We start from the raw sequence: 576,716 nt of genomic DNA on the forward strand, positions 1-576,716 counted from the left end.
CCTGAATAAATGAGTGCCCATGTCCATCAAAAGATGTTCAACACTATTTACACTAGCTTTATTTATAATAGACAAATGTTGGCAACAATCTAAATGTCTACTAACAGTACAATAGATAAATGGTGGTATATTCGTACAACAAAATAAAACAAGTAATAAAAAATAATGAACTACGTGGCACATCCCATAACATGGATGAATGTCCCAATTAAGCAAGAGAAGAAGTAGAAAAGTCTGTACTGCATGATTCTATTTACTTATGTTCAAGAATAGACAAAACTAATCTGCATCGACAGAAGGCCAATTATTGATTACTGGGACGTTACCTTTGCTAGGGACTATGGACGGGGTGGTTAGGTTGAGAGTGGCATGAGGTAATTTTCTGAGGTTTGGAAATGTTCTGTATCTTGAACTGGGCTGGATAGTTGTTTCATGAGTAGAGAGAGAGAGAGAGAAAGAGAGAGAGAGAGAGTGTGTGTGTGTATGTGATTTTGTGATCAAGTTGTACACTTTTTGTGCACACTATAATCATAAATGTTTTTCTCCAATTATAAAAAGTCAATGGCATCCTAATGCACTTACAATTGACTCTATACACCATATCGTGGTCTGGCACCTGCCTTCCTTTCCTTATCTCACACTTCATTCCTCCTTGTTCTTTCTGCTTTTACTGGACAGCCCAGGCCTTCTAGTTTTCCCTTACATATGCCACTCTCTAGCCATTATTCTGCTTTAATTTCTTCATAGCCCCTTCTACCATTTGAAATGATTTTATTTGAATACTTACTTATTTCCTGCTTTCTCACTCTAGAATGTCAGCCTCATGAGAGTAGAGTCTTTGTCTTTATTCACTCTCTTTTCCCAGCACACAGAATAAGACAATTATAGGACTCAGATATTTGTTCCGTAAATTGATATCATTTTCAAATATTTGTGAACAGTAATACTGCTGAATGTTTAATATCTCGATATTCTTAATATCTCAGATGAAAATTTAGCTATTGTGGCCATTTTGTAAATATCTTACCTGACAAATTTATTCTTTTATTTATATTTGTTTAATGTAATAAATGTCTATCAAATGTTCACTACAAAGGTATTGATTTGGCTGGTATTGTCTGGGGTACAACAAAGGAGAATTGAAAATACAGCAGACAGGAGTAGTAATTTAGGACTGTGTCCTATAGCTGGTCTGGGAGTGGAGGAAGGTCATTGCTTCATGTGAGGCTGAGGGGAAATATGGGTGGGGATATAGATAAATTTAAGGTGGAGGAAGTGGAAAATATTGAGTTCTTACTTGACGGTTTCTATTTCCTCTGAAGTAGGAAGTAGGATCACGTGCTAAAACAGAGAAGGCAAGAGTAGGTTAGAAGGCTTGAGAATCTTCAGTGCTTTCTTGTTCTTTATATGTATGTGCACCTCTCCCAGACTGAAGGTTTGCAGGATGGTGCCGTGGCAAGGCAAGGAGTGAGGGAGCTAGGGGGTCTTTGTAAGTTGTGGAAGAAATGATATGCACAATGGGGACTCAAGAATGGGGGTAAAAGGCTATGAAACCAGGAATAATTCAGAGAAAGAAGAGATAAAAAAGGCTATTGTAACATCCAGATCAAGATGATGGAGTGGTCATACAGAGGGAGGCTCCACTGTATGATTCTTTTCAATCACAGACAAAAACATTTTAAACCAAAGTCTAGACAATAATAACATGAGCATTTGGGGAAAATTATGAGTCAGAAGGGAAGTTACATTGTTCTGTCTTGTCCAGGAATAGGCTAGATATGTGGATTAACTAATAACTTTGTTAAAAATATATAAACCTAAGTCTGTTAAAACCACTAAATGATTAGAAATCGAATGTTTAATTTCCAAACTTATTGAAGAAAAAGAAAAGGAATTAGAAAAACCTGATAGTTCAAAAGAAGACAAAAAAGGAGGGAAAAATAGCTTCATAAATGGAAAATATGAAATGTCAGAGATAAATTATTAGATTTAAACTCACCTATTAAAAGATAAGACTTTTAGATAGGCTATTCAAAAACACAGGTATGTATCTTTTATAAGTCATATACCTCAGATAAAATAACATGGAAAGATTACAAATAAAGGGATGAAAAAAGACATACCAGAAAATTAGTAACAACAACAACAACAACAAAACTATACTAGCAATATTAGTACTAGATAAAAAGGAATATTAAATTAGAAGTATTTCTGGGAACCAAGATCTTATACAGACAATAAAACTACTCTCCAAGACAGTAGGACAACCATAAATTGCTTTACTCTTAACAACAAATTTCTTGTTGTGGAAGATTTGATGGAGGACTGGGAAATTGACTCATTCAATACAACACAGCCTTCTGCTTATCACGGAAAAGACTACATTTCTCAGTTTCCCTTGCATCTAGATTCTTCACATGACCAAGCTTCTGCCAAGCAGAGATTTGGAAGATGAAAGCAACTACTGTGAGGTGGTGGCCACAGGTCCTTCTGGTGGCCAGAAGGGCAGTAGAGGTGCTCAGTTCTCCAATGACAGTTATTGCAAGAGTTCTCAAATTCTGGTGCTAGCGTTGAAGTGGCTAAGTGGCAGGCAGTGGCTGGCCATGGGGTTTCTACATGATTTTGGATGTTTCTCTTGGCTAGGTTGCTCACAGTTTGGGTAATACCCAAGCTTGGCTCCCTAGCTTCCCAGAAATTCTGTAAACTACCTAGGATCCTGTAATAATCCTGTTCTGCTTAAACTAGCTGGAGTGTATCACAATATGACAGGATATGAGCTGTGCTAGAAGTAAGCTTCAAGCACTATAAGCATATGTGGGATTCTAAAACTCTGACTCAGGGCAGGTATAGAATCCTTGTAGGCTTCTTAGAGCAGGTGATAGCTGCAATATGAGCTGAAGTGTGAGTTGGAATTAGCCAGGTAGAGGCAAAAAGACTAGGAAGGCTTAGAGAAAGAAGGAACATGTGCAAACGTGGAGCCCAGCAGAACACTCATTAGTTCAGGATATCCCTAACACAGGATGAGAGGTACAGAGTGATAGAGTGATGAAAAAGGAGGCTGTAGCAGTGGCAGGGGTAATTCACAGATGGCCCTGCATGCCAATTTGTAGAATGCAACTGTTGTTTTTCTTATTTGCATAGCACCTTGGCTTCGTCTCTTCTCATCTGCTCCCCTCTTTCTACTCTAATACACACACATTTCCTTTGGGAAGCTACTGCTTCTCCACTCCAACAGGTGATCCTGACAAGCCTGTCAATCATGGTGCCCTCATCCCTGATGACAGGGAAGGTCTCTTGTTCTAGATCTGACCATTTTGGGTAGCCATTCCTATAAGCATGGTGCTTGGTCTAAGGTGGGCCTGTGAGTCAATCCTGTCCTGTCAGAGTCCTTCCTGGGGATTTTTAAAACTTAGGACTGGCTCACAGAGTTGCGGATTCTGGTAGTCATTATCTGCCCTAATCTTCCCTTAACTTCCAAGGAGAAAGTCTGTCAGTGATGGAAGAGAATTATGCAAAATAGCAAAAAGTAACAATGAGAAATGGAAGAGGTGATATGAGAGAGAGAGAGTGAGTTTTAGCAAGGAAAGTCTCAGGATCTAGGCCTTCATATGGCTACTCTAGTTCCTGCAGCCTTTGTCATGCTGATTAAAGCCTATTTATAATCAAGTTGCTCATAGAATTTGTTTATGCATATTTTAGTAAACATTTCTCCTGCTCCTCTTTCCACTCTTCTTTTGTTCATTTTTGGTTGTTGAATAATAGTCCGTTGAATTTAAATACCTTTATTTAACTATTAGGTTATTTCCAGTATGTCAAACATTGTTGGTTCAGATTTGGACAGAAGATGAGAAGACATGGCATAGTGTTTGTCAGCTTCAGGGAATGGCATAAAAAAAGGAATGGAGGCGAGAAAGTACACAGCATATTTAAGGATTAACAAATAATCCTTTCTGGCTATAGTTGAAGAATAGCGGGAACAGAAATAGCTGTAAAAATAGAGTCTCTGTGGCATAGTGTACTAATGATAGGGTAGCTGAAGATGAAAAAAGGTGTGCAAATGTGTGCTATATTTATTGCTAAAAAAATAAGGAAGTTGTCATTGACCAAATCACGGGGCAGCCACATGGAAACTCTAGCATGCTGTTCTAAGAGCTGCAGATTACAAGTGTTGGGAAGAATTACTATAACTAATCATCTGACTCAGCACTGTGAGGACTTCCTTTCACACATTCAGTTGATTTTCTGTAGTTTGAAGGAGTTCTCAAATTCTGGTGCTAGTGTGTCCAAGTGGTGAAGTGGCAGTGGCTGGTCATGGGGTTTCTGCAGGATGCTGGATGTGTCTCCTGGCTAGGCTGTTCACAGTCCAGGTAATCCCCAAACTTGGTTTAAAACTATAGAAAATCAACTGAATACACTAAAGGAAAATTTGAGAAAATGAAGAATAGTTGACCGGGTGAAAAGACTAAATTTTATACAACTTTCGATTATTAAATTGATAGATGGGCTTGCAGTGTTTGCAGCAGGGTGTGGGTAGGGTGCTTTTTCCCTACTCCTCTGGTTTTCATGAGGAGAGATTTTCCTGGTCTCTTGTCCCAAATTTTGTAAGAATATAATCTGTCATAAAGAAGGCATCAAACTCTATGCAGTAAAACATTATTTGGTAAATGATACTGAAACAATTGAATACATGTTTAGAAAAGAAGTCAGAATAGATTCTCATTTTACAGTTAAGACCATACCAAATCCAATATGGAGTAAAAAGACCATAACAAATCCCGTCATAAAATACCAGATGAAAAAAAATATGCCTTTATAGTAGTTGTAAGTGAGAGGAAATAAAAAGGGGTCGAGGTAGTTTCTAAGCGTAAAAGTGTTGGAAGAAATTTAAAAAAGAAAAAATTAATGCACTTGACCACACAAACATTATAAATTTCTATAAGTGTTTTACTCTCCCAATTAAGGCACTCTCAATAAACTTAGAATAACTTTGCATTAATATGAAAAACAGCTTATTATGTAAAATGCTCATGCAGATGAATTGAAATCAGCAGAAACATAATTTCTAAGCATCTATCCCAGACCAGGTCTGTTTGGGATACTTTGCAAACATTCAGTTAAAGAAACACTTCAAGGTGGACGTCTTTACTCAACCCAGGTAGAAACTCAGGGTCAGAGTTAAATAGGGGTGTGCACAATCATTCACTTAATGGGTCACCCTTTGTTTTTTCCTATGAAACAATTGTTTCTTCCTAGCCCCACCACAATCAGGTTCATAACTGAACCCTGATTTCCTTCAGGTAATTCTTCCCTGTGTTCAAGGGAGCCTGGCCCCTCCCCAGACCAGGAGGTAGGTTCTGAATGATGTCAGTGTGGAACGGAAGGTGAAGTTCCAGTGATTAGGAGTGGATAGGTGGCAAATTCTGGCTAAGAAGAGAGAGAGAAATCATCTAGGGGCTTTTGGAAAATAATTTTTTGCCCTTATAAACAGACAGTGACATTTTTTGTTTCTGGATTCTGTTGTGTGTGTGATGCATGGAAGTCCTCACCTGAATACAGGGTAATGGAGGATGGAGGAGTGGCTACCTGAAGGAAATCAGAGTTTGATTATGAACCTGGCTGAGGTGGGGCTGGGAAGGAACAGCTGTCTCATAGGCAGAACATAAGGTGCTTTATTAGATAAATGACTAAACATGCCCCTACACATCTCTGACCCTCAGTTTCTACCTGGGTCAACTAGAAATGTCCACCTTGTAGAGTTTTGTATTGTTTTAAACAGAATGCTTGCAAGTGCATGATCTCATGATCAAGTGGGTGGAGCAGACCCATACCATCTCAGGGAAAGAGTCTGAGCCCTAATCATAGTTAGCCCTTCCCCCATGCAACTCTTATTTAGGGGCTTCCTCTTTTGGGAGATAGTACATTTCCTTAATATTAAGTCCTATGGAAATTGGGTTTTCCATTGCTCACTGCCAAAGGCGTAAACAGTGCAAGTAAGTTGAAGAACTGAGGTTTGAACCCACAGAACACACAATTCTAAATGGGAATATAACCAATTAACTAACACTTGGAAAAGAAGTTTCAGCAATTCTAAATGGAAATATAACCCATTAATTAACATGGAAAAAGGTTTCAGCCTCATTAGTAAGCAAAGAAAGGTAAATTAAGCAAGATTGAGAATCTGTTTTTTAAAAAACTATTACATGACACAAGATTTCTTTTTTTTCTTTTTTTTTTTTTTTTTGGTGAGTACTGCCATGCTTTTCTGGCATTCGAGAATGTAAACTCTCATAGCTCATTAAAAATAACAGCAGCTATCATTTATCGAGTGCTTACTACATGGCAAGCAGTATGCAAAGCAAGCAAATGGATTTAACCCTTATTCCAGTGAAATGGATATTATTATCTGCAGTTTAAGGATGAGGTTTAAAGAGACGCACAGACTTGCTGAGATCTCACTGGTACAAAGAACCTTTTGTGGAAAGATGACTCAATATATGAATCAAATATATACCAACAGCACTGATCAAGTAGAGGCACTCTTCATAAATATTTTTGAGAAGAAATTTTAAGTATAATTTGTAATTTCATATTAAAAAATAAAAGCATTAAAGTAGATACTACAGGGAAACATTCATTATGAGCTGTCCTCACAACTTATTTTCAGCTAGGTATTGTATTTGTTTGAGTTTCCTAAGTGAGTGGGTGGGTAGCTTCACATACTCTTATCATTGCTGAGGGCCCCTAAGTGTCTCTCTCCAGCCCATAAAGCCAGGGTTCAAGATGATGTGACTCCAAAGCCGGGGCTCATCACAGACCACAGGGAATTAACTTAGAAAGTAATTTAACAAATTACATCAATAGCCTCAAAAGCACTCATATTTCTTAATCTATTAAATATTGTGACAAATTGTAAAAGCTTTAAGAATAAATGCTCTAAAGGCAGAGTTCCTTACAATAATAAAACTTAGAAATTAATACAAATGTTTAACCATAGGAAGCTTGTCAAATTATGTAATGCAAACATTAAAAACAATCTTTATGAGGACATTATAATAAAGTGGGAAGCTGTATTATACAACGTCAAATGGGAAAAAAATTTCCTATAAAATATTTATAAGAAGCAGAACTACGAAACAGAAAAATTTAAGTCTGTAGAGAAAAAACAGGAAAGAAACGCTCTTAAAAATGTTAACAGAGACTGGATCTTGGTATAATGGCTAATTTTCTCCAATTCCTTATATTTTCTGTATTGAGAATATTCCTCTAATGAATACCATTTTAGAATCGAAGACATTCTAAAAATCTCTATTTTTAAAAAAGGCATACAGGTCTGGTAAGTAGTCTTTATATAGGAAGTAAAAATTACTGAGAGATGGAGAGGCTTCCTCATGAAGATATCACAATTATGATTCCTCAGAGTAAAAGCAAAGGCTGGGAGGAAACACCCATGCCTGGCCTTTAGTCACAGTTTTCCAGTATCACCCAATGTCAGATATTTTGCCTCACTGTCAGACCATGTGATTCAATATTTGATTCAGGAATCATGTCACGGTAGATTTATTCAAAATGCGTATGCTCATGAAGCATATGGGTAGGTTTCATATATTTGTGGATCAGTGAGTCTCAAAATATCTAGATGAGTGCAGAACTGAGAAGCTAATTAGCAAAGTAAAATACTATAATGGAATAAATCTACAAACTTCATCATTACAATTTTTTAAACTTCACTCCTTCTTTTTGGAAACTCCCATGATTTCTATATCACAGTGGCCCTCCTATTTCTCCTGTGATCCTGTCCGGCTGTTCTTTCTCTCTCCTTTGAGGCTCATCATTCTGTTTTTCCCTAAAAAGGGACAAGTTTGCCTGGTCTGTCCCAAGCCCTGTGTTTTTCTCTGTATCCACTCCCCTGGAGAACTTCGTTTACTCTATTAGTTGCTGCAACCCTCTTATACAAATCACCCTTCAATAGGCCCTCAGAGTTGGTACTTGATGTCTTAGAAATAGGTTTAATATAAAAGTTTTTATCAGCCTTCATTTTTGAATAACAGATAATTCTTAAAAATGATTATCAAGGAATAAGCATATAAAACAACATGTTAACCTTTGATGACCCTTTCCACCAATCTGACAGCTGATGCTTCAGTCTTAAGATGCACAGACTGTGTCTTGCTTTCAGTGTACTTCCTCTAAAGCCACTTCATCACAGTTTTAACAGCTGCCAACTCAATGTAGTACTTCAAAATCTCCATTGAGAAATACCCTATGTTGAAGAAGTTACTTGAAGGGTGCAGCCACTCCATTGCTTCCTAGCTGGTTAAACCTTAGTGAGGGATCAAGGGTGACCCCTACTGAGTAGGACGTCCATTCCCAGGATACATATACATATATGTATATGTAACAAATATATATATATATATACACATATACATATATGTATGTATGTATGTATGTATAACATCCCCAAATTATTCTCTCAAAGCAAACTGTGCCTTTCCTTGTAAATGTTTTAGATCACATTTGATTCTCATTTCTTTGCCTGGTCTGAGAATCAAAGCATTTGTATTGTCATCCCATCAAAAGACCTGAGACAGGCACATCACCCACTTCTCTTTCCTCTTTCCTTTCCTTGGGGTCACTCTTAACTATTTTGGGTGATTCTCCCTCATCTGTACAAGCTTAATTAAGTATCTTCATGTCTTTATTGTGCTTGTCCAGTTGGTAGCAAATCAACAGCTCAACAAATATTTTTGAGTGCCAACTATGTATGAAAAGCTGTGCTAGACATTGAGGAGTGCAAGATAAATGGGAAAATAATTCTCTCCCTTTCCTCTGGTTTCCAGGCCTGACCTAAGCTGTCAGTCACTATTCCCAAATACATGCTTTGTGGCTGGAGCTCAGTGTCAAAACCAGTAAGGAGCCAGTGCTGGTTACTTTGCTCTCAGTCCCAACCTTTATTGCAATTTTAACTTACAACTACAAACTTAGGTATAAGAAAAGACTGAATTCAAGATTAGAAACTCTAAAGGCTCCCCAGCTATGACAACCTAATGTTTGAAATGTTATTTCTTACCTCAAATCCTCCCTCCCTCTTCCTTTCCATCTAGCAGCCTTCTCAGGCAGTAGCATGACTTAAACCCATAAACCATTACATTCACAGACAATTGGTTTTCTGTGGAGCTAAGTGAAGAAAATGAGACACTCCCAAGATCATAACTAACCCATTGTTATTTGTTTCCCCTTTCACGGCAAGTTAGAAAGTTTGATGATTAGTATTCTTTGTCTTCATTATTATCAAACACTGACACTGGTTTTAGCCTTTAGACTAAATTTTTTGCTCCAAGTTTCAAACAAAGGGGAGCAGTCATTAAAAATAGCCTTGTGTTTTCCTCCATGGATTTACTACTTAGTGCCATGTGAAAGCACCGTATACATAGTAAATGCATAGAGCTTGTGCCATCCATTCAAGAGCTGAGAGGGTCCATGTAGCAAAGACCAGCTGATCTGGAGCTGTGAACTACACCTCCCTCCCCACTGCAGTGGCACCATCTGCAGCGTGAGGTTGGACCCCCTCCAAGTACTCACTGCCTCCTTTAGAACTTTTATGAGCCTGCTTTTTGAGAGCATACTCATTCCATATGCAAAGGATTGGATACATATGCACACTAACAGCTTCTATGCATGCAAAATGTGCAGATGGGGAAAAAAATGAAGCAGGGGTTTTATGTTAAGACAAATTATTAACCCTAGGAATTCCTAAAAGCTGCATAGGGGTCCTATGGAAAAACAATCTCTCTTAGAACTGGTAACTGGAACTTATTTTATACTTCAGTAACTGTGGTTTAGTAAAAGTGTAAGAAAACGGCTTTTGTAACTTTTTTTTTTTGCAATGTTCCCTTTAAGAACAAACATCTGAAGGGTCACAGAATTTTAACCACGAGTATACTGTCATCCCCAAAATCGATTTTTTCTCCAGGGTTCTCATCACATATGGACCATATCATTCTTAACTGAAGCACTGCAAGAGAACTAAAATATATGCCTTCTTCAATGAACAGCTGTGTGAGCCTTTTTAGAAAGGGAAAGCAAGTAGAATTTGTAAGCAGTATACAATAAATAACACATTTTCAAATATTCAATATGCCCATGGTATTTATAAATACATCACAGATCTTGCAAGAGATATACCAAGACTTTTAGATTAAGGTTATTTATTTCTGACTAGTTTATAGAATTAAAATGCCTGTATTTGTAGACTACTTTTAGGTCTAAGGGCTTCTAGATTTAGTCAGCATTTCTAAATGAAGATACATGGCTGACTGGATGGGGATTTGAGAGAGCAAGTCAAAGGTAATCCTAATATTATTTGGGCAATTGGATACAAATTGAAATAGGAAACAATGAAGAAAAAATGGGTTTCAGTCACGGCATTAAAGGTGCTACTGAGATATCCAAATAGAGCTATTTGAAGGCAGTTGGATAGAGGGATGTCCAGCAAAGCTGTTTAGGCTCTTTGGGAATCATATTTGGGATGGCAGTGAAAGCTCAGAGAATGGATGAGATTGCCCAAGAAGAGAGTGTAGAGAGAAGGATAAGGATGAATTCTGAGACCTTAAGAATAAAAGAGGGCAAGGAGGATAAGAGGGAAGCTAGCAGAGAAAAGCAGAAGGCTTCAAGAAGGAAAGAATGGTCAGCAGGGTCAATGCTACCCAGTCAAATAAGAAGGTAGCAACGGAAAAGAGGAATTTAGCAATGAAAAGTTCTTCAGTGACCTTGAGGCATTCGGCAGTAGAGAGCCCTGAAACAAGGCCTGAATAAGTGGTCAGAAAAAGGAGGCAGCATGTCAAGTTTAATGATGAATGAGGACAAATGAGGATAGGTGGAGGAATAGATTAGGTTAGATCAGTGTTTCTTAACCCTGGCTGCCATTAGAATCATGTGAGTAGCTTGAAAAAAAATTTGATATCTGGCCCCAGTCCCTGGTAATTCTGACTTGATTGTTATGAGGTACAGTCTGGGTACCATGGTGATTCTAATAAGCAGACAGAGCTGAGATCAACTGGGATAGAAAAATAATTTCTTTTAAGGTGGGAATGAGTTGCTTATGACCAAATGCTGAAGATGGGAGCCATAGAGAAAAAGCAGCTAAGAGATGATGATAGTTTATGGTTTGGGGCTTTTGAGATCGAGGCCAGGATGGGGGATGAGCCTTGGACAGGAAAAGCATTTATGTTACTATGACCAGAGCAAGGGTGAAACCGGTGTGGGTGGTGCTTGGGTTGAGGTTCTTCTGGCAGGAGGGCACGCGGGTGATCTTTTAGTGCATCCTGTGTGAATTATTACAGAAAACAGAGGGAAGCAATGGTAAGGTTAGCATTTGGAGGAGAGTATGGAGAGGACTTGGCAACGTCGAGTGTCTAGTTTAGGTTAGTAGACCCTGAACATATAGTGTCAGCAGTATGGGAAACTGATGGTTCTCAGCAGAACATTAAGAAAAAACAGCACTTCTTTAAATACAGGGTTTACATTCTTTATGTCATGTTAGGTTAATTCAAAGTTGAAAAGGTGAACACTATGAGAAGCACTGGCTGGGGCTGGTTGCAAACTAACCAAGGAAATACCTTGTAAATAGTTAGATTTTTTATATCTAAAACTAATGAACAAGCAAAAACCTTTATTGATATCAAAACTTTTATTCATAATAAAGAGAATATCAACTGCATTCAACATATTTTAAATAAGTACAAAGTAAATACTCTATATATTTTTTACAGAAATGTATCAATTTAATATCTCATTAGGAAAGAAATATTAAGATTTTTTTTTCCTAAAAAGGGCGTTCCATTTATTTATTTATTTTTTTAATTTTTTTATTGCATTTTAGGTTTTGGGGTATATGTGCAGAACATGCAAGATAGTTGCATAGGTACACACATGGCAGTGTGATTTGCTGCCTTCCTCCCCTTCACCCACATTTGGCATTTCTCCCCAGGCTATCCCTCCCCAGCTCCCCCCCAACGCTGTCCCTCTCCTATTCCCTGCAATAGACCCCAGTGTGTAATACTCCCTTCCCTGTGTTTATGTGTTCTCATTTTTCATCACCCACCTATGAGTGAGAATATGCGGTATTTCATTTTCTGTTCTTGTGTCAGTTTGCTGAGAATGATGTTCTCCAGATTCATCCATGTCCCTACAAATGACACGAACTCATCATTTTTGATTGCTGCATAATATTCCATGGTGTATATATGCCACATTTTCCCAGTCCAGTCTATCATCCATGGGCATTTGGGTTGGTTCCAGGTCTTTGCTATTGTAAACAGTGCTGCAATGAACATTTGTGTGCATGTGTCCTTATAGTAGAACTATTTATAGTCCTTTGGATGTATACCCAGTAATGCGATTGCTGGGTCAAATGGAATTTCTATTTCTAAGGCCTTGGGGAATCGCCACACTGTCTTCCACAATGGTTGAACTAATTTACACTCCCACCAACATTGTAAAAATGTTCCTTTTTCTCCACATCCTCTCCAGCATCTGTTGTCTCCAGATTTTTTAATGATCGCCATTCTAACTGGCATGAGATGGTATCTCAATGTGGTTTTGATTTGCATCTCTCTAATGACCAGTGATGATGAGCATTTTTACATATGTTTGTTGGCCTCATGTATGTCTTTTTTCATAAAGTGTCTGTTCATATCCTCTGCCCACTTTTGAATGGGCTTATTCATTTTTTTCCTGTAAATCTGTTTGAGTTCTTTGTAAATTCTGGATATCAGCCCTTTGTCAGATGGGTAAACTGCAAAAATTTTTTCCCATTCTGTTGGTTGCCGATTCACTCTAGTGACTGTTTCTTTTGCCATGCAGAAGCTGTGGAGTTTGACTAGGTCCCATTAGTATATTTTGGCTTTTGTTGCCAATGCTTTTGGTGTTTTGGTCATGAAGTCCTTGCCTACTCCTATGTCCTGAATGGTTTTGCCTGGATTTTCTTCTAGGGTTTTTATGGTGTTAGGTCTTATGTTTAAGTCTTTAATCCATCTGGAGTTAATTTTACTGTAAGGTGTCAGGAAGGGGTTCAGTTTCTGCTTTCTGCACATGGCTAGCCAGTTTTCCCAACACCATTTATTAAACAGGGAATCCTTTCCCCATTGCTTGTTTTTTGGCAGGTTTATCCAAGATTGTATGGTTGTAGATATGTTGTGTTGCCTCCAATGCCTCTGTTCTGTTCCATTGGTCTATATCTCTGTTTTGGAACCAGTACCATGCTGTTTTGATTACTGTAGCCTTGTAGTATAGTTTGAAGTCCAGTAGTGTGATGCCTCCCACTGTGTTCTTTTTGCTTAGAATTGACTTGGCTATGTGGGCTCTCTTTTGGTTCCATATGAAGTTCATGGTGGTTTTTTCCAGTTCTGTGAAGAAAGTCAATTGTAGCTTGATGGGAATTGCATTGATTCTGTAAATTACTTTGGGCAGTATAGCCATTTTCACGATATTGATTCTTCGTAACCATAAACATGGAATGTTTCTCCATCTGTTTGTGTCCTCTCTTATTTCATTGAGCAGTGGTTTGTAGTTCTCCTTTAAGAGGTCCCTTGCGTTCCTTGTAAGTTGTATTCCTAGGTATTTTATTCTTTTTGTAGCAATTGTGAATGGCAGTTCGTTCTTGATTTGGCTCTCTTTAAGTCTGTTATTGGTGTATAGGAATGTTTGTCATTTTTGCATGTTGATTTTATATCCTGAGACTTTGCTGAACTTGCTTATCAGTTTCAGGAGTTTTTGAGCTGAGGCGATGGGGTCTTCTAGGTATACTATCATGCCATCTGCAAATAGAGACAATTTGGCTTCCACCTTTCCTATTTGAATACCCTTTATTTCTTTTTCTTGCCTGATTGCTCTGGCTAGAACTTCCAGTACTATGTTGAATAGGAGTGGTGAGAGAGGGCATCCTTGTCTAGTTTCAGATTTCAAAGGGAATGCTTCCAGTTTTTGCCCATTCAGTATGATATTGGCTGTTGGTTTGACATAAATAGCTTTTATTACTTTGAGTACGTTCTGTCAATACCGAGTTTATTGAGGGTTTTTAGCATAAAGGGCAGTTGTATTTTGTCAAATGCCTTCTCTGCGTCAATTGAGATAATAATGTGATTTTTGTTTTTGGTTCTGTTTATGTGATGAATTACGTTTATAGACTTGCATATGTTGAACCAGCCTTGCATCCCCAGGAAGAATACTACTTGATCATGATGAATAAGTTTTTTGATGTGCTGTTGCAATCGGCTTGCCAGTATTTTATTGAAGATTTTTGCATCTATGTTCATCATGGATATTGGCCTGAAGTTTTCTTTTCTTGTTGAGTGTCCACTGGGTTGGTATCAGGATGATGTTGGTCTCATAAAATGATTTGGGAAGGATTCCCTCTTTTTGGATTATTTGGAATAGTTTCAGAAGGAATGGTACCAGCTCCTCTTTGTGTGTCTGGTAGAATTCGACTGTGAACCCATCTGGACCTGGGCTTTTTTTGTGTGGTAGGCTCTTAATTGCCGCCTCGACTTCTGACCTTGTTATTGGTCTATTCTTAGTTTAGGCTTCCTCGTGGTTTAGGCTTGGGAGGACACAGGAGTCCAGGAATTTATCCATTTCTTCCAGGTTTACTAGTTTATGTGCATAGAGTTGTTTGTAATATTCTCTGATGATGGTTTGAATTTCTGTGCAATCTGTGATGATTTCCCCTTTATCATTTTTTATTGCATCTATTTGGTTTTTCTCTCTTTTCTTTTTTATCAATCTGGCTAGTGGTCTGTTTATTTTGTTAATCTTTTCAAAAAACCAGCTCTTGGATTTATTGATTTTTCGAAGGGTTTTTCGTGTCTCTATCTCCTTCAGTTCTGCTCTAATCTTAGTTATTTCTTGTCTTCTGCTAGGTTTTGAGTTTTTTTGATCTTGCTCCTCTAGCTCTTTCAATTTTGATGATAGGGTGTCAATTTTGTATCTCTCCACTCTTCTCATATGGGCACTTATTGCTACATATTTTCCTCTAGAGACTGCTTTAAATGCGTCCCAGAGATTCTGGTATGTTGTGTCTTCATTCTCATTGGTTTCGAAGAACTTCTTTATTTCTGCCTTCATTTCATTGTTCATCCATCCAGTCAACATTCAAGAGCCAGTTGTTCAGTTTCCATGAAGCTGTGAGGTTCTGAGTTAGTTTCTGAATTCTGAGTTCTAACTTGATTGCACTGTGGTCTGAGAGACTGTTTGTTATTATGTCAGTTGTTTTGCATTTGCTGAGGAGTGCTTTACTTCCAATTATGTGGTCAATTTTAGAGTAGGTGTGATGTGGTGCTGAAAAGAATGTATATTCTGTGGATTTGCAGTGGAGAGTTCTGTAAATGTCTATCAGCTTTGCTTGTTCCAGGTCTGAGTTCAAGCCCTGGTTATCCTTGTTAATTTTCTGTCTGGTTGATCTGTCTAATATTGACAGTGGAGTGTTAAAGTCTTTCATTATTATTGTGTGCGAGTCGAAGTCTCTTTGTAAGTCATTAAAAACTTGCCTTATGCATCTGGGTGCTCCTGTATTGGGTCCATATATATTTAACATCGTTAGCTCTTCTTGTTGTATGGATCCTTTTACCATTATGTAATGACCTTCTTTGTCTCTTTTGATCTTTGTTGCTTTAAAGTCTATTTTATTGGAGATGAGAATTGCAACTCCTGCTTTTTTTTGCTCTCCATTTGCTTGGTAAATCTTCCTCCATCCCTTTATTTTGAGCCTTTGTGTATCCTTGCATGTGAGATGGGTTTCCTGGATACAGCACACCGATGGGTTTTGGCTTTTTATCCAATTTTCCAGTCTGTGTCTTTTGATTGGGCATTTATCCCATTTACATTTAGGGTTAATATTGTTATGTGTGAATTTGATACTGCCATTTTGATGCTAGCTGGCTGTTTTGCCCATTAATTGATGCATATTTTTCATTTTGTGAATGCTCGTTCACATTTGGTATGTTTTTAGAATGGCTGGTACTGGTTGTTCCTTTCTATGTATAGTGCCTCTTTCAGGAGCTCTTGTAAAGCAGGCCTGGTGGTGACAAAATCTCTGAGTACTTGCTTGTTTGCAAAGGATTTTATTTTTCCTTCACTTATGAAGTTCAGTTTGGCTGGATATGAAATTCTGGGTTGAAAGTTGTTTTTTTTTAAGGATGTTGAATATTGGCCCCCACTCTCTTCTGGCTTGTAGAGTTTCTGCCGAGAGATCTGCTGTGAGTCTGATGGGCTTCCCTTTGTGGGTGACCCGACCTTTCTCTTTGGTTGACCTTAGTATTTTCTCCTTCATTTCAACCCTGGTGAATCTGACGATTATGTGCCTTGGGGTTGCTCTTCTTGCGGAATATCTTTGTGGTGTTCTCTGTATTTGCTGGACTTGAATATTGGCCTGCCTTGCTAGGTTGGGGAAATTTTTCTGGATAATATCCTGAAGAGTATTTTCCAGCTTGGATTCATTCTCTTCATCACATTCTGGTACACCTATCAAATGTAGGTTAGGTCTCTTCACATAATCCCACATTTCTTGGAGACTTTGTTCATTCCTTTTTGCGCTTTTTTTCTCTAATCTTGGTTTCTCATTTTATTTCATTGGGTTGATCTTCAACTTCTGATATTCTTTCTTCTGCTTGGTCAATTCGGCTGTTGAAACTTGTGCATGCTTCGCAAAGTTCTCGTGTTGTATTTTTCAGCTCCTTCAATTCATTCATATTCCTCTCTAAATTGTCCATTCTTGTTATCATTTACTTGAATCTTTTTTCAAATCTTTTTTCAAGGTTCTTAGTTTCTTTGCATTGATTTAGAACGTGTTCTTTTAGCTCATGGAAGTTTCTCATTACCCACCTTCTGAAGTCTAATTCTGTCATTTCATCACACTCATTCTCCATCCAGCTTTGTTCCCTTGCTGGTGAGGAGTTTTGGTCCTTTGTAGGAGATGAGGTGTTTTGGTTTCGGGTGTTTTCCTCCTTTTTGCACTGCTTTCTTCCCATCTTTGTGGATTTATCCACCTGTCATCTGAGTAGTTGCTGACTTTTCTATTGGGTCTCTGAGTGGACGCCCAGATTGTTGATGATGAAGTATTTCTGTTACTTAGTTTTTCATCTAACAGTCTAGCCTCTCTGCTGTATGACTGCTGAGGTCCACTCCAGTCCCTGCTTGTCTGGGGTACACCTGTAGCAGCTGCAGAACAGTGAGGGATGCTACTAATTTCTTCTTCTGCTATCTTTGTCCCAGAATGATCCCTGCCAAATGTCAATCTGATGAGTCATTTTTGAGGTGATTCTTTGGATATACAGGGGTCAGGGAGCTGCTTGAGGAGGTGGTCTGTACTTTATAAGAGCTCAAGTGCTGAGCTGTGAGCTCCGTTGATCATTCAGGGCTGTTAGGCAGGTATGTTTAGGTCTGCTACAGCAGAACTCATAAAAACCCTTTTTTTTCCCTCAGATGCTCTGTCTCGGGGAGTTAGGGCTTTTTTTAATGAGTATCTGTTGCACTGTCCTGCCCAGCTAGGAGGCAGTCTAGTCACTATTTGCCTCCCGAGTCTCCGCCCTGCTACCATGGGGTCTGCCCTGCTGCCGTGGGCTCCGCCCTACTGTCGTGAGCTCCTCCCTGTTGCTGTAGGCTTTGCCCTGCTGTCATGGGCTCCGCCCTGTTGGCGGAGTCTTTCTGTTATGGCTGGTTGCCTTGGCAACAGCAGGCTGCTTCAGCAATGGGAGTGTACCTCAGTAGGGGTGAAATGCTTCAGTAATGGTGGACACCCCTCCCTTACCGAGCTGCACCATCCTGGGTTCAGCTGTGCCCGCAGTGAAACTCTCAACCCCGAGCATTTCGAATCGCTGTTTTGTTTGTCCCTGTGGGGGTGGGACCCACCGAGCCTGATCACCTGGCTCCCTGCCTCAGAGCCCTTTTTTCTTTTTTAAGTTGAATGGTTGACTCTCTCCCAGGTGTTTCAGTTGCCTACTAATAAGGCACCGGGATCTGTGTGATTTCCCATGCAGCGACCCACTGCGCCGGCTCTAATGTTGCTTCCCGGGAATCTCCTGATCTGGCTCACTGTCCAAGTCTCGTTTAATCAGATGAATATGCTAATCTGCCCTCCCAAATCTCAGATTGCCAGTTTAACAGGGCACCCAGACCAGTGCATTTTGTGTGGAGTGCCGCTGCACTGCGGCACTGGCCGAACTGGCCGCGCCAGCCGAAACAACTGCACTGGCATCCCGTGTCTTTCCTACCCCTGGGAATTTCCCTGTTCTGTGGGCAACAAAGATTTGTCTGGAAATGTGGCTTGCACTCACCCTCTGCATCTTCACTGAGAGCTGCAATCCTGAGTTGCTCCTACCGTGCCATCTTCTTTTTCCTCCAATATTCTATATTTTTATATTTGCTTCTCAAAATATGGCAAGATATAGCTCTTCTATGTTTGCAATGAGATGTTTACAAATTCATTCACAGGCTGATGTCCTACATTTCCCACTGTTGGTCTTGTTCAATGCCCACTGCCTTTCTGGTTTTATAACTGAGTAACTGATATTTATGCAGATGCAATCTAGACATTTTGAAGTTTTAAAAAAAATGTCTAAATGAATCCATAGATAGTTGAATTTTCTGTAAGACCACTCTAGTTAGGTGAGAAGAGTAATTATATGGTTTTCAAAGGAACTGTGAGTTTCCTGTGAGACCAGACATTCTATATTTAAGCATAGAGAGTGCCAGGCAAAATGAAGGGTTGATCACTCTACAATTTCTTCTGCTCTCTCCCCAAATAATCCTAATTCCCTTATTAGTGGCAAAATTCCTGCTTGCATATGGCCTGTGAGACTAGCAGAAAATGGGATGATGTCTGGTTTGTCTGCCAGGTTTGTGATGGAAAGCCAGTGAGATGAAAGGAGACACAAAGAATTATTTGAAGAGCACAGCACTACTCTATTATCTTCCTTCTACTCTGATATGGTTTGGCTGTGTCCCCACCCAAATCTCATCTTGAATTGTAGCTCACATAATCCCCATGTGTTGCATGAGGAACCCAGTGGGAGGTAATTGAATCATGGGGGTAGGTTTTCCTGTGCTGTTCTCTTCAGTAAGTAAATCTCATGATATCTGATGGTTGTATAAAGGACAGTTCCCCTGCACATGCTCTCTTGCCTGCCACCATATAAGACATGCCTTTTCTCCTCTTTTGCCTTCCACCATGACTGTGAGGCCTCTCCAGCCATGTGAAACTGTGAGTTCATTTAACCTCTTTTTCTTTATAAATTATCTAATCTCAGATATTTCTTCACAGCAGTATGAAAATGGACTAATACATACTCCATTTGGCTTCTTACTCTAGTGTAGTAGAGCACACACATATATTTAATTCCTGAAATCCCTGCCCAGTTTTCTTCAGGACCACAGTTCCTTTGAGGAGGCTGTTCTGGCATCTCTTGCCTCTGAGACACCTTGTTTTACCATGAGGCTGGTATCCTAATGCCTTCTCTCTTCTCAAACCTTTGGTCCTTCACAGTTCTTTTCTCTCATCCTCAGGTAGGATAAACTAAGTCAAGTACATACCTTAATTATCCATCCATAGTACTTCTTGATTGAACCATAACCATTTCAATACAAAAAGGGTGTTTTGCCCTTTAGAACTCCCCAGGATGATAGAGGCCATGTCTTTGAAGAAAAACTACTTTCTTCTTCCAAAACTCTACTTTCTTCTTCATTCCAGGATGTCCTTTGCTTAGAACTAATTTTAAAATAATCAACAGATGAAAAGGCACATTCTTGAGGTGAATAGGATAACAGATTATACAATAGACTGAAGAAATAAGAGTTTTATTTGTATTAAATCCTCAATACATGTTTATGGATTTGATGAATAAAAGAAGACAAAGCAGATTTATTTTCTTTAATAATTGAAAATTTTCTCCTTCCAGTCACTGTTATTGTTTTCTATCTTCACCCTCACCTAGCAAGTACAAATATTGCAACACTAGGTGTAAAATCCTAGATCAAATCTAGGATTTGCTTTACACTGGTAAAGCAAGGTTTTTGCCATAATAATGGACCATTATTAGTTAACAGATGTATTAAGGTGAGGAAAGAAACTTAGAGAGAAAAGATCAAAAGAATGCCTATTCCACAATTACATGGCAAGCCAATTTAACCATGAAATAGAAAGTTATTAAGAGTTTAGTGGAGTATTGCAGAGAAAGAAAGTGTAGTGAATAAATTTTAAATATCCTATGCAAAACAGAGTGAGTTCCTCTTTTCGAGGAGAATATATGGGTTCATATTTTGCTCACTTTTAAAAGTTTATTTTAGGCTTCATGTGGACCAGTCTCTGTACATAGTCATATTCAAATGAATCATGAAGTTGCCTCTGAAAGCCTTGAAGATTAACGCATACCTTTACCCTTGGTATTCCTAAAGAACCAGACCAGATACACAGCACCTTCCAGAAAGCATCCCACAAATCTTCTTCGGCCATAGTTCTTTTCTTCAAAGCTCATTCATGGCAGCCCCTAAAAATCTCTCCTCCTTCATTTGGTCCACACTGTGGTCCCTATGCATTCCTGGGTGGAGGTAATTCTCTCTGAGGACAGCTTGTGTAGTTGGGTGGGGACACAGAGCCAACCATGTCAGTAACTGATGTAGAAGGAAGATGGAAAGCAATCTACATGGTTAACAGTAGGGGCATGGTTAATAAAGTCAGTTGCATTTGTAGGGTCCATCCCCACTGAAGGCCTTATTCCTGCTCCTGGCTCCTGAATGTGTGTGAATGTTGGAATCACTCCTGGCCTGCTTCCCTTTTCCCTCTCATGATGAGACTCAACTTGAATTAGAAGTGAAATGAGGGTGAGGGGTGAAGGAGGGCTTGTTGTTCTATGCATCAATCCACTAGGGACAGCTGCCTACATTAAAATTAGAAACCCCCAAATTCATCTATTAACAAGATGTAATCTTGTTGAATAGCAACCTAAACAAATTTTGCTTTTTTTTCCCTCATGAGGCAAGTGCTATAGCCTTCATGTTCAACTTAATTCTTCTTGGTATCCCACCATCCCCAAGCTCATAGTCTAGGCCTTTGTAGAATGTAGTCATTTCCCCTTATGTTACATCTTGATATGTTGACTCCAGGATAGTCTGTGTGGCTGTACTCATAAGGCTATTCACATACTTTGGCCCAGTATCACCTCTCTCAGAAACCTATGCCAAAGAAATAATCAGAGATGCAGACATATATTTATACCTAATATAGAGTAATAGTGAAGAAAATGATATAGCTTAAATGTCTCCAAATCAAGAAATGGTTAACAGTAGGGGCATGGTTAAATAAAGTCACATGTGTTTGTAGGGTCCATCCCCACTGAGGGCCTTATTCCTGCTCCTGGCTCCTGAATGTGTGTGAATGTTGGAATCACTCCTGGCCTGCTTACCTTTTCCCTCTCGTGATCCTGCTGCCTGTGATGGTGTAAGCATTGATCTCTTACCTGTTTCGATGTGACTCTCCCAGCATTTATTCCTTGTTTGGAGAACTTCCCTCCTCTTACTCTGCAGTTTAGTAGCACTAACCCTCCTACACCCTACCAGGTGTGGTCTCCAGGAACCAGCTTTGCCAATCTGACATTCTTTTCTTCTGAGAACAGTGAATGGTTCACCTTAAGCAACCAGAATCCTCACAGGTAATTCTTTTAGGAGCCATAAGAAAAAAGTACTATTTCTTCAGGGATCAATAACCATAAAGATGTTATAACCCAGAGAGTCATAAGATAAGTTGTCTTTCATGAAAATACTCACTGTATTAGTCCATTTTCATGATGCTTATAAAGATATACCTGAGACTAGGAAGAAAAAGAGGTTTAATTGTACTTAAAGTTCCACATGGCTGGGGTGGTCTCAGAATTAGGGTAGGAGGCAAAAGGCACTTCTTACATGGCAGTGACAAGAGAAAATGAGGTAGAAGCAAAAGTGGAAACCCCTGATAAACCCATCAGATCTCATGAGACTTATTAACTATCATAGAATAACATGAGAAAGACCAGCCCCCATGATTCAATTACCTCCCCGTGGATCCCTCCCACAACACATGGGAATTCTGGGAGTTGTAATTCAAGATGAGATTTAGGGTGGGGACACAGCCAAACCATATCATTCCAGCCCCAGCCCCTCCAAATCTCATGTCCTCACATTTCAAAACCAATCATGACTTCCCAAGAGTCCTCCAAAGTCTTAACTCATTTCAGCATTAACCCAAAAGTCCAAAGTCTCATCTGAGACAAGGCAAGTAAGTCCCTTCCACCTATGAGCCTGTAAAATCAAAAGCAAGCTAGTTACTTCCTAGATACAATGGGGGTACAGGTATTGGGTAAACACAGCCATTTCAAATGGGTGAAATTCGGCAAAACAAAGGAGTTACAGGGCCCATGCAAGTCCAAAATCCAGCAGGACAGTCAAATTTTGAAGCTTCAAAATGATCTCCTTTGACTCCAGGTCTCAAATCCAGGTCACATTGATGCAAGAGGTGCATGCCCATAGTCTTGGGCAGCTCTTCCTCTGTGATTTTGCAGGGTACAGCCTCCCTCCCAGCAGCTTTCATGGGCTGGCATTGAGTGTCTGTGGCTTTTCCAGGCATATGGTGCCAGATGTGAGTGGATTTATCATTTTCAGGTCTGAAGGATGGTGGCTCTCTTCTTACAGCTCCATTAGGCAGTTCCCCAGTAGGGACTTTGTGTGGGGGCTCCAACCCCACATTTCCCTTCTGCACTGCCTTAACAGAGGTTTTCCATGAGGACCCCACCCCTGGAGAAAACTTTTGCCTGGGCATCACATGTTTCCATACATCTTCTGAGATCTAGGCGGAGGTTTCCAAAGTTCAATTTTTGACTCCTGTGCACCCACCCACAGGCTCAATACCATGTGGAAGCTGCCAAGGCTTGGGGCTTCCACCCTCTGAAGCCACAGCCCAAACTGTATGTTGGCCCCTTTCAGTGCTGGCTGGAACGGCTGGGACACAGGGCACCAAGTTCCTAGGCTGCACACACCATGAGAGACCCTAAGCCTGGCCCACAAACCCACTTTTTCCTTCTGGGCCTCAGGGGTGGTGATGGGAGGGGCTGCCATAAAGGTCTCTGACACTGCCTGGAGACATTTTCCCCATAGTCTTGGGGATTAACATTAGGATCCTTGCTATTTATGCAAATTTCTGCAGCTGGCTTGAATTTCTCCTCAGAATTTTTTTTTTTTTTTTTTTTTGAGACTGAGTTTCGCTCTTGTTACCCAGGCTGGAGTGCAATGGCGCGGTCTCTGCTCACCACAACCTCCACCTCCTGGGTTCAGGCAATTCTCCTGCCTCAGCCTCCTGAGTAGCTGGGATTACGGGCACGCGCCACCATGCCCAGCTAATTTTTTCTGTATTTTTAGTAGAGACGGGGTTTCACCATGTTGACCAGGATGGTCTCAACCTCTTGACCTCGTGATCCACCCGCCTTGGCCTCCCAAAGTGCTGGGATTACAGGCTTGAGCAACCGCGCCTGGCCAGAATTTTTTTTTTTAATCGCATAGTCACAAATTTTCTCATATTTTATGCTCTGTTTCCCTTTTAAAACTAACCCAAGTCACCTTTTGAATGATTTGCTGCTTAGTGATTTCTTCTGCCAGATACCTAAATCATGTCTCTCAAGTTCAAAGTCCCACAGATCTCTAGGACAGGGGCAAAATGCTTCCAGTCTCTTTCCTAAAACACAACAAGAGTCGCCTTTGCGCCAGTTCCCAACAAGTTCCTCATCTCTATTTGAGACCACTTCAGCTTGGACCTTATCGTTCATATTATTATCAGCATTTTTGTCAAAGCTATTCAACAAGTCTCTAAGGAGTTCGAAGCTGTCCCACTCTTCCTGTCCTCTTCTGAGCCCTCCAATCTGTTCCAACCTGTGCCTGTTGTTACCCAGTTCCAAAGTTGCTTCCACATTTTCAGATAGCCCTTCAGCAATGCCCACTCTACTGGTACCAATTTACTGTATTAGTCCATTATCACGCTGCTGATAAAGACATACTGGAGACTGGGAAGAAAAAGAAGTTTAATTGACTTATAGTTCCCCATGGCTAGGGAGGGCTCAGGATCATGGCAGGAGGCAAAACACACTTCTTACCTGGTGGTGGCAAGAGAAAATGAGGAAGAAGCATAAGTGGAAACCCTTGATAAACCTGTCAGATTTCATGAGACTTATTGACTATCATTAGAATAGCATGGGAAAGACTGGAGCCCATGATTCAATTACCTCCCCCTGCGTCCCTCCCACAACAGGTGGGACTTCTGGAAGATACAATTCAAGTTGAGATTTGGGTGGGGACACAGCAAAACCGTATCACCCACATTGTCCATATTGAGAGAGAATGATGTCAACATAGACAGAGATGAGAGATAATGAATAAGAAAGTTGTAAAGATGCCATTTGAGCCTCTGGATTCAGCAGTGATAGAACTTATTATTTACCTCAGCTAATAAATTTCTCCTCTGCCTCCCGTTGTATCCTTATCTCTATTTTTTTTTTCTGTTGTTGATTTTTTCTCAAACTTGCTTCGAAAGGGCTTCCATTACTTGTAACTGAAAGAGTTCTAACTCAAACAGGTATCCTCCCTTCGATTTGGTGACCTGAGTTTTGGAAGGAACCACTGGCTTTTGTATACCAAACAAGTCTGGATTCTTTTTCTAAAGAACCTCTTGACTTAAGAGGCATTGCCTTATGCAGGCCTTTTCCCTCTATTTCTGGGCATTTTCTGTCCTTGTTGGCTAAAAATTTGTTTCATTCTTACCAGTAAGGAAGTGAGATCAGACATAATTTTTTACAGGCACTAAATATTTTATTTTGGAAGCATTTTTAATGACATAGGAAAATACTTGTAATATATGACCTCAATTATTTTTAAGTACATAATAGCTAATCATAGAAAAATACTGGAAGGAAATCTATCATAATATTAATAGTGGCTATATCTGAGCAATAAGATTATGGGCGATTTATAATTGCGTTCTCTAATTTTGTAAATGGACACAATTATTTTGTGATTAGAAAATAATGAGTTATTAAAATAAATATGTGAATTGTGGTTTATTCATCTAAAAGGCAATTTTGTAGTCATTGTAAAGAGTACTTTGAAGACATTTTTGGTGACATTGAAAAATACTTATAATGGAACAATTAGAAAGGTAGTCAAAACTATATATAACACCGGTTACAGATGTGGAAAGCAATGTATAGGAAATGACTAGAGAAATTGCTTCAAAATATTAATAAAGGTTATCTCTGGGTTGTGAGATCATGGTCAATATTTGTTTTCTTTTTTATTTACTTTTATTTTCTTTTTTAAACAAGGTCTTGCTCTGTTGTCCAGGTTGGCATGCAGTGGTGCAGTGGTTGAAGCTCACTGCAGCCTCAACTTTCCAGGCTCAATCAATCCTCCTACCTCTTCCTACCAGCTTCCCAAGTAGCTGGGAATACAAGTGCATGGCATCATGCCCAGCTAATTTTTGTTGTTGTTGTATTTTTTGTAGAGATGATGTTTTGTCATGTTACCCAGGTTGGTCTTGAACTCCTGGGCTCAAGTGATTCACCTGACTTGGCTTCCCAAAGTGCTGGGATTACAGGTGTGAGCCACTATGCCAAGCCTTTTTTCTTTATATGTGTTTGTGTTTTACAATTTTCAGATTCAGAATTCTTCCTTCATAATACTTGTATTAGTCAGAGTTCTCTAAAAAACAACCAATAGGATACACATATATGCACAAATTAACTAGTTAATTAATTATAGAAATTAACTTATGCAATTATGAAGGCTGACAAGTCCCATGATCTACTGTCTGCAAGCTGCAGGCCCAGGAAGACTGGTGGTTTAGTTCTAGTCCAAGCCTAAAGATCTGAGAACCAGAGGAGTCAGTGGTGTAAGTCCTGAACGTAAGTCTGAAGGCTTGAGAACCAGGTCTGTCAGTATCTGAGGGTCCAGGAGAAGACGGATGTTCCAGTTCTGGAAGAGAGAGGAAATTTGCTCTTCCTTCACCTTTTTGCTGTATTCTGGTCTTCAGCAGAATGGATTCTGCCCACCTGCTTTGGTGAGAACAATCTTCTTTACACAGACCACTGATTCAAATGCTATTCTCACAGACCCTTCCAGAAATAATGTTTTACTAGCTATGTGGGTATCCCTTAGCCTAGTCAAGGTGGTTAATGATTACAATAATAAAACTGTAAAATGTTACTGTGGGTGGGAATGAGTTTGAGAAGGTAATTTTTCCTCCCTGCTACCCTTTTGATATAGGATTTGGACACCTTTCTTCTTCTCCCTGGGTCAGGAGCTGAAATCCCCTCTGTCTTTAGGGATTTCAGGAATCCCCTATAGGAATAGGGATTGTTTTTTCCCTGGGTAGAGACTGAGACATTTTAAAATTTAACCAGGAATGACTGTCTTCTCAAACTCAAGTTGCCCTTGCTTTATCTCCCAATTTAGTTAAACACACACACACACACACACACACACACACACTTATTTATAAATAATAATACAAATTAAAATAATTAATCATGAAAAATTCAATAATTTCTCAGAAAGGGAAAAGCTAAATTTGAGAATGTAGCAAAAGAAAAGATATATGATGATTTGAATGCAAACCATATGTCTTGAACTATAATAAGTACTTTACGTACATGAGAACATGTACACATCTTTACAAAATCCCTATGAAATAGGTTAAATTATTCTCCTAATTTATATATCAGCAAAATTGGGTCAGAGAAAAATAAAATAACTTTCCCAACTTCATACAACCAATAAGTCATAGGAAGGGAATTTGAATTAAGGCACTCTTACTCAAGTGCCTATGCTGTTAGTCAATATGTATGTGACAAACTGTGATAATATGCACAATGCATTATTAATAACTCCAATGCCTTCTTAGTTGAGAATTGGTGAAACCCTTGCAAAAGGTGGCTAAGGGCAAAGTTTCAGTTCCTTTTCTCATTAATTATCTGATTCTGCACCATTTCTTGGTGCTCATCTTTGTAACATTCCTAGGTGATGCACAATAGAATGAAGCCTTCTTTGGATCACAGATTTTAAAGTAATTATAGAAAAAGCTGAACTTATCTATAATTGATTGGAGCTCAGACTTTAAATATATAGTATTCAGCAATGTGTGGTTTTAGATATTTCTGCTTCTACGAGCTACTGTACAGATCTATGTAGAAAAAAAGACGAGGAAATTTTTGCCTAATATTCTTGCTGTAAAGCTCTGGATAAATTTTCCTATTTCTTTTCACTTTGTTCTGTGTGGCTAGGGTGTGAAGCAGTTTAAAGATCTTCTCAGTTTTGGTTAGTTAGGAAGCAACATAGTGTTTAAGACTATCTGAAAAAGTTATCTCCATTTTGCCAAAATTATTGCCACCAGTGTAGTACTACTTATTGAGGCCTCTGACTGGAACCACCGGAGTTTTACCCCTAACCATTTCATATTAGTATGAGGGGGCAAACCCATCCCAAGAATCAGAGAGGGGCAGTAGACCCAGAGCAGGGGCCAGAGAAGGAGCTAATAGAGAGGCAGGAGGAGAACCCAGGGTTTCTTCAGTTTCATTGGAGATAAGAGAACAGAAACTTTTGAGAGGATGAAGTATTCAGTGGTGCTAAATGCTGAAGACAGGTAAAGTGGCTACAAATGAAGGAAAGAAGGTTGGATTTGATGATTTACTAGGTCACTTCTGGGGCAGATTCAGAAGAGAGGGCAGGAGTGGAATTCAGGTTGCAATATGGTAAGGAATGATTGAGAAGTGAGTCTGAACAAACTCTTTTTATTTGTCTAAAAAAAGCAGGTGGAAACTTTAGGTATGCAATAGGGCTGAGGGGAAGTGTGTGCATGCACCTATGCATGTGTAGATGTGTTTATGGAGAAAATGAGAAAGCTGCATAGTCTTAACAGTTGAACACGAGGCAACACATCAAGAGAAAAAAGAGGACAATTTACTCTGTACCAGTCACAGTGCTAGGGCCTCACATTATTTGTTTCATTTAATGCTTATGGCAACCTTGTGAACCTTGTGAGAGAAGTGAGGCTCAGAGAAGGTAAGCAATTTGCCTGAGAGCACACAACTATTGTTGTGACTGATTAAACTGACAGCTTAAAGATCTATAAGCTGTATGCATGGAGAAAAGGAGTTTAATACAGAAACATCCTAGAGATAGGTGGTTAGAGTTGGAATAAAAAATATGGGTTCTTGAGACAGAGGCAAAGGAAGGTGGAATTAGAAAATGCTGTAAAGGGATTAGAACTTAATTTCATTTTATTTCCTAGATGAAAGTACAGTAGACTAGGCAGATGGCATAGATGGCCAGCTAGGTTCCTATGAGATGTTGATGATTCCATTGATCCCACAGTAACAGAAGCACATACTCCTCTTTTTTAAATTCCCTTATTGTGTCTGGTTTTGACCATTTCCCTAAATACTTCATAGAATGATTTGCAAATTGTAATACAATGCCCTTTCATGACTGTGAACTTGCACGCTGTGTTAGTTCATTTTCATGCTGCTGCTGAAGACATACCCGAAACTGGAGACAAGAGGTTTAATTGAACTTACAGTTCCACATGGCTGGGGAGGCATCAGAATCAGGACAGGAGATGAAAGGTACTTCTTACATGACAGTGGCAAGAGAAAAATCAGGAGGAAGCAAACGCAGAAACATCTGATAAGCCCATCAGATCTTGTGAGACTTATTGACTATCATGAGAATAGCACAGGAAAGACAGGTCCCATGATTTAGTTACCTTCCCCTGGATCCCTCCCACAATATGTGGAGTTCTGGGAGATACAATTCAAGTTGAGATTTGGACACAGACAAATCATATCATTCCATCCCTGGCTTCTCTAAATCTCATGTCCTCACATTTCAAAACCAATCATGCCTTCCCAAAAATCCTCCAACGTCTTAACTCATTTCAGCATTAACCCAAAAGTCCACAGTCCAAAGTCTCATCTGAGACAAGGCAAGTCCCTTCCACCTATGAGCCTGTAAAATCAAAAGCAAGCTAGTTACCTCCTAGATACAATGTGGGTACAGGTATTGGGTAAATACAGCCATTCCAAATGGGAGAAATTGGGCAAAACAAAGGGTTACAGGGTCCATGCAAGTCCAAAATCCAGCAGGGCAGTCAAATTTTAAAGCTCCAAAATGATCTCCTTTGACTCCAAGTCTGATGCAAGAATTGGGTGCCCATGATCTTCGGCAGTTCCACCTCCGTGGCTATGTAGCGTACAGCCTCCCTCCTGGCTGCTTTCATGGGCTGCTATTGAGTGTCTGCAGCTTTTCTAGGCACATGGTGCAAGCCGTCAGTGGATCTGATCATCCTGGGGGTCTAGAGGATGGTGGCTCTCTTCTCACAGCTCCAATAGGCAGTACCCCAGTAGGGACTCTGGGCGGGGGCTCCGACCCCATTTCCCATCTGCACTGCCCTAGCAGAGGTTCTCTATGAGGGCCCTGCCCCTGGAGAAAACTTTCACCTGGGTATCCAGGCATTTACATACATCTTCTGAAATCTAGGTGGAGGTTCTCAAACCTCAGTTCTTGAAGTCAAGAACTTCTGTGCACTAGCAGGCTCAACACCATGTAGAAGCTGCCAAAGCCTGGGGCTTCCACCCTTTGAAGCCACAGCCTGAGCTCTAGATTGGCCCCTTTCAGCTATGACTGGAGTGTCTGAGACACAGGGCATCAAGTTCCTAGGCTGCACACAGCAGAGGGATCCTGGGCCTATCCTATGAAACCACTTTTTCCTCCTGGGCCTCACAGCCTGTGATGGAAAGGGCTGCCGTGAAGGTCTCTAACGTGGCTTGAGACATTTTCCCTATGGTTTTGGAGATTAACATTAGACTCCTTGCTACTTATGCAAATTTCTGCAGCTGGCTTGAATTTCTCCTGAAAAAATAGGTTTTACTTTTCTACTGCATAGTCAGGCTGCAAATTTTCTGAAATTTTATGCTCTGTTTCCCTTTTAAAACAGAATACTTTTAACAGCCCTCAAGTCATGTTTTGAATGCTTTGCTACTTAGAAATTTCTTCTACCAGATACCCTAAATATCTCTCTCAAGTTCAAAGGTCCACAAATCTCTAGGGTAGGGGCAAAATGTCACCAATCTCTTTCCTAAAACATAACAAGAGTCACCTTTGCTTCAGCTCCCAGAAAGTTTCTCATCTCCACCTGAAAACACTTCAGCCTGGACCTTATTGCTAATATCTCTATCAGCATTTTGATCAAAGCTGTTCAACAAGTTTCTAAGGAGTTCCAAACTTTCCCCCACCATCTTATCTTATTCTGAGCCCTTCAAACTGTTCCAACCTCTGCCTGTTACCCAATTCCAAAGTTGCTTCCACATTTTTGGGTATCTTTTCAGCAACATCGCACTCTACTGATACCAATTTACTGTATTAGTTCATTTTCACACTGCTGAAAAAGACATACCTGAAACTGGGAACAAAAAGAGGTTTAATTGAGCTTACAGTTCCACATGGCTAGGGAGGCCTCAGAATCATGGTGGGAAGTGAAAGACACTTCTTTCATGGCAGTGGCAAGAGAAAGGTCAGAAAGAAGCAAAAGTGGAAACCCCTGATAAACTCATCAGATCTCGTGATATTTATTCACTATCATGACAACAGCGCTTGAAAGACAAGACCCCATGATTCAATTCCCACCACCTGGGTCCCTTCCACAATATGTGGGAATTCTGGGAGATACAATTCAAGTTGAGATTTGGGTGGGGACACATCCAAACCAAATCACATGCATTGTTCCTTTTTCCTGGAATTCCTTTCTTCATTTATTTATGAGTATGGAGATGAATTTTTAATCAATTAGCAAACCAAGTGAAATAATGAGATTGAATAAATCTCACCCCAGCATTTGATCTCATTTTTTCATCTAGTAAGTTGTTAGATAATATTGACTGGGGGCTCTGAAACAGAAGAATTTTAAGAGAAAGAGTCCTAAAAGGTGAGCAACAAATTACAACTGGCTTCTGTATCACCTAAGCCATTCCAGTTGTAATTCGTGACCTACTTTGTCTTACATTCTGTTGCCATAGTGCCTGGGTTAAATGTGTAACGAAAGAAAATTGATTTCCACTGTAAATCTTAATTTTTATTGTGCCCTGTAGTGCTGCTTGAATGATACATGTGTGATAAGTCTCACATTTAGAAGACTCCGGGGGGAGTTTTGAGATTTAAAGTATTATGGCCTCTATCAATGGTTATTAAAATAATATATTTTCTGTAGATGTGTATCATTTTCTTAAATAAATGACTTTATGAATATCCTTAGGCACAAAGGGAACAGTTTTTTCTGATTGCTTCAGAAGCAACCTCCAATTTACATTGGTCATATCAGTGTTTCCTAAAAAGGAAAACAATATCTATTTTGGAAAGAATAAGCTTCAAACTCAAAGACAAATGCTTGTTCCCCAAGTGTTTTAATGTCTCATTGAGTTTAAAAATCAATTCCACAGCAAAGTGTACATTTAGAATTCTTGAAACCTTATCTTTATTAAAAAAAAATCCCAGCTGGCAAATATCTCCTGTCAACAGTAGCCTATGTGCTGGGGAAATGAGTGGATGGGGGAAGAGGCCTAGCCAACAATAAGGACCAACTTCCAGCATTCTCTGCAAAAGACCAGTTTCTTCTGAAATGGTAAGATTTTCTCTTTTTTATATTTTTGCATTTAAGTCTGTCTCCTTAAACCTGGGAGTTTATGGGGTAGATTAAACCCCAAAATATTTGCTGTTGATTCTGGTTTTCTTTCTGTTTAATCTATTTGTTTGAGTGCTTTTGGAAAGATGAGCTTTCCAGTTGTATTGACCCCCATCACTATCTCATGTCCTATGCCTGGCACAATTCACTCACTGAAGTTATTTACTTGAATCTTATAGAGATTTTGATCTTGTTATCTTTGCCTTAAACATTTTGGGGTGGAGTGATATATAAATTAACAAATAATGTTGAGTACAGTTATTCTTCTAGATGTTCATTTATATATAGAAGTTGTTTATATTATTTATTTTAATAGATTCCAGATCTGTTTTGTTTTCATTTTTTGAATGAGTATTTTAGCTTTATAGAAGGTAATGGGGATTTCTTTCAGGTCTACAGAGAGAATTAAGGAAGCCCTAAGGCCCTTTGAGCATCTCTCTAATTTTCCCTTTCCTAATTTATGGCTGCTGGTGAGTTGTGACTTGTGCTTTTCACCTCTTCTCAGTTTGCTTCCCTTGTTCTGTATATGTCTATTAATTGTTTCGTTTGTTTGTTTTTCCTGAGGTTTCATTTTCAAACTCACTGAGACAGAGAATCAGGTACGGAGAGCCAAGGCCTGCCCACCAAAGCTTGTCTATGATCCTGTCTGTCCAAAAATGCACTAGGGAGAGCCGCGATATGACAGGACTGTGCTTGATAATTAGTGCATAAGAAACTGCTTTTGCCTGTTTGCTCAAAATAGGGTTGTGAGCAGGCATTCAGAATCAGAGAGTCCACTGTATGGAGGAGACCAGAATTCATTTGTGGTTAAGAGCATACATCCTAGAATCATATTGCTTGGGTTCATAACTCGACTCCACCATTTACTGGCTGTGGAATCTAAATGAGTTATTTCAGTAATCTGAGTCTCAGTTTCTTCATCTGACAAATTGGTATCACAAAAACATATACCTCCTAGAGTTGCTGTAGGGATGAATCAGACAATATATGTGAAAGATCTAGCATAGAGGTGGACATATAACAAGGACTCGATTCATGTTGGTTATTATAACCAAAATAATCATGATTATTATTTGGATACTTTCACAGGTTTTGCACAGTACTTTTTGTGTAGTAACTTCTCAAAAAATATTTGCTGAATGAGTACATGAACTAATGAATTAGTCAATATCAGTGCCTGATATTGTAGTTTGGCTGAGTAAATCATTTCTCAGGTGATACTTTAAAACATTATACCTAAGGACTAATATAAAGTGTTCCATTTCTATTAAAATTATTCCCATCAAAAGATTTACATTCAAGTAACCTTTAAAAAGAGGTGTGTTTTTTTCCCTCCCCACAGTAGCCCTGGATGATCCATTTGTTACTCTTTATAAGATCCCGATGAAAAGCTAGCAATGGCTTTCTATATTGGCTAGGCAACTTTGAGTGTCTGGCACAGAAAAATATAGCATGCCAGATTTTCTTTCACAAAGTAATTAGTAATGGATGAGAGTAATCTCTTAGCCATATACCTGACAGCAATAAACATTATTGCTTGAGTTTTTCCTCTAATCTGAAAAGAATAAAGTGATATAATAGAAATGTTAAGCCTGAAATTCATAGATTAGACTTAGACTGGTATGGAATGAAGTCCATCTGGTTCCTTCAGAGTGAAACTATGTGGAAATGGGCAAAATATATTGAGATCTTTGCTTGGGTAGAATTTATTACCTACCCTTCCTTCTGTGTTTCAGGACAATGCGTACCCTACTTGTCCAGTGGGACACGGCTATACATACCACATACAAGTGACCTGTAGGTCTTGCTGCTTGCTGTTCAAAGGCAACTAGGTAGTTTTGGTATAAAAAAACACTGCTTCAGTACTCCAAGTGTGCTACCTTTATAAATGTAATTGTTGGCATTACCAAAAACGTTCTGTCATAAGTATCATTTCCTATCTTTACCCCTATGAAAATAATTTAAAATTCCTATTTTAGTTTATCTTCCATTTACAGTTTTCTTTAGCTTTACAAAATGTATTATTTTTTTCTGCTACCTCTTTTTAGTTATATCAATTATAATATTTTTATCTATCCGCTTAACATTTCAAACTTTTATCTTTCCTGTTTTCATTGTTAAAATATTTTTCTCAGGCAAAATTATTTTTAATCTCATCATTATTTTTTCTTCTTTTCTTTTAAAAGAAAAATGATTTTTGTCTCTTTGGATCTTTTAGTTTTCTGATTTTTATCTTTTAACTTCTTTTTATATCCTTGGTTTGTTTTTAAATAGACAGAAGAAAATCTAGTTATAGAGACAGATCCAAAAAGTTTTATTTATGAATTGGTAGCAGATGGAGAAGGAAAAAAAATTAATGTTAAATCCAGCATTTTAACCAGAGCAAATAGGTGAAAAAGAATGCAATTTACTGAGATAAGAAAAACTATGAGATAAGTATGTTGTAAGAGAAAATAAGAATTTCTTTTTCTATCTCTATCATGAAATAAAATAAAGAATACTTTTAACATACAAGACATAAACCCAGATATTTTTAAATGAATACATTTGATTTTCTGAAAAATTCACCAGATGGTCTTCTTTTTCATTTTGTGGTGAATTAGTGAAAACTTCTGGCATTAGGGAATACTTGCAGTAGATAATGGAAGGATTTATATTTCAGGAAAACTTCCTCTGGTAACTGTATAGAGAATAGATTGGAAAAGATTGAAGACAAAGCTCAATTAAGACTAGTAATAGGAAGCTGTGGAGGTCAATTACAATTTGGATACTGCGAGGAAGAAAGATACCTATGAAACTGTTGATAAAGAGGCTGGAGGTTGAGGAAATTGTGCCTAATGCACTGGAGTTTTCTCAGTAATGAAAAGCAGCATTTGCTGAGAGCAGTGTGGTTGAATTTTTTTTTTTTTAAGAAAAAGTGATAATTTGTTGAGTTAAAAATGTCATCTAGCTGTTTTATTAGGCATACTTAATCTTTCTGAGCTTCAGAGAAGGAGTCCTGCCTAGCCAACCTGTTCTTAGTATTATGTTTATTTAGCATAACTTTGGAAGCCACATAACTCTATAGGGTTTAGTTGAAATAAAATAGTAACTTGCAAATGTACCAGACATATATTAAATATTGCCTTCATCAATGAGATCATGAGTTTCTTAAAAGCAAGTGTACCATTTTCTTTTTCCTACAGAGGTGGCCTATTGTTTAGTGAAAAGAACCCACAGCTTAGAGACCCACACCACAGATCTACCACCCTCAGGCTCTTCATCTGCAATGGCGGTAATGATGTGCATGTCATAAGATTCTTCAAGGTATTTAATGAAATAAAGTATGTGTAAAGGAGAAGGGATTTTACATGAGTTAGCTACATACCTTTCTCTTCTTTTTCCTTCAATGCATCCAGTTCTGGGTATGTACAGAGGGCACTAATGGCGTTGGGCCAGAAGTCCTTTTAATTTTGGAATGCTGAAGAACTCAGAACTCATGAGTCTGTCAGCGGCTAAGTTCACGATTAAGAAAGTTTTGTTAATTTTTTTTTTTTTTTTTTTAAGCACCCGCTAAACTACAAATCCCTTCTCACTCCTCCAGGAGGACGGGTCACGAGGCTGTCCAGGAAACCGGAAGTCTGGCCCGCTCGCCCAATCACGCCCGGAAGCCAATCTAGTGGCGCCAGGCTGGCCAATCCTGGGGAAGCTTGCTCTCCGCCGAGCCGGTCCCGCCTCCGCGCGCCGCGCTTACGGGTCGTTAGCGGATACGGCGGCCGCAGGGGCGGAGCCAGGGCCCTTTGCCCGGCTTGGCGGCAGGCTCTACCTTCTCTATTCTAGTCTCCAGCTCCGCCATGGCACCCAAAGGCAGTTCCAAACAGCAGTCGGAGGAGGACCTGCTCCTGCAGGATTTCAGCCGCAACCTCTCTGCCAAGTCCTCCGCGCTCTTTTTCGGAAACGCGTTCATTGTGTCTGCCATCCCCATCTGTGAGTGCTGGGAGCTAGGCAGGCGAGGGAGGCCGCGGGCGGATCCGGCTGGGCGCGGACGTGGCAGGACCGGGCTAGCAGACAAGGCGCGGGTGCCGACCGGGGGTCGACGATCTCTCCAGCTTCCCTGAGGTTTGGGAGGCACGGAGCCTCTTTGGGCCTCGGTGTTGTCGCCTGGGATTGTCCTGTGCAGCACTCGGGGAGGTCACTTGTTACAAGCACGTTCCCGTGCTCCACCCCCGGAGGTGGTGGTTAACTAGTTCTGGGGTGGCGGCCCCGAGTCTGTATTTAAACGCACACACTCAAGTATACTGCCTGCTGCCCTTTTCCATACAACTGTTGCTTGCCTTTACGAAATTTTCAATTAATATTCTTATTTTGGATAAATTAATGAATTAGATGAGAGACCCCTGAAGCAACCCACTGAATTAGAAGTGTCTTTATGTGAGCTACTTCACACCACTGCATAATTTCCCTGGTTTGCAAAAAGAGAGAGGTTGAAGTGCCAGAGGTTAGCAATCTACCTTGTTTAGACTTTTTAATAATCCTGCGGGTCCCATTCTAGAATTCTCACTTAGTTGGGAAACTGCAGACTTGGACAAGGTTAGTAGAGCTCAGGGTTCTAGAACTCCTGTCTCTTGCTGCACTGTTGTTGAGCATTTAAAACCAAATGTATTTTTCTCTTTTGTCCTTATAAAATCCAGCATGCAGTTAACGTGATGTGAAGCCTTCTGGCTCAGTCATCCGACCAGAGCACTGCTTGGAGTTCTGATAACTGCCACGTCAGCAAGGAAACTGCGGTTTGCTACTGCACGTGGCATTTTGAATGGCCTGTATTTAGCATGCTAGTACCCTGACTTGAAGTCTGACTTGTGATTACGTTGTGACAAAGTTTGTTCTCATTTTAGAAGCAGAAATTTCATCTGAACTAGTAATAGGAAGGTGATGTTTTTCAAGTGTTCTGAACTAGAAAGCTTGAGACGGTAACTGTTACTGGTTATCTCTCTTCTGAAGATCCTCAGATACTATAGTGGATTGCATAACTAATAACCTGGTATTTTACCAGGCTTAGCTATGATTAATTTCGCAGGCTTTTGTTATGGGATTGTAATTTTTTGTTTCTTTTTGTTCTTTCCCCACTTTATTTTAATTCAGGGTTATACTGGAGAATATGGCATATGGACCTTATTCAGTCTGCTGTTTTGTATAGTGTGATGACCCTAGTAAGCACATATTTGGTAGCCTTTGCATACAAGAATGTGAAATTTGTTCTCAAGCACAAGTAAGTATGTTTTTCAAGTGAAAGTACTTACTACATGTTATATTTTTATATGTCTTTTTTAAAGATCGTTGTGTATGTTAGATAAGCGTTAATTTGAGATATATATGTATTAATATATATTTTAGGGGAAAGGAACATTGATACAAGAATTATTAACTAACTTAAGTTGAGACAATGATCAGTCTGACACAGCTACCAAAGTAGATTTTGGGGTGGAATTAGAACACTTAAGCACTGACCTTAATACGAGGTTTGTCAGAGTAACAAACCCACCAAGCAAATTAACATTTCAGAAGCTAAATGGAATTATTTCTGGAGAGAATTGTTCTGGACTGTTCACATACTATTTTTGGAAGTTAAAGAAATTATCTTTTATTACTATTTTTTGAGACAAGGTCTAGCTCTGTTGCCCAGGCTGCAGTGTAGTGGCATGATCATGGCTCACTGCAGCCTCGCCCTCTCCAGGATCAAGTGATCCTTCCACCTCAGCCTCCCAAGTAGCTGGGACTAAAGGTGCAAGCCACCATGCCCAGCTTATTTTTTTTGTATTTTTTGTAGAGACAGGTTTTCTCCATGTTGTCCAGACTGGTCTTTTTTATTTTGTTACTTTATTTATTACACTCTATGTCATTTCAATGCTAATTACATTTTTTTCATACAAGTGTAAAGGATTAATATGTAAAGGATTAACGTATTCCATTTTAAGATCACATGTATTATAAAATATAGCTTTTAGAGATGAAAACTCAAGCCTCACCACAATAAATTTATATATCAATTATAAGCAATGAAGTACTCATTTTTCATAGAGGTTAAATTGCAGAAGCATCTAGACTTAGGAAAGATGGTGACATTATCTCTCTGTGTCATGGTCTGTGTTGTCTCACTGGAAGTCGGTATAAATTATTGTTTAACTGATGCCCTTTGAAGTTGCTTTCATGCACACTGTAATCTTTGAGTATGGATAGTAGGATTATTTCCCTCCTTCTTTGGTGAGGCTATCTAGTGCGATACTGCTTTGAAAGTAATTTCTTTTTTATTTTTTTTTCGAGACAGAATTTTGCTCTTGTTACCCAGGCTGGAGTGCAATGGTGCAATCTCGGCTCACCGAAACCTCTGCCTCCTGGGTTCAAGCAATTCTCCTGCCTTAGCCTCCCGAGTAGCTGGGACTACAGGCACGCGTCACCACGCCCAGCTAATTTTTGTATTTTTAGTAGAGACGGTGTTTCACCATGTTGACCAGGATGGTCTCGATCTCTTGACCTCGTGATCCACCTGCCTCGGCTTCCCAAAGTGCTGGGATTATAGGCGTGAGCTACCGCGACCGGCCTGAAAGTAATTTCTTCAAGGCAGTTGGAATTTCACTGACACTTGAAATGCGAGCATACTTTGTATGTGCGTTATCTTTTCATCCATAGTTCTCACCCTATTTTGGACACTGTTTTTAACTTGTATTTCTGTAACAGTCTCCATCTGGTCCCTTAAAACAAGTTTAGGGCCCACCCTGCCACGCACTATATAAAGCACATTACCCTTTGTAATTCTTATAGCATCCAATTTTCCTTGTTTTATTGAATGAAGAGTATGTATTTCTCCTTGTGTGACATCATTTTTATCATATCATTCTCATAACAACTCACTGTGGCCCTTTTTTTGAGACAGTCTCACTTTTGCCCAGGCTAGGCTGCAGTGGCCCAGTCTTGGCTTACTGCAACCTCTGCCTCCTGAGCTCAAGCATTTTCCCACATCAGCCTCCCAAGTAGCTGGGCCACAGGCATGCACTTCCATGCCTGGCTAATTTTTGTATATTTTGTATAAAGATGGGGTTTTGCCACCTTGCCCAGGCTGGTCTTGAACTCCTGGGCTCAAGTGATCTGTTTGCCTCAATCTCCCAAAGTGCTAGGATGAAAGGCATGAGCTACCATGCCCAGCCATGCCTCTTTTTTTTTTTTATTTTAATGTATTAAAGCCAAATTCTTCTAGACTCTTGGAATGCAAATCATCTGCATCCTTCCTATGACTCTAGCTGCATCTTTCAGAATTAGGCTTTTACCCTTCTGACCCAGGAATGTGTACCTTCCCCCATTTAGGTGTAACTTATTTCCTTTCCATTCTTGTGCTTTATTTCAAGACTAAGAATCTTTTCCAGAGAAATCCTGACTTTGATCATTCCGTTGCTATGTTGTTCCTGTGTTAGACTTTTTTGGGGAATGAAACATGTTGAGATGATCTCAGTTAACAGGGATTTATTTTAAGAAATGGCCCAAAATGGCCTCAGTGGCTTAAGTGGCCTTAGCAGTTTTCTCTCTACTGTTCCGCACACAAAGGAGCTCAGATTCCGTGGCTGCAGTTCTGATGGGCCAGCAGAGAAACTGGGTTATCGTTGTTATCTTTCTGCTTGGCAACCCCTCTACCAGCTGCCATTCCAGGATTCGGCTCATTTGGGCCTCCACTGTATGGGACTGTTTCTTGTGAGGCATGGCCATCTGTGTATCAGGAAGCCCTCAGAAGTGGACATCTTCTATGAACCATCCTTTGTAATACTCTTGGAACACAGTCTCTTTGAGACTTGTCATTTTTTACTTATTCTTCTTATTTTTTTCATTCATTTCTTTAGAATGAAAGTCGTGTTCTTTTTACCTTCTCATTTCTACTTTAGGCTTCTTGAAGATACTCGCCACATTTTATTTTATACCCCTTAAAACCGTTAATGGTACATTTAGTTCAGTAACATTTCAATGACTTACTGCCTTAATAGACTCAGAGTAGAGGTTTTTTAGCCATAGTTTTGGCTTTATATTAAATATGCTACTGCCTTTGAAACTCTTACAGTTTGCAAGATGGTTAAGATTCAAAGATCCAGCAAAATGATGAGTGTGGGTAGATGTTGGCAGCAGAGGGAAGATGGCTTCAGAGTTGACAGTCTGGATTCCAGTGCCAGCTCTGCCACTCTTAATTGTATGGCTTTGGGCATAATGTTACCTGTGTAGACTTCAAATTTCTCAGCTATAAGTTGGGGATGCTAGTGGAACCTCAGAGGGTGGTAAGGATTCAGTATGATCATACATGTGACATGTTGAGCATAGTGTCTGGCACATGATAAATGCTTATTTGCAGGGTTGAAGAAGTTGGGGTTAAGAGAGCCCTTAGGAGGTGTTTTTTTTTTTTCCTTTAAGGTAGCATAATTTAAACAATGTTTGCAAAGATGTTTTTATTTTAAGAAATGAGATAGTGTTGGCTGAGCAAGGCAGCTCACGCCTATAATCCCAGCACTTTGGGAGGCTAAAGTGGGCAGATCACAAAGCCAGGAGTTTGAGACCAGCCTGGCCAACATGGCGAAACCCCTCTCTCTACTAAAAATACAGAAATTAGCCAGGTGTGGTGGTGGACATCTGTAATCCCAGCTACTCTGGAGGCTGAGGCAGGAGAATCGCTTGAACCCAGGAGGCAAGATTGCAGTGAGCCGAGATCGTGCCATTGCACTCCAGCCTGGGTGACAAGAGCAAGACTCAATTTCAAAAAGGAAAGAAAATAAATTAGATAGTGTCTTTTATTTTTATTTTATTTTTAATTCTGGAAGTATTGTGACATACTGATGTGAAAGAGTAAAGGAAGAAAAATACAATCAATTTTATGGGTTATTTCAGTTGACTAAATGCTAGGTCACTAGCATGACCTCTATTTTATTTTAGAGCATTCAGCACTGAGTGAGGTTTATTTTCTGAGAGCCCTAAGACAGAGGGGAGAGCTTCTTCCTCATGAGTTGCAGTCAACCTACATTGTGGTTGTTATGCCCCTGGTAGGTAAGGATAAAATTCTAGACCTAGATGAGAATGCTTAGTCATCTGGTTTAATGCCTTCATGAGGATTTGTCATATGGACAATTGGCTTACTATTTGTCCTAAAGATGCATAGTGACAACCAACTCTTTTGAAACTGCAATAGTTTATTCCTGTGTCCTAACACCATGATATTTGGGGTGTATGTGTATATTTTTTATATTGAGCTAAGAAAGGTTTCTGCCATAAACTGTGTCCATTTCTTTTCAGTTTTCAGTTGGTCTTTTGTAGAAAAAAAAAAAAAGTAGTCTGATGTTAAGTTCAAGAAATATATTTATTTATTTTTAATTTTTCTTATTTTTCCTGTTCTCACAATCTGTTCTCATGAAGCAACATATTTGTGCCTGGTCTGCTAAAGAGATTCAGAGAGAAGAATCTTTGCCTTTGGAGCTGAGTGTCTCAGAAATGCAGGATGCGTACGAAAAGATAGTTTTTGCATAGTAAAATTAATCAAATGAAGTTGGATCTTTAAGCTGTCTGCCCCCTTAGCAGCCTTTTTCTTTAGGTTTCAGAATCGATTTCCTCTTACCTGTTTTTTTTTTTTTTCTTTTATCTTTTAGAGTTATTTTCCCCTCTTTACAGTTACCAACTTGTGTGGGGTAACGAAGTTTAAAAAGTAACTTTGTAAACCTTTTAATAAGTACATTAGTTGAAGCTGATTAAATATTTTCCTTTTACTAATAACAATGTCAATTCTAACTCAGTTCTTGAGTGAGAGAGCTAAAGATGGAGACATAGGTAAAATCAGCTGTAATTTGTGCTTAACTTATATCTCAGACACCCTTGTAGTTGAAGAAAGTTTGAAAAGTTGCCTTTAATGACCTGAGGCTTTCTGTCTGTCATACCCAGCTTAAACTGTCATTTGGTATAAAGATAAAGTTAAAATAATTGCTTTAAGATATTATAGCTATTGTTTCCTCTTTGTTTAAGCCTAGTTTTCACTCCTGTTATTTACTTGGAATTGAAATAATACATCATTTGCTAATGCCTTATGAAATTTATTTATTAGTAAAAGTGTTTCTTTACTAAATTGTGCTAATAGCATTTGACTATAATAGCCACATTAAATCCTAAACTTTGGAAAATTCTTCTTTTTAAGCAGAAATCAAAACATGTCACTAATAAACCACATCTTGAATGTTTCTTGAACTTCTTTTTTGGCTAGTGCAGTATAATAAACTTGGAACTTTCTGTTCAGCTTCTTTTCTTGAAATGTGAAATATTATTCAGTTGCCAATACATATGAGTACAGAGTGTTTCTGAGAGAGTGTGATGTTCACCTCTGTAATATATGGAAACTTTTTCTTTTTTTCTTGTCCTTCCAGAGTAGCACAGAAGAGGGAGGATGCTGTTTCCAAAGAAGTGACTCGAAAACTTTCTGAAGCTGATAATAGAAAGATGTCTCGGAAGGAGAAAGATGAAAGGTTTGACTCCTCTTTAAAGTGTGGTCATCATAAAAGGGAGTACCTTGAAGAAAATTTTTTTATTTTTGCTTAAGGAATGTGGATTTTGGAATCGTTTGCTATAAATTTTGGAATTGTAGAAGTAGTAGTAATGGAAATAGTAATAGCTGACTTTTAGAGTTTTTATTACACGCAGGTACTTTCCTCAGTACTATACAATATTTGATTTATTCCTGTAAAGAGCCCTGCACAGTAGGTACTATTTTTATTTCCTTTTTATACCTGAATAAACAATGGTACAGAAAGCTTGGGTAACTTGCCCAAGGTCCTGGATTAGTACATGGTAGATCCATGATAAGAACACAGGCAGTCTGACTTGAGAGCTTGTACTTGTAAATGTTCTGCTGAAATTGAGGAGGCAACAGAGCTTTCTACAGAGCAGGCTTTGCCTGTTAATAGGTGTGCAACCTTGAACATATCGCCTAACCCCTCTGGGTCTGAAAGGTTTATGTGTTAGTGTGTCTATGTGGTGCTGTTTCTGTTCCTGACCTTCCGGAGGAGTATCTCTTAATTAGTTATCTGCATTGATTGGGAAAAAGAAAATAACTGGGTTTGTCTCCTATTGCCCAGTTCTGTGCCGCATTTGTTAGCTCCTACTCCCAGTTTTTTCTGCCAGCTGCTCTTAGAAGGCTTATTGGACAGTCTTACCATCTGAGTAGAGGAAGCCCCTAAGTAAACTTGGGATGAAGTATTGCCATATAGTTTAATAGTCATGAGTCTGCTTGTTTTCATGAATCTTTAGTTTTAGCATCAAGAAGTTGCTTTGTTGGAACATAATTTTTACCCCGCTTTGCTCCAGAAAGACTTTGTGTGAACTTGTAGTGTTAAAGCGTGAATATTTTCTGTATTTAATAAGGTTTTCTTAAAGTGCATATAAAACAAGTAACACAATTTTAAAAGACCAGAAACCACTTAAAAGGGAGAAAAAGGTGGATGAACAACGACCTTAGAGTTAGTTACAGCATTTGAGCACTGAACTTAGTTGTGGGTTTCCAAGTGTCAGGGGAAGCATCTGAGGTCACATAGCTTTCATTGTCTGACGAGAAGCAGCATGCAAGTCCTTCTGAAAAGAAACTTTCCTGGCATGAATCTTGGAAAGACTTTATCAAGTGGTTCCTTATTTAAGGGACACTGAGTAACTTAATGAACAATGTCTTCTATAGCGGTTTTGGAAAGCCACCAAAATATTATTAAAATGATTATCTCCTATGGCTCCTTTATAAAACCAAAGGCACAGTATTATGACAATGGAGGCCTTTTTGCATGGAGCAGCTTTAATCAGGTTGGGCTGCATAGCTTTCCAATTGCATATTTTTTTGCATGGGGATCAAGGTTAGAGAATCTATATCACTTTTTTAGAAAAAACTTTTGTTGAATTTTTCATTTAAACGGTATTTCTTAAACTAGAGTGTGCATATTTACCTAAATTTCAAAATGTTTGTTACAGCTTTTAAAGGTTTTCGGTGACTAATTATGTCAGGGATAGTAAATGGGTTTCCTCTGCCCACTGCAGTCTTGGGCAGATTTGGTCTGGCACTTGTTCTTGATCTTGGGTTATGGCGCAGAATCTCTCAGTTTAGCATTCAGGTAGTCACTACTAGAGAATCAGCTGAAATTGGGAATGAAACCTTTGCCATTTACCGGATTAGGTATTTCACAGTAGGGTGAGGTGGAGGTTTCATAGATATATAGAAAATACAGAGTGTCAAAACATTATAAAATTTATTTCTTTTCATGGGTAGAAATTTGGCTGTTTTATTTCCATCATAAAAGCCATACTGGATACAGTTTGTACTCTACTGATTGACCTTGATAACTGGAACCAGAGCTTCTCATTAAGATCTAGTTTTTTCTCTGAAAGAATTCCAGGAGATTTGATGTAAGGAGAAGGCTTATCAGTGTCTCTTTGCTTAGATCTGTATCTCTCAAAACTCTATACTCTATGCCACTTTAAAAGTACTTTAAAATATCCATTTATCCAGGGATGGAAATAAGCAGAGAATGTGAGATTCATTAACATTCCTTCCAAAGTGCAAATGTGGTTTCTTCTTGATTTACAGGTGATCTGTCATTTAACATTATTTGATTGTAACAGTTGCTTGGTCTCAACTTTTCTCTTGTAGGAAGCTCTTCCTGAAAACATCCTTGGGATATTGGGAAGTGCTCTCCCAAACCAGGTTTCCTACTAGGAAGAAAATATCTTCTAATAGGCAGAACCATTGGCATTGAGGGCATTTGGGGGTTCTAAATTTAAAACAACAACAACAACAAAAAACCAGGATATGGGTGCACTTGGAAAAAGTTCTAAAGGCAATCAGGCCGTCCTGACTGTATAGACTGATGTCACTAACATGTGGTCATATTGGGAACTAGGGTAATCTAAAGGATTGGGCCACTTCATTCATTAAAACTTTTTTTTTTGAGATAGAGTCTCACTTTGTTGCCCAGGCTGGAGTGCAGTAGCACGATCTGGGCTCAATGCAACCTCTGTCTCCTGCCTCAGCCTCCTGAGTAGCTGGGACTACAGACACATGCCATCATACCCAGCTAATTTTTGTGTTTTTGGTAGAGACAGGGTTTCACCCTGTTGGCCGGGATGGTCTCCATCTCTTGATCTCGTGATCTGCCCACCCAGGCTTCCCAAAGTGCTGGGATTACAGGCATGAGCCACCGCGCCTGGCCTAATTAAAACTTTTTTGAAAATGGTTCTTGTATTAGTCTGTTTTCACAGTGCAATAAAGATACTACCGAAGACTGGGTAATATATAACGAAAAGAGGTTTAATTGACTTACAGTTCTTTATGGCTGGGGAGGCCTCTAGAAACTTACAGTCATGGTAGAAGGTGAAGGAAAAGCAAGTGCCTTCTACACAAGATGCCAGGAGAGCAAGTGAGCCCGGGGGAACTACCATTTTTAAACCATCAGATCTTGTGAGAACTCCCTCACTGTCACGAGAATGGCATGGGGGAAACTGCAGCCATGATCCAGTCACCTCCCACCAGGTCCCTCCCTCAACATGTGGAGATTACAATTCAAAATGCGGTTTGAGTGGGGACACAGAGCCAAACCATACCACTTCTTATTTAGGGCTTGACAGAAAAGAAGTTAGGGAGAAGCACTGTGATGCAAGTGAGAAAATTGTATTGTCTAGAGTAAAGGCAGGCTAATAACCTACTTAAGCAACCTGGGACTCATGCCAGAGTCTCAAAAATGGAGGCATTTGTCCTGAATGTTCATTCTAGTGTTAAACCATGTTGAGACTATGCATCTAACTCAGCTGGTCTCATTCATCAGTGTTAGAATGATATGTTTCCTGGAACTCAAACTCATGTTTTTAGAAAATTTACATTTAAACTTCTCTGAAATTAGAAGGTCTTTTATAGGTGATGGCTGCACTTAATGTAATGCCCTTCCCTTCCTCCAAACTTACAGTAAATGGAAGAGTTATTAAGTTGATGGTGTCTGTGGAATCGAGGAAATGTGACGTGTTAGAGACTACAGATTTCTTATGCTGAGCATAAGGTGTTAATTAGCCTTCATTTAGCTCCTTTACAGCCAAACCTGTTGTCTTTGGATTAGTACACTTGGTGAATAAAATGTGTCAATTACCAATGACTTTACTTAAAGTGCTGTCCTTAGGATTGAGGAGGTGTGTCATCTGGCTCCAGAGTAGTTTTATCTCCTGGGGAGACAAAGTGTCTACAATAGTGGCCTTCAACCTTTTTGATAACAACCTCTACAGTAAAAAATACATATTTTACCTTTTGACCAAATAAACTCACACATGGACACATGCATGTATTTCACAGAACAGTAATTACCCTGCTGTGTGTGATGGGTTACTGATGCTTTTCTGTTCTTTCCTATTTCATTTTTTTAAAATGCTGGTCTCAACCCACTCAATTAATTTCTGTGGACATTCGATCCACTCAACTGAGTTCACATCTCACTAATGGGTCACAACCTACCCTTTTAAAAAACTGCTTTACAAAGTTAATTAACCAAGAAGAATAAAGGCTCCCTTATTCACAGGCATCCTATAACTTTCTTTTGCCTGTGTGAAGGGGTAAGAGAAAAAATTGATGAAATACTAGTAAATCAAGAAGATACACTATCAGAACTAGTAAAATAGAGTAAAAAGTAAAAGGATTTTACAGGTATTAAAAAAATCCTCCTCATGACTAAGTGCTTTCTTTGTTTGAATTAATAAAAATAGCTAACAATAGGCTGCTTTTGTGAGGCCACAGCTAGTTTTTGTCATTGCGATTGTCTTCTGAAGGTGTGATATTGGAGTCCGAAATCCATAGGCTGTAGAAAGCTTCAAGCCCAGAGTAGAGCTAAGGAAGCTCCACAGGCTGCTAATCATGGGAGTCTGAGTTTTAGGTGAGGGCCAAGAGAAAGATATTTGATTTAGCTGCTGATGAAACTGTGCCAGTTGCCATTAATGAGTCCCTTCTTCCATAACCCTGGTTGCCTGAGAAAAACGGTAACATAACCAGCACGATGTTTTCTTTGCTATCATAGAGTGAAATTTTTTTTTTAGTTGAAGAAAGGGGACAATTCTGACTAAACTTAATATTACAAACACATTCTTACCCTAGAACACTCAAGAAAAAAACTTGTTTTAAAATGAACTAGAGCCATACAGTACTTAAAGTTTTTGTATCATATGTATAAACTTGTTTGTCTTGTTTCTGTGTCTCTAGAATCCTGTGGAAGAAGAATGAAGTTGCTGATTATGAAGCTACAACATTTTCCATCTTCTATAACAACACTCTGTTCCTGGTCTTGGTCATTGTTGCTTCCTTCTTCATATTGAAGAACTTCAACCCCACAGTGTATCCTTTTAAAGATTGATTATCTTTTTTAGAAGTCTGGAAATAGTAGTTTGTTTTGGTTTTGACTTGTCTGGATATTTTAGTGGAAAGAAAAACTGCCCTGGGAGTCAGTCCATTAAATAGTGCTGACTTTAGGTAACTTTCTGGACATTTAAAATAGCAGCTTTTGGGTTAATTTAAGATTCTTTTAGGTTTATGAATTATGACTTTATGATAAAGTATTATAAAGCAGTCTTATGGGATTGTGTGTCCTTGCTTACTTAAAAAAAGCTCCTAAGAGCCAAAGCAAACTTGTCATTTTTGATAGCTTCTGAAATAATAAGCCCGTGTCTACTGTTATTTTTGGGCTCGGGGGGTTGGGTGGACGGCCAGTGCAGTTAAATAGGTTCATTCCAGTGTATCTTAATAGTGTTTCAAGCTGCTCTTAAATTGAGCTTTTGGGCAAGAATCAGTCTTCTTTTATTAATTTATTAAAGGTGTTATCCAGGAATGTGCAGCCAACATTTTAACAGTTGGTAATTATGATGTAATAAAATATCAGATACCCTCCAATGTGTACCTTCTGGGAATCTGGAGTGGTTTGCTGAAAATTGTACAGTTCTGAGACTGGGAGTGGCTTCGAACTTTTAGAACTTCCTTGCCGTTGCAAGCCAACTGCAGCAAAGCACTGATTCACAGGAAAGACTTATTTTTCCATTGCTCTTCAGGGAAAAAACAAGTCCTTCTTTTCTCCTCATATTCTTTGATCAGCTCTTTTCATGGAGGTTAAATGGAATTCAGATGTATTCTTTGTGATCATGTGTTCTAGGTTTCTGTCTTTAAGTGTTTTTTTTTAATTGGAACACATTTCCTGTGAATGTTTTCCATTTTTTATGGTCTTCTGTCTTGCAAATTGTGTTTGCAGACAATGGGGCTGCACATCATCATGATTATAGCAAGTGTCAGGAAGGAAGCAGTACATTCCAAAGAGGTGGGTTCTTTTTATTTTGTCGAAAAACTAATTTGGTGTCATTAACTTTTCCATAACATTAAATTCTCACAGGAACTACATTTTGTCCATAAGTGCTTCATCAGGACTCATCGCCCTCCTGTCTACTGGCTCCAAGTAGACCATGTCCGCTTGCCCCCTGGCTTTGTGTCTATGGGTGGCCTGTGGTATATGGAAAAGTAGCAGGGTGGTCAGGGTGGGAGACACACAAGATGTTTTTATAGTCTAGAGCCTTTAAAAAACCCAACAGAATGTAATTCAGTATTTGTTTATTGGCTGTTTTTGACAGATTGTTGAAATTAAATGAATTGAAAGGGAAACTCAGAGTACCAGGATGTTTATTAAAAGGAATAAAATGTCTTGCAATGTGCTGTAATCACAAGAGGAGAAAATAACTTGTTTCCTTGATCTGTCAGAGGTCACAGTAACCTGGGCTGAGCTGTTATTATTTATTATATAATAGTAGCAGGAAGTTAATAACTGGTTCTCTGTGTTCCAAGCACAATATTACAACTTTTTTTGAACTGTAAATACCAGATTGAATCCTCTTCCCAGGGGATGGAACAGAAGCTTAATGTTTACAAGTGTTTGAATTTGTGATTTGAAATAACAAAATGAAAAAACATAATTTCTCCAACTTGAGGAAGAGAAACTTTTGGAAAAGTTCTGTGTGTGTGTGTGTGTGTTTTTATTTTTATTTTTCAAAGAAGAAGGGCAGCCAAGTTAGTAACCTAAAAATAGTGCCCAGGCATATGAGAGTTGTCCTACAGGGTTAAAGAACACACTGTTCTGCTGTATGGCTTTGGCCCTGAGTGGCAAGAGAGGTCAACTTGACCCTGCCATGTGGGTTTGACCTATTAAGACACAGGAGTCATTGTTTTCTTTGACCAGGGTCTCACACCCTGGAGGAACGTTAAGTAAGAGAGAGAACCCTTTTCCTGAATATTTACATGTAAAAGACCAAAGTAATTTTTCTGAACTTCTGCAGTTCTTAGAACTCTCCAAGGAATTTACAGTGATTTTAGTGCTTGTCAGCACTTTTCCATGAGAACTTTCATAGATTTGACTCTTTAGTTCACAGGTTTCCACTGATTGTGAACAGAATATTTATCTCTTCAGCCCTTGGGGGTCCAGCTAAGAGCAATCTCTTGCATTTTTTTTTTACCTGTGTATGTACAGATGTCATTCTTGTGTGTGCCATGGCTTGAAAAAGTTTGAGAAGCTCTTTAACAAAATCACCTAAAAAGATGTGAAATCACCCATGATAGCAGTTCAGTAATTTCCCACAAGCAGCATCTCAAAGAAAATATAGTCCTAATCCTTAGTATTCTATTCTAAATTTACGTGAATTTCATAAGTGTTATTAGTTTTCTTTATAATTTTATAAGTTATTCATCAGGAGTTTAACTTCCACTTCTGTGCTATCGGATGTGTTGGGCTGCATCCAAGAACTTGGAAGGAAAACAGGGGCAGGAATACATTTGCTTAGTGACCCAGATCATCATTTTCTGCAGGTGAGAATTCTATGTCATCATTGCTTCTAGAAGTTGGCAATTCTTTACTTTTCTTTGGTGCATTATTATGTAGGTGCCATCACTGGGTAATGTGGAATGACTACAGAAGTCAGATTTACTGTCAGGTATGCTTAGGGTAACACTTAAGAGGTTTGTTATTTTTTAAAGAAATTTTTCTTGAACCCATGGCCAACATGGTGAAACCCTGTCTCTATTAAAAATCCAAAAATTAGCCGGCATGGTGGTGGGCGCCTGTAATCTCACTACTCAGGAGGCTGAGGCAGGAGAACTACTTGAACCCGGGAGGCGAAGGTTGCAGTGAGTAGAGATTGCCCCTCTGCACTCCAGCCTGGGTGACAAGGGCGAGACTCCATCTCAAAAAACAAACAAACAAACAAGAAAAGCTTTTCTTTAAAAAAAAAAAACAAAGCTGGATCATAGTTCCAGTGATGGCATGGAATTTGTGTATCAAATAAATGCATTTGCTTATTTGACATCAGAGTATACTATTTGTTAGCAGAGCTGGGCCAGTATCTTTTAAAATTGCTGGTTAAAACTTGCCTCTAGATGGCAGTGCCTATATGGATGGGGAAAAAATCACCACCATTCTTGGTATAATACAGCGTAGCTTAGATGAGGTGGTGAAATAGGGGTTTCAGCCTAATATTACTAATGTACTTTATCTTGAATTAATAAACTGAACATATGTACGAAAAGGAGTGAGCAAAATTTGTTTCCTGTCCTGAATTTTTCTTACAGCACACTGTTTTTAAATCTGATATTTTCCAACTTTCTATATTATTAGATGAATTTCTGTGCATAAGGTTATAAGGCCTATACTCGCAGTTCGGTAGTTTTTGTTGAGGATTTACTGTATGAATACTTTACTGTCAGGAATCACAGAACTTTTTCCCCACTACTCTCATCATTTAAAAGTTCTGTGTGGCACACAGAGAGGTGACCTACTATCTAAATCTGATTTAGATAGTAAAACCATGCTATAGAATTTTTGTCTTAAAAAGACCACATAACCAATACTTGTGAAATAAAAGATTCATCTGTAATTGGGATTCAAAGTGATTAAATTCCTTTGTTTATACTCATAAGGAGCACTTTAAAGTGTTAAAACATTTTCATTTACCTATTTTTAGTTCTTTCATTTACAACTTAATAAAAATCTTGGATTGAAATTCTTAACCAATAAAACTTTACTGGTTGTCCTATTTGGCATATTATTGAAATTTAGAAAGGATACTTTGAAACAAGGTTTGAAGTTAACTGAAATACAGAGGTTGAATTTATACTGAATTCTTGTAAAAAGTCTTATTTAATAAGTATGATTAAATTTTGCTTTTTAAAATCTGTATTTTATAAGAATTCTGTGATTAAGTACATAATCTTTATTACATTATTTCACATTAACCATCTTGTTTTCAAATTTATTTTTTTAAATTTAAGTTTGGGGATACATGTGCAGGTTTGTTACATAAGTATACATATAACCATCATTTTAATAGCTCACACATGTAAATGCATATCTTTGTAGTTACTGATCAAATATCTTTGAGGCAACGAAAAGCATAGAGCAGATACAGTAAAGAGCAGACACCAGGCCTCTGCCAATATGTACCTGCTGCACCTTTCTGCCTCCCCTCTTTGTTTTCAGTGTGCATGCCAGTCACTCATGGAAGCAAGGATATATATATGTGTACATTTATGTCCAATTTATAGATGTATCTATCTATTAGAGCTCTAAGGGATTCTCTCTCACTTCCTTGGACTCCCAAGCAGAGGAATTAATGGAAGATTAGGAGGGTGTTTTGGGGGGTTGGTTTAGATTTTCAGGGAGATAGAGATTAACTTCTTGGTGGCCTTCATTAATTTTCAAAACATCTCTTCACTTTTTCCCTGTTGTTTGATTTCTAAGTTTGGATTAATAATTTTTTTAACTTAAACATTCTCACAATTTCTGCATAAAACTTTAAAGCTTAAAAGGAGAAAAAAAAATCTAAAGGAACACTGAACTAGAACACAAAATACTTGGGTTCTAGGCCTGGTTCTGCACTAGCAGTGTGAGTTTGGGCAAGTTTTTCATCTATCCAGGCCTGCTTTGCTCATTTGTCAAAAGGGTGGCCTTACAAATAGCTAAGGTTCCTTCAAGCTCTGACATTTGCCTCATGACTTTGGCACTCTCTTCATGAAATGACAGTTCTTAAAGTGGGAAGCCAGACACAGGGTTTCTAGGTTGCCTGAGATTTCCATATAGGGATGGCTGCTACCCAGGTTACCTTTTGGAATGATATATTCTCTGCCAAGGAATTCTTTTCAGAGGAGAAAAGAAAATTAGAGTGCATGGAAATTTTTTTAAAGGACATAACTGTAAAATACATTATCTAGTATATTTACCATGACAGATTCACATATAAAAACTGGCTGTTCCTACAGCTAAGCCATAATGTTTATATATGGTTTTGATTTGCAAGCTTTAAAAAGTGAATTTGTGACGCCTTAACCTTAGTGCAGGGTGTTCTAAAACCCATTGAGAACTATCATCAGTAATCTCCACTGATAGAAAATGTTTGAATTGCAATTTAAATCTCAGACTTTTGATTACTACTATTTCTGTTGAGTATTCATTGCAGCTTAGCTGCCAATGTAATTTTTATTTAGATGATTATTGCCTATTTTATGGCCACATATATTTTACATGTGTATGTTTTACATATATGGAAAATATACATATGCCTTATGAAAGATCAGATAAAATCTATTGTGAGATTGAATGCACAGAATGCTTTTATTACTCTAAGCAAACAAATCACATTTCCCATTAGCACCTCAGCTCCTTTACACATACAGTAGTTCACTGGATTGAATACACAATGAACAACTAAAAAAATTCATTAATTTCCATCATTATTCTGATACTCGGGCAGAAAATTCAAACTCTCTATTAGAATACAGGTACTAGTAATCAAAAAAAATTTCTTGATATCTCCCACTAACATTTTCAGATTTAGAACTTAACCATGAAGTACATATATAGAAATAATGACAGAAAATAGCATTTTTAAATGATGTTATATTTCTTCTGTAAACCTCAAAGTGACTTCTGTATGGAAAACTTGCTCATCAGAAAATTAGAATTTTGTACATCCTCAGATATCCAAATAGAGTTAAAGGGCCACTCCCACACCACCCCCTTCAAAAAAAAAAAACATGTTTTTCTCTCTTTTTACAGATACCAACACAGTATATTCTCACAGTTTTTCTCAAGTGGGACATTAATGAGGGTAAGTAGCCAATAGTGGCAAGGCTAGGTATACCTCAGATTTTGAGTGTAACAAGGGTAAGCCCCATTAATCCATGCAGAGAACTTTCATGCATATAGTTTAGTGCATATAATATTATTATAGAACTAGAAGTTCTTTAATGTTTTTCTTTTCATAGGCAAGTTAATTTACCCAGCATATTCTGAATAGTGATGGCATTTTTCACAAAGCCAGTGATTGACTTTCATGTTAACATCACCTTAAAAATACCAAATATTATATTGTAAAATCCCAGTGCGAATTAAACAAACAGTGAACATTTGTCTTTCTGGGTATTTTACAGGTTTACTTCAAAACTGAGCCATGTGTATGTTTACTTTTAAAGCTCAGATATTTAAACTTGCAGAAGTTGTGCCTATAAGCAGTTGAAAATATAAAGCAGGTTTTAATAAAACATAAAAAGTGAACACCTAATTGCAGATACACTGCATTTTCTTCAAAGCTAAGTTTCCACAGCAGTGTTACCCTCTCTTTTATAAATCAGCTGTAGTGTCCCTAAAGATTGGGGTGTTCATCCTTTTACTGTCTCTACTTGTAAGTGGACATAACATTAAAATCCTAATAGACATTCTGGATAAGTTGTACAAGGCCATTCTTGGGGCCAAGCACAGTAAATATTTGAAAGGTAATAAAGCAAATACCTAGAAATTTTTGTTTTGTTGTATGACAAATGGAACAAAACTTGTTAATATGAATGTGAAAATAGGAAAAATAAAATTGTTTCTGCTTATTCTTCCAAGCAAGGATTTGAGTGAAGATAGTCTACTCTGTTTCTTATGCAACTCACATTGCATCTGTTGATTTTGTTCTTTTGAAAAAATATATCTGTACAGCCTTCTTTGAGTTACCAAATGCCTGAAGGTAATACATCACCTCCCAGCCCCATATTCTTTCCATTGCATAAGCCTGAGGTGTATAGAGCAATGCAAGAATAGGTGACTCCAGTTCAAGATAAGAAAATAGAATGGATTTTCCTGGTTGTGAGTTTTCAGATGTGCACAGTGGTAGCGACAGCAGACACCTCAAAGAATCCAGGGAGGGTCACTAGAGGTTGAGCAGCAAGCTGCTAAGTGATTCAAAAGACTGGTTAATAACATCTTTCTGAACTGGGCACAGGCCGCTATTTTAACCATGCAGCTTCTGTGATTCATGCATTGCCTTATGATCTATAGTCCTTTTTGCTGTAGGGCTTGTTGCGCAATATGTTATCAATCTCGTTTACCACATGTGATGTCATCTTTGGGAGAACCTGAGAGCAGAAGTACAAAGGATATGGTTAGGGTGCTGATCATTCTTTTTTTTGTGCTCTAGATTAAGCAAAGTAACCTAGACTCGTATATGTTCATAAACCACAGCTGGATTATAAGTGTGTCATATCCCCCCTCCCCCCTCCCCCCCCCCCCACCAACACTATAAGCTCCTTGAGCTTGGAGGAGGTTGAAATGGGACACAGCTGTTAGATATGTATTACAATCCAAACCAGGCCTTAACTACGATAAGGGAAGGTGGACCTGAGGACATTTTGGGGATGATAGTGATTTCAAGACTGAGTAACTAGAAGAATATTGTTGATTATTGAGATTAGAAACCAAAGGAGAAGTAGTTTGGGGATAAGAAGTCGGGACTAGGATGTGTTGATTTTAAGGTGCCTGTCAAATATCCACCTAGGAGTGACTGGGCAGCTGCAAGTGCAGCTGTGGAGCTTAGTAGTTGCAAGAAGACTGGAGTTGAGCGTTTGTGAGTCATATGCACCGACATGCTAACTGAAGCCCTGGGAAAGGATGAGCTCATCCAAGGCTAGCCTTTATTGTGAGAAGTGGGCCAAGGGTACACATTATACCATAAGACAAGGGACAAAGGCAGACTTTCTCACTGGAAAAGTCTGACCCTCTGTGGAGACTGTGGTGAAATACAATTCTGATGACCAATTCTGAGGTTTCAACCTCATTCTTCCTTTGCTGCAATCATGCTGGCCAAGGTGACCTTGTCTCCACTCAAGTGCTATCATCAGAAGCCTTAGGGTTTGGCAAAATAGTAGAGCTACCAGCCTGGGAAAACTTCATTCTGGTTAATGTTTTACTGTCTGAAGCTGAAGGAAGAATATGATTTCCCACTAGCTCTGGACTTTCAGTGTCCAAACAGCTAATGTGTTATTTAAAAATGAGATTTTAACAATGAGATCAAAAACCTAGAAACTGGAATTGTTGAAGTTTTGTGTCTAAAATACAGCATGTTAGTCATGTGAGGTGAAAAATCCTTCATTCATTGCACCAAAACAGATTTCTGATAGGAAAGAGATTTAAACATAAAAAAATGAAACCATAAAAGTACTTGAACAAGAAAATATAGTATTGCAAGACTAAAATTTTCAAGCAAAGCCCCACTTGAAATCACCCAGTTTTAAAATGTTAGCAATGATTTTAAAACATTTTAAACTACTACAGATTTAAGAAACACCCCACAGGCTACCAGTTTTACAACTTGTTACACTGCCTGGGATAGTTGGTGGGTGAGGGGAAGTCTGCCTAGCATTGCTGGGGCTGGGTGGGTATTGGTGGAAGTCCTCCCAGGATTGGGTTCCTGTGATCTGGGACTTAGGGATGGAGTAGGATTTTGCCAGGCGGGGGTACTGGTCAGTTTGTAGGCAGAGGGCCACTGTTACTGCTGAGGCTCTGAGTGATAGCATTTTGAGATTCAGATTCCAGGGAGGTGTACTGGGAAGTGATGAGGCCCGACAGCTGCGGAGCCTGGCCTTCTCTGAGTGAATGATGGAGAGCCTCAGAAGGGTGTTAAGGCATATGGGGAAGAGAGGGAAAGGTGGTTCTGCCATCTTTTAGGTGGAAGTGGGGAGGATGGAAACTGTGTGGATGAAGGTGGGCTTCCGGCAGCTGTGGTTTCTCCTCTTGGTCTCTTCTATCTGTCAGGCTCTGATTTATACACTTCGCTAAGGTGTTCCGGCACACCTTAGGCAGATGGCATCCCTTGGAGAAGCTGCCTCCCCAACCTACGAGAAATGTTTTCTTAAAACTGCTGGTGCTCCATATTTTCCATCCATCTGCAGCCAGTCCCACCACTGCTGGACACCCCTTGTCACCCAGTCTGCTTTTCACCATGTTGTGGGGCCCAATCACAGTTTGTCTTGGGTGGACTTCAGTGCTGGGTATGTGGGAGGTGGAGCAGAACAGGGGAGGATTGGTAAGCCCCCAATGGTAGTGGCCTTGCTGCATGGATAATGTCTCCTTTCGTATAGGCAAAGCCTCATCTTGCTGCCAGCCAAAGCCTTGCTAGGGAGAACATATTTGGGGAAGAAAAATTACTTAAGAGTTTTCCTCTGAAATGTGTCCCCTTCCCCTTCAGCTGCCTTGCCTACTTCCACAGCTTTTAAAACTCAGCCTGAGACTTACATCATATGCCATCCCCAGGCACTATGACTGCCCCCAGGAATGGCAGTGATCTCCCTATATTAGCATGATAGCAATCCTCAATTCCTCTTTTTTCTGCCAAGCCATGTTGTCTCTCTTTCCAAAACCTGCAGAATCCATCCACTTCCCTCCACCTCCAGGGCCACTACCCTTGTCCAAGCCACCATCCCCTCTTGCCTGGACGACTGCCCCCGCCCTTCATTCTGCCTTGCACACAGCAGCCAAAGTGACCTTCAGACATTCAAATAGTAGCATGTCCCTCCTCTTAAAACCCTCCACAAGGACTTGTTACATGTAGCATGACCTAACCCCATGGTGTCCTGCAAGATCTGGCCCTGCCTGTCTTTCCAAGTCAGTGCATCTGCTATCCCCTGTGCCCAACTACATGTTGACCGCATTGGCCTTAGGCTGGCAGTTCCTGGGAAAAGCCAAGGTCCTTCCCATCTCAGGGCCTTTGCACTGCTCTTCTCTGTCCCTGAAATGCACTTTCCTGGACTCTTCTCATGCTGTGTGAAGGCATGTGAATAGTTGTCAAGGCATGTAAAAAATGAAGGTATGTGAAGCCCTCTGAATAAACATTCCAGAGGGGCTTTTTACAAAGACATTTAACATAGGCTCACCCATTTCTGAGCCTCAGTTAAATAAACATTTATTTACTTAATAGTCCTTTTCACAACCTGAAATCATTTTGTATATTTATCTGTCTCTCCTACTGGAATGTAAAAATCCCCTTGAAGGTTTGACAATGTTTTTCTTCTTTCCTGTGGTATCTCTAGTACCTGGTATACTGGCTCTCAAAGATTTGTTGAATGAATGAAAGGACAGATTGTTTAATTAATTCACTGTTCTCAGCAGCATATGAGCTTTTTGAAGGCTGGGTCCTGTTTTTACTCATCTCAGTCGCCTCACAGCCTAGTATGGTGCCAGGCATAGAATAAGTGCTCCATAAACATTAGTGAAACTGAAATCATTGGATTGAATTTCAGTCCTTTTTTGTACAAACTGTTCTATCCCCTCATCACTGTGTACCCTTATCTTTTCCCAGAGCATAAATGAAAATAACAGGGAAGAGGTGGCGTTTATAAGAGGGAGAATTCCTCGTGCAGGTACAGGAAACAGAATCCAGGAGGAGTTATGGGTTGGATATGGCAGTTGTTGGAAGCAGAGAGGCAAAGGTGATTACATGGCTACACAGCCCTAAGAAGGCTGGGGGAGTGGATAGGGGTTCTATACCATTTATTCCACAGTGTGTTCTGGGCTATTTTAAAAAAGGATTTTAAATCATGTTTTTCCCTACCTCCACCTCTTTCCTTCTGGGAATGGTAACAGGGCTATGTGCTTGTTGCAGGGACAGGTGGATAGGGAAGAAGCTGTGACAGTTCCTTTCCTCAGTGAGCAGGAGAAAAATAGACAACCTTTCTTGTTTTAGCAGGTAGTGGCTATGGCAAGAATTGTGGGGAGGATCATTCTTAGGGTTTTTAGTAGGGTTGAGAGTAGGACAGACTCAGGACTAGTTGTGGCCTTTGGGGAAAGGAGGTGGTCACAATGGATACTAAGCCCCACCCCTCTCCTTAGAGCTCCTAGAAACATCCTTTTCACCCCACCCACTGCTACTACAGGCTCCTCAGAATATGGCTGCAGGCCCCATGTAGTGCCCTACGGCTATGCTCAGGATAGGGAATGGGGATGGGCCTCCTAAATTTGCTTCTAGGGAGCTTTGATCCTGGAAGTCCAAAATAGAATTTTGAGCTCATTTCTCTTAAAACATCCCAAGTATTCATTCAATAGATCTTGAGTGTTTAACTAAGGGACATATATAGTAAGTACCTAGGAACTGGAAAACCAGTGGAGAAGCAAGAAAGACATAAGGTCTCTGACCTCAGAGGACTTGCAGTCTATCAGTAGAGATAGGAAGTTATACTACATTACATTATCATAAAAGGTATCATGGGAGGGGGACTACAAGATGGTCAGAAAAGGAGAACAGAAAGAAGGGGCTCAGCATACAGTAGTTGGGCAATATTTGTGGAAAGAACAGATGAGTAAACGATGTATGTATAGTTTCCTATGATTTAAATTTCCAAGCAAGTTATCAGGCAGGCTTTATGGTGAGGGCTGGGAAGTAAGTTGCCAGGCATAACATTGGAATGTACTTTTCCACAGAAACAAACCATCCTGAGAATGAGCTTTGGGAACACTTCCTGTTAATAGGCAGAGAACAACCCTGGATCCTTGTACTGGGAAAGTGTTCTGTTGCCTTTGTTCCCCCTACACTTGCCCCATCCAGAAGGATAAAGGGAGAGATGGGACACTGCCTGGAAATAGCCTCAAAGGCACCATTAAATTCCCTGGTGTTTGTTGGAAGGGTCTGCAATACTTGCCTGAATGGCACCAAGGTTTTCAATGAGTTGTTCAGGAGTGGATGATCCCAGGAGCACAGAACTCACACCTTCATTTCTTAGGCACCACGCTGGGAAAAGAGGAAACTGGGTCAGGTTATCAAAGCACTTCCCATCATTGATTAGCTTATAAACACCAGGTACAGCTGTTTGTTGCAGCCAAAATTTATTAACTCCTTTTGTGGAGGATGTACAGTGCTTTCTAGGGTTAAAAACCTGAGCAGCACTCCCTGTTGTGTAGATTTGACAGAATCTGTGAAAGTCCAGCTGGGAGGGGAGATGGGAATGCATAGAGGCACTGGACCATGGATTGTAAGATTCTCTCCAGCATGCTCAGCTGCCCTCAAGTAGAAGCAGAAAACACAGATGCAGTACTGTCTTTCTTGCTTCTCCACTGGTTTTCCAATTCCTAGCGCACTATATGTCTCTTAGTTAACACTCAATGCTCAGAGCTGAAGGCCTTTTTGCTTTCCACATAAAACCCTGTCACCACACTGGGGATTCAATCCAGCTACCAACCCTAGAAACACATTGTTATTCCTGTTATTTCTGAAAACAGCTAACACTGCTCACCACCAGATGGCTGGATTCCTGTTTCTACGTTGGCCCACAACCTCCTGTCTTCCCATTGTATTCATGGTCTCACTTTTCCTCATCTGTTGCTTGTAGTCCTTGTAGACTCTGATTTTCTGGTTCCTTCGTTCCCACCTACCTGGCAGCACTCCCTGGACCTCCCTTTCTTCCTAACCCAAGATTCATCCTGTGTTGATTATCTAAATTACTCTCTTACAAACCCTTATACCTCTCACTTCCTCTGCTTCCTTAGCAATTCCCATCAGTACTGCATCTGTGTTTTTGGCTTCTACTTGCTCCTACTTGTGGGCAGCTGAGCATGCTGGAGAGAATCTTACAATTCATGGTCTGGTGCCTGTATGCATTCACATCTTCTCTCCCAGCTGGGCTTCAGTCAGCTTGGCCAGCCTTACTCTTGGCCTTGGTCATCTCCTTTCTTTTCCTGAAATGACCTTAAACCTGTACTATTAAACCATCTAATCAACCCCTGTCCCTTACAGTGGATGACCCTGTCCTAATGTATATAGAAAATATATACATTTTAGCATGTCAACAAAACATGCTAAAATTTCTCCCATTCTAAAATAAGCTTCCTCTGACCCTTTATACCTGCCTAGATACTGCCCCAACCTTCTTCCCCTCTTAACTTCTAAAAGGTCAGTTCAGATTCCCTTACTGACCTTCTTCACATTCCAGTCACTTTCTTGCTCTGTCCAGAAGCCAAGGTCACCAGGAGCCTCCTGGTGGTTACAGTGGACTTCTGAGTCCTTAGCTGCCTGAAAGTTAGTGTTGCTGCAGACTTTTAGATGCAGTGTCTGCTAAGCCTCGCTGCTAGATGCCTCACAGGCTCTGCAAACTTCTTGCTATGATGCCTGGCCCTCTTGCATTCCCAATTGCACTTGGGGGCATCACCAGCAATGTGGCTTCCCAATCTGGAAACCTGGGAGTAATCTTTAAGAACTGTCCTTTTCTGACCCTCTTTTTCCTTTTAACTGCTAAGTCCAGTTGATTATTCCTCCTAAATATTCCTCTAATCAAGTGGTTTTCAAACTTTGGTATGCATCAGAATCATTCAGAGGGCCTGTGAAACATCCATTGTCGTGGCTCACTCCTGAGTTTCTGATTCAGAAGGTCTGGGGTGCGGTCTGTGCATTTTTTAACACACTCCCAGGTAATGCTTATGCTGATACTGCTCATCTGGGACCATGCTTTTTTTTTTAAACCAACTTTATTGAGGTAAATTTACCCATCAAAAATTTACCCATTTTAAGTGTACATTAAATAATTTTTATAAGTTTACCAACCACCATTTTTAATGTGCAACCTTCATTTTAATCCAGTTTTATAACATTTCTGTCACCCTAATAAGATCCCTACCTCAAGTTGAAGGCAAACACTGATCTACGTTTTGTCTTCAGATTGGTCTTTTCTGGACATTTCATCTAAATGGAATCATACAATAGGTGGTTGTTTGTTCTGATTTTCACTTAGCATATTTTTTCTAGGTTTTTCCATATTGCAGCATGTACCAATATACCATTTCTTTTTGTTGCTGAAGAGTATTTCATTGTGTGGATACAGGGCTTAGTTTGACAATGATCGCTTTGGGTCAGCTGTCTTCTCTACCTTAGTCACTGCTGCCCTCACTCACGCCCTCACCATCTCTCTCCTGCATAACTGGTTTTCCTCCCTTGCTTGAATTGTCCCCTTATATTTCCCTCATACAGCTCTCATCCAGCCAGTAAAGGTTTCTCTAAGCAAAAATCTGATCATGTCACTTCCCTAGCTAGTGCCTGACTGAATCATTGTCCTGTAAGATGAGGTTCTTAATTCTTACCCTGGCAAACCTTATTTTCTAGCTTACCTCTGCAGTTTCATGGCTCCCTACCTTGAACTTTGCTTCAGAAGCACTCACCTGTCTTTAAATCCTCTCCATCCCCAAGCATCATGCTGCTTTTCTCCTCTCTCTCTCCCTTCCTTCTGGAGCACACTGCTCAAGCTGTTCTTTTGCCTGAAATGTCCTTTTGCCTTCCCCTTTCTTTTTGCCTCGCTAATATCTGCTTATCATTTGAGATTCCCCAAAGGTATTGTCTGCTCCTAAAGTAATTCCCTGTGTTCCACCTCCACTTCTTGTTCCTCCGGAAAATCTTCAGGGGCAGTAACACCCAAGGAGCCATCATCTGTGATAATAATTCCTCTTTCGGGAATACCTCCTAAAGGGCCTGCATGAGACTGTTTTACAGTTAACTTTTTTTTCCTAGTAAGTAGAAAGAGAACATTCTAAAGTAAAGATTAAAATTATAGTATGGTAAATATATAAACCAGTAACATGGTCATTTATTATCATTATCAAATATTATGTACTGTACATAATTATTGTGTAGACTTTTATATTACTGGCAGTGCAGTAGGCTTGTTTATACCAGCATCACCACAAACACATAAGTAATTCATTGCATTAGGACCTTAGGACAGCTATATCACTAGTCAATAGTAATTTTTCAGCTCCATTATAATCTTATGGGGCCACCTACATATATGTGGTCCATCATTGACTGAAACACCCATGATTACATGTGGTTTCTATTATCTTTCTCTTAAACAGTGCATGTGGTTTTCAATTGCTACCAGTAATCATGACCTTTCATGGACTCCAGCATTAGAAAAGCAAATGTTATAGCCTTCAAGAAGTTTCAGGGTGAAGCTATTTCTCTTGGATCAGCTTTTCATGTGGCAGCAGCCTTGGGCCTGTCACAGCCGTGTCAGCCTCTCACCAACCCTGGCTTAGTTTTCCACAGAGACAGAAACTTGAGCCAGAAGAAATGGATGTCACTACACAGTTTACCCCTAACACCTGTGATAGTGTATGTGTTATCACTGACATGTTCTCATTTAAACTGTGTTATACAGGCAAGGGGAAAGAAAAATTTTTTATCATGTAGAAAATTCTGAGGAACCTCAAGTACCTCACTTTATAGAGTATTTAGCAGGAGTTTATGCTTCAGAGCTCAGTCTGTCAATAGACATTTTATCATGGTAAGGGTGTGGTGAGCACTAGAAAACTAAGATCTCAGCAGAAGTCCCCCACAACCTCATAATTTAGTAATTTTCTTACCAACAGCTAGCTGAGGTAGTGTACATCCCAGACGCTCTGCAATTGGGGAAAGGTCCTTTAGCTTGTTTTGCTGTTTTCTCCCTTCTTCACTTATAATTCTTTCTTTCAACCACTGGTAGCACTGGGGAAAAGCATAACATGTAAATGTCTGGTAAAGATTTGATGTCAAAGAATGGTAATTCAATAAAATATATGAACCTCATGATGATTTCTTGAATTTTTTGACCATTATGATTCAGACTGACAAGGATGATTTCATGCAAAGAAATGTTCCTCATGATCTTGCTACTTATCAGTTCGAGACAGATCGATTTTGACTAATATTCACCACTCAAATTGATCAGCATGCACGAAAGTTGTTAAAACCCTGACCCTAACATATAACCAATTATATCCTAGCCTGCCCAATGGAAGAAATAATATTTCTTATTGGGATAGCCCAATTCTAGAATGTAGCGCCAAAAAAAGCACATTTACATTTTACCAAGATCTATTATGTCTCCTTTTTATTAAGAAAGCTGGGTGCCAAGCTTTCTGCTCAAAGAAAACCATAGTTTTATATTCTTGTTTAATTATTTTTCTCCCCCTTGCCTTCAATTCACTGCTAATCTCTTATTGTTTTTATAATAAGGCTTTGTTGTTAGCTTCTGCAGCTCCTTCCTAGAAGCAGATGTGGCATAACTGATAGATACCAAGAAGATTTAAAAACTTTTTAAGTGGATAAAGACTTTGCCGAATGTTATTACCTATTGTATAACTACTGAAACTTGAAAAAGTAAAGAAACACAAAACAGGAAACTATTCTTTTAAGCCAATGAGAAGAAATGACCCTGATCCGTAGACTGCAAAAATGAACCTAATCTCATAAATATAAAGAGAAAAATCTTTTAGAATTTCTCAATGCCCTACTTTTCAGAAGATTCTGCTTTTCCTATGAGAAAGGGAATAACAGACTCTTCTATATAAAGTGAGTAGTAAGCAGCAACACCCAGAGGAAAAGAATATGTGTAAGAGTGTTAGTCTGTTTTAGGGAAAATAATTAAAAACTATCACACTGTGTGGCAATGTGGACTTTTTCTCTTGCGTGTATTTGTGACATAATCGCCATTTCGGATCTTTGTCTTTCCAGAGGCACAGAATGCTCTGTAATAGGCAGTGGGCCATAGACACTCCACCCACAGGATTTCAATAGGCTACAGGCTTTTGTTTTTTGAGCATTTTTTCATCATTCTAAGACAGTATTTCCAAAGAAAAGGGTAACCATATTATGTTTTATTATGATTTTTTGAGTTATTTTGCCAATGAGAAAAAGAGAAGGGCAAGCCGCCCCAGTTTTGCCTTCTAAATCTCAAAGGCTTATGGTCTGGCTCCTAACTTGGTAGTCTGCTTGGGGAGATGGCTAACATTTTCCCGGCCTTAGCTCTGGGAAGCCTCAGCTTCTTCAAAAAGAAGGGTGGCCTGGAACATCTCTCCAGAGATGACAATTGGTGCCAGTAGTGATGAGGCCGACACTGTGAACAATGGGCACTGCCTTGGGGCCTGGGCAGACTTCCTGCACCCGAGTGCTGTCTTATGTCAGAGTCCCTGAACTAACTTTTGCTGTCCTCAGTGGTAAAAACACCAATCCTCACTTAAGTTTTGTCACATCTTTCAGGGGACCAATATCTGAGTGTTTTCAAACAGACTAACAAAGATTGAAAACTAATAGCCAACTGCTTTGTGAACAATTGCTTTTTATTAGTATTAGGAGAATTTCTGAGTTTCAGTATGTATCAGACATGTAGAGTGGTTGTTTTATCAATCTTTTGTAACTCTTCCATTTTTTAAATCTTATATGCAGCACATTCTCTTTCTTAGGCTTGGGTTGCAAGTTATGTGTGTGTGTGTGTGTGTGTGTGTGTGTGTGTGTGTGTGTGTGTGTGTATGTGTGTTATACACACATGCCATTTTCAGAGACAGAATTCCAAAAGTAAAAAAAATAATCGAGCATTTATTTATTGAGTCCCCATCTCCCCACCCTCAACACTGTTAGTCTCATTGTTGCTTTAAGCTATGGAAATATAAGCAGATTAAGATTTTTCAAAAGTAGATGCAGAGTTTTAATACTGCTTTCCTCATACCAGAGGAAACAAAAGTGTTTTGGGAATAAACAGCTTTAACTGCTTTACAAATGAGAAAATGTGAGTGGAGACAGGTGATGAGGCTTAATTAAAATATTGATTAAATATGGAAGCAAACAAGTGTGTTTTGTAGGAAGGTTAGAGGTGAGTGTGGTTGTGGCAGTAATAAACCCTGCTTGCTGCCTGGGCAGTAATCCATGAATCAAAAGGTGAAATCTCCTCATCCAATCCTATTCTAACACCCCACTGCACTGCAATGATTTGATTGCCTGTTGGTCTTGCTAAATCGAGCAGGTAGAAGGCAGGGATGGCTTGTTGTTCGTGTCAGCATCTCCAGTTCTGACACTTGTGGCTGGCAAGGAGAAGGGGCTCAACCAATACAGTGGTCAGGGAGGAGTCGGAGAAACCAGAGTTTCCTGGGGTCAAAATAAATCTCTTCCCGTTTTTCAGATTTATCATGACACCTCCTTCTCAAAGCAGTGTGACTCTGCCAGCAGTCCTGTGGGACTCCACAGGGCTTGTGGATACCATATTATTTCATAATTCACCCCTTCATATGTCTGTCCCTCTTACAAGTCCTGGAGCTACTCCTAGAGGGTTGAGACTGTCCATTCATCCCTGTATCCTCTACCCAGCACAAAGTCTGGGTACACTGAGTAAATATTTATCAGTGAGATAATTGAATGAGCTTTTCTCCACAGATTAGTTGGCTATTAGTTTTATGCATATTACAAAACTCTAAATTTTCCTAAAGCCTATTTCTTTGCCCTCTCCCAATACCATGATGATTTTATATGTCCCCATTTCATACATGTTGATATTGGGGTGAGAATAGTCTGTGAGACTTGCCTCACATCCCTAATTAGTTGTTAGTTAATCTTGGATTGAACTCAGGCTGAAACTGTAGCCATGGACAGAATCAGTCATATTTCAGTTCTGAACCTTGTCTAGAATAATTTAGCATCCAAGATTGTTAACTATTTCTACTAAAACATCAGTCTTTGAATCAGAACAAAAACAAAGTCACTATTGAGGTTGAGATCTCCAGGTAAAATGCTAGAGCTGAAAACCTGCCTTCTGAAATTTCACCATAATGTACAGTATGTTTAGTTTCTTAATATGAACACTTGACGTATTTGGACCACCTTTCTCTCCCAACTTTGATTCAAGGTGTGCATGCTTCCTATTTTTCTTTGACAGAGGAGTACATATTTTTATAATTATTTTGAAATAGGGTCTCACTGTATTGCTCCGGCCAGAGGGAAGTGGCATCATCTCAGCTCACTGCAGACTCAACCTCCCAGGCTCAAGTGATCCTTCCACCTCAGCCTCCTGAGTATTTGAGACTACAGGTGGACATGATATCTGGCTAATGTTTTGTATTTTTGTAGAGGTGGGGTTCTGCCATATTGCCCAAGCTGGTCTTGAACTCCTGGGCTCAAGCGATCTGCGCACCTCCACCTCCCAAAGTGCTTGAATTACAGATATGAGCCACCATGCCTGGCCTGTAAGTTTTCTAGAAAGCATTTTGCCAACAACAGGGAGGAGCTGCCAGTAAATTTTATTGCACTATTTATTTCTATTTAAAACTTATACACCTGGTCTCTTTATCAGACTTTATTGATCTTATTATGGCTCATCAAATTAATTTAACAAAGACTTAAGTACCTCTTGTGTACTCATCAGGCTCTGTGATGAGTCAGATGAGCAGGTTTCTGTTTCTGTCCTAGATGTATTCACAAATGATTTCCTAGTAACTGGGGAAGTGTTTTTGTTGTTGTTGTTGTTGTTAGTGTTCCACCCTGTCAATGATTTCCTTACAATCTATGTTTGTACTGCTTTCTAATGGGATATGCCATGATAACGTGGTGCATAACCTGAGCTGATCATAGTAACTTATCCTTTTGGCCACTGTCATTAGTCTCACAAGTTGGCACAGGACCTAAGCTTGGCCAGTCTTCTCTGGACTGAAGTTGGTAAAGAAAAGATCACTTTTATCTTAGGTTACATGCCTTTAGAAATGTAAGTCTGCACCCACCAGCTTTCCTGCTCCTGGCCTCATGAAGACCGATTTTAGTAGAAGAAAATAATACCCACATGCAGAGAGAAATAGAGGAGGCGAAAGTCCTGACAAGGTACAAGTCCATGGATGGAGGCACTACTGAGGCCACTCCGTACTTCCCAAGGATTGTCTTTGTGAACAATGGAGTTCCCATTCTCTGATCAGATTAGTTTTCATTGAGTTTTGTTACTTGCAACCAGAGAATTAGAAGACTCTGTAACAAGTATTCATAGAATAATAGAGAAGGTACAAATAGCTCAGTTTTATAAAGTTAGGACAGTCTTCATACAGATGAAGACACCCAAGCTTTGTCTTTAGGAATAAGGGATTCTGCAGGAGAATGAAAAGAAGGACATTTCTGGGAGGCAAAGGAGAGTACAGTGCACTTGCATGGAAAATGTAGTAGTATGATAACAGGAGATGCAAATGGAAAAAGGCTCAACTTACATCCCAAGGAAATTTCCTTGCATGCTTTATTGTGAAGTTATGGCTTTGTCCTATAACCAATGATTGAGAAATCATTAAAGGATTTTAAGCAGGATGATGATATGGTCAAATTAATATTTTAGAAAGATTAAGTGGTCACAGTGGTGGGTTGTTGAGAAAAGGGGAGGAAATCAGAGCCCAGATAGGAGGCTACTCCAGTAAATGTGGTAAGAAATGATGACGATCTAAACAAGGGCTGTGCACAAAATGGACCTTAGAGTCAAGATAGAGTCTGGAAGATTTGGTGCCTTGTTGAACAGTAATACGGAAGGAAAGGAGGCAGTCTGAGATAATGCTTTGGCTTCTGACTAACTAGACGGATGGGTGGAGGCACTGTTAAGCAAGAAGGAATGGCAGGTTCTGGGGGTGAGGATAGATTCCATTAGGCATGACTGATGCCCATGGGACTTCCACTTGGAGATGTCTAATAGACACAAAGAAGGAGTGCTATGCAGCTCTGCAGTGAAGTCAGAGCTGATAACACAAATTTAGAAATCATCGTTAGAGTAGTGGGGGCAGATGAGGGAGCCCAGAAAATCCCCTGGGTAGTGTTACTTTCCAAAAGAGCCCTAGATAGGTATTTTTCATGCTGAGTTAATTTATCCTTCATTGTCTGTTCAATACTACAACAGATGCAACATATTAACATCTTAATCTTATCAGTATAACAATAGCCAATGTGAAACACAAACTACTTATTCTCTTTTAGGGTGAGATGAATGTTACCAACTTATTTATCTACTTGCCCAGATTATCTATCTTTTAATTTAACCAACCTCCCTTCTTTCCTTCCTCCCTCCCTCCTTCCCTCCCTCCCTCCCTCCCCTCCCCTCCCCTCCCTCCCTCCCTCCCTTCCTTCCTTCCTTTTGCTTTTTCTTTCTTTCTTTCATGGCATCCTTATTCACTGCTAAGGTTGCTCTGATATTTGCTTCCTTTACTTTTTTTATTTTTATTTTTATTTTGCTCTGGTAACTATACTGAAGTGGCTCTCCTAAGTGCACATATATTACTGCAAAAGCACTCAGGTTGATAATGTAGAGCCTTGAGAACCTGCAGAGCTCTAAAGAAGCATACTTCGTGATCAGCCACCTTTTATCTGTTGAGAGCTCTTAATGTTTATTGTTAAGGATGTTCCAGTAGATACAGAGTTGACTTTATTAAAGTCAGCAATAGAAATATTTCCCAAGCTGCTTTTGGGTTTAGCCACCTTCAAACATTTTGTCACTCTTTCTTTTTTTCTTCTTCTTCTTTTTTCTTTCACTAGTGAATTTGTGAAAGCCTTTTCAGCTGTTTGCAAGATTTTTTCAAACAGTGATGGATGTTAGACAATCATGCCCTCCAAATACAGCATAGCTATTTCTTCCTCCTTTAAAAACCTGGATTTAAAGGGAAATAAAGATGTCTTTGAGGGAGAGAATTAACTAAGAGCCAGGAAACCTGGGTTCTAATATCAACCTTTTCTGTTATGAGTTTATGGTCTTGGATTGTTATTTAAGGTCTTTGTGTTTTAGTTTCTGCATCTGAAAAGGGTCTACCTCTCAGCAGGTTACTGTGAGTACAGACACTCAGCATATACAGAAGTGCTTTGAATTTTTCAGCAAGCCTCTGAAAGAACATACGGCAACATGCTTAGCTCAGCTGATGAAAAGTCACCTGTATCCATTCTCTTAGTGAGAATAAAAGTTGATGAATGAAAACACTTAGCTCAGTGCTTGGCACATAGTAAGTACTCAGTAAAACTGTAATTCTCCGTGCTTCCATTCTTTAATTTTTCTCCTTCTTCACTCCCTTCTTGCCTTCCTCCTTTTATACCTTCTTTCCTAGGATGCTTTTAGTCTGTCTTTGTTGACTTGTTTAGACTTGTTTCAGAACAATCTTTAATTTTCAGAAGCAAGACCTTATTTTGGGATAATTGTTTTTTTGTAATAATACAAAAACTAGAAATAGGACCATATCATCATGCCTTAGGAGATATTTGTGTTGTATTATTTTAGAGAACAAACAAGCAAAAGCTCAACTGTTACAGACAGAAAGGAAAGTCAAAGACCTAGAACCTTGAAAATGTTCTGATTAGGGGAGCTCATGGTGGCCACAGCCACAATGATTAAAGCATTGGTGGTTCAGACTTGAGCTGTTTTTCCAATAATTTAGTGCTGATGGAGGCAAGAGAATGTGTCAGGCCTGTACTTCCTCTTGAAGGACTCTGGTTTGTCTGAATTTTTTAAATGCCTATATTCTCTCTCCCTTGACATTACAGAGTAATTTGTGATTCTAATGTTATTATACATTCTACCAAGTTTTGAAAAACAAGCATGTTGTTATTAATAAGGAAAGATGTTTGGAGTACTCTCCAATAAATTAGTCATCAAGATATCCTGAATGGAGGTAATTTTGTGTCAATGGTCTTGAATATCTTTTTGCTTCAGAGCAGAATTTAAGCTGCCTTAAGTGATAGAAGTTTTGCTATGTATCTGTCTCCTGAAGTCTTCCCTTCTAACCTACTTTCCCCAGCACACAATAGAAATGTCAACCATACTCAGCTACAACTGTTGGCTTCATATGGATTAAGCCTCTATGGCTTACATTTTGTTTTGTCAAGAAAAGGAATTAATACAAGGATCCTCTTATATAGAAAGGGGATTTTACATTTTATCAGTTTCAAATGATGGAATGTTTTCTTTAATATAAGAATAAATAACAGTGTAGGGATTTGAGCCCTACAAGTCCAATCAGGTCATTGGGCACTTTTCCCCCTGTCCCCAGAGAAAGAATATTTGACACAGGCAGATTATGAAGGGCTGAGTGATACGTGGCCAGGCGTGAAGACCTCCAGAAGGCTCCGGGCTTGGACAACGCAGTCTGCCTGAGCTGGGAAGCCCTAGGCTGCTGCAGAGCTGTTATTATCAATCTTTTACCCTCCCTCCTACCCTCAGGCTTTTTTCTAGACATTGAGAAAAAATACCTTCAGTGAAGCCCTGGAACTTTCAGGCACCCCATTTCCGTATTTTCCTGAGATGATTCCACAGGCAAGTGGAGACCATGTCATTGCGCCAACCCCTACAGAAGAAAAAACTTAGAAAGTTGCTTGTGCAAATTGGAATCAAAAGGATGGGGGGTGTTTAAACAAAATTTGGTAGGTTATAGGGAAAAGCTGGCCAGATAAATGAGTTAATATCAGCATGCATTTTTCCATTACAATTAAGGAGCTTACAGATTGTGTTTCATTCTTTAATCAACCAATGAAACAAGGACTGTCAGTTCCTGGGAGTGGGACATATAAAGAAGCCTGAAAAATATGTGGCTCATCCATGAATTTTTGTTGTCCTTGTCCATTTAGTGCCTGACATAGTGCATGGTACACAGCAGGAGCACACACCTAGTACACAGTAAACACTCAATAAATTAGAGCAATAATAACAATTATTATGGTTGTTGTTGAATTTTTATCTTTTTCTCTTTTTCCCAGCATTTTCCTGCTCATATGAACCTCTGTTTCTCAGGAAGAATGTTATTTCTGAAAACGTTTGATAAGTAAGCCTGAGAATGTGGCTTATTCATGTTTTTCTAATGTCTAAATTTCTTGTGTATATGTTATATATATATTTCCCCTCTCTCTGAAGGCATTACTTCTATCTGCACAGACGTATAATGCCCGACTTGTTAGTTGTTGAATTTTCCATATCTAACTCAGTGCCAGGCCCAGTGTAGCAGATATAGATGTATATATCCATGATTTTTTGGAAAGGTAGTCACTGTCTACTCAGAGATGCATTGTGCTAGAGCAAGCACCAATGGAAATGAATTTATGTATTGATTCTTCCCTTAATTCAGTAGGCATTTGTTTAACACCTGCTAAGTACAGCTTAAACCGTTTACAACTCTGCTTGGCTTTCATCAGTGATACCCTATACACTAAATGCAGACACATCTTGATTCTGCTACAGTCTCTGGAATGTACTATGTTAATTACAGACATTTAGGAAAGCATTTCAGTAACACTGTTTTTATTTCCTCCCCCAGAATCAGTGATCTTCCTATTGTTAAAAATACTCAGTAGCTTTCATTTTGAAGATTACCTATTTTGTGGTAGAGCTCTGGCAGCTGGACCTCCACTTTCTCTCTCTGGAAAAGATGGTACTCAGCTTGTTCACAGACTGGTGGGATCATGTTGAATTGTCTTGCCACAGAATAGGCTTCCTAGAGAGGAATGAGAATTTATATTTATGAGAAAAATAAGCTTCGCTGTAATTTGTATGCATGAGAAATGTTTACTTTGGTGAAATCGGTACAAACCAAGAAACATGTAGGATGCCAAATAATAAGCAAAGTTGTCACCACCAATATCAGTAAGAGCAATATGAAATATAGGAAATCCTTATCAAGTCTTTGGGAGAGTTTGGACTGAGTTAAGTCTAGGGCAAATTAGTCAAAGTGTGAATTATAGACTATGATAAAGTAAATGTGGTTTAATTATTTTTAAGTTTCTAAGGAAATAAGGCTTAGACTAACATATAAAAGTATCTATATAACTAGTTTGATATAAACAGTATAGTTAATACAGTTTTTTACAAGGAAACTAGAATACTCTGTTAATATATCTCATTAGCTGTGAAATTCACTTTACTGCCTTGCCACCAGAGAATGCTGTATTCTCTGTTGTATTCTGAATGGATGAGCTCTGGCGCTAATATCCATCTCTATAATGATGGAATTGATTCTAGAATTCTAGTACCATAGTGATTGGGAGAAAAGTTTGCAAACGATCTTACAATTTATGCATGGCATCTGCAAAGCAATAATAAGCTATTCAATAGCCACTTAAACATAGAAATTAAATTACCATGATCTCCATAGCACTCCACCTCGAGGTGCCCCAGTACATCGCCATGCCTTGGTTTATCACATGTGTCATGGCTCGAACAATTTCTATGGAAGGTCAAACAGATAGCATTTCATGAATTCATCTACATTTCAGAATTATGTGATTTTTACCCCTCTATCCAAAGCTTAGAAGCTTAATGTAATCATTCGTTTGATTAATAAAGTTAGTCTGATATTGGTGACAACATTAGAGTCTGACATGAAATACTAATGGTTTGGAGGCTGACGGTACTTTCGGGTAAACTGACATTCCTTTTTCCATTTATAGCAACAACACGAAATGATACTGAAAACATAATGACCACTTTAAGTTCTTCTTTTAATTTTATTGCTTGACAGCTCCTGGCCTAATAAAGAATACTTGATTCACCTTTTTAAGAGCCTGGGTACCTTTCTCACTAAAGTGAGAAGTAAGAGAAAGCATTTGTTTTGACTTTGTAGAAGATAAAGTCATGGAGGGCGAAAGGCTTCTCTTTGTATATTGGACTTGCAGAGCTGGGCCTCACACAGAATGGGTCTCTAATAGACGTGACTCAACAACAGTGTGTTTAGCAGAAAGATAAACATATTAAATGCTGAACAAACAGCTGAAGCCACAGTGGTTGACAGCTTGCCGTGACACACCCTGTCCTTGATCACTGTGAACCAAATTTTGTCCTAAGACACCCACATAATTGATTTCATTGGGGCCTGTTTGTGGTCCCACCCAGTGTGCTCATCAGCCTCATGCAGCTCGACATCATGTTTTCTATACAGGAAAATGAAATCCTTCCCCAGAGGATGGAGCTGAGCAAATCCTCTTGGCACCAGCCAGATATGTTGCAGAACAAGAGAGCTTTAATTTAGTGAAAATTCACAGACAGGGTTGGATTTCTTCTACAAAGCAGGTCGGTTAAATACTCAGGATGCCAGGTCATCACTTGACATTTTCAAAAAGTCGCAGGACTTGGGCTTTTCTATTTCTCAGTAATACCAGTCAGTTAAGTGCCCTTCAGAAGAACCAAATCCTTGTCTCAAAGTAGAGTTGCAGTAGATGTACTTTTTAAAAAAATTTTTCATGAGCAGATACTGTCTAAATTGATTGAGAACAGGATTTGGAATGAAATGGCCAGAGTCAGGGTCTTAGCTTCTTTGCTTATTTGGCTTGTGTAAACTATTTTTATTTGCCCTTGATTTCTTCGTTTGGAAAATAGGAATACTTTCATTCACCATTGTGTATCTAAGATGTTAAAGCTGGCTTATAAGCAAAATAGTTTTCTTTCTTGGAGAAAGACTCTAGAATGTCAAATTATTGCCCATCAATTAAAACCATGAAGTTCATTCTCCATTTATAAAACATATGTGATTTAAAAAGTGTAAGGAACTGGTTTAATTTTCTTTTGTTATACAAATGGAGATGTGTGCCTATGATAAACATTTCTAGAAGTTGAAAACAATGATATGAATCTCTGCCCCGGATGGATTCTCTCTTTGGATGTCACCATCACTGCACCAGCTTCCTTTCCTTTCCCTTCACATCCTGTGTCATTCAGAGCTGGGAGTTCAGCCAATCAACAGTATCTACAAGGTGTCTGTTGTTCTGGGTGCTGTAGATACTGTGGTGAATCAAACATGCTGGTAAACACAGAATAGGTTAACAGAGAAGAAACTGGACCTGGCCTCTCCCTTAACTCTGTCCCTGTCACCAAGTAAGACAAGCACAGAATGCTGACAGGAGGCTTGGGCACGTGGGAGTCCTTGACAAGAGCAGTGAAGATGGAATGAAAGTTGTGACCCTTACTGCACATTCAGTCAATTATACAACACACAGGAATTAAAAGCCTAGTATTTGCCAGTCACTGTGCTAGTTGCTGGGTTCATCTGTGAGTAAAACAGACACCAAGTTCCTGGACTCATGGAGTTTAGAGTTGTGTGGAGAAGGAAACAAGTAAGTCATTATCAAATGTAGTGTTACGAAGAAAATAACTTAGGGGACTGGGACAGGAAATGAAAGACAAGACCTATTAGTAGAGTAAGGAAGGTCTCACTAAATAGTAATCATGTTTAGGCATAAAAAATTAAAAAGGAGCCATCCATGTGAAGAATAGTGGAAGAGCATTCAAGGCAGATGGCACAGCATGTGTCTAGGCCTTGTATTAGGACAGAACTTACTGAGTTTCAGCAATGGGGTGGCGGGGAGGAGGACAGGGGTACCAGATAAAGTTGGCAGAGGGCAAACCATGTCATTTGTATGTTATTCAAGGTTTAATGAAGTCATTAGCATTTTATCAGGCAAGGGGATGGTAGACTATAGTTTGCATTTCAGAACACTCTGTGCTGTGGAGAATCAGTAGTAACAGGGAGGACTGGAGGAAGTAGGAAGAGCTTGACAAAGTATTGCTGTATTCTAGGCAGGCGATGAGGATGGTTTGTAATAGGTTGGTGGTAGCAAATATAGAGAGAGGTGGATGGATTCAAAATATAAGTTGGAGACAGAATCCACAGTACTTACAGATGGACTGAGTGTGGTCAGGGAAAGGGAGGAATTAAAGCTGTTTCCCAGATATTTGGCTGTTTATAGAGATAAGGAAGACTGAAGGAAGAACAGATTTGGGAGGAAAATCAAGAGTTCTTTGGACATGTGAAAAATGGAGATGCATGTGCGATACTAAAGGGGAGATGTTGAGTGGACATTTAATAGTTGGATAAATGAGACTGAGCAATCTGGGCCAGAGGTGGTATACATATTTATTAGTTACTAGTCTATTATATTTCATGAGGATGGATGAGCCCAGTAAGGACAGTCTATAGAGGGAAAAGAGAAAAGGTTCTGATGGCCGGCCCCAGGGTTTAGAGAGAGGACCCATGAAAGATGCTGGGTAGCTGGCAGCTAGAGGGGCAGGAGGGAAGCCGGCACACAGGGATGTGTCAGACCAAGAGCAGAGGGCACTTCAAGAGGGAGCTGTGCCTACAGGGTAGAAGGCCATGGGCATTCGTTTCAGAACAGCCCAAAACCGTGTCCATTGGATTTGGCCACATGTAGGGAGGTCACTGCAGACCATGAGAAAAGCAGCTTCAGTGTCAGTGATGTGATGGGATCAAGCAAGGCTGGAGCCAATGGAAGCCACTCAATGGAAGAATGACTGGAAGAAGAGGAGGTTTTGAAGACAATGCATTCGATAAGTTTGGAAGAGAAATAGGACAGGAGCTGAAGGGGTATTCAGGGTCACAGGACATTAAGAGTAAGCCTGTGTGCCATTGTGAGTGCCCTAGGAAGAGGGAGTTATTGATGAAATGGACTGGGGTCTGGGAAGGAAGTGGGAGAGAGAGACTTGATAAAGGAAGATGGGGAAGGGGCAGAGCCTCTAGAGGTGGGAAGGACACTTCTGTCAAGATGATGGGACCCTGGAAGGTTTGTAGAACTCATCATGGGAAGACATGGGAGCACCTGTTTGATGAATTCTATTCTTAATAAACTGTGAACCAAGTGAAAAAGACGGTGTGAGATGTGTAGGAGAAATGAGAAAGGGTGAGGAGAGCCTCTGCAAGGCACTTCAATACCCCAGGTCTTTTTGTTGCTGGTAGTTTTTTCCTCACTTAGCTTTTGACTCTGAAGAGAAAAGCTTGGTGGAATTGGGAAAAGAGACCTCTGTGAGTTCTTGTCCTCGAAGGAGCTGCAACATCAAAAGCAGGGAGAAATTGCAGGAGAACTGAGAGGCTGAAGTTTTCATGATTCATGTTGCCATGTTAATTATATATCAGAAAAAAATTTGTTTAGCTTACTAACAGGAAAGAACCGAGGTGGGTTTTTACATTATTTGAATAATTAAGAACACTAGAGGGCAGCATTGCTGAAAGGAAAAATCAACTGTCTTCTCGACACTGTTGTTTTAGATGTGTAACATGGAGATTCATTTTTAAAGCCTCCTAGGTAGAATATCAATTCTGAGTGGGAAAAGGATGTTAGAAAGGTAGTTCAGTGCACTGCATCACCTGCCTCTGGGAAAGGAGACTCAGACAAATGTGATTAAACCTGATAACCCAGTACTTAATGTGACCCTCCTGGCCCGGACTCCTTCCCTAGCTTTCCAGAAGCCTTAACCCCAGTGGTTCTCAATCCTGACTACGTATTAGAAACACCTGGAGTGGGGACTTTACAAACTACCCATGCCCAGGCTCCACTGAAATTCTATTCTATTAGAATCTCTTGGGGATGAGGCCCCAACATCGATGATAATTTAAAAACTCATCCCAGATGATTATTGTAGTGCACAGCCAGGATTTAGAACGAATGTGCTTATCTACACCAATAGTCTCAAGAGTGTAGCTCCTGGGCCAGCAGCAGCATCTGGGAACTTGTTGCAAATCCCAGGGCCTCACCCCAGACCTAGTAAATTACAAAGTCTGCATTTGTGTTTTAAGCAGCCTTTCAAGCAATGCTGATACACACTAAAGTTTGAGAACCACTGCTTGATACCGTTCCCAAGCAAGCCATTTCAATGAGTATGAACATCTTCCCACATTTCCTCTTTTACACTTCTAACTAATCTAAGTGCTTCATGCTATAATCTTTAGTTACTTGCATTAGTATATAGCTAGTATATCTATGCACGTGCGCACACACACACACACACACACACACACTTTATCTTTCTCTGTCTCTCTCTCTCTCTCTCTGGTGTGAATCAAAATCACCTAGGAAATTTGGTTAAAATGCCGAGATCCAGGTCCTAGGCTCCTTCAATGAGCCACAGTCTTTGTATTATTTTCATTAGCTCTCTCACAAACTTTGAGAAAAACTGTCTAAACTATTGAAACACTTTGTTAAATCCTCCCTCTGCACTCCTTTCCAGATTGAAATAAATCATTCTTTTTTTTTTTTTTTTTTTTGAGACAGAGTCTTGCTTTGTTACCGGGCTGGAGTGCAGTGGCTCAATCTCGGCTCACTGCAACCTCCGCCTCCTGGGTTCAAGAGATTCTTTCACTTCAGCCTCCCGAGTAGCTGGAACCACAGGCGCACGCCACCACGCCCGGCTAATTTGTGTATTTTTAGTAGAGACGGGTTTCACTACGTTGGCCAGGATGGTCCTGATCTCTTGACCTCGTGATCTGCCCACCTAAGCCTCCCAAAGTGCTGGGATTGCAGATGTGAGCCACCGTGCCCAGCCAATAATCATTATTCTTTAATCTAGTGATGTCTTCCCAGCTCTCACATGCAGTTCTCACACATAGTCCCCATATCCTTAGCATACAGGTGGCTCCCTACAAATGCTGCAGGTCCATTTTGTTTCCCTGAGTACTCCATTTCCTTCTGTAAAGTGAGAAATGATATGGATGTTGTGAAATTCTTTCAAAGCTTGACACAGGATAATATGTGGAGAATAATTTGTGAATTTGAAATAGTAACGCAAACTGAAAATGACCCTGGTTTCTTCTAAAATAGGTCCAGCTTCTACCATTTGTGGGACATCTTTTTCAGTAATGTAGGCCATCAATGTTTTTGAAAATATGCATTTTATGTCGAAGGAATTAATACAACTATTTGTTCTGAGTGAAAAGAATTTTGGTTGATAGATACTTTAATTTTCTAAATTGGATCACATGCAAAAAATGGTAGCTCACATTTAATTTTTTTTTCCCTGCAAAATATTCCCTAGAACTTTGAAAGTTGTAAGCAAATAGTTGTAGTGTATCAACCATAAGCCATAAGGACTAAAGATAAAAATATCTTTATTATAAATTAGTATTTTGATCATAAAAAATGTACTAAAATTAATATAGCTATAGAGACAAAATAATAAAAACAAAAGAAACCTTAGAGGTAATCCAGTGCATTTCTCCTTATTCTAGATGAGGAAACAGGTTAGGAGTGAAGGTTTTAGGCATAATTAAAAGCTTGAATATTATTAACAATTATAAATATTTTAAATATGCTTACAGAATGCTGAGAAAAAACATGCAAAATAATAATTGTATTATTTAGTGGAATTATATGTAATTTTGTTCTTAATTTTTCCACATTTTCAGTAAATATGTGTTATACTTTTATGTAAAAAAGAAAGAAGAACTATTATCTAACAAGCAAAGGCACTACTTTAAACACTAACATGTTATACATTTAACCAAATGAAATTGCTATTTTTAGAACCCCACATTAGTTTTATATTGGCAGTATCCTATGGTTCAACCCAGCTGGTATCAGATTTTTTTTTTTTTTAAGAGGCAAGGATCAAGGTGGAAGCTAGAACACTGGTATAATGCAAGAATTGCAAGAATTTGGTTTCATCAGAGGAGTTGCTGTTAACACTAATAAAAAATAGACCTAGATCTAGACACAATTTTTACTTCAGCTTAGCTGTTTGTGATTTATCTACCTTAAGTTGTTTATTTATTTATTTAACTTCAGAAGCTTGTGGGTGGTGGTAGTTTATAATTGCGCTTCTTTGCAACTTAGAGGAATCCTCCTGAATTTTGATCAGTCCTTCCTCTTCTCAGCTGTGGAGAATCCTCTCTCAGTGCTCAGCTTGATGCCTGGAGATAGAGGACTCTCATTTCTCAGAGGATCAGAAATTTATAACCATAAATGAAATGATGTCATCCTTAATATTGATCACGAGTCACATGTTTTAAAGGTTTGCTGACTGTCTGAGGAGAGCCTGGTTCCATTTGCCTTACAGAGCATGTGCTAGGATGCAGGAGACATTGGGTTTTTTTGGCCCCATCACAGTTAGTAACCTTTGACATCTCTTGTCCTTGCTGAGATCTCAGTTTCCTCAATGCAAATGAGCAGACTAATATTAATTAAGCATATACTTAATCTTCCCACCTTAACCTTGTTTAGGTGGGAATATTGGAATCCAATTTCGTTGAGGAAAAACCTGAGACTCAGAAAGATAAAGTCACTTGGGCCAAGTCTCAGCAGATAGTCTAGAAACCCCATCCAGCTTTGAAGTTCTGTGATCAATCATCATGAGAGGCTCTATGCATAGTGCATAGAGGAAGAAGATGGTTTGGGGAGAGAAAAGTAACAGGGTATTTACTTAATTAACCTAATTGTGTATTTGTGAACATGTAAGGCCTTGTGTGTGTGGTTATATCCATCCATCCCTTTGCATTTCATACTCAGATGGCTATAGTTCATAATGGGTATACATGACTTGGGAAATATGAGCTGTCTCTGTTTTTTTGAAGAAAGTCTAAAATCTGTTAATTCCTTGAAAAGAGAGGAAAAAAAAATAAAGGCTGGTGTCTCCATCTGGTCTGTCAAAGCTTAGAGACACAGTGGTCTACACAGGGCAGTTTACAAGGAATATGCTTTTTGGATCAGGTCATTGGCCAAACTGATTCTGAATCAGAACAGAACAGATTGAAGAGAATAGAAAGGAATTCACACACTGAGCCAAGTCAGTAAAACTTCTTCTATCTGAAGAAATTGCACCTTCTTCAAAACTCTGACCCAAGAATGTAGCTTTATGTCTCCAAAGGGAATGCATTTTCCTCTACCCTGTAGTTACCCTGAGAGAACCCTCCCTGAAGAGCACATGGCCCTCAACCTCTCCTCTCTGCCACACACTGGTTTTCCTTGACTCTAGACAGTTTGAAGTGAGCCTTTGATATTGCCAAAATGTAATCTCAGAACCTTATTCTAAAATGTGAAATAGGTTATTAAAATGGGACACTTTTAGTCTCACTTTTAGCTCAAGTCCAAAGGCTCTGAACAGCAACTGTTGTTTTTAAGTAGCCCTAAGTTCCAAAGTGAAGCACTAGATCACCTATGCAGGACACCGTGGTGAAAAATGGTCATCTTTAGCCCAGCCTGTACCTTGAGAACATAAATTAGTGAAAAAAACCCTTTTAGAACTGATTAATGAATTTGGTAAGGTGGCAGGACACAAAATCAACATATGAGAATCGGTACTATTTCTATACAATAACAATAAACTAGCTGAAAAATAAATCATGAAAGCAATATCATTTACAATAGTCACAAAAAATTAAATACCGAGTAGTATGGTTTGGATGTTTGTCCTCCCCAAATCTCATGTTGAAATGTGATTCCCAATGTAGGAAGTGACTATATGCCTATTTCTCATCATGTACAAAAATCAACTCAAAATGGATGAAAGACCTAAATGTAAGACCTGACCTGAAGCTATGAAACTACTAGAAGAAAACAGGAAATGCTTCAGGAAATGGGTCTGGACAAAGATTTTGTGGTAAAGACCTTAAAAGCATGCACAGGCAACAAAAAACAAAAATAGATAAATGGAATTGCATTGAACTAAAAAGCTTCTGCACAGCAAAGGAAGTAATCGACAGTGTAAGAGACAAAACCTACAGAATGGGAGAAAATATTTGTGAATTATTCATCTAAAAAGAAATTAAATATACAAAGAACTCAACTCAGCAGCAAAAATAAAAAGCAAAAAACCCAAGTAATCCAATTTAGAAATGGGAAAATGATCTGAATAAATATTCCTCCAAAAAGACATACAATTGGCCAACAAGGAAGACCCTGTCTCTTAAAAAAAAAAAAAGGCACGAGATACCATATCACCCATTAGACTGGCTATCATAAAAAAAGACCAAATAATAATAATAATAATAATAATAATAATAACAAATGCTGGCAAGAATGCAGAGAAAAGGAAAATCATATGCTGTTGGCAGGAATGTAAATTAGTACACCTAGTATGGAAAATAGTGTGGAAGTTTCTCAAAAAACTAGAACTAGAACTGCCATATAATCCATCAATTCCACTACTGGTTATATATCCAAAGGAAAGGAAATCAGTGTGTTGAAGAGATATCTGCACTCTCATGTTTATTGTAGCACAATTCACACTAGCCAAGATATGGAATCTACCTAAGTGTTCATCAACAGATGAACTGATAAAGAAAATATGGTATAGCGACACAATGGAATATTATTCAGCCATAAAAAGGAATTAAATACTGTCATTTGTGGCAACATGGATGAGCCTGATGGACATTATATTAAGTGAAATAAGCCAGGTGCAGAAAGATAAATACTCATATTTATCTCACACATATGTGGAAGCTAAGTAAGTTGATCTCATAGAAGCAAAGAAAAGAATACTGGTAACTTGAGGCTGGTTTGTGGGAGGGAAAGGAGGATAGGGAGAGTCTGGTTAATAAACACATTACTGTTATATAGGAGGAATAAGTTCTAGGGTTCTGTAGCACTGTAGAGAGACTATAGTTAACAATTGTTTATTCTTTATTTTCAAATAGCTAGAATAGAGTATTTTGAATGTTTCCAGCACTGGATATGTTTCCAGCACAAACATTTCCAGCACAAAGAAATGTTTGAGGCACTGGATATGTTAATGACCCTGATTTGATCATCACACATCGTATATGGGTATCAAAATATCACACTGTGCTCCATATATATGTACAATTATTATGTGTCAATTAAAAATAATAAGAGAATAAATAAATGGAGGTTGAGAGATTATTTGGTCTTGTTTGAGTTTTGTGGCATTTCCCCTGTGATCTTTCCCTCCACCTCTATCTTTCACCTCATCTCTAATTAAATACAACTTTAGAACCTAAAATTCCCATCTGTAGAACTTGCAAGCCAGTAAGAATAGTTCCCTGGATTAAGAGCCCCTGACCTTGTGACTTCTCCCTAACAGCCACAGGCTGTCCTGGGAACTCTGCTCACTCCTTGTTTAACTCCCCCACAGAGGGGAGGCTATGTGATACCGTATCCTTTTAATATTATTTCTTGCTCCAGCAGACATGTACTCTTTAATCCTAGCAAGACAGCAGTTGTTCGTCTTACATTTATATTAAAATGGCAAAGTGACTTGCCCAAAGCAATGAGAGAGCTTTCTACTCTATCCTCATTATTTCTCTGAATTCTTTTATCACCACCTCCGGTTTTTCCAGCTTCTCACCTAGACTTACCACTGCCTGCTGACATGCTACAAGAAATAATTATGTAGAATATGGTTCACAAACTTGTACTTTTCTTTCAACATAATCTAAATATGGCCCCACCATTTCCTACTAAAGCCTGGTGATTCCAAAGTAGTCAGTTTGCTGTGTTTGGTTAATTCTAAATGGTAGTAATTCAAGAGATTATTCTATCCTGATAAAAGTGAGGTGGCATCCACAATGAGTATAGAGTGAAATGCTATTATTGCATATGTTAAATTCGATAGGATTTGTGAATAGTGCAATGAATTTGAATAAATTTAAAAACACTCAAAATGAAAGTAAACCCATCACTTTAAGTTTTATCTTGAGCAAGGCAATGAACAAATTTAAACAAACAAACAAACCTAGGTGAACCGAAATTACAGGATTGTGCAACTTTTCAAGATACTTGACTTACATCTTCATTTGCAAAGCTAAAAGTTTTATTATTACTAGGTTGTAGGACACTGGTCCTCTAAGCATCCAGGGGTTCTTTTGGCAATGTTACTGAAGTCAGTCTATAAAAAAGGAACTTTTATAGTTTGAACATGGGTCTTATTCTGATGTGGGATATTTCCCTGACACAAATGAAAATGTTAAAATTCGAACAAGAATTCTTTGTCCTTCTAAAATTTGTTAAGTTTTGCTCTTTTCACTTAAGTTTCTGATTCATCTTGAGTGTGTGTGTGTGTGTGTGTGCATGTGTGTGTGGTGTAAGGGTAGGGATCTAGTTTTTTTTTTTTTCACGTTACAGAAAATAGAATACCACTTTTTTCATGTCCATTTATTGAATAGTTCCTTGATTTCCCACTGATTTTCTAGACTACTTTGTCATATGTCAATGTTTTATAAATACTAGTGTCTGTTTCTGGAGTCTCTATTATAAGGATTAATATTATATTACATCAATTTCTCCCATAGCCAGTACCTTTCTTAATTATTGAAGTTTCATAATTAGTGCTGGTGCCTTGATAGGGGATGTCCTTCCCTTCCACTTTACCCATTTTCAGGAGTCATTTGGCTCTTCTTGGCCCTTTACCCTTTTTATACATTTTATAATTAGCTTATCAAATCATCTTAAAAACTTGTAAGGATTTTGGTTGGAATAGGGCATATTTAGCAGAATTGGCATCTGATATGGGTTGGCTGTTTCCCACCCAAATCTCAAAATGAATTGTTCTCCCAAATCCCCACATGTTGTGGTAGGGACCCAGGGAGAGGTAACTGAATCATGGGGGCTGATCTTTCCCCTACTAATCTCATGATAGTTAATAAGTCTCATGAGATCTGATAGGTTTACAGGGATTTCTGCTTTTGCCTCTTCCTCATTTTCTCTTGCTGCCACCATGTAAGAATTGACTGAGAGCTCCTCAGCCATGTGGAACTGTAAGTCCAATTAAACCTCTTTTTCTTCCCAGTCTCAGATATGTCCTTATCAGCAGCGTGAAAATGGACTAATACAGCATCTTTAAGATACTAAGTCAGGCCGATTGCAGTGGCTCACACCTGTAATTCCTGCACTTTGGGAGGCTGAGGTGGGTGGATCACCTGAAGTCAGGAGTTCAAGACCACCCTGGGCAACACAGTGAAACCCCATACATACTAAAAATACAAAAATTAGCCAGGCATGCTGGCACATGCCTGTAATCCCATCTCCTTGGGAGGCTGAGGCACAAGAATCACTTGAACTTGGCAAGTAGAGGTTGCAGTGAGCCAAGAAGAGCAAGTCACGTCTTACATGGATGGCAGCAGGCAAAGAAAAGAGAGCTTGTTCAGGGAAATTCCAGTATTCAAAACCATCAGATCTCATGAGACTCATTTACTATCATGAGAACAGCACAGGGAAGACCTGCCCCATATTCAATCACCTCCCACCAGGTTCCTCCCACAACATGTGGGAATTGTGGGAGTTACAGTTCAAGATGAGATTTGGGTAGTGACACAGCTGAACCATATCAGGGCATAAGCAAGATGGATTTTTTTTTCTCGCAAATCAATGTGGATGGTTTGCTGCCGTGGGCTCCATCTTCAACATTGTCTTGTTCCTTCTTAAAATGAGTTATCCATTTGTAAACTGCTGGTTTCTTTGGGGGCATCATCCCCATGAACTTTTCATAAAGCATCAATTATTTCACTATTCTTTCACCCAAAACTTTACTATAAATCTGATGTTTGGCTTGCTTCAATTTTAGCAGAATTCATGTTGCTTTGACAGGGGCTCTTTTCAAACTGACATCTTATCCTTCTTAGTGCCTCAAACTAGATCTTGTTTAGACACGTTATACCAAGTTAGTATGAGTTTATTTTGGTATAAAATAAATATGCAGTCCATGCACACTTTTATGAAAAAAGTATTATGAAATACACATTTTTCCATAAACTTTTTGAAGAACCTTTGTATCTATATCAATTGAAGAAACAAGCCTTTGGGCCTATCAGAATGTGATGTATTAGGCAAAGTACTCACTAAGAATAGTCTTCAAATGTTCATTGAGTTGCTAAAAAGTAAATTTAACCAAACTCCACAAGTTCTACATGGCATCTAGTATTTCTATATTCATTAGTGGAACAGTTATTTTTATACTTGAAAGCATCTGTCATTTCATTGCAGATATCTGACTCAAGTCTTAAATTTCTGATCTTTTAAATTGTGTAAATGTCATCCTTATTTGTCAGACAGACAGATGTGGAATCTTGACACATAGCTTCTTATTCTATTATCCTGTCTGGAGATTTTAACGTATACAACTGTCTGTGTATCCGCTTCTTGGGACAGGCTTTTAACTATTTTAAAAAGAATTCTGTCTTGTGGATGAAAGAATAAGGCAAGAATCTTGGCAGAGGGTTGATAAGAGTTAAAAAAAATTACCCTAATGAGATTTTCTACTGGTAAATCCAGTTTCATGCTGTAACAGGAAGCAGTCTTCATTGCTCCTTTAATAGTGTAGAGCTGGCCTTCCTTCCTGGTTGTGCCATGGCACATGTCTAGAAGGAGATGCCTTCCTAATGATATTAAAACCTCCACTTAGCTCATGCAGCTCACTGGCAGCCTTAAATGCATTTTAGCTCTGCAGCACTTATTTACATTTGTCAGAATCTGGTAACTGACTGAAAGGCAAGTTTAAAACTTGATATGTTAGAATAGACTGCTTTTCTTAGTTTTTCAACAGTGTATTACCCAGTCAGGAGAAGCCTAATATTTTAAGTATCAAAGTTAATATTTTAAAATAAAGCATCTCTCACTCTATATGTTAAAGTGAGGCTGGCCCAGTAGTGGCTGGGCAGCTGTCACTGCAAGGGCCATTACAGAAGAGGCTGTCCTGTCTCCATGGATCTTCCCTGGGATGCCCCATCTTATTTTCCTTGCACCTATTTAATTGTTCCACACATTGTTTGGTTGTATCTGGGGCCCTTGATTTCTTTGGGGCTTTTTTTGTTACTGAGGCTCTTTTCCATTCCCCATACAATGTTGGTTGCTTTCCCTTATTTTCTCCATTAGAATCTTCTGCTAAGGAATGATTTATCAAGGTTCATCATACTAAGACATTGCTTCTACTATGTAACCCACTAAAGTGTCTACAAAAACAAATAGTATTAGATAATTTTGGGTTTATCATAAAAATGTATACAAACATTCTGTTCTATACCATATGTATTAGTCCATTTTCATACTTCTGTGAAGGAATACTTGAGAATGGATAATTTATGAAGAAAAGGGGGTTTAATGGAATCACAGTTCCACATGGCTGGGGAAGCCTCACTATTATGGTGGGAGGTGAAGGAGGAGCAAAGGCACGTCTTACATGGTGGCAGGTAAAAGAGCACGTGCAGGGAAACTGCCTTTTATAAAACCATCAGATCTCATGAGACTTATTCACTGTCATGAAAACAGCATAGGAAAACCCACCCCTGTGATTCAATCGCCTCCCATCAGGTCTCTCCCAAGACACATGGGATTATGGGAGCTACAATTCAAGATGAGATTTGGGTGGGGACACAGCCAAACTGTATCACCATAATAAAGAACTTGATTTAAAACAATAATAATAGTTTTCTTTACAAATCTTTACAAATATTATTCCTTTACAAAACTGGCATGGAGAAAAATGTCTCATGTTTACTCTGTGTCTTCTTCAACTCACCTCCTGCCTCCCAAACCCACACATACACATTTCCTTGTGTTTCAGAAGACACACACACCTGGTTATGAGGCAAAGGGCAGCAGAAAGGAGTCAGTGACAGAGAATGTGTAATGTATGGTCCTTCTCAGGGACTGCACATTCATCAGACACAGACTCCTAGTTCACCCTAATTCTTTATGGTCTGAATTTTTGTGTTATCTTCATGAAACATTTGTGAAGCTCCGTTACATTAAGGGTCTTTTATTTTCTGGGGTATTAAAAATGACAGTTAACACATATAGCACTTGTAATGTGCCTAGCAATGTTCTAAACACTTTACATATTAACTACTTTGTTCCTCACAAAAATATTACAGAATAGGGTTATTATTGTTATTCTTATTTTGTACGTGAGGAAACTGAGGCACAACATAGGTGGGCAAATTATTCAAGGTTACCCAGCTAGTAATTGATGGAGCTGGGATTTGATAGCACACAGTCTGGCTCTAGTCTGCTGTTGTTCACAGAGAACACTTCAGCAAGTCAGTAGTCAGCAAACTTAGTATTCCATGGTATGTACGTATCACATCTTCTTTATCCAGTCTATCACTGATGGGTATTTGGACTGATTCCACATAATTGCTGTTATGAATAGTGCTGCAGTGAACATACATGTGCATGTATCTTTATAATAGATTGATTTATATTAATTTGGGTACATACCCACTAATGGGTTTGCTTGGTCGAATGGTATTTCTGCCTCTAGGTGTTTGAGACATTGCCACACTGTCTTCCACAATGGCTGAACTAATTTACACTTCCACCAATGGTGTAAAAGTGTTCCTTTTTCTTCACAATCTCACATACCATGGAATACTATGCAGCCACAAGAAGGAATGAGATTGTGTTTTTTGCAGGGACATAGATGGAGCTGGAGGCCATAATCCCTAGCAAACTAATGCAGGAACAGAAAACCAAATAACATGTGTTCTCCTTTATAAATTGGAGCTGAATGATGAGAACACATGGACACATTGTGGGGAACAACACACATTGGGGCCTGTTGAAGGGAAGAGGGAGAGCATCAGGAAGAATAGCTAATGGATACTGGGCTTAATACCTGGGTGATGGGATGATCTGTGCAGCAAACCATCATGGCACACATTAACCTGTGTAACAAACCTATACATCCTGAACATGTATGCTTGAACTTAAGATAAAAGTTGGAAAAAGAAAAGAAAAGAAATTGGCAAACTTGCTTGTAACCAGTAAGGTGACCAGGAAGCTTTGACAGAACATACCAGGTTTCATTGAAGGAATGAAATGTTAACTCTTGAACTTCTTTGGGGCGCCACAGGAGCCATATTATGCTCCTGAGGTCACTTACTTCATATAGATGGCTGCTCAGTGTGTGTGACCACATGGTACTCTTCTGTGACACAGCAATGTGAAGAGTCTCTTTTCCCTAGTTGTCCTTTATTGCCTTGAAACTTTCACACATGAGTCTCTTTCAATATTGGAATTTGTCAGGACAGATATAGAACAGTGGAGATAGAGGTCATTAGTTCCCAAGCTATCCTTCACTCATGAGCTATTGTCTACAACAAGGCAGGAAAAGATAAGTGCTGAATAGAGAAGGTAGCACCATGCAGAACAGATGAGAAAGGACAGTGCTTAAATTCAACTAAGGACATTAGGATGGCTTCCCAGGGAAAAGTCTAGGGAAACACTGGCAGACCTAAGAGCCATGCTCTACCAATTTCTTTATTATGCTTTCTAATCAGTCAAAAAAAAAAAAAAAAAAGGACATAGAAGACTCATCAAGGATGCTCCAAAAGTGGTCATGCTGGGGATAGCTGTAACAAAATAATGCTAGTAGCAAATTATAAGTAATAGAACTAAATCAGAATCTGAGTTCATACTGATACAAATAAATTAATAAATGGGGAAGAAGAGAGCGCTGTTTTTTTTAACAGTAGAATGGCAATCTGCCCTCTTCCTTTGCAAATGTCGAAAGTGTTAAGGAAATAGAAAATAACCTTGGCAAGCACAACAGTACTGGTTTCAGGCAGGAATCACCAATGAATGCTAAAATTAAGCATCATCCTGTTGAGAAAGAGGATATTTGCATAGTTTCAAAATATCTCCCCAAAGACACTTACTAATTACTAAAGGAGAAATAGTAACCTTACGGTGGAGAAACCTAGTAGGTGTCACCATAAAACTAAGTGATCCAAGTTAACATCATCAGTAATGGGAAAACTAGACCTTCTGCACCCTCTAGCATGATGTATTGAGAAGGATACAACATTATTTCTGTGGCCCTCATGACAAAAGTGCTTAATCTGAATGTAATCACTAGAAAACGCCCAGAAAAACTCCAGTTGAAGGACATTCTACGTGGTAACTAGTCAATAGTCTTGTAAAGGGTCAAAGTTATAAAGACAAAGTCTGAAGAGCTGATCCAGCTTACAGGAGACTAAAGACATGTGATGAGTAGCTGCAACATGTGATCTTAGTCAGAAAAGGATATTAGTGAGACAGCTGGAGAAACATGAATAAGACTCAGATCATATAATATTATTGTGTTACTGTTAATCTCCAGGTTTTGATAATTCTAAATGGTTACAGAAGATGTTCACATTTGGGGGAATCTGGGTGAGGGGCATATAGAATTTTTTATACCATTTTCCTTACTTTTTATTTCTGAAATTATACCAGTGGAAAGTTTAAAAATAGGCAAAAATATATACAATAAATAGAACTCTAAAAAAGATCATATAATTCCAATGAAGGATTCATTGTTTTAAAAAAAGAAAAAGGATGATGTAAAATAGAAATGGTAATACTTTCTTCATATCCTGCAGTGGATTATCTGGCACAGCCCACTTTGGCAGTCACTGAGGAAGAAGTAAGGCTCCCTACAGCTTGTTTAGGAAGAGATGGGTGGGGCTCTGGTGCGGGCACATTTCTGGAGGGATATGGTGAGAGATGGGTTGGCCTCTGATCAAGGAATCTGGGCTAGAAGAACTAGCATTGGTTGTGTGTTTCTAAACCCCAAGGACTGTGTCTAGACTTTGACAGCCACAATCATATTTAATACTGACCACTCGAAACCACTGGTATTTTTATCCCATTTGTGTGGTTATTGTTTTAATCTTTAGCTTTGTCAATGTAATATATGCGCAATGTTTAAATCAATGCTCAAAGGCTTGTAACCAAAAGCAGCAGTCCCTTGAACTCTTTCCATGCACTGCAGAAGAAACTACTTCCAACATATGTAGCTGTGAACTCTGGTATTAAACTCTGTAATTCTCAATAATATTTATGTATTGCTCTCTTGGCCTCTCCTGGAGGTGAAGGCGTCAGCTTTCTCTCATATACCCTTTAACACTCACTATCTTACTAATATATTCGTATCTCAGCTTTGGGTTAAGTTCATATTTTGTGTTTTTATTTTTGTAGTGGCTTAAACATTTTATTTCTCACAGTTTTGGGATTGTTGGACTCAGCTGGGTGTTGCTTGTGACTCCTACAGTTGTACTCATACAGAAGCTGAGGCAGGAGCACCTGAATTTCTTCACTGACCTATCTGGTGCTTGGGCTGGGATGGCTGGAACAACTGAGGAAAAGAATCTCAAATAAACAGAAAAAAAGAAAATAGTAAATACAGAGAGATACAGAAAAGTTCAAAGAAACTATAATATACTTGGTGATATAAGAGAAAGTATCACATCAATAGAACAGAAACAAGATGGAAGAGAGCAAGAACAACATAGAACTAGAAAAACATGTTAGAGATTTAAAATAGAATGGCTAATTTTTTTAAAGGCAACAAGAATGCTGGACATTAAAGTTGAGAAAATATTCCAAAAAGTAAAAGAGAAAAAGGAGTGGACAATAAGAGAGAAAAGATAAGAAAATTAGGTTCTGTCCAGGATTCCAATATCTTTCCAACTGAAGGATGTCTAGAGAGAGAACAGATGAAATGGAGGAGGAGGAGTAATAGCAAAATGATACAAGAAAATTTCCAGATCTGAAGAACACAAGTCTCCAGATTGAAAGTGCCCACTCAGTACCCAATACAATGAATAGAGACTGATGCAAAGAAAGATCATCATGAAATTTCACAACTGAAAAGAGAAAGAAAAGCATCTTAATACATTTCAGAGATTTAATTGAATACACACATGAGGACTTGGAGAGTTAGTGCTAAAAAAGAGTGGATGGAAACTGCCAGCTTCTTAGGACTGGGCACCCAAACTAATGTAACGTCACTCGTTATATTGTTTTGGTTAAAGCTGTCATAGAGCACGTCCAGATTCAAGGGGAGGGGCCTGTACTTCAGAATGAGCAATTAAAAGAAGTAACTAACCCTACAGGTCCTTTATCTTTTTTTTATTCTTTATGGCACTTAACATGGTCCTGCATTTATTGTAGGTGAGAAAGAAACACTTAATTTACTTTTATTTTTTGAAATGGAATGTACCTATCACCAACCAAATTAGAGGTGATATAGTTAGTATGTATTAACATACATTTTTATATGAGCACAAGGGCTAGGAGTCAGAATTCTGGAGAATTGGATTCTAGCTCTAGTTCCTCCAGTAATTAACTATATAAGACCTGAAACAAATGACTTACATTCTTATCTGTGTCTTGATGTTTTAAAAGAGGATGGTGTAATTAAATTTAGCCAGATTACATTCCAGAATCGAATAATTTCTCAGATACTATGCAGTGCTAATCAGGAACTTAGAGTGCTCTATCTGGTTCTGTTTTTATTACTTCCTAATTTTATCACCTCCTATTTTTCATCAAGGAATAATATTAGATAGCTAGTGTGTATTAAATATTCATTATTTACAGAGTACTGTGGTCCTATCAGAGGAATAAGAAGACCTCCAAAGCCAAATAAAGGCAGTAACAGAAAAGAAATTACAGGCTTATTTTATTTATGAATTTAGGCACAAAAGTCCTAATTAAATATTAGCTTACCAGATAGGATATGATATTTAAAATAAAATAATACACCATGAGCTATTTATCTCACAAATACAAGTGTAGATTCATTGTGTTTTCATTTTTATGACTAAGTATTAATATCCACGGCTGAGTAAACTAGTCTATAATGATTGTATTTCCTTTCTCTCATAAATTTTTATGTTACCTTTCATTAACAATTGCTTGATTAATTTGGTTTGATTGGGAGCTACAGCCGACTCTTCCATACTTTGTGCAAAATATTTCTCAATACAGTTTTCCACATGGTCAAGCTGATAAGAAACTCAGTTCCTTCTTGTTTTCTTGGCAACACACCTTCTGGAGCCCTCCATCATCCTGCTGCAGCCTCTGCTGGTCACTTTCTGTGCCTGCTGCATAGCTGTCCTTCTGGCATTTCTTCCCATCATCTGGAAAATTCTCCTCCTCCCTTTAATAAATCAGATCCCATGGCTTCCACTTTGTGGCTTTATTCTCTCATTTTGGTGGAACACATTTTCTAGCAGCTTGTGAGAAATTGTGTTTGAGAGACAGCAAAGTCAAAATGGCGTTACCTCCTCACTCTTGGTTGGTAGTTTGCCCATCATCTTTTTGCCTAGAATTATCTTTTGTCTTGATCCCTCATTTGTGTATTCAATGAAATCTCTGAAATGTGTTAAGATGCTTTTCTTTCTCTTTTCAGTTGTGAAATTTCATGGTAATGTTTCTTTGCATCAGTCTCTATTCATTGTATTGGGTACTGAGTGGGCACTTTCAATCTGGAGATTTGTGTTCTTCACAACAATCTTAGAAATAGCTAGAATAGTTTTATTCTTTGCATTTTATAAATGAAAAACTGAGAAGCAGAAGGTCTGAGCAAGTCAGCCAAGTTTATATACTTAATACTGGGACCCTCATCTTCTGATTGCAGACCTCAGATTTTTTCAGAACACATTAAATATTCAGGAGTGGGGTTAACAAAACCACTTACTCTCTTATTATTAATACTTCCTTTTGTGCAGAAAGTAAGAGACTTGAGGGTATTTGTTTATCCCCAGCTGTCTGAGAATTTTAGATCAGCCTGACACAGGTGGCTCTGCTCACTGCATTCAATCAGCATGCCAGTAAACCCTCAGAGTGTGTTGCTGCTAAGTAATGTCAGTCTCCACATCCTCTCTGCATGTCACTGCGGATCTGCTGCAGCAGATCGAGGAACTTATAGAAATGAATTCCCTTGAGAGCCAGTCAACATCCCCTCAGAATATGGAATTAAATTTTGTCACAACTCCAAATATCTTTCAGAGAAATGACAACTCACAGAAGGAAGTGCACATGAGTCACAAACCCACAGCCCCAGAATACTAAGCAGCCCTGTTTTTCACCTGACAGCTGGGGTGAGCAGAAGCGGTCTCTGTTCGTGCTCACTCTCTTTTTTCTTAACTAAAAATGACTTAAGGAAAAAAGAAGAAGAAGAAAAAAGTACCCTTTTGGAACTTGGTGAAGTTCACAGATTTGTTGTGAAATGGTACAATATTCCCCCCAAAATTTGGCCCACCTCATTTCTCCTCTTTATCTTACTAATGATACAGATTGAATCTCTTCTGCCTTCACTGTTGAGTAAAGGTGTCATGAAAGAAAAAAAATAGAGAAGAAAATAGAAGTAGTAGTTAATTTGCATAGCATATAAGCATATCCTTCTTCAGCATCCTCCCTTCAAACCAGGACTTTATGGAATAAGGTTGGGAATTGTTGACTTCCAAAGAAAGCAGGAAAAAAAAAAAATGCCAGATGTCTACAATTGTTTTTCTGGAGTGTAGTTTTCTTTAAAGACAGCTCTTTCACCTATTTTCGGCAGCCTTGGCAATTGTAACTTCTCATTATGTTCTAGTAAAGGTAATTTTTTTCTGAAGCTCTTGTTCTTTCTATGAAACCCAGTTGGAAAAGATATTTTGTTAACCACTGCTCTGTTCCTGATAGATGCATATCAGAATGATCCACTGTTGGAACTTTGTGGGCCTCTGTTAATACTGAAAATTTTTCAGCAGGCCTGGAACACTCGCTGAATCTGAGGCAACATGTGGACGACTGAGAGTGGTGAACTCTGTAACGTGCCTTTGCTGTATTACTTAAGATTATTCAGTTCTGCTCAATAAAGTAAGTGAAACAGAAAAGAGGATAAAGGAAACTGGGTGGAGATACAAGTAGCTTGTGAGACATAGGCAGAATTTACATGAGCATGGTAAAACTAAGTGGATTAGTCACCCCTGAGTCATAGTAGCCATCGACAAAGTAGAGAATGTGCATGCTGAACACAGATAGGAGGGAAGAATGCAAAGAGGTGAATTTCACAACACATCCATATGCATATGACACCAAACATTTGAAATATACTAAATATGAATACATCAAATATAAGAACTTAAATGAAGTCTTCAATCAGCTACCCATTGCTGATCCCCACTCTAGCCACAGAAATCCTCTGTACAAGGAATGCAAATAGTCCTTAGCTGTGCATCAGACCAAATGATGAGCTATAGGTCATGGCCAAGTGGGCTTGTCCCTGGGTCTTTCCAAGTGTACTACTGACCTTGGCATCTTTTCCCTGCTGAGCCCCTTGCTGAAACCTCAGATCTGACTTACATAATCACACCATAGGGAAGGTCAGTGTGGTAGACAGAGAGAACAGGTCACATGGGCACTGTGTGTCTCAGGATTTGAGTAGCTGGGTTCTTTCTCCTGCTTGAATTCTATTGTAATTGTTTTAACTGTTCCTATCTCTTTCCCTCTTTCTTCTCATAATGTGTTTTAATTATTTTATAAACCATGTGACTCATGCATCTTAATTTGTTGTGTTAGCCTTTCTTCTTTGAGACCTCTAGGATAACCTGGTAGTAGACTTGGAGACTACAATTGCATCAAGGTAATTTCCTGCATAAAAAATTTACAGCAGTACTATGCAAACCAGTAACAATAACAAAAATGGTAGCTCTAAATTTCGAGTAGTTACTAGGCAACATCCTAAGCATTTTGTATATATTATCTCAAATAATCCTTGCAATAACCCTATAGAGCAGCTATTATTACCTGCATTCTACAGATAAGAAAACCAAGGACAAGAGAAGTTCATTAACTTGCCTATGATCAATTAGCTAGTAACAGAAAGAGGATTTCAATTCAGGTCTGACTCTTAAAGCCACACCATTTCTATTTTGGAGGTGGCCAAACTACTTCCAAGCCCCTCCCTACTGCCCACCATTTCCTCCTGTTAGAGTTTCTTTGGTCATCCCATCTAAACTCTACCCTCCATAACTTCCTAGCCCCCTTCCAGGATTAATTTGTTTCTCCATTCTATTGTCACCATCTAATGTAACCTTCTCACTAACTTATTGTCTGTCTTCCCAATAAGAATGTTATTCTTATAAGGGTAGGATTTTTGTTTAATTATTAACTTGTGCTTCTCCAAGTACCCAGAACAGTGCTTGAATGCTAAGTATTAAGTGAATAGCAACTGAGTGAATGAGTTAATCCTATTATTCAGTTTTTTTTTTCTAGAGCCATCTTTGAAAATAAAGTCATAGGCACAAGGTTACCTTTCAGGATGAATAGATTCACCCTGGAAAATTTATTATTAAATCAGCTTAAGGAACATAAAGAGTTTCAGAGCAAAATGTTAGAGAAAAAAATGGGCTATAAGAAAATTACACTGTGACTTCACCACAGATCCTGTTCAGCCCTGCAGTTTGGCTACCTCCAAGTTTTCATCATATTATAATTTCAGGGCCTTGGATTTCTCCCATAGTTACCTCAGAAGAGATCCAGAGAAAGAGGAGTTTTATATGTACATGCCTTATCTAGGGCATTCTAGAAATGGGGCTTATGTTTGCCCCAGCTATGAGTGAGGTGCTGTAACTACATTGTTAACTCATTCAAATGGTTATGTGTTTTCTCCGTTTTCAGGTAAGGACAATGAGCCTCTGTGAGGATAGTAGCTTACCCCAAGTGTACAGTCTGATAGGTAGCAAAGCCAGAATTTGAAGTTGTGTCTGTCTAATCCCCAGTCCACTCCACAGAAATATTGTTCCCATGAGGAAGCCCACCATGAACAGAGACATGAGATTATTTCTAAACAGATGAACTGGAGATGGAAAGAACTGAAGTGAACCCAGCTGTTCCCCATTGTTATTTCTTAGGATGGATGAAATAAATTTGTCTTTTTATGACGCAATTTTTATTGGTCTGTAAGAATAAAACATCAGCTAAATAGGCTTAAAGTATCAGGAAAATTTTTGGTGAATTTACAGTTAAAATGGAAACAAAACTACTTTTTAAAATTGAAACTTTTTTTTGTTTTTTTTGCCATGAGCTTGGCTGGGCTTGGCTCATCTTCTTTAATATGAAAATAATTTTTTCCAAATTAATTTCTTGAAAACTCAGCTGTCCCAGCCTTTCAAGCCAGGAGGTTAAACTGATCTGATATACACCAAAGGCCCTTGGGAACATCCTGGCTAGGGTAATCAGTGAAATGCATTAAATAATCTTAATTGATACAGTAATACTCAGGGGCAAAGAATCGTCTCTTTATTCATTTCTGCTCATTTAGGTATCAAGCAGATTTCTAAAGAGAGATGCAGCATCTGGATGCTACTGTGATTGCAGATGAGAAACAGCATGTAAGTGTCCTGGGGCTATTTGGCAACAACCTGTCAACATCACCTTGAAATATGTTGAACCAGGTACCAGAATGTTTATAGATGTTAGAAAATCAAGATAGATTTTCAAGTAGAAGAAAATGAAGTTGGAGTTATTTAACTTTAGAACTTTATTCATTCAATCACTCAAATACTTGTTCAGTCACCCATTCATCCATCCATCCATCTAATATTATAATATCATATGATCTCTTCTCATAGTTATCTCTGAGAAGAGATCCAGAAAAGGGGGAGTTTTATATGTACATACCTTATCTAGGGCATTCTAGAAATGGGGCTTACGTTTGAAATATTACTGAGTGTCTTCTGTGTGCCTGCAGCTCTGTTAGACTGGGAACGTTGTTTAAAGCCTGTGTGATCAAGTACAGTAGCTACTAGCCACATGTGGCTATTAAGCACTTGAAATGTGACTGATCCTAATTAAAACTCTCTATTGAGCAGTTGAAATGTGTTGCTCCAAATTAGGGTGCACACAACTGATTTCAAAGAGTTAGTAGGGAAAAAAATAATGTAATATATACCATTCGTAACTTTTGGATACTAATGGATTGCGTGGAAGTGACAATTTTTGGATATATCACATTAAATAAAATATAATAAATAACCTCACCTATTTATTTATTTATTTATTTATTTTTACTTTAAGTTCTGGGATACATGTGCAGGACATACAGGTTTGTTAATAGGTATACATGTGCCATGGTGGTTTGCTGCACTTACCATCCTTATCTAGGTTTTATGCCCCACATGCATGAGGTATTTGTCCCAATGCTCTCTCTCCCCTTGTCCCCCACCCCCGACAGGCCCGGTGTGTGTTCCCCTCCTTTTTTACTTTTTTAATGTAGCTAATAGAAAATTTAAATTACATATACGTGGCTTGCATTATATTTCTATTGGAAAGCTCTGTTATAATACTTGCAGAATATTTCTTCCTTCTATATCATGCTTTTTCAGTTAGGTTGATGATAACTTTCAGGGAAGATAATAAAAGATAGAGGTGGAAGGGCTGATCTACTGTGGTTAAATGATGTTTCCAGGTTTTAGGTGGTTAATTTTTGTTCTGAACTTTTTACTTTGGAAGTTAAATATCTAGGTCCAGTATTATGGAACTGTCAAAATGTAGAAAATTTGGGCTACTGCTATGTTATCTACTTTCTGGCATTTTCTGAGTTTTCATTAGCTATCTTGAATCCCTGAATATCCATAGATGCCTGCTTTTACATGACAATGCTAAAAAAGAAGTAAGTATTTATGGTATGGATTATTGGACAAGATGATATTATGGGAATAAGTGAAGTTAACTTTGGTCTTGCTTCTCTTATTTGAAATTAAGACATCTGGGCTGCTTTATGTCTGCACTGATCTGCTAGTAGGAAAAAATAAATAACTGGAACTGTAATCAGTATGGAAATAATATTTAATGACTCAGGAATTCTGTAAGAATATCGGTTTTGGCAACAAGCTCTATATGCAAAGTAAGGATTCAATTTCAAGTGTTTTTTAAATTAAGAATTAATTAAAATTTAATTTTAAAATCATATTGTCAGATTGACAAGTTAGTGTGCCCCCTCTTTTTGCTGCTGTCCACAAGTGGCACAGGCTTACAGCCCTCCTTTCTTGACCACAATTTGGCTCAATCTCTGCTTCCCAGACCAGTGAGAAGAGTACAGGTAGAGATATTAGCCAGATACTTGGGAATGACAGAAAATCAAATGAAAAATCTCCTCATACAGGTCCTTGAACACACAAATGCTCTGTTGTCTATCCATGTCCAGACTGACTCTATTGCCTGTACTTTTTCTTGACTAATGAGCTTGAGAGAAGATTTTGAAATACACCTTAGGGATTTGTGGAAGTAAGAGAATTAAGGATATGAACTTCATAGAGCATGAAGAACTGTCAGTGACTCTACTGGGAGAAACACAGACCCATAAGAAGGAAGAAATGGGATGTGGGGCTGATTTTTTTTTTCTAGGACTGGAAAACATGCCATTGTTGCCAGATATTGTAGCAGAGACAGATGGCATGGCAGATGCTGTGAAAGAAAAATGACTTACTACTAGGTGAACCAGAAAAAAATAAATAAGAGGGACAGAGGGAAAAGTACACAAGCTCCCCTCTGCTGTCAGGAACATCTTCCCGTAGCCAGAAATGTCCATGGAGTTGCAGATTGCGAATGAAGTGTCTTACCCCTGTTTCCACTGATTGCACCTTTGAATTTACAGCCATTCTTTTGAGAGGACTCACTTTTTATCTATTAATTTTCTAAGAAATAAGGGAAGGAAACAACGAATTGGATATATGATGCCAATATATTATAAAGATGCTGCAGTTAATCTTTTTCTGGCTCAAATGGTTGCTATACGATATGTAGAAACTGGATGAAACTCATCTTGGTTTATTTTTCAAATGTTCCCAATTAACATTATTTCATGGTAGAAATCACATGAATGCAGTTGGCATTTTAATAATATTTAAATGGAATTTGTTTAAATGTATCTTAGAGATGCTCATTGTGGGCACACACATGACCCTTGACATTTGCATAGTTTATGACTGGGTCCCCAAGTTATTGAAGTCCACTCTACCTCATAATCAATGATAAATAAGAGCTAGCACTGAGCTGGGCTGAACTCATTTGGAAAGTGCTCTGTCTCCTGTATTCAAAAGAGGTACCTCAGCAAAATTATGTCAGCGTGTGTTGTGACTACATGGAGTTGACATAATTTTATTAATTTCAACAAGGGATAGTTGAAATCAATAAAAATGATTTACAAATACTAATGGTCTATAGCATTAATAAATGTAGATTTAATATATAAATATTTAACAATATATACTTGGCAACCACTGTCATGTCACTTAAACAGAAATGGAGGCAAGTGAGCCTAAAATGGCCAATATGAGTTGCTGAAACAAGAAAAGAATGTAATATCATTTGATATTAAGGATTTTTCTGCCACTACCAATAAAAAAAAGCGGGGTTGGACAACTATCTGGTGATGATTTTTTCACCACATTTGAAAAATAAATTGAAGAATTAAAGCCTATAGATTATCATTGACTAACAGAGTTACTGCAGTGTTTTCCAGGGTAATTTGATTATACATAACATTTGCCTTTGGTAATGTTTTCAGAAACACTGATAGTCTTCCTAAGGTATACCCCATTGTACACGTACTACTTTATTCCCATACACACAGTATGATTTACAAAATTGTTGCAAAGGCGAATCTCAACAACATGGAATCCAGAACTAACACAGGTACCTTTTTCCCATTTTTAGGGTACCAAAGTACCCAAGTCCACCTGACAGTCCTGTCTCTTTATTTCCTATTTCTTCTCTATTTCCCAGATCAGTACTTTCCCCCGGTACAGTAAAGTAGAAAAGACTGTATGAATAGATGTATTTCAGAGACTTATATCAAACACTGGCTTTCCAATTGGCCCACCTTGGAACAAATAAATGTACTAAGTTTGAGGGTAAACATTTTCTGAAAGCCAGGAAAAACTCACATAGATGCTATTTCAATCTGGAACAAGTCCTGCATGAGGAGTTGCCTGTGGAATGTCCCTGCTAAATCCTCCCAAAAGAATAAGTCTCAGAGCTTGATGGGCATACTGGGGTGAGTCTCCCCTTGCTGGTGAAGGGGAGCAGGCTACATTCCAGGATGAGGTGGTGGATTGCTGCTGTGCTACTCAATGCTATGTGCCATGACCTTATCACCATTGTTTGACACCCTTCATTATGTTTCTGAACTTGGAAAATGACTCATGATAAAACGCAGTTTCCCATTTTGCCATGTGGAATTGTGTTATAAGAAACTACTTGGAAAAAATGTAAATTTTCTCTAATTTCCACAAAAGCGAAACAATGCTGCAGTTTTGAACTCCACTGGGCAGCAGCAATTATTTTTCCAAACACTTTAAAGATTTATTTTAATAAATTTCAACATATAATAAGTATTGATACAAAAGACATCATTGTCTTGTTAGTATCACAAAGTTTGGCTCCTAATTGAGGATTTCCTTCTTCTTCTATAAATATAATGCTAATTATGTTTTCTGTTTGAGAGACTCCTATAACATATTCCTAAAATTAAAGGTAGCGTAAGATGGGGAAAAAGTCCTTAAAATCTCAGATATTCTGCTATCCTGTACATGGTATAATTGCAAAGAACACTGTCTCAAAGAGGAAAATAATCACTAGGCACTTAAAATGTGAAGCAATTTCAGTCTTTCACAGACCCCACTAAATGGCATCTTACTTGGCACTTTTGCTGATGAAATGACTTTAGTGCTCTGTTTTAATGTGTCATTAAGAATTGTGTGACTGGAACACTTCTACACTGCTGGTGGGAATGTAAACTAGTACAGCCACTATGGAAAACAGTGTGGAGATTCCTTAAAGAACTAAAAGTAGAACTACCATGTGATTCCACAATCCCACTACTGGGTATTTACCCAGAGGAAAAAAAGTCATTATTCAAAAAAGATACTTGCCCATGCATGTTTATAGCAGCACAATTCACAACTGCAAAATCATGGAACCAACCCAAATGCCCATCAATGAATGAGTGGATAAAAAAACCATGGTGTATATATATAAAATGGACTACTACTCAGCCATAAAAAGGAAAGAATTAACAGCATTTGCAGTGACCTGGATGAGACTGGAGACTATTATTCTGAGTGAGGTAACCTAGTAATGGAAAACCAAACATCATATGTTCTCACTGATATGTGGGAGCTAAGCTATGAGGACACAAAGGCATAAGAATGATACAATAAACTTTGGAAACTTGGGGAGAAGAGTGGGAGAGGGGTGAGGGATAAAAGACTACAAATATGGAGCAGTGTATTCTGCTCAGGTAATAGGTGCATCAAAATGGCACAAATCACCACTAAACAACTTACTCACGTAACCAACTACCACCTGTACACCAATAACTTATGGAAAAATAAAATAAAAAATAAAAACAAATAAAAAAGAGTTGTATGACATCATATTATTGTTACAATGAATACTTCTTATACTAATAAAATGCTTATTATTTGCTTTATCAAACACTTAATCTTTGCTTTGACAAAAAAATGCAATTTTATGTCATTTCCATGGATAATTTCCAACACTGATACTGTTTTATAACAAACTCCTAATTTACCCAGATTCAAGAAAGCAGAAAACTGTAGGAGAAAATTAGATATAGGAATATATACTTCCTTTCTCTGTAGTGGAGAACAAGATAAATGGCAAGGAAAATAACTTCCACAACATTTTTTTATGGTCAGAAATACAGCCTAGAAAAATACTTTTCATTACTTTTTCATTACTACTATAACCCTTCTATAACCCTATAACAAGATTCAGTCTTCACAGAACCTGATTTATTACAATATACTGCCTTTTGGATCAAGGACAAAGTTACCTTCAGTGTAATCTCATATGAACCAAACTATTTTGATTATTTTAAAGGTGGTACTCTATATCATATTGCTCAAATAACCAGAATATTCATTTTTGCTCTTTTCTTCAAATATCTTCATTCTCAGTCACCTTAGGTAAGTGATAATGAATATGATTTAAACCTTAGTTAACAGGAACATTCTTTTAAATTCATCCTCATCCTTTCAAACTATCTTCTTTCTCAAACATCCTAGCAAGTTTTGTAAATAAATGTAAATTGAGGAAAATCTGGTTTCAGAAACATTCTGAAAGCTTCCACAGGGAGAAGCTTAAATTGTGGTCTTCAAACAGGTATAACAGAAAGGGGACAAAATATTGCAGCTCCTTGAGAATCAACAATCAAACTGCAATGAAATCTTATTTTGAAGCAGTCGCTCCTGTGGAATCCCTGGTGGCATCACTGAGCACTTGTTACCACAGACTGGAAGCTAATCAGACTTAGAGGCATTATAAAATGGGAAGACCCTCAAAGGACTTACTGTGAAAGGATGATGGCTGAGTTATAAAGCCCCCTTCCAATTAACTTTATTGTTTTAGTTGATGAAATCACGAAAGTGAAATGAACCTGGAAAAAGTGAGTACTGTAACCAGCAGGAGCCATAAACCCAATGCCTTCAACTGCTTAAAAAAAAAGAAGATGCAGCACGTAGAGTATTGGTTTTTTTGGGTAAACACTGAGGCCAAAAGACATTGGTCAGAAATGTTTTCATTTTTCATATTCAGTCTGCTCAATCTGAATACAATTCTTTTCCTACTGTGAGCAGAGTAAGTCCTCAAACTGAATCAAAAGTTCTAGTGTATTTTATTAAATTTCTTAACTTACCTTCCATGGGAGTATTGCTGTCTGGTCGATTTGCAAAGACGACATCCACATACTCCAGCTGCAGCCTCTGGAGGGAGCCCTTCAATCCTGGGAACAGAAGCAGGAAAAACCCCCAAAATCCAAATATGAGCACGGTTCAAAGAAAGGGTCGAAGTTTGGTTTTCTTCAATAATTTACTTGAAAAAAAATAGAATTGGAATAGTTTCAAAAATGTGTTGAATACAATGATTGTTAATTGACCCTAGAATATTTTAAAAATATATCCAAGTCTGACTTCCCCCAACAAGAAAAGTCTTAGAACTTTTTCAAGAATATTATCACTCTCACAGGAAACTATATACTTAGAAACGACCTTCACAGTGACTTATATGTGGCAATATCCAGAAGCAAAATTTAGAATAAAAAGCAGCTTCTTTTCAACAGTATTTTTCTTCTTGAACAATGCAAATTAATGTTTATATTTTGATTACTTAATAGGCTTATAGTGAGATAGAGACATATTTATTACACATCAAACTCCTTAAAATGGTTTAAATCAGAAATAAATGACTGCCCCAAGCCCTCTTAATGTAAATGTTGGTTTTAGTAGTAATATAAAGGGATTAGCAGATGAAGCCTTTGCTCAACATTTTACTGATTGGAACAAAGTTTAAGGAACCTAAAATATAGCTGATCACCATTTTTATTATTCCCATTTGGGGGGAAGAAACAGAAACACTAGAAACTATAAAGACTTAAGATGTAATATAAAGGAGAGAATAAGAACTTAAACAGGAAGTCAGGAACCAACAGCCTGTGTTTCATCCCTAACCTATTTTTCACATTTCTATGAATATTCAAAAATATAATTAATTTTAGTAAAACTAATACTTCCCTGAAATAGAATGTATTGTATATAATATTATGCAACCAAAAGGATGACAGTGTTCGAGAGTCATGTTATCCCATTTCTATGAGGCACAGCATTTTCTTATCAGCCTCTTTAATTCCTCAGGGAGACCAGAGGCTTTACTCTCTTTATTATGGGCATAAAATTAATTGCATGTTAAATGAGGCTGTTATAAATTTAAATTTGGTTCATTTAAATTTGATTTATCAGCCAGCCACACTTACTATTCTGACAGGAAAATAGAGTGCTTGAATATTGTTCTGGAAATATTTTCCGTCCATTGAGAAAGGATTGTCTGTAATGGTAGCTTGTTAAAAGCTTTGATGAAGAGATTAGGGCAGACAGATGTTATGAGGTCTAATACCTGCTCTTAAAAACCTCTGTGATGCTCAGGCACAGGGTATCACCAGCTGTCTCAAGAAACACTATGAAATTCAATTAACCTGAAAAAGTATCATGATATGAGCCACTTTTTGGGACAGTTGTATGCAGGGAGGAGATAAGGAAAGGGACAGGAATACGAAGTGAACAAATAGCAGGGTATCACAAGGTTTGAAAGGTTAGAAATCTGTACCCTAGCATGCTTGGGACCCCACTTGGGTTCTTTGACCTTTTTTTGAGACTCCATTTTCTAGTCTGCAGTGGGCCTAACAATACTGACACCTTCAGAATTGCTGCTCCTGGGAGAGCTATGTAACAGCTCTTTTTTTTTAAATACATATTTCATTTTTTTATTACCAATCAAAAATAAATTCCACATATCATTTAGCAAATATTATCATTGTTTTGTAACAAAAGACATAAGAGTAATAACAAACCTCTCCCAGAGTCAAACTCATAATGCCAAAATAAATCACAAAAATATACAAATTAAAATCTTATGCAAAAGAAATATGACAGCTGTGACTTGCCACCCATTTGGATGCCATTTGCAAACCATCTCCCTTACACGGAAGACACATCAGGTGGGCCAGTTCCAGGGTATGGCTCATCCCAGGAACCAGAGGTTGAAATAGGAAGTGAAAAATTGCACTGGGAAGAGGAAGTCATCAGACCAACAATATTTGGAAATAATGATGACCCTCTGTGAGAAGGGATCATCAGTGGGCCAGGGAAGAGGAGGCATACCAGCCAGTTGGTGGTAACCATGTGCACAGAAGTCAGGTGGAGGTGTGTGTGCACCTGCCCCTTTTGCTTCACATACCCCCACCAATGTCTTTTGCTCCACCTGGTAGTGAGGGCTGTCAGGAATACAGCTCTGCCAGCTTCCGAAAGAATATGGGAGCAAGCTGCTCCTGTAGAAGACTAAGGGCTTTCCCCCAGCTGGGAACAAAGGTCTGGTGTTTTTTCTCCTTACACTTGAGAACCCATGGATGTCACCACCTTCTCTCCCAGCGTCCAGGAGTCAGTTCTATGGCTAGGAGACCTCAGACTGGCCAGGGTAGGCGTACTTGGTGCAAGACAATCCCTGGTCCTCTCTGGGCACCTGGAGAGCAGGGCACTTGGGGTGAGGAAAGGAGTGAATAAATAATACTCAGGTGGAAGGCCTGCAGCGTCTCACCCACCTGGCTCTCAGGTCCCACCTCTTGCTGCACCCAGTGGAAGGGCCGACATGGACCTTGGTCCCACAGCCTCCCTGACTCTGGGAAGCCTGGAGCTCTGCAGCAGTGCCTGATTCAGCCCAGGGAAAGAGGTGCCAGGGCAGGAATTCACATGGGGGCAGAACCCTTGGTACAGTACTACTAACTTCAGCAAAGGCAGGATGATCTCTCATGCTAGGATCACACATGTGAGAAAGCAGGGCTACCAGATGCATGACTTCAGGAGGAGCCCTCCTCTCCTGAGGTTCCGTAAGTGGGTGGACAAGGCCAGGTGAGCCTTGCCAGCTGCAGAGGAAAGGGCATAAAGAACCTGCTTCAGTGGCTTCCAACATGACCTCTTGTCCCCATCCCCAAGAGGGATTGGGGCCTGGGGATTCAAAAGGGGGAGTCTTGGAAAAAGGTATCAGTCAGCAAGGGAGTCTTGACTCTCATCATGGGGCAGGGTGGTACTGACTGCTGACAATGCAGATGCTGATGACAGTTCCTCCCAGAACCAAAAGGAAGAACCGAGACAAGTCACCTGCAACATAGATGCCCTCCCACCAAGGGGGAACCTTTGGTAAAGGTGAGGTCAGGGCCTGTGGAGCAGGGGTGAACAATCAAAGGCCTGAGACCCTGCCTAACACTTGAGCCAGCTCCATCACAAAGGGGCAGTTGTCCAAAGGGCCAGATGGGAGGCAGGGTGGGGATGTGTCCTCAGCCGAGTCCTGACTCACCAGGAGAGGCTGTCGGCAGAGTTCTAGGAGCTTTCTGGGTACAGTGGTTGAAAGCAGATGTGCTCCTCTCCATAGCTTGGATTGTGTCCCTGATCACAGCTACCCAGGAGCTCTTGGCCTCAGAATCATCAGATAAACTACAGCACAGGTGCCCAGACAGCTGATCTCCCCACCATTTGGTTCTTTGCTTCCTGTGAAGAGCTGTCTTCCTCCCAAGAGACAAGCCTCCTCTGGCAGGCTATGGGATACCACCTCTGGAGGAGGAGGCAGCAGCAGAAAGGAGAGCTCCCTGAATTAGGGACATAAACTGGAAGATTATGGCTGGGAGAAGATTATGGCCATTGCTTCCTGGGGCAGGAAACCCTTCCTCTTAACAGTTTTTTGGAAAAAAATTTTCTACAGAAACAGAATGTGAAATTATACCATGGTGTTCACATCTGGAAAGTTTCAGGATGGAGACAGCAAAAGACCCAATGCCCAAAGTTTTCACTAGACCCCCTGTTTTGGAGGGGGGCATTTAATGACAGTTCTGGCTCATGCCTGGCACAGGAAGTATCTTGTTTTCTGACAATGGCCTTCTCCCCACACCCCGCCCCATTCTCTTCTAAACAGCTCAGTGTGGGCTGAAAGTAGCTAGTAGAAGAGGCTACAAATAACTCGGCACTGTTACAACACTGTGTGATCAGGCATGTCGCAGACAGGTCTGACTTTTGACATTTATTATTCCATTCCACGAGCATGTATGGAGTCCCAATTTCATCCTGAGACTGCGCCAGGCTCTTGGGGTTTAAAGATGCACAGACACAGTCTTCATCCGAAGGAGTTCTAACAGTGCATACTGAGAGCATCTACTGGTTCCTTGTTCAAGGTCGTAATGTCTACCTGTAAATATTGATATGGACTTGATACTAAGGTCAGCCTCATGGTATTTGGTCATGCCCACCTCTTTAATTTTTTCTCTAACAAATATTTGGCAAGAAATTCAAATGGATATTTGGGAAGAAATTCAAGTATCTGAGGCCAGTGATCAGATACTTGAAGGGAAATTGTCCCTCTAAAGGTCACTATCAACTCACTTTGAAAATCTCTGTTATATAAAGTATTGTAATCCATAGTATGAACTTTGTATTCTGTGTGAGATTTAAAGACATTGGTGGGGAAGCGGTGAGTGAGGAGGAGATTAAGCAGGGGAAATAATATGGCCAGATTTTCACTTGAACTGATGGCTCCACCTGCGGAGAGGGACCTGAAGGGGCAAGAGTGAAAGCAGGTACAGCCACTGCCCCCCATTCAGCTCAGACAAAGTTGGTGAGAAGTGTTCAAATTTGAGACAAGTCATGTAAGTAGAAATACACAGACTTGCTGGTGTGTGGGATACAGGGTGTGGAGGTTAGAGTAAATGAGAATGACTCCTAGATTTTTGGACTGAGAAGTGAAGTGACTGTTCCTAAATGGGGCAGTCAGGGGTAAAGCCAACCAGAGGTGGTGGGAAGCCAAGTTTAGTCTGATGAGCAGCACATCAGTCACTACATGGAGCTCTTGGCAGCTGGATGGACCAGTCTGGCATTCAGAGGAGGTAAGGCACAGGGTTTGGGATTCAGATTACTGATTTGGGCTGTCCTGAATGACCTTGTGATGTCCCTTAGTCTCTCTGAGCCTCAGTTTTCTCATCTGTCCAAGGACAAAATGGTGCTAGGTGATTTTCCTGCTTTGGTCTTTCATGTGACTGCAAACCAAAGCAGATTATTTCTGCTTTTTCCTATCTGGATGCTTTAATTTTGTAGAAATACATAAAGCAACATCAAGACACGTTTCATGAGTATCTCCTTAAGAGCCATTTACGTTTAGTTTCAAAAAAAAGTTATCATGTTCTATCTCCATTTAGTAAATGTTTGTTGAGCACTGGCTCAAGGCCAGGTATTGTTTTAAGTTTAAGTAGACACGCAAAAATGCATTAACCTTGGCTCCAGAAGGGCAACTGGGCAGCCACTCGTAACCTAAGGAGGTAAGTGCTCCGGTGCAGTAAATGCACTTGATGAAGGCAATTTGACCTTAGCCTGTCCCTCTGCACTAACCCAGTATCTGTGGGAGAGGAAAACAGGAGAAGCAGGAGAAATGCTCCCTGCCCTTGAGGAGATAATTAGAAGCAAACTGGCAATTTCTCAAAAGTCCACAGGAAAATAAATTACTTAAAGAAAATTGTTTTCAAGTGACTACAGTTAAAAAAAAAAAAATCTAAGTCCATTTTTCTTTTAGGTTCCAAAGTTTAATAAGAACCATATTGCTTAGAAGGTAAAACTTAATTCAACTTAAGTATATTTCACAGGTTTCTGAAGAAATATGTTTATTACAGACAGTAAGCAGATTGGCACAGCTAGAGGTGGATGGTGTGTTCAGTGTCGCAGGTTTAACTGTGTGGAAGCAAGGAAATCAGTAGTTTGAAGATTCTGCAAGGGTTCTATTTAAGCATGGTGTGTCGTCACCTTTTACACCTACCACGCACTCACTTTTCTATCTAGCTTGCAAAAAAATGTTGCCTTGAATAATATAGATTGTTTATGTAATTTCTAGTTTTTTTTCCTCAGCAGACCTCTCAGTCATAAACTGAGACATCTGCTTCTTTTTTAAAGGCTGGGTTGTATTGGAATTATATTCAGCATGTGTCTGTGCCTCCCGTTATGAAACGTGGTTATCCTCAGTGGGTGATGTAAGTTTACATGAACGTAATACATTGAAAAGAAATCCTGTGGCAAATCCATTTGTTTAGAAATGTATTCTTTAACTGAAAAATCATAGATTATCTTTTTCTTTTAAAGCTCATAGAGTTTAATATTTGTTATTAATTGAAAAGTTTCAAGCAGAGCTTTCTCAGATTATTTTCTTCTCCTACTCCAAAAACAATGACAGTGGGTTTGTGTTTCGAATTGCACAAGAAAACTGTTTACTTGAAAGGCAAATGTAGAGTTGGACACAGCTTTTGACTCTTTGAATAAACAAGTGACTTACTTATTCTTACTTGGTGATCTACCAAACTATTTTTTTTTCTTTACATTAAGCACAAAAGAAATTTATTTTACTTAATTTTATTTTATTTATTTATTATTTTTTCATTAGAGACAAGGGTCTTACTACAATGATCAGGCTGGTCTCAAGCTTCTGGCCTCAAGCAGTACTCCCATTTCAGCCTCCTACATTGTTGAGATTACAGGCATAAGCCACCATGCTCCGCCAGCACCAAAGGAACCTGTTCTGCTAACTTCTAACATTGGCTCAATTGGGGTTTAACAAATGTGTGTGGAATGGCTGAAGTAAATTGGATTTTAGAACCTCAGGGTACTTTGGGATTCTAAATGAGTCTAATCAACCTACTAGTGAAATTTCTTCCTCCTTGGGAATCCAAGCAGAACATTATACCTAAACAGATCTAAGTCAAAAACTTTTGGCTCATTAAAAAGGCCTTTCAATATGAATTATTTCAAACCTACATTATGCACAAATCATGCTCATTTTATACTCTGTAAACTAATTCAGGTGGCTAAGATCACCCAGCACAGAAGTGGCCTCAACTCTATATCAACTTGAACTTCTGTCTTCTCCTCTAATAGTAATTTTCAAATGTAATTTGTATACAGATCTCCAATGTTAAATGAGGTCACTTTCATCACAGAACCAAGTACCAATGAAACCCAAAAATAATGACTGGTAAACTTCTTTAAACTTTATTTTGAGTCTCATTTCATATCCTTGGTTTTCTGCAAAATAAACTCAATTCCCTAATTTCAGCCTGCCTAGAAAATGCTTTGAGCTAATTCTCTTGTAATCACAAGGCTTTATCTTTGGCAGAAACTATGGACTGTAAAATAACACCACCAACAACAACATAATAACATATGATCTCAACTCTTCTTCCATTTCAAGTTTGAAATTTTTGTTAAAGTTTGAATCTGGGTCAGCTTGAATTTCAGCTGAACTCGTTTATCCATTCACAGAGATTAGTTCCCAAGAGAATTCCTGGCTTATTAAAAGGTGGAGGGAATACAAGGTATTTGTTTTACGTCATATGAGGCTTGAAAAAATGCTTATTTGCAGGCAGATCACCTGAAATCAAGAATATGAGACCAGTCTGGCCAACATGGTGAAACCCCATCTCTGCTAAAAATTCCAAAAAATTAGATGAACGTGGTGGCAGATGCCTGTAGTCCCAGCTACTTGGGAGGCTAAGGCAGGAGAATCACTTGAACATTGGAGGCGGAGGTTGCAGTGAGCCGAGATTGCGCCTCTGCAATCTAGCCTGGTAGGCAGAGTAAGACTCCCTCTCAAAAAAAAAAAAAAAAGAAAGAAAGAGAGAACTCTGAAATCATTTACACACTCAGGTAAATATCAAAGCAATGGAGATTCCGTGAGAAGCATAGTAGCAGGCCTTCTCTGTTCTTTTTCTCTTCAATTTTATATTTCTTTGTTGATTGCCAGAGTGAACCATTTTCTGAATCTCTCTTTTTCTAATTAATTAGATTAAAAAGAAAGAAAGAACAAAATAACAAGAACTTTTCAGGCACTATACTGCTGCCCTGTTCATTCTGCATGGTTCTGTAAGCTGACTTGAGTTATTTGTCACTGACAAACTCCATGGTAGAAAACACAAGTTATGAGGGCAAATGTTGGAGCAGGAATGCTAGAGCAGTAACAGCTTTGAGAGGCAGGTTAGCTTCAGCTTTACAATGTCAAATGGGACAGTAAGGCCTGAAAGGGATGCTGTTTGGGTGAGGAATTTGGAAGCTTTTCTTAAGGCTAGAAGGTTGTCATTTATTGTGGCTATTTCAAAATGTCACTACTTAGTAAAGAATATCCTTATCCACAAATGAAGACTAGCAGTTGGAATTATAAGGACAAGGATGATGACAAAAATAACATGTATTAAGTGCTTATGATGTGACAGACACTGTGCTCAATGTGAATTGTATAATTTCTATCCCCACATAGTAACTCTTATATTTATAGTCTATAGTTAAGGAGACAGAGACAAGGTAGGTTAAGTAACTTGTATGAAGTCACCAGCTCATAAATGACAGAGTTGGAACTTGAACAAAAGTCTGATTTCAAAGCCCATATGCTTAAAAATATATTAAAAAGACAGTTAGTGAGATACAACAAACCCATACAAAGACTTTGGAAGCAATGGGGTGATATAATTATTATGGTATATATCTATGTAAACACACACACACACACACACACACGGTTTACACTGGCAATCAACAAAGAATACATACATACACACACACACACACACACACATATATATACACACACACATTCTGAGATCTGGCTTCAAAAATCTCCATTTTAAATTCAGTGATTGAATACTGAAACTATTTTTTTTCTATTGCAAGTCTAAGATAGTTCAATGTAGTACTGTTTATAGGTCAATAAAGATCTCCAGCTTCCAAGCTGGAATAAAAATACTCAGATGAAAACTTATCTCTTAGGTTCATGGAGAGAAAGAAGTTCACAATGAAATGACAGCTTGGGAGAAAATATTTCTATTTTCTCCAAATATATATATATAACCAAACAAAAAGTGAGCATCACTAATATACAAAGAGCTCCTGCAGATAATTATGATCAAGACCAACAAATCCAAAGAAAAATAGCCTGACAACATGAAGAGTTAATTTCCAGAAAAAGAAGCACAAAGTTATTGAAAGAAGCTCAAACTCACTAATAAATAAATATAAATAAGGAAATAAATAAGACCAGCTCATCTAACAGGATGGCATATTCCTTTTAGAAAGTAATTTTGTGTTAAAATTTGTGTAATTCTTTGACTTAGCAATGCCATCCTGGAATCTACCCCCTTTACCTAAGGATGGTCACTTGTATAATTCTATGCAATGTTAAAAACTAAAAATAATCTATAAGCTGTGTGTTTTAATTGAGAAAAAGGCAAGGTTTAGGTTAATATTTGTAACCTGATTCTATTGTGTTTGTGTGTGTGTGTGTGTGTGTATACATATATATGTGTGTGTGTGTGTGTGTGTACATATATATGCATATATATATATATATATATGGAGAGAGAGAGAGAGAGAGAGAGAATATAAGCAAGTGTTGGGATGGATGGTTAGATAGATAAATCAGTACAACCATAGAGAAAAGTTGAAGAAGATATGTACCAGATTGTCAAACTGTGGGATGGGATGAGATTGGATGAACAAAGGGAGAACCTGGCTTCCTTATCTATTTTTATTTTTAAAGTGGTGAGATTAGAGCACATTTTACATTTTTAGTGATGTTAGTATTTCATAAATAAAATTATTTTTAAAAGGATAAAATAACTTGTTTCAATGATCAATCATAAATCTAAAGTTACAAGATTATTGGATTTAAAACAATACAGATAGTTCACAACTTACAATGGTTTGACTTACGATTTTTCAACTCTATGATGGTGTGAAAGTGATATGCATTCAGTAGAAACTACATAGAGCTTCCATACAACATTCTGTTTTTCATTTTCAGAACAGTATTCAATAAATTATTAATATATGTGACATTTAATTTATTACAAAATAGGCTTTATTATAAAATAGACTTTTAGATGGTTTTACCCAACTGTAGGGCAATGTAAGTGTTTTAAGCATATTTAAGGAAGGGTAGGCTAAGCTATGATGTTTAGTAGGTTAGGTACATTAAATGCATTTTCAGCTTAAGATAGTCTCAATTTAAGATGGGTTTATTGAGATGTAATCCCATCATAAATTGGGGAACATCTATATTTCACAAACTAGTATAAACTCTTTTAGCATTTTTCTTTACTGCAAAAAGTGTAAGTGTAAAATTTTATAATATACAGACAAGCAAGAAATAAACAAAAATTACTCACAATTCTCACAATCTTAACGATTGTGAGAAGATGAAGCAGAGTAGCAGTACTTTACTACATAATGGTTCTTGTTGACTGTTTTATTTCCTGTTTATTCCTAAATTATACAAAATTTTGAGTGCCTTGCAAAAGTAATGCACAAGGAATCAATTACCTAGTAGTGATTTTCTACAATTTTTTTCTATGTATATGTATATACCCTTCTAAAAAGTATAGCGTACTACTCAGTGATGAGTGAGCTAAAGGCTCAGAGTTCACTGCTATACAATTCATCATATAACCAAAACCAATTGTACCCCAAAAGCTATTGAAATAAAAAATAGATATAATTTTTAAAAATCAAAAAAATAATGAAATAAAAACAACACACATCTACACAAAAATTTGCACACAAATGTTCATAGCAGCATTATTCATAGTAGCCAAAATGTGAAACCAAGCCAAATGTACTTTAACTGATAAATGAATAAACAAAATGTGGCTATCCATATAGTGGAATATTACTCGGCAAAGAAAGGAATAAAATAGCTGACATGTGCTCCACATGAATGAACATTATGCTAAGTGAAAGAAATCAGTTACAAAATATCATATATCATGGGATCTCAGTTACATGAAATGTCCAGAAATGTCAAATCTATAGAGATAAAAAGAAGATTTATGGTTGCTTGGGGCTGTGGGAGGGGGTGAGGAGGTGATGGACTCCTCACTCTATTTTGGAAATGATTCTAAGTATGAGATTGGCATTTGAAAAATCTACCTTAATCACTTAGTAACAAGTAACTTCTAGGGGGTATAAAGTTTATTTTAGGGGTGATAAAAATGTTTCACATTAGATTATGGTGTTTGGTGTACAACTCCATAATTAGACTCAGAACCAATGAAAAGTACACTTTAAAATGGTAAACTTTTATGATATGTACATTGTATCTCAATAGAGCTCTTTTAAAAAAGTCTTAAGGGAATATTTTATTAATATTAGTAATCACTGAAAATGAGAAGAGTTCTATACAATTTTGCCTTTTCCTTTTGAGCTCCCATTCTCCTCTCTACATCTCTGCATTCGCCATATTTAACCCCCAGAAGAAACTTGGTTGATTGTGGTACTTTTCATACAGAACTTTTTCCTCTTCCAATATATTCTGAATTTGTTTGGTTGATATTTTTCTTGAATGAGGGGCCCACAACCAAACATAAAACTGAAGCAGAAGTACCCACCTTCAATAATATGCTTTCTTGACAGCCCTCTTTCTGTTTCAGCTCTGCCAAGAAAAAGAAGCAAATAACTTTGAGTGAGAGTGTGCTTTCTTTTTTTCTCTAAATCTGTTTTAAAAGTGCAGAAGAATAATCATTCTTAGTCTGAATTGCTAATTTTATATCCTGTTCTTATCAAATTCTGCACCACTGGAGGCTGAGGAGAGAAGTCTGGTGGGCAACACACTGAACCCCTTTTCTTTGGAGACCTCAGAAGATTATCCACGACTGTCACCGTGCCACTAACATGCTCAGTACCAGGCTCCAGTTAACAGCAACTCAGCCACACACACTCTGTCCGTATTTAACTTGAGACACTGTACAACCTTTTCACCTTGTTCTCAAACAAGCTAAAGAAAATAAAAAGGCTTGACATAGGTTTGTGGGTTCACTGTAAGATTGCCAGGCTGCTGAAATTTTTTGTTAGCTTTTCTGAGAAACAACACAAATTTGGAAGTAACTTTTGACTTCCAAAATAAAATTTAAAACTATTTTTGTTCAAAATGTGATGAAGCAAATATATATTCATTAAATTAGAATCCTCAGAAGACAGACTATTAATAATAAGCACTTTTGCCTTCCCAATTCTCAAGCTCTGGCTAATTAGAAAGAAATATGGTACTTGAATTTTAAAGTATCAATAACATGTTTCTTCAACATCGATACCTCTGCAGCTTCTTTTTAAATATATTTTCCATTCACGTTTGTGACAGTATTCTTATTCAGTATTTTAAATAAGTATATTAGATAATACTGTATTCTACTACATATTCTACTACATAATGGTTCTTGCAGCCTGTATATCATTTCCTGCAAGGTTCCATAGCATTGCAAAAGCACCAAGCAATGGCACTGTGAATCAAAACATGGACAATAGAAATCCACATTTCTCATAGCATGATGTTGCTTTATTTTTATACAGATTACTACAGGAATAAAAATTTAAATTACATCTTTCTCTCTTCATATCATTATAAATAGGTTCAAAACCAACAACAAAATAGAGTATTTTGCAACAACAAATTGTTTGCAAGTGTGTATATAAACATATACATTTTGATTAGGAGGTTTCTAAAGAAGACTTAGCCTCTGCCTCCAATTAAAAAAAAAAAATTCCTATCAATTATAGGAAGGTAAATAAGGTTTTGTTTGTTTTTGCTTTTTGTTAAAACTCCAGCATTTTTCTTTTTTGAGATTTCTGTCTCAAAGATGGAAAAGCACAGTACCAATGACTGCTCTGGTATATGGAATTGCTGTTTTCTCATATGTTAGTCAGAAAGGCTGGCCTTCTAAGGCCTGCTGGATAATGTAAGTACCAGTTCAAATGCTAGCAGGCCCAAAAGAAGCCAATTTATCCCGTGAAACCTGCTCTGCATCCCACAACAGAGAGTGCTTCCATTTGGCCTGACAGCGAGTGATTTAGGTAGCTCCGTGTTATTCTCCAATGAGGTGGTCCTTTTGATCAGCACTTTCAGCCCTCTGCAGAAATGATCAGAGACTTAGACATGGAGCCAGACAAGATATTTTTATCTTTGCATTCTGTAGAAGTCTCTGAGTTTTGGCAGATTTGAGTAGCTTTTCTTCTGTGATGCTTTGTGTCTATTTTTCTTTCCTGAAATTTGAACTCTATTTTGGAAATGATTCTAAGTATGAGATTGGTATTTGAAAAATCTACATTAATCACTTAGTAACAAGTGACCACATGCTTTGCACTAAATTTCTTTGGGAGTACCTTGCTAAAATTAAATCTTAGGCTAATTGCTATTTCCTTAGTGTGAGAAAGAGAAAAAAAAAACCCTCTCTCTAAACTAATTAATTGTAGTTCATTTTATGTAACACAACTGCCTAACAGCAAAAAAGCAGGAACTACTAGTTGTTTCCTGCTTAGAAGGAAAAATAACTTACTTTCCACCCCAGTAGAGTTTGGTTGTTATGACCAGACTGGATCTCCTGTATATCAAATAGACAAACACAGAGAAGCAGTAAATAAATGCAGGTTATTGTCCTGAGTCATATTATTATAACAGCACCAGAAAGAATCTGTTACTGTACCTCACATTTTAAAAACTGGTAAAGAAGTAAATTTGTTAATCCATCTCACTGAAATAAAGACAAAGAGAAGCTAGTGAGGGGTGACTCAAAGTCGGATTCTCGAGGAAGAGGCTGAAGGGAAATGATCTTTGCCTGGAGGGGCTGGAGGAGGTGGAGGGCAGTGATAACAAGTCAGATTGGGAATTGACAGCAAGCCCAGGCCAACGTTGCAAAGTGAAGGTGAGTGGTGGGCCAGCCTGGAGGGTCAGAAATGGTGAGTAGGAATGGAAGTGAAAGGACTGAGGGGGTGAATCACTTTAGGAGGTCAAATGAGCAAACACCGAGGAACACAGATTCAGCATCTGGCCTAATGCTGACTTCATGTGAACTCCTCCCAAGAGGACTCCACTCTCTTCCAAGGAACATGAACCCTTGCAGCCCCGTGTTATTATCCCTTCTAACATCACATTCACAGGCAGGAACTGACTACATAGAAATCTAAATGATAAAATGAATTATAATAGTAAATATTTAGAACAAACAGGAAAAAAAGGTCTTTGAGTGTCTTATTAAATGGAAATGTCATTTTAGGGAAACAGTTCTAAAACCCTCAGCTCAAGGTTCTACCACTTTACTGTTAAGGGAATGAAATGTACAAATCTTGTCAGCAAACTTATTACCTTCTGAAAGGCACAACCAAGGGCAGGATATGCAATCCTAGCTGTCTTGAGAACTACAAGTATACAATAAAATTGGGAAACAGATCTCAGTGCAATTTTGTTTCCCTTGGTATGTAATTTGATTACACTGATCTAGAAAAAAAAATCATTTGAGATTTAAAGGTTAAGGCCAATCTTCAGGAGTGCTTGAAATAAGGCATTTGTAATTCCATCATCTGTAGAGTCAGCGCTTCAGGGCTCTCGGTTATAAAAACCTGGTATGATTAATGATAACCAGTGGGGAATGATGGTGACAACTCTGACAACTTGGTTACAACAAGAAAAATGTGTTGAAAATGTTTGCAGTGCCATCCCATTGAAGTTAATCCCTTGAAAAGTAATTTTAATCACTGTAATGGAAGGTCGATACATATATGTACCTGGAGATTACACAACCTGAAAGGGCTGATGTACTTTTCAGGTTAATACATCAACATCATGATACCTATTATAATAGCAATCTGCCACAGCGGAGCCCAGGCTCCTTTAGCACTTTCAACCTTCAACGAAAAGCTGGATGGAATGTTGTAAAAAATGAATGTAGTCCTTTTGATTATTCAAAGCTGCACATTCTATACAAACACTGCCACAGACCTAGGTTTTTAAAGTTAGGCTTCCTGTAAAATATTTGGACTATATGGACAAATAGCAAGAGCAGACAGCAGCCTGGCAAATTATCACTGACTCTCACCGAGACTTTTAGAGCAAGTCTTCTGAGAGGGTAGAGTGATAATGCACTTTACAGTGATACAGCACAGCCTTCAAAATACTTCTGCGCACCTTATCTCACTCTGTCAGCATGACAGTTCATGAACTGTTATGCTGTCCATTTTACAGGTGGGTAAGTTGAGAATCAGAGAAGCATAATAACTTCTCCCAGATAACACAGCTAGCAAGTGGTAGCACCAGGACCAGAAGTCAAGTGTGCTAATCGAAATAGCTTTTATAGGCTCAAAGCTATGATGATATGGTTTATCTTTTCACCAGTCTTGTGGGGGCAACTGTGAACCAATATAAACCATTTGGGGCATAATGATAGCTCAAGTTTTTATTTGCAAGAAGTTTGTGGAATATGCATGGTAATCTATTTTCTATATAAATATATAAAATGGGTGCTGCATCTACGAAGAGTGATAATTCAGTGTTCTCTGGATGTTGAGAAAGAAAAGAGCTACTGCACTGATGCTTCCCCTTCTTCCTTAGATGTACTCTGGCAGCCTACACCTTGTTGCAGACCTCACTGTATTATTAGTGGAATTATCTCCAAGGTTTCTGTTATAATTGAATTGTATATCCCAAAGAGATATGTTAAAATCCTAACCCACAGAACCTCTGAATGTGAGCTTATTTGGAAATAGGATCATTGCAGATATAATTAGTAGGTAGAGTAGGCCCTTAATCCATTATGACTGGTGTCTTTATTAGAAGACACACAGGAACATGTGAGGAGAGCTGACGTGCTGCAGCTGCAGGCCAAGAAATGCCAAGAGTGGCTGGCAACCACCAGAAGCTAAGAGGAAGCAAGGAAAACCTTGACCCAGAGTGTCAGAGGGAGCATGGCCCTGACAACCTTGAAGTCCAACCTTCATTTTGGACTTCTGGCCTTCAGAAACATGAAAGAATAAATTTCTGTTATTTTAAGTTATCCAGTTTTTTTGTCCTTTGTTGTGGCAACTGTGGAGAATGGATACAGTCCCTATTTAGGCAGTTATGGGTGAACCAATGCTCTGAGTGGGAAAGTAACTCAGGCAAGTCAGGTAAGGTGAAGGACTGAGTGGGAACATGAATATTTTTCCATATAAAGGTGGAATATAGCTTTCTATTAACATTGTTACAGTTCCCTGTGGTGGGGGAGGAAGAGAAGGGAGAGGGAGAAAGTAGGTCACCAGAGTTTATTTGTTCATATTTCTATAAATGTTTGGTTTTCCATTTCCACAGGGCTCTCCATTCCTACCAAAGTTTATCTCAGAGTGAGGAGTAAGCAGCCCTAAATATACATGCAGGGATGTTTCACCTTCTTAGTTTCCCTTTCTAGAGGGAGTTTAAATTATGTGTGCAAAAGTGTAATAAAACCACTCTTGAACTCTTTGAGAATGCCCATTTTCCCTAGAATAAATTTAGAAAATACATGCTAAGTGTTGACGCATGAGTACACAGCACTTTGCAGTTGTCTTCACTAATACAGTTTCACTGTAATTTATTTGGTAATCAGCAAATATTATGCTAGGACAGAGGAGGACCCCAAACTTGTCCAGTAATCTTTGCTGCGCTTTGCTTAATTCTGTCCTCATGCTGGGGAAGTAGTGGCTGTTGTAGTTGAAGTCTATAGTGAAATGGGGCGGTATTACCCCCGCACCACCCATAGATGTTACAGCTTCCCTTATTACAACACTGTCTTTGGCTACAGAAGGTGATGGAAAGGGACATGTAAGCACAGCCCCGTGTATTTCTCAAGGATAGCAGATGAGGCACTTTTCTGAGTACCCAGATAACAGGGTTCCTGGGCATACAGGAGAAATGCTGACTAAATGTGTTCACATAAGAAAGCTTTGGGGTGTTTATCCAAGAGACTTCTTGTTTCATCATTTCTTTGCATCTAGAGTTAATAAAATAAACAGGAAATATAAATGCATGTGTGTATGGGGAATAATCAGCTTCCCGTCAGGTTACTTCCTTCAACAGATTAGCACAAATGGCAGTCAGAAGCCATAAAATTGTCACTTTTTTATGCACAAATATTTCATGAACATCCCCTCCTTCATTTGGTAATTCATTGTGATCAATGACTAGTCAATAATTTTTGAAGCACCAGAAGTGAACTTGCTGGCATTTATTTTTGAGCCTCTATAAATCATTTCTTTACCAACAGTTGATTTTTTTGACAGCCTTTTGGTCAGGTGTCATATAGTTTTGTTTTTCCTTCTTTGGTGCAAAATAATATCTTTTTAAAAAACAATAATTATGGCAAATGCAATACCTCCAGCCTTTCTTCTTGATGATGCTCCCCAGAATCACTTCAGCCCTGGAGTGGGAAACAGATAATGTCTTAGGGTGCAGTATCCTGGAAAAGCAAGAGTCAATCCAGAACACAAGAACCATTCCTTGTTTGAACTCTCAGTGCCTACATATCCCGAAAATAGAAGCTGCTCTCGGCTGGTAGCACAGTTTCCGCTGTTTCTGCTTGTGCCTGCAGAATCTGCTCCGGAGCAATCCAGAAGCACCTGCCAAATCCTGACACGCTCGCAGGAGACCGCCTGCAGTCCTGATACCAAGCAGCAGCAGTCATTTGGCAGTTTGGTGTTTGTGAACTACTGATCCCATATATAAATGTCCTGCTTGGTGGCATCCAAAGGGAGTCAAAGTTTTCCTTCTAATTGCTATGGAGTAATTCAGTTGTGACCAGGGAGGACAATGAGACTTCACATTGTTTAGATAGAAAATATTGACTCCTGGGTATAAACTGAGAACTGATGTGGGTTTAGATGTCCCACATAGAGAACATTCCCATATAGAACGTCCTAGGTTCCAGTGACAAACTTTGTTATAGGAGCAAAATAGAAGGAGACATAACGAAGTGTTTTTCCTGCCCCTAAGGCTGGGTTGCAGAGGCATCCACTGTCCTCTCCTCTTCCCCCTACCCAGGCTGGGACCCAAGATTGAGGAGAAAAATGTTCTATTTACCTCCCAGTAAGACCAACATTGTTAGAAGCAACTGGGCTCTTTGAGGCTTAGTGAACGGGAGATAAATGGAATTAGCACCGGGTCCATTAGGATGCTGTGGATGGGGGTCATGGCTAATCATTACTGGTCTTAACTGAAAGTTCCGTCTTTTTTAGAGTGTATAGCTTGTAATAAGCCACAGTGTGGGTTAGCTGTGGAGTATGCCCCAAAGAAACAGGCATTAAGTCTTGCACTGGTGTTGCTTTTGTTTCTCCCTGTCTCTCTGTTACCTTTTGCAACCTTGTATTTCACAGTGGAAACCTATCTCAATTATAGACTAACAATCAATTAATCAGAACTATTATCCTCACAGGAGTAATACAAACAGGACTCTAACAGACTTGCTACTAAACTTCTCCCTTTTTCTATCTTAGCGCTATTTGGTACTCAGCAGGATTCTACAAGAAGAAAACAATGGAAAGGAGTAGAAGGCAGAAAGGAGCAAGGCCCCATAACCTCTACTTTCTCTCCTTGGATTCAACAGACTGCATCAGGAATGTGAGCTCTAAACCTCCTGGATGGACCTTAAAACATATACCTGGTCTTGAAAAGGAGGAAACTCACACAAGGAAAATGCACAGGGCCATCCACTGATCATCCTGATTCAGCAAGTCCAGCAATTTGATTGTAATTCTCACCTGGAAGGAGGTGAATTAGGCCTGCAGGTGATTATACTTCACAGTCCTGTTAGAAAATTGCAGAGCTGTTCAAACAGCTAGGCAGCTATTTAGTGTTCTTGGTTCTGAGAGCTAGACATCCATGTTCCCAGTAGGAGCCCCAGATCTATTCTGAAATGTACTGGTTATGCTGGGACCTGGACAGCATGAACCTTGAGGCCTGGTGGGAGGACACATTTCCCATGTGTTCTGGTTTAACAAGCCCTGTCTTAGGGCTCCAAATCTGCCTTAGGTTCAAAGAAAGGTTGCAGTTGGATGTGACTCCTTTCACAAAAGAACTGAGGACTCTCTGCAGCCCTTGCTGTCCTCGGAATGAGCTTTGAGATCTCCTCTTATAAAAGACAACAGATTCTTTGCCATCTTAGGGGATCCTGACTTTGACGTCTGATCTTCCTGTAATGCTAGTGTAGGGACAGGCAGGTAAATGGGAAAAGCCGTTCCTGCTTCCCTGCAAGGAGGATGTCCTAGTTTGTCAGCAGCTGAGGAACTATGAGACATGATTAGGAAATAATGAGACTAACTTTTGGGAAACCATTTTGGAATCTGTTCATTCCTTTGGTCACATATATTCAACCAATATTTCTCTGCTGCCACCACTCTGACACCAAACTCTGCTGCCCCTAACATAGACATGGCAATTGCTTCTTGGTCAGATCCCCCTCCAGCCTGTTCTTCATACAGGGACCAGAAGCAGCAGGAAGGTTTGGGTGAGCAGAGAGGGACAGAGATGGTCAATATCTCCATTTTTAGTGATGGTGGTAGAGGGCAGAGCAAAGCAGAGCCACCAGCATGTGGGAGAAGGACAGAGCCTTTTCATCAACATGCTGGAAATGGTCTGGGTTGATTCTTTTGGTGCTACAGATGCCACTTGAGTGACACAAATAGGTACTGACTTACTTTCCAGCAGCATAGACTTCAGCAGTATCAAAGAGGTTAACACCACTTTCATAGGCGATTGTCATCAGCCTTTCTGCAACCTGCAAGGGGACAGAAAGGTCAGTCAGAAAAGCCAAATGCTTTCCAAACCTGAATTTTGAGTCCTCTACTGGTCTTTAGGAACACTAACCTCTCATTAAGCAATCCTTGTTTTTCTTTGCAGTGAAATGAGCAAAAGAAAGAAGGCTCAGCCAGTACCCATAGGGCAGAAGTTTTATTCCCCTCAGACATAGAAAGGGCATTGAGGGGTTACTTGAAGGCTGGGATTCAGCCTGCCAGAAGTGGATAGATTTGTGTTTCTCTCTCTGCTGGGAAGAGCTGGTTTGACAACATTCTTTGTGGCATCTTAATCTTTCTGACAAAAAGGGCCATTTGTATCACTGGTGACTCCATTGCTCAACTCCTATATCCCAGCCAATAGGTTTTGGCAGCTGGGTGATTCCTGACCTGAAGCTTGTGACTTTTTTTCTTGAGGCTGAGACAGAGCCATGACTGTTGTAAAACTCCTGTCACCCACAGTTCAGCAAAACGGCACCATCATAGAGCAGCCACTGAATCAACACAGAGAGGGAGCAGGGTGCCTCTGACTCACTAGGAACCCAGCTCTTCACTGTTCTGCCTGCAAATAGATCTCAAAGCTCCTTGTTCCTTGCTTCGTGCTGCTGAAAGCAAGCGGTGAATATGACAGAAGAGTAGAGAATAGCTATACACGGCTTAAAAATATCCATAGAGGGATAGCCATAAACAACAGTGAAGGGGCCATTTTTTTTTATTTTGCCAATTGACTTACCAGTCATTTGAAAAATTACACACCTCAAAAATAATTAAATAATTACAATTGATGTTTCCATTAGGTTTTTGATGGCAGGCTAAAGTTACTTCATCAGCATTTCCAAAATAAACTATTTTTCTGTTGCTTTAAAAATTTGCCTACCAAGAAAATTGTTAAGCTAGCAAAATGGAGTCCATGCAGATTCTTTATCATTACAGTATGCTATTGCTGCTTTTGATTTATTACCATGAAAATGTTTATCCTATGTTCCTATAATTTTTAAATTACATCCTAACTGGAGATTAAAAGTTAAGACAAGTTTTCCCTATTATGACTGTCCTATGTTTTAAAAATTATTGTGCTTGCATTCTACATTAGCCTGAGTTATGTCATATGGCATACTGGTGTATTATTATTGGAAAATGTAAACAAATCTTATCTAGAGAGCTTTTAAAGATAAGATGGAGAATTCTATATGGAAACAAACTAAATGATGACAGAGATATTTTGCAATCATAGAATTTGAATGCCTGAATGTGAAATAATGAAGAAAAAAAAATCACCAACTAAGTCTGAAGAGTGATTTCTGGCCTTAAGAGTCCTACCTACTAGATAAATAAACCTGGGCAAATCATTTGACCTCTCTGTAGATTCAGTTTCCTCATTTGCAAAATGGGGATCACCTCCTCTTGCAGGAAGCCCAGAGGCGTCAGCGAAGCTGACCTCACCTCCCTCTAGCGGGGCACTGGGGAGGGGGCCTATGAGTGAGTGGCTCAGGGAGGTCATGTGGCACACCCTGGCCAATGAGATGTGAGGAGAGGTTCCCTGGGGACTTCTGGGAACATTTTTATTTGTTCCTACAGAGTTTCTAGGAGCAACACCCTTTCCCTGGAGTTACAGTTTTAATTGAGGCCTAGGATTCCAGCAGCTGCCTTTCTGCCTGAAGAAGCAATTGATACACAAAGGTACACGGGGTCAAGAGACTCACAGGGATGCAGACTGGGAATCACTGACTGAGGAAGCCCTAAAACTTGCTCTTCATCTACACTTCTAGTTTAAAAGTCAAAATAATTTTTTTTATGGGTTAACCTGATTTGAGTTGGGTTTTTGTTACCTATGGTTAAAGGCACCTTAACTACCTTACAGATTTAAAAAATGTAAGTAAAACTCTGTTTTTATTTACATTTAAATAAATTTTAAATCTGTTTAAACAGATTTAAAAAATATAAATAAAATTAAGTGCTATAAGATGCTAATGTGCTCTCATCATTATTTTAAAGAAATAATTATTCATATGAGTAACATCTATCTTTATTTTACAGTAAAGCCAACTCATCTTTGAGAGGCACCTGACAGAGTTCGGTGTTTGTATCCTTTTAATAATATCCCTGATAAATGGTAATTCAATAAAAGCTGAACTCTCCCAGAGATGGGGACATCCTCACCTCCCAAGGCAGTGTTGACAATGATGTAATTGTCAACAATTAACTCAGCACACTGTGGTTTGGCCAGCCCTAGTATTCCATATTTGCATCTATTTTGTGTTGAGATTATTTGAAGCCAGAGAACAAACAGGAAAATCTAGGTAGGTAAACTCACTGCTATTGGTCTGCATTTTTGCCACACAGAAAGCATTGAGCTCAAAGAATTCAGCAATGGGTGGCACTGAATCTGGCTGTGTTTCCCTTCTTCCCTTTGCTGGCATTCTCTCTTTGGGGACCCAGGGAAGGCCACAAATGCTCTCTGGAGGTACAATAGTTATTTATTTGGTCTGCATCTAAGGTGAGTGCTTCTGCAGTCATTCATGACAGTTTTATTGCAGTTTTTAGACTTGAAAATTTGAAATTATTCATCTCAGAGGTCAGCCCTGCACACTATATCCCGGGCTAGCTTGGCTTATTGAAGCAGAGAGTAGACACTGTAAAGAGGAGAGTGAAGACTAGGGAAAAATAATGTACTTTACTTGGCCCCTCTCCTTAGAAAAGGGAGATATTTTTGTATTTTTCCCTTCCAAGCACCATCTAGGCAGTAGTAGGTTATGTATGTGCTGGATACAATGGATTGTCAATTGCAGGCCTCCCATTTTATACGAGACCTCAAGTTCATAGCCTGTGCTCTGCCTTCTGTAGCTTTGCCTTTGTGCTTCTCCCATACACCCCTTCCTGGTGCCAGTCAAATAGAGCCCTGTAGTAGACTCTGTGATGTGCCCTCAGGTTCTCCTTTGGAACCGAAGGACTTACTCCTTGAGCTGCTGGAAACGCTGCCATCAAATGGCCTACCGCTCTCAGCCCTCTCTGGAAATTGCACTTAACTAGAGAGTGTTACCTATGACTGGTCAGTAAGAGAACATAAAGGCCCAGTCCTTTATGTTGTCCTAAACTGAGACAACTCTGCAGAACCATCTTGGCTTTGGAGAGTCCTATGGAGTTGGCTGAGGTCACTGTTGAGGCTGCATCATGACCCAAGTTCTCTGTCTGCCCAGTGCTGCTTTCTTCCCTGCCCTGTGCTGATTCTGACAACACTTCCTAATAACTGTCCTGCATGCTAGTCTCTAGCTTAAAGCCTGCATGCCAGGGAAGCCCCCATGAGGCAAGCCCTCCAACATGACATGTGCCCAATACAGGAAGAGGCATTAGGACAGATAAGAATACACAGTTAAGACCTCTGTCTCAGATCTGCTAAATAACACTGGTGATTTTGGGAGCCGTGGAGAAAAGCCTCTGTTTCCCAAGTGTCTCCTTAGGAATGATAGTAAGAACCACCTTTGTAAAGTGCTTATTCTGGGCCAGGTACCCCACTAAGCACTTTATAGGCATCATCTCATTAATCTTAATCACCATCCTGCTGAGTAGAGGGTACAAGTAGTTTACCGGTCGGTCAAAGGTAGAGTGGGACTGGATCCCACTCAGTGCACCTACTCAGATACACTATCGCTGACTCTTCCTGAAGGTAGACAAGGAAGGCTCAGAGGGACTCAAGGCATTGCCCTCAGGGGAGTTCTTGGTGCTCAATGCCTGCATACCTCACTTATTCCATGAAGGTATTCCTTAAAGGAAACGATAAAAACATCACTTTGGTAAGTAGTGTTTTGACTGTGTAAATGATAATCTAAAAATTTTATGATAAATACAATGATCATAGCTATATTTATTGAGTGTCTGCTACCTACTAGTCAGACAGCTACATAAACGTCTGACAGGCATGATGTGTTAGTCCTTTCAACAGACCATCAGGTTTAGCATTATCATCTCATTTTATATAGGATGAACTGAGGATCAGAGAGGTTAGATTAAGTTGCCCAAGGCAGATGACCAACTGTCCATTTTCCCAGGACTTAGAGCGTTTCTGCAACGTGGGGTCTCAGTACTATAACTGAAAAACTTCTGTGCAAACTGAGACCAGTTAGTCATCCTAGTTGGAGCTAAAAATAAACAAACAAATGGATATAGCAAAACCACATAACAGTCATACAATCTTTTAATAAAGTGACTAATGTTTATTCCAAATTGTTTCATTCTCTAGCTGTTCAACCTGCGTAAATAATGTACAGCTTCAAGGGCTATTAATAATCTAAATGTAAAAAACGCAACAGGCAAAATAAAATCGACAATAATCTCTGAGTCAGTTTAACCATTTCCTGTGATTTAAACCCTGTAGAATGCCAGGGTCCCAGGAAGAGGACTCCCGCTATATAGCACTCTCTGCATTTTCTTCCATCAGCATAAAGAGGCCAAAGGTAACTTACCTCATCTGAAATTTGACCTCCAAATGTCACCCATGTTCCTAGAAAAGAATAAATATTTGCATATTATTCATCATCATTTTTCTAATACCGTGCATAATAAGAGGAAATTCTTACCTTGGGGCTACCTCAATAGGTTGTATGAATAGATCACAAAGGTACCTGGATGAGGGGCACATTTGTCTAGTCTGTCTTCCTCTCACTAAGTATTCCAGAAGGGGTCTAAATCCCTCTGGAGAAAGGGGTGTCTTTTCTTTACTCAAAGCCACAATACATGCTATTGGCAGCCCTATCCTAAAAGATGCTTTCTCTTCTGCTATAGGACCATGGATGCTAGAGTACAAGATCCATTCTTGCTCCCACTGAGCTAAGAAGCTACATGTTCTAAAAGTGAAGGTAAGACCTTCGGTTATGGCTATGGTTCTCCCCTTCTTTGCCTCAAAACAGGAGCTCTATTTTTTATTCATTATTACTTTCCAAAAGAAATCCTCGCAGATGTCTTTCCAGTTCCCACTTACAAGACTCTTAGGAGGTAACACTTATGTACCTTCTCTGTCATGACCTGCCATTCCAGAACAGAAGTCTCCATTGCTTTGGGGCGAGAGTGGAGACAGCAGCAGGAGGAAGGTTTGGGAAGGCAAGGGGAGAAACACTCACTCAGCAGCCAAAGATGTTTGAAACTTTGTAAAGCAGAAGGAAAGCTGAAGTGGAGTGGGCACTTGCTATGCTGGTCTCCAGTCACCTCAGTTATTCATTCCATACTTTTATGGATAGATCCTCCTAAAAGGAGGATTTATTCCCTTCCCTTCCCTTCCCTTCCTAAAGGAGGGAATGAATTCTTTGGATCCAGCATTGCACCCACATGTGAGGGACAGTGAGATGATTGACTCAGTTCCTGTCTCCCAGGAGCTCACGGTTTACCATACCATTTGACAAATGCTATGACTGAGGTGAATGCAAGGCAGAAAGAAAGTAGTGCTCTATTTAGATTGTAGGGTAGTGGCATGCAAGGAAGACTTCCTAGAAGAGGTGACAGCTAGGTTAAGTCTTACAGGAGTTAACTGAACAAAGGAGAAAGGGACAGACATTCCAGGGAGAGGCAAGAGCATGGGCCAGGGAAGGACGTGGGAAACTCCAGAGAGTGCTGATGAGCAGGGCTACACCATCAGGCCATGAGATGAACCATGGGAACAGAGGGAGGGATGGCAGGAGTGAGAGCAGCAGGACCTGGGCATAGAGATATTTGGGGGGCATACTAAGAAATGTGGTTGAAAATGCATATTTTGCATTTCATAATAACAGTCCTAGCTGCCATTTATGGAACACTTTCCAAATGCCAGACAGTATACTAACAAATTTTCACATTTTTATTTCTAATCATTTTGACAAACTTCTCAGATCACTTTATCCTTATTTCCAGATGAGGAATCAAAGATTAACCAACTTGATAAGTGAAATACCCAGGATTCCCCAAACAGGACTGGCTTCAAGGAGGGTACCCTTTTCACCACATCACACTGCCTTATTAGACCATTTCCAAATTAAATATGGCATTTGGATTTCATACTCCATATGAATATGTTGGTATAATTGTACCTTTTCTCTTACTTCTCAGGTACTAAAACAAAAGTATGGTATAAATTGTTTTATTGTTATGCTCTGCGTATCCAGAGGTTGCAAATGAGCAGCCCGCAGGGGGCGCTCAGCTGGTGGACTCGTTTCGCTTGACTAGAATGGTGTTGATTCACTTGGTATTTTAATAAATTTTGAATAAGTTACCAATATTGAAACAATTAGAAGATTTTTCTTAATTTGATTTCCAGCTTCCTTTGACAGTGAAGGGCTAATGTTCTCATGACGTAGACAGTCCCTAAATAAGAGGACTGTGCCCCTTCAGTTAATTAAAGCCTTCCTGTTGTATTCCCAGCACTGAAATCAAAGAGTAGTTGCTTTTTACCATGTGTTTATTGATATTTTTCTTACTGTAAAAAGAAGAGGAAAATGAACTTGTGCATCTCCTAAAAAACAATTATTATAAGAAAAAATAGGAACACACCTTTTTTTTTTGGTAGGGGGGAGGTGGATGGGAAGAGTATTCAAACAAAGAATGTTTGCAAAGAAAAATTACATCTTAAGGCACCATTAAAAAAATCAGCCTTGAATGGTACACAGAAAAGATGGATGTTAGAAAATTTAATGAACTGAAGAAATGGCAGCATTTGCTTTTGAATGAGAATAAAATCAGTGAGCTGCTGTGAAATGCAGTTCTTTATTAAATGAAAAAATTGCCTGGGCATCAAAACCTTTTTACAGACAACACAGTTTATAAAAGAGTCTCTTTTGAATGCTGCAGAAATTATGTGTCCAGACCCTCAACAGGCATTTGCAAATGTTAGTCTAACGAGCAGCTTTGTAGCTTGGTATGTTAAAAATAAGATTGAGAACTTTCAGGTCCAGTTAATTTATGGGTGGCATTTTTCTCCTGCAGCAAATGAGAACACAGACATAAAGAACAGCACACTGTTAACTATATTTATTTGTGGTGTGGTGAGAATTTTGAAGGGGTCAAAAAACTTCAGGACAAGGAGCCCATGAAAGGCAAAACATCAGGAAATGGCTGACTGTGTTATGAAAAAGGTCTCAGACCATTTGGATGTAGAATGCACTGGTCCAAGTCACCAAGTGTTACTACAGATGGAGCTCTGAGGATGGGTGGAGTTGATGTCAGGCCTGTCAAGCAACAGCACAGAGGTGGCACTATTTTGTAGGGACACTATCCCTAAGTCCATTACTTTCCTCATTCATCAGAAATTGCTTTGGGCACAAAGCTAAAATGGGAGAAGCCATGGATTCAGTAATTAATACCACAAATTGGCTATTGTTCTATGCCTTTGAGTAAAATCAGGTCAACGTTTACTTGATGAATTTGCTGGCTTACTTGCATTGTGGTGCAGAAGAGATTTTTTTAACTGTAAATGTCATCACAGGGGATCGCCCTATCTCTGCTTAGCAGTGAAGATTAGCCCAAAGTCCTGAGCTTTTTGCTGACTCTACAACTTATCAATACCTTTTGACTATTTTTCTATAGGTACAGTCACAAGTATTGTACAAATATTTCATCTGTGAGCTTCTCTCAGTCCTGATAAAGTGAACGTTTTGGGAAATTCATTTGTAAAATAATAATGTCATCTACTTTCCTACATTGCAATCATTTTCCAGAAATGAAGATGAAAGCCTAAAATTTATTCTCTAAAAATGCTATTGAAGACCAAATTCTAAAAATATTCTCAGACTTCAAACTTTATGAAAGTAAACTAACATTATGTAGCTTACCTTTCTTATTTTTTGATAGTACCTATGTTGGGCTATGATTTGACATTATCAAACTGTAGTGCAGAAATGATACTGACGTCTACATGAGGTCTAAGTAGAACAATGCTGAAAGCCAAGATTGTACACACATTTTGGAAGCGGTGATTCTAGATATAAGAACCATTGACAGTAATTCCATCCATGTTAGGAAGAGCCTATGTTTAGGAGCAACTCTACCCCAAAATGAATCTGAAAAAAACTACGAACCACCCTCCTGGCTTAAGTGTTTAAAGCTGCGTTCTGCACATCACAGTGAAAAATACAGGGCCTGAAACACATTTTGGTACAGAAGGAAAGATGTGAGGTTTCTGATTCCAAATTAAAGCCGTAATGAATTATGAAATAAAGATATAGCAATAATTCTTTTCCCTTTTCAATTAGTTTTTAAAATTTAATATAAAATAGCATATCAATATTATATATATTCACTTTGTTACATACCTATTCCATAACTTAGTAAGAATAAACTGTTTGCTTCCGTTTCTGGGAGGTTGTCATTTTTATATTCAGCTTACTTTGTTCAGGATAACTATCTCCCTGGCCCTTTGAAACTTGCTACTCATTTGTTTCTAGCTGTTCGTTTATAGAGTTTATATATTTTACTAGAAAGTAAGCTGTCTGAGGGCTACACTTTTATTTCATTCGTCTTTGCATCTCCACAGCCCCAGAATAGAAGTGGGTTCTTAGTACATGGTCAGTCAGTGTTGGTTAAATTGAATTACATTGCCTTTTTGACTATTATTATTCTTGAAGGTTTTAATCTTGATAATTAATCTTGAAGGTTTTAATCTTGATAATTAATCTTGAAGGTTTTAATCTTGATAATTTCCTACCAAACAAACATCTTTATTATGATTTATAGAGAAATGAATAATGCTCATCAGTAATCTTTAGTTCTTCTCGTCTCTAGATGATTGAAATGTTTCTCCCTATCCCCGGGTACCCACACAGCTATGCCCCTTTGTTGGAAAAGGCCAAGGGAAAGTCTTTCTCCTTGGCTGAAATGCCTCTAGCAAGGAGGTGGGTAGGTGGCCCAGTGTAGGTGGGGTCAATCGACTACCCCTGAGGAGGAGTTGCCTCTCACAGATACCACACATTCTCTCCTGCTGGAGAGAAATTGGGCGACAGCCTTCTTGACAGAAGAACTTTGTTTCTATGGTTCTATTTTCTACTGAGCTCCACTCCAGAAGAACTAAAGTGACTTGTTAGTTAATATGATTTTCAAAAACCCTTTGTGACAGTTTTCTTAACCATTTTTTTGCCTCTAATGAGAACATGTTTTCCTGAGACCTAGGATAGCATACAATTATTTACTGTGTAATCTCAATTTAGTGGGATGTTTTTTAGAAGATGATTTTACTAAACTGACATTTGTTGTTTCTAACCTTTTTTAAAAAAGGGGGAGTATCACAGTGGCTCACACCTGTAATCCTAGCACTTTGGGAGGCCGAGGCAGGCAGATCACGAGGTCATGAGTTCAAGACCAGCCTCACCAATATGGTGAAACCCCATCTCTACTAAAAATACAAAAATTAGCCAAGGCATGGTGCTGGGTGCCTGTAGTCCCAGCTACCTGGGAGGCTGAGGCAGAAGAATTGCTTGACCCCGGAAGGCAGTGTGAGACTCCATCTTAAGAAAGAAAGAGAGAAAGAAAGAAAGAAAGAAAGAAAGAAAGAAAGAAAGAAAGAAAGAAAGAAAGAGAGAGAAAGAAAAGGAAAAGAAGGAGGGAGGGAACTAAAGATAACTCTTTGAACTGTTTTGGTGTTTTCTGATCAAACTTTTTTATGCACCAAGGAATATATGCTTTGAAAGCCATTGTTAGGTCTCTTGGAGTACAGCTACCATAGCATAGAAAAATTATGAATGAAACATAAAAAGAACAAAACTGCCTGCCCACACACATCTATCTTGGTTATGTCGTTATCTTTTGGTGATTATCAGGGTAATTACTTCTTGCTTATTTATTCAAACAACATGTTTATCATTTAAATGACTGCCTTGCTTTACATATAAAGATATATTTAGACATTTAGATGAGATAATTTTAGTGTCTCACATCACCATAGTGTAATTTTCAAAACCAGGGAATTAACATTGGTACGGTACTAATACAACAGGCCGTTCTGGAATTTCATTGTCTTTTTCTCTTCCAGGATCTTATGTAGCATCCAACATTGCATTTAATTGCATTTTTTTCTTAATCTACTCCAATCTGTGACAGTTCCTCAGTCTTTTCCTGTCTTTCATGATGTAGACACATGTAAAAGTACTGATCAAGTGTTTTGTAGAGTGTCCTTTAAATTGAGTCTAAGTCATCTTAATTAAGGTTGTAAAGTTGGTGATATCCTTCTTTATATTGTCAGTTGGACTGCTTATGGTTTGAATATATTACTATAGCTATCAAGAAGACAACGTATAAATGCATCTATAATATTAATATTTATTATGCCACAGTTAACATTTCCTTTCATTCAACAAACATTTATTGAGTCTATCTACCATGTACCAGGTATTGTACTTAGTTTATCAGGATAAAACAGTGAGCAAAAGTGGTAATTATTTCTCCCATCATGGACCAGATATATGGGGAAAGAAAAAGGAAAAACAAAAATAAGTTAAATATACAGTGTTTATTTATAAATGTTAATGTGATAAATAAATAAAATGTAAAATAAAATACATAGTGTTGATTGATGAATGTCAGATAATCAATTTTATTAAGCCAGAAGAGAGTATATGAAATGTCTAGGGATCAGTATTGAAATTTTAGATAGGGTGACCAGATAAGCTTCACTAAGAAAGGAGCTTTTAAGAAAAGACCTAAAGAAAGTGAAGGAGCTCACCAGGCAGTTATCTGGAGGAAGAGTGCTCCAGTTGCAGGGAGCAGTGAGGTAGGGGCTTGCTCAGCATGAGCAAGGACAATGAGTAAGCCAGTGTGGCCAGAGAAGAGAAGGTGAGGTTCATGGGGGCTGTATCATGTAATGTTAATCATAGGAAGGATCTAGGAAAGGCTAACCAAGAATTTTGAATACAGAAGTGACACAATCTGACTTTCTTTTAAATGGAACACTCTGCTATTATGCTAAGGATAGACTGCAGAGCCAAGGCTGAAACAGGAGGGACCAGTTAGGAGGCTGTTGTCATAATCCAGGTGAGACATGACAGTGGTTTGGTCCAAGGTGGTGGTAGGGAGGATGATAAGGAGAGGTTGAATTTTGGATAAATTCTGAAGGGGAGGCAATAGTGTTGACTGTTGTAGAGGATATAGGGTGTAAGAGAAGGTGAAACCTCCAGGATAACACCAAGGTCAGAGCATGGGGAGAATGGAGAGCCAATGCAACACATTACAACATGGATTTAATAATTTTAAGTTTGGTAAACAGAGCACATGTGAACTGCAGCTTAATGTAGTCAAGATTGACCAAACGTAGTCATAATTGAGAGATATTTCACCTGAAGGTGTTTTGAGGTATTACTCTGTTACATCACTAAAGAATTTAAGATAAGAGATTCAAATCCTAGGTCACATTGAAGTCACCAGGCAAAATTAACATGCTCAGTGTCTCATTTGTATAGAGTAACCTTCAAAGAGGAGAGGAACTGGAGGTGGGAGCAACCCTTTAAATTGCATTTCCAGCAAGAAATAGGTGTAAGCCCAAAACTAGCATCTCATCCTTTTTTTTTTTTTTTTCCGGAGACAGAGTCTTACTCTGTCACCCAGGCTGGAGTGCGGTGGCATGATCTTGGCTCACTGCAACCTCCGCCTCCCAGGTTCAAGCAATTCTCTTCCTTTAGCCTCCCAAGTAGCTGGGATTACAGGCAAGCACCACCATGCTCAGCTAATTTTTGTATTTTTAGTAGAGACGAGGTTTCACCATGTTGGCCATATTGGTCTTGAACTACTGACCTTGTGATCTGCCCGCCTTAACCTCCCATAGTGCTGGGATTACAGGCATGAGCCATGCGCCTGGCCCATTTTTTTCTTTACACCCTGACCTGCCTTTCTTCTTCTTTTATTCAAGTGCTGTCATCTTCATTTTCCAGAGGTTAAATGACTTGCCCAAAGTTTAAATAACTAGTAAGTGATGGAGTAAAAGCTGGGATTTAAATTCAGCAGACATGCCCCTCCTGCACCCCGCCAATCACAAGACGGTATAGAGATGGCACTGTTATTTCAATAAGAGAGGTAAGTTACATGGTTACCTTAAGCTTCTTCATACAGAATTAAAACAAAACAAACAACCAAATTCTTAGAAATCTGGCCTGCGGGGAAGCCTCATGATGGGGCCGGGATGTAAAGACAGGTGATGGAGGTGAAGAATTGGCTTCTTGGCTTTGGCACTCTCTATCAATTGAAGGGCATGGAATGAAGAGACCCTCTTGCTGGTGAGGCCTAGAATGAGGGGCTAAGCAAGTAGGGGGGTATCAGGAGGCCTGGGCTGGAGTTTTGACTCCACCACTCACTAGCAATATGGAATGGTGATGGCAATAATTATAACTAGCTCACCGGATTTTTAGAAGAATGCAGTGAAATTTCCTAAGTGCTTAATGGCCTCTACCATAGCTTCAGCATTAATTCTCAATCTCAGATCAATGGGTCTTACTCTTTAGGGTGCATTAGAATCCCCCCAGGACCTCCACACAGATTCTTATTCTGCAGATAGGAGCTGCAGCTGGGTATCTGTATGTTTGTCAAGCATCCCATGTGATTTGGAGGCAAAACAATGCTCTGTGCAACCCTACTGTGGCCACTAAGATAAACTACATGAAGACCTGCGTCTGGGTGCTTGGGTGTGTTCTTTTTCAAATGACGAAGAAAAAGCATTCTTCCTTGTTCTGTCCTGCGTATGTCAGTATTTTCCACAGAGCCTGGCCCTTATTTTTTGATCCAAGCTGCAGTCTGGTCTTTCATTTTTTGCTTCTAGCGTGTTGCTAATGAGCCTCAGGCCAGAGTTCACAAATGTGATAGCAACTTAGCCTTTTCTTTTTTACTTTAATTACCTTTTCTTGCAAGAACCAGTAATGCCACCCAGGGCCTCAAGACGGTGGGGGTAAAATGTTCGCACACCTGCTCCTCACAAAAGAGCTTGAAATAGTAACAAAAGTAGGTAAGGAATTGGTAAAGGCCGGGAGGAATAAGGGTGGGCCTCCTCAGGCAGGTGAAGTGCAAGCAGTATCTCCACTTACGAGTGAAGAATAATGTGTGTGTATGTGTATACGTGTATGCGTTTAAGGGCTAAATATTACTTAGAATCCTTTCCACTACTTAAAGTTTCTATGTCAGCACTTAATAAAGTAGGAAACTATGCCCAAATGAGAAAGACATCCTCAGCCTCCACCATGTAAATCCATTGTGCTCTTCTCACTCCTTTGGTGCTAGATGCTTTACATACATCAACTCTAATCCCTATCACAACTGCAGGATATGACTGATTCTATTTTCCTCACCCAAGGAAATGATAAGGAAGTGACAGTGAGTGGTAAGAAGTGAATCATCACAGCTGCTTAGTGGGCACTCCACAGCCCCATGCTGATTCCTGGTGATGATGCTCCTTCACCTCCCTCCAAGCCCCCATGCTCTGCTCCAGCCAAATGGAATGGCCCAGTGTTTGCTCTAAATGCCTGTAACAACATCCTGCTTTACAATCTGCCTGTGTTCTTCCCTCTTCTGAATGCCTTCCCCACTAACCTTCCTTCCTTATGATAAGTTTTGTGTTCTCATTGTTTAGCGGAACAACAAATGCTGGGGCCTGTCAAGGGGGCGGCAAGGGAGGGAGAGTATCAGGATAAATAGCGAACGCATGTGGTGCTTAGGCTGTCTGCAGCTGGGAGGGCAAAGGCAGAGGGGAGTCCAGTCTTTCATTAGGAAGGGCTGGGGTGGGGCTGGCGGCTGAGCCTCCCAGAAAAACCTGCGAGAAGTTGGAGGCCGAGCTTCTAATGCCTGCATGTAGCCTGAGGTTTTGAGGGTTAAACATCTGGGATTGATTAAAGTTTCTCATGAGGCTTATAGAGACGTACACATATTTGATATTTTCTTTCTTTCTTAGATTTATGTATTTCAGTGCCAAGGGATACTGCTAGCTCCATTTCATTTTCAGATTTGTTTCAGGGCAAATCTGTCTGGAACCATTTTGTTCTGTTTTTCCATTAATCTTATTGGTACAATTTAAAGTCAAGGAAATGACATTAGAAATAGAATGAATGGTGAGGAGGTGAAGTTTAGAAGAGGCAGTTTTGTGTTATAAAGCAGACTGTGAGGATTGACATTGCTCTCTAGAGGCTCTGTGGGCAAAACAGGAATGAAATTTCAGTGCACTAAATCTACCCCTAGAAAAAATGACCCACTCTCCACACTTGGATGTTAGAATTAATGATATGTAGTAACCTAAATTAATGGCTTAATCTCCTTAAATTTCCTGATGTAGGCATGACAGTCCCAAACCGATTAAGTTAGCACCTTGAGCCTGCTAGGAAAATTTAAAATAAAATAAAGCCAAAATGTCCTTAGATGTTTTTTTTTCTTCTCTGCATGTTTTAGGTTTTTGACCCACATTATTGAAATACATATTATTACTTTGATAATCAGAAGCAAAGTTCGTTTTAAAAGTATTCTTGTTACTAGAAAATCCATTCATGAACAAGAGTTTCCACAAACCACAGGTCTTTCTACGTTTTGAAGATGAAAAAGAGGCAGTGTTTACATTTTCTTAATATTTTGTCCTAAATGTCTTGGTAAAGTTTCTCATATTTTCTTGTACTAACATTTACATGTTTAAAATTATTTCTTACAATAATGTTTCCAGGGCCTTTAAAACCAGTATGCATTATTATGCCTTAGTCATTTTGTTTTTTGAAGAACTCCTATAGTAAATGCATCAAGTAGTTAATGTAGATGAAACGACACAGTGTTAGAATAAGATTAGACACCTTCCATGTGACACTAGGACTAAATGGCAATTTCTGATTTTTAAAACAAATTTAAGTATTTTCTTTTTTGAGACGGAGTTTCGCTCTTGTTACCCAGGCTGGAGTGCAATGGAGCGATCTCGGCTCACCGCAACCTCTGCCTCCTGGGTTCAGGCAATTCTCCTGCCTCAGCCTCCTGAGTAGCTGGGATTACAGGCACGTGCCACCATGCCCAGCTAATTTTTTGTATTTTTAGTAGAGACGGGGTTTAACCATTTTGACCAGGATGGTTTCGATCTCTTGACCTCGTGATCCACCTGCCTCGGCCTCCCAAAGTGCTGGGATTACAGGCGTGAGCCACCGCGTCCAGCCAATTTAAATATTTTCAATATCTTCTTCTAAAATGGGATCTATTATTAAGATTGAAAAATTTTTTTCTTGTGGATTATTTGCAGTGTCTGGAATATAGTATATGTTCAAATACATATTTTTCTTTCTGATTTATCTTTTGGTTTTTCACAGTAAGTCACTATGAATAAGAAGTCTCTGGAAAAACCCTACTGTCAAGAAGTTTGAAAGTCAATGTGACCTTGTTTATACTTTCTTTCGTCTGTGAAAAGTTAATGTCAAATCTTTATCTTTGTGCAGGGATATATTTTTTTGATGGTTCAGTGAATTGTTCTCCCCCAAACAGTAGTAAGTTGGAATAACCCTAGTTCTATCTGTACGTAAACGACACAGTGTGTGCTTATAGAGCTGTCAGAATCTGCTTGGGAATACATTTTACTTCCATGGCAAAGCAAATAAACTCTCTCAGTGAAAAGGAGATAATTCATTGTAAAAAAAAGAATGAAAAATATCCTGCAAGAGTCCTTTCAAATTCTTCTTCTTGAGTTATGTATGAACTTCATGATATTTAGAGTATTAAATATAATAAAAACTCAAAGAGGGATATAAAATGATTCATGTACTTTTGGACTAAGAAGCTTTTAAAACAGAAAAATTAATACTGAGGGAATATAGAAGGGATAATTTAGCAAAAACCTGAAGATTTAAAAAGTTCCCAATCATATTACACTCAAATTTACCCAATTCTCATGTTTCCCTGTAGATTTACAGATTTACATATAAGGATTAGCTTATTTTGTCTGTGCCTGATAGATACCAACTGTTAATGATTTCAGCTTTAAAAAAATCTACAATGTCCTTTTCCTAAAGAAAATGTATAGCTGTATCAAGTGGACAGGATATTTTTGCATCACCCATAGAACTCTGCATAGTTTCTCCTTCTATGCACCAACTCAGTCTATTTCTAAGTCTATTTCTTCCCTTTGCAGTAATTATATGCAAAAATTGAACATGTCAAAGAAGGAAATGGAACAATAGTAAATTATAAAACTATGTTGGTAGATCTTCAATCTTGGGAGATTGCATGTAGTCCAAATTGTACAGAGTCATTCTCTTTTGAAATGATAGACTATACTAAAAAATTAATTATGGTTCAGGAGAAGCAAAGAACAGCTCCTGGCAGCCTGGCTTGGAGACAAGTTTCCATTGTAAGAATGCTGGTATTCGCAGCCAGGCTTTGGCATAGAGAGGGTGATGTTATAACCATAGTCCCAACTGTACAGGAATGAAGTGACATTTCCTAATAAGCTACATTAAACGTTTTCCAGAAATTTAGGTAACTGGAGACATCAAAGAATATAAATGTTATATTTATATAGGAATAGTATTTTGGATTATTCTCAAATGCACAAGGCAGGCCTTCTTGAGACATTTTCAAAATTACCAACATCTCAGGATGAACTCTGTGTCCCCAGAGACTATATAAAACCTGGCATAGAGGAGGTGCTTATGAAATGTTTATGAATGACTGAATTCAAGAACAACAGAGGAAAAGTGATGAGCAAAGAAGTAATGTTCAATGAATTGATTTATTGCTTGCAGATGCTTTTTTCTTAATTAATTCATTGCTTGAAAATAAGTTATTCTAAATGAATCCATTCCTGGCCTTTATGTAAGTTAGTGATTTGGGTCCTCGCTAGCCACCACACCTGAATACACACACAATGGGAGAACATTTTGGAGGGTGGCTGGGAGGTCAGCATTGATCCACGGAGTTATGATGGTAGAATGAGGCTTGCCTTTGCCATCTTAAAGCACTGATGGCATCAGCTTCTCCTGTTGGCACCAGGAACCCTGGCTGTGGGAAACAAGCGAAATGTTCCCAGGGGCACTCCTGGAGATCAAAGATCTCATCTGGTGATGCTCCATTTTTTTATTATTTTGTGATTGGCCTGAACCTCAGGACTGCTTACTTTTATAGAGTAGAACTTTCTGTTAACTCGGGAAGAGTATACATCTGTGGTGAAGGCTGTGCCGTCAAAAGGCCTGTGTGCACACTGCATGATGGTGTGAAAGTCAGATGGAGATTTTAGGGTCCACTCCTCAAGGACAGAGTTTCTGTCTGTCTTGTTCATCACTGTCTCACCAACATCAAAACAGAGTTCAGTTTTGCAGGTTAACTATCTCCCAGGCTGGGTAACACATTCTGAAATTATTTATTTTCCAACAACCCTGAAGGATAGGTTTTTCATTTTCTTTCAAATATGCCTGAGATTGATTATGCCCATAGATTAGTTCCCTTTGAGACTTTGCTCATCTCTAAAATGGATAATGACGCCTACTTACAGTACTGTAAGAACTAAAAAAATGACAATGATGCAAATTAACACTTTTGTTTGAGAATTTACATTGTGCCAAGCACAGTGCTATACCCATTATAGACATTATCTTGTTTAAAATGCATGACCAATCCGTGATTTGAGTTTATTTGCTGGCAAGTGTCTGAGCCAGGATGTGAGTCCAGTCTGATGACATAGCCTACACTGTTAATGATTTCAATAGTTTATGCCAGTGTTTAGAATAGTACTAAGCATACAAAGGGTGCTCACTAAATGCTACTATCTTTATTAGCTCCAAAGGGATAATATAAAGTTCCAAAAGAACGTAAACAACTTTTTCAGAACCCACAGTGAAAGCTAAGGTTGACATTGGAATGTCTAAATTCTAACCACATACCCATCTTAACACAGCTTAGGAAAATTTATTTATTATGAATTATTCTGAAGTGACACATGGAGAATGATAAATAGACTAAAACATTCAAACATGATTCAAAATTCTAAATTTTAACTGGGGACAAAAGCTAAGTGAAAAACAAACACCTCACCTGCCACTTGCTGTTTTCATTGGTCACCAAAAGTGGCATCTGCCCTGCTCTCTGGCTGTGCTTCCTGCATGCTGCCTAGGAAGCAAACTGTTCTCAGGTGCTCAAGCCCTCCAGTAGACTCAGTCATCAGATGAGCAAGCAACTCAGTGGGGAGTCAGGCCACCTTTCAGCTGCACAGGAAGCCAGAATTTGGAGATCCTCATCCAGGCCAGTGATCTTCAGCTGTGGCCCACTTAGGAGGACCACCTGGGAAGCTGATGTATTGCTCCAACCCAGAGATTCTGGTCTGATTGGTCTGAGGAAAGGCCCAGGCAGAGGTGTTTTTTTTTTTTTAAAAAGCTCCCATGTGACTGTAATGGCAGCCAGAGTGGACAACTGGTCTAAGCAGTGGATTGGGATGTTGCAGGAGTGAACTCTATGAGGTCCCAATACAGTAAGAAACCTTGGAGTGACAGGAAGAGAGACAAATAAATTCTGGTCCCAGAGGATAAAGAACAATTTAGAAGGTAGAAGGTGGCCTTGACCCCAAAATGGAGATTGTAATACCTTGCAGGGTCTTTAGAGCTGACCATATAAAGAATTACAGACTATTCCTTCAAGATTCTCTTTGGTGTTTTGCCCTTCATTTTATTAGTACTGTTAACCTTCTTCAAAAATTCCAGTAGCAGTAAATGACTGTAGCAAAAGAAACTTAGCAGAACTTTAAAAAAATGTGGAATAAAAAAATAATATCAGTAGTCTTGTTTTCTGGGACAAGATTACAAGGGCCACCACTCCTGCTAGAATAGGGTGAAAGTGGGACGCATCACTTTGATAGGGTCAGGGTGGAATTTCTCCCACTGGTGCCATGTAGAATGATTAATTTATTATGGGGATCTAAAAGCATAACTGAATACTACTCCAAGATGGGCTACTAGATCATTATATTGTTCCTATATATTTTATTAACTGTAGATGACTCTTGATTTTCCACTGACATGTTATGCCTGTGACACCCAGATTCAAATAGAAATAGAAATAGAAAATGCATTCCAAAGACAAATTAAAATACACTTAGATTTTCGATGTCACAGTTCCCCTCTCTTAGCAGAGGTAATTGAGAATCCACTGTCTTCATGTGATTCCAGTGGGTCAGTTGGAAGAGCAACACAGCAGTCACTAATCCCTCTGAATGAAAGTCTAATCTTTCTTAAATTTATACTGGTTATAGAAATTACATGCATTTAGGACATTGTGGATATCACAAACTTCCACATATAAACTTCAATTTTTTAAAATATATGCAAGACAGACATTGATATATAACCCAAAACTATAAAAACCCTAGAAGAACATCTAGGCAATACCATTTGTGACACGGCACAGGAAAGATTTCATGACAAAAAGGTCAAAAGCAATTGCAACGAAAACAAAAATTGCCAAATTGGATCTAATTAAACTAGAGAGCTGTACAGCAAAAGAAACTATCATAAGAGTGAACAGACAACCTACAGAATGGGAGAAAATTTTTGCAATCTATCCATCTGACAAAGGTCTAATATCCAGAGTCTACAAGCAATTTAAACAAATTTACAAGAAAAAAAATAACCCCATTAAAAAGTGGCAAAGGACACAAACAGACACTTCTCAAAAGAAGATATTTATGCACCCTTCAAACATATGACAAAAAGCTCAACATTACCGATCATTAGAGAAATGCAAATCAAAGCACAATGAGATACCATTTCATGGCAGTTAGAAAGGCCATTATTAAAACGTCAAGAAACAACAGATGCTGATCAGGCTACAGAGAAATTGAAACACTTTTACACTGTTGGTGGGAATGTAAATTAGTTCAACCATTGAGGAAGACAGTGTGGCGATTCCTCAAAGACCTAGAACCAGAAATACCATTTGACCCAGCAATCCCATTACTGGGTATATACGCAAAGGAATATAAATTATTCTATTATAAAGATACACGCACATATATGTTCATTGAAGCCCTATTCACAATAGCAAAGACATAGAGTCCACCCAAATGCCCATCGGTGATAAACTGGATAAAGAAAATGTGGCACATATACACCATGGAATACTATACAGCCATAAAGAAGGATGAGTTTATGTCCTTTTCAGGGACATGGATGGAGCTGAAAGCCATCATCCTCAGCAAACTAATGCAGGAACAGAAAACCAAACACCATATGTTCTCACTTATAAGTAGGTGCTGAACAATGAGAATACATGGATACAGGGAGGATAACACACACTGGGCCCTTTTGGAGGCAGGCAGGGGTAGGGAGAGCATCAGGAAAAATAGCTAATGCATGCTGGGCTTAATACCTAGATGATGAGTTGATAGGTGCAGCAAACCACCAGGGCACACATTTACTTATGTAACAAACTTGCACATCCTGCACATGTACCCCAGAACTTAAATAAAATAAAGACAGACATTGAATATTAGATGGAACAGAAGAAAATGTTGATGGGGTGAAAATACTAGAAGATAGCAAAGCTGCCATGAAAAACAGAACTGAACATGCACACAACAGAACTTGGGTGAAGGTGTGCCTTTTTAAATTCCAAACATATTTATATATGTAAGATCTGGTCATTAACCTCCACACACTAGAATCTCACTCTTGCAGATCTTGTACATTCTCCCCACATACTCTGACTTCAGACTCTTTGCCTTCTCTTCTATCTAATCTCTGTCTTCAATTTCTTCCTTATCCAGGAGGGTCAGGGTAGCTAGATGATGTGGTTCACCACTTAGAAGGTTCTCTTGCTTTATTCTCAAGTCCATCGATTCACTGTCCTTTCATTGTACCTGCCTAACAAAAAGCCACTTCCTTATAAATCTGATCGTCTGGCTGCTCATGACTTATTACCAAGGTGTTGAGCTGTGCTGGAGAAAATAACAAACGATAGAGACAGACACATTGTAAATTCTTTGTCTCTAGTCCCTCGTAGACTCGCAACGGTCCTCTGTTTTCTAGTCAGTTTTCTCCAATGTGTGCATTTCAAACGTGACCCACTTTTCTCAACCTCAGGTCCTACCTCCACTTCCTTTAACCTCAGCAGGTAACAGCACCCCCTGCTTCACAAAGAAAATAAAAGAAGACAAACTATAACCCCCTCTACTTCTTGCCGTATGTACTATCTGACCCAAAGGAGACACAATTAATGACCTGCCTGTTTCCCGTGGGGTTTCCAGGTGCTTGACGACTCTCTGGTATAGAAACACTCCACCTCCCTCACTCTCAGGTTGGTGTGCATTCCACACTGGCTCCAGAGTCCCCAGCGGAGTTCCAGCTTCAGTTACTCACACCAGCACTGACTTGACTATACACCCTTTATCACCTTCCCTTTCCAATCTCATATCTCAAAAATATCTTCAAACTACTCACCTTCAAATCCTTGTTTCAGAGCCTGCTTCAAAGAGAACATAAACTAAAACAGTACCATCATTTCCTCCCTTCTTCCTGCCACTGAGGAATGGTGTCTCTTCTATCCAAGGCTGATTTTTCCATGTATCCTCTGGATCCCTTCTCCTTCCTCTTTCTCAGGGACTTCACTCCACCAGTTATCACCTCTCATTACTATGTCTTTTCTTTGCCTTGAATTCTACTTTGTTTATTTCATATTCATTTTACATCCCAACTTTGATTTCCTTTTCTTCTTTGATTTGTCTCTTTGCCCATTTATTTATTTTCTATTTATCTTTGCCTTTTTCATTACAGAAAATATCTAGGAACTAGCATTTTCCCCCACCCAATCTCAGAAACTTTGTCGTTTACTATGTTGACACCTATGTTACAGATCTTTTTCTGATACGTTATTTTATGTTTTTTAAAGCATTTCCTTTTGTATTTTCTCTACCTGCTTTTGCTAGTTTGGTCAAGCTTCATTTATCTTACTGTCCTGATATACCTTCCATATGGGCTATCTGTATACATTCACAATATGATGAGCTGGGCTTACAGTGAGTGGACAATTGATGTATTGCTACATTTAATCTTCTGTAAAAATGAGAATACTCAAGTCATTGAGCCCGTCTCCCTGCCTCTATTCTCAACCCTCTTCACCTTGCCATCTGCACTGTGGCCAGGATGAGCTTCCTAAAATGCATCTGGCCAAGTGACTCCCAGAGTTAAATGTTTTCATGACTCCCAGTCACACAACAGATAAACACCAAGCTTTGTGACATGGCTTCGGTGCTTTTTGTAATGTTTCTGAGGTCCTCTTTTATCATTTTCCCTCCATGGTTCCCTCTCCAGGCCATGCTAATTGAGGCTTCCATGCTTCTCCTCTTCCTGAAATGTATGTATTAATTCACTTAGGAAATATTTATTAAGCCCCAGTGTTCCCCCAGAACCATGCCAGATGGTGGTGTCAAAATGGTAAATGATAGTAATGGTCTCTTTTTCCTAGAACTCTCAATCCAGTGGTAAGGCAGGCAAATATGGAAATAATCACAACAGCAGGGCAAAATACTGGTAAGAAGGATTGTGATGGGAACCTGCAGGAAGCCTCTAGCCCAGACTTGAATGTTCAGGAAAGTAACAATCAAGCCAAAACCTGAGGTGAGGGGTGAGCTCAAATTTTAACAAGATATACCTGTGGCTTTCTTTCCCTTATCAAGCTGACAGGTTGCTATTCATCCTTCAACATCAGGTGGCTTCCAGCAGCACTTTCCCCTATTCCCCCAAAAGAGGTTGTCAATTCCTCATCTGGGCCATTTCTATGTCTTGTACCTCTATCTCTCTGACTCTCTCTGTCTATCAAATTCGTGTTTAACTTTTCTTTTCCTTGTGTTCTCCTTGACCTGGCCCCTTCCTACCCTATCCTTTACTACTCTTCCTCCAGGAAGCCTTCCATTACCTCCCTCAATCCTAGCTTAGGCAGCCCTTGCACATGTTTCCATGACATTTCATATGTCCTTCAGAGTACTGACTGTGTGGTGCTGCATTCATTCATTCATTCATCATTCCATAAATGAGTGTATATTGAGAACCTTCTTCTCTGTTCAAGGCATGTGTTCTAAACTGATAATCTAGCATGAAATAAGTTAGGCTAAGAAAGTAATCACCAGCAAACACAAGTAAAAAATGCTGGGTGTCCTTTGGGGGCACATAGCCCAAGGATCTGATCCATCCCAAGAACCAGGTCTCCTCCACCTGCTAGATAGTCTTTGTGAGGGCAGGCACCTGTGTGTCTTTTCTCCCTGTCTCCCCAGCACCACGTCTACTGCATCTTTGTGAAATACATGAACACGTGAATGATTGACAGAAAGAATGCCTGGCCATGCTTTATATGGATGACTGAGTCAGTGGCAGTGTCTAAGAGTTCACAAACTGAGACACAGGTGACATCTGAGGCAGCAAATCCATCAGCAGGGCCAGGACAGTCAACCAGTTCTCCCTGGGAGGCACTAAAAAGGTTGTGGGGTTGGGGGCTGCTATGCTCCTCCCTCTTACCCCAAGGACAGTGGGAGCAGGTAACAAAGTCAGACAGAAGGTCACCTCTAGCAACATGTCTCAAGACCAGTCCTGTGTCCTCTATTCTTCAGATAGCAGTTACAGTCATTGCCACCAAAAGAAACAGCTCAGCAACAGTCAAAGGAAAGGCTATTGTCAAGTATAAGGTGGAGATACAGGAAAGGAGGCAAAGTTAGAGACTATGAAGAAAAATGAAGCTAATTCCAGCCACAGAACCAAGTCAGGTCCTTTTTCCTTTTCTTTAGCTAAAGAAATTCCCATGGTTAGACTGTCAGCTCCAATTCAGCCACTGCTCATTACCTCATCACCCGTTTCCTCTAATTATGTATTGGTAGCCTCTTTCTCCTCTAATTTTAATTTGTTGTCAGATATGAAATGAGTATTGGGGGTATTTTCTGCTTCTCTCTCATGAAGGTCCTTCTTTGCATATTTTCATCATCCAGGTGTTAGGACGAAGCTTTTATTTGTAAATGAGCCTTAGGTCTCACTAATACTTTGAGATTATTAAAAACAAAGAAAGGAGAGATTATATTTAAAAAGCAAAGCTGTATATTTACCCTGCAATGGAAAATTTTGTCAATTAGGCAAATTGAGTTGACTCACAAAACTCTGAGCATACCTCATGCCCTAGAAAAGGCTGGGAGAATTTCGGTTTTCAACTATGGCTACCAATGACATAGAAAGGGCTCAGATAAGCTAAAATAAGTGAGGGAAGGCATCCCAGATCCAGGAATGTATTTTCTTCTTAACTCTTCATGGTGGTCATCTGCTTACTACATCAGTCACTATTTCCTCTCTTTAGGTAAGAGTTATTTAACTTTCTTTTGAGAATGAATCCTTTTCCTACTCCCAGAATGCAGTTTGGGTGGATATAAAGTACCCATCCCCAGTGTCTGGGTGGATCTTGAGAGACTGAAGTCTTTGGTGATTGGCTCAGGGAAGGATACACAAACCAACCAGAGTCAATGCGATGTGAGGCTTGAAGCCACTGCAGCCCTCTTGCCAATTCCAGGGCAGCTTGAGAACAGAACCAACCTGGAGCTCACAGAATTCATAGTTTAATTTCTGGATAAACCTATATGGGTCCACTGTCCAGGTGAACCTAAAAATTCTCCCATGTGAGCCTAGAAATTTATGTTTTTGCTAGAGCTGATGTTTTGGCTTGCTTCGAGCTGGGTTTTCTGTTCACTTACTATGGAAGGTTTCTGATTCCTTCATACTTAATAGACCTGAAAAGAACTGAGACTTTATTCCTTCTTCACTTCCAGAGGTGGCTGCCTGCAGTCCTGTGCTCTCCTCACCTGGGCATACCAGAGGCTCAACCCTCCCCACTGGCGGACAGCACCCAAATGGTTTCTCCATTTTTTGCCTCATTGTTAGAGAAGCTTAATTGCATTATTGATTGAAATGATAAAACTTTCACTTGTGTTTTTATGCTGCATAGAGTTTAGAAAAATAATCTTTATATAAATGTAGAATGCATAAGGCAAACCCGAGGTAAACAGTATGAATAGACTTGTATATACACAAGTTGTACCTTAGGCTGCTGATTAAAGTACAAGAGCTATGGGGACTTCATGAAGCCTTTAGGGCAGTGCACAAAGGAGGGGAAGGCAGGCATTAGGTGCTTCGTTGATGGTATCTACGCAAAGACCACAATGCCTGCACTCAATTGCATCTTTACTTTGAAATTTCTCATGGGGAAAGCGCACCTGATTGTGGGCCAAATCTGGCCCCCAGTCTATCTGTGGAGCTTTGATAGGTCATTGTCTACCCTATCTCTGGAGATGGATGCCAGGAGTCATTCAGGTTCTAACATTTTCTAGTTCAAAAGTAAAGACATTTTCACCCAGCTGACAACCCAGAGTCATGCTGAACCTCTTCATAATGTCACCTGACTGTTGCCTGAATGTGAGAGATGCAAGGGGCCCTACCCATTTGGTGCAGCCATTCTCATTTCAAGGAGGAAGCAGAAGTTCAGGACATGAAGAGATGTGGGTGACAGCAGTGGTTGTGTGTGCTTGGAGGCTGGGAGTAGATGAGCCATAAGGAACAAGTCTGCTAGTGGAGCAGGGAGGGGTAGGAAATAGGGAAGCCTACTGTCTCTACCACTGGCCTTGAACAAGATATATCACCTCTTCCTGATCCTGTTTTCCCATAAAGGAGCTGGTGACTGTAGGGACTAATTCTTCCTCTCATGACTGTGGTGATCTTTAGTGAGATTGTCTTTGTAAATGATTAATTTCAGCAAATAGCCCACGTCTGGGACTGGAGAGGATCTTTGATCCCCCAATACTAATGGTTTTGAAGCCATTTATTTTATTTTTGAATCACAAGTTGGCAAATGAGGGCTACTTATCCCTTTGTGGCTGCACAGAGAGGGATGAGGTGTGTATACCTGTGTGTATACCTGGGTTTGTTTGCATGCCCAGATTGTTGAATAGACCCCTTTGTGTAAAGGCTCTTCTATCTTCTCTCCTTGGGTTCTCCCCTAAGCCTTAACTCTGACAACGTATGAAATATCAGATTGCCACATTCTTACCTAAGCTATATCTTCACTCCTAATAGACTCCTGTGAGCAGAGGAAAAGCCATGTGGCCAGCAGTCCCTGGTGATTCAGAGGGCAATCACTTGTCAGCAACTCTTAAGAAGAATTTTATCCATAAAAGCAGAAAATTAGGAAAAAATATTTTTAACAACTTTGGAAAATATGCCTGCTCATTTTTAATGTGTATGCATCATGATATTTATTCAAGTTAGACTTTCCGGAAAGAGTGCCTAAAACACTCTTGTATGTTTAATATTCATACACCATTTAAATTCTATGGGTATTTTGGAGTTAAGATAGTTCACTCTGTATTACGCAGAAAAACTGGTAAACTCTTTAAGGGAAAACTTGCATTTTAAAACCACCTCTCAAGTGTCCTAGGAGGTACTTCATAAATATTTATTATTGCTGCTCTTATGTTGTTATAATAGGTAAGCTGGCTAGTTTATATTGGCCTAAGTAACAGGAATGGGAAACACGAAGGGTGTCATAAAAATAATACCATCCATGTTAAATATTTAATGTCGTGTTCTCCTAGTGTCAAAATATTTAGTGCAGTCAGAGCATCACTAAGAGGGAGATGAGCCAGGACTACATTCTGCACATATGAATGCATTAAAAAGAAGCCCACACAGTTTATTCTTAAGATTTACTGCTTTTGCTCTAGAAAGTTCTCTTGGTTAGGGAGGGGCATAAGGCAAGACTGGCCCCCAGATGTCAGGAATTGAATGGCAGGAAAGCCAGCTCAACTCACCTGCCCTGAGGCCAGCCCTGAGGACGGCAGATTCCCCTCTTTGGAACCTTTCCAGTCCAGTTGGAAATGCCTCAGGCCAGCTCCCAGGCCTAGATCTGGGGGCGGAAGCTACCACATAGATAAGAATCATGGCTGCTGGCAATGGGCACACTGGACATCAGTTCACACATTTTTCTCTCTTCTTCCATCTGGATAGGACAATGTATTCCAACCCTGATAATGCCTCAGAAACATCGGGGCAGCATTTTAAAAACACATGCACATGGAGCTCCTTATTCAAAAGGTCTACATGGAGACAGGTTATCTGAATTTTTAATTAAACAGGTAATTCCAGTGTGCAGCCAGAGTTGGGAAGAAACACTGTTTGAGAGACTCGTATAAGTCCCCCAACGTGTAACATATTTTACTTTATGACTTTATTTCCTCAAGGACAAAGCATGAAGCAGCTGCCTAAAAGGACACAGAACATTGCCTTGGAATCAGTTTGCAGTCCCTAGGAATTAAAGCCTTGAGGATGTGTGAAATAGGGCCCCAAAGGCATGGGGGTGTTCTTTCTCTTCCTCACTGCTTAGATCCAGGTCAAACTCTATTTGGCAGGGCTGCATAAAATGTCCTCTTGACCCACCGACAGCCCAGGAAAGTTCCATTTGGATGATGGTATTTTACATTAGGTTCAATATGTGCCTAGCTGAAAAATGAGCAGGTGACCACATTACTCCTCATTTGGGTTTTCCATATCTTCCTACCTTTATCACTTACAAATACCTGACTCTGTTTAGTTGGCTGCATACACCTGTGTGATGTTTTGAAAAAAAAAAAAATCAACAAAATCACTCTTCAGGGTTCTCCAGAGAAACAGAACCAATAGGCTGTGTGTGTATGTATGGCGAGACAGAGAGAGATATATTATAGGGAACTGGCTCATGTGATCATGGAGGCCAAGAAATCCCAAGATCTGCAGTTGGCAAGTTATAGACTCAAAGGCGCTGATGGTATAGTTCTACTTGGAAAGCTAGCTGGCAGGCTTCAACATCCAAGAAGAGCTGATGTTTCAGTTTGAGTCTGAAGGCAAGAAAAGATCAACGTCCCAGCTTGAAATCATCAGGCAGGAGTTCCCTCTTATTCACAGGAGTTAAAAATGCCTTCAACTGATTCAGGTCTTCAACTGATTAGAAAAGGGCTACCCACATTCGGGAGGGCAATCGGCTTTACTCCGTCTATAGGTTCAAATGTTGATCTCATTCCAAAATACCCTCATAGGAGTACCCAGAATAAAGTTTGACTAAATATCTGGACATTCCATGGTTCAGTCAAGTTGACACATCGAGTTAACCATGATGTACCTTTTTTCTTGCAGGCGACTTTCCTGCTAGGAAGCATGCCAATTCCACAGTGAATGTTGCAAGGTAAAGTCAGCCCTTTCAAGGACACACAGACAACAGAGGAACTGGACGCTGTGGTGTGTTACCTCCCATGGGATGAATTGAACTGGCCTACTGCTCCTAATGTGAGACTTTCTAGGGCAACTCAGTGTGGGCAGATGCCTGTTTTCAACTGTAGAAGCAAGAGCCCTGACGAAACAGCTCTGGGCCTAAACCCAGCCTAGACCCCATGTCACCTGTGTATGTGGTACATTCCCTGGGCTCCAACCCTCTTTTAGGACAATCCCTGTTGCTGGGCCTCTCTCTGTCTCCACTCCCTGCTCCATACTACTGCCTCTTCATTGATACGCCACTGGAGGAAGCCAAAGAACTGGGCTGGACCTCAGCAATTCATGATTTCTGACTTCAGCTGGATCTTTGCAATTACTCAGTGGACCTTTTGTCATTTCTTAGCAATTGATCATCTATCCATTCATTCATTCAAACATATTTTTGAATACCTACTACTAGCCAGATACTGTGATCTGCTAAAGGTGCAATCAGAGTGTAAAAAATAGGGAGTATACAATCAGGCAGGCTCCATGAGGCAGATGTCCTAAACCTGTACAAACACCTCAGTCCTTTGTATTTCCAGGTGCTTTCAATGACAATCATAGGTTCACAACTGTAAGAAGTTCCTGGGTCTGTATTTCCAGCCTAGAGATCTCCACTCAGTTCCCCTTGTTCTCTAGATGTCTAAAGTTGAGAGGTCACAGGATCTGTAGTCACTATTCCCCAACAGTACTGTCTGCCTTCACAACTCCCTTCTGTGTCTCCTGTCTCTGAGATTTCAGCTCATCCACCCCATGCCTTATCCAGGAGTCTGGGCATCCTCCTCCACTCTGGAAGACCTCCTATTCTGCATCCAGAGATCACCAGTTCTGTTTATTCCTCCTCCTAATCACTTCCTTCCTCTACATCTTTCATACCACTGCCTTATCATCAATTCCTAATTTCCCAGTCTCCAGCCTCAACCATGTTCCCTCTATTATAGTCTTCACATTGCTTCTAATAACTTTGATCATGTCCTATTCCTGACGCAAGGTTTTCAATGGCTTATCACAAGCTTGAGCAAGGTTTTGATAACTGTTTTTGAGCACAGGATGAAGTTTTTTCCAAAGTACTAAAAAGAAATGAATTATCAAACGATGAAACGACATAGAAACTTAAATGCATATTACTAGCTGAAATAAGCCAATTTGAATAGGCTACATACTATACGATTCAATTATATGACATTCTGGAAAAGGCAAAACTATGCAGACAGAAAAAGATAGTAATTTCCAGGAGGTAGAGGAGAGGGAGGGAAGAACAGGCAGGGCATAGAGGATTTTTAGAGCAGTGAAACTATTCTGTATGATACTATAGTGGTAGATACAAGTCATTATACATTTGTCGAAACCAACAGTTGTGAACACTAAACTATGAACTTTCAGTGATAATGTTGTGGCACTGTAGGTTCATCATTGGTAACAAATGTGCCACTCTGGTGAAGGATGCTGATAATGAGGGAGGTTATGCATGTGTGGGGATAGGGGTGTATGGGAACTCCTTGTACTCTTTGCTCAGTTTTGTTGTGAACCTAAAACTGCACTAAAACATAGTCTATTTTAAAAATAATAATAATAATAGTATGAAGAATAAATAAATGGAGTTCTTTGATGGAAGCTGTGGCAGATGGAAAGAAGAGGATGGAGAGAGATGGAGCCTTTGTTCCTCCTTAACCCCCAAGTGTTTGTTGAGACCTGGGACCTTCAGATTTAAAGGAATTCCAGAGATATAGAGGACAAAAACCAAATGGCTTAGCAAGGCAAACAAGGGTTCTTATAATCAGGCCTGGCTTTCTTTCCAAGCTCATTTCTTGCTGTTTGTTCCCCAATACCTTGTACTCACAATATTCTATACATGTGATTCGTTTCCCCAAGTACCTCACCTTGGTGGTGTCTCCTTTTGGAGTTGCCATTGCTTGCATTGCTTCCTGTCTTAAAACTCTTGCCTTCCCCATCCACTTGACTTCTCCCTTCAAGTGTCAAGCCAACTGGCAGCCCCTGTTCCCCCATCAAGCTATCCCAAATCTGAGACTTTCTACATGGTTCACTTGTCCTGTACTCTCCAATATGGCACCTGTCAGATATATTATCAGTTTGTTTTTGCAAGCCTAACTCCCACTGCACTGTGAGAAACTTGAGGGCAGAGTCCATGCTCTTGTCCTCGTATTTCCTGTAACCAAAATGCCTGGTGTCATAAACATTTGCTTAAGAATGAATAAATGAATGAGTGAATTGATGTAAATTCCACTATGTTTCTCTCATAAGACAGTTCAGATTGGGGTGAGTTTGGTCACTCTGACTTCAGGTCTTCACAATAATGGGCAGTATATTTACAGAACAGGCCAGCCACAGCAGCCCACAGGTAGGATTGTCCACATAATATTAATGCTTTTTCCTATTTCTCTCCTTGGCAGAGCTGTGTTCCTTCAGATGTACCATCAGTTCACTCTCAAGTTACTTCACCTTTCTACTCCCATTTACACATGCTCTTAGTTCACCAAAAGGAAAATTGGCAGGGCAAGGAATTTCCAGCTGCTCCTTCTCTGGTAGAGAAGAAAGTCAGAATTGTTTCCTTTAACTATGACTTTTAGAGTACTTCAAGAAAAAACATCTGCAGCCTTTTGATTTTCTGGCAGTTTTACTACATAATTTCTAAAGCCTCAGTTGAACATAGGTCGTGACTGAGCTGACATCCCAAGCCTACAGCAGTAAACCCAGTTCCATTTGGATTTGACAGCTGGTGTCTGCAGAGCCTGATAAATGATCTAAGGCTGGTGTTTTATTTCTTTCTATGAATTTCTGGTCTCCTCTGGCTTATAGAAGCAGCTCAGAAAAGTTCTCAAAGAGAGCTTATTCAAGCTGTCAAGCTTTGTTACCTGTTTTGAATGAAGCCAGTCAGCCCCATGAACTTTCTTGTTTCCTCTTATTTTTCATTCAGTGTCTTATCACAAGCGTTCAGGCTCTTGAAAAAACCTGAAGCTCAAATCAGAACTTGCTGCTCCTGAATCAAGCCTGTTTCAAAGTTCACTAAAATGCCTGCAGCTCATATACACTGCAGTTTAAAAAAAAATCAACTAAAACTGGAGACTGACCTGTGGAGACTGGCATGACATGGACACCTGAATGTGTTATTGTCTTGAGGGTTTTCAGTTGAGTGTTTTGTGTACTTACTGACTAAATTATTTTCCACCATAGATCCAAATGTGTAAATGGTTGGTCAATGATTTTTCACTCAGAGGGAAATTTATCGCACTAAATGCCCACAGGAGAAAGCAGGAAAGATCTAAAATTGACATCCTAACATCACAATTAAAAGAATTAGAGCAGAAAGAGCAAACAAATTCAAAAGCCAGCAGAAGACAAGAAATAACTAAGATCAGAGCAGAACTGAAGGAGATGGAGATGCAAAAACCCTTCAAAGAATCAATGAATCCAGGAGCTGGCTTTTTGAAAAGATCCACGAAATAGATAGATCACTAGCCAGTCTAATAAAGAATAAAAGAGAGATGAATCAAATTGACACAATAAAAAACAATAAAGGGGATTTTACCACTGATCCCACAGAAATACAAACTACCATCAGAGAAAACTATAAACACCTCTGCACAAATAAACTAGAAAATCTAGAAGAAATGGATACATTCCTGGACACATACACACTCCCAAGACTAAACCAGGAAGAAGCTGAATCCCTGAATAGACTAATAGCAAGTTCTGAAATTGAGACAGTAATTAATAGCCTACCAACCAAAAAAAGCCCAGACAGATTCACAGCCAAATTCTACCAGACGTACAAAGAGGAGCTGGTACAATTCCTTCTGAAACTATTCCAAACAATAGAAAAAGAGGGACTCCTCCCTAACTCATTTTATAGGGTTAGCATTATCCTGATACCAAAACCTGGCAGAGACACAACGAAAAAAGAAAATTTTAGACCAATATATCTGATGAACATCAATGCGAAAATCCTCAATAAAATACTGACAAACTTAATCCAGCAGCACTTCACTACATATATATTTCTTACTTTACATTAATACCTAGTTCCTTTCAATAATGAATACTGAATAATTACTTACTGTAAAGATATTTTTTAAAAAAACTAAGGTCAGAATGTCCCTGGTAATGAATTTCCAGGGTCTTTCAAATATGAGTCAATAGTAACAATATCAGAGCCATAAATTAAGCAAATGTCAAATTACCTTAGCCTTATGGTGAACAAATACCACCTTCACCTCCCAAGTCAGATCATTAGGAAGAATCAGAAAAACTCGGTTATTGACGGCTTTCAGTATCTTTGAAATACCCTCTCACACATGCCAGCTCTGCATCTTACACATCACCAGGTTGTAGTTTCTGACCCACCCTAGTCACTCCCTCTCATTCTTTGAAACTTTTAGTTCATTTCTCACTGTCACTCTCCAATGTAAGTTTTGCTGTATGTTTAGTGATTTCAGTGACCTCAAAGATGATCTTCCCTGCACCTTCATCTTCAAGTTTCTCAACCTTCTCTCCTCCACTGATCTTGTCTTCCGTACAACCCCCACCACTCTCTCCCAAAGGACACACCATGGACTATGTCAGTAACAATAACTGAACCCCTCTATAACCCCAATTTCAAGTGTTTCCCTTTTCAGCCACTTTCTATCCTTCCAACCACTGTCTCTAATGTTTTTGCTTCAAGAATTCTTTGGTCCCTCTGGATTATATACTTTATTGATCCTATCCACTTTTCACGGTCTCTCAGCTCCCTAATTTTAGCTTGTGGCTCATTTTCCTGACTCTAGTCCTCATTTTCCTTTCTATTCAGTTTAAATGCCAACTCCACCATTAAAAGAACTGCCCTACACAAACCCTCAGCATCTTTGCCCTCTCTTTATCACCTTCTTAAAAAAAAATTCCACCTGAACTTGCACAACTGAACGTGGCTGGAAGAAAAACACATAACTATGAACAGGTCTCATTTCAAATTTAATCACACTGATATTAAGCTGGTCCTTAAGGCTGTCTGGCCACCATGTTTCCTAGCCTTGGTCAGTTCACTCTTCTGCTGTCCTGTATGTCCTCTCTCCAAACTTCTAACACCTCCTTCTTATCCTCACTAACAACTGATGACATTGCTTCTGATTTCCACTGCGAGTATAAAAGCAATAGAAGAGAACTTCAACAAGATACCTCCCCCTCCACCACCCTATCAGTCACCCTGCTAGCCTCAAAGCCCATGTACTCTGCCTTCTTTCATGTACTCACTCTTTCCTTGTGTGCATCTCATGTCCTCAAGAGATCATTCCAGATATTCTTCTCTCTCCTTCTTCTGCATCATTTTTTCTTCTCAAAAGGATTTCTCCGTAAGTGTATAAATATGTGGTCATTTCTTCCGTGAGCAAAAGCAACCTCTCTGATCCCACTTGTCTGCTCAGTGCTACTCCATTTCTCTGCTTTTCTTTATAGCAATCATCATCCAAAAGAGTAGCCTTCAGCTTCTCTCTTTCCATTCTCCCAGGGGCCCATTCCAATTATGCTGTAAACCCTGCTATTCCACCAAAACTCACCTTGTGAAAGACATTAGTGACCTCCGTGTTGCTCAATCCGATGGTCAATTATTGGCCTTTATCTTGCTTGGTGCATGAGTAGCACTTGATAGGACTGGTCACTCCCTCCTCTTCAAAATGCTCACCTGGATTCCAGGACTCCATTCTCTTCTGATTTTTCTCCTGCTTTCCTGGTTTCTTTATTTTCAGTTTTCTTTGGCTCCTCCTCAGTTTCTCAATTTCTTAATGTTGGATTTTCTAGGTCTTAGACCATGTGCCTCTGTTTTCTATACTGTCTATATGCACACCCTTGGAGCTCTCATCCAGGATCCAGGCTTAAACAGCATCTACATGTTGATGACTCCTAAGTTCATATATCGAGCTCTCCTTCCTAAAGTCTATATTCATATGTCTATTTGCATACTTGATAATTTTTATTGCAGGCCTGATCGATACCTCAAATTTTGCATGTCCCAAATCAATCTCTCAATCTCCTTCCTCCCTAAATTTCTCTCTCATTCTTCTACCTCATTTACCCGTATTTCATCCTTTCTGTTGCTCAGGCAAAAAAAGTCCTTAGAGTCAATCTTTAACTTTCTCTTTTCTGTCATCTTCCACATAGAACCCAACAGAAAAGCCTTCCAGGTTTTACCTAGAAAGCATAGCCACAATCTGACCACTTCTCACTACTTCCTCAGTTATCATCCTGGTGTAGACTTAGGTCACAGAACAGTTCTGATTTGTGTTGAATGGCCAGAATGCCCAGGCTGCCTTTTCTTGGGATGTCTGGAGGACTCAAGCCTCCCCAAATCTCACACTCAGATTCCACGATTTCAGATTCATCTTTATGCTGTTAGAATTGCCATCTCTATTTAGTCCTCTTTAAATATTGACTGGGAGGAATAACAATTTTATTTATTAATGCATATTAAGGCACATGTGTTTGTGTGTATTTCACCTTGCCCCCCAAATATTTAGGGCAGATTGTAAAAGTATATAAAATGCATAATAATATAGAAAAGTGAGGAAATTAGGCAAAGGGAAAACAAGGATAAATAGAAAAAAATCAGGCAAATTGAGGGAGTGGTGAACTGAACCTATAAAATGCATGCTGTGCTGTGTAGTCCTTCATGCTTGCTAAATGGGAGTGGCACGTGTGTCCCTTCCTCTGAGGTGTGCTTTAGCATCAGGTTGCCTTATGCTTGATGGGCCCCTATAAGGAATTGTGAACACAGTGGCTCCTTGGAAGAGCGTCTTGAGGGGAAGAGGAAGCCTTGAAGGAGAAGTGGGGAATACTGGCCAGGAAGCCTCCTCCTCATCTGAGACCAGGTCCTGGCCTGCACTACAATCACTCCCTGGTGCCCTCCCAGTTTCCCATCTTCCAGCCCACCCCCACACCACACCCTAAGTACTTACCAAGACCCAAGCAAGAAACTCTGAGTCCTGATTTTCCAAGATTCCTATAATAAAAACAAAGCAACACTTGGTCATCGTTTCCTCCAGTGAAACTGTACATACTTAAGTGGACATTGTATCTCACTTTTGGCATTATTCCTGATGAGTCATGGTAGAGACAGAGCCACAGATGCAGACATATTGTCTTGGGACGAGTCTCCCTTGTGTGACCACTCAGGCACCAGGAAGCTCAAAATCTGCTCAGTTGCAGCTCGGAACAAAATGTCCCCCACAGAATATAGCTTTTCAGTCCCAAATTGTCATCTTTATTGACTTGTTTACACAGTTATTGGCTTTATCTCTCCTTCTAGAATGTGAGTTTCTTAAGGGCAAATTTCTTTACCTTATTCACCAACCATTCATTCACTATTTACCAACAGAGCCTGACATATAGTAGACCCTTAATACATATTTCTGACTTATTGACTAACAAACTGACTTCTAAAACAGAATATTACTTCTAATGGATGTGAATTATTACAATAACAAATACAAAACTGTCTTTTAGGTTATTTTAACTATATCCTATATTTAACATTGTAATACATAAATATGTATTTAACTATATTATATATATGTGTGTGTATATATGTATATATATTTAATTCAAGATCACATAAAATTACCACAGAAACATCAGATAGTTCTTTAAAATGGTTCTTTTTTTTTCTTGACATCCTGTTTTTATCCCCAAAAGTTTAAAGAAAATAAATATATTTTTGCTTTCTAAATAAGGATAGAACTAGGAGCTCTAGTATTTATTTGGCTATAAGTCTTTGTGGAAATCCAGACTCAACCCATTTTTCTGTCTTCTGACTCGCAGATTGTCAGAGAAGAAAACAAATTCTCAGAGACAGGATGCTTCATAGCATTAGTGTAAGGGTGAGAAGTGAGCAGGTGAAGCTGAGATAACTGTAATGTTATAGAAAAGTGCATCCCTTATTCTCTGACAAGAGGCTCTCATAAAAGTACAATTTCCCCTTTTGCTTCCACACCAAAGGAAACAACACAAATTAAACTTCCAAATCAGTGCCACAGCTCAACTATCCCAGGTTCTTCCTTAATTTGTCATCAGTTTTGATTTCTTTAGACTTAGCAATTAGTGCTCTCATGTTTGCATCGCATGTTTTCCCTCTGTTTATTAACGTTGTCTGTAAAATGCCACCCAAGCAACACATTTAATTGCACAGCATAGTAAAAATTCATCAAAATGCAGAGTTGAAAGACCTGGGCTTTTGACCCCTTGTCACAGCTAGTTGGGTGAACTTGTGGAAATTGCTCCCTTTTGTTCTGGGGTTCAGTCTCTTCATTCAGAAGATGAAGTGTTGAAGTCTATGCCATTTGCCTAGCATCACTGTCTGTAGGGCCAGAACGTGAGAATGTGTGCTAAAGTGTTACACTGTAAACAAATGCAGGGCATAGTGATTTCTGGTTCTTTCTGACTCCTACCCTCCAACAGACAGGGTGCTAAATTTTCCCATATGAACTGGATATGTCCAACTGTTGTATAAAGATGTATTTGGAAAATATTTGGAATCACAAAATAGAATAAAAATAATTGGACAGCTCCAGTGAGAATAATTTGTATAAGAAATTGTTCATTCAGTAATTTTTCAGAAATCAATAGATGTACAGCCAGAAGACCTGTCTGGTAGTCCAAAAGTCTACTGATTTTAAATGGTAGGAATCTAGAGCAAATGCTATATTGTGGGGAGAATTTTTTTTTTAAAGTCATGGAGATACAGAGAAGAACAAGGCATGGTCCTCTACCCTCAAGGAGCCTAGAGTCCAGTGAGGGACACAGAAGAACAAACATGTTATTCTGGTAACATGGGATACGTCCTCCCATGGAGATCTTTGGGAGCACATGAGGTGGGGGCTTCCTCAGGCTTATATCTGCATAATTTTGTGGTTATCATGGAGAAAAGGATCTAGATAAGGGTTTTCATGTATTTTTAGTATCTTTCGGTGACTGAAAACAGTAGGGAGAAGTGACTTGCAGAAACCTCTGCAGAGCAAGACAGTTCTAAGGCTACGTCTTCATAATTCAGAGACTTTTCTAACTCAAATAAGGCAAAGTTATATCACTGGGAACTTAGGAACATCTCAGCACCCAAAATGGGGGTACTTGTCCTATTTTCCTTATGGCAGCAACTTAAGATAATGATCACTCTGTTATGGATTTCAAAGACCAAACTTGAGAACCGTCAGCAAAAACAAACTGCAAACTAGCAAGTAGTAATGGCCTATTTTCTTTCCACTGTTGTTTAAACACCCAAGATGGCTTTTCTGGAATGAAAGCCTTACAAGATTTTTAAATGTAAGAAAACTTCAATTATAGACTATTGCTGCTATAGTGGCGATAGGTCCTCATTTTGAGCCTTGGTATTTTTGTCTCCCTGAACTCTTTAATACCTTTAATTCTTTTTCTAAATATCTTCATTCTCTAGAGAGAACAGTTAAGAAGTTTGGGTGGTCACTTTTAAAGTGAGAGGCATTTTCTGTGCATGAGATATATCTGGGTCTATATGTACATTGCCCTAACTTTGTCCAGATGTAAGTTTCTTTGTGAGACGTGTACCACTTAAGGCACTCCCAACACAGGATGGTGCCACTAAGTTTGCAGCTGGAGAAGGTAGGAGGAACTAGCTACCTCCAATTCAGGGCATGAAATCCCAACATGATTTCTGCTATTCCAAATGGCACACCTGCATCCTCCTGTCTTTATCCATGTTCGTGCAGTACTGAGTGAAGATGTAGCTATTGTCTAGTTATTCTAAGCCACTTAACATCTGTTGTATAATAGAAGCCCAAATACTTGACACATTTGATCTAATGAGTTCAGTAGCTTGTTTGTGTGGCTTTGTGCAACAAAACAACTTTTTTTTTTTGAGACGGAGTCTTGCTCTGTCACCAAGCTGGAGTGCAGTGGTGCAATCTCGGCTCACTGCAACCTCTGCCTCCTGGGTTCAAGTGATTCTTCCGCCTCAGCCTCCCGAGTATCTAGGACCACAGGCGCATGCCACCACGCCCGGCTAATTTTTTTGTATTTTTAGTAGAGACGGTGTTTCACCGTGTTAGCCAGGATGGTCTTGATCTCTTGACCTTGTGATCCGCCCACCTCGGCCTCCCAAAGAACAAAACAACTTTATATAAGATTTTCTATTTCTTAATTCCTCAGTGGTCCCATAAGTGAGGCTACATAAAGATTCTGTAAGCACATAAAATTGCCAATTAGATTAAATTATTTTTCCATTTAATTCAAAATTGTTTCACTGCACAGGTTTAACTATTTTATCTATGTCAGATATACCAGAAACAAGTCTCACTATGCTCATTTTTAGTATCTGCTCCTGTTCAACTCAAAAGCTCCTCTTTCTCAGGTGAACCTGAACTGCTCTGCTGCTAATATTAGAAATGAATGACATCAATGTGGAGGCACAGAACACTTAGTCTTGTGAGTCAAATTTTGGAAATCATAAAGCATCAGTAAAGATTTATCTGGAAAAGGGATATAGCTTCTTGAGAGCTCAAAGGTTGTGATTCCCCTTTCTTTCTGAAGGCAGACTCTCCACTCAGTGAATACATGGCTGACCTTATTTCAGGACAATGATTTTTTCCATGGCAGAGGCACTGAATGTAATTCCCAGTCTCATTTTATGGAGCATCCACCAGGCTCTTTTTGCTTTTAAGGAAATAGTGGAGTAGTGAGAACTGAAATCAATCATCACCCAGGCCGAGTATTGTAGGCCACTCTGATGCTCACTGTTGCTTTAGAAGTCAAAGAGGCTAAAAGCCGATTAGTAACCGAAATGTGTTGTTTTAAATGGCTTGTTTCGCAATGTGTGTATCTTAGACCTTATTCACAGTTTTAAACAGCTAAGAAAAGTAGCTTGCAAAAGTATGTGCTTTGCATTTGACCAAGAAAGAAGCATATGCATGGGCAAAATCCCTGATTTAAAGGTTGCCACAACAGGGACAGCTGGAAAGCATATGCAAGACGCTCCAGCAGCTGTGTCAGACTAGCAGAAACAAGCTGGGTTTGACCTGGTTTTCATGCGGTTAGAGAATTACATCATTTGCTGTCTCACTCTATTTGAACATCTTTCTGATCCTTCTAAATCACACTAGGCCTTATCTGGAAGTTGCTAATTGAATATGAGATATCGGTTTGGGTTTTTTTTTTTTTTTTTTTTAAGAAATGCACATTTAATAATGTACACGAGCAGAAATCATGTCCATTTGCCAGCCAGCTGATTTTGATAGTTACAAGGTAACATACATTTTGACAGCCATGAAGGTGGCTACAAATAGTATTAAATAACATTTTCTTATGAGGGCACTGTTCATCACTGTTGGTCAGTAAATAATGACTCATTTGGGAATCACCAGGCACATAAATGATTTAGCCAGGCATTTTGATGACAGACATTGACGGGTAGCACCATAAAAGTTTTATTCTTACCTTTGTTTTTTAATAGTGACAAAATAGAATAGGATTCTTCCAGATTATTTAATTTAAAATTTTAGGTCATTTGTCAGTTTCAAATTCCAACTAGGTCCTTATTCATTTTCTTTGGACATGTAAAACACCTGCTGATTTGTGTCTTTCCAGAAAAGTCTAGAGGTGTGTGTGGAAAAGAGACTTTCATAATTAATTAATTAATTAGGTCAAAGGAGATGTACCAAATTTTACCTATGTGTCAGGCCTCAGACTAGGCTTTGAGCCTGGGCTGAGTGGCAGATAGTTGCTACTCTCATGGAGCTTATGTCATAGAGGGGAGAAAGATATTAAATGGATTAATTATTTGATTATAATATTAAATAAAAGGACAGTAGGCCCTAAATACAAAATTGGGACCCCGACAAAGCTGACCCAATCTGGGTAGTTAGGAAAAGCTTCTCTAGGGAAGTAATATTTAAACTGAGATCCAAAGGAAGAGCAGGAAGAAACTTAGTGAAGAGAACAGGGATCAGCACTTCAAACAGAGTGAATAGCATGTACAAAGGCTCAGCGACTGAAAGAAGCATGGGTAATTGAAGAACCGAAATAAGTTCCAGTCAGTAGAGGAGGAGAGAAAAAAAGGTTGAGTGTGTCCACATGAGTCTGATAGGGTGGCAGGAGCCAGATCAAACAGTGCCTTAAAGATTATGTTGCAGATTTTGACCTTAATATGGAATAACAGAAGATGTTAGCAGGGAAAATGGGTTGAAGGGAGGTAAGAAGAGGAGCTAGAAGGCTGCTTAGTTAATCCTGATGTGAAATGGTGGTGCCTGGAAATCAGATTTAGTGGAGTGGAGAGGATGGGGAAGATTCCAGATATCCCCAGCAGGTAAAATCTATAGGACTTGGTATTTTGATTGAATATGTATATATATATACGTGTGTGTGTGTGTGTGTGTGTGTGTGTGTGTGTGTATACACACACACACATATATATTTTAATTTTTTACCACCTTTTAACTGAAAGTTAGCATATCCTTTTATTCTCAATGTAGGCAAGAAACCACATAAATACTCGTGTTACTGCTTGTGACTTTGACACCATCAAAAACTACAGGTGTTTATCACTTCAAAATTGCTTTGGAGATGTCAAAAAATAATTTACACTCACCATTTACACTCATTACCACTTGGAAATCGTGGTATTTGACCCACACCTAGAACCTGTTAATACATTGATAAAGAGGTAGACACATTACTAGGTCACAGATTTGGTTTTTACATATTTTGAACTATATTTCAAATTAACGGGAATATCGTGTATTTTATGTAACGTTATTTGAAAGCTCTTTCCACAAGATGAAGGGAAAGCCTTCCCCGGCATCCACTTTGTAATGAGAGATGTAATTAGTTTTCACTGTAATGAGTTTTCAAAGGCAAAATAAAACAAAAAAAATCTGAGGTAGGAGTTCTATGCTTTATATCTTTCTAATTCCATCTGCTGTGGGTGAATATCTCACTTTCTCTTTAGAAAGCAAAGTCAGCAATTTAGCAGAGACTGAGGAATGAGCCTGACTGAGGAGGAGGGCAATATTTAAATATACACTTAATCAAAAGTAAATGCTTTTAGCCATAATGCATTAGTCTGTCTTTCATTTTCCTTGACAGGGGAACAGAAAATTAATGCCTGTTTTTCTATGGGCCATGACTTTTACATCTGCAGTCAGAGTGCCATATATCACAGTGCATCTTATGTTTATTGTGTACAAGATCATTTCTTCTTCCAGACTGAGATCCATGAGGCCAGGGATTGTGTCTAAGGGGTGTGCATATTCCCACCACCTAGCACAGTGCTGGATGCATAACAGGTGTTCAGTGATGCTCACAGTGCATGCTGTAATGCTGTCACTTTGCTGTGGTTAAAGAGAGTATCGCTACTCACTTGAGACTCTTCTTGGCCAGGGAGGCTCTGTGGTTTGCTAAAAGACATGGGTCAGTTGAATGCAGTGGTGAAATGCAGTATAGTGCAGAAGTGCCTCTATCACTTACTATCAGCAAAGCCTTGGGAAATGTATGGAACCTCTCTGTGCCCCATCTGTTACATGGGGATAATAATAGAAACTACTTCATAGGGTTGTTGTGAGGATTCAATGTGAGAGTTGCAGCATTTAAGATAGTGCTTGGCACATGGTAAATGCTCTCTAAGTGCAAGCTGATATTAGACAAACACAGGTTGAATCCAAGCTCTGCTCCTGGTACCAAGGGGCAACTTATTTCACCTTATTTCGGGAGACAGATTCCTGCCTCCATAAGTGAGTTTCTAACACTCCTTTGAGTGGAGGAACATAGTAAACATTGTGGCCCTTCTTTTAACCAGCATTCTTGTTAGGACTTTTAATCTTACAAGAGGCTGGAGTTTGTGAACCTGCCTAGCAGGATGCCTTCTATCCCCACACAGACCTTTTTCTTGTCCCTCTGACTCTCCAGTTAACTGTGGTCACTGTTCCAATGGAAGGGCTGAGTCCCAGGTCCCAAGTGTTTGCAACGTTAGAGCTTGAGGCTGGGGCGAAAGGGGGAATCATGACCATGATCTACTCCTATGTTCATCCTTGACTCTACTCTTTAGTTCTAGTAGCTCCGACACTTTACACTACCTGCTGAATCTTTACACCACCTGCTGAATCTTGCACCACCTCATCTGAATCTTCAGTGCATATTTCAAATTCAGAATGTCAGTGTGCGGGTCAGCCCCCACCCAAACAATGAAGCTCAAATCTGGATATTTTGTCTTCTTCCTCTCCCTTGACCTCTACAACCAGTCAGCAAATCCTGAAGAGCCAGCTTCCTTCAGCACCACCTTGACTTCCTCACAGCCACTGCTAGGTCAGACTCTCCCGACATATAGCTCCCGGCCTGCTCTTCTGCCTCTACAGTCAATCTTGTTCTCTCTGTTGATCTCTGATCAGCCTTACTACTTTCTTCTTTTTATGTAGCCACTGTAATTCATGCTCTGTTACCTTCCTGCAATTGCAAAGTACTTGATTGTAGACTCCAAGCCTGATTTATATTTGTCTTCCTCATAATACTTAGCACCATGGAAGTGTGACTCAATACTTCAGTGACTAAATGAATGATCCAATAACAAAGTCTGAGAAGCCTTTCTTACCTCTCTGATGTGGACTCCACAGTGAGATATAATTTTATTCTTCATTCTTTTATGTTTAATTTGACTATTACAATTCAGTTGTCTTATTCACCATTATAGTACAATAAAGCAAGAAAGAAGGCTTGTATATTAAAAAGGAGGAAATAAAACTGTCTCTCACCAAAGACATGATTGTCTATGTAGAAAAGCTCCCAAAGGAGCTACAAAAATCTCCTAGATCCCATAAGTGAATTTAGCAAGTTTGTGAGATATAAGATCAGGATATACAAGTCAATTATATTCCTAGGAATAAATACCAATTGGAATTTGAAATTTAAAAGAGTAATACTATTTATAATAGCAGCCCCAAAATCAAATATTTATTTGTAAATTTATGAAAATAGCAATCTCTGTATGCTAAAAACTAAAAAACATTGAAGAAGGAAATGAAGAAGGATCTAACTAAATAGAGAAGCATACCATTTTCATGGACTACATCACTCAATATGGCTAAGATGTTAATTCCCCTCAATTAGATCAAAGAATTAAATAAAATCCCAATTTATATCCTAGCAAAATACTCTGTAGACAGCAACAAAGTGATTAAAAGTGTATATGGTAAGATAAAAGAACTCAGATATTCAAAACAATTTGAAAAAGAATAAAGTTGGAGAACTCATACTCTCTGATTTTAAGATTTAATATAAAGCTACAGTAATAAGGCAGTGTGGTATATGTTAAAAGGAGTGAAGCACATATAAATGAAATGGAATAGATAGTAACTGGAAAAGAATAGACAGGTCATAAATAGCCCCACACAAGTACAATTAACTAATTTTTGACAAAATTGCAAAGGTAATTAAATGGAGAAAAGATAGTTTCTTCAACAAATGGTGATGGGGCAAATGAAATAATTGTTCATATGCAAAAAAACTGAGCCTTGACACAAATCTCACATCTTATACAAATATTAAAGAAAAGTGGATCATAGATCTAAATGTAAAATATGAAACAACACACCTTCTAGAAAAAATGGGAGAAAACATGTGTGACTTTGGGCTTGAAAAAGTTTTTAGATATGGCATCAAAAAGATGATCCATTAAAAAATTTGAAATTGGACTTCATAAAAATTGAAGACTTTTGTTAGGAGAAAGACACTATTAAAGAAAATTAAAAGACAAGTTACATGCCTAAAGAAAATGTCTGCAAAAACCTAATTAAAAGTGACCAAAGTACTGAATGGATACTTCACCAAAGAAGATATTTGATGGCAAATAAGCATATGAAAAAAATGCTCAACACCATTAGGAACATATAAATTAAAACCATAATCAGATACCACTAAATGCTTATTGGAAACTGTAAGATAACAAACAAGCACACAATACTAAGTGCTGGCAAAGATACAGAGCAAATGGAATCTCACATGTTGCTGGTGAATATGCAAAATGGTACAGCCCACTTTAAAAAACAACTGGAAGGTTTCTTACAAAGTTCAACAATCTATACCATCTGACTCAGCTATTCCATTGCTAAGTATTTACCAAAGTGAATTAAAAACTTACATTCACACAAAAAACTGTATATAAATATTTATAGCAGCTTTATTCACAAACACCAAAGGCTGAAAGCCCCCGAGTTGTCTGCCAACGGATAAATGGATAAACAAATTTGGGTATAGTCATACAAAGGAATACTACTCAGCAATAAAAAGAATTAAAGGCATTTTGTTAAGTGAAGGACACTAAACTCAAAAGGCAACAATATTATATTACACTTATATGACATTCTAGAAAAGATAAAACTAGAGTGACAGAAAGCAGGTGCGTAGTTACCAGAACTTGGAGGTGGAGAGCTTTACTACAAAGAGGCAGTATGAGGGAATTTCAGGGCTTATGGAACTGTTCTGTATGGGCAATAGTATGACTTTGTGCACTTATTAAACTCCATACAACTATGGAACAGAAACACAAAAAGTGAATTTCACTCTATGCAAATTTAAAAACATCTACCAGAATGTTGGGGGGGACCCGAGATGAAATACAGACTATGAGAAATGAATTTAACTGTATTACAAATTAATGGCATACCACACTGAAGAAAGGGGGAGAAAAGAACCTTACAAATAATTTTGGAAAACAGTCTTTTGACTGGCTATTGTAAAGCTAAGAACAACTACCCCCCCAAAAAAAAAAACTATACACAAACACAGTACTCTACCTGGCAAATTTGTTTTTCACAGGGTTATGAGTTAACAATTCTGAAACTAGAGTTGACTTCTAGGGTTTACAAATTAAAAAAAAATGTAGTAAGGGAAGCCTTGAACACTAGACCCGTAAACTATATAAAAGCAGAAGAAAACTGAAGACCTCTTGAAGTCAACATCCTTTCATTATTTAATTTCATTTTATCTGTAAATGTTCTCACATTGCCAGAACATTGGTTTTGGTTTGTTTCTTTGTTTTTTGTTTTCTTTTCTAATCCAGCACATGCTTACTCAGTAACTACGAAGATACATCAAGAGCCAGTAACTGACTTTGAAGTTAATGATGTTCTTTCTCTCCAGAAGAATAACACTGAATAGAGTTGGCTCATGACTACTTTGAGCACTGTTATCAATGACTAATGCCTGGTCAGGCTAGAGTTCTGGTTTTAGTTTATCTTCATTCTTGAACCTCTACTTTGATCTTTTTATTATTCTTCATTTTCTAGTTTGTTGTGTCTTGGAGGTGAAGGTATTGTATTTCATTCTGCAGTGACCAGCAGTGAAGTGGTGTCTAACTGGAGTGCCAAGCATTGTGCCTTCTCATAGTGACTAGGAAATACCCACAACCAGAAGGGCAGTGGGAATTGCCCTTCTAAATGCAGAAGTCCCTTGGTGCCAATCCTGATTTTATTTGATATAAAAGGAAATCTCCTTCCCATAAACACATGAAAGTGAGGAAAAGTGAAAACATTATCCTCACATGATACAGCAAGGCACCAGATGAATATATTCACTAGGGCCTTAAGACAAAACCTGATTGAAATTCTCTTGAAAATGAAATCAAAACTACCCCTCCTTGGGCCCAGGTGAATTTTTATTGCTGCAAATAAATTTTTTAATTGACTTCAGGCATTTTTAATTAATCACTGCATGGCAACTATAGAATCCTATGAAACAACCTTACTTTATGCATTTATGAATTAATCCATCCCAGGAAATTAAAGTAATTAATTCCACTTGGTTAAAATCATTACTGATGCTTTATTCAAGCGAATGACTTGACTGGTTCTAAGCAAGATTTAGATGACAGAATTTCATAGGCTAGAGACTAATATTGATGGCACAGTAGCTGGTGCTCTGAGAATTCTTTGATGTGTCCCTAAAGAAATCAATTTTCAACTTTAGTATCACCATATAATGAGAGTAAAAATCATTATGTAAAGTAGGTGCTCTCTACACTGTGGCTGGTTATGTTAGTGGCAACTCCAATTATACCTAATTTTTGGACTGAATAAAGTTTGTATCTACTTTCAATCCATTAATTAGAATGTTTAGCATCTACAAGCACATGTCTCTGACTTTTGAAATGGAAAAGTACAACCAATCATATATTTTTTCTTTTTCATTTAATGGGTGAGCATAAACACATTCTTTATTTTGCCTATCCTGAACTCAGGTTCTTTTTTTCTTAAATGGAGATGGAGTCTCACTCTGTTGCCCAGTCTGGAGTACAGTGCCACAATCTTGGCTCACTGCATTATCTGCCTTCCAGGATCAAGTGATTCTCTTGCCTCAGCCTCTTGAGTAGCATAAATTACAGATGTGCCCCGCCACACTAGGCTAATTTTTGTATTTTTAGTATAGAAGAGGTTTTGCCATGTTGGCTAGGCTGGTCTCAAACTCCTGACCTCAAGTGTTCCACCCACCTTGGCCTCCCAAAGTGCTGGGATTACAGGTGTGAGCCACTGCACCTGGCCCTCTAGGTGCTTTTACACACCATTCATACACAGAGCACAGGCAACCATTCTGAGTAGGCATGCTTGTGCCCATTTTATCCACAAGAGAGATGGAGGCTGCAAGAAGTTAGGAATGGGCCAGGGTCCCACACATCTAGCAGGTTGTAGAGACGGGCAAGGAGTATGGTATGATGTTGGAGTGTGTAGTCTTCCTCTGCCCCTTGCTGCCTTCACATGGTCTGTCCATCTGAAGTGACCAAATTCTTAGGAAACAAGTAGGCCTAGAAGGGCCCTGAGACCTGGGATACAGTCCCTGCCGAGTTTGGCCATTTCTGGAGGCTGAGAGAAGGGGAAAAAGAAAAGTTTCTGCTGCCTGAAGTTGTCATGCACACCCCTTCCCAGTGCATCCCCATTTGTTTCGTGGCCCCCACTGAACCCCCTCCCCCGTCACTTTCCACAGTCTCTCTGTGATTGATGCCACAGCAGTGGTGGGAGTTGTTGAACTGTCACTCATCTTAGTCCTTTCCCCATCAGCCCTCAACCAGAAACAACAGGGTAAGAAAATAGAGCAGAAGGAAATTAACAACTCATATTGGTTCAAAATTTATCAGAACTTACTTCATTCTACTTTGCAGTTTTGAAAAAAGGAGAAAAACGAAGTTATTTCTGTGGATTAGGTTAGGTAACCTTCACTTGGGGCCAGGTCACACTACCATAGTAGTGAGGATTTTGGTGTTTGGAACTAGGCATCTTAGTTAAAGGAGTTTATCACTATCTAGCAGTGTTAACTTGGCATTCATTACAACTCTATGGGCCTCATTTCCCTTTCTCTGTAGAAGTGTTCAGTAGTCTTGTCTTAGCCTCCCTGCTTCCCGTCTGTACCGCTTTCCTTTTTTAATCGTATTCTCTCCTGCCCCTTTGCTCCCAAGTCCTCTAGTTTTCAGGTTCTACCTCTTTTCTCTTCATCAAATTCTGCTCTGAGGAAAGTCAGAATTACCAATTCTCACTAAGATGTAAATGACCAACAGGATGAAGTGCTGACTGGGGTGGAGAAAGAAAGGGAGATTAGCATTCCATCACTACAATTCTCTGGATTAGAAAAAATGTCTCCTTGCATTTGCATCTGCTTGGAATATTTTTCCCACATGCTCTTATTCAAGACCTAGCTCCAAAACCCCCCTTTCCAAAGGGGCTTTCCCAGGAAGCACGGGTGACTTCTTCCACTGCCGTGCTCCTATCTCTCAGTTCTGCCCCTCTCATGTTTCTTTGTGTATCATTAGCAAATCTGTCTCTCCTGCAAGCTCATGTGCTTCTTGAGGATAGATTCTGGTCCCTAGTATGATGCCGCCGTGCAGACTGACTGACCACGAAGCTGGGGAACATCATAAGAGCTGTATTTACCTTGACCATGGTAGGCTATGGTTTTCACAGTGCGGATTGAGGTAATGCTTATTAGAAGCCCCACTCCCCTCTATAGTCCTGTATTTACTGCAACTTCTATTTCTTCAATTTTATAAATATTGTTGTCTGAATTTATATCACTGTAGGATGCATTTGTTAACAAATTTCATCTTTTAAAATGAAGATACTCCTAACAGAATTAAGCCTATTCATTTATACAACATTTATTGTGTATCTACTCTGTGCTATACACTGTCCCATCACTCACACCAAAATACTAAGGGGCTTACAAAAAAACTGCTCTTTTCTTCTATATATTGAATCAAGAGCTCCAAGCCAAGACCTGATAATTCTGCTTTTAATAGTCAATCTAAAAGAAAACTTCCACCAGACCTGCTTTACAAGAGCGTCTGAAAGAAGCATTACACATAGAAAGGAACAACCAGTATCAGCCATTCCAAAAACATACCAAAAGGTAAAGAGCATCACCATAATGAAGAATTTACATCAACCAATGGGCAAAACAGCCAGCTAGCATTCAATGGCAGTATTAAACTCATATATATCAATATCAATCCCAAATTTAAATGGACTAAATCCCCCAATCAAAAGACACAGACAGGTAAATTGGATAAAAAGCCAAAACCCATTGGTATGCTGCAGACCCATCTCATATGCAAGGATACACAAAGACTCAAAACAAAGGGATGGAGGAAGATTTACCAACCAAATGGAGAGAGAGAGAAAAAAAAGCAGGAGTTGCAATTCTTGTCTCTGATAAAATAGACTTTAAAGCAACAAAGACCAAAGGAGACAAAGAAGGACATTACGTAATGGTAAAAGGATCAATGCAACAAGAAGAGCTAACGATCCTAAATATATATGGACCCAATGCAGGAGCACCCATATACATAAGGCAAGTTGTTAATGACTTACAAAGAGACTTAGACTCCCACATAATAATAGTGGGAGATTTTAACACTACATTGTCAATATTAGACAGATCAACGAGACAGAAAATTAATAAGGATATCCAGGACTTGAACTCAGACCTGAAATAAGTAAACTTAATAAACATTTACAGAACTCTCCATCCCAAATCCACAAAACATACATTGTTCTCAGTTTCACATCACACCTATTCTAAAAGTAACCATAAAATTGGAAGTAAATCACTCCTTAGTAATTGCAAAGCATTTCACAGGTTTAAATGAAATATTGGTTGGCTGCTTGTTATTTTCCTCCCTTATTTCTTCCTGTCTCCATTGTTAAGCACATTTATTGGCATAAAAGAGGTTTTTAATACCCATTGTTAGACTGCATTCTAGCCGGGGCAATAGAGCAAAATTCCCGTTCTCTCTCCTTCTTTCTCTTCCTCTTTATTTCTCTCTTTTTTTTCTTTCTTCTTTTCTTTTTCTTCCTTTCTTTTTTCTCTTTCAAAAAAAAAAAAGAAAACCTCAGAAATGTGAAATTAGGTTTATGTACAAAAATATGGATCATAGTAGTTATTCATAATGTTGAAAGGAAGAAAACTATTCAGTAATAGGAGACTACAATTATTTTATCAATAAGATGTATTATTATGTAACTATTTAAAATTACATTTAAAAGAGTAGTTTATTAAAACAAGAAAATGCTTGTATTACCATGTTAAATGAAAAAAAGCAAGATAAAAATTTGGTTTCAGTATGATCTTTAAAAATGCATAGATGACAAAGCCTAAAAATAGTCACCAAAAATATAAATAGTGGTGGTCCTTCTAGGTGGTAAAATAGTGGTTGATTTTTAGTTTTTACATATTTATATTTTCTAAACTTTTTGTTCTGAGCACATACTGCTTTTATGATGAGAAAAAGATAGTTACTGTACTAAGAAAATAAAACCACCTCCTCTTAGTTGCTAAGGTCAACTACACAAAGGGAATGGGATGAGAGGGAGCAGGACCATTTTATGGGTAAGATGAACCCTTGTAAGGATGGACACAGAGGGTTGGGCTGGCAATCTGAGGGCTCTGGCCCCTGCAATAATAATCAGGAAGACTGGATAGCAGGAGGTGGGAGGGAATAGAAGACATGTTTTGGGGTGGCTTCATTTTGCCTAGGCCAAGCCCAAGATGGGACCATGACTTCTCAGGGTTTGGACAATTGGAACAAAGGCTCTTGTCCAAGACTGACTACATGGCTCAGCAGGAGCCCCTCACGGGGTCTGTTCCTTACAGGTAGAGTGAGCTTCTAACCTCAGTAGGATTCATATTTATTTTGCCATTTTTTTAAAGTTAAGTATCAGTTAAAGGAGTTTATCACCATCTAGCAGTGTTAACTTGCCATTCATTACTAGGTGCTGAGCCTTCTAGGCTTGCCTAAACTTTATAACTGAGCTCTCCTGAGCTTTTCTCCTGAATCTTAAGTACATCTATTTTACAGCTGATACCTTCCTTTCTTTCCACTTCCCCAAAACAGATACATACAGCATCAAAGCCATCAAATTGTTTTGCATGAAGTAATTTCTGGCCACTCTCCCTTCACTCCTTCCTACTCCCAAAAAAGATTTTAAGTGAAACTGGAGAAAGGGAACTATAGTAATGAGAGGCTGGAATCAGCAGCAAGGACCTCTGGCTTTAGAGCTGGACTCCACCTGTCACTTGCACCAGGATGTATACCAGGATGCACTGGGATGCTGGGAAAGTTCCTTAACTTTCCCAAGCCCCAGTGTCTTCATCTATAAAACGTGGATACATTTAGTGCCTGCCTTAACCTATTTATCTCACAAAAGGTAGTCGTGAGATAAAGTATGTGAAAAGGTTTGCAGTGCTTTAGATTCTTTATCTCTTTATTCTTTATTTATTTATGTTAGTTATTACTATGATAATAACTATGGGGTTAATAGTTTCAGAAGCTGCTGCATAAGCTGAAACAAGTGGAGACAGACAAATCCGTCATTTGTGTGCTGTTAAGGGGAACAATACCTTCAGTTCCATAGACTGATGGACAGACTTTGTAGTAAAATCAAGTAATTCACACTGTTAAGAACTCAGTTGAGACATTCTGTATAGTCAGTTATGCAATAAATCAAAAATAACAGACTAAGAAATATTTTAATAGAAGTAGATACAAATGTTTTGTGAAAAAGAAATTTATTATCCAGTCCTGTGCTTTGAGACCTTCACTCATATTTAGGCCAAAAAAAAGATATTAGGAAGTAATTTCACTTAAATTATGAAGGTCATAAATAATATGGGGGATGGCAGGAGAAGTAGGATTGAGGAAAAAATAGGATGGGAAAAATAACATATCATGTTCAGACTGAACTGAAGATTTCTGTGCAACTGCAGATTGTCTTATAAATAGTTCTGAGATTTATTACACTCATTTACATAAAATGTATCTGTTCAACCTCTACTGTTTCCAAGAACTTACAAAGCAATAGAAAAGACACATGCTGGTGGAAAAGTCTACTTGAGGAGACAACAGATAATTATATTATTACATTATGTTGTTAGGAAGGAGAAGCATAGTGTACAATGAATATATCCTGTGTATTGTTAATGCCCTAGTATATCATAGCCTGAAGAATCCTCCCTATGAAACACCTCAAGAACTTACTGTGAGATCTTAGTATCAAGAGGTCAATTTTCCAAGCATTTGAAGCCATGTAAATACAGTGGCATAGAGCATGGGCTCTCAAGGCAGTTCCCTGATGACCAAATTGTGGCCATAGTTTCTACATCTATAAAATGAATATTTCTCAGTTTTTAATCACATAAGGTTGCCGAGAGACTTAAAACATTTTTCCTGTGGAAAGCCTAGCTCACTGTGCAATCTATAGTAAGCAGTCACGAAATGGTAACCATTATTGTTATGTTATAATGGACACTTGCAGGAGCTTTTACAGATTGGTTTCAAGAAAGTGTAGAGTCAATTTTGTGGCCCACAGAACATCCACTTGTATGTCATTACGGCATGTATATTTAACTTCATTCTTGGCTCAATTTTTGGCCACCACCCTTGTTTTTCTTGAATGGAATAATGCACAGTGTGGATGACTGGATGAACGAAGAGATCAATCAATCAATAAATGAAATCCCTCTCAACTAAGTCAAGAAATAGCTCTTTTAGCTAGACAAATAGTGCTTAGGAGTTGGGCATTCTTTCCATAATCTCACAGAACAATGAGAACTCATTTCTTGACTTTTACATACAGACGGCCCTTGAACAATGTGTGGGTTAGGGGCACATATTTCTTCACGCAGCCCAAAGTCTATCTATACCTTTTGACTCCCCCAAAACTTTACTAGTAGCCTACTGCCAATGGGAAGACTTACTGATAACATGGACAGTTGATTAACATATATTTTGTATATGTATTATTACAATAAAATGAGATAAAATGTTATTAAAAGATCATGAAGAAGAGAAAATATATTTACTATTCCCTAAGTGGAAGTAGATCATCATAAAGATCTTCATTCTTCCTTACATCGAGTAGGCTGAGGAGGAGGAGAAAGAGGGGCTGGTCTCACTGTCTCAGGGTCAGCAGAGATAAAAGCAATTTCACATATAAATGGACCAGGCAATTCAAAACCACATTTTCAAGGTTCAGTTGAATATTTGGACATAGGCATATTGATTCTTCACATTAACAATGAATGGATCTAAACACTGAAAAAACAATAGCCATAACTACAAAAAGCAACTAAGCAACCAACTCATCAGGTAGGTTTAGAAAATGTGTTACAGATCAAAATTCAATAGGGCTGCTACCCTCTTTTATTAGGCATACTTCATTCTGTGGCTATAACTCAAAATAAGTTGCCAAGTTAACTGAATTATTGGATTCAGCCAATGGCTATTAATGTTACCAGATTCTTGGGTATACATATACACAGGTAAACTTTTCTCTAGGAACTCCAATATACACATGTATACTGAAATATTAAAACACTTCCTGAAATAATGTTCATAGATATAGTTACCATAATAGGGGGAGAAAAAAAACAACAAAAAAATTTAGAGAATTATCTTGTTGACCACTGAGCCTTCAACAGTAATTTGTTTCCTTGTGGTATAATCACAAGTTGGTCTCATATTATAAAAATTTAGCCTTCCTTCATGGCCTTTTGTGTAGGCTACTGCCAGAGGTAAGCTAATACGGACTGTAGTCTCCATCAATCTTACTCAGATAGGGAAATCCCAGCATCCCAATCTTTATCAGATAAGCAAAACACATTTTGAATAATCACATATTATTGTCTCATCCGTTCTGCAAAGGGAGAAAGGAAACCTCTAGATTTATCATTAAAATAGCAAGTGTTGGAGGAATGTAGATTCAATTATTGAGAACCTATTTATTTAGTTCTGGGCAGTTTGATAATAATCACATTAAAATTTCCTAAGACATTTTTGATAAAAATACTGATAGGCCAAGAGTATGTTTACAAAGATAGCTTATATAAAAGTTGGGAATATACCCATTTCTTTCTCTAACTGAACAGAAAAATGTATTCCTTAGATTAACTTGTAAATATACTGTTTCTATATTTAGAGATACTAAATTCTAATAGTACTTAACATCAGTCTCGAAGGATTATGAAACACTAAGATTACTGCATTTCTTAATACGTTCCCACCTACAACACTTTTTCTTTTTTCTTTTTTTTTTTTTTTAAATCAAACCACAGTTTGCTTTTCTAAACACTTTACTAACTAGTGCAGGAAAAAAAGCTGAAAATCTTCAGAGAGATTTTGACCTTTTCTCTTAATGCTGCCTTGCCAAGCAATCATTCTTTTACAAATGTAGAGAAGAATATATTCTAGAATGATCTTTAAATTTAATTTGGCTCATTTTGGAGATAGTATGTTGGAAAGTTGGCTGCAGGCCTTTGTTGCTATTCTGAAAAAAGAGAAAAGGCAGATTTCACTGGGTGGCTGTAGCCTTGGTGTAGTGAACCATTAACTGAAGGGAAATTGAGTTCCAATTGTTAGACAAAGAGAATGGAAATCTAGACTCAGACCCTCATGGTGGCTTTTCCATGGACTAAATGAATGAACTTGTACATTGATGGGGCAAAACAGTCACATTTCAACACCAAGATGCATCTATTAGCTGAAGCATTCTTTTTTTTTTTTTTATTGTACTTTAGGTTCTGGGGTACATATGCAGATCATGCAGGATTGTTGTATAGGTACATGCATGGCAAAGTGGTTTGCTGCCTTCCTCTCCCCTTCACCTATATCTGGTATTTCTCCCCACATTATCCCTCCCCACCTTCCCCACCCCTGCTGTCCCTCCCCTAGTCCCCCGCAACTGACCACAGTGTGTGATGCTCCCATCCCTGTGTCCACATGTTTTAATTGTTCAACACCCACCTATGAATGATACCATGTGGTATTTGATTTTCTGTTCTTGTGTTAGTTTGCTGAGAATGATGGTTTCCAGGTTCATCCATGTCCCTATGAAGGACAAAACCTCATAATTTTTATGGCTGCATAGTATTCCATGGTGTATATGTGCCACATTTTCTTTATCCAGTCTATTGTTGATGGACATTTGGGTTGGTTCCAGGTCTTTGCTATTGTAAACAGTGCCTCAATGAACATATGTGTGCAAGCATCTTTATAATAGAACAATTTATAGTTCTTTGGTTATATACCCAGTAATAGGATTGCTGGGTCAAATGGTATTTCTATTTCTAGGTCCTTGAGGAATCGCCACACTGTCTTCCACAATGGTTGCACTAATTTGCACTCCTGCCAACAGTGTAAAAGTGTTCCTATTTCTCCACATCTTCTCCAGCATCTGTTGTCTCCAGATTTTTTAATGATCGCCATTCTAACTGGTGTGAGATGGTATCTCAATGTGGTTTTGATTTGCATTTCTCTAATGACCAGTGGTGATGAGCATTTTTTCATGTTTGTTGGCCTCATAGATGTCTTCTTTTGAAAAGTTTCTGTTCATATCCTTTGCCCGCTTTTGAATAGGCTTGTTTGTTTTTTCCTGTAAATCTGTTTTAGTTCTTTGTAGATTCTGGATATTAGCCCTTTGTCAGATGGGTAGATTGCAAAAATTTTTCCCCATTCTGTTGGTTGCCAGTTTGCTCTAATGATTGTTTCCTTGGCTGTACAGAAGCTCTGGAGTTTAATTAGATCCTATTTGTCTATTTTGGCTTTTGTTGCCATTGCTTTTGGTGTTTTAGCCTTTTAGCCATGAAGTCCTTGACTATGTTTATGTCTTGAATGGTTTTGCCTGGGTTTTCTTCTAGGGCTTTTATGGTGTTAGGTCTTATGTTTAGATCTTTAATCCACCTGGAGTTAATTTTAGTGTAAGGTGTCAGCAAGGGGTCCAGTTTCTGCTTTCTGCACATGGCTAGCCAGTTTTCCCAACACCATTTATTAAACAGGGAATCCTTTCCCCATTGCTTGTTTTTCTCAGGTTTGTGAAAGATCAGATGATTGTATATGTGTGGTGTTGCTTCTAAGGCCTCTGTTCTGTTCCATTGGATTGTCTCTGTTTTGGTACCAGTACCATGCTGTTTCGATTACTGTGGCCTTGAAGTATACTTTGAAGTCAGGCAGCATGATGCCTCCAGCTTTGTTCTTTTTGCTTAGGATTGTTTTGGCTATGTGGGCTCTCTTTTGGTTCCATATGAAGTTTGAAGTGATTTTTTTCCAGTTCTGTGAAGAAGGTCATTGGAAGCTTGATGGGGATAGTATTGAATCTATAAATTACTTTGGGTAGTATGGCAATTTTCATGATGTTGATTCTTCTCAACCATGAGCATGGAATGTTTTTCCATCTGTTTGTGTCCTCTCTTATTTCATTGAGCAGTGGTTTATAGTTCTCCTTGAAGAGGTCCTTTATATCCTTTGGAAGTTGTATTACTAGGTATTTTATTCTCTTTGTCGCAATTGTGAATGGGAGTTCACTTTTAATTTGGCTCTCTGTTATTGGCGTGTAGAAATGCTTGTGATTTTGTATCCTGAGACTTTGCTGAACTTGCTTATCAGTTTCAGGAGATTTAGGGCTGAGAAGATGGGGTCTTCTAAATATACAATCATGTCATCTGCAAATAGAGACCATTTGGCTTTCTCTTTTTCTAATTGAATACCTTTATTTCTTTTTCTTGCCTGATTGCTCTGGCTAGAACTTCCAATACTATATTGAATAGGAGTGGTGAGAGAGGGTATCCTTGTCTTGTGCCAGATTTCAAAGGGAATGCTTCCAGTTTTTGCCCATTTCATATGGTATTGGCTGTGGGTTTGTCATAAATAGCTCTTTTTACTTTGTGATATGTTCCATCGATATCTAGTATATTGAGGATTGTAAGCATAAAGGGCTTTTGAATTTTGTTGAAGGTCTTTTCTGCATCTGTTGAGATAATCATGTGGTTTTTGTCTTTGGTTCTGATTATGCAATGGATTATATTTATAGATTTGTGTAAGTTGAACCAGCCTTGTATCCCCAGGATGAAACCTATTTGATCATGATGAATAAGCTTTTTGATTTGCTGTTGCATTCTGTTTGCCAGTATTTTATTGAAGATTTTTGCATCTATGTTCATCATGGATATTGGCCTGAAGTTTTCTTTTTTAGTTGTGTCTCTACATAGTTTTGGAATTAGAATGATGTTGGTCTCATAAAATGAGTTGGGGAGGATTCTCTCTTTTTGTACTGTTTGGAATAGTTTCAGAAGGAATGGTACCAGCTCCTGTTTGTATATCTGGTAGAATTCTCCTGTAAACCCATCTGGATCTGGGCTTTTTTCAGTTGGTAGGCTATTAATTGCTGCCTCAACTAGCTGAGGCATTGTTAACTTGAATTTTACTGCCTCTCTATAAAAACAGAAAGGAAAAAACCCCCACAATTAAGAACCAAGTCCGGTGATTCATTAAGTACACTTTCAATGTCAAGTAATGGTTCAGTCATAGAGGGTCAGTTGCAGAATTCCTGGTGCAACCCAGCTTGCAGCTGGTTTATACAGGACTTGTGCAGGGTGCATGTACACATATGCATAAAGAACTACTGTCTAAAATGGGCCCAATATATGTGGAGGGAAGAACAGTTAACACTAAAGGACACTTTGAGTTATGTTTCTGTTTACATTCTATTTCAGTTTGAGGTTTTCTGTTTATTTACCAAAAATCCATAATTTGATTAAAGATCCCCCATGTCAAGATACCTGAAGATTGGGGCCACATGAAAACAAGAATTATATAAACCCCCCAAGAAGGAGATTTTCTCATTAGGAAACCTTAAAGTTCAGTAAGTTCCCTTCTGTGCAGTCAGTCATGGAAAATTTATTGAGTAGCCCTTGGGCATCACTGTGTTAGGTTCTCGGGCTATAGAGGCAGGGAGGATAAGTAAATAAGCATCATTCTATGACATGGTGAGTACATAACAGAGCTAAGTAGTGGGCATAATGGGAACAGAGAAGTGAGTGAGAAACTCTGCTTGATGGTATTAGAAAGAGGCTTCCCAAAAAGAAATGATTTGAGCTAAGACCTGAGGAGAGAGAAGGTGTTTGCTAGGTGAAAAAGTGGGAACAACATCTGAAATAAATTTGAATAGAGAGCCATATCTAAACAAGAAGGTATACTGTATATACACTGTGGTGACCATTGTACAGATGAACCAGTAGGTCAGAGTAGAGCTAAGGATCCTGAAACAGAACTAGAAAAATCTATTAGAACTAGAGTGAGAAGGGCTTGAATGTCCTGTTTAATTTGAAATGTAACCTGTAGGTGATTCAAAGCTATCAGAGAATTTAAGCAAGGGTAAACTGTCATCAAATTTGCATTTCAGAAAGATACTGACAGCAGTGTGGAGGATGGATTGGAGGAGGCTGTGATTGGAAGAAGGGAGATCAATTAGGAGGTGATTTAAGTAATCTAAAGAAAAAAGTATCAGAGTCTAAACTAGAGCAGCTGCCTTAGATTGACAAGGGCTCTCTAAGGGACCTGGGCACAGTGGTGGTTATCTTTGCAGGCTTCAGGGTTTTACAGGCTCTAAAAGCATCGCTGTGCACTGAGCAAATGAAGGAATACAACTCCAGGAAATATCCTCAGGAAATTTAGACATTTTAAAGCATTAACATTAGACTTTTGTAATCTTTTCTCCTGCTTTCTATATCACTGACAGATATCTTACTTTCCTCCCTAGCAAGCGTTGAAAGCAAATAAAAAGCTCACATTTAGAAATCACTTGGAAAACTAATTGTGAATTCATCTCAACTCTCAGGTATTTAGAACTGCAGCCACTGTAAAGAGGACCCCCTTATGTGGAAGGTGTGCAAGGTTGTGGTTTGGCCTCAGTGGGGTGTGCAGAATAACCAACAATCCTGGTAACTGAACTAGATGGTGGTGGTCAAAAGTCCAAAGGAAGAGTTATGGTGGAAAAGCTGGTACAGTAATTTCATACTGCTTCTGAAATGGGCGATTGCAGGCTGTTTTACAATTGAATGATTTCTATTTTTCTGCTTTTAGTGATGGAAAATTCTAGTGATAAAACATGCCCACACCTTAAATTTTACTTTGTGGTCTACCCTTTCAAGGCAGATTCAATTCACCAAGAGTGGCTTCCAGCAGCATTAGAAGGGTGTGTTCAGTACCCTGTTGAGTATAAGTTTGCATCTCTAAGCAATTTAGTCATCTCTTTGGGGCAGCTCTCATCTCACAGGCTGTGTTGTCAAGACTCAGGCCAGCCACATAGATCTTCCTCTGAATAATTTTGCCATGTCCTGTCAATGCCAGCTGCTTGCATTGTAATTTAGTTTCTCCAGTTCATATTTAGGAAGACTAAAAACTCTCTAAAGAAAACACCCTGTCTTAGGCGTTCCTAGCACATATTTGGTGAGAAATCTATTGCATGGGCTCATTGGAAACCCACAAATGCCCCAGGCTTGATGTCACACACACTTGATGTCTTTCCCTAACACTTCCTTATGACACTACCATCTACACTCTGGAATGAAAAACTGTTTTTTTTTCCTAGAAAGAATGTAATCCACAATTTTTTGGGTGGCCTTTCCATACAGCACACCTAACATGACTGAAATATTGGACAGACTGCAGGCTCCTTGGGAACAAGCAGCCTCTGGGGGATTCTTGTATTTATTAGGACAAGGGGAACATAGTGGCTGCCGGTGTACCTTTTATATCCAGGAAAATAATAATGACTATAAGCTAAGTAAAAAATCAGTTGCCCAAATGTTGCCCCAGATACCTGCTAAGGTGATGTGCTTGGAAGAGGGAGACATTAAAGAGAGAGAGCTTGGTGGGTAGGAGACTGATGGGGGTAAAAAAAGCAATAAGAAAACACATCTAGGTGGCCAATCATGGCAGAACACAACTGAGTGGCCAGTGTGGCTGCTCAGCCCTGAAACAGATCAGCCTGTTTTTCAGTGTTAGGGAACAGTCATCTCCAAAATGGGATGAATATGCCCCAGGAGACAACCCACTATGGTGTGGGAAGAAAATATTTGGAGCACTCATGTTTGCATCTCTAATCCCTTCTTCTAAAAATGTATACTTTCTGGTACTTTTTATTAGTATAGAACATGTATATATGTTAAATTTTACTTTAACTTCTGGGATACATGTGCAGAACGTGCAGGTGTGTTACATAGGTATACATGCTCCATGATGGTTTGCTGCACCTATCAACCCGTCATCTAGGTTTTAAGCCCTGCATGCATTAGGTATTTGTCCTAATGCTCTCCCTCCACTTGCCCTGCCACCCTCTGTCAGGCCCCAGTGTGTGTTATTTCCCTCCTTGTGTCCATGTGTTCTCATTGTTTAACTTCTGCTTTGGAGTGAGAACATTTGGTGTTTGGTTTTCTGTTCCTGTGTTAGTTTGCTGAGGATGACGGTTTTCAGCCTCATCCATGTCCCTGCAAAGGACATGAACTTTATAGTTACTATAATATGAACCTAGTGGTACATGTATACATTTTTAAAATAAATATTTGCTTATCAGAGGTGCCTGGTTTTCCTGAATAAGGCACACAATGAAAGCAGTTTGAAAATATCTACTATAGTACAAAACATCCATACACTAAAGCTCTTATTTCCAAAGAGCTTACATTCTAATTAGGGAGCTGAATAAATGCATTTATGTAAACAATCACTCATTACTTATTTTTCCTCAGATACATACACACAATGAGTGTGGTAATGGTTCTCAGTGATCATGACACAGGTGGCAAAAAGAATGAGTAGAATGAATATAAGGAACAAAGAAGCTCCATCTTACCCTGTAAAAGGATGGGTCCCTGGGGGCTAAGGTTGTTATTCTTGTGTGGGCGGGATTCTTAATACACCAAAGTAAAGTAATTTTTAATGTCTCTATGAAGGGAAGTGGGAAGGAAACATATGCATTTTCACATATGCTGTGAGCCAAGCTGTTACAGCTTCCCAGGAGGCAGGGAGCACTGTTACATAGCATAGGAGAAAGGCATTGAAAACTTCAATAATTCCATTTCTTCAGAAAGACAGCTTAATTTCCCACATGAACCATTCCTGGGGTCTTTCTTCCAGTTAGTATAAACTAAATGTGCAGACGGTTCAGACATCTGCAAAATAAAGAGATTCAAATCTGCATGGTAGGTATCCAGGTATCCACAATAATGTTCTTTCTCCAAAGAACTTGGGCCAAGTTCTTTACTCCATTTACTCCTGATAAGCAACACATGTTAAGCTGGTGTCTCCCCAATTTTTAGAGGAGAATACTGAATCAAAGAGAATTTCAGTGGCTGATTCAAAGTCTCTTAGCTAGTGAGTTTTGAAGTGGGAATTTTACATAACTCTGCCTTACTCATGATGTCATAAAGCTCTCAAATATTTTATAAAAGGAGGCCTCACTCTGATTATCCTGTGCAGTTTCTGGTAGCCAAATGTGTTACCTCTCTTGCTTCAAGGAACAGTGGCAACTACTACTGCTCAGTCCAATATTTTTACATGTACACATCAGTCGTAAATAACACCAGAGCAGGAGCCAGCAGCCAGCCCAAATGTCTTATGATTCTTACCATATGTGTTTGATTGTGTCATTACATCGCCTGTCCTAATTAAGAAGAAACACATCTGAACTGAAGTAACTGGTTATGTGAATGCCAGAGCCACTAGAATAAAATCCTCATGAAGTTCAGGCTTCCCAGCCCCAGCATGGCTTGTATAACTTCTTGAGTGATTCCATGACTGCTGTTCACCTCCAGTTTTGGAATAATTATTTGTCATTGGAAATGTTGAAAATGAATATTGCTGCCAAATATATACCCAGGCAGATAAAGCTAGTCCAGAAAATTTGAGGCAGTAGGAGCAACATGCATTACTAAGTTGTGTATTTGTCAGAAAGATTTAAGTCCTCTACAGTGCTCTTTGGGTCCTGTAATTGGTGGAAAAGGATGGAGTCACTGGAGGCAGAGAGGAATAAGTTGAATTATTGAACAATTTATCTGGTTGGCTGATAATGGTGTGTCGTGATTGAGCTCTTTGGTAAATGAGGTCACATCTAAGCAGAACTTGGTAAGAAATGCCTCGTACTGATTGAAAAGATGCTTTTTAAGTATAGGAGGATGAAAGTGGCTGCCCTGTTGGATGTTAATATTCTGCATTTTAATTTTATAGTTTTTTAAATTAAAAATGGAAACAAAATGTCATTTCTATTTTCTTTTTAGAACTTGCATAGTCTATATGTTAAAACAGATTTATCTGAGTTAGCTCTACCTACCTTCAAATAGCAAGGTTAGTGCTAGCTATGCATAAAAAAATCATCTGGGGCCAGTCACCACCCATTAGGTTGATCAAAGGTGACTTCAGAGAAGAAAAACAAACAAGTCCTGTCCAAACAGGAGTGTTTAAGCCTTTCACTGTCAGCTAAAACAAGGTTTACACAGCCAATGGTTTTATAAGAACTTTTTGAGGTCACTGTCTTGTTTAATGTTCTTTTACCAGACACTGTTACATAGATTAAAATTCTAAACTTCTTTGAAGTAATAATTTAGTTTGGTCTGACTATGATTTAGAAGCACCAATCCTGGATAGGACTGAGTAGCTATTTTCTATACATTGTAACAAGATATAAAATAGGAAGGAAGATGGCTGCTCTACTTGAGCACTGGGGAAATCTGTCTCCTCTCAGTCCTAAGTCTGTCTCTTTATGACTGGTCTCTTAGATGTTCTGCACATGTCATTTTCAGAATACATATTTAAATCCAAAGGGAGCTAGCTTCTCAGAATGAAGCATTCTGCTTTGGGAATGCTCACTATAAATCCAGAATCCATTGTTCCCTTAGGAGGAAATAAAATAAAATAAAATAAAATATGCAGTTCTGGCTTCCTTTTGAAAACAGTACGTTGGAAGCAATGGCCTTCACAAATAATAATGCCTGATCTTGAGACTGCAAGTTATAACATGGCTGAAAATGTATTGATTAAGTACACAAAAAGAAGAACAAGGCATTTGTTTCAATCAATGAAAATTGTGCTATGTATGGCGAGCGAGCACTTGTTGTCTGGAAAAATGATCACAACATTCGTAGGATTAAAGAGCACAAGTCTATTAGCTCAACATTTTGACACAGGAATGAAGAAAATGAACATAGGGAAGTTCTACTTCATGTCTCAAGGTTATATGAAGTAGAATGCATAATACTAAGGAGAGCTGGCATTTTAGAAGTTCACAAATCACCATCTCTGGCTATTTAAGAATATTTCCACATTTGCAGTGAGCTGCTTTCAGTAACACTAGATGATTGACATATTAATCACTACATTCATTTATATCCTGGACCATTTCCAAGTTTGCATTGAACACTGGAGCAAGAACTCCTACTACATTCTTTCTCGGAGTTGAAGAGAGAAGAATAAAGCTGGTAAACAAAAATATGCAAAGACTGGAAATTAATCGGCAGTTACAAGGATAACTGCAGCGACTGTGCTTGGGGGTATGTGCTGAGGGTAACATGGAGCCTGAACAACTTAACTTCATCTATATGAGGCAAATGTGCTGAAATTCTCCATGTGATTTGGCCTCAAACATGCTTTTTTTTTCTTTTATCCTCACAGAGCTTGTTTTCACTAAGTTCAATTAAGATAGGGAGTTGACAAATGGTTGTAGTGGCAGCTGCCTCCCGTGCCAAGTTAGCTGAGGAAAAGGTCCCTGTTCACCTGTCTTCTGCCCAGAGTCAACATTGCGTGATAGCTCTCAGGCTGAGACACCTCCAAGGCTTTTCATTTCTATCTTAGCTCAACTTCCCCCGCCACTTCTGGTCCCTACCTTTGAAAATAGACTTCACTCTTGAGGTCCCATTTTTAGAACACAGCAGAATCAACACTTGATTTATTCCAGCTCCCTCAGTACCACTGAGCTCCATTCTAGAATATTCTAGGGGAGATGGTGAAGCTAATACAAATGGAATTTGTATTTCTAGGTTTCTCTTTCCTGCATAAGGCAAATCCTGTGTCTGTAAGACAACAACTGTGCATTTGTATAGCACTGTTTCATTTGAACCCCCCACATTCATTTTTATCATTTAATTTGGGCAGGGTACCTATTGTTCTCATTTCCTGGTGTCCAATTAACACTCCCATAGTTAACTGACTTTGTAGAGAAGAAATGGAGAAACAGAGCCAGGCCCCCAACACAGTCATCTAATTCCTGCACTTGTGATCTCTCCCTAAGCCATGATGTTGCTCTCAGCTGGCAAGGAAAAATTATTGAAGATACAGAAAAAGGCTTTTATCTTTAGCATCTTCTTCCTGGTGCTGCTGTGGTAACCAGTTTCAGCTTGGCAATTTAAGACAGGTTCCACTTTGTGCAGATGAATAGATTAATCATGTATTCCTTAACTAGATTTAGCTATTTTATTTTGAACATCCTGTCTTCAACCCTCCCTAGAAAGAGGGAAGGAAGGAAGAAGTAAGACCTTGCCACTTAATCTGTCATATATTGGCTGATATTGTTTAATTTATAAGCACTTATTAAGAGCAGAGTATGTGTTCACTGATGTGCCATACAAGAATAGCAGCATAGTAGAACAGTAGCATAGGACTCTCTCGTTGAAAAAGGCTGCCCTATAGGTTGTCAGACAGAAATCGTGACTTGATATAATCATTATAAAAAGCAGTGCAGGAAGGAATAAAATGCTGAGGGGTGAATGTGGCTACTAGGGGTTGGATTAGTAAGAGAAGGGTACACAGAAGTGGGACCTGGCAGTCAGGTGGCATTTCAGCAGCAACTGGGAGAGAAGGAGAGCATCCTGAAGAGAGGGTGTGGCTCGAGAAGGTGCAGAAGTGAAATGAGAGGGATGTGTGGGATTGCTCTGAGGAATGGACATACCTAGGGGGTAAAAACTCCAAGGAGATTATCAAGTAAAGCCTCCTTACAAATAAGTTCAGCTGTGTCCATCTAGTTGAGTACCGTCTCCTTTAAGGCAGTCTCCTTGGAAAACAAGTTTCCACCATCCTGCCTGGTGCAAATCTGTTCTGGAGCCCCTCTTTGTGGGTGATCCTCTAACTCCAATGTTATCTGCTGCTTCCCAAACCTCTGATAGAAGCACAGAAAAACCCCAGGCCTAAAAGGCTTCAGTAGGAGATTCTAACAAATACTGGAGAGAAAAATAACAGCCATCCCACACAAACTTCCAGGAAACAGAAAAGAAGGGAAAACTTCCACTTCATCTTATGAGGTCAACATAGCCTTAATATTAATACTAGATAAAGAAATTATGAGAAAGTAAAGTTACTGACTGATCTCACTAATGAACATAGATGCCAGGAATCAAAGCAAAATATTAGCAAATTGAGTTCAGCAAAATATGAAAAGACATTTCATGACCCAGTTGGATTTACATCAGGAACATAAGGATGGTTTAAAGTTAGATAATATAAGGAGAAAAAAAGTCCTTTAATCACTGTAATAGGTGCCACAAAATTATTTGCTTATATTAACAGTCATACATCACAAAAAATATCAGCAAACTAGGGATAGAAGGGATTTTTCCTAATCTAATAAGGGCATTTCAAAAATTCTACACCAAATATTATACTTGATGGTGAAATGTTAAAAGCTTTCTCTTTGAGATCAGGAACAAGAAAAATATGCCTATTATTATCATTATATTCAATATTGTTAGTAACTAAACCCATAGAGTAAGGCTAGGAATAGAAAGTATAAACATCAGAAATTAGTAAGTGAGTGATAACCTTAAGCCCAGAAATAGGAGAGAGTTTTTCTGAAACAAGAGACTACTGAGTCAGTTTGGCTTGAAATCTCCCTTTTACAATAGGACACAAATTCTAGCCAGATTTTTAAAAATGTTTTGGAAGGAATAATTGTTTATTCATTCCTTCCACAAACACTTGCTGAGTGCCTGTCAGATACTGCTCTAACCCCTGAGGATACAGCAGTGAATAAGGCAAAGGTATTTTTCCTCCTGAGTAGGGAGACTGACAAAAATCAAGTGATCAGAAATATACAACATCGAATTTCAAATGATGTTACAGTGATTGGTGGTGGGAGGAGCAGGGGTAGGATGACTGAAGAGGAGGAGAGACCTCAGACAGTGGGTGGGAAGTCTTCTCTGAGGAGGTGTCTGGCAGTGGGGCCCAAATGAGAATTCATGTTTATACCAAAAACAGTTCAGTTCTTTTCTCCAAGCTAATCAATTTATCTCTTATAAGAGTAGTGGGTCCAGCCCTTAATAACAAAACATTTATTTTCATTTCTGGAGATCAAAACATTTCTTCTTTTAATGATCCATAAGTGTTTGGGCATCTGCAAACTACAGAGGCCGAAATACTAGTGAAAAATGATTATCTCTGTGGAGCTCTTTTTCTCCCATGTGCCATCACTCTGCCCCTCCTTTGTGCCCCTCCTAAGTCACATGACTTTTTGAAACTGGTCAGTACAGTTGGGGTTGCTTTGTTCTAAGGGAAATGCGAAGTGAAAATGTCTGCCTGGTCAATGTCTCAAGCAGGTCTGGAACCCCATTCTGTTAGAATCATCTTTCTATTTCATTTTATTTTCCCCATAGGTGATAGATAGGCTAGGCTTGGAATCCTTGTCCTCTGGCACACAATTCTCCCTTCCACATCTTGTAGAGGTATTAAACCCAGGAAGAAGCAATTTCAATGAGAGCTCCTCAGTGGAGATAAATAAATGAAGCACTTTCCTCAAATTAGGAAAGTTCTTTTAGCTCTCTTAGAGCAGCACAATTTGTTGCTAAAGAATCACTCTTTTCTGAGTTCTGCTAAATTTTCTAAAATAACAAAATGAAAGGACCATAAAACAAAAGGAAAATTTTTAACAATGGGCCAGTGGAACAAATGAAGACATTGATTAAGTACCCCTGTACCATGTTAGGAATTTATCAAGTTTTAGTTAATCTGGGATCTAGATATAATTATCCTTATTTTATAGATGAGGAAACAGGTTCAAAGGATTAAAGTTAAGTAACTTGCCCAAGACCACTCCAGTAGAAATGACAGGGTTGAAATTTCAACCTGGGTTTTCAAATTCCAGAACCTTTTCTTGCCACTCTCTACCACATTACATTCTTGACCTTCAGGGACTGCTGTCCCAGAATGGCTATTCCATTATATATATATCTTAAATACCTCTCCCCTGGAGCATATCCCCATCCTGCTCCCTGCCAGATGAGTATCAGAACCATACATCTAAACTGGAGATCTGACTTAATGACACTGCCCAGCTTTAGACATTTACAGATTGCTCTTGTTCTGGGAACACTTGCAACTGGGAAGAGTGGGGAGAGTGTATTCAATCACTGTAGAAAGAATCAACAAAGTGGAGTTTCTTAGCTGCCAAGGAAAAGAGTTCAAAAAGTCTCTCTCCTTTTTAAGACTCTAATCAAATATGCCTTTAATATAAAACCTTTCATTTTGTGGACATGTTGATCTGAAAAAGTCATGAGTATGCTGCCTTAAAAAATACTTTGGTGTTTTTTTTCCCTCTAAGTCAAGGAATGCTTAGACTACCAAAAATTACCCTCTTCTCTACACAACTGACACACCAGCATTCCTGCCTCCCCATTCCTGTGTACCTGCAAATTCTGCCTATGGCCTATCCCTCAGACCTGGGGTGGGTGAGGGGCACACTGCTAGTAACAGTCTCTACCAGAGTCTTCCGACCTCAGCTAAAGCTGCTTTCATAGGTTTGAAGAAAGCCCTTTCATTTCCAGACAGAAAAAATATGCAAGTGCCCAGTTCCCCTTTGTGTGATTACTGTTGTCTTTGCCTAAACTCCATTTGGCAAGGTGGTATGTAGTTTGTCCCAAAAAGGATATGTCTGTGTAAGCAGAGATCGACACCCCTTTTTATAAATATTGTCATCTTTGCAAGACATATGGTCTCTGTCACAACTATTCAACTTTGCCATTTATAGCAAGGGAGCCATAGATAATATGTAAATTAATGGGTGTGGCTGTATTTCATAAAACTTTATTTACAAAAACAAGTGGTGGGCTGTATTTGGACAATTGGCTATAGTTTGCCAACCACTAGTGTAGCATAACCATTTCCCCAAGTGCATAAGTAAGTGATTCTCACTATGTGGTATTCAGATCAACAGCATCAGCATTATCTGGGAAACTGTTAGAAATGCAAATTTTCCAACCTTGGCATGTATCTAAATCACCTGGTAGGCTTGTTAAACACAGAACGCTGGGCATCCATCCCAGTATTTCTGATTCAGTAGGTCTGGGTGGAGGTCTGACAATTTGCCTTTCTCACAGGTTCCCAGATGATACGGATGCTGCAGCCAGGACCACATTTGGAGAATCACTGCCCTAAATAGATCTCTTCCTGTACATGGGATCTGGGGTGGCGGGCATGTGGTCATAAGAATGCAGTAGTGGCAGGAGCTGTTTTAGGAGGAGCAGCTGGGAAATTCAGACTTACTTCTTCCTCTAATTGACTTCTTGCTGGGGTGAGAGTAGGGCAGCCAAGGAGGCAAAAGGAGCCAAGGTCATGGCAAGGCGAGGAGCTTCTGGAGCTGTTGTCACCAGGAAGCTCTTCAGAGTGGAAAAACTTCCAGAGTATTGGATTGTCCCTTTCACTGCAGCTGCAACTGGCCTGGGCTGGCTGCATTTGTTTCTGTCCAGGCACAGGAGAGGACAGGGGAACTCTCTGAGCCAAATGAGGAGGACATAGGGAAAACTTATAAAGACTTTGCATGCCATGAGAGGCTGCAGCCTCTCTGTAGTGGGACCACCAGACCCCACTACTTTGCTGTGGTGTCAGATCACATACCTTCAAAATTGACTTACTAGACATGTGGCTGTGGAACTGGAGGCTTCAGTGAAACAGATGGTGGCAGGGAACTTACCAAAACACCTCCACCAGCACAGCCCAGTCTCCAACTCCCTGAGACCAGAAGAGTTGAGATTCTTTAATCATTAAATGCCCCTGATGTGAAAGGAAAGACTTGTCAAAACTAGAGGTTGGTGTGCAAAGAGCTTGCATACTAAGCCCTCAACTGTTGTGGGCTTGTCAAGAGGATTTGCTGTACAGCTGGTAAACAGATGCTGCAGAGTTTGAACTGTGAGGGGAGCTGCTCACAGGATGTGAGGCATGTGGAACATGCTCTTGCATTTTCTGTTGGGAAGAATGTGAGTGGGCATAATTATTTCCATGGCTACTTGCTCAAATGGCATTTGAAAATTTACCTCGCCTTCCTCTACTTTGGCCTTAGCAAGGAATAGACCATTATGCAATTCACACTTGCATCACAGGGATGCAGTCTTGGTTGGGCCCACATCAGACCTTCCCAAGAAGACAGACTGAAGAGGATCAGCTCAAGGTCATGGAGTGTTGAGAAATGTGTTGTTAGAATACTATCAGGATGTTTAAAGACCAGACTGGGAGAGGAAGCACCATCCTTGCTATACTGTTGTTTGCTCTGCGTGGCTCTTTGCTCCTTGAAAGGGCTCTCACAGTCCCAGCTTGGAGCCTTCCTCAACCTTCCAGGCACTCTGAACTTAATTTCAATCTTGGTTCCTGTTTAAAGACGTCACTCCAATCTTATTTCAGAAGTATTTTTTTATGGGATTAACTCCAGGTACAAGGTTTTACTTCCTATGCTTTTTGGGGGGTCTGCAGGATTCTGGCACTGGTTATCATATACTTATTTCAATTAACAGTTGCCAGGTTATCCGTGATGCCTCCCTTGGTCTTCATGAACAAATTGACCAGACTTTTCCCAAACATAGGTAACAGAGTGACACCTCGACCATAAGATATTTACATCTTTTCTACAGAAATGAAACTCAGTATAAATAGCACTAATTTGTCTTTTAAATTAACATGTGGAACCTGAACTTAGAGAAGAATATTTAAAGGTACAATAACAAATATGAGGTGAATGTTTTTCACCATTTAATTTAGCGTTAACTTTATTCTTCACTAAGAAAAATCTCTAACTCTTTTCTTCTATAATGGTTTGGATTAAAAAAATAAGTCCATATCCTGCACACATCTCCAAGAGTGCCTGCTTGTTCACCCCTTTTTCAGGGTTCAGAGTTTCTTGACCTAAAACACTGATTCACCCTAATGGCCTCAAGATTTCCCCTACTTGTTAAAGATGTTTTTATTGTTAACAAGGAAAAATCGATATTTGTCTTCTTACATTGGTGAATCCAGACCTGTCTAATAATTGTTCTTTCCATTTTCATTTTCAAATGTATTAAAAATGAGAATAGATCTTGAAAATCAATCACTGTAACCTAACAATAAGGAAATGGTTAAAGGTACTACACTACAGCTATCTAATGGAATACATGCAGCCACCAAAAATGTTTTAACATTATAATAAACAATGGGAAATGCCACTGGATTAAAAGATAGGACTGTACGTTTTTATCTGAGAACATGAAGCCCCATTAAATCCCCTGCATCTCTGCCTACTTGCTCTTGATCTCTATTCTGTCCCTAGGCCCATGCTAACCTTTAGGCTTGTCTTTCTACCCAGCTCTGTACTCATTCCCTAAGGTTTGATCACAGCATTCTGCTCCCTGCCTTGGCCTCAGGCAATCCCTACAATACAAGGGTGGTCATTCTTTGGCGTTTCTGACCCTGGACTGCTTCAGCACTCACCCAGCTCCACACCCTTTTGTCCCATGGTACCTTACATGGATTCACCAATGTAAGAAGAAAAATATCAATTTTTCCTTGTTAACAATATAAACATCTTTAACAAGTAGGGGAAATCTTGAGGCCATTAGGGTGAATCATTGTTTTAGGTCAAGAAACTCTGAACCCTGAAAAAGGGATGAACAAGCAGGCACTCTTGGAGATGTGTGCAGGATATGGACTTATTTTTTTAATCCAAACCATTATAGAAGAAAACTTCAGCCCTGTGTCAATCACCCCTGGCCACATCTACTGTGACTGACCCAGCCAACCTTCTAGCATGCATAGTACTTTTCAATTTTAAGAAGAAAATTTTGTAAGTCTATAGAGGTTGTAGACTAGCATGCTGGCTTTCTAAAAAAAAAAAAGAAGAGGAAGAAGAAGAAGAAGAAAGAAGAAAGAGGAGGAGGAGGAAAAGGAAGGAAGGAAGGAAGGAAGGAAGGAAGGAAGGAAGGAAGGAAGGAAGGAAGGAAGGAAGGAAAGAAGGAAGGAAGAAGAGGCGGCGGCGGCAGAGGACGACGACTCCAGGATCGGCAAAGGATAAGGAGCTGACATGAAAGGAAAGCTGGACCTTGCAGCCCTGACTTCTGTTCTCAAAGATTCATCTTTCCTTTGGGACCTTTCCCATTTGCTCCAAGACTGGTGGTGGTCACCATTATCTGGTAAGAGAGCCTTTGAAGATCTAGCCCCAGTTTGGTAAAGAAATTGACAGCTTTTCTCAGAGATGAGGTGAGGTGACTTTAAACAATGCCCTGTGTCTAATAAGTAAATTTGACCTAATTTTACATTTATATTGACAATCATGTTACTGGTAGTTAGACAGGCATGAGCAGGGCAGGAAAGGGCTCTTCCCCCACCCACTAGGAATGTCGGGTGATGATTTGGAAATTATCACATTGCCTCTCTAAAAGTGATACATTGGCAGCCAGTACCAGGGAGAGGCCATTTCCTGATGATCCATACCTCTTGCACTAAAGTGTTAATTGAATGCAGATGCCAGGGAGAGGCAACTTCCTGGTCCTGTGCATTAAGAGACAAAATGGCAGAGAATGACCTTCCAAAGGCAAGCCACTGGAAAAGGGAAGAAAGCCTTAGATAGGCATTTGTACAACTTCCTAAACACACTGAGTGTGCTCACCTCTCAATGGTAAGGAGGACACTCTGCATGCAGGCATCCCACCCTAAGGGAAGAATCATGAGAAAGGTGCCAGCCTATAAAGTCATAGGATCACAGTTAAACACCACACTTGTTCTTCAAGTTGCCTGCTAGGGTCTCTTCCAAGGGTACCTTCTTTTTTTCTCTGTTCTAAAGCCTTTTGAAATAAACTTCCACTCCTGCTCTGAAGTTTGCCTTGGTCTCTTTTTCTGCCTTATGTCCCTCAGCCAAATTCTTTTTTCTGAGGAAGCAAGAATTGAGGTTACTGCAGACCTATATGGATTCACCCGTGGTAACTCGGATACCTTCTACCAGGAACAATCATGGTTGAATTATTTGAAATACCCATTGCTTAGAAGCATACAGGCAGTAAGAAGAGCCATATAATTTCTTTGATCTAAAGAGGTTATTAAATCTTTCATGATTTATAATCAGAAAAACTACATTAAAAAATTGAAATCCAATCTGCAGAATACAACAAATACACAAAAAAGAAAGTGTTCATTTTAATTTATAGATATACTTAATGAGCTAATCACAGGGAAATCACTGCTTATGAAAAAGAATAAACTTCTGAAAGAGTCTAACATTCTGAAAAATGTCAAGAATGTATTTTGCTGTGTTCATTTATAAAGTTATTACCTAAATTAAACTTCCTTTTCTGATTTTACTTAAAATATAATTCTACAAAAGTTTCTCTTACTATAATTTATTTTGCCTTTGTTTCTTTCAAATTAGGTAGCTGTGCCATATCTGACTTTTTATTTATTTTGAATTAATTTTTTTAATATGCTTTTTTGAAAAGTATATTAAAATAATTATTTTTATTGTAGGCAGTATCTATATCTTTCACTTAGATGCTTTTCCTATTCTTTCATCCAACCAGATCCTCCTTTTGTCTCAAGCAGAACATAGACTGGTTTCTTCTCTGCTAAGCTTCTTTCTATACTAATAGACTTAAAGATCTAGAAGGCACTAAACAACCAGGCATTTTAGAGATAAGGAGAGGGGGCCATGGAGGCTGAGAGTGATGTGGCTAATTGGAGCAGACAAGATCCCCAAGGTAGCACTTTTATCATCATCCTCATCTCTGAGCTTCCTCAGGGCACATGTTTTTCAAAAATGGGTACTTCTCTCAAAGCCCCAGATTTAGAAAGCCCTAAAGGCATGCTGACTGGCACTTTGGCATTGGCAGGAAAAGCCAAAGTCTTAAAGAAACAAACAATATTAACGCAAAATCTATTTGCACAAATCTTACTGAGATTAAATTCATGAGGAGGTTGGTTAGGAGAGAAGTCCAATTCACATAACTTTATCCTTTCTTGTTTTCTTTTCCTTCCCATGGGGGTCAGGTGTTGGAAAGGTATTGAAGTAGGACAAATAAAGTTCATTGCCTTTACCTTCCTTCCTATGCTTTTTCATCTTCCAGGTGCCCCCACCCCTTCAGGTGCCCTCCTTCTCCTGCCAGCAGAACAAAATCTGTCCGAGGAATCCATTCCAAGGGAGTTTTGATAGAATGGAAGCTTTCTGAGGAGGACCAGACTTCATATAAAAGAATAAATCGTACAAGTTCTGGTGTTGTGGTCCCTGTGCCAGTGTGAATATATGAAACAAGAAGACTGTCCCAGCACATCTTCCACTATATTCCCTGGCACCCAGTGACCCTGCCTACTGCACCAACCCTCCCTGCCTGTAAAAAGGACCTTACTTCCCTCCCTTCCTTTCTACTCATACCTCATGTTCTCACTTCTTTCAAATTTGATCTCCCTAAAATAGATTTTTTTTCCTTTTGCACTCTATTTTCCTTTGATGCATTTCTCCAATAGCAAGTTGTTTCTAGAACAACCTTTGATCTGAGACCCAGGACTTTTTGAGAGTTAAAGGAGGGAAGAAAGTGATCAAGATAGGGAAAATCAGGCCTTTCGGCAAATTATTCTTTACTATCGGGCTGCAAGGCTGCAGAGTAGAAGGACATTGAGGCAAAGAGTTCGCTTCAGAGGTATTTTCTGAAAGTTAAATATACTCTCCTTAGTCACTTCGTATCTTGTGAAAAGACAGTGGTGAAGCAAATGCTATATCAGCTTTAGTCACTCTGGGTTTCACCATTTTCCAGCAAGCTCCCATTCAGTTCTCCATTATCCATTTTTAGCAAAAGGTCAGTGCATCTATTTAATTGCAGAATAAAAAGTGTCTAATTTTATACAACCCTTTAATCTGACTCTTCAAGTAGAATACAGACCAGCCTCCAATATTTAATGTTTCCTGAATCAAATCTACTCTGGGGCTCATCCACCCTGAAAACAATCACCTAAGTACTAAACACCCTTCAAATGACATCTTATCTAGCTGTTAGAACAGAAAAACTCAAAGCGGCCCTGATGGTGACAGACTGTAGCATCCCTGCCAGCGTCTGGAAACCTGGATGCCGTCAAGTGGCAGAGCTGTGAAGCTCAAAACCAGCTCAGGGGTGAAAAACGCTGTTGGAAACCACCCATCTCTGCCGATGCCTATCAAGCTGGCAAAAGAATCAAGCTGAGAATTTTTTTTTCTTTTTGGCTAGCATATTGAAATCTGTAAACCTCTTTCTGCAGAACAGAAGCTGTTGAGGTTTTATTTTTTTCTGACTTGAGCCAGAGCACATGGGAAGAGCTAGAAACCTAACTTTGCCAACTATCAGGACGGGGTGAGGAGAATTTATCTTCACAGTAACGTTGTTAGAAAGAAACAAAATGGCCTGTAGAGTGACCAACTGTCCCAGTTTGCCCTGAACTGAGGAATTCCTACTATGCAGGCTTTCAGTGCAAAACTGGGATAATTCTGGGCAAACCAGGATGGGTATTTACCCTAAGAGTGGGTTGAATGGCTTAAATTACAATGGTAAGGACTTTAGGCCTTATACAAAAGAGTTTCCAGGCAAGCAGAATTTTAAAGGACCATCTTCATCCAGGATGAAAATGCCTAAAGCAGATTACCCATTCATTCATATAAAAATTCAAATGCAGGAAATGTTGAAACGTTAAAAGTAGAAATTACAGCTGCCAAGTTGTCCTTCAGCCCAAAGGTGAGTTAAGCCTTGGGAATGTACCTACTCCTTGCTCCCACCTATATAGCTGCTCTCTCTGAGAGCTCTGCTATACCTCCATCCCCAATATAATCTCTTCACACTATCTATTTTGCCAGAGCAGCTCTCAGAAGGACCTGACAAAGGTTTTTAACCATCGGATGGCCAGTAAGCATATTACCAGAGGTCAATAGCTAATAACCTGCTTACAGAACCAACAAATAGCACCCAAAAGATCATCTAGCCAGGGGTTGTCAAAGGCTAGCATCAAGCTAGCTGTGTACAAATCACCAGAGAATGGTTATCAGTTGGTCTAAGCTAGGTTAGGCTGTGCTAACAAGCTCCACACCTCAGCAGCATATAACAAACCCTTAGGCTTCTTGTTCATTGCAGGTAGGCAAGGTGCTGTTTATGGTGGTCACTTGGAGATCCCAAAGTGGCTGATTGCAATGCCAGAGGGAAAGACAACTTGGGATAGTCTCACTCTGGCAATTCCATGCTCCAGCAAGGAAGAGACACTGGCCCCTTCTATTTCCCATCTGATGGCCAGAACCGTTCCCATGGCCCCACCTCACCACAAGAGGGCCACAAAATGCAACTCTGTTTTGTTCCCAGAAGTCAGTGGGACAAGAAATAGTTGGTAAATAGCACCAACCAGTATCAAAAGAAGACTAGAAAATGCAGGGGTTTTTGTTGTTGTTGTTGTTGTTTGGATGGAGTTTCTTTCTTGTTGCCCAGGCTGGAGTGTAATGGCACAATCTCGGCTCACTGCAACCTCTGCCTCCTGGTTTCGAGTGATTCTCCTGCCTCAGCCTCCCAAGTAGCTGGGATTACAGGCATATGCCACCATGCCAGGCTAATTTTGTATTTTTAGTAGAGACAGGGTTTTTCCATGTTGATCAGTCTAGTCTTGAACTCCTGACCTCAGGTGATTTGCATGCCTCAGCCTCCCAAAGTGCTGGGGTTACAGGTGTGAGCCACCATGCCCACCCTGAAAATGCAGGTTCTGGATTTAACTTCTGTAGATTATGATTCAGTGGATCTTAATGGGACCTAGAAATGAATATAGTTTTAAATCTCTCCCAGATTTTGTAATGAGTAATGTGTTGGGGAACAGATGAGATGAGCTGTTGTACTTAGGGCTATGCTATTCAGGTGAAGTCAAAATAAGGTTAGGTTTCTTGATTCTTGAGCCAGGGTTCTGTCAATTTGGCTGTACTGCTCCTACAAAAGAGTTTGCATTTCATTTTTTTTTTTTGGTGGCTAAAAGAATAAATATTTAATAAAATATTAAGCATCTGTGCAAGGCTAATGGGGTAGTTCTTTGAGTCTTCAGGACCTCTTCACATGTCAGATGACTGGATGGGTCTTACCAGTTTTACCCAGGTCTCATCTTTTCCAGAGGTCACAGGATATGGAGGTGAGCAGAGAAGGAACTAGGTAGCAGTAGTGTGTTAGAGCCACTTCCCTGTGTTTCCCGCCTGCTGAAACAGATCCATTTTCCACAACAAGATCCTTTCCTCATTTTGTGTTTCTGGAGAAGCTGGTTTCTAGCTCTCAAAATGTCCACTGATTTAGTTCAATGAGAAGTTCTGTAAATTTTCCTGAAGAGCCTATTAAAGAAACTTGTGATAAGGCTCTTGCTGTGTTCTCTTGAAGGATGCCCATGTTAGAACACCTGATTGTGGGCAAGGAGACCCAGCCTTGGTGAAGGAGTGAATGCTCTATTGTTTCTACACTGGAAGCTTTACTTTCTTTACCACATTGTCCTGGCTCACTTCCTAATCTCCTCAGTATCACCCAAATCCCCTCAGTAGCCTCTACTCGGGCTCCTCTTTAAAACTGCCACAGACTTTGGAAGATCTCATGCTGCTCCCTCAGTTAGAAATATTCTTTCTGCTTTTGCAGAAATTTCCATCCTTCAACCAGCCAGTTCAGATAGCACCACCTATCTGCAAAATTCCCCAATCCCAAGACTCAGCTTAAAATACTCTTTCATCTGTGCTGTAATGGCTCTTTGGGGTTTTTTAGTTTGTTTGTTAATGTTATTTTTAATTGACAAATGACGATTATTTATGTTTATGGGACCCAATGTGATATTCTGTTTAGTGTGAAATGATTAAATTAGGTGAATTCACAAACACATCACCTCACATCCTTATTTTTTTGCGGTGAAAACATTTAGAATCTACTCTTAGTAATTTTGAAATATATAATGCATTATTATAATGGTTCTTTGTTTATGGCTTTCTCCTGAAAGATTTTTCCATCTCTTATTACAGTGAATTTAGTTGGAGGTTGATGTCTCCCTCAGCAGACTATATCCCTCAAGAGTAGGACCAGATCTATTCTGTGTATTTGTACCCTTAGCATCTTGTGTAATTCTTGAAACTATTTGATATTTAATACATGTTTCAGTGAGGAAGGAAGAACAAGTAAGTTATTTTACCTTTCTCCCTAGTTTCTAATTTCCCTAAGGCTATATTTTATTCATCTTTGAAATTATACCTCATTCCCAACCTCACCAAAGTTAGTGATGGTTTCACTAAACACGCTGGGCACACTCCTGCTACCGGCATTGGCACAGGCCATTCCTTCTACCTGGAAATCTACTTGATAAGTACTCTAGAACTTTGTTCAATCTGGGGACTGAAATCTAATGCTAGTTTTCTGTGAAATAGTTGTGTTATTTTGGAGGGTTTAGGTTTTAAGTTTTTTTAAATCTAAATTGAAAGGATTCAAAATATCATTCAGAACTTCCCAAATAAATGCTCAGCACCCCAAGGAATGCATATAACTATCAAAAGTAAATAGCAGCCATTGTATAGAATACAACATTCACAAACAAAATCAAGGTACACTGGAGGAGAACATGGTGAATATTTTTCTATGCTCCAAACCAACTAAGAAGACAAAGCTGCTACATGTTGTCATCTTGGTTTTCTGTTCTCTTCCCGGCAATGGAAGATAGAGAAGGTGCTAGAGATGGATAAGATTTGTTTAGAGACCTCAGCCGATGGATGGGGAGGGGTCAGGAAGCAGAAAGTCAACTTGCTGCAATGTGACTGTTCAGTATCCTCCATGTGCTTGTGGTGGCAAGCTCCATATCTAGAATTATGAGGTGTAGCAAAGGGAACTTGCAGAAAGATGATTTAGGGTAGCCATAGCCTTCTAGTTACTCAGGCTGAAACCTTGGCACTAGTCCTGACTCTTCCATCTCACATACCACATCCACCTCATTGTGAAGTAAATCTTGTCCTCTCTACCTTTAGAGTACATCGGGACAAAAATTTTTGCTTACCACTTCTACTGCCACCACCTATTCCTAGAACATTCAAATCACCTCCCAAGGGTCTCCCTGCCTCTAATCTAAGTCCCTCTGCAGTGGCCAGAGTGATATCATTAAAACACAAGTTATCACTGCTTTGCTCAAAACCCTCTGGCGAATTCCCATCTCCCTTAATGCAAAGGTCTACAAGGCCTGGCTCCTGCTATCTCCCTGACCTGCTTACCATTCTCCCCTTGTTCACTTCGTGGGTCCACAGAGACTCTCTTGCTTTTTCTTAACATGCTGGGTACACTCCTGCGGCACGCATTTGCACAGGCGGTTCCCTCTACCTGGAAATCTTCCCCAGATTATCACATGGCTGTCTCCCTCACCTCCTCCAGCTGATGTGTCACCTTCCCAAGAAAGCCTTCCCTGACTACCCTTTTAAAAACTACGATTCCCACACCAACACCCTCATCCATCTTCCTTTTTTATCTTTATGTATAGCACTTAACAACACCTAACATGCTTCCTCATCTTACTCATCTGTTCTCCCCCAGTTAAAATGTAAGCTCCACAAGGGCAGAGATGTTTCTTTGATTTACTTATTGCTATATCCCCTACACCTGGAACAGAGCTTGCAGATGTAACAGGGGCCCAGTATGTATTTATTAAATGAACCAAGCTCAGAAACAGACAGGAACCTGACACTTCTCAGCGGGATTGCCACCTGCCTTCGGAGTGCTGCTGCCATACAATGCCCACAGAGTTCTTCCCAGAGGGATTAAAACAGATAAATCAGCAAATCCCCCTCAAACTGTTCCTAGGGAATGGTTGGCGGCAAGTCCCACAGGAAACTGATCCTTGCAGACAGGAGTCCGTACAGCTACGGAAATTTTTCAGCAGAAACTGTCAGAGACAGCCTTTGACTCCTGGAATGGTTCCCATGCCAGCTTGAGGCCCTGAGGAACATTCCATTTTCTCTCTTGCAGACCCTCCTCCCTCTGTTTTTGGGTCCCTACTCCTGGATTCTGTTGAGACCAGCTTGGCTCTTGACCCTCCTCATTCCTGGGCTTGGAGCCACCTTAACGCAAGAGAGTACACAACCAATAAACATGTTCGGAGTATCAACCAAGATATTGTACTGGGTTCTAGAGACCTCAAAATGAACCAGTCATGAAGCCTGCCATCCAGAACTCTCTGGCTCTACTGGGGAGATGATGTGAATGCACATAGAAAGGAAAAGAGGGAAGGAGGACCTGATTTAACACTGAATTAATGACATACCTTTGGAGTTCAGAGGTGGGGGTGAGGGATTTCTTGAACATAGATGCTCAGAGAAAGGTTGAGGAAGAAGGCAGGGTGTGAACTGGCCCAGAAGGACTGAGAGGAGATAGACAGGCCAACTTAAGAAACCGGTTTTCTGGAAACATCCAAACGATGCATGCATAGTTCAGTGCCCAAATTCAAGGGGAAAAAATCTGAAGTTTCCTCCAAATTCCAGGCTGGAGGTGTCTGCCTTTTTTCTGGGTGGACTGTAAGGGTCAGAGAAGCTCCACCAAATAGTGGCTTTCAATCCTACCTCCCCTACCGTTTGTTCTGGGACCATGGAGGTATCCTAGTTTACAGACCCAAAAAGAAGTAATCTCCATTCCTAAGCTCTGGACTCTGGAGCATTCAGGTGATACAGAACTGAGTTTGTCACCTTTTCTTCTCTGCCCAGGTCTGTTCCTTAGTTACAGCAAATCAGTTTTCCTCATAATCAGCTTTGCTTGCTTTTTCATTTCTGAAATGTCTTCTGAAGATAAAGGCTCTCTGCATGTCCACAGGCACATTAATCATCCTTGCTCAGAAAGTCAGGCGGGCTCCTCCCCACGCATACCACACCTTCCCTAGCACCTCCCCGGAGACTTTCCTGTGGTATTTACACTGGCAGTGTCACGATTGGAACCAATCATTCCTGTCTGAAGAACAGTTGAGGCAAGTCATAAAAATAGGGAAGCACACCGAGAATAAATCAGCTTTTCTCAGCACTTTCCACAAGTTTAGCTTGTTCTTGTAGAATCTTCACTGGGCCTTTCTTTTTGTAATGAACTTGAAATGCTATTTTCCCAGATGGGCGTGGCTTAGGTTTTCTTAGCCATCGCTCTCATATCACACCTGCAGTTACTTACCTCCTGCATGGGACCTCTTCCCAACTCACAATAGGCATTTTCTTCCTTAGATGAGGAAAAGGGGTTGGGGGAGGAAGTGGTGGGATCCACGGTGACTACACAGCTGGTTAAGCATTGCCAAATCAGGCCTTCACCTCACACACAATACAGTCCACCAGCCAGGATTTCCTCAGTGTCCCCTCCTCAAGGAGATACTTATCTCCTTGTCACAAGTGGCAGTGGACAACCATTGGTGTGTTTTCTCCCTAACCTGGCATTCATCCCCAGTTTTCCATGAGCAGCATCCTGGTCTTCCCCAAGAGCTCCCCAGCTCTCGGTTCACATGGCTCAGGAGGGGCTCATCCCTCCTCTAACTCACAAATGGGCATGTGACCTACTCAAGCCAACCTGCTCTTCTTTCCCTCCAGCTAGAATCATTGGTCAGGAAGGGGTATATGATCCAATGTAGCCAGTAAGAGTTAGTTTTGAGAATTTTATTCAGATGAGAAGAGAATGCCTCCTGGGCATTTCCATGTCTTTGAAGCCAAACAGAAATGAAGAGCTGAGAAATGGCGTGATATCAAGTTCTAATGCCCATGATCCAGCTGCCCTTAAAACCAGATCCATCCTTAGAATTTTCAGTTAATGACTCAGTTAACTTGACTTATTTTGTTTAAGTAAATTGCTTCATTCTACAAACCAATGGTTTTTCTTTTAATGGTTTTACTATTTGACACAAAACGAGAGTGGCACTCCTAAACGGGAAAAGCATATCCCTCCTTCTATCTGCCTGTATCCTCGATCACATCTCCTCGAATCCTTGTTCTATCGTTACCTTCTCTCAACTTTACTGCCTTGGGTCTTCCTCTTCATTGACTCCTTCCTCTAGAATAAAAATAATCCCAAGTCTCTTGCATTTTTAAAACACAACTAAACAACCCTCCCTCGGTTGTAACCTTGGCCTTTCCATATGCTCTTGGCTACCCCCAGAGTTTCCCTTTTCTTTCCAACCAAGCTCATTGAAAGTCATCTGATCTCAGGGGCTTACCTCTTCTTTATTCTTCTTCACCTGTGTTAGCCCTCAAACAACAACGGTCTATCTTTTTCCTCTGCACTTCATTAGAATTGTGCTCATTAAATCCACAGCAACCTCCCAATAGCTTTTTCCTGTGGTTGACTTTTGGTCCTTGTTTTCTTTCACTCTATTATGTGTTATAGTGTTGGCCTTGCCCTCATTTTTCATTCTTTTTCTGGATTGTCATTTTCGGTCTTTGAACTTTGCTTTATAGTCTTCACTGACCTTGTATCTTTTGTCTATCTTCTAAACGCTGGGCCCCATGGTTCATCCTCAGCTCCTCCCCCTCCTCTCACCACTCTTTCCTCTTGGGCATGACTTCTTCATCTACTCTAGTGCCTGCCACTGTTGCTCACACACTGCCTCTCTCTTGCTCCTGAATTCCATCTGGGAATTTCAAACTTCCTGTGAGTACCCTGTGGACCAGGTTATGGGGATCTGAAGCTAGCATAGAGCCCCACGCATAGTAGATGTTCAATTAAGAACTGTTAAAAAAATAAATAAAAGACGGGGCATGGTTGTTCATGGCTCTAATCCCGGCACTTTGGGAGGCCAAGGTGGGTGGATCACTTGAGGTTAGGAGTTCAAGAGTGGCCAACATGGCAAAACCCTGTCTCTACTAAAAATGCAAAAATTAGCCTGGTATGTTGGCATGAACCTATAATCCCAGCTACTTGGGAGGCTGAAGCAGGAGAATCACTTAAACCCCAGAGGGGAAGGTTGCAACGAGCTGCGACCATGCCATAGCACTCCAGTTTGGGTGGCAGAGTGAGACTCCAACTCAGAAAAAAAAAAAAAGAAGAAATGAAAGAATCTTCAATATATGTAGAACACGAAACTCCAGGCATACAGACTTTCCTTCCATACTGGCAAACTTATGTTGTGCCTCTGTTCTTTTGCACATGGTTTTTCCACTGCCCAATTTTCTTCAGGTGTCTGCTTTGCTGCCAACTTTTCTTCCTAACATAAATTCGAGTAGTACTTCCTTTGAGAGACTTCCCTGGACAACACACACATGCACATGTGCTTCCACACAGACACATTATTTTCTTTTGCCTCTGGGATAAAACACATCTTATAATTCATTTTTAAAGGATTATAAAATGTGTTAACATTGTTTTGATTTGCTTACTTATATTTCTGTCTGTGTCACTAGAAAATGAGCAGGTTCTGGTCTCCGCCCCTCCCTAGCTGTGTGACATCAGGAAAGTCATTAAACTTCTTGGAGCATCAATGTCCTCACCTAACAAATGGAGGTAATAACACCAGCCCAACTTCCATCACAAAAGTGGCTGGGAGTGAGGAGCTGCATAGAGATGAGCTTTGTAAACTCTGCAGAGAAGTACTGTGGCCTTCTGCAAGGATCAGGGGATGAAGAAAACTGCTCTGTCACTTACCAGCTCTATTATCTAGGGTTGATTTTCTTGTTTGAAGAAATTTGAATAATTGAATATGGGAGATAATGCATGTGAAATTGATTTATAAATCATGACAGTCTAATGCAAGGCATTGTTATTTTATCATCATTTACCTTAACTGACCTACTCAGAACATAAAACCAAATCAAACACTATCAGTGCAGTGGTCAATAAAAGAAGAAGTGAGGGAGACTTACATATTGAACATAGTCCTTATATATTTATATCAAAGAATGATGTTGGCTTAATATTTTAAATTTCTTTGTGTTTTCTATAATGAGAACTCACTTCTATTGATCATGTTTACTCAGAACATCATACTAGGCACTTAATCTGTATTTTTAAAATTATATTTAAAGTTCTGGGATGCATGTGCAGAACGTACCATGGTGGTTTGCTGCATCCATCACCCCATCATTTACATTAGGTATTTCTCCTAATACTATCCCTCCCCTAGGCCCCCACCCCCTGACAGACCCCTATGTGTCATGTTCCCCTCCCTGTGTCCATGAGTTCTCATTGTTCAAATCCCACTTATGAGTAAGAACATATGGTGTTTGGTTTTCTGTTCTTGTGTTAGTTATTAAAGTAGGTATTGTTCATCTCCTAAGCCCCACTTCATACAGGAAGGGAAGTAAGGCTTAGAAAAGCTGAGTAACTGAGGCTAAACAGCTATAAGTGGCAGAGCTGGGCATGGGACCACATCTGCCTCAATGAGACTGATGTCTGCGCCATTCACCTCTGCATTCTACCACCTCTCACTAGTGGGAAGGGCAAAGGTAAAGCTTCTACCCATGCAACCACCAAGGCTTCTATTTCTGCTGTAATTCCCATAAGCCAGTTTCTATAAGGCTTTGGACTGGAATTACCTATTGCTAGGAATTAAATCTCAATATTGGTGTACCTTCAAAAAATAATGTTTGACAAATAAACACTGTATGTGCAAACTGTCATGAATAAATCAAGCTTCCCAAGCAAATAAAGTGTTCTAGGGTATGGCTCAAACACTGAAGTCTCTCAGGAATTCATGATCAAAATCAGTGAGGAGAAGACACAAAAGTTAGTCTTTCGCTCCTCTCCATTCCTTTATTTCTCACAACAGACACGAGGACAGAGTCACAGGATCAAAGAGTTTAAGAACAGGAAAGTTCTCAGAAGTAAATTCATCCTATTCTCTCATTTTCTTACAAAACTGAAACCCAGCAAGGTTACGTGAATTTCCTGAGGCCACCCAGCTGGCAGGTGCCTGGCGCCTGGTCATTGCCTATGGAGTGGGGGACATGTGAAATCTAACCCATTTAATATTCACAATAACTCTATAAGGTAGGTGCTGTTATCACCTCACCTTTCAGATGAAGAAACTGAGTTATAGAGAGATTGAGTGACTTAACCAGTGCAGAGAGAGCCAAGAATCAAACCCTGGCCATTTGGCTCCTCTTACCTGCTTCCTTTCAGATCTTTCATGAGCCACCTCATTTCACACAGAACAGACAGAGTCAGGGAGTGAGTTCCTTGCCTGGCCTGTATGGATCAGACCATTATGAACCCCCATTCCGACCAATACCTGAGATAGGCTCAATTATTTTGTTTCTGCTTGGTAGGGCCTACCACAGTGCAGGTCAGAAAGGGTCTTTGGTGCAAAGTGGATGGCCACAGAGGGTCTCACATTTAGCCTTTTTGTATTCTTACCCTGGCCATGCACAGTGTCAGAGAGACACAGAAAAAGTGGAAATAAATTTTGCCATATAGACCAAAAACATAGCTTATCTTACAAATGGGGTTCTTTTTTTAAAATAAAAATTATTTTGTTATGTTGTGGTTGGCAACTATTTTACATTTTCTGTTAAAAGGGTATTTACAAGATAATAAACATTTGAAATGCATTTCAGCTTTTGTAACTTCATTTCACATTTCTTCCTTTTTTAAAATGGTGAGGTCGCTCTTGAAACCTGAGAGGCCTTGACTCTTCACTTCCATGAAGTCTCTTCAAATTACTCTTTATGGAAAATGAAAATGAGATTAAGCTCTCCATTTAAGGACTGGCTGCAATAAGAGTGATTAAATCTGTCTAGATTTCATATATCCTGGCTCTCAGGAAATTTCCAAGCCTTTTGTGGTGTTTTTCCCTGGCCCAGCTGTAATTGTTTTTCAACAGATGAGATTGCCTTGTGGATTTGCCATGTTGTGTTGGGATGAAATAATGAAAGAAGACAGTTTCAGCTGCTTAGCTGCCTTAAAATTGTGTGTTTGACGTAAGACGCTCAGAGCTGCCTGTGTTTTCCAACTTAGAAAGTGGCTAACTGGTCAACTGCTGCCCTTTATAATTTACACATATTTTACCTTTTCTGCTTACATGCATTTAGCCCAGAAGCATTTACTAAATGTTTACTATATTCCTGGCATATGCCGATGCCTTTGCCAGTCCTTTAAAAGCCTCATAATAGAGAGGACCTGAGAGAGGACAGTAACCCTAAGTGGTCATCATCATTTAAAGTTTCTAGTGTACTCCCAAGCATTCACAAACTACCCAGTAATATTCTTTCACAGCCTTACCTTGGCATTCCCTAAGCCCAAAGCATTCTATATTCTGGCTATACCAAATCTCCAATTTATCTCTGAAACATTAAGCTGTTTGTCAGTGTCCTCTTCTTGAAGTGTCTTCCTCTACCTGGCAAACCCATCTCTGAAGCTTATAAATGATAGCTCACACTCTGAGTGTTTGCCATGTGCCACAGTTGCTCAAACTCCACAACTGTATTAATTCAGTGGTTCTCAAAGTATAGCACCCTGTCCACCAGCATCAGTCTTACCCGGGAGCTTGCTAGAAGAGCAAATTCTAGAGTCCACTCTAGACCTACTGAATCAGAATCTCCAGGGTGAGGCCCAGCAGTCTGTCTTAAGAAGGCTTCCAGGTGATTCTGATGCCAGCTCAAATGTGAGAACCACTGTTTTAAACTTAATCCTTAAAACAACCCTATGTGGTGGATAATATTATTATCTTCATTTTACAAATGAGTTCACTGAGGCATAGCGAGGTTAAGAAACTTATCCAAGGCCACAGTGCTATGGCCAAAGCCACACTCTTAACCATGCCATCTCCTAGTATTCAATGTGTTACTCTCTTAGACCTTTATTTACTCCATGAGGAAATTCCACTCTGCTCTAAATTGCTTCTGTATTGCCCAGTACGTTGTACCCAATCTCCCTTTTCACATTGTTTTATATAATACATAATGTTAAGTCTCTGGTTTGCCTGAGAATAGTGAGGTCCTCCAAGTCAGGGACACTGGAAGTAATTCAACTTTAACTGCACGTGTGGTCCAGGGTAGATGGCTGATGACTATTTGCTTATAATGAACAAAAAAAAGTAAACCAGTCACAAGGTTTTATCAACAGTTTGCTACAGTAAAATTAGTTTGAAACCATTTTTAGTATTCTCTAAGGAGCAAAGAGTTATGGATTCATAATCCTCCTTATATCACCTTCTGGTTGTTAAAGTAGTTTTTGTGAGGAAAATTAGCTTGGGCTCTGGTTGTACTACATGTAGAGTTAGACTGACCATTGTAATTTAGTACAGCACCTACTGACTATACCAACTATTTTTATATGCAAAATACTGAGAAAACTGAGGGGCAGATTTAATTCATTTTTACTAAAATTGATTAACACTGCAGTACATTTAAGCATCAGTTCCTCTGGGTTTTTTTTCACATGAAAAAAATGTACCCTGAGCCCCCTCCTTTAAGGTTGTATTTCTGTAATTTTCAAAACTTGTTTTGGACTCTAGTCTACAGTATCCTATTTTTCTCTAAATTGAATCATGTCTCAGGAAGTGAAGAAACAATATCAGCAGTCAAGACAGTTTCCAGAGGAAGAAATGGTGCACTGACCTGCTAGGGTATTTCAGCAGAAAAAAATAGAATAGGGAAGGTTGGGGATGTTAGAAGCAAACGTTTGTTGAACTTTCGCTACTTGACTTCACCCTCACAATAACCCTGTAGTAGCTACTTTTTCAGATAAGAAAACTGAAGTTCAGGAGATTAATATTCACAAGGTCGCAGAACTGGTAAGTGCCAAGTTTAAGATCTGAACCTAGACCCACTGCCTCCCAGGCCCACACTATTCTCTAAGCAATTTCCTTGACCCCTTGAGGGCGGATGGTGGGTGTAGGGGAAACACACCTAAAAACATATCCTTAGAATGACCCTGCATGGCAGATACAGCTCAATGTGTGTTCGAACCTGGAAAATCTGAAAGTGGCCAATGCTGAGATTCACTCCTTATCTATGATAAACATCTGAGTCCCCAGCTGGTACCATGGAACACAGGGCCATGCAGGGAGTTGAGGCCCCGAGTTTGGGTTAAATGGAAGGATGCCAGGTGGGGGTTGTTGAGTGAAGGGCTATATAAACTGCATTGTTCTCAAGCCTGTTGCAGTTTTCCTGTGCAGCCTGCTGCCCCTGGATCGTTTCTGTGAGTGAGGCAGTTCTCCTGTCCAGCCTGTCACCACAGAATCTCTCCCTTGTATGTGAGCCTCTAATAATACCCATGTCTCCTCTGCTGGTTCTGGGTCTCTTTGGCCGGTTTAACCTATGCCTTCCCTATTGAGTTTAATAGGGGTTCGGCAAAACAATCGAAGAGAAAAATTCAGAGAGGGCTTTAATTCCTCAGTTCTGGAGTTTAGGAACCAGCCCTTTGACTTCTTTTGCATCATATCCCCCTCGCTTTCCAGTGACCTGATTCAGTCCCATACATCAGTCTGTATTAAGATGTGTTTTTCAATGAACAAACACATCAGAACCACTAATGCCTTAGTGTCCTGAGGCATTATAAACATGTTCTCCAAAGGCTTAATTTTATAATCCTGGCACTGGACTTTTGGTCTTATGGATTATTTCACTGCTTAAAAAAAAAAAATCAGGCAGGATAATACACTCCACATTATTTTATAAGTGATTGTACTTTACAACCACATTTTTAACTTCTTAGCACTTTATCTGAAAGAGTTCTTGCTTTGGTGGGCTCTGCTGCTTCTCCCTCACTTTGTCCCCTAAACCTCCTTTCTGGAGTAGCTTCAACAATAGAATGTCCAGATCTGTATTTAGTACTGACATCAGAGGAGAGTGGTTTTTGCATGCGGTGATCTGGTTGAAGCTCAGCTCCTCTCTTACCCTAGTGTCAAAATGTAGCTGTATCCTCTCACTGTTAGAACACAAGAGGGAGAATTTTAGAGCTACACTGGGAAATTGCACCAAAGGCACAAACTGTCCAAAGAGTGGAAAGTGAAAGCATTATATTGTCCCTGTTTATGAAAATTTTACTGGGCATGAAATTAAATCCTTTATTTCTTGCCAAAATGGATAAAACTTTAATGACATTTAGTCTATCTTTGGTTTTTAAAAACTGACTTGTTTGGGAAGTATTTTTTATGTCTAAGAAGCAATCTCCTATGATGTGACAGAGCAAATTAAGAATTCACAAAAATATCATTAAGATTGGTGTAAAATAAATGACAAGATTTGAACATAAATTTCATGGAAGAAGAAACTGCAGTTTTTCTTCTTAAATTACATTGGTTTAAGCTTAAGTACATCACTCATATGTGGCTAAGTATCAAAGGCCCGAGGTTCTCTGTGGATTCTATTTTCTGAATGTGTCAAAGAATCTCTTCCCCTAAATTCAGGAGACTTTCCTACAGTGGAATGTGAGGTTTGGTGAAGGAGGTAGGCTAGCAGTTCCTTCCTTTTTTCCTTTCTTATTTGCTGCTTCTCTCTCCTTTAAAAAACATATTTGCAATTTTACCATGCAAGCTATATGCTTTTGATCCACCTGGGGTTGGAGAGAATGAGAACTCTGTGACCCAGTCAAGCTACTTCTATACATCTAAGACAAATGCATACATATGCTCACAGAAAGATATATACATGAAAGAATGTTCATGATGGTTTTATTTATAATAATCCCAAACTGGAAACATCCCTAATGTTCATCAACAATAAAATGGATAAACTGGTATGTTCATGGAATAGAATATCATACTGGAATGAAAAAGATCATACTACTAGTATACATGACAACTTGGATTAATTTCAAATATATAAAAGAAGCCAGAGGCAAAATTTTCAGAATTTTACATTCTGAAAATTTCATGTCTGTGAATTTTAAGCACAGGGAAAATTAATCTATGGTAACCTCTGGAGACGTGATATTGACTGGGAATATATATGAGAAAACCTTCTGGGGAGGCAGGGGTTGGGGTGGAAATTTTCTAGATCTTGACCTGCTTGTGGTTACATGAGTATATGAAAAATCTATCAAGTTGTACATTGAAGATTTTTGCATTTTACCATATATAAATTACTCATCAATAAAAGTATTAAAGAAAAAAAAACAGAGAAAGAGCTATAGCCAAAACCTGTGCATCAATGCTTTACCAAGAATCTTGGGGATACAATTATTTCAGCATTTCCTTTACTAAGGGACAAATCGTTTTAGGAAATGGGATGACATTGGGTAGTCATCTTGTACTTGCGGCATTGTGTTAGTAGCTTTATTTTACCTTTTAATTCTTACTTTAACTTGGAAAGTATTCAGAACAAGTATTTATCATCCCTGGTACTAAATGTGAATGAGTCTGAGGCCACACATATTAATAAATGTCAGAGTTGGAGTTATATCCCAGCACAGTGATGCCATTCTACCATGCTGCTATTCCAAGGCAAGCTTTATTTGCAAATAACAGTTAAAAACAACAAGAAAGAGTGATGCTTTGGGAGGCCAAGGTGAGAGGATTGCATAAGCCCAAGTGTTCGGTACTTCAGTGAGCTATGATTGTACCACTGCACTACAGCCTGGGCAATAGAGAGAGACTCTGTCTCTAAAAAACATTTTTTTTAAAAAAAAAGAGTGACTCTTCCTCTAAACAATAATGACAAAGGGTAAAAGTGTTGCTCATCATCCCTCTTGAATGGATCACCAGGTGAGCTTTATGCACAGATGCACTCATTGAGATTTTAGAGGCACAGAGAACTGCTCCCTACTCAGAATCCCACCTCCCTGACCTCCCAGGTTTGCCAGATAAAATACAGAATTCCCAGTTAAATTTGAATTTCAGATCAACCATGGATGCATTTTTTAATATAAATATGCCCAATGTATTGCACAGAAGAAAGACATTTATACTGAAAATTATTCACATTTTGTCTGAAATCCAAATTTAACTGGGCATTCTGTATTTTTATTTGCCAAATTTGGCAACCTTATGCATTCCCATTCCATCTTTTCGGTGATAACTGCATATCCTAGAGCCTTTCATTACAATCAGGATTTAGGTTTAATTGCATAAAACCAAACATATATACAAACAAAACCTTGAAAGCAGCTGTGAGGAAGAAAGAGGGCATTGTTTGGAGTTTGGGATAGGAAAGGAGATCCTGTAGGGAAATGCTGCCACCTCAAATTTTTGTCTCGATTATTTTTTGTTAAAATATCTTCCGATTTCAGAAATAGAAAAAAAAAGTCTCTTTGCTTTGCAAATGAATTTGTGACAGAGTTCCTGTGCATTTCTGGCTTATTTGTCTGCAGCATGCAAGGCAGGGGAAGGGGAAAGAAGAGGGGTTAAACACTGCGCCCCTCTCAGGCCTGCACAATATTGCTGCTGCAGCCATTTCCATTTGGCAGTCTGTTGAGAAAAATGAAGTTTCCTCAAAATTGCCAGCTACTAAAACAGTGCTAGCTATAATTTTTGAATTATTGATTTTTGGTTGGAAGAATATAGGGAGGTTGCATCATATTCTCCAAACAGCTTTTTCTGTGAATAAAGGATTTGTGCTAAGATAGTAAGGTTACCCTGAGATGCCACTTGCAGGGAGGGGAATTGTTAGAGGCACTCATAATTCATGCAAAGGACTTTTATGAACTACAAAACTCTCTGATATTTTCTATTCAAATTCAAGGATCTAATCAACCTGCCCAGGTACTACATTAGCCACTTGGACAATATGATGACTTTCTGCTTCTAGTGCAGGTTTTTTGCAATACTCCCGGGTCCAGGTCTTCTCCTTCTGTTAACTTTATGCTTATTCTCAGTAGCTAATATTATTCTTAGGAGCTATGTGGTTCAAATTTAAATGCAGCAGCACTTTAAGACATATGTAACCTATAACTGCATGAGAGGTCACTGTAAGCAAAGTGGTTTCCCTGTTTGAATGTTGTTAAGACAAAATTAAAATGCAGCGATGCTGGATTCCCCTATGAAGTCAACAATGATTCCAAATTATTGCTCGAAACATGGCTGAGGTGGTGCTGCAGCAGTCTTTGCTGTAGGCTGGAGAATTATCCCTGTCTTAAAGGAATGGGATGAAAGGAATTCTCAATTCCTGATTTGGTTATCCCTCAAACGACCTTAAAGGGTATCATGGCGGCTGGGAGCTGGGAGCTCCACGGTATGGTTGCCTGTTCAGTGGGAGCCATCAGGCCTGACCTTATCAAGCCCCACAAGCTTAGGAGGAGGTCTTGTATTCTGTCCTCTATTTTCTTATTCTTTAACAAATGATTATTGAGCAACTAGTATGGCCCAGCTCCCTTCTAGGAGTCAGGGCCAAAGTGATAAACAAAGCAGCCAACGTCCTTAACAGTTCCAGTGGAGGAGACAAATGGCCGTATAATGCACGATTCCAGATTTTCTTGCTTCACCATTTCTAGCACCAGCCTTCCATATGTTCAGTTTCTGCTCAGTCATTCAAAGTTCACTCTTTTTCCATCCCATCACTTGTTTTAAACACTATAGGAGAGAAGGAGTGAACATATAGTTTCCAAAAAGAAACTGCAAACCATCAGTTTGCCATTTCCCATTTTCAGTAGTCATGATAATGCCAGATTGCATTCATATTGCACATATTGTGATATTCGTGTCTCAGTTATAATAATTTTTATCAACTTTTTGAGGGCCAAAACATCCACTTTCTTTCATTAATTTTTATGTGTAAGGGCCAAGAGTAGGTGAAAAGAAAAAGTCTGAGGAGAAGAACATTTTTCTTCAGGTTTCAGCCTTCCTGAACAGTGAGTACACCCCTCCAAGCCATAGTCTTCACTTCTTCAACTTCTGCAGTCTGCACAATTTCATTTCTGCAATTTTTCAAAACCTGTTTGCCTTAATTATGCCTGATCTGCATCCATTTGGATTGTATGAGGATGTAAACTCCTGGAGGTTAGAATCTTGTTTATCTGAATTCATTTTGGAAAGGCTGAAACTAGGACCAAATGCTCTGCAAGATAATAGCAATAGAGAGCAGAAATTCAAGATGAAGAGGCTCAGGTCTTCCTGACAAAAGAGTTTGATTTGTCCTAGTTCAATACCCTCCCCAAATCACCACAGACAAAAGAGCACAACACATAGCACAGCAGGAGCCTAGACTCAAAGGTATATGAAAAGAAAGTATTTGAATATGAAAGCATGTAATCACCATGATTACAGCTGTGAAAAATACTGGTGTATAAGAGCAGAGACTGGAAAGAGGGTGCAACAAACTAGGAGAATTTGGAGGCATTAAAATGCCTTATTAATGTCAACATTTTATGAGATGAAAGGGAAGTTCAGGGGCAATTAGCATTCTCCTTGGTCAAGAGGAAGATGAGGTTCTTGCACATCTACTTCATACAGAAAATAGAAACCAATACTATTGACAGTATCTCATCATTAAATATCTCAACCACCTTATGAGGTAGGTACTATTACTACCAGCATCTCCATTTTCCCCATTTTTAAAATGAGAAACCAAGAGGTTAGGCAAATTGGGGTTACACAATCAGTCAGAGTTAGAACAAGGGTTCAAACCAGGCCAAGTTAGTCCAAAGCCTAGCTCTTAACTTTTTTACTGCACAGCCTAGCTTTGAACAAGTGTCCTGTCTCTGGAACAAAAAAAACACACCCAAAAAACCCTAAATTTCCTCTTCCTTTTCCCAGCTCAGATCTAAGTCCCTCAAATACCTAGGCTATATTTCATTTCTGGAGATGACAATACTCATCTTCACTAGTAATGCATTGTGTTTGATATTTAGCTTTGCTATTACATTTTTCTGAATCTCATCTCTCCTATGACCTCCCTTCTGCTGCCCTTTCCCTGAAAATAAATGTACAAATCCTTTTAATTAGATTGATATTTTAACATTGTCTCTTTTCCCATTCAAGTGTCTGTGTTTATTTGTGTTGCAGTTTTAAACCACATAGAGGCATCTCTGTTTCGGTATGAGGAACACCTCCTTCAGAGAAATTCCCAATATGTGTTGTTACGAGCTGATCATCATTTGATATTCATCAAAGGACTTGGTTTCATGCTTAGCTGAGGTCCAAAGAGAGAATTTCTGACATGAAAAATGGACCAATCTTAACTGGAACTAATCACTTTGCCCTGGTGTTCAAATACACTTCATTTATCATAGATATATCTCAGTAGCTCTGAGAGGGTAAAGGACTATGCAACTCTGTACTCTTAGTTCTGCAATTCAGTCTGAACCCAGAGGAATAGGACAGATTACCTCTGGAACTTCCTTCAGATTGATAATCCTGTGCCCTCCTTGGCATGTCACCCTATCCTGGCAGTCTCTCTTGATATGACAAGAACTGAGTAGGTAGTGACTGAAAGATTTTTGAGACAGTGCCGAGTATTGTGTGGAATAGAGAGGAAATAAGGGTTGTTCAATTGTCAAGTACATAAGCACAATGCACTGAACTTGTCACTATTGTTTAGTGACTAAAATGGAAATGGCATGATCTAGCATCATGGAGTCTTATCTTGGAGCTTTCTAGTCATTCGTTTGGGAGAAAATGTGTTAATGCTGAGATTCTGCACCCCATTTTATGTAGTTGCCTTGTAAAATCCCTAACTATAAAATTAAGATTGCCAAAGTGCAGAGTTTGCAGATGCCTTCACACTTATTCCTGTATTAAGTAATATGCTTGATCAGATTTAATTGGATCATTTGTGAATGAGCATGATAAAATGCTCAATTAAAATATTTTCAATTAATAACATAATTCATTTTGGCTGGACATACAGTCAGATTAGCAAAAACAAAGGAATAAACAAATGACTAACCAAAATACTAAAACCTTCAAGGTTGAATGTAATAAGGCATAACCACTTGTCAAGCTATGGCATTTGAAATACATTTTGCAAAGAATAATGTGTATTTACCTAATACACAATAATGTCATTAATTTCAAATGTGATCTGGGGTGAAATTAATTATTTTTCTGAGGCAATGTAATGGTTTCTCTGGCTTTGATATAATTAACTTCCCATTGGGCACCCAGGCATTCCCTCTGCAGTGCCAGTCACACTAAGCCATTTCCACTGCTCTTTCTGTGGCAGCTCTGAAGGCAGCATCCTGACTCCCTTCTCACATGGCCGGAAAATCTGCTGCCACAGACAATGCCTGAGAAAGTTCTGAGAGCTGAACAGGGCTCATCAGGGTTGACTGCTTCTATTATCAGAATTATTGTTTAATTCCTGAAGACTTTACCAACAGAAGACCATACTTTAGATAAATTTTTCAAATTTATATATGAGAATAAAATTATAAGCAGTATTTTTTTTCCAGGAGCCAGTAGATTCATAATTAAGTGTAATGGTCTAGAAAATACAACTTTCCTTTTTTTACACTCAATAAAGATAACTACAATAGCAACAAAAACAATAATAGTACTGATCACTGATTATCAGTCCTGTGTCCCATACTGCTCTAAGGACCTCACATGTATTGACTCAATTCATCCTCACATCAACCTATGAAGTAATATAACTAATAAAAATACTATTATTATTTCCAATTTTCAGATGAGGAAACTGAGCTAGAGAGCCTAAGACCATTTAACTATAAAGGATTTAAACCCAGGCAATTTGTCTGCAGCAATCCTGCTCTTCAATTCAATGCCACACTGCCTCAATAATAGCATTGATATAAAGTTGTGATACTTAATCAGATGTTGACCAAGTTCACATGAGCACAGTATAGATGTCAAAGTTTTCTCTTTCATTTAACTAATCCTGAACTCCTCTTTCCTATTTACCCAATTGTTTCTCATTACAATAATAATCACGTCATTCTAGAAATTTTTTAAGTTATGCTTTAATTTAGAAAATTTAGAATGTATAGGAGAGCATCAATAATGAAAAATCCCCCATAATCCTTTCACTGTACATTTTTCAGTCTTAGATAGATATAGGTAGATGTGCATACAGATGTGCCTACAGATGTTGCTACATAGAAATAAATGGATGTAGAGCTAGAGATACAGTTATAAGCTCTATGAGAACAGAATCTTTGTCTATCTTTTTTTTTTTTTTTTACTGTTGTACTGTTATATTTTAAGTTACTAGAACAATGTTTGGCACAGGGTGAGGGGTTAATATTTGTTGAATAAATATAGACAAATAATTCACTCATTGCAGTGGTTCACACCTGTAATCCCAACACTTCAGGAGGTTGAGGTGTGAGGATTACTTGAGCCCAGGAGTTAGAGACTAGCCTGGGCAACATAGTAAGACCTTGTCTCTACAGAAAATTTGAAAAATTGGCTGGGTGTGGTGGCATGAACCTGTCCTCCCAGCTACTTGGGAGGCTGAGGTGGGAGGATCCCTTGAACCCAGGAGGTCAAGGCTGCAATGAGCCGTAATCGTGCACTGTCTCTGTTGCTTAGGCTGCATTCCAGTCTAGGTAACCAAGAGAACCCCTGTCTCAAATAAAATAAATAAAATAAAATAAAAACATTATATATATATATATATATATTTGTGTGTGTGTGTGTGTGTGTGTTAAACATATATATTTATATTATTTATTTGAGACAGGGAGTCTTGCTCTGTCACCCTGGCTGGAGTGCAATAGTGTCATCTTGGCTCACTGCAACCTCCACCTCCTGAGTTCAAGTGATTCTCCTGCCTCAGCCTCCTGAGGAGCTGGGATTACAGGCACGGACACCATGCCAGGCTAATTTTTTTATATTTTCAGTAGAGAAAGGGTTTCACCATGTTGGTCAGGCTGGTCTCAATCTCCTGACCTGGTGATCCACCTGCCTCGGCCTCCCAAAGTGCTAGGATTGCAGGCGTGAGCCACTGCACCCAACCCTAAATATATTTATTGAGAGTCTTTTCTGTGCCAGGCACTGCTCTGGGCAGTTGGACTATACCAATGAAAAACAGTGATCCCTGCCCTCATGGAGCATCCATGATAGTGGAGAGTAGCTGACAATAAATAAATTGATGTGTGTGTATCTATTATTCACACACATACTCATATATACACACACATATCAAGGGGTGATAAAGTCAGGTGGTGACAAACTTTGTTAGAAAAACTGAAGCAGGGAAGGGGGGTGTAAGGATGGGGTGGCTCTGTGGAATAGGGAGTCAGTCCTGATGAACTCACTGAAAATCTGCCCTGTGAGATGAGACCTGAAACTGGGGAACAGGCAGCCACGTGGATGGCTGGGGAAGAGCAGGAAGAGAGAAGCAAGTGCAAAGGTGCTGGAGTAGGAGGGGCTTGGTCTGTTTGAGGAACATCCAAGGGATGGTGTGGCAGGAGCAGAGTAAGCAGAGATGGGAAGAATAATGAGGGCAGCAAAGTTCTGGGGAATTGGGGTATTTGAGCATGTAGGCTATGTTAGGCCATTATTAAGACTTTAGCTTTGATTCTGAGTGTATTGGGTAGTCATTAGAGGGTTTTAGACAGAGCAGTGATGTGAAATGACTTCAGGTTTAAAAGTATCACTGGCTGGTGGGTTGCAAGTGGGCTAAGGGGAGCAAGGGTGACAGCAGCGAGATCGGTTAGGAGGCTGTGGCAGTAACCTAGGTGAGAGACAGCAGCTTGGGCTGGATGGTGGCAGAGGAGGAGGTGAGGAGCAGCTGGAATTCAGATACATTTTGAAGGGAGAGCCAACGGGATTTGCTGACAGATTAGATGTGATAAAATAGGAGATAAAATAAAGAATTAGAAATGATTCCAACATTTTGTTTTTCTTTTCTTTTTTTTTTAAACAGAGACAGGGGGAGAGACAGAGTCTTGCTCTGTCACCCGGGCTGGAGAGCAATGGCACAATTGTGGCTTACTACAGCCTTGACCTCTTGGCCTCAAGCAATGTTCCCTCCTTAAGCCTTCTGAGTAGCTAGAACTACAGGTAAGTGTCACCATGCCCAGTTAATTTTTTATTTTTATTTGTAGAGACGGGTGTCTTGCCATGTTGCCCAGGCTAGTCTCAAACTTCTGGCCTCAAGCAATCCTCCCACCTCAGCCTTCCAAAGCACTGGGATTATAGGCATGAGCCAGTGTAGCCAGCTAAGTTTAGACTTTCTTGACTGGAAGCATGAGGAAAAGTTTGCTGTCATTAATTGAGGCGGGGAAGGCTAGAGAAAGGCAGGCTAGGTTAGGATGGTGAATCAGGAGTTAGGAGTTTAGTTGTGGATATGTGAAGTCTGAGATCCAAGTAGAGATGACAAATGGGCAGATGGATAGACATATCTAGAGCCCTAGAGCCTGGAGAAACTCAGGCTTGATGCAATGGCCTAAATAGTTGATTACAAAATTTAGATAATTTTTGAATATGGTAATATACTGTTTTTATTTAACGATCTATTCTGAACATTTTCTCACCTGGATAAATAAAATTACATAAATTAGAAATGAATAGTAACCAAACACTGAAGGTTAAGAATAGTTCCAGAAAACCACATTTATTATCTTGTTTAATCCTCACACAAACACCACGGTGTAGCTCTTCTGTTGCTCATTCACATGTGAAGAAATGGAGGCTCCAATGGAGTAAAATGACTTGCTCAAGGTCTACCAGTACATGAGAGGATGGACACAAACTTGGATTTTCTAAGATTTTTTTCTACTATACCACCATTGCCTTTAATATTACATTTCCAGTTCCACTTTTCTGGAACTCTGAAAAGTCACTGCAATCTACAGAAAGCTCATTGCAACTAAATATCTGTTAAGTATCTCAGGATCTTGCCCCAAAGTAGAATCTATAACAGCACTCTGTACCTATCACATAACAGGGTGGTGCCAAGCTTCTAGCTAACCTGATCACTTACAGATAACATAGTTCACATTATGATGCACACCCACCACAGCGATGATTTTATCAGCATTACATAAGCAAATCATTCATTGTTCTCTTGGTTTCCTTGCTCAGTTTTGATCTCCTGGATCCTGGTTTAAGGTCACTGATCTTGCTAATCCTAAAGCAACAACAGTCAATTGATCTGAGATGATAAACAGGGAGGAAATCATTGCTTAGTCATAGGGCTTCACCTTTTGAAATTCCTTTAAAAACCAGCGGCAGTGGGTTACAGGAGAGGATGGACAAGGTGCCAGATTGCTGCACATTTTGTTAAAGTCATGGACACTTGGCCTCTGGTGTCCCCTCTGAGCCACAGACTGAGGACTATCATATCATAAGGTGCTGTTGAGCTGAGGAGAGGAGAAACAGGCTAAAAATAAGGAAAACAGCGTAAGCTCGTACAGAAAAGCAGATGAGTGACCACCAAAAAAAATTTTTTTCTTCTGCAATGCAGGGGCCACATTCATTTTTAATGAGTCCAACAGCATGACTCAAACAGTATGATTTTGAAAGAAGTTCTGCAACTAATATATATTCCTCTTCAGGGTAAAACTAGAATGGTGCTGTGAGGCACATTCATATAAAATAAGCCCAATATTTATTTGTTTAAACATAAATGCTTTTTTGCCAAATTATAAAAGAAATTAACTCCCTTGTGCACTGTGGGATGTGCTGTGCTTAAAATATTCATATTTTATATATAGTGGTTATACAGCTCTTTGTCGATAAACTTTATAGGAATCCATAGTGTAAAACAATAATGATAAACTCACTGTTTCTTGAGAGCTTTTCATCCATCAGACATGCTTCTAGATGTTTTAAATACCAACTTATTTAACCTTCATCAAAACCACGTTTCACTGATGGGGAAACTGAGCTGTGGTTTCTGGCATAGGGCAATGCAGGTGGGAAGAAAGGGAGCTGGAACTCTGGCCCAGAGACAGTTAAGGCCTCTCCCTTCCAAAAAAAAAAAAAAAAAAAATGGAAAGAGAAACACCCTACCAGGGATAACTAATACAATGCATATGCAGGCATATGCAGTGTTTTCTAATTTAACATAGATTTAAATATGCCGTTTTCTAATTTTCTCAAAAACCTCCACCTTTTCCCAAAAGACTCCCAAGGAAATTACGGAGATGTAAATTGCTGCAAGGCTGTTTGCAATGACTGGGAGGCCAGGTGAGGGAGGAGGCCCGAAGACCATGGCCAGAGAGGAGATCTGGTGAGCGAGCAGGTTTCCTCTGGGTTCCTGCTCTGGCTTCCCTGCTGTCCTCCCAGCAGGACTCAGAGCACGAAGCCTCCCTTCCCCTTCCCCTTTCCTCCTTGCTGTTAGCTGATGGAAGGACAGAAACGACCAACCCAAATTATGTCATAGCCCTAGCTTTGTTGTTGGTGATGGTGGTTTGTTTCAAGTGGAGGGATGACACAAAGTAATCAAAAAAATTATCAGTTCTGCCAAATGTTTTAATCTTTTAAAATAAATCCACCTCCAGTGAGATCTATGGTGGCTCAAAGATGAAAAGGATTCATTGATGTAAACCTGTGCTGTCTCATGAGGTAGCTACTACTCACAGGTGGCTGTTGTTCCTCGAAACAACAATAATTCATTAGCATAATTAAGAAATGGAAATTTTAATATTATTTAATTTTAATTAATTTACACACACAAATTATTTTAACTATGGACTTGAACTGGAACTATTTTAACTGGAACGACTTGGAAACATGAATCAACTTTTTCAACAGCAAATTTTATGAAGTCTAAGTACAGATTTCTGATAAAGGATTTCTGATAAAACTTTAGCATCCAAACTGAGTTTGCCTTAGATACAAAATACTCACCAGATTTTGAAGATTTGGTATGGAAAAAATATACAGAATATTTCATTAATACCTTTTATTTTATGACATATTGATGTGGTATCTAAATCATGATATATGATTATATATTGAAATGATAATATGGATACAGTGGGGTAAATAAAATATATTATTATAATTAGTTTCACTTGTTTCTTTTGACTTTAAAATATAGGAAAATTTAAATTTACATATGTAGCTTGATTATACTTCTATTGGAGAAAGTTGCTCTAGTACTCTTTATCATTTAAAAGTTTGAAACAGTATTTCAGGCATTAGATAGGCTCTGGTGGCTTTTTTAATAGGTGGAATCACATAAAGAAAAAACAGAATCTTGTACTACATTTCATGCAATCACTAAGTATGTGACTCATTACATTGTCATACAAAAAGCAAGAAATTGAATTCTTGAGGGTCTCATAAGAAATTTTCTCCTGTAGCTCAAAAATTATGACTTTCTTTTCTAACTGTCTCCACTTGAAAGTTTTTACCCATTGCAGCATGAGCCCAATTTTTGACCAGCAAACGAATTCACTGTGGGAACTTTTAACACTTTTATTAAGAAGCAGCAGCAGACATCTATCCAGTCTTGATAAGATAATCCAGAGTTTCACAACAGGGGTGTGTGTGTGTTTGTGTGTGTGTGGGGGGGGGGGGTGTGTGCGTGTATGAGAGAGAGAGAGAAAGAGAGGGAGAATGTGTGATATGAGTACATGCTCATGCATAAATTTGTATTTCATTGTGACTTTGGCCATAGAGATTTTGTTTGTTTCTTTCACTTCACCATTTCAAATAAAACACCCACCACATCACAACATGCCAGAGGCATCTGCCAACTGAGTGGGAAGTTCAAGGAACTCCCTGTTGCTGTAACTCTGGAAAGACAGAGCCAACTAGAGTAATTATTCTTAAGATGTATTTCTGACACCACAGTTCCTCTCTTATAACCTGGACCTGTTTCTTTAGGATGTCATAATTGCTGGAAAATTCAAAGAAACATTGCTCTTCCAGCCTTTCTTTTTTAAGCTATTAAAAGACGCTTCTGCAGAAACTTCTGCAGCAAGTAAGGAAAGTTTATTTAGAAACCCACAGTGTATTTTGTGGAGCCAGTGATGACAAATCCCCAAGTTAATTGTAGCTTCAACTTGTGCTGCATTCTATTATATTATTTGTACAGAAAGCCTAGAGAAAGGGAGCTTTGAAAGTTGCTTAATTTCTAAATTTGAAAAATAGGAGCTCTTGGGTTTACGTAACATAGTGAGGAAAAATCAGAGCACTTGGGATTAATTGGTACCTGACTGCTGATGTCACCGCCCCTCTGTGGGGTTCTATTGTCCCATCAGCAACTTGGGCAGATGATCCCTGCCCCCGCAGAGGTCAAATGAAAACTTTAACTAAACTTTGGGTAAGTTCTTCAAAAAAAAAGAAAAAAAATGAAAACAATTTATTTCTTGTCATCTCCACTTTGGTCTTATCTGATGTGTTTCTTTTGGAAATTGACCTTGCAGAATGAAAAGTTTTCATGTTCACATTCATGCCTCTATAAGTAATGCATTATGACAGGTTTCCATGCATTTCTTCTTAGTAATCTCTCATTTGGAATCACATTTTCTTTGTTTCTTTCTTTTCTTTTCTTTTTTTTCAAGACAGGGTCTCATTCTGTCACTCAGACATGAGTGCAGTGGAATGATCACGGCTCACTGTATCCTCGACCTGTCAGGCTATAACAATCCTCCCACCTCAGCCTCCCAAGCAGCTGGGACTACAGGTGCACAGGTGCACATCACCATGCCTGGCTAATTTTTGCTTTTTAGTTTTTGTAGAAACAGGGGCTCCCTATGTCCTCCAGGCAGGTCTTGAACTCCTGGGGGCAAGTGATCACCTGCCTTGGCCTCCCAAAGTGCTAGGATTACAGGTCTGAGCCACCATGCCCAGCCCTGGGGTCACATTTTCTTTAGTATGAAATTACAAGCACTTTAGAATAATAAAATAGTGTTGTGGAAGGAAAAACAATATCTGATACTCTGAGGATTCAAAATTGAGTCCCTCAAAAGTGGCTGTAGGTGAATATTAGAAACCTGTACATGATATGGAATATTTCCAAAGTGAATTTTGATTAAGAAGATAAATTTGCTCATTCACAAAATTAGCAATACAATTCTAACTTTTGAGTTGTAAGTATGATTTGGCTTTATTTTATCTTTGTACTTAAAAAAACCCCACTGTGGCTTTGCAACAGCATTTCAATTAACAAAGTAGGTCAACATCCAGGCTAACTGTGTTTTGTTTTGCAAGAAGGGCAAGTGGAGTGTTGAATGTCAATGAGGAAACTGGCCAGGCAATGAGGATATCTCCCTTAACTCAGTCTCAGGCCTGTGACCTTTCTCTCAGAGGGCTTGTAAGGGCCACTGCATTCATGCTTGTTAGACTGAGTTAGAATCTATGTATGTAGGTCTCATGTCAAGGTCAGCAAATTATGTAAATTAAAGTAGTGGATTCTTTGGTGAAGCATCATATATCCTTTGTAAAATACTTAGATATTTCCAATCTGCATTTGTTCCTATAAAACTGATGGTAGGTGTGAATATACTTTTAAAAATCTTAAACAAATTGCACTGCAAGACCCATTGGTGTGACACATGATTAATCTTCCAGACTGAAACAAAAGTTCCTATAAATCAGGTCTAACGGACACTAAAATATCAATTGATATTATTGCAAATATGTTATATCCCAAGGCAACTAATTAGGAATGCATTCAATCTTTCTCTCATCTGACACTATAAATGAATAATAACCAAGCTAATAGACTAGATTCTGGAGTGGAAATCTTGCTTTTGGATACTGAGTATCAACTGGTTTTCTTAATAAGGTCACAAATTTTACTGGTTGGAAACTTGAATACAAAACATATTGAGTCAAACCAGATACACTGCAAGGTGTAGGCTCTTAGTTTTTCTGGAACTAAATAGGGGCAGCTGAATATTCCCTACCTGCCTCATTGGTACTGGTCTCTCTCTCTTTTTTTTCCCTTTCTTTCTTTCTCTCTTTCATTCTTTCTCTTTCTTTTTCTCTCTTTTGCTCTCCTTCCTTCCTTCCTTCCTTCCTTCCTTCCTTCCTTCCTTCCTTCCTTCCTTCCTTCCTTTCCTTCCTTCCCTTTCTTCCCTTTCTTTCTTTCTTTCTTTCTTTCTTTTCTTTCTTTCTTTCTTTCTTTCTTTCTTTCTTTCTTTCTTTCTTTCTTTCTTTCTTTCTTTCTTTCTTTCTTTCTTCCTTTCGAGATATACTTGATTAAGCAGGACTGGTGAAGTTTATCTCAATTCTCCATTAGAGACAGCATCTGAGTGTATCTTTTAGCTAAGTAGGGAAACGGGAATAAGAAGCCATCTTTATTCTTTGGGGCTTTAGTTTACTCCTGTGGAAGTTTCCTCTCGTACCTTCCCTTTGGCATCTTAAAGGGTAATTGATGTTTTTAATTTGCTGTGTTTGAGCCATGTGATTCGAGGCTTAAATGTCTTTAAAGATATTACGACAATACCTCTACTGTGGGGGCCTTTAACATGTCCCCAAGACCCCCACATCCTGGTATTCATTAATCATGTGCTATACAAATGGCTCCTGCAGTGCAATTTGTTTAAGATATTTTTGTAACCTCCTCCCTTTGAGCATGGGCTGGACCCAATAACTCCTAGCAAATAGAATATGGCAAGAATAATGGATGTGACTTCTGAGATTAGGTCACAAAAAAAGATGCTGGCTGCCTTCAGGCTTGCCCTCTCTGCCTCTCTGATTTGTTCAGCCTGCTGGAAGCCAGCCCCCCTGTTGTGAACTGCTCCCTAGAGAGACTCTTGTGGGGCAGGAAACTGAGGGAGGTACCTGGCCAACAGCCAGCGAGGAACCTGGTAACAGTCACATGAGCTTCGAATTGGCTCTTCCTGCAGCTGAGCCCTGAGATGACTGTAGCCTAGGCCAACACCTTAACTGTGGCCTTGTCAGGGTCCCTGAGCCAGAGGGCCCAGCTAAGCCACCTGGATTCCTGATGTGCAGAAACTGCAAGACATTCAGTGTGGCTTGAAACTGCTAAATTTTGAAGTGATTTGTTACACAGCAGTAGACAACTTATACAACCTCCAACACTTAATATGTTCACTTGTCTGAATGTGAGCTCTTTAAGGCCAAGGTCTTGATCAGATTAATCATTTTCTATCTGGTACTTAGCTCACTGCCTGTACATCTAGGAACTTGGTAAATGTTTGAGAAAGGAAGGAAGAGGAGGAGAAAAGGATGGAGAGAGAGAAAGAAAGGAAAAGGTAGGCATCAGTGAAAGCATGAAGATTTAAGCTCTAGTTCGCCTGATTGAAAGCTGTAGATTAACAGTCAGAATGAAGAACTGTCACTGAATGCACAGATTTTACCTCCTTCTAATTTAATTTTACAATGGGTGAATTGCTTAACAATCACTCATAGCAGAGTTCTCTCCTTTGGTATGTGCTATAATCATCTAAGGAGCTTTTGTCAAATGTGTGAGTATAGAATGCCAGACCACTCTGTTAGATATCTGGGGTGAGCCCAGGCATGTGTGCTGCATCTGTGCTGCTCCTGGCTGAGAAGCCAGAGGCTGCACTGTCAGCACAAGGGAAGCCTACAGATGGGCTTGATGACAGGTAGCTAACTTCCCACTGTGTGGAATCCCTGAGGCAGAGAGGCCTGCCAGGAAACAGGGCAGGCAGCAGGAATGGCTCAGCTGGGCTCAGGCTGACATCCTCTGCCCAAAGCCTTTTTCCTATGGTTGGGGGTGGTTTCCTTTCCAGGCTGGTCAGCTGGAGCCTGAGCAGCCAGGAGCATCAAGGGAACATGAAGAACACCCATTGAGTGTGACCCCAAGGACAGACCTGACTGAGGCACAGATGTCACAGGAAAACTTTGGTAAAGATGGCACTGTTCAGCAACTGAAGGGATTGTCCAGAGCCAAGTAAGATTCCTGCCATTAAAGTATGGGATACTACAGAAAGGCCCAGGCCAAGCGCAGTGGCTCAAGCCTGTAATCCCAGCACTTTGGGAGACTGAGGCAGGGAGATCACAAGTTCAGGAGATCGAGACCATCCTCGCTAACATGGTGAAATCCCATCTCTACTAAAGAAATGCAAAAATTAGCTGGGCATGGTGGCACGCACCTGTAGTCCCAGCTACTCTGGAGGCTGAGGCAGGAGAATCGCTTGAACCCAGGAGGCAGAGGTTGCAGTGAGCAGAGATCACACCACTGCATTCCAGCCTGGCAACAGAGTGAGACTCCATTTCAAAAAAAAAAAAAAAAGAAAGAAAGAAAGAAAAGAAAAAGAAAAGGAAAGAAAGGCCTAAACACAGCTGAGGAATGGGGGGGTGGATGAACTCCAAGGTCCTTTTCAACTGTGTGAGCTCTGTGAGGACAATATAGTATGGCATATTCACTGAGGCTCTGTCCCTTATAATTCCTGCAGTAGGCATTGCTCAGAGTGGCTGTGACACCACACAATGCAGAGGTTCATCTTCTGAGTTGATGGGAAAGAGCTCCGGGCATACCTGACAGGTTTGGAGGAATCTGATCAGGCATAGCAGGATCCTCCCAGCCTGTAAACAACAGTCTTCACAATGGGAAAGGGAGGCAGCCAGAGGAAGGAAGAGAATGAGACATTGATGCGGGTCCCTGGGAGGAGCCCACAGGAGATGGGTTATTGGCAGGTACTCTGGAGTGAGCTGGGGCAGAAGTGTGGCCCAGGATGGTCGCAATGTACTCCCCGACACCTCCTGCTCCAGACCCCGCCCTGAGCTTCACAGCAGGCTTGAGCTGAAATGGCTGCAAGATGCCTGGGCAGCTGCCCCCAAGCCAGCCTCACAGAGCTCAGCAGTGTCCCAGGGCAGTGCAGGGGGCTTCAGAACATGCCCTGAGAGGCAGCCTGAGGAGGCCTCAGTGGTGGGACAGGGCGGTGTGGACCTGGATGAATGAAGACTCAAGGCCAAGTGGGAGCAAGGGTGGCCAAGCCCAAACTCACCTTGGCACTGTGTGACTGTCCCAGAAAGAGAGACTGACCCAGAGGAAGGAAGGGAGAAACCTTGAATTACCTCAGGTTGTTTCTCACATCTACTAGAATACATAAAAGTAAACCCAGAAGTAAAGCTGTCACAGGTCTCACATGCCTCAGTTGGTGAGGTAAGACTCTTACCAATCTCAAGGCCTTTCATTTGTCAGGAGAACCAATGAGGGGACCTAGGGACTGAGTGGAGCTTCTGCTGGAATCCACTATCCCAGGATCCTCCACCTCCAAACAGGCTGGAATAATTCTCTGTGTGAGTCCAGAAGTTCGCCCTCCCAGTTAAATGCCAAATGAAGATTAAAAAGTAAAAAGAAGGCCGGGCGCGGTGGCTCACGCCTGTAATCCCAGCACTTTGGGAGGCCGAGGTGGGTGGATCACGAGGTCAAGAGATCGAGACCATCCTGGTCAACATGGTGAAACCCCGTCTCTACTAAAAATGCAAAAAATTAGCTGCGCACAGTGGCGCGTGCCTGTAATCCCAGCTACTCAGGAAGCTGAAGCAGGAGAATCGCCTGAACCCAGGAGGCCGAGGTTGCGGTGAGCCGAGATCGCGCCATTGCACTCCAGTCTGGGTAACAAGAGCGAAACTCCGTCTCAAAAAAAAAAAAAAAGTAAAAAGAAACTAGAAACTAGGAGGCAATGAACCACAGGATAGTAACTGCTAAATTAGAGTAAGACTGGAGCCTTAATTAATATCAGGTGGATGCTGAAGTACTGGGTGGAGCCCAGCATGCCAGGCAGCGGGATAGAGAGCCTACATCCCTGCAGGCCTGTCTCTGTTGTCTATTCCAGAGAAACTCACATGCATCCCTTCCCGCCATGCTGTGGAGCTTTCATTTGTTATCACAGAGCTGTCTGCTTCACCCCAACTCTTCTGTTCATTAGATTCTATGTTTGATTTCTTTGCTTACCTGCCCTGATGGATTCAGCGTGAGACACAGTGTGACCAAAGCATCATATTTGCTCTGAGATTACTTGAAAAATGTTAGTGATCTTTCTTATGATATTTTTCTAGATGAGTTCAAGTTTTCATTTCTTTTCCCTACTGGATGATTCCCAAAATAGATTGTTCTCCCACTGCACCATGCTTTAGTCTGTCTGATTCCCTCCGTTCACTACGTCCTTCCCATGACACCTGTGCAAACCTCACAGGAAACTTTTCACATACGGTGTCTCAGCTACTGAACCCTGCTCTCGCACTCCCTAAACAGCTGGGTGAGGTCAGAGGTTGCCCCTGCACCTTCACAGCAATAAGTAGGAATTATTTAATTTAAAAATATATGATTTAATGATTAACCAGAATTTTGTGATATAGCATCTCTGGCATTACACAAGCAATGCTTTACTGAAAATTTTGTGAATCAAAACACATTTTCTTTTTTTTTTCAGAGACGGAGTTTTGCTCTTGTTACCCAGGTTGGAGTGCAATGGCGCGATTTCTGCTCACCGCAACCTCCGCCTCCTGGGTTCAGGCAATTCTCCTGCCTCAGCCTCCTGAGTAGCTGGGATTACAGGCACACGCCACCGTGCCCAGCTAATTTTTTGTATTTTTAGTAGAGACGGGGTTTCACCATGTTGACCAGGATGGTCTCTATCTGTTGACCTCGTGATCCACCCGCCTCGGCCTCCCAAAGTGCTGGGATTACAGGCTTGAGCCACCGCGCCCGGCCTCAAAACACATTTTCATAGAGTTAGGTCTTAACTTCTGAAATGCTTTATTTTTATTTCTTGCTCATCTTCAGGAGGCAAAGGCTATGAAGCAATTTAGAATTCTATTTTTCCTCTCCCGACCTCGCTTGTCAAGTAAAACACTCTATAAACAAAAATCTAAATATATTCAGAACATTTCTCTTTTAGAGAAGAATTTTTCCCTGTGAGGAAAAGAATTTCTCTCTCTCTCTTTTTTTTTTTTTTTTTTTGAGACAGGGTCTCACTCTGTCATCAGGGCTGGAGTGCAGTGGTACAATTAGGGCTCACTGTAGCCATGACAACGTCAGCTCAAACAATCCTCCCAAATCAGCCTCTTGAGTAGCTAGGACTATAGGCACACTCTGCCATGCCCAGCTAATTTTTTATTTTTTGTAGAGATGGGGTCTCACTATGTTGTCAACGCTTATCTTGAACTCCTGGGCTGAATGATCCTCCTATCTCTATCTCCCAAGCTTGGATTACAGGCATAAACCACCGTGCCTGGCCTTTTCCTCTTAACTAATCTGATTAACTCAGCTTTTTATCTCATTTATCTGACATTTTAAAAACATCTGTACTCATGTGTTCAGAAGTGAACCAAAGTTATTCTGAAATGAACACTTGTCACTAAGGGTTTTCAGAATACAATGATAAAAGACACAGGTAACAACAAAAAATAACAAGTCACACATACGCATGTTGGTATACGTAAAACAGAACCCTTAGCTCTGCATTTTGAAACTAGTTAGAAAAAAGATCTGTCCTAAGCTAAGAAGAAAATCCAGATTAGACAACACCAATAGGCTAAACATACATAGGAAATAGGAGGGCAGAAAAGGAATTACAGAAAGGAGAAAATAACTCAGTAGAAAATAAAAATTAAAGAAGAAACACAGCTGGGCACAGTGGATCACACCTGTAATCCTAACATTTCAGGAGGCCGAGGTGGGTGAGTTGCTGGAGGCCAGGAGTTCACAACCAGCCTGGGTAACATTTGTGAAACCCTATCTCTACAAAAAGTACAAAAACGTTTACTGGGTGTGGTGGTGTTTGCCTGTGGTTGCAGCTACCCAGGAGAGTGAGGTGGGAGGATCACATGAGTCCGGGAGGTTAAGGCTACAGTGAGGTGTGGTGGCGCCACTGCACGCCAGCCTGGTGACAGAGTAAGACCCTGTCTTAAAGGAGAAGAAGGAGAAAAAGAAAAGCAAGCTGGAGAATTTAAAGTGGAAGTGGAAAGGTGCAGGGTGACCAACTATTGCCTCATTGTTATTGATTATCTTCCTCTCATTAGAAAGTACTTGTGAAGCAGATAGGTATTTACACAGGGAACTTTGCTATACCTCCTCAGGGAGTTTTACTAAATTGCTTATGGGCTGGCTTTCCAATGCAGGGCTGGGCCAGAGACTGGAAGGGCAGTGTCTGTTGCAGTCCATCAGTGGCTGGAACATGTGGATGCACTATCTCCAGATCTCTCTACTTTTTTTTCTTCCACTTACCCCTAAATAATCTCAGAAGGACAAATTAAATGGTGCTTCTAGACTGATTATCATTTCTGTTAGTTGATGTAATCTAATAAAGGGTCTGAAAATTCAGAAGCTGCATAACCAAGCATGTGTTCCTTAACTTCCTGTCTCAGTTTAACTCTGTGAAGTGAGGGAAATAGTAGCCCCTTGCTGCTAAACACCAGGATGTTTCTGCATGATTTCTCATAACGTTCTTCAGTACAGGCTGATGGCATGATGTAATAAAAGTTATTCTGCATTCAGATGCAGCATCAAAATACAGTCAGCAGCCTGGCTTAGTCCAGAGAAGAATTTTAGAGGATCCAGAGGACTCTTCCTAAATACTAACTATTCAGCTGAGCTTTTGGGAAGGAAGAGACCCATCAAGGTACCCATGGGTACCGTGTATAGAGGCTTCTTTATATTCACTCAAACAGGCCTCAGTCCTAGATATGTGCTTCCTGGGAAATCACATCCATTCCCATGGATTCAATAACAATATTGAATTTAGGCTGATCATTCTCAGTTATTTCTTCAGACTGGAGCACTCCCCCCTCTGAACTTCACACACAGCTATGGAACTGTCTTATAACTCCATTCAGATGTCATGCAGTTATCTCAAACCTTACATGTCCAAAATGGAACACAAGTTTTCCCCCAAAACCTGTTCCTCTACTCAGTAAATGGCACCACCATCCTCGCATCTAAGGCTAGCAACCTGGGAGGAGTCCTGTTTCTCAATCTCTCATGCCCAATCCACTGACAAGAAATGTCGGTCCCACTCCTAACATATCTCTCAGCTCCATCCACTGCCCTGAACCCTTGCTCCCACCACCCTGATCTGATCCCTAGTGTCTATCGCCTTAACTGCTGCAACAGACCCTTGCCAGTCTGCTTCTTCTTTCCCAACTCATGGCCTTCGCTTGTGCTGTTCTCACTGTCTGGATGCTCTTCCACTCACTCTTTACTAGCTCCTCCTTTTTAGGCCTCAGCTTAAATGTCACAGCCTCCAAAAGACCACCCTAACCACCCTATCTGAGTCACTCTCTTGTGACTTTCCATCTAAACTCTTTGTTTTGTTTGGTGTTTTCTTCTTTCATATCTCCTAGCCTTCGTATTTTATTGTGTCTGTTTTTGTTTGCTTGCATATAGTAGAAAGGGGCCCTGTGTGTTCTGTTCTCCCTACCTCCCTAGTGTGTAGAACAATGCCTGGACCTTGTTAGGTGATTTGTATGTGTTTCCTAATTTAAAAATGAATGGAGAACAGACAAGAATCCTTGTATCTAATCCCCCTGTTTCTGGTTTCATTGATTTTGCCCTGCCAGATCCATACTGTGTGGATTTAGATAATTTTTTGTGGGAAACTCACAGAAGCACCAAATTACTTTCAAGTATACAAAGATGGGTGAATATTAAGAAAGTTTAAAGGGTACAACTTTGAAGAGCTTGAAAATGACGTTTGGAAGAAAAATACCACTCAGAAATGATGAACAAGCTCTCCCAGTTAGTTGCAATGTGAGTCTATGAAACAACCTGATGGCTGGGCTTCTCCAGATCCTTTAAGCACTGTTTTGACTTATTTTCTCATAAGGATAATAAAATACTATAATGGGCACATTTCCATATAAAATGTGCTAACTGGTGAATGAAGTTTTTACAACATGGAACTGAGGAAGTCCAAACTTGCTGATTCTCTTACTCTTTCCAATGATTTAGGTTCTCACTAATGGCAAATTCATGTGAGAAAGACAGAGGTGTCTTCTCAGCATCTTCAGGAGTCTGCAGACGACGCGAGCTCAGAAATAACTTTTTCCTCATGCAGGAAGCAATAGTGCCCTCAACTCGTCTGTTAGGGCTGATGATTCTCATGGTGGAAAACTGCATTTTCAGCTGAGATGTAACCAGTGATCTAATTTCTCCTGGGATTATTTCAGTGTTGGCTGCTCTATTTTTCTTTTCTCTACAGTTTCCTTTGTCTCATCACAAATATTAGATCAGAATCTTTATCTGGTACTTGAGACTAAAACATTTTTTCATTTTTAAAAAATCTTTTAAACTATTTAACATTTGTGTTACCTTTTTAACCTTAAGGGTAATAAATTAATAAATACATGTTTTATATTTCAGGGTTTTTCTTTACATATTTACACCACACACCAGAAATAACTTATAAACAAATACACTGTGAAAAGAAAATACTATCATTTAGGTTCTCTCTCTCTCTGTCTCTTTGAGTATCTCAGTAAGACAGGTGGGTTCATTCTATTGCTCTAACATCACTCTATTCAATAAGTATTTGACAATGGCATGCTGAAAAGAACTGGGTGAGCAAAATGTGTGAAAAATACCTGCCCATTTTTTCTAAACTCTTCCATATTTGACTACTTAATTTTTTATGGTTATTGTAGCTAGCTTTGGTTGATTACTTATTAAAAATAAGACATTTGCACATATTGTTGAATTTAATCCTCACACCAACATGAAGCTTATGATACTTGTTTTTTAGGAAAGAAAAATGGGTACATAATTAGTTTTCTCCTGATTATAAAGCATTTAAGAGATAATGTCATGATTTGCACTGAAATCTTGGCCATTTACAAACTCTATGCCTCTTCCCAACAGGCGCCAATCTCTTTAGTGAAGTGTAGCTGTTCCTTTTTTGTTCAGGGACATGATGCTTCTGCTAATTTATTTCTTTGTGGACTTTCATATTACCATACTTGTCATAAGCCACATATACATCAGTACTTCATACATACAAACCACATTATTTCCTCTGAGTTTTTCTCCTACCAGTTCAAAAGTAATAGGGCTTTAGCTGTATTTAATTTGCTTTATTTCCCTTTAGGTGCCTGATAGAAGAGTTTTCCATGTTCACATAATCAATTATAGTTTTTGAAGTAGCTCCAAAATTTTTATATTTTTTGGAGCTACTCCAAAAAATATATTTAACTGTATGAATATGCAAAACTGGCACATCAGACCATAATAGCCATGAAAACATATTGTTGTGATTTCAGGTAAATGCTAAATGTTCATCTAATTTAAGCTTGTATTCCTCCCATTTGTTTCTTTAGAACAATGAGATGGCTCCCAAAATTAGGCTGAGCAAAATTGTATTCATTTCAATTCAGTAGTTCTATAGTGAGATGCTGTTCAGTAGCACAGCATATGATATCCTCATTGATTTACTTTGCTTTCTCTTTTTGTTCTCTTTTCCTTCTCTTCTTTCATATAGTGGCTGGAATTTATCATTCTTCTCCTCTCTGTTTCTAGTGCAAACTGGGGTTGATGGAAAATATTTGAACACTGTACTTCTGAATCAGTTCTGAATAATTGCTTCTGAAAGAGTTTCTGCCTCAAGCTGTCCCCAACCACTAAAGTCCCAGCTACTATCCTGTCCCTCCATCTGTTCTCACTATTCAACAACTAAAAGGCTAATGCTCTGCTACAGCACACGGGCCAACTTATCAGCCCTGCATCCAGTAGAATTTGTCCAAGCCAAATGTAGTCATACAAACACCTTTCTCATTCTCATCGCCTGAAATCCAGGTTTTCAAATGGAACACCCTCAAACTAAAACATGTTTGCTTTGTAGGTCATAATACAATGTTCACTTCAGAGATACCAGCCACAAATCTATCTGCTTTAAATTCAAGTTTCGTAATCTAAAATTCAAAGCTGTTTGAGTTGTTCCTTGTATTAAGATTATATTTGAACAAAAATAGAGTATTTCCTTATTTTCAATTATATACTAAACTTATAAAATCTAGGACCAAAATAAAAAAGTAACTAAATTAAATGCAACTTCAAAATGGTACATTTATTTCTATTTCTAAAATGTCAATGTATTTCCTTCATCCCAAAACAAACATTATTAGTGTAGACATCAGTTTTTCACCTTTGTCTCTAGGAAAGGGCAAATCACAAAGGCTCCTGAATCTGATCCACTGCCTGCTGAACACAGCATGCAATTAAAGTGCAAATACATAAAACAAATTATGCTATTTATCTGTTTATATGAGTAGTTCTCATTCCAGAAAAGATTTTAAGCAGCTTGTTGATATTTGGGGGGAGAATGCTTAGGGTCATTTAATTTTATTTTGTTTATTTAGAATGTGAACTCTGGGAGGAAGAGGACATACCTTCTGGTGTACCATGCATATGCATGGATGCCCAAGAGGAAGATTTTTCACTTTCCTGAGATAGGACATAATGGGATCTTAGAGGCAGAGCACAAACTTACAAACTGATCCTATTTAGTTGTATGCTATTCTCTCAGTTTATTTTTTATTTTTAATCCTCATTAAAAAAAAATCTCTTAGCTAGTATTTCTCAAAATGTAATCATTGGACCATGTTGCTGAGACTCACTCAGAACCATCCCAGGTCCACTGTAACAGAATCTTTGGGTTTAAGAACTTATTATCTGATATTAAAGCGGTTAATATCCTCCCAGGGATTCGTAGACATATGAGTTAGAAATTCACTGCTCTATTTTTCAGTAAAGCCTTGTTTAAATATTCCCACCTTCTCTCTGCTGTGCACTGAGCAGATTTCAGGCTCATCCATGGCTACACACATGGCAAGTATGTTAAGAGGGAGGTACTCAGCATCTAAGACCTGTGGTGAGGGGTAGGTGGTTGGTAGCAGCTTTCAGAACAGGAAAATGGCTCTCAGCAGGCGAGGAGAGAAGAGAGCATAAAAATCAGTGCTGAGAAGTTGAGCAGTTCTTTGTCGCAAGGCAAATTTCTCCCCTTTTCCTTAGAGAGGACCTTAGACGACCATGTTTGATTTTGTTGAGGGAGATGATCCTGTCTTTTATGATCCTAATAGATCCTTTAGGAAGTCAGAAAGAGCTGAGCTCAAATGATAGTGATATTGAGCTCCCTAATAAAAAGACATTATGGGGGTTGGGTATCTGTGGCCAAAGTGGGCTCCATTGAAAGAACTGAAAGGAGAGGGGCTGTGCTGCTAAGAGACCCTTATCAGATAGGAGACTGACTGACTATGAAAAAAGAAGAGATGTAATCAAGACATTATGGTTTTAGCAAATTACTGAGTAGGAAAGTAACAATGTAATAAATTAGCCAGGATCTTAACTGTCAAAAAAAAAAAAAAAATCCAGAGAAAGCCAAATGTGTCAAATCAGATCTTCACATCCTAGTAAGAAGCAACAATACATATTTTCCTGTTCTTTGTTTTCTTTAACTTTTTGGTAATTCTTGATTAATATATTTACGTAAATTAGCTGTTATGGTGCTACTATAAAGAAGTAGGCTTTTTGTGTAGTAACTGGTGATTGTTCCCTGGGTTTATTAAACTCTCCAATCCTAAATATGCTGGTGCCTAAACCATGATGCTTTTGATGTTATCAGAACCAAGATCAAAGTCAACCAGCCAAGGGGACACAAAGAGGGAAAGTCTCAGCTACAGTGAGAACTGGGGCCTTTCCAATAAGCCCCATACCCTCCCACAAGCTGGGGAGGCTGAAAAGGCCCTGACTCAGAAGGCCAATTTGCTGAAAGAAGCTTCTCTATAGCCAGAGGAGCAATCCTCCCTCTCCCTCGACCTCAGGTCTCTGAGTATACTTCATGGAACCATCACAAACTCCCACATAGCTTTTTACCTGCTTATAATAGTCAGGTAGGGGATCTGTGGCCAGAAGCCAATCTGTTTTAAGGCCTAAACTCAAAGACTAGACCAGCAGCATCAGCCCCATCTGGGAGCTGATTAGGATTACAGAATCCAGAGCCCCTTCTCAGACCTACTGAATAAGAAACTGCATTTCAGCAAGAACCTAGGTGATTCTTGTGCATATTAAAATTGGAGAAACACTACCCTAAAATACAGAAAAGACTATACTTCAGAACTGAAACAACTAGAGAATTATATGATTAAAATCCATTTTATGCAGGAAGATCTAGGTTCCCAGACTAGAAGTAGAGATTGAATAAGGAGGTGAGGGTAGGAAGGCTAATATAATTCTTTTATAATAATGAAATGGTCTGTGAAAATTGTTACCTATGACAGCTTTCTTTCTTAACATGTAGGTAAATTCTGTTGACTCTAATGATTGTTTTAGCAAGAAGTATCTGTATGTCTAATTCCATAGCTCCCATCTATGTGATCAAGAAGAATTCTTACGCACCTCAGGGGCAGTGAGAACATCTTGAAAAGAACCAAACTTACAGGCTACAGCCCCCCCACTGGACTTTCCTCTTGAAGTTCCCCAGTCAGGTCAATCAATCCCAGTGTTCCTTAGTCTTGGTCATTCATTAGAAACACATAGGGAGCTTTCAAAAATTCCAACGCTCAAGCCCCATTTCCAACCAGTTCAATGTGAATCTCTGATCTCTGGGTGTGCAGCTCTGTGCATGGGTATTTTTAAAAGCTCTCAGGGTATGCTGGCCAGGCTGACTAACTTGGAATTGGGAACTGTACAGTGTGTCATGGAGGCCATGGCTAGGCATTGAGGTTTGTCCATAAGGAGACTCCACGTGAAGAGCTTTATTTCCTTTGGTGCACTCCCTTGGATTAAGATAATAGTCAGTGAAGCTTGCATCGATCAACTTTTCTAATTGAACATCTTAATTCCTTTTAGGTCTCCCCAACCCTAAAGTGTAGTCTACCTCTAGCACCATCTGTGGTGAAAGTGGCATAGAGGGGAAAAAAATGCAGGTGCAAAAGGAAATGTGGCTCCCCCACACTCACATTTTCTTTGCCATTCATATGTTTGTTGGGGACACAATATTGTTGAAGGCACCAGGCATTCCAAGTCGTATCCACAATGAAGTCAAAGGTAGCACAAGTTCACCTGGGAGCATGGAGGTAGGTGGGAGAAGTTGACAGGGAGTGGCTCTGGTGTGGGCAGGGGATAAACCATTCCAGACTGGGGATAAATGTTTCCAGACATATCCTAGGTACCATTTCTTAAATTGATAGTTGTGACCTATTAGTTTGTCATGAAATCTATCTTAAAGGTCACATCTAGTATATTAAAATAGAATAAAAGGTCACTGAATGAAATGGAATAGAATAAAAAATATCAGAGCTCAAAGTTCATCCCATATATAAGGATAATTATTGTTTTGTGAAACTCTGGTTTATGGTATAATATGTATATGTATGTTTGTATTAGGTCACCATACAAATTAATTTCTGTATTTTTTTCTATGGTTGTGAGCAAAGTATTTGAGAACCACTGGATTATATTTCTTTGTAGCAGAATAAAAATAGAATTTTATGGACACAGCCTAGATGCAGCACTCTGTAGTACCATGGCACAGACCACAGGGACAATAAGCCATGATCTCATCCTGACACAGCTCAGAGGCCAGTTGGGATCTGAGAACAACACTAGCAAGATGGGGGTATGACAGTGTGTGAGCAAGTGTTGAATGACATGGGTCAGGCCTCAATGGCAGTACAAATTAAGGGGAATTTAGACTACTGATAGTGTGGTTAAGGTGGTAAAAACTGAGTTTACTGCTTTTTCTTTTTTTAATTATAATTTAAGTTCTGTGGTACATGTGCAGAACATGCAAGTTTTTTACATAGGTATACATGTGCCATGGTGGTTTGCTGCACCCATCAGCCTGTCATCTACATTAGGTATTTCTTTTAATGTTATCCTTCCCCTAGCCTCCAACCCCCCAAAAGGCCCTGGTGTGTGATGTTCCCCTCCCTGTGTCCATGTGTTCTCATTGTTGACCTCCCACTTATGAGTGAGAATATGTGGTGTTTGGTTTTCTGTTCCTGTATTAGTTTGCTGAGAATGATGGTTTCTAGCTTAATTCATGTCCCTGTAAAGGACATGAACTCATCCTTTTTTATGGCTGCAGAGTATTCCACAGTGTATATGTGCCACATTTTCTTCATCCAGTCTATCATTGATGGGCATTTGGATTGGTCCCAAGTCTTTGCTATTGTGAATAGTGCTGCAGTAACCATACATATGCATATGTCTTTACAGTAGAATAATTCATAATCCTTGGGGTATACATCCAGTAATGGGATTACTGAATCAAATGGTATTTTTGGCTCTAGATTCTTGAGGAATTGCCACACTGTCTTCCACAATGATACAATTAATTTATACTCCCACCAAGAGTGTAAAAGTGTTCCTATTTTTCCACATCATCTCCAGTATCTATTGTTTCCTGACTTTAATAATCACCATTCTAACTGACGTGAGATGGTATTGATTGATACTAGATGGTATCTCATTGATGCCATCTAACTGGCGTGAGATGGTATCTCATTTGATTTGCATTTCTCTAATGACGAGTACTGATGAGCTTTTTAAAATATGTTTGTTGGCTGCATAAATGTTTTTTTTTGAGAAGTATCTGTTCATATCCTTCACCCACTTTTGGATAAGGTTGTTTGGTTTTTTTTCCTTGTAAATTTGTTTAAGTTCCTTGTAGATTCTGGATATTAGCCTTTTGTCAAATGGATAGATTGCAAAATTTTTCTCCCATTCTGTAGGTTGCCTGTTCACTCTGATGATAGTTTCTTTTGCAGTGCAGAAGAACTTTAGTTTAATTAGATCCCATTTGTCAACTTTGGCTTTTGTTGCCACTGCTTTTGGTGTTTTAATTGTGAAGTATTTGCCCATGCTTATGTCTTGAATAATATTGCCTAGGTTTTCTCCTAGGGGTTTTATGGTTTTAGGTCTATGTTTAAGTCTTTAATCCATCTTGAGTTAATTTTTGTATAAGGTGTAAGGAAGGGGTCCAGTTTCACTGTTGGCATATGGCTAGCCAGTTTTCACAACAGCATTTATTAAATAGGATATCCTTTCCCCATTGCTTATTTTTGTCAGGTTTTTCAAAGATCAGATGGTTGTAGATGTGTGGCATTATTTCTGAGGCCTCTGTTCTGTTCCATTGGTCAATATATCTGTTTTATCACCATCAGGCCATCTTTACAAGAACGCCTAAGGAGGCACTAACAATGGAAAGGAAAAATGAGTACAAGCCACTGCTGAACATACCGAATTGTAAAGACCATAGACACTATGAAGAAACGACATCAACTAATGGGCAAAATAATTAGCTAGCATCATAATGACAGGATCAAATTCACACACAATAATATTAAACTTAAATGTAAATGGGCTAAATGCTTCAATTAAAAGACACAGACTGGCAAATTGGATAGAGTCAAGACCCATTGACATGCTGTATTCAGGAGACCCATCTCACATGCAAAGACACACATAGGCTCCAAATAACAGGATGGAGTATTTACCAAGCAAATGGGAAGCAAAAAGGAAAAAGCAGGGATTGTAATCTTATCTCTGATAAAACAGACTTTAAACCAAAAAAGATCAAACAAGACAAAGAAGGACATTACACAGTGGTAAAGGGATGACTGCAACAAGAAGAGCCAACTATCCTAAATATATATGCACCCAATACAGGCACACCCACATTCATAAAGCAAGTTCTTAGAGACCTACAAAGAGACTTAGACTTCTAAACAATAACAGTGGGAAACTTTAACACCTCACTGTCAATATTACACAGATCAACAAGACAGAAAATAAACAAGTATATTCAGGACTTGAACTCTGCCCTGAACCAAGTGAACTTAATAGACATCTAGAGAACTCTCCATTCCAAATCCATGGATTATACATTTTTCTCAGCACCACATCACACTGATTCTAAAATTGACCACATAATTGAAAGTAAAACACTCCTCAGCAAATGCAAAAGAACAGAAATCATAATAACAGTCTCTCAGAGAAATCATAATAAACAGTCTCTCAGACTGCAGTGCAATCAGATTACAACTCAGCATAAGAAACTGACTCAAAACCACACAACTACATGGTAACTGAACAACCTTCTCCTGAATGACTACTGAATAAATAACAAAATTAAGGGAGAAATAAATAAGTTCTTTGAAACCAATGGGAACAAAGACACAATGTATCAGAATCTCTGGCACACAGATAAAGCAATGTTTAGAGGGAAATTTAAAGCAATAGATATCCACAGAAGAAAGTAGGAAAGATCTAAAATCAACATGCTAACATCACAATTAAAAGAACTAGAGAAGCAAGAGCCAATTCAAAAGCCAGCAGAATACAAGAAATAACTAAGAACAGAGCACAATGGAAGGAGATAGAGAAACACACACAAAAAAACCCTTCCAAAAAAAAAAAAATGAGTCCAGGAGGTGGTTTTTTGAAAAGATTAACAAAATAGACCACTAGCCAGACTAATAAGAAAAAAAAAAAAAAGAATCAAATAGACACAATAAAAAATGATAAAAGGGATGTTACCACTGATCCCACAGAAATACACACTACCATCAGAGAATACTATGAACACTTCTATGCAAATAAACTAGAAAATCTAGAAGAAATGGGTACATTCCTGGACACATACACCCTCCCAAGACTAAACCAGGAAGAAGCTGAATCCCTGAATGGACCAATAACAAGCTCTGAAATGGAGGCAGTAATTAATAGCCTATCAACCAGAAAAAGTCCAGGACCAGATGGAAAGAGGAGCTGGTACCATTCCTTCTGAAACTATTCCAAACAATAGAAAAAGAGAGACTCCTTCCTAACTCAGTTTATGAGGCCAGCATCAGCCTGATACCAAAACCTAGCAGAGACACACACACACACAAAAGAAAATTTCAGGCCATTATCCCCGATGAACATTGATGTGAAAATCCTCAATAAAATACTGGCAAACCAAATTCAGCAGCACATCAAAAAGCTTATCCACCGTGATCAAATTGGCTTCATCCTTGGGATGTAAGGCTGGTTCAACATAATGCAAATCAATAAACGTAATCCATCACATAAACAGAACCAATGACAAAAACCACATGATTATCTCAATAGTTGCAGAAAAGGCCTTGGATAAAATTCAACAGTGCTCATGCTAAAAACTCTCAATAAACTAGATATTGATGTAATGTATCTCAAAATAATAAGAGTTATTTATGACGAATCCACAGCCAATGTCACACTGAATGGGCAAAAGCTGAAAGCATTTCCTTTGAAAACCAGCACAAGACAAAGATGCCCTCTCTCACCACTCCTATTCAACATGTTATTGGAAGTTCTGGGCAGGGCAATCAGGCAAGAGAAAGAAATAAGGGATATTCAAATAGGAAGAAAGGAAGTCAAATTGTCTCTGTTTGCAGATGACATGATTGTATATTTAGAGAACCCCATCATCTGAGCCCAAAGTATCCTTAAGCTGAAAAGCAACTTCAGCAAAATCTCAGGATGCAAAATCAATGTGCAAACACAAGCATTCTTATACACCAATAGACAGAGAGCCACACCATTAGTGAACTCCCATTCAGAATTGCTATAAAGAGAATAAAATACATAGGAATACAACTTATAAGGGATATAAAGGACCTCTTCAAGGAGATCTACAAACCACTGCTCAAGGAAATAAGAGAGGACATAAACAAATGAAAAAAAACATTCTATGCTCATCGATAGGAAAAATCAATATTGTGAAAATGGTGATACTGCCCAAAGTAATTTATAGATTCAATGCTATTTCCATCAAACTACCATTGACTTTCTTCACTGAATTAGAAAAAACTACTTTAAATTTCATATGGAACCAAAAAAGAGCTCATACAGCCAAGACAATCCTAAACAAAAAGAGAAAGCTGGAGGCTTCACACTAACTGACTTCAAATTATAATCCAAGGCTATAGTACCAAAACAGCATGGTACTGGTGCTATTGCTTTTTCTTAGAAAATTCGAAAGGCAGTCTGATAGGCTTATGTGTCTCAAAAGAACTTAACTCATTGTCTAGATTTGGGTTTTATTTTGTATGTTTCTCTCATTTGAGGGTCAATAACCCTCAGTTGAGGGTTATTGCAGCTTTTGATGCTACAAATTTTCCATGAAGGTAGGTATGCTACTCTAAGAGAATCTAACATCTATATCAATATCTATATATCTATATTAACAAATAGTGACTTTACATCACAAAAAAGTTTTGTATTTTTTGTCCTGTCATTAAGATTTCAAAGTGCATTTCAAACAAATAAATTTTCCATAAAAATACTTAAATGTAAAAGTATGTTCCATTTTCCAGACCAATGTATTATATAAAAGAAGGAGTATCTCTTTTCTTTGATAGTCATTTGACAAAACCAGTATTTCTCTAATTTCTCACCTTAATTTTGGAGGTGGTAAATGTGCGAGGTCTTGGGGGAATCTAATACTTTTGGGAAGAAACAACAACAGTGGAATAGCCTGCCATCATATTTAGGGAAGATATAACTCTACCTTGGCAATGAAGATTGCCAATAAAGAAATAGATTGCTATTTCTGGGCAGGCACTCAAATTATAAAGCCCATTTCCTCTCCTCACACTCACTGATTTGACTGATTTGTTGAGATTATCACAGGTCCATTGAGGACACAGGTGGTGATTCTGCCTGTGAAGTCCCTACATTGGTTGTTTATTTCAGATCAGCTTGTCCAAGACAGCAGGAAAGACAAGCCATCTGGAAAGGGAAGGAGGTGGTCAGCAGACATCAGTGTCAGCACTCTTCAAGATGGTTAGGAAGGATGGGTGATGACCCCTAAATTTTGTCGCATGGTCCAAAGTGAAGTGCAGGGTAAGATGCAACCACAGGTTCATCTGCCATGGTGCACCTTGGACACATCTGCCACAATCTTGCAGCTGGCATGCTTAGGAAAGGTGCTTGTGGCTAAGAATGGTACACTGTAGTGGTCTCAATGCTTCTCCCACTTGAAGAGAGGTGTAGTGGGAATCTGGCATTTAGTAGAATGATTATTTTTTTCTCTTTCAGAAGGAAACCTGTGTCACTGCTAAGAATTTGGGGGATTTTATTTTATTTTTTCAGCTTATCAAGAAGTCAGTTTCCATTGGGTTTTTCCTTTTTACTTGAGCTGAATTCTAGTCAAGAGGGCTTTTCCACTGTAATCTAGGAAAGGATACTCAAAGGTAGGGCTGATATCCAGGCAAAAAGCTATGTATGATTCTTTGCAGATCCCTCAGAAATGCTTCTGCTACTAATATTGAGACACAATGCCTCTAACAATTTCTCTTTGACACAAACCATAATACTAGCATTTGAACTTCAGAAGTTGTTTTTATATCCATAATCATATTTGATCTTTATGATCATCTTGAGAGAGAAGTTGAACAAATATTATGATCTATCATCATGAGCAAGAGCACAGACATGGAAATGTGACAGAAAAGACAAGGAATTAACTGGACATCCTGTCTTCCAGCACCACATCTTTCTGGGACTTCACACAGAGGGAGGACAAAATGCACATGAAGCCAGGAGTGGGGCTCATCATCCCTGGAAGACGTGTGAGCCCCCACCCCCTTCACTGGTCACGCAGGTCGCAGAGGTGCAATGGCCAAAGAATGTACCCACTCAGCCCAGTCTTAACTGTTATGGGGAAACTCAATGGCATGTGCCCTGCTGCCTGCCTGAGTAATCAATCAGCAGACAATGGATGCAGATATTGTTAACACAAAAACAGACTGGCCTCTGTGTGCATTGAAGTAGGAAAAGTTGTGAGACAGGCCACAATAACATAGGCACTGAAGCCACAGATCTGAAGTTTGAACCATGGTTCTGCCACTTACCGCCTTTGGGCAGATCACTTCACTTCTCTAAACCTCAACTCCTCCTCTGTAAAATGGGGTAATAGTCACTATCCAGGGTTGTTGTAAAGATTGGAAGTGAACACAGAGAAGGCACTTAGATATGTGTGTGTGTGTGTGTGTGTGTGTTATTATGTTGGATCCTAACTGGGCACACTAAGAATAGACCTTACTGCTGCAAACTTTATTCTGAGAGGTAAATAAAATAGTCCTTATGTTTCAGGATATCAAAAAAGTGTGGCTATGGAACAAAACATTAGTAACTATTTGCTAAAATGTAGATACCATACATACACCTGGACTATCCTATTAAGCCCACATTTCTACCCTCTCGGGGTAAACTTCACAATCATCTAGTGTGGACCAGAATCACTGGATTATTCATACCCCTGACCCCAGGCCAAGTTCCTGCCTTCACCTGTCAGCCTGAGCTTCCTACTCAACCCTCACCATGCCCCTTGCTGGATATAATTTGCCTTTCTTGGGAATTTCACAGTACTTTGTATGTTTTTAAAGATAAGTGTGAGCAGTGTTGTTGGGATTTTGGTGGTGTTGAGGCTGTATTGTGCTCAGGTGACCAGGAGCACCCCAATCCTGCCTGTGACACACTGCCCACCCAGCCACAGCCTCATCAGGTGCCAAGGGAGAAACAGGCACAGGAAAATGACTCACTGAGATAAGCAAGAGGGAGAATGCTCTCTCCACTGCTAGCTGGGCTTTTGCACTCCCTAAGCAGAATCATGGGAACTGGAAGCTGGAGCATGGTCAGGGATAGAGACCCAATGGGCCTGTTTTCTCTCCCTTAAACTTAAACTTGAAATTTACCACACTCTGGGATGCATAATGAAATGAAATAATGTGCAAATGCCAAAGAAAGCAAAAGATGACTGGCTTCCCAAGGGAAAATGAGCCATTGTTTTCAACCCAAAAGGAAGAAAAGAGAGTTACATCTCCATATGCAAAACCTTTGAACACCCAGCAAACTGGCTGATGTGGCCTTGGAACTTGATCAACCAGATTTTGAATCCTTCCTTGAGGCAGGCAGTGTGGGGAGGGACACAGAGAGTTGGACCATTCCCTCATCTCTGGAGGCCAGCAGCATATGCCACCCAGTGGCTTGCAGCATTGTTACTTGTATATAAATCAGCAACGTTGTTACTTGTATATACATCATCGTCTCCACCATACTGTAAGTTCCCTAACAATAGGATCCACTGTTAGTTCATACTGCAGTATTCAGAACAGAAAAATAGATAATACTTGAATGTGATGCAGCATAAAGAAAGAAAATGGTATTCATCAAGCATGCTTTATTGCTAAGTTAGATATTAAAATCTATCATTGTATTTAACTGTCACAATCATTTTTTTCAGGTGGTGGTCGCTGTTCCCTTTCACACATGAGCTGAGTAAAAACTTACCTAAGGTTACTAGTGACAAATACTAAGTGGAGAGGTTTGAATCCAGATTTGTCTAACTCTAAAACTGTCATCTTCACACTCTCTGTGATTTCTTTTAAGGTTCCAGAATAGAGTGAAATGTACTATCAACCACACACAGTGAAATGTACCATCACACTCTGAATGGATGTACTGTGGCTCTACAAAGGGGCTTCATTGGTGGAGAAGGCAGTGCCCACTTGGTGCCTCTAAGCAAAGTGAACTCTGGCTTCAGGAGGAGGAGGACGAAGAAAAAGGAAAATGAAAAGGGGAGGATAAGAGAATAGGAAAAATGGAGGTATTGAGGAGAAAGATACCGAAAGGCAAAAAGAAGAAAGTGGGGAAAAAAAGAACATGAAAGCAAGTTAAATTATTATTATTCAGCTCTCTGATTCTTATGAGAAATGCTCCAGTCTCTCTTGGCAAATAGTGCTAAAGCCACCAGCCCCCTACTCCTCAAAATAGCAATTTGCTCACTCCAACCCTCCCCAACTTCAGTGTTCTCAGGTGATGATTTATTTCCAACTTATCTCACTTGTATTAATGCAAGTTTATTTCTAGAGGAGGAGTTACTGGTCCCTCAGGTAGAAACAGATGATTTGAATAATGTCTGTGCACCTAAATGCCATGTGAATTACATTAAACTTAGTAAAACTGGTGTTGGGATAATAAGGTGACAATAACCGCAGTAACTTTAGACACTGATTTTTACCTGCCAACAAATTCTGCACATTACAATAGCATTTTCAATAGATCTTATGTCTAGTCCTTGCACTTCAAGTAGCTACAAACATATAACTCTAATCTAATCTGCATTTAGCACAAAAATTTAGTTTTGAGTTTGTAGTCTTTGGATTTCTTATGTGAAACTTGCTTATGGATCTGGGTATGATTTAGCTGTGATGTATCAACTCATTGAACTCCACAACTGGTTCAGCTAACTGGGCTGCCCAAGTGGCTGTCCATCCTTTCTTCCTGCTCTTTGTATTTTTTTCTCAAGATACGGCACTTGTTCAAAAGAAAGAATATTCCCTTAGAATCTGCAAATGGCATCTCCAGGTTTGTCACAGGAAATTTGCCATGATCGCATATGTACAAATACATCAGTCTAATTTTTCATCAATATAAAAATCAGCACCCAAATGTCCTTAATCCATGCCATTCTGCACATGTACAATTCATGGGCTGTCAAAATTAAACTCCAAATTCTCTTCAAGGTGCTGTTTAGAGTTATGGCCTAAAATTTAGCTTGAAAGAATATTGGTTGATATTCCCCACACATTATGAAACTGATTCAGTAACAGCCATAATATTAGGGCTATGGTTAAAAGTACTGTTACTCTTTTTTTTTTTTCTTTTGAGATGGAGTCTCACTCTGTTGCCCAGGCTGGAGTGCAGTGGTGCAATCCCAGCTCACTGCAACCTCCACCTTCCAGGTTCAAGCGATTCTCCTGCCTCAGCCTCCCAAGTATCTGGGATTACAGGTGCCCGCCACCACACCTGGCTAATTTTTTTGTATTTTTAATAGAGACTATGTTACCATGTTGGCTAGGCTGGTTTTGAACTCCTGACCTCAAGTGATCGGCATGCCTCAGCCTCTCAAAGTGCTAGGATTACAGGCATGAGCCACTGTTCCTGGCCTATTACTCTGAAATATGTTCTAGATTCTAAAAATTAAATTAGACCAATAATTATAGTTCCTAAAATTATAACTAATGTTTCTGACTTTTTACTTCCAAGTAGATAAACACAAATCATCTTCACAAAAATGACATCTCACAGTAAAATACAAAATGCACAGTTAGCCAAGGGGACTTTGAGCTATTATTTTCATTTCCGTGTAATGCAAAAAAAAAAAAAAAACCTAGACAACTTTATAGAATCCTGTTTTGACAGTTAGTACTCTTTTTTTTTAAAGTATTGTGTTCTATGCACAATTTTGATTTATTATTAATTCTAAGCTCATGTCATAAAATACCAATGACAGGTGAAATGTTGATAATGAAAAGAAAAATGAAAGCTCTTTCTTGAGGTATCTCAGTGTTAGCTAAAAATGATATGTCCAGAGCCTGGAAATCTTAACACAATTACTTTCTTACCTGGAAATCTAGACAGTGTCTGGATATTGATGAATTAATATTTTTAACAAATAATTTTACTGTTTAATATGTACTAGGACATGCAATAGGAATAAATAGAGCTATAGCCTTCATGGCAAGGAACTCACAGTCAAGAGAAGACCAAACATGTATGTAAATAATTTCATACCATGTGAGGAGTAATGGAGGTATCACATATAAAGTGGTGACTCAAAGGAGGGAGTAGACACTTTCCTTGCTTAGAGGCAGAGGTAAAAGCAAGGTAATGACAGAGGCAAAGGCTAAGAATGTGCAAACACACAGAGAGGAGGAGGAAGCTGGAGTAGTAGGCTCTTGAGGAATAAGCATTCTAGAACAAAGAATAAGGCAAGATGCATCCTAGATTGAAGGAATAGCAAGGATCAAGTCACAGAGACTTGAAAATGAATAGTATGTTCAGGAAATCCACAAGAAACCAAAGGCTCCAGATGCAAGCAGGAGGGAGGTCATGGAGCACATTGTCTATCATGCAAAGCTACTGGGGTTTTAGCCTTTAAGCAGGAAAGCAACATGATCCGATTTGTTTCTTGAAGACCAATTTAGCAGCAGGCTCTAGCATGCATTTGGGAAAGAAGGGCAAGGCTGCAGTCAAGGAAATGATCATGGAACCAGTGCAATGGTCACAGTATTGAAACCAGAAAGCCTGAGGTTGGGGAAATCCAAGTGGAATTTCAGGTTCAAGCTTAGTGGTTCACATTAAAGTCCACATGATTCCACAGTGAGTTCTGATGGGTATAGAGGCCAGGGCCCCAAATACCAGAAAAGAGTGGGTGAAAGGGTTAAGTTGTGAGAAGGCCAAAGCAGAAAGCTGGCACTGTGATTTCCAACCAGGGTTGATTTCTACTGGTACAAGAAAAAACCTAAGTGGAAAAAAACAAAGGAAAATAAAGGAGCAAATGTACATTTATTGGGCAGCTTTTAGATGCTGGGCACTGTGCCAGGAAAAATCATACACTTTTTCTCATTTAACTCAGAACAACCACGATGTGTTGGAACTGTCGTCCTTACTTTCACAGATACAGAAACTGAGGCTCAGATAAAACAACTAATCACAACTGACAAGGATAAAGCCAAGTTTTGCCCCTAGGTCCATATGACTGAAGCCCATGCTGCAAGTAACATCCAATAGGAAAGAGAAGGCTCCTCCGAAGTGATTCCTTCGTCCAAGTCCTTGATGTTGAGGAGCCCACAGCATCATTCTGTCAATATATTCATTTGTCAAAAAGCTTAGAGGCAGAAAGATAAATCCACTGTTCAGAGAAGTTTACCTATTGACGGTGTAGCTAGTCCACTTGACTCTGTATTTCTATTTCCCTTGCTCTGTGCTGCCACAATGGGAACTATTCTTTTTCCTTTAAAATGAAGGGAGAAAGACATTCACTATATGAAAATAAATTCCAAATGGATCAGGAATTTAAATGCAAAAATAAAACTGTAAAAGTTTTAGAAGAAATTTAGAATTTCGAAATTAATCTAGAAGGGCTTTAAGGCACAAATCCTAAAATCAAATACATTTGAACACATATAAACTAAATATTTCTGGGAAAATATCATTTGTCTTCCACCTAATACCTAAAAAGATAATTTTTTAATAAAGAGTGCTAACATATCAATATGAAAAGACCAACAACTGACTGAAAAATGAACATATTCATTGGAAGTTAAGAAAAAAAGTGAATTTTAAATATGTGAAAAGATGCAAATTAAAACTTTATTGACATATTACATTTTACCTGTCATGTTAGCAAATACCAAAAAGTTACTAAAGTGCGGGAAATAGGCATTCTCAAACATTATCACTGGAGTGTATTTGGAAGCTATCTCATTACAGAATGATTTGTCAATGTGCATGAAAATTTAAAATGAACATTCAATTTGACCATGCAATTTTACATCTCTTATGAATATACAGTAGATGTATACAAAAATGTATTGTGCTATTCAGTGCAACTATTGCATGTGTGTATAGAAAATAACTATGTACTATTTAAATATTCATTGATATGAACTCTGAGTCAATTATAATATAGCTACACAAAGAATATTCTTCTAAAACAAATGAAACAATACATACTGATATGACTAGATTTTAAGATATATTATTAAATTTAAAAAGCAATATGAAGGGAAATGTGTATAATATGACAGTATTTTATAAGAAAAAGCTATACACATGTGTGTGTGTGTGTTTACTGGTATGTGCATGGACTGTTAGAACGCACAGAAAACTGGTTACATTCGAAGGTGGAGGAACTCAGGACAGGGGAAACTTACTTGTGACTATGTTTGCTTTTTTACTGTTTGAAGTTTTTTCCCATGGTGTGTGTATTTATTCTATCTTCTAAAGTAAAAGGAGTAGCATAGGACAGGATGAAGGAGTGAGAAATGATGCATAAGAGGTGTTGGATTGCAGGAGTACTACCCAGACCCATTTTTGCTCCATTCCGATTTATCTAAGGCCAGCTTCAAAGCTCTTTGAGGTTTTACCTGGTAAGGCCAATTCCACAAAGTGTTAACCAAGAAACCAAGGAAAAGATAACAAAGAATTTTGCAAACTGTTTCATATTTAAGCTTCTGACTAAAGTTGGTTATGGAAACTAGGAAATAAACAATCATAAAATCTAGGGGCAAAACTGATCTCCCCAGAGGAAGTCTCAAATCATACATCATACTAAGTACCTAAGGATAAGGAAGCTTTCACAACAATCAACCACAATTTTATTATTACTTTAAAATTTTAGCCAATGGGTTTGTATCACAATGGTTATATTTTCTAAAAGAAAACTCAGACATCTTGGTCTGACTGTGATCTGATTGCTGGATGGAAATTACTGCATCTCTAGGGCAGGTGGAACTTTATTGACTATGGAAGCCTTGGTCCCATTTGGCACTTGGAGACATTCTTCATAGCAAATGTCAAAACACGGAAAAGCTGTGCTTGTACCACAATGAACATTGACAAATACTGGTTGAAACTAACCCATACACCAGGGGGAGCACTATTCTACAACAGACCAGTTCCAAGTAAATACAATGCACAAGTTTATGGGTAAATACAGTACAACTGAGAGGGTTAAAGGAATAGAGTATAAAGGACTTTACTTCATAACAGAAATTGGATGACTAAACTTGGTAAAAACAATTTAGTGAAGGGGTGGGATCCTTGTATGAAAGCAAGAGAATCTTGGCATCAAACTACTTATGCCTGACCTTTCAATTCATGTGCAAACTTTCATTACTGTTTTATATTATAAAACATACCATTCAAATTAGAATTCAAACATATAAAGCCCAGAAATGAATAATATTTTGGTTACGAAACTCATTTTAATCAAAAAACCCACATACTATTCATGGCTTATTTTTGTATAAAATGTGTCAAGAGGCATTCCAATCAAGATATATTGTACCAAGTTATAGTAGATTCACATGTGATGAACTAAGGGAAGGCTGCAGGGAGGTCCTGTGCATCCCAGCCTCAGGTATCCTGAGCTCAGGCACTTTCTGACAAGAGCAGGGAGAATTTCCAGGCCACTGCTTGACTTGTGTGTAGATATACATCCCCTTTTTTAATGTTTGTCTGGCTCATCTTGGTAGGTTTCAGAATACAAGACGTTTTGGAAATTTGACTCCCTGCTGTCAAACTTGGTTCATGAGGAATTCATCAACACCAGGGGCTTCCAGATGTCTGGATTTCAAGAATAAGTAAGCAATCTAAAAGAATTTGGGAAATAGACATAAGATTTCTAACTTTTATTTTGCCAAACATGGACATAACTAACATGCAGCAAAATGCCCATCACTATCTGCTATTATCAGGGTTTCATAATTTTTTTTATAAAAGCCATTGTAATACTACAAAAAAGTGAAAGAAAATACTCTGAATTTCACTTTAAAAATCATTTATATGCTCTCGTTTATGTAAAATTATATGTGTCTATATGTCAAATATTTTTTAATTCCCTTAAGAAGAAATGAAAGGGTATTATTTTACATTGAATAGTTAACCTTAAAAAACAACCGACTCCTTTGTTCTTATTTTACTCGCTTTGCCTTGCACTGTTAGAATCTTCTCCCTCAATCAGCTTGGACTTCTGTCCATTGATTGGGTACCACTGATCTGCATAATAACCACCTCCACCACCCCTGTTGTTTCCATTTTTCAGCTCCACTCTTCACTAGTTATCTCTGAATACCATCCCAAATGGGACTATGTTTCCTACTGTTAGAACATTTACATGATCACTGGTGCTGTTAAGTGTTCAGAAAAGGATCTCAGTATAGTTTGCAAACCAGTCAGTCACTTCAAGGCTCCTAGGAGTAGGTTTCCAATGACTGATTAATCAGTGATGGACAAAGAGCCCCTCTCCAGCCTAAGGCCAGAGCCATATCCACAGCCACAAGAACCTCTTCCTGGGCTAAGGTGATGGCTACGCTCAGGATGAGGAGAAGGACGTTCAGTCTCCCTACCCTGCACACAACTGTTTTTTTTTTTGGCTTTTTTTTTTTGGTTTGTTTTGTTTAGTTTTTAGAAAGTAGTTTTAATAAGATATAAGGGGAACATTCCATAAGAGGAACACCAAAATAGCAACCTAGAAAAGGAATGCCAAGTGCTTTGCTACAAAGCCTGAAAGGCCTGGAAGCTTTGAGAAAGCCTGCAGCGTGCCCTGGGAAGACCAAAAGCACTAAAAGACAAATAGAAAAGGCTCAGGGACCACAGAAAACATGCTGGGAGCTCTGTTCACTCCACAGAGATTTTCTTTGCATCTTCCTGGGTCAGGGATTGTCTTAGGGATATGATGAAAGAATGGTCACTGCTTGGGACAGGTGATGTAATGTGATTACTGACAACCAGGAACAGAATTGCTGAGGTGTCCTTTTGAGCTCATCTTCCTCCACTAAGTGAAAATAGTCTCAAGATGAAAATGTCAAAAGAAATGATTCAAAGTGGAACTAAGACCCAGCATTGGGGGCAACAGAGCAAAATGTCCTTGTGACTGTAAAAGAATTTCGTTTTGGAAGCCTTTCTGGTTATCTTCCATGGGTGCAGATACCTGGATTTTGGAAACTGTTGGGACTCTGAGAGCACCATGGTAAAGAGAAGTGTCTAAAGGGTGGAAACAAGCTGATGCTGCCCTGATTTTTCTTTTTTACTGGGAAGAAATGGGCCCTGGAAACAACACTGACAAGGCAAATGCTGATTCCTAGGCTAAGGATATGCATTTAACTGAGGAAAAGGTTACAATATATTATTAGCCACCAACATGGATTTGATAATAAGCCCCAGAAAGTCCAATTTCCTCACTTTTCATTGTTTCTCCTCCCTTTATTATAAAAGTGTGGCAGATGGGATATATTTTACATACCTAAGTTTGTGAAAAAACAAGTTTTAAAATTTTTCTGTAGGCCTCATTTTCAGAAAATTTAATTATATTTAGGAAAATCAATGAAATTTCATGATTTCAGTTATTTTGGAATTAAAACTCTGTTTCATTCAGGATTCCTTTCTCTCTTTACCCCATTTTCCCTGGGGTTGATTATAAACTCTGAGCTTATGTAAATGCAAGTGTTGAAAAAGGAAAGCATTTACTTCTAAATCTTAACCATACCTGGTCTGGACTCCCTTGAAATGTGGGATTAATAGAAGATATTCAAAGGAGAGTTGTGTCTACATCCACATCTGCTAGGAACCTCTAGTCTGGTCTTTCTACCATCTTCTATTGGATGATCCCTGTGGCTCTCTTTGCTGGTGTTTCTTCTTGGCAAGAGTGAAATGGCTTCCTTTTTCAGCTTCTTTTTCTTCCTTAGCTAAATTTCCACATCACTTGGGACACTGGGAGAATTTAGATGCCCTCCCTCACTTCTCTCAGGCCACAGATGGCTCCATGTGGCCCCATTAGGATTCTCAGTCCAAGAGACCCATTGTAGTCATTCCTAATCTACTATCGAACCTATTCCCACCCCATGCCACTGGAGCATAAGGCCCAGCTGTGGGGTGTTTCTCTCCCAGAGCTCCCTCTACTCTTGGATCTCTAAAGGTAGAAAGAGTTCAGTCAATTTCCATCGTTTTTTTTGACTTAAACAATTATATGCAGGCAATCATCCCCTGTTCCCCCACCCCTGCCCCATCATCTCATTCTCTTGTTTCCCACTTCTCCAACCCCTTTCCAACTCAAGAGTGCCTTTATCTTGTGTCCATATTAGGGTGTGGCGGAAGAAAGGGGAAGATGGGGGAAAACTCTGTCTGATGTCAGGGCATTTCAAATTTTCGCCCTGCCTCTTGACATTTTGATCTTTAAAGTCAAGAATTTCATGTTTCTGGTCTTCAATTCTACTCACTTGGAAGATATTAAGGATCTCAAGTTGACTGGCTGAATACAGGGTTATCACCAGCAAAAAGAAAAGTGCAGCAAAAGAACTTCATTTAAACCTCATCATAACGTCCCACTTAGAAAAGAACTATAGAAAATTCTGATAATATCAAAAGGTAGACTTATTTCCCACTTGGATATCAAATATCTAGATGATATATTATAATAGATTGGTATACTACAGAAATAATACAAATATCAAACACCTCTATTTCAAGAAGGCAAACGCTCACCAGATAGACTGGAGCCCAATGGCTTTGTAGCTGACTGAAGAACTTACTCAAAGACTATTGAATTATAGATCAATTTCTTCCTGGACAAAAATCCTTAATGCTGCTGTTAAACCCAGTTCTGTACTATACTGCCCTCTGTTCAACAACTCTATTAACAATTCTACAGAGAACAGAAGATACAATTATGGAATTTGTACATGGCCTACAGCTAGAAAGGACAGACAAGCTGCAACAATGTGCTGAAACTAACTTGGTGAAACTCAACTCAATTACAGTTATGTCTTTTAAATTAGTAGTATTTAATATAATAATGACATAACTACAGGATAGGGGTGACCAAGCCAAATAATAAAGATGCATCAAATTCATATCCAGAAGACTTAACCATGATAGCAACATGTGCCAAAGATGAGACAATACTCTGGGAAATCTAGTAGATTTGGAGGTGTTAATATAAGATCAGTGTCTAGAAGAGGTGTTTATCTCATAGTTTTTTTAGAAAATGACATGTTTTCCATCCAATCCAACCTCCAAGCTTCTGCTATAGCTATTCCTCAAAAACATTCCACAGTTCTTCACGGCCTCTAGAATAGACCCCAAACTCTTTATAAATGGTATCCCAAGCCCTTCATGATCTGCTCCCACTATCCAGCCTCATTTTCCATAGTCCTTACTTCCTATCTACATCCCTCTCCAAACAACATGAAGCTCCCTAATAGGCCAAGCATTTTTGTGTCTTTGTTTCTATGTCCATGTTGTTCTTGCCTAAATTTTCATGTTATGAGGTATGGAAAAGTGTGGATGGGAAGGAATGTTGGCTCCAGGGCTAGAATTTTGGGGTGGTGAGCAGGTGTAAGAAACATAATTCCATGGAGTCAGGAGTTAGACAACATGAGATCCCAGATGGAAGTCACACACAAAGATAAGAGCTATGCAGAACTGGGGAAACAAATGCTGGGTGAGTGCCAGAGGGAAACATAGAGCTATGGTAGAGAGTCAAGAACTTGAAACAAGGGAGATAAGCAGGAATGAAGAAAGCCACCTATCTGGAATGCTTGCCACCTTTGTGTCTTAATCATCTCCCGAAATGTTTTTAATCTTTCTTTTCCATTTCCCCTGACTCCAAGATACAGCTGACCACTTTCTACTCTGTGCTAACTCTGAACCTGGAATATTTCTCTAATACATCCCATAAGCCTAGATGTTCAGCCGTATGTTCATATTTCCAATTCCCATTCTAGAATGAATGGTTGCTTGATGATAGGGCCATGACTTACTTATGTAAGCCCCGATCTGGCCCATCGTACTGTATCTGCATCAGTAATACAATATGTGACACACAGTACACATCATATATGTGTTAATAAATTAATGGTATATCTAACATATTATATATGGCTTGAAAATCATATTTCTCAAAGTATCATAATATTAGCATATAGAAATTAATATATACTGATCTATCTCATGAATCATCCTTTAAAAAATACATTGAGAAAATGCCTTTCAAGCCATGTTCCAAGGTAGTCATATCTACTCAAAGACAAGGCATTTGGATTATATGGCCTCAACACATGCATTCCTGTCTATTTAGGGCAGATTAAGGTAAATTGTAAGTCTCCAATCAAGAAGTAAATAAAGTACCTGATATTAATACAAAATTATTCTGCTGTCTTTGAATCTTGAATATGCTTTAGTGGGCTGAATCCCAGCCATAGAAACATGCTATTTTGTTATTACTCTTACGTTTGCCTTAACTACGTTTTAAAAATATATATCTCTAATTTGGTGTAGGAAACTTTGCAAAGAGAACCCTACTTAGACACAGAGTTGTGAGCCAGCATTCCTGTCAATTGTTTTTTTTTTTCTTTTTCATTTTTATTTTTGAGACAAAGTCTTACTCTGTCACCCAGGCTGGAGTACAGTGGCATGATCTCAGCTCACTGCAACCTCCACCTCCCAGGTTCAAGCAATTCTCTGCCTCAGCCTCCTTAATAGCTGGGATTACAGGTGCCCACCACCATGGCTGGCTAATTTTTTTTGTATTTTTAGTAGAGACAGGATTTCACCATCTTGAGCAGGCTGGTCTTGAACTCCTGACCTCATGATCCACCTGCTTCAGCCTCCCAAAGTGCTGGGATTACAGGCGTGAGCCACTGCACCCAGCCATCAACTGTTTCTTATCTGCTTTTCAGGGCATGGATTCCAAGCTACAATATGACAAATGTTCTCTCTACTCTTAATTATATGTTCTAATGGGAGAAGACAAAAAAAGACCCCAAATAATTAAATAAACATATAAAGTTATAGCAAGTAGTTGTAAATGCTATAAATAAATTGAGTGAGGAGATAGACAATGACAGTGATGACTACTTTAAACAGTATTTCCAGACAAGTTCTCAAGGAGGAGGTAAATTTAAGCAGAGAACTGAATGAAGTATAGAAGGGAGCCATGCCGATTGCTGTGAGAAGAGCATTCCCTGTAGAGAGAACAGCAAGTGCAAAGGCCCTCAGGCAGGAGTGTGCTGCAGTGAGGAATGGTGAGACTCCATCACCGCTGTGGTATGCTCAATGGGAGAGTAGTGATAAGAACTGAGGTTGGAGAAGGTGCCAGATGCCAGATCTCATAGAGATGCATTGCTGCAGAATTACTGAGAATGTCATGTTTTTCATCATGAGAATCCCATTCCTTGCCATTACTACTCTTATGCACTGAAAGTGTCTGGGATCAGAGTGGGCACCTCCCTACAGGCTTGAGATATCTATATATTTGCCAGTATTCTATGACATATGGGCAGAACTCTGCCTAGACAGAGATGATGGTTATAAGCTGGGCATATCTGATCCTCTCTCATAGAAATTTTAGCTAGAATATCCTGAGGAAGTGAAGTTGTTAGGAGGTAGGGCAGGAGCTTAAGAGGTGTTTAGAGATGCCATGTCAAAAATCGTTAAGGGTTATAAACAAGCACATCCAATGCAATAGGGAAAAAATATAAGAAAGAAGAAATGAATAAGCAAGTCAGAGATGCAGGAGAGAGGAGCAGACTCTCAGAGTAGCTAGGCGTGATTGGAGGAGAAGCACCTGAAGAATGATGCACTAATTCCTGCTTCCGAAGTTTCTAGAGCTGCCTAGTATTCAATTTAGGGGAGAACTGGCTATTCTATGGTTATTTTCCTTGGAGTCCTATAAGACTCTTGTCATACGTGGTTCACTATCTTATGGGTATCCTTATAGTAAACCCCACCTTACTTGAGAAGTTTGTTTTGTGCAATTATAAAACCTAATTAGGGGCTGGGTGTGGTGGCTTACACCTGTGATCCAAGCACTTTGGGAGGCCAAGGAAGGTGGATCACCTGAGGTCAGGAGATTGAGACCAGCCTGGCCAGTATGATGAAACCCTGTCTCTACTAAAAATACAAAAATTAGCCAGGCATGGTGGCATGCACCTGTAATCCCATCTACTTGGGAGGCTGAGACAGAAGAGTCACTTGAACATGGGAGGCAAATGTTGCAGTGAGCTGAGATTGTGCCATTGCACTCCAGCCTAGGCAACAAGAGGGAAACTCCATCTCAAAACAAACAAAAACAACAACAAAAAGTAATTAGGTTAAATAAATAAAATATATGTGTAGTCCTGAGTTGGTATGACAATTTTATCTTTTTTTCCTTTTTGTGGAGAATGAGGTCTTACTATATTGCCCAGAGAGGTCTCGAGCTCCTGGGCTCAAGCTATCCTCTCACATCTGCCTTCCTAAGAGCTGGGATTACAGGTATGAGCCACCATGCCTGGCCAGTATGGCAATTTGGCAATACATATCTCAGACTTTCATGTTATGCTGAACCCTTACATTCTTTAATATAAAAATGTTATTTGTAATGTAAATTTATTAATATATAAAATATTTTTTACAAATGTGGTAGAAATATCCAAAGGAAAGATATGTTTGTTTCTTTATTTAATTTTTAAATCTTTCTGAAATCTATTAAATAATAGTATCCACTTCCTCTTCCTAGGTCTATGAATCACATTTACTTTGGAAGATATTTAAAAGTAAGAGACATGTGCTTCTCAGTAAGTGTAACAAAAATAGTGTCATGGATATCAGCTTTTAAAAGAGAATAAATACTACAGTGGGGCCCATAACTTGCTATGGAGTAATGATGATTTTACTGCAAAATTTAGGAGTTTTTAGCCCTAGAGTCAGACAAAAGTCAGTTTAGATATTCAGCTTTTTCACTTGTCTACCTAAAAGACCTCAGAACAGTTACGCTGAACATTGATTTTCCCATATGTAATATGGGAATGATAGTAGTATCCACCTCACATGGTTTTTGTGAGGATTAAATGAGCCAGTATGTGTAAAATATTTCACACCATATCTGGCATAAAATGAATCCGCCAAAAATGAAAGTTGTTATTCCATGTACTATTGGGAACCCTCGGACAAATGAAGTCCAACACCACAGTTTTTCGAAATTGTACTCTCATAATGCCTTGCTTGGAGGAGCAAAGGGAGGGGAGAATTGAAGAGATGAAAGAGTTTGAAGAAAACCTATGAGTCTAGTGGGGTTATTAAGAAAAGAAGCTCTCCTGTACTCACACTCTTAAGAATTGGATTCCAAAAATTCCTGTGACTCTAGTGGGGTTAATAAGAAGCTCCCCTGTACTCACACTCTTAAGAATTGGATTCCAAAGTTTCTGGACTAAGCAAGGCAGGGACTACCCTGGTCTTTTATTCCTTGAGCATGGTAGAAGTCCTGGCCTAACTAATGCCAGTTGGGTGAATGAGTGATACTGTGATAAAGAGCCCTTGAAACACAAATATGACCATGAGGGTCTGAGGAAAAGTCCCCAAACTTGCAAAGCTTGAGAAATAGGGGTGGCCTGTGACTGCTGGGTCCCACTTGGTATCAGTTCTGAACTTGAGAACTCCGTCAGCCAGGTGAGTGTGTGGCATCAAATTATCATCCTTGGCACAAAGTAGGTGCTCAATAGTATCTATTGAATGAGTAAATGCATGAATAAATGAGGTGTCCTCTGAAAAACCTGTTCAACAACATCACTAAAATGGCACCAGTTCATGGGAAACATATATGGGCAACATTTTCCTAAAGATGAATGAAAATTATAGAGCAAGGTCCTAATGAAATCACTCTCTATTTATCTATTATGCTTCCTAATTAAAGTGCATGGTAATACAGACCAACTTAGAAAATACAGCTTGGCCTCCAAAGGCCTGTGTTGCCAAAGACAGGATGAACTTGCATTATTTAAGTAAAAATACATGTCTATTCATTCAGATTAAAAAGATGCTGCTATAGCAGGACTTAGATTATGTTTTCAACTTTTCTACTAATTCACTCACATTTCTGATCATATCCTAAAAGCACACCTAATTCTTCATGTAATTTCATAAAACGTATGTGCTGTCCTGAGGAAATGAGAGCAAATGTTTAAAAAAAAAAGCAAAATAAATTATTCTGGTTTTTGATAATTGTTCTATGTGATGTCCCTTGGTTTTAATAAGTAATAACAAGGCATAACTGAAGAAATTAAAAGGATAGCACTCTCCATGTTTAAAATGCTGTAAAAATCATGAGAACTTTGTTTCTCTATCATACCTGATAAGAGCCATTTCCATAATGATTCTCTTTTTGGTTGTTCTAAAAGCAACATGAAGCAGTAAAAAGGTAGCTTTAGACCAGAAATGCAAATTCCTGTTAGTATAAAAGATGGAAAGATTGTTTGGGACCAAGAAAAGTCAAGGTATGCCAAGACTGTAATAACAGGAACCCAATAGGATGTTGCCAAGTGCAACGTTCGTAAAGCACATCTCCCAATATTGCACAATAAGTCATTACCATGGCAACTCAACCTTTACCGACATAAAAGAAACACCTCACATTCTCTCTTCAGAATGACACAGATCTCAATAGGATCAAGGGATTTATTTAAAAAATACTTCTCTAGTACTATTTTTAATGGCTGAAAGACAGATCTAGGATGTGGGGGGTCAATGTATAAACAGAATGAAGACAAACCGAGACAGAATGAAGATAAACACGAATGATTAAGCTTTTTTACAGTTTTATGGCAAGAAGTTCTACTGGACTGATGTAAATACATACAAATCTGTATACAGTGGATAAAAGAGAAGTCTAATAAATGCAAGTGTCATTTCTCCCCTGAATACCAATGGAAGAGTACAAGTATTTCAGTTTTATGCTGTTTCAAAGGATACTTTGAAAACCCACTCCAGTCATTTGTCCGTAATGTCTACCACTTTACCTAAAGAATCTTCCTGAAAACCACTCTATTTAAACACCAATATGGGTAATAAAAGAGTTAATTTCCTACATAAGTGAGCCCCAATCTTAAAAAAATTAAGAAGAATTTAGGAGTCAAATAATTAAAGGTAAGAATGCAACTAAGTCAAAGGACCTGCTGATCAGTGCACCAAACAGATGCTAGTGGAAAGGTGTTGCTGATTGGTGCATATTCGCCCTCTTGGAAACACAATTTAAAATATGAGCTTCTTCTTGGCACTTTGGTAGCATCGTCTTCTAATAAAAGAAGAGCTGATCGCTCAAAATCCAAGCAGCTTTCACTACAGTGCAGTCTCCTCAGATATGTGGACTTAAAAACCCTGAGGCCTGACATGAGCTAAGAGGCACATTAGGGAGAAATAGCAGAACCCCAGAAGCACTTAGAGCAGGCAGTGATGGCTCCATCTCTTAATACTGCATTTCTAAAGGGAATCCCTTGGAATCCAGTGGCTCTGTTAAATATTAAAGTGTTCTACAGAGGCACGTAAAAGAATAAAAACTAGAATGCTTTTGTGATTATCTTAAAATCACTGTCAGGCCCCAAGTGATCTGCCTCACTGTATATGGCCGTCTCAGTCTCTGTGCAAGGCCGGTTTCAGGACCTACAATGGACATAAGAAGCTCAAGTTAAGATGGTGTCGTAATTGCATGTAACCTCCTGTATACTTTAAATAATCTCTGATTACTTATACCTAATACAGTGTAAATGCTTTGTAAATAGTTGTTACACTGTATTGTTTAGGGAATAATAACAAGAAAAATGCCTGTACTTACTTGGTACAGATACAATTATTCTTGAATTTTTCTTAGATGTTTTTACCTGCAGTTTGTTGAATCCCTGGACACAGAACCCACAACTACAAAGGGCTGACTGTACATATTTTGAGTTCAGTCACATCAAACGTTCATTTTACATATTCAAATTTAACAAAACATACTGGGACAGAAAAGCAATAGGAGAATAACTAAACCCATTCTGTTGGTGGTTTCCTTCATCTAAGAACTGTTCTGGGACAAGCGTGAGCTGCGAGAATCTGCCCTTTGTGTTTGCTCAGCTGGACCCTGTCCTTTGTGACTGTCACTGTGCGCTGTACGAGTGAGTGTCTCACTAGGCTGAAGGGATCCTGAAAATACGCACTTGTTCATGTTCAGCAGAAGTAACCATAGTTTGTTCCCACATTGGAGGTGGTAAGTTGATTTCCAATGTGGAGCCTTCCTATTTTCAAGGGCAGTTTTGACACCTGATTTTCTCTGGATGCATTGATTTTGGAACATAACAAACAAGTAAGATGCATCTCCTAAGATCCATCTTTTTGTTTGTTTGTTTTTGTTTGTTTGTTTGTTTGTTTGTTGAGATGGAGTCTTGCTCTGTTGTCACCCAGGCTGGAGTGCAGTGCCATGATCTTGGCTCACTGCAACCTCCATCTCCCGGGTTCAAGTGATTCTCCTGCCTCAGCCTCCTGAGTAGCTGGGATTACAGGTATGTGCTATCATGCCTGGTTAATTTTTGTATTTTTAGTAGAAACAGGGTTTCACCATGTTGGTCAGGCTGGTCTCAAACTCCTGACCTTGTGATTCACCTGCCTCAGCCTCCCAAAGTCCTGGGATTACAGGCATGAGCCACTGAGCCCAGCCAGATCTATCTTTTCAATTCTAAGATATGTTAGAGGATCTTGACTTTCTGGAACCAGACTGCCTGTTTTCTTTAAAACACTGTTTTAACTACCTAAAATTTAAAATGAAATTTAAAAAATGAAAAACAAAATCTGGCTTATAAATAGAGTGAGGTCCAAAAGTTTATTTGCAAGCTGAGAGTTTGGAACTCAGAATACATTTTGATATTAAAACAATGTTATAAATTGTATAAAAGGTATATGCATTCCCAAAATACCCATATAAATCTTTGTTCTGAAATGTATACCTTTGCAAAGAAAAACTGGAAGCAGAAGGGAAAAAGGATACAGAGCAGAAAGCATAGTACCACAGCTGAGAGTGCTAGAACAGCACTATGTGTGTTCAAATACCATCACTCACTAGCTTTTGGTACTGACAAGTTGAACTCTGAGTTTGTGCATCTTTAGGATGACATAACAGAGTACGTGCCTCAGCCATGCACTTGAGGATATAATGGGCCAATAGTACCCATGTTGCACATAGGAAAGTCTCTGTTTGCTTTTGCACTGGTTCCTCTGGGTCTGATTGGCTTACATACTACATTTCCACTCCCTATGCTTCTCCAAACAACAGCCATTCTTGAGACAGGGAATTCAGGAATTTTAACCAAAAAACCATGTCCAGCTCAGAAACATTCACTCTAAAGAGTATTTTATCTAAAGTGAATGGAAAGAAAAGAGAAGTGTGTGCTACAGAGAGCAGTCTGGGAAAAGTTCCTCTTACTGGGCTCCAGCATCCATTCTTTCCTAGGCCAAGCACTTGTGCTGACCTGTTCTGCTATTATTGTTAGCAAATAACATTGGAGTCTGTTTGTAAGTGCGACCCTGGTTCCTATAAGAGTGTATGACACACAGTAAGCTCTCAAAAATTTCGTTGAATAAATACATGTAGAAAAGAAAGTAGACAAGCAAGCACTTGAGTTAGGCCAGGCACTGATGCTGACCTATTCTGCTATTATTATTAGCAAATAACATGCTCTCCTCTAGTCCAGGGATGCCTGCAGCAGGAGGCAGATGTAGACAAATGTTTGTAAGGAGAGGAGAACTTCCCCATGCTTCCCAAAGCCCGCTGGACAGGTCTTGTGGAGGTGTCTTTATAGGTCAGCCCAGAGCAATGAGGACATAGGGACCAGCAAGAGCTCTTTCAGCAACATTCCTGGTACTCTCTCCTCTGCCTCCCACAATGCCAGTCCTTCACTGGACACAGTCCTGCTGGGGTAACTTCCCACTTTTTAGCTTTTCTCTGAGATCTCCCAAATGTTCTCTGTGGGGAAAATGGCAAAAGAAAATGAATTGTACACAGTGAGAATACCAAGAATTCTGTATGGGCCTCACCACTTTCTCAATTCCAAGGAAACTGTCCTCAAATAAAATATATTTGGGTAAAGAACTTCTTTTAGCATGTTTAAGCATTTATCAATTGCTTGCACCATTCATTCATACATTCATTTAATAAATCTTTTGTGTAGGATTATGTTAGATTGTAAGAGTGCAGAAATAAGCCTTTCTTTGTTTTGTTTAGGGAAAATGTATTTCCCTTGAGGAGCTCACAGTTTAAATTAAGGAGAGAAAATAGTCAGCTTTGATTAAGGGCAGCATAACCGAGGATAACTCAATTACTGACAAATCAAAATTTCTCTTATCCGTGCAGCTAGAACACAGTAGCTAAGCCTGAGGTCTACAGAGCAGGGATCCTGACACTCTCTGTATACAGTGCTGTCTGATGGCCTGGGGAGTCCTCAGAGAATGTAGAAAGGAAATATAATGTCTCTGAAAACACTTCATTTTCCTGGATGGACCTCGCTCTGCTCCTGCCCACAGTGTGCAGGCTGATTATGGGGACAGGATTCTCATGAAGCTGGAGAAGGTCTGTATGATCCACATTAAAACTGGACTTCATCAAAGCAGATGGCATACTTATTTGGAAACCCAGAATAGTAACATGGTACTTACAATTAAGCTGTATTTCTAAGTTTTCATTTCCTTCCATCTGGTTAAGAACTTGATTACCAGGTTATTTGGAACAAATTTAAAAGAGAGAGGGCATAAGGGAGAATATTCAATAGGAGATGTTGATAAGCAGAACATTTGGTTTTTCTTTCACTAGCCTTAGGGGAAAAAAGGTCTAGTCAGTGCATTTCATGACATCATCTAAAACCAAGAACGCATTGAAGGAAAATGGTGTCTTTTCAAAGGGCTCCTGAGCGCTGCAAGTGAAGTTGTGCATGGTAATCAACAGCACTCTTCACCAGCGTTTCTGGAGCCCTGCATTCCCAGCATATGGTAGGATTGGACTTCCCTGCCTTTTTTAAGTTAGGCATGGCCATGTGACTTACAAGGGCCAACAATATATGAACAGAGGTGACAACATCACTTCCGGGCAGAAGCTTGAACAGCCAGTGTACCATTTGCCACGCTCTCTTAATTAGTCTGCCAGAGCAAAGGACAATGTCCCCTTAGGTCCCAGGGTAAGGCCAATGCAGAGTGAACTTCCAGTGGACCCATGAAATAAATGTAGTTTAAGAAAAAACTAAACCTTGTGCTTAAAGCTGCTGAGTTCTTGGGGCTATTTGCTCCTGCAGCATAACCTGGACTATTCTAACTGACAAAATGTAGGAAAGGAGAGTTTATTTCACTGCCAGGCTAACTACATGAGAATCACAGGAGGAAGCATTCCTCTTGTATCTTTCTAAGTTGTTCCATATTCCCTTGTAATTTATCTTTTAATTTTAAAGCTTTGGGCTATACTTTAAGGTCTTATAAAGGAATATAACTTTATTTATTGACCTTCTGTTGTTTTTGTTTTTGTATTTATTTTTGAAATAGTAGCAAGATATGAAGGAAGAAAAAGCTATAAATTGGATATTTGAAGATGAAGGTTACTTAACTGGTTTACTGGCTCTGCCACTAATCATCTGTGTGACCCTTAAACAAGTCATTAATGTCTTGGGGCCTTGGTTTTCTTGTCTGCAGCAGACAACCTGAATGAGACATGCAATGGCAAAGTAGCATCTTGTGATCAATTGCACCTAGCCCTGAGATGAGTTTTGTTTGTTCCTCCCAGAAATGGGCTCCTGCTTTTAATTAAACCATGCAAAACAAAAATCTATTTTTCAACATTAAAATTCAAGAGCATTTACATAAAAATCCAGCTTGCTTGTCTACTTTCTTTTCTACATGTATTTATTCAACTTACTGTGTGCCATACACTCTTATAGGCACCAGGGTCACAGTTACAATCAGACAAAAGTCTATGCCCTCATGGAGTTGACATTTGAGAAGATTTCCAGCTTCTCTTGGATATTTGGAAGATCTGGTAACATAGGGTCCGTATTCCAACAAAGCAACAGTTGCTGGGAAGATGGGAACCCACTCCCTGTGGATAGGGCATGTGGTCTGCTCCTCCAGGTTCAGAGAGGCCCATGTGGGCACTCACTCTGCCTGCCTGGCCCCTATGGGCCTGTGAGTTTGTGATGATCTCTCAGAGAACTTTATTTCTAACAACCATGATTCTAAAAGTATATCCAACACAAAATGAAAACTGAGTATTTTCAAATGTGTTACAGAAAATCATGAGCTATGAATGGATATTAAAAAGCAAAGGCTTCTGCCCTCTATCCTGCTTAGCCCTACTGTCTCTCACTTGACTGAACTATTCCAGAAAGAAAGACACCCAGCATACTCAATGTCTCCTTGGCTTCTTCCTGTTCCTTTTACCTCTCTGTCACTGCTTTTCCAGTAGGCTTTTATTCTGGAGATGCAGATTACCTTTGTAAATAACCAGGAGTACCTCTACCTTAGATATCTTAGATATCTAAATACATGTCTAAGGTTTCAGTTGAGCAGGTGAATGGCAATCAGCATATTGCTTTAATGAGATTCTGGAAGGTCCTGTTTGCTCTACAATGTTATTTGCTAACTCATGTTTTCCTTCCCAGTAAATCCAAGAAGGCACGTGGGTGCTGAGTAATGGGTACATGTTTCAGCCCCAGTAGGAACTGACTTTGTGAAAAGTATGACGGCTGGAATACACGAAAAAATTATTGGCTAGGCTACTGTAAATCATCTGTCATATAGCCATTCTTTTCCCTTACTCTTTGCTTCTTCCCTCCTGCTAGGTGGAATTGTGGATGAGTCATCTTTTTGAGTCATTTCCTTTACTAAGTGGCAGGGTTAATGGCATCGAGATAGGGAAGAAGGAAGACAAAACATCAAAGCTATTACCACATGTATTAATGGATGGATATACACACACATCTACACCCACACGGAACACACATATATTCCATTACTCAAGTGAAAGACAATTAAAAGATTGTTTTTCTCCGTAAAAAATTTCATCTAAAGGTTGAGATATAGCAAGCCAAGTTTCTGTCAGGGCAAAAATTTATAGCCAAGTCATAAAAGCTTGGAAATAGCAAGACACATGGAAACCCTGACATCATCTTAATTACACTGTCACCAAATGTAATGTTGAAATGTACATGCAGAAGTTCCTTTATAAGCCTATGCATTAGTCCTACAGATATGTCTAGAATTATATTTCCAATGGCTGACAAACCTATCCCACTTCTGAGTGGAACAATTATTCTAGGTTCCTGATCAAAGTAGGTTCTTTTCAGTCAAGATTCTAAAAATACCTCCCTGAAGCTGAAAAACACCACCAAATATTAATTGGAATAATAAGAAGAATCATTCTAACAACTAACATTTATTGAGAACTTATGTTCTGAGCCCTATGCTAGTCATTTCTCTCATATTATCTCATATAATCTTCCCGGCTTCCACCCTGTGATGGGGTTCGTGTGTAGGTTATTCTCCATTTGCTCCTGCATATCCATCCTTCATCTTTCTTTACCCTGTTTTGTGCCCTGGGCTCTGACCTTTATAGATTTCATCATTGGAGTTTCCATGTCTTCTGGCTTCTGTCAGGTTCCCAAGGTAAGATGAGAGTAAAGTCTGGTATTTCTTTTCCCAACTTGAGCTCTTTTGGGCTGAGAACTGGCATATTTCTTTGTTACCCATCTCCTGGCAGGGGACCTCTTCCACAGGGACTGCCCTCTCTTCAGCTGGTGGCAGCTGCTCCCCTCTTCAGAGATGGGAGCTGCTTTGCTATCCAAAGGATGCTTTACTGTCCTTTGTTGAATTCCCTTAACTCTACTTACACTTTTATCCCTTGTTAAATTCTCTCAATTACATTGAGTGTGCCATCTATTTTATGGACTCTGAAAAGTACAGTACAATCATCATTTCCCATTTTGTAGATTGAAAACTACTGAGACTGACCTGTTATGGAACATGTCCAAGATTGCACAGCTGGTAAAAGCTAGTCAAGATTTGATTTGAGATCTTCTCTCAGCCCAGGCTCGTAAGCAATATGGCATACATTCTATAACAGAGTCACTACTGTGTTGATTTTCTGCAGTGCTGTCAAGAAAAGAGTCTAGGCTTCCAGCCTGGTAAAGAGCTGACTTGACTTTATCACTGCTTAGCTGGGTGGTGTTGGCTTTCTAAGCCACCTGATGTCTCTGAGCCTTGGCTTCATCATCTATAAAACGTAGGAAATAAGACTTGTTCCACTTACTCCTCAGGATTCTTGTAAGAATAAAAATGAGAAAAGAGATGTGAAACAATCTTAAAAGGATTTGACTGCTACATAAATGTAAACTAGTTTTTTTGAGTTGTACCATTTATAACAGTATTAAGATGTAGATCTCTCTGTGTATATTTATGTATATGTATGTGAATGTGCACACAGGGAATTTCTCTTTTATTCATTCTGTAGATTAGAACACCACTATTCTTCTATGACACAAACCCGTTGTCAGGTTATCTACTATCATTTTCCCATACTTGAATGTACAGTTCAAATTTTATATATTCTAAACATTAGGACCCCACATTCACATTCAACAATTCTAAAAAGGAAGAAAATTGTATTCATCGTTGTCAGTTATCTGTGTAACAAGACATACCTATAACTTTAGAGAATGTGATAATATATTAAGATATATTTTTATTAAATGGCTTTATCCCACATGAATAGGTAATGAGAAACTTTTTTCTCAAATTGGGTTTGTTTATGCTACAGTTGAGATACATATACATAATAGTAATGACTGAAATAAAAAATAAAAGCTTCTGTAAGGGCTAGTGAAAAGATGGATTCTACTCCTTTACATCAGTTTGGAGGTAAGTAGATATTTGATAATATTCTAGGATACAGGTCCTTGGAATGAGAACCAGTGTTTTGTTAGTGAAGCCCCAGGCCATGAGGAATCCCAGGCACCTCAGGGAGCAAGGTGCTCCTGGTTGTGGAAGTGGTGAACAGGTGAGCTCCCTAAGAACCTCAGGGGTTTGGTTAATGCCACATCATCAAACAGAGGCAAATCCAGAGCCCCTGAGTACCTGAGTGTGCTATAGCCTATATTACCCCAGTTCCCACACCCCTGCTTACAGATCAGTGATGATTACCTCCTTTCTCATTGGCAAGGCAGGCTGGCTACCACAAGGAAAAAGCAGGCACCCCTATAGCACCATTGAGACAAGCCTCATCTTCCTTTGGCCATAGTTTTGACTTATTTTCTGATGTTGGAAATATCATGTAATTATTTGGTAACGCAATTTTTGGAGACGCAAGAAAATGTTGCAATATATGAAGGAACAAAGCGGGGGGGGGGGAGAAAAAAAATGTTGCAATAGAATTTTTTTTTTAATGAAGTCTCCTGTCACCCAGGTTGGAGAGCAGGGGTGCAATCTCAGCTCACCGCAACCTCCGTCTCCTGGGTTCAGCTCCTGCCTCAGATCCCATGTAGCTGGGACTACAGGCTTATGCCACCATGCCCGGTTAATTTTTGTATTTTTAGTAGAGATGGGGGTATCACCATGTTGGCCAGGCTGATTTCAAACTCCTGGCCTCTAGGGATCCACCCACCTTGGCCTCCCAAAGTGTTGGGATTACAGATGTGAGCCACTGTGCTCAGCCTGCAATAGAAATTGAAGGGCAATTAATTATTTGCATTGAGCTACAGTTACCTATGCATATGTCATATGTCTTTAACTTATGACCAGCTTTTAATCAGGTAATAGGCATTTGGCATTGAAAGATCTTGGCTCAGGGCCGTGGGGCTTCCTCATCTTTGGCAATCCTGCTCATACTGCTTCCTAGCTAGATAGGCTGATGAAGGCAGCAATGCAGAATAGTGAGGAGGCTGGCTTCTAGAGTCAGCCAGTTTGGGTGGCCTTTCATAAAATTCTTCTCTGAGCCTCGGTTTACTTACCTATAAAATGGAGATCATAGCACCAACTTCATAGAGAAGTTGCGAGCTTTATATTAAAATAAATGTAGGCACTTAGTAATGTGCCTGATACATAGTAACAACCCAGTGAATGTTAATACTGCCTCCCCCATCCCAGTTTATTTTTGACACAGCACCTAACATACCAAATACATTTACTTACATTTTTGCCTTTTTACTCTCATCTCCAACTCTGACCCTCAAGTGCTCTGAACTATGCCCAGTATATAGCAGGTCCTCAATAAATATTGGTTGAATGAATCAAAGGAATGTATAGGCAGGATCGCTGCCCTACACTAGTTTACTAATGAGTTGGCAGATCAGACGTTTATGTGCCAGACACCTAGTAATTCTGCCTGACAGAAAATAGGTGGAATGGGAGTGTAACACACAGAGGCGAGAGACAGAGAATACTTCTGACCAGATGGAGAAAGAAGGCTACATGGAAAAGTAGGGCTTTGAGCTTAAATCAATATCCTGAAAATGAGCCCGTGCTCAAAAAAGGAATTTCACTCCACACTCTGGTCAGTCAAACACTGACAATATTTTCCCCTCCATTTTCTGGGTTTTAACTTGATGCTTTAACTTGATGCCAGGTAGCTCTATTAGTTTCCTATTGCTGCTATAACACATTATCACGAAAATAGTGGCTTACAACAACAAAAACTTACTTTCTTACAGTTGTGGAGAGCAGAATCCCTAACTCAGTTTTACTGGGCTAAAATCAAGATGCAGATGGGCTGATTCCTCCTGGAGGATTTAGGAGAGAATCCATTTCCCAGCCTTTTCCAGCTTCCATAGTTGCACTCCTTGGCTCTCAGCCCCTTCCTCCATCTGAAAGCTAGCAGCGTGACATCCTCAAATCTCTCACTGCTCTGTCATCACACTGCCTTCTGTCTGGCTCTTACGTAGTCAACTATCTCTCTGCTTCATTCTTGTAAAGATACCTGTGATTACACTTAAGAACCACCCAGAAAATGAAGGATACTCTCCCGTCTCAAGATCCTAAATTTAATCCCATCTGCAAATTCCTTTTATCAATGAACATGCACAGAGTCCAGGGATTTGGGGGTATCATTATTCAGCCTACCACAGTAGCCAAAAAATAGGGGTGGGAGGAAATGTTTTGGACCTTTTTCTAGTCCATTTAAATATTGAATCCAGTAACTATGTCAGTGAATTAATAAGAATATGCCCTTTTTTATACTGTCTACTGTTAATCAGAATTTGCTTAAATTCTTTCACTGGATTTCATTTAAACATATAAATCCGAGCTATTGCTGTTTGCTACTAATGCTGTGGAAGTGTAAGAACATTGATACTTCCTAAGAAACAGAAATGCAAAGCAAAAATATCCAGTCTGCAATACTGTGTGAGGTGCAGGGTTGAGGACTCACAAGACAGGGAGAGAAGTGCTCACAAAGCAAAGTCCTCAGGGCTAGTTATTCTGACTGGAGCCAGGCTTGTGACCATTTCTGCCAGAAGAGGCAGTTGTTGACATCCTCTCTGCCTTGAGAGAAATTTCCACAAACCCTCGGGAGAGGGTCAAATGAGCAATCAACCTGTACTCTCTGAGCTTGCAGCAATCTTTTTCTTTATAGTAGAACTTGACCACTCAAATGCATATAGAACTAATTTGATTATTATGAGTTTTTTTTTTTTGAGACAGATTCTCACTCTGTCACTCAGGCTGGAGTGCAGTGGTGCTATCTTGGCTTATTGCAACCTCCACCTCCCAGGTTTAAGCAATTCTCCTGCCTCAGCCTCCCAAGTAGCTGGGATTACAGGTGTGCACCACCACACTTAGATAATTTTTGTATTTTTAGTAGAGACATGGTTTTACCGTATTGGCCAGGCTGGTCTCAAACCCCTCACCTCAAGTGATCCACTTGCCTGTGCCTCCCAAAGTGCTGGAATTATGAGATATTTGACATAGCTGCAATGGGCATTTGTATATACACATTTTGGGGGAATTTTGTTGGGTTTAGAATATGAAAAGTCTCCTTCTTACTGGAACTCTCAATAGTTCACTTTTCATGCTATTTAAAACCTCTGGAAATTTGTCTTCTTCAAGATAAGCATGTAGTCTTGATTTCTGTCTTAAGTTTAATACCCATGTCCTCTACCAGAGGTGATGGTCTATGTTAATGTGGTCACAATACCTGTTGCTTACTTTACTCAGCAATAGCATCCACACTACCAGTTGTCTGATAAAACCAATTTAATACTCCAATTGTGCATGTCACTAAGCTCTGCTCATTCTAATAGCATCATGTTCCCGTAGTTACTAATGTATTTCAAGGCAAGGTTGGGGGAGCACACAGCAGTTTAAAATTATAGATAACAGGAGAAGAAAAGTAATATAAATAAAATATGTGATGAGTGTGGTGCTCCAAAACTGATTGCTGGCCGGGTAGGGACATACAGCTTATGAATGGATAACTGTCAACAGGCTGCACAGCCTATCTACCCACTGAGTCCCTTAAATGCTTAAAAGGAAGGAACTCAGGTGCATGCTGCACTATTCATAGTTAATAAATGGGGCTAAGGAAAGACTCAGGAGTAACAAGTCACAGTTGTGTGGTGTCCCTTGGCCCCATACCAGGGGTTTGGAATAACTTCCTAAGGAACATCTTTGCTTCTCTTTCACACATACCAGCCATCTTCCAAAGGCACCTTTCCTACTGGACCACTCACTCAGTGCTAAAGAATATGCAATGACTCTCACTGCCTTTCCGATGGAGGCCAAATTCCTCACATGGAAGCCTGGGCACTGCTGGTACAGGTCAGCGCATGGGTGCATCTTCTCACACTCCCTGTGCCTCTGCTCCAGGCAGTCTGGTCTTCCCTTCACCTCACAGCTCACCTGTTCTCCCCACTCCACTCACTCATAACTTATCCTTCAGTGGTAGGACTCAAGCCTCACCTTCTCCTTGAAGCCTTCTTGATAACTCTCTGGTCAAAATTTATCTTTCCCTTTCCCATTTTCTCACAATACTCTTGGCTTAACTTGTTAGGGTATAAACATCAATTGGTTTTATTTTTCCTATTCGCAACTTTCAATTCAACTTCTTGAAACCCTTTCTCTCTTTCCACAGGGTTATAACTTCATTGAGCCTCTGTTGGCTCAATTCCATGACTTTTAAATCCTTTTTCTTAAAATACTTTCTAAGATTCAGCCCTGCTACTTTTAACATGTTGATCTCATATTTAATTCACATTTCTCATCTCTTTCCATCACTGACCCTACCCTAATCCAGTGCTACTGGCACATAAAAGCTGGAGAAGAAGGGGGGTCTGCTGCTTTTCAGACACCATCTCCTCTTTCACTTGCACCTGCTTCTGGTGTTGATCCAAAAAATGAGGAAAATTGGACAGAAGTCTTCTTTCTTTTCTCCCCATGGGAGGTCCAGTCCTCCCCACATCTGGGCTCTAACTGCTTCCCTGGCTCCTTTTCTTGAAGCTCTGCAGGTAGATGCTGGTAGACAGTTCTTAGGAGGTAGAACCCTTTATGAGATAAGCTGATAGCTTCTTATCAACTCTGGCGCATACCCACCCTGTCCCACCCAGAAGTCTGTAGCTTGCAAACTTATCTCTTTGAGCTCAGTGTTCAGGGACTGCAAGCCCAACTGGACTCCTGTTTTCACACCTCCTTATGCCTCATGCCTTTGCACCGTGTCACATCACCCATCTCTCTCCAGACCATTCCTCCACACCATGGCAGCAGCCAGCGGCTTCAAAACTATCAAGATGCCATTCCATCACCATCTTGGATTTTGAGAATGTTATACAGTTATGGCAAGTTTATAAGTGATTGTATTGGAGTCTCCCTTTTGGCTTGGGGACAGGAAGAGAAACACCCCATTCTCTTGAGAAGGACTAGTGAGGGGAGAAAGACCACTGCACTACTACACAAAGAGGCCTCTCATTCTTCTCCAGTTTGCTTCTTTTTATTAAATTGGGGGAGTAGAAGATGGAGATGGTGCCAAGATTGATTCTGCTGAAATCTCATCACTCAACAAGCGCTGTCGGAGGTACTTGGCAGCTGTGTTAACAGAATGCATAGGACTAATCTCATTCTTTGAACAATAGAAAACATTGCGCTAGGCTTTTTCTTTAGTTCCTAGAATTGTGAAGGCCCAGTCTTCTGCCCCAGCAATCTCTGGCTTATGACACTTGATAATCAGGGTGATCACAAAGACAGCAGCAGGACTGAGGACTGCCAGCCTTTTCACCACTCCTTTTGTAAGCATAGCCCAGCTCTTTCTTTGATGCTGATCACAAGGATTGGGTGAGCTGGGATCTGTGGTTTGTAGTATTCCATTTGACATATTATTTTAATTTTATTGAGCAATCTACTTTATATTATCTGACATTGTTCTTGACTCATTTAAGCAGGTAAATTTTGTCTTCCAATAAGGATAAAAGCTGAAAGGAGTAGCACTCAATATTTCTTTTGCTTTATGCAGAAAACCTACCGTGGTGCTATGCACACAACAGATAAGAACTAGATTTGTTGACATGAATGGAACATGAACAGCATGGGCTTATAGGCCCTGAGAGCTGGTGCTGGCACCTGTGATGGCTTCCCACTGCCACATAAAGGCTAGAAAGAGCTGAGGCGTCTGTGGTAAAGGCAATTGCCACCTCATTCAGGCTAATAAAGTTGTGTCTACATGATATGCAATATTAGTTTCATTCATCAAAAACTCAGAAAAGACAGATTTAAAATTTGTATTTCCATTTTCAAAAGTACAAAACATCCATATGATTAGGTATTTGCTTGTTATTAAAAAAATAAACTGATATTGTTCACAACTCAGTAAGGGGACAGAGAGAAGTAGGTAAGAGAAGAAAAAAGTAAATTTCTAATACATGGCCAGGTGAAATGTTTGATTTCCCGTTTTGAAATTGGAGGGAAGATTATTTTTTCTTTTTAGAAGGACAAAAAGGAGAAAAAAATAAGTAATGGGCCCCCAATTAAAAGGGAAAAATATAACTTTTATTGAAAATCCGAAAGCTAATGCTAAATAAATTCTCAGTACAAGTGTGTATGCCAATTTTTTGTTCTTATATTACATATTCCTTAAATTCTGATGCTCCCTCAGTGGAAAAATGCACCAGCCATTTAAAAATAGCTGTTCAGAACAAAGAAACACGGTGACAAAAATCCTGACGCTCTCTAACATTAACATGAGAAAACTAAAGTGTCAGAATGTTAAAGTCATTGCTGTGCTAAGCCTCCCATTCAGTCCTCGTAACAATTTGTAAGACGGATACTGTCACGATCTACATTTCCCTGATGAAAAGCTTGGCCAGCATCAAGAAAGTGGCAGTACCGAATTCAAACTCAAGGCTGAGCACTACAGTGAACAGCGCCAGATTAGAAGCTCTGTATGTGAGAGAACTGCATCATCATCATCATGGGCTTATCTACAGCTTCTCACCTCTTCCATCTTTGCCTCCACAATTCACATCACCATCGTCCTCATAAACTGACTGTACATTATTTCTTATAATAATGTATTTCTCAGCGTACACTTGTGCCCCTACAGTCTATTCCTCACCAAGAAACCCTAGCAATCCTTAGGAAGCCCAAGTCAGATAATGTCCTTCCTCAGCTCAAAACCCTGCTCCATCTCACTCACCCAGAATAAAATGAAAAGTCCCCCACAGGGCCCTCAATATCTGGCCCATTCCAACCTTAATGTTCTCCTGATTGTTCTTCAGCTGTGCACTCAGACCTTTGCACTTGCTCTTTCCTCTGCCTGGATTGATTTTTCTCGCAGATACTCAAAGGCTCACTTAATCACTTTCTTCCAGTCTATGACTGAAAGTTATCAAATAATGTCCCTGCCTAACCTCTTTCAATAGTACCCTCCACAACTTTCCACCTTTCACCCAGCATATCTTCATAGCAAGTATTACCTCCTGACATACTAAACATGAGCTTATTTGTTTCTTTTTCTCCTCTTCTACGATATAAGCTTTCCAAAGGCAAGACTATCTTGTTCATCACTCCCTTATCCTCAACACCCAGAACAGTGCTTGGCACAGAGTAGGTGCTTAGGGAATGTTTACTGTATGAGTCAACTGACTCCAAATTATAATTCATATCTATGATGATGCTCAGTTAAAGACTACATTCTGTAGAGCCTTACTCCATTCTGAAAAATCAAAATTAAACATGAAACAAGTTTCAATGACAATAGTTAAATAATGAGACAGACCTGTCCTGTAACTCATGCACATTGCCGTTGGAATAATGACATTTCAGTAATAATGCAGTCAGTTGACAGCTTTCCATGTATATATCTGCACCTTCCTCAGCCCAGAGATAAATTGAGCTACCTTGGGTTCTCCTCCCTCAGAGGAGAGATGATGGCACAAGAATGATTTCACAGCCCTAATTTCCTTTTTACAGTTGGCTCTGCACTACCAAACTCAACTTCAATTTTAATAAAATTCGCTCATGTTCCAACCCTCCGTGGAAAAGCAATTTAATCATTCTTTTGAGAAATAAATATACTAGTAAAAGGAACTTTTTAAGCAAATAAATAATTTCTTTTCTTGTGGAGGTAGACCAACAACAAAAAGAAAATTATAAAAAGAATTCAGACTGAATAAGTTCCCTGTTTTCATAAAAATAATCTCTTCTGTTCTAAAATCAAATCAGCATAGTCTCTGAATGGCTAAGTCTGGAGACTCATGTCTCTTTGCAGTATGAAGCATATGTCCTCATCCTTGTCTCCATGCTTTGGCTGGCTGGTTTCTCATCTTGAAATGATGCCTGAATTGTCCTTCCTGCTCCCCTTTTCCATCTTCCAAAATGTACATGAAGCAAGTAAGAATCTTAGGTCACAAACTTAGGTAGTAAGACATACAGCATATTAATATTTTTCTATGAATTAACTTAATTTCAACCCAGGAACTCCCTCATACCAAGCCAACAGGAAATTTAATTTTCAGACAATATTAACTCCCTCACCACTCCCTCCATGCTGATGCTGCTGAGATTGGGTCAAGGACCCAAGGTCTTAGACACTTAAGTGTCAGAGACTTCTGTTTATGTTTACTACATGATTACAGGTGATTCTGCCCATCATTGGTCCTCCGTCTCTGACTGTCCCAGGCCACATGGTCCTCAGTTTTGCTGCTTTCAAGCCACACCAGGGACTTCGCAGACCTTGAGAGAGGTTGGAAACTCCTAGCTGGGGATCCAGTCCCTTCACTGCCACGGGGCCATGTCCACAGGGCCATCATGTGTGTTGATACTGCAGGGAGCAAGGCTCCCAGGAACCCACAGACTTCCCACCAAACCAGCAGAATCTCAGCTTAATCTGGCAAATGCTTTTTCTTTCAAACCTGACTCTCTGTAATGGACTTAGACATTTGGAAACCAGAAACACACTTTCTGCAAATAAGAAAGCATAAGCCACTTGCTTGAATGTAGTAAAGTGAAGAAATGCAGGGAGAAACACCACATGTTAATATCTTCAAATGGTCTCACCAAACTGCCCCCAGTACAACCAAACTGGATGGTGCCATCTTTGTTCATGCATCCTAGAAGAAAAGGTTGTAGCTCTTTGCAGGTCCAAGTGAATGGACTTGGAGTTGGGATTTCAAGTGGCCCTGCTACCTATGTCTGGGTGATTCAGTCTCCTGGCTACTGCAGCCCTTGAGAAAAGGCCAGAGTGAGTGGACATGCCACACCAGCAAGACTCAGCTTTGTCTGCACACCACATCTGATCGATACTCAAAATCCATGTTATCCTAAGAGTTCTGGAATAGTTACATTACTTTTGCTAATTGATCCATACTAACCTGTAAGTATCAATATAAATAATGTGCCCCCACCGTATAGCTTGCAAGTAGATATTCTCTTTTTGTTTCTTGATCTGTTCACTACTTTAAGAAATACAGTTTCATAAGCCATGTTGCTTCCATTGCCCCCTCTTTGTAAAGGATCAAGTGATAACTCAGGAATTACTACCTTATGCTGACACACATTCTGAGCAGACCAACTAAAACAAAGACTCAACCGGTCCCTGCACAATCTTCTCCCCAGGACCCCACACACAGCTACACTTTCTCTTTTGCAACAACCCAGTGAATGACCAGGAAATGTTTCTTGAGGACACATGTGCTCTTTAGTGTCTTAACAGTAGGACAAATTGTTACGAGCATCCTTGATTCCCGTCTCTACTCTGTGTTGTTTTTAGATTTCTTTTCTTTTGTAACCTACGCAACTTTGACAGCCACCTTAAATTCTTTTCTGGAGCAAGGCTGGGTGTAAGTAGATATAACAGAAACTATGTACAACTATTAGTTTCCAATCATTATGGCAGAATAATTTGGAGGACAGCAAGGATAGGTCAGCCTCTTCAGTAACCAAGGTCAAGAACAGATAGGATTCCTATTTCCAAAGGAAAGAAGCCCATCATGAATACGAAGAGGACAAGTCTCATAGAGAATTAAGCCTGCACTGGAAAGCAAAGGAGCTGTAATGTAATGCAATCCCACAGAAGACTTCAAAGCTTATGAAAACTGGATCACTCATACATCCATTCATCCATTCCACAAACCATTCTAGATCACCTACAACATACCAGGCCACTGTGCTAGGCCTGGAGACGATTAAAATAGAAATATTTTGAAGCCATGCATATATAAAGCTAAATAACAAGACCTATTGCAAAGATATCACATGTTCAAAGAACTTAATTTTACTTCTTGTCTCCTTGTCCCATTCTATGCTGATAGTGATATTAATGACAAGTTTAATGGATAGTAATTGGTACATCATGTATATTGTCTCTTGAAATTAAGAAAACAACCCTGAAACTCTTGATAAAAATTACCAAGTCCATCTTACAGATACTGGTAATAAAAACAAAGCAATGTAAATTGATACTAGAGTCCCTTTAGCTACTATGCCATGCTTCCACTGAGCCATTCACCCCTGCAATCTCATGTGTGTGCGTGCATCTTAGCACACATCACACATGCATCCATATACTCAATATAAAAGATGGACTAAATATGTAGGATAAATACTTGCCAAAAAACCACCTTCAAGATATCTGTTATTTCTTTAAACTAGATATTAATTTTCCTATTAACACCTGATGATACATTTATTCCCCCCTTGAGGCAGATTTCTAATAGCTTGAACTGCCAAAAGCAAAAAACCACAATGGCTGCTGAACCTTCCATTAGACTTTGGATTCTGGCATCAGTCCCAAGCTCTTTCATGCATGTTCTTTGTACCACCACACTGCTCTAGTCCTGCCTCATTATGGGGGACATTCCACTGCTTCATGCCAACAAGGGAAATTAAAACCTTGTTCAAAAATGTCACTTGCCAATATTACATTCCTTTTAATACTGAGTTGCTATTGGTATAATACATTGGTCAGTATAAGAGAAAATAGGTCAGAAGCTGTCTGAACTTAGAATTGAAATTAAAAGTCCAATAATTTAGACTACATAATATACCATCAGGTTCTGTTTATGTTGTGCTTCAGTTGCTGTAACTGAAAATGGGCATAACATTGCTGGTTACTCCCTTTCAGAGTTTTTCTCAAGGATAAAAATAATAGTAGTCAAGCTATTCAATCCCTAGGCTTAGATGTTTACATGAGGCAATCAGCATGAAGTAAGATTTTACTGGCAAAGAATGTTATTCAAACATTCTGATAATTAGGGTTTGCCTTTTGTCAAACCCTGTCCCCAGGGTATTTCTATCTCAAAATAAGTAGAGACTGGGTTAATATCCTTAGCATGAATACCAACAAGCAAAATGATAAACTAACATTTTGTGAATTTCTGTTTCTAAAACTAACCATTATTAAAGTAAGGCCAAATACCTTCTCAGTGATATTGCTGTGTGATAGTACTGCCTTTCCGCTAAGAAACGAAATTGAAAAATGCTAACCTCATCACATTTGCTTCATTAATGGTCATCAATGACGTATAGTCAGGCAGAATCCATCTGCAGAATAAATATGCAGACTTTGATTTGCTTATTTTTATTTTCTGCTGTCAACATGAACCAACACTGTCGTTGTTGTATTTGCATCAGGCCCACGGAAAATGTCTTTTCTAAGCTAGCATACAGACCCTGGTGATAATAATTTGGAAGGCAACAAGGAAGGGTAGGTCAGGCTCTTCCCCTTCATATCCTCAGTGCAGTACTATAGGAGCTTGATGTTCACTGTTGACTATAAATACACTGCCCTGTCTATATAAAGATGCTGCTACCTAGCTGAAAGTACATGTGGAGTTACTGAGCCCTGTGAGGGGCCCTATAGCAATACCTCCCATTCCTATTTTAGAATGACTTCCTCCATTATTGCATTCTAACCCATGCTTTGCATCCCAGACTGTAGTTCAGGGTAGTAGCACAGTTCACAATCAGCAAGGTCCCACAGGGGCCATTTTCTCATTTCCATCTTACTCAACCATTGTCTCTCTTACAGCCTCCAGGAAACAATATCTGGCCACAAGAGGCTAAATTATAGGCAAAGGTTGAGTTTTAACTCTTGATTCTCCTGATTTCTGAATTCCCAGAAAAACCTTTTTCTAACTTACTTTGATTTGTAACCAATATTTCTCCCCAGGTATGATCCCATCTGCTACTTTTGCTTGCATGCCAAGAGAGAGTATATAAACTTAAATGATTTGAAATCAAGAGTATAACCTTCAAAGCCCAGTATTCTAGGCAGTGATACGTGAGCTGTAGGTCTTTGGAAAGAGATGGAAATAACCAAGGAACACCCTATTGGTGTGTGAGACAGAATGTCACAGAGGGGAAACTGCATCAGATTTAAAACATTTGAAAATGTGTGTCATAATAAACTCCTCCGCAACACTGCTATGACAATGTGAATAAAGCAGGGACAGCATGAGTTTTATGGAAGGGTTAAGGTCTGTGCTGTGATGTGAACAGAGCCTCCCAGATGCACTGGGAATAAGCTGATTCATCTCCCATGATCCCAAGTGCTAGAAAGAAGTTCTACTCCCATATCTCACTGATTACAGTCATGAAATTTGGAGGTAGATTTTTTTTTTAAGCCATGAGCATTTTAATTACAGCTTGATCTTTATGGCTCTCCAATGATTTTCTATTAATGTTCACTCTTTAGTCTAATTTGTACCTAGGTCTTGGTTGCAAAAAAAAAGGAAAAAAGCAAAAAGAGATACTCCTCATAGGTGTTAGGAGCTGAGGGAAGCAGAAAAGATTCGGATAGTAGCTATTGTAATAGTAACTGCAAAGGCCAAGGTAAAACTTTAAACGTTACCATACTGTAGCCACACAATGTGAATGAGAGTTTTATTTCTGATTGAAAACCCAAGCCATAGCCTTACTCAGAGAAAATCCCCAGCATACTGCATTTTCAATAATCCCATTATTCTTTTTGCTGTCTTGACTCACCTGAACAAGTTTCAGATTCGAGAAAAAGTGATGAGGATATGATGCTTGATACATTCGAGTTCCTTTAACTCACCCCTCTCTCATATAACATTTTTGCATGATATGGGTGACAGGCTGTATAATGGCCCTTGAAAGATGTCTATGTCCTAATCCCTGGAACCTGGGCACATATTCTTCTTCTACAGTAAAAGGGACTATGTAGGTGGAATTAATTTAGGATTCTAAAGTGAGGAGACTTTGCTGGATTACCTAGGTGGGCTCAATGTTATCACAGCAATCCTTTAAGAGGCAGGCAGGAGAATCAACGTGAGAAAAAAAGAGATGTGAAGACAGAACTGGAGGTTGGAGTGATACGCTTTGAAGATGGAGGAAGGTGTAAAGAAATGCAGGTAACGTCTAGAAGCTAAAAAGGGCAAGAAAATAGATTTCCAACCAGAAGCCTGCAGAGAAAAGCTTTGCTGACACTTGACTTTGGACCGCCAGAATTATGAAAGAATACATTTGTGTTATTTTAAGACACTAACTTTGTGAAAATCTGTTACAGCAGTGAGAGGAAACTAATACAGTATGAAATTTATAGCTTTGTTTCTTAAGGATGCTTGCTGTGCCCTCTTTTAAAAAAAATCACCTCTTGTTTTGAAACAGAACACACAGAAGGCCCTGCTGAAGCCCTCAGGAAAAAGTAACTGGTGAAAGTTGGAGTTCGCTGGCAAATGCCCACTTGTTTTTCTCATTAAGGAATTATCTAGAATGTTTATGAACCAAGATTTGAGCTTCCTGATTCCCAAAAGATTGCTTCTGGAGAAACTGTATTTGAGTGAAAGTGAAACCTTAAATTCCTTCCTTGGAAATGAAATATCAGCCATTATTGAGTGAGATATTGTATGTTAGACCATGAATTTCCCAACTCCTTCTTTCTATTTGGGTCTCTTTACAATAGCAGTTCATTTATTTTCTCTTCATTAAAATGAAACAAGTATGTTCTTCATCAAGAAGAAAACCTTCTAAAATCAGACTGCTAAGATTTCTTCTCGGCATTTTCAGTTTTTTAAAGTAAATGCACAGACACCGTCATGCAGACGTGCTTGTGCATATACAGTAGGAAATTGAGTAGTGAGTCAAAAGGTCTATTTTTATCAATTGCCTCAGAGGAATTATTTGCTGGTTCTTAACTTGAGAGAGAGTAGCGTTCATTAAAGCCATGTTATTTACACAGTTGATTTTTATAACAAGCTTGTTGTTGTGGTCTCAGGCCAAACAAAAAATAACATAAAAACCTAGTTCAAAGAGGAAGCTAATGGAAAAGAGGAAGCTTATTAGCATGTGTTCCTCAGGAAAAATCTTGCATTTCTTATATAAGAGCGCTGTTAAACCAGATGGGCTTTCCAGTAGATCAGAACTAATCATGACGAGCTCTGTGCTTGGAATTTCCTGGAGTTGAACCCCTCCATGAGCATTCTCCTGGAAGATGTTAATTACCAATACAGAAAACTTTTCTTGTTAATCATACCAGTCAGTTATATTTAAACCTCCCAGGTTAAAAATAAATTCCCTATTAGAATATATCAAAAAGCAAATTAATCACCTTACAAGTTGTTGTTAGTTTTCCTACCTGGATACTCAACTATCATTGAAACCTGTGTATCAAATTTGGCCTTTTCATATTTCTTTAACCCAAGAAGTTTCAACTGACGCCATTGTAATTTTTTGAGTTGGCATCTCCTAAGAATTGCTATATGTCAGCACAGTCATCCCTCATTACACTAATAAATACGTTAGAATTTTTAAAATGTTTTACAGAAATTGTTTCAAAGAATGATTCAAAATATGAAAAACATGTTTTTCTCTTAAAACAGGAAGCATGACCAGAGTATGCAAACAAAAGGAAATAGCATGTTTCCGTTATTAGGCAATCTGGTTATTCTATACTGAAAAGTCTAGACGTTGACTTGGAATTGTATCCAGCTCTGAACGACTCAAAGAAGAGGTAGTCATCATACAGAAGGTTTGAATGAGAGTTGTAGTTACAGTTGGGAATCAGAAAATGAAATCTAGGAGAAAACGACTGGAACCATTCTGGAAATTAGGAAGCTGAGTCGTAGTCATGGTTTGCAAGTATCAGCAACCTTATGAGGCAGGAAATTATAGTTAGCTCATTTTCATGTCAACGGAGGACAGGACAAAAAGTTTTTGATGCAGCTTCAAAGAAGCCTAGTCAATTGCAAAAAGGAATTTTGTGATGGGGAAATATTTTTTTGACTCTTAGATGGTTTCATAGTAGAACAGTCAGGCCAGATCTGATGAACAGGTGTTAGGATGAGAATGGGAGAGAATCTCCCTTCCTAGGTATCAGAAGGAAGCGGGAATCCTCTGCATGCCACATGTGCCTCCCTTGTGATTGCTGGACCTTGGTTTCTTGTTTTTTAATCTTTTATATTCATTTTCCTCCCTGACTTGACTGTTGGAGTCCAGACAAAGGACAAGAATTCTGAAAACCCTCACCTTATCACTTCCTCTGAGGACTTTAGAGCTTAATGAATTATTCTGATTCTCAAAAACAAGAGCCAAATTTTTCATGACTGCTGTGAAAGATTATACAATATTTCTTCAGAGGCCTTTATAAGTAGTTGCTGCACAGTGCAAATTGGAAAAACAGGACAGATTTCTCATGAGGGCTAGACCAGATGGCCTGTGTGAATGCTCTCAGAGTCCTCCCTAGCTGTCGATTCCAAGAAAAAAAAAATCACTGCTGGGCTTCTGTTTTGGTTTCCAATCTGGGTAAATGAAAATCAACCTGAAGTAAGAAATTTTAAATGTATTTTGATTTTGATTTTTAGGAGCAAGTTTTCAAAGTAATCTCTAAGTGCATACAATAGAGTTAAGTACGTTCAGCATAGAATGCCCAAATGAGCATTTTCTATCCAATGTTGACATGTGGCATTGTTCAATCATATGTGCCCATGGTTTTATAGATCTCTTCCTGAGATATGTGTGCTTTAGACACTATGATGCTAAGCGCACTATCATCTGGAAGTTAATTTACGTCCAACTTCAGAACATGTATCGGTGGAGAGCTGCTGTGGGAGCACTGTGGGGTCCTCACTGCTCTGCAGGAGATGGAGAAAACTGGTCTGGCTCTCTCAGCACACAACATGGCTTTGCTTCTTCCAGAGACAAAAGCTTGAGCTGCAATGTGTGCATATGTAGAGAAGGGAATTATCCTTTCTAGAAGTGTTTCATGTGCTGTGCTTCTTTCCTGTGTTGAAAAATGGGGCCTACCCAAGAAGCTGCAATGTAGAAGCTAAAGGAGCATAAGGAACTCTGCCCTTGGGAGTCAGGACCTCAGTTTGGTCTTGCTCCTCTGCTCAGCTTCCTGCATAACTCTGACCAAGGAACTGGCCGATCTGTATACAAGAAAGTGACTGTACTAGATGGCATCTTAAGTTCCCTCACCAATGAGCATTGCTAACTCACTTATTTCTAGCGATCAAATAGTATTAATAATTCTCAATATAAAAATGCAAATTTAAAAAATTTTTGTCTTGAATTCTTCAGACCCACTCTATTTATAATTCTTAGAAAAGTGAAAAACTGGTTACAAAAATTTTTTAAGCATACAATATGATTAACTTGCAATATCAAATCTTTTTATGATATCTAATAGTTATCTATCTGAATGGCTTTGAAATTCTTCAAGAAAAAGTATGAATTGATGCTTCCGAATTCTTCTCATAAGAGAGTTTTCACTCCTAAAAGTGATTTTTAAGAATACTCAAAGAAATTAAGAGTCCTATATTTTGATCAAATTCACTGAATCCAAATCTCATACTGTTCATTAATTGATATACTAAAGATAAACTATGAATTTGATGAAAATAATTTTTTTTCTTTTTTGAGATGGAGTTTCGCTCTCATTACCCAGGCTGAAGTGCAATGGCGCAATCTCGGCCCACCTCAACCTCCGCCTCCTGGGTTCAGGCAATTCTCCTGCCTCAGCCTCCTGAGTAGCTGGGATTACAGGCATGAGCCACCATGCCCAGCTAATTTTTTGTATTTTTAGTAGAGACGGGGTTTCACCATGTTGACCAGATGGTCTCGATCTCCTGACCTCGTGATTGATGGGATTTTTTTTTCTCCTCTCAGAACATTTCTCAAATTACCATAAACTGAAATGTTTGCAGAATTTTTTTTAAGAATTTCTTTAAAATGAGTGTACTTCTAAAGAGGATCATTGAGTGGATGTGGGATTAAGGACTCCATGTGTAGCAACCAAATTGAAGATTGCAGCTAGAAAACTAGCCATTTTTGGAAACTTGTTAGACTCCTTCACATACACGTGTGCACATGCATGCACACACACACACATACACAGCCCCACAGCCCCCCACACACACTTCCAGAACCATAGAACTGGAACAATGTTTACGTAATAACTTCCAGGAGGCTCCCTCCCCTCCTACCATTTTCTCACCATCCCATGGATGCCAGACTTCTGACTGCTGCCTTGCAGAGGTGGAATAAACTCTATGAGATTGAATCAGCAACTAATTTTTAGGAAGCCTTCTCCACCTCCCCATTCTCACCATTTCACTTTGAGGCAAGAGGAAAGCCCATACCCATGGGTGTCAGGGGAAATGACAGTGGTATTCTTTACCAAAAAACAACAACAAAATCCAAGAATAAACCCAGAAATGTGGATTTGAAATAACCAAACTGCTCTTTTTTTCTGGAATAAAATCAAATATTTCCATTTGAAACACAGCCACAGAACTGGCTCTCCTTTTCCTGTTCAGCCCACCTATTTCCTCCCACTTTTCCCCATACGGAGACCTGCATGCACACACACACACGCAAGCATGAGCATGAGCATGCACACACACACGCACTAAGTACCTTTTACATAATTGGCTGACAAGATTGATCTTTCACTTGAATTGTTTTAATTCAAAAACTACCCACCATTCGTGGGAGGTAAAGAATGGTGACTGTGACATGTGCTTTAATAAAGAGGCTGTGAAAGGAATGGCATGGAAAAGGCATCTGGTCTTTTGCATATAGTCCTGACTCTCTATAGGAAAATAGAGAGTGCCATGGAATTTAACATAAATTTTCTTATTTCATAGCTACAACTCTTAGATTTTTTTTTTTTTGGAACAACTACCAGATTCTTTCTTTCTTAACAGAACTTTGTAAGCAGACATCTTGCTTACACATCCTTAATGGTCCCTCCATTGCTGATGTTCCCTCATGTAAGGTATATATGTAAGTAGCCTACCCTCCATTAAGCCATATTCCAGTCCTTTTTACCACTACAAAATACTTTCTCACCACTTCCCTGTACAAACCCCCTGAATGAAAAAAAAAGCTAGTCTCAATGCATACTGTATTATGCTATTTATATTCTTGAAACAATAAAATTATAGAGATGACTTGAAGATTAATAGTTACCCAAGGTTAGAAATTGGAGAAGAAGAAGTGGATGTGGCTAGATATGAATATCATGAGGGAGCCTTGTGATGTTGGAACAATTCTGATTGTTCATTGTGGTGGTGATTATACAAATCTATACATATAACAAAAATACATAGGCATATAACATGTAGACAAAAATAAATACATGCATAACTGGTAAAATTGGAATAAATCCTATGGATTGTACTAATCCATATGGATCATCAATTTCCTAACTATAGCATGATAGTTTTGCTATCATGTTTACCACTGGGGAAATTAAGGGCATATGTAAATTCCCTGTACTTCTTTTATTTGCAAAATTCTGTGAATTTATAATTATTTCAGAAACAATTTTAATGGTAAAGGGTAGTTAACTTTAAAAATGGAGAAAAAGTTGAAGTTTTTAGTGGAGTTTAGAGATCGCTCTCAATGAAATTGGGTCCATCATATTCCAATTGTTCTGAAACGAAAATAACAATTTCAGAATGAGGAGGAGGGAGTTTATCAGTACACATGTGCTCAGTTCTGAAAAACAGAAGCTCTGAGACCATGTCAAACACTGGTAGCTGGATCATTCTAAAAAGTTATTTAAAAAAACAAAACCCAAACCAACCAAACAAGCAAAAGCAAACCAATATGCCTTAATTTCTGTTCCGAATGATTTGATCTTAGGATGAAAGGTTCATGTATGTACCTACATCTACCATGTATAAATCTATCATGTATGGTTATAGTGTATACCAAACTAACACGGTGTAATGAGCTCTGAGATTAAAAATCGGCACAAAAATAGGATAAGGGAACTTTCATGCACTAACAGAGCACAACTATGAAACTCTAAGAGTGGAAGGATGAAGAGAGGTTGGTTAATGGGTACAAACACATGGTGATATAGAAGAAATAAGTTCCAGTGTTTGATAGTAGAGTAGAGTGACTAGAATGAACAATAATATATTTTATATTTTGTATATTTCAAGATAGCTAGAAGAGAGGTCCTGAAATATTTCCAACACAGAGAAATGATAAATACTGATGGTGATGGGTACCCTAAATGCCCTCACTTCATCATTACACATTCTATGCATGTAGTATATAATACCACATGCACTCCATAAATATATGCAAATATTCTGTATTGGGAAAAAACTCTCTAAGGAATGAAATAGTCATGTGTTATTTACATACAGGATAGTCCTCAGTATAAACATTAGGTGGAATCTTGTTCTCCTGGGCTGACAGTAGCTTTTGAATGCCAGAATGTTCTAGTAGATTTTTTTCATCTTCCACCTTCAAACAACAACCAGTTTTATGCAAGATTCTTAAACAATGATGGTATGAATATAATAGCGGCTTTGAGCATTTTATTCTTGCAGAATTCAGATGTTTTGCACAAGTATATACTAATTCCTTCTAAAATCTCAGTTTTGTGAGTTATTGATTTATGGGTGTTAAACATAGGCTGTTATATTCATTGGCTTTAAAAATCATAAGGCTCTATATAAGCAGAAGACGTTCTACTTATTTATTAGGGTTACAAGTAGGTCCTGAGCTGCCAGGTAGCATCATATACCTGAAAGAAGTCTCTAGGATAGCAAAATGGGTGGCAGACATAGCACAATTACTCATGCCCCAAGATGCAATCATTAATTCTGGAACTGAAGCAGAGTTGGTAACTTCAACATGGATCAACTAAGTTGGCCCAAGCATGACTATCACCCCTCCAGAAAAAAATAGCTTCCTAAAAATGTCTTATAATAGACAATTATATTATTTGCTTGCTTGTTTCTTTTCTTATTTATGGTCTGTTTCCTCAAACTGTACGTAAGCCCAGATTTCTCAGGCTTCTGCACCTTTGTGTACCAGTTTAGTGGGGTTCCTGGTATAGAATAGATGCGCAATAAGTATTTTTTGACTATGCTGACTAAATGAGCACCTCTTCACTAGACAACACGCTGTTTGATAATTTTTTAGTGGTAGACCATTTTCAAATTCTGATGAAAACTATAAACCCTCTCCTCAGAAAAATGCACAAAAGATATTATTTTTTAAATCTTCTATTGGATTTATAGGTCCACCTGAAAGCTCTGCCTATGAAACCCATTTTCAAGGATGAAATTATGACCACAATTTGCTACTAACTTTCTGTTTTAGTTCTTTCAGGCATTCTCCAGATTGTTTGCCTAAGCCAATTATCTTCCCTATTCTATGTCATTATTTCTTGTGTTTTCTGCTATTTGTTATCATTAACAAATAGTCCACATATATGCATTGTATTTTAGCTATAACAATGTAAAAAGGGTGATTTAGCTAATAAAAGTGACTTCTATCATTTTTGATAAAGTATATAGTCTCCCTCCCCCTTTTAACCCTAAGAAAGCTTGGTATACATTTGGTGTAATCTCATAATCTTTTTTTGTAAAGGTCACTCAGAGTAGAATCTGAAAGAGAAGAGTAAGTCACATTCACATACACAGGAAAACCTCCTGACTGTTATAGATGGAGTGGCTTGAAATATGAGCACAAGTGGAGAAGAGGCACCTTGTTTAGTTACCTTAAGAAACGAAGTATGCTGAAGACCTCAGATGGCTAACTTTTTGTTAGAGAAATGTCTTTAGTTGTCAGTAATGAAAGGTGCCCAAGTGAACCTTGCTCATACTCTGAGCTTTTGGGAAGCAGAGAGTTATCATTCCATGTGAATTGAGCTGTGCCACCAGAGAAAACTTACCCTGACTTCCAAAAGCCTTCATAAGAGCCAACTCTTCCAACACAATCATCAATCAACTATGAAACTCTGCCTTGAGAAATTAGCAATCTTACATTTTATTTCTTCTGATTTACAAAAAGAAAGTTCATAGTGCTACAAAGTACTAGAGGCCACAATTCAAACCACCTTCTATGATCTGCCTTAACCCTGGAGTGGCCTGTTCCTGGGGACCTTGCCCAGTAAGGCAACTGTCCATCTCCATCTCAGTAGCTGAAGTAAATGCAGAGCATACCATGTCTACAGGGCAGTGTGCCCCAGCAGCAGCCATAGGAAACATCAGTGGACTCAAGACTATAACTCATTTACAGAACTGTCATTGTGGTGCCCCACTCTATATCACAGAAATATTGGGAAAAGCAAAAGCACTCACACAGCTGATGCTTCAATGAGTTGACCCAAGGCAGGCTGCTAACATTTGTACTGCAGTTGGGGTAAAGAGCTTTAGCTATGGCTGTTTTGCTTTTTCCCACTCAAGGGCTTTTTTTCTTAATGGCTCAAACATACATCAAAACAACAGTGCTTGGTGTTTGTGCAATGAGAAACTTTCCTCTAACTCTGCAAAGAAACTTTTTTCAAGGGTGACTTTCATAAAAATGGGTTTAAATGCTTATTTCAGCAACCCCACATGGGAAACACAGTGTTGCCTATGCATTATTTTAATTTAATTAAGTTCATCCTATCCTAAAATCTGGTTCCTAACAAAGACAAGAGATAGTTAAATATAGACAATTAACAAAACCATATCTGCAAACTGAAGTAACCAAAGCTTTTGGAAGATGTGTTGGTAGCTTTTCTCCTCTACATTCACAAACACTTTTGAAACTAGAAGCACAGTAGTTTTCAAGAAATAAAGTCAGAAGGACTTGGTACAAAGCAGAAGTAATGAGGAGACAGGAGTCACATAATTGAATAATGAAATTTTCTACTTATCAAATGTAAGTCATGCCCTATTAGAGTGAGCATCCACTATTACCAGGATGATTCCAACTATGGAAGACAACATAGAGGATGAGGAAGCTTTAGAATTTATGAGGAAACTAGTAGAATTGCAACAATATACACTTTCTCCATGTTTCACAAGGTCTACATTTTATTTCAAGCAGTAATTAGGCTTAAATATGGCAGTATTCAATCTAATTTACCATTATAGGTGGTTTTTCTAGCAAAAAACTACTTTTGGAGGCTTTATATAGAATTTGTTAACTTGGTCTTTCAAAAGATAAATAAGGCCAGGCACAGTGGCTTACTCCTGTAATCCCAGCACTTGGGAGGCAGAGGTGGGCAGATCACTTGAGGTCAGGAGTTCAAGACCAGCCTGGCCAATATGGTGAAAGCCCATCTCTACTAAAAAATATTTTTTCAAAAAATTAGCTGGGTGTGGCGGCAGGCACTTGTAATTCCAGCTATTTGGGAGGTTGAGGCAGAAGAATTGCTTGAACCTGGGAGGAACTGTCCCAGGCAAGAGAGCCCAGATCTCACCACTGCACTCCAGCCCAGGAAACAGTGAGACTCTGTCTCAAACAAAATAAAACAAAACAAAAGATAAATAATAGTGCAGTATTACATGGGAAACTATTTCTGATAGTATAATCACAGAAACTACAGTCTTTATCATAAAATAGGACAAACACATTTGCTATTGAAAAACTATCCTGATCTAAATACAGCAGTTGTGATTTTTTTCCAGGGACTGGAATGTACATAGTTACTAACATGTTCATAACACTTTAGAATTATACAAAATGGGCCACATTTTAAAAATCACATACACACACAACCACCCTGGGTTTATCCATCCTCCTAAGGAGCAATTTTAGAAGTACCTGAGAATTCTGAAGTGAGCAACCCACTGATGAGTAAGTCACTTTTCTAAACCTATGGACTGTCTCCACTGCACCTGTATAGAAACTGGATACCCCGTGCAGAGGGAACCTTACATGCATACCTATATTTCATGCCAGTCTGCTTTGCGGTGGACTCTTTGAGAGAAATGTGATGCTGAGGCGTGAACGTCCCCAGGCTGCGCGCGATGATAGCGACCGTGCGGAATTTGGCCCGGGCTGCGTTCACCACATTGGGGGCGGTGGAGCTCTGCTTGCTCAGAAGTCGGTCCTCACCATTCCGACTCTTCAAATTGTGTTCTGTGCAGGCTATGGAGACTTGCATTGCTTCCCTGGGCAGCGCACGGTCCCTCTCAGAACCCCAGAACACAGGCAGTCACTAGAGGTTGAGCGGTTGGGGGGATTTCTGCTTGTCTTTTAACCCCTCCTTGCTCCCCCTTTGGGATGCAATCAAAGGAGTCTTGGCGGCTGACTTCCGAACCGAGCCCACAAAGTGGCACAAGGGGCTGCGGTGCAGAAAGAGTCCCGGGGACCCAGAGAAGTAAACAGACGGCCCCGAAGTTGTCACAGCAGCTGGAAGGAGAACCAGGCTTGCAAATCTTCCCGGGCTGTAATCTCGGCTGATTAAACTGCCAAATCCATGTGGTAGGGAGGTTTCTGCAGAAGCCTATAGCTGAGCATTCATGGTGACTGCGCGCAGCCCTGAGCGGAGCCGGTCCGCGGTGTCTGAATGCGGGCTCGCTTCTGGGCGATGGCTCAAATCAGCGCAGGCTTACCGCAAGATGCGCTGCCAGTATCCCCTGGACCACAGGCAGGATGCTCAGCTGGCGCACGGAGCATCCCAAGAAACGGCTAATTGCAAGCGGGTCCCCGCTGACTGGTAGTCTCCATCCACTCCGACTGTCAGCTCCCTCCCGCCTCCGCTCCGGGAGGACGTGGGGGCTCCTCAAGACCCCTCCCCACTCATTCTCGAGCTGAGAACGGGTTGCTGATCCCGCACCGACACGGGTTTGCAGCTGCACAGAGGAACAGGCAGGTCCCTTTAAGGAGCGCTTTGCCTTTGTGTGCGATGAGAAGGCAAGGATCACTTGCACCAGACTCTGGCTGTAACGAATCGGGAGGGTTGCTCCATAAAAAAAGGGCTCTGCCGAGACTCAGATCAAATCTGCTGCAGCACAACAGTTGGAACTGGGGGAAGGCAGAGAGGGGGTGCTTCTGCTGTGGAACATGCCAGTGAATTAACACGTGAATACTCTGTGACTGGCTTGCTGAAACACAGCTTGAAATCCCTGTTATTAGCCTTGTCAGAGTTCTTTCCTCTCTGCAAGTTATTTCTTAAGCAGATAAGTTTGAAGTTGCCTGAAATGCCACAGTGCAGACTTTTGCAATCAATTCTGCTAACTTACTGCAAAATGTATTCTGGCGACCAGAGGAGGGACTGGGGTGGGGGAGGGGCAGCGATCCAGCACCACCCAGGAAGGGACTGCACTAGGTGTGCAGCAGGTCCATAGCACCACCCAGGAAGGTCCAGATGTGTGGCTGAGACCACATACCCTGAACATCTTTGGCCAACTGTGAAGACAAGCACTATCTCCAGGTCAGGTGGGCAGTAAGACATCCCTGGGGACTCTGAACCCACATGAGGCAGGAACATTTTCTAGTTTGATGTCAGGTGCAAGGCAATTGCTCAATAAATATGGCTGAACCAAACTAAGCATCAGTTGGGTAGTAATTTTCTTTCCATTTGAAATGTATGAAAACCAAACCCCTCTCACAGATTTACTTACAATAAAATTATGGCTTCTGCAAAATCAGCTTTCTAAATGTGGTTCCCAACAGACACTGCTGTCAAGCCAAAAGAACTAGTATTTAAATCAACAATATTTCTGAATACTGTCACTGTATTAGGCAATGAAGATCAATATGGAGAAAAAAGGAAGCACTGTCCCCCTCCTCAAGGAACAGGCCATCTGGGTGGGAAGGACAAAACATTCAGCCTTAAAGGGTCTGACTAACAATGTTAGAAAACATATTATGACATATCTAAATGAGTGGCATAGACACTAAATACACTAGAGAAAGTATACTGGAGAAAGTTATTCATTTTGATTCATTCCCCACACTTCTACCAAGTCCCTGACTTTGCTTGTTGCTGGGGCGCAAAGATGGCTGAGACAGAGGCTGGGCCTTCAAGATGCTCATGGGAGCCCAGGCAGCCCTCCTAGAAGAAAGGGACTTTGCCTGGGACATGAAAAATGGGTTGAATTTGATTAGCAGGAGAGAAATAAGGCAGTGATCCCAGGGATTGCAGGGTTTGGACAGGACACACACTCTGTATCTATGTGATTAAAAAAACAGCTGGTCTAACCATTTCTTCCCAACTGAATAAAATTGCAGGAATAAAATTTTCAAGTAGAATATTTGCCTGTGTTGCATTCTATTCCAAATATGAATCTTAACATCTTATAATCTGCAGATAAGATTTAAATCAGATTATAGAATCTCATCATTCAGTCTCTGTAACTTTCCCACTCTTTACTTTAAGAAATAAACATATTGATTAATGTTCAGTGATTGAGAAGTAACTTTAGAATGAGTGAGGGTTGGGGAGAGGAAAAAATAAGCCTGTGACCCCTTCTTATACTCTCAGCTCTGAAGAAGGAGTACTTGAAGCATATCTTTACTCCCTGGATAAACAACAGTGGGCAGAGAGGAAGCCAGATCATTAGAACCTTTATTTTTTCACACTCAGCCTGCTCATCAGAGATGATCAATGTGAATTGGGAAAGGAATCAAAATAAGAAGAGGAAGAAGTGGGAGGAATCAGAAGGAACAGCTCAGAAAAAGGAAAAAAATAAAGCAGTCTGGGAGGCAAGACAGAGTGAATGGATAATCATCTGGCCAGAGAGGTCAGGAGCCAGGAACTTTAGCTTGGACACTGGCTGAGCAGAAGATGTGTGGGTGGCTCAGGGAGGAGGTAGAGTGCTGCCACTTCCACAGGGAGGACAGAGGACATTGAGGGTAGGGAAGGTCTGGATGCTGTTAGCCGACGTGACTTTCAGCCTTGCCAAGAACTAGCAGAGCAGTGCCTGAAACCACAACCAACAGCAGAACAGGGAATAGGTTATCAGAATGAAACATGCAAGGCAGAGTGCCTCTTAGTCACCTTTTTATCCCCCATAGGACCAAGCAGAGTGCCTTGTGCCTAGCAGGCCCTCACTCTATAAATAATTGAGAGAAGGAGATAAGAAAACAAAGAAAGGAAGAGGGAGGAAGAAAGGAAGGAAGGTAGGTGGATGGGAAGATGCCATATTCTTGGATAAACTTGATTCCTTAAAAAAAGAAAGAAAAATCCTGCACGTTCTAGTTTAAGCACAGCCAGCTCACTTGAAAAGAGTGGATAATTGCCCCACATTCATGTCTGTGCCTCTGTGTGTAGATGAGTGTCCCAGCCTTTAGGACATGTCTCAAAGAGAATCAAAGACCTGAGGCCAGAGGATGCTCACAGTGACAGTCTCTTTCTGGCTGCCCACAGTGCACCTTTTCAGATCTGACACCACATGGGCATTCTGACTGCCAGCCAGCGGCTTGGTGGCTTCTCCCAGCCGTGCTCCCCTTCCCAGCATTAATGGAGCAGTCAGTCTTAGGAACCTGGAAATTAGACAACACTTGGCTGAGAGAATGTTCATTCCTAATAAGTTTGTGCTAAGAAGCCACATGCTAATTAGACTTGGAATATGTGTCTTTTCATTGTCACATCATAAAATTGGGAGGAGTATTCACTGTTACCATTTCAGGTTTCGATATGACCCACAAACATAGGTACAGATGTGTGTGTAAATATAGATATAACTATTGTTTTCAACTGGCTTGTGTTCCCTCCAAATTCATATGTTGAAGCCCTAACCCCTAGTACCTCAGAATGGGATTGCATTTGAAGATGGGGCATTAAAGAGGTAACTGAGGTAAGGTGAGGTCATATGAGTGAGCCCTAACCCAATGTGACTGGTGTCCATATAGAAATAGGAGATTAGCCTGTAATCCCAGCACTTTGGGAGGCCAAGGCAGGTGGATCACAAGGTCAAGAGATCGAGACCATCCTGGTCAACATGGTGAAACCCCATCTCTACTAAAAATACAAAAAATTAGCTGGGCATGGTGGCATGTGCCTGTAATCCCAGCTGCTTGGGAGGCTGAGGCAGGAGAATTGCCTGAACACAGAAGGTGGAGGTTGCAGTGAGCCGAGATCACGCCATTGCACTCCAGCCTGGGTAACAAGAGCGAAACTCTGTCTCAAAAAAAAAAGAAAGAAAGAAAGAAATAGGAGATTAGGACACAGATATATGAAGACCATGTGAAGGCACAGGAGAGGATGACCTTCTATAAGCTAAGGACAGAAACCTCAGAGAAAACCAACTCTGCAATCACCTTGATCTTGGACTTCCAGCCTCCAGAATTGTGAGGAAATAATTTTCTGTTGTTTAAGCTACCTAGTCTGTGGTTCTTTGTTAAAGCAGCTATAACAAATGAATACAGATATAGACATAGTTTGATTTTACTTTAATTCTTATATCATCACTCACAAGAAACTAATGGAGCCCACTGAAGAAGATGCCCCTAAAAGTTGTTATTAGGTCATGATAGCTATCATTATTATTCCACTCTATGCTACCTACATACAAAGTTGTCTTTGGAGCTTTTCTTTTTTTTTTTTGAGTTGGAGTCTCACTCTGCCACCCAGGCTGTTGGCTCACTGCAACCTCTGCCACCAGGGTTCAAGCAACTCTCCTACCTCAGCCTCGAAGTACCTGGGATTACAGGCATCCACCACCACACCCAGCTAATTTTTGGTTTTTTTTTTCAGTAGAGACAGGGTTTCACCATGTTGGCCAGGCTGGTCTTGAATGCTGGACCTCAGGTGATCAGCACATTGTATATAAGATGTATAGAGAGAATGATAATGATAGTTATCATGATTTAATAATAAAGTGCTTGAAAATCACCACTTCTTGTATCAAGAGTCACCATATACAAGCTTTATTACTTTGTGGAATTGGTTTTGTGGAATTTGTTTTCAAAGATAAGTAGAATTATTATATTTCATCTACTCTAAAATAATAACCCAAATAAACATGTTTATTTTATATACCACTAAAATAAAAAAATGTGTTAGTTATGACACAATGCTTTCTTATCCCTTATTTTTTAATTTTTTAATTAATCAAAAGAATCTTTTTAGATTCAGACTCCCTCCCTCCAATTTCACTCTTGTTTTGTGGATGCCATGGGGTGCTTTTTAAAAAAAGATATGGAGGTTGCAACCTTGCATAGGGCCAAATAATCACTTACTCTTACACTTTGCCTGGGTCTCAGCTGGTCCCTATTCATTATGTAGCATATGGAATTCTTTGGCATTTGTATCTTCCATATTGGGTCATGTTGTCAGAGCTGGTTAGGAACAGATCACAGGCTACATAGCTGTAGCCCTGTCATAGCCCAATGCCCTGTCTCCTCATACTCATCTTGGAGTCTTTGTGGTAACTCAAAGGACTTAAGGGTGTGGAGTCAGTTGGAGTTGGGTGTGAATCCCAGCTCTACTCTTCCCCTCCCTCCCATGTACCATTGAGCAGGACACTTAACCTCCCTGAGCCTCAGTATCCTCAGAGAGATAAAATGGTGCAAGAACATGGTTCTCTGGGAAAGGTGCTATCATTATCAACCCCATTCTACAAATGAAGAAACATGAGACTCAGAGAAGTTAAGTAACTTGCCTAAAGTGATACAGGCACACAAGGATTTAACTTGTGGCAGCCTACCTCCAAAGACTTGGTCCTTACCCACTGTGCATAGTGATCCTCACTGCAAGAACTTCCTTATGAGAGAGGCTTTAAATCATGTCACTTTATGAGTATAGTTTAAAAGAAACCAGATATTTTTATAAGTGAGAGAATTTCCATTTAAGAAGTCTAAAGATTTTAGAACAACTAAATCATCTATGCTTGGTAGCTTTTTAAGTATTTCTTTTCTCAACATTTTCAAATACTTCATGATACTTTATTCCTGTTGCTCAAAAAATTTTTTCTTCCCAATCACCTCGCAAGTTATCAATTGATTCAATTTCCTGCCAGTAAAGTCAGAACCAAATGTTTTTTTACGGAGTCCACTCAGAACTTATGGTTTATATTCCACTGGAAACCACAGCCAATAGGGGCCAGAAAACACTCGGTTATGTAGCCAGGCAAAATTGGGTTTATCCAAAACAGAAAAAAATGCTAATATTAGAGAATTATAAACATGCAAGTATACAGATGGCAAGACACTTTTTGTGCCTATCATTTGTGATTAAAAGAAGAATTTCTAGGATGTAAGTTTGCAATTTATCAGAAATTCTTAAAACATGGGTTTGAAGAGCAATTTATTATATTCTGACAAATTGAACCAGCTATAAAAATTAGTATGGGCCCACATTTGCATGGACACAGCATTTTGAATAATAGGCAAAATAAAATGGAGAGGCCATATTGGAAATACTCAAGGCTCTGCTGAATAGAAGGAACTTCCAGATGTCTACCCTACTACTTCCCTGGAAAAACAGGCTCACCAGAGAACATCCACCAAGAAACTCTGAAGGAAGGCTCAATACAGATTTTCTCCCACTGCCAGCCACATATCCAGAACCATAGCATAATTAATTAAAGGATAGGTGAGCTTTCCAATTAACATTCATACTATATCCACAGCCACTGATGATTATTTCTTGAATTTGAACACTCTGACATAGTGGACCTCCAATATTTATCCATCACTTTATATGTTCAAGGTAAAGTGTCATAGTGATATAGGAAGCAAGTATGAAAAAATAGAAAATTCAGGCCAAATGTGGTGGCTCACACCTGCAATCCCAGGACTTTGGGAGGCCAAGGCAGGTGGTTCAGCTGAGCTCAGGTTTTCAAGACCAGCCTGAGCAACATGGTGAAACCCTGTCTCTATCAAAAAATTAGCTGGGCATGATGCCCTGTATTGGTGGTCCCAGCCACCCAGGAGGCTTAGGTGGGAGGATCTTTTGAGCCTGAGAGGCAGAGGTTGCAGTAAGCCACGGTCATGGCACTGCACTCCAACCTGGGTGACAAAGTGAGACCCCCCCCCCCAAAAAAAAGGGAAATTCACAATTCAGATTATATTGTTCAGGCCTCTTCATGGCAGTTAATTTCTCATAAGCTTGTCTGGAACCTGGACATATCACTGAGAGGAAACAGGGATACATGGTCTGTTTATTTTTTACAAGTATCTTTAGCTTTTCCTAAATTATTAGTCATTAGTATAATTTTTGCCATTTCCTTAAGTTAGAACAAGATGGCAGAAATATTGGACATGTCTTTGGATAAAAGATTTTTCTAAAGACCTTAACTCACAGAGAATTTGTTTTCAAAGATAATCAGAATTATTACATTTCATCTACTCTAAAATAATGTCAACCCAAATAAACATGTTTATTTTATATACCACTAAAATAAAAAAAATGTGGTCAGTTATGACACAATGCTTTCTTATCCCTTATTTTTTAATTTTTTAATTAATCAAAAGAATCTTTTTAGATTCAGACTCCCTCCTTCCAATTTCATGTTGTACATATATAAAAGGAAGATGTGACAGAAATACATTGGTTAAAGTATTCCCAAATTTGTTTACATTTTGAAATTTGAATGTTGAATTGAAATTTCAACATTCAAAATTCAATTGAATTGAAAATTGAATGAAGAATTTGAAATTATGAATGTTTTACTGAGCATTATTAATGTCCATGTCTTTCCACACAGTCATCCTTTGTGTTGATGTAGCTTTTTTTTTTAACGCATGCTCAACTTTTGTCTCTGAGACTTTTTCCCAATCTGGTGACACCAACTCTGGGAGTTCTGATGCACACTTATAGGCATTAGCAACCAGATCATGACAGCTGCCTGGCCAGCAGCAGTTAAAAATGATTTTACAATTTCAGCAACATTTTAAAAATACGCTTCAAAGAATTGATGAACTATGATGATTTCTAAAATGGTATATTATGAACTCTCATTTTATGGCTATTTAAATCTGCAAATTAAATGAAGAAGGGAAGAAAAACAGAAAATGTTTTTTGAGCACCCGCTATGTTGCAAGCACTGTGTTAAAAACTTCCACATCCATTATCTCATTTCAAAGGAAAGGGGGAAAATAGCCTTTGTGAAGCACATGACTTAATTGGACCCAAAACTAAGTATTCTATAGGTGGAGTTATATAAATATTTATCTTCACCCTTGAAAAATGAAAGTGAACCAGATTCTAGAAGAGCTTCCCACATAAAGCTAACCTTGCATGATGGGATGGAGAAAAATATCCAACCTGAAGGTCTTTCAAGAAATAAGTTAATGAGTCAAAATATATTTGTTTTTATTTAAATTTGCTCATCTTCTTTAGGTGAGAAAAGCCATTACTACATGACTCTTTATCTCATAACATCTAATGTATTTTTATAAATAGGTGTATTTTCTCACTTCTTTTTTATTCTATTCATTTTAGAAGGAAGAGTGTTATAAAAAGGGCAGATCCAAGATCCTATGAAATTCTGTATCAGTTGAGTTATCAAATTTGTCAGATCACAGAAAGTTAATGTAGGAGATCCCCTCAGCTTTTTGTCACAGTTAAAATGAAACTCATTTTGGAAACATAAATGTTCTATCACCTTACACCTGTTGCTATCCATCAAAAGGACAAGAGATAGCAAATATTGGCAAAGATGTGGGAACTCTTGCACACTGTTGGTGGGAATGTAAATTAGTACAGCCATTATGGGAAAATGATATGGAGATTCTTCAGCAAATTAATAATAGAACTGTTATGTAACCCAGCAATCCCACTACTGGGTATATATCCAAAGGAAATGAAATCAGTATCTTGAAGGGATGTCTTCACTCTTGTGTTTACTGAAGCACTGTTCATAATAGCCAAGATGTGGAATATTATTTCGTCCTTAAGAAAATCCCACCATTTGCAACAACACAGATGAATCTGGAGGATACTATCCTAAGTAAAAAAAGCTAGAAACAGAATAACAAATATAGGCATATCTCCTTTTAAATTGCACTTCACATATATTACATTTTTTATAAACTGAAATGTTGTGGCAACCTTGCATGGAGCAAGTCAATTGGTGCCATTTTTCCCATAGCACATGCTCTCTTTGTGTCTCTGTGTTATATTTCGGTAATTCTCACATTTCAAACTTTTTCATTATTATTACATCTGCTATGGTGATCTATGATCAGTGATCTTTGATGTTACTACTGTGATTGTTTTGAGTGCCACAATCTTTACCCATATAAGATGGCAAATTTAATTGACAAATATTGCATGTGTTCTCACTGATCTACTGACCAGCTGTTCCCTCATCTCTATTTCTCTTTTTCTCCTTGGGCCTCCCTATCCCCCGAGATACAACAATATTGAAATTAGCCCAATCAATACCCTACAATGGCCTCTAGGTGAAAGGAAGAGTCACATATCTCTCACTGTAAATCAAAAGCTAGAAATTATTAAGCTTCGTGAAGAAGGCATGTCAAAGGCCTAGATAGGCCAAAAACTAGGCCACTTTTGCCAAACAGCCAAGTTGTAAATGCAAAGGAAAAGTTCCTGAAGGAAATTAAAAGTGCTTATCTAGTGAATATATAAATGATAAGAAAGCAAAAGAGCCTTATTGCTGATAGAGAAAAAGTTTTAGTGGTCTGGGTAGAAGATCAAACCAGCCACAACATTCCCTTAATAAAAATTATAATCCAGAGCAAGGCCATAGCTCTTTTCAATTCTGTGAAGGCTGAGAGAGGTGGGAAAGCTACAAATGAAAAGTTTAAAGCTAGCAGAGGTTGGTGCATGCATTTTAAGGAAGGAAGCCATCTCCATAACATAAAAGTACAAGGTGAAGCACTAAATGCTAAATAGAAGCTACAGCAATTTACCCAAAAGACCTAGCTAAGATAACTATTAACAACACCAAACAACATGTTTTCAATGTAGACAAAATAGCCTTCTATTGTAAGAAGATGCCATCTAGGACTTTCATAGCTAGAGAGGAGAAGTAAATGCTGGTCTGGCTGACTCTTAATAGGGGCTAATGCAGCTGGTGATTTTTAAGCTCAAGTCAATACTCGCTGACCATCCCCCAAATCCTAGGGTCCTTAAGAATTATGCTAAGTCTACTCTCCCTGTGCTCTAAATGGAACAACAAAGCCTGGATGACAGTACATCTGTTTACAACATGGTTTGATGAATGTTTTTAAGCCAACTTCTTAGACTTACTCCTTAGAAAAAAAAAAGACATATTTCAAAATATTACCATTCATTGACAAAGCACCTGATCACCTGAAAGCTCTGAGAGAGATGTACAAAGAAATTAATGGTGTTTTCATGCCTGCTAATACAGTATCCATTCCACAATACATGGATTAAGGAGTAATTTTCACTTTCAAGTCTTATTATTTAAGAAATATATTTAATAAGGCTACAACTGCCATACATAGTGACTTTTATGATGGATGTGTGCAAAGTAAACTTAAAACCTTCTTGAGGAAAAACTCGCCATTCTAGATGCCATTAAGAACATTTGTGATTTATGGGAGGGTATCAAACATCAACATTAGCAGGAGTTTGAAAGAGTCAATTCCAACCCTCATGGATGACTTTGAGGGGTTCAAGACTTCAATGGAGGAATTAGTAACTACAGATATAGTAGAAATGGCAAAGAGAACTAATTAATAGTGGAGGTGGAAGACGAATGAACATGGAGGTGGAAGATGTGATAGAATTGATGTAACTTCTGATCAAACATGAACAGATGAGTTGTTTCTTACAAATGAGCAAATAATTAGTTTAAGATGGAATCTATTCTTGGTGAAGATACTGTGAACATTCTTGAAATGACAACAAATAATTTAGAATATTCCATAAGCTTAGCTGATCAAGCAGTGGCAGAGTTTGAGAGGATTGATTCCAATTCTGAAAGAAGTTCTATTGTGAGTAAATGCTACCAAATAGTATTGCTTGCTAGAGAGAACACTTTCATGAAAGTAACAGTCAACTGATATGATGAATTTCATTGTCATCTTATTTTAAGAAATTGCCACAGTCACCCCATCCTTCAGCAACCACCATTCTGGTCAGTCAGCAGCCATCAGCATCAAAACAAGACCCTCCACTCTAAAAAAGATTACTCACTGAATGCTCAGATGTTCGCTAGCACTTTTTAGCAATAAATTCTTTTTAAATTAAGGTGTGTACATTTTTTAGACATGCTATTGTACACTTAATATGACTACAGTGCAATGTAAACATAATTTTATATGCACTGGGAAACAAACTTTTGCAATATTTTCTTTTTTTATTGCATTTTAGGTTTTGGGGTACATGTGCAGAACATGCAAGATAGTTGCATAGGTACACATATGGCATTGTGTTCTGCTGCCTTCCTCCCCTTCACCCACATTTGGCATTTCTCCCCAGGCCATCCCTCCCCAGCCCCCCACCCCGCTGTCCCTCACCTATTCCCCTCAATAGACCCCAGTGTGTAGTACTCCCCTCCCTGTGTCCATGTGTTCTCATTTTTCACACAAATATATGAAAAAATGCTCATCATCACTGGTCATTAGAGAGATGCAAATCAAAACCACATTGAGATACCATCTCACGCCAGTTAGAATGGCGATCATTAAAAAATCTGGAGACAACAGATGCTGGAGAGGATGTGGAGAAAAAGGAACACTTTTACACTGTTGGTGGGAGTGTAAATTAGTTCAACCATTGTGGAAGACAGTGTGGCGATTCCTCAAGGCCTTAGAAATAGAAATTCCATTTGACCCAGCAATCCCATTACTGGGTATATATCCAAAAGACTATAAATCGTTCTACTATAAGGACACATGTACACGAATGTTCATTGCAGCACTGTTTACAATGGCAAAGACCTGGAATCAACCCAAATGCCCATTGATAATAGACTGGATTGGAAAAATGTGGCACATATACACCATGGAATATTATGCAGCAATCAGAAATGATGAGTTTGTGTCGTTTGTAGGGACATGGATGAATCTGGAAAACATCTCCTCAGCAAACTGACACAAGAACAGAAAATGAAACACCGCATATTCTCACTCATAGGTGGGTGATGAAAAATGAGAACACATGGACACAGAAAGGGGAGTACTAAACAGTGGGGTCTATTGTGGGGAAAAGGGGAGGGCCAGTGGGAGGGGGAGGTGGGGAGGGATAGCCTGGGGAGAAATGCCAAATGTGGGTGAAGGGGAGAAGAAAAGCAAAGCACACTGCCATGTGTGTACCTACACAACTGTCTTCCATGCTCTGCTCATGTACCCCAAAACCTATAATCCAATAAAAAATTAAAAAAAAAAAAAGAAAATGTATATGGAAATACAAAGAACTTAAATAGCCAAAACAATTTTGAAAAAGAACAAAGAAAACTTATATGATCTCATTTTAAAATTTACTCCAGAGCTATTGTCATCAACAGAGTATGGTATTGGCAAAGGATAAATATATAGATTAATAGGAGAAGAGCTGAGAGTTCAGAAATAAGTTCTTACATTCATGGACCATAACTTACTTTTTAACTGGTGCCAAGACAATTCAATTGAGAAAGCATTATGATTTCAAAAAATATTGCTAGGAAAATTGGATATCCATTTGTGGGGAAAAACTACTTAAACCCTTACCTCAAACCATACACAAAAATAACCTCAAAATGGATCATAGAGTTAAGAGTTAAAATTCCACATCATCTAGAAGGAAACATAGGAGAATTCTTTATGATCTTGGGTTTGGCAAAGCTATGATACCAATAAAAGAAAACATATAAAAGAAAAAAAAGGTTAATTGAACTTTCTAAAAGTAAAAGTTGTTTTACTTCAAAAGTTATCATTAAGTAGATGAAAAGACAAGCCACAGTTTCAAATCCTATACTTGATAAAGCACCTGTATTCAGAATGCATGGAAAACACTAATAACTCAATAGAAAGAAGGCATGTAAGCCAATTAAAAAATGGGTGAAAAATTTCAATAGACATTTTACCAAAGAGAATAAGTGAATGGCTAATGACTACATGAAAAGATTTTCAACCTCACTAGTCATTAAGGAAATGCAAATGAAAACCACAATGAGACATCTCTATACACTTACTAGAATGGTTACAAAAAAATTTTTAATACCAAGAATTAGTGAAATTGTGGAGGAATGGAACATTTCATGCTTGCTGGTGAGAATGGGAAGTGGTACAGCCACTGTGAAAAATAATTTGGCAAGTCCTTAAATACTTAAATACAAATATATCATTCAACCAAGTAATTGCACTTCTAGATATGAAAATGTGTGCCCACATATAGACATATACATGAATGTCATAATAACATTCATAATAATCCAGACCAGGAAATCATCCAAAGTCCATCAAATGGCAAATGGAAAAGCAAAATGTGTTGTATTTCTGGAATTCTATTCAGGATTTTAAAAAATGAAGCACTGATACATGCAACAACATGAATCATCCTCAAAAACATTATGCTAAGTGAAAGGAGCTAGACAAAAAGACTATATATTTTATAATTCTATTTTTATGATATGTCTAGAAATGGAACATTTATAGAGACAGAAAACAGATTAGCAGTTGCTGGGGCTGGGAGTGGGAACAATAATTAACTGCAAACAGGCACGAGGAAACTTTTTTGGGGATAGGAGAATATTATAAAACTGAATTTTGATTATGGTTCCACAGTTCTATAAGTTTACTGAAATCAGTGAATTGTACTTTTATTTTGAGTGAATTTTATGGTAGATAAATTATACTGTAATAAAACTGTTTTTAAAAAATATAACCAATCAGAACATGGTTTTCCAAGAGAGAAAGTTTGTTTTTTTAAAGCCCCAGGTTTCTTTTACATGTCAGAAGCAAAGGTTGGAGGTCTGAACATAGACTTTATTACAAGCTGTAGTAGACAGAAGTCAGAGGTCTGGGAAGTCCTGGAAGGAAGTTTCAAGACAGGATCAGAAAAAAACAATGCACTTAGTTGCTGCGGGGTTCTTGAGAAAAGTCTGAGTATTCTGCATTATAAAGCTGAGATAACAAGACATCCCTAACAAGGGTGAGGGAGAGTCCAAGGGCATCCACAGATGTTCCCCGCTGGGCATGACACTGAGTCTGAATGGCAGGCAAAAATGGCAGAGCAGTAATGGTGGAGAATGGCTGCAGCGGCAGCCTCACTAAGTTGCCCACATTGTGGAATGGGGCGACAAAGCAGCCAAGCATCAGCAGGATCTCCAGAGCATCATGAAGTTCACAATGCATAGAGCTGATACTAAGCAGTGAAAGTTTTTGTTAAAGATACTGGGCACAGCAGAATGTCCCAAACACAAGGCAGGACAGCTTTAAGACACACAGGTCCAGATGGGCAATGAACAACTCAGAGGAAACAACAAAACCAAGGGAATGTCATAAAAATCAGCTGTGTTAGAAACCTGGAACTTTAAACTAGCAAAGCTAGTTTTGGTAATGGATGAGATACCTTTAAACAGCAAATTTAGGAGTGTTTGCTTCTCCCAGCCCTTAGCAGAACTAAGAGCTTTAGAATAAAATGAGGACAGTACAAAACAAAAACAAAAATCTTTTTTTGCTGCCCACTGGCAGACATTTGCAAGGTATGGAAAGCTCCCAGTAAGCTGAGGGTCAGAGTTGTGACTTTTGATCTCAGGCTTCCCAGGTTGACTTGCCAAAAAGAGCATTTTATATCCCTCATAGTCAACCCTTCTGAGTTCAAAGGAATCTCACTTGATCAGATTAGGAAGTCTCCTTGAGAGTCAGGACCCCTTAAGGGGTCAGAGCGGAGAATAAGGTGACCAGAGATGATGGCTGGGGCACTGTCTTCTTACCACTGGAATCTTCTCATTATTAACCCCAGGCAAAACCCCTAGCTGCCAGGGTGCTGAAATGGTTTGCTTCTACAGCACTGAGTCACTAGAACTCAAAGGTTTTCGATGGTTTAAACTCCACATGTTGTTAGGTTCACTTACAGATCAATTAGTCAATTTGTGACACTTAAAGTGACATTTGAAAGAGAGATAACTATTAAACGAAAGCCAACTGGAAGGAGAATCATTCCATTTCTCTGCTCATCAGATTGGATTGTCTGTTATGTTTTGCATGCAAAGGTGGATTTGCCATTCTACAGCTAAAGTCATTATTTAGGCCCCGTGCTGGCTCACTCAATAGCAAGACACATTATTTATAGCAATATGGATGTCTGTTATAAAATCATCCAGTGGGGGAAGGGGAGAGAGAGCACTGAGATTCCTAATGTTTTTGGCTTGGGGCTTTTAATTGAGTAGGAGTGAGCTATTTAATGTTATGTGTAGGTAAATGAGAAAAAATGTGTTCTTTCCAGCAAATGATTGCCCAATTTCAATTTCCCTGTAATCATTCTTTCATTCTTATTTACCTTATAAAATTTAAAAGGTTGTCATGTGGAGGAGGGAGGACATTTGAGAGTGTTGTTACATAGGAAAGAAACAGGACCAAGGAGGATTGGCAGCAGGCAGGTGGATGCATATGAAGGAGGGACTTGCTACAGTGTGGGCTGCTCAACAGCATATCAGGCTGCCCACCTGGAGGTTTAGTTAGCTGTCCCTGGAAGTATTCAAATTGTGCCCATAGGACTAGATGACAGTACCTGACAGAAAAGGAGAAGATTTGCTTCTCTGAATGGTAGTTACATTAGGTAGGCTCTTTCAGGTAGTAAGAAACTGAGATGTGCCCAAATGACCCAGTCTGTTATTTTGGCCTGTCCAGGCTCCTCCCTTCTTCTGAAAATAGCATTTCATTGTTCAGGTAGGATAGACGCTCCTCTCAGGCTCTGAGTGTGTATCTGCGACCCAGCCCCATCAATGACAGTGTTCCCTTTCCCAAGTCACAGTGATTGGCTCAGGGTTGGGCATGTGGCCCCAAACAGTACAAAAAAACTCAATCCTGGGAATTTTATTAGAAAAGAGAGGCTCTGAGGGAGGACTCAAGATGGCGCTGTGAGAACAACCCAGGATTGGAGCTCTTGTTGAATCCGCAAACGGTGAGTCGGAGCTGCATTTCCAGACTGATCTTTGTTGCCCATAGAACGGGGAAACTCCCAAGTATAAAAAAGACACGGGACGCCAGGCAGTAGGTCTGCCTGGTGAAGCCGGCAGCCGGGGCGGTGGCGGCCGGCCCTACCCAGCAATCCCCACAGGGCACGCTTGTCCGGGTGCCCTGTTGAACCGGCAACCTGAGACTTGAGAGGGCTGGACTTGAGACTGAACGAGACTTGGACAGTAGGCCAGCCCAGGGGATTGCAGGGACAGATCGTTTGCGACACCCAGTGGGACGAACAAAACCGCGATTTCAAACTATCCCAAGCAGACGGTCCGAGACGCTCTGTAGGGGGGGCGTCCACCACTACCGAGGCAACCTGCCCCAACTGAGATACACGCCCACTGCTGACGCAGTCAGCCGTTGCCGAGGCAACCCATCCCTACTGAGATACACGCCCACTGCTGACACAACCTGCCGTTGCCCAGGCAACACGCTACAACAAAGAGACTCCACCGCAGGGCGTGGCGGAGACCACAGCAGAGCCTGCAGGAACAGGGCGAATCACATAACAGCAGGGCGGAGCCTCGGCAGCCAAACAGTGGCTAGTCTCCCTTCTAGCTGGGCAGGACACCTCATCGGACATCGAAAAATAAAGCCCGAACCCCCCAACACAGAGCATTTGAGAAAAAAAAGGGTTTTTTTTAATGAGCTCTGTTGCAGCAGAATCAAACATAGCAGCCTAACAGCCCTGAATGAACAACAGAGCTCACAGCTCAGCAATTGAGCTCCAAAAAAGGACAGACTGTCTCCTCAAGCAGTTCCCTGACCCCTCTATATCCAAAAGACTTACATTTGGCAGGCATCATCCTGGGACAAAGATAGCAGAAAAAGAAACGGGTAGCATCCCTCGCTGTGCCACAGCTGCTAGAGGTGCACCACAGACAAGCAGGGCCTGGAGTGGACCTCAGCAGTCGTACAGCGAAGGGGCTAGGCTCGTAGAAGGAAAACCAAGTAACAGAAATACTTCGTCATCAACAATCTGGGTGTCCACTCAGAGACCCAATCGAAAAGTCAGCAACTACGCAGACGACAAGCGGATAAACCCACAAAGATGGGAAGAAACCAGTGAAAAAAGGAGGAAAACACCCGAAACCAGAACACCTCGCCTCCTAGAAAGGACCAAAACTCCTCACCAGCAAGGGAACAAAGCTGGACGGAGAATGACTGTGACGAAATGACGGAATTAGACTTCAGAAGGTGGATAATGAGAAACTTTTGTGAGCTAAAAGAACATGTATTAAATCAATGCAAAGAAACTAAGGAACTTAAAACAAGATATGAGGAAATGATAACAAGAATGGATAACTTAGAGAGGAATATGAATGAATTAAAGGAGCTGAAAAACACAATACGAGAACTTCGTGAAGCATGCACAAGTTTCAATAGCCGAATTGACCAAGCAGAAGAAAGAATATCTGAAGTCGAAGACCAACTCAATGAAATTAAACAAGAAACTAAGATTAGAGAAAAAAGAGCAAAAAGGAATGAACAAAGTCTCCAAGAAATGTGGGACTATGTGAAAAGACCTAACCTACGTTTGATAGGTGTACCAGAAGGGGACGAAGAGAATGAATCCAAGCTGGAAAATACTCTTCAGGACATTATCCAGGAAAACTTCCCCCACCTAGCAAGACAGGCCAACACTCAAATGCAGGAAATACAGAGAACACCACAAAGATATTCTGCAAGAAGAGCAACCCCAAGGCACATAATCGTCAGATTCAACAAGGTTGAAATAAAGGAGAAAATACTAAGGGCAGCCAGAGAGAAAGGTCGAGTTACCCACAAAGGGAAGCCCATCAGACTCACAGCAGATCTCTCGGCAGAAACACTACAAGCCAGAAGAGAGTGGGGACCAATATTCAACATTCTTAAAGAAAAGAACTTTCAACCCAGAATTTCATATCCAGCCAAACTGAGCTTCAGAAGTGAAGGAAAAATAAAATCCTTTGCGAACAAGCAAGTACTCAGAGATTTTGTCACCACCAGGCCTGCTTTAGAAGAGCTCCTAAAAGAGGCACTACACGTAGAAAGGAACAACCAGTACCAGCCATTTCAAAATCACACTAAATGCTAAAGAGCATCAACATAATGAAGAATCTACAACAACTAATAGGCAAAACAGCCACTTAGCATCAAAATGGCAGTATCAAATTCACACATAACAATATTAACCCTAAATGTAAATGGACTAAATGCACCAATCAAAAGACATAGACTGGCAAATTGGATAAAAATCCAAAACCCATCAGTGTGCTGTATCCAGAAAACCTATCTCACATGCAAGGATACACAAAGGCTCAAAATAAAGGGATGGAGGAAGATTTACCAAGCAAATGGAGAGCAAAAAAAAGCAGGAGTTGCAATTCTCATCTCTGATAAAATAGACTTTAAAGCAGCAAAGACCAAAAGAGACAAAGAATGAAATTACATAATGGTAAAAGGATCGATAAAACAAGACGAGCTAACGATCCTAAACATATATGGACCCAATGCAGGAGCACCCAGATACATAAGGCAAGTTCTTAATGACTTACAAAGAGACTTAGACTCCCACACAATAATAGTGGGAGACTTTAACACTCTACTGTCAATATTAGACAGATCAACCAGACAGAAAATCAACAAGGATATCCAGGACTTGAACTCAGACCTAGAACAAGCAAACCTGATAGACATTTACAGAACTCTCCACCCCAAATCCACAGAATACACATTCTTCTCAGCACCACATCACACCTACCCTAAAATTGACCACATAATTGGAAGTAAATCACTCCTCAGCAAATGCAAAACAACTGAAATCATAACAAACAGCCTCTCAGACCATAGTGCAATCAAGTTAGAACTCAGAATACAGAAACCAACCCAGAACCGCACAGCTTCATGGAAACTGAACAACTGGCTCTTGAATGTTGACTGGGTAAACAATGAAATGAAGTCAGAAATAAAGAAGTTCTTCGAAACCAATGAGAACGAAGACACAACATGCCAGAACCTCTGGGACACATTGAAAGCAGTCTCTAGAGGAAAGTATATAGCAATAAGTGCCCATATGAGGAGAATGGAGAGATCCAAAATTGACACCCTATCGTCAAAATTGAAAGAGCTAGAGGAGCAAGATCAAAAAAACTCAAAACCCAGCAGAAGACAAGAAATAACTAAGATCAGAGCTGAACTGAAGGAGATTGAGACACGAAAAACCCTCCAAAAAATCAATAAATCCAAGAGCTGGTTTTTTGAAAAGATCAACAAAATAGACAGACCACTAGCCAGATTGATTAAAAAGAAAAGAGAGAACAACCAAATAGATGCAATAAAAAATGATAAAGGGGAAATCACCACAGATTCCACAGAAATTCAAACCATCATCAGAGAATATTACAAACAACTCTATGCACATAAACTAGTAAATCTGGAAGAAATGGATAAATTCCTGGACTCCTGTGTCCTCCCAAGCCTAAACCAGGAGGAAGCTGAAACTATGAATAGACCAATAACAAGGGCAGAAGTCGAGGCAGCAATTAAGAGCCTACCACACAAAAAAAGCCCAGGTCCAGACGGGTTCACAGCCGAATTCTACCAGACACACAAAGAGGAGCTGGTACCATTCCTTCTAAAACTATTTCAAACAATCCAAAAAGAGGGAATACTTCCCAAATCATTTTACGAGACCAACATCATTCTGATACCAAAACCCGGCAGAGACCCAACAAGAAAAGAAAACTTCAGGCCAATATCCATGATGAACATAGATGCAAAAATCTTCAATAAAATATTGGCAAGCTGAATGCAACAGCAAATCAAAAAACTTATTCACCATGATCAAGTAGGTTTCATCCTGGGGATGCAAGGCTGGTTCAACATACGCAAGTCTATCAGCGTAATTCACCACATAAACAGAACCAAAAACAAAAACCACAGGATTATCTCAATTGACGCAGAGAAGGCATTTGACAAAATTCAACAGCCCTTTATGCTAAAAACCCTCAATAAACTCGGTATCGATGGAACATATCTCAAAGTAATAAAAGCTATTTATGACAAACCAACAGCCAATATCATACTGAATGGGCAAAAACTGGAAGCATTCCCTTTGAAATCTGCCACTAGACAAGGATGCCCTCTTTCACCACTCCTATTCAATATAGTTCTGGAAGTTCTAGCCAGAGCAATCAGGCAAGATAAAGAAATAAAGGGTATTCAAATAGGAAAGGAGGAAGCCAAATTGTCTCTATTTGCAGACGACATGATAGTATACCTAGAAGACCCCATCACCTCAGCCCAAAAACTCCTGAAACTGATAAGCAACTTCAGCAAAGTCTCAGGATATAAAATCAATGTGCAAAAATCACAAGCATTCGTCTACACCAATAACAGACTTAAAGAAAGCGAAACCAAGAATGAACTGCCATTCACAATTGCTACAAAAAGAATAAAATACCTTGGAATACAACTCACAAGGAACATAAGGGACCTCTTCAGGAGAACTACAAACCACTGCTCAACGAAATCAGAGAGGACACAAACAGATGGAGAAACATTCCATGTTCATGGTTAGGAAGAATTAACATCGTGAAAATGGCTATACTGCCCAAAGTAATTTACAGAATCAATGCTATCCCCATCAAGCTACCATTGACTTTCTTCACAGAACTGGAAAAAACCACCATGAACTTCATATGGAACCAAAAGAGAGCCTGCATAGACAAGTGAATTCTAAGCAAAAAGAACACAGTGGGGGGCATCACACTACCAGATTTCAAACTATACTACAAGGCTACAGTAATCAAAACAGCATGGTACTGGTACCAAAACAGAGATATAGACCAATGGAACAAAACAGAGGCACCGGAGGCAACACAACATATCTACAACTATACAATCTTTGATAAACCTGACAAAAACAAGCAAGGGGGAAAGGATTCCCTGTTTAATAAATGGTGTTGGGAAAACTGGCTAGCCATGTGCAGAAAGCAGAAACTGGACCCCTTCCTGACACCTTACACTAAAATTAACTCCAGTTGGATTAAAGACTTAAACATAAAACCTGGCACCATAAAAACCCTAGAAGGAAATCTAGGCAAAACTATCCAGGACATAGGAGTAGGCAAGGACTTCATGAACAAAACACAAAAAGCATTGGCAACAAAAGCCAAAATAGACAAATGGGACCTAATGAAACTCCACAGCTTCTGCACGGCAAGAGAAACAGTCACTAGAGTGGATCAGCAACCAACAGAATGGGAAAAAATTTTTGCAGTCTACCCATCTGACAAAGGGCTGATATCCAGAATTTACAAAGAACTCAAACGGATTTACAGGAAAAAACAAACAAGCCCATTCAAAAGTGGGCAAAGGATATGAACAGACACTTTACGTAAGAAGACATATATGAGGCCAACAATCATATGAAAAAATGCTCATCGTCACTGGTCATCAGAGAGATGCAAATCAAAACCACATTGAGATACCATCTCACGCCAGTTAGAATGGTGATCATTAAAAAATCTGGAGACAACAGATGCTGGAGAGGATGTAGAGAAAAAGGAACACTTTTACACTGTTGGTGGGAGTGTAAATTAGTTCAACCATTGTGGAAGACAGTGTGGCGATTCCTCAAGGCCTTAGAAATAGAAATTCCATTTGACCCAGCAATCCCATTACTGGGTATATATCCAAAAGACTATAAATCGTTCTACTATAAGGACACATGTACACGCATGTTCATTGCACTACAGTTTGCAATAGCAAAGACCTGGAATCAACCCAAATGCCCACTGATAATAGACTGGATTGGAAAAATGTGGCACATATACACCATGGAATATTATGCAGCAATCAGAAATGATGAGTTTGTGTCGTTTGTAGGGACATGGATGAATCTGGAGAACGTCATCCTCAGCAAACTGACACAAGAACAGAAAATGAAACACCACATATTCTCACTCATAGGTGGGTGATGAAAAATGAGAACACATGGACACAGAAAGGGGAGTACTAAACGGTGGGGTCTATTGGGGGGAAAAGGGGAGGGCCAGTGGGAGGGGGAGGTGGGGAGGGATAGCCTGGGGAGAAATGCCAAATGTGGGTGAAGGGGAGAAGGAAAGAAAAGCACACTGCCATGTGTGTTCCTATGCAACTGTCTTACATGCTCTGCTCATGTACCCCAAAACCTAAAATCCAATAAAAAATAAAAAATAAATAAAAAAAAAAAGAAAGAAAAGAGAGGCTCTGTTTCTTCCAGACTTGAAGTTAGTTAAGCCTAATGCCACCAAGGGTTATTGCAAGCAAAGGACCTGCTTGAGAATAAGCTGGAAAGTCATTAAAGGCATATGCTATAGCAGACTGCTTCTGGCGGTCTCCCTCGGTAGATAATGTCTACTCTTTGCTATTCTGTTGTTATTCTTTCACAGTGATTCAGCTACTTGGTCCCCTCTTCCACTGCTGCCAGGTCTACGGCCTTAATAATTGTATAACCTCTATTAAAATTCCCCAAGAGAAAGGATTGACAGGTCCTTTCTGAGACTGCACCAGCCAGTCACCATCCATATGATATCCCCCAGTAAACTATGACTCTCACACGAAGCCACCATGGATGGAAGGCAGTCTTCTTGCAAGGCTTCAATCCTGAATCTAACTCCCTGTGATCATGGAGATATATTACAAATAAAAGTGCGCTCCCTACAGTGAAAGTGCTCCATCATGACTAGGAAAAGTTTTAGACCTATAGAAAGGAACCTGCTTCAAACTGCTTTATTGTGTAAAGACATTGTAGGGTAGAGGCTGTCCTCAAAGTGGGGCTCTGGGCATGGAACAGGCAAGGCACCCCAGATCCCTCCCCAGACAATTTCCAAGGTTCTTTCCCATTTTTCGTTTCTCCAGTTCCTTTTCATTTTAAAATTCTCTTTTTAAGAGAGATATTTGGGGCCAGGTGCAGTGGCTCACACCTGTGATCCCAACACTTTGGGAGGCCAAGGAGGGCGGATCACCTGAGGTCAGGAGTTTGAGACCAGCCTGACCAACATGGTGAAACCCCGTCTCTACTAAAAACACAAAAATCAGCTGGGTGTGGCGGTGGATGCCTGTAATCCCAGCTACTCAGGATGCTGAGACAGGGAAATTGCTTAAACCCAGGAGGCAGAGGCTGCAGTGAGCCAAGATTATGCCACTGCACTCCAGCCTGGGTGACAAGCATGAGACTACATCAAAAAAAAAAAAAAAAAAAGGAGAGAGAGAAATTTTGTTTGGAGTTTTATTCATGTTGAGATATTACCTACAAGAACTGATAAAGGAAGTTGCCAAGCAGAAAGCCCCATGCATTTTGTTCCTTTCCTCACTTACCACCCAATACTTGTCCCACTGAGGGCTGAAGCACAAGTTTTCCAAAAGGAGAAGGAGATTTAAAAGCAAAACCAAATCTTGGACACTCCAGGTATGTCTGATATGACACCATGATTCAATCAAGTCCTGGCAGGAAAATGATGGTATACTTATGGGTCATGAGAAGAGTTTAATACAAAGACTATTAACAAGGTATAACAGGAATGTCCCTAAAGGGAAGTAGAAGTATCTCTAAAACATAAGAGATAGCTGAGGCCTACTAATAGCTGGGTCTGTTACCACCTCTCAGCCTGAAGGGGCAATTAGAAGGAGTGGTCACCAGAACCCAGACACAGGGAGGGCTCTGTGGCAAGGGCCACCACAGGAACTGTAACCTTCAATGATGGGACATACCCAGCCCACAGGAAGAAGCTCAGAGAATAAATACCCAACTCCCTCCCTACCCTCCCTCCAATCTCCTGCCAATGGGCTGAACCCAACTAGAAGCCAGAGGCCAAAGAAGCACAGGACAGCCTCCTGGGACACAAAGCAGAGTAGAAAAGGGTAGGAAGTATATCTGGAAGAGTAAATTTAAAATATTTGGTACATGTGGGGTAAAAAAGTACCTAAGCTACATTTTCCCTCAACTGGGCAAAAATGTCTCAAAATCTAATGGCCCACTGATAAGTCTTCAGTGGAATGTGCTGATCCAACACCGCTTTTAACATAAAACAGAAGCTGGTGCCTGAGGAGTCAGTGAGCATCCACTCACATTGGTGGGGCTAAGCTGTCCTGCCTGAGGATATCAAGAAATGGGAACCATCCCTCCACGGAAAGCACGGACAGTGACCCTGGGGAGAAAGGACAGTCTTGAGTGTTCTGTATAAAGTGTCACCAGTCATAAACACTGGGCCACATCATCCTTAAGGCGTTCCCCAGGAGACAGTTGAACAGGATAGAGCCATTCTTTGAGTCAAATACCTTTCTTTTTAATCAAAGTGTGGAAAAATATTATGTTTGAAAAGAAGTAAAAAAGTATTATAGAAGAGAAAGGTCAGATTTCTGGGAGCATTGCCTTGTTTTTAAGATGAAAGCAGGAATACAATTGGGCTGAAAACAACTTTTTCATTTGTTAATTTAAAATTAATCCACAGAAAAACCTAAAGAAACAAACAATTTCGTTGAAGTCATTCAAACTCAGCAGTCCAACTATGGCTGCTTTATTCCTGCCTTTTTTTTTTAGGGAGAATCTGATGTGGAAAAAAAAATCATGATACTTCCATTTATTAAGCATATATTTACTGAACACCTACTACATGCTCGGCACTGCTCCAGTGCTAGGAACAGAAGAAACATTTCAAAATAAATGAGACTCATCTTTCCCTTAAGCAGCTTATAGTCACATGAAAAAGACAGACATAAAAACAGCTCACCACAATACAGGGCAAAATGAAATACATGCTAAAGAATGGGTAATCTGCTCGGGGGTTTGGGTGTGTGCCAAGGAGAGATTCATTCTGAGTGAGAGGAAACCAGAGAAGGTGATGTTTACTCTGGGCCTTGAAAAATGAGTAGAATGTTATCAGAGGACACATAAGCCCATTGTTAGACAGATAAAAGGACATTTCAAGTCAGGTTAGGGCATGAACAGAGACATGGCAGTGTGGGGCATCAGAGGGAGTGGTAAAAGAGAGTGGAAGAGGAAGATGGAGCAGGAGAGAGGCTTGGGTCAAAGCAGAACACACCTTAAAATGCCAGCTTACTAAACTCATTCCAGGAAACAGTAGGGACTCTGATGGGCCACATCTGGTTTGGAATAAATGTTACATGCATTATTTTGAACATCACAGTCTACAGTAGTTCTATCTTATGCCTTGAGTCTGTGCCCAATTTGTTTCCTTTACAGTAGCATCTGTAGTGCATTCATCCCTAATGTGCCACATTAAATCACTTCAACCTAGTGATATTAATGACCTCAAACCGAAAATAAGATCTGGCTCATAGCACCCTCATGGATAATGGAAATAGTTCACTACCAACAATTTCAGATGAAGGAGCTACAATGAAAGTGGTTTGTTGGAACAAAGTAGCCTATAAATAGTCATACTGGGACAGATAGGCCGCCTTGCTGAAAGGCCCCACAACTAATGGGCTGAATGCTCCATAAATCAGTGAGAGTGCAGAGAGGGAGCCCATGTGTCACCCACATAGTCAACTCGGCAGGGAAAAGAGAGGGAGCCTGCTAATTAATCTCCACATTCTGCCATTGCACAAAACTCACTGCAGTTTCCTTTTTATCTGGGCAATTGGCATTAAAAATGAAAAGAAACAAAATCAGTCTGCCTGCTTTATACCGTATATTACCTAACCCCAAAGGCCAAATCAGGAAATGCTTTGAGATTTTGATGTTACAGGAGACTGGAAGATGGAAAGGCGGTTGTATGAAATCAGACTGACCATTACAAAGTTAACTGTAACTTATATGGATAGGAAGTCAAAGTCCCTAGCCTAACTCTTGGCAACCAACACTTCTTGTGCTTTAGGGCTCAGGTAAGAAAATAGAACCAAATGAAAGGTCACATTTTCAACTGTGAGCCTTTGTAACCAAATATCAAATATTGTGACACCCTTCTGCAGAGTTCACAATGAGACATAAGCCTGGAAAGAACTGCAAATAATCCTTGATGAGAAGTAGTTGAGCTCCACAAACACTGCTCTGCATCTGAGCAGTGGCCATTGAGTAGCTGCAAACACAACTCTAGGGGCCCTCATTTGCCTTAGCAATCGTTACTCTTTGCCAAGCATAACCATTCCTCACTGTGTTGGGAAAATGCTCCTGTGAGAGACAGAGTGTTTGGCAAGGGATCTGCACAGAGTGGATGGCCCCATATCTGTGGCCAGTACCTGACCTCAAGGTGACATCCCATGAGTTAGGTTCTGGACCAACTGAGGCATACCTGCAAAGGGCAGATAGCTAAATAAGATATCACTGAGCCAGAATATTCCAAATAAATTATTCATATATACTCCATTTAACCTCTGCTCTCTTTTTATTTTTAACATTATTTCAAAAACATAATTATAACTATTTGTCAAACCTTTTTACTAACACCTCTTGTTCATAAAAATTGTAAGTTCTCTGGTTGTAAAAATCATAAGTTCTCTGGTTGCAGAGGACATTGTGTCCTTACACATCCATCTCCAGAGGCAATAAAAAAGAGGAACATACCTGTCTTTTGTCTCTTTTAAGAAGCCTCAGCTTCCTCTCACATCTCATCAACCACAAATGCATCATATGCCCCCACCTAAAGACAATGGGCTGAACCCAACTAGAAGCCAGAGGCCATCACTGTGGACACGGCCTCCATGTTTGGCTTAGACCAGTGGTTCTCACACTTCAGCAGGCATCAGAATCACCCAGAAGACTTGTTAAAACAGATGCCTGATCCTCTTCCTTGGAATTTCTGATTCAGCAATCTGGAGTAGGAGCTAAGAATTTGCATTTCTAACAAGTTTCCAGGTTGATGTTGATGCTGCCAGCCTACACATTAACTATGTGGCTTGGACAAAGCAAGTTTCACTCTTAGGTTCAGGGAAGAAGATGAGCTTCCCCTCAAACACATGGATGCTTGGAAGAAATGGGATAAAATCAGGGTTCTGTTAGCAAGGAAAAGAGTAGGTGTATGGTTGATGAATGACAACCATCAGAATCTTCTGGGTTGGAATCCACTGAATCTCGTCTTCACAAAATGGTAACCATTTGTGGTCTGTGTCAATTCTGGCTTCTTGCTTACCTGGTGAATAGCACTCAGCCCTGCCACTCCTAACAGGCCCAGGACTAGAACTGGAGACGGCCAATGGCTCATCAACCCTGAAGCCCAGAGGACACTGTGGGAGGGGAAAGTTACCAAGGGCACAGCAGCAAGTCACAGCTGTGAAAGCCTTTGTCTCAGCCACATATCTCTTCCTGTTCAGTATCTTGAGGAGAAGTACTTCTATTTTCTGAGATAACATGGTGAAACAAAACAAAACAAAAAAACAACTGCTCATTTTAAACTGTTCCTTGAAATTGAATTAAGGCAGACTTTCTAAATACAGGCCTGGCACAGCAGCCTGCCTTTTATGTGTCTCCTATGTATATGCAATAACACCCATGGATTTAGTTACAATTATGCTATGAACTGGGCCAAATATTACTGCTCCATGAGAAGACTCAACCACTCAATAATAGGTTCATTTGGTCTTTTCTTTGCTGCTCCTCACAAGATAATCTTTGCTCTAAGCCCAATTTTGAATCTCATTAGTTTGGAGTTTAACTACAAGCTATGTTAGGAGAGAATGCCTACGGTCATTTGAAAGAATTCAGAGGTGAAGTTGCTGATGAGTGAGCTTTCTTGTTCACACAGCCCAGTAGGCTGGATTTGAAGGCTTTTAAGACAACGCATGTTGGAAAGCTGCTTACTCTCTTTTGCCATAGGTCCCCATCTAAGCTCCTGCACTGAGAAGGAAGCCTGCCCTGAGTGCTTTGGGGATTAGGATGAGGAGTGTCATAAGTAATGCATCATGGTCACTCAGCTTCCTACAGCCACCTTATCACCATGGATATTTTTCCCACATATTTGAAGTGAGCCATCAGTCACTTCTAATCTATCTACCAATTCTAGGGAATCTGTAACTTTGAAGACAGCCTCAGAAACTTCATATATTGAAGGAAGATAAAATATATTGCATACCATATTAATACTTTCTTTCAACCAAAAGATATCAGCTTCTTGAAATAGAGTCCTGTCAAAAACAAATCCATTAGCTGTGCCTTTCTTCTGTAGGTTCGGGCAGAATTAAGAATAAACAACAAAAGAATAAGTGTTGGTTTATCAAATGTACACAGTATTGCTCTACTTTCCTCTCAGCCAGCAAACAGAGGGAAAAAATAGCAATAAGAGGTAAAAGAAAAGGCACCACTTTTAGCTGAGTGATTTGGTTCTACTATGTATGACATTAAGCACTGTGCCAGGGAACAGATCCACATGTGTGTCGTTTAGTGCCTGGGCACACATTTCCTACATTAGAGAAGCCAAGGCAATGTCCCAATGGCTATATGGTCCAGTGATGCCCTCCGTCAGAGGGAGCCAGGTGGAACCAGGTGCTTCTCACCTGCCATGCCCATTATGTAAGACCCCCCCCCCATTTCTTGGGGTCATCACAATCCAACTTGTCAGCAGGAGGAAACTAGAACTGACACCAGACCAGGCCAGAGCAAAGGAACACATAGCAGTCGTGACCGGAAGTAACCGTTTCTTTCTCAGTCACTTCCTGAAAATTACAGGTAGTTGGTCTCTGACCAAGCACAGCTTTGACAGATATGCGGCAGCATTTGACTTACAACATAATTAGATCAGGAAAACTTTATAAATCTTTACAGACAGGTTTAAAATATAGTTAGCAGCCTAAATTTCAATTTCATAGAATATCTCAAGGAGCTTATCTATGAGAATTCTGTGAATCATCTAGTTCTTTGGCTGTACCTTTATATTTTAGAACACACAATAAATTTTTCAGTCAGTATAAAGCTACCGGGGAGGACTCAAGATGGCGCTGTGAGAACAACCCAGGATTGGAGCTCTTCTAATTGAATCCGCAAACGGTGTACCAGAAGGGGACGAAGAGAATGAATCCAAGCTGGAAAATACTCTTCAGGACATCATCCAGGAAAATTTCCGCCATCTAGCAAGACAAGCCAACACTCAATTGCAGGAAATACAGAGAACACCACAAAGATATTCCGCAAGAAGAGCAACCCCAAGGCACATATTCGTCAGATTCAACAGGGTTGAAATAAAGGAGAGAATACTAAGGGCAGCCAGAGAGAAAGGTCGGGTCACCCACAAAGGGAAGCCCATCAGACTCACAGCAGATCTCTCGGCAGAAACACTACAAGCCAGAAGAGAGTGGGGGCCAATATTCAACATTCTTAAAGAAAAGAACTTTCAACCCAGAATTTCATATCCAGCCAAACTGAGCTTCAGAAGTGAAGGAAGAATAAAATCCTTTGCGAACAAGCAAGTACTCAGAGATTTTGTCACCACCAGGCCTGCTTTACAAGAGCTCCTAAAAGAGGCACTACACATAGAAAGGATCAATCAGTACCAGCCATTCCAAAATCACACTAAATGCTAAAGAGCTTCAACATAATGAAGAATCTATAACAACTAACAGGCAAAACAGCCACTTAGCATCAAAATGGCAGTATCAAATTCACACATAAAAATATTAACCCTAAATGTAAATGGACTAAATGCACCAATCAAAAGACACAGACTGGCAAATTGGATAAAAATCCAAAACCCATCAGTGTGCTGTATCCAGGAAACCCATCTCACATGCAAGGATATACAAAGGCTCAAAATAAAGGGATGGAGGAAGATTTACCAAGCTAATGGAAAGCAAAAAAAAGCAGGAGTTGCAATTCTCATCTCTGATAAAATAGACTTTAAAGCAACAAAGATCAAAAGAGACAAAGAAGGCCATTACATAATGGTAAAAGGATCGATACAACAAGAGAGCTAACAATCCTAAACATATATGAACCCAACACAGGAGCACTCAGATACATAAGGCAAGTTCTTAATGACTTACGAAAGGACTTAGACTCCCACAGAATAATAGTGGGAGACTTTAACACTCCACTGTCAATACTAGACAGATCAACTAGACAGAAAATCAACAAGGATATCCAGGGCTTGAACTCAGACCTGGAGCAAGCAAACCTGGTGGACATTTACAGAACTCTCCACCCCAAATCCACAGAATACACATTCTTCTCAGCACCACATCACACCTACTCTAAAATTGACCACATAATTGGAAGTAAAGCACTGCTCAACAAATGCAAAACAACTGAAATCATAACAAACAGCCTCTCAGACCATAGAGCAATCAAGTTAGAACTCAGAATTCAGAAACCGACCCAGAACCGCACAGCTTCATGGAAACTGAACAACTGACTCTTGAATGTTGACTGGGTAAACAATGAAATGAAGGCAGAAATAAAGAAGTTCTTCGAAACCAATGAGAATGAAGACACAACGAGCCAGAACCTCTGGGACACATTTAAAGCAGTCTCTAGAGGAAAGTGTATAGCAATAAGTACCCATATGAGGAGAATGGAGAGATCCAAAATTGACACCCTATCGTCAAAATTGAAAGAGCTAGAGGAGCAAGATCAAAAAAACTCAAAACCCAGCAGAAGACAAGAAATTACTAAGATCAGAGCTGAGCTGAAGGAGATTGAGACACGAAAAACCCTTCAAAAAATCAATAAATCCAAGAGCTGGTTTTTTGAAAAGATCAACAAAATAGACAGACCACTAGCCAGATTGATTAAAAAGAAAAGAGAGAACAACCAAATAGATGCAATAAAAAATGATAAAGGGGAAATCACCACAGATTCCACAGAAATTCAAACCATCATCAGAGAATATTACAAACAACTATATGCACATAAACTAGTAAACCTGGAAGAAATGGATAAATTCCTGGACTCCTGTGTCCTCCCAAGCCTAAACCAGGAGGAAGCTGAAACTATGAATAGACCTATAACAAGGTCTGAAGTCGAGGCAGCAATTAAGAGCCTACCTCACAAAAAAAGCCCAGGTCCAGACAGGTTCACAGCCGAATTCTACCAGACACACAAGGAGGAGCTGGTACCATTCCTTCTAAAACTATTTCAAACAATCCAAAAAGAGGGAATCCTTCCCAAACCATTTTATGAGACCAACATCATCCTGATACCAAAACCCGGCAGAGACCCCACGAGAAAAGAAAACTTCAGGCCAGTATCCATGATGAACATAGATGCAAAAATCTTCAATAAAATATTGGCAAGCCGATTGCAACAACAAATCAAAAAACTTATTCATCATGATCAAGTAGGATTCATCCCAGGGATGCAAGGCTGGTTCAACATACGCAAGTCTATCAACGTAATTCACCACATAAACAGAACCAAAAACAAAAACCACATGATTATCTCAATTGACGCAGAGAAGGCATTTGACAAAATTCAACAGCCCTTTATGCTAAAAACCCTCAATAAACTCGGTATCGATGGAACGTATCTCAAAGTAATAAAAGCTATTTATGACAAACCAACAGCCAATATCATACTGAATGGGCAAAAACTGGAAGCATTCCCTTTGAAATCTGGCACTAGACAAGGATGTCCTCTCTCACCACTCCTATTCAATATAGTACTGGAAGTTCTAGCCAGAGCAATCAGGCAAGAAAAAGAAATAAAGGGTATTCAAATAGGAAAGGTGGAAGCCAAATTGTCTCTATTTGCAGACGACATGATAGTATACCTAGAAGACCCCATTGCCTCAGCCCAAAAACTCCTGAAACTGATAAACAACTTCAGCAAAGTCTCAGGATATAAAATCAATGTGCAAAAATCACAAGCATTCGTCTACACCAATAACAGACTTAATGAAAGCCAAATCAAGAGCGAACTGCCATTCGCAATTGCTACAAAAAGAATAAAATACCTTGGAATACAACTCACAAGGAACGTAAGGGACCTCTTCAAGGAGAACTACAAACCACTGCTCAACGAAATCAGAGAGGACACAAACAGATGGAGAAACATTCCATGTTCATGGTTAGGAAGAATTAATATCGTGAAAATGGCTATACTGCCCAAAGTAATTTACAGAATCAACGCTATCCCCATCAAGCTACCATTGACTTTCTTCACAGAACTGGAAAAAACCACCATGAACTTCATATGGAACCAAAAGAGAGCCCGCATAGCCAAGTCAATTCTAAGCAAAAAGAACACAGCGGGGTGCATCACACTACCGGATTTCAAACTATACTACAAGGCTACAGTAATCAAAACAGCATGGTACTGGTACCAAAACAGAGATATAGACCAATGGAACAAAACAGAGGCACTGGAGGCAACACAACATACATACAACTATACAATCTTTGATAAACCTGACAAAAACAAGCAATGGGGCAAGGATTCCATGTTTAACAAATGGTGTTGGGAAAACTGGCTAGCCATGTGCAGAAAGCAGAAACTGGACCCCTTCCTGACACCTTACACTAAAATTAACTCCAGATGGATTAAAGACTTAAACATAAGACCTGGCACCATAAAAACCCTAGAAGGAAATCTAGGCAAAACTATCCAGGACATAGGAGTAGGCAAGGACTTCATGAACAAAACACCAAAAGCATTGGCAACAAAAGCCAAAATAGACAAATGGGACCTAATGAAACTCTACAGCTTCTGCACGGCAAAAGAAACAGTCACTAGAGTGGATCGGCAACCAACAGAATGGGAAAAAATTTTCGCAGTCTACCCATCTGACAAAGGGCTGATATCCAGAATTTACAAAGAACACAAACAGATTTACAGGAAAAAAACAAACAAGCCCATTCAAAAGTGGGCAAAGGATATGAACAGATACTTTACGAAAGAAGACATATATGAGGCCAACAATCATATGAAAAAATGCTCATCGTCACTGGTCATCAGAGAGATGCAAATCAAAACCACATTGAGATACCATCTCACGCCAGTTAGAATGGCGATCATTAAAAAATCTGGAGACAACAGATGCTGGAGAGGATGTGGAGAGAAAGGAACAGTTTTACACTGTTGGTGGGAGTGTAAATTAGTTCAACCATTGTGGAAGACAGTGTGGCGATTCCTCAAGGCCTTAGAAATAGAAATTCCATTTGACCCAGCAATCCCATTACTGGGTATATATCCAAAAGACTATAAATCGTTCTACTATAAGGACACATGTACACGAATGTTCATTGCAGCACTGTTTACAATAGCAAAGACATGGAATCAACCCAAATGCCCATTGATAATAGACTGGATTGGAAAAATGTGGCACATATACACCATGGAATATTATGAAGCAATCAGAAATGATGAGTTCGTGTCGTTTGTAGGGACATGGATGAATCTGGAGAACATCATCCTCAGCAAACTGACGCAAGAACAGAAAATGAAACACCGCATATTCTCACTCATAGGTGGGTGATGAAAAATGAGAACACATGGACACAGAAAGGGGAGTACTAAACACTGGGGTCTATTGGGGGGAAAAGGGGAGGGCCAGTGGGAGGGGGAGGTGGGGAGGGATAGCCTGGGGAGAAATGCCAAATGTGGGTGAAGGGGGGAAGAAAAGAAAAGCACACTGCCATGTGTGTACCTACGCAACTGTCTTGCATGCTCTGCTCATGTACCCCAAAACCTATAATCCAATAAAAAATTTAAAAAATAAATAAATAAATAAAGCTACTGAATGAGTGATTGGGAATCCCTTTCTATGTCATCCCCTGAGCCCATCTATTCAAGAAATCACCATGGATATTTTTTCCCATGTATTTGAATATACATTCCTGGGTCTGGGCCTCCTCCCAGGCCCACACCCAGGAATGTATCCAGATGAGCAAACGCCATCAGCTCTCCCGGGAGCCCTGACAGTTACTCTTTCCAGGGGCAAATATGTTTCTGTGTTTCTGCCAGCCATATCATATATACCTAGATATTCCATGTAATTTCGGTACTCAGAACTGGTCATATATTTGTCTGTACTAACCTTAGCCCTGCTGTTGTTGTCCTTTCCTCATTATCCTCTCACCCCACCCTGAATCCTTAATATATTTCTGTTAATAATGGTACATATTAGTAATAAGGATGATTAGACAATCAAACACACTTACTCTCAAACGATTTGTATTTCAGGACTTTGGTTTAAAGCCCTTTGTGTAAAACTCAGAACATATTTTACCAAATAAATTGCTTAAAGCCTCCATCTCACACAAACCTATTTAAATGTATATTTGCAAGCATGCTCAAGTACTCTCTTTGCTGGTCATGTCTTCTAGCATCAGGTTTTTACCTGGAACATACTAAGTTATTCATCTGTAATCCAAATTCTTCGATGAGCTGGATATCCTATTTGAGTATTTCTAGTTTTCGTAAAAATTCCCCTCTGGGTACCTTCCAGCTTCTTAGTTATGTATCAAAGAATGGTGTGAAATAAAGTTGATTTAAGAAAAACCTCCCACATTCACAGAATCACTTGTCAATGTATAGGAAGATGACCAGTTTTTATAGGAATATTGTGGTTAAGTGACATGAAAGCATTAACCTGAAGATAACCTGAGCATTGAGAGAGATCTGACTATGACCTTTGTGACTCTTTTATCTCCAGGGTGTTTTAGCTCATCTAGCTGAAAGGGCAAAATCCCCCTTTCTACATCATCTTTTGAGGCCACCCAATCATCAGAGATGATATCCCTTCCAGGCCCAGATCCAAGAATGTGGCTAGCTAGTCAAAATCGTCAGCTCTCCCAGAAACTCTGATAACTACTCTATCAAGAGTAAAAAAGACAATGACTTCTCACTGATGGTAAGAAGCTCTTACCCAGATGCTATACCATACATTTGGGGACACCATATTTTTCAGAGTGGGGGCACAAAAAGCTTGCTGAATGAATAAATGATATTATCTAGAACTATGGGTTCTGAGAGCAAAGGACCATATGACACACAATGGGAAGAGTAGGTATAAGAGGAAGAGGAGAAAAATAATGAAATACCTTTTTCCTGAACACAACTGGCCTTGGGCAAATTTGGCTCTGAAGAAGAATTGACTGGGATCCTGACTCCTGTCTTTATAAGCTCTCTGGAATTGCCCTCCCCTTGTTAGAAAGGATGCTTTCTAGGGCCACCCACTCCCCTGTTGCAATGGATTCCTTCTGCTCTTCCTTTCTCAAAATGTTATTTCCTCTCTCCTACATGGTCAGTTTCTACCTCCAAGCTTGATCAATCCTAATAGCTTTCAAAGATGCTATAAAATCTCCAATTTAAAGAAAGATCTTCTAGAACCTGCATCCTTCTAGCCAACATGCTATTCACTCATATATAATAGGAAGTCTCTAAAAGTTACCAATCCCTCCCATCAGTTTCCCCTGACTCCATTCAAGTAGCTTTTGTCAAGATCACTAATGATCTTCATTTTGCCAAATCCAGTGGTCAGGTATTGGCTCATCTTGCTAAGATCTTACTGAAGAAGATACCCCCAGATGTTTGTGTTCCCCTTTCCATAGACTGGAGCCTGTGCTGAGAGAAGCCTGCTGAGCTAGAGACTACATTTTCTGACAATTCTTTCTGGCCCCACAAGCACATGTGGCCATGTGACTAGTCCTTGTCAATGAGCAAGGATCAGATTGTATAAGGTCTTATACAGCATGGAAAGATTGGATTTAATTCTAAGATTGATAGGCAACTGGGTGGCTTTTAGCAAAACTGTTCTTGAAATTGCAAAGCTCATTTCTGGTCAGGTCCTCTGCATTTACTCTTTTTTTTCTTCAGACAGAGTCTTACTCTGTCACCCAGTCTGGACTGCAGTGGCACAACTTCAACCTCTGCCTCCCAGGTTTAAACAATTCTCCTGCCTCAGCCTCCCTAGTATCTGGGATTACAGGCATGCACCACCATACCTGACCAATTTTTATATCTTTAGTAGAGAAGGGTTTTGCCATGTTGGTCAGGCTGGTCTTGAACTCCTGACCTCAGATGATCTGCCTTCCTTGGCCTCCCAAATTGCTGAGATTACAGGGGTGAGCCACCACACCCAGCTATGTTTACTCTTATTTCCCTTTACCATAGATCTTTTCATGGCCAGCTACTTCTTTCCAGATCACTGGTCAAAGTCATTTCCACTAACTAATCCATCCAAATAGCTTCATTCTTCAAATTAATTTATTTTTCTCCATAGCACTTCTTATTGTCTAACGTTATATTATACTCTCTTATTCTCAGACTTTAAGGTGCATCAGAATCAAGTGGGTATTTGCTAAAAAGCAAAACAAAACAAAAACATATTTCTGTCAAAATCTATAAGACTTCAAGAGGTCTTAGTGCCCAGTAATCTTCATTTAACCAGATAATTCTAAGCCAAGTAGATCAAAGGTAAGTACATGGACACTTAGTCCAGCCAAAGAGATACTGTCCTCTACACTTGGCCACTTGGAAGGTAGATGGTGCATTTTCAAAGAGGAATATCTGTTAAGAAAGAGCTCATGTCACATGTAACTTCACCTGGCTTAACCAGGGGGAAAAATACTATCTTGCAGGGCAGCAAGCTTGTCTACAATGTTTTGAACTATTCTAACTGTATAAATCCTGTTCCTGAAGTCAAGATTTGACTTTGAGTATGTTACTTTGCCTCCATGGGCCTCCATTGTCATTTATATGCAATAAGATTATATTGAATTAGGTATTATCTCTTTTCTCAACCCCAGAGAGTCTTAACTAAAGGCAATTCATTCTATAGTACTCACATCCATAAGCAATAACATGAAATAAGAGGTAAATTCTCAGAAACATTTTTTGTTACAAAAAAGAAATCTCATTACAGGCCTATGTAACTATGTACAGAACCATGTAACAACTTCCCATGGCACCAAATTGCCAGTTAAAGAAAAATATTTAAGAGCTATGACTTATAAAACTACCAGTGAGTTTTGAACACTTGACCAAAAACATTTCTGTGTTTATAAATGCTAAGAACCTCGGCACTTGCAACTGTACGGCAAAAAGGATATAAAAGGAAGCCACCCCAAAAGAGAACAATTATAGCAACAATGCTACATTGCAATTTGTAAACATCACAAAAGCCTAAAACACAGAATAGAGTATCACTGGTGCATTGATGACAACTTAACAAATAGTGCAATTTGTTAAGACGTTTAGGGAAGAGAAATCGGCAGGAGAGAAAAAGTCTTCACGAGGTGACAACATCAAGAGAATATGAATTGAGTAGATAAAAGAACTGGAGAAATGATCAACATCTCACTTATTCAGAAGATATTTGTTGAGCCAAGCATTGTGCTAGTAACTAGAGATATAAAAATGGTTATCCAAGTTGGTTTCTGCCCTCAAAGAACTGAGAACTGTAAACAGACAATAGAAACACAGTTGCTAGTGACACAAAGACTGTTGTAGGCCAGACACCATAGCTTATGACTGTAATTCCAGCACTTTGGGAGGCTGAGGTGGGCAGATCACTTGATCCCGGGAGTTCAAGACCACCCTGGGCAACACGGCTAATCCTTTCTCTACTAAAAAAAAATACAAAAGATTAGCTGGGCATGGTGCTGCATGTCTGTAGTCCCAGCTATCTGGGAACCTGAGGTTGGGGGATCACCTGAACCCAGGAGGTCAAGGCTGCCGTAAGCCATGATCATGCCACTGCATTCCATCCTGGGAGACAAAGTAGAATACTGTCTCCCAGTCCCCACCCAAAAAATAGTGTGGTTCAGTCTGCTGGAAGAAAGGCCAGGCCAGATTTTCAGAAATGGTGGTGCTTGAACTGAGACTTGAAGGATGAGTAAGAGTTTGACAAAAATATAAGAGAAAAATCTCTTGCCAGGTACAAAAATAAAAAAACAAGTGAACATGTTGATTGGATAATTTTGTTAGCATTTTTCTTTTAGCCATTGTGATCAGCTTTGCACATGAATTAGCACTGTGACTTACTTTGTCTAGTAGAATGCCACAGAAGTGACTGTGTGCCAATTGCTAGCCTAGTCTTCATTAGGCTTTGCATAGCTCCGTTGCTATCTCAGACCCCTGCAACCACCATGTGAATGAGCTCAGGCTAGCTTTTTGGAGATTAAGCAACCATGAGGAAGAGAGCCATTCTATACCAGCCAGTCTGCAGACAATCTGCCAACTGACTGCAGATGCATGGCTGAGTGCAGCCAAGATCAGTCTGACCTGGCCAAGATCACTAGTTTTTTTTTTCCTAGTCAACCATACACTTATGAGCAATAATAAATGGTAGTTTTAAGCAAATAAATTTTGGAATTGTTTCTTATGCATTGATAACTGAAAGAGCTCCTTCCAATTTGAATTTACAATGATATCGTTCTCATGCCCTAAATCAGCATCACAGATAAAATGAAGCAAAATGTTGCAGAGCGCACACACACACACACACACACACACAAATGTTCTTGTTATCCCTTGTTTATAAATGCTGACTACCTTTGTCACCTCCTCTACCTGTTCCTGATCAAATATAGCAGATGAAACCACAGTTATCTCACAAGCACGACCTCCCAGAAGAGCTCACCAAAAAGAACAGGAAAAAATAGTATCCCTTTCTCTCACCTAAATACATTCTGTAATATGGCACAATATACATAATGACTAACATAAAATGTTGAGGGATTTTTTTTTTTTACTGCCTATATTAACTTTTTCTTTTTAGAGACAAAGTCTTATTCTGTCGTGCAGGCTGGAGTGCAGGGGGCGCAATCTGGGCTCACTGCAACCTCCACCTCCTGGGTTCAAGAGATTCTCCTACCTTAATCTCCCAAATAGCTGGGATTATAGGCATGTGCCACCATGCCTGGCTAATTTTTGTGTTTTTAGTAGAGACAGTGTTTTAACATGTTGGTCAGGCTGGTCTCAAACTCCTGACCTTGTGATCTGCCCACCTCGGCCTCCCAAAGTGCTGAGATTACAGGCATGAACCACTGCACTCCTACTACTTGATTCTGAGTACACATATATAATGCAAATTTTCCATGACTGTGTTGAATTTGATGCAAATGACCTATTGGGACAATTTAATTATCTGAGTGCCCAACTACCAGGTATGATTACAGGGGAATCAGGTACAGCTACATATTAAAAAACAGGTCCCCATCGTCTCTCTGTTTATACATGCTGTTGATTCATTAATTCTTTATCTCTGCAGAAATCAGAAAACATAATTTTTCTCTCCGAGAAGAGAATGTGATTTTTTTTAATGTTGTTAGCCTTTTTTTGACCAGTCTTGATTAAAATAACCCATCAGTTATAATTCTGTATGGACAAGAAGCTTGGCACAGAAACAATTCTACACCATGATCCTAACAAGTCTGTTTATTCTCTTTTCTATTGCTAAATGCCTTTCTGTGGGCTAATTTTTTTAAGGGGAGGAAGGATACAGAATGTAAACACAGTGAGCTAAACAGCTGACCCTACAGTCCATGGGCAAGATTGTAATGAAGTTTAAATGTATCCATTCTCTGCCCTTGTTCACAAGTTCAAGATACTTTTTGTTATGTTTCCTGTCATTCAGCTTTCAGAAAAAGATGGCACATGGGATACAGCATCCGATTTTGTATGTTCCAAATATTACAGTAAAGGGAACTTTTCCTTAAAAAAAATCATATTATAAAATGGCATAGAACCAAATATACATGCACACATACAAATGAGTACATGTAAAACTGGTGAAATATGAATAAGGCCAGTGGATTATATCAATGTCAGTTTCTTGGTTCTAATGTTGTACCGTGTTATGCAAGACGTTATGATTAGGGGAAACTAGGTGAAGGGTATGTGGTCTCCCTGAATTATTATAGTTATTTTAACTGCATGTAAACCTAGAATTATCTCAAAATAATATGTTTAATTAAAAAAAATAGAAACTTGTTAAAATAGAAAGAAAAAAGTGGATAACATTGATAACATTTTAGAGGCAATCAAACAGATCATTAGGAGATACCTATCTCAGCTAACTCTAAAAGCTACATTCTAAGATGGCAGGAAAGAAATTGAGAAGCAACCTTATTTAACCACAGAATCTCTGAAACATTGGGAAGTGATAGCAACAGGCTTCTGGAAATGGAGTGAAGAAGAGGGTGAAGGCAAATAAAATCAGATTTGATAATGACCCTTTTAGAAACAGTAAAGTCCCTAGCACTTCTCCTCCTTCCCTGACCTTGAGATTCTGCACCTTCTTCTGCATGTGGCCAGAGACTGGAGCGATGCTCTGTAGAGGCGATAATGCAAAGGATCTCTGTCCTGGGGACTCCTACAACAGGCAAATGAGATAGAGCCACACAGGAAACAGCAAAATAAAGTCAACGAATTGATGTGTCCAATGAAGACTCCTCTACTATTTTCATCTTCTTGGCCCTCAGACCCTTGGCAGCCAAGTCTTTATCCTCCAGGCTGGAAACTAGGAGAATAAATTAGGGAATATCTGACTAGTTGAAGAGGAAATACATAGAGATACTGACACTGGGGGTGTATCTATTAGGGTTAAGTCAGAAAACCAGAGCCCCTAAAAATGTGTTAGGGGAGTAAGGGGCTTACTCTAGGAATTAGAGTTTGCACAAGTGTGGAAAGAGCTGAGGAAGTAGGAGTCTTGAAGAGAAGACTCAGAGGATCCAAGGAAGTCATTACCTACTGTGGCAGTCAGAACAGTAACCCTCAAAGAAATCCACATCCTACTACCCAGAACTTAAGAATATGTTACTTTACATGGTAAAAGGGACTTTGGTGGTATAATTATGTTAAGCATCTTGAGATGAGGAGATAATCCCAGATTAGCTAGGTAGATCCAATGTTATCACAGCAGCCTTTATAAAACAGAAACAAGAGGAACAAAGTGAGAAAAAGAGGGGTGAAGACAGAACTGGAAGTTAGAGTGATGCACTTTAAGATAAAAGGAGCCAGAGCGAAGAAATACAGGTGACCTTAGAAGCTGGAAAAGTTAAGGAAGTGGATTTCTCTCCTGAAGCTCCCTGAAGAAGACACTTCGGTTTTAGACTACTGAGCTCCAGAACTGTAAGGGAATACATTTGTGTTGTTTTAAGCCACTAAGTTTGTTGCAATTTGTTACAGCAGCTGTAGGAAACACCCACAACTTAAAGCATGGGTGTGGATGGAGCATGTGGGAAATGTTCAGAAAGAGTGGATGCTTGGCCACCCAAGTGGAATGAGTGAGGAGGTTACGGCAGGTCCATGGAAAGCTACAGCCTCTGTAGGAACAGCAGTCAAGCATTTGTTGGCTTGGTGTCACTCTTGGCTCATGGGGTCAGTAGTTGGAAGGAGAGGCAAGAGCCTACTGGGCATCTCTGCATCTTATATGGCACGTTCGCTGATTGCTGTGACCTTCTGGAAGTAATAGCTCCTGCTTTACCTCTACTTTAAAAATGTGTACAAGTTTTTCTCTTAGCCAGATCTGATCACACAGAAAAGGAAGTTCTGGAAAGGGCAATTCCTAACCTTAAATAGAAGCAGTAGTGCCAAGGTGATAAAACACAACCCAACTTTAGGAGTTTCCCTACAAATGGTTCAGATAGCTCACCTGACAACAAAGTTCAAAGACAACATGCCCCATCCCTATGTTTAGAGCCTCCCATCAAAGTTCTAGTTTCTCACCCTTAAAAATAAGCAGACCATCAAGAATGATCAAACATCTGGGGAAAGTCTTGAACATGATAAATGTCAAAACACAAAAGCCAATATCAAAACAGAAAAAAAATCAACTTGAGGAAATAGAGAAAGTGCACAAGAAGAAAAATGACACAAGAGTAATGACTGGAATCACCGGTTTATTAAGAGTTAAGAGAAAAATATTGCATCTATGAAATATTACTATCAAGATGCTTTAGAAAAATAAACATTCAGCAAACCAAAAGAAGGTTTTATAAATTTAAGCATGCTATCCAAAATGAAAAGCTAAACAGAAAAATTAAAAAATAAAGATGAAGAAATTTTTCAGAAAAAAAGTATATAAAAGAGAGAGATATAAAGCAGGAGAAAGAATGTATAACAACGGGAGAACCAGAGAAGTTCATTATTAGAATAACAGAAGCACGTGGGAAGTGGGTGAGGGATAAAAGACTATGAATCGGGCTCAGTATACACTGCTGGGGAGATGAGTGCCCCCAAATCTCACAAATCACCACTAAAGAATTTATTCATATAACCAAATATCACCTGTTCCTCCAAAACCTATGGAAATAAAAAATTTAAAAACTTTAAAAAAGAATAACAGAAGCACCAGAAAAAGAATGGAGAAACTGTAGCAAAAAATAATAATAATAACAAAATAATTTAGGAACATTTCCCAGGACTGAGGACATGCAAGTTTACAGATTGAAAGGGTCTCACCCACAGATCACACTGCACAATGAGTGAAAATCAGCTCACACTAAGTGATTTCATGAAAACATTTCAGAATAATAGAGCCAAAAATAGATTCTATAAGTTTCCAGATATTTAAAAACAACATCAACAACAGGCCAAATAGAAGGATGCTTATGTCAGAATTGCTTCATACTTTGTAATGGCAATGCTGGAAGGTAGAAAAGAAAGATTTTCAAAGTTCTGAAGGTAGATTATATCCAACATGTAACTTCATCCAGCCAATCAGTTCAAGAGGAAAATAAAGATATTTTCAGACATACAAGGTTTTAACAAATTTATTTCCCAGGCACCTTTTCTTAGACACTGGAAGATTTATTCCATCAAAATGAAGAAACAAACCAAGATAAAGGAAAACACAGAATACAAAAAAAAAAAAAAAAAAGAGGAGCTTCAAAACAGGAGAGTGCTGAAGGAATTATCCCAGGTGCTAGGGAAGGGAAATGCTAGAAGAGCAGCCCTACAGAAGCGTGCAGCCCCAGGGGAGCAGCATGACCAAAGAGACAGACCGTCCCCAAATGGACTGAGTTGGACTATACTCAGAATGATGTGCTCCGCCCAGAAGTAAGCCAAGAAAGAGAAACACTTAGACCAGGAAACAAGGGAATCCAACTCAGAAAGCAAAGAATATTCCTAGGATAACAGCACAGCCGTCCTAGGGTGTCATCTGCATAGAAAACCTTGAGAACATCCAGTCCATAGGGCATAATGGAGGCCCCCAAGGATGGCTCCAAGAAAAAAAAAATTAGAGCTGGTAGATTACCTGACATGATTAACTTTATAAAACATCGTGTTGGGAAACTATTAGAAGGTATGGGAAGATATGCAGTAAGTATCAAGAACACTAAGGAAAGTTTAAAAGGAAATTATTAATTTCAGGAAAAAACAAAAGGAAAACAATCATAATGCATTATCAGGTTTGTGTTCTTGGCCAACTTTTTTTTTTTTGGACTTTTTATTAAAAATAAGCTGGGCAGTTTGTACAAATTTAATCACCTGGTGTAAAAGCCCCACCCACCTCCCAACGCTCTTGATTCAGCAGATCTAGAATGGAGTGTTGGAGTGTGAGAACAGGTATTTTAAGGCATGCCAGAATATTTCTTACATCTATTGACATTTTAGTGCCATTGAGTTACTAGACAATTCACTCAATTATTTGAGTTGTTTCCAAGCACAGAACAACTTAATGTGGTATTGAGATTAAATATTAGGACTTCTATTTGTTTTGTTTTGCTTGTTTATTTGTTTGTTTTCAACTACCAATAAAGAGAAACTCATAATTATTGAATCCATGGAATAGAATATGTGTACTTGGATGGTCACATGGCCAGTTAACCTGTGGCATAGCTTTAAAGTTGTGGCCAACTTCCAATTGTCAGCATTGGCATCTCTTTGCAGAAGCTTCAGAAGGCCATGCTCCTGCACCTGGCAGGCTGGAGTATTGGGGAACTAACAACCATTGGGAGCAGCCTTCAACAAGTGGCTGATGGGAACTGGTATATCAATACCCAGCTCCCTCACCTTTCAGATGGGATGGCACTGAACTGTGTGTTCTACACCAGTTCCCAGAGTTTCTCCACTGGATCAAGCTGCAATTACCTATAGTGGTATCGTCTTAATAATGTCCCCTCTATTATTGCTTTTTCTTCATTTTATCACTTCCTTCCTCTACTGTTGGTGTTTCCTGCACTTCCAAATAAACTACTTGTGCCTGAATCCTTGTATCAGGGCCTGCTCCTCGGGAACCCAGATATTACAGTTCTCAACTGTGAATAAAACTTGTATAGGCATAGAAATGTTACATAGTAATGTTACATCCAGTATATGCTTAATCAAAATTTGGAGTATAGTCATACCAGGAGAATGGGTGAGGAGAAGCAGATAGGATGGTAATATACAGGAGTTAAATCCTCATCTACTATATCAGAAACTCAATAGATTATGTCTAAACTGATGAATCAAAAGAGAGAAGTATTCACATATTATTTAAAAGCATAAAATGCTAGAGGACCAGGTTAAAGAGTCAAAAGTGGTTATCTCATGCACACGAATGTTCATTGCAGCACTGTTTACAATAGCAAAGACCTGGAACCAACCCAAATACCCATCGATGATAGAATGGACTGGGAAAATGTGGCACATACACACCATGGAATATTATGCAGCCATCAAAAACAATGAGTTTGTGTCCTTTGTAGGGACAAGGATGAACCTGAAGAACATCATTCTCAGCAAACTGACACAAGAACAGAAAATGAAATACTGCATGTTCTCACTCATAGGCGGGTGATGAACAATGAGGACACATGGACACAGGGAGGGGAGCACTACACACTGGGGTCTACTGGGGGGAATTGGGAGGGACAGTGCCGGGGGGGAGTTGGGGAGAGATAGCATGGGGAGAAATGCCAAATATAGGTGAAGGGGAGGAAGGCAGCAAATCACACTGCCACATGTGTACCTATGCAACTATCTTACATGTTCTTCACATGTACCCCAAAACCTAAAATGCAATAAAAAAATTAAAATAAAATAAAAAAGAACCATTTCTGCTCTATCCTACAAAAAAAAAAAAGTGGTTATCTCTGGGGAGGTAGAGTCAGAACAAACATGTTGCGACCAGAAATTGCATATTTTGATATATAAACCCTTTAATATTAGTCGATATTTTAATAGTATTGCTATTTTAATGGCATTACTGCTAGCATGTACTATTTTGACATAATTTAATTGTGGGAAGAAAAGAAGAAGAAAAAAGAAAGAAGTGGAGGAAGGAAAAAAGGGAGAGGAAGAGAGCAAGAAAGTTTAAAAAGGAGAAAGACAATGGAGGTTTTATCTCTTAGAAATGTCAAAATGTTTTATTATGTTTTAAGCTGTCTTTCCTCAACTGGACTGTAACTCCTTAACCCCAAGACTTGTATTAAATCCAAAGCTAGGAAAATATATTTTCAAGAACCATGAAGTCGTAAAACATGTCTATTGTAGGAAATATTTTTGGACAATGAAATACGTCTCCATTAGTCACTTAAGTTGTAAATGACTTCATTAGTATGGATGTGTTTCTCAATCTCTCTAACATGAGGTAGTGCCTGCAGCTGACAAGTTTAAAAAGTACCTCTAGCTTGTGAAGCTGTTTTCTCCTCATCCCATCACAGGTGTTTTTATCCCTTTTCTAAGCAAATACCCTCCCTGAGGGGAAGACATTCAAGTCTTCATGGATTTGGGGTACAGGAGACACAAAAGATGAACAAGATGGAGTTTGCTTTTATGAAACTTACATCCTATTCCAGGGACTGATGACAAATGAGCAAATTTTAGAAATCAAGACACATATTATGATAAATGCCATACGTGGAATAAATGGTAGGATATAATTAAGAGCAAGTGCAAAAGGGTGCTGTAGACAGCATGGTGAGTGCGGGCTCTCCAAGGATTGCAGGTGCTACTGGTTGGACATTCCCAGAGGCCCCAGCACTGAAAGCCACAGGTCAGAATGCGTTTTTCAACATGGATAAGGTTGCAACCACTGCAGAGTAGTAACTAGTTGGAGAAGGAGACCTAGGTGAAGGGAAGAGAAAAGCAGCTTTAGTGGGAAAAGGAATGGTACAAACTTGACTACCTCTACAATTTTGCTAAGGACTGACTCACTGGCTATCTGCTAAGAAGCTCTTATGAACCACAACAACAACAGAATAGATTTCCTTAACAAACATAGAGAAATACAAACTACTTTGAGTTCATCTTTCTATCTTTACATTTAACATGAAAGAAAAGGCAATAAAAAGAAGCACTTAGCATGCTGCCCAACAACCAAAAAATACCCAAGAAAGAAGCAGAAGGACAGATTTGTATATAAATTTATTATGTATTCCACATGAAAAATAGTGTGTACCTTCAAGAGAGATCTGAATATTAAGTAAAATCCTCCAAATTTATTCTGGTTTTTCACACCAACACTTTTGATTAAAATACTTGTTTCTCAATTGTCTTATCTCTGAAAGTAATGACCTGCCCTTTTTTCCCCAAAGGTGTTGAGACGTAAGGAACCTTAAATTCCTTTAATTAATTAATTTCCTAGCAGCCTCAAGTCAAGGACTTATGTGACATGAAAGCAAAGTATTATTGTAGACATTTGTCACAGTAATAACTTCACTGTCAGTTAGATGGCTTCTAGCTCGAAGATTCATGCATAATTTCATCTCTCAACATATTGTTCATTCTTCACAATTTTAGATCAGAGACAAGGATGTGCCAGTGAGCTGAATCAATGGCACGACAAGCAATGCCATTTGAAAAAATTACTCGTTTTTCTAGAGTCAGCTAGAAAAACTGGTAAGAAATTACAAACTTTCAGTCTAAACAATTAAACTGAAAAATGCAAACTACTAAAAACAAGGAAGCTATGAATCTAAAAGCTCTGAGGTAGTTGTAGAATCATTTGAATTCTATCAAACTCTCATTTGGGATCTGGGGTTAAATAAGCCTTTATCAGATCTTGCTTATTTGCCATTTGTTAGGGTCCAAGCAGTGCCTTTAAGATCTCTCTGGGCTTGTTAAAAGGGGTCCCATTTTCAAACATCCTGTTTTTCTGTTTGCCCAGCCATGGACTCTCAGCTCACCTTCTCAGCTGTGGCTCTGACTTCCACCTTTCCAGGCCAACAGTCTCATTCATCCTCTCAGGAGTCAGTTCATCAGTCATTTCTTTATCTATTCTACAAATGTCTGTCCAACCCCTACAGTGGGCTAGCATTGTTCTAGGAAATGGGTATACAGAAAGGACAGAATAGGGCAGAATAGGACAGAAAGGTCCCTGGCTCTGATGGAACCTGCACTGTCATGGGACAGACAGACAGGAAACAAGTAAACCAAACTATAAAGAAAGTGACATTGGAGGTTAAAAGATCAGGAATGTTGGAAAATGAGGTGAAGGTTTAGATTGAGTAGTCCATTAAGGCCCCCTTGAAGATGTGACCTCTAATCTGAAACACGAATTATAAGAAAACAGCCACTTGCAGGAGGTAGGTAAAGCATTTCAGGCAGAGGAAAGCACATGTACAAAGGCCCTGAGGTGGAAAAGAAAAGAAACACAGTAGAGCTAGATGCAAAAAACTTCCAATTGTGATTACAAGTTATAAAACGGTACGTATAATTGAGAGGGAGGGTGTTATATTCAAAATCAGTAGGGCTATTCCCCAAAATGTCAACAGTCATTTCCTAAAATATATGGGCAACTTTAATTCTTGTTTTTCCATTTCTTGTAATTTCTCATTTTTCTTCAATTAACATTAAGCTACTGAGGTAATCAAAAAGCAACTATTCTGAAAAACTCTGTTTACTTTCTTAAGAACAATAAAAAATAAATTCAAAGAAAAAAATGGCAATTTTATCCATTTAGTAAATGTCATTTGTTGGATTAAATCAACAAATTATTTTGCCCTTTATTAAAGAAATAAAGTCAAGTGAAATGATGTTAAAACTACTATAATAATGAGAAAAGCGTGTTTAACTTGCGTTTTTTCTAAAGTCACAGAGAATGTCTTTAGATTCTGTGGCTTCTTGGATTACCTCTTTCTTCCATTAAAAACCTTTCCCCTTACTGTCATACACTGTATTACCTGGGGAAAATAAAAGGTAAACAGGAACATCTACTTAGAGTGATATTTGGCAATATGCCAACACCACATTTAATTCTTTTAATTTTCTGCTATTTAATCACCTGTAAGCTATCATCATTAAAATTTTCTGTTTTCATGGAAACCAAAGATTTTCATGAGCCAGGAAACAAAACCATATTAAAATTGTTTTTTGATTTTATAATAAGTAGTCTTTGGAGACCAAGCCCATAAATGCCCATGGCAGCCATGAAATGATTGAATATTTGTCTCTAATCAGAAATATTTTTTCTACTAGCCTTCTCCATCTTAATAGCCCCATCATGAATTGAGTTACTCAAGCAAAAACTGTAGCACTCAAATGTTCCTCCCTCTTCCTCATTCCTCATATCCAATCCATCAGCAAGTCCTTTGATCCTACATACCTGTGAAACATGTCTTGGAGCAATGCATTTCTCTCTACCTCTCCTGTCCCCAACCTGGCCACACCCTGTCGTCTCTGTCAGAGACTGCAACAAGCAGCCCCACCTGCATTTTACCTCTCCTCCAATCCTTTCTCCACGAAGCAGAAAAATGGTAGTTTTGAAACATAAATCAACTCACATCACATCCATGCCTTGAAGCCATCATGTGGTGGCTCAGAGGTAAAGATGGCAGATTAAACACACATACTGAATTTTATTCCCTGCCGAAGTCTTACTAAATCCACAGCAAAGAGATTTTTTCCCAAAAAGACATAGGCCCACAAGGACAAGGAGAAGAGAAAGATTACAATAATAATGTTTAGAGGCTAACAAACAATGGAAAGTGTGAAAACTGACAGCAGTTCTGAGAAAGATCATTCCTAAACTGGCTGTTGGAAAGCCCAGGAACAACCTGATTTACACTGTAATTTCTAAAAGGTCAGCAAATGGTGGCACTAGGTACCTTAGAGACTGCTACGATCAGGTGTATAAAACAAGGAACATAGTGCAAAGCTGCATAAAGTCCCTCCCCTACACCCTGACAGACTGGGCTACTGTTCCCTCTCCCTGACAATTCCCAAACCAGTCCCAGCAAGAAACCAGAAGTTCATTCTTTAGAAAGGATAAAATATTGAGCCCTTGATCTTGAGACACTATGCTCAGTTCAGGGCAAAGACACCATAGAGTAAACAGAGAGAATGTAAAGGCCTGTCTAATACATCCTTAGACTTCCCAGAAGTCTTTCTCAGGCCTTCGCCCTTCAAGAGAGAATGAGAGAAATGGATTGAGAAACGACCTAAAGATCTTTTCAAGAGGAAAGACCTAAAATTACTAACTTCACAAAATTCTCCCCCAACCCAAGAAAAAGCCCAGCCAGATCATTTTACAGTAAGCTTGGCATTAACAAGCTCCACCCACATGTTCAAAGTTTCCACTCTTAAAAAATGAGCAGACAACAAAAGATTATCAGCTACTTAAGGAATGACTCTAACAAGAAACTAACAAAGAAGCAGGAAGGAAACTATCTGGAAGAAACAGAGAACTCTGTAGGGGAAAGAAAGTTTTGTTTGTTTGTTTGTTTGTTTATTTGAGACGGAGTTTTGCTCTTGTTACCCAGGTTGGAGTGCAATGGCGCGATCTCGGCTCACCGCAACCTCCGCCTCCTGGGTTCAGGCAGGTCTCCTGCCTCAGCCTCCTGAGTAGCTGGGATTACAGGCATGCGCCACCATGCCCAGCTAATTTTTTGTATTTTTAGTAGAGACGGGGTTTCACCTTGTTGACCAGGATGGTCTCGATCACTTGACCTCGTGATCCACCCGCCTCGGCCTCCCAAAGTGCTGGGATTACAAGCTTGAGCCACTGCGCCCGGAGGAAAGAAAGATTTTTTTTTTTTTTTAAATGTATCACTAATAGCTTTAGAGATATAGAGAGAATGAGAAATAAGAACACCATGCTTTTTTAAAAAAGAAGCATTCAAAGAATGAAAACTGGGTGCCGGAAACCAAAAACAGATTAAAAAAAAACAAAATAACTCAATAGAAAAGATTGAAGATAAAGTTGAGGGAATTTCCCCAAAATATTAAATAAGTAAATAAATGTTAATGAAGAGGAAAAAATAAAAATATTACACAAATTGTTTGAGAAGTCTCTCATTTCAATTACAGAACTTCTAAAACAGAGAAAACAAAAAACATTGGGAAAGAAATCAACAACAAAGTAATTTAAGAAATCTTTTCAGAAAAGAAGGGTATGAGTTTTCACACTAAAAGGACCCACACAGTGCCCAGCACAATGGACAAAAATAGATTCATACCACAGCACATTCAACATGAAATTTTGGTTTAGTAGGGCCAAGGAGTAATTTTAAAAGCTTCCAGAGAGAAAACAAAAAAACAAGTTATACACAAAGGATAAAGGATCAAAATAGCTCTGGACAGATCAAGAGCAACACGGGAAGGTAGAGGATAATGGGATAATGCCCTCAAACTTCTGAAGCCAAATGAATTCTAGCCTAGAATCTCTGGAGCCAAATTAGCAATCCAGTGTGAAGACAGAAAATATATATATTTGAACAGGTAAAATTTCAAAAACTTTACCTCCTGTAATAGGCCATTTGTGCATTGCTATAAAGAAGTACCTTAGGCTGGGTAATTTATAAGAGGTTTATTTTGACTCACAGTTCTGGAGACTGTACAAGCATGGCACCAACATCTGCTTGTCTTCTGGTGAAGTCTCGTGGAGCTTCAACGCATGGCAGAAGATGAAGAGAGAACAGGCGTATCACACAGCAGGAGTGGGAATAAGAGAGATAGGAGAGGTCCCAGGCTCCTATAAACAACCAGATCTCACATGAACTAACTGGGCAAGAACTCACTCATCACCAAGGGGATGGCACTAAGTTATTCTTCCCCCACGATCCAAACACCAGACCCTACCTCCAACACTGGGGTATTATATTTCTTTCTTTCTTTTTTTTTTTCTGAGATGGAGTTTTACTCCTGATGCCCAGGCTGGATTGCAATGGTGCAATCTCAGCTAACTGCAACCCCTGTCTTTCAGGTTCAAGTGATTCTCCTGCCTCAGCCTCTCAAGAAGCTGGGATTATAGGCATGCACCACCAAGCCCAGCTAAATTTTATTTAGTGTAGGTTTAGGTTTCACCACATTAGTCAGGCTGGTCTCGAACTCCTGACCTTAGGTGATCCACCCTCCTCAGCCTCCCAAAGTGCTGGGATTACAGGTGTGAGCCACCTTGCCCAGCCTGGATATTATATTTCAACACAAGATTGGAGGGGACAAACGTCCAAACCATATTACCTATGGACACTTTTTTAAAAAAACTATTGGAAGATAAACTCCAGCAAAATGAGGGACCAACAAAGGAGAGACACAGGATAGAGGAAACCTATCCAAGGAAGGAGGGAAGTAAACGATGCAAGCTGGGCTGCAGGCATAGAGGCCATTAGGACTGGAGAAGGTCACAGAACTCAGGAGTGTTCAAGAATATGACATTGATAGCATGTCTGATGTGAGTGAATATTTTGAGAAATTATTTAGACAGCTGGAGAAGTGCTTGATGTTAAAAGCATACATACATGGGAAATAACATTGGATTCAAAAACAGCATAATTATTAATGTTGACAAAAAGAGTCAAACTTTGTATATGAGAAGAGATTTATTCTGAGCCAAATATGGGTGTCCATGGCCCATGACACAGCCCCTAGCCTGAGAATATGTGTCCAAGGTGGTTGGGGTACAGCTTGGTTTTATGTATTTTAGGAAGGCATGAGACATCAATCAAATACTTTTTTTTTTTTTTTTGAGACGAGGTTTCGCTCTTGTTACCCAGGCTGGAGTGCAATGGCACAATCTCGGCTCACTGCAACCTCTGCCTCCTGGATTCAGGCAATTCTCCTGCCTCAGCCTCCTGAGTAGCTGGGATTACAAGCACGTGCCACCATGCCCAGCTAATTTTGTTTTTTTTTTTTGTATTTTTAGTAGAGACGGGGTTTCACCATGTTGACCAGGATGGTCTCGATCTCTGGACCTCGTGATCCGCCCACCTCGGCCTCCCAAAGTGCTGGGATTACAGGCATGAGCCACCGCACCCAACCTAATACATTTAAGAAATACATTGCTTTGGTTCAGAAAGGCAGAACAACTCAAAGTTGGGGCTTCTAGGCTATAGGTAAATTTAAACATTTTCTGGTTGGCAATTGGTTGGGTTTATCTGAAGACCTGGGATTAATGGAAAGGAATGTTTTGGTTAAGGTAAAGGATTGTGGAGACCAAGTTTTATTGTGCAGAGGATTCGCTTAGGTAGCAGACTTCAGAGAGAGCAGGTTTCTTATCAGGCCTAAGTGGGTGCCTAGCTCTTAGTTGATTATTTCTTGGATTTGAGAAGGAAGGAAGGAAGGAAGGAAGGAAGGAAGGAAGGAAGGAAGGAAGGAAGGAGGGAGGGAGGGAGGGAGGGAGGGAGGGAGGGAGGGAGGGAGGGAGGGAGGGAGGGAGGGAGGAGGGAAAGAAGGGGGAGAGTGAAGGAAGGAGGGAGGTCTGGTTTTCTATAGAATGTGGATTTTTCCCATAAGAGACTTTGCAGGGCAATTTCAAGATATGGCAAGGAAATATATTTTCAGGTAAAACATTTTCCTTTTCTTTCTTGTTATGCTACAGTCATATAGGAAAGAAAGTAAGGAATGATATACAGAGTCAAATGAAACCCATCTGATGAGAATTTATGGTTTGTAAGGCATGACTCCCCAGACTCCTTAGACAGGAGTTTGCATAAGATAAAAAAATCAGAGTTTAGTCATCATTAATGTACAGGAAAAGAAAAGTAATCATATGTGATTACAAATAATTCCAGCTCAACTGGGGTCAAAATGCTGCAAGTCTTGAATATTGCTGTAATCAAACTGAAGATAAATCTGTAAGAGGAGGATGGGGAGGGTACACCTGTACACCAGAGCAAGAGGAGAAAAGAAAGCTATCATATCCCAAATCATCAACACAGAAGTTACAAACACATCCATCTAAGAGTAAAAAGCAGTTTTCTTCAGAAGAGGAAAAATAGAAGAGAGGGAGACTGAAGACTGTTTCTTTCAAAAGATCCTTAGGACTTGTTGACTCTCTAAAGTATGTGCATACAATTTTAATACAAACTTTTTGTTCAAGTAAATAAACCTTTTTATTGATACATATAGAAGATACACAATTATATGTAATTCTCACAAACACATCCCATGTCTACTACTTAGATCAGAGAAGTTCTGACTTCTTAAGAAAAACCACTCCCTGCATTCCTATTCTTTATTTCGTTATCCCAATTATTTCATAGCACAAGCTGTGTATATATATATATATATATATATATATATATATATATATATATATATATATGTTTATTTGAATGTTAACATCTTTGTTCTCTCTCTGTCTCTCATATGTAAATTTCACAAGTCAAGCTCCTTGTCTTCATTAACTGTTTCATACCCGATGTCACTGTCTGTTATACACAGCAATCTATCTCTGAATAAGTACAGACATATGTTGCTTAGTAACAGGGATGCATTCTGAGAAATGTATCTTTAGGCAGTCTGTCATCGTATAAACATCATTGAGTGCACTTGCACAGACCTAAATGGCATCGCTCACTACACCCCTAGGCTATATGCTACAGTTCATGGCTCCTAGACTACAGACCTGTGCGGCATGTTGCTCTACTGAATACTGCAGGCAATTGTAACACAATGGCAACTACAGTGTATGTAAACATAAAAAGGTACAGCACAAATATAATCTTATGAGACCATGATCGTATATATGGTCTGTCATTGACTGAAATGTCATTATGTGGTACATGACTATATTGTTAAATGAATAAATGAACACAAGGCCACAAATATGATTAAATGGGGCAGCCATTAAGAAACTTAAAACTGGATGATAACAATTATAGATATTGTTTTGCCTTATGCTCTTTGGATGTCAAACTTATATAATAAGGAACATGCCTGTGATCTTATATTTACAAGTAGAACATTCAGTACAATGCCTGAAACATAATGAAACAATCAATAATATGTGTTAGATGTCTACATGTTGTCCCATACTATACCAACTATCACAGTTTGGGACACAGGCACTTTCTACATAGGAATGTGGTCTTCTCTTAAAACACACACACACACACACACACACACACACACACACTTTTTAAATGTAAATAGTGGGACTGGCAATATCTTGCCACCCAAACCAGTACCTCTAGGCACAGCTGCTATTTACCAATACCCAACTAAAGAGGAAGTGAGGAATTAGCACAGTCAAAACTGCAAGGTCTTTGATACATTTCTGTGTTAATCCATTGACTCTCTTCTCTGTACCCTCACTAACACCCCTCATTTAAGACCTCTAGTGCCTCCTGCTTTTCTGAGCTTTTCTTCTTACCAGATTAGGAAATGACTCTGGACTCTACATCATTTTACTCCTCCATTGATTACACTTTAGGATGAATAAATGCTCTCCTTTCCATGAATGCATCCAACATAATTGTGCCCCATCTTTTATCTGTAACCACATGATATGGTTTAAATTTTTGTCCCTGCCCAACTCTCATGTTGAATTGTAATCCCCAAATTTGGAGGAGGGGCCTGGTGGGAGGATATTGGATCAAGGAGGCAGATTTCTCCTTTGCTGTTCTCATGACCATGAGCAAATTCTCACAGATCTGGTTGTTTAAAAGTGTGTAGCACCTCTCCCCACTCTTCCTCCTGCTCCGGTCATGTAAGCCGTGCCTGCTTTCCCTCTCCCTTCCACCATCACTGTAAGTTTCCCAGCGTCTCCCCAGCCATGCTTCCTGTACAGCCTGCAGACCCATAAGCCAATTACACTTCTTTTATATACAAATTACTCAGTCTCAAGTATTTCTTTATAGCAGTTTGAGAACAAACTAATACATCATAGAAAGAAAAATAGTCTTGTTCTATTTAAAACAGAAAGCTTCAAACTTCTCCCTCAAAAAGACCGTGTTCAGGGATAAGACCCCTCAGAGGCTCCCCTTCACACACATGGAAGAGCGGAATGGTGCCTGTGGGGTATGTCTAGTGCCCTCTCCCCAAACTCCATGCTAGAACAACACCTTCTCTCTGTGTAGACCCTAGTCTCCACTGGGGTTCCGGTATGCCATGGAACTCAGAGTCAGGCTTCCCCAGAATCTTGGCAGGAGGAAACAACCAGCCTGCAAAGGGCACGTGCACATGGACAGAAATTGGTCCTAATGGAAGGAGAAATGGGGTGGTCAGAAGAGGAGGGCGATCCTGAGAATCACATAGTGGCTGTCATTGAGGTTTTTTCTCTGATCTATCCCCCATTGAATCCAGCCTAGGTCAAGGGCAAGAAAGGCACGGAACTCAACCTAAACAAGCTCTTTCACTTAAGACTCTGTAAATCACTGAAGCCCCTCAGTGGAGATCAACATGAGAGGGAGAGGTGCCCTCCACACTTCCCACCTCTGAGCTCTAGCACACCTGCAGCAGTCTCTAGTGGAATATGATAGAACCAAGAGGCAGGCTAGTGAGAAGGAAGAAACAGCAGATGCTGCATGAAGCCTGACCAGACTTGCGTTTGACCACACATTAGATACATTTCAGGACTTCCAGAAATGCTTCAGGAAACGTCACAAGGGCTGGGATCCATAACAGTCAAAGGGAGGCAAAACCATCAACTGCTACTTTTATGTCCAAAGCACATGGTGGGGCTGTGGACAAGAAGTCTATGGCTTTTTGTGAATCGCACCCTCTAAGGTTTCAGCTACATCCCACCTACTAAGCGGCGTTTTCTTCTTTTCTCCTCTCCCCATCACCTGAAGACTGTGCACTATCTGTGGGCAAGGATGGCCTGTGTCTTCCCACCCACACAGTTACTGCCAAGGGGAGGTGCTTGATAAAGATGTGTGGAATGGAATGAATGAACAGAGGAATGAATTGAACCAGTTTGGTACAAGAAATCATTGTGCAAAATTTTAAGGTAGAGGACATTTCTGATGTTTACTTTCAATTTATGCAACAAGAAGGTAAGCTTAAAACTAGGTCCTACCAGTTATCTGTTCTTTCTTTCTGTGCCTATAGGATTCCACTGCTAAATGTACAGATAATTCCCATATTCTTTGCTGATTCAGCGTCTCTTTCCAATCTTGTAGTGATGACATGGCAGAAGGGGCTAGAGGAGGAAAAGCCATGTCCAAGTAGAATGGCTGTGTACAAGGCAGTTCCTTCTTAAGCAGTTTGCCTAAATAGCTCTGAACTGGGATGGTGCCCTGGAAGGGTGTTTCTGGGGTTTGGGGTGAGAACTTATCACTGTACCTGCTAGTGGGGGCCTTGAGCCTGTTACACAGAGAGGAGAATCATTTGGTGAGTGGCTGGGGTTTATGTTTAAGCATCTCTGTTTACTAACTACATGACCAGGTGCAAATTTCCTAACTTCTCTGGGTCTCATTTGCCTGCTTTCCTAATATGCAATAATAATGTCGATCTTACCTACATCACCTACTGTTAAATTAAATAAGAGAATTATATACTAATTTGCATGTAAAAAGAGTACACACACGCGCGCATACACTAGAGTTAGACTATCATGAGAAAAGACAATTCTCGCTGAAATCGGAGAGAAAGTCTCTTTTAGTTGCTTGGAATTGTCCCACTTTATTGCAACCTTGATATGGACATATTCCAAACACTTTTTTTTCTAAGTCAAACTTTCAGGGCCTATTAAACACCTTTGAGAACAATGTCTTTTGTCTTTTCAGCCAGTCATTTCAGCACTAAATCGAAACAAGTTCATGTTGTAAAAGAATAAGAACGTTTTCTTTGCATTAGTTACTGATCAATGGAGTAATGGCCTACATTTGTTCACACAAAGACCTAATGGATAACTTTTAAAAACAACATTGTGACCAAGAAGTACTTAGATTTAGAAACCATTAAATATTATAGAATAGAATAACCCAAAAGCACTTAATCATCCTGTAGCTTTTAAAAAAAATCTATAGCTGGAATTCATTCTTCATATTCTTTTATTTTTATGCAATCCCTACAAGCTCCAGGCTCTGTGTTTTTCTCTTCTAGTAAATTTGTATTCCTTATGTCTGTGTCATAGTCCACCATGGTCTAATTTGCCCCAAAGTCAAAATACTCTCTTGATCACTGGGCACAGAATTAATCAAGACTGACAGGACTATTAATGGTGCTTATTGCTTACGCAAGAGAGAGGAGGAGTGCTGGGCTTGTCTGTCGGGTGTTTTTTAAAACTGGAATAAAAGGATCACTGCCAAAACATGGAAAGTTGTTCACAAGCTTTGCCGGTAAGCTTTCCTTTTACTTTTCTGATTTCATTAGGTTTTGGGGGAACAGGTGGTGTTTGGTTACATGAATACGTTCTGTAGTGATGATTTCTGAGATTTTGTCTGTTAACTCTGCTGATTATTTATTTTGCTGTGCTGCAGCTTTTGAGTTTAATTAAGCCCCATCTATTTATCTTTGTTTTTGTTGCATTTGCTTTTGGGTTCTTTGTCATGAAGTCTTGCCTAAGCCAGTATCTAGAAGGGTTTTTCTGACATGATCTTCTAGAATCTTTATGGTTTCAGATCTTCGATTTAAGTCTTTGGTCCATCTTGAGTTGATTTTTGTATAAGGTGAGAGATGAGGATCTAGTTTCATTTTCCTACATGTGGCTTGCCAATTAACCCAGCACCATTTGTTGAATAGGGTATCATTTCCCCACTTTATGTTTTCATTTGCTTTGTCAAAGACCAGTTGACTATGAGTATTTTGCTTTATTTCTGGGTTTTCTATTCTGTTCTACTGGTCTATGTTCCAATTTTTATACCAGTATCATGTTGTTTTGGTGACTGTGGCCTTACAGTATAGTTTGAAGTCAGGTAATGTGATACTTCTAGATTTGTTCCTTTTGCTTAGTCTTTCTTTGGCTCTGTGGCTCTTTTTTGGTTCCATATGAATTTAAAAATTGTTTTTCCTAGTGATATGAGAAATGATGGTGGTGTTTTGATGGGAATTGCATAGAATTTGTAGATTGCTTTTGGCAGTATGGTCATTTTCACAATATTGAATCCACAAGCATAGGATATGTTTCCATTTGTGTGTCATCTATGATTTCTTTCAGCAGTTTTTTTGTAATTTTCCTTGTAGAGCACTTTCATGTCGTTAGTTAGATGTATTCCTAAGTATTTTATTTTTTTGCAGCTATTGTGAAAGGAATTGACTTCTTGATTTGATTCTCTGCTTTGTCGCTGTTGGTATACAGCAGAACTACTGATTTGTGTACATTAATTTTGTATCCAGAAACTCTGATGAATACATTTACCAGATCTAGGAGTTTTTTGGATGAGTGTTTACGGTTTTCTAGGCATACAATCATATCATCAGCAAACAAAGACAGTTTGACCTCCTCTTTACCAATTTGGATGCCCTTTATTTCTTTCTCTTGTCTGGTTGTTCTGGCTAGGACTTCCAGTACCATGTTGAGTAGAAGTGGTGAAAGTGAGCATCCTTGGCTTGTTCCAGTTCTCAGGGTGAATACTTTCAAATTTTCCCCACTCAGTGTAATATTGGCTGTGGGTTTGTCATCGACAGCTTTTATTACCTTAAGGTATGTCCCTTCTATGCTGATATTGCTGAGGGTTTTAATCATAAATAAATGTTGGATTTTGTCAAATGCTTTTTCTGATCTACTGAGATGATACTATGATTTTTATTTTTTTAATTTTGTGTGGTATATCACATTTATTGACTTGTATATGTTAAACCATCTCTGCATCCCTGGTTTGAAACCCACTTGATCATGGTAAATTATCTTTTTGATATGTTGTTGGACTTGGTTTGCTAGTATCTTTGTTGAGGATTTTTGCATCTATGCTCATCAGGGATATTGGTCTGTAGTTTTCTTTTTTTGTTATGTCCTTCCCTGGTTTTGGTATTAGGGTGATACTGGTTTCATAGAATGATTTAGGGAGGATTCCCACTTTCTCTATCTTTTGGAATAGTGTCAATAAAATTGGTACCAATTCTTCTTTGAATGTCTGATAGAGTTCAGCTGTGAATCCATCTGATCCTGAACTTTTTTTTGTTGACAATTGTTAAATTACCATTTCAATCTCACTGCTTGTTATTGTTATGTTCAAAGATTCTGTGTCTTCCTCATTTAATCTAGGAGGGTTATTTCTCCAGGAATTTCTCCATCTCCACTACATTTTCTAGTTTATGCATGCATGTAAAGGTGTTCATAGTAGCCTTGAATAATCTTTTGTATATATGTGGTATGCGCTGTAGTATCTCCCATTTCACTGCTAATTGAGCTTATTTCAATCTTCTCTCTTCTTGGTTAATCTCTCTAATGGTCTATTGATTTTATTTATCTTTTCAAAGAACCAGGTTTCTGTTTCATTTATCTTTTGTGTTTGTGTTGTTGTTGTTTATTTCAATTTCATTTAGTTCTGCTCTGATCTTTGTTATTTATTTCCTTCTTCTGAGTTTAGGTTTGAATTGTTCTTTTTTCTCCAGTTCCATGAGGTGTGACCTTAGATTGTCTATTAGTGCTTTTTTAGACTTGGTGATGTAGGCATTTAATGTTATGAACTTTTAGCACTGCATTTGCTGTACCCAAGAGGTTTTGATAGGCTTTGTCACTATTATCATTCAGTTCAAATAATTTTTTTAATTTTCCTCTTGATTTCATTGTTGACCTGACAATGATTCAGGAGCAGATTATTTAATTTCCATGTATTTGCATGGTTTTGAGGGTTCCTTTTGGAGTTGATTTCCAATTTTATTCCACTGTAGTCTGAGAGAGTACTTGATATAACTTCAATTTTCTTAAATTTACTGAGACTTATTTTGTAGCCTATTACATGATTTGTCTTGGAGAATGTTCCATGTGCTGATGAATAGAATGTACATTATGCAGTTGTTGGATAGAATGTTTTGTAAATATCTGTTAAGTCAATTTGCTGTATGGTATAGTTTAATTCCATTGTTTCTCTGCTGACTTTCTGTCTTGATGACCTGCCTAGTGTTTTCAGTGGAGTGTTAGAGTCTCCTGCTATTACGGTGTTGCTGTCTATCTCATTTCTTAGGTCTAGTAGTAATTGTTTTCTTATTCTATTCATCATGCTATTTGTTGCCTGAATATCTTGTTTTGCTTCATTTTTCACTGAGTTACTGTTACACAGGTCCTGTAAGATTTATGCTTTAAGGAGATGCTATTTTTGTATATTTTGAGGATTTGGTTCAAGATTTCATGCTCCTTTTAGCAGTTATTATAGTGCTGGCTTGGTAGTGATGAATTCTCTCAGTTTGTTTGTCTGGAAAAGACTGCATCTTTCTTTCATTTATGAAGCTTAGTTTTGCTAGATACAAAATTTTTTTTTTTTTGAGATGGAGTTTCTCTCTTGTCACCCAGGCTAGAGTGTAATGGTGCAATCTTGGCTCACTGCAACCTCTACCTCCCAGGTTCAAGCAATTCTCCCACCTCAGCCTCCTGAGTAGCTGGGATTAGAGGCATCCACCACCATGCCCAGCTGATTTTTGTATTTTTAGTAGAGACTGAGTTTCACCATGTTGGCCAGGCTGGTCTTGAACTCCTGACCTAAGATAATCTACCCACCTCAGCCTCCCAAAGTGCTGGGATTAGAGGTGTGAGCCACCACACCTGACCACAAGATTCTTAACTGATAATTATTTTGTTTAAGGAGGCTAAAGGTAGGACCCCAATCCCTTCTATGGTTTCTGCTGAGAAATCTGCTGTTAATCTGATAGGTTTTCCTTTACAGGTTACCTGATGTTTTTCCCTCATAGCTCTTAAGATTCTTTCCTTCATTTTGACTTTAGATAACCTGATGACTATATGCCTAGGTGATGATATTTTTGTGTGACTTTACCACGTGTTCTTTGAGCTTCTTGTATTTGCATGTCTAGATCTCTAGCAAGTCTGGGAAGTTTTCCTCAATTATTCTCTCAAATATATTTTCCAAACTTTTAGATTTCTCTTCTTTCTGGGGAACACCAACTATTCTTAAGTTTGAATATATGACATAGTCTCAAATTTCTTGGAGGTTTTGTTCATTTTTAAAATTCTTTTTTCTTTGTCTTTGATGAGTTGGGTTAATTCAAAAATTTTGTCTTCAAGCTCTGAAGTTCTTTCTTCTGCTTGTTTGATTTTATTGCTGAAACTTTCCAGTGCATTTTGCATTTCTCTAAATGTGTTCTCAATTTCCAGAAGTTGTGGTTGTTTTTATTTATGTTCTCTATTTCACTGAAGAAGCTTCATTTCATACCCTGTATCATGTTTTTTTTTTTTTTTTTTAAGTTGGACTTCACTTTTGTCTGGTGCCTCCTTGGTTAGCTGAATAAGTGAGGTTCTGAATTCTTTTTCTCATAATTTAGAGATTTTGTCTTCATTTGGATCAATTGCTGGTGAGCTGGTATGATCTTTTTGGGGTAAAAAGAACCTTGTTTTGTCATATTACTAGAATTGTTTTTCTGGTTCCTTCTCATTTGGGTAGACTGTCAGAGGGAAGATCTGGGATTCAAAGGCCACTGTTCAGATTCTTTTGTCCCACAGGATGCTCCCTTGATGTAGTATTCTCCTCCTTCCCCGAGGAATAAGGCTTCCTGAGAGCTGAACTATAGTGATTGTTTTTGCTGTTCTGGGTCTAGCCACCCAACAGAGCTACTGGACTCCAGGCTGGTACTAAGGAGTGTCTACAAAGAGTCCTGTGATGCAATCCCTCTTCAGGTCTTGCAGCTATGGATACCAGCACCTGCTTCAGTGGAGGTAGCAGGGGAGTGAAATAGACTCTGAAAGGCTCCTTAGTTGTGTTTTTATTTAGTGTGCTGGTTTTGTGCTCATTGGCCTCCAAACAGGAGGTAATGCTCTTAAGAGCACATCAGCTGCAGTCCTACAGGGATAATGCAAACTTGCCCTAGGGACACCTGGTTAAGTATTCAGGTTTCTCAGGAAATGCATGAGGTTAGCAGGGCTATATAGCTATCAAGAGCTATATAGCCATCAGGAGGTGAGCAGGGCTATATAGCTATCAAGAGATTATAACCTTTATCTTCAGCTAGGAGGGTAAGTAGAGACAGACCACCACACCAGGTAGGGGCTGGATAGGCATGTCTGAGCTCAGCCTTTCCTTGGGCAGGGCTTGCTGTGGCTGCTGTGGGGGATGGCAGTGTGGTTCCCAGTCCAGTGGAGTTATATTCGCAGTGGGATTATGGCTGACTTTGCTGAGTCATAGAGGTCACCAGGAAAGTGGGGGAAAGCTAGCAGTCACTGACCTCACCCCACTCTCATGCAGCCTACAGTCCTAAAGGCTGGTCTCAATCCCATTATGCCCCCACAACAGCTCCATGTCTGGCAGCCAGTGACCAGGGCAAGCCACCCTGTGAAGAAAGCAGGCTGACTCACAGTTTTTCCATATATCAGGGAGACTACAGCAGTAATTCTGGTCCTTCAAAGGGTCTGTGGATTATCTCAGCTTTTCTGGTATGTTTCTGCAGTAGTTCTTTGATCAAGTTTCTGATGTGAGTCTCCACATACTACGCAGTCCATCAGAGTGGGAACTACAAACTAGTCCTGCCTCCTATTCACCATCTCCCTAGACTGGAGATCAGCTTTTCAATGCCTGATCCTGACATTACCTGTTCCAGGTAACCAGAGGTACACAACTCCCTGTTGTAAATGGGACATTATGACCAGCCTATTTCCAGAAACACCATAACAAGTATTTGCCATCCCCTAGTATGAGGCACAGCCATGTTAAATGGTGAGCACTCTTTCTATATCAATAACAAATATCAAAGCAGCTCTGAGACGTGTGCACTTTTTAAATGACAAGAAGAAAATTAGCTCTATAGTCTCCACATCTCTGGAACTCAGGGAAGAAAAGAGTTCCTGACTTTTTTTTGTTCATACTAAACCATAGTGGAAATGCAATGACTTCAAAGGAACAAAAATCTTTGAGAGAGAATGAGCTCATCAGGACAGTTCTTTTTACTCAAGTCTTAAGAAAGTCATTTTTAAAACAAGGATAATAACAATTTTTCATATATCACTCTAGTTTCCTGATTGCATGTCTCAAAACAATGTGACATGAAGCTTTAAATCATATTAACTTTTTTGTTGTTGCTGTTGCTGTTGGGATTAACATATTTGGAAAAGAGAGGCCAAAGTGATAATAATCATGTCACCCAAATTAATAGCACAACATCTGGGTTGCAACTTTTACAGATTCATCAAAACTGGAACTAAATACACACTATCTTTGCTGACTCTGAACAATATTACTGTACTTTCTCTAAACATAGCAATGGAATCTGACATACAGGAATCTGTGGCATCATTACCTTGGGTGTGATATGCTGTTTTCATGCCTTTGGCAAACATCAGTCACCTGGCCTTGACACTTTAATTTCATCTCTACAGCTTACCTTGCCATTGTCAACAAATGGTTCTAATTACACTTGTCCAGTTCCACTCTGGTTGAAAATAAAATAAGCCTCTGAACAAATAAGCATTTGCTCCTCCAGGTTTGTCTTGCAAAACCTAAAATCGCTTTATACTGGGGATGCTGATGGAAAGAACTCAGGCACTGGAAAAACAGATGTCCGCTCAAACTCTGCTCCACCACCCTCATGCTGGGTAACTGGCAGCAATTTTCTCAGTTTCTTTGAGGGTCAGTTTCCCCATCTGTCAAGCAAGGATAAAACTACCAAATTTGTCCAGAGGCAGGGGGCCGGATTTAAACAGGAAAATGAGATAAAAGCCCAGTGTCTGACACTAAGTAGGGCCTACTGAATTGCCCCCATCCCACCCTATCTCCCCAGAGTCTACCTTGCCTCATTCATACACAGGGTTTACGTATATAGACAATCTTTCTTAACAACAGTTTTGTCCAATGTTATTCATTCTAGCTTGGATGGAAAACCTAAGGACCAGATAAACAAGTTGTCTAGCTTATTTCCAACCATCTCCTTGGTGCCTAGAATTGTTCACAAAATATTTAGGCACTCAGAAAACATTTGAAGAATGACAGAATTAACTGCAAGCCCAGGACCACCCAAGGTTGCCTGGTAACATGGCATGCCCATGCCAGCTTTCAGTAGCTGTCTACAGCAACCAATAGTTCTTACCATCAAAGACCTTTATAAATCTTCATTTCCCATCTACCTTCCTCCCTATAAATACTAAATATAATGATTTCATCAACAACTAATCAAGGGCTTGGATCAGCATGAAGTAGCTAAGGTTAATCAAATTCCAGCTTAAAATAAGTAAGATTCTACTTCACTGATGTATTGGCTAAGTTAAAATAAGAGGAAAGAGCTGTCAAGATGGCTGAATAGGAACATCACCAGACTGCAGCTCTCAATGTGACTGATGCAGAAGGTGGGTGATTCCTGCATTTTCAGCTGAATGAACCTCCAGCAAACTTCAGCAGACCTGCAGCAGAGGGGCTTGACTGGTAGAAGGAGAGTTAACAAACAGAAAGAAATAGTTTCAACATCGCCAACATCAAAGACCAACGGTAGATAAATCCACGAAGATGGGGAGAAACCAGCACAAAAAGGCTAAAAATTCCAAAAACCAGAATACCTCTTCTCCTCCAAAGGATCATAACTCTTTGCCAGCAAGGAAACAAAACTAGTTGGAGAATGAGTTTGACGAATTGACAGAAGTAGGCTTCAGAGGTGAATAATAACAAACTTTTCCAAGCTAAAGAAGCATGTTTTAACCCAAAGCTAGGAAGATAAGAACCTGGAAAAAAGGTTAGACAAATTCCTAACTAGAATAACCAGCTTAGAGAAGAACATACATGACCTGATGGAGCTGAAAAACACAGCACGAGAACTTTGTGATGCATATACAAGTATCAGTAATGAACTTGATCAAGAAAAAGAAAGGACATCAGAGATTGAAGATCAACTCAATGAAATAAAGAAGACAAGATTAGAGAAAAAAGAGTGAAAAAAAAACCTAACAAAGCCTCCAAGAAATATGGGACTATGTGAAAAGACCAAATCTACCTTTGATTGGTGAACCTGAAAGTAATGGGGAGAATGGAACCAAGTTGGAAAACACTTTTCAGGATATTATCCAAGAGAACTTCCCCAACCTAGCAAGGCAGGCCAACATTCAAATTCCGGAAATACAGAGAACACCACAAAGATATTCCTCCAGAAGAGCAAACTCAAGACACATAATTGTCAGATTCACTAAGGTTAAAATGAAGGAAAAATGTGAAAGGCAGCCAGAGAGAAATATCATGTTACCCACAAAGGGAAGCCCATCAGACTAACAGTGGCTCTCTCAGCAGAAACACTACAAGTCAGAAGACAGTGGGGGCCAATATTCAACATTCTTAAAGAAAATAATTTTCAATCCAGAATTTCAAATACAGCCAAACTAAGCTTCATAGGCAAAGGAGAAATAAAATCCTTTACAGACAAGCAAATGCTGAGAGACTTTATCACCACCAGGTCTGCCTTATAAGACCTCCTGAAGGAAGCACTAAACATGGAAAAGAACAACTGGTACAATCCACTGCAAAAACATATCAAATTGTAAAGACCATCAAGAAATTGTAAAGACCATCAAGCTATGAAGAAACTGCATCAACTAATGGACAAAATAACCAGCCAGAATCATAATGACAGCATCAAATTCACACATAACAATATTAACCTTAAATGTAAATGGGCTAAATGCCCCAATTAAAAGACACAAACTGGCAAATTGGATAAACAGTCAAGACTCATTGGTGTGCTGTATTCTAGAGACCCATCTCATGTATAAAGACAAACATAGGCTCAAAATAAATGGATGGAGGAAAATTTACCAAATATGTGGAAAGCAAAAAGAAGCAGAGTTTGCAGTCCTAGTCTCTGATAAAACAGACTTCAAACCAACAAAGATCAAAAGAGACAAAGATATATATGCACCCAACACAGGAGCACTAAGATCCATAAAGCAAGTCCTTAAAGACCTGCAAAGAGACTTAGTGTCCCAAACAATAATAGTGGGAGACTTTAACACCCCACTGTCAATATTAGATCAACAAGACAGAAAATTAACAAGGGTATTCAGGACTTGAACTCAGCTCTGGACCAAGCAGGCCTAGTAGACATCTACAGAACTCTCCACTTGAAATCAACAGAATATATAGTCTTCTCAGTACCACATCACACTTATTCTAAAACTGACCACATAATTGGAAGTAAAACACTCTTCAGCAAATGCAAAAGAATGGAAATCACAACAGTCTCTCAGACCACAGTATAATCAAATTAGAACACAAAATTAAGGAACTCACTCAAAACTGCACAACTACATGGAAACTGAACAACCTGCTCCCGAATGACTACTAGGTAAATAATGAAATTAAAGCAGAAATAAAGATGTTCTTTGAAACCAATGAGAACAAAAACACAACATACGAGAAACTCCAAAACACATTTAAAGCAGTGTATAGAGGGAAATTTATAGCACTAAATGCCTATAAGAGAAAGCAGGAAAGATCTAAAATTGACACCCTAACATCACAATTAAAAGAACTAGAGAAGCAAGAGCAAACAAATTCAAAAGCTAGCAGAAGACAAGAATTAACTAAGATCAGAGCAGAACTAAAGGAGATAGAGACACAAAAACCCTTCAAAAAATCAATAAATCCAGGAGCTGGTTTTTTGAAAAGATCTACAAAATAGATAGACCACTAGCCAGATGAATAAAGAAAAAAGAAAGAAGAATCAAATAGATGCAATAAACAATGATAAAGGAGATATCACCACCTATCCCACAGAAATACAAACTACCACTAGAGAACACTATAAATACTTCTATGCAAATAAATTAGAAAATCTAGAAGAAATTTCTGGGCACATACACCCACCCAAGGCTAAACCAGAAAGAAGTCAATTTCCTGAATAGACCAATAACAAGTTCTGAAATCAAGGCAGCAATTAACAGCCTACCAATTAAAAAAAAAAAAAGTCCAGGACCAGATGGATTCACCACTAATTTCTACCAGTGGTACAAAGAGGAGCTGATATCATTCCTTCTGAAATGATTCTAAACAATAGAAAAAGAGGGAATCCTCCCTAACTCATTTTATGAGGCCAAAATCATCCTGATACCAAAAGCTGGCAGAGACACAACAAAAAAAGAAAATTTCAAGCCAATATCCATGATGAACATGGATGAGAAAATCCTCAATAAAATACTGGCAAACCAAATACAACAGCTCATCAAAAAGTTTGCCCATGATAATCAAGTAGGCTCCATTCCTGGGATGCAAGGCTGGTTTTCAACATAACCAAATCAATAAACACAATCTATCACATAAACAGAACCAATGGCAAAAACTACATGATTATCTCAATAGATGCAGAAAAGGCCTTCAACAAAATTCAGTAGCCTTTCCTGCTAAAAATTTCAATAAACTAGGTATTGATGGAATGGATCTCAAAATAATAAGAGTTACTTATGACAAACACAAAGCCAATACCATACTGAATGTGCAAAAACTGGAAGCATTTCCTTTGAAAACTGGCACAAGACAAGAATTCCCTCTCACCACTCCTTTTCAACATAGTATTGGACAGGACAATCAGGCAAGAGAAAGGAATAAAGCGTATTCGAATAGGAAGAGAGGAAGTCAAATTGTCTCTGTTTGCAGATGACATCATTGTATATTTAGAAAGCCCCATCATCTCAGCCCAAAATCTCCTTAAGTTGATAAGCAATTTCAGCAAAGTCTCAGAATACAAAATCAATATGCAAAAATCACAAGCATTCCTATACACCATTAGTAGATAAACAGAGAACCAAATCATGAATAAATTCCCATTCACAAGTGCTACAAAGAGAATAAAATACCTGGGAATACAAGTTACAAGGGATATGAATACTTCTTCGAGGAGAACTACAAATCACTGCTCAAGGAAATAGGACAGGACACAAGCAAATGGAAAAACGTTCCATGCCCGTATATGGGAAGAATCAATATCATAAAAATGGTCATACTGCTCAAAGTAATTTATAGATTTAATGTTATCCCCATCAAACTACCATTGACTTTCTTCACAGAACTGGAAAAACTACTTTTAAGTTTCATATGGAACCAAAAAGAACTCATATAACTAAGACAATTCTAAGCAAAAAGAACTGGAGGCATCACCCTACCTGACTTCAAACTATACTACAAGTCTACAGTAACAAAAACAGTATGGTACTCATACCAAAACAGATATATAGATCAATGGAATAGAACAGAGACCTCAGAAATAATGCAACACATCTACAACCATCTGATCTTTGACAAACCAGACAAAAACAAGCAATGGGGAAAGGATTCCCTATTTAATAAATGGTGTTGGAAAAACTGGCTAGCCATATGCAGAAAGCTGAAACTGAATTCCTTCCTTACACCTTATATAAAAATTAACTCAAGATGGATTAAAGACTTAAACATAAGACCTAAAACCATAAAAACCCTAGAAGAAAACCTGGGCAATACCATTCAGGACATAAACATGGGCAAAGACTTCATGATAAAAACACTAAAAGCAATGGCAACAAAAGCAAAAATCGGCAAATGGGATCTAATTAAGCTACAGAGCTTCTGCACAGCAAAAGGAAGTACCATCAGCAGAACAGGAACTTACAGAATGGGAGAAAATTTTTGCAATCTATCTATCTGACAAAGGGCTAATATCCAGAATCTACAAAGAACTAAAACAAATCTGCAAGAAAAAAAAAAAAAACCCTATCAAAAAGTGGGCGATGGTCATAAGCAGACACTTAACAAAAGAAGACATGTATACAGCCAACAGACATATGAAAAAATGTTCATCACTGGTCATTAGAGAAATTAAAAAAAAAAAAACAATGAGATACCATATCACACCACTGAGAATGGCACTCATTAAAAAGTCTAAAACCAACAGATGCTGGCGAGGATGTGGAGAAATAGGAAGTTTTACATTGCTGGTGGGAGTGTAAATTAGTTCAACCTTTGTAGAAGACAGTATGGTGGTTCCTCAAGGATCTAAAACTAGAAATACCATTTGACCCTGCAATCCCATTACTGGGTATATACCTGAAGGATTATAAATCATTCTACTATAAAGACACATGCACACATATGTTTACTGTGGCACTGTTCACAAGAGCAAAGACTTGGAACCAATCCAAATGCCTATCAATGATAGACTGGATAAAGAAAATGTGGCACATATACACCATGGAATACTATGCAGCCATAAAAAGGGTGAATTCACACCCTTTGCAGGGACACAGATGAAGCTGGAAATCATCATTCTCAGCAAACTAACATGAGAACAGAAAATTAACACTGCATGTTCTCACTCATAGGTGGGCACTGAACAATGAGAACACATGGACACAGGGAAGGAAACATTGCACACTGGGATCTGTCAGGGGGTGGGAGGTGGGGGAGGGATAGCATTAGGAGAAATACCTAATGTAGATGATGGGTTGATGAGTGCAGCAAACCACCATAGCACATGTATACCTGTGTAACAAACCTGCACATTCTGCACATGTACCCCATAACTTAAAGTATAATAAAAAAGAAGTCATTATTAAGATAAAGTAATAATAGGGCCGGGCGTGGTGGCTCACACCTGTAATCCCAGCACTTTGGGAGGCCGAGGCGGGTGGATCACGAGGTCAAGAGATCGAGACCATCCTGGTCAACATGGTGAAACCCCGTCTCTACTAAAAATACAAAAAATTAGCTGGGCACGGTGGCGTGTGCCTATAATCCCAGCTACTCAGGAGGCTGAGGCAGGAGAATTGCCTGAACCCAGGAGGCGGAGGTTGCAGTGAGCCAAGATTGCACCATTGCACTCCAGCCTGGGTAACAAGAGCGAAACTCCATCTCAAAAAAAAACAAAAAGATAAAGTAATAATAATAAAAAAAATAGCAGACCTCAACAGTACTTCTGAGGACCTGCAAGGGCAAGGAGACCCCAAATTTGTAGCTACATACTATATTCAAAGGCTTTCCAGAAGCAAAGCAAAATCTTGAACTGTGTTAGGTTGAACCATATGAAATTGTGATTTTTATATTTTGAAAATGGTCATATGCCAGCAATTTCATATAAATCAATCTAATGCACTACTGAGCACCAGTTAACAAACCCTGAGTGCTTTACTCTCCCACATAATGAAAGGATTTATGTCATCTCTTTCCTTGAAAAATTTTCCATGGCCACCCATTCTATATGAATCCTCTGGGCAGGACTGGAAGCCATGCTTACCTCAGTTCAGGCTCTCTCGGATCCCTCCCTTTCTTTCTCCCCAAGTAGCCTGTGATGCCACTGCAGCAATGCCTGTTCCCTAAGGACACTGCATTTTCTCACCTCAGGGTCTTTGGTCAAGCTGCTGCATCTATGTGGAATTTCCTGACTGTCTCCATCACCTGCCAGATGCTTGCTGATCTTTCAAGATGGAAGTAAAAGGATACTACCTCTCCTAAGCTTTCCCTAGTGCCTTCATGCACCACCATCCTCCAAGTCAAAATTTACCTCTGCTGCCTCAGCACTTTCATCACCTCTGTCTGACCTCTACTTTAGGACTAAATAAAACTTACCTTTTTCTGTTAACTGGACATATAGGTTTAATTCCCCAACAGATTTTAAGGCCTATCAAAGAAGAAACTAAATTTATCCATCTCACATCCTTATGCTGCAGACATACTAGGAGGTCATTACTTGTTGATTGAATTGGGTGATGCTTGTGGGCCACATATCAACTCTCCATGACTTATGCCTTGCTCAGTATAAAGCTCAAGAGTGTAGCTTTTGTTTGACTGCCACCTCTGCCATTAATATCTGAATACATTCTGCAAGTTACCTAACTTCTATAGCCTCTCTTTTATCATCTCAAAAAAAATAGTCCCTACTTCTCAGAATTGTTATAAAGATTAAATGAGATAGTGTAGAAAACATACATAGCCTGTCATGAAGTAAGCATTCAGAAATGAGAGCAGTTACAGTTTAGTTACTCTTATAATAATTATGATTACCTGTTAAACAATTAACTAGTAGGTAATAGGTTTAAAGAAAGAGTAATGCCAGAGGTGGATAGAGGAATAGACATTTCCAAAGAAGCCTGTACACTCTGAAAGACCAGAGTGTGAAGACCCTGCTTGTGGTGGGCGACAGCCTGATGTGTTTGTTGCAAACATGTCAATCTCACTATCCCCTGGTGACAAAAATGAATATTTCAACCCTTATCACACTCACTGGGAAGATTGGACTAGATAGAAACTTTTGAGAAATTAGAGTTTTTGCTTCAATTGAGCTGTGAAAACATTAAATCGTTCATTCTGTTGCCATTCAAGAATATGGTCAGGTGGTTTCCTGATCCTCTTCAGCCTGTAGATAGCCTTGGAATCATTTACATGGATACCTTGCCTTGAGATCACTGCAGTCAGGTAACTACCTGCTCTCAGCTGACAAAATCTCTCCATCTTCCAAAAACTAGAGCAATGACAGGAAGTTTGGGGACTGATTTTTAATAAGTCTTTCCATTTTTGTCTTAGGTGGCAAAAGAAAACATTCAGTATTCTCTACTCACAACAATTCTAATACCAAACGTGTGGGTTTTCATACCAGGCAATTCTCCAATTCTCTGTGGATGCCAACCGGATGATACTAAGTGCCTGTAATTAGCATAGACCTCACAAATTAAGGGCTCAGTCCCACAAGACTGCTCCCAACTTCAGACGCCAATCATAAGTAGCAGTTCCCCAGATTACTCACACTTCCATCCAACTTGAGTACAAATTGGAGGTTCCCACAACCCCCTCCACAGATTCAATAATTAGCTATAACAGCTCATTAAACTAAAAAAGAAATTTACTTACTTTACTCATTTATTAAAGGATACAAATAAAATGCCAGAGAAAGGTACATAGGGCAAGGTCTGGAAGGGTCCCAAGCACAGTAGCGTCTGTCCCTGTGGAGTTGGGGCACACCACCTTCTGGTACATAGATATGTTCACCAACTCAGAAGCTCTCCACATCATCATTTGGGGATTTTTAAGGGGGCTTCATCATGTAGGCAAGATTGACTATCAACCCGATCTCCAGCCCCTCTCCCCTCCCTGGTGGCTGGTGGATGGGTTGAAAGTCCCAAGCTTCTAATCATGGCTTAGCCTTTCTGGTAAAAGGCCCCATCCTGAAGCTATCCAAGAACTCTAAGGAGTTGCTTCACTAGAACAAAAGACACTCCTGTCATTCTAGAAATTCTAAGGGTTTTAGGACCTCTGCATCAAGAACTGGGGACAAAGACCAAATATAAATTTCTTATGTCACAGGTAGAAATAGATACAGGGTGCTGCCTATTACATATGACTAGATTCTCCAAAACAAAGGCAGATGACATGGCTGGCAAGAGTTTCCCCAACAATCCCCACCCTGCAGGGAGAACAGCAGAGCATCTCTCATTTCCTTCAGAGGCTACTTTAGCAATGTAAGTGTGTAGTGGCCTTGGCAGAATCTTGCAACTTATTAAACATGGAGCTTAAGAAAAAGAAAAAGACTGGGCATGGTGACTCATGCCTGGAATCTCAGCACTTTGGTAGGCTGAGGAAGAAGGATCAGAGCCTCTTCCTGTGAATAGCTCCTGCTGTTCCACATCTCAGATAAGAAATTCTGTTGGGCAACCTGTCACAAGTTCAGACACCACCTGGATTGTCACATAGATAGACATAACCCTCAGTTTCCCAGAGTCATTCATTTTCTTTGAGTAATCACCACAGAATTATGAGAAGCATCAAAGTAACCCAGTCTCTTGGCCGTGGGTAAGTAAATTGGCTGAGTTTCCCATTACTACATCATCTATTCCCATATTCATGGGGCATAATATGATAGCAAGGAACAAACTGCCCTTCAAATGCTTTTTCCACAATAGTGCTTAATTTTGTATGGGCATTGGCATAGCACCTGGGGTTATTAAGCAGAGAGATTGATTTTAGAATTGAGTCAATTACATTAGGGTTGAAAGGCATCTAATACTTTTGATAATATCCAGAAGAAGCAACTGATGATTACCCAGAAATCCAACCCATTGCATTGACCATACATCTAAAAATAATGCATGTTTGCATATTACAAATATTAATCATTACAGATAATTATTTAATAAATTGAAAAGTAATAATTTGCTAGAATGCATCAGGCAGTAAGCATACCTTGAAGACAATTTCTAACTAGTAATTCATTTTGTGACTTTTTTTGTTCTCCCCCTTTGATATATAGTCCCCATAATAAGATATGATAAAGTACAATTTCAGTCATGATAATTTGATTTCCATTTCTGACTCCTCTACAATATTCTCTCAGCATGGATGAGAGAACACTCCACTGCATCCCCTTTTTTCACTGCCCACACTCATACTGAGGACCATCTCAAATCTCAGTTTGACACCAAACACAGACTGACAGCTTGGATTTCATTATCATTCAAAAAGGAATTTTTCTCCCCTTTAAAAAACTTTTTGAAATATCCACATAATATTTGGTCAACTCTGCTTCCTGGACCAAACCCTGTACAAAATCATACTTTGAGGCACCCGCCCACTAATTTGTTCACCCCATGTCCCCTTTGAGCAGGTAAAGAATAAAATGAATTTGAAAGTGAAAGGGATTTTTCCAGAAGGGCAATACCCAGCCAGATGCAGGTACCTGCCACGGACAGTCCCAGCCCACCCCCAGGGGAGCCCTGTAGGGAGTAGAGAAAACACAGGGTCTGGGATCAGAAGACACAGCTTCTAGTCTCAGTGCTGCCACTGACTCCTGAGATTTTAGGTCTGTCTCTGGACCCAGTTTGGTGATGGGTGAGGCCATTTTAGCTAGCGTGGCTGCTCTCAGAATGGTGTCAGGCACATCATGGTGATTAGTAATTATCGTTTGCATGAGAAGATGAATAGATGACATGAGTGTTTTGTAAATATGGGCATAATGGCTGGCTCCCTCTAGTATAGGCTGAGGAAATAATCTCCATCTTCTGGAGCCCTCTGACCTCCAGAAAACATAAACAGAATGCATGGAAAATCACGCAAATTTTCTGTACTACAGATACAATCCAGAATTATCACCCAGGATAGTGTGAAAACTAAGAATGAGATCTGTATACATTCATATCTAACCTAAATTCTGTTCTTAACCCAACACTCTAGAAAAAGTGAAATGTACACCAAGTAAAATGGAGACACAACTGGCTCCATAGAGCAGGGCCAAGTTCTCAAACAAAGCAAGGGGACGCAGAGGCATTCCTGGTCAGCGAGCTTTCTCATGCTCTTCTGAGCAGCAACCCTCAGCTCACTGACAGTCTCAGCCTGTGCCTTGTTCCACTCCAATTCAATAACCCAGTGCAGTCTGACAGTTTGCTTAGTGAGCAACCATGAGGCGTACAGATCATTGTAGATGTCCTGCAGGCAGGGAAACTGGCACAACGTATTGATGATTTCATAGTTTTAAAGAAATATCAAGGTAACAGTTTTAAGATCTTTTTTTTTTTCAAGAAATTATCTCTAATGTGGAATGCAAGACCACTGGTTTGAAATGAGCTCATCTGATCTTTCTGCCCTTCTGGAGAAAGGTTTGCTACACAATAAACAGTATGAACAGTATGCTGAAGGTATTTAACCTTGATAAGAGAATAAACTCTTTGAAATAAATTTAGTAGACTTGCAGACACACCAATATTGAGCATGTTTGTCAGCCCCCACACAACATACTTCCTTATGCCTCTGTGCTATGGTGGAATTTTCCAGACATTTTGTGTTCTGTTCACATCTGTGACCTGAAAGTACTTTCAGGAGTCTGAAAGTATCTCTACCAACATAAACTGAAATGCATGCAGTCTATAGTTTGTCTAAGCTATCAAGGCTATAACACCTGTCATTAATGTTTAGGAAATATTTGGATACTCTTTATTTTTTCTTCAAAGCATTCTCCTTTCAGACTAAAGTTCATTGACATGGGTGTTGGCTTAGCAATTAATGTAAGCACTGTACACAGACAGGAGCCCTTTTAGGACCTTCTCCCCTAAAGCAGAGCATGCTCCATTACTTTGAATAAACTGCAAACAAAATACCAGTTAACATAAGTAGAGTCTGTTTCCCTGCCGTAGTACCTTTGCACATGCTGTTTGCTCTGCCCAGAATAACCATCCTAATCCAACTTCAACTCAGCTCCCACATTCCTTCCAGAAGCCTTCCCTAGCTTTTGCTACTCTTTCCACCAAGCCAAACTGTGTCATCGCTGCACCAGTAATACCACACACACTCTGATTATTGCATTTGTCATCTCTAAAGGTAATTGTATACAAATTTATTTCTCTACTTGACTATTTCTTTAAAAAAAAAATTAAGTTTAAAAAATGTAGTATCTTACTCCTCTTTAAACACTGAATACCTGAATAACTCTGGATTGTTATCCATTAAAAGGACTAGAAAAATACCTGTCTTTGCATTTCTTACCTTATGTGTTTACATTACTATGTATTCTTGAAAAGCATATACCTGAAATACCTATCCCATAACTGCGATTTCTCATTAAGCCTGATGGTCAATTCTAATAGGTATGAATGAGTAAGGTTTTACTATAGAACCTTTGGCTTGCCCTGTGTATACAACATGTGCCCACATAGTAAGAGTGCTGGGTAATTAGTGAACATTGTGATACCAGGGCAGGCAGTGAGGATGCAGGCTTCTTGAACAACTGACTTACACCAAAATTAACAGTTCGTCCTGGTTTCTCACTGCATGAAATTCAGCTCATCGTCAGCATGGGCAAGTATTTCTCCTTCCTTGTTAACATAAGCCCTCACAACAAACACCGAATACAGCACAGAGACACCTCTTTCCCCCTCCAAGTTGTCAGAGATGTTCTTAGCCAGGCCTGTTAATGACTTAGATGGGTCATTTGGAAATTTAAAAGCCCTTAAGGAACATGCTTCCCACTCCCCTCTCTCATCCTCCTTCCTAGTCTCACAAGATGTCATTATTTTTAACTCTACACTGCTACAGCTGCACTTCAGAGACAGCCAGGCAGAGACAGAGGTACAGCCCTGTTCACAGGATGGGAAGCATGGCCGTGAAAAAGGAGGAGCATCAAAAAGAAGGGCAGACATTGGGAGAGAAGTTGGAAACACCTCTCAGAGAACACAACTGTTGCAAAGATCAAACAGGAGCAGAGGCAACCTTCAGGAACAGGAAATCATCATGATCCACCCTTTCCCAAACTAGGGGGAAGGAAGGGCACTTACCAGTCGTAACCAAAGAATTAGACAAGGATATAGCACAAGTCTTAGGAAACTGGTAGTTTTGCCAATTGGTGCTAGGAAAGAAAATATATTATGTATTCTTACCTGAACAAACCTCTAAACTCAAGTTTCTTACTTTGATACACAACTCTTGGTCTCTATTATTTCAGAATTTTTATACTAAATGAGCAAAACTCAAGGCAGAAAGAAGCTGAGTTATTTGGGTATTTCTTTTCTCTTTGTGGATCTTCTTAGTACCAGTTTTAACCTCATTTCACCCAAATAAAATTATTTTATTTCCTCTGATTCTCTTTCTATTAAACAGAAATAGTTCTGGTTGCCAAAATTTCCTTAAGTTAGCCTGAATCCTGTGAATGGCACCCCTGAGGTTGTGCAGTGGGAAGACCTACTTGAATACAACCAAGAAAGGCCTCTGCTTTTTTAGGGGGAGAAAAGTATTTACCTTCCCTGATTTGTCTTATTAGTCATTTGTCTATGGGCACAGCTAATGGGTTCCATTCTTCTACCAGTCTTAAAAGATAATATTTCATGTAGCAATTAGATTTGTATTATTCCTGTTTAATTTTTTTATTTCTGAAATATATATTTATCACTTGGGTTCCCACCAGAAAACAGATGGCACACTCAAATTAGGCAGTTCAAATGAGTTTATTTGCAAAGGTGTGGAAGAATTGTAAGGGTTGCTGCAGTAACCTAGGGTGAGTTACAACAGACAGGAAGGAGTAGTTGCCAGAACCAGGGTAGAGAGAGTCATAAAGAGAAAGCTGCCTAAAGTCCATTATCAGGGGCCAACTACCTCTGGTTAAGAGACACAGTCAGCCTTAGATGATCCCCTGCAACGAGAGTATAAATACCCAATGGGGACATAAATACCCTAACCACATTTTCTTCTTCTCCCACCCACTACTCCTACCCACTACTCCCACCCTGCCACCTGCTGGGGCTTCCCATTGGCCCAAATGTAAGGCCTCCTATTGATGTAGGCCCTGCAGGTCTGCCTTCTGGGTTGCAGAGCAGGTTAGAGAAGCAGAGAGTGCATCAAGAGAAAGAAGAGAATTGGCACAAAATAGAGTATTATTTAAAAACTAAAATGTAATATTTTATTTCAACAGCTGCAAGTTTATAGTCTGTCAATCTCTAGTAACTTCCAGAGACAGACAATTTCAGGTCCTCCAAATTATCTGACGTGGTCCTTGTTGAAAATAAATGAAAAAAGAAATTCCAGATTTTTTTCTTGTATAAGTCCTTTGTTTTTACTGACACATTTTTTTCTATATTTTTTCCAAGAAATAAAATACAAAAGGATTGAAATCTAAAAATACCAGAGCAAAGTTTTGCTACTTTCATAACCAAGTGGGAATTACTTAGGAAAAACTACAGGTCTCCTTCCTTCCCATCTTTTCATAAACACTGAACAACTACGATGTCCCCTGGTATCTGTAATATGGTGAGATGCAAAGATAAAATGTAAATAAACTTACTTGACCTATGCTGGGTTATCAAAAAAAACCATTGTTAGTTTCAGTTAGTTAGCTTTTATTTGTTTTTGGCTCATGAAGAGTAGTCTAGAAGGCAGAACTAGCTTTAGCTTTGCCCTGATTTGGGGGTTCTCTGATGTTCCTAGGCTCCTTCTCTCAACTCTTCCTCCTTAGAGTGCTTGTTTGTAGCCCCAGGAAGGTTCTCCTTGTTGCAGGGAGATGGTGATAGGAATCTAAGCCTCAGACCATCACACCACTAAACCCAGAAGAGAAGTGATGCCAGTGTGTCACAACCACAGTACAGTTCTGGGTTCATGCTGATTGGACTGGCTCAGATCACCCTTGAGCCAGTCACTGGAGCCAAGAAAGTGAAATACTCTTAAGTCAGTGAGAGCCATCATTTGGATTGAGTGTGAGGTGAATCCAATCCCCATAACCTGACAATAGAGGAGAGACAGATCCCCAGGGGACAATCTGAGAGCTGTTGGTAAAAGAAAGAGGGAATTAGTGCCAGGGAACAAATCATTATCAAATAAAGATATGTGCAAATGCTCCAGAGGCCAAAAACTTGAGAGTGCAAACTCCCCAAGTTGGCTTGGTGATGTTTTACCTGATTCTTTTTTTTTTAATTGCATTATAGGTTTTGGGGTACATGTGCAGAACATGCAAGATAGTTGCATAGGTACACACATGGCAGTGTGATTTGCTGCCTTCCTACCCTTCACCCACATCTGGCATTTCTCCCCATGCTATCCCTCCCCAGCTCCCCCCACTTGCCGCTGTCCCTCCCCTATTCTTGAAGGATGAATACGATAGGACAGTGCACAGTAATGTAGTAAAGAGACTAACATAATCTTGGCAAACAAAACAGCATGTACAAGTGCGCAGAGGCAAGAAAGAGCATGACATCTTCTAAGAAAAACAGGACTTTGTATGTGCTCAGATTGCGAGGCCTGCGGAAAGTCTCAGATTGCAAAGATGATAGAGACCACTTTTTGCAATGGTAAAGATTTCACGTCTTACTCTTAAAGGCATTAAAGCATCTGGTCAGGGACAAGGCCAGATCCGTATTTTAGAAAGACAATGTAGAACAGACAATGAGGCTTAGAGGAGAGCAGAGTCTAAAAGCACCTCTTCAGAAGTCACTGAATTTAGAGGTAAGAGATTATGTCTAAGTGCAGAGGAAGGAGTGGGTAGTTTGGCGAGAAAGCCAGGTGTTAGAAAACAATCAGACTTTATGATCAATTGGACCTGACGACCAATGTATAGGGGGAGAAATGAAAATGAAAATAACTGAATTTACCTGGGTACTAACAAGGGTGTTCTGTCTCATGCCAGGTGTTCCTACTGTTTATCCGTATATTTTTTGTGCAAATTCATTTTTATATTCATTAACACCATCAAATTCTATTATATCTGAAGCTTCTATTGGCTTAATTCACACATGCAAAGCAAAGCAGAATAGTAAAATAATTGCGGGTAAAATTCAAGCAACAGAATATTTTAGCTTAAATTAAAAAAAAAGTGGAGGGGACTCAAGATGGCGCTGTGAGAACAACCCAGGATTGGAGCCCGCGTTGAATTCGCAAACGGTGAGTCAGTGCTGCATTTCCAGACTGATCTTTGTTGCCCACAGAACGGGGAAACTCCCAAGTATAAAAAGACACGGGACGCCAGGCAGTAGGTCTGCCTGGCGAAGCCGGCAGCCGGGGCGGCGGCGGCCGGCCCTACCCAGCAATCCCCACAGGGCGCGCTTGTCCGGGTGCCTTGTTGAACCGGCAACCTGAGACTTGAGAGGGCTGGACTTGAGACTGAACGAGACTTGCACAGTAGCCCAGCCCAGGGGATTGCAGGGACAGATCGGTTGGGATACCCAGTGGGACGAACAAAACCGCGATTTCAAACTATCCCGGGCAGACGGTCCGAGACGCTCTGTGGGGGAGGGGCGTCCACCACTACCGAGGCAACCTGCCCCAACTGTTATACACGCCCACTGCTGAGGCAGCCAGCCGTTGCCGAGGCAACCCGCCCCAACTGAGATACACGCCCACTGCTGACGCAGCCAGCCGTTGCCGAGGCAACCCGTCCCTACTGAGATACACACCCACTGCTGACGCAGCCTGCCGTTGCTGAGGCAACACGCTACAATGAAGAGACTCCGCCGCAGGGCGTGGAGACCACAGCAGAGCCGGCAGGAACAGCGCGAATCACACAACAGCAGGGCGGAGCCTTGGCAGCCAAACAGTGGCTAGTCTGCCTTTGAGCTGGGCAGGACACCTGATCGGACATCCAAAAATAAAGCCCAAACCCCTCAACACAGAGCATTTGAGAAAAAAAAAAAGGGTTGTTTAATGAGCTGTGTTGCAGCAGAATCAAACATAGCAGCCTAACAGCCCTGAATGAACAACAGAGTGCACAGCTCAGCAATTAAACCCCTATAAAGTACAAACTGTCTCCTCAAGCAGCTCCCTGACCCCTCTATATCCAAAAGACTGTCATTGGGCAGGCATCATCCTGGGACAAAGAGAGCAGAAAAAGAAACTGGTAGCTTCCCTCGCTGTGCCACGGCTACTAGAGGTGCACCCCAGACAAGCAGGGTCTGGAGCGGACCTCAACAGTCATACAGCGAAGGGGCTAGACTGGTAGAAGGAAAACCAAGCAACAGAAATACTTCATCATCAACATTCTGGGTGTCCACTCAGAGACCCAAACGAAAAGTCAGCAACTACGCAGACGACCAGCGGACAAATCCACAAAGATGGGAAGAAACCAGCGCAGAAAGGAGGAAAACACCCGAAACCAGAACACATCGCCTCCTAGAAAGGACCAAGACTCCTCACCAGCAAGGGAACAAAGCTGGACGGAGAATGACTGTGACGAAATGACGGAATTAGACTTCAGAAGATGGATAATGAGAAACTTTTGTGAGCTAAAAGATCATGTATTAAATCAATGCAAAGAAACTAAGAACCTTGAAAAAAGATTCGAGGAAATGATAACAAGAATGGATACCTTAGAGAGGAATATGAATGAATTAAAGGAGCTGAAAAACACAATACGAGAACTTCGCGAAGCAAACGCAAGTTTCAATAGCCGAATTGACCAAGCAGAAGAAAGAATATCTGAAGTCGAAGACCAACTCAATGAAATAAAACGAGAAACCAAGATCGGAGAAAAAAGCGCAAAAAGGAATGAACAAAGTCTCCAAGAAATGTGGGACTATGTGAAAAGACCTAACCTACGTTTGATAGGTGTACCAGAAGGGGACGAAGAGAATGAATCCCAGCTGGAAAATACTCTTCAGGACATCATCCAGGAAAATTTCCCCCACCTAGCAAGACAAGCCAACACTCAATTGCAGGAAATACAGAGAACACCACAAAGATATTCCGCAAGAAGAGCAACCCCAAGGCACATAATCGTCAGATTCAACAGGGTTGAAATAAAGGAGAGAATACTAAGGGCAGCCAGAGAGAAAGGTCAGGTCACCCACAAAGGGAAGCCCATCAGACTCACAGCAGATCTCTCGGCAGAAACACTACAAGCCAGAAGAGAGTGGGGGCCAATATTCAACATTCTTAAAGAAAAGAACTTTCAACCCAGAATTTCATATCCAGCCAAACTGAGCTTCAGAAGTGAAGGAAGAATAAAATCCTTTGCAAACAAGCAAGTACTCAGAGATTTTGTCACCACCAGGCCTGCTTTACAAGAGCTCCTAAAAGAGGCACTACACATAGAAAGGATCAATCAGTACCAGCCATTCCAAAATCACACTGAATGCTAAAGAGCTTCAACATAATGAAGAATCTACAACAACTAACAGGCAAAACAGCCACTTAGAATCAAAATGGCAGTATCAAATTCACACATAACAATATTAACCCTAAATGTAAATGGACTAAATGCACCAATCAAAAGACACAGACTGGCAAATTGGATAAAAATCCAAAACCCATCAGTGTGCTGTATCCAGGAAACCCATCTCACATGCAAGGATACACAAAGGCTCAAAATAAAGGGATGGAGGAAGATTTACCAAGCAAATGGAGAGCAAAAAAAAGCAGGAGTTGCAATTCTCATCTCTGATAAAATAGACTTTAAAGCAACAAAGATCAAAAGAGACAAAGAAGGCCATTACGTAATGGTAAAAGGATCGATACAACAAGAAGAGCTAACGATCCTAAACATATATGGACCCAACACAGGAGCACCCAGATACATAAGGCAAGTTCTTAATGACTTACAGAAGGACTTAGACTCCCACACAATAATAGTGGGAGACTTTAACACTCCACTGTCAATACTAGACAGATCAACCAGACAGAAAATCAACAAGGATACCCAGGGCTTGAACTCAGACCTGGAGCAAGCAAACCTGGTGGACATTTACAGAACTCTCCACCCCAAATCCACAGAATACACATTCTTCTCAGCACCACATCACACCTACTCTAAAATTGACCACATAATTGGAAGTAAAGCACTGCTCAACAAATGCAAAACAACTGAAATCATAACAAACAGCCTCTCAGACCATAGTGGAATCAAGTTAGAACTCAGAATTCAGAAACCGACCCAGAACCGCACAGCTTCATGGAAACTGAACAACTGGCTCTTGAATGTTGACTGGGTAAACAACGAAATGAAGGCAGAAATAAAGAAGTTCTTCGAAACCAATGAGAATGAAGACACAACGTGCCAGAACCTCTGGGACACATTTAAAGCAGTCTCTAGAGGAAAGTATATAGCAATAAGTGCCCATATGAGGAGAATGGAGAGATCCAAAATTGACACCCTATCGTCAAAATTGAAAGAGCTAGAGGAGCAAGATCAAAAAAACTCAAAACCCAGCAGAAGACAAGAAATTACTAAGATCAGAGCTGAGCTGAAGGAGATTGAGACACGAAAAACCCTTCAAAAAATCAATAAATCCAAGAGCTGGTTTTTTGAAAAGATCAACAAAATAGACCACTAGCCAGATTGATTAAAAATAAAAGAGAGAACAACCAAATAGATGCAATAAAAAATGATAAAGGGGAAATCACCACAGATTCCACAGAAATTCAAACCATCATCAGAGAATATTACAAACAACTCTATGCACATAAACTAGTAAACCTGGAAGAAATGGATAAATTCCTGGACTCCTGTGTCCTCCCAAGCCTAAACCAGGAGGAAGCTGAAACTATGAATAGACCAATAACAAGGTCTGAAGTTGAGGCAGCAATTAAGAGCCTACCTCACAAAAAAAGCCCAGGTCCAGATGGGTTCACAGCCGAATTCTACCAGACACACAAGGAGGAGCTGGTACCATTCCTTCTAAAACTATTTCAAACAATCCAAAAAGAGGGAATCCTTCCCAAATCATTTTATGAGACCAACATCATCCTGATACCAAAACCCGGCAGAGACCCAACGAGAAAAGAAAACTTCAGGCCAATATCCATGATGAACATAGATGCAAAAATCGTCAATAAAATATTGGCAAGCCGATTGCAACAGCAAATCAAAAAACTTATTCATCATGATCAAGTAGGATTCATCCCAGGGATGCAAGGCTGGTTCAACATACGCAAGTCTATCAACGTAATTCACCACATAAACAGAACCAAAAACAAAAACCACATGATTATCTCAATTGACGCAGAGAAGGCATTTGACAAAATTCAACAGCCCTTTATGCTAAAAACCCTCAATAAACTCGGTATCGGTGGAACGTATCTCAAAGTAATAAAAGCTATTTATGACAAACCAACAGCCAATATCATACTGAATGGGCAAAAACTGGAAGCATTCCCTTTGAAATCTGGTACTAGACAAGGATGCCCTCTCTCACCACTCCTATTCAATATAGTACTGGAAGTTCTAGCCAGAGCAATCAGGCAAGAAAAAGAAATAAAGGGTATTCAAATAGGAAAGGTGGAAGCCAAATTGTCTCTATTTGCAGACGACATGATAGTATACCTAGAAGACCCCATCGCCTCAGCCCAAAAACTCCTGAAACTGATAAACAACTTCAGCAAAGTCTCAGGATATAAAATCAATGTGCAAAAATCACAAGCATTCATCTACACCAATAACAGACTTAAAGAAAGCCAAATCAAGAGCGAACTGCCATTCGCAATTGCTACAAAAAGAATAAAATACCTTGGAATACAACTCACAAGGAACGTAAGGGACCTCTTCAAGGAGAACTACAAACCACTGCTCAACGAAATCAGAGAGGACACAAACAGATGGAGAAACATTCCATGTTCATGGTTAGGAAGAATTAATATCGTGAAAATGGCTATACTGCCCAAAGTAATTTACAGAATCAACGCTATCCCCATCAAGCTACCATTGACTTTCTTCACAGAACTGGAAAAAACCACCATGAACTTCATATGGAACCAAAAGAGAGCCCGCATAGCCAAGTCAATTCTAAGCAAAAAGAACACAGCGGGGTGCATCACACTACCGGATTTCAAACTATACTACAAGGCTACAGTAATCAAAACAGCATGGTACTGGTACCAAAACAGAGATATAGACCAATGGAACAAAACAGAGGCACCGGAGGCAACACAACATACATACCACTATACAATCTTTGATAAACCTGACAAAAACAAGCAATGGGGCAAGGATTCCATGTTTAACAAATGGTGTTGGGAAAACTGGCTAGCCATGTGCAGAAAGCAGAAACTGGACCCCTTCCTGACACCTTACACTAAAATTAACTCCAGATGGATTAAAGACTTAAACATAAGACCTGGCACCATAAAAACCCTAGAAGGAAATCTAGGCAAAACTATCCAGGACATAGGAGTAGGCAAGGACTTCATGAACAAAACACCAAAAGCATTGGCAACAAAAGCCAAAATAGACAAATGGGACCTAATGAAACTCCACAGCTTCTGCACGGCAAAAGAAACAGTCACTAGAGTGGATCGGCAACCAACAGAATGGGAAAAAATTTTTGCAGTCTACCCATCTGACAAAGGGCTGATATCCAGAATTTACAAACAACTCAAGCAGATTTACAGGAAAAAAACAAACAAGCCCATTCAAAAGTGGGCAAAGGATATGAACAGATACTTTACGAAAGAAGACATATATGAGGCCAACAATCATATGAAAAAATGCTCATCGTCACTGGTCATCAGAGAGATGCAAATCAAAACCACATTGAGATACCATCTCACGCCAGTTAGAATGGCGATCATTAAAAAATCTGGAGACAACAGATGCTGGAGAGGATGTGGAGAAAAAGGAACACTTTTACACTGTTGGTGGGAGTGTAAATTAGTTCAACCATTGTGGAAGACAGTGTGGCGATTCCTCAAGGCCTTAGAAATAGAAATTCCATTTGACCCAGCAATCCCATTACTGGGTATATATCCAAAAGACTATAAATCGTTCTACTATAAGGACACATGTACACAAATGTTCATTGCAGCACTGTTTACAATAGCAAAGACCTGGAATCAACCCAAATGCCCATTGATAATAGACTGGATTGGAAAAATGTGGCACATATACACCATGGAATATTATGCAGCAATCAGAAATGATGAGTTCGTGTCGTTTGTAGGGACATGGATGAATCTGGAAAACATCATCCTCAGCAAACTGACACAAGAACAGAAAATGAAACACCGCATATTCTCACTCATAGGTGGGTGATGAAAAATGAGAACACATGGACACAGAAAGGGGAGTACTAAACACTGGGGTCTATTGGGGGGAAAAGGGGAGGGCCAGTGGGAGGGGGAGGTGGGGAGGGATAGCCTGGGGAGAAATGCCAAATGTGGGTGAAGGGGAGAAGAAAAGCAAAGCACACTGCCATGTGTGTACCTACGCAACTGTCTTGCATGCTCTGCTCATGTACCCCAAAACCTATAATCCAATAAAAAATAAAAAAAATAAAATAAAAAAAAAAGGAAAGAGAGAACAACCAAATAGATGCAATAAAAAATGATAAAGGGGAAATCACCACAGATTCCACAGAAATTCAAACCATCATCAGAGAATATTACAAACAACTCTATGCACATAAACTAGTAAACCTGGAAGAAATGGATAAATTCCTGGACTCCTGTGTCCTCCCAAGCCTAAACCAGGAGGAAGCTGAAACTATGAATAGACCAATAACAAGGGCAGAAGTCGAGGCAGCAATTAAGAGCCTACCACACAAAAAAAGCCCAGGTCCAGATGGGTTCACAGCCAAATTCTACCAGACACACAAAGAGGAGCTGGTACCATTTCTTCTGAAACTATTCCAAATAATCCAAAAAGAAGGAATCCTACCCAAATCATTCTACGAGACCAATATCATCCTGATACCAAAACCCGGCAGAGACCCAACGAGAAAAGAAAACTTCAGGCCAATATCCATGATGAACATAGATGCAAAAATCTTCAATAAAATATTGGCAAGCCGATTGCAACAGCAAATCAAAAAACTTATTCATCATGATCAAGTAGGATTCATCCCGGGGATGCAAGGCTGGTTCAACATACGCAAGTCTATCAATGTAATTCACCACATAAACAGAACCAAAAACAAAAACCACATGATTATCTCAATTGATGCAGAGAAGGCATTTGACAAAATTCAACAGCCCTTTATGCTAAAAACCCTCAATAAACTCGGTATCGATGGAACGTATCTCAAAGTAATAAAAGCTATTTATGACAAACCAACAGCCAATATCATACTGAATGGGCAAAAACTGGAAGCATTCCCTTTGAAATCCGGCACTAGACAAGGATGCCCTCTGTCACCCTCCTATTCAATATAGTACTGGAAGTTCTAGCCACAGCAATCAGGGAAGAAAAAGAAATAAAGGGTATTCAAATAGGAAAGGTGGAAGCCAAATTGTCTCTATTTGCAGACGACATGATAATATACCTAGAAGACCCCATCGCCTCAGCCCAAAAACTCCTGAAACTGATAAGCAACTTCAGCAAAGTCTCAGGATATAAAATCAATGTGCAAAAATCACAAGCCTTCCTCTACACCAATAACAGACTTAAAGAGAGCCAAATCAAGAATGAACTGCCATTCACAACTGCTACAAAAAGAATAAAATACCTTGGAATACAACTCACAAGGAACGTAAGGGACCTCTTCAGGGAAAACTACAAACCACTGCTCAACGAAATCAGAGAGGACACAAACAGATGGAGAAACATTCCATGTTCATGGTTAGGAAGAATTAATATCGTGAAAATGGCTATACTGCCCAAAGTAATTTACAGAATCAACGCTATCCCCATCAAGCTACCATTGACTTTCCTCACAGAACTGGAAAAAACCACCTTGAACTTCATATGGAACCAAAAGAGAGCCCGCATAGCCAAGTCAATTCTAAGCAAAAAGAACACAGCAGGGGGCATCACACTACCGGATTTCAAACTATACTATAAGGCTACAGTAATCAAAACAGCATGGTACTGGTACCAAAACAGAGATATAGATCAATGGAGCAGAACAGAGGCATCAGAGGCAATACAACATAGCTACAACCATACAATCTTTGATAAACCTGACAAAAACAAGCAATGGGGAAAGGACTCCCTGTTCAACAAATGGTGTTGGGAAAACTGGCTAGCCATGTGTAGAAAGCAGAAACTGGACCCCTTCCTGACACCTTACACCAAAATTAACTCCAGATGGATTAAAGACTTAAACATAAGACCCGGCACCATAAAAACCCTAGAAGGAAATCTAGGCAAAACCATCCAGGACATAGGAGTAGGCAAGGACTTCATGAACAAAACACTAAATGCATTGGCAACAAAAGCCAAAATAGACAAACGGGACCTAATGAAACTCCACAGCTTCTGCACAGCAAAAGAAACAGTCTCTAGTGTGAATCGGCAACCAACAGAATGGGAAAAAATTTTTGCAGTTTACCCATCTGACAAAGGGCTGATATCCAGAATTTACAAAGAACTCCAACATATTTACAGGAAAAAAACAAACAAGCCCATGCAAAAGTGGTCAAAGGATATGAACAGACACTTTACGAAAGATGACATATATGAGGCCAACAATCATATGAAAAAATGCTCATCGTCACTGGTCATCAGAGAGATGCAAATCAAAACCACATTGAGATACCATCTCACGCCAGTTAGAATGGCAATCATTAAAAAATCTGGAGACAACAGATGCTGGAGAGGATGTGGAGAAAAAGGAACACTTTTACACTGTTGGTCGGAGTGTAAATTAGTCCAACCATTGTGGAAGACAGTGTGGCGATTCCTCAAGGCCTTAGAAATAGAAATTCCAATTGACCCAGCAATCCCATTACTGGGTATATATCCAAAGGACTATAAATCGTTCTGCTACAAGGACACATGCACACGAATGTTCATTGCAGCACTGTTTACAATAGCAAAGCCCTGGAATCAACCCAAATGCCCATCGATGATAGACTGGATTGGGAAAATGTGGCACATATACACCATGGAATATTATGCAGCAATCAGAAATGATGAGTTCGTGTCGTTTATAGGGACATGGATGAATCTGGAGAACATCATTCTCAGCAAACTGACACAAGAACAGAAAATGAAACACCGCATATTCTCACTCATAGGCGGGTGATGAAAAATGAGAACACATGGACACAGAGAGGGGAGTACTAAACACTGGGGTCTATAGGGGGAAAAGGGGAGGGCCAGTGGGAGGGGGAGGTGGGTAGGGATTGCCAGGGGAGAAATACCAAATGTGGGTGAAGGGGAGAAAGCAAACAAAACACACTGCCCTGTGTGTACCTATGCAACTGTATTGCATGCTCTGTACATGTACCCCAAAACCTAAAATGCAATAAAAAAAGAAAATAAAAAAATAATAATAATAAATAAATAAATAAAAATTTTAAAAATGGGTGAAGGATATGAACAGACACTTCTCAAAAGAAGACATTTATGCAGCCAACAGATGCATGAAAAAATGCTCATCATCACTGGGCATTAGAGAAATGCAAATCAAAACCACAATGAGATACCGTCTCATGCCAGTGAGAATGGTGTTCATTAAAAAATCAGGAAACAAAAGATGCTGGAGAGGATGTGGAGAAATAGGAACACTTTTACATTGTTGGTGGGAGTGTAAATTAGTTCAACCATTGTGGAAGACAGTGTAGCAATTCCTATAGGATCTAAAACTAGAAATACCATATGACCCAGCAATCCCATTACTAAGTATATACCCAAAGGATTATAAATCATTCTGCTATAAAGACACATGCACATGTATGTTTACTGGGGCACTGTTCACAATAGCAAAGACTTGGAGCCAACCCAAATGCCTATCAATGATAGACTGGATAAAGAAAATGTGGCACATATACACCATGAAATACTATTCAGCCATAAAAAAGGATGAGTTCATATCCTTTGCAGGGACACGGACAAAGCTGGAAACCATCACTCTCAGCAAACTGATACAAGAACAGAAGCTGACACAAGAACAGAAAATCAAACACTGCATGCTCTTATTCATAGGTGGGAGTTGAACAATGAGAACACATGGACACAGAACATCACATGCCAGGGAGGTGGGGGAAGGAATAGCATTAGGAAAAATACCTAATGTAGATGATGGGTTGATGGGTGCAGCAAACCACCATGGCACATGTATATCTGTAGAACACACCTGCACATTCTGCACATGTACCCCAGAACTTAAAGTCTAATAATAATGTATGAGTTTCTAGTATTCTGCCAAGTACTTTGAACATACATTAACATATTTCATTCATTATAGTATTATCTTAAGCTAGTATTATTATTTTTATTACTATTCACATTTTATAGTTGAGGAAAATGGTCCATAGGAAGGTTAAATATGTCGCCCAGAAGCACATCCTTAGTAATGTGGGTGGAAGCTGAGTTTTAAAGCCAATGCTATCATACTCTAGGCCTATGCTTTTGTTTCAGGAGTGAGCTCCTCTAAATTATGCTAGAGCAGAGTTTAGCAAACTTTTTATAGGGCCAGAGAGTAAATATTTTCAGCCTTGTGTACCATACCATCTCTGTTGTTGGGGAGAAATGCCAGATACAGGTGATGGGGGGATGGAGGCAGCAAACCACATTGCCATGTATGTACCTATGCAACAATCTTGCATGTTCTGCACATGTATGCTAGAACCTAAAGTACAATAAAATATATATATATTTTTTAAAAATCTCAAATTAGTGACTTAACATCACAACTGAAATAAAAACTAGAGAAGCAAGAGAAAACCAACACCAAAGTTATCAGAAGACAAGAAATAACCAAAATCAGAGCTGAACTAGAGATTGAGACATGAAAAACCATTCAAAACACCAACAAATCCAAGAGCTGGTGGTGGTGGTGGTGCAGTGGTTGTTTTAGAAATTAATGAGACAGATAGGCTGCTAGCTAGACTGATAAATAAGAAAAGAGAGAAGATCTAAATAAATGCAATTCAAAACAACAAATGGGATATTACCACAGACCACACAGAAATACAAATAATTATCAGAGACTACTATGAACACTTCTATGCACATAAACTAGGAAACCTAGAAGAAATGGATAACTTCCTAGACACATACACCCTCCCAAGACTGAACCAGGAAGAAACTGATATCCTGAACAGACCAATAATGAACTCCAAAATTAAATCAGTAATAAATAGCCTACTGATGAAAAAAAAAAATCCCAGGATCAGAAAAATTCATAGCTCAATTCTAACAGATATATGAATGAGGGCTAGTACCAGTCCCACTGAAACTACTCCAAAAAAAATTGAGTAGGAGGGACTCCTCTCCAACTTATTCTATGAGGCCAGCTTCATTCTAATGTCAAAACCTGGCAGAAACACAACAAAAAAAGAAAACATCAGGCAAATATCCTTGATGAACATTGATGCAAAGATCCTCAACAAAATACCAGCAAACCAAATCCAGCAGCACTTTAAAAACCTAATCCACCACAATGAAGTATGCTTTATACCTGGGATGCCAGGTTGGTTCAACATATACAAATCAATAAATGTGATTTGTCACATAAACAGAACTAAAGACAAAAAATACATGATAATCTCAATAGATGCAGAAAAGGATTTCAATAGAATTCAACATATTTTTATATTTTAAAACTTTCAACAAACTAGGTATTGAAGAAACATAACACAAAATAATAAGAGCCATCTATGACAAACCCACAGCCAACATCATACTGACTGGGCAAAAGCTGGAAGCATCCCCCTTGAAATCCAGCATAAGACACGAATGTCCTCTCTGACAACTCCTATTCAATATAGTATTGGAAATCTTAGCCAGCGCAATCAGGCAAGAGAAAGGAAGCCCATCCAAATAAGAAGAGAGGAGGTCAATATATCGCTATTTGCAGACAACATAATTCTATATCTAGAATACCACATAGTTTCAGCTCAAAAGCTCCTTAAACTGATAAACAACTTTAGCAAACACTTAGGATACAAAATTAATGTATAAAAATTATTAGCATTCCTATATACCAATGCTAAACTGAGAGCCAAATCAGGAATGCAATCCCATTCACAATTGCCACAAGCAGAATAAAATACCTAGGAATACAGCTAACTAGCTAAGTAAAAGACCTCTACAGTGACAATTACAGAACACTGCTCAAAGAAATCAAAGATGACACAAATGAATGGAAAAACTTTCCATGCTCATGTATAGGAAGAATCAACATCATTGAAATAGTCACGCTGCCCAAAGAAAGTTAAAGTTTCAATGCTATTCCTAGCAAACAACCAATGACATTCCTCACAGAACTAGAAAAAAACTATTTTAAAATGAATATGGAATCAAAAGGAGCCAAAATAGCCCAGGCAATCCTAAGCAAAAAGAACAAAGCTGGAGGCACTATGCTTCCTATATTAGTTCATTCTCATGTTGCTATGAAGAAATACCAGAGACTGGGTCATTTACAAGGAAAGAGATTTAACTGACTCACAGGGAATCCTGAAGAGGCCTCCGGAAACTTACAATCATGGTGGAAGGGGAGGCAAACATATCTTTCTTTACATGGTGGTAGTAAGGAGAAGCGTAGAGCAAAGAAGGGGAAAGCCCTTTATAAAACCATCAGATCTTGTGAGAATTCACTCACTATCAGGAGAACAGCATGGAGGTAACCGCCCCTATGACTCAATTACTTCCCAGCTGGGCCCCTCCTATGACATGTGGGGGTTATTGGAACTACAATTGAAGATGAGATTTGGGTGGGGACACAGCCAAACCTTATCACTACCCAACTTCAAACTATACTGCAGGGCTACAGTAACCAAAGCAGCATAGCGCTCATACAAAAACAGACACAGAGACCAATGGAACAGAATAGAAAACCCAGAAATAAGCCCACACACCTACAACCATCTGATCTTTGACAAAGCTGACAAAAACAAGCAATGGGTAAAGGACTCCTTTTTCAATAAATGATGCTGTGATAACTGGTTGGTCATATGCAGAAGACTAAAGCTGAACCCCTTCCTTACACCATATACAAAAATCAACTCAAGCTGGATTAAAGACTTAAATATAAAACCCAAACTATAAAAACCCTGAAAAATCACTTAATACCATTCTGGACATGGGAAGTGGCAAAGAATTCATGATGAAGATGCCAAAACCAATTGCAACAAAAGCAAAAATTTACAAATGAGAACTAATTAGACTAAAGAGCTTCTGGACAGCAAAATAATCTATCAATAGAGTATTTGGACAGCCTACAGAATGGAAGAAAATATTTGCAAACTATGCATCTGACAAGGGTGTAATATCTCACATCTATAAGGAACTTAAACAATTTACAAGCAAAAAAACCCAACTAAAAAGTGAGCAAAGAACATAAATAGACACTTTTCAAAAGAAGGCATACATGTGGCCAAGAAGCATATGGAAAAAAAAAAACATCAGTAATTATTATAGAAATGCAAATCAAAACCGCAATAAGATACCATCTTATACCAGTCAGAATGACTGTTATTAGTCAAAAAAATTACAGATGCTAGCAAGGTTGCAGAGAAAAGGGAATGCTTATTCATTGTTCGTGGGAGTGCAAATTAGCTCAACAATTGTGGAAAACAATGTGGTCTCAAAGACCTAAAAACAGAACTACTATTTGACCAAGCAATACCATTACTGTGAATACACCAAAGTAATATAAATTGTTCCATCATAAAGATACATGCACACAAACGTTCATTGCAGCACCGTTCACAATAGGAAAGACGTGGAATCAACCTAATGCCCATCAATGGTAGAATGGATAAAGAAAATCTGATACATATACACCAGGAAATACTATGCAGCCATTAAAACAAACAAGATCATGTCCTTTTCAGGGACATGAATGGAGGTGGAGGCCATTATCCTAAACAAACTAACACAGGAATAGAAAACCAAATACCACAGGTTCTCACTAATAAATGGGAACTACATGATGAGACAACATGGACCTAAAGAGGGGAACAAAAGACACTGGAGCTTCCCTGAGGGTGAAGGACTGGAGAAGGGAAAGGATCAGAAAAAAATAACTATTGGGTACTAGGTTGTGAAGGTTAATACTGAGTGTCAACTTGATTGGATTGAAGGATGCAAAGTATTGCTCCTGAGTATGTCTGTGAGGTTAATGCCAAAGGAGATTAACATTTGAGTCAGTGCGGTGGGGAAGGCAGAACCACCCTTAATCCGGTGGGCAGCTGCCCACAAACATAAAGCAGGCAGAAAAATGTGAAAACGTGAGACAGACTTAGCCTCTCAGCCCACATCTTTCTCCCATGCTGGATGTGTCCTGCCCTCAAAGACTGGACTCCAAGTTCTTCAGTTTTGTGACTCAGACTGGCTCTCTTTGCTCTTCAAGCTTACAGATAGCCTTTGTGGGAACCTTGTGATCGTGTAAGTTAACACTTAATCAACACCTATATATACCCTACTAGTTTTGTCCCTCTAGAGAACCCTGACTAATACAGATTTTAATACCAGAAGTGGTTCTAGAGGAACAGAATATTAAGAATGGAGTTCTCTCATTGGTTTTGGGGTTTCTGGAACTGGCTGCTTAATATGATTAGACCCAAAAATGCTAAGGACTCTACTTCTAATATTATGGAGAACACTGATAATCCTTGGTGTGAACCATTTAGAGAGTTATGCAAAATAAATGCATTTAACACTCCTGATTCACCACTGATGAGAGGCAAGGAGTTTAGATAATACCTTTAACCATATGTAGAAAATCAAGGAACACAATGAAGCTGGTTGGTTGCTCCTAAGTTCAGTGGACAAGGTCATGAAAGAAATTATGAACTCAGGGATTCTGTCTCCCAGCTTCATAAGCAGATACTGAGCCTGAAATCTGCTAAGATTGCCCTGAGTGAAAGTCTTACCTCCCATAAAGAGCTAAAATTGTGGAAAAACAGACAGAAGTTCTTATCATGTGAGTGGCTGACCTGCAATGAAAGGTGCATGCATAGCCTGACCGGGTGTCAACTGTTAAAGTGAGCACATTGATTGGAAAAGAATGGGACCCCACAACTTCGAATGCAGATGTGTGGGAAGATCTTGATAAAGCTGGGGACACTGAGTTTATAAAGTCTGATGAAACTTTTTTTCCCCAGAAGAAACAGCTTTCCCATCCCCAGTACTGGCAACATCCCCTCCCTGATCCATGTCACCATCAGCCCTTCCACCTTTGTCTGAGGAAATAAACCCTGCACTGTCTGAGGCCATAGTGATGACCTCCCCTGAGGCAGTTGCCACGCAAAAGACTGTTGATTTGTCTCAGGACCCACCCCCAACACACCTGTTTTCTTCCCGACCTATAACCAGACTAAAGTCCTGGCCGGCCCCTAGAGGAGAGGTTGAGAGTGTGACCCATGAGGATGTGCACTACACTCAAGAGAACTGTTTGAGTTCTCTAATTAACGTAAACAGAATCTCAAGAATAGGCACGGGAATGGATATTAAGAATATGGAATAATGGTGGAAGGAAGGTAAGAGTTGGATCAGGCTGAATTTATTGATTTGGGCCCACTAAGTAGAAACTCCACTTTTAATGTTGCAGCTCAGGGAGTTTAAAAAGGTTCTAATAGTTTATTTGCTTGATTAGCTGAAATGCATATTAAAAGATATCTCACTATAAGTGAGCTGGAAATGCCTGATCTCCCTTGGTTTAATGTAGAGGAAGAGATCCAAAGGATTATAAAGATTGGGATGGTGGAGTGGGTTAGTAACTTTAGACTTATGCATCCCAGCTGGGAAGGTACAGAAGATAAATCCTTGACCAATGCCTTGCAAAACAGATATGTGAGGGCAGCACCTGCATCTTTGAAGAGCCTTGTAATTGCTCTTCTCTGTATATCAGATCTAACAGTGGGAACTGCAGTCACTCAACTATAACATTTAAATACGATAGAAATAATTTGATCCCAAGGTGGCAGGGGCCAAGTGGCAGCACTCAACCATCAGAGGGATGATTTTACGTTTCCTGAGGCCTTCCCAACTATGCAGAACTGTGAGTCCATTAAGCCTCTTTTCTTTATGAGTGACCCAGTCTCGGGCAGTTCTTTATAGCAGTGTGAAAACAGACTAATACACCCACTTTAAACATGCTCAGAACCCTTACATTTGCCTACAGTTGGCCAAAATCATCTAAAGCAAGACCTACTGTATACTAAAGTGTTGAATATTTTGTAATCTATCAAATACTAGACACTGAAAGTGAAAAACAGAATGGTTGTTATATGGTAGGTACTCAAAGCATGGTTTCTACTCAAAAAATCCTAAGTCGAACCTCCATAAGTTAAGGACCATTTGTATATTAAACACCCTAAAGCAATAACTAAAATAACAGAATGGAGTTATAACTGTTAAACTAAAAAGGGGAAAAAATAAAATCATTAAAATATAATGAATCCATAAAGAAGACAGAAAAAGAGGTTAAAGGGAATGCAGAATAGGTAAGGCAAATAGAAAACAAATACAAGAATGACAGATTTCAATCCAACCACATAAATAATTACATTGATAGTAATTAAATAGAATTAATTTACATTTAATTAAACATAATTTAAAAATATGGAGATTGTCAAATTGGATAAAAAACCAAGACCCAACTGTATGCCAGCTACAAGAGGGCTACTTTAGCTGTAAAGACACAAATAGATCAAAACCAAAAGGATTGAAATAGATTTACTATCAAACTACTAATCTAAACAAAGATTACCTATACTAATATTAGAAAAAGTCTACTTCAAAGCAAAGAATATTACTAGGGTTATGGAAGCTCATTTCACACTGATAGAAGAGCCAATTTATAAGACATAACAAAATTAAATACTCATATACTTAATAACAGAACATGAAAATGCATGAAGCAAAAACTGATAGAATTGCCAAAAAAAGCAAATTTGCTATCCCATCTGGAGAACTTAACACCCCTCTTTTAATATTTAATGAAACAAAGAGACAGAAATCTGCTGTGATATAAGAGACTTGAACAGCACTATCCACTAATTTATCATTTGACAATTATATAAAACTCTACCAAACAACAGCAAAACACATTCTTTTCAAGTGTGTAAGGAACACTTAGCAAAATCGATTATATTCTAAGCTATATTTTATAAGTCTCAATAAATTTTTACAAATTCAAATCTAATCCTCTTGGAATTAAATTAAAAGCTGCTAACAAGATGTCTTTGAAAATCCTCCAAGAGACAGGAATGCTATGGCAATTTGAAACTACCCAAAATCATCAAAAGGTAAATAAACAAATCACAACAGATCCATACAATAGGACACAACTCTGCAACAAAAACAATGAACTCATGCTACACACAACATGGATGAATCTCAAAATTATTAGGCTGAGTCAAAGAAACCAAACCAAAAAAGAGTATACACTGTACAATTTCATTTATATAGAGTTTTAGAAAATTCAGACTAATCTGTAGTGACCAAAAGCAGATCATTGGTTGCCTGGAAATAGAGAAAGGGGACAGAGAGGGACATTCCAAAGAAAGGCTGTTCCAGCTGCTAAACTTTACATATTAGCCAATAGAAAAGGAAGCATTTGGAGATTGAGAGTCCTTTTCCTTCACATCAAATTCGGTCTGTTGTTTGTGAGGCTTGCCTTGGGCATCACCTGGGATTGTGCCTTTGGCTGTCTTTGTTCCGGAGGATAGCATTAAATGAGGCAGGAAGTGTGCAAGCAAACTGAGGTGTAAAAATGCCACGAAAGCAAATGTCTTCAGTGGCTGGCAGCTCTTCATTTAGTGTTACATTTATGGGACAAAGAACACATTGTTTTGAAAGTATTATCAGAGATATTGCCCTTAAACCACAATAAATGTAAGAAGCCAGGCACATTTTGTCAACTTCTAACTGAGCCCCTCTGTGACCTTTTCCCACTTAAAAGAATTGCATTGTGTGTCTTTAAATTTGATTCATAAAAAACATGGGGTTTGCATACAGGCTTTACTGATAGAAATAGCCAGTCTGAAGAACAAAGATGATAGAGCATTTTAAAAGTATGTGCAAGGAAGCATTCTTGCCTGTGAAGCCATTTTCAAGTGAAGCTCAAGCCCCAAGGCAAGAACAGTGATAATGTTCTGTAAAGTAAATTGGCCCTGGGATGGGAAGTTAGTTCATCTGCCAGCATTGCAGGACTAGGTTTCCTAGTGACAGATCATAGAATCTGATACTGACTTTGGAAAACCATAAACTCTTGTAAGGCTGCTGCATGGGCAAAGCAAACTCTTGCTTGACCAGCTGTTGCCCTGAGGCCTTTTCTGCACGTTCTACATGTTCTTGATCTGATGTTCGGAGGCTTCTCCTGTGATCTAACCAGTTGATACTTATTTCTACAGGTGAATCCATCTCTTCAAATCTGTAGCAAGGACAAACATCCTCAAATTATGAGTTTCTGCCCCTGCATTTTGGACAAGTTGTGCCATTATATTACCACCTATCTTGTTTTTTATTATTATTTAAAAGTACGCAGTGACTGATACCTGAAATCCCAGCACTTTGGGAGGCCGGAGCGGGAGGATCACCTGAGGTCAGGAGTTTGAGACCAGCCCGGTCAACTTGGTGAAACCCTGTCTCTAGTAAAAACACAAAAGTTAGCTAGGCATAATGGTGCGCACCTGTAATCCCAGCTACTTGGGAGACTGAGGCAGGAGAATCTCTTGAATCCAGGAGGCAAAGGTAGTAGTGAGCTGACATCACGCCACTACACTTCCCAGCCTGTGTGACCGAGTGAGATTCTGTCTCAAAAAAAAAAAAATTTTTTTTTAAAATGCTTTTCTATTTCTTAGCCATCACCCTGTTTAGACCTCACAAGTGTCTGATGAAGTCAGCAAGGCCAGTGTAACTATCCTCATTTCATAGATGAGGAACCAGGCTCAAGGAGGTTTAGTGATTTACCCTCTGTCTCACAATAAGCTATTGTTTTCAACCATTGTGGCAGACAGTGTGGCGATTCCTCAAAGACCTAGAAATGGAAATTCCATTCAACCCAGCAATCCCATTACTGGGTATATATCCAAAGGATTATAAATCTTTCTATTATAAGGACACATGCACACATATGTTCACTGTGGCACTGTTTACAATAGCAAAGACCTGGAACCAACCCAAATAGCCATCGATGATAGACTAGACAGGGAAAATGTGGCACATATACACCATGGAATACTATGCAGCCATAAAAAACAATGAGTTCCTGTCCTTTGTAGGGACATGAATGAATCTGAAAACCATCATTCTCAGCAAACTGACACAAGAACAGAAAATCAAACACCACATGTTCTCACTCATAGGCGGGTGTTGAACAATGAGAACACATGGACACAGGGAAGGGAGCATCACACACTGGGGTCTGTTGTAGGAGTCTAAGGGAGGGACAGCAGTGGGTAGGGAGTTGGGGAGGGATAACATGGGGAGAAATGCCAGATATAGGTGATGGAGGAATGGAGGCAGCAAACCACATTGCCATGTATGTACCTATGCAACAATCCTGCATGTTCTTCACATGTACCCCATAACCTAAAGTGCAATAAAATATATTTTTTAAAAGTATTAATTGTTTTTGTAATTGCTTTTGGTTTTATATTTGGTCAAATGTTACCCCTGTCAAAAAGGCCCTTCAATTCAGCATGGGTATCAGAATCTGGAAAATACTTGATTGTTTATTTGTTTTGTTAAAAAGCCCATGACAGTGCCTCCCCCAACCCTACCCTGACCCAACAAAGTGACCTTAGCACATGTTTGCTCTGCCCACTAAGGCTCCCATATTACCTGTACATTTTGGAGACAGATGTTTCCTAACCTGTATCTGAAAAGTATAAAGCATGTATCATTGTGAAATTTTAACTACAAATTACTAGAAACAATAAGCTTTTCTTTCCCTGAATTTCATGACCATATCCATTTAACCACACTGTCATATTAGGGTGCGCTGGAAAATGGAACAGGCAATGCAAAAGATTAGAAGGGGCAAGAAGCGCTTGTGGTTTATCAATACATGAGCATTATCCCCAGCACCTGTCCCCTAAACCGCTTTAATAAAACACAGGGTTTGGCAATATGATATAACACACACCAGCCATAACAGCATTTTGTCTTTTGTGACAGCACGGAGCTCCTCACCCACCATCCATTGTTTCTTCTGGCAATGCCAGTGGGTGGCTTTTTACTCACACACACACTCTGTGGTATGAAGGAAGGCTTATGTCTCTGGGGTGGCTCCCTGGACTAGGCAGGCAGCTCTCATCATGGAACAGGTTAGCTGAACTACGCAGAGGTTTAAATAGCTCTGGATTTCTTAGCCTTGTGATCCCATCAGCTGGGCTCCAGTGCTTCTCCTCTTAACAAAAAGGGATTATAAGTGCACAGCTCCTAGTCAGAAACAAAAGCTGAGAAGGTGTCCAATGAAGGGAGTCATGGGACAAGAGGACCATTCAATGTGGAAAAATATCACCAGCACTTTTAGAGAGCAGGAGAAGGGCATCCACGAGCTTGTGGTTGGAGGAACCTGTCCTGAGTCAAGGTAAGTTCCAGATCCAAGGAGAGACCTTGCCAGCCAACTTCAGCAGCAGCTGCAAAGCATGGTCAGTCCCTAGGGCCCCCCGGGACTCACCCTCCTCCAGTGTGCAAGGAGTTCTCTGAGGAAAAGTAGTCACAACTATCTGTCCGATATTCTCCCAAATTACTCAGAAAATAGCAAATTAAGTTCACTTGCAGGAAAACAGCTTTCTTCCAAGGCCTCAGGGTACAGCAGAGGAGAAAAATACAAAATGATTACAACTGAGATACCATTAAAGTTTATTTTTACATTTTCAAACATACATTGTTAAATGTATTTCAAAAGAAAGTTTCAAAATAGATGAAGCCTATTATCCCACGATATAAATTTTTAATGTATATTGAAATTAGGAGACGCTTAGCAAAGTCTGAAAGAGTGTGTCACAAATGATTTAAAACCTATGACGATTATGAAGGACTTTGCTTTTCTAAATTGTGAATGTCTACACTGCTTGCATTTTTATTTACATGAGCATGCATTTGTTTTGAAATCAGAAGAATCCATTTTTAAATGAAATGTCAAGACTTTGAAGAATATTTACCATGAATTTTTTTCTTGAACAAAGAACAATACATAGTATAATACTGGTTTCTAAATGTATGTACATATTTATGGTAAATATACCAAAAGGAGGTCTACTAAAATTCTGAGAAATTATTTCTGGGGGAATAAATTGCAGGCAATTTTTATTTTTTATTTTTCCACATTTTCCAAAAATTTCTAGGGTGATGACATTTATAATCGGCGGGAAAAGCCCAAAATGAGATAAGCCATATAACGTAAACTTACCGAGAGAAGCTGGGAAAAGACTTATTCAAATAGATAATCTTGAGATGCCCAAAATATTAATAGAAATTCACCAAGGGAATGGGAGAACTCTCTCTGAGGGAACAGGGTGCAAAAGGACATGAAGCTAAAAAAGGGAATGAATGGTATATTGCTCTGCCCACTAAAGGTCCCATATTGCCTGTACATTTTGGAAACAGATTTTTCTCCACATAGTTCAGCAGGATAAGCTTGTGAAATGCAAAGGAGTAAAACTGATGAGAAATCAAGCTATAAATTGAGGAACCAATGAAGGGGAATGTACAGTGTGCTAGTAAACCCAGACTTGAAGCTGTAAGCCAGGGAAGCCACTGAGGATTTTAAATTGGGAAGTGACCTAATTTTATTGGTATTTGAAATCACTAGCTTCACCATGGGTGATGGAGTAAAATGAGGCAAAACTGAAATAAGAGAGATCAGGCTTTGCAATGGTTAAGGTAAGAAGTAATGCGGATGACTCTGGATTCAAGAGATCATTAGGAAGCAGAGTCAATAGGACTTGATGACTTCCTGGATGCACAGAGGGCAGGGGTCAGAGCTGATGATGAGTCCCACAGGATGCCCCAGTTTCTGATCTGAGTGGTTGTGTACCTCATCATACCATTTTCCAGAAAATAGGGATGGGGAGTTGGAGAAACAGAATGGAATGAGGAGATAAAGAAATACTAATTTCTAATTTCATTTTAGACATGCTGAATAGAAGTGACTGGGAATCATCCAGGCAGAAGTGTCCAGTTCACAGATATGTAAAAATGATAATATGGGGAGTCAGAAAAAACAAATGGACAAGAGACAAAGATTCCAGTGCTGTGAGTTATAAGTGATCATTCACTTACCAAGAATGTGGGTGAATCCACTCATGGGGAGTGTATAAAGGGAAAAGAAAGCCAGCCAAGCAGGAATCTCTGAGAAGTACCAAGGTGGAAGGTCAGTGATAAAAGAGAACTCATTCAAAGATGGAGTCAAAGACCCTGAGATATCCTGGCACGGTGGCTCATGCATATAATCCCAACACTTTGGGAGGCCAAGGCAAGAGGATGGCTTGAGCCCAGATATTCTAGACCAGTCTGGGCAACATAGGGAGAACATGTCACTACAAAAAATAAAAAGAAATTAGCTGGGAGTGGTTGGTGGTGCACACCTCTGGTCCCAGCTACTTGGGAGGCTGAGGTGGGAAGATCACTTGAACCAAGGAGGTAGACTCTATAGTGAGCTCTGATCACACCATTGCACTCCAGCCTGGGCGACAGAGTGAGACCCCATCTCCAGAAAGAAAAACAAAAGAGAGAGAGAGAGATACTGAGAAGGTCAGAAAAGCAATGCCCTCAAAGTCAAGAGAGGAGTAAAAAAGGGAGGGAGGGTTCAAAGAACAAGAAGAGCCAGGTCTGAAACTGCTCCCTTAGCTATTAGTAAAAGCACACATCACCTTGTAGAGGGCAGTGTTCCTATAGGGATGGAGTCTGAAAGCTAGGGTGCAAGAGGTAAGAGGCTGAACAGAAATGAGAAGGCAGAAGTACGTAGGATGCGTCTAGGAAGAAGACAGGCAGCAGCTAGTGGGAGGAGAGTGCAAAAGAGAGGAGTTTCGTTTTGTTTGTAAAAGGGGAACACTTGCACAGGCTTGTGTTCTGAGAGGGCAGTAACAGAAGACAGGAACAAAGAATAAAGAAGACAGCAGAGGGTGCCAGGTCTGGAGAGATGTGGTCCACAGCACAGCCTGAGAGGGAGACATCGGCTTTGAAGAGGAGGGAAACCACTGATGCTACAGAGGTGGAAAGGAATAGGACAGGAACTAATACAGATAATTCTGTGGATTAAAAAGCTACCTTTTAGGCTGAGCAGGGCTCACACCTATAATCCCAGCACTTTGGGAGGCCAAGACGGTTGGATCACCTGAGGTCAGGAGTTTAAGACTGACCTGACCAACATGGAGAAACCCTGTCTCTACTAAAAATACAAAAATTGACTGGGTGTGGTGGCACATGCCTGTAATCCCAAGCTACTTGGAAGGATGAGGCAGGAGAATTGCTTGAACCTGGCAAGCAGAGGCTGTGGTAAGCCAAGATCGTGCCATTGCACTCCAACCTGGGCAACAAGAGTGAGACTCCATCACCAAAAAAAAAAAAAAAAAAAAAAAAAAAGCTAAATTTTAAAGACAATTCTGAAAGATGGGCTCTAATTTCTTCCCAGGGGGAAAAAGAAAGGCAAGTTCATCAGATAGGAGTCATGGAGTTGGGCAAAAGAAGACAGCTTGAAAAGGAAGATAAAACACTTAAGTAGCAAGTGAAACACAACTGAAGGCTCCAAGAAAAAGACCATCAGCTTGCATTGAGCCCCCAAACAAGGCTGCTCATTGGTGACTTGAGGCCAATTGTTTGGCAAAATGAGGTTTTTCTGCACTGTGCTCATTAGCTCCTATGTAGATGCAGAAAAGAAAATATTTAGATTTCCCAAACTTGGGATTTGCAAGGCCAAAGGAGGGAAAGGAAGGAAATGGGGAAGGTATCAGTCCAGAGGTTGTAGGGATAGCCTATATGTGCTCAGTTATACAGAAGTTCAGAACACCTTGCCCCAAAAAGGTGCCACACTGGCATATTGACAATTTTGAATTAAAGGTACTTGAAAAACAGCAGGTGCACGAAGATCACTCTTCCTCTTCTTAAAAATAGGTGATGAAATTCCATGTGAAAGTTGTCTTTCCCATACCAGCAAAAAAAATACTTCTATCATCAAGGATGGGAAGTTGAGGCCGCGGGAAATCTGTACAAACCTTGTTAGACTAACCTGATCTTCCCAGTTACTTCTCTACCAATTAACTCCCATAGCCCAAGCCTCTTAGCCCTGTCACATTCTCACAATTTGCTTATCTTTCTCCAGTTCAGGATATAAGAATTCAACTCAAGCTAGGTCTTTGGGCCTTTATTTCCTTACGAAAGCTTCCATGCCACATAAATGTGACACTAAATACGTTTGCGTGTTTTTCTCCTGTCTGATATCAACTTAATTCTCAGGCTAAGCAGAAAAACTCTAAGAAGACAGAGGTAAAATTGTGCCTAGCTGGCTAGGGGAGAAAGTGAAGCCCAGGAAATTGTTGATAATTTGGAGATGGTGAGGAGGAAAGGTGGCTGTGGATAGTAGTGGATATGGGCACAGGCCTGCTAGTAGGAAAGGTGGCTGTGGATAGTAGTGGATATGGGCACAGGCCTGCTAGTAGAAAAGGTGGCTGTGAGTGCAAGAAGGGATATCAAAGCCTGGAACCTAAGAATATGCTCAGCCCTGAGGACTAGAGGTCACATGAGCTGGGGAAGAGCTTTGCTGAAGTGGGTGGAGTGTCAATGGAGGTCACTGAAGACAAGTGGTGGGGACTTAGTGGGGAATAATGGAAAGCCCTCTGGACCAGTCTTCAGGAGTCCTGGGTTTTAATTTTATCCCTGCCACTTTCTGTGTGGCCTCGAACTATACACCCACCATCTCTGAGTTTTTGTCTTCTCTATGAGAACAGAGATATAAAGATACTGGAATGTTAAAGAACATGCATGAGAATTCCTGCCACTTAGTTGGTCTCCATCAGTATTGACTGGATCTGGAGTCTGGCATGTTAGACATGAGCACTATGGAGCAAAGGAACCCAGGGATGGGAAAGAAAATGGCCCAACCAATATGGGACAAGAGACAGGAGAAAGGGGGCTGGGGAAGGAGGGATACACTTTGGCAGGCTTCCCAGTTTTACTTAGAACTGACCTTACTTACCTTCAGGTGGAGGAAGGCAAAGAGGAGTTACCCTGCAAGATGTTTTGATCACCCTAGGTTGCAAAGACACAGCTTTGTTTCACTCGATTTATGAAGACTTAAAAATCCAGCCAACTTTGTTCTTAGATACCGGTCACCTTGAACGCATGCTCTTTTGACTGTCCCAGGCACTCTTCCCATAAATTTTCCTTCTAGCCAGCATATTCTATTCCTCTGTATCCACTAGCAATTTCCTCTTTTGCCTCCAAAAAACCTGCAGTGTCTCCTTCCTTAAGAGACTCTCCCCAGCCTGCCTCCCAGCCCTGAGAGCGCTATTGGTCTCTCTCCACTTCCTTAGTAATCACACTCTGACTTAAAACATAGCTGGACAGAATATAAATTCTCTTTGGTAGAACAGGGAGCCTGGAGATGCTACAAACTGATCCAAGCCAGGCCTGGCAGAAGCAGAATCAAACTGGCAGAAAACAGAATGGAAGGTGGTTGCAGAACAGAGGCAGGAGCATGAAAACAGAAGAAATAACCATCTTTCACCCACTTCTAATTTAAGCCATCTCTCTCTATTGTATAAATTTTGGAATGTCTTGGATCCTATGGGGGACAAAAAAATGGTATGTATGTAGATAAATACATCACCACTTGTATAATAATAGTAATAGTATAATATTAACTAACAAATGTATAGCATTTACTAAATGTCACAATTTGCTCTATGGTTCTTATGTCTACTAACTTATTTAGAGCCCACAGCAATCCTAGGAGGTAGGTATAGTTATTATTCCAATTTTACAGATGAGGGGACTGAGGGTCAACAAAATTAAACAACTTGTTGAAGGTCACATTTTGTAAGTGGTGGCCAAGCCCAGGCAGTCTGAGTCAATAGCACTTGACAGAGCATTTATACTTACACTTTTTCTCATGTCACTCTCCTAATGACCCTGGGAGGCCCAGATGGCATGTATAATTATACTCATTACCATTAACAGATAAGGAAACTGAGTCCAGGAGGCAAAGTGATTGCCTGAATTCACACAGTCAGGAAACAGCAGAGTCGGGAACCTAGGTTCTGTATTACAAATCCCTGCAACTGGGGAGATATGAGTAAGAGAAACTGGTATCTGAGGCTGCTATGGGCAAACAGCAGGGCACAAAGCTAGGCTGGCTATTAGGTGAGCCCCTAGAGCAGCTAAGCACACATTCAGCCAAGCCAACTTCAGTGTTCAGGGGTTTGCTGGCAGTACACAACCATGCACTGCCAGTTTCATATGATTAGTGTAGGATTTCTGGCGTGTCCCCATTCTTTCAGGCAGTCACAGATCCTCCAGTGAATGTGACAATCCCAACAGGGATCCTGGGTCTGGGTCCTAATAGTATCATTGTACGGGATCCCATGGCCTCAATGACTTTGCCTCCATTTTCATTCTTTGGAACCCTGTCCCTTGAGACTGATCTCTCGCCCCTTCTCAAAGCCCTCATGTCCTTCAATTTGGCTCTGCACCCTCCTGATTCTCCTACCTCATGTTTTCTTGTCTCCTTCCCAGAGTTCTCTATGCCCCAACTCCATCCCTCATCGTGGGCATTCCTCAAGGCCTCATTTCTTTCCACCCTATATACTCTTCCCAGATCATCTTATCTCTCTCTCCATGATGCCCAACATTTAGTTATTTTTTGAAGTAAATCTTTAACTCAATTACTGTATGGTAAAAAATATATTAAAGGCTGGAACTAAAATTCTTCTTAAGAATGAAACTGTTCTACTTTAGGAAGACACCTTATTGGGACATTTGGGTAGAAAAGATAAGAACCCCCCAAAAAAATCTGGAAAGAAGAGTACAATATAAAGAGGACTAAATTGACTTTCTAAAGAAAATGGAAGGAATTTAGAAAATAACAGAGGAGGAGAAGTGCCCACCAGAGGAGAAGTAGAGATGAGTGGCATGAACTTAGGCAGAAGTAGCTGAGGGATTCTTTAAGAAGGATGCCCCTAGGTCAAAATTAGGTTATTTGCACATCTGCAATGTAAAGCCCCACAATCTCTCCTGAATTTTAATAAATTCTAGTATTAGCCAAGGACTTTCATGAGTCTCTTTATGATCTCTACTTTTCAAAATAAGCAAAATTCTGATTCAATATCTAGATAAAGGAGATACAAAATAGGGGCAGGGCCTGTGAGGTTTTAGAGAATCCACAGACTAATTGGGAGTGAGGCTCCTAAATTCTTAGACATCTTGTGGAAGGTATTAGGCTTATCATGAGTGAGGGAAGAGGGATTTTAAATCCATCTTATATAGGGACTTAAGAAACATAGATACCTCACACTAATATAATTATAACATTACTGAAGTAGCTCATAACAAACATTTTGAATAATACTAAAAAGTAAAAGAATGAATACAAATAAACCGTAGTCTGCCTCCCAAATACAACTGGTTTAACATTTTAGTGAATAACTCTCCAATTTCTTTCCTGGTAAAATTTTTTATATAACTTAATAACCTTTTATATACTCCAGTGTCACTCCCATATTCTAGACCCATCTTTTTTTAAATTTCTGTCTATTGAACATCAAGCTTGGCATGTCCTAAATTGAGTTCAACATCTTTACTCCCAAAGAGAACTCCCCCTACCTCCACCTCACTGCCTTTCCTCTTTCAGGTAATGACAAAACCATCCATGTACTCATTAAGGCTTAAAGCCTTATTTTACTTCTTTCATTTCTCCTAACACACAGCCAACTAGTCACAGGTTCATTGAGGTAAGCCTCTGTGGAGTCATTCAAATATGGTGTCCCTCTGATTCGCTGTTTTCATATACCTACTACCGTTACTGGCCTGTTCATTCACACTCTCATCTCTTCATGACTGGACTCCTGGGTAAGCCTCTTAGAAGCCCTCTTTGCCTTCTCTCTCTATTCTTTCCAGCCAGTCCAACACATCACTGTTTGATCAAATCATTCCACTACGAGAGAATTTCAAATCACTCCAATGCCCACCAGTGTAAGCATCAAGTCCTCACTCTGCCATTCAGGATTCTCCTAAATGCCATTATTTTCTCCATCATGTTGGGCTACTTAATTTCTCCCCCAAATGCATTTCACACTGCTCCCTTCTAACCTGTCTCATGTTGTTTCCTCGGTCTAGACTTCCCCTCTCTTGATAGTATACCCATCTGTCATGGACTTCATTTTGTTCCTCTCAAAACTCATACGTTGAAGGCCTGAGGCCTGAGGATGTTGGAATGTGACTGTATTTGGAAACAGAGCCATGCCTTTAAAGAGGTAATTAAGTTAAAATGAGACCATTATGGTAGACTCTAATCTAAGGTGACTGGTGTCCTTTGAAGAAGAGAAGATTCCAAGACAGACACAAAGAGTAAGGGATGGCCATGTGCAGACATAACCAGAAGGCAGCTATTTGTGAGCCAAGGAGAGAGGCCTCAGGAGAAACCTACCCTGTCCATACCTTGATCTCAGTCTTCCATCATCCAGGACTGTAAGAAAATAAATTTGTCTTCCTTAGTCACCTCATCTGTATTACTTTGCTGTGGCAACCCAAACAAACTAATGTACCATCTTCAGGGCCAATCTCTGTTTCCACCTTCTTCATGTGACATTTCTGTTCTCCCTCCCTGGGACCTGTATGACACTCTGCTATTGCTTATTTGCCTATCTGCTCTCCTGGGTGGGGCATGAATCCTGCCTCATTCTTCAGAACAGACCATGTTTCACTCAACGCTATAGTCATTATTGCACCTAACTCAGAGCCTTGTAAGCAGTAGGTGTTAAACAGTCAGTTGTTGGATTGTTTTAAAGGAAATTTTATTGAAAAACAATTCACTTAAATATTACTGTAAAAAAGTAGAAGATGGATCATTGTAAGCAGTAATAAACATGTCTTTTTTTTTTTTTTTTTTTTTTTTGGTACTCTCCAGGTACCAGGCATTTTCCTCTGATACTGAATATCCAAGAAAATAGAGTTGTTAGGCAAACCAGAATAAATGTCTAATCTCTTAAAAGTTTAAATAGGTAAGTACTTCCCTTTTTACATTGTAACATGCTTTAAATCCACAACTAGTCAGTATGGCACAATGAAGCAAGCATTGGTTTATGAGTCAGACTAATCTGGTTCCATGCTTGGCTCCACCATTTACTAGCTATGTAACCATTATTAGATTATTTCACCTCCCCAAGTCTGCTTCCTTATCTGTAAAATGGAAATGTCCATAACTACTTTATAGGATTGGCATGAGGACTGAATTAGAAATAAGATTTTAAAAGCTCGATTGGAATCCCAGCTTTCAGCCATTTATCGGCTGAGTAAACTCTGACAATTTATTTAATCCTCCTAAGCCTTCATTTCCTCAACTATAGCATGAGGATGATGACAATAATAGTACAAAGCTAATAAACCTGCTGTGAGAATCAGCTGGGTATCTGAAACAGTAAATGTTCAATATATGTCAAGTGATTCAATGTCAGCATCAAAGTGACTAATACAGAGTCTACCACATAGATAATATACAATAAATCATATTTATTATTTGCACCAGGGTGATTTACATTAAAAACACAACTATGGTCATGAATAAAAGGTAGTTTTTTCCTTATACTCAGTCAATTATAAATTTTCTAAGGGAGAAGTTCAGAATTTGAAGCAATTTAATCTTTTCCCGAGTGAAAATAGTTTTGAGCTAGAGCACTGACAGAGCAGTATGTAGTCTCATCACTTTCAGTCCATTCGATTGTTGCCTTTGGTGCTTGGGGTTACCCCTCATTGCACACAGCCAGAACTCTACTTTATAGAGTCATTTCATGCAATGGTAGACAAGAAGATAAAGCTGTTAGTGAAGCTAGCTCAGCTCCATGACAGGTGCCTTCTGAGGGAGTCCAAAATCGGCTGCTTCCCTAACCCAAAACACATATATGTGGCTGGGTCCTTCCACATGAAATAACAAGAGCAGTCAGCTAGAAAAACACCAGTGGGGGTCCAAACCAGGGAATAATAAATAATACTTTTTAAATTGTTTTTAAGTTTATAAAATTTTATATCTCCCCTTCTGGAATAAGAAGGAAAGGTATAAATGGACTATAATTTTTTCAAAAGTACTATTTACATATATTTATATATATAGTATTAGCATAGAACTGTAAACCATCTTCTTAAATCTTCACTATTTTGACAATTCAACTGTCAAGCACATAATAAAAACTTAGTAAATATTCCTTGAATTTCAGTTCATCAAAAATTTTTTATCTATTTCAATTACTTCAGGAAAAATAAAATCTTATATAATATTATATTGGTGATATTCAAAGAACCACCAAAGTGGAGAAGCAGATGCTCATTGTAATTAGTTAAAAAAAAATAAATTTTGAGAAATAAATTTATTAAGTTAAAAAAACTATTCTGTACCTACCATATGCCAAGTAGGTTCTCATATTGGTTCTCAAAAATAAAGATAAATTAGATTCGCTATCCTTTCAAGGTTAAATAGATAAATCCTACCCCAATCCAATGGACTCTCAGTGAAAAGAGAATTAATTCTAGAAGGGCTGTGCTCCCTTGCTGCCACTTTCTCTCATGAACCAATGGACAAGAGTGGGAAGAAAGGTGAAGTCAGGCTTCTGGGCATCTCTGTCATGCTACATCTTCCCTTTTCCCAACAATAGAAAGAGTATCTTCTCAACTTTGTGGGGTTTTCAGGAACAAAACCTCAGAATCAAAGAATGCTCCAAACAGGGGTCATCATAGAGGTCTCCTTGTCTCACAGTTCTCAACCCCAGTTGGGGCATATTGACTTGCCTGGGAAGATTTTTCAAAACAGCATTCTCCTGTCTCCCAGACTGTATATTTTCTAAATGAGTGTGAGGGGTAATACATTCCTGCAATTTTATACCTGGTTGAAAACCACTGTTAGAGTCTATACTTTTTCCTTTTACAGGCAAGAAAGCAAGTTCACAAGAACACAGAAAGCTTGTCTAACATCACAGTGAAAACTTGAATCCAGTTCTCCTTACTTCAAATACCAAACTATCTTTAACCCTGTGATTCCAAGAGAGCTCTAGGGAGTTCAGTGACCCTTCCTATAATTGCACGGAAAATCTGAATATGTATGCATGTATACATTTAAATAGGAAGAAGATCCATGGCTTTTGACCAATTTGCAAAAAAAAAGTAAGACCGTAAGTTCAAATTTTCCCTAGCTATTTCCCAGGCAATTCTAAGAAATGTCTGGGTATAGTGAGCAGGACTGGCTGTGTGTGATTGAGGGTTAGAACCACACACAATGTGATTGGAGAGATGTGGTATGAGCCCCATTCTGTAAAAACTCCCCAGTTTCCTCCCAAACTTTTGCCTGAAATTACTTTGTGGGTTAATGGATTTCATGCTATTCAAATGCAGATGTCCCTGGAGAAATAACATAAGTCACTGTCACACACAATAAAGTTGAAGTCATCATATTGCTTCCAAAGAGCTGTGGAGGAGTTGCAAGCAGATTTGAAGGATGGGGAAGGGACAGAGGGATTACAGGACCCTATGCATTGAGGGATGGGAATGCTCCACAGAGGAAGTGGCACAAAAGTGGAGGCAGGTGGGCCTCAAAAACCCAAAGCACCATCTGGTTGCCACCGTGATAGAACAGGAGAAGCCTAAGGGCCCAGAGTTGCTGCTGGTCCCAGTCAAGCTGCAGCATCATGAGTTGCTGTTACGAGTAGAGGGGTCGGGCCCCGGGAAGTGTTCCTCCCTTCAAGCCCCAATCATGCTGCTCTCTGGATGTGAAGGTGAAGTATACTGCTGCAAGTTCTACCCCAATGGATCCACCTCAGCATCCGCAGGATTTGACTGACTGATATTGTGGTGGAATGTCTATGGTGACTGTGATGACTATACCACACTAAAGGGACACAGTGGAACAGTAATGGAACTGCATTACAACACAGATGGCAGTATGCTCCTCTCGGCATTCGCAGGTAAAACTGTGGCTGTGTGGGATAGTGAAACAGGCGAGAGGGTTAAAAGGCTAAAGGGACATAGTTCCTTTGTGAATTCCTGTTATCCAGCCAGGAGAGGCCCTCAGCTTCTCTGCACTGGCAGTAACAATGGCACAGTTAAGCTTTGGGACTTCCAGAAGTAAGCAGCCATGTGTTAGCTGTGACCTTCAATGACACAAGTGATCAGATTATTTTTGGTGGAATAGACAATGGTATCAAGGTCTGGGACCTATGCCAGAACAAACTAACCTACACCATGAGAGGCCATGCAGGTTCAGTGACTGGCCTGGGTTTAAGTTCTGAAGGTTCTCATCTCTTGTCCAAGGCAATGAACGATACAGTTTGTTTCTGGGATATCTGGCCGTTTACCCCTAAAGAGAGACGTGTAAAGATATTTCAAGGAAATGTGCACAACTTTGAAAATAACCTTCTGAGATTTGGTCACTTGATGGAAGCAAAATAGCAGCTGGCTCAGCCGACAGGTTTGTGTATGTGTGGGATACCACGAGCAGGTGAATATTGTATAAAGTGCCTGGCCCTGCTGGCTCCATCGGTGAAGTTGCTTTCCATCCTGACAAACCCATCATTATCTCAGCATCGAGTGACAAGAGACTGGATATGGGAGAGATTCAGTGAAGATATGGAATGGAAGACTTCAAAGCTGCTTGTCTTTGAGACCTGTATATGTGACGTCAAATCTCCGCTACCCAGGCTAGCACCCTCCCTTCAGATGACCATTACTAGCAAGAAACAGAGGAGGTGGTGGCCATATTCCAAAAACCTCTTCTATCCCATTTCACCAGGATGACTAGGACAAGCTCCCCATGGCCTCTAAAAACCACCTGCCAGATTATAGGGACTGTTTTATTTATTTTTCTCTTTTCTTGTTTCCTTTTCCTAATGCAGACCCAATGTGACAATTTGTTGGTTGGGATTTTTTTTAATTTCACAACTGGCTTGTATGATATTTACTTCTGTATTTCTCTAAGTCATTAAAAGCCAAATAGATGCTTTTGTGGGGAAAAAAAACCCCAAAGTACCTCTGTTTCCTGTTGATGACAGTCCTGAAGTGTAAAAACCCAAACCCACTGCAACAGATCAGAAGCCTCATGAGCTGACAGTTTAACTGAGACCACTCTAAGCCCTGTGACATTCTCCACCAAACAAATAGTTGAGTAGGTAAATAAATAAATATTGTGGCAGCCAGATAAACACAATATTTCCCTAAAGAATTCCAATTGCAGACTTGAGGAAGAGTTCAGCAACTAGCATCTGGTAAAGTTAGCTAGAAGCTGCCATATCTTCTAAAAGTGAAAGCTCACTGACAGATGATCCCCTCATTGGTGGCCCAAGCCCAGTCTTCCTGCTGCCTTTTTAGACTCCTGCATTGGTGGCTCTGGGCCTCCTGATGGGAGGCTGAGCTGCTATGAGAAGAAGAGGGTCAGCAGAAGCAACCACACTGGCTAAATATCAGCCCCTCCAGCCCTTCTGGACCTCAGGCATGCTAATGTGTAGGGGCAGCTAACCAGCTTTAAAGAATAGACCTAAAAATGACTTGACAGGTATGTGGGTCCCTGATTTCCCATGGATACTTACAGTCTGGAGAGTCAGGGTGTCAGGAAATGGCTCACCCATTCCTTAATGAGTAAAGAAGCATGGCATTATCTGCTGGGAGAATTTTATTTTACCTAGTACCATAGATGCTGCTAACTAGCTACCCTTCTGATGGCTATTCGCACAGCTAAAGAGCTCCTCCTACTGAATTCTCATCAAGAAACTGGCTGCAACTATCTTACATGTTCTGTACATGTACCCCAAAATCTAAAATGCAATAAAAAGTTAAAAATTAAAAAAAAAGAAACTGACTGCAAAAAACAGCTCCTCCTTATAAGCCTTGCATGTAGTCCTCTGTCAGCTACATAATGTTTCTAAATTCCTACCCAAGAACAAACCACTAAAAATTAATTATTACTTGAAGGCAACAAAGAGAGAAAATACCAAGTGTTTAGTTCCTAAAATTACTTTCAGTAAAATTGGAGACAAGAAGGCTAGCCGTGAGCAATATCTTTGTCCCCAAATGTATAAGGCATTAGTCAGAGTTCTGTAGGGAACCAGAACTATTAGGAGGTACATATAAAGAGATCATTACAAGGAACTTGTTCCTATGATTATAGAGGCTTAAAAGTCCCATACTCGATAGTCTGCAAGCTGGAGACCCAGGAAAGCTGGTGGTGTAGTTCCAGTTTGAGTCCGAAGGCCTGAGGACCAGGAGAGCCAATAGTATGTATCACAGTCTGAGGGCAGAAGGCCAATGTCACAGCTCAATCAGTCAGGCAGAGTGAAAATTCCCTTCCTCCAACTTTTGTTCTATTCAGGTCCTCAGCTGATTGGATGATGGTCACTCACATCAGGAAGGGCAATCTGCTTTACACAGTCCTCTAGTACAAATGCTGATCTCACTGGAAACTCCCTCACAGACACACCCAGAAATAACATTTAAACTAACATCTGGGCACCCTGTGGTCCTGTCAATTTGACATATAAAATTAACCATCACATAGAATTTGTTGCTTTTTCTCTCTCTTTTTTTTTTTCTGGTTACATAGAGTCTTAATAACACTGGATGAGAACTTAGAGTTAATGCTCTCATTTAAAGATGGGGAAACTGAGGTCTCTAGAGGGTTAAGGGACTTGACTGAGACTCCCACTGACAGTTGGATGGACCTGGAAGTAAAACCTAGATGAATACTTTCCTACTGACCGCTGGATGGTAATTGTTCTTATTACCTGAATGATTCATAACCCATTTCCAGTGTGTTTAACATTTTTAATTAATTAGTTATAATTAGGAAGAGTTCCACTTCCAGAGGTTGATTTTGTTTTTGGTTTTGTTTTTTAGATCCTCTGCTTCCCATTGTCTTATTACATACCCCTCACTCCCTCATCTCGAAACACCCTAGTTCACTCATTGGCCATCTTGATAATGGCTTTGTTGCCCGACAGTGAAACCAGGGCTGAGCTTCTTAAGCTACAGTAAATTAGCCATAAGAAAAGTGCTGAATCCATTTCTACCCACCTGACAGATTTTGTGGCAGGGTCTTATGCCCAGGGTCCCTGCCCCTCTTAGACATTGACAGCCATAAATTGAGGCATCTGACATTCAGATCTTCTTCCAGGCTTTTCTTTCTCTCTAGAGGAGAAGCCATTTTTAGACACTTGCCAGGTGTTTTGATGAGCCTCACATGTCTTTTCCTAGAAGAAAAATGTTTACGGTCCACAAGTGAATAAAATACCCACACTGGCTTCTGAAAGAAACTGCCCGATGACAGAAGGACCTTTATATCCAGAGGTGTTGGCAAAGTTGTGTGAGGCCACATGGATAGGTGGGAACTGCTCTAGCTTAAAAGGCATTAGGTGTCCTGGGCTCTTTCCATAGAAAACCCAGCTCAGGGAGTATTATCAACCCCCAGTATTGCCCTGGGACTTTCCAGGTCTTACCTCAGTACTTTGGCTTTATCCCCTTGTCTTGTCTACTCTCTGACTTCACACTGATGACCTCCGATTACCTAGAAAGGTCCCTCTCTACTATCAGTGGCCACTTGCCACCAACCACTGGCCTTGGAATAAGTGACCAATCATGTCACCATCCTCATTCCCTTTTTGAAAATGCTACTTGATGGTCAGGTGTGCTGGCTCACGCCTGTATTCCCAGGGGAGGACTTTGGAAGGCCAACGAGGGTGGATTGCTTGAGGTCAGGAGTTTGAGATCAGCCTAGCTAACATGGCAAAACCCCGTCTCTACAAAAACTACAAAAATTAACCAGGTGTGGTGTCATGTGCTTGTAGTCCCAGCTACTCAGGAGTCTGAGGCACAAGAATTGCTTAAACCTGGGAGGTAGAGGTTGCAATGAGCTGAGATTGAGCCATGGCACGCCAACCTGGGCAACAAAGAAAGACTCTGTCTCAAAAAAAAAAAAAAAAAAAAAAAACCATTTGAATTATTTAGAAGGGCAAGGCTTCAGCATTCTATTGTGAAATTCTGCTGTCCCTCTGTCTGTCACACCCCCCCCAACAGACTTAGAATGTGTTTGTTCATAGTGTCTGGTATAATAACAGCTTCTGATGAATATAGATACCAAGGAAATTGCCAGGTTTATGCGTGAATCCACTGGGTATCAAATGCTCATCTTGTTCCTAGTTTAGCAATTTTTCTCAAAACTTATTTGAATTCCATATTTTTGAAAAATTATATCTACTGGGCATATTGCCAAGAAATACAAAATCCAGTCTTGTGTGCAGTCAAAATGCATTTAGAAAAGGTGTGTGTGATAAGATTTCTCATTAAAGAATGCCTTTGGCTAACATATACCATCTCAAATATACTTTACTCCCAGAAATTACTTGGTCAGATTGAATAATTACAAAGATACTACAGAAGTCTGTGATTTGTATAAATAAGCTTACAAAACGGAATCCACCAATAGGTTAGGCATTTTTGTCACCAATTTCAAGAGGAATTTTCACAAAGTGACTGCCCAGAGAAGAGAGTTTGTTATGTACTCAGAGATTACAGGCCCTGTAGTGTTTTATCTCTGGAGGATGTAGAAGAAATGAAGAGCCCTCGAAATAAACACTTTGAACACCAGAGTACGTTCACATTGGACTATTATCTGCGATTGGCTTCATAGAGCAGAAAACGTTATACAGATATGAAGAACTGTCTTCAGAGAGGACATATTTCACATTCTTGCCCTTTAATGGTCCTAATGATGTAAAATTGCATAAAGTACATATTGCCACTAAATGAAAAGCATAAATCTCTTTCCCTCTTCAATTTCCCTCAAGGAAATTCTTTCAAGCACTCTGCTTTATAGTTAATGCTAATTTCTCCATGACCAAAGGACCACTGGGGAGAAATTCGTATTTAAAATGTAGTTATATGGATTAGGATTCTTCAGGAAAGCCACTATTCAATGACATTTATAGAAGAGAGAAACCATTGTAGACTATTCTTACTCTTACAGTGGATGTTCCTGCAAGGGGTGACACAGGTCAAAGAGATATAAAGGAGAACTGATTTAAGTGTGTGTGTGTGTGTGTGTGTGTGTGTCCGTGTGTGTGAAGTTTCTAACTATGATCTAGTGCTCAGAGTTGACAGAAATGGTCTTAGGCAACATATTTGATCAACTATAAAGTTCACACAAAGGTAGACATACATAATTGGGTAAAAGACCACGCACCCCCAAACAGCAGTGTATGTAATTCCTGGATCAATTGAACAATTTTTTCTCAGATGTATTCAACGGAAAAATTTGTCTTTGGATATTTATACTAAAACATACTAAAACCAACAGTCAAAACATCATATTAGTTAACAGGAAATTGTTCTGCTATGTGCAGCAAAAGGGATTTGAAAACATTATTTCCAAATCAATCACACCACGTAAATTTGATCATATATGAGTCCAGCATATCATGACAGACTCTTCTGGCCTTGCACTTTGCTTTATATTTGTTCCAACAGGATTCAAGGGTTGGGGTGTGTATGCCAAGTAATGACATGAGACAGAAGTTGGAAGCATTATGGTTACCCTGAGCATGTTAGAAACTAGGGAGAAGTTGGATATTGTTATATAACCCATGAATTGTGGTGACTGGTAGAACTAGGCTGAACTATGCACTGCAAAACAGGTGGCCAAGTTTGGATAGACTTGTCACTAGCAATTTCCAAACAACAAATAGCTGGTGGATGGGTAGCATCTATCATAACAAAACCCATATATGCCCCTTCTGGAGCACAACCATGATAATACTTTATTTTGTGGCTTAAACAGGACTTGGCAATTTGCAAGTAATGAGCTGTACCACCAAGCTGTATCAGATGTACTTCCAAGTATTCTTGGACAAGTATACTTTGCAACAGAAATTGTAGGCATCTACCACAGTAGGAGCCAGAATGCCAGTAATTGCAATTGCTACTTTCTCTATGATTTCATAAAACCATAAGAAGAGGTGAAGCCACATTTTTAGGAATATGTTGCACTTAGCAAAAAAAAAAAAAAAAAATAGATTCCTTAGGAAGAGAAATTCATGATGACAAACCCCACAGGCCCTCATAGAGACAAATTATTCAATTGATCCTAATTCCTCTCTTCATTCCAATTTAGAGAAGAGATTTAGCTGATCAGAAAACACAGCATGCTTGGCCCCATGAGAAACAGGAAGTTGGGAGGACTTCTGAGCCCACAGAAAAGTCATTCTCGGGGTGAGCAGCCTTGGGCAGTAGAAGGAAGAAGGGCCTCTTTGGGAATATGATTGATCAGGGCACTGTACTTCAAATGAACTTTGAACAGAAACTGAAAGAGAACTGTTGTAGTCCATTTTCACACTGCTTAAAGAAGTACCTGAGATTGGGTAATTTATAAAGAAATGAGGTTTAATTGACTCACAGTTTTGCATGGCTGAGGAGGCCGCAGAAAACGTACAATCATGGCAGAAGGCGAAGGGAAAACAAGCACATTTTACCATGGCAGAGCAGGAGAGAAAGAGAGCAAGGCGGGAAGCACCACACACTTTTAAACCGTCAGATTGCATGAGAACTCTATCATGTGACAGCGAGAGGGGGATGGTGCAGACCATTAGAAACCACTCACACGATCCAATCACCTCCCATCAGAACCCACCTTCAACACATGGGGACTACAATCCCACATGAGATACGGTGGGGACTAGAGCCAAACCATATTAGAGACCAAATAGAAATACCCAGATCTCCCTGAGGCAAGAACGGCTAAAGAAGGGAAATTCAAACAGAACAAGAACAAAAGCTGTTCTCTCAGTCATTCCTAAGATTTTTTGCATCCTTCCTGAGGAGGGTCCACACATCACTGTTGTATATAATTAGGCTTAAAATCACCGCATAACACTGCATATGGTTTTCATTATATAGATTGAGCTCAAGCATTTCAACTCATTATTTTGCCATTTTGCTAAGGTTGCAGCATAACAACCCCTGTAGATAAAGATATTGAGGTTAAATGAGCTTTATTTGTCATTTGTTGCACTCAAGATTCTGACTGTGAGGGAGAGCTCATCAGCAAAATGTCATTCCTTTAAAAAGGTTGCTTTTAGGAGCTTATTTATGTCTTGGGATACTATTAGATACAAGTGGATAATATGAAGATTTCTTAAGTGTAAAAAAATAAATTTCACTGTAAATTGTGACAATAAATCATATAAAAGTATTTCATATGATACAGTATAAAAGTGTTCATAGAAAACTTGTCCATTGCCTTATTTCTACTGAAAAAGAAATACCAGCTGAAAGAAAATCTTCATCAGAGTCATGGAGGCAAGAAGTGGTTCTTTCAACAAGATTTTTATAGAAATATGAAAGAAGTAACAGAAGTCCCTGGATGAATAAGAAACTGATCTGAGAACTCTTGTTTATCTGCCTTCCATTTCTGAGTACAAAATTTCTATGGAGCAAATTAGATATCAAGTTTTTTGTGATTCTACTGTCCTAAAAAGAAAACATCCCTCTGTTTTCCTGAGCTGATTTCTGAACAGCATCACTAGCTTCATGTGCAGGTTGACGTTACAAAAACCAAATATACTCCTAAAATTCCATTATTCAGTACATTTTGATGCATCCATAATCCATGTTGTATTGCTTAACATATAATAGGCCCTAAATTTATATTCACTTGTTGAATTAATATATGGATTTTTAAATAGATATAGTAGGTAAAGTGCAAAACTCTGTGAAATATATTTAGGTGAATAAAATAATCACTATGTATTGGAGACTCTAAGAGACTTTTTTATATTTTCACATTTTTAAACTAGAATGCTTCTTACAATCTTCTAAATTTTTTTAAATTTAAAAACAATCTTCTTACTGTTATCTCTTTAAATGATTAATAGGCAGTGTGTCTATTTCTTAACAGTACACAAATTAATGGTGCACTTTACTATTGATGGTATCTTCAATTAGATACTTCATATGTTGTACAGCTAACAGAGAACATGGTTTTTACATACTCAGGACTTACTTTTTTTTTTTTTTTTAAGACAGAGTCTCACTCTCTTCCACAGGCTTGAGTGCAGTGGCCTGATCTCAGCTCAATGCAACCTCTGCATCCCAGGTTCATGCTATCCTCCACCTCAGTCTGCTAAGTAGCTGGGATTACAGGTATGCATCACCACGCCCAGCTAATTTTGGTATTTTTTGTAGAGACAGAGTTTCACCATGTTGCCCAAGCTGGTCTCTAACTCCTGAGCTTAAGCAATCCATCCACCTCAGTCTCCGAAGGTGCTGGGATTATAGGCATGAACCACCATGCCCAGCCAGGACTTTCAAGCATATAGCAAAGCCTAGAGAACATTCTGTCCAATGCCTCTCATTAATAGATACCAAAAATGAGATCCTAAGAGGCTGTGCCCCAAATAACTCAGCTATTCCATGGAAATGTTAGAACTAAAGCACAGTTTTTCTGACTCTTGGCTGAATACCCCACACCATATCACCTTACACTACAAAAATCTTATAATTCAATCTCTATCTTCATTTATTTTTGTTGTTGTTATTAAAAAGTTTGTTGAAACTGGCTGTTTTGTTTTTAATAAACATATCATATTTTATACATGTCAGTGAGTTTTTCTTCAAAGTAAGCACCTTTAAAAATTATGTTTTTAATCTATTGATGTTGTCATAGCACAAAACTTCCCTGGGGTTTGTTTTATGTCATCTTCAGAGAAAGCTGATCTGTCAAAAATGAAAGCCAATGTTCTTGCTTAAAACAGTAGCTCTACTACTTCCCAGAAGTTTAGAAATTTCCAGAAGTGGTTTGATCATAACAATAACTGTATTGCCACTGTCATGGAGTGGGTGTGACTCAGGGACAGGCTCATGCCTCATATCTGTAGATGGAATCCCCTTCTTTTCCATTCCCTACTCCTTTGGCCCTTGCAAAAAAACTTCACACACCACTATCTGGTAGACATACCAGCCTACACATCCACGCTCTCAAGTTCAGCCACCTGTGGTCTAGGCATGGTCCAGTCTCAGGAGAAGAGATCCAAGGAGGCTCTGTAAGCCATTCAGTAACAGAATACCGGGATTCTGGGTATGTGGGGATGGTGGTACAGAAAGGGGACACACCTAGCTGGGCACATCCCTGGGGTCCCATGGATTCTGCCCTGTTAGGGCCAGAGCAGGGTGCTGGACTTCTAGAGCAGCACTGGGTCAGGAATGGAGACTCGTTGCCCTTCAGGGACAGTCTAGCACAACCAAGAGGTGCCCATGTCCAGGATGACTTCAAATATCCTGCCACACTAAACCACCATAAACATAAACCGGTTCCTACAAATCCTAAAAACCACAAAATGTTACATGAAAAGTCCAGTCATCTAGGGGAATTTTATTAGGAAGAGGGATACTTAAATGTAATACAATCCCTTATCAGAAGATTACTGACAAATTTGTTCACTCCATACATTCCCCCTACCAATTCCAACTGGACAGTTAGTTGAAATGGTCTGTGCAATAGTGCAATTACCACGAAAGTGAGAAAATGTTCGCAAACAGCTAACAAATGAGATCTGGAAATACTTGAAAAGATCTAAACCTATATAAGAAGTACAAGGATCTTGCTGATTTTCATGAATAAGGACTGCTTTAAAGTATACCATATATTGCCTACCTATGTGTTTGTGTATAGGTAGGCATTACCTACATACATATATACATTATATATACGTATATATAATGTATATTATATATATACAATTTTAAATTTTTCTAGCACAATGGTAAAAATGACATGTTTACATTTATTTTGGGATTGTCTGTTACTTTTTAATCTTAGTTAGTTAGTATCTCCCTAGTACTACTATGCAGTTTCTTTATAGAACCTTATATTACTGTTTGTTTTCAAATGCATCCTCTGCCCCCCTGTTCCTTTTAAAGGATAAGACTTCTAGAGCCTTTTTATTGACTAAAAACTGAGTGTGTGCTTTCGCAGGCCTTGGGACTTTCAGAAAAGAGATATGTGCGGCCTCATCTCTGCCTTATGCCCATGGCATGACACTGACAATTATTTTCAACACCGCACTTAACAGTAAAGTCCAGCATATCATTTGGGACATAGGTCTTTCTCCTTACTTCTGCTGTTTATCATTACTTTCCCTCAAGTAAGGTCATTTCTCTCTTTCTCTTGTAATGTACAAATGTTCACTGAACATCTGAATATCATAAAAAATAAGGGGCCCAAGCTCCAGCCAGAAATCATGTGATTCACACACCTCAGTTCCCAGCATCGCCAAAGGCTTTCTCTTGCACATGAGCACAGTCTTACAATCCCTCACACACCTTCCAGGAACTATTTTGTGACCCAGCAAGCAGGGAGAGGAGCCCTTTTAGAACACAGTAAACAAGTCCCCAATTCAAGGAGATTCAAAATGGTGAGAATTAATCATTTTCATTTGAAAAGGGAGAACTACTTATTTTGAAATGAATTACCAGGAGAGCTCAGAAGAACGAAAGGGAATAAAGCCACAATATAAATATAATTATATTAAAGATATATATAAATAAAAATGCTTTATAATTATATTAAATAAATATAATAAAACATCATTTGCTTAGAAGAGAAAGGCAAACAATATAAAAGATCCATAAACAAATTAAGGTGTTGATCAATGGAGTAAAACTTCATGCTCTATTTTATTAGTTAGGGGTATTGACTCAATACATGAAACACGAAGTTCTGCTGATTGTGGAGACTGCTCTCTTCTTCAGTCTCCTCTGTTTTGTTCATCTAGCTCTACCTTCCTCTTCCCTCAAATTGCCAGGCTGAACACAGAGCGAGACTTTTGGTGCAGGTCTGCAACCTGCACATCCACTGACCACAAACAATATTACAGGCCTAGGTCCATCAGTGAGCAGCAAACTCACCAGTCCATTTCTGTTTATAGTTCAGTTCACACTATAATGCTCTACTCATTTATTTGCTTCCATTAGGATCTCTTTCAACATCAAAAGCATCTTAGACATCATTCCCAGGAACAAAAAATGTAAACAGCGGTACAGCTTTTCAATTCTTCCTATTTAAGCACTTGTAATCTATTTCTATTCTGAATGCAAGTAAAATTTATTTTCCCTTTTGCTGAGCTAACTAAAAAAAGAGATGGAGTGTCTTAAAATAAAGCACAGTGGTATAAAAAGAAGAGAAAGTTTTAATGAGAAACATACTGTATAAAGAGTCCCGAGCCCTGGATCTCCATCAGTGGGACTGAGACCCAGACCAGGCTAAACAACACCTTTCTCAATTTGGGTGGGGAAAACACCCACATGATCTCTCCCGTAGGCGCCTACAAGTCTAGTGAAACAGATGGTCACATACACAAATAATTAAAGCCAGGGGCACATAGGGAGGATCCTTATTGATGGAGCCATGGGACACTGATAAAAAAAAAATGATCAATTCTTCTCAAGAGAGCAGCCTCATTTGCAACATCTAAACTTTCTCTGCTTGTATACAGAATGAGGTGATGGTCAAATGGGGTATAACATACGTGAAAGCACTTTGAAAGGTATAATGCTCTCTTATTCTCTCAAGCATTCACCTTACATTTCCTGCCTCTCTTGTTTAGTCACATCTAAACTCTTAAGTTAGGCAAACCATCAACAGGCGGAGGGGAGCAGGTATGACAAATCATTCTTCATATTACCCAGATAAATTCACTGTATTTACATAATTGGTTCTGAAAGGCACCACTTTCTGTAGCCAGTGGGTTGAGAAACAGTTTGAACTGAGAAGGTTAATATGCAAGACGTTGCAGTCTTGATGCCCAACACTGACTTCTGTACATTAGTATGCACCAGCATCCAACTCCTCAGTTGGATGACAGGATAAAAAGCAATGAATCACCTTGTAGATCCTCAAGGTTGTAATCACACTGAATGAATCTTCATGCCATGGCATCCATGCAACAGTTGAACTTGATTTATAATTCTGTACAAAGTTTGCCATTGCCACAAAGGGTAATGAATTAACAAGATAAAAGTTGACTTAAAAGTGCTTCTTCGGCCGGGCACGGTGGCTCAAGCCTGTAATCCTAGCACTTTGGGAGGCCGAGGCGGATGGATCACGAGGTCAAGAGATCGAGACAATCCTGGTCAACATGGTGAAACCCCGTCTCTACTAAAAATACAAAAAATTAGCTGGGCATGGTGGTGCACGCCTGTAATCCCAGCTACTTGGGAGGCTGAGGCAGGAGAATTGCCTGAACCCAGGAGGCGGAGGTTGCGGTGAGCCGAGATCATGCCATTGCACTCCAGCCTGGGTAACAAGAGCGAAACTCCATCTCAAAAAAAAAAAGTGCTTCTTCATCTGTGTTTACACCCAGCAAAAGGTTATGGCTGGAAATGAACCAACAGGAATAAAGACAAAACTCATATATCCCTTTCCCTAATCATAAGATTCATCTGGTGCCAGAAATATGCTCATTGTAGAAATTTAATCACCAAGACCAAGATGCTTCTTGAATCATAGCTTAATATACAGAATAGCATACATCAAAATGTTTTTTGGTGAGATACGTCCTGACATCTTTTCCAAAACGAAGTTTTATTTATAAGTTACTAATTCAACTGGACTGCCAGGTAGTAATCTGATCCTTATTGATCATAACTCCCGCACATTTACCATGAGGTTGACATTGGACAACAACCAGAGGCCCCATTATCTGGCATGACTCAAGGTAAGGGGACTCTGTGGAATTTGTAAGTGCCATAGCTCACTGGAAAACCTTTAAAAATCCATAAAAGCAAAGACAACCATAAGGATGTTGAGTCTGAGATTTTTGCCTTGAGTTATATTTTATAATCCCCATCTATTTTATTGGCTGTTTTATATCTGCACTGTCCAGCATAGTAGCCACTAACCTTGTATGGGTATTGAGAACTTGAAATATGGGTAATGCCACTGAGGAACTGAATTTTTAATTTACTGTAATGTGAATTTAAATTAGCTACATGTGACTAGTGGCTACCATATAGGATAGCATAGTATGAATCTTACTTTCAAATACTATTCAATAAACCACACTTAAACTTGAGTTTCAAAGCCAGTTTTCTAAACTACCTAATTATAATTCCTCTGCAATTAGTTATAGACTTCAGAGAACCTAAGTTTTGTGAATTATATAATTGGCCTTGTGAAATGGTCTCCCTTGTTTTTCTGATTTGATTTTTGTCTAAAACAAGTGTCGAGTCAATGGGGATTTTTGCTTCCTTGGAGTAAATTTGAAGCAGCTAATCAAATGAAGGAGGTAAAGAGTGGTTTACATGCATTTGGAGCCAGCAGGGTGGGGAGATTTCTCCCCAGGCTGTTCCAGGGTCAAGCTCTCTGGTGGATTTAAAAAAAGAACAAAAGTAAGAGTTACTGAGGATGTCATGATGCTGGCTGGCAAATGGCCTCACCTTGATTCATCAGCAGGAATTATCTGAAGGAATTGCCCAGACATCACAGGTCTATGAGAGATGTTAGCAACCACCTTATCTTTTTGAAGTAAGAGACTCCATGTCATAATAATCATTTGTGATTCTCTCCAACCTCAAGTTTAAGTGGAACATACAATGAAAATAAGACAACTATTGTCTCAAGACCATTAGGAATAAGGAGACCGAAGGCAACTAAATAATGAAAGGTTCTGTTTTGAGGCCCAGTTAGTCTTTACTTTTGTCTAGCACAATATTTTCCATATAGCAGGTGGTCAGAATCATTATAATTGACAGACCTAAAATGGGAAGAAACATCAGATTCACATACTTCACAAAAATAAACAGGTATAATAATATTGCTACCATTTTCTCTGTCTTCCTTGCTAAAAATTATAAAAAATCCAGTATAAATATGTTCTAAATATGCTTTCTATTAAATTTGGCCATAGGCAATGTTTAGAAAGCCAGTCTATGATTTCAAGTATGAAAGCACTTCAGATGTGAGTTTTTCAAAGGCTGTTATGTGTCTAATCCTAAAAATCAGGCATCTCACGCACAGTGTTCTAAATGTTTATTCTAAAGTCTTGTGAATTCTTAGAATGCTTTCAATGTCTAGACCAAAAACATTCAAAACCATGTCATATTGAAGAATGTTATTTGAGTAGTTTTTGGTTTGGGTTTTTTTTTAACATAAGCAAAACATACTATTATGGATAAAAATTAAAATACCTTATCAATAATTCCTCATCCATTTTCATCTGAGCTCACATATGTTAAACATTTTGTAGATAAGTCAGCAACAGTTATTTTATGTAAAGCATAAAGTCACAATACTTTGCTTATGTGGAACCAGCCTTCACAGATTATGCAGAAACCCATATGTGGGTAGAATTAAAATACTTTTAAAATATATAGACGATTATTTATATTCAAAAAGAAAACACGGACAAAACTGAATTACTAGTTAGATCCCAAATCAGCATAAAATGGAGTGAGGAGGGGTGAGGGAAAAGTCCCTGTTACCTGCGACTATCACAAATGTCAGGTAACTACATTCTTTTCCTTGACATCAGTCCTCTGGAGGGTTGGAGGCTGGATGGGAAAGATGGGTGTGTATGAACAAATTATTCCATCTTTCAGTTAAGTCATCAATAAAACAGTCATTAAAACCATTGTGAAACAAGAAAAACAAACATGTGTGGTAAAGACCACAGGATTTTTAAATGGAAGTGCACGCTGAATGACGGAGGTGAGGGAAGTAAGGCAGTTGATCCACAGGATTTGGTGAGCACCCCCAGGGGCCAGGCCTACCCCCGCTGGGCCCTTAATACCTCTTAAAGGGCACACGCAGCCAGCCTTGGAGGAAAGTTTTGAGCTGCTTAAAAGTAAAGTATTTGAGATTACTCTCAGTTAATAAATTGTAGTGAAGAGATAATTGCCTCAGAAATGTAGTGGTTTTAAGAAGTTGCTTTAAAGTCAGAAAAGAAAGAAAAGATTTTCTAGTTCAAGGGCTCTCTCTGAGATTTCCTTTCATGTGAATGAGAATAAGAGGATGATTTAAGTGATTCTGTAGAAGCATTTTAAAGACACAAGAGCCAAACGCAGCTACAGCTGCTGCAGAGTTCTGCCCTTCCGCCTCCTCCTTCATGCCACAGTGACTACCTCCGGGCCTAATTAGATCAATGAGCATTTTCCCTTCTAGACAACCTCTTAATGTATGTGTGAAAATGAAAACCAGAACGCAGTGAACAAAGCTATGCAAGAACACATCCTGCTAATTTAACTTCTCCAATATCTCTCGATCCATCCTTTTCTCCCCTTATTACTCATGTCTTCAAGCTCTCTCACCTAGATTATTCAAATCGCTTCCTCAGTTTCCTATGCACGGCTCTTCCAGAAATACCTTTTTTGGCTGGCAGTGTGATCTTGTCACTTCTTACCCAAGAATTTTTCATGGCCAGTTTCTAAGACTTCCACTGATCTCTTTCTTTCCTGCCTCTTAACCTCATCTTCTAACGCTCTCCTCGACAAAAGGGTTGGAGGATGGGATGAGAGCAAGGAGAAAGAGGAGGAGGAGGAGGAGAAGATGGACAAGAGTGGCTACCTGTTCCTCAGCTCCTATTATTTTACTCATTTTATAGTTTTCATATTGTTTAATCATCTCCAAACCCTATGGGATAGGTATTGTTATTTCTACTTCTGATACAAACAAGTCAGTGTTAAGAAAGGATACTTAAATTATATAGTCACTCACTAAGCAAGACTTAAGCATTTAGTACAGATCTGCCTGTCTCTAAAACTTGTGCTTATTGCCATCACCTTGGTTCCCTACCTCTTGGGCCTTCCAACATGCTGTTTCCTCTACATCAAATTCTCTTCTAGTCTTGGGCCACTTGTTAAACTCTTATTCGTCCTTCGAAACCCTGTGCATGATTTACTACCTCTAAGAAGTCATCCCTGACTATCAAGAGAGCATTCATCACTTGCTCTACTATGTTATGACTGTGTTTTTAAAAGCAATATTATATGTATTATGCCAGACTCTAACTATCTGGGTGTCATGGCTCTTTCTTCTACTGGACTGCTCTTAGAATTGCTTTAGGGAAGGAACTTTGTCTTTAACTGTTGTGAATTCAGTGATATTGCCCAGGGCACAGCTGATGCTCAGTGAATCTTGTTGATTTGAACAATTCTGTTGTGCAAAGAGAAAATTAGTGGATCAAAAGCTTTTGGTTAAACTCTTAACTAGAGTAGCATACCATCTATGTGACTATTAGCAGGTTGCTTAACTTCTTCAAGCCTCAGAAAACTTAACTGTAAAATTAGTTAGTGGGATGGAATATTCAAAATTATCCCAAATATCTTCTCTATTCTTTTTTTTTTTTTAATTTTTTATTGGATTTTAGGTTTTGGGGTACATGAGCAGAGCATGCAAGACAGTTGCATAGGTACACACATGGCAGTGTGCTTTGCTTTCCTTTTCCCCTTCACCCACACTTGGCATTTCTCCCCAGGCTATCCCTCCCCACCTCCCCCTCCCACTGGCCCTCCCCTTTTCCCCCCTATAGACCCCAGTGTTTAGTACTCCCCTTTCTGTGTCCATGTGTTTTCATTTTTCATCACCCGCCTATGAGTGAGAATATGCAGTGTTTCAATTTCTGTTCTTCTGTCAGTTTGCTGAGGATGATGTTCTCCAGATTCATCCATGTCCCTACAAACGACACAAACTCATCATTTCTGATTGCTGCATAATATTCCATGGTGTATATGTGCCACATTTTTCCAATCCAGTCTATTATCAGTGGGCATTTGGGTTGATTCCAGGTCTTTGCTATTGTAAGCTGTAGTGCAATGAACATTCGTGTATATGTGTCCTTATAGTAGAACAATTTATAGTCTTTTGGCTATATACCCAGTAATGGCATTGCTGGGTCAAATGGAATTTCTATTTCTAAGGCCTTGAGGAATCGCCACACTGTCTTCCACAATGGTTGAACTAATTTACACTCCCAACAGTGTAAAAGTGTTCCTTTTTCTCCACATCCTCTCCAGCATCTGTTGTCTCCAGATTTTTTAATGATCGCCATTCTAACTGGCGTGAGATGGTATCTCAGTGTGGTTTTGATTTGCATCTCTCTGATGACCAGTGACGATGAGCATTTTTTCATATGATTGTTGGCCTCATATATGTCTTCCTTCGTAAAGTGTCTGTTCATATCCTTTGCCCACTTTTGAATGGGCTTGTTTGTTTTTTTCCTGTAAATCTGTTTGAGTTCTTTGTAAATTCTGAATATCAGCCCTTTGTCAGATGGGTAAACTGCAAAAATTTTTTCCCATTCTGTTGATTGCCAATCCACTCTAGTGACTGTTTCTTTTGCCGTGCAGAAGCTGTGGAGTTTGATTAGGTCCCATTTGTCTGTTTTGGCTTTTGTTGCCAATGCTTTTTGTGTTTTGTTCATGAAGTCCTTGCCTACTCCTATGTCCTGGATAGTTTTGCCTAGATTTCCTTCTAGGGTTTTTATCGTGCCAGGTCTTATGTTTAAGTCTTTAATCCATCTGGAGTTAATTTTACTGTAAGGTGTCAGGAAGGGGTCCAGTTTCTGCTTTCTGCACATGGCTAGCCAGTTTTCCCAACACCATTTGTTAAACAGGGAATCCTTTCCCCATTGCTTGTTTTTGTCAGGTTTATCAAACATTGTATAGTTGTAGATACGTTGTGTTGCCTCCGGTGCCTCTGTTTTGTTCCATTGGTCTATATCTCTGTTTTGGTACCAGTACCATGCTGTTTTGATTACTGTAGCCTTGTAGTATAGTTTGAAATCCGGTAGTGTGATGCCCCCCGCTGTGTTCTTTTTGCTTAGAATTGACTTGGCTATGCGGGCTCTCTTTTGGTTCCATATGAAGTTCATGGTGGTTTTTTCCAGTTTTGTGAAGAAAGTCAATGGTAGCTTGATGGGGATAGCGTTGATTCTGTAAATTACTTTGGGTAGTATAGCCATTTTCACGATATTAATTCTTCCTAACCATGAACATGGAATGTTTCTCCATCTGTTTGTGTCCTCTCTGATTTCGTTGAGCAATGGTTTGTAGTTCTCCTTGAAGAGGTCCCTTACGTTCCTTGTGAGTTGTATTCCAAGGTATTTTATTCTTTTTGTAGCAATTGTGAATGGCAGTTCGTTCTTGATTTGGCTTTCTTTAAGTCTGTTATTGGTGTAGACAAATGCTTGTGATTTTTGCACATTGATTTTATATCCTGAGACTTTGCTGAAGTTGTTTATCAGTTTCAGGAGTTTTTGGGCTGAGGCAATGGGGTCTTCTAGGTATACTATCATGTCATCTGCAAATAGAGACAGTTTGGCTTCCACCTTTCCAATTTGAATACCCTTTATTTCTTTTTCTTGCCTGATTGCTCTGGCTAGGACTTCCAGTACTATATTGAATAGGAGTGGTGAAAGAGGGCATCCTTGTCCAGTGCCAGATTTCAAAGGGAATGCTTCCAGTTTTTGCCCATTCAGTATGATATTGGCTGTTGGTTTGTCATAAATAGCTTTTATTACTTTGAGATACATTCCATCGATACCGAGTTTATTGAGGGTTTTTAGCATAAAGGGCTGTTGAATTTTGTCAAATGCCTTCTCTGAGTCAAATGAGATAATCATGTGGTTTTTGTTTATGGTTCTGTTTATGTGGTGAATTACGTTGATCAACTTGCATATGTTGAACCAGCCTTGCATCCCCGGGATGAATCCTACTTGATCATGCTGGATAAGTTTTTTGATTTGCTGTTGAAATCGGCTTGCCAATATTTTATTGAAGATTTTTGCATCTATGTTCATCATGGATATTGGCCTGAAGTTTTCTTTTCTTGTTGGGTCTCTGCCGGGTTTTGGTATCAGAATGATGTTGGTCTCGTAAAATGATTTGGGAAGGATTCCCTCTTTTTGGATTGTTTGAAATAGTTTTAGAAGGAATGGTACCAGCTCCTTTTTGTGTGTCTGGTAGAATTCAGCTGTGAACCCATCTGGATCTGGGCTTTTTTTGAGTGGTAGGCTCTTAATTGCTGCCTCAACTTCTGCCCTTATTATTGGTCTATTCATAGTTTCAGCTTCCTCCTGGTTCAGGCTTGGGAGGACACAGGAGTCCAGGAATTTATCCATTTCTTCCAGGTTTACTAGTTTATGTGCATAGAGTTGTTTGTAATATTCTCTGATGATGGTTTGAATTTCTGTGGAATCTGTGGTGATTTCCCCTTTATCATTTTTTATTGCATCTATTTGGTTGTTCTCTCTTTTCTTTTTAATCAATCTGGCTAGTGGTCTGTCTATTTTGTTGATCTTTTCAAAAAACCAGCTCTTGGATTTATTGATTTTTTTGAAGGGTTTTTCGTGTCTCAATCTCCTTCAGTTCAGCTCTGATCTTAGTTATTTCTTGTCTTCTGCTGGGTTTTGAGTTTTTTTGATCTTGCTCCTCTAGCTCTTTCAATTTTGACGATAGGGTGTCAATTTTGGATCTCTCCATTCTCCTCATATGGGAAATTATTGCTATATACTTTCCTCTAGAGACTGCTTTAAATGTGTCCCAGAGGTTCTGGCATGTTGTGTCTTCATTCTCATTGGTTTCAAAGAACTTCTTTATTTCTGTCTTCATTTCATTGTTTACCCAGTCAACATTCAAGAGCCAGTCGTTCAGTTTCCATGAAGCTGTGTGGTTCTGGGTTGGTTTCTGTATTCTGAGTTCTAACTTGATTGCACTATGGTCTGAGAGACTGTTTGTTATGATTTCAGTTGTTTTGCATTTGTTGAGCAGTGCTTTACTTCCAATTATGTGGTCAATTTTAGAGTAGGTGTGATGTGGTGCTGAGAAGAATGTGTATTCTGTGGATTTGGGGTGGAGAGTTCTGTAAATGTCCACCAGGTTTGCTTGCTCCAGGTCTGAGTTCAAGCCCTGGATATTCTTGTTGATTTTCTGTCTGGTTGATCTGTCTAATATTGACAGTGGAGTGTTAAAGTCTCCCACTATTATTGTGTGGGAGTCTAAGTCCTTTTGTAAGTCATTAAGAACTTGCCTTATGTATCTGGGTGCTCCTGCATTGGGTCCATATATGTTTAGGATCGTTAGCTCTTCTTGTTGTATTGATCCTTTTACCATTATGTAATGGCCTTCTTTGTCTCTTTTGATCTTTGTTGCTTTAAAGTCTATTTTATCAGAGATGAGAATTGCAACTCCTGCTTTTTTTGCTTTCCATTAGCTTGGTAAATCTTCCTCCATCCCTTTATTTTGAGCCTTTGTGTATCCTTGCATGTGAGATGGGTTTCCTGTATACAGCACACTGATGGGTTTTGGATTTTTATCCAATTTGCCAGTCTGTGTCTTTTGATTAGCGCATTTAGTCCATTTACATTTAGGGTTAATATTGTTATGTGTGAATTTGATACTGCCATTTTTGATGCTAAGTGGCTGTTTTGCCTGTTAGTTGTTGTAGATTCTTCATTATGTTGAAGCTCTTTAGCATTCAGTGTGATTTTGGAATGGCTGGTACTGGTTGATCCTTTCTATGTGTAGTGCCTCTTTTAGGAGCTCTTGTAAAGCAGGCCTGGTGGTGACAATATCTCTGAGTACTTGCTTGTTCGCAAAGGATTTTATTTTTCCTTCACTTCTGAAGCTCAGTTTGGCTGGATATGAAATTCTGGGTTGAAAGTTCTTTTCTTTAAGAATGTTGAATATTGGCCCCCACTCTCTTCTGGCTTGTAGTGTTTCTGCCGAGAGATCTGCTGTGAGTCTGATGGGCTTCCCTTTGTGGGTAACTCGACCTTTCTCTCTGGCTGCCCTTAGTATTTTCTCCTTTATTTCAACCTTGTTGAATCTGACGATTATGTGCCTTGGGGTTGCTCTTCTTGCGAAATATCTTTGTGGTGTTCTCTGTATTTCCTGCATTTGAGTGTTGGCCTGTCTTGCTATGTGGGTGAAATTTTCCTGGATGATGTCCTGAAGAGTATTTTCCAGCTTGGATTCATTCTCTTCGTCCCCTTCTGGTACACCTATCAAACGTAGGTTAGGTCTTTTCACATAGTCCCACATTTCTTGGAGACTTTGTTCATTCCTTTTTGCGCTTTTTTCTCTAATCTTGGTTTCTCGTTTAATTTCACTGAGTTGGTCTTCGACTTCAGATATTCTTTCTTCTGCTTGGTCAATTCGGCTATTGAAACTTGTGCATGCTTCGCGACATTCTCGTATTGTGTTTTTCATCTCCTTTAATTCATTCATATTCCTCTCTAAGTTATCCATTCTTGTTATCATTTCCTCATATCTTTTTTCAAGTGCCTTACTTTCTTTGCATTGATTTAATACATGTTCTTTTAGCTCACAAAAGTTTCTCATTATCCACCTTCTGAAGTCTAATTCCATCATTTCGTCACAGTCATTCTCTGTCCAGCTTTGTTCCCTTGCTGGTGAGGAGTTTTGGTCCTTTCTAGGAGGCGAGGTGTTCTGGTTTTGGGTGTTTTCCTCCTTTTTTCGCTGGTTTCTTCCCATCTTCGTGGATTTATCTGCTTGTTGTCTGCGTAGTTGCTGACTTTTCGATTGTGTCTCTGAGTGGACACCCATATTGTTGATGATGAAGTATTTCTGTTACTTGGTTTTTCTTCTACCAGTCTATCTCCTTCACCGTACGACTGCTGAAGTCCACTCCAGGCCCTGCTTGTCTGGGGTGCACCTCTAGCAGCTGTGGCACAGCGAGGGATGCTTCCAGTTTCTTTTTCTGCTATCTTTGTCCCAGGATGATGCCTGCCAAATGTCAGTCTTTTGGATATAGTGGGGTCAGGGAGTTGCTTGACGAGACAGTCTGTACTTTATAGGAGCTCAATTGCTAAGCTGTGAGCTCTGTTGTTCATTCAGGGCTGTTAGGCTGCTATGTTTGATTCTGCTGCAACAGAGCTCATTAAAAAAACCCTTTTTTTCTCAAATGCTCTGTGTTGGGGGGTTCGGGCTTTATATTTGGATGTCTGTTGAGGTGTCCTGCCCAGCTAGGAGGCAGACTAGCCACTGTTTGCCTGCCGAGGCTCCGCCCTGCTGTTGTGAGGTTCGCCCTATTGCTGCAGACTCTGCTGTTCTGCTGTGGTCTCCACCACACCCTGCGGCAGAGTCTCTCTGTTGTAGTGGGTTGCCTTGGCAACAGCAGGCTGCGTCAGCAGTGGGCGTGTATCTCAGTTGAGGTGGGTTGCCTCGGTAATGGTGGACGCCCCTCCCCCACAGAGCGTCTCGGACCGTCTGCTCAGGATCGTTTGAAATCGTGGTTTTGTTCGTCCTACTGGGCTATCCCAAACGCTCTGTCCCTGCAATCCCCTGGGCTGGTCCACTGTCCAAGTCTCGTTCAGTCTCAAGTCAAGCCCTCTCAAGTCTCAGGTTGCTGGTTCATCAGGGCGCCCGGACAAGCGTGCCCTGTGGGGAGTGCTGGGTAGGGCCGGCCGCCGCCACCCCGGCTGCCAGCTTCGCCAGGCAGAGCTACTGCCTGGCGTCCCGCGTCTCCTTTATACTTGGGAATTTCCCTGTTCTGTGGGCAACAAAGATCAGTCTGGAAATGCAGCTCCGACTCATCTCTCCGCGGATTCAACAAGAGCTCCAATACTGGGTTGTTCTCACAGCGCCATCTTGAGTCCCTCCTCATATCTTCTCTATTCTAAAATGCTGTGCACTTAGTCTTTGCATGCAAAGAATATATGTGGAAGGGCCACTGCTATAATCAAATGTAAAATGAAATGTGGCACTTGTATAATTGTACTTACTGAAGAATTGATAGAAGTTAACTGTATTTATTGGGATAATGGGCAAGAGGAGGCTAACTGCCTTATAAATAAAATAGGGTTTTCAATGTGTTCCTTATTAAAAATGCATTACTTTCCATGCTAAATTAAATATCATTTAAAACCAGTTTCTTTTCTTAGTTTTAGGTAAGATTCCTGCTCATTTTAGTCATGTGACTAAGCAGCATGAACCACTTGGGACATAGACAAATAGAGGAAAATTTTACCCTCCCCCTAAGAAGTCAGAGTTTTAGAACAAGAAGAGAGGTAAGAACAAGACTGAATGCTAAAGAAATAGAGACAACATGCAGCTAGGTAGCAGTAAATAAGTGTCATTCCCAATTTCCAGATGATTGGCCACCTGGAATCTTTACTACCATGAGTTTGCCACCACACTAGCTCATCATACATCTGTGCCCTCCAGACTCAATCATTAGAAAGTGCAGTGGACATATGTAGGTTGCCTTACCATAAACTACTCCCCTCTTCTCTCCCCAAGAGCATTCTGAGTCTTCATTCTCAGTCAGGCAGTTTAGGAGGGGTTGAGCACAGAAGCTACAGAAGTCATTCAGCTTCTCATCTCCCAGATAAGGTCAGTGGTTCAGAGATGAACAATGAAGTCAATCAAACTAAAGGATCATGAGACAGAGCTTCTGGGAAATGAAAGGTGCCTTTCCTTTTTTTTCTGGGAGTGAATGAGGTGGGGTGTAACCCTGAGAGCCTTTGTCAGCCACATGCCACATTGTAGATGAGAGGAAGGCTTGAAGCTGCCACAGACCCACCATGCAGAGCTGAGAGTGAAGCCATGATCAAGAAAGAAAGTCCACAGATGCAGAGAAAGAAACAAAGTCCTGTCTACATTGTTTGCATCTTAAATCTGAAATTTTTCACTACCTCTGGACTTTTCAGTTGGGTAAGCCAATATTGGGTAAGCTTTATTATATAAGCCAGTTTGCATTAGATTTTCTGTTACTTGTAAAAATATATATAATAACTGATAAAAATAGTCTATATGATCCAATGTTATCTGTAAAATAGAAGCACTTGGATAGAATGCATTTCATTGTCTTGTTTACATGAGAGCCCAAATTTTCCTCCTGGTTAATTTCAGTATAAGAGTATTTATACATAAGCCTCAGTAGAGATGTGACTGATGAATCCCATTACTTGTTTCAGTTTTAGATCTGAAGTATCTCACCTCATCTCAAAAAAAACTTCAAAACCCTATATTTTAAATTCTTAAAATCTATTAGAATTAATGTTAAATTTTATTTTAATTACAATTTTTGGCCCTTTTATTATAGCAATACACGTGCATTTGAAATAGAGGAGAGGGAAAATATCATCCACCTTTCTAATGCCTAAAAATAACAACTACTAATGTTTGTGTGTTTTTCATCCCATTCTTGTTGTTTTGACTTTTACAGTTTAATGGTATCCATTTTGATTGTTAAGCATAATATCCATGTATTTTGATTGAAGAATTGAACTGTGGGTCAATATAAGTGATATAATTGAATGTGGAACATTCTACACACACATACACACCTCAAGCAAATAGAATTTCTGAATAAAATGTAACAAAATTAATTTAAATGCAAGTTTATAACCTAAAAAAAGAAATCTCCAGTTGTCAAAACAAAGGGAGTACTATAGTTTAAAACATATAGTAGAATAAGAGCACAATGTCTTTCTACTCTCAACCAGGGAGCAGAGATGCTGTTTCATGAGACAAACATAGATAACTTATGAGTATTATTTTTAATAATCCAGCTGTATAAGCATTATTATTTGTGGAAAACCTTTCTGTATTCTGTTCATAGGTAGGGCTAATTTCTTATCATTTTTTCTATATGTTCATAAGTAGGAGGAAATTCAGAGATGCTGCTCAAAGGATGGTAGTCAGAGTTCTATTAAGTAGGAGTTCAGAATTAAATTTTAAAATCTTCCTACATGCATATATGGGTCTTTGCTTTCTCCTGTCAAGGATAGTGCTGTGTATAAAGTAAGATACATTTTTCTCTCTGCTCTTATAAATGGTGGCCTCCATGTTCCTACACCCAGTGATCTCTCTCAATCCTCACCTTACCCAACCTTGCAGTAGTACTGAACATAGTTGATCTTTCCCTCCTTTGTTTGATCCTCACACCCCACTCTCTTGTCTCTCTCCTGCCTTTCTGCACACTCACTCTCAGTCTCCTTGGCTGGTTCCTCTTCATCTCTCCTACCTCCTCACATTGGAGAGCCTAGGCTGTAGTCCTGGGCATTTTTTAAAATAATCTCTCTCTACACTTACTTATCTCACGGCTTTCTGTTCTTACAGTAGACTGATGACTCCAAGATATATCTTTATATTTTGAATGTAAATCTCCAGTCCATAACACTCCCATGAACTTCAAATTCTTATCAACTTGACACTTTTCCTTTGTTCCCCAACAGGCATTTAGACCCAACCTGTCTAAAAACTGAGTTTCTACTCTTCTTCCCACCAGATCCACTCCCCTGTAAGCTTCCTCATCTCCTTTAAAGGAAAATTGATGGTCCCAATTGCCTGGGCCAAGAAGCTTAGTCATCTTTGATTATCTCTTTTATTGCATATCATATTTATTTTTTTCAAATCCTCCTGATGCTACTCTTATAATAGATTCAGAATACAACAACTTCTCACAATTTCCATTCTGGTTTAAGCTGTTGTTATCTCTTTCCTGACAAATTATGGTAACTTCCTAACCAGTAACCCTACTTCTACTTTTCAGCCTATTTTCCAACTTAGCATTCAGACAATCCTTTAAAAAAATAATTCAAATCATGTCACTCCCCTGATCAGTATTCACAAAAGCGTTCGTCTTACTTACTCAGACAAGAAGCCAACACGTTTAGAATGGCCTACACATTCTTGTACAATGTGGCTGCTGTGCAATAAAGAATTAATTTTGCCCAAAGAAAAATCTAGCTCCTTGCCCCCAACTCCTGGGAGTTAACCTCTAAGCCCTTGGAATGCCCTACCCAATAAAAATGTCTTTGTTTGTCTGGGGGCCTTTGGCCCTGCAAGATGGTCTATGTTAAGTATTTAATTTATGGTGGGAGTCTTGGGCCACATTGTATCAGCCTGAACTCCAGAGGGGCCAGAGGCTACAGTAAGACACATAGGTAGTCAGCTGTGTCTACATGGCCAAACCCAAATAAAAACTCTGGACACCAAAGTTCAGGTAAGCTTTCCACTTGGCAGTACTCTACGCATATTGTCATATATTGTTGCTGAGAGAAATAAGCACTATCCACACAACTCCACTGGGAGAGGAGTTTTCCTGGACCCAACCCTAGGGTACCTCCTGCTGATGCTAATTTTAATCTGTATCTTTTTGCTGTAATAAACCACAACCATCAGCATAATGGCTTTGCTGAGTCCTGTGAGTCCTTCTAGTGAATGACTGAACCTGAGAGTTTCTTGAGGATCTCCTGAACTTGTAATTCTCCCCTTTACCTTCTTGACATCATTTCTTAGTATTCTATCATTCATTCACTCTGCTCTTGACACATTGGTTGTTTTTGTTTCTTTCTGCAGACTTTCACACTGGGCTTTTGCATATACTGTTCCCTCTGTCTATAATACTCTTTCCCCAGAAACTTCAATGATTGTAATTTTCACCTCTTTCAGGTACTTATTCAAATGCTGCCTTCTCAGTGAGGCCTTCCTTGGCTATGTTATTTAAAATTGCAACTGCTCCCTGACATACATACTCATCCTTCTTCTGTATTTTGTGTTTTTCCAGATAATTTATCCTTCTGAAGTATTATATATTTTATTTATTTATTTTTGTGTATTAACTGGCATATTTCCACTAGAATTCAATCCTTAAAAAAGCAGAGAACTTAGCCTAGGTGTTCGCTGCTGTATCTCCAATGCCTGGAATTGTGCATAAATCAAGGTGAGCACTCAACGAAGAGTTGTTGTATGAATCTATGTAGTGGGGATGGAGGAATAGGTAGATGGTTCAGTAAAAAATAGATACTGTACCAAAAACAGCAAGGCTTGACTAGTGGTCATACAAAATCGTTTTATAAAAAGAGTGTCACCAATGTGTCATATAATATGCATTAGTAAATTCGGCTATATAAATCTGCTTTTCCATCTTGTATAAGAATGTGTTTTGGATTACCGAACAATTTCAACGAGACAGTCATAAGACATATTAGGGAAACTACTTAACCCCTATGGGATCCAGAACCCAAGAAGTGGTGAATATTAGATCAGAAATGGAAGGCCCTTGGAGAGGTACTTGTGAAGAAGGGGCAGAAAGAAGATAGCTGGATTCTGTCCAGTGTAATGAGTCTCACCCAGGCTCCTGCAGGTAACCAATCCCCTGAAGTGGAAAGGCATAAACCTTCTACTGCCACTGCCCAGTCCCAGCAGCACTGACCACCTTTGCTAAGTCACATGGGTCACAGTCTTGCCAAAGTGGTAGAGAAGAGCAGACTTAAGTAAGAAAACCCGTGGAGATTATGATACCACCAAGATCCAGCCTGCAACTATTAATTATCAGCAAAAAAATGTTTCAGGCCAGATAGTTGATGGGCAATTCTGATCTATACCAAGAACAAGAAGTCTAACCAGAACCCACACTCATCCAACACTACCAAATAGAGAGAAAATCCTCTGGTGCATTTATCTAGGAGGATGAGTCAGCTAGGAATCCCAACAGGTAAACTAACTCTCCACACTTGTCCCCCATAGTTTGGAAGTTGACACCTGGCTGCTATAATGAGGTGATGACCCCTTCTGTAATAAGATGGAAATGTAGAATGAGGAAAAAAGTAAACTTAAAGAGGACTTGGCAGTGGGATTGAGGGATAATTGGTAGGAAGGGAAAGAAGAGCTGGTGAGAAGAGGGGTGGAGAAGGAGAGGCCCATAACTTTGTAATAGGAGTCTGTTAGACATCTGCACTACTTTTGGTGATCTTAGGCTGTAATCAGCTAAACCTCCCTCCAAAAGCAACACCTCTAAGTGGAAACCAGAATACACACTGAATGAAAGCATGAGTGTCTCATTCTGGTCGAGGTAACTCAAGGCTCCACTATGAATAGGGCTGGGCAGTGACACCACAGAGAACCGTTTGGAGGAAAGTACAGTGAGAAATCTATATTACTTAGCGTTTTCCAGATAAACGCAAATAACAGGAGATGGATAAACTGATAGATAAATTGACAGATAGGGATTGACTAATTGATCACTGATTGACTGATTGATTGATTATAAGGAAATAGCTCATGCAACTGTGAAGGCTGAGAAGTCCCAAGATCTGCAGCTGACAAGCTGGAGCTGCAAGAGAGCCAATAATATAATTCTGGTCCAAATCTGAAGGCCTGAGAATCAGGAGGGTCAAAGGTGTAAGTTTGGGTCCAAAAACCAGCAGACTCAAGACTCAAGAAGAGCTGATGTTTCAGTTCAAGTCTGAAAGCAGAAATAGACTGATGTCCCAGATCCAGCAATCAGGCAGAAGGATTTCCCTCCTACTCATGAGAGGTCAACATTTTTGCTCAACTTCAAATGACTAGATGACCCCCATCCACAGTGGGGAGGGCAGTTTGCTTTACTCAGTCCACCAATTTCAATGTTAATTTCATGCAAAAACAACTTCACAGCCACACCCAGAATAATGGTTGACCAAATGTCTAGGCACTCTGTGGCCCGGTCAAACTGACACAAAATTAGCCATCACAAACTTAATGAATGATTGAAGTAAATGAGCAAATTAAGGTGAAACAAGATGGATATCTCAGGAGAAACAAACATACAGTGGGCTATGCCATTATGAGTATGATATGGTCACCTCAAAGCATCTTAAAATCCAAGATTTAAGGACCTATTTCCTATAAAAACAATGCTCTCCTCAAGTACCACTGTTTCAAACTAGGACACCTTGGATTTTTGGCAAAGAGAGGAAGGAGGTGAGTGGCAGGGAGACTATGGATCCTGGTAAAGTGGTGCTTTGCGCCTGATATCCAGCAGCTTGTCCTCCAGTGAACATTGAAGGTTTGTTTGTGAGACTCCTGCCTAATAATTTATTCAGCAAATATTTATTGAGTTCTACGCTAGATGTCAGATTTGGGGAATGCAGTAATTAACTACACAGATAAAATCCCTGCTTTTTTGGAATTCACATTCTAGTGAGAGAGACAGACAATACAGAAATAAACATTTAAGTGTGCCAAAAGGAAAAATAGAGGTAAAGGAAGAAGATGCTAGCAAGGAATGTTACAAAGAAGTTACAACAAGAGTTAACCTTTTGGGAAGTTATGTACAAAGGTGCCCATCTTATAAAATAGTCATCTCTGGAAGGAATGAGAGCTCTTTTTTGAAACCGTAACCAGCTTCTAGATGCATATATTGTCACTATGCCCTGAGTTATAATGCTGTAAAATTCCAAAAGCAGGGTGAATCACTGACCTGTTGCAAACCTTTCAATTGCTAAATGGAGAGCTTAGATACTTGAGTTGCACATTTTACACCCACACCCTATGATTATCAGAGCTTCTATCTTGTCCGCCTTAGCAAATTAAGAGGAATATCATGGAAGAGAAAATGACTAAAGATAATTGGGTCAAAATTCATTGTCTAAAAATATTTCATCTAACCCACTGTGTGGAGCTTAGTTTCAAAAAGGTTGGAAAAATAAATAGGGAGGTGGGTTGCAAGGAGTGAGGATGTGAGAAGACGAACAAAAGTTAAAACAAATGGGGCAAAATGTTAACAATATGTTAAGGAATAAATAGCCCAGATATGTTCTTTTATATATGTTTGAAATTATTTTCAGATAAAAATTTTAAAATAGTTCTGGCTTCAAGAACTAGACAGTTCATCTAAAAATAACTCCTTTACTACCTATACTCCCACCATTAGGGATTCATTTCTTTGCATGACATATTTTGCAGACATTCCATTAAAAAGTATCTATATTTTAACAGTTAGGAAGAATCAGTTGGTAACTAGCTAAGGAGAGAAAGAAGAATCACTGGATGGGAGGCAGACACTCTATGTGTGGATAGGTGGCATGTGATAAGTGAACACAAACAGTGGATACAAAGGAGGGCCATCTCCTGACTTGGTGGTGAGCCAGGCCTGCAAGACCCTTGTTCTGAGAATACTGAGAGGCTTTGATATGGCCTTCTCCTGTGCAGTCCAGATAGCACACATGTTCCAAATTCACTATGTCCGTTCCATCTTAACTGGGTAACAGGTTCCTGCACCTGAGATGGAATGGACAACAACAGAATATTCTTTGAAAGATGGTAGGGGATGAGATGTCTACTTTTCTTTTCTTCACCATGGCTGCCCAGAGGTCTGTGGTGTAGCTCAGAACCCTCATGCTAGAAAAATCCTAGAAATAGAAAATTTCCTCTATAAAGTATCTAACTGTGTTATGTTTTAGTAACATAGCCTTGCTCTGGGATTAAGACTTCTCAGAACCTTAGGAATATTGTTCCCATCAGGGTAAATACATAGATTCAAATTTAAGTTCGAGTCTAGGATTGTCTGAATAGTTTTCTTCTAGCAGCGTTTCAGGGAACAGACGAGCTTCCTTTTCTTTATGAAACAGCACATCCTAGTGGCACTTACAGGCACTGTAGGGATATTCAGGAATAGTTTTTCTCTTGGATGAAAACATCTTTGGCCTATAGCTGCTCATTGGTTAGGAAAATCAGATTTCAAAATACTCATTTTTTTCCCATATGAACACTGTCAACAACTTCCATATGAGAAAGCGGATCTCTTGTAACCCAGTACTGTTCTCAAGCCCTGAATTTCTAGTATTTTCATCATGCTGCATAAACAAAGCAACTTTTGATTGAAAAATTCCAAGTGGAAATTTCAAAACAGATTAAATATCTGCCCCCCAAAACAATATTTCAACCCCAAGCAGCATTCATCTCTCACTCTTGCTTAAATTCTAAGCATTTCTATCTAAACTGACACTTTCAAAACATACTTTAGAACTTCTGTTCCATTCAGTAGGAAATAACACATTCTGTTCATTTTGAATAAGCCCCTTTCACTATGCCACCTCGGCCCTTCACCAGCAGCCTATTCAGGTTTCAAGTAATCACACATGTCCTGAGCCCAAGCCATCTTGGTGTCATCTGCTTTCCTACAGAAATATTGATGCCAGGAGAAAAACAACCAGAGGGCTCAGAGCAAATTAGCACAGGCCTGGAGACTTTTCTAGGCTATTGATTTTTCAGTCACTGCCCTAGCTATTAATACTTTTCAAGCAGGTCTGAGTGTGCCAAGCATCTCATGAAAAAGGCAGGTCACAAGAACACATGATGAAAGGGTGTTGTGTTTTTTGTTTGTTTGTTTGAGATAGAGTTTCGCTCTCATTGCCCAGGCTGGAGCACAATGGTGCAATCTCGGCTCACTGCAACCTCCGCCTCCTGGGTTCAAGTAATTCTCCTGTCTCAGCCTCCCGAGTAGCTGGGACTACAGGCATGCACCACCATGCCCAGCTAAGTTTTGTATTTTTAGTAGAGACGGGGTTTCACCATATTGACCAGGATGGTCTCGATCTCTTGACCTCGTGAACCACGTGCCTCAGCCTCCCAAAGTGCTGGGATTATAGGCGTGAGCCACTGCAAAAGGGTGTATTGGGTGGGGCTTGGGGGGGTTCGTTGGAGGATGACAGTGAATGCAATTTAGGAACAAATGTAATTTTCAACTCCCATGTATGTCAACCCTGTAAGACTATGAAAAGGAGAAAGGGCAAGAGGGATAATCTTTCCTGGGTGTCCACTACATACCTCTTTGAATGGATAACATTACCCCATGGAGTAGGGTTTTTCAACTTCATTTTGTCGATAAGGAAGCAGAGGGTGAGAGGAGGGAAAAAAGAAGCTTGTCTTCAAATCCTCCTGCTAGGACCTCGTGTTTGTACTGTGACAGAACCCACAGAGAGGAGTTCAGGTAAAAAATTGTTTCTACTTATCTTTGGAGTCTTCATATAATGATCAATGAAAACTCTCAGTTATGCCTTCAAATTCTCTGCCCTGACATCTCTGAGAAAAGCTAGTAACTGAGTGAGGTTTTCCTTCCCCTTTTTTTCAATTCCAGCCCTCCTGCTTCTATGGATAGTTTATAGCAATGCACCATGCTCTGATACTTGAGCTTTTCTGTTGATCTAGCCTAGAAGCTTCCTTCCTACTTTCTCTTTTTTTCTCTTTTTAGACGGAGTCTTGTTCTGTCACCCAGGCTGGAATGCAGTGGCGCAATCTCCACTCACTGCAACCTCTGCCTGCTGGGTTCAAGCAATTCTCCTGCTTCAACCGCCCGAGTAGCTGGGACTACAGGCACGTGCCAACACGGCCAGCTAATTTTTTGTATTTTTAGTAGAGACAGGTTTTCACCATGCTGGTCAGGCTGGTCTTGAACTCCTGACTTCACGATCTGTCCGCCTTGGCCTCCCAAAGTACTGGGATTACAGGCATGAGCCACTGCGTCCAGCCCCTTTCTCTTGTTTTAGGTCAGGCCTGGACTATGTTCTGTTTTCTTCTTAGTCTGCCATCTAGTAGCTTAGATTAGTGCGGTTACCTCTCAGCAAGCAAACTTCCATTTCACAGAAGTCTCTGAGAACTGATGTCTCCAGTCTAGGGAGATCTTTGGACACTGGGGCAAGCTGACGGGAGAGACACTGAAAGCTGCTGGAAGTTTCAGTCCTTTTAATTTCATTCTGGCTCAAATATTTTTGTTCTAGGCACAATGCTAGGCACTGGAAACACAGTGGTTGATAAAAGATACCTTCATATTATATCATTTGAAGAGTTATTTATCCCAACATTTCCTGAGGCCAATCTGATCAAATTTAATGTGTGAGATAATGTGTGAGATAAAAAGAAAGAAAAACAAGCCCTTTCTCAGTAGATCCTAATAGGAAAAGCAAAAAAAAAAAAAAAAGTTGAAAAAGCAAATGAGGAAAGGAAGGTGATATGTTCAGAACTGTACAACAGTGAATTTTAAGTGTTTATTTTCTGTCCCTCTATCCTTTTTAGATAGGCACACACTTCTTTTTGGAAATGCTAAAGATGACTAAGTGATAGGTTCCTAGGATTCATTTAAAAGGAGATTGGAAGGCCAGGTGCATGGCTCATGCCTGTAATCCCAGCACTTCGGGAGGCCAATGCAGGCGGATCACAAGGTCAAGAGATGGAGACCATCCTGGCCAACATGGTGAACCCCTATCTCTACTAAAAATACAAAAAAATTAGCTGGGCATGGTGGCACACACCTGTAGTCCCAGCTACTCAGGAGACTGAGGCAGGAGAATCTCTTGAACCCAGGAGGCAGAGGTTGCAGCCAGCTGAGATCATGCCACTGCACTCTTGCCTGGCAACAGAGCTAGACTCTGTCTCAAAAAAAAAAAAAAAAAAGTGAGAGAGATGGGAGCAAGGGAGCACTTAGGTTCCCACTCTAGCAGTCAGTGAGCTAAGCACTTTCACATATGTGACTTTATGGATTTCTTACAATGCCATTGTGAAATAAGTTAAATTAACCCATTTTACAGATAGGGAAGCTGAGGCTTAGCAAGATTAAGTAACATATTGTATCTAAGATACAGGAGAAAAGATGGGGCTAGAGCACTATTAGTAAGGAAAAGGAAAGTTCCTACTTGCTCTTTTTCTCCTTCCCAACTTCTGAACTAATGCACCTCAATTAAGCAACACGTATGTATCCAGCACTTTCTAAGTGCAAAGGCATTGAAGGAATATAAAATATTATAAGTTTTAGTCCTCATCCTCAAGGTCACAAAGCACAATTTTGACAAGATACACATGCACATGGAGAAAAGACTGGTGGTCTATGCTGTGGAGGCAAAAGGAGAGCCTGTGGGTTGGAGTTACCTAGGATGTGTAATATTCCAGGTAAAGGAAGTAATGATGAGTAGAGATTCAGTGATTCTGGTAGAGGGTGGAGGGTCAGCATGCAAAGAAGCAGGACTGAGCAGGTCACAGAGCACAGCAACAACAGGGGATCCTGGAAAAGTAGACAGAGCAGGATGGTGAACATGGCTGGATCTGCAGTATTTCCAGGATGCTGTGTGCGTGTGCACATGCGTGTGTGCGTGTGCATGTGCGCGCGCATGTGTGTGTGTGTGTCTTGGCACATGGTGGGTTGGAGGTTGAGGAGCTGAATAAATATGGAGAGCATGGAGAAAGCACTGGACTGGGACCCAAGGGAAAGAGGTTCAGTCCTAGCTTTGTTGCTAGCTGGAAGTGCAACTTCAGGCTAGATACTCAACATCTCTGCGCCTCAATTTTCTTCAGCTGTAAGACCAGAACTTGGAGTAGATTATCCCTGAGGCTGATCCTGTGTTAAGAATTCTAAGACTTTCCCTTTCTTCTTTTATTGCCTTGTCCCCACCATCAGCTCAAGGCTATAGAAAATTTCATCCTTGATTGGCAAATAACACTTATTTTTCCATAAACAATTGCTTCATTCCATAAACCTGGACAAGCCCTGCCATTCTTTAAAAAAAGAAAAAATAAAAAAGAAATCTGCATTATCATTATTGGAAAATTCTTAAAGCATGGCCCAAAGTGGCTAATGTGGTTTCTATTTAACCAATGTCACTTTTTCCCATTATGCACCTACTTGTCTCTACAGTGTTATTATTTGATGTGATAGTAATATTAGGGGCTCCATAGGAAAGATCCTCTAGGAACCTTACTGGTGTGTTTGCTATAAGGATATTGCAAGGATATTATTCATTATACAAAGAAGAACCTCAGAAGGAACTTCTCTCTGATTTCCAGATCAGGAAGAGGTGTGCCATTATGAAGCAACTGACTTGTCTCTAATCCAAGGACCCTGTAACGCTGTAAAAGGCTCCACTTCCCTCTTCACAATTTAATGTTGCTGGAAAGCACAGAGCCAAACCTAGGTCTACTTCTTGCAACCCATTGGCTTATACATAGTGTGCTCCCTCAACCTCAGAGCTCTGTTCCCTTACTGCTCTTTTGGTCTTTCTGAGCTCTGTTTTTTCCATCTTCTTTATAATTTGTTTTTATCTTTCTGAATTATATGCATTTGAGTTCCTTAAATACCTCTGGAAACAAAAAGGTTTAAAAATAAATAAATACAGGGCCGGGCGCGGTGGCTCACGCCTGTAATCCCAGCACTTTGGGAGGCCGAGGCGGGTGGATCACAAGGTCAAGAGATTGAGACCATCCAGGTCAACATGGTGAAACCCCGTCTCTACTAAAAATACAAAAAATTAGCTGGGCATGGTGGCGCGTGCCTGTAATCCTAGCTACTCGGGAGGCTGAGGCAGGAGAATTGCCTGAGCCCAGGAGGCGGAGGTTGCGGTGAGCCGAGATTGCGCCATTGCACTCCAGCCTGGGTAACAAGAGCGAAACTCCGTCTCAAAAAAATAAATAAATAAATACAAACAAGTAAATAATTAACCTGTGCAACTGAAGGCCTTGTTTTCTAAACCAGGGGTTAGCTAGCTGAACAAACCCATCCTGCCACCTGTTTTCATAAGGCCCACAGCTGAGAATGATTTTTACATTTTTAACACTTTGGAGGAAAAAAGGAAGATTTGTGATATGCAAAAATTGAATAAAATTCAAATTTCCATGTCCATAAATAAAGTTTCATTGGAACATGGCTGTGCTCACTCATATGCATGTCATCAATAGCTGCATTCACCCAGCATAGAGGTCGGTAGATGTAACAGAGGTGGATACGACCTGGAGCCCAAAGTGTTTGCTATCTAGCCTTTTACAGGAAAAGTATTGTCCCTGGATTAGAACTTCGTTTTACATCTGTTTAAGTTTCTCCTGCCAATGTTAGTATTATAAAATTGCTTCAAAGCGAAGTATTTGCTACATCCTAACTCAGTCTAGATATTTTTGGTGTTTTTCTCATAAAACTAGCCCTCAGTGTACTTTAACCTTGACTCAGGCTCATTTTTACTGTCTGGCTTAGAGTTCAATGCTATATAATAAAGACAATTAATTTTCAGCCTCTTAGAAGTAACTTGAAGACCCTCTTGGGTAATCATTTTATAGTCACTGATAAAATGAATTTTAAAACTTCTATTTTTGCTGAGATTTCTAAGCCAACAGAAGGATCTACACGGCAACTTGGCACTTTTTACACCACATTTGATGTCCTCCAGCTTCTTTTCAATTGATACATGTGTTTGCATATTTACTTATTTTTTTCCTCCTCCTGGTCAACCTTAGTTAGAAATAAAATGAAGTCTCCATGGAAACACAACATAATGCTTTCTCACAGATGATCGAGGGACCCAAGCAGCTGGTATTGGGCTAAAGTCTGCAATGGCATCTGACCAAATTAGGAAGAGAAAACAGCTTACCCGGCTCTTCCAGACCTCTGAGAATTCTTAAGCTCAGCATGGAAACTTACACAGACTGTGAACTACTGTGGATTGTTTTATTCTTTTTTTTTTTCCTTTTGAGAATATTCTCTTACCAATTTATATGTTTCACCTAAAGGGTTTCAATCCCTCCCCAACTTAGACTGATGGACAGACAGTACAGAATAAGTGGAAAGGAAATCTACATTCCCAGGGAGTACCTACTGTATTAGGCATTTCTATGTCATGACTGGCCCAATGTCACAGTTCAAACTGGCAGAGCTTGAATTTGAACTCTGGTCTCTTTAACTCCAAAGCTCATTTTCTTTCAACTTCAAAAGAAAAAGAAAAATAGAAAAGATGAGGCTTAGCGGAGGTTGTTTTTTAACATAGCAATGGTGCCCTGCCCACCCTCTTTTTTCCTGAGGGGAAAAAAATCATAATACAGAAATAAGAATATGAAAGTCAGCTTCCCTCTTAATCCCAACTATGATTATCAGAAATGAAGGTCTAAAGCTAAGATGGAAAGGAACCAAGAGAACCCTGATTCTCTTTCCTAAAATTCCTTTCCAAATGCTTGAGGGAGAATGGCATAAATAAGGGTAATAAATGAGTGTCTTAAAGGGAGAATATACAGAGTACTAAGGACATTTGGGGAGTGGGTAACAGAGAAATGCATCAGGAAGATGTGTCAGAGCACAAGCTCATCACGATTTAGAGCCTTGGCTATTTCTTAGGGCTAAGGATCAACTAAACTGTGCTTTTTCTCTTTAAACTCTGATTTAGGAGCAACATTCTCCTAAGTCCCATTTCTTACAGGGTATGATGTGGTAGCATATAGCCTTGTCCAAGGCAGTATCTGGCATCTCCAAGATAACGGAGCCTTGCTCACCAAAGCATTATGAAGAGTCTCCCAAACCCTATAGTCTCATGGGGATATGGGATTCACATCGGTGTCTCAGAAGAGTCTGGGGGATGAATGCTTCCCTCAAGCAGGTGGGCTCCAGGCTCCCACCTTTAGCTGAGGCAGCTTTGCTTTCACCTGAAGAAAGTGGTCCTCTAATTCATAATCCTTTGAAAAACACTTTCCTAGAACATACCTCCACCTGAACATTGGCATACAGCACAGAGCTGTAATTAATATTCAAACCAGACTTTTGAGAGAGAAAGGCATGCGCTCTGAAGGTTTATGTAACAATTTGTGGTAATACCACCCAACCTATGACAAAGACATGGAGACGGCTTTTTTTTAAGCGAAACAGTCTATCTTCCCCTTCACCTGATCTGTATTCACTATCACCATCACTATCACCTCTGAGGGTCAAGGAAACATGAAGATGGGAGAACGTGGTGGGAGAGAGAAGCAGGCTCCTTCCTGTGACAGACAGATTCAGGAAGGAAAAGCAGCATCTCCTCCTTATCCATCCCTCCTCATTCCATGAGCTACCATGAAAGGTGAGCTCCCCTTCTAAAGCAGGGTATGGTAGGCTGTCCTATCCTCCTTATAAATTGAGAAGAGTTCACTTCTTTTCTGCACAAGATTTTTGTTACATAAGAGTCTGTGTAAAATACTTTGCTCTCCAGAGAGAAACTATATCATTGTAAATTGCTTTATTAATATAATTAGCTGATAAATTAGAGCAGCAGTTCTACACTGAAATAGACCTTCTGATTATGAAAAAATGAAATCACTGGGGACATCTTGTACATGAAAAACAATCTTATACCATGCAGAAGTTTTTATTTGAGCTAGGACAACTGTTCTTACAATTGCTAAATTGTTTTTTCAGTTTTCAGTAACCTTGTCTTTCTGCATGGCTTTTACCCAGCTTCTGGGCTGTTTAAAACTCTAGGTGTAAGTAAAGGAAGCACTTACGCAGGTGCAATAATTGCTCTGAAAAAGCAAGATTCTTCCCATTGCAGAGCAACTTATAAAGATTACACATCCAACCCTATATCAGGAAAAAATTTCTCATTTTTGTTAATCATTCATGAAATAAATAATGATATTGGTAGTTTAGTGTATAACCAGTAATTTATCATAAGCTACACTTATTAAAAAGTGCTGTCATTTCAAGAAGAACTTAAACTATTTTATTAGCCATTAGTACAGACCACATGAATCAAGTTTAGAAGAAAATAACAGTCTTGAATCCTAGGCAGCACTAAAAAAAAAAATCTACTCTTAACTTATAAATTCCCTTTCTCTTAAGAAGAATGGAGTCCCTGCTTTTCATTTTGACCTGCTACATCACCTCCCTACTTACAGCCAAAGATACTTCTGGCAGCACATGGTTAGGAGCTTCCATAGGTGAACTTGACTATAATTTGTGTAACCCTCTGGGGAAAAGAGAAAGTCTAAAGCTCAAAAGAAGAAAGAACAGGAAGAGGAGGAGGAGGAGGAGGAGGAAGAAGAAGGAGGAGGAGGAGGAGGAGAAAAGGAAGAGGAAGGAGAAGGAAGAGGAGGAGGAAGGGGAAGGAGGAAGGGGGAGGGGGAATAAGTCGAAGGGGAGGAGGAGGAAGAAGAAGAGGAAGAGAAGGAGGAGAAGGCGGAGGAGGAGAAGGAAGAAATAATAATAAGGCAACCCAAGAAGAGGGCTCACTGCATTTTTCTTTTTCTTACAGGGTTTTGTCTTGCTATTTCAGTCCTTATTTCTTTAATAACAACCTTTGATATCAGTGCAGTGCCCTGGTTGGATGACTTTGCAATCAGCAGTACCTGTATGCCATGCCAGTCTCTGCTCTGGTGGTTTCCTGCAACAAAATTCCATGAACACGTAAAAACTTTTCCAGATATTTCTGTTCGGCTGCTCCACTGGGCCTAACAGGTTCACAGGCTTCCCGAGGCTGAGTCTTGGTCACTGCTAGGTGCCGTCTGCATTTTAAAGCCGATTCACTGGATTTTGGCAGACCCAGTTTGGGGCTAGGGATGTCTGCGCAGGCAGGTTTATATAGATGCATGTTTCAAACACCCAAGGAAGCAAAGCTAATTGCACAGTGCTTAGCTTTAAGACTCACTGTATCCTGCTGTGTATACCTTGGGTTATCTGGCTTCAGTATCTCCCAAAAAAGGATGAGCTTGTTTTCTTTAGATCTCTCTTATCATTTTTGTCAGCGCGCAGGCTCGTAAGTTCCTGACAGAGCTGTGGGTTATGTGTCCTGCCCAGGCCTGTGCACGAAGGAGCCTGTCAGTAGCCAATCACTTTTCCCATCCCTTAAAAGTACTCAGAGTCAAATGTAAGCAACTATGTATTAGCCCTGGGGAAAAAAATATGGAGACTTTTTTCCCATGTCTTTCTATTTAGGTAAAAGGAAATATTTTGGTGGGACCTGGGCCAAATGTGTTTTTGTGAGGACCATAAGGCCTTAGGGATGATTCACAAGTATGTAACGAGACTTTTCTAAATTATTAAATATTTTGTAATCAAATAATTTTTATACTAGTGGCATGACTGACTTGGGTGAAAGGTCCATTACCCTTTTTCAGATGTTGCTGTCAAATGATAGAAAAATATCAGCAAGGTGTTTGTAAAAGGCAAAAAGTTCACGCAAATATGGCTGCTTTTGACAAACGTGAAAAGCAATTTTGTAGAACAAGAATAACCTTTCCACCAAATGGTGCTGGAGCAACTGGATATCCATAAGCAAAGCAGAGAAAAACAACAGCAAACAAAAATAAATGAGCCACTGACCTAAACCTCATCTTTATACAAAAACCAACTCAAATTGATCATGGAATTTAAATGTAAAATGTAAAGCTATAAACTTCTAGGTAAAAACAGGAGAAAATCCTCAGAACCTAGAGCTAAGTGAAGAATTATTAGACTTGACACCAAAAGCACAACCCATAAAAGGAAAAATGTATAAATTAGATTTTATCAACATTAACAACTTTTGCTCTATGAAATGCCACATGAAGGGGATTTAAAAAAAAAACAAATTATGGACTGGGAGAAAATATTTGCAAACCACATATCTGACAAAAGACATATGTGGAACATCTAAAGAACTCTTCAAACTGAACCATGAAAGCATAGACAATCTAAGTAGCAAATGGGCAAAAGATACGAACAAACATTTCACTGAAGAGGATATACAGATGGCACATAAGAGCATCAAAAGATCATTAGGCATTAGGGAAATACAAATGAAATCCATAAGGAGAGATCACTACACACCTGTCACAATAGCTAAAACACAAATGGTGATAACACTAAATGCTATCAAAGATTCAGAGAGACTGGATCCCTCATAAATCACTGGTGGGAATGTTAAATGGTTCAGCCACTCCAGCAAAGTGTGTTATAAGACTAAACATACCAAACTCACTATATGACACACCAATCACACTGTTGGGTATTTATCTCAGAGAAAGGAAAACTTGCGTTCACCTGAAAACTTGCATACAAATGTTTATAGCATCTTTATTTGTAGCAGCCAAAATCTAGAAACAACCCAAATATTCCACAGTGGGTGAATGATTAAACTGTGGCATATTCATACTATGAAATACCACTCAGCAAGTAAAAGGAATGAACTATTGGTCAAAACAATGAGTTGAATAAACCTCAAAAGGCTTATGCTGACTGGGAAAAAAAAATATAATACCAAAAGGTTGCATTTTGAAATCTGTATTATTCCATTTATATAACATTCTTGAAATGGCAAAATTGTAGCTAGAGAGGAATAACAAATGAATAATTGCCGTAAGATCGAAAAGAAAGAAGATAGCTATGGCTATCAAAGGGTAGAGGAGGGATTTTTGTAATAGAACTGTTGTGTCTTCATGACGGTATTTGTCACATCCATCAATACATGTAACAAAACTGCATGGAACTAAATATAAATACACAAAAATTACTACCTATGATACTGGTGAAATCTGAATAAGGGCAGGGGCTTGTATCATCATCAGTTCCCTGATTGTGCTATTAAACTATGGCTAGGCAAGATACCATCATTTGGGGAACTAGGCAAAGGATATATGGCATCTCTCTATTGTTTCTTATACCTGCATGTGAATCAACAGTTATCTCAAAATAAAAAGTTAAAAAAAAAAAGGCAAAGAAACTGCTCATATATGGGTCTCTCTGCCACATGATTCCAGCTGTGACTCTCCTCCAACCATGACTCCTGGACATAAACTGTTCATTCAGTCTGACAGTCTTCACACTCCCACCTTCTACCTGCCATCACATCTTACATCTTTGCTGACATGAATCTACACACACACACACACACACACACACACACACACATGCTCCCTTAAAGCTCACCTCCTCTAGGAATTCTTCCCAGCCCCTGGCACACAATTATTCATTGAAATTCCACTTGCAATTCAAATCTAAAGCACTCACTTGACACTTCTAAACTGTTTCACAAACATTTGCACACCCCTTGTGATTTCTGCCATATTTTTGTATGTCCTATTTATTTACTACTTGGAATTAAATTCCTTTTTCTAACTAAAACAATTTTTTTTAGAGTTATGGGCTAAATGTTTGCATTCCTCCCAAAATTCATATGTGGAAATCCTAACCCCCAGTGTGACGATATTAGGATATAGGGCCTTTGGGAGGCGAGCGAGTTGTGATCTTGGAGCCCTCAGAAGGGGATGAGCGCCTTTATAAGAAGAGGCCAAAGGTAGCTCGCTCTCTTTGTAACACGTAAGGACACTGGAAGGAGCAGTGGGCTTTCAACAGGGAAGAGGGCCCTCACCAAGAACCTGACCCTGCTGGCACCCTGATCTCAGACTTCAGCCTCTAGAACTGTGAGAAATAAATGTGTCTTGTTTAAGCCACTAAGTCTATGGTAACAGCCTGAACTAAGACATTTGGTAAGGAAACATTATATTACTACCATCATAAACAGAAAAGCCTTATCATTTATGATAAAATAGAATGTAGTCTGTAAAAACTGCAATAAAAATGAAGAATGTTATTATATTGCAGCTGGATACATAGTGTCCAAAGGCTTGAGATCAGAGTCTTAACTCCTTTTATCTTTTATTGACAAAGATTTAAAAATATTAGAGAGGTTTTTAAGATATTTTGGCACAAATCTGAGACTTTCTCTTCCCTTCTTTTTAGATAATGAGAAAAAAAATGAAAGGAAATTGAAACAGGAATACAGTATATTTACAAAGTGAATCAGTTATTTAATGCCCTATGAGTGGCACTTGTACCTCCTTAGGGAAACAAAGACAAAATATGCTGTCCCTGAGTATGAGATCCCTCTCTTCCAAGTGTACCTCTTAACTCCTCATCCAGTTTATAAGGTCTTTTAGGGAAGGGACTGTATCTGATACAAGCTTGTAAACTCCAGTTATAATGATCAGCATGATGCTTTGTGCACAGTCAACATTGCATAGGGATTAAGTTTCCTTGCTTTAATTTTAAACTCCCAATAGCTAACTTTCCTCTCATAAATCTATTTCCATTTTCACCACAGCAGTCAAAGCCCTGAGCATGAAAAAAGAAATAAGCGTTTGTAAAGGAAAGGCCAGAAAAGCTAGGAGGGCAAAAAAGTCATGAGGTACAAAGGAATTCAGGAGAAATCAGCATTCCCAAGTAAAGGTGCACCAGTGGCCTCACTTACGATAGTCACCGGTTAAATCTGACTGTGTGAGCCATGAAAGTGTTTCCTCCAGGGCTGAGAACACCTGGAGGCTGAGGCAGTGGTAGCAGTGGAGTGCCAGGGAAGAAACAGAGGTGAACCAGGAAAGCAGTTTCTAAAACATGGGGCATGAGCCCTCTCCTATGTGTCCCTCTCTTTTTGTCCTCCAAATTTGGAACTGGGCCCAGGAAAGGAGAGAAAAATGAGAAAGTCAATATTTATCTGGTACTGAAGTTTCTTTTCATAAAGTTCTAAAAACTGGTCAATGTCATAAAAGGTCCCAGTTTAAAGGTGGAGGATACAAACTATATTTAATAAGGGAACCATTTATCCCTTTGGTTGTCAATACAAATTAAGATCAAATTTAAGCTCAATGTGGTAAGACACTAAGAAATGCCTCGGAGCAGCTGAGAAGGACAGTTAGTGTCTTTCTTGCTGTCCCTCTGTGTCTCAGGAATGATAATTTTCATATCTTTTTTAGAATCTTTAAGTACTGTGCAATCACATGGTCAGCAGAGTGCAGGAAAAAGCAAAAAGCCATGTGATGAGACAGGTGCTGCCTGCCCCATCCTGCTGATGGGGCATGGGAGGCCTGGGAAACAGAAGCCACATATAGAAGCTCACATAGCTCTGGGTGGCAGGCAGACTTCATCCACACCTGTTCAGCATTCATAAACAACAGTGTGACCTTGGGCAGCTCTTGACCTTTCTGACCCCCTAGTTTCTTTACTGACTCAGACTTAGGTAATCTCTAAGATTCTTCTAATCTACATCTGATGTTCTGTGTATCTTAAAAAGTAACTGCTCTAATCATTCTATAGAGGTGATGACCTTTCCTCCTGTGTAACTGGCAAGACTTGGAGTCCATGAATTATTCACTGGTTATGTAAGATACCAGGCCCGTGAGATTTATGCTATCCTTGGAATACAGCAAACACTTTTATAGGCTAGTTTTAAATTTTTCTTGGCAAAGGAGGTGATTTGTTGAACACTGTATATCTTGGACATGTCGCAGTCATCCAAGAATCATCCAGGTCTAAAATGAAAACTGAGGCCAGATGGTGAGGCTAAGGGATGGGAATGCACTGCCACTGCTGGGTGGAGGCGTGTTTGGACCACCCAAGTCAATCTGGACAAGGGACACCAGACCACAGTCCAGAGCACATGTTTCTATTCTGATTATTTACAGGAACTTCGTCTTTCTGCTCTTGTTCATGTGTTTGCTCACTAGCGCTCTGCAGGTGATGCAGTGAGATATCTGCCCATACCTCACTGGGAACCATCTAGAGGGATTGCCCCTCCTGTCACTGTCATCTCTTCACCTTTGCCAGAGCTACCTTGGGGTCTAGCTATATGTGGTGAGACTACAGTTAAGTATGGTATGTGTGTGTTGTGTTAACAAAACACAATGCATAGACACTGCCTTTGCTCTCAAGGAGCTCTCAGTGGAGGAGAGGGGAGAAACCAGTAAAGATTACAAAGTGATGTGATATGAGCAAAAATAGAGGCAATCACTCAAGAGACACCCCAAACCCAGTCTGGGGAAAGAGCAGAGGATCAGAGAAGATACCCTGAGACAACATTAGCAGTAAAGGTAAAGGGTGGGAGGAATGGAGAGAATTCTTTCAGAAGTTTGCAATCCAGGCTGGGCACAGTGGCTCACACCTGTAATCCCAGCACTTTGGGAGGCTGAGATGGGTGGATCATCTGAGGTCAGGAGTTCGAGACCAGTCTAGCCAACATGGTGAAACCTCATCACTACTAAAAATACAAAAAAAAAAAATTGCCAGGCATTGTAGCAGGTGCCTGCAATCCCAGCTACTTGTAAGGCTGAGGCAGCAGTATTGCTTGAATCTGGGGGACGAAAGTTATGTGAGATCACAAAACTGTACTCAAGCCTGGGTGACAGAGCAAAACTCTGTCTAGAAGAAGGAGGAGGAGGAGGAAGAGGAGGAAGAAAGAAGGAAGAAGGAAGGAAGAAGGAGAGGAGGAGGAGGAGGAGGAAGAAATAAGGAAGAAGGAAGGAAGAAGGAGAGGAGGAGGAGGAGGAATAAGAAGAACAAGAAGAAGAAGAAGAAGGAGAAGAAGAAGAAAAAGAAGGAGGAGGAGGAGGGGGAGGGAGGGAGGAGGAGGAGGAAGAAAGAAGAGAGAAGAGAGAAGGAAGAAGGAAGAAGGAGAAGAAGGAGAAGAAGAAGAAGAAGAAGAAAGAAGAAGAAGAAGAAGAAGAAGAAGAAGAAGAAGAAGAAGAAGAAGAAGAAGAAGAAGAAGAAGAAGAAAGAAGAAGTTGTTTGCAATCCATCAAGAAATCTAATGTTAAATATCTCTATCGTTCGTTGGTGCTTTTCTAGACAATCCCTCACATCTCCTTTTAGTCCGGATTTTCTGTGGGAATACAACACAAGTCCTGGTAGGATAGGGGAGGGGCTGCATGTTGCGGTGCATAGGAGTACAGCACATGACTAACGGAGAGTCCCTGTTGAACCTTAGCTCCTTCTCCCTGGGACCCAAAGGTAGCAACTTCAGTCTCACCTGATTTCTTTTTCTTATCCCTACGGCTTATCTATTGTATACTCCTGCATTATAGCATAAAAACAACCCCTCCCCAGCACCTACTCAGAAAGCAGTTTTCCCAGTGTATGATGCATATGCATTATAACCTTGCTTTAGAAAAAAATGAGTAGGAGTGAGAGGAGCAGAAAAAATAATTATTGGGTACTAGGCTTAGTACTAGGCTTAGTACCTAGATAATTAATTAATCTGTACAGCAAACCCCTGTGACACGAGTTTACCCATGTAACAAACCTTCTCATGTTCCCCCAAACCAAAAATAAAATTTAAGAAAAAGAAAAATGAGCATACTTATTGGTGACTAGGTCTATAGATCTCTACCTTGGTCCATAGTGGGTTTGCGGACAAGACTAGCCCTTGAGATTTAACTACTATTCTACATTTATCCCACAATGACCCATATCTTCAACTAGAAACCATCTTTGAGTAGAGCTCTGGCATATGTAGCAAAAACTCTCCTCACTTATTTTGGGCATGACTCTCTTGCTCTTTATTCAAAAGATGCCAAAATGTGGCCTTTAATCTAAAGCTAAAGGAAGGGAAATGGTCCATGGGGACCAGATGTGCAAAAGTGCACTATGTGGCCAGAAATACCTCAAAATGTGGACTGTAGAAGCAAAGACTGCTTTGGAGAAGAGGTAGGTGAGCAGTGGGGAAAGGATGGGAGATGAGGCCTCAGTCCCATTATTTAGGCTCTAGGCTCTCTTTTTAAGTAATGTTGAGCCATGAAAGATTTAAGATCATGATAGTATTGTGGTCTCATGCTGTTAGTCAACACTGAAGTAATGCTTCCAGGGTGCTAAGAACACCTTCTCCTTTATCCCAGTCTGCATTGGCCTGGCTTAGGAGAATTTCCACAGAGACAGTAGAAAGAGCACAGGCTATGAAGTCAGGAAGACTTGGGTTCAGATCTGTAGGGACAAGAAATACCTCCATCACTCCTTAAGCGCCTACTCAGAAAGCAGTTTTCCTGAAGACTGGGCACTTTTTGACTCCCAGTTTCTTCCCCGGGGAAGTACAGCTCATCATATCACCTAGTAGGGTTGTTGTGAAAATTATAAGTAAAATAGTATTTGATGTAACTAGTGCGGAATAAATAGCTACATAAATGGTTATCATAATAATACCTGCAGTGCTGTCAGTTTCCAAGGGTTACTGCATACACTGCACAGCTCCAAGGACTGCCATCCAAATGTTAACATATGTGGACTGTGCCCCCTAGTGTCGTGCAGTGCACAGCATGCACAGTTTTACGTAGGAGACTTTGACTTCCAACAAGCAATAATTTTCAAGGGACTTCAATGCTATGTGCTGCATGACTACAAAATGGATAGGGAATGGCCTTAAATATGACTTTCTCCCTTTTTGACGAGAAATGAGAGATTATCTGAATAATGTTTATTTGTTCTTCATCTAGCCAGAAATACCTCCACTGCTCCTTAAACACGTACTCAGAAAGCAGTTTTGAAAGTTGCAAAGAATACCACACATTTTGTCACTGGTGCCACATGGTCTGCCATGGGGCTCATCTATCTTTTTCAACATATTATTTCTATGGGGTCTGGACCTTGTCATGACAAGGCCTTGGATGCTGTGGTGCAGAATGTCACCATGAAAAGTAAATCTCAGCTACAAAAGCAAGGCCTAAAATTTTATATTTTCAGTTTTGTGATATCATGCACTAAGAGGTCTCACTGGGATCATTTCATCCAAACCAACTATCTCTTCATCTTTCAGGTACTTACGATTAATCTAAAAAATATATATAGGGGCTGGGTGCAGTGGCTCACGCCTGTAATCCAAACACTTTGGAGGCCAAGGTGGGAGGATTGCCTGAGGTCAGGAGTTTGAGACCAGTATAGCCAACATGGTGAAACCCCATCTCTAGGAAAAATACAAAATAAATAGCCAGGCATGGTGGCATGTGCCTGTAATCCCAGCTACTTGGGAGGCTGAGGCAGGGAAATTGCTTGAACCAGGGAGGTAAAGGTTGCAGTGAGCTGAGATTGCGCCACTGTACTCCAGCCTGGGCAACAGAGCGAGACTTCCTCTTAAAACAAAAAAAAAGAAAGAAAGAAATCTATAGAGCTAGAGGAACTCTTAAAAATAAACTGATTTGATTATCTTGTTTTACAAATAAGGAAATCGACATCTAGATAAATTGGCACTATTAAGCAGTCATTATTGTAAGGACTGAATAAAGAATAAGTTTACCAGGAGCACGGACTTAATGGTCAGGTGGACAAGGACTTAAATCCTTGCCTGGCAGTCTAATACTTGTATGATTTGAAAGCTATCTGAGTTATTAGTTTTTCCTCTGGGGAAAAAATGGGAAAAACAATAAGCTAAATCAGGCCGGGCACAGTGGCTCACACCTGTAATCCCAGCACTTTGGGAGGCCAAGGTAGGAGGATTGCTTGATGTTAGGAGTTCGAGACCAGCCTGGCCAACATGGTGAAACCTTGTCTCTACTAAAAATACAAAAATCAACTGGGCATGGTAGCAGGAGCCTGTAATCCCAGCTATTTGGGAGGCTGAGGCATGAGAATCGCTTGAACCCAGGAGGCGGAGATGGCAGTGAGCTGAGATTATGCAACTGCACTCTAGCCTAAGTGACAGAGTAAGACTCTGTAGCAAAGAGACAGAGAGAGAGAGAGAGAGAGAGAGAGAGAGACAGAGAGAGAGAGAGCCAAATCAGTTTATATATTTTGAATTCTTAAATATACCATCCTGCCCCTTGAAATGCCATTTCACTGGTTAATAACTGTAAATGTTTAATCATCAAACTTCCAAGGCAAAACTGTTGAAAAACAATCCACTGAAAAGCTCTCAGTGTCTCTGCTACAGAAGACCAATCAATAGTTTCACTTGGTTTATTCTATTTGTGCTAGAATGTTTTCTTTGGCTGAGAAATTTATAAAATTTAGAGTACAAGCATCCCATCAACATTTTGAAATATTGTGTTCTACATGGTTTGCTTTTATAAAATCTCTATGGTTTATTCCAAAATAAACATAAACTTGAAGCAATTTCAGTATTTGACATTTTCCCAAACAGATTCAAATGCTAGTTCAAATCGAGTAACAACTGAATTTTTAATGGTCTTTTTTAGAAAACTTGCCAGATAAAACACAACCAAGAATAAACAAATGAACAAATAAGATATCCCAAAGCCTGTATTTCAGAACTCCTGAGAGAGTACCTCAATTCATAAACCATATACTCTTTCTTGGTCATAATTTGAGCGAGACTGATTTTCTTATTTCCCATCCCTCCCTAAAGTAATTATAGCAAATTAGATTAAAAGAACTATTAGAGGCAGGCATCCTGACAGCAGCAAGAAAAGCTTACAGCAAGGTGAGGATACAGAAAAAAATAATAGAGGAAGAAAAAATTCAGAAGCCAAAATTTAAAAATAAAATAGCAAACTGAGGCCTCCAATTTTTAAGGCAGATAGTTTAGTATACCTTAATAGTCCCTGAGGATATTTTAACATAGCATAATAGCTGACATTTATTAAGATAAATGAGAGTTGTCAAGTTGTTTCTTCAGGTTTAGAAAGTTAAAATAAAGCCTTGACACTTAAATTAGAAAGTTTCAGGTATTAGAAAAATCGCTCAGGTGGAAATTTTTATTCTCTGACAATGTCAGATAAATGAGGTTTAATTGGGAATATTTTTTGCATTTAGAAATGTTACTGGCCGGACGCGGTGGCTCAAGCCTGTAATCCCAGCACTTTGGGAGGCCAAGACGGGTGGATCATGAGGTCGAGAGATTGAGACCATCCTGGTCAACATGGTGAAACCCCGTCTCTACTAAAAATACAAAAAATTAGCTGGGCATGGTGGCACGTGTCTGTAGTCCCAGCTACTTAGGAGGCTGAGGCAGGAGAATTGCCTGAACCCAGGAGGCGGAGGTTGCCGTGAGCCGAGATTGCGCCATTGCACTCCAGCCTGGGTAACAAGAGCGAAACTCTGTCTCAAAAAAAAAAAAAAGAAAAGAAAGAAAGAAATGTTATTAGGCCCATCATCATAAACTTTTTTCCCATTAATAGCAATTTGGTGGGTTAGCCAAGTCTTAGCCTAACAACAACAACAAAAAAAGTCAATCAATTTGTTCCCAAACTGTTGACTACATGTTTCTTCCCTCAACCATTGCTTACCTGCCTCTGCACTGGTTTGCATTCTCACAAACCCCCATGCATTCCTGTATAAATCTAGTTGAAATGGCACACCTTACGTGTATTTTTCATGATGCTTCTCTTCCCTGTCTCCCTGCCTCCTGGCATAACTAATTACCCTTCAATCTGTATTTTATAGCATTTTCTTCACAGTTCCAATATTACACCAAAAAACTTTACTGTAGTGCTGTCTTCCCTGAAAAGACTCCAGAATCATTCAGGGCAGGAAGCCCTGACTATGCATCCCTGTATCCTCAGAACTGAAACATGATAGATGCTCGGACTTCCTTAATAAAGTCTGTTTAATTTTCTAGTTTAATTGTTAGAAACTATTTTAATATTACATATATGGTAATAAAAGAACTTCCTCAAATGTGTATATATATATTTTTTCCCTTTTTGAAAAACTAATTCTGAATGTTAACTTCATTGAAAATTCATTTAACTGAAAATACTTTTAAAACACATTTAGTACTTCTTTTGGATAAATGACCATCTGGAATGTAAAGTATTGCAAGCAGATTTAAGCATTTAATATTTTGTTCAACAGCAACTGGTGTTTGGAAAGTCACATCGTTCAAATTACTAAGCTTGAAGACAGAAAGAGCTGATCTTTCTAACACATCCCACTTGTGGAACTGTTTGTGCTGACTCTCACCTCCTTAATCTCAGAGGTTATTAAATAATTCAACAGCCCTTTTGGACAGCTTGTTTCATACTTAATGTTCATTGCTATAATCAAATTAAATATAAAGATCAAGCTATAAAATGTAACTTAGGCTTTGGTTTTTTAAGGAAATATTTCAAATGGGAGATATTTGTAATGAAAAAAGTCTCTTGTATACAAACCATACTTTCTTAACCTATTATTCTCCAATTTCCTCAGTAATTCTGCACAAAAATGCACAAATACCTTGCTTAAGGATAGTGATTCAGAAAAGAATGCCAGAGTACCATTAAGGACATACAATTTTATTTAACAATATTACATTCAAAATCACAATGTCTCCTGCTTCTGGGAGCAAAGTAACTATCTTGTCTGTTGTTAAGAATCCTAGTGGTGGATAGGACTCAAGATGGCGCAGTGAGAACAACCCAGGATTGAAGCTCTGGTGAATGCGTGAAGAGGGTGAGTCAGGGCTGCATTTCCACATGGATCTTTGTTGCCCACAGAATGGGGAAATTCCCAGGTATAAAAGAGATGCGGGACACCAGGCAGACGTTTTGGCCGGTGCAGCCAGCAGCCAGTGTGGCCGGCAGCCGGCGTTGTAGCACAGTGGTGCTACACAGCACTCCACACAAAGCGCACTGGTCCGGGTGCCCTGTTGAACTGGCAATCTGAGACTTGAGAGGGCTCAACTTGAGACTGAATGGGACTTGGACAGTGAGCCAGCCCAGGAGATTCCAGGAAAACAGCATTTGGGGTAGCGCAGTGGGACAAACAAAATGGCGATTCCAATTGCTCCCAGTGGAGAGGTTCCCTTAGGGCACAGCTGAACCCAGTACGGTGCAGCTCCGTGGAGGAGGGGCGACCGCCATTACCGAGGCAATCTGCCCCTACTGAGGTACATGCCCATTGCGGACGCAGCCTGCAGTTGCCAAGGCAACCCGCTACAACAGAGAGACTCCGCCGCAGGGTGTAGCCCATGGCAGCAGGGCGAAGACCACAGCAGAAGGGCAGAGATTGCAGTGACAGGGCAAACCTCACACCAGCAGGGCGGAGCCTCAGCAGGCAAATAGTGACTAGACTGCCTCCTACCTGGGCAGGACAGCACAACAGACACTCACAAAGAAAGCCCCAACCCCCCCAGACAGAGCATCTGAGAAAAAAAGGGGTTTTTTATGAGTTCTGTTGCAGCAGAATTAAACATAGCAGCCTAACAGCCCTGAATGAATAACAGAGCTCACAGCTCAGCAATTGAGCTCCTATAAAGTACAGACTGTCTCCTCAAGCAGCTCCCTGACCCCTGTATATCCAAAAGACTGACATTTGGCAGGCATCATTCTGGGACAAAGATAGCAGAAAAAGAAACTGGTAGCATCCCTCACTGTTCCACAGCTGCTATAGGTGCACCCCAGACAAGCAGGGCCTGGAGTGAACCTCAGCAGTCGTACAGTGGTGGGGCTGGACTGTTAGAAGGAAAACAAAGTAACAGAAATACTTCATCATCAACAATCTGGGTGTCCACTCAGAGACCCAATCGAAAAGTCAGCAACTACACAGACGACAGGTGGATAAATACACAAAGATAGGAAGAAACCAGCACAAAAGGAGGAAAACACCCGAAACCAGAACACCTTGCCTCCTACATAGGACCAAAACTCCTCACCAGCAAGGGAACAAAGCTAGACGGAGGATGACTGTGACGAAATGACAGAATTAGACTTCAGAAGGTGGATAATGAGATACTTTTGTGAGCTAAAAGAACATGTTTTAAATCAATGCAAAGAAACTAAGAACCTTGAAAAAAGATTTGAAAAAAGATTTGAGGAAATGATAACAAGAATGGATACCTTAGAGAGGAATATGAATGAATTAAAGGAGCTGAAAAACACAATATGAGAACTTCGTGAAGCATGCACAAGTTTGAACAGCTGAATTGACCAAGCAGAAGAAAGAATATCAGAAGTCAAAGATCAACTCAATGAAATAAAACGAGAAACCAAGATCAGAGAAGAAAGCACAAAAAGGAATGAACAAAGTCTCCAAGAAATGTGGGACTATGTGAAGAGACCTAACGTACGTTTGACAGGTGTACCAGAATGTGACGAAGAGAATGAATCCAAGCTGGAAAATACTCTTCAGGACATTATCCAGGAAAATTTCCCCCACCTAGCAAGACAGGCCAACACTCAAATGCAGGAAATACAGAGAACACCACAAAGATATTCCACAAGAAGAGCAACCCCAAGGCACATAATCGTCAGATTCAACAAGGTTGAAATAAAGGAGAAAATACTAAGGGCAGCCAGAGAGAAAGGTCGGGTCACCCACAAAGGGAAGCCCATCAGACTCACAGCAGATCTCTGGGCAGAAACTCTACAAGCCAGAAGAGAGTGGGGGCCAATATTCAACTTCCTTAAAGAAAAGAATTTTCAACCCAGAATTTCATATCCAGCCAAACTGAGCTTCAGAAGTGAAGGAAAAATAAAATCCTTTGCGAACAAGCAAGTACTCAGAGATTTTGTCACCGCCAGGCCTGCTTTACAAGAGCTCCTGAAAGAGGCACTACACATAGAAAAAAACAACCAGTACCAGCCATTCCAAAATCACACTAAATGCTAAAGAGCATCAATGAAGCATCTACAACAACTAATGGGCAAAACAGCCAGCTAGCATCAAAATGGCAGTATCAAATTCACACATAACAATATTAACCCTAAATGTAAATGGGCTAAATGCACCAATCAAAAGACACAGGCTGGCAAATTGGATAAAAATCCAAAACCCATCAGTGTGCTGTATCCAGGAAACCCATCTCACATGCAAGGATACACAAAGGCTCAAAATAAAGAAATGGAGAAAGATTTACCAAGCAAATGGAGAGCAAAAAAAAGCAGGAGTTGCAATTCTCATCTCAGATAAAATAGACTTTAAAGAAACAAAGATCAAAAGAGACAAAGAAGGCCATTACATAATGGTAAAAGGATCGATACAACAAGAGCTAACAATCCTAAACATATACGGACCCAATACAGGAGCACCCAGATACATAAGGCAAGTTCTTAATGACTTACAAAGAGACTTAGACTCCCACACAATAATAGTGGGAGACTTTAACACTCCACTGTCAGTATTAGACAGATCAACCAGACAGAAAATCAACAAGGATATCCAGGGCTTGAACTCAGACCTGGAGCAAGCAAACCTGATAGACATTTACAGAACTCTCCACCCCAAATCCACAGAATATACATTCTTCTCAGCACCACATCACACCTACTCTAAAATTGACCACATAATTGGAAGTAAAGCACTGCTCAGCAAATGCAAAACAACTGAAATCATAACAAACAGCCTCTCAGACCATAGTGCAATCCGGATAGAACTCAGAATTCAGAAATCAACCCAGAACCACACAGCTTCATGGAAACTGAACAACTGGCTCTTGAACGTTGACTGGGTAAACAATGAAATGAAGGCAGAAATAAAGAAGTTCTTCGCAACCAATGAGAACGAAGACACAACATGCCAGAACCTCTGGGACACATTGAAAGCAGTCTCTAGAGGAAAGTATATAGCAATAAGCGCCCATATGAGGAGAATGGAGAGATCCAAAATTGACACCCTGTCATCAAAATTGAAAGAGCTAGAGGAGCAAGATCAAAAAAACTCAAAACCTAGCAGAAGACAAGAAATAACTAAGATCAGAGCTGAACTGAAGGAGATAGAGACATGAAAACCCCTTCCAAAAATCAATAAATCCAAGAGCTGGTTTTTTGAAAAGATCAACAAAATAGACAGACCACTAGCCAGACTGATTAAAAAGAAAAGAGAGAACAACCAAATAGATGCAATAAAAAATGATAAAGGGGAAATCACCACAGATTCCACAGAAATTCAAACCATCATCAGAGAATATTACAAACAACTCTATGCACATAAACTAGTAAACCTGGAAGAAATGGATAAATTCCTGGACTCCTGTGTCCTCCCAAGCCTGAACCAGGAGGAAGCTGAAACTATGAATAGACCAATAACAAGGTCAGAAGTCGAGGCAGCAATTAAGAGCCTACCACACAAAAAAAGCCCAGGTCCAGATGGGTTTACAGCCGAATTCTACCAGACACACAAAGAGGAGCTGGTACCATTCCTTCTGAAACTATTCCAAATAATTCAAAAAGAGGGAATCCTTCCCAAATCATTTTATGAGACCAACATCATCCTGATACCAAAACCCGGCAGAGACCCAACAAGAAAAGAAAACTTCAGGCCAATATCCATAATGAACATAGATGCAAAAATCTTCAATAAAATATTGGCAAGCCGATTGCAACAACAAATCAAAAAACGTATTCATCATGATCAAGTAGGATTCATCTCGGGGATGCAAGGCTGGTTCAACATACGCAAGTCTATCAACGTAATTCACCACATAAACAGAACCAAAAACAAAAACCACATGATTATCTCAATTGACGCAGAGAAGGCATTGACAAAATTCAACAGCCCTTTATGCTAAAAACCCTCAATAAACTCGGTATCGATGGAATGTATCTCAAAGTAATAAAAGCTATTTATGACAAACCAACAGCCAATATCATACTGAATGGGCAAAAACTGGAAGCATTCCCTTTGAAATCTGGCACTAGACAAGGATGCCCTCTTTCACCACTCCTATTCAATATAGTACTGGAAGCTCTAGCCAGAGCAGTCAGGCAAGAAAAAGAAATAAAGGGTATTCAAATAGGACAGGTGGAAGCCAAATTGTCTCTATTTGCAGATGACATGATAGTATACCTAGAAGACCCTATTGCCTCAGCCCAAAAACTCCTGAAACTGATAAGCAACTTCAGCAAAGTCTCAGGATATAAAATCAATGTGCAAAAATGACAAGCATTCCTCTACACCAATAACAGTCTTAAAGAAAGCCAAATCAAGAACGAACTGCCATTCACAATTGCTACAAAAAGAATAAAATACCTTGGAATACAACTCACAAGGAATGTAAGGGACCTCTTCAAGGAAAACTACAAACCACTGCTCAATGAAATAAGAGAGGACACAAACAGATGGAACATTCCATGTTCATGGTTAGGAAGAATTAATATTGTGAAAATGGCTATACTGCCCAAAGTAATTTACAGAATCAACGCTACCCCCATCAAGCTACCATTGACTTTCTTCACAGAACTGGAAAAAACCACCATGAACTTCATATGGAACCAAAAGAGAGCCCACATAGCCAAGTCAATTCTAAGCAAAAAGAACACAGCGGGGGGCATCACACTACCGGATTTCAAACTATACTACAAGGCTACAGTAATCAAAACAGCATGGTACTTGTACCAAAACAGAGATATAGACCAATGGAACAAAACAGAGGCATCGGACACAACACAACATATCTACAACCATACAATCTTTGATAAACCTGACAAAAACAAGCAATGGGGAAAGGATTCCCCATTTAATAAATGGTGTTGGGAAAACTGGCTAGCCATGTGCAGAAAGCAGAAACTGGACCCCTTCCTGACACCTTACACTAAAATTAACTCCAGATGGATTAAAGACTTAAACATACGACCTGGCACCATAAAAACCCTAGAAGGAAATCTAGGCAAAACCATCCAGGACATAGGAGTAGGCAAGGACTTCATGAACAAAACACCAAAAGCATTGGCAACAAAAGCCAAAACAGACAAATGGGACCTAATGAAACTCCACAGCTTCTGCACAGCAAAAGAAACAGTCACTAGAGTGAATTGGCAACCAACAGAATGGGAAAAAATTTTTGCAGTCTACCCATCTGATAAAGGGCTGATATCCAGAATTTACAAAGAACTCAAACAGATTTACAGGAAAAAAACAAAAAAGCCCATTCAAAATTGGGCAAAGGATATGAACAGACACTTTACGAAAGAAGACATATATGAGGCCAACAATCATATGAAAAAATGCTCATCGTCACTGGTCATCAGAGAGATGCAAATCAAAACCACATTGAGATACCATCTCACACCAGTTAGAATGGCGATCATTAAGAAATCTGGAGACAACAGATGCTGGAGAGGATGTGGAGAAATAGGAACACTTTTACACTGTTGGTGGGAGTGTAAATTAGTTCAACCATTGTGGAAGACAGTGTGGCGATTCCTCAAGGCCTTAGAAATAGAAATTCCATTTGACCCAGCAATCCCATTACTGGGTATATAGCCAAAGGACTATAAATCGTTCTACTATAAGGACACATGCACACGAATGTTCATTGCAGCACTGTTTACAATAGCAAAGACCTGGAACCAACCCAAATGCCCATCAATTAGATAGACTGGATTGGGAAAATGTGGCACATATACACCATGGAATATTATGCGGCAATCAAAAATGATGATTTTGTAAGGACATGGATGAATCTGGAGAACATCATTCTCAGCAAACTGACACAAGAACAGAAAATGAAATACCACATATTCTCACTCATAGGCGGGTGAGGAAAAATGAGAACACATGGACACAGGGAAGGAGGTACTACACACTGGGGTCTATTGGGGGGAATAGGGGAGGGACAGCAGGCAGGGGGAGCTGGGGAGGGATAGCCTGGGGAGAAATGCCAATTGTGGGTGAAGGGGAGGAAGGCAGCAAAACACACTGCCATGTGTGTACCTATGCAACTATCTTGCACGTTCTGCACATGTACCCCAAAATCTAAAATGCAATTAAAAAAAATTTTTGCAGCAGAAAAAAAAAAAAGAATTCTAGTGGTACATTATAGAAAAACATGTATAATGAATACATTTTTAAATGAACACAGTGTTGTAGATGCTCCTGCCTTCTCTGTTCCGAAATAACAGACTGAACTAGTGAGCTCTCCTGGCTCTCCACACGTGGTCCCTGACCCTTGTTTCCATGTGCCTGATCCTGCCTCCTGAGACATCAGCTCATGTCTGTGGCACCTGAATCTGTGGCTGTTACCATGGAAAGGGATGGCCTTGCAGCAACTCCATCTCACAACGGAATGCAGGAGGAATAAAACATGAGCTGCCGAGAGCCTCATCCAGCCATAAGTGAGTCTCAGGGCAATGAGAAAAACTCTGACAGGTTCAAAATGAGAGCTGATGCTGCTCATTGAACCTGCCCTAAGGAAGGCTGCTTACTTCATCAGTGTTCCACTGTCAGGTGGATATCAGATCACCATCTACAGGTTTCTGAAGTGTCATTGGCCTTCTCAATGAAACAGGAAAGTTGAAATCCAAACAAAAAAGAGATTGACCCACCATGTGGCTCAGGAAAGGTCAGGTCAGGGGGTCCAGTTTGAAGAAGGGGAATAATGTTGAACAAGGAATGCCTTGGTCTCTCCATGTTATGGGAAATAGCCAAACCCTACCTTAGAAGCTCCCTAACCCTGTTGCAAACACAGCTCTGTGGCAGAAACAGACCTGCGATTCACCATGCCCACTTCTCTTCCTTCCAAGGCATATATTTACAGCTACAATTCCCAGCCTCCCTTAAAGTTGAATGTAGTCATGTGGCTGAATTCCAGTCAATGTTGCCTCTGCCTACAGGTGCCACTTACAGGCCTGGCCCACAAAATGGGCCCTCCACGTGCTCCTCCCATATTCCTCTCTTGATTCATGTCAATGCTCAGCTATGGGTCAGCTTAGAAAACAAAAGGTGAAGATGAAAGTATTTTCATCAGCCCAAGTCCTACCTGATTGGACCCTTCCCACTTCTGATCGGATTTACCTAAGTAAGAAACAAACTTTCTCTTTTTTGAGACATGGTCTCACTATGCTGTTTAGGCTGGTCTTGAACTCCTGGTTCTCAAGTAATTCTCCTGTGTCTGCTTCCTGAGTGGCTGGGACTACCATTGTGAGCTACCACTGTACCCAGCTTGACATAAACTTTCTGATTTCAAGGTATTGAGGTTTTAGGATTTTGCAGCTATGGTTACTTTTAATAAAATCGATGCACTTTATTTTGCAAAAGGCATTCACCTACAGCCTATCCACAATAAGCATTTGGGAGCCATTCCTGGATTGGGAACCAAAGCCAGATATCTGGCAGGAAGCCTAGTTTAATTTTTTGGAGACTAAAGAACTATTTGGCAAGTTTCTATTTGAAATTAGTTACAATGTGTGTACCAATGCACAAAAAGCTCCTAATTTCTCTTGCCATGGAATGGAAATTTTTCTCTAAACTGACACCTGATGACATTTCACATACCTGGGGAGGGTGTTGGGGAGAGCTGTTGTTTCAACTGTCATCTCCAAAGAAGTGTGAGCAAGTGCTCCTCAAAACTGTGTTGTTTCCTCCTCCCAGGCAGCGAAAGTACACAATACAATGGTAAAAATTCCTGGCAGGATATTAGAACATGCCATACAGTGACAACCACAGTTTACAAATTGAAGGAACTGGGCAGCTATTGCTGTCTAGCTCTCAGAGCTCGAATGAGAAGGAGATGGCCAAAGACTGACTTAAACTCAAATTCTGAAATTGAATTAAATTTCTCTAATAATGGATGCCACTTGGGTGCCTCCTCAGGCCTCTGCATTTACACAGCTCTTTTGATGGAAACAGCTTCTATGGGAGAAAAACCTGAGTAAATATGAAAATCCATAGTTCACCCTATGACAGAACCCTTTGCTATATACCCAAGTGACTTCTGAATGTCCCAGTGTCCCGGCCTTTTGCTAGAGAGGTGCAAGGCAAGCAGCAAAGACTTCAAATGGGAGAGGAAGACATGACTGCCACATTCTGAGTTACAGAACCTTATAGTGTGGTGGGAAGTGAAGGTGAAAAGTGAAATTACTAGAGTGACATTTTTGTAGTGATCTATAATCAACCCAAACTAGGGAGAGAGACATTCTGTTTAGTAAAGATGTGGCATCTGCATTCTGCAGCCTGATTCCCCAGATTCAAGTACTGGCTTTATCACATACTTACTGGCTAATGTTGGCCAGGATCTTTATTAAAGTTCCATTTCCTTCCACAAAGTGGAGATCATAAAAATAGGCACCACATGTACATGACTCATTGGGAAGGAATCAATGGAATGATCTAAGGAATGTGCTAGCTGTATAATAAATATTCAATAAACAGTTGTCGATATTAGGAAAAGAAGGCAGATGTCATGGATTTTGGTCAGCTCACCCAGGAAGGCCTGTCCAAGGTCTAGGAATGAAGCAGGGCTGCATCTACCCCTGTGTTTACTAGAAAAACAGATTTGGGGTAACCATGCTTTTAAGGCATGTTCTAAGCTGACTCAGAGCCCACGTCCAGTACAGAAGGAATAAAAATAACAGTGAACACATAGATAGTGGTTTATAACATATAGAGTATTTTCACATATACTTTGGGTCTAATCTTTAAAATCCTAGAAGATGGATAACACAGATGTTTTTATTTCCACCATATAGATGACAAAATCAAGGCTTGGAAAGGAGAGGTGTTTTGCTAAAATCCACACAACCAGCCAGAAACAGAGCTAGGATTTAAACCTAGATGTTTCTTTTGTTGTTGTTGAGACAGAATCTTGCTCTGTTGCCAGGCACCAGGCTGGAGTCCAGTGGCGTGATCTTGGCTCACTGCATCCTCCGCCTCCCAGGTTCAAGCAATTCTCCTGCCTCAGCCTCCCAAGTAGCTGGGACTACAGGCACACCCCACCCATGCCTAGCTAATTTTTGTATTTTAGTAGAGACCATGTTTCTCCATTTCACCATGTTCCCCAGGATGGTCTCGATCTTTTGACCTTGTGTTCTGCCCACCTTGGCTTCCCAAAGTGCTGTGATTACAGATGTGAGCCACCATGCCTGGCCAAACCTAGGTGGTTCTATTCCAGAGACAAGAGATGGATCCACTATGTATGGAGAGAGGATGTGAGAGACAGACAAGGCATCTGATCCATGTTAATCAGAAAAGATTTTAAATCAGGGTATGAATGAGAATCTTAGAAGAACAAGGTTCTAACTGAAGCAAGGAGGAAAGCAGCATGTCAAGACCATTTGCTAAGGCTTGGAGAATTTTCCCAGGCTTGTGGGACTCATAGAGGGACTCATAGAGGAAGATCAGGGAGGCAAAATGACAGAGGGCCTGGGGGCACTTCAAAGGGAAATGGTAATTATGGCTTTTGCTGAAGGGCCCTTCCTATGTACTCAGCATTGTGCTAAAACTTTTATGAATATTATCTCATTTAATCTTCTCAACTCTATGAATATATAGCACTGTTATTCTGATTTTACTGGTGAGAAGACTGAGGTTCCAGGTCACTTAGATTGTAAGGAGTTGAATTTAGACCTAAGTCAGCAGGCCATTAGAACTTATATTAATCTGTCCCCAGTTTATATATCTGCTGAGACTTATAGAGGAGTCCAGGCACAACGTCTCTAAGTGGGTAATACCACAACCGCACAACAACCTGAAGAGTAAATGTGAAAAACGAATAAATCAAGCTGTATGAAATGCAACCAAACTGCATAGCTAAGGCTAAATTTTAAACTCATAGTATATCACCCCACCCAAGAGAAGCAGCGTATTTGGTACATAGAGACAGAACTAGAAAGTCTGACTTTGGATACAGAGTAGAATAACAAAGGCTCAAAGAGATAACCTGGAACATAACTTGAGCGTATTCAGCAGGGAGGTAGCTCGGGGAATATTTCACCCCCTTAATGGGAAAAGAAGAAAAAATAATCAACGATTGACAGAAAACGAATAGGCAGAACCACACTCTCCTTCACTGAAGGATATGGGTTGTAACAAGTCCGTGAGATTGTTGTATGAATTAAACAGAATGACTATAGAAAACCTTGGGAAGATGGCATGATGCTTTATAAATGCTTGATAATTATGAAGGAGATAAAATAAATAGTCCTTTGTGTATCACCTTGAAAATTTTTGTCAGATCTGAATTCCACTGCTACTTATATTTAGTGAATAATTTCCTCTAAATTGACTCACTTATTTTAAAACTTACCCTTGTCCCCTGATATCACAGCCATGAGTTCATAGATTTTAGGTATACATTACATATTTCTTCCTAAGAGTCATGAGAATAAATTATCAACCCATTGAAAGATTTAATTTCCACATGCCCCCCAAAATCATCTCTGGCACAATTAAGATGCCACAGGTTGGGAAAGTGAAAGCACGTGAAGAACCCTGGACAAGGAACCAGGAGACCTGGGATCTTAGCCTAAGTGATCATGCACATCGCCTTTATGAGGCACCTTCCCTCATAGGCAAGTAAGAGAACACATGCTCTGTGTTGTGTGAAGGCAAATGAGATAAACAAGAATACCACAAATCATAAGTATTTGTGTTACTCTGCCTCCTTCTATTAAAGAATACTTTTTAAAAAATTAAACATATCTGTCAGTAATCAACCAATTGCTAAAATAACACACTTTGAAAATCAGAGACTTTTTCTCCTTTTCCTGAAACTTCAAAACAAAGCTTCACTTCATCCCCTTTGTCTTTCAGAGATACTATAATTGCACTGTCTGTCTCTATAAACATCACACTCTGACCTTTTGGTCACATTTATATCATTGTACTTCGCAGGCTCAAAGCTGGACAAAGCCCAAGGGATCATCTTATCTAATTGTATTATTTTACAGAGGAGGCACTGAGTTCTGAGAACTTTAAAAACCTTACTTAAGACCACACTGCAAAATGGGATTTGAATCATGGCTCTTGGCCCCTCAACCAATTTTCCTATTGTTACATGACCCCATTCCCTGGAATGGCAGAGAGATCTCAGAGAAAGAGGAGCTGGAGCTGACACTCTATCTAGTCTCCAACATTCAGTTAGGAAAGAAACCTATGGGCAAGTCAGAAGACAAAGGTAGGGGCACTGCCTTACAGGTGTCATAGTCATTGAGAAGAACCCCCCTGCTCTCCACCCACACACACACCAAACAAAGAGGAATCTAAAACTAAGAAACTGGCTGTTTTGCCAAGATAAACAAAAAATCAGTCACAGGGGTGCAGGCTGAATGAAGGCCCTGTGCATTTGGCTACTACTGTGGAGTGGATGTGCCTGTCCAGGGATGCCTACTTCCAACTCACCACCCTGGTGGTGCAGCTACACAGGGCAGTCGCAGCCTCATAGCCAAGTCAAAGGATATCATTACCATCTTTAGTGACCATGGCAACCCCAACCCTCCCTAGAGGCTGCTGCTAGGATGCTGTAACTGTCCTGACTACCTAAATCCTGTCCTGTTGAGGTTCAACCTCCCACTCGTAGCCCAATCATTCGGTGGTCCAAGATTTTCTCTAACATGCAAAACAACAGAACGATAAGCTAGGAGGCAATCTTCCTAGCATCTAACTAAAATCCACGGATTTGTAAACTACATACAAATGTCCTCATATTCCAATATCTCTGAAATGATACTTCAGTGTGACTTCTCATACAAACACGACACCAATTACGGCCTTAGGGAGAATGTGTCTGCCCTAAGAAATAGATATCTTTTAGAAAAGGAAGAGTTTCCTCTTCAACAAGAAAAAAAAATTAATCAATAGCCTTTTCTAAGAAAAGAAATATTGGCTTGAATAATTTAGAGTTATTCCATTGCAGCTCACTTCTATCTTTCCACACTCCATCCCTGATATCATCTTACTGATGCTGTTCACTATGTTCTAGGTATGTGGAAAAGGAGGAAAGTGGCAGAGAGGAGCACCCAAATTGATTGTCTACCCTACACAGCATGTTTTACATCATTTCATGGAAACCCTATAGCAGTCTTATGAGCTAGGTATTTTTATGCCCATTTACAGAATCAGTGTGAGCGCACTCCAGAAAAGAGAGGCATCCCTGCTTTTGGCATCTCCAATAACAGTCTCATGAAAATAGCAAGGGTATAGACTATGTGTCAGGAATGATGCTAAGATCGTTGTATAATACATGTATTTTACATGTATTATCGTTGTATAATACATATGTGCTACTGCTGTTCTGTGAGCTATACTTACTTAAGTCATTTGAGCCCCCATAACAACCCTAAGGTAGTACTGCCATTCATTACCCACTTTTTATAGCTGAAAAGACTAAATCACATACTTGGTAAGTGGTAGAGTGGGGCTTGAACCCAGCAGTCTAGCTCCAGGATCTGTGATCTCAACCAAAACCAACTGCTTCTTTTAGGCAAAGGAGTGACCCAGAGCCTCCAGGCTAGTAGGTGGTGATGCTGAGATGCAGACTGCAGGCCACCAGACCCTAGAGCTCCTTTTCATCACCAGGCCCAACTACACTTCCGTTTGCCAAAGCTAGTACCTACATTTGATACCTAAGAGGCTCCCTCTCCTTGAGGATTCGGGGGATTTTGCACTATTATTTGCATTACACACATTCTCTCTCCCCTGGACTCCTCCCCTCTGCCTAAAAGCATCCACAAATCAGCGTTCTACAAATTTCCACCCAGACTCTGCTACAGACTTCAACTATCATCCTCTCTTCTCTGCACCGCCTATTCTTGACAGTGGCCTGCACTCACTGCCTCTCCTCCAAGCCTGCTCTCTGATCAAATCTCCAGTCACCAAAGTAATCAAACGGCATCCTCTCCTCCTGTTTTCCTGGCCACACTCCCATATCCAGCCTGCAAGAAACTTTGAAGATGCTGTCAGGAGCCTCGTGAACAGAAGCAGCACTCGTCTCCATATTCATTTCCTTCCCCCTTTATCTGTACCTCTGCTCACTCTTCCCTCCACGTGGATTACCTTCCCCTCCCCATATCCTCCTGGTCAAGTCCTGCACATCTTCCAAGTCCATATCCAATTACTCCTAGGCTGCAGGCAACTAGAATCTTTTCTAATTTCATCTTTGTGTCACCTACAGGGCCTTGCATAAACAAGAATCTCAATCAACGGTGGTTAAATGTTCACTCACTGACCTCCAGCTTGACACTTAAGAATATCTTCTTGTTTGCATCAATTCAGATTCTTTCATAAATTCAGCCAAAGGCTGCCTGTTGACAGGAACCAAGTCTACCAAAACTCACCTGGAGAACTAACTGCCTTTTCTCACATAGAACCACATACAGCCTTCTAGAAGTAAGTGTGAGTAAACACTTTCCAAAAGTCAAGCAGTATTGAGAGCAGAGAGAGAAAATATTAAGAGTGTGTCTCAGTATATCTACTGTCCTAGATAATAACAAACATTCATTAAGCTGGTAAAAATCAGCATCAAAATGCTATAGCTAAATTTTCATTCACATGTCAGTTTGCCCTACTAAATGTTCCAAGTAATTTTAATTTAATAGGTTCAGTCAACTATGGTTTGAAATGTGAATGCTGATAGTATTTAAAAGCTCTTTGTCTTCCATCTCTAAGTCACTTTTCCTCAGGAGGATGGTGTCCATGAATCCTTAAAAAGCTTTTGGTGAGGATATTCAAAGGTCTCTTATAAATATTAACTGAGCACAGCAGGATGCTCAGCTCTTGCTGCTCGGTGAAGTATACACTTTCATTGGCGATTGCTGGAGTCATCCATCCTTAATTATCTTCATAAGCCTTAAATACACGATGTACAATATGGGTTATATCTCAAGTCCTATTTTACAGAGTGTGAAAACAAAGCACATTACTCTTTCGAATCACTGTACATTATCTCATTTAAGTTTTACAACAGTTCGTTATAATGGTGTGAGTCCCCTTTTGCAGTCAAAAAAATTGAGACTTGGAAAAGTTCATTAACTTACCCAATAATTTGTTGATCTACAAAACTCAATGTTAAAGAGTCTGTATAAACATTATGTAGTACAGAGAAAGCATCTTGAATATTGCCAGTGAGATGGTATAATGAGAAAAATGTTTCCAGAAAGCAATTGTATAACATTCATTAAGAATAAATATACTTGCATATGTATATATGTATAGATGTCTGTTTGTATCTATATACATACATAATAATTCATCCATTATTTGCACGTCTAGAAATAGAGCCTCTACTGGGTGCAGTGGCTCAAGCCTGTAATCCCAGCACTTTGGGAGGCTGAGGTGGATGGATCACTTGAGGTCAGGAGTTCAAGATCAGCCTGGCCAACATGGCACAACCCGTCTCTACTAAAGATACAAAAATTAGCCAGGCGTGGTGGTGGGTGCCTATAATCCCAGCTACTTGGGAGTCTGAGGCAGGAAAATCACTTGAACCCAGGAGGCAGAGGTTGGAGTGAGCCAAGTTCACGCCATTGCACTCCAGCTTGAGCAACAGAGGGAGATTCTGTCTCAAAAAAAAAAAAAAAATGAAGAAAGAAAGAAATAGAGCCTAAACAAATAAGTAGAGATATGGGTTTTTTTTTTCTTTAAGTTCTGGGTTATATGCGCAGATTGTGCAGGATTTTTACATAGATATACACATGCTATGGCAGTTCCTGCATCCATCCCTCCAACATCTACATTAGGCATTCTCCTAATGTTATCCCTCCTCATTCCCCCCATCCCCTGCTATCCCTCCCCAGCCTCTCCACCCCCCAGAACAGGTCCTGGTATGTGATGTTCCCCTCCCTGTGTCCATGCATTCTCGTTAACAATAACGATAAATAGTAAATAAAAGAATGGCTAAGCAACAATATAGTCATAAGACGTAGTCCTTAGAAAATTTTAAATAGTTTTTAAGATGAGATAGATTAGTGTAATATTAAGTGAAAAAAGGAATGATATTATCATATTCTGACTTTTACCCATGATCCGAATTCAAAACGTTGGGGAAAGTGTGCCAAAATATTAACAGTGGTCGCCTTTTCTGCTTTATATTTTTCTGTTTTGAAACTTTTCTAAAAGTTCACGTTACTTTTGTAATCAGAAAAAAATGTTCCTCAAAAACAATAATTTCTAAAAAACATGCCCACAGTTACACAGGCAGCAGGAATGAAAGCCAGTCCTTTGCCTTCAACTCCAGAACTCTGGCCCCTTCCCCATTCTCCCTCAGTGTGCAGAGGCATGAGCTGTCATATTAAAAAAATCAGTATCATAGAGTTATCAGTCAACTCTGAAAGCAACAATAAATCTGTATTAAGCAATTAGATTGTTTTATTATATAGTCATATGTAAACACAGCCCAGAAAAGGACTCAGAACTACTTACCACAAACCTAATGCGTATTCCCTATCTGGCTTCTTGCAATTTTAGTTCTTAAATGTACCAGGACTACTGAAGCTCCCCCACCTCTAATGCTTTCTTCCAATCATTTAATAATACTCTTTGCTTCAAATATAAGTTATCACAGAATCTGGACATAAAGCAATCCTCAAATTCCTCAAGAACTAGAATTACCCTGATGTAAAATATTTTAATTACATCTTCTAAGAAAGGAAATAAGTTTGAGTTTGCTAGCAATTCCTTGTTGATGAACATTAACCAAAGACCCACAGAATTACTGCCAATAGCAAATGTGCAATGTCTTCAAGGACTCTTCAATACATTTTATATTCTGTCCGGTAAATAATTTTTCACAGACAGATAAATTTGTTAATATAAGTTAATCATATTTATCTTCACATACAAGTTTCTAATGGAGATATCAGTCATGGGTCATGCTCTTGGAAGAAAGAACAGTTGGAAGTCCAACAATATTTTCTGTAACTTCTCAATGGCCGACATTTATGAATGAAAGAAAACTCTGGGTTACTTGGGGGATTGCACATTCTATTACTTACGTTAAAATTGGAAGAGATTGCACCATCAGATATTGCAATCTTTTCCAAGGAGATTGTCCAGAAATTTGAAGAACTCAACAGAGGTATGTAGTTCCAACATTTCAGAGGTAAAAAAGTTGCTGGTGATGAGAAAAATTGCCTTAGTTTCCTGAGATATGCAAACATTGAACTCTGTAGTAAATGTATTTAATTTATAAATGGAGTTAGTTCCAACTACACTACAGATACTCATTTCTTCTTGCTGCAATAATGAAGGACGATGAGACGCTTTAATTTTTGATGATGTAAGGTAGAAATACCTTCACTCTTTTTCAATCCTTTCACTAAACAAGGGAAACATAAGACTATTGTCAACCAGTGGTTAATAACATTGCCCCATGGGTTATCATAGGAGACATTAATTCTGGATCACGTCTAATCTATTCTAATTACAGAACAGAACATTATTGTTTAAGTAAAGCAGAAAAGAGCAGAGATTTGCTTTTCCCCAAAAATTTCTCACTAAACCCGGTTGCCTTAATTAATATGCCACTCTGACCCATTAAATGTTGTTCCAGTGTCAGATAAGAAAGAATTCTGTGGTCCTGTATGTGACTCTTTAAAGGAATTTTCTGGGGTAGTGTAAGTCGAGGAATACTTATGGAAGAAAACAATTTTCAATGCTTTCCTCTGCCACTTAACTCTTTTTTCTAGAGTCTTTAATAATAGCTTTAAGATTTATAGATGTGAGATACATAATAGTTTGAGATATGAGAGATGTAACAAGATACACCCCCAACACTAACAAGCTCGTTCAAACTTCCTTTAAATGAGACTATCCTCCTTGGGTCTCCCTCCCATGTACCCCAAATATGGGCCCAATAGCATATACAAGAGCTTCAGACAAACCACTCTGGCCATGAATATCAAATGTATTTCACAGAACATTTCCAGAAATTTTATTTTGTGCTAATTTTTAAATGTTGATTTTTGAATAATAGCTTAAAATATCTATTACTGCCTTGAAAAAGGGAAATGAAAGTTGAGGAGTTTTAAAGTGTAAAGTACAAGTTTTTAGTCTATATGCACAAGTAAATTCAATTATTAAATAAGTTTTTCTGTAGTGTTGTTTTGGAATTAGAAATATAAGCAGAAAGGCAGCTCAGAGAACACTGGATGCTTTGATACAGACTGCATTGCAGAATTTCAATGCTACCACACGGTCTCTACAAAAGGTGCTTTCCATACATTGACCATGTAATTGGAACCATTTTTCATCTCAAATGAATTTTTATTACCATTTAATGGTGTAGCTATTCTAGCTTTATTTTCACAGTATTTTTTCTTCCAAAATTATCTTTAATTCCTACGAGATTTTTGGTACAAAGCATAGAAAATAAGCATCCTTAAATTTCAGGACTCCAGACACTTTTTATTCAGTGCATTTTGCCTTGGAATACCGGATTTGTGAAATTATCCTTCCTCTGCTTTATTTGAAGCGGAAACTGAGAAAAGAACGGCAAGAAAACCCAGAGAGATTTGCCTTACATTTACCACCTTTTTAAAAGAAACCTTTTTCTCCTGATGTTGTCTGTCTTAGACATGGGGCTGAGATCCCTATATTGGTGGTCAATATATTCCATTCTGCATCCCTATGGCCAGCCTGACTCTTCATTCAACAAGTTCACACTACTCAACTACATACTTTTCAAACAGGAAGAACAAATGTGCTTCCCTCATCCCCAAGTTCTCAGAGTAAAGGAAATGCTGAAAGATTGCAAACTCTTTTTTGTAGTTATTTTAGAAAAGAGCATTTTTCTACCATCTCTGAACTCCTCTGATTTTTCCTTAAGAAAAATCATAATGCTCTTTTGTCCTGTCAGCTCCTAAGCATCCACTGCCTCCTTGTAAGGGGTCTTTTCTGAATAACAATGCAGGGAGCATTATTTGCCCTTTGCACCAAGATCCTGCTCTTTGTGGTTACACATTCTGAAGTGTCAATCATCTGTAAGGCAATTAGAGCAGTTAAGATTCCAGCAGCACAGGAAAAGAAATCAAAGTGCCCTCCAGAGCACCTTCAAATGGCGTCTCCCAAAGCCCGCGCAGAGCAGGAGCAGCTTACCTGTACCGCATGCCCGTGGTGTAGGAGGTGGTGTGCTCGCTGGACAGGTCGCAGAGCTTTAGGTAGCAGTTCATCTCCACGTCTCGAAGCAGAGCCAGTTGCCGCGCCCTGAGCTGGCTTTGCCCTGAGGGGCTAAGGCTGCTGTCTTTACCATTTTCTGAGGCTTTCTTGGGAGATTTGTCTTTCCCTGCTACAGAAAATCCAGACTGTTTCCTTAACTTAGTGTTCTCCTCTGAGATCTGACTCCCCGCTGCCCCTGTCCGGGCTGCCAGCATCGTGGAGATTTGTGTCTTTCAGAAAAGACTGGAAGTCACTGTCATCAAAGTACTCTGAATTGATTTTTCTGCTTCTGCCTCCCTCCCTCGTCCCTGCCCACTCCACCTCTCTTAACCTTATCCTGCCACAAAGCTGTAACTGAGCCCCGTCTGTGGCATGGGATGAAAGTGTATCTCTAACCTTTCCTAATGAGGAGGTAAGGTGGCCACTACCTATGATATCTTGGAACATGGAAATTTTTAAAAACAACTTCCAACAACTTTGTAATACTGAAGTTTGGCAGTGCTATTTTTTCTACAAAGTTAGGACTTTTGCTTTATTTAATAGTGACAATGCTGAACCTCTGGTCATATAGGTCTGGTAAATTGTATCTGATAATCATGTTGGAGTTATAAAAGATTTCCAGAGGCTCATTAGCCATTCCTGATTAGAGTCCCTTTGGAATTTTCAAAGTTTTAATGTGAATTTCCTCAAATAAGTTTAACACTATCAATGCAAGGAGAAGGTTATTCCTCTTGTGTAAACCTTAACATTTTAAATTTATTTTATATTTCTTTGAATGGCAGTGAATCATATAATGTATGTCAGGCACTCTTTCATTCCTAATGTAACTCCCATAACTGATTCAGTAACTGCCCCTCCCAGCACTTCTGACAAATGGAAGCCATGAGAATCATCTGATAATTGGGAAGATGAAGGCCAAAGTTGGAGTGAAAAACAGAAGAGTAGGAGGGAATGGTGAGAGCCTGTATGTGCATGGATGTGTAGGTGTGTGCCCAGTGTACAAGAAAACTGGAAAGATGGAAGGAAGGAAGGAAGGAAGGAAGGAAGGAAGGAAGGAAGGAAGGAAGGAAGGAAGGAAGGAAGGAATGCAGGCAGGTAGGCCAAGTTGATGGCCCTGTGGTTAAGACTCATGGGGTTGGCCCACACACACCCATGGATCTGACTCTGCTTTGGTTTAGGAGACAATGATGTCAGTGTCCACCTAGGTGTCTATCACAAAGTTGTTTAGTGACTTGTTAAGCACCAGGCACCCTCCCCTTCAATCAACGTAAGGCTCTTCTGGATCAACTATCTCAGTGCCTGCTGCATGTAAAGAACTTGGGAAGGTGTGTGAATTTTTCTTTCCATGACAAGACCATTAGGTAAAAATAATAGAGGTATAGCAAGGCCTTAGCACCCCTGATAAGAGCAGGAGAGGAAGGAGAAAAAAATCATGTCTTCTTAAGGAGATAGGAAAGTGCAGTTAGCTCTTCTGGAAAGTCTGCCAAGGTCTTTGATGATCCCTATGGCTGTTAATTAACCAGTATCAATATTAACCAATTAACAGCTATGTGGGCTCTTGCATATCTGGGTAAAAGCTGTTTGATGTTAATGTCCAGGATTGTCTAGGGTTAGAACTGTGACCACCAAGTAATGTGCAGCCTGAAGCATGTACATTGGAAGTGATGTGAACATAGCTCACTGCAGCCTCAAATTGCCAGGCTCAAGTGATCCTCCTTCCAACTTAGCAGCCCAAGTAGCTGGGACATATGCCACCACTCCCAGGCTAGTTTTTGTATTTTTTGTAGAGATGGGTTTTTTCCATGTTGCCTAGATTGGTTTCAATCTCCTGAGCTCAAGCAATCCACCTGCCTTGGCCTCTCAAAGTGCTGGGATTATAGGCATGAGCCACCATGCCTGGCCTAATATATTGAGTTTGCTGGCTCTTTTCTGTGTTTTGATCAGTTTCACAATAATATGCCTAGGCTTCTCTTATATTTACATGCTTGAGGTTTACTGAGCCTCTCGAATCTGTAAATTTCTGTCTTTCACCAAATTTGGGAACATTTTGGCCACTATTTTTACAGTCTCTCTCTCCTCTTCCTAAGACTTCAATAACACATGTATTAGATTTTTTCATACATGTACTTGGAGTTCCGTTCATCTTTTTCATTCTTGTTTCTTTATTCTTCAGATTATGTAATACTGTTGTTCTGTCTTCAAGCTCAGTCATCTCCATTCTGCCAAGTGCATTCAGTGACTTTTTAAAATTTTTCAGATCATATATTAATCAGTTCTAGAATTGTCATCTGGTTATTTTCTATAGTTGCCATTACTCTGATAGGATTGCTTATCTTTCATTCACTGCAAGTATATTTTTCTTGACCTCATTGAGCCAGTTATAAAGGCTGACTTTAAAATCCTTGCAAAGGATTTATACCAAAATTTTATTCAATCCACCTACCTGACACATATATTTCCCTTAAAAAAAATGATTTGAGGGAAATCTAATCTAAATATGTCTCTCTCCCTTGCTCAAAATCCTTCAGTGGCTCCTTTGTACCCAAGAATATATTGAGACCCACCAAACTGATTTTAAAGGCCTCCAATCTACTTTGTCAACCTCATATTCAACTGGTTTTCTTTCTTTCTTTCTTTCTTTTTTTTTTTTTTTTTTTTTTTGACATGGTCTCACTCTGTTACCCAGGCTGGAGTACAATGAGTGGCATGATCTCAATTCTTGGCTCAATGCAATCTCTGCCTCCAGGGTTCAAGCGATTCTCCTGCCTCAGCCTCCCGAGTAGCTGGAATTACAGGCATGTGCCCACCACGCCCAGCTAATTTTTGTATTTTTAGCAGAGACAGGTTTCACCATATTGGCCAGACTGGTCTCAAACTCAAGACCTTAGGTGATTCTGCTGCCCTGGCCTCCCAAAGTGCTGGGATTACAGGCAAGAGTCACCAAGCTTGGCCATATCCAACTTTTTTTCTGCACAAAGAATGAGTTGCAACTATTTTGGTTTACTCCTGCTTTGTTTCCTATTCATTTAAAGTACCTATTTGTTTATGCCTCCTTGTTTTTATTATTTCTTTTCCTTTCCCCCTATGAAAAACTCTTTCTACATACTGAATTTCCAGGTTTTTCATCGAATTTCCAGGCTGTCATAAGAATTTCCTTCACTGCTATTCTCATCCCTTTGCTGCCTGAACTAATGTGGGCACATCAGTCACACGTGGCTTGGTGGCAAGTTGTCTACTTCTGTCTTGGATTATCTTCCTCCCTTGATGTAGGCCTTGCCCCTTCACTTGCCCTTAATGCACCTCTCACACACATCTTCAACATCCTGAAGCAACATTTGACATGGTGTTGGATTTTGCCCCTCTACATCAACAAGATTTCTTAAAGGCCGGTGGCAGGGTCAGAAACCTGAAATAGAAAGGTTTTGTTTTGCTTTACTTCTAGAAACTTCAGTTAAAATCGTAAGGAGAGAATTTAGGTTTATGGCCCTGCAGGTTGTCAGAGGCAAGTTCCAGTCTTGCCACTTTCTTCTCACGGATCCCACCCTTTCATTCCAGAAAGAAGACAGCCTCAGGTCCCAATGGCGGAGCTTTGAAGAGTCCAGGAGTGGGAATTTCTAGAATTTAGAATTGAGTGAATTTTCTGACATTTGAGTACAGGACCCAGGGGTTTTTGGAGAAGAACCTGGTCCCAGAGGAGCCTGACTGACCATAAAAATGAATCCTGCAGAAGCACTTGATTAAAATCTTAGTTGCAACAGATACTCATCTTGGATTTATGGAGAAAGATTCAGTCAGAGGAAATGATACGTGTATAACACTTGATGAAATTTTAAAACTTGCCCAGGAAAATGAAGTGGATTTTATTTTGTTACGTGGTGACTTTTTCATGAAAACAAGCCCTCAAGGAAAACATTACATACCTGCCTCAAGTTCTTAAGAAACTATTGTCTTCTGCTAGGTTTTGAGGTTTTTTTTATCTTGCTCCTCTAGCTCTTCCAATTTTGATGATAGGGTTTCAATTTTAGATCTTTCCTTGCTTCTCATGTGGGCATTTATTGCTATATATTCTCCTCTAGACACTGCTTTAAATGTGTCCCAGAGATTCTGCTACATTGTGTCTTTATTCTCGTTGGTTTCGAAGAACATCTTTATTTCTGCCTTCATTTCATTGTTTGTCCAGTCTACATTCAAGAGCCAGTTGTTCAGTTTCTATGAAGCTGTGCAGTTCTGAATTAGTTTCTGAATTCTGAATTCTAACTTGATTGCACTATGGTCTGAGAGACTGTTTGTTATGATTTCCCTCCTTTTTCATTTGCTGTCGAGTGATTTACTTCCAATTATGTGGTCAATTTTAGAGCAGGTGTGATGTGGTGCTGAGAAGAATGCATATTCTGTGGACTTGGGGTGAAGAGTTCTGTAATGTCTATTAGGTTTGCTTTGTCCAGGTCTGAGTTCAAGTCGTGGATATCCTTGTTAATTTTCTGTCTGGTTGATCTGTCTAATATTGACAGTGGGGTGTTAAAGTCTCCCACTATTATTGTGTGGGAGTCTAAGTCTCTTTGTAAGTCATTAAGAACTGGCTTTATGTATCTGGGTGCTCCTGTATTGGATGTGTATATATTTAGGATCAGTAGCTCTTCTTGTTGCATTGATTCTTTTACCATTATGTAATGTCCTTCTTTGTCTCTTTTGTTCTTTGTTGGTTTAAAGTCTATTTTATCAGATACTAGATTAAAGACTTAAACATAAGACCTAACACCATAAAAACCCTAGAAGAAAATCTAGGCAAAACCATTCATAACATAGGCATAGGCAAGGACTTCATGACCAAAACACCAAAAGCATTGGCAACAAAAGCCAAAATAGACAAATGGGACCTAATTAAACTCCAGAGCTTCTGCACAGCAAAAGAAACAATCATTAGAGTGAATTGGCAACCAACAGAATGGGAAAAATTTTTGCCATCTACCCATCTGACAAAGGACTTATATCCAGAATCTACAAAGAACTAAAACAGATTTACAAGAATAAAACAAACAAGTCTCTTCAAAAGTGGGCAAAGGATATGAACAGACACTATACAAAAGAAGACATATATGAGGCCAACAAACATATGAAAAAGTGCTCATCATCACTGGTCATTAGAGAAATGCAAATCAAAACTACATTGAGATGCCATTTCATGCCAGTTAGAATGGCAATCATTAAAAAATCTGGAGACAACAGATGCTGAAGAGGATATGGAGAAATAGGAAAACTTTTACATTGTTGGTGGGACCGTAAACTAGTTCAACCATTGTGGAAGCCAGTGTGGCAATTCCTCAAGGACCTAGAAATTGAAATTCCATTTGACCCAGCAATCCCATTACTGGGTATATATCCAAAGAATTATAAATGGTTCTATTATAAGAACACATGCACACGAATGTTCATTGCAGTACTGTTTACAATAGCAAAGACTTGGAACCAACCCAAATGCCCATTGATGATAGACTGGACAGGGAAAACGTGGCACATATACACCATGGAATAATATGAAGCCATAAAAAACAATGAATTTGTGTCCTTTGTAGGGACATGGATGAACCTGGAAACCATTCTCAGCAAACTGACACAAGAACAGAAAATCAAACACCGCATGTTCTCACTCATAAGCGTTTGTTGAACAATGAGAACACATGGACCCAGGGAGGGGAACATCACACACTGGGGTCTGTGGGTGGGGGAACTAGGGGAGGGACAGCAGGGGGTGGGGAGTTGGGGAAGGATAACATGGGGAGAAATGCCAGATATAGGTGATGGGAGGAAGGCAGCAAACCACATTGCCATGTATGTACCTATGCAGCAATCTTGCATGTTCTTCACATGTACCCCAAAACCTAAAATGCAACAAAATATATATTAAAAAAATAAAAGAAACTATTGTATGGGTGATAGGCCTGTCCAGTTTGAAATTTTCAGTGATCAATCAACTTTGGTTTTAGTAAGTTTCTGTGGGTGAACTATCTAGATGGCAATCTCAACATTTCAATTCCAGCGTTCAGTATTCATGGCAATCATAACAATCCCATGGGGGCAGATGCACTCTGTGCCCTGGACATTTTAAGTTGTGCTGGATTTGTAAATCACTTTGGATGTTCAATGTCCATGGAGAAGATAGAGATTAGTGCTGTTTTGCTTCAAAAAGAAAGCACAAAGATTGCATCTCATGGTTTAGGATCCATTCCAGATGAAAGGCTCTATCAAATGTTTGTCAATAAAAAACTAACAATGTTGAGACCAAAAGATGAGAACTCTCATCAGAACAGGAGTAAACATGAAGTACTAACTTCATTCCAGAACAATTTTTGGATGACTTCATAGATCTTGTTACCCAGGGCCATGAACATGAGTATAAAATAGCTCCAACCAAAAATGAACAACAGGCCAGTCACAGCAGCTCATGCCTGTAATCCCAGCACCTTGAGAGGCCAGTGCAGCTGGATCACATGAGGTCAGGAGTTTGAGACCAGCCTGACCAACATGGTGAAACCCCATCTCTACTAAAAATACAAAATTAGCTGGGTGCTGTGGCTCATGTCTGTGATCCCAGCTACTTGGGAGGCTGAAGCAGGAGAATCCCCTGAACCCAGGAGGTGAAGGTTGCAGTAAACTGAGATCACATGATTGTACTCCAGCCTGGGCAACAAAAGTGAAACTTCATCTAAAAATGATAATGAATAAACAACAACTGTTGTATACCTCAGAACGTAGAAGTTCAATGGTTACTTCTCTTTCCCCAGGAGAAGCCAAAAAGAAACATGTTGGTTTGCTGCATATTAAAGGAAGGAAAATGAATATGCAGAAAATTCCTCTTCTCACAGTGTGGCAGTTTTTCATAAAGGATGTTGTTCTGGCTTATCGTCCAGACATTTTTAACCCAGCTAATCCAAAAGTAACCCAAGCCATACAAAGCTTCTCTTTGGCAAAGATTGAGGAAATGCTTGAAAATGGTGAACGGGAATGTCTGCATAATTCTCCCCAGCCAGAGAACACTCTTCTACAACTGTGAGTGGACTATAGTGGAGGTTTTGAACCTTTCAGTGTTCTTTGCTTTAGCCAGAAATTTGTGGATTGGGTAGCTAATCTGAAAGACATTCTTCATTTCTTCAGGCATAGAGAACAACAGGAAAAAACAGGAGAAGAGATCGACTTTGGGAAACTTATCACAGAAACTTCTTCAGAAGGAACAACTTTAAAGGTAGAAGATCTTGTAAAACAGTATTTTCAAACTGCAGAGAGGAATGTGCAGCCCTCACTATTAACAGAAAGAGGGACGGGTGAAGCAGTACAAGAATTTGTAGACAAGGAGAAGAAAGATGCTATTGAGGACTTAATGAAATACCAGTTGTAAAAAACACAATGATTTCTTAAGGAACATCATATTGATGCCCTAGGAGATAATATCATGAGAAAGTACTCATTTCAGAGTAAGCAGACAAAAAATATCAGTGAAGATGATGAAGTCCGTGAGGCTATGAACAGGGCCAGAGCTCTCAGATCTTAATCAGAGGAGACTGTTTCTGCCTTTAGTATTGATGACCTTAAGAGTATAGATTAAGCAGAACAGGTGGCTAATGACTCTGATGATAGCATCTCAGCAGCAACCAACAACAAGGAAGAGGGCAAAGAGGAGAAAGAGGGCAAAATTCAGCATCAGAGGAGGGTCTCAAAGAGGAAGAGCAGGCACTGGTCTGGAGAGTTCTACTCATAGCAGGAATTCAAAGACCACTGTGTAAGCATCTAGAAATATGTCTATTATACATGCCTTTAAATCTATAAGACAGCAGCCTTCCCGAAATGTCACTAAGAATTATTCAGAGGTAATTGAGGTGGATGAATCAGGTGTGGAAGAAGACATTTTTCCTACCACTTTGCAGACAGATCAAAAGTGGTCTAGCACATCATCCAGCAAAAACATGCCCCAGAGCAAAGTATTGAAAGGGGTTGATCTTAAATCAAATGAAGATGACGATGATGATCCTTTTTATGACGTTAGTTCTTTAAGAATAAATAGTAGATAATATATTTAGTTGCACTGAGAAATTTGCAAGATACAGGAAAAAATCAAAACATTGCAAGCTAAGAGTTTACAGTTTGAGATTTTAAGTATGGCTTCCCTAGCATGACTCCATAAGTAAGAAATTTCTCAGCTCAAGGACTATGCAATAGCATCAATTCACCTTGGTTTTTAACCTGGTTGTTATAGTAAGAGCTAATATCATTCTTCGTTTTGTTTTGTTTTGTTTTGTTTTGTTCTGTTTTGAGAGAGAATTTCACTCTTGTTGCCCAGGCTGGAGTGCAACAGCATGATCTTGGCTCACTGCAACTTCCACTTCCCAGGTTCAAGTGATTCTCCTGCCTCAGACTTCTGAGTAGCTGGGATTGCAGGTGCGTGCTCCACCATGCCCAGCTAATTTTTTGCATTTTTATTAGAGACAACGGGATTTCATCATGTTGGCCGGGCTGGTCTCAAATTCTTGACCTCAGGTGATCCATCCGCCTTGGCCTCCCAAGGTGCTGGGATTACAGGTGTGAGGCACCACACCCAGCCCCTAAATATCATTCTTAAGTAAAGATTAAATCTACCATTTTACATTTCTGCTTCATGATCAAAAACTAAATTTAACTATGTAAATGGTTACATTTAGCCAAAGTTGAGGGAAAGAGCTTATAAAATTTTTAACCTCTTCATAATTTAATAATTTCCTAGAGGTTCTGGATTTCCTGAAAAGTAAATCTATGTGAACCTGTGCCTAAACTCACTATTTGTTACTATGTATGTTTTTTTCCAATGCTTCTTAAAAGACTGAATGATTAGAAGTATCTTATAGTTTGAACAGATATGTTTTTATTTTTAAAAAGTAGAATATCACAAAAAAAAAGTAAGAAGAACGCTTAGAGCATAAAGGCATGGATTGGAGAATAATATTTGATTATATAAGTATTATTTTCCTCCTCTCTTTTCCCTCAGGCCAAAAGAAACTTGGAGGCAGCATGAAAGGATTGGAGAGCACTGGATAAGGTTTGAGTTGCCACCAGGCCTGACCTACCCTGTCCCTAAAGAGACATCCAAGTGCTAGGGAAGTGGAAGATGTTTGGCAATGTAGGCCTGAGTGCGGCCTCCCTAAGTCCTGTACTCCAAGCAACTGTGCGATGTACTGTGAAACTGGGACACTTTTGAGAGTGCTATTAATAGTCACATAGAGACAACAGGCAAAAACTGGCAAAGTTTCCTGCAAACCAGGAGGTATAATCATCCTACGCATCCCCCAGCACGATGTGGGACAGTATCCAACGTTTCTCTAGCAGCAGTTCCTGCCATAAAAGTCATGCAGGAATGCTTGAGGAAGCCAGCAGCTGCAAAAGCTGGGGTCGAGATCAAGGGGATACAAAGTGCACGAACAGGGCCCTGGAGGCCCACAGATGAGAGCAGAGAAAGTCGCATTCCAGGGGCATGATGAGCAGCGCTGCAGTGTGGGCCCCTGAGGACTGAGGATGGCACAGAGACCAGGTGCTCTGTCCCAGCTTAGATAATATATAAGACCCTTAGAAATACAGCTCACCCCTATGGAGAAAGGAGGTGAGAAGAAAATCCAAAACTGACTGAGTTTACCTTCAAAGGTGACTGTGTATCTTGAATTGCCAACATTTTTATTCTGTAATCAATGGGAATTAAGTTTTCATGAGCTAGACACTGAGGAATGAGTGATGTTTTTGTATTCCTGGCCACCATGATGTGTAAAATGTAAAATTATTCAATTTTCATTCTACGATAATCTACGTTTGTATTTGTTCCCAATGTCCTTTGCATCCTCTGAACTGACAGAACATCAGACTATTCCCAAGTAAATGAAACACACACACCTTCAGACAAGCATGACTGTAGATAGAGACTATGATGGGCAGAGCCTAGTGGGAGAAGCATGAAGATACAGACCTCCAAGTCTCAGCACAAAGAAGCTCAAACCAGGGATGCTACATACAGTCAGAACAACAGCAATAATGGTCACAATAACTAATGCCCATCTAGTTTTGGATCTGAACCATTTTTACGTGTATTCTCATTTCAGTCTCCATTTTTAGATGAGGGAATGGAAGCCCAAATAGGTTAAAGGACTTGCTGTACTTTAAGCCCCTTTCGAAGACTCAAGCCCTGATGCTGTGTTTCACTGTTCACATATTCCTTCCAGCACCTCCAGCTGCTGACTCAAGGACCACCAGCCAAAAGCATAAAGGCACTTTCCCACACAAATAGTATGGAATCCATCCAGTCATGAATGAACTCTGTGCATTTACTATGTTTTGAGAGGTCAATTCCTTTCACTCTCACTTAATGGCATCAGTAGATAGCACACTGGCTGTTTCCTCTGCTAATCCCTTGGATTTTTTCCTTACCTGCCTGGTGCAGGCAAAGAAGAAAATATTTCTTCTTTCCTGTTAATTTGCCAAACATGAATTACTGTTGGTCATCGTTATCACCTTTTACATACTTGTCATTGTATAAGGAGTCACTTTGTATTTTTACAGCATTTTTGCTGCATAAATAAGCCAGACATTTCTTGAGACATCACCATTGAAAGAAAACACAGTTCATTTTGGTAAATTTTAGAACACCCCACTATTTATAAAGCAAGAAGCAACCCTCTCTAAAAATATTTAAGTGTTTGGCAAATAAAGAAAATACATCGAAGCCAACAGCAAGATGTGTGCTAAAGGCTATGCTGTCTTGCTATCACTGCTTTAAAGAAAAATCTAGAAAACTCTAATATCCTCTGTGAGCCTTTAGCAGCCTCTTACAGAAATCATCTGCCTCTACACCACCTCCTCTGCTTTGGAAGAGAAAAAAGAATTGAGCATGATCCCAAAAATAAAAAGTAGAGAAGATGTAAAAAGGTAAGCAATTATTTTCTTGTTTTTAAAGGTGGACAAGTTGTGATCATGATCAGGCAACCAGAATCAATGATATTTTTTGATCTTACAGGAAACATTTGGGATGTCAGACTCTCATCAGTAAGCCTGGCCCAACTAGTGCCCTTTATTGCTAGAATGTTCTCAAAGTCCTTTTTTCAAAACTTGAAAGGCCCTTTATTAATAGACTTGAAGAGCATTTCTAGTTCACAAAATCTATTTTGGGGACCCAATATCTAAATCCATTTCTCCCTGGTCAGAGTTTTGATGCTGTGATGACTTCGGTACAGTTCTTGTTTATGTCACATTGCCTTAGTTTCAATCCTAGGTGCTGATCAATCGCTCACAATTCAGTCACTCAAATTCAGTCACAAAAATTCAGTCACTCCCAGTGAAAATAACACACTGGGGTTATGTGTCATTCAGTACGAACTTAAATACTTCTTCAGACCTACAGTGAAAAAACAAATAATGACCCATATTTCTGATGCATTATTCCCACCCTTTATATACTGATACTGCCTTGCTACCTGGTAGAAAAAAAGAAGTGACTTCATTTATTACCATTCCTGACATAGAAGAATATCATGTTGTGTAGGGTTTAAACTTGACTAAATATTTTAAAGAAATCTCTCACTAATATTTTACAACATGACAATTACATTGCCTTAAGGGAAACTTCATTAATAAAAGCATGATATTAGGAATGAGAAAGTAAATAACAAAATTAAAACAATGTATGTATTTAAGGAAGCTGTTGTCTAATGAAAAGGGCGCCTGAGAGAGCTCTTAAATCTGGAAAGGCAGAAGGTTTTAACAGGCATCCGACAGAGGTGGGTGGACCCTGGCTATGCCACATATGAGCTGTGTGAATCGGGAAGTTATTGATCCTTTTTGAGTTCCTGTGTCCCCACTGGCACAAGAAAAAAAATACAGATTCAATGTTTCTGTGAGGATTACAGATATTGAATATAAAGCATCTAGTTATAGTAAGTGATAAATGCAACATCTTGTTATTCATTGTTATATTATTTCCATTTTAACACCTGGAGTATTTTTTAAATGAGTCAAAGCATCCACATGTTTTATTTAAATGTAATGCACACTGAAGCATTTGGCCCAATTTTTTTCCAACTTCTAAAAGCTCATTTATACAGTGATGACCCACTACCTGTGAAGTTTAGCCATATCACCAGGGAACTCTTTATTCCAAAATTTCAGTGACCTGATTTAGGATACACTGCACAGGCTGGTTAACATGAGGAGACTGAAAGCATAGAGGTTCCCCTATAACTATTTCAGGCACCATAAGAGGGCTAAGGTGCTGCAATTAGTTATGACATAAATTAGGAGAAGGCACATGACAGGACCAGTAGGGGCAGCAGACATGACCACTCTAGAAATGAAGCAACTGGAGGGACCCATGCATCTGCAGGGCTGCAGACTCCTCAGAGCTGCTCATAGCACTTCCATCATTCCTAAAAGGAGTCCTGGAAAAGGCTAGGGCACATTGTGGGACTTTCAGTTGCTATAAAAAACACTGACTCATTTTCTTTTCACACTCACATTATCCACACACAGAGTTTTTGCTTCTCAAAGTGTGGTCCAAGAACCAGTTACCTGGGCAGCACCTGGGGGCTTATTAGAAACACAGAATCAGCCAGGTGTGGTGGTTCATACCTCTAATCCCAGCATTTTGGGAGGCCAAGGTGGGCGGATTGCTTGAGGTCAGGAGTTCAAGACCAGCCTGGCCAACATGGTGAAACCCCGTCTCCACTAAAAATACAAAAATTAGCCAGGTGTGGTGGTACATGCCTGTAATCCCAGCTATTTGATAGGCTGAGGCAGGAGAATTGCTTGAACCTAGGAGGTGGAGGTTGCCATGAGCCAATATCACACTACTGCACTATAGCCTGGATGACAGAGTGAGACTCCATCTCAAAAAAAAAAAAAAAAAGAAAAGAAAAGAAAAGTAAGAAAGCAAAGCAGAGTAGAATCACCCCCAGACCTACTGAACCAAGATCTGCATTTTGATAAGGTTTCTCAGGTGATTCATATGCACATCAAAGTTTGATATTGGGGGACTGTGTAGAGAGTGGCTGAACAGGGTGGAGAAGGCATAATTTTTTATTAGTACAGAAGAAACTGAGACCTACAGAGTTTTAGTAACTTTTCTAAGTTCACTTAGCCCTGAATGATTCCAAAATCCATGCTCTTTCACTACTATTCCACAATTTTCATTACTTGAAAAACAGGAACTCTTCAAACTTGAGCTGGATGCCTATTAAAGAATACATATGTCTTCATCTATGGCCACCATACCACCCTGAATGCACCCAATTTTGTCAAATACATATGTTTTCTATATAAAATTTCCTCCTGACAAATAGTGGTTAGCAGGATTATTACAGATCATCCCAGGTGGGTTGGGGGAAGGGAGAGTAGGAGGAGGGATGAAAATAAATCTCAAACCAGGGCAAGTAATTTCCCCATAATGCAGCACAGACTCTTCTATTTATAGGTAAAGACTATGTGAATTCTCTTTGCCTCAAACCCTAAGACCTGCTTCCGGCCTTGAACATCGTAAGACACCGCTTCCTGCCTCAATGGTACATGCCTTCCTTTGTCTGGATGCCCATTCTGACCATAGCATCTCTACCAAGTGCTAATGTGCCACATTTAAATTTTCCCATTGATTTATTTGGTGAGTTATAACTAAAAAGTAACTGTGGAATGTTGGCATTAACAATGTTAGACAAACTAGCCTCTTAATCCATTTTCTTTCTGAAATATAATTTTTCGAGAAAAAAAAAGAAAGAATAAAATTTCTATTAAAGACAAAGCTTGATCCAGCCACTGGAGGTATGATCTTTTAAACAGATATGCTACCCATTCCATTAGACAGAACACGTTTTATCCTTGGCAAATAGGAGGTGAGGCTGTGGAGACTGCACGGTGAGGCAGGGAGGAAGCAGGAAAATAAGCAGCCAGGTTTCCTTTCCTCTTGCCCTCTCATTCTTCTGCTGGTGCTTCCCTTGGTCAAGCCAAATAGGAAGGCAGAGGCCAAGGGAGCCGGATGATAGTCTGTGAAGGTTGGACAATCAGGGCACAGAAAAGACATAGGCAGAGAATGGATCTGCAGGAGAAACAGAACAATCAGCAAGTGGAGGATGTTCTAAAATGGCCACTGTCTCCATGGTGGATGAAAGAGCTGTTGGGGAATGGAGCCTGCCTGAAGTTGGAAGCCATGAATTTATAGTGGCACTTGCCAGTGCAGACCTGTGACTACCTCCTGAAGGGCCCAGAAGTCCGGTTGTCAGTCTGGAAAAATGGGATGATTTGGCTGACCCAGGCTTGGAGTTTTGCAGGCAGGGGGAATGAAAGCACAGTGGAGATGAGGAATTTGACACTGGAAAAACATCAGTGATGGATAATGGTATGTAATGTTTGTGAATAAGATATTGAAAAGAAGAAGTTACTAATAGAAAAAGAAGTCAAATCCCTAGAGGTGAGACCTGGGAGTACACTGCCATGCTTCTCAGTGGTCTCTGGAGAGACAAAGCGTCTCTGAGTGGACAGGATACTGCAGCCAAAACAGGGATTTAGTTCTATTGCTGGGCCTCCTGTCATGAACCTCTCTTCAGATGGTGTTGGTTTTTGTCTGGCTCTTCTTTTTGCATTGGTGAACAGCAGCTCTTGTATTCCACACATGGATATCATCAGACTATAAATCACAATGCTCACCTGGCTCCCGGTCACACTGGTGACCACATTATCCAGGACACTGTATTTTGAGCCCTGTAGCATGCCATTTACATGCTACCATATGCTCATCCAAGGAATGAGCACATAGCTAACAAAATCCAATCAGAGCCCTTCCACAGGACTGATTTATGGATGCAGAGAGAGACAAGGCCTCCATTCGTAGTGTTTTGTATTATATTGTATTGTACTGTACTGTTCTGTACTGTATTGCGTTCTATTGTATCCCTATGCCATTGTAAGCCAAAGTCTGCAAGCCTAGGTTTGCCAAGGTCCAGCTTGGCTTTCAGGTGGAGAAATTCTAACAGAAACAGGAGGAAAAATACAAGACCAACATTCAAAAAGACAGACAACAAGAGCAGAAAGATGTAGAGATAAAATGGCCTGACAACATCATTTGAGGTCCTCAATCCAATAGTGTATAGATCTATCCCTTTGTCTTCCAGGTTTAATGAGACAATAAAGTCCCATTTATGCTGAATTTTACAGGGTTTCAGCTGATTTTTATGGAGTTTCTGCTGCTTCTCACCAAAAAGAAGCTGAGCAACACAATAGTCTGGACCTGTCACAAGTGCCAAGCTTGGACCTGGAACTGGTTGGTCATTCAGAACTCCATGTAGGGCTTGGGTTGAACCTCCCTGGACTGTTCTCCCGGCCAGAAGGACTCAGGGCCCCTAACTTGAAAGTTCCATAGACCCAGTCAAAAGTTACCCTGCCATGGAGGCCACCCAGGCGACCCAGATACCTGTGGTTATTCCACCTTTCACCTGGAGCTAATTCAGTTCAGCATTGTTGAATGATGACAACATAAAAAATCAGAGACTCAGATTTTCCAGACCTGATGCATATTACAGTGTGTGACGACCTGGCCAAGCCCCTTAATTTTACAGATGGATAAACTGAGACCAGGAAGGCTCACAGAGTTGCCCATGGGCACCAAACTATAAAGCCCTGGAGGAGGCCAGGGAAGGGACCTAATACTTCTCCAAGTGTATTGCGCAATTACCATGTGCCACATTGTGAGCATTACAAACATCCCCTCGTTCTCCAAATCACTCAGCAAAGTGGGCTTATTACGGCCATTTTCCAGATAAGGATGCTGAAGTTCACAGATTCTTTAATAACTTGCCAGGGGCAATTTAATGGCTGAGCTGGAATACATGCCTTGGTCTCTCTGCTTCAATGCCCTCACGTGTTTTATTTGTTTGTTTTTGAAAGCGGGTCTTCCTCTGTCACCAGGCTGGGGTACAGTGGCATGATCACAGCTCACTGCAGCTTGACCTCCAGCATGCAAAGGATTTTCCTGCCTTGGCCTCTGGAGTAGCTGGGGCTGCAGGCAAGGCATTCACCACCACAGCTGGCTAATTTTTTGTATTTTTTGCAGAGATAGGGTTTTGTCATGTTGCCCAGGCTGGTCTCAAACTCCTGGGCTCAAGCAATTTACTTGTCTCAGCCTCCCAAAGTGCTGGGGTTACAGGCGTGAGCCACCATGCCCTACCCTCTCCTGTCTTTTCAAAACTCTGCAGCATTAGCTCCCCATTGCAAAGATAGAATAAAAATCTGAAGAAGAGTTATAATATAGCTTTAATTTAAAGATATCCTAAGTATATACTGTCTGGGTTATACTGGAAGCTGGCCTTTCCAATAATCTCTCTACCATAAAATATTTCTCAATGTGACCTTTAAGAAATATTTTACCATACATTATAGCCTTTAAAAAAAACCACACACACACTCCAAACTTCGAATACTTTCTTCTTTGAGTATGATGGAACAGCAAGGAAAGAGAAAACAGGAGACTCTCCCTGTCAAAATAAAATATAGCTGACTTCTGCTACAGTGGTTTATTCCCAGAATGTCTATTTATTAAACCAGGGGCCGCGATAGAGAAGTCAATTATTTCATTCTCCTCACTCCTGCAAAAAGCCCTTTAGAAACTCTATTTAGCAACAGAGGAAAAAATTCTTCTCAGGACAACGCAAAATTTGGTTTCATTTGAAAGAAAATCCTGCCATCTCCTTGGCAAGAGCTGTATGCCATGCATAGCTGATAAAACAAGGTGATCTAAACAGCCCAATTTTACCCTGGGGCCTCCGGGCTTCCTCCTGGGCCTGGGCCTTCCCCAGCTTTAAAGGGTTGCCAGTTGCTAGACATAGAATCAAAAAGCAAGCACATTATCCCTCTGACTCCAAGAACCCTGGATTCTTGAATGTCTGATTCTGCCACTATTAATGATAGCTAATATTTATTGAGCAGTAAGCATGTGCTATGCATTATACTATGTAATTAATGTACATGGTCTCATTTAAATGCCACAACAGGCCCAGCGCCATGGCTCATGCCTATAATCCTAGCACTTTGGGAGGCCAAGGTGGGTGGATCACTTGAGGTCAGGAGTTCAAGACCAGCTTGGCCAACATGGAGAAACACTGTTGCTGCTAAAAATACAAAAATTAGCCAGGCATGGAGGCACACACCTGTAATCCCAGCTACTTGGAAAGCTGAGGCAGGAGAATCACTTAAACCTGGGAGGTGCAGGTTGCAGTAAGCCAAGAGCATGCCACTGCACTCCAGCCTGGATGACAGAATGAAACACATCTTGAAAAAGTAAAAAACAAAAAATAAATGTCACGACAACTCTATAAGGTAGATAGACCCATTATCTTTCTTTATAAATGAAGAAATTAAGGCTTGGAAAGATAATCTGTTTGAGAGAAACATCTGTTTCGTGCCTCCAGCATAGAGCCATCTTGGGGGAGATGAGGCAGGAAGGGAAGAAAGTCAGCCTTTTTAGCACCTACTATGTGACCAACACCTAACTAGGCACTTTGTTTCTTATCTCTTCTTCACCATAAGCCTGGTTTCTGTAACAGTTAACTAAGAACTCAGAGTAATTAAGTAACTAAACTATAGCTAGTAGATGGTCCAGCAATGATTTGACGCAGACCACCTGTTCCTAAAATGCCTTTCTATACACACCATATTGTACAGGTTATTTGTATCCTGGCTTTATGATACTAGCTGCATCATTTTGGGCAAGTTCCTGAGCTTTAGTTTCCCCATTTTTAAATGAGGAATAATATTCCCTTGCAAATAAAAATTGGGAACCAACTAAGATAATGTTTGGGAACCCTTACCATGTCCTATAACATTTTTTCCTACACACGTCTCCCCTCACTGATTTCTGTGGTGCCTGGTTGACACTCTTTTTAGATCCCTCCCTGCTCAGCAATGCTTCTTAGAGGCTTATGGGAGGTGTGGGGAGATGGGTGCTATAATGTGAGTGCCTGGGGGCCTATTCATTCTGCAAAACCCCCACCTTGTGGTGGACTTGTCACTCTCTGGTTATGCAGTAAATGTTGATTGCTGAGGATCTCCTGCTGTCTTAAATCATGAAAACTACAAATGCCCTTGGATCCATTAAGGGATCATTTGACTTGCTGGTCATCTTTGGGAGACTTCAGACTCTTCCCCTTCAGGTATCCTGGCCATAACCTCAGCCACCTCCATAAAATCCAAACTCCCAAAGCAATACCCCACCCCCAAAATCAATTATATTTTCCTCTGAAGAACTACTTCCTTGAATAAACATGGATTAGATTTTACTTTACTTTCATTTTCACCAAAGATTTTAGAATGATATATAAAGGAAGGGGTATTCATACCCACTCCTGTGGTATTCAGCCACAGTAAGAATTAGGCAGTCCCAGAGCTATAGATTTGCCTTTCTGCGAGTTAAGCCAAATATGCATGGCCTACCTGGTGTTCACGTGAGTCAACGGGATGAGAAACCCATTGCCTTAACTAAGTAGTGACCAATAGTACAGATTAGTCGGGTAGGGTATTTACAGAGAGGTATTCTAGAGGATGATGCCTGAATCAATGTCACTGTGTGCATCTGGTATTTAGATAAAATTTAGACCTGCATTGCTCTTGAGCTAGGCATTTTGTCAATACTTCAGTAATGTAAGAACAAAATGTCTCAAAGGATTACAATGAATACAACATTGTTCACTCACAAGACACCCAGTCTCACAAAAATTCATTGGCTCTCAGTGTTTTCCCTACCAGAAGCATCACCCGGAAATTAGAAATTAAAACTCTCAGACCTCAGAATCAGCATGTCTACGTCGTTCTGATGGCCTAATCTCATGGCATCCTGTAAGAGGGACACCATGCCATCCAGTGGAAGCTGTCTGCTTCCCAGGATGCCCTTCTAGAACTGAGAAATGGAGGGAAAAAATCCCATAGGTATGAGTCCTGAAGCTCCTCTGAGATAATTGGTCAGCCCCACACATAGGGAAAGCGAGAATGTGAAGAGTCAGAGAGCACCCTGAAGGTGAGAAAGGAAGGCCAGGGCCTATTCTGGGCCTCATTTAGGTTCAGCGCACCCTGTCAGAAAAGTCTGAGGAAGGGACTTCAGAGCACAGGAATCCCTGAGGCTGGAGTTTGAGGGAAGGATCGTGGATGGCATGGGGCTTGGGGCAAAAGCCCTGCTGGCCCAGGTCTAAGCGTGCTATTCACCTGCATCTGCAAACCGTCTCCCTTTATTACTAAGCATAAGCCTCTACTTCCCCTAGGCCAGTCTTTGCACATCCATAGGTCCATAGCATAGCATTTTGCATATAAGAAGAGCTCAGTAAAGTCTGTTAATTTTTCCATACATAAATCTTATGGACATTTTAATTAAAAGAAAAACTATACTATTTGTGGTCCCAACTAATACCATGTGCTGTGGAAAGCTTGTCTGATTCGCAAGTTAGCAGAAGACCTGAGATCAGGAGGTTACAAATCAGATCCTTCTGACTCTGAACACCACTGCTTTCTAATACACCATGTGGCTCTGGGCCCATCAGAAGTCATAAAGACCTGAACTTGGGAAGATTGGGTTAGGTGAAACTCAAATCGGAAATGGAGTCAAAAAACGTCTCTGGTAGATATCCCTAAAATACAGTCTACAACCAAACTATGGCTACAGTGGTTGGTCTCCTGGGGGAATAGGGATCATTTGACTGCCTACAAACTGTTCATCCAGACTGCTGTGGTTTTAAAACAAATCATTTGATATTCCTCCCACAGAAAATGGAATCTAATTCTCCTTCCCTGATGTGGGCTGGCTTTGGCAACTCATTTCTAATAACTTGAATATGGCAAAAAAAGACACTTAGTATCTTCTAAGGTAGGTTAGAAAAGCAACACAGCTTCCTCCCAGCTTTTTCTCTCTCTTGAAGGACATGTCTTGGGAATCTCCCATCAACATATGAAAAAAATCTGGCTACTCTGAAGCCACCCAACTGGGGAAATTATATAGAAATAGAGATGGCCATGAAGCACCAATTGTTCCAGACCTCAGCTGTTTGCATCAACCACCAAATATGTGAGTAGGGAACATTCAGATAATTAATTTCATTCCTCCACCTTCAGCTGCCAAAGCTGATATCAAGTGGCTCAGAGAGAGGGCGCTCCAGCCGAGCCCTGGCTAAGTAACAGATTCATAAGCAAAATATTGGTGTCTTTGGCCACTAAGTGTTAAAGTGGTTTGCTCCACAACATTGCATTACTAGAACATACTCCAAACCAAAGGAGATAAATGGTTCCTGTTGAAAAGAAGAGGACCGCTGCCAAGTATTGTTACTTAGAAGGATGGTTTTCAGCATCTATAAATAACCCATTTTTGCCTGTTTTCTCCAGTAAAGGATATGGACAAGTACACACCTTCCTCCCTGCTGGGAACACAAAGCCAACAAAATAGGGAAGTGTTTAGTGCCTATTAGAGCTGCCCATGAAATTTGAACATGTTATTCTAAATGAGATTTTCACATTCAGGTCAAAATCACTTGAAATCAATTCAGCATTTTTTTTCCTCTATGACTTCTCTTTTGCTGGGACTTTACCAGATTTTGGGGTTGGGGGAAAATTTTACTTTGTGGTCTATTCGTGAATATTCCCATTAATGTTATTTGTCTTCTCTACTTAGAAACTCCATTGATTTTTCTCATAGCTCTGAAATATTCTTTGCTGTTCCTGGTGCCTACCTGTTGTATCTCAGGTAGCTTTTGCTCCCTACTCATGCTTGTCCTGTTGATGCCTTCCTTAGAATAACTGACTCTCAGTTTTGGTTTCTCCAGTAAACCCTCTTGGATCATTCAAGCATTCTGCCTTGTATTTTTAGGTCCTCTCTCAACCCTGTGCCATTCAACCCCCAAGCCTCCTAACCTGGTCCAGCACCCTGGGCATCTGTTCTTTTCTACTATCATCACCCTCCTGTCTCCATCTTCTTCATTTCTTTCATGAGTAATTACAATCGTCTCCTAATGGTCTCCTTGTTTCCAATGTCTTCCACCTGAATTCCAAGCATCATGTTATTGCATATCTTTCTAAAACACCCATCTCATCAAGTCAGGGCTTTAACACTTCCAGAGTCAAGTCTAAGTGCACAACAGCACAAAGCTATTCCTGATCTAATCACCATCCCCCTCTCCAGCTTCATCACCCACCCTTTCCTCTCCCCATAGCAAATTTTCTAGTCATACCACTCTGCATATGGTTTCCTAAATACATCATGTTATTCTGGGCTCCATCGCATTTGAAAATAGTGCTCTCTGTCTTCCTCACACTTCCTACTGCACAGCCACCTGTGGAATCCCTGTTTAACTTTAAAAATGCAACTCAGTTGTTACCTCTTCTAGGACAACTTCCCTGACCCCTCTTGAAAGAGTTACTAGCTCCTCTACCTTGCACATGCTTCTGTTGCTGCACACGTCACAGTGAAAGAATCTGGGTATTTACAAGTCCATCTCCCCTATTAAATCATAAGCTCCTCGGGAAAAACTGTCCTATTCATCACCTAGCAGCACAAAGCCATCTACACCAAAGAGGCCTGATAAATGTTTTTTCAATATATAGGACAGAATAAAATTAACAGCCAATCAGTGGTAGATTACCTGGATAATAGACCAAGTATCTCTTTGGAAAAAAAATCATCTGGAAGCTAGCCAGGCAAACCTAAATGTATAAAGTTTATGTCATAATAACAAAACTTAAACTTGATGTATAGAATTGTGGAAAGTGACTGAACTGATTTACAAAAAAAAGATGAGGAGGTGGAGGGCCAACTGAACATAAACCATCTAAAAAGCAAGTTTTGTTCTTAGCTCATGTAATTCTGGTTAAAATTAACAAGCATTATGAGTTCCAAGAGGTGGAAAGTCATTTCCATCTTGTCCTAAACTCTGGTCCAATCCGTTCTTAGATTACTAGGTCTGAGATTAATCTTTAGACTTTCATAACAATGGAATGAAGTCACAGGGACCCAAAGAAAAAAAATCAAAATTATTAAGATTTGAAAACAGGAGTGATAAGAAAACATTAAAGGTATTAGAGAAACAATTTCACTAGTAGGAATTACTCAAAGATGTTAATTAATAATGTGCAAAAGATTAGCTACAAGAAAGTTTATAAAAGCATTATTTTAAATTATAAAAAGTAAATTAAAAACAAGTGATCAAAATAGGAGATCATATCTTTTTTTTTTTTTCTTTTTTTTTTTTTGAGATGGAGTTTCACTCTTGTTGCCCAGGCTGGAGTGCAATGGCAAATCTCAGCTCACAGCAACAGCCATCTCTGAGGTTCAAGCGATTCTCCTGCCTCAGCCTCCCATGTAGCTGGGATTACAGGTATGCACTACCACCCCTGGCCAATTTTGTATTTTTAGTAGAGACGGGGTTTCTCCATGTTGGTCAGGCTGGTCTCAAATTCCCGACCTCAAGTGATTCGCCCACCTCAGCCTCCCAAAGTGCTGGGATTACAGGTGTGAGCCACCACACCTGGCCCGGGAGATCAAATCTTTAAATATTAATACATTTGATAGATAAGATAGGAAAGTATAAACATGGAATTGTGTTCAATGATACAGTTATTGAACAATCAGATTATAGTGTATGTAGTAAAATTCTATTTTTATAAATCTACATATGTATAAGTATGCATAGATAAAAGTCTGAAAGAGAATACAGCAAAATGTCGGCAATGATTATCTCTGAGAGTTTATTTTTTTCATTTTGCTCATCTACATCTTCTGTGTTTTCTAAAATCATCATGTGTTGCTGTATAATTTTTTAAATTAAAGTAAGATAATGGTAGAAATTGGCATGAGTTAGCACTGGATGTAATTGAGAAACCTCCATAAATCTCAGTTTCCTGGGAGCCTAAATTAAACATATGTAAACATATGAGTGAATTAGACATAAAGTCAAAGGTAGGCTAGGGTGAATGCAGGGAGATTCCACAATGCCAGGTGAACAAGTTGGGTCATCAGTCGGTAAGCAATATGGAACTTTGAAACTTTCTGTTCACAGAAATGGCTCTAATACAGTTGTTATTTAGACAGATATTTGATGGGTAGCACAGAGATTGGTAACTAATTGGCTTTGTAGAAAGACAGGAAAGCAGAAGGCAATGTCTATTACTATAAGGTTTGAAGCTTAAAACATTGGGCAGAAGGTGATGGCTTAAATAGGCTAGAGAAAGAGGAGAGGAAAAAAATTGCAAATGCAGAAGGAAAGCATGAGTGAGCTGGACTCTGGACTTGTGCTCTAGGAGCCAGGCAATGGCTACTATTGACCAGGGGTCCCCAAGCCCCTGGAACTAGTCCCTGGTCTGTAAGGAACCAGGTCACACAGCAGGAGGTAAGGGGTGGGCAAGCCAACAAAGCTTCATCTGTATTTACAGCTGCTCCCCATTGCTCACATTACCACCTGAGCTCTACTTCCTGTCAGATCAGCAGTGGCACAGCATTCTCATAGGAGCACAAACCCTGTTGTGAATTGCACATGCAACCGATTTAGATTGAATGCTCCTTATGAGAACCTAATGCCTGATGATCTGTCACTGTCTCCCATCAGCCCCAATGGCTGTCTAGTTGCGGGAAAACAAGCACAGGGTTCTCACTGATTCTACATTATGGTGAATTATATAATTATTTCATTATATATTACAATGCAAAAATAATAGAAATAAAGTTCATAATAAATGTGATGTGCTTGAATTATCCCAAAACCATCCCCACCACCCTGGTCCATGAAAAAAATTGCCTTCCAAGAAACCAGTCCCTGGTGCCAAAAAGGTTGGAGACAACTGCTGTTGACTCTTGGGAACTTGATATGGGCCCCTTATAGAGGACAAAAGAGTGTTAGTACATGTGAAGTTTACACAATTCTTGTAAACTTCAGATTCCCTAGACCAATATTACATTTCAGAGACCAAATTTAACAAGGCAACTCTGAATCCACATAAATGTTTAGTAATTTGAGGTAAATAAATTAAGGTTGTTGAGGTTGTGCTTTGATACTGTCAAGTTTTCCTTTTCGCAATGAAGAATTCCTGAAACGAAACCCAGAGAAATATCTGTCAAGGAATCTGAAGAAACAATATAGAAAGTAATTTATTTAATCTCAAGTATCTAAAGCTGAAAAGGCATTAAACAATCACAAAAACTGGAAAAAAAAAAAGCAAAGGAAAATGAGAAGCATAATAATTTAATTCTCTTCATTGATATTTTAGGATAATTCTTTACTTATTTATTCTTTGCTCTTTTTGAAAGAGATAGCTTATTTTATCACCTTAATGTATTTATAGTCATTTATAATTATTTCAGATAAGCTTGTTTGGTTCATTCCAAACTGGATTTTAGTGAGAAAGCACTGAATGGAATGATGATGTGTCTTCTCTTTATTTCATGATCACCACTCCAAAAATTGGTATAATGAAACTTCATTCTGTATAATCACTAACCTCAAAGGACATGTTATTGATTAAAGTACATAAGCCTAGTTTGTACACCAAATAGTTAAAATAATGATAGGTATTCACATAGACAAGTGTATCCACTTACAAAAACTATGGGAAATTTTACACTAGATTACTCAGAGAAGAATCTCTCAACGTTCTTTCAAAAAGCCATTTTACATTGATACCCTGTGAGGAAATGACCCACTCACCACCCAATACTATAATGAGAACAGGCTGATTTAAATTTAGAAATTTAAATTCATTTCCTCTTTAACCTTTCCAGGAAGAGAGAAGGCTACAGACCCAAAGAGATGTTCAAGCTTTGATTATGAACACCACCCAGTCCTCTTTACATGAGCCAAGCAGATAAATTCATCATCTGGATTTGAATAGAGGTATTTTTTTAAAGACAGAACTGTGCCCACCCAACATATGTCATCAAAGTATCAGTTTCCAAATGAGATATCATAGAGAAGAGCTGAGAAAAAGATCTGAGAAGCATTAACCACCATTGATAGGGAGAAATATCAAGAAATACAGCCAGGCACAATGGCTCACGCCTATAATCCCAGCACTTTGGGAGGTTTAGGCAGGTGGATCACCCGAGGTCAGGAGTTCAAGACCAGCCTGGCCAACATGATGAAACCCTATCACTAGCCTCTACAAAAATACAAAAATGAGTGAGGCATTATGGTGGGGGCCTATAACTCCAGCTATTTGGGTGTCTGAGGCAGAAGTGCTTGAACCCAGGAGGTAGAGGTCATAGTGAACCAAGACCATTGCACGCCAGCCTGGTCGACAGATCAAGACTCTGTATCAAAAATAAATAAATAAAAAGAAATGTCTTATTACCATTATTCATATCCTATAGATGAGAAACTGAGTCCGTGGGACACAAAATAACTTGAAGTTGCAGAGCCAGTAAATGGCAGAATCAAATCCATATCTATCTCAGTCTGGACCCTGGAATGCCATTATGAGGCTCATAATATTCTCTTTATATCATTGATTCCTAATAGAGCAGTCGTACTTTAAAATACTCCAAAAAGGACTGGGCATGGTGACTCATGCCTGTAATCCCAGCACTTTGGGAGGCTGAAGTGGATAGATCATGAGGTCAGGAGTTCGAGACCAGCCTGGTCAACGTGGTGAAACCTTGTCTCTACTAAAAATACAAAAATCAGCCGGGCACGGTGGCATGTGCCTGTAGTCCCAGCTACTCAGGAGGCTGAGGCAGGAGAATCACTTGAACCCAGGAGGCAGAGGTTGCAGTGAGCTGAGATCACGCCACTGCACTCCAGCTTGGGTAACAGTAAGAATTCAACTCAAAAACAAAAAACAAAAACACCCCTCAAAAGGAACACAGTCCTGTAACTTTACCCAGCTCCATAATGCTTACCACAAACTGCATCTCTTTCCACAGCTGCATTCCTTGTCCCTGCCTAGTAGCTTCTACTTTAGTTTACCCCTCATTTCTCGGGACTAGAGGAATCACTGTAGTCAACTCACTTCTCAGGCCCATCCTGAGCATCTGTTGGCTAGAACTTACTGGAAATGGCTCTCTCAGGCTCTTATCTTTCATATGATACACTCTAGTACACGGTTCCTGTATGCAGAGCAGAGATGCTGAGATTGATCCTCCTTAAGACACATACACAGGCTGTACCTTCATCTGTGCTCACCACCTTGGCTTGGTTTAAGATTCCTCAAATTCTTACAACTAGGATCCTTTAGGAGTTCAAGGTCCAAGGACCTTGGGATTAATTTTTGCCAAGCCCCCAGAAGAAGGGCAATGGAGAAAAACTCTACATGGTCATGTAAGCAAAGCAACAGGGTAAATACATCCATGTTCATGGAGTTTTCACTTTACTCAAAGGCTTGGAGAAACAAAATGTGAAAAGTATCCGATAATTTAAAACAATTTTATAAAAATTAACATGGCTATATTACAGACTAGAATAAAATGCACATACACTTTTAAGACAAAACTAGAGGATCAACAGATACGTCAATGACCTGCTTCAAGGCAGGTTCTCCATCTCCTCACACAGGTGCATGCCTTCTTCTCCCCCGGTGGAAGTTCCTCAGGTATGAAAGTAGAGAGAAGAACCCTCAGGGGATGCTCAAGGCCATGACTTCTGCTCCAGCCATGTGCTTTTTCTGCCCTAAGGAGTTTGCTACATCAAACCTTATAGGGAAAAGGGCATTAGGTGAATGATTTAGGTAAGCTCTCTCCAAGAAGGACTTCTGCTTTTTTTTCTCACAAAGGGAATGGAAAATTTTCAAGAGGAAGTGACTGAGTGTGGACTTCAGGGAAGGGAGCCTCCTGAGCTGCTCCTATTCAAGATCTGACTGAAAGAACCAAGAAAATCCTCAAGGTTCACACATGGATCAGCCCAATTCATCAGAATGGGTGTCCATTAATAAAGACAGTTTGAACCAGTTAATTCTTTGTTGTGAGCAGGCTATCCAATGCCCTTTAGAATGTTTAGCAGCATCCCTGGATCCTACCTACAAGATTGTCAGTTGTGACAACCCAAAGTGTCTCTAGACATTGCCAGTGTGCCCAGGCTTGAAAACCACTGAGTTAGGAGAAGAGAGTTGTAGCTTAGCTATTAATCAAATATTTGTTTTCTTAGAATATCTTCTGTGGTATATATATTACCTAAGACTCAGAGAGGGTGCTATGGTTATAGTAGATGGAGTAAAATTCAAGATGTGAGGATTCAGATTCCTATGCTGGTCACCATCCTCAGAATTAACACTCCCTGAGGTGAGTACCTCAACAAAAGGCAGAGGGCCATGTACAGCTGCACAGGCTAGGCACTGCACAATTCCAGACAGTGCCCTTCATACAGTTTATGATGTGAATGGAGCTCCTGGAATCATGCAATGAAGCAGCCTTGGATGTTGCAGTGTTCCAGCCATCTGTCTCCTGCCTGTAGAAAATGTCTTGGAAGAATGAAAAATAAAACTAGTAAACAGTATATATGGGTCAGGAAATCATGAATCACTGTCTCAGCTTTAAAATGGGATACCACTTCCAGATGGCATCACATTCTCAAAAGTTAAAACAAAGCTTCAAATCTAAAAAATATTGTAAAAAAATACTTCTTTTTAACACTTCTATTTTGTTGCCAGGACTCTACTGGGTTGCTGGAAAGCTGTAGAGAAGCTACATGGTGCAGTGGGGTGAGTTGGGGATTCCCCACCAGAAGGCTTAAATTTGAATCACGTTTCTGCACCTAAGAGGTGTTTTGGTCCTTTGACAAGTTACTTAACCCCGGAGTCAGCTTTCTACTGATAAACTGAAGAGTGATAATAGTTATTCCTGCCCCAGTGTTGTGAGGATTAACAAAGAAATGATATTGAGTGCACACGTGTTATAAAGGGTAAAAAGCAAACACAAATGCTGCTCAATTTGACAGATAGATGGGGTCACTCGATAGCTTGCTGAAGATTTAAGACTGTTCTTCCAGAGGTCAAAGACATTTATATTCTAAAAAGTGTCCATTTTTCACATTTTTTGAAATCTTCTCACCCATTTGATTTTAAGTGCCAGTGTTCACAGCTTGTATTATTTTATGCTTATAGATCACAGAGACTTATCCTATTGACAGAGAGCTAAATAGTCTAAGCACTGAAATATTGAAAGAAAATAGCACTTTATAGAAACTTATTCAAAGTTTACCCAAAAGGAGTTACAATTGTCTTCCCTTAGCTTAACAATACTTTTTTTCTAATTACACAAGCAGTATATGATCATTCATTTATCTTTTCTCTGCTGAAAAGCAAAGTCATTTAAACTCTGGAAATACGTTAACAGTTACATAATACTCTGCAAATGAATGTTTATATCCACATATTTTTTTAACTTCCAAATTCCTATAAGTAGAATCATAAAATTAAAGAACTTGAATTTTTTTTTTTTTTTTTTTTTTTTTTGAGACAGGGTCTTGCTCTGGAGTCAAAAAGAGATTTGGATGCCTTCCATTGGCTTCTGAGAGATGTGCTGAAAAGATTTGAGAACCAAAGGCCAGTGTGGCTGCTGAGGACTTGCTGCTGCTATGGCAAGGGTGGCCTGCACCAGGGGTTATGGGATGGACTTCCAGGCCAGGTGCCAGCTGTAGTGAAGCTGGCCCAGTCAAAAGAGGGTGAACATCACTCATGGAAGAGTCACTGTGTCTGAGAGGACAGAGCATAGCTTCCTCAGCCAGGGACACACGGAGCAGATGCTGTGGACAGATAAGTCAACCACAGGGACTGGCAGTATAAACACCATCAGGAGTTTGCAGCAGGACAGAGGATGAGCTTAGGTCTGGGCCTCTGTCCCCCCAGGTCATACTCAGGCCAGAGAGAAATTTATGGGCCCAATATTAAGGAAAAGTAGAGGGAATAAAAACCCTAAGAGATTGAGTTTATATGAAAAGTCATCGAATTACCTAGTATGAACCAGATTACATTTTCTACTATCAGAGAAAACAGAAACTTATAAGCCATATTAATAATTATAATTGTCACATAATGGTATATAAATATAAAAGGTATAAATAAATATACAGTTAAGTGTATTCAACATATAAGTATGTGTAATATCAAATTAATGCCTCTTTTTCCACTGATTGGGACACCACCTTCATCCTATGTCAAATATGATGTATACTGATGTCTGTTTCTCAGCAAGTTGGTTCCATTCATGATATTTAGCAGGCCTAGGCCCAGAAACTCAGGTTTGCTCAGTCTGGCAGCTTTCATTTTTATTGTATTTAGATTCTGTATCTTCTCACAGTCCTTTTCCTAGAAGCTGCCCACTCTCTAAATCCTGTAGAGTTTTCAGGTATCCTCCATTAATAAGCCTACATCATCCCCGCATCCTCAGCAACTGTGTATCTATTGATTAACAATGATCATGGGTGTGCTGAAACCAGCTCCTACCAGGCCACAAGAGCCACTTCTGTGCATCTCCTCCCAATTCCACATTCAGTAATGTCATATTGGTACTTTGATATCAACTATGGTGAAAGTATTTATACCACAGAAATCAGCAGATGCTTATAAATGTGGACTTTAGTTTTTAGAGATTGGATTAGAAAGTCTCTGAAGGGTCCCTAGGTCCAAGACTCCTCAACAGAACCGACTGTGCTATAACAAATGTATTAAAAATCTAAAATGAACGGTATAATTATCTGAATAGTTTTACTCCATCAATAGCCCCATAAAAATGTAATTTGAAAATGTGTGAGCAAAGGTGTTCTATGTATCGTCCTTTTTTTCTCTTTCTCTCCTTAATTGGCAGGATTCTTGAAGACTACTAAATGTTTGATATTATCTGCATTAAAATGAGGAGGAAAATAAAGACAAGTTTTGACCTAGAAGAATGTGATACTTTGGATTGTAAAAGAGGAATAAATAACATCTTGTATCAGATTCTGTCCCGGGAGGTCTTGCGTTATTAAATATAACTGGTTCAACAATTAGTACCTCTGGTCCTTGGAGAACTGGTTCTTGTTCTGCTACTCCCAGAACAAGATCTGCAAAGCCAATTAGTCAATAGCCTGTGTCAGATTAAAACCCTATCTTGCCTCCTCTGAAAAAGCCTAGACAGGCCTCACTTAGAATCACTGCAGACAGCCTTATCTATCTGGAACAAAAAGCCAACCAAAGGTAGCCCTGCACCATGGGCCCGTGTGTGAGTGGGGACGTCGTACAGCCATCAGAAGACTCCACAGTGATGGGTTTTCCATCTTTTCAGTTTCAAGTATTCCTCACTCATCATGGCCCTCTATTGAGGCAGCTCCTTCTAACATCTGCACCTTTATCCAGTCTCCTATGGATCACACAGGTCCCCAAAATTCATCTCTAAAATTACAGACTAGTAGACTCAGCAAGAGTCTCAGGGGTATTTTGCTTTTGTTTTCCTTTTACAGATAAGGCTCAGTGAAAGATGGTCACTTGCCCAAAGTAACAGCAAATCCCTGGCAAATGTAGAACAGGAACCCCAGACTGCCAAATCCCAGCCCAGGGCCCTTTCTACTGAAATTCTGCCCTTCTTTCTTTTGCTGTCTCCCTTGGAGGTGGAAGGGAGAAGTAGCACCCTTGGGGGAAGAGAGGCAGCATCTTTACTACCTGTGGTCTACAGCAGTCACGGGTTTTAGGGATCCCTAAATCCATAAGAATGAGAATGTCAAGTGTCTCCCAGAAGCTTAACTAATGTACAGAGATTTCATTTGTAGTGTGACTATTCCTTTAAATTAACTGATTGAGTCATTTTTCTCAAACTTTGTAATATCTCCCCCAAATAATGGCTGAATTACAAAGCCTTAAAACTGAGAGTATTTAATCAAGTGCTTCATTTTAGAAATGATTCAAGGAAAAATAAATAGGAAGTCTTACTTCATTCACCTAATTGGGTTAACCTCCCAACAGGCCATTCCATTATGCAAGTAACAGAAAAAGAAAACAGAACCCTCTGTTTTTCAATGTGGATAATAAATCGTTTCTAAACAACAGACCTTAAGTAATCATTTCAGCCTCAAGCTAGCTAGATCAAGCTTTAAAAAACAAAGTGTTACATTATTTAATTTTTTTCAAATTTCTTTTTAGAACACACATCATAAATTATAAAAACAGATTTTCATGTGTGGCAATACTAACATTTTGATGGAAAAATAGTGAGTCTATACCTTCATTTCTTTATTACTTGACTTATATTTAGATGATTTAATTTTCTGAATGGGATTAGCTAAGCTAGTTCATTTTTATATCATATACAGAATTGCCAAATTACAATACTGCACTCTGCGTGTAGGGGTGTGTATGTGTGTGTGTGTGTGTGTGTGTGTGTGTGTGTGTGTGTGTACATGTTATAAACCCCAGAAAACTGTCTCCCCGACCTTACAGACAAGAGAAATGAAATACAGCAAGGTCCTGGGCATACCCAAAGTCAGGGAGCTAATTAGGCTCAGAGCAAGAAACAGAATCTACATCTCCTGACTCCCCAGAATGCATGCTGCTGATCATTCTCACAGAGTGAATAAGCATCCTTCATCACCAATTTCTATTCGTTTTCACTTGCTATATGAAAATCATAGTACCACTATTTCTAACAACTATTTAGCCCTCATAATTATAAACCCTTAGTTTATACATTGCATAACATCAGAATAGATATGCCTTGTCGATGACTCTCTTCTTCACCTTTAAAATATCATAGTTGTTACAGGGCAGAGGAAACAGAGCCCAGGTTTAGAAGTCAGAAACAGAATTTAAACCGCAATTCTGTTGTTTTAAGATTGGTAAAGTTATGTAAGTTACTTGAGATACTTAAGTCTTTTGAGCCTTCATTTTCTCATCCAAAAATGGGATAATTATTGATCACTTTTGTAAAATTAATGCAAAGCCCCAAAGATAGTGTCTGGATTTGTGGGAGGGGGGTCTTTTCTGACATTTAAAATCTACAGATTTTCTGGTCTGTTAAATTTATTAACTCATTAAATATTTATTAGGTGTTTTCTATATACAAGACACTGTTGTAGGTGCTAGAGATACAACAGTGAACCAGGCAGACAATAATCTGCCCTCTTTCTGGAAAAGGGAAGACAGGCAACAGAAAAATAAGAATATGTATAAGAAAACAACATAACATGCTTAAGTAAACAACATAATGTCAGAGGCTAGAAGTTATTATGAAGGAAATAGCAGGATGTTGAAAAACCCTTGGGATGGGGAAGGGTTAAGGAAAGCCACTCTGAGGGAATGACATTTGGCTTGAAACCTAAAAGGTGACATATTTTTCTCCATGGAAAAGGCTGGAGAAAAAGCATCCCAGGTACAGGAAGAGCAAATGCAAAGAATAAAAGCAAGAATAAAGTTGGCATATTTAAGAAACAAGAAAAGAGAGAATGGTCTGAGAAAACAGAAAGAGTTGGGCAAGGCCAGAGAATGAGGACTGTTGAGGCTACAGAAAAAGTTTGGATAGAATGATGGTTACCAGAGGCTGGGAAGGATAGTGGGCCCAGGAGTGGGGGAGGACTGGGGATGGTTAAAGGCTACAAAAATATAGTTAGATAGAATAAATAAGATCTAGTATTTGACAGCATAACAGGGTGACCACAGTCAACAATAATTTATCGTACATTTTGAAATAACTAAAAGAGCATAAATGGATTGTTTGTAACACAAAGAAAGGATAAATGCTTGAGGTGATATTTCGTTTACCCTAATGTGATGTAATTATCACACATTATATGCTTATATCTTATGTACCCCATAACTATATACATGTACTATGTATGCACAAAAATTAAAAATAATATAAATAATATTTTGTGACTTGTGAAAAGTATATGAAATCAACATATGAGTGTCCAGAAATAAAGTTTAATCAGAACTTAATCATGCTTATTTATATTACATATTGTCTATGGCAGCTTTCACTCTACAATTGCAAATTTGAGTAGTTGTGACAGAAACTATATGGCCTGCAAAGCCTACAATACTATCTGGCCCTTTACAGGAAAAGTGTGCTGCCCCCAGTGACTGCAGCAAATGCTGCTATTGCACTATCCACATCCCCTTGGCCCTCTGGGGAGGACCTCTGTGAACTGCTCTTGGACAATGCCAATGGCTTCCTGTGCCTGTCTGCCTTAGGATGCTCTCTGCCATGGACCAGTCAGGCCACAGAAGTTGATGCCCTAGGAGCTACATTTAACCAGTGAGGAATGGGAGTTCACAGATAAATACCCGAGCTTCTCCTCTCCTTTGTATATCAATTTTGAGATGTGTTCTACACAGTTTATCAGAGTGTCCCAGGGGAGGTGAGCCCCAGTTGTCTAAGCAGTATCCCACTCATAGATATACTCATATGGGTTCTCTTTCTTTCCTGTTGCTTCACATTGCTTCCTGGAATCTCCTCCCAAATAAGTTCATCTTCCCTACGCAAGTCTTAGTCTTAGGGATTGTTTTTAGGAGGGTTGTCATTCAAATTCTGTCTCTCCATTTCTCCCATGGATAGAGTTTTAACTGCTGAGAGCAACCCAGCTATAGACTACAATTCCCAAAGTCTCTTACAGCTACCGATAGCCATGTGCCTAATTTCTCACCATTGGAATCGAAAAGGAAATTATACAGGCTACTTCTATCTCATTTGATTAAAAAGACATGTCTGTCCTTGGACTTTTTAACTGGGCTTGGACATCTTAAGGTTCATTTCAACCCCTAAACTGGGTTTAAAATGCACAAAGCAGCAACTCAGATTTAAATAACACCCTAGAAAATGGTAGAGCAACAAGATGAGACAAACCTGGGTTCACGAATAACTTCATGGAACCTAGTCCTAGGCCAGCTGGAATGTTTCATAAAAAAGCAATAAACTTCTCCTTATTTGATTCTTCATTTTATTTGGCGTCTCTTTATTATACCAACTTAACTGTAATTAATATAGTAAGAAAAATTACTTAGAAAAAATAAGAAAAAATTGCTGTTCACAATAACTAAAGCTTTAAAATGCCTAATAAATTCAACATAAAGTATACCAGAAGTTATAATACTTTGTTGAAGAACTCGTAGAGACACTAATAGGTAGGCATACAATATTTTGGGTAAAAAGTTTTTCTATTTGAAGGATAAGAGTTCCAGAAATTTAATCTTAAATGGAATGCAATAGCACTTAAATACCCAACAATATTCCTTAAAATAGAACCTAACTAAATAATTTTTAAATTTTTCAGCTTAGAAAAACTTTAGAATAACCAGAATGTTTTCTAAGAGATCAAGTCTTGCTCTGCTGCTCAGGTTGGAGTGCAATGGCACAATTATAGCTGACTGTAGCCTCAAACTCCCCAGCTCAAGTGATCCTCCTGCTTTGGCCTTTCAAGTAGCTGGGACTATAGTTGCACACCAACTCCCAGTTAATTCATTTTATTTATACAGACGAGGTGTCATTATGTTGGCCAAGCTGCTCTCAAACTTCTAGTTTCAAGCAATCCTCTCATCTCAGCCTCCCAAAGTACTGAGATTACAGGCATAAGCTACCATGCCCAGCCTAACCAGGACTTTCTGGCAAAGAACAAGCAGATGACAGATGTATTGTGTCAGTGCTCATTTTCAGAAAACAGAATCTATCTAATTAGCATAAGAAGAATTATTCTAGATATGAAATACAATTCCAGAACCATTGGGAAAGTGAACAAAACACAACCTAGGCTGAGTTTCCAGGAACACCTCCCAAAGCCTTAATCAGGCCACCAAGAGAGCAGCTGCGCCTCACAGAATCAGGAAGTTCCTGGCTGCATAACGCCCCCTGTTTGTCACAATCCATATCAAGGTGGAGCCAGACGAGGGCACCTCCACCACAGTTGTAGTAGAAAACTCACCCTCCTCTGTCCTTGCCAGTAGACGGCAAAGAGCAGCTTCCAAAACAATGTGTTCCATTTTCTCCTTCCAAATGTTAAATCTCAAACAGAACTGCAACTGCAAGAAAAGCCATGCAGTGTAGCTTTTAGCCTTCCCACATTTGAAAGGAACTGGATTAAATGTTGAGTGAGCCCCTCTGCAGAAACTCCCACAGTAGAACTCCACTACAGGAGGAATCCTGTCCCTCCAAGGGACAAAACTCAGCATCCAAAAAGATGATCATCAGTATATGAACATTTGGTAAAAGATAAATATGGCATTTCAAAGAAGTGAAAAAAGTATGAGATATTTAATTGAGTGTTAGAACAACTGGTAAGCCATTTATATAATTATAAAACTACATCTTTCACACACCATGCAGAAAGGGCAATTCCAGATGGATTAAAAAACTAAATATTGAAAAGTAAAAGTATAAAAGTATAAGAATAAATTATAAGATAATATTTATATTGCCTTGGAGTGAAAAATCCCCTCTTATGCAAGCTACTGATCCAGAAATCATAAGAGAAAAAAATGCCTTACACATGTGACGCTACAATAAATTTTCTATACCATATTGAATTAAGATGAGTAACATACTGGGAGAAAAACAGTTATAACATACACAAGATTAATAACTTCATTACCTAGAGATTACTTACAAATAAGAGAAGCTAAACAACCAATGTGAAAATGTATAAAGGATATATGAAGGTAATTTTCAAAAAAAACAAATATAGTCATGCATCACTTAATGAAAACAACCCCAATAGTCCCATAGACCAGCAGTCCCCAACCATTTTGGCACTAGGAACTGATTTTGTGAAGACAGTCTTTCCACAGACAGGAATGCAGGTTGAGGGGGTTGGGAGTGGAGGTGGGGAGATGGTTTTAAGATGACTCAAGCACATTACATTTATTTTTAGATTATCATTAAGTAGTGAGCAAACTAGATCCCTAGCATGCTCAGTTCACAATTCTCCTGTGAGAATCTATCTGATGCCACTGTTGATAAGACAGGAGGTGGAGCTCAGGCGGTAATGCTGGCTTGCCTGCTGCTCACCTCCTGCTGTGCGGCCTGGTTCCTAACAGGCCACTGACTGGTACTGGTCCACAGCCTGGGGGTTGGAGACCCCTCACATAGTCAGTTCTTTCAGATAAACATAGAAACTGGTCTTTAAGACCCTTTGGTGTCTTAAATATAAGCTTAAAGCTTATATTTGTTTTATCCAAGTTCCTTCCTCAAGAGAGGACCCCCAGGCCTCTCAAAAAATATCAAAGAACTGCAACTCACCAAATCACTACATTCAGGCAATGAGATGCCAGATCCCTCATTTTGTTTCCTTACACTTATCTAGTTCCTGTTTTCCAACACTTTGTTACAGATCCTCCCTGCTATATAAACCCCTAACTTTAGTGTTTCAGGGAGATGGATTTGAGACTCAGCTCCCATCTCAACTGCAGCACCCAGTAAAGGCTTCTTCCTTGGCAATACTTGTCTCAGTCATTGGCTTGCTGTGTAGCCAGAAGCAAGACCTAGAGCAAACCCCTGGCATGCAGTAACATTAACAACAGGGATACATTCTAAGAAATGCATTAGGCAATTTTGTTATTGTGTGAACATCATGGAGTGTATTACACAAACCTAGATGGTATTGCCTACTATACTTAGGCTGCAGAGTATACCGAATATTGTAGGTAATCATAACAAAATGGTAAGTACTTGTACATCTAAACATAGAAAAGATAATGTGTTGCACTAAGACATTATGTCACTAGGTAAAAGGAACTTTTCAGGCCCATTATAATTTTACAGCACTACTGTCTTATATACAGTTCATCATTGACAAAACATCATTATGCAGTGCATTACTATAGTTAATACATATATTCAGCTTCACTAGTAACCAGGAAAATTTAAATGGTAATAATAATTCACCATTTTCATCCACTAAAGTGATGATAGCTCAGCGTCATGGTTCAAGCCTACAATCCCAGCATTTTGGGAGGCTAAGGCAGGAGGATCACTTGAAACCAGGAGTTTGAGACCAGCCTGGACAACATAGGGAGACCCCATCTCTACAAACAATAAAAAGTTAGCCAGCCATGGTGGTGCTCACCTGTAGTCCCAGCTACCCAGGAGGTTGAAGTGGGAGGATCTCTTGAGCCCCGGAAGTCAATGCTGCAGTGAGCCATGATCATGCCATTGCACTCGAGCCTGGATGACAGAGCAAGATCCTGTCTGAAAAAAAATAAAATAAAATAAAGTGAAAATAATTTAAAAGAATAGTGATAGTCATACTGAGGATGTATGCTCTTACCACTCTTATTGTATATTGTATTAGAGGGCTTCATCAGTAAGAAACAACAAAAACATAAAATAAAAGATTAGAAATAAAGAATGGCTGTCTACAAAGAAAGTCCCAAACAACTACAAAATTCTAATACAGATTTCCTGGGAAAGATGACCAAATAGGAACAGCTCTGGTCTGCAGTTCCCAGAGAGACCAATGCAGAAGGTGAGTTATTTCTGCATTTCCAACTGAGGTACCTGGTTCATCTCATTGAGACTGATTAGACAGTGGGTGCAACCCATGGAGGGTGAGCAGAAGCAGGATGGGGCATTGTATCAACAAGGATGACCACGCAAAAACGCCACCCGAAGTTCACAGTGAAAACCAAAGGTAGATAAATCCACGAAGATGAGGAAAAACCAGTGCAAAAAGGTGAAAATTCAAAAACACAGAATGCCTCTTCTCCTCCAAAGCATCACAACTCCTCACCAGCAAGGGAATAAAACTGGTTGGGGAATGAGTTTGACAAATTGAAAGAAGTAGGCTTCAGAAGGTGGGTAATTACTAACTCCTCCAAGTTAAAGGAGCATGTTCTAACCCAATGCAAGGACACTAAGAACCTTGAAAAAAGGTTAGAGGAATTGCTAACTAGAACAACCAGGTTAGAGAAGAACATAAATGACCTGAGGGACCTGAAAACACAGTCTGAGAACTTTGTGAGACTTACAGAAGTATCAATAGCCAAATTGACCAAGCAGAAAAAGAATATCAGAGATTGAAGATCAACTTAATGAAATAAATCATGAAGACAAGATTAGAGAAAAAATGAAAAGGAACAAAGCCTCCAAGAAATATAAAACGATGTGAAAAGGCCAAACCTATATTAGATTGGTGTATGTGAAAGTGATGGGAGAATGGATCCAAGCTGGAAAACACAATTCAGGATATCATCAAGGAGAACTTGCCTAACGTAGCAAGACAAATTCAGGAAATACAGAAAACACCACAAAGATACTCCAGGAGAAGAGCAACTCCAAGAAATATAATTGCCAGATTCACCAAGGTTGAAATGAAGGAAAAATGTTAAGGGCAGCCAGAGAGAAAGGTTGGGTTACCCACAAAGGGAAGCCCATCAGACTAACAGCAGATCTTTTGGCAGGACCCTACAAGCCAGAAGAGAGAGGGGAGCAATATTCAACATTCTTTAAAAATAGAATTTTCAACCCAGAATTTTATATCCAGACAACCTAAGCTTCATAAGCAAAGAAGAAATAAAATCCTTTACAGACAAGCAAATGCTGAGGGATTTTGTTACCACCAGGCTTGCCTTACAAGAACTATTGAAGGAAACACTAAATATGGAAAGAAAAAACTGGTAACAGCCACTGCAAAAATAACCCAAAATGTAAAGTTCTGTTGTTGTAACCCATCAACACTATAAATAAATAAATATATATATAAATATAAATATATATATATATATTTAACTTAACTAATGGGCAAAATAACCACCTAGCATCATAAAGACAGGATGGAATTCACACATAACAATATTAACCTTAAATGTAAATGGGTTAAATGCCCCAATTAAAAGGCACAGACTGGCAAATTGAATAAAGAGTCAACACACATTGGTGTGCTATATTCAGGCTATATGTCACATGTGAAGACACACATAGGCTCAAAATAAAGGAGGAGGAAGATTTATCAAGCAAACAGAAAGCAAAATAAAGCAGGGGTTGCAATCCTAGTCTCTGACAAAACAGACTTTAAACCAACAAAGATCAAAAAGGACAAAGAAGAGCATTACATAATAGTAAAGGGATCGATGCAACAAGAAAAGCTAACTGTCCTAAATATATATCCACCCAATACAGAACTTCATAAAGCAAGTTCTTGAAGACTTGCAAAGAGACTTAGATTCCCACAGAATAATAGTGGGAGACTTTAACACCCCACTGTCAATGTTAGACAGATCAATGAGACAGAAAATTAACAACTATATTCAGGACTTGAACACAGCTCTGGACCAAGTGGACCTAATAGACATCTACAGAACTCTCCACCCCAAATCCACAAAATATACATTCTTCTCAGTACCACATCGCACTTATTCTAAAATTGACCACATAATTGGAAGTAAAACACTCCTCAGCAAATGCAAAAGAATGGATATTATAACAAACAGCCTCTCAGACCACAGAGCAATCAAATTAGAATTCAGGATTAAGAAACTCACTCAAAACTGCACAACTACATGGAAACTGAACAACTGCTCCTGAATAACTACTGGGTAAATAATGAAATTAAGGCAGAAATAACAAAGTGCTTTGAACCCAATGAGAACAAAGACATAAGATACTGGAATCTCTGGGACACAGCTAAAGCAGTGTTTAGAGGGAAATTTATAACACCAAATGCCCACAAGAGAAATCAGGAAAGATCTACAATCGACACCATAACATTACAATTAAAAGAACTAAAGAAGTAAGAGCAAGCAAATTCAAAAGCTAGCAGAAGACAAGAAATAACTCAGAACAGAGCACAACTGAAGGAGATAGAGACATGAAAAACCCTTAAAAAAATCAATGAATCCAAGAGCTGGATTTTTTAAAAGATTAACAAAATACATAGACCACTAGCCAGACTAATAAAGAAGTAAAGAGAGAAGAATCAAATAGACACAATAAAAAATGATAAAGGGAAGATCACCATCGATCCCACAAGAATACAAACTACCATCAGAGAATACTATAAGTACCTCTATGCAAATAAACTAGACAATCTAGAAGAAATTGATAAATTTCTGGACACATACAACCTCCTGAGACTAAACCAGGAAGAAGTCGAATCCATGAAAAGACCAATAACAAGACCTGAAATTGAGGCAGTAATTAATAGCCTACCAAACAAAAAAAAGGCCAGGACCAGATGAATTCCCAAACAAATTCTACCAGAGGTAAAGAAAAGCTGGTACCATTCCTTCTGAAACTATTTCAAACAATAGAAAAAGAGGAACTCCTCCCTAACTCATTTGATGAGGCCAGCATTATCCTGATACCATAACTTGGCAGAGACACAACTAAAAAGAAAATTTCTGGCCAATATTCCTGATGAACATCAATGTGAAAATCCTCCATAACATGTTGGCAAAACAAATCGACCAGCACATTAACAAGCTTATCCATCACAATCAAGTTGGCCTCATCCCTGGGATGCAAGGCTGATTCAACATACACAAATCAATAAATGTAATTCATGCCATAAACAAAACCAATGACAAAAACTGCATGACTATCTCAATAGATGCAGAAAAGGCCTTCAATAAAATTCAACATTCCTTCATGCTAAAAACTCTCAATAAACCAGGTCTTGATGAAATATATCTCAAAATAATAAGAGCTACTATGACAAATCCACAGCCAATATCATATTGAATGGGCAAAAACTGGAAGCCTTCCCTTTGAAAACTAGCACAAGACAAGGATGCCCTCTCTCACTACTCCTATTCAACATATTATTGAAAGTTCTGGCCAGGGCAGAGAAAGAAATAAAGTGCATTTAAATGGGAGGAGAAGAAGTCAAATTATCTGTTTTCAGATTATGTGATTTTATATTTAGAAAATCCCATTGTCTCAGCCCAAAAACTCCTTAGGTTGATAAACAACTTCAGCAAAGTCTCTAGATACAAAATCAATGTGCAAAAATCACAAGCATTCCTATATAATAATAGACAAACATCCAAATCATGAGTGAACTCCCATTCACAACTGCTACGAAGAGAATAAAATACCTAGGAATACAACTACAAGGGATGTGAATGACCTCTTCAAAGAGAACTACAGACCACTGCTCAAGAAAATAAAAGAGGACACAAACAAATGGAAAAACATTCCATGCTCATGGATAGGAAGAATCAATATCGTGAAAATGGCTGTACTGCCCAAAGTAATTTATACATTCAATGCTATCCCCATCAAGCTACCATTGACTTCTTCACAGAATTAGAAAAAACTACTTTATATTTCATATGGAACCAAAAAAAGAGCTCATATAGCCAAGACAATCCTTAGCAAAAAGAACAAACCTGGAGGCATCATACTACCTGACTTCAAACTACACTACAAGGCTACAGTAACCAAAACAGTATGTTACTGATACCAAAACAGATATATAGACCAATGGCATAGAATAGAGGCCTCAGAAATAACACCACACATCTACAACCATCTTATCTTTGACAAACCTTATAAAAACAAGCAATGAGGAAAGCATTCAATATTTAATAAATGGTGTTGGGAAAACTGGCTAGCCATATGCAGAAAACTGAAACTAGACCCCTTCTTTATACCTTATACAAAAATTAACTCAAGATGGATTAAAGATTTAAACCTAAGACCTAACACCATAAAAACCCTAGAAGTAAACCTAGGCAATACCATTCAGGACATAGGCATGGGCAAAGACTTCATGACTAAAACACCAACAGCAATGGCAACAAGAGCCAAAATTGACAAATGGGACCTAATTAAACTAAAGAGCTTCTGCAGAGCAAAATAAAATGTCATCAGGATAAACGGGCAGCCTACAGAATGGGAGAAAAATTTTGCAACCTATCCATCTGATCAAAGGAATAATATCCAGAATATACAAGAAATTTGAACAAATTTACAAGAAAAACAAAAAACCATCAAAAAGTTGGTGAAGGACATGAATAGACACTTTTCAACAGAAGACATTTATGCAGCCAACAAACATATGAAAAAAAGCTCATCATCAATCGTTGTTAGAGAAATGCAAATCAAAACCACAGTAAGACACCATTTCACACCAGTTAGAATGACGATGATTTAAAAGTCAGGAAACAACAGATGCTGGAGAGGATGTGGAGAAATGTGTATGCTTTTACACTGTTGGTAGAAGTGTAAATTAGTTCAACAATTGTGGAAAACAGTGGGGTGATTTCCCAAGGATCTAGAACCAGAAATACCATTTGACCCAGCAATCCCATTACTGTATATATACCTAAAGGATTATAAATTATTCTACCAGAGAGACACATTTACATGTATTTTTATTGCAGTACTGTTCACAATAGCAAAGACTGGGAACCAACCCAAATGTTCATAATGTTCTACTGGATAAAGAAAATGTGGTACATATACACCATGGAATAGTATACAGCCATAAAATAGAATGAGTTCGTGTCCTTTGTGGGACATGGATGAAGGTGGAAACTATCGTTTCCAGCAAACTAACACAGGAACAGAAAACCAAAAACTGCATGTTCTTACTCATGAATATATGGGCACATGGAGGGGAACATCACACACTGGGGCCTGTTGATGGGTAGGGGGCAAGAGAATGGATAGCATAAGGAGAAATACTTAATGTAGATGACAGGTTAATGGGTGCAGCAAACCACTGTGACAAATGTATACCTATGTAACAAACATGCATATTCTGCACATGTATCCCAGTACTTAAAGTATAATTTTAAAAAATTCTAAGAGAAAAGTGAGCTTAGCAAAGCTGAAAAATACAAGTCAGAATACAAAAGTCAATTGTGTTTCTACAAATTCACCATAAAAATTTAGAAATTAAAATTTTAAGTAAAATTCTATCTGTAATAGCACCAAAAATCATAAAATACTTAGGGATAAATTTAACAAGACATGCACTATTTGAATGCTAAAAATCACAAAACTGATGAAAAAAATTAAAGACCACCTAAATAAATGGACAAAGGTACATGCTATAGGTAGGAAAACTTGATACTGTTAAAAGATCAATTTTCTTCAATGGGATTTATCAGTTTAATAAAAATTTCAGCCTGATTTTTTTGTAGAAATTGACTAGATGACTATAAATTTGTAGCGAAAAGCAAAGGACTTAGAATATAGCCGAAATAATTTTGGAGAAACAAAGTTTGAGGACTCTCATCCCCTGATTTCAAGACATTCTATAAAGCTATAATAATCAAGATAATGTGGTATTGGCATAAGGGCATGTAGATTAACAAAACAGAATTAAGAGTCCAGAAATTAACCTACATGTCAATTGAATTTTGACAAAGGCCCAAAGTAATACAATAGAGAAAAGACAGTCTCTTCAATAAATGGTGCTCAAACAGGTGGTCCTCTATATGCAAAAACTTGAACATCAAAGTTTACCACATCTCTTATACAAAAATTAACTCAACGTGATCATACACCTAAATGTAAAATCTAAAACTATAAAGCTTCTAGGAGAAAACAGAGAAAAAATTGCTCATAACCATGGGCAAGGCAAAGCTTTCTTAGATATGATACGAAAAGCATGAACCATAAAAGAAAAAAATTACTAAATTGAACTTCTTTAAAATTAACGACTACTGCTCTTTGGAAAGCATTGCCAAACAAGTGAAAGACAAACTACAGACTAGAAGAAAATACTCGCCAAACACCTAAAGGACATGTACCTAGAATATGTTTTTACAACTTTTAAAATTAAATTATAAAAAACAAAAAACAGAATTTTTAAAGTAGGCAAATGATTTAAATAGACACTTCACCAAGAAAAGATACCAATGACAGATAAGTACACAACAGGATGCTAAATATCATTTAAAATAAGAGAAGTACAAATACTGCAACAAGATATCACTCCACACATAGTAGAAAAGTTAGGATTTTTCAAAGGAAAAATGAAAGAAAAAATTGACAATACCAAGAGCTAGTACAAATGTGGAGTAACTGAAACTCTCATATTGCTAGTGGTAATGTGAAATGGTACAACCACTATGGAAAAACACTTTTAATATATTTTTAAGTGAACCATACACTTATAGTAGCCAGCAATTCCACTCCTAGATATTTACTTAAGAGAAATGAAAATATATGTCTACAGAAAGAATATATGTAAATGTTGAACATGGCATATTGTCTCTCATCTGTAGTCCCAGCTACTCAGAAGGTGGTGGTGGGATGATCACGTGAGCCCAGGAGATTGAAGCTGCAGTGAGCTATGATCCTGCCACTGCCTTTCAGCCTGGGCAACAAAGTGAGTCCTTGTCTCAAAATCAAACAACAAAAGCCACTATACACAAATGTTTATAGTAGCTTTATTTATACTTGCCAAAAACTAAAAACAATCCAAATGTCCATCAGCTGGTAAATGGATAAACAAATTGCTGTATGTTCATAAAGTATAATACTACTTGGTAGTAGATTGAACTACTGATATACGATATGGATATATCTTAACAGCTTTGTGCTAAGTGAAAGAAGCCAGATTCAAACAATTACACACTATAACTTAAATAACACTCTAGAAGTGGCAAAACTAGATCACATCAATGGTTGCCAGAGGCAAGGGCTAGGGAAAGACACTGACTACAAAGTGGCACTAAGGAGGATTTGGGGTGATGAAATGTTCTATATCTTGGTTGTAGTCTTGATTACAGGGCTGTATGTCTTTGACCAGCATCATCAACTATACACCTAAAAGGGGTAAATTCTACTCTCCATAAATCAGACCTCAATAAATCTGACCAAAAAAATCTTCATGTACAGTGTAACTTTTTAAAATCTATAATTTGGGCCGGGTGCAGTGGCTCACGCCTGTAATCCCAGCACTTTGGGAGGCCGAGGCGGGTGGATCACCTGAGGTCGGGAGTTGAAGACCAGCCTGACCAACATGGAGAAACCCCATCTCTATTAAAAATACAAAATTAGTCGGGAGTAGTGGTGCGTGCCTGTAATCCCAGCTACTCGGGGGCTAAGGAAGGAGAATTGATTGAACCCAGGAGGGAGAGGTTGCGTTGAGCCGAGAACACACCATTGCACTCCAGCCTGGGCAACAAGAGCAAAACTCCGTCTCAAATAAATAAATAAATAAAAATATATAAAATAAAATAAATAATAAATCTATAGTTTGGTAAGAAATTTTTAGAACCATGTTACTGCATTCTTCTGTTCTTTTGCCCTCCTTATAGTTGACCTTCTCCCAATTCAGCTAGGGTCTGCAACTTGTTTTATTGAAAATACAAAATGAAAGCAGTCAGTGTTAGGCAGATGACTTATATATAAAGATGTTTTAGTCTATAGAAAGAGAGGAAGGAAGAAAGGAAGGCAGGGAGGGGTGGAGGGAGGGAAAAAAGTCTTGAAAGGCAAGATTTATTAAGAATGAATTCTATCATTCTAAAAATTCCCTTAGAAACCAAGGCTCAGCAAGTTGACTATAGAATTTTCAAAATCCAAAGGTAAAGCGAATTCAAGAGGAGGAGTATTTCTGACTGACAGAAATGAAACAGAGAATAAACAAGCACACAATTAGATGTTCTTAGGGTCTTTAGAACGGAGAGGAAGAAAGGGTAGAGAGGGTCAGAAGAACTCCCAGGGAGTCCTGGTTCCCTGGGTGTAGCCAGAGGACACTGAGAGCCTCTCAGAGGAGCCTGGCATTAAGTAAAGCACTACATCCAAAAGAGTCCAGGATGAATGGCAGAGAGCAGTCAGCAGCATGAAGTTCCTGAACGCTCTAGAAAAGGTTCTGGAAACATACCTCAAAACTATAACTGGTTATTTCTCTGAAGAGGGTGCCAATATTTGGGGAACTTAGGGGAAGTGCAATGGAAGACAGACTTTCACTTTTTACTCTGTACTGTTTTGTTTCAATATTTTATTACAGTGAATATGTGCTATTACTTGTGTAATTAAAATCACATTTTAAAAGAGAAATCAGTAAATACAGAAAAACACAAATAAAATTTAAATCAGACATAATGCCAGCTTCCAAAAATAATCCTTTTTCACATCTGATGAGTATAGTTTCAGTATCATAGAAAATATACTTTTATGTAAAATTATAATTGTCCTGTAATATATAAAGATGTTTTAGTTACCTTGGGTTACCTTGTAACCCATTTTCTTAACTACATAACATATTATGAACATTTTCCCACATAATTGAATCATGATTATGAGTGTCATTTTCGAGTACAAACTTTTAATGAAATCTCAACCACCCCTCGATCTTTTTCATGCAGCATATCAAGAAAGCATTTCCCCATTGAATAGCTCTTAAAATGCATGTATAGTATTTCACTATATTTGCATACCATAATTTATTTAACCGACATCCTACTGTTGAGATTTAAACATGTTTGGGGGAGGAGACAGCAAATAAGAACAATGCTGAAGATACGGTTTTTTCACACATTCATGACTATTTCATAAGGATAAATTTTTACCAGTGAAATTGTTGGGTTAGAACCAAGAAAAACCTTAGACTACTTGATAAACATCATCAAGGTGGGTTTTTGTTTTTGTTTTTTCAGAAAGTTTGAACTAATTTTTACCTAACCCAGTATGAGAAGGCCCATTTTGCCCTTTTATACTGAGAATTACTATTGCAGTCTTTACAATGGGATCCACGAAAATCATGTCTCATTGATGTTTCGGTTTTTATTTACTAATGTTATCTTTACTTTTTTCCTGTATTCACTAGCTGTTTGTATTTCTTCTTTTGGGAGTTTCCTTTTCATATCCTCTTCTCTTTGACTTCTAGAGTAGAAGGATTTATCACTCAGGTGTTTATAGAAGAATCATATGACAGATAATGCAAAACCCTGCTTTTGGTTAAAGTAAATGTTTCTCAACACCAACCCTGTACCAAATGCTTGTTACATTAAATGTCAACTCAATAAAACTTTTCTGCAAGGACCAGGAAAATCATGATCCAAGCACATTGCTTGACAACGATGTAAGCATACAAGTCTAGCTTTATTATTTTTGTGAGCCAACATTCATAAAGGTATTATTATGGGCCAGCCACTGCGGTAAGAACTTTGTAAACGTCATCTCATATAACCCTTTCTTAATTCCATAGGATAGGTATTTATAACAAATGAGGATGTAGAGATACAGAAAAGATAAGTTTCGGAGATGGTAAGTGATGTGATCGAGGTATTTTATATGTCCTTAAACTGTCTCTTTTACTGACCAAACTTTTGGTCTTCTTCAAATGACTGTGTGTATCCATCTGTTTCTTTAGCTTAAATGAACTCTTCAAGATGAGTTCACTTCCTCATTCTTCCACAGCACCCTCTCATCTCTCCGTTTTCCTTTCCCCCTACTCCTTCCTTAGGCAGGCAATAGACTTCACACTAGGTCACATCAAGCACAGAGAAAGTACCTGGTGGCTTCTTAAACTGGACAGTGGAATCCTCCTAACACTTGCCATTCACAGCTAAAAAGGGCCTTATGAGTCACCTGGCTCCTGCCCTAGATTTTATATCCCACTCTGCTGTGGAAATGGCCATTTGCCATAAATAGGCAGATAGAGAGTCACAGTGTTTCCCTCTTTTTCACTACCCCTGTACTTTCTTTGGGAGCTGTGGGTGAATAAACCTGTAAGCTGGCAGAGTTTTACATCACAGATCCTAAGACTTTCTGAAAGGTCAGCTATCCTCATCACTTCTCTCTGTATCTTGGTTACACTGACCCAAAACACTAGCCTCCAGTTCAGCAGGACATTTGATACTGTATAGTGATAGGGACCATGACATTATTAAGTGATCAAGCTTCTAAATCTGACAAACATCACATGGACCCATATTAGCCGGCTTTTAAAATGCAACATTAATGCCTTAAGGTCAAAGCAATGTATCCATTACTGGCCTTTAACTTAGAAGTCTGAAAGGGATTACAGTTTAAAAATAAATTGAGTCAACTTAAAGGCCATTTCTTCAATTTGCATTGTGACGCATTACAATACAGGCAAGAAATATAGCAGACATTTTATATGACCATCATTAGAGTTCATTACAAGCCATCCATAAATGATTCACCCAGCCTTCTTTTTACCAGTGAAAAATTACCATCCATATGTGTTCCAGTACAGCAGGCAACCATGGGAACTCAAAGGAGCAAAATCCTAATATGGGACAGTAGCACCTCCTAATCTATGCTTATTGATTAAGTCATAAAAGCTATTTCAGCCCTTATTATGTGCATGGTGCAGGGTGGGAACACTTCTTCCCACTCTTCACTCCTTCTATACTGAGTCAGCTCAACTGGGGTAACACCCTTGGCCTGCCTCCACTGCTTTACCAACACCAAAGGGGAAGTGAGTGACATAGCTGAGCCAGATACCTTGTCCAGCATTTTCTTCAGGAGTGAGCTGCCCAGAGGGAATGGTAGCGTTCCCTATTTTCCCACATCCTGTCTTCATTCTGAGGAGGCCTGCCATGTCCTGCATCACCTATGACTAAATGGGCGAGGCTACTTCATTCTTGGGATCAGATATAGGAAACCCTGACTCTCACAATAAGTTACAGCTTCAACTCAGTGTTTATCATAATGAAGATGGCGTTTTGGCCTCCCATTTGCTAATCTTTGACTTATGTTCTATTTTGTTATGCATGCAGGAAGAAAAGAAGAATATAATTTGTTTGGTGCATTCTCAATGGCTGCATCATTTCATGGGTTTGGAATCGAAAATTCCACACCAAAAACTGAGCAAAGGTATGGAATTGGGGGAGAGCAAAATATTCAGGCAGAGAGGCATTCAATAGGACCAGGAAATGTGTCCATGAGCATTGTGCTGTGGTGGTTAGGCAAGGCATGTGGGTCTTGCTGGTTATATTAAGCCATCTTTACCTGTCATGGCCTGCACCAGGTGATGGAAGGCTGTAAGCCAGCACCATGCTTTGTTGACCATGGTGCGTAGCCGTGGCTTATGGTGGCTCTGTTCATAGGCTAAAGACTATTTCTCTAGAAGCAAGCTATCTCAGATTCTGTAATGGTGTTTAAAGTAGCTTTTATTACAGAGCAGGGCCATATTTGAAGAACCTTCAATAAAACCACAACCACAGACTGTACAAAAATACAACCCCATGCCTGTACTGCCTAGAAACTAAAAATGAACAAAATTAATAGTGTAGAGTTCCGTCTGCATCTTGATTATGCTGACCCAAAACACTGACCTCTCAGTTCAGCAGTCACCTGATATGGTGTAGTGATATTCAGAAAGCATTTGTTAAGCACCTATCACATGTCAGGCTTTCTGTGAGGAATGAGAAATGCAGAGAGGAACAATAAGAACACCCTGAGCTCAAAGTGCTCCCTTCCAAGGGCCACTACAAACACAAAATGGTAAATGCTCTCACCAATGGAGCCAGAGTGCTGCGGTAGCACCAAGAAAGTTGCCTAATGCCAACTTACTCACCAGAGGTTGATCAGAAAACTTCCAAGGACCAGTGATATGTTACCTGAGTCTTTAATGGCTGGAGGAAGGTAGCTGACAAAAGAGGCACAGAGAAGGGAAAAATATTCGAGGAAGAAGGAGCCACCTTTTCTCAAAGGAGATGAATTCAAGGAATGGTAAATAATCTAGTTGGAGGGAAGGGAAGCCACAAAAGAGCAGAGAAGAATGCCAGGAAAGAAAGATAAATGGAGACCAAGGGCAGAGTGGTCAAAGGCTGTAGGGAATTTAGCCAGGAAGCAGGAAAATCAGATATGCTTCTTAGAAAGACAACTCTGGCTACAGTGCAGAAAATAAAAGGTAGAAAGCAAGCCTGGAAACAGGCAGACCCTTAGCCAATGGCTGCAGAAATCCAAGTGTATGTGATATTGGCCTAAAGGAGGGGAGTAGCCTGAGCATTTATTCTTTCATTCTTTTCCTCACTCTACATTCATTTCTTCATTCAACAGGTAATATTTAAGTGCATTTAACATTCTCCAGGCACCATTCTAGGTACTGGGAATATAGCAGTAAACAGTAGAGAAAGAGAAAAAAAATAAAATGTATATATCCAATAGAGAGAGATGAGTGTTAAGAGAAAGAACCATGGTAAGCTGCGAACAGTGGCATGTGCCTGTAGTCCCAGCTAATCAGGAGGCTGGGGTGGAAGGATCACTTAAGCCCTCCTATCTTAGTGGCACAATCATAGGTCACTTCAGCCCACAAGTTCAAGGCTGTAATGAGCTATGATTGCACCACTACACTCCAGCCTGGGTGAAAGAGTGAGATCTCATTCCTAAAAACAAAACAGACAGAGAGAAAGAGAACCGAAGTAAAAGAGACAACAATGCCGGGGCCAAGGTTGCTGATGGATGAGGCAAATAAAGAGGAAAAAGCTGATCTGAGAGCATAATCAAAGTTGGAATTGAGAGGAATTAGCAGATATTTCACTGACTATTGTGCATGTGTCATGTGGAGTTTGGAAGGAGAATGGAGGTGACAGTAGAAAAAAAATGAATTGTTAATGATGGTTTCCAGGTTTCTGGTTTCAGGAACTATATAGCCCAAAAGTGCTACTAACACTCAGAAGAAATACAGGAGGGCTCACTGTCCCCACTGCAGTTTAAAATGCCCAGTTCCAACAACAAAATAGACTAACCACTAGCCAGACTGATAAAAAAGAAAAGAGAGAACAACGAAATAGATGCAATAAAAAAAAACGATAAAGGGGAAATCACCATAGATTCCACAGAAATTCAAACCATCATCAGAGAATATTACAAACAACTCTATGCACATAAACTAGTTAACCTGGAAGAAATGGATAAATTCCTGGACACCTGTGTCCTCCCAAGCCTAAACCAGGAGGAAGCTGAAACTATGAATAGACCAATAACAAGGTCAGAAGTTGAGGCAGCAATTAACAGCCTACCACACAAAAAAAGCCCAGGTCCAGATGGGTTCACAGCTGAATTCTACCAGACACAAAAAGAGGAGCTAGTACCATTCCTTCTAAATAATCCAAAAAGAGGGAATCCTTCGCAAATCATTTTATGAGACCAACATCATCCTGTTACCAAAACCCGGCAGAGACCCAATAAGAAAAGAAAACGTCAGGCCAATATCCATGATGAACATAGATGCAAAAATCTTCTTTTCTTTTTTATTGCATTTTAGGTTTTGGGGTACATGTGCAGAACGTGCAAGACAGTTGCATAGGTACACACATGGCAGTGTGTTTTGCTTCCTTTCTCCCCTTCACCCACATTTGTCATTTTTCCCCAGGCTATCCCTCCCCAGCTCCCCCACCCCGCTGGCCCTCCCCTTTCCCCCCAATAGACCCCAGTGTTTAGTACTCCCCTCTCTGTGTCCATGTGTTCTTATTTTTCATCACCCACCTATGAGTGAGAATATGCGGTGTTTCATTTTCTGTTCTTGTGTCAGTTTGCTGAGGATGACGTTTTCCAGATTCATCCATGTCCCTACAAACGACACAAACTCATCATTTCTGATTGCAGCATAATATTCCATGGTGTATATGTGCCACATTTTTCCAATCCAGTCTATTATCAATGGGCATTTGGGTTGATTCCAGGTCTTTGCTATTGTAAACAGTGCTGCAATGAACATTCGTGTACATGTGTCCTTATAGTAGAACGATTTATAGTCTTTTGGATATATACCCAGTAATGGGATTGCTGGGTCAAATGGAATTTCTATTTCTAAGGCCTTGAGAAATCGCCACACTGTCTTCCACAATGGTTGAACTAATTTACACTCCCACCAACGTGCAAAAGTGTTCCTTTTTCTCCACATCCTCTCCAGCATCTGTTGTCTCCAGATTTTTTAATGATTGCCATTCTAACTGGCGTGAGATGGTATCTCAATGTGGTTTTGATTTGCATCTCTGTAATGACCAGTGAAGATGAGCATTTTTTCATATGATTGTTGGCCTCATATATGTCTTCTTTTGTAAAGTGTCTGTTCATATCCTCTTCCCATTTTTGAATGGGCTTGTTTGTTTTTTTCCTGTAAATCTGTTTGAGTTCTTTGTAAATTCTGGATATCAGCCCTTTGTCAGATGGGTAAACTGCAAAAATTTTTTCCCATTCTGTTGGTTGCCGATTCACTCTAGTGACTGTTTCTTTTGCTGTGCAGAAGCTGTGGAGTTTGATTAGGTCCCATTTGTCTGTTTTGGCTTTTGCTGCCAATGCTTTTGGTGTTTTGTTCATGAAGTCCTTGCCTACTCCTATGTCCTGGATGGGTTTGCCTAGATTTTCTTCTAGGGTTTTTATGGTGCCAGGTCTTATGTTTAAGTCTTTAATCCATCTGGAGTTAATTTTAGTGTAAGGTGTCAGGAAGGGGTCCAGTTTCTGCTTTCTGCACATGGCTAGCCAGTTTTCCCAACACCATTTATTAAATGGGGAATCCTTTCCCCATTGCTTGTTTTTGTCAGGTTTATCAAACATTGTATGGTTGTAGATATGTTGTGTTGCCTCCAATGCCTCTGTTTTGTTCCATTGGTCTATATCTCTGTTTTGGTACCAGTACCATGCTGTTTTGATTACTGTAGCCTTGTAGTATAGTTTGAAATCTGGTAGTGTGATGCCCCCCGCTGTGTTCTTTTTGCTTAGAATTGACTTGGGTATGTGGGCTCTCTTTTGGTTCCATATGAAGTTCATAGTGGTTTTTTTCCAGTTCTGTGAAGAAACTCAATGGTGGCTTGATGGGGATAGGATTGATTCTGTAAATTACTTTGGGCAGTATAGCCATTTTCACGATATTAATTCTTCCTAACCATGAACATGGAATGTTTCTCCATCTGTTTGTGTCCTCTCTTATTTCATTGAGCAGTGGTTTGTAGTTTTCCTTGAAGAGGTCCCTTACGTTCCTTGTGAGTTGTATTCCTAGGTATTTTATTCTTTTTGTAGCAATTGTGAATGGCAGTTCGTTCTTGATTTGGCTCTCTTTCAGTCTATTATTGGTGTAGAGGAATGCTTGTCATTTTTGCACATTGATTTTATATGCTGAGACTTTGCTGAAGTTGCTTATCAGTTTCAGGAATTTTTGGGCTGAGGCGATGGGGTCTTCTAGGTATACTATCATGTCGTCTGCAAATAGTGACAATTTGGCTTCTACCTTTCCTATTTGAATACCCTTTATTTCTTTTTCTTGCCTGATTGATCTGGCTAGAGCTTCCAGTACTATATTGAATAGGAGTGGTGAGAGAGGCCATCCTTGTCTAGTGCCAGATTTCAAAGGGAATGCTTCCAGTTTTTGCCCATTCAGTATGATATTGGCTGTTGGTTTGTTGTAAATAGCTTTTATTACTTTGAGATACGTTCCATCGATACCGAGTTTATTGAGGGTTTTTAGCATAAAGGGCTGTTGAATTTTCTCAAATTCCTTCCCTGCGTCAATTGAGATGAACATGTGGTTTTTGTTTTTGGTTCTGTTTATGTGGTGAATTACGTTTATAGACTTGTGTATGTTGAACCAGCCTTGCATCCCCGAGATGAATCCTACTTGATCATGATGGATACGGTTTTTGATTTGCTGCTGCAATCGGCTTGCCAATATTTTATTGAAGATTTTTGCATCTATGTTCATCATGGATATTGGCCTGAAGTTTTCTTTTCTTGTTGGGTCTCTGCCTGGTTTTGTTATCAGGATGATGTTGGTCTCATAAAATGATTTGGGAAGGATTCCCTCTTTTTGGATTATTTGGAATAGTTTCAGAAGGAATGGTACCAGCTCCTCTTTGTGTATCTGGTAGAATCAGCTGTGAACCCATCTGGACCTGGGCTTTTTGAGTGTGGTAGGCTCGTAATTGCTGCCTCAACTTCTGACCTTGTTATTGGTCTATTCATAGTTTCAGCTTCCTCCTGGTTCAGGCTTGGGAGGACACAGGAGTCCAGGAATTTATCCATTTCTTCCAGGTTTACTAGTTTATGTGCATAGAGTTGTTTGTAATATTCTCTGATGATGGTTTGAATTTCTGTGGAATCTGTGGTGATTTCCCCTTTATCATTTTTTATTGCATCTATTTTGTTGTTCTCTCTTTTCTTTTTAATCAATCTGGCTAGTGGTCTGTCTATTTTGTTGATCTTTTCAAAAAACCAGCTCTTGGATTTATTGATTTTTTGAAGGGTTTTTCGTGTCTCAATCTCCTTCAGTTCAGCTCTGATCTTAGTTATTTCTTGTCTTCTGCTGGGTTTTGAGTTTTTTTGATCTTGCTCCTCTAGCTCTTTCAATTTTGACGATAGGGTGTCAATTTTGGATCTCTCCATTCTCTTCATATGGGCACTTATTGCTATATATTTTCCTCTAGAGACTGCTTTAAATGTGTCCCAGAGATTCTGGCATGTTGTGTCTTTGTTCTCATGGTTTTGAAGAACTTCTTTATTTCTGTCTTCATTTCATTGTTTATCCATTCAACATTCAAGAGCCAGTTGTTCAGTTTCCATGAAGCTGTGCGGTTCTGAGTTAGTTTCTGAATTCTGAGTTCTAACTTGATTGCACTATGGTCTGAGAGACTGTTATGATTTCAGTTGTTTTGCATTTGCTGAGGAGTGATTTACTTCCAATTATGTGGTCAATTTTAGAGTAGGTGTGATGTGGTGCTGAGAAGAATGTGTATTCTGTGGATTTGGGGTGGAGAGTTCTGTAAATGTCTATCAGGTTTGCTTGCTCCAGGTCTGAGCTCAAGCCCTGGATATCCTTGTTGATTTTCTGTCTGGTTGATCTGTCTAATATTGACAGTAGAGTGTTAAAGTCTCCCACTATTATTGTGTGGGAGTCTAAGTCTCTTTGTAAGTCATTAAGAACTTGCCTTATGCATCTGGGTGCTCCTGTATTGGGTTCATATATGTTTAGGATCATTAGCTCTTCTTGTTGTATCGATCCTTTTACCATTATGTAATGACCTTCTTTGTTTCTTTTGATCTTTGTTGCTTTAAAGTCTATTTTATCAGAGATGAGAATTACAACTCCTGCTTTTTTTTGCTCTCTATTTTCTTGGTAAATCTTCCTCCATCCCTTTATTTTGAGCCATTGTGTATCCTTGCATGTGAGATGGGTTTCCTGGATAGAGCATACTGATGGGTTTTGTTTTTTTATCCAGTTTGCCAGTCTATGTCTTTTGATTGGTGCATTTAGTCCATTTACATTTAGGGTTAATATTGTTATGTGTGAATTTGATACTGCCATTTTGATGCTAAGTGGCTGTTTTGCCTGTTAGTTGATGTAGATTCTTCATTATGTTGATGCTCTTTAGCATTTAGTGTGATTTTGGAATGGCTGGTACTGGTTGTTCCTTTCTATGTGTAGTGCCTCTTTCAGGAGCTCTTGTAAAGTAGGCCTGGTGGTGACAAAATCTCTGAGTACTTGCTTGTTCACAAAGGATTTTATTTTTTCTTCACTTCTGAAGCTCAGTTTGGCTGGATATGAAATTTTGAGTTGAAAGTTCTTTTCTTTAAGGATGTTGAATATTGGCCCCCACTCTCTTCTGGCTTGTAGAGTTTCTGCCGAGAGATCTGCTGTGAGTCTGATGGCCTTCCCTTTGTGGTTAACCCGACCTTTTTCTCTTGCTGCCCTTAGTATTTTCTCCTTTATTTCAACCCTGTTGAATCTGACGATTATGTGCCTTGGGGTTGCTCTTCTTGCAGAATATCTTTGTGGTGTTCTCTGTATTTCCTAAATTTGAGAGTTGGCCTGCCTTGCTAGGTGGGGGAAATTTTCCTGGATAATATCCTGAAAAGTGTTTTCCAGCTTGGATGCATTCTCTTCGTCACATTCTGATACACCTATCAAAAGTAGGTTAGGTCTCTTCACATACTCCCACATTTCTTGGAGACTTTGTTCATTCCTTTTTGCGCTTTTTTCTATGATCTTGGTTTCTCATTTTATTTCATTGAGTTGATCTTCAACTTCTGATATTCTTTCTTCTGCTTGGTCAATTCGGCTGTTGAAACTTGTGCATGCTTCACGAAATTCTCGTATTGTGTTTTTCAGCTCCTTCAGTTCATTCATATTCCTCTCTAAGTTATCCATTCTTGTTATCATTTCCTCGAATCTTTTTTCAAATCTTTTTTCAAGGTTCTTAGTTTCTTTGCATTGATTTAGAACATGTTCTTTTAGTTCACAGAAGTTTCTCATTATCCACCTTCTGAAGTCTAATTCTGTCATTTCGTCACAGTCATTCTCCATCCAGCTTTGTTCCCTTGCTGGTGAGGAGTTTTGGTTCTTCGTAGGAGGCAAGGTGTTCTAGTTTCGGGTGTTTTCCTTCTTTTTGCACTGGTTTCTTCCCATCTTTGTGGATTTATCTACATGTCGTCTGAGTAGTTGCTGACTTTTCTATTGGGTCTCTGAGTGGATACCCAGATTGTTGATGATGAGGTCTTTCTGTTACTTGGTTTTTCTTCGACCAGTCTAGCCTCTCTGCTGTACGACTGCTGAGGTCCACTCCAGGCCCTGCTTGTCTGGGGTACACCTGTAGCAGCTGCAGAATGGTGAGGGATGCTACCAGTTTCTTCTTCTGCTATCTTTTTCCCAGAATGGTGCCCACCTAATGTCAGTCGGATCAGTCCTTTTTGAGGTTACTCTGGATATACAGGGGTCTGGGAGCTGCTTGAGGAGACACTCTGTACTTTATAGGAGCTCAAGTGCTGAGCTGTGAGCTCCGTTGTTCATTCAGGGCTATTAGGCAGGTGCGTTTAATTCTGCTGCAGCACAACTCTTAGAACCCCTTTTTTTCCTCAGATGCTCTGTCTCGGGGGGCTGGGCTTTCTTTATGAGTGTCCGTGGTACTATCCTGCCCAGCTAGGAGGCAGTCTAGTCACTGTTTGCCTGCCTCGGCTCTGCCCTGCTGATGTGTTGTGGGCCCTGTTGCTGCAGGCTCTGCCCCCTGCTGCCACCACCTCCGCCCTGCAGCAAAGTCTCTTGGTTATGGCGTGTTGCCTCGGCAACAGCAGGCTGCATCAGCAATGGGAGTGTACCTCCGTAGGGGCGGATATCCTCAGTAATGGCGAATGCCCCTCCCCCACTGAGCTGCACCGCCCTGGGTTCAGCTGTGCTTGCAGTGAAAATCTCCTCCCAGAGCGTTTCGAGTTGCCGTTTTGTTTGTCCCTGTGGGGGTGAAACCCGCCAAGCCCGTTCGCCTGGCTCCCTGCCTCTGAGCGCCTTTCTTTTTTTTTGTTTGTTTTTTTTAAGTTGAATGGAAGGCTCTCTCCCAAGTGTTTCCATTGCCCACTGTTAGAGCACTGGGATCTGTGTGATTTCCCATGCAGCTAGCCACTGAGCTGGCTCAAACGCCACTTTTCAGTAATCTCCTGGTCTGGCTCACTGTCCAAGTCCCAGTTAATCAGATGGATATGCTAATCAGCCCTCCCAAATCTCAGATTGCCTGTTTAGCGGGGCACCCGGGCCTGTGTGTTTTGTGTGGATTTTGGGGGAGTGCCTGCGCTGCGGCACCAGCCGAGGCAGCCGCAACAGCCAAACCGGCTACGCTTGCGTCCCATGTCTTTCCTACACTTGGGACTTTCCCCAATTCTGTGGGCAACAAAGATCCATCTGGAAATGTGGCTTTGACTCACCTTCTGAGCATTCACTGAGAGCTGCGATCCCGAGTTGTTCTTACTGCACCATCTTGAAAACCCTCCTCTAAAAAATCTTCAATAAAATACTGGCAAACCGATTGCAACAGCACATCAAAAAACTTATTCATCATGATCAAGTAGGATTCATCCTGGGGATGCAAGTCTGGTTCAACATACACAAGTCTATAAATGTAATTCACCACATAAACAGAACCAAAAACAAAAACCATATGATTATCTCAATTGACGCAGAGAAGGCATTTGACAAAATTCAACAGCCCTTTATGCTAAAAACCCTCAATAAACTCGGTATCAATGGAACGTATCTCAAAGTAATAAAAGCTATTTATGACAAACCAACAGCCAATATCATACTGAATGGGCAAAAACTGGAAGCATTCCCTTTGAAATCCGGCACTAGACAAGGATGCACTCTCTCACCACTCCTATTCAATATAGTACTGGAAGCTCTAGCCAGATCAATCAGGCAAGAAAAAGAAATAAAGGGTATTCAAATAGGAAAGGAGGAAGCCAAATTGTCACTATTTGCAGACGACATGATAGTATACCTAGAAGACCCCATCGCCTCAGCCCAAAAATTCCTGAAACTGATAAGCAACTTCAGCAAAGTCTCAGCATATAAAATCAATGTGCAAAAATGACAAGCATTCCTCTACATCAATAACAGACCTAAAGAGAGCCAAATCAAGAACGAACTGCCATTCACAATTGCTACAAAGACAATAAAATACCTAGGAATACAACTCACAAGGAACGTAAGGGACCTTTTCAAGGAAAACTACAAACCACTGCTCAACGAAATAAGAGAGGACACAAACAGATGGAGAAACATTCCATGTTCATGGTTAGGAAGAATTAATATCGTGAAAATGGCTATACTGCCCAAAGTAATTTACAGAATCAATGCTATCCCCATCAGGCTACCATTGAGTTTCTTCACAGAACTGGAAAAAAACCACCATGAACTTCATATGGAACCAAAAGAGAGCCCACATACCCAAGTCAATTCTAAGCAAAAAGAACATAGCGGGGGGCATCACACTACTGGATTTCAAACTATACTACAAGGCTACAGTAATCAAAACAGCATGGTACTGGTACCAAAACAGAGACATAGACCAATGGAACAAAACAGAGGCATCGGAGGCAACACAACTTATCTACAAGCATACAATCTTTGATAAACCTGATAAAAACAAGCAATGGGGAAAGGATTCTTTGTTTAATAAATGGTGTTGGGAAAACTGGCTAGCCATGTGCAGAAAGCAGAAACTGGACCCCTTCCTGACACCTTACACTAAAATTAACTCCAGACTTAACATAAGACCTGGCACCATAAAAACCCTAGAAGAAAATCTAGGCAAAACCATTCAGGACATAGGAGTAGGCAAGGACTTCATGAACAAAACACCAAAAGCATTGGCAGCAAAAGCCAAAATAGACAAATGGGACCTAATCAAACTCCAAAGCTTTTGCACGGCAAAAGAAACAGTCACTAGAGTGAATCGGTAACCAACCAAATGGGAAAAAAATTTTGCAGTCTACCCATCTAACAAAGGGCTGATATCCAGAATTTATAAAGAACTCAAACAGATTTACAGGAAAAAAACAAACAAGCCCATTCAAAAATGGGAAAAGGATATGAACAGACACTTTACAAAAGAAGACATACAAGAAGCCAACAAACATATGAAAAAATGCTCATCATCACTGGTCATTAGAGAGATGCAAATCAAAACCACACTGAGATACCATCTCACGCCAGTTAGAATGGCGATCATTAAAAAATCTGGAGACAACAGATGCTGGAGAGGATGTGGAGAAATAGGAACACTTTTACACTGTTGCTGGGAGTGTAAATTAGTTCAACCATTGTGGAAGACAGTGTGGCGATTCCTCAAGGCCTTAGAAATAGAAATTCCATTTGACCCAGCAATCCCATTACTGGGTATATATCCAAAGGACTATAAATCGTTGTACTATAAGGACACATGCACACGAATGTTCATTGCAGCACTGTTTACAATAGCAAAGACCTGGAACCAATCCAAATGCCCATCGATGATAGACTGGACTGGAAAAATGTGGCACATTACACCATGGAATATTATGCAGCAATCAAAACGATGAGTTCGTGTCCTTTGTAGGAACATGGATGAATCTGTAGAATATCATTCTCAGCAAACTGACACAAGAACAGAAAATGAAATACTGCATATTCTCACTCATAGGTGGGTGATGAAAAATGAGAACACATGGACACAGGGAAGGGAGTACCAAACACTGGGGTCTATTGGGGGGAAGAGGGGAGGGACAGCGGCAGGGTGGGGGGAGCTGGGGAGGGATAGCCTGGGGAGAAATGCCAAATGTGGGTGAAGGGGAGGAAGGCAGCAAATCACACTGCCATGTGTGTACCTGTGCAAATGTCTTGCATGTTCTGCACATGTACCCCAAAACCTAAAATGCAATAAAAAAATAAAATAAAATGCCCAGTTTTGTGGTGGGTTACACCTGTAATCCTAGCACTTTGGGAGGCTGAGATGGGTGGATAGCCTGAGGTCAGGAATTCTAGATGGGCAAAGTAGCGAAACCCCATCTCGACTAAAATACAAAAAAATCAACCAGTCGTGGTTGCGGGCACCTGTAATTCTAGCCACTCAAGAGGCTGAGGCAGGAGAAATGCTTGAACCTAGGAGGTAGAGGTTGCAGTGAACTGAGATCATGCCAGTGCACTCCAGCCTGGGCAACAAAGTGAAACTTTGTTTCAAAAAATAAAAAATTAAATAATAAAATAGAATGCCTATCCATGGGGCTGGGATCCACACACATAGGGCAAATAATAATAACAATACTAACAGCCGATAGTTAAATACTCTCTGTTGCAATAGCTAGTTACGTAACTAGCTATTGCAACAGAGAGTGCTTAGAGATGCAAAGTAATTGACCTGGGATTACACAGCAAGAAAGTACACAATCATTGCCAAGCGATGTTTTTCTAAAGTCATTGCTATTAGTCATTTTGCTCTACTGTCTGTCTCCCACCTGTTCTGAGACTAAGACGCTAAAGTAAATTGCCTTGCATTTGTCTTCCCAATCAAGACCGTCACTGAGGATGCTGGTCACTCTGCCAGCCTACTTAACACTGTGGAAAGATTTACTTTTAAACTGAATCTGGTAAGGCAAAGACCAAATAATAATAATAATAAAGAATTAATTTGTGCTATGCCTTAAGAAAGCCGTGTGCTTGACCTATAAATCAATATACTCCATCCCAAAAAGAGCATCATGAAGAGAAACTTGAAAGATAAAGGTAGAAATCAAGGTTGATGTCTTAGGGAGGAGGAAAAATCCAGGTGCTTGTTAAACCATAACTCTTAATTTCTTTGCTTTGAATATCACCATATCAATAAATGACCCAAAGAGATTACGTCTTTCTGTTTCGCACACACATATACTAAGCAATGGTTTCTGAGCTAGCAATGGTTTCTGAGCTAGTTTCTTTTTAAAGAACAGGAACAGCATCTGCATCCCACATCCATTTTTATTCTCTTAACACCTCCTAGAATATGGCTGTCTTCTCCAACAGCACTTGTAAAAGCATTACTAAACAAAATAAAGACAAAGGAAAATGGTCTGTTTCCTCACTCTAAACCTTTAAATGGGAAAGAAGCAGGAAAATTCTCCATTTATGTTTTTCAACTACTAGTGAGCTCAGGCAACCATTTTGACAAAATCCATTTTCTACCCAGGTGGCTTTATCAAGTTAAATGATTTACTTATTAATCAGAAATTCAAAGGGCAGTGGAAGGACATACAATGTAATAGGATTGTTTCTGGAAGTGATGTTAGGTGTTTACATTGTAGCTTTCTAATGTGTCCCTTTTTCTTTGAACATGTGCTTCAAATGTGCAAGTGTCAAATGTCTAAAGGACATCAGCAAATCTGACGTGAAAGTTAAACTCACCCCAAAGTTTTGAGAGCTCTGTTCCCAGACAAGCCATCACAATCTATTGCCCAGATGACAGTAATCACTACCAATTTCCAAATCACTTCCCAGCTTTCAATCTTACCACCCTACACTCTTCTCTACAAAGCAGCCTATTCATTCTTATTGCTGTACACTATTCCATTGAGTGAGTATATCTTAGTTTATTGATCCATTCTACTGTTGATGGAGACTTGAGTAGTTTAATTAATGCTACTGCAAATGTTCTAGTATTCATCCTTTTGGTAAGCATGCAAGCATAGTTTAGTTACGTATATTCCTTGGAGTGAATTTGCTGAGTTATGGGGCATATAGTTAGATAGATATACCTCATTACTCAGCAAATTCACTCCAAGACAGTGAATATATATATAAATGTTCTGCTTCAATGAATACCACAAATAACTTTCTGAAGTGACAATTGACATTGCATTTTCATTTAGGCTTACCTCATTTCCTATTCTTTTGGCAGTTTCTGCTGCTGGGCTCGGAATGGTCTCCTGAGCTTCCAGTGATTGCCTGATGGCAGCTGTGGGGTTTTCCGCCTGTCACAGTATCAGGAGTACCTCTTAACTTCTTTCTACTTCCTCCCACAGCATTTTTGATACCACACAGATCTTGCAGCTTTGGACGGTTTGCTCCTACCTGGTAGTATTTAGGTGTATGTGGGGATATCATATCATCCAGTGATGTTATAAATATTTTTCATGGGGTTATTGGCCTTGCTATTCTGGTTACTGTACTGGGGAGTGGTGTTCAGGTAGGTTCAATGACTGTATGACTGCTGCCATCTTTCCAAAATCCTCTACCTATCTGCCTATATCCTCATTTGTTATGTGTTCTCATTTTTTATGTACATCATTTGAAACTTTCTATGGCTACCTCTGTCTATTTTAGGCTATTTGATTTTATTCTCTGGTGTAGCAAAGATGAGTAACTGATCACTGAAGATTCATGTTCCCTTTCCATAATGTGGAATTGTTGATGTATATGGCTTCTCAACCAGGGGCCACATTTCCCAGCTCTCTTGCCTTAAAATGGGGCTATGTGATGACTTCTGCCAATAGAATGTGAACAAAAATGATCTGTGTCAATTTATCAGCATTGGTGGCTGAGTATCTTACATGATCAGACGTGATGCTTTCATTTCATATGACCCCACAAGTCCTCTTCCCCTTTAGCAAGAATCGTGCATGGCTTGCATTGAGGGTAGTAACATAAAATGAAAATAATTTGGATCTCTCTATGAGCTAGTACCCCAGCAAAAAATAGCTGGGGCACTGAAAAAAATAAGACAGTTTAAAGAAGAGACTCTTGAGGATGGTGAAACACCTGGGACCAGAAACAGTAGGAAGGTGTTATCACACCCAAGTCTGGAAAGAGAAGGGGAGGGATTCACATACATGTCACTGAGTAAGAGCCGTAGCCATGGAATAGTGGCCACAGTTAGAGAAATGAGCCACGAGCTAAACAACAAAGACCTGAGTGGGCCTCTCCTCTCACCTCCCATCTCCTACTAGTGCCTTCCTTTGCCAAAGCGCTACAGACAAAGGAGTTTATGTGATACTGTCCATAGAGGTCATAGAGCAGAGGGGAAGGCAGAGAATGGGTAAACAGAACATCCAACAGCATCCCTGAGTCACTGCCTAGAGGAGGGCTATCAAGGAAAGCAGCCTGACCAGCAACACCTGAATTAGTCTTAGTGTGTGTGAAGCATTATCTAATCCCAGCACTTTGGGAGGCCAAGGAGGGTGGATCACGAAGTCAAGAGATCGGGACCATCCTGGCCAACATGGTGAAACCCCATGTCTACTAAAAATACAAAAATTAGTTGGGTATGGTGGTGCACACCTGTAGTTCCAACTACTTGGGAGGCTGAGGCAGGAGAATCATAGGCAGAGATTGCAGTGAGCTGAGATAGTGCTACTGCACTCCAGCATGGATGACAGAGCAAGACTTTATCTGAAAAAACAAAAAGTCAAAAAAACACTTTGGAAGCTGAGGCAGCCGGATCATGATGTCAAGAGATCAAGACCATTCTGGCTAACATGGTGAAACCCCGTCTCTACTAAAAAATACAAAAATTACTGGGAGTCATGACGCACACTTGTAGTCCCAGCTACTCAGGAGGCTGAGGCTGGAGAATTGCTTGAACCTGGGAGGCGGAAATTGCAGTGAGCCAAGATTGTGCCACTGCACTCCAGCCTGGCACTTGGTGATAGAGTAAGACTCTGTCTCAAAAATATATAAATAATTTAAAAAATAACAAATGCTTATGCTGATATCGCAACCTGTCAGAGATACAAAAAAGAAAAAGAAAACTTTAGCCCCAAATCCTTGGTGAACATTGATGCAAAAATCCTCAACAAAATACTGGCAAACTGAAACCAGCAGCACATCAATAAGCTTATCCACCACAATCAACTAGGCTTTATCCCTGAGAGGCAAGGTTAGTTCAGTATATGCAAATCAATAAGTACGATTCATCACGTGAACAGAACTAAAGACAAAGACCACATGATTATCCCAATAGATGCAGAAAAGGGTTTTGATAAAATTCAACATGGCTTCATGTTAAAAACTCAGTAAACTAGGTATTGAAGGAACATAATTCAAAATAATAAGAGCCGTCTATGACAAATACACAGCCAACATCACACTGAATGGGCAAAAGCTAGAAGCATTCATCTTGAAAACTAGCACAAGACAAGAAAACTAGCACAATACTATTCAACATAGTATTGGAAGTCCTGGCCAGGGCAATCAGGCAAAAGATTAAAATAAAGGCATCCAGGTAGGCAAAGAGAAGGTCAAACTATCTCTGTCTGCAAATAACATGATCCTATGTCTTAAAAACCCATAGTCTCACCCAAAGCTTCATAAGCTGATAGACAACTTCAGCAAAGTCTCAGGATACAAAATCAATGCATAAAAATCATTAGCATTCCTACACACCAACAACAGTCAAGCCAGGAGCCAAATTAGGAATGCAATTCCAGTCACGACTGCCACAAAAAGAATAAAATACCTATGAATACAGCTAACTAGGGAGGTGAAAGATTTCTATGAGAAGAACTACAAAACATTGCTCAATGAAATCAGTGATAACACAAACAAATAAGAAAGCATTTCATACTCATGAATAGAAAGAATCAATATAAAAATGGCCATACTGCACAAAGTAATTTATAGATTTAATGCTATTTCTATTAAACTACCATTGGGATTCTTCACAGAACTAGAAAAAAACTATGTTAAAATTCATATTGGTCCAAACTTGGTGGCTCATACTTGTAATTGCAGCACTTTGGGAGGCCAAGTGAGAGGCCAAGGCAGGAGGATCACTTGAGGTCAGGAGTTAGAGAACAGCCTGGCCAACAAGGTGAAACCCTGTATCTACTAAAATACAAAAATTAGCTAAGCGTGGTGGTTGGTGGTTGTAATTCCAGCTGCTGGGGAGGCTGAGGCAGAATTCCTTGAACCCAGGAGGCAGAGTTGCAGTGAGCTGAAATTACACCACTGCACTCCAGCATGGGTGAGAGAGCAAGACTCCATCTGAAAAAAAAAAAAAATCTTAAGAGCCCAAATAACCAAGGCAGTCCTAAACAAAAAGAACAAAGATGGAGGCATCACGCTACCCAACTTCAAATTATACTACAGGGCTACAGTAATCAAAATAGCATGGTACTGATACAAAAACAGACACATACACCAATGGAACAGAATCGAGAACTCAGAAATAAGGCTGCACACCTACAACTATCTAATCTTCAAGAAACCTGACAAAAACAAGCAATGGGGGAAGGATTCCCTATTCAATAAATGGTGCTGGTATAACTGGCTAGTCATACACAGAAGATTTAAACTGGATCCCTTCCTTATACCATATACAAAAATTAACTCAAGATGGATTAAAGACTTAAATTTAAAACCCAAAACTGTAAAAATCGTAGAAGATAATTTAGGCAATACCATTCAAGACATAGACATGGGCAAAAATTTCATGATGAAGGTGTCAAAAGCAATTGTAACAAAAGTAAAAATTGACAAATGGGATCTAATTAAACTACAGAGCTTCTACACAGCAAAAGGAAATTGTCAACAGAGTGAGCAGACAACCTACAGAATGAGAGAACATTTTTACAAAGTATGCATTTGGCAAAGGTCTAATACCAGAATCTATAAGGAACTTAAACAAATTTACAAGAAAAAACAAACAACCCCATTAAAAAGTAGGGAAAGGATATGACCAGACACTTTTTAAAAGAAGCTACATGCAGTCAACAAGCATATGAAAGAAACTTAAAATCACTGATTATTAGAGAAATGCAAGTCAAAACCACAATGAGATACCATCTCACACCAATCAGAATAGCTATATTTAAAAATCAAAAAATAAGAGATGCTGGAGAGGTCGTAGAGAAAAAGGAATATTTATACACTATCAGTGAGGGTGTAAATTCATTCAGCCATTGTGGAAGACAGTTTGGCAAATCCTCAAAGACCTAAAAACAGAAATGCCATTTGACCCAGCAATGCTGTATATACCCAAAGGAATATAAATTGTTCTATTATAAAAACACATACATGCATATGTTAATTACAGTACTGTTTACAATAGCAAAGACATGGAATCAACCTAAATGTCTATTAATAATAGACTGTATTTTTAAAAAAGTGGTACACACACACACACACACACACACACACATATATACACACACACATACATACTGTGGAATACTATGCAGCCCTAAAAAAGAACAAGACCATGTATTTTGCAGGAATATGGATGGAGCCGGAGGCCATTATCCTCAGCAAACTAACAGAAGAACAGAAAACCAAATAATGTATGTTCTCACTTACAAGTGGGAGCTAAATTATGAGAATACATGGACACATACAGGGGAATAACACATACTAGGGCCTATGGAGGGTCAAGGTAGGAGGAGGGAGAGAATGAGGAAAAAGAATTAATGGGTACTAGCCCTAATACCTGAATGACAAAATAATCTGTACAACAAACCCCCATAACACAAGTTTACCGATATAACAAACTTGTACATGTACCCCTGAACTTAAAAGTTAAAAAAAAATAAATAACAGTTGCTGGCAAGGTTGCAGAGAAAAGGAAAAACATACTGTTGGTAGGAGTACAAATTAATTCAACCATTGTGGAAAGCAGTGTGGCAATTCCTTAAAGAGCTAAAGACAGGACTGCCATTCAACTCAGAAATCCCATTACTGTGTATATACCCAAAGGAATATAAATAATTTCATAACAAAGACACATACATGTGTATGTTCATTGCAGCACTATTCACAATAGCAAAGGCATGGAATCAACCTATCCATCAATGATGGGCTGCATAAAGAAAATGTGGTACATATATACCACGGACTACTGTGTAGCCATAAAAAGAACTAGAGCTTGTCTTCTGCAGGAACATGGATGGAGTTGGAGTACATTACCCTTAGCAAATTAACACAGGAACAGAAAACCAAATACTGCATGTTCTTACTTACAAGTGGGAGTTAAATGATGAGAACTTACGGACAAAAAGAAGGAAACAAAAAGACACTGGGGCCTCCTTGAGGGTGAAAGATAAAAAGAGGGAGAGAAGCAGAAAAAGTATCTATTGTGTACTAAGCTTAGTACCTGGGTTAGATACCAAAAAACCCTGCGACATGAGTTTTCCTATATAACAAACCTGCACACATGCCCATGAACCTCAAATGAAAGTTTTTTAGAGATTTATATAAAAAGATTAGGTGCCAATTAAGTACAAGGTATATTCTATATGAAAAGGCCACAAAGATAGATGGAGGGATAGATGAGACAGGGGTGCAGTGGGTGGGGGGGAGGAGGGATAGAGACATGCATACATACATAGATTTCAAGTTTTCTTCATGAAATAATTTCATACTGTAGACGTAGATCCAGGACATGAAAGTAGATAACCCTAGTATGAGGCAGAAAATGGCCAGTGACATGAAAGAAGCACAAAGTCCTACAATGCTTCATTTTAAAAAAAAAAGGGGGTTGGGAATAAAAAACAAATCAATTTTTTTAAAATCCCAAAACAAACAAAAAAGGATGGGACACTGACACTTACCATGCTCCAAGTAGTAGGCTAGGAAGAGTGCAGACATTAGTCTTCCTTTCATATGGCTGGTTCCTTCTTGTCCCTCTACAATTTGTTCAAGTGACTCTTCATGCAGGAAACCTTCCTTGAACTTAACTCACTCTACGCTTCCTCTACACTACCACAATCACAGCCTTATCACATCATAGTGTAATTGTTGCTTTATTACCTATCACCCCAAAAGATGGCAAGCACCTGGAGATGGGGAACAATGTCTCATCTTTGCATATCTTCTATGTCTAACTTTGAGTCCAGTGCACATCAAGCCCTTGAGGAGGGAGGAGAAAAATAGCAGTAGAGGGAAGGAAGGAGGTAGGCAGGGAGGGATGAAGTGCTATTAGAGCAGTAGAGGAAAAAGAACATGTGTGACTAATGTGAAATCAAGAAAATGAGAGGTGAGTTCCAGAACTTGCAAGAGTGCAGGTGAATTGTGTTAAAAGGATATGGGCAGGAAGGTGGCAGGTGATAACTATTGAACATAGACAGTGGAAAAGTTTTCAGAGTCTTGAATGTCAGACTGTGACTGCTAGACTCATGCTACAGATGGTTGAGGACCACTGGGAGTTGATGAGTAGGGAAGAGACGAGATCAGAGCAGAGTTTTAAGGAAATTAATCTGGCAGTGAGAATATCTTATCCTTTTTGAAAGTATATTCACTTTCTATCAGGAATTATCTTTGCCTTAATACAAGGAATTAATCTTATGGGATGGGTTTGAGCAGCCCTGATAAACATCTCGTTTACCAAAAGAGCTCAATCCTGCATGTGTGCATGTCCACCCTCGGCAAAATATCGTTTCGGTTTTTTGTTGTTGTTTCAAGCAATGAATCTTTATACTACTCCCAGCCCAGCAACTCCTGCAACACCTGAAACTAATTCTGAGCTGCTCCCCAAGGCCCAGTATGTAGTTACCAGCACGTGCTCATCCACAGCAGGGCGTGTCACTAGCAATTTCTAAATTAGATTCTCTTACAAAACAACATGTGCTGATAGAGATTTCGGTTATTGTTTTTTCACTAGAAATGGCTTTTACATCACGCATCCATCCAAAGAGAAAACATTTTTCTCTTTATGGGAAATATTTTAATAGTTAAGTAATTACAAAGAATAAAACAATACTACAAATTAGACCATCATCCTTTGACAATCATATATTATTCATTTTTACTGCCATAAGCCAGTTTCTGTAACAGTACATGTGTACCAAATCGACAAATGATAACTTCAGATTATTTTAGATGAAAATTGAATCTTAAAATTGTAAAGTTGTAAAAGTAAATATTAACGTTAAACATGCACGTTCAGTGGATATTTTATTTTTAATGACATTTATTTTATCTTAATTTCCCAAACCTATTGCTGATCAAAAAAATAATCCGTGGAACACAAGTCTGGTAAGACAGTATCACTAGGCCATGAGAAATGAAAGGAGATAATGGAGTCTTTGATATTACCCAAATAGACTTCTGGAATTATCTTTTTAGAGACCATATATTCAATAATCAACATCTCAGAAGAGGATTACCCTGAGATTAAAATATTTTGAAGATAAAAGTAAAATATTTTGAAGATAAAAGATAAGCCACCTTTCAGCTTTTGTTTATAATCTCAAGGTAAATCATTGAGAATACTCAAGCTTAATGTATACCTGAAAAAGAAATTAACTTACTGATTTTCATTTTCCTATTGCTCTATACTTTGACAAAGCATTCTTTTCCAGTGTTCCTCCCTAGGTCCAATGAAGGGCCAAAGAAAGCAGTTTCCCCATCCTTCATGCTGTGATACAGGCTCTCCTCTAATCTTTCTAAGGGCTGTGGTGCAAAGCGCTGTAGAAGTGTTAGGAGATGGAAAGGCGAATAGATGCTTTCTCAGAAAGTCCTGGAATACAATTGACTCTCCAACAAGGGGGTCATTTTGAGCTTTGCTGAACCTTGATGTAAACTTAGTATTTAAATTACAGGAAGCTCATTCCCGTTGTCTGGTCTAGAATGATCGTTCTTAAAAAAAAAAAAAAAAATCAGTAAATAAGTTCCCAAGAGACTTCTCCTGCTAAAGTAGTCATCACACTTTCACTTTCTGCTCCCATTAGCCTACATGAATCTCGGACCAGCTTGCTTAACTGAGATTCACAAACATCACTACCTTAAAGAGAGAGTTCTTTCTTGTCTCGTCAGCCTTCTAGAATTAAATATACACATGCATTTTTTATTTATCAGCATTTCTACAAATTCTGTTTTTCCACACATATTCATATGCACATAAATATATACAGGTCATTTTCAAAATTTCACATCTGGAAAAAGATTGAAAACATTTTATAACATTTCCACATGAAAATTAAATTCCAGGTAACTCTACATAAACAGAGGGCAGGTATCACTCGATTTATCCTGAAAAATTTTGCATTCTAATACCTGCTCTAGGTAAACATTTGCTTTTTTGCTATTTATGTCTTCACTATATAATCTTCTTAATAATTGCTTTGCCAACTCTTAATTTCTTGTTTTTCTTTTTCAAGCAGAGGGATATTTTAAAACTCAAGTACTTTACCACATATTCTCTCCCAGGAAATCTGTAGCAGTAGAGTTGTAGACTTGCCTTCTGTCTGGGAGAAAGTTGTCTACTTCCATGTGTGTTCAAAAAAAAAAAAAAACTGAGTTTTGTTGACATCAAAATTCCTTCAATATCCTCTGTATGTCACAGAGTCCTTTGAAATGCAAATTCTCTTCCAAACCCTCTGCTTCATGAGCTGTAAATCTCACCTCAATCAGAGGAAAGCTGTGTATTTCAGAGCTACATTAACAAAATGTAGAACAAAATGTCTCTCTTGGTCCCCACTAGGTGATTTTGTTTTAGGTAAAATTCTAGATCAGACAACCATGATATAAGAACAAAAACTTTCAAGCGCTAAATTATTTTATCTATTTTTTTTAATTGAGGTGGTGTCTCACTCTGTCACCCAGGCTGGAGTGCAATGGTGCGAACTTGGCTCACTACAACCTCCGCCTCCCAGATTTAAGTGATCCTCTCACCTCAGCCTCCTAAGTATCTGGGACTACAGGCATGCACCACCACTCCTGGCTAATTTTTGTATTTTGTAATTTTGTAATTTTAGGAGAGACAGGGTTGCACCATGTTGTCCAGGCAGGTCTCGAACTCCTGACCTCAAGTTATTCACCCATCTTGGTCTCCCAAAGTGGTAGGATTATAGGCTTGAGCCACCACACCCAGCCTTATCTATCATTTTTGATAATTGGTTCCTACTATATCCTCTACTACATAGTCCTTATACCAAAGTATTTTGAAATGTTTGAATGAAATAGTTTTTAATTTCAATAGTAAAAGGTTTTCTGGTTCATGCTCAGTGGTATCTTATAGTAGGAGAGTTGATATACCATGCTAAAACTACATCTCCAGAACCCAAGTCCTCAACATTAGTCAAGAGTATCAGGTAGCTGCTGTAGAAGCACTGTGAAAGGGAATGCTGAACCACATCATCACTGCAGCTTTAGAGGACACATGTAAATAACAACTCTAGTCATCCAGATTAGTTGACACTGTGGTATTGTTAAGCTCACTGCTCACAGAAGCTGAGGTCAGTTGGATGCTCTTATCTGTGGTGGAGACTATTCCACCAACAATTTCACTGGTGCTCCTCTATGGCCTCAGCAAAATAATAAAGCACTTAGAAGCAAATATACAACCCAATAAACCATAACTGGATGCCAAGATTGCAAATATTTCCACAGCCACTTTGAACTTGCCTTTGGTGCTCAAGTAAGCAGGGACAAAAGAGATCCAGATGATGAAAAAGACAAGCATCCCAAAGGTGATGCGTTTTCCTTCATAGTAATTATCTGGTAACTGGCGAGCTACAAAAGTTGTGAGAAAGCATAGCAAGGCTAGGAAGACATCAATCCCAAACATCGAGCACAAAACCTGCATGGAACCTTCACTGCATCCCAGAATGATCTTTGTATTTTGAGATTCCATGTTCTGGTATACCCTCGGTGGTTCCAATACCAAGTAGGCCGTACATATGCCAATCTCCACTAGAACAGAGAATAGCACAGTGATTTTCTGATAAAGGGGGTGCATGGATATAAATTGAGTTTTGTATTTGGAAATTCTGTAGGCTAAAAACAGTGAAATAGTCTTTTCAAGAATGCAAGACAGGCGAAGAGAAAAGGCCAGTGCCAGAGTGACCTGGAGGGCCATGCAGGACCAACAGGGTGGCTTGCCAAAGAAAAGCAGGACGACAGCAGCACGACGATCAGAGAAACCTGAAAGAAAACTCAGCTGCCGGTCACTGGCGTTCACCAGGGGAGTGTGCCTGTGTATTACATACACGGTCGTGGCTGCCAACACCACAGATGCCCCAAAGACAGAATGACAAGTGCGAACCCCAGGGCCTCATCATAAGCAAGGCATTCCACCTCTTTCAGCACACACTCACTCTTCTGTGAATTTGACCAATAGTCTTCACCACATTGTTCACACTCCGTTTGACCTCTAGAACAAAGAACGAAGAATTGACTGCAAGGAAATCCAATTGTCCCTTTTCACTGTGAATATCCCAGAGCTTTCATAGTTCTAGAGTGGGGACTTGTTGAAATTCCCTTTATATAGAATATATATAATATCGCAAAAGAAATAGTGATAAAATTGCCTTAGAGTGTATAGATGATATTACAGATTGAGAATTATTTTCAGTTTTGGAAAGTCAATCTCTCTTCTCAGTTTCAGCCTTTCCTGAGTTGGCCTTTTCCAGTAACAAGCTTCTTTCTTTCTACTCCAGTTGTCTAATTGAGAAGAGTGGTATGTATCTTCATAAATCCAAGAACAATCCACAAATTTTAAAAGTGTAAAAAAATTAAAGGTACTGAGGTGAAAAAATTGAGAGGATTGTGACAGGAATGAGGTGGGTTAAAATACAAGTGTCTTCTGTCTTTCACTCAATATAACCCTTACGAAAGGGAATTTTGTCTTCACTTACACAGAGCTCTTCCTCTCTTTGCCCTTCAGATGCAGATTTGAAGAACTAAGTAGAGAATAATTGAGGATGGGAAGGAAAACAAGGATGGGCACAGTGGTCTAGGCCTGTAAGTCCAGGACTTTGGGAGGCTGAAGCAGGTGGATCAGTACAGTCCAGGAGTTCAAGAGCAGTCTGGGCAATATGGCAAAACCTTGTCTCTACCAAATAATTTTTTAAAAATCAGTTTGGCATGATGGTGCATGCCTGTAGTCCCAGTTACTTGGGAGGCTGAGGTGGGAGGATTACTTGAGCCCCGGAGGCTGAGGTTGCGGTGAGCTGAGATGGTACCACTGCACTGACTGTGACTCACAAAAGGAAGGAAGGAAGGAAGGAGGGAAGGAAGGAAGGAGGGAAGGAAGGAAGGAAGGAAGGAAGGAAGGAAGGAAGGAAGGAAGGAAGGAAGGAAGGAAGGAAGGGAGGGAAGGAGGGATGGAAGGAAAGAGGGAAAAGAAGCAGCAGAAGAGGAGGAGGAGGAATAAGAAGGAGGAGGAGGTGGGAAGGGGAAGAGGAAGAAGGAGAAGAACCTACATGGTGCTTGACATTGAAGGTTTGGAGCATTTAGCTGGGTAGAGGCTCTAAGGGAGAATCTCGAAACATAAGAAAAAGCTATTTGAGATGAGTTTAAAGTAGACTGTGAAATTGATCTCTTTCATGTTCTTTGAAAGATGCAGGAAAGATTGCAATTCCCATTTAACCACTTTTGACTGCTGTGCTAGACTTCCCTGGATGCAACTCTAGGCAGAAGCTGGGCTGTGTGGGGTCCAAGGAGTTGTTCAGGTTACATAGACCTTGTTTTCCATTTTGGGAAAATGTTACATTTTCAACATTCTTTTTTAAAGAATTGCTATTGAGGGCCATTTGACAAAAGACAAGTACACGTTGTGTTATCTTTAACAGAAGGTAGAGATAAAAATAAACCTGCTCCAACATGCTTCACAAGACCGAGCACACTAAGCCCAATTAAAATTCTGGTCATAAAGAGCAGCAATTTGGCAGGCCATGGTGAAGTATAAAGCAGTGGTTACAGAAATCATATATCCTACAAATTTTGTGTACTTATGACCTTAAGCCAATTGCCTTTAGGGATGAAACTTTAGATCTTATAGTTCCAAATTAGACATAATTCAATAAAACATAATACTCTAATTTGCTTTCTTCCAACTATGAATATAACTAGCATTTAATTGTTTCAGAAACAAATGATTTTAAATATTTTTATGAATCCTACTCATATTTCACATTTCATATATTTTATTTTGAATTTTCCTCTATTAACTTCAAGGTTGTAGATATTTTCCCAATGTAGCAGTTTTAGAACTGAAATGCAATACTATGTTTTTTACGGTGCATAAACATCCAATAATTTGGTAGATTTTAATGATTTTGGTTATAAGTTATACACACCTATTTATAAAGAAGGCTCCTTAGGCCCTCTTTGCAAAAGGCAGGTTTGATCTAATAGCATCCTCATATCAGTGAAGAAATTACCATCTCTACCTGGTTCCCATGGCACATGTCCATCAGCACATGGGATGCAGTCAAAGCAGCATATTGGTTCCCCCTGACGAATCCCCTTCCGAGTCCCAGGAGGACACACATCAATACGCACTGAATGGGGAAGCCAGCAAAGACAAAATGACAGATTAACAAAGACCTTTGTCTCTAGTACTCATGAGGCTGAGAAATTTTCCATTTGAATTTCCATAGAAGTTTTGTGATTTCCTGGGAAACCCAGGATGCCTGACTGAAGATAATGAACAAAGAAAATAACAACATGGAGAACGTAGAGAAGAATTTTGCTAAAGGAGAGTCTCGTTGTTGATTCTAGAAGTGCAAAGCTAATCTTAAGCCTACTTCTTTCTAACCTTGGGGACCCAGACCAGGCTACATGCATACAGGACTCTGGGGATGAGACCATCTGACAGGTCTGTTCCTGCTTGTGAAGGACCTGTGATTCCAAGAATCATCTTGAGAGCCTAAAAAATACTTCCCCTCTGCAAGGTCATCCCAAAATAGTCTTAAAAATCAAAGCTATGTCATGAAGGGTCAGTAGAAAAGAACAATGAAAGATCTGCTTTATCAGAAAATTGGGGAGGGCAAGCAGAAAAGCAGACAAGGCATAGCCCTCACTTTTTTGTTGTTGTTGTTAAATGAATTTAAAAATCTCAGTAGTAAACACAGGCCTCCTTTTACATTCTACATGGATGTGCACCTTGAAACCCAGAATAAATGCAAGGTTTGTAAATAGTTTGTTTCTTAATCCATTAGGAAGTTTCCTATTTAAGAAATAAAATGCTTTTCCATTAAGCAAATAATCATTTTGGAAGATGCATTATTACATTTACATTTATTTTAGAAATCAGAATTTTCATACGTTGCGTTTTCCAGAGCAAATCTGAATTAGATAACATAGAAAATATTAGAAATCTCTGAGCTAGGTTCTGGTAAATAACATTACAGAAGTATGTATACAAAATAGATAAGCTTCTTACATGTTTATACATTTTATACATATATAGCTGTAAAATCATATTTTAAATTCACTTTGAGGAGTAGCTATTACAGGAAGGAGTGATAGCAAGACATTCTCAAATTCTGAAAGATGAACAATGAAATCACCACGGAATGAACTAGAATTTCTCGCTCCGGATCCAGTCTTCTAGAAGGAGCTCTCTATATTCCCTTTTCTAATATTATTATCATTAACAATGAGCTGATACCTTTTTGTTCCATTTCTCAGCATTCCTTCCCTTTTTAACCTCTGTGATCTAGCTGCCAACCCTCTCACCTCACTAAAACTCTTCTTGCCCTGTCTGAGAGATTTTCCTCTAACCACCTTCTCCTTCAGCTTTCTTCAATACCTGACACTTTGGATCAACCCCTCTTGAAATGTAAGCTCCCTTGGCTTCCCTTGGGTCCTGGGTTTGGTCCTTGATCCTCTGGTTTTCTCTCTCTGACTGTAAAGCAGTTCATTCATTCTCTTGTCTTCAACCAGTATCTCTATAAAATAACTCCCAAATCTTCATCTCTAAGACCATCCTTTCCAATCTGACCTCTATCTAATGCCATATTCTAAACTTTCAGTATGTTCCTACATTAAAAATTCCACCATCACCTCAAATTCAACACATCCAAAACTATCCCATAAACCCTATTCCTCATTTCTATCATCAACATCACCATTTCTATTCATCATCTCCAACCTCAAATTCGATTACTCGCCTATATGGACCCTCTCTTCCACTCAAGTCTGTCTTCTCATCAACCACCAGACTCAGTTTACCATTATGACTTAAATGACTCTTTGTATTATCCTCTAATTATTTGATGTAAAACACTTCCAGGTCCAATCTTTCAGCAAATTTGGTGTGGCCCTTCCCATACTTTATGAGGATTACATCTTCTAGTTTCCTTTGTAGCTAGATATGACCATGAAAAAATTCTGGCTAGTAAGATATAAGGAGAATTATATGTAATTTCTAGAAATTATCCTTCAGTGGAGGGGTACACATATATTTGCCCTTTTTCCTTCCTGTTGGTTAAAATGTGGACATGATGTTTGAAGCCCATGTGGTGACCTTAGATTATGAGGTGAACCTTCATATTGTGGATGGTGAAATATCACCATAGGGAGTGGGTCCCCAAGCCATTCTTTCAGTCCTAGAATGCCTATCTCTAAACTTCATTTACATGAGTGAAAAAAGCTATCATGATTAAGGCACTATTTTGGGGAGTTTTCTATAATTCACAAGAAACTTAATAATAACTGTTTAAAAAAATGTATACTTCAAAATGCCCACTTCAGCCACACAAGCAAGTCATTATTTTATGTGAGCATGTGATGAGATCATGTCTACTAAGTACAAAGGCAAATCAACAGTTTTAATGACATGAATTCTTATAATTATCAAGCTATGTCATGACGTACTCCAAACAATGACTTACCTGCCAAGAAGTCAGGCGTATATGCACAGGTGTTTCCAGGAATATATGGCCCATGACCTTCACATCTGCTTAAATGATCCAGAGCATAAGCCACAGAATACACAGCTTGTTTGACATTGTTTGTAATTCTTAGCTGAGACACATCCAGATAGGTATTTTTAAGATCCTTCAACTTCTCCTCTCCAGTACAGAATTTATCAGACATGGCATGTAATCTGTCTTCTTTACCAGTCACATTCACTCTATGGTCAATATTGTACAGAATACTACCATTAGGCCAAGTACAGTTAAAAGCCTTTGCCAGAATTCAATGGTCAGGACATCATTTGGATCCTTGCTAGGATGCACATCATAAAGAAATTCCCATAATCCTGTTATGTCAGCTCTTGGTATTGCAAATCCAATACTTCCACCAAAATATGGAAAATATTCAGGCTTTGCAATGAGGGCTGAGGTAATCCACACTTCACTCACTATCCATGTTCTGTCAGTTATGTTATGGTAAACCATTTCTAGCACAAAAGGACTGAGGTCAATATCAGATTCATAAAGTACAATGACCTCGGCAGTGGAGGTCTTTAGAGCATCAACAGCTTTTTGCATTTTTCTCATTGGAATCAACTTTGGGAATGATTCCAGGTAATGCAATACAGAGGTTGGCATGCTCCATATTTTCCTTAAAAGTTTTTACTCCCTATTTTCCATAATCATCATCAGCTACTATAGCACCTACCCAGACCCAACCAAAGTGTTGGGTAAGTTTTACCATGGCCTTCGGCTGGATCTTATCACTGGCTATTATACGAAGATAAGATGGAAACCGCTATTTGTCACTAAGAATTATGCGGGTAGAGGCATATCCCACCTACAATTGAAAATATTCATGCAGTTACTAGAAAGCAATAGCCAAATCTCAAATTACACATTTTCAGAATCTTTTTATTGGGAGAGTGAGAACTTACCAGTTCTTCTCCCTTTATTTTCACATCCTTCTTTAGACAAAAGGATTTATGGTCTTTTCCTTGCTCAGTGGATGGGAGTGCAGCGTGTTGGAGGGAACACTTTGGGCCTCCTTTGTGCAGCTCAAACTGCTGCTGCTATGAGCTCTCAGGCACTGGCTGGAAACCTCTAGATAGATTTTCTCATTAAATGCTTGTAGTAAATCTCCAAAGAAAGTAAAAGAAATCTATGTGATGAACATTTCATATTTGTTATCTCATTGAATATATTGAGCAATCTTAAAATGTAGATATCATTACCCTGATTTCACTTCTAGGGAAACTGAGGTTCAGAAGGTGTAAGTAACTTGTCTAAGATCTTACAGTGATAAATTATGAACCAGAATTAGATATCAGGTGTTTCTGCTTTTTAAATAACATTATTTCCTGGCCAGGAACAGTGATTAATGCCTGTAATTCCAGCACTTTGGGAAGCTGAGGTGGTCAGGAGTTTAAGACCAGCCTGGCCAACATGGTGAAACCATGTCTTTACTAAAAATACAAAATTTAGCAGGGAGTAGTGGGGCATGCTTGTAATCCCAGCTATTCAGGAGGCTGATGCAGCAGAATCTATTGAACCCAGGAGGCAGAGGTTGCAGTGAGCTGAGATAGCACTATTGCACTCCAGCCTGGGCAACAAGAGTGAAACTCCCCCTCAAAAAAAAAAAAAAAAAGGTTATTTCCTACTTAGGGTTTTCAATGTTGCTGCTTGCATGGTGCCAAAGAAGAATGTAAACTTTAGCCAATGAAGTGAAAATAGAACATGGGATAGAGGAAACAGGAAATAAGAATGTTCGGGAACTCATGAAGAAATTGACAATCATGAGCTATGGAATTATAATATGAGTGATCCTATGAAGGTGCTCTATATACCTTTCGTATGCTATAATCTCCTTAAACTGCTCTTTTCACAAAAATATTCTTATATTCATAATTCTCTCCACCAAACAGGGCCTCCAATAACCCCTCAATACATTTTTCCCCATTAATGGGAAGTCTCTGGTGCCACATGAGTCTCCTTTGTTTCCTACTCACCTTCTTTTGCTTTCTTCTGGACATTAATTATAATTATAAAAATTACATAAATATAAGGAAATAGTTATGCTAGGAGTACCTAAAAGCAGTACATAAAATTCATACATACTATGACTCTAGTTACAATTATTTTTCTATCCATAATTTGATTGTTAATGTTTTTTTTTTTTTAATTTTTTATTGGATTATAGGTTTTGGGGTACATGAGCAGAGCATGCAAGACAGTTGCGTAGGTACACACATGGCAGTGTGCTTTGCTTTTCTTCTCCCCTTCACCCACATTTGGCATTTCTCCCCAGGCTATCCCTCCCCACCTCCCCCTCCCACTGGCCCTCCCCTTTTCCCCCCAATAGACCCCAGTGTTTAGTACTCCCCTTTCTGTGTCCATGTGTTCTCATTTTTCATCACCCACCTATGAGTGAGAATATGTATGCGGTGTTTCATTTTCTGTTCTTGTGTCAGTTTGCTGAGGATGATGTTTTCCAGATTCATCCATGTCCCTACAAACGACACGAACTCATCATTTCTGATTGCTGCATAATATTCCATGGTGTATATGTGCCACATTTTTCCAATCCGATTGTTAATGTTTTTAATTGAAAATGTCTTTTTCCTATTATTCTTAGATATAACCATAAATAAAATGCCTCCTTTCCATTTCCTAGCCACTAAAAGGGGAAAATATTTTTCTTGCAGTCCATCACCATTTTTGCTTTTTAATTCCTTCTCCATTAAAAACAACAACAACAACAACAAAAATGTAAACAGGTCAGGCGCGGTGGCTCACACCTGTAATTCCAGTACTTTGGGAGGCCGAGGCGGGTGAATCACAAGGTTAGGAGCTCGAGACCAGCCTGGTCAACATGGTGAAACCCATCTCTACTAAAAATACAAAAAATTAGCTGGGCATGGTGTTGGGCACCTGTAATCCCAGCTAATTGGGAGGCTGAGGCAGGAGAATAGCTTGAATCTCGGAGGTGGCGGTTGCAGTGAGCTGAGATCGCACCACTGCACTCCAGCCCAGGCGAGAGTTCGAGACTCTGTCTCCAAAAAAAATAAAATTCATTCCAAGCTCTTTATTCCCAGTCTTAACCAAACTTTAACCTATTTGAATGCAATTTCCCCAAGACCCTCTTTCCTTAATATCTTCTGTGGCTATACTATCTAACTCTATGACTTCTATTCAATAAGTATTTTGAAATTAAATATGTGATAGCAAACAGCCCTGTTGGCAGGGTGGAATTTTTCTCCATGTTTCTTTAATTGGGTTTTTAGTTTAGTTTTGTTTTTCATTTAATATGTAATTATTGAGTTCCTCTGGTGCTAGACACTATAAATACAGTCAGGAGCAAGATAAACACAGCACTGTCTAGGCAAGGAAATAGAAAAGTAGCCAAGCAATTTCAGAACAAAATGATAAAAAACAATGATGGGTGAAACCTTGGATCCATAAATACAAAGAAGGTGCACCCAGCTCTGGAGGAATTAACAGCCAAGCTGAGGCTTAAAGGGTGACAGAAGAGCAGGGGGAGAATGCTGCAAACAGCATGCCCGAAGGCTTTACAACAAGAGAACGGGTAAGCTTGAAGGAATGGGGAGCCCAGCAAGTTTGAAGAGACAGGGTGGGAGTGGGTGTGGCACAATGAAAGGGGAAACTGGAAAATCAGAAGGTGCCAGAACATGAAGGGCTTTATCATCCTAAGAAACTTAGTTTCCAAATTGACACTAATGGCAATATCCATTTTTGAAATAAATATAGCACTATCATTTTTAAAACAATAGGAATACATTTCAAGAACTAGAAAAATATGCACTGGCTATAATTCCTCCATCTATGAAAATTGATTTGAAGGAACTGTTTTTCCCAAAGGAAAAGGTAATATGCCCCAACTGTTCATTACAGAATTATTTATAATATTGAAAACTGGAAAGAACTTATATGATGGAAACATTTTTTATTATTTTAAAACTATTAGAGAAATTACATAGCAGTATGTGTATAATATTGGGAAACATGCAGTATGCAAACTTGTTTCCAAACTAGAATTAAAACTACATGTGTAAAGTATACTAACATTTCAATAAGGATTAACAGGGAAATTTTTTTAATGAACACAAGATAATTACTGAAAAGCTGGAATTTGGGATGGTTTTTCTTTTATTCATTGATTTTTATTATGATACAATATTATTATACAATGCATACATCTTTTCCTCAGGAAATTTCTCTATGTCCTACCTGTGTTTAGATTAATGAAAACAAAATTTAAATAGTCCCTTCCTCCTTCCATTTCACTGTCCTCTTTTCTGAGCAACATTTTCAAAATAATAGCAAGTCTTTCTCTCTGGCCATACTTAAGATCAGTTACAGCTGTAGTCAAAGTCTGGCCACACTGTAACTGGTGGCTGGCCAAAATCAGCATACTGTTAAAATTATGGGCTTCAGAAGGAAATTTCTCCAAACTCCAACTTGAATTTCTAGATGAGTTATATGCGAAAGTTAATGATGCCAAAGTGAAATTATCAGCTCAGGACCAGCCTGGCTTCTAAGCTGAGAACTCCCCCACTGGAGAAGTTGCATCACATGGAGTAGCGAGGCTCAGAAAACACTGAGGTTGAGTATAGATGGGAGGAAACTGTTGACTCCTATACGTGAAAATGAATTGTATAGGCTCTAATTTTGAAGAACTGTATCAAAAACTTTTAAAATATGAAATATTTTTGACATTCATAACATATATTTAGGATGTATTGATTAAAATGCTAAAGAACATTTGAGTCTTATAACATAAATTTGAGCAATTTGGGTTTCAGACAAATCAAGATGGGAGACAAGCAGAATACACACAATGCCTTGCATAATGGATCAACACTGAGGACCAGGAACTGGCTTTTTAGGTCTCCCAGACCACATGCAACCACTCCTAAGAGGAGAGGCAATCAGTAGACAGCAACCCTGAGATGACTGGTGCTGCTGAATGATCAGACATAGACTTTGAAGCAGCTATTACAACACTGCTCCATAAGATGAGGGAAAACCCTCTTAAAGAAAATGTAAATATACAAGTCTAAGCAAATAAATAGAAGCTATTTTTTAATAGAAATTTTATCAATGGAAGACCATTCAGCCTAGTTCATTCTTTTGTGAAATCTGCTCTGCAGAGCTTCAGGCCCAGCCCACCCACTGCCTCTTCCTCAACTCCTCTTCTGTTGTGATGGAATCCCGATGGCAGATGCTCTTTGTGTCCCATAGAGTTCTGGCAAACCCCAGAACTCCTGTCTATTGTAAAGATAACTTGCTTTACTGCTTCTACTACCTACCTCCTCTGTACAGTTCATTGCACTTGCATATGTACCAACTAAATCAACTTTCTATAGGTGAGGCAATGTGGGGCAGTGCAGAGTCCCCTAAATGAAGAGTTCTAATGTCAAATAAATTTGGGAAGTACTGCCCGCTTAGCCCTTTCTTAGACATTCACAGTGCTGGTCAGACACTGAATGTTCTAGGATGTCTTGGTAGTTACCTAAATTTATCTGAACCCAGAATCCTTTTTTCAAGGAGCATTTATCAGTTTGGAAAATATTCTTAAGACAGAGATGCAAAACACTTGGCTGATTCAGAGAGCCTGAAATAAAACCCCCATTCTGCCTTATGCTTTCTATATGACCTTACATAAGCCATTTAACTTTTTTGAGCCTTAGTTTCCTCATCTGAAATGTGGACATAATGTCTTCAATTAGCTGTTTTTAAGATTAAATAAGATGTCTTCTGTAACTAAGAATGAGTTAGCACTGAAGAAACATTCTCTTCCCACGAGCTTCACCCCAGAAAAACATGCCCAGATCCAAATTATTTTTCGTTTTTCTTAATGTCCAGAGTGTGAAGAAAACCAAATAACAAACATCAAACATGTGAAGTAAATAAATGTCATTGTTTATTTCTCACAATTTTATGAAGAGGTTGAAATCAGCTTACTGATACCTTTCTGAGGCAGATTCTAAGCTCAGGCCCTCAGCTCGGCAGGCCCTGCTAACTCTCTGGCCTCACTGCTGATCTTTTCTGTTTCCTGTTCCAAGATATCCCTTTCTAGGTGAATATTGAAGCTGTACTCATTCCTGGCCCTCATCCTATGAGACAAACAAGCATTCTTCCATTTCCTTTCTCTTTATATTTTCAAGAGAAAAACTTTATGTGATCTCTCAAAATATGAGAGAAAGCAGAGCCAACTCCTTACAAATTTCTGAAGGTAAAATCTCATTGTTTCCATACAATGCCTTTTTATCTTTCTCTTTCTCAAATCTTAGCACTTACCACTTTCTTGTTTGTCATTGCAAATGCCTCTACCTCTTGTACTATTCTCTGGCTCTTCTGATCTTCCACTGCAGTAGTTCACTCAGGTAAGCTCTCTCCCTAAATTCTCTTCAAAAATGTCGACCTTCACCACATTTCCATTCCCTTATAGCAAGTAGAACCAACTGAAAAATAACTGATCCTTTTGGGTGAATAACGAGTGGCCATTGTCTACCCCTGTCACTTGCAAATAAAACTGTAGAATTTTTAGGACTAAAAGCCAATTTAAAGGCTGTGGCGCTGACTCTTAATGCTCTCCTGTATCTTACTCTCCACTTCTTCCTGACAATAAATAAGAAGACACAGCTTAGAAATAACGGTACTTTGCCTGTTTTTCCAGTTTCCAACTCTTGCAACTATTATTTGTTTTACATACCTGCATTGGGTAAGTTTGTCTTATATCATTTATTAACTTTTTAAAAGCATATATATTGTATTTTCTTTCATGTACACATATGTCAAATGCATAATGTAAAGAGAAGCAGTAGCCACTCAAATCCCGATGGTATTGATTATGTAAATCCCAAAATATTCCTGATAAGTAAATTATTTTCAGAATGAGATGTACTTACTTCTCATCACTATTGCAACCACAATGTATATGTCAAATTATATTTAACAAAGAGGAGTGGATTTTTATTTTAAAACATGTATATTGGCTTTTCCATTTAACCTTCTAGGAAAATAACTTTCAGAAGTTCCAATGAAGAACAGAGAATAAAATCAATGATTCTGTTTATGAAATATTAGTGCATATGTTTTGTCAAACTTTAAGTTTTCATTTTATGTTAAGGATTGAAGAAGTGAGACACCATGATAAATAATGAACAGAGTCTACAATAATGTAGCTGTAAACAAAAGCCTTTCTTATCTTTCTTCTTTTTGCTTCACAGTAAGAAAAGAATTAAAAGATCTAGGAAAAAACAAGTAGCGACTGATTACAGTCATTTCTGCCAATAACATTACGGCTGGCCTATTTGCTAATCTATCAAATATGGGGCATAAAATACATCAAAAGACAGTAGTTGTAATTAGCAAAGATTTAATGCATAAGAAATTTTTTTAATTTTTACCATATTCATTTACAATTATAATAATCATGCAGTATCATGGAAATGCTTCCTACACAATGTAAAATGTTCAATATAAAATTGTATCTGTGCTGTGGTCACAACTATGCACAAATTATGGATGCATTTGTATAAAGGGCGAAGAAGGTGTATAAGAAAATAAACATCTGCTTTGTTATGCTGACAGAACAGTGGATAAATGTTTTATTTTTCATTTCTAACGTTTTCTTTTTTTTTTTTTTTTGGATGGAGTCTCACTCTGTCATCCAGGCTGGAGTGCAATGATACAATCTCGGCTCACTGCAATCTCCGTCTCCTGTGTTCGAGCAATTCCCCTGCCTTAGCCTCCCAAGTAGCTGGGACTACAGGCGCACACCACCATGCCTGGCTAATTTTTTTTTTTTTTTTTTTTTTTTTTTTTTGGATTTTTAGTAAAGACGGGCTTTCACTGTGTTAGCCAGGATGGTCTTGATCTCCTGACCTCATGATCCACCCACCTCAGCCTCCCAAAGTGCTGGGATTACAGGCATGAGCCACTATGCCCAGCCAAATAGCGTTCTTTTTATATCTAAAGTTGCGGGAATAATCGAGCACATGTTTGCCTTTATTACCATTGATTACTACAAATTCAGATCACCAGTCATGGATCCCACTTCCTTACATGACAACTTGGAGTTAGGGGAGTAGAGGGCAGAAGACTCACAGCAGCTGAAACAATCTTGCCATTAACATTAGCTCAGATATAAGTTAGTGTTTCCACACTGTGTAGTTTCACTTGATGAGAGTTTAGTCTATAACAATTAATAATAAACCTGCAACACTGCAATACTGCATTAGTACCTCTCAAATCTTAATGTGTACATGAATCACCAGGAGGTCTTGGCCAAATACAGATTCTAATTCAACAGGTCTGGAAATGCAGCCTGAGAGTCTGCATTTCTAAGAGTCTTAGGTGAAACTGATGCTGCTGGCCCACAGACCACCCTCTGAGGAGCAATGTTCTGCATCATATAAAATCCACCTTTTTTTCTGTCTCACATACAGAAGTGGAAAATAACCCACTTGAGACCAAGCTCTTCCAGTTTCTAAATAATCCTTGAATATTCACCTAGGAGAAACTGAGGCCTCGTAACAGAAAGTACCTATCCTGTGTCAAAGAGATAGCGTCAGAGTCCAGGCTAGAATCATGGACACCAGTTCCAGACTCTGACCCCCACACCCACCACCTGCAACTGATGTAAAAAGAAGGCTAAAAGAATGGCTTACCCTTCACATTTTGCTGTTACTGGCTCCAAAATAGACTCATTTGCTGGGATGGTCCTGGAGTGAATAGGAAATGGTCCTCCAATAACAAGGGAATGGTTTTCGGCATCTACATACCCATTCAAATCAAAATCGCCCAGCAACAAGCAGGTCTGCTCTTCTTTGGCTTCAGTGCCCAATTCAGCCCATAAAAATGCAAGAAATGCTAGAACCAAGCATTTCCTCTGGCTGGCCATTTTAATAAGATGAGTTTGGGGGAAATGGCCCGCATTGAAATTATACAAGTTTTAACAAGGTACGTTGATGGAGACTAACAGTGACTGTGTGCCTCATCCCAGGGGACTCTGCTTGCCATTTGCTACGTAATTGTCATGTCTCAATCAATCAGAGTCTCAAACTCACTTGCAATTTATAGATCTGAACTAGGAGCTAAGCAATCATTTTGAAAAGAGACTCTTTTCATAAAATTCTCTTTTATACTTAGCAATAATATATAATAGAATAGTGAGTTTTGCATTTAGAAGAGTCATTTCATTTTCTAGGAATTGTTCCTTTCTTGTTTAACATATGTCAGCCTCAATCATTTTCACTTTGGCCTCTCTTGTGGGCCAAAGGTGAGGAAGGAAGGACATCCTGCTTCATCACAAAGTATAAAAAAGGTGACATCAGGCCAACCTCTCTCCTTCAGAGTATAAATAAAGTTGAATGGAAAACCATGAGAATTGGAATAGAAGGCAATTTCAGTCTGTGTTCTGCCACTTTTATTAGCATAGTGGTGGGAAACTTACTTGATTTCCAAGACTCCCTTCCTGCATCTGTGTCTAAGGGATAATAAGCTACCTTAGGAACTTTTGCAAAGCCCATAAGAGGTCAACAAAAATTTTTTGTATGCACCATTTTCTTTAACCTGCACTTTAAGGCGAAGCGTTGCCCTCAGCTCACATTGCTGCCTTTGTCACTGGTTAGACTCATGCCCCTGGGTTTCTCCTGAGAGCTCCTTCTCCTCCCTTTTTTGCTAGGCCTCTCCTAGAGGTGGCCCCCAATCTTTCTCCAGGTCAACTCACCATGGATTCCTGGTCCCCGGACTTGCTCTTTGCCCCTCTCAAACATTTCCCCTTGGAGTATAAATTCACAGAGTATTTTCAGAACACAGTCCACCAATATATTTTAAAGGCATGAAAAATCTGTATGCCCTTTGATCATGTGATTTTTACTTCGAAGTATTTATCTCAAAAGAGCAATAGAAATCCACACAAACGTGTATAAGGATATCGACTACAGTTTTATTTATAATAGTAAAAAGGCAGTCATGTAAATGTACAATGGGGAATTTTAAAATCAGTTATGATTTACTCACATGATGTAATGCAAAGGCGCCATTTAAACCATGTTTTAGACAAATGTTTATGCCTTAGGGAAAAGTGCACAATATGTTTTAAATGAGGATAACCAATATTAAAAGCAGCATACAAAATGACATTCTACATTTGTAAAATCTACCAATATTTCATAGCTCTCTTTCACCTATATATTTCCACTAAAAGAAACCACTGCAAACCAGAAGGCAAAGAGAGGGGGAAAAACTACTTTTCCCACTACCTTAACCAATCACTTTCGTGTTTCTATGCCCGCTTCCAATTCAAAATGATGGTCATGCAGTACTTTTCAGTGGTATATTACATGTGATTTTAATTTTTTATCTTTATGCTTTTCTATATTCCCCATGTGTTCAACAACACAATCATACTGCCTACATATTTACCACCCTGATATTATTAATATTACCAGTCATCTGGGACCCACCTCCCCTTCCACATGAAGATCATCTCCTTCACCTTATCCCCACTGAAGAATTTCTCATTTGTCATCCAAGTGTAATCTCCACCTGACCTGGGAAATCCCAAAAGAGGGTCTCCCATTACTTCTTCCGGTGAAATTCTAAGCCCATGCCTCAGTCTTCCCATAGCCATCTGCCTTCACAAGTGAGCTGGCAGATGACATAGCCCTGGGCCCCAAGTGAGTGACATCACAGTCTGTCAAATGTCTCATGAGTCTCAGTTTTCTAAGGTGTGGATGGTCCACAGGTTCCACCCTCATGCTTTCAAAATGACGCTGACAAGTCTTAAAGAAAAGACTGATTCCCAGGGGAATCTGTTCAGAGTTTGGTTTCCTCCAAATAAAATGACACTCTGGGTGATAGACTACACCTCACTAACAGGCTGAGAATTCTTCCCTTGAGCTGTAAGGGTTTTTAGTCCATGGGTTTTCTCAGACCTATTTAGAACTATTCGTCCCTCTTTTGTGATCTTCCTTTCTTCCTAGAAGGCAGCTGTTTCTGAGCAATTCCCTCTTGTTGCCAAGGGCTACCCTTGCACAACAGTATGTTTACCACCAAAGCTGATTTGTCTTAATCCTCTAGTAAAAAGCTGCTTGGGCCTATAAAAAATCATTTAAATAGATTATATTATGTTATATTAATAAGAACAAAAAGCTAGCATTTTAACTGCATTTTACATTTTACAAGTTGTTTTCACATACCTTATTATTCCTGTAGGTCAGGAACTAAATTCAGTGTTGGTGAAGTTTCTGATTGAGGCAGCAGCTTTTGTAATTACAGCAGCACTCGTGTCCAGTGCTGCTGTAATTCCCGGGATGATAGTAGATTCCACCAGGGCCATGGTGAATACATCTTCCAAATGTAGTAGAACTCATCAGAGATGAGACAAAGCATAGACAAAACTAACATCCATTCTCTTAGGCAGAAGGTCTTTATTACAAGCACGGTGATGAATGCTTCATATCTCATAATACTCTACATGACTGGTTTTGTTTTGTTCACTTTACAAATGAAGAACCATGAGCTCACAGACCCAGTGTATGCTAAAAAGCAGACTGCAAAGCCTACATCCTTTCAGAGGCCTAGGGGTAGAGAGAAAGGACATGGCCCAAGTCCAGGAGCAGGAATTGGCGGCGTGGCTTTTTCACTGTGTGATCCTCTCTCCATCTCTTGGACCTCAGGCCCCTCATCACTAAACAGGGGGCTTCAGACTAAACAGCCTTTTTTCTTAAGGGTCCCAACAGAGTTAGCAATGTTCTGGTTCTGAGGGAGCCAAGGTTCAGATTCAATGATAGCTTAATAAGGTGCTGCCAGAGCAAACAGTAGCAAATCGTTTCATTGACTATCAAGGGGAAATTGTTCACTCAAAAATACTTTGAACCTAATTACCATTTTCACAGGACCCCTGATTGAGGCAAAAGACACCAGATAAACGTTGGTGCAAAAGGCCATGGGTGTTTAATCCCAGGTGTCCACACCAGGACTCCTAGGCCTGAGACTATGAGCTGTATGTTTTTACCTCACTCTCCTAGATGTATTTGATCCTGTGGTTCTCTGAGGGCCCCGGTGAAAGTTAGGCTTTCTTCCAGGAAGTATAATACATTCTGTCCAGACTTGTCTTCGCCTTCAAGCAAAAGAAAACACCTGAGCTCCTAAAGGCTCTGGACTCAAGTTATTTTTTTTTTTTTTTTTTTTTTTTTTAGACAGTTGTGTAGGTACACACATGGCAGTGTGCTTTGCTTTTCTTCTCCCCTTCACCCACATTTGGCATTTCTCCCCATCTCCCCCTCCCACTGGCCCTCCCCTTTTCCCCCCAATAGACCCCAGTGTTTAGTACTCCCCTTTCTGTGTCCATGTGTTCTCATTTTTCATCACCCACCTATGAGTGAGAATATGCGGTGCTTCATTTTCTGTTCTTGTGTCAGTTTGCTGAGGATGATGTTCTCCAGATTCATCCATGTCCCTACAAACTAAGAATCTTTAAAAACTGTTATATGGTTTCCAGGAAAAGCTCGAACCTCAAATCTACCGCAGATAAACACTGCTGACTGCTTCTGAGAAGCTGGAGGCATCACAGCCCTCCCAGTGCACTCACATCTGGGTCACAGTCATTTGGTCAGGCACAGTTTGTCAGATGTCATTTGGCTTTTATATTTCTCTATGTTATTTGAAATCCTAGGTAATACTCATGCAATACCAGCAGATGAATGAACACACTAATCTACTTTACTTCCTATGCAGAGCCATCCTACCCAGTCAGGAAACAAACATAACACCTAGTTACATGTATTTAAATTGCTGTTGTACTTAACAAAATGTATATTACAGCTGACCCTTAAACGACATGGGTTTGAACTGCATGGATCCACTTTCTTGTGGATTTTCTTCTGCCTCTGTCACCCCCAAGACGGTAAGACCAATCCCTCCTCTTCCTCCTCCTCCTCAGCCAATCCAGTGTGATGATGATAAGGATGAAGACCTTTACAATGATTCACTTCCACTTAATACAGAGTAAATATATTTTCTCTTCCTTATGATTTTCTTAATAACATTTTCTTTTCTCTAGCTTACTTTATTGTAAGAATACACTTTATCTGGCCGGGCACAGTGGCTCACACCTGTAATCCCAGCACTTTGGGAGGCCGAGGCGGGTGGATCACGAGGTCAAGAAATTGCGACCATCCTGGTCAACATGGTGAAACCGCATCTCTACTAAAAATACAAAAAAAATTAGCTGGGCATGGTGGCGCGTGCCTGTAATCCCAGCTACTCAGGAGGCTGAGGCAGGAGAATTGCCTGAGCCCAGGAGGCAGAGGTTGCAGTGAGCCGAGATCGCGCCATTGCACTCCAGCCTGGGTCACAAGAGCGAAACTCTGTCTCAAAAAAAAAAAAGTACACTTTATCTAATATGTATACTAAATATGTGCTAACAGACTGTTCATGTTATCAAGCTTCCAATCAACAAACAGTAGGCTATGAGTAGTTAAGTTTTGGGGGAGTCAGAAGTTACACACAAATTCCCAACGGCACAGGGGAGGGGGTCAACACCCCAACCCCTATGTTGTTCAAGTGTTAACTGTAGTTTTTTAGATGTATGTTTCCGACATTAAAAACTGTTTACCTATAATATGAAGTTTGTGATATTATGGCAATTACGGCTTGCCTGTATTTTTATTATGACAATTTAAAAAGACCAAAATAAATCAGCTTTCATAAGTGCATTATTATGATATTCAAATTATTAATGAGAGGCCTCAGGGTGTGTAAGAAGTAGGCTTTCTGATTTTTTTAACATGTCAATACTAATCACTGGTTACAGAAAAGCTCCTGTGTGTCTAAGCAGAGAAAGCCCTCAATTATAGCAATGAAGAAAGATGCTCAGACACTGTAGCCATAAAAATCTTTAAACAGCTGCCTTGCTGAATTGAGAAAGCCACAGGTTACTACCTCTTCTGCTGCATCTATTTTCAGGAAAACAGTTTGACAGCCTGATTAATCTCTTGCCTCAAAATCAGCTGACTCAATAAACAGCAACTCTTACTGTACAGAACCTACAGCACCCCCTTTCTCCTTGGAAGCATCACATGTTACAGAGCTACAGTGTGCTACAGCTGCAACAAAAATTTTGAAGATGGTAAGCAATTGACTAAAGCTAGAAAACTACTATAATCACAGCCTTGTAGACAATAAACATCTATTTTTAATAAAATTTAAAATAAAGAAAACTGACCACCTTTAATTCTCACCTAAAAAATTAAGTATGTCTGCCTGCCTCCAACCTTCTCTTTTAATCTATTGCAACACTGAAAAAAAGTGACCATATCAATCTCCAGACCACTTCTACATTTTTAAAAGTTTATTGAGATGAATTTACATACCATAAACCAGACCCATTTAGCATGTACAATTCAATATTGTTTTAGCATATTTACAGTGTTATGCAACCATCACTGCAATCTAATTTTAGAACCCTTTCATCATCACGAAAAGGAAAACTTATTTCCCATTCGTCCCTCACTCCAAGCCTTAGGAAACCACTTAATCCACTTTCTGTCTTGGTAGATTTGTCCATTCTGAACACTTTATTTAAATGGAATTACACAATATATGGGGGTTTTGTGTCTGGTGTAATCACACAGCATAATAGTTTGAAGTTTATCCATGTTATAGTATATATTAGTACTTCATTTTTAAAATATCTTTGTTGAGATATAAGTTATACACCATAAAATTTACCCAATTAAAAAGTACAATTTAATGGGTTTTAGTATATTTAAAGAGTTGCAACTATCACCATGGACTAATTTTAGAATATAGAATTATTCTCCTTTCTGTCCACTACCATTAGATAACCTCAGCCCTAGATAACCACTAATCTACTTTTATGTTGGTAAAGATTTTCCATTCTGGACATTTATATAAATGGAATTATACAATATGTGGTCATTATTACTGGCTTATTTCATTTAACATAACATTTTCAAAGTCTGTTTATGTTTCAGCATGTACCGGTACCATCTTCCTCTTCACTGATTGCTTTTTATTGCCAAATAATATTTCATTGAATGGATACACCAGATTTTATTTAACCATTTATCCGTTAATGAAGATTTGGATTGTTTCCACTCTTTGGCTGTTATGAGCAATGCTGCTTTGAACATTCTTATACAAGTATTTGTGTAAACATATGTTTTCAACATTTTGATTTTCATATAAACATATGTTCTCCCATATCCAGCAGCAAAATTGGTAAGTCACATGGTAACTTTATGTTTAACATTTTGAGAAACTGCCAAAGTGTTTCCTGAAGTGACTCCACTATTTTACATTTCCAATTAGTAATGTATGAGGGTTCCAATTTCTCTACATTCTTGCCACCCCTTGTTATTCTCCTGTTTTATTACAGCCTTTCTAGTTCTTATAAAGTGGTATCCCATTGTGGTCTTGACTGGCAACTCCCTTACAGCTGATAACTCAGAGAAAGCTATATGCTTTCTTCTAGATGTTTTCAAATTTTAATTCTTACATTCAGGATTATTATTTTAATTTTTGTGTGTGATATATGGTAAAGCCTATGTTCTTTGTCCCCCTTTTTCTTTTTTTTTTTTTTTGAGACAGAGTCTCACTCTGTTGCACAGGCTGGAGTGCAGTTGTACAATCTCTGCTCACTGCAACCTCCGCCTCCCAGGTTCAAGTGATCCTCCTGCCTCAGCCTCCCAGTAGCTGGGATTACAGGCACATGTCACCATGCCCAGCTAATTTTTGTATCTTTTTGGTAGAGACGGGGTTTTGCCATGTTGGCCTGGCTGGTCTTGAACTCCTGATCTCAGGTGATCCAACCACCTTGGCCTCCCAAAGTGCTGGGATTACAGACGTAAGCCACCGCACCCAGCCTCCTTTTCTTGTAAATAACCAACTGTTTTGGCACTATTGGTTGGAAAGACCATTCTTTCCAATATTTAATTGAATTATTGTGGCCTCCCTGACAGAAAATTGACTGCAAATGTAAGAATTTATTATCTCTATTCTATTCCACCAGTCTATATGTCTATCCTTTTGCCAGTGTTGTGCTGCCTTCATTACTATAATTTTATTGTGAGTTGTGAAATCAGGAAATGTAAGTCCTCCAATTTTATTCTTTTTCAAAAGTGTTTAAAAGATTCCAGGTCTTTTCCATTTCCATGTGAATTTCTGGATCAGCTTGTCAATTTCTGGAAATCCTCAGCCAGCTTAGGATTCTGAGAGAGGTTGCATTGAATCTGTAGATTAGTTTTGGAAGTGTTGCCATCTTAATATTAAATCCATGTATCAGAAGACTCAAGTCATTTTCAAGGGCTCTTCATCTGCGTTAGATCAAATCCACCCACAACAGGTCTTACAAGGTCCATCTTGATCCTGCCCCTAGGTAAGTAACCAGTTGCCTCTTTGGCAGCACCCCCTCGAGTTGCCACGTCAAAATACTCTACGAGCCACATAAACCTGCCTTTGGTGCTTTAAACAAGTGATGCTCTCTTTCTTCTCCAGGTCTTTCCTCACTCACATGCACTGCACATCCTCTGTATCAGGGGCTTTCTCCCTTGTGCTGCATCCCTGATTCACTTCTTTTCCTTCACATCTCAGGTTACTTTTCACTTTCTCTGAGACTCACATCCTGAGGTATGCAGCTCCCACAGTCCTACCTGACTTGCCTTTCTTTGTTCTTTCATCGTGGACTTTAGTTTATTTGATGGAAAACATTGTTCAAGACTTCAAATTGCTTGAAATGTCTTGATTGAAATGAGTATCACTAGTCCCTGTTTTAGGCAGTATTAGAAATCTGGGCAGTTTTACAACTATTCTTGTGTCTTTAAACATTTTTATAACTCTTTATAAAATGTTCAGGATTTAGAGAGAGTATTTTCCTTCCTTTTTTTCTAGAATTTTCCTCCAATCTGTTGCACCTGCTCATATCTATTGAACCTGTTTATAATGGTTGTTGCAGGTTGAATAATGGTCCCACAAAGTGTCCAGGTCTTCATCTGTGAAACCTGGGAATATGTTATATTGTATGGCAAAAGAAAACCTACAGATGTAATTAAGTTAAAGACTTTTTTTTTCTAGCACACTCATGCTTTTATTTCTGTAAACTATAGCCAAAGGGACAGGGTATGCACATTTTAAATGTTAATATATAATGAGTATTCCCCCAAAGCGCCATAACAATGTACAGTTCTACCTAGAGCAAATGATTTACCCCGTTCCTTCTTACCCTTACCAAAATTCAATTTATCAACTTTTAAATTTTTGTTCACTTAACAGGTGGTAATTCTGAAATTCTGAACTCTGAATTTTTTTTCTCTTCCTTATGATTTTCTTTTTTTTTTTTAATTGCATTTGAGGTTTTGGGGTACATGTGCAGAACGTGCAAGATAGTTGCATAGGTACACACATGGCAGTGTGTTTTGCTGCCTTCCTCCCCTTCACCCACATTTGGCATTTCTCCCCAGGCTATCCCTCCCCAGCTCCCCCCCTGCTGTCCCTCCCCTATTCCCCCAATAGACCCCAGTATGTAGTACCCCCTTCCCTGTGTCCATGTGTTCTCATTTTTCCTTACCCACCTATGAGTGAAAATATGCGGTATTTCATTTTCTGTTCTTGTGTCAGTTTGCTGAGAATGATGTTCTCCAGGTTCAGCCATGTCCCTACAAAGGACACGAACTCATCATTTTTGATTGCTGCATAATATTCCATGGTAAGTTAAAGACTTTAAGATGAAGAGATTAACCTGGATTATCCAAGTGGACTCAAAGATGAGATCACAAATGTCCTTATAGAAGGGAAGTAGAGAGAGATAATACACAGAAGAGAAGAAAATGTGGGGAAAGCAGAGACTGGGATGTTGGTAGCCTCTCCAAACTGGAGAAGGCAAGTAGTTGGATTCTCCCCTCATAACCTCCATAGGGAACTAGCCCTACTGACCTCCTGACTTAAGTTCAATGAAACTGATGTCAGAAACTAATCTCCAGAACTATAAAAGAATAAATTTGTTTTGCTTTAAGCCACTAAATTTGTGGTAATCTGTTATAGCAGCTAAAGATAATACAATAGTAATGAGTTGTAAGTAACCAAAATCCAACAAAAGGGGCTAGTTGGAATCAGCTTGGATATCCTATAACATGCTAGTAGGAAGCAACCTATATGCCCACAGGATGAAACTGGTTGTATAGATTCTGATAAGTTTCAGAAAAATAGGTGTGGCTTGGTTTTCTTCATCACCCAGTCTGGAGTGCAGTGGTGCAATCTCGGCTCACTGCAACCTCCACCTCTTGGGTTCAAGTTATTCTCATGCCTCAGCCTCCTGAGTAGCTGGAATTACAGGTGTGTGCCACCTTGCCCAGCTAATTTTTGCATCTTTAGTAGAGTTCCAGTTTCACCATGTTGGCCAGGCCGATCTTGAACTCCTGACCTCAAGAGATCTACCCACCTTGGTCTCCCAAAGTGCTGGGATTACAGGCATCAACCACCCATCTCGCCCAGCCTGGTTTTCTTAATGCATAAAAAATGATCTGGGAAGCTATCTACAAGTTATTAAAGTGGATAGAACAATGAGTATTCTTTATGCTATTCTTCTAATTTGTTTATCTCATCTTCAGTGAGCCAAAGGCTTCATTGTTTTTATAATAATAAAGAAGAAAGGGCCGGGCGCGGTGGCTCATGCCTGTAATCCCAGCACTTTGGGAGGCCGAGGTGGGTGGATCACAAGGTCAAGAGATCGAGACCATCCTGGTCAACATGGTGAAACCCCGTCTCTACTAAAAATACAAAAAATTAGCTGGCCTTGGTGGCACGTGCCTGTAATCCCAACTACTCAGAAGGCTGAGGCAGGAGAATTGCCTGAACCCAGGAGGCGGAGGTTGTGGTGAGCTGAGATCGTGCCATTGCACTCCAGCCTGGGTAACAAGAACAAACTCCTCCTCAAATAAATAAATAAGAAAGTACAATAAAAGAAACTTAAGCAATGAAAGGAACAATAAAAAAATACAAAGAAACGATCTGGAGTTTTTAAGACCATGAGTAGATTGTATGATTTCTTAATTTCTAATTTATATGCATGCAGCTTCTCCTGCACTATTTGTTCAGCAATGTTTTCAAGAACATTTCCATCTTGTAAATTGGTTGAAAATGAGTATTTCTAATCTCTGGTTCCCATTTTCATAGCTTTTGTATGTGCTATACAAACTATATAATAACCTCTACTACTATATTTATGTGTCATAAGACAAAGTTCGTGCCTAGAAATGATCATTTAGATGGTGAGAATCAGTAAAACTAAGCAAAATAATTGGAAAATGAGGCAATGTGTGATAAAATATTGAGTTACACATATTGAATTTTAAGGGAATATCTGGTGGTTCATAAAACCATATATATAGCTCTCCATGTGCTTAGATTATTTATGCACATTAGCATTTCCAACTGTGAGTTCAAAATATACCTATTAACAATAACATTAGAAGATGGTGCTATAGGACCAACTCAGGATTGCAGCTCCCAGTGAAACTGCAGATGGTGAGTGGATGCCGCATTTCCAGACAGATCTTTATTGCCAGACCAGGAGATTCCCAGGTGTAGGAGCCCCACGGGCCACCAGCATGGCTGTTTGGGCTGGGGCCACAGCACAGCAGCACTCCATACAAAATACACTGGTTTGGTTGCCCTGTTAAACCGGCAATTGGAGATTTCAGAAGGCAGATTAGCACACTCATCTGATTAAACGGGACTTAAGCAGAAAGCCAGGCCAGGAGATTCCCAGGCAGCAACGTGGTTCCAGCTGGCACAGTGGAAATCACACAGATCCCGGTGCCCTTTCAGCAGGCAACTGGAACACCTGGGAGAGAGTCAACCATTCAACTTAAAAAAAAAAAAAAAGGCTCTGAGGCAGGAAGCCAGGTGATCAGGCTCGGCAGGTCCCACCCCAACAAAAACAAACAAAACAGCAATTGGAAACGCTTGGAGTTGAGAGTTTCACGGCGAGCACAGCTGAATCCAGGATGGTGCAGCTCGGAGGGGGAGGGGCATTCACCATTACCAAGGCACTTGACCCCTACGGAGGTACACTGCCATTGCTGACGCAGCCTGCCATTGCCGAGGCAACCCGCCATAACAGAGAGAGTTCACCACTACAGAGGCTGGCCGTCATCACCACAGCAGCTCTAACCAAACCCATATAAACAGGACTACAGGGAATTACACACAGCAGCAGGGTGGAGCCCAGGGCAGCAGGGTGGAGCCGACAGCAACAGGGCAGAGCCCATGGCAGCTAAGCATAGCCACTACAGGCAGGCAGTGATTAGACTACATCCTTGCTGGGCAGGACAGTGCAACAGATACTCATAAATAAAGCCCTAACTCCCTGAAACAGAGCACCTGAGGAAAAAAAGGCGGCTTTATGAGTTCTGCTGCAGCAGACTTAAACGTACCTGCCTAGCAGCCCTGAATGAACAACGGAGCTCACAGCTCAGCACTTGAGCTCCTATAAAGTACAGACTGTCTCCTCAAGTATAAAGTACAGAGAGTCTCCTCAAGCAGCTCCCTGACCCCCGTATATCCAAAGACTCACCTCACAAAGGACTGATCAGACTGACATTTGGTGGGCATCATTCAGGGACAAAGATAGCAGAAGAAGAAACTGGTAGCAACCCTCACAGTCCTGCAGCTGCTACAGGTGTACCCCAGGCAAGCAGTGCCTGGAGTGGACCTCAGTAGTCCTACAGCAGAGGGGCCAGACTGTTAGAAGGAAACTAAGAAACAGAAATACTTCATCATCAACAATCTGAACGTCCACTCAGAGACCCAATTGGAAAATCAGTAACTACTCAGATGACAGGTGGATAAATCCACAAAGATGGGAATAAACCAGTGCAAAAAGGAGGAAAACACCCAAAACCAGAACACCTCACCTCCTACAAGGGACCACAACTCCGCACCAGCAAGGGAACAAAGCTGGACAGAGAATGAGTGTGGTGAAATGACAGAATCAGACTTCAGAAGATGGGTAATGAGAAATTTCCGTGAACTAAAAGAACATGTTCTAACTCAATGCAAAGAAACGAAGAACCTTGAAAAAAGATTTGAGGAAATGATAACAAGAATGGACAACTTAGAGAGGAACATGAGCAAATTGAAGGAGCTGAAAAACACAAGAACTTCACAAAGCATGCACAAGTTTCAACAGCCGAATTGACCAAGCAGAAGAAAGGATATCAGAAGTCAAAGATCAACTCAATGAAATAAAATGAGGAGCCAAGATTAGAGAAAAAAAGCACAAAAGGAATGAACAAACTCTCCAAGAAATGTGAGACTATGTGAAGAGACCTAATCTACGTTTGATAGGTGTATCTGAATGTGACGAAGAGAATGAATCCAAGCTGGAAAATATTCCTCAGGATATTATCCAGGAAAATTTCCCCAATCTAGCAAGCCAGGCAAATATTCAAGTCCAGGAAATACAGAGAACACCACAAAGATATTCCACAAGAAGAGCAACCCTAAGGCACATAATCATCAGATTCACCAGGGTTGAAATGAAAGAGAAAATGCTAAGGGCAGTAAGAGAGAAAGGTTGGGTCACCCATAAAGGGAAGCCCATCAGACTCACAGAAGATCTCTTGGCAGAAACCCTACAAGCCAGAAGAGAGTGGGGGCCAAAATTCAACATGCTTAAAGAAAAGAACTTTCAACCCAGAATTTCATATCCAGCCAAACTGAGCTTCATAAGTGAAAGAAAAATAAAATCCTTTTCAAACAAGCAAGCACTCAGAGATTTTGTCACCACCAGGCCTGCATTACAAGAGCTCCTGAAAGAGGCACTACACATAGAAAGGAACAACCAGTACCAGCCACACCAAAAACATAATAAATGCTAAAGAGCATCACCAAAATAAAGAATCTGCATCAACTAACGGGCAAAACAGCCAGCTAGCATCAAAATGGCAGTATCAAATTCACACATAACAATATTAATCCTAAAAGTAAATGGGCTAAATGCACCAATCAAAAGACACAGACTGGCAAAATAGATAAAAAGCCTAAAGCCATCAGTGTGCTGTATCCAGGAAACTCATCTCACATGCAAGGATACACAAAGGCTCAAAATAAAGGGATGGAGGAAGATTTACCAAGCAAATGGAGAGCAAAAAAAAAGCAGAAGTTGCAATTCTCGTCTCTGATAAAATAGACTTTAAAGCAACAAAGATCAAAAGAGACAAAGAAGGACATTACATAATGGTAAAAGGATCGATAAAACAAGAAGAGCTAACGATCCTAAATATATATGGACCCAATACAGGAGCACCCAGATATATAAGGCAAGCTCTTAATGACTTACAAACAGACTTAGACTCCCACACAATAATAGTGGGAGACTTTAATGCTCCACTGTCAATATTAGACAGATCAACCAGACAGAAAATCAACAAGGATATCCAGGACTTGAACTCAGACCTAGAACAAGCAAACCTGATAGACATTTACAGAACTCTCCACCCCAAATCCACAGAATATACATTCTTCTCAGCACCACATCACACCTACCCTAAAATTGACCACATAATTGGAAGTAAAGCACTCCTCAGCAAATGCAAAACAACTGAAATCATAACAAACAATCTCTCAGACCATAGTGCCATCAAGTTAGAACTCAGAATTCAGAAACAAACTCAGAACCGCACAGCTTCATGGAAACTGAACAACTGGCTCTTGAATGTTGACTGGATAAACAATGAAATGAAGACAGAAATAAAGAAGTTCTTCGAAACCAATGAGAATGAAGACACAACATACCAGAATCTCTGGGACACATTTAAAGAAGTCTCCAGAGGAAAATATATAGCAATAAGTGCCCATGTGAGAAGAGTGGAGAGATCCAAAATTGACACCCTATCGTCAGAATTGAAAGAGCTAGAGGAGCAAGATCAAAAAAACTCAAAACGTAGCAGAAGACAAGAAATAACGAAGATCAGAGCAGAACTGAAGGAGATAGAGACATGAAAACCCCTTCAAAAAATCAATAAATCCAAGAGCTGGTTTTTTGAAAAGATCAACAAAATAGACAGACCACTAGCCAGATTGATAAAAAAGAAAAGAGAGAACAACCAAATAGATGCAATAAAAAACGATAAAGGGGAAATCACCACAGACTCCACAGAAATTCAAACCATCATCAGAGAATACTACAAACAACTCTAAGCACATAAACTAGTAAACCTGGAAGAAATGGATATATTCCTGGACACTTGTGTCCTCCCAAGCCTAAACCAGGAGGAAGCCTAAACTATGAATAGACCAATAACAAGGTCTGAAATTGAGGCAGCAATTAAGAGCCTACCACACAAAAAAAGCCAGGCCCAGATGGGTTCGCAGCTGAATTCTACCAGACACACAAAGAGGAGCTGGTACCATTCCTTCTGAAACTATTCCAAATAATCCAAAAAGAGGGAATCCTTCCCAAATCATTTTATGAGACCAACATCATCCTGATACCAAAACCCAGCAGAGACTCAACAAGAAAAGAAAACTTCAGGCCAATATCCATGATGAACATAGATGCAAAAATCCTGAATAAAATACTGCAAGCCAATTGCAACAGCACATCAAAAAGCTTATCCACCATGATCAAGTAGGATTCATCGCGGGGATGCAAGGCTGGTTTAACATACACAAGTCTATAAACGTAATTCACCACATAAACAGAACCAAAAACAAAAACCACATGATTATCTCAATTGATGCAGAGAAGGCCTTTGACAAAATTCAACAGCCCTTTATGCTAAAAACCCTCAATAAAATCGGTATTGATGGAACGTATCTCAAAATAATAAAAGCTATTTATGACAAACCAATAGCCAATATCATACTGAATGGGCAAAAACTGGAAGCATTCCCTTTGAAATCTGGCACTAGACAAGGATGCCCTCTCTCACCACTCCTATTCAACATAGTACTGGAAGTTCTAGCCAGAGCAATCAGGCAAGAAAAAGAAATAAAGGGTATACAAAAAGGAAAGGAGAAAGCCAAACGGTCTCCATTTGCAGATGACATGATAGTATATCTAGAAGACCCCATTGTCTCAGCCCAAAAACTCCTGAAACTGAGAAGCAACTTCAGCAAAGTCTCAGGATATAAAATCAATGTGCAAAAATCACAAGCCTTCCTATACACCAATATCAGACTGAAAGAGAGCCAAATCAAGAATGAACTGCCATTCACAATTGCTACAAAGACAATAAAATACCTAGAAATACAACTCACAAGGAACATAAGGGATCTCTTCAAGGAGAACTACAAACCACTGCTCAACGAAATAAGAGAGGACACAAGCAGATGGAGAAACATTCCATGTTCATGGTTAGGAAGAATTAATATCATGAAAATGGCCATACTGCCCAAAGTAATTTATAGACTCAACGCTATCCCCATCAAGCTACCATTGACTTTCTTCATAGAACTGGAAAAAAAACACCTTGAACTTCATATGGAACCCAAAGAGAGCCCGCATAGCCAAGTCAATTTTAAGCAAAAAGAACACAGCAAGAGGCATCATACTACCGGACTTCAAACTATACTACAAGGCTACAGTAATCAAAACAGCATGGTACTGGTACCAAAACAGAGATATAGACCAGTGAAAGAGAACATAGGCATCGGAGGCAACACAACATATCTACAACCATACAATGTTTGATAAACCTGACAAAAACAAGCAATGGGGAAAGGATTCCCTGTTTAATAAATGGTGTTGGGAAAACTGGATAGCCATGTGCAAAAAGCAGAAACTGGACCCCTTTCTGACACCTTACACTAAAATTAACTCCAGATGGATTAAAGACTTAAACATAAGACCTGGCACCATAAAAACCCTAGAAAAAAATCTAGGCAAAACCATTCAGGACATAGGAGTAGGCAAGGAATTCATGACCAAAACACCAAAAGCACTGGTAGCAAAAGCCAAAATAGACAAATGGGACCTAATCAAACTCCACAGCTTCTGCACGGCAAAAGAAACAGTCACTAGAGTGAATCGGCAACCAACAGAATGGGAAAAAAATTTTTGCAGTTTACTCATCTGACAAAGGGCTGATATCCAAAATTTACAAAGAACTAAAACAGACTTACAAGAAAAAAAGAAACAAGCCCATTCAAAAATGGGAAAAGGATATGAACAGACACTTTACAAAAGAAGATGTACAAGAGGCCAACAAACATGAAAAAATGCTCATTGTCATTGGTCATCAGAGAGATGCAAATTAAAACCACATTGAGATACCATCTCACGCCAGTTAGAATGGCGATCATTAAAAAATCTGGAGACAACAGATGCTGGAGAAGATGTGGAGAAATAGGAACACTTTTACACTGCTGGTGGGAGTGTAAATTAGTTCAACCATTGTGGAAGACAGTGTGGCGATTCCTCAAAGACCTAGAAATAGAAATTCCATTTGACCCAGCAATCCCATTACTGGGTATATATCCAAAGGACTATAAATCGTTCTACTGTGGGACACATGCACACTAATGTTCATTGCAGCACTGTTTACAATAGCAAAGACCTGGAATCAACCCAAATGCCCATTGATAATAGACTGGATTGGAAAAATGTGGCACATATACACCATGGAATATTATGCAGCAATCAAAAACGATGAGTTCGTGTCATTTGTAGGGACATGGATGAATCTGGAGAACATCATTCTCAGCAAACTGACACAAGAACAGAAAATGAAATACCACATATTCTCACTCATAGGTGGGTGATGAAAAATGAGAACACATGGACACAGGGAAGGGTGTACCAAACACTGGGGTCTATTGGGGGGAAGAGGGGAGGGACAGCGGCGGGGTGGGGGGAGCTGGGGAGGGATAGCATGGGGAGAAATACCAGATGTGGGTGAAGGGGAGGAAGGCAGCAAATCACACTGCCATGTGTGTACCTATGCAACTATCTTGCATGTTCTGTACATGTACCCCAAAACCTAAAATGCAATTAAAAAAAGAAAAAATAATAACATTAACAGCAATAATAACAGTACTATTAGAATAAAAGTGTCTTATATTCCACAGTATATGTGTCGTGTCTCCTTGTTCAGCAACCCTTACAAAAACCATATGCGGTAAAAATACTTTACTTTTATTTATACATGAAGAAGCTGGAGCTCAGAAAAGTTAAGCAATATTCTCAAGATCACAAACTCCGTAGTGACTTAGATGAGTTTTCTATTTCGTGACCTGCTCATGTGAGTAACAGGTATCCCAGATCCCCATCTGTCTCTAAGAATCAGAGATAAAGGGAATCACCAGTAGCTCCCCTACTCCATTGGGGATTTCCAGTTAAGAGGAAAATGTGGCAAAAAATTTCTGACTGATACCTGCTCAGAGCTCCAGGGAATTTCCAGCTGAGCTCATCCCTATGATGCCTAACACTGATGGCAACATTGCCCTGGGCAGAATTCATCAGGTGCCTAAGGGTCACACAGGTATGTCTGGTTTTTGTTTTGTTTCGTTTTTAATTACGTATATTTAAGGTCCACTGTACACACACACACACACACACACACACACACACACACACACAAATATATATTAGTCCATTTGATTTTATAAGTAGATTACTATTGGCTGGGTGTGGTGGCTCATGCCTGTAATCCCAGCACTTTGGGAGGCCAAGGTGGGGGGATAGCTTGAGGTCAAGAGTTTGAGACCAACCTGGTCAACATGAAACCTCATCTCTACTAAAAATACAAAAATTAGCCAGGCATGGTGGTACATGCCTGTAATCTCAGCTACTCAGGAGGCTGAGGCACAAAAATCACTTGAACCCAAAATATGGAGGTTGCATGAGCTGAGATCACACCACTGCACTCCAACATGGGCGAAAGAGCAAGACTCCATCTCAAAAAATAAAAGTAGGTTACTGCTCAACTTGCCAGAAGTGACTTACAGTATTTGTGTTACACACTAATATGATGTAGCAGAATGAGAATGTGTAATAATTCTGAAGTATTCTAAATGCAACTTTATTTTCTACAGTTGTTCCATCTGGCTCCATTTTGTTCTGCTGATGGTCACTGAGGTAGAGTTGAAATGGTGTTGAGGAGTGTATTTGTTTTCACACTGCTATAAAGAAATACCTGAGATTGAGTAATTTATAAAGTAAGGAGGCTTAATTGACTCACAGTTTCACATGGCTGTGGAGAGGCCTCAGTAAACTTATTAACACAATCATGGGGGAACACGAAGAGGAAGCAACACCTTCTTCACGAGACGGCAGAAGAGAGAACAGAGGAAACTGCCACTTATAAAACTGTCAGATCTTGTGAGAGCTCCCTCACTATCATGAGAATAGCATGTGGGAAACCACCCCATGATCAAATCACCTCCCTCCCTTGATACACGGGGATTACAATTGGAGGTGAGATTTGGGTGGGGACATAGAGCCAAACCATATCAAGGAGGAACACTTGATTCTGCTACAGAAGGGCAGCATCTCTTTCTAAATATTGTCTTCAGGTAAAGACTCAATGTAATTCAGATTTAGACACTTCATAACAGTGGTTTCTCTCCTCTTAAGGAAACTCCCTGTCCAATTCTCCCTTCCTCTGAGTTCCAGGGAACATTTATGACAATGTGGGGAATAGCCTCTGGTCCATGTGCCACATTCTGAGTCCTTGCTGGCCCCACTTCATTTGGTCATTGTCACAGTAGCCATAATCCCAGCTACTCAGGAGTCTGAGACACAAAAATCACTTGAACCCAGGAGGCAGAGTTTGCATAAGCTGAGATCACACCACTGCACTCCAGCATGGGCAACAAAGCGAGACTCCACCTCAAAAAAAAAAAAATTGGAATTGTTATCATGTTGATAGACATTGACAGGATTGTAGATCTCTAGTCATGACTTCATGCACAAGGCCCCTTCACTCTGTGACCTCCTTTTCCCATGAGTCCAGGCTTCTTCTAGCCTACCAGCCCTCTCAGCTACCATGTTCCTCTCCACTCACACACAGCCTACAAGTACTTGTGATTCTCCTGTGCACCATGGTTCAGCCCATGGGGAATAGGGGGACTAGTTTAGGCCCATCTACGGAAACATCCCTCTCCAACATCACTTCTGAACCAAGCCCATAGGATGGCACCATGTTCAATAAGGTGCCACAAAAAAACCTACGGCTTCCCTCAACTTCTTGCAATCTCTCCATCATGGAGAGTCTCTGACAGCCCCAAAACTGTTTGGATGTTTAACCACACTTGCCTCATGCTCAACACTAAGGACATGGAGGACTAGGAAACTTTTACTTGGCCCTCGTCTCTTTCTCAACTTCCCCCTTTCCCCAGCACCAGGACTTTCTGTTTACTCTCCCTTTCCCTCTGTAAGCAACTTTCCTATGTAATAATCTCTTTCTTACCAACTCCATGAGTG

The 576,716-nt window shown here is 39.6% G+C and overlaps 2 protein-coding genes, 1 long non-coding RNA gene and 3 pseudogenes across 5 annotated transcripts; 4 read left to right on the forward strand and 2 right to left on the reverse strand.

Annotated features, from left to right (window-relative positions):
- Positions 1-35,600: 35,600 nt before the first annotated feature.
- Positions 35,601-53,760, forward strand: SSR3 (signal sequence receptor subunit 3). Of its 2 annotated transcripts, XR_013528513.1 has the most exons (6): positions 35,601-35,761; positions 36,917-37,043; positions 42,208-42,306; positions 47,052-47,183; positions 48,226-49,685; positions 52,927-53,760. XR_013528513.1 is itself a non-coding variant. In XM_017965735.4 (5 exons), exons 1-5 carry the CDS (start codon positions 35,629-35,631, stop codon positions 48,290-48,292), a joined length of 558 nt encoding a protein of 185 aa, XP_017821224.1. In that variant the 5' UTR covers positions 35,601-35,628; the 3' UTR covers positions 48,293-50,401. The 2 variants fall into 2 exon arrangements, 1 of the variants encoding a protein (XP_017821224.1); XM_017965735.4 differs by lacking the exon at positions 52,927-53,760 and having other exon boundaries at positions 48,226-50,401.
- Positions 52,459-441,791, reverse strand: KCNAB1 (potassium voltage-gated channel subfamily A regulatory beta subunit 1). Of its 2 annotated transcripts, none has more exons than XM_035278146.3 (14): positions 441,450-441,791; positions 156,761-156,804; positions 126,045-126,082; positions 121,489-121,568; positions 119,172-119,216; positions 115,350-115,394; positions 113,409-113,452; positions 102,102-102,188; positions 72,035-72,120; positions 71,271-71,391; positions 70,157-70,251; positions 62,527-62,647; positions 58,821-58,909; positions 52,459-54,266 (listed from the first exon to the last, which is right to left on the reverse strand). In XM_035278146.3, the coding sequence occupies exons 1-14, from the start codon at positions 441,689-441,691 to the stop codon at positions 54,177-54,179; spliced, it is 1,227 nt and encodes a 408-aa protein (XP_035134037.1). In that variant the 5' UTR covers positions 441,692-441,791; the 3' UTR covers positions 52,459-54,176. The 2 variants fall into 2 exon arrangements, with proteins under 2 accessions (XP_035134037.1, XP_035134038.1); XM_035278147.3 differs by lacking the exon at positions 441,450-441,791 and adding an exon at positions 290,983-292,078.
- Positions 95,696-151,442, forward strand: LOC103788758 (uncharacterized). The gene is made up of 7 exons (XR_008477453.2): positions 95,696-95,772; positions 120,289-120,579; positions 123,163-123,264; positions 123,622-125,375; positions 125,957-126,035; positions 126,364-126,437; positions 149,700-151,442. It is a non-coding gene; the product is annotated as an uncharacterized LOC103788758 (long non-coding RNA).
- On the forward strand, positions 401,662-403,667 carry LOC108588775 (U5 small nuclear ribonucleoprotein 40 kDa protein pseudogene; annotated as a pseudogene).
- A 33,527-nt stretch (positions 441,792-475,318) lies between the features above and the next one.
- On the forward strand, positions 475,319-479,636 carry LOC100384928 (double-strand break repair protein MRE11-like; annotated as a pseudogene).
- A 63,127-nt stretch (positions 479,637-542,763) lies between these two features.
- Positions 542,764-557,239, reverse strand: LOC100385295 (vomeronasal type-2 receptor 1-like; annotated as a pseudogene).
- Positions 557,240-576,716: the final 19,477 nt, after the last annotated feature.

This window comes from Callithrix jacchus, chromosome 17, assembly GCF_049354715.1.
Source record: "Callithrix jacchus isolate 240 chromosome 17, calJac240_pri, whole genome shotgun sequence".
NCBI lineage: Eukaryota > Metazoa > Chordata > Mammalia > Primates > Cebidae > Callithrix > Callithrix jacchus.

Coding starts and splice junctions, on each gene's coding strand:
- SSR3 (XM_017965735.4), top strand. CDS start 35,629: ATGGCACCCAAAGGCAGTTCCAAACAGCAGTCGGAGGAGGACCTGCTC. Junction 35,762..36,916: donor TGTGTCTGCCATCCCCATCT/GTGAGTGCTGGG, acceptor ATTTTAATTCAG/GGTTATACTGGAGAATATGG. Junction 47,184..48,225: donor AAGAACTTCAACCCCACAGT/GTATCCTTTTAA, acceptor AAATTCTCACAG/GAACTACATTTTGTCCATAA.
- KCNAB1 (XM_035278146.3), bottom strand. CDS start 441,691: ATGCATCTATATAAACCTGCCTGCGCAGACATCCCTAGCCCCAAACTG. Junction 119,217..121,488: donor GAAGTCTATGCTGCTGGAAA/GTAAGTCAGTAC, acceptor TTCCCACTCCAG/GGCTGAAGTGATTCTGGGGA. Junction 71,392..72,034: donor GGAGTGCTATGGAGATCATG/GTAATTTAATTT, acceptor ATTCCTCTCTAG/GAAGCCTATTCTGTGGCAAG.